General features: G+C 40.1%; 1 protein-coding gene and 1 pseudogene across 3 annotated transcripts; one reads left to right on the top strand and one right to left on the bottom strand.

Annotated features, from left to right (window-relative positions):
• The first annotated feature begins 93,380 nt into the window (after window positions 1-93,380).
• Window positions 93,381-558,100, top strand: PCSK5 (proprotein convertase subtilisin/kexin type 5). 3 transcript variants are annotated; one of them, XM_030809749.1, is made up of 38 exons: window positions 93,410-94,111; window positions 135,393-135,497; window positions 188,707-188,820; window positions 226,604-226,747; window positions 230,103-230,179; window positions 268,995-269,083; window positions 273,063-273,235; window positions 297,016-297,228; window positions 308,258-308,358; window positions 334,897-335,000; window positions 357,940-358,057; window positions 359,876-360,064; window positions 370,558-370,694; window positions 375,818-375,961; window positions 380,352-380,454; window positions 382,148-382,341; window positions 385,532-385,616; window positions 389,463-389,560; window positions 389,979-390,108; window positions 390,515-390,630; window positions 428,366-428,468; window positions 434,358-434,494; window positions 439,923-440,129; window positions 441,547-441,615; window positions 490,049-490,091; window positions 493,085-493,221; window positions 494,494-494,694; window positions 499,941-500,021; window positions 503,943-504,026; window positions 505,959-506,154; window positions 516,703-516,920; window positions 518,329-518,565; window positions 523,303-523,533; window positions 527,739-527,916; window positions 533,810-534,027; window positions 545,785-545,885; window positions 549,151-549,337; window positions 553,645-558,100. In XM_030809749.1, exons 1-38 carry the CDS (start codon window positions 93,920-93,922, stop codon window positions 554,052-554,054), a joined length of 5,664 nt encoding a protein of 1,887 aa, XP_030665609.1. In that variant the 5' UTR covers window positions 93,410-93,919; the 3' UTR covers window positions 554,055-558,100. The 3 variants fall into 3 exon arrangements, with proteins under 3 accessions (XP_003267477.1, XP_030665609.1, XP_003267476.1); XM_003267429.4 differs by lacking the exon at window positions 499,941-500,021 and having other exon boundaries at window positions 93,381-94,111; window positions 553,645-557,458; XM_003267428.4 differs by lacking the exons at window positions 428,366-428,468; window positions 434,358-434,494; window positions 439,923-440,129; ... (13 more) ...; window positions 549,151-549,337; window positions 553,645-558,100 and adding an exon at window positions 394,140-396,807 and having other exon boundaries at window positions 93,820-94,111.
• Window positions 484,005-485,599, bottom strand: LOC105738443 (annotated as a pseudogene).
• Window positions 558,101-576,716: the final 18,616 nt, after the last annotated feature.

Genomic DNA, 576,716 nt, shown 5'->3' with positions numbered 1-576,716 from the left:
GCTTTTCATCCAGTTAGTTGTGTTTTTGTCCATTCCACTGTCATGGCTTCCTGTCTTAGGTCCTGATTTACTCGACTTCTCCAACTTCCTTCATGTTAGTTTCATATGTAATTAGAAATGCCACCCCAAAATAACAAAACACACAAATACACACACTGATACTTTGAAATTTAGCCTAGTTTCCATGAGTATCCACCGGCCATATGCTTTCTATGTTTCCTTCCTAAACCTTAGTCTTAGGTTTCTATGGTTTGTTCCTTGTAACTTTCCTCAGCCATATTCTTTTATTCCCTGTTCTTTTCCTTTATTTATATTTCTTATTCTGTATAGAAACTAAATGTTACAGTTTTTTTAATTTTTTTAAATGTGGGTACATAGGAGGTGTATATATTTCTGGGGTACATGAGATGTTTTGATACAAGCATACAATGTCAAATAAGCACACTATGGGGAATGGGGTGTCCGTCCCCTCAAACATTTAGACTTTGAACTACAAATAATCCCATTACATTCTTTAAGTTATTTTGAAATGTACATTTAAGTTATTATTGACTATAGTCACCGTATTGTGCTATCAAAAAGTAGGTCTTTTTCATCTTTCTAATTTGTTTGTACTCATTAACCATCCTCACCTCTCCCCAGCCCCCTACTACCCTTCCCAGCCTCTAGTAACCATTCTTCTACTCTCTATGTTCATGAGTTCAATTGTTTTGATTTTTTAGCTCATAAATAAGTAAGAACATGCAATGTTTGTTTTTCTGTGCCTGGCTTATTTCACTTAACATTGTCATCTCCAGTTCCATCCATGTTGTTGCAAACGACAGGACCTCATTCCTTTTTATGCATGAATATTACTTCATTGTTCAGAGGTACCACATTTTCTTTATCCATTCTTTTGTTGGTGGACACTTAGGTTGCTTCCAAATGTTGTTTGTCATCAATAGTGTTGCAACGAATATGGAAGTGCAGATACCTCTTCAATGTACTGGTTACGTTTCTTTTGGGTAAATACCCAGTAGTGGGATTGCTGGATCATATAGTAGCTCTATTTTTAGTTTTTTGAGGAACCTTCAAACTATTCACCATAGTGGTTGTAAATGCTACAGTTTTAATTCTTAATGGCAGTTCTTACTATTAGTATGTCCCAGGTACTACTTTTAGCCCTTTACAACTATCATCTCAGTTAATACCCCTGCCTCAGGGATAGGAAATATTACTACCATCCCCATTTTATAACTGTAGTAACTGAAGCAAGGGAGAATGAACAAATTGTCCAAGGGAAACAGCTAGTTAAATGGTGGCACTGAGATTTAAACCCAAACCCAAGTAATCTGGTTCAAATAATCCTCTTGAAGGCTACTCCATGGTGCCCTTGTGAAGCCCTCTCTTGCCATTACTCAGAATTGCTCTCTTCCTCCTCTGAGCTCCCACCGAACCTTACTATCTTGCTACCTGGTGCGTAAGGGAGACTTTCTTATAAGTTAGTTCAGTGTATGTCTCTTATGCAAAGTAATGTGGTCCTCAAGGGCAGAGATTGTTCTACACCCATTCTCAGAACCAACTCTCAGGTTGTGCACAGTATAACCATTCAACAAGTGCTTATTGAATAAATGAAGACCTTTAATTATGAGGTCACTCAGAAGGCCACAACAGTACAGGAGAAAGAGAGAGACTTTTGATTCAGAAAAACCAAGTTAGAATTCAAGTATTTGATAGTTATATAACCTTGCATAAGTCACCTTATCTTCATCCTCTCAATTCTCTTAATAAAAAACAGAAATAATGTCATCTAATTCATACAATCTAAGTGTTTGGTTTCATATGTATTTTACATGAATTGTTACACAATCTCCCAGTCTTTCCTTTTCCTAAACCATAGGTCCGCGAGCCATTCTAACAATCCTTTGTTAACTCTACAAAGCCCTCTCCTATTGGAACAAACTTAGATTCACTTCTTCCCTGCATTCTGTAATAACTCCATTATATGGGCTGTAAGTTTTTAAGCATGCCGGAAGCAGCAGTGTTTCTATATTGAACATTGTAGTGTTAGATTGTGCTACCGTCACCTTGGTTATGTTAGGAACTAGGATTCCTTTCTCCCTTGGTAGCTGGTTAGAGCTGACCAAAGGAGAAACTTGCATGGTATTTGAGAGACAATGTGAAGCAGCTATCATTACTCTGAGAAAACCTTTTTCAAAATTAGGCACTATCATGGAAAGATGCAGAAATGCCTAGCAGGTCCTATCTTGTCTCAAGTTTCCTGTGCTCAACATCCAGTTGTTTCCTTGAATGCTGGCTGTGCTGATGAATAGCAGACCAGACCCACCCCAGATGCTCAATATGGAGGCAACACAGATCCCGTAACAGACTGTATTTAGTATTAGAATGCGCTCAGTTTCTTGGATTTCTCTGCAAGCACCAACTTGTCCACACATGCCAATCTCCTGATAACTGGATAGTAGCTCAGTCTCTAAGATGAGAGACTGCAAGCGCACAGGGAGGCGAGGCTACGTGTTTGAGGCCAACCTGGTCGACATTGACCAAAAAAAAAAAAAAAAAAGTGAGCCGAAATTGCACCACTGTGCTCCAGCCTGAGCAGCAGAGTGAGACTCCATCTCAAAAAAAAAAAAAAAGACTCCATTAAATATTTTAGAGTACTAAATTAGTATTTGTTACTTTTCAAAATGGCACACAGATGAACCAGAAATGATGAGTTTTGATAACAAAGGGACAAAAGGGACAAGCAAACATAGCTTGTAGACTTTTACATGACACACTTAAGCCCCATGAAAAGACAGCTAAATTCTATGAATTCAAATAAAAACATGGGGTGAATCAGACCTTGGAAAAATGATCACTCCATAAAGCTAAATGTAGGATATGGTTAAGCCAAACAGCCACATCATAAAAAGAGTCTCCTCTATTTATAATTTTTTGAACAATCTGGAAATAAAATTTCTGTGGGTTTATGTCCTAAGAGTCAAATCATGTCCCCTTTTTCTTACGTTGTTTTTCTACCAATGAATAACTTGGAAGAAAAAAAATCTGTAGTAGGAGAATTTGATACACTGATTATCAGTTATACATGTTATAAATTTTTTCAAACTCTATCCTAAGACTTTGCTATGGTCTTCTTTTTTCTCTCTTTTTTTGTCTAACTGCAAGGGTACCCACCCAGATGTTTGATCCCTGAACAAGTGTGACCTGCTCAGGAGGTTCACTTAATTAAATGAGGATTTAACAGGAGCACTGGTGTGTGACTTTTCTTTTTGAACTACATGGAGAAAGAAAGCCAAAATCCATGATAATGTGATATTTAAGTTGCAAATTCATACTGGAAAAAAAATTAGGAAATGCAAAAGTTATGGTTGTCATAGTAATTCTAGCTAAATCACAGTGTGCATAGTGTACTCCCTAAGACTCATTTACATCATAAATCGCATATGACATATTATATTATGTATTTTAATGTTACATGGTACATGATTCCTACTAACATATGCATTTATATGAACACAAAATCAGCTCTTTTTTCATTTATACATTTTGCTGTATTTCATATGTAAAAAGCTGACTCCAAAGAATCTTCCTAAATCCATACTAAAATTTTAAATTCTGAGTATAGTTTATTTACTATGTCTTCCTTCCTCTTTACCAGAACATGGTGTTTGCAGTAATGCATTCAAAGAGATAGGAGATGGTCGCATTTGACTCCATCAGTATTCACATCAAAGCCTCTGAATGGAAGATGAAACATTAAAAAAAATGTAGAATGCTGGATTCTGTAATCCCAGTTCACTTTTTTTTTTTGTCATTTCTACATACCACATTATACATTCTACCCCAGGTAGTTAAGGTCCCTTCAAGCCTAGAAATTCTGTGATTCTATGATTCTCCCAAGTTACAGACTTTTTTCTCAAAAAATACCTACCACTTCTCCAATAGGTAACCCACTATCTCCCTGATGAATGCTTTTGAAATCTCATTTATTTTTGTAAGACAAGACAAAATTGAAACATCCCTCAGGCAACAAATAATAGCATGCACATTATATGTTTTTTTCCTCCACTAAAAGTTATGTTTTTCTTAGGGCAAAACTTGATAGAAAAACCAAGATTTTTATGAATAACTTGAAGGCAAATTATTACAGCTCACACTTTCATAGCTTCAAAGTATCTCAAAGAAAGTATACACTATTTTTGGTATATTCTATCAAACAAATCTAAGTGAGGAAAAGGATTTTTCAATTTCCCTGTTACTTTTAAGCATCACCCCAATTAAACATTCCCTTCTTCTAAAGGAAGATAGCATTGGAGTGCTCTTAGCTTAAGCCAAACCCAGTCAGCCTGCAGTTGACATTGGCATCTGCTCATTCACGTCACTTACCTTGGTGTATTGTAGTCCTGTGTTTACTTATCTATCTCCCATGGAGAACTCAGAATTCAGGCCTTATCCTGTTCCTTTATTGTGTACATCATTGTACCCTAGTCAGTTCACAAAGTGTACCACCACATAGGAAGCACACAGAGATATATTTGAGGAATGAGTTAATGAATTATGACTTACTAAATCTGTCTCTCCAGTATGGATACTATTATCATTAAGTTTATAGTAGATGCTTAATAAATTGTTGGCAAAGAAAAGGGGGAAATAAGGAGGGAAAAAAGCCTCTAGCTGCACTCTGAGTTGAGCAGATGAATTCTTTAAAATATCCAAGAAGGAGTACCGCTTTAAAGGAAATCACAGATATCAGCAGCCAGTTTTTTTGTTTTAAGGATATTTGACAATGGTGTCTGAGATGCTAGTGCCTTATACCAAAATATTCATGGAAAGAGTTAAATAGAAAATCTGGGCTGGGTGCGGTGGCTCAGGCCTATAACCTCAGCACTTTGGGAGGCCGAGGCAGGTGGATCATTTGAGGTCAGGAGTTCAAGACCAGCCTGACCAACATGGTGAAACCCCATCGCTAGTAAAAAAAAAAAAAAATACAAAATTAGCCAGGTGTGGTGGCACACACCTGTAATCCCAGCTACATGGGAGGCTGAGGCAGGAGAATTGCTTGAACTCAGGACTTGGAGGTTGCAGTGAGCCAAGATCACGCCATTGCACTCTAGCCTGGGCAACAAGAGCAAAACTTCCTCTCAGAAAAAAAAAAAAAGTTTGCCTGTGCAATACTTTGTAAGTCTCAGCTCATATTTGGCCATTGAACCTGCTCCAATGTTGAGAACTACCATGTTGTTGCAGCCAGGTGTTTGGCTGCATCCAGGCCATTTTGTTTTCCTCTGTCCCGTGTCTTCTCCTAGTGACATTCCACAGATTGAAAGAGCATGACAGCAGAAACGATGAGTTATCATTGTCCAAAAGAGCCTTGGGCCAAAAGCCACCATTTCAATAACTGAGGAGTCTTCAAGTATTTGAAAATCAGAGGCTGGGCACAGTGGCTCACACCTGTAATCCTAGCGCTTTGGGAGGCTGAGGCGGGTGGATCATGGGTCAGGAGTTCAAGACCAGCCTGGCCAACATGGTGAAACCCCATCTCTACTAAAAATACAAAAAATTAGCCGGGTGTTTTGGCACATGCCTGTACTTGCAGCTATTCAAGAGGCTGAGGCAGGAGAATTGCTTGAACATGGGAGGCGGAGGTTGCAGTGAGCTGAGATCGTGCCACTGCACTCCAGCCTGAGTGACAGAGCAAGACTCTGTCTAAAAAAAAAGAGAGAATCAGGCGACAAGAACATATTAAGAAGGCAGTTTGCACTTGCTGGAGAGCCAGGGAGTCAATGTAGGAGGAGGTGATAGGTGGAGAGGAGTTTATTTTTCTTCTTTTCAAAGGCATCCGTATCCAGTCTTTGCTTCATTCTAAGTTTCTTATAAACATTCACTAGTAATTATTGGATACTTCTTATATTCCACCATGGTTCTTAGTTCTTTACAAATGCTAACTCAGTAGATCCATGTGACGTCATTACAAGTGTGCCAGATACTGCTATTTGCTTAGCCGGTATCCCTTTTCCTCCTTTATTCCACATAAATAAGAACTTCATTTGGCTTTGGGTGTGGCAATATGGCTAGCTAAATTATTGACATTTCTAGCTTCCCTTTCACGGTCATGAGATGCAGTTCTGTTCAATGAGAAAGAGGCAGAGGTTTTGGGAAGGGCTTGCATTACCAAACAATAAGGCAGAGCAGTCTAAGGAAAAGACGTTATGCTTTATCTCTTTTCCTTTCTCTCTGATGTTGCCTGGAATATAAGTATCGGTAGGAATAGAAGCTGTCTTGAGACCATGAGAATAAAAGTCACATATTGCTCCACACATTAAGGATAGTGACACAAAACTATTTTTTAAAGTCTGGAACATGGATGGTCTCCCAGGGCCATTGTTTCATCCCTGGACTGCCTACTCCTGACTTTTTGTTACCCTAGAAAAATAAACACTATTTGCACAAGCCACTGAACTCACATTTGTTACATGCAGCTAAACCTAAATCCTCACTGATCAAGGTAGATACATACCATTTAAACTCCTACCTTTCTAGTGAGAAAATAAGGCACAATGAGATTCAGTACATTGGCTAAGATCTCTCAGACAGGATGAGGAGGGCATAGAATACGCGTCCAAGCCAGTGGCTCTTAAACCCGTGCTTCCAGCCTCCTGTCTGAGCTTTCTCTCTCTCTCGACTCCTACAGATCCTCAGGGCTTTGGCTCGTTTTTTCAAGCAGTCATCCCTGTTTCCTGGTTCTAACATAGAGAAAAACAAAGTAGTCATGACAGACTTTACAGCATTTAAAGTCTTAAGATTAGAGAAAACCATTTCAGAAAGAAATTATCTGTGATATTTCTAAGAAACACATGAAAGCTTTTAACAAAGTCTTAAACTAATAGCCTTCAGATCTATCTTGCAATGGACTTGGGAGGAATAAACTGAAAATGTGTGAAAACATCTTTCACTTCCAAGGGCTAAATCCCTGTTTCTCATTAAGACAATGTAGTTCTAAGGCCATGCCGGGAGAGCTGTGACTTAGTTGTCAATCTTCAACCATCATGCTCTCAATCTTTTCTCTCCTAGCAAAGCTTTAAGTGGAGATGCGTATGTTCTACCTCTTGATATAAATTGTTTTAATTGCTTATTAAGGTTTAAAATGTACAACTGTGAAAGCAAGAAGAATGCAAATTTCCTGTCAGCATTCTTTCTTCTGAGAAAGCTCCCAGCAAGTTTAGCACCCATAGAGATTTAACTTCGTCAAATGTAACATGGGAAGGGGAGAAAAGACCTGGAAATAGGCTTAATCCACCCACTGACCCTGGGAAGCATTCTAGAGAGTGGTCATTTGGCCATTTTAATAACAGTCTTGCAATGTAAATGCCAAATTTCTGAGCACTAGAATTAATTCTAAGTGAATCTGTCAGAAATACCTTAGAGTAACATTTCCAAAGGCTCCAATAGTCAAATTTAGGAAATATTGTATTTTGAAGAAATTCACAATGTTTATTAGTGTATTAAAGACTCTGAAAGTTTCTGCAACAAAGGGACCAGTTTGGAATCATTCAGTACATTTAAATACACTTTGGGGAAATATTATCCTACACGGAAATTGGAAATATCTTTACCTTACCAGGTTAATGCTTACATTTATACGTTTATAGTTTTCCGTGACTCTCACCCCAACTCATAAAGCCTTTAGATATGTAGGAATGTTGAGTCAATTACAGTCAGTCTTCGTTTTTGGCAGATTCCATATTTGCAGATTTGCTAACTCACTAAAATGTATTTGTAATCCAAAAATCAATATTCAGAGTGCTTTGTGCTCAGACAAGCACAGAGAGGCAAAAACTTTGTCACCCAACATGCATGTTCCCAGCTGGGGTTGAATGTTCTGCCGTGTTTCAACTCTCATACTGCAAATGAGTGTTCTTTTCTCCAAATAGCAAATGCCACATTTTTCACAATTTTGTGGGTTTTGTTGGTGATTTAGCTGTTCAAAATGTTCCCCAAACCTCCTAGTGCTAAAGTTCTGTCTAGTGTTCCTAAGGGCAAGAAGGCTGTGATGTGTTTTACATAGAAAATATGTATGTTAGATTAGCTTCATTCAGGCATAAGTTATAGTACTATTGGCATTTATAGATATACATATAGTATATTATGTATTTTAAAACATATGTATATATTTATATAAAATATATATGACAGTAGCACTGTAACTCATGATGGAATGCCTATATTTTATTAATATATAATATTAATGAATCAACTATATGTCCAATAAGCTGTCTTTAAACAGACACATTTAAAACAAGGCTATATATTGGTTGGTTGACAAAAATATGACTAGAGGCTCACAGGAACCTACCCTTGTATTTCCCCTGGGAGCAGGTGTTCAAGATTGGCAAATTCAGTGTTGATGATAACTTTATAGAACATAGCTACTAGAAATAATGAGAACTGACTGTCTCTTGTTAATAAGTTTTAAATTTTCTTCAACACATAAGAACAAGGAACCAATAGGAAAACTTTATATGTGTCACTTTTTGTCTTCGGGAACTTACAATTTAAGAATAGCCGAATAGAATCAAAAGTATAACATTTACTGAGCACTCACTAAGTGCTAGGCACTGTTTTAAGTTCTTCACATGTATACATCATCAAATCCTTAGAATAACTTGTGGAGTAGAAACACTTTATTGTCTATATTTAACCTAAGGAAACTGAAACATAGAGAAGTTAAGCAACCTGATCATACTCACACATGGTTTTTTCTTTTTCAAAAAAAAGTTTAGAAACATCTGGTGAGTGTTAATGTTAGATCATCTGCTTTGTACAAGATAATGAGCTGTTTGCTCTCTATTTTCTGACCTACAAATGGCTACTGAGGATCTCTCTTGTAGACCCTTCCACTTTGGCTTCCTTGATTTTCTCCCCTCTGTAACAGCCTGAGTTAATTAATTAGGTCATTCACTACTCAACTCTCCTGAGTTTCTAAGACCCGCAGGATGAAGTGCAAGCTCTGGAAACTTATTTTTAATCTGATCATATCACACTAAACTCAACAACTCCCGGCAGTCAGGAGGCTAGAGAGGTAGTCTTGGAGTGAACAATTTGGACACCATGATAGGATGCTATGCAGCCTCGTTGTTAGCTAGCTTTATGATTGGATATGCCATTTCTCTCTGGTTCCTATATCAAACAGTTTGAGTGTTGGAACTGTATCTCATCCTTCAGGATAGTACTCTCCCCTTCTCTCATCTTCCTAGTACAGCTGAAACAGTATCTTGCACACAGCAGGTGTGCTAATGAGTAATTGTTTATTAAACAATACAGTATATTCTAGGAAGAAGTAAATAAATAACAGCACATCTGAAACCACTATGGTACTTGTACACTTATACATAAATTTTATTCTATAAAATAGGTAAGTTCTGGGAGGAAAAAAAGTGTATGTGGATTGATTTTTATAAATTTTCATTTCCAGTAAATAACTTTAAAATAAAGGAATTATAATTCTTGAGTAATGTACAATATTTTTGTGGTGGTAAAATTTATTCCCACATCCCAGATCTGCTTTCTACGTATAATTTAACTTGCATATGTATCCAGAGCTCTAAGTTTTAAGACTGAAAATACTCTACAAAGCCTCTGTGGCCTGTGGCACAATATCAAGTAGTCTAATACACACTTCTACTTTGAGCCCCAGAAGGAGAAAAGGAGGCAAAAAGGTTATTTGAGAAACGGGTTATTTGGGAAATCGTTAGGTAATTTCCCAAACTGGATGAAAACTAAACTCACAGATCCAAGAATCTCAGTTAGTCTCTGGCAGAATAAGCACACACACAAAAAAATTACTAGGGGTTATTACAATCAAATTGCCGAAAACCAGTGATAAAGAGATTTGAATGTCTCACTTTTAATTGCTGGTCTTCAGTATTTGTTCATCTGTAAAATGGGCAAAATTATCCACTTTGTTGGGGTTTTTTAATTATTGGAAGGCTAAGTAAAGCAAACAACATGTATTTAGGAAGGCCCCTATAACATAGCGATTCTCAACAAAGTTTTGGCAATTCAACAGCTCGGGTTCAAAGCTCAGCTCTGCCACTGAGGGATCTTTGGCTGTACATAAACTCTCTGTGCTTCTGTTTTCTCACTGGTAAAATGGAATTATGTAACAATCCTACTAGTTGTGAGAGTTAAATGATGTGAGATGGTGGCTATAAAATATAACAATACCAGAAAATAGCTGGTGTTCAATAAATGATAAAGCTACTATATCATTCATTGAGAAGCAAACAACCATGCTTTAGCACTATTGTGATGCCTTCACCAAGCTGTGCCTGTTGCATCCCAGTGTGCCCGTTAGAACTGGTTCTCGGTTCCTTGGATAAATAAAGTGTTCTGCTTTGCTGAAGGAAAAAATCAAAGGAAGTGAACTTGTAAAACTAGGCAGAATCTAGTTTCCCTTAGGCTCTCTTGAAAGACAATCTATTTCTGCTACCAGCAAATTTTTTTAATAATGTTTTCATAAGAAGCCCCCCCCCAAGAGTGCAGAAGAAACCTAGAAACTATTAAGTAATATTAATCCATAAATAAAAGAAGAAACAGTGCCCACTGGAACCTACAGCAATTAATTTTGACCTTGTCAGCTCTTGTGAGCTTCAGAATTGTAGGTTTGGTTTGAGTTCTCAGTTAGTATTCATCCATTAGGATAAAATGTCCCCAAGTGAGCAAACAAACAGATGAAAGCATCCCTCCTTGCACAAGAAAAAATGACTACAAATTCACTTAGAGATCTGTCCATCATTCTGTTACCAAGCTCCATCTTGCTTTGTTGGACTTGGCATCTTAATAAGACTATTTTATCTGAAAAAGACTAAAGTCGAATTTAGTAAGACCCTGTTTGAGGTGTCATTTTGGGTTGGTATCATTTCATATCATCACAGGGCAAAAAGGTTTGGATCAACATCTCGCTTCCCGCTGACTTTACTGACAGCACTGAGAATCTCATCTCAGAGGAGTGGATGTGAATGCACTTATTGACAACATGTAAATAAGAGAAGATTAGTGGTTTTGCTGGTGAAATAAAAACACCTTGACTTTCAAAAAGCCTGTTTGAAACTGACTGTTCATGACTGTATACAATTGACACTTGGAGTTATTCCATCTTCCCGTAAAGTATAAGCAAACTGTCTTACCAAGATTCTTTTGGTTGCAAGTCATTAATAGAAATTCATGTTTACTAATGAAAAAAATGCATTTATTAAAAACTTGCTGAATGTGGGAGAGACTGAACCTGTCAAGTAACTGCAACCAGAACTGGAAATTCAACCAGAATTCAGGCTTTCCTCTTTCTCTCTCTGTTCTTCTTCTCTGCTTCAGTTTATCTCAGTGTTCTTTGTTTTCTCTTTACTGACCAGTTTTCCACCTTTTCCTTGCACATGGCAGGTGTCTGACCTCGCTCCCCCAGTTACATTCCACAGGCAGAAATTAATAGGTTGTCTCTGAATCCCAACTCCAAGCTACTAGAAGTGAAATCTCACACTCAACTCAGGTCAGATATACTCTGGTAGTCTAATAAGCATGTCAATGTGTAGACACAGTCTGGGGTGGAAGATTGTGTGACATGTTCATGAGATATCTGAGCTCCACTTCTGTGAGGAATTAAGGGGCTGTTCTCAGAGAAGGCAGATATTTAGTAGATACTCGCCAAAACATATATTTGTGCATATTAATAACAGCTACAAAAGAAGATAATGTCTATGTCCAGCAAACAATTCAATTCTTATACTCCCCCAAAATCACCTTATGTGAGGAAGAGGCTCCCACAGACAACACTGGCCCAGCCTTAGAGAGACTGTGCGTAAACAGGTGACTTGAAAAAGGCCAGATCTGTGATCATTAAGAAAACACAGGCCAGACGCAGTGGCTCACGCCTGTAATCCCAGAACTTAGGGAGGCCGAGGTAGGTGGATCACGAGGTCAGGAGATCGAGACTATCCTGGCTAACACGGTGAAACCGCATCTCTACTAAAAATACAAAAAAATTAGCTGGCCGTGGTGGTGGGCTCCTGTAGTCCCAGCTACTCGGGAGGCCGAGGCCGGAGAATGGCGTGAACCCGGAAGGGGGAGCTTGCAGTGAGCCGAGATTGCGCCACTGCACTCCAGCCTGAGTGACAGAAAGAGACTCCGACAAAAAAAAAAAAAAAAAAAAAACACTGAGAAAACAACTTAAGGCTCTGGGTCTCCTATTCTTTACAATGGTCAAAACAACAGTATTTTTACAAAAGTCTTTCTACAGTTAGTGAGAATTTGAGCTCAAACCTAAATATTAGCAAAGATAAAACTTTATGTAGAACTTTGTACCTTTTATTTTTAAAGCATTAAAATTTGTAGCTAAGCTGAAGTCTGTTTAAAGTGTAATGAAACAAGCTATTCCTTTGAGATAATACCTTGGGAATACGCAAAGGAGTTGATAAAGCCGAAAGGCATTTTCACCTTGATGTGTTGACTTGATGGTAAATATAAACCTTCAGGATGTTGTATATTTCTTGTAAATTTTTTTATCATCTGCCTCTCCCTCATATTTTTATCCTGAACTCATTCAGAATGGACTGGCTCTTCACTTTCCTTGGAACTTCTCACTTTCCACAGCACCTATGATGAATTCCCAGTCTCTCAAATAAAGTAGATTTTAAAAATCATTTATGTAAAAAAAACATACATTTTAGAGTTGTAGATTGAGATATATTAGGATAAAATTGCATGAGGTTTGCCTTGAATACTTCAGCAAAAAAAGAAAAAAGAAAAAGTATTTATATAGCTAATATGGTCTAAATAATAGATATTTGGATGTGTATTGTACTATACTCTCTACTTTTGTAGACATTTTAAATACTTAATAATACTAAGATAGTTTAACATTTTATTAATAAAAATATGATGTCTGGTGTAGCTATTCTTCTCATGTTGGAAGCCCTCCTTCATACCCCTGGCCTTGTGTTGTTGAGCTTCTCTTTGTAAATCTAAGTCAGTCCATTCCATCTTGGGACAACTATGACTATTTTTTATGGTGTTAAAACTTATTTATTTCAGGCATTGATAACCCCATATTTATGCATCTTCTACCTGGAAGTCATTCAAATATCTATTGGAAAAAATGGTATAAGAATTACTGCTAGTTTTCTTTAATGAAATAATGAAATAATTATGTTTTTAAAATGTTCTTCTTAGAGAAGCATTTTTAATGTTCATCTCATTTCGAGTATTTAGATATAAAAGGATGTGATATCTGGGATTTGTTTTAAAATAATTCAGAAAAAAGTTATTTTGGGGGAAGATTAAAAATAAGAAGTTGATAACTGTTAAAATTGTAAAGGTGAACTGTTGGTTATTATATTGTTCTCACAACTTTTTTTTGTTTGTTTTTTTTGAGACGGAATCTTGCTCTGTCGCCCAGGCTGGAGTGCAGTGGCACAATCTCAGCTCACTGCAGGCTCCGCCTCCCGGGTTCACACCATTCTCCTGCCTCAGCCTCCCTGGGGTAGCTTGGACTACAGGTGCCCACAACCGTGCCCGGCTAATTTTTTGTACTTTTTGTAGAGACAGGGTTTCACCGTGTTAGCCATCATAGTCTCGATTTCCTGACCTCATGATCCACCCGCCTTGGCCTCCCAAAGTGCTGGGATTAGAGATGTGAGCCACCACGCCCAGCCTTTTTAAAATGATGTTCACCAAGAATTAAGGATGCTCTTTTTTTTTTTTTTCTTTTTCTTTTTCTGAGATGGAGTCTCGCTCTGTCGCCCAGGCTGGAGTGCACTGGCGTGATCTCGGCTCACTGCAAGCTCGGTCTCCCGGGTTCACGCCATTCTCCTGCCTCAGCCTCCCGAGTAGCTGGGACCACAGGTGCCCGCCACCACACCTGGCTAATTTTTTGTATTTTTAGTAGAGACAGGGTTTCACCGTGTTAGCCAGGATGGTCTTGATCTCTTGACCTCGTGATCCGCCCGCCTCAGCCTCCCAAAGTGCTGGGATTACAGGCATGAGCCACTGCTCCCGGCTGTTCTCACAAGTTTTGTGTATGTTTTAAAGTTTTTTTTTCCCACAAAATTAATTCTTAAAAGGCTATATATGTTTTTGCATATATTTGCAAAGATTATATGAGACATGTTTCCAAAAATATGTTTTATAAATTCTTGCTATATGTTTATTTTAAATGAATATTTGATAATATTTTCCTTTATTTAGGTTCACACTCTCAGTAGTCATGTACTTTGTTATTATTTATTTCCCCATGGTCTCTGAGAGTACTCTGATATTCTGGCCCCTTGTGGGAGATGGCATTTCTATTCTGTCCCAAACTCAACCCTCCAACCACCTCACTGTACAAGATAGTAACTGTGCTCAAATTATATTCTAAATTGGTCACACACAAAAGCTGTCAAATGGAAAATATTGAAGTGATGTCAGTAGAAATAGTAAAGTAAGATCCTCTGAAAATCCTTTCCTCCATAAAAGCAAAGAGAATAGTAGAAATAGTCAAGATCAATTTTTAATAAATTTTTACATTAACCAAGGAGTTACAACACTCTAGAAAGAATCTATTCAAGAAAAACAGCCAAGTGTCAGTAAAACAACATGCTTTATGGCATTTTAACTTGTCCTATTTCCATTCTTTCTTCCACATTTTCACAGGAGATTTAAAAACCAACATTTTCACAATCGTGGTGAAAAGAAGCAGCCTAGCAGCCACTGAAGGTGAAAGAAAAGAGTTGAAGTTTCTCCAAAATCCTATTTACAGAGAATTGTCATTATTTAACCTGTCTAGCATTTTCCTGGCAAACCCATATGCATGGCTTGTCCTTATTTGACCTAACTCAGAGCTTTGCCAATTGGACAACGGAACAGACTTTTGCCGAGGGGTGCTTTTTAAAAAATAATAATAATAGGTGCAACTGTTTAATGCTGCATCTGCTTAAGGCAATGATAACAGTTGGGGAAAACAGCAGGCTGACTTTAAAAAGTAAAATCAAAAGCTAGAGAAGGAGATGTCTATAAAGAGCTTTAAAAAACTCCCACATTTTCCTGGGACTCTAGAAGACCACACACGTGTCGGGTTGTGTGCATGCCCAGAGCTGTGTGCATGCTTAGGGAAGATCTGCCAAGGCCTTAAGTATTCACCCAAGGCTGAACTTGAGGCTCTTGTCAGGCAGTAGGTGAAGGATAAGGCAGAGCAGTAAACTGCCTTATCCTAGTGTGGAAGGTGTGCCCCAACATACACACAGGACCCTTTAGCAATAACTGGGAGACTTACTGGTCTTATGCATTTAAGGAAATCTCTGTCCAGAGAGCAGATGACCATTAGAGCAAATGAGCAAAGATATTAGTGGCCATAGATACTAAATATAGACTTTACTGAATTATTTCAGAAAAGTCACTAAATAAACAGGGGCAACAGCAACAATAACAAAAACCCTAAAGAGGTTGGATAATATGACTTTTAGAATTGCCACACTATATTGTTTAAAATGCCCAGTTTTAAATAACGAACTTAGAGACATACAATAAATCAGAAATGATGGCACGTACAGAGGGGGAACATCAGTCAATGAAAACTATCCTTAAGGCAGTCTAAAAGTTGGACCTACTAGACAAAGACATGAAATCAGCTATTTTAAATATGTACAAAGAATTGAAGGAAAATATGAATAAAAGACCAAAGGAAAATATGAAAAGGATAGCTTACCAAATAGAAAATATCAATAAAGTATCACTGAACTTGAAGGCAAAAGTTGGAAATCATCCAGCCAAAGGAGCAAAAAGAATAAAAAATGAGTGAAGATAGTTTAAGTAATTTATGGGACACCGTCAAGCAAAACAATATATACATTATGGTAGTTCAAGAGGAAGAAGACAAAGAAGAGAAGAAAGCTCACTCAAACAAATAATGCCTGAAAACTTCCCCAGACCTAGCTAAAGAAATGGTCACCCAGATTCTGGAAGCCCAAAGGATACCAAATAAATTGAGCCCAAAGAAATCCACATAAATACACATTATAATAAAGTTGTTAAAAGTTAAAAAATTTTGGAAGCAGCAAAAGCAGGCAGCTGTCACAAACAAGGGAACCATTATAAGACTATGAGTGGATTTTTCAGCAGCTACTTTGCAGGCAAGAAGAGAGCGAAATTATATATTTAGTGCTGGAAGAAAAAAAAAACTGTCAACCAAGAAGGATATACCTGGCAAAACTGCTCTTCAAAAATGAAAGGGAGATAAAGACTTTCTCAAATAAAAACTGAGGAATTTCATCACCACTAGGTCTGCTTTACAAAAACTGCTGAACGTAGTTCTTCCATTTTAAACAAAAGGATGCTAAACTGCAACATGAGAGCATAAGAAAGTATGAAATTCATTTGTAAACATTAACTTTGTTTAACTTAAAATCAACTGAGGCCGGGCGCGGTGGCTTACGCTTGTAATCCCAGCACTTTGGGAGGCCGAGGCGGGCGGATCACGAGGTCAGGAGATCGAGACCACGGTGAAACCCCGTCTCTACTAAAAATATAAAAAATTAGCCGGGCGTGGTGGCGGGCGCCTGTAGTCCCAGCTACTCGGAGAGGCTGAGGCAGGAGAATGGCGTGAACCTGGGAGGCGGAGCTTGCAGTGAGCCGAGATTGCGCCACTGCACTCCAGCCTGAGAGACAGAGCAAGACTCCGTCTCAAAAAAAAAAAAAAAAAAAAAAAAAAAAAATCAACTGAGTTGGGACCTTAAATTAATTATGTCAGCAAAATCTCTTCATCTTTGCCATATAACATAACCTAATTATGGGAATAAAATCCCATCATATTCACAGCTCCTGCTCACAATCAGGAAGAGATTATATAGGGTGTATAAACTAGGTGCCAGAATCCTGGGGACAATCTTAAAATTCTTTCTGCCCTGATCTGGCATAAGAGAAGTGCTGAATATAAAGTACTTATGGTTATTATTAATGATATTACTGTTATTACTATTGTTATGACTAGTCCATGTTAAAATTTGTTCCCAACACTACTTGTGTGCTTTCAGTACTTGGTGCACTGGAGGGAACTGATAGTATATTATAACGTTTAAAGAAGCAATTCAAGCAGAATAGTAGCCTGTGTTTACAAAATGGAAGAAGAGGAAATTCCATCCATATTACATAATTCAATAGAGTCATGTGTCACTTAGTGACAGAAATACTTTCTGAGAAAAGCATCGTTAGGCAATTTTGTTGTGCAGACCCTCTATAGTGTACAGTATTTACACAAACCTAGATGATATATCCTAATTCCATACACCTAAGCCTATTGCTTCTAGACTAGAAACTTGTACAGCATGTTACTATACTGAATACTGTAGGCAATTGTGACACAAATCACTAGATGAAAGAAAATTTTAAGCTTCATTATAATCTCATGGGACAACCATGGTCTGGTCTATACTCTCCATCATTGACCAAAATGTTGTTATGCAGTGCATGACTGTAGTTGTGTTTTAGAGAAAACTGTGGAAAACTAATTATATATAACTGAAATTTTCCAGCTGACTTCTTATTTGAGCTGACGTAGTTAGGAAGGAAAAAATGTAGCCCTGGATGTAGTAAAACTATCTGGGGCCCATACTAACCATTCTGTCTACAACCAACCTTTTTAATGTAATATTGGTATGTTCTCTTTAGGATGTAGCAAAACAGGGGCAACAGAATATCATAGAGACTCGGCTGGTGGCAGAAAAAGAAAACATTACAAGGATCCCCAAATTGTGTGTGTTTAAGGAGTGAATTCCTTAAGTTCAGAATTCTGCACGTGAAGGTATCCAAGATAGATTTTTTTTAAGTGGAGGTGAAAGACAGCAACAATGCTTTTTAATCTTCTGAACTTCTCCACAAACCAGACAGAAGAACTAAACTAGAATAAAAAAATCAAAGAAAATATCCCCAACAAAATATTCCCAACGGAACTTAGTAACAAAATATTCCCGCAATGATCAAACCAATTCAAGACAGCTACCTGACTCATGTAGTAACAATATCTGATGGGAGAAACCAGTGGGAAGGCCACTGATCTTTCCACAGTTTTGAAAAGAGAGGAACCCAAAATCACAACAGATACTAATTAGAAAACTCAGCACATTAAGTAACACGAGTTGAACAAAGAGTTTTCCAGATTCCAATTTAACAATGGGTATAAGGGAACTGCTACAAGACTAGCTCTAATGATACTGGGGCAGTCTGGAATGTGTAAACCTTCAAAGCTGACAAATTCAAATTCTTTTCCAAGACAGAGTTCCTACCATTGACATTTGTGGCTTTCTGCACTTTGTGGAAGAAGCAATGTAAACTACAATTCAAGAATAGCCATCAGGAAGTGTAGGCTCTCTCTTGCTGGAAAAAAAAAAATATTGGGAATAGTGTCCAAACTAAGCAGGATAGAAACAATAGAGTCAAAAATTGGAAGATCCAGATTAAAGTGGGAGTAGAGAATAGAGGGAGTAGATTTCAGGAAATCCATCGCCATAGTTATTATAAGCTTTGTGAAAATAATAAAAGAACAAACTCTAGAGACATGAGGCTGTGAAAGCTTCCCTGGACCACTTCTTTTTTCTAAAATAATGCAAAAGCTTATTTCATTTGAAAATGATTTTTAAAAAACAGATAATGGACAAGTCATATAAAAAGTTACTATAAGAAAAAAAAGTGAATGATGAGAAAGAAGACATGTCTACAGACAAAGAAAGCACACCAGAAAGTGTGTTCACTACACATATGAAAAACTGTAACCAAATATGTCCAATTGAAAAAGAGCAAGAGAGAGAGAGAGAGAGACAGAGAGAGAGAGACAGATAGACAGGCAGACAGACAGACAGAGAGAGACAGCATTTTGAGAAAAGAACTCACATAAGACCTGGAAAGAAACTCAGAATTCAGGTGATCATAGAAAATGGAGATTTGAAAAGGAAGCTGGCAGAGTTAAAGAAAGAATTAAAAATGAATGAAAAGATTATTGTATAAATGTATAGTAGAAGAAATTTAATTTTGTATACATTAAATTTTACACAAGAAAATAATAGATAATTTTATTTAAAAATTATTTTAAGAGAAATAGAAATTGAGGAAGAAACAAAATGTTTTAAATAGGAGATAAATTAAGAAATTAAAAATAAGGATTAATAAAGAAAATAATAGAGAAGATAGGCAAAGAAGATCCAACTTACCCATAATAACAACTTCCAAAGATAACTGAGGAAATGGGGCAGAACAAGTGCTTAAAATTATAGTTCAAGAAAACTTTATTGAAATAAAAGATTACTTGAAACTACATAGTAAATGGCCACACTGCATGCCAGAGAACACCAGCCCCAAATAGCAAATACCAGTACATATTCTAATAAAATTACAAGACTTTAAAGAAAAGAGTAAATCCTTTGGGCACCAAGGAAAAGACAAAGTTCCATTTATAATGGAAAGAAAATCATATTGTTATCAGACTTTTTATACTTCTCAGACCCTTTATATAAGAAGATTAAAGAGTAGTACATTTAAGATGTTCAAATTAAAAAATTAAGGCACAGCTTTTTATATCCAGTCAAACAAATTTTAAGATGTGAAGACACAGACCAGCTGCTATGATCATGCAGAAATTCAGGAAATTTTGTCTAATGAGATCTTCCTAAGGAATCTTCTAGAGAACAAGCTTCAGCCTGAAAGACTGTTGACATAAGTATTAGTGACTCCTTCTCTGTGTGTAGAAAGGAAGCTGATACATATATCAGTAATGTCTGTCAGGAGAGGAAGGCTCCCTGCTGCTTGGACTGTAGTTTTTCCCAGTCTTTTTCCAGATGATTACAAACCTTCAGAGAACTCCCCTATAATCTATCAACACATTCTTGCAATGAATTGGAAAGAAGCAGGGATTGGCTCTCACAATCTTAGTCTGTTCTTTAGAAGTTATTTCAGTAATAGTAAGGCTGCTATAACAAACTACACTAACTGGGTAGCTTATAAGTCACAGAAATTTATTTTCTGTTGGCAGCTGGGGAGTACAAGATCAAGATGTCAGCAGATTCAATGTCTGGTGAGGGCCCACTTTCTCATAGATGGCACCTTTTTGCTGTAGCCTTACATGGTGGAATGGACAAGGCATGTCTCCCAGGCCTCTTTTATAAGGGCACTAATTCCATTCATGAAAGCTCCACCCTCATGATCTCATCACCTCCCAAAGACCCAACTCCTAATATTATCACATTGGTGGTTAGGTTTAAGCATATAAACTTTTGGGGGGGATAAAAACATTCAGACCATAGCACTTACAAAGTCACATTATTCCCTACTCTTTATTCACTTTAATGACTTCATTACCAAAATTTACAAAACAATATGGAGCTTTCCAAGTAACCACATGCAGGCACCTGTATGTTAAATTGCCTTCTGCCATAATAAATGAAATAATTCTGAAATAGACTTAAACTATAACATGAAAATTTGCTAGATTTAAAAGATAAATGTGAATTATTTACCATTCAATACATTTTAAAAATTATTTCTCTAATGGGCACATAATCCTTCTGCCCAATAAGCAATTTTGTCATTTAGAGTTTATACCTCAATATTTGAACTTTTGAGAGCTTCTAGTCTGAACATATCCTTCAAGAAAAAATATCCATATACAATGAAGAAAAAAATCCACTTGGAAAGAATATTTATATGAAGATCAAGATATTCCCCATCTTGCAAAGTCTGTGGGAACTATTACTGAAGTAAGTTCTAAAGAAATGCGTTAAGGCTTAGGGTGCCCTATGTGCTGATAGAGATAGGCATCATTCATATTACTTGAGAATTCTCATTTCCATATACAGCAAGCCAAGGAAATGAACACAACTTTGATTGATTGTTCCAGGAAAAGAATGTGCAATATGGTACAAGCACATTTTGTTGTGTTTTGTTTTTTTCTTTTTCTAAATAGAAAGTTTCTGAGAAAGCTACAATGAGAGAGAATTCTGGGATTTTCTTTTTTTTGTTATTATCATTATACTTTAAGTTCTGGGATACATGTGCAGAACATGCAGGTTTGTTACATGGGTATACACGTGCCATGGTGGTTTGCTGCATCCGTCAACCTGTCATCTACATTAGGTATTTCTCCTAATGCTATCCCTCCACTATTCCCCAACCCCCGACAGACCCTGGTGTGTGATGTTCCCCTCCCTGTGTCTGTGTGTTCTCATTGTTCAACTCCCGCTTATGAGTGAGAACGTGTGGTGTTTGGTTTTCTGTTCCTGTGTTAGTTTACTAAGAATGATGGTTTCCAGCTTCATCCATGTCCCTGCAAACGACATGAACTCATCCTTTTTTTATGGCTGCATAGTATTCCGTGGTGTGTATGTGCCACATTTTCATTATCCAGTCTTTCATTGATGGGCATTTGGGTTGGTTCCAAGTCTTTGCTATTGTGAACAGTGCTGCAATAAACATATATGTGCATGTGTCTTTATAGTACAATGATTTATAATCCTCTAGGTATATACCCAGTAATGGGATTGCTGGGTCAAATGGTATTTCTAGTTCTAGGTCCTTGAGGAATTGCCACACTGTCTACCACACTGGTTGAACTTTTTTCATATGTTTGTCAGCTGCATAAATGTCTTCTTTTGAGAATTGTCTGTTCATTTCCTTTGCCCACTGTTTGATGGGGTTGTTTGTTCTTTTCTTGTAAATCTGTTTAAGTTCTTTGTAGATTCTGTATATTAATCCTTTGTCAGGTGGATAGATTGCAAAAATTTTCTCCCATTCTGTAGGTTGCCTGTTCACTCTGATGATAGTTTCTTTTGCCCCAACAGCATTTATTAAATAGGGAATCCTTTCCCCATTGGTTGTTTTTGCCAGGTTTATCAAAGATCAGATGGTTGTATATGCGTGGTGTTACTTCTGAGGCCTCTATTCTGTTCCATTGGTCTATATATCTGTTTTGGCACCAGTACCATGCTGTTTTGATTACTGTAGCCTTGTAGTATAGTTTGAAGTCAGGTAGCATGATGCCTCCAGTTTTGTTCTTTTTGCTTATAATTGTCCTGGCTATATGGGCTCTTTTTTGGTTCCATATGAAATTTAAAGTAGATTTTTCCAATTCTGTGAGAAAGTCAGTGGTAGCTTTATGGGGATAGCATTGAATCTATAAATTACTTTGGGCAGTATTGCCATTTTCATGATATTGATTCTTCCTATCCATGAGCATGGAATGTTCTTCCATTTGTTTGTGCCCTCTCTTATTTCCTTGAGCAGTGGTTTGTAGTTCTCCTTGAAGAGGTCCTTCGCATCCCTTGTAAGTTGTATTCCTAGGTATTTTATTTTCTTTGTAGCAATTGTAAATGGAATTTCACTCATGATTTGGCTCTCATCTATTATTGGTGTATAGGAATGCTTGTAGTTTTTACAATTGATTTTATATGCTGAGACTTTGCTGAAGTTGCTTATCAGCTTAAGGAGATTTTGACTGAGACAATGGGGTTTTCTAAATATACAATCATGTCATCTGCAAACAGAGACAATTTGACTTCCTCTCTTTCTATTTGAATACACTTTATTTCTTTATCTTCCCTGATTGCTTTGGCCAGGACATCCAATACTATGTTGAATAGGAGTGGTGAGAGAGGGCATCCTTGTCTTGTGCCAGTTTTCAAAGGGAATGCTTCCAGCTTTTGCCCATTCAGTATGATATTGGCTGTGGGATTGTCATAAATAGCTCTTATTATTTGGAGATACATTCCATCAATACCTAGTTTATTGAGAGTTTTTAGCATGAACGGGTGTTGAATTTTGTCGAAGGACTTTTCTGCATCTATTGAGGTAATCATGTGGTTTTTGTCATTGGTTCAGTTTATGTGATGGATTATGTTTATTGATTTGCATATGTTGAACCAGACTTGGATCCCAGGGATGAAGCCAACTTGATAGTGGTGGATAAACTTTTTAATGTGCTTCTCGATTCGGTTTGCCAGTATTTTATTAAGGATTTTTGCATTGATGTTCATCAGGAATATTGGCCTGAAATTTTCTATTTCTGTTGTGTCTGTGCCAGGTTTTGGTATTAGGATGTTGCTGGCCTCATAAAATTAGTTAGGGAGGAGTCCCTCTTTTTCTGTTGATTGGAATAGTTTCAGAAGGAATGGTACCAGCTCCTCTTTGTACCTCTGATAGAATTCGGCTGTGAATCAGTCTGTCCTGGATTTTTTTGGTTGTTAGGCTATTAATTATTGCCTCAATTTCAGAACCTGTTATTGGTCTATTCAGGGATTTGACTTCTTCCTGCTTTAGTGTTGGGATGGTGTATGCGTCCAGGAATTTATCCATTTCTGCTACATTTTCTAATTTATTTGCATAGACATGTTTATAGTATTCTCTGATGGTAGCTTGTATTTCTGTGGGATCAGTGGTGATATCCCCTTTATTATTTTTTATTGTGTCTATTTGATTCTTCTCTCTTTTCTTCTTTATTAGTCTTGCTAGTGGTCTATCTATTTTGTTAATCTTTTTTTGAAAACCAGCTCCTGGATTCACTGATTTTTTTGAAGTGTTTTTCGTGTCTGTATCTCCTTCAGTTTGCTCTGATCTTAATTATTTATTGTCTTCTGCTAGCTTTTGAATGTGTTTGCTCTTGCTTCTCTAGTTCTTTTAATTGTGATGTTAGGGTGTCAATTTTAGATCTTTCCCACTTTCTCTTGTGGGCTATAAATTTCCCTTTAAACACTGCTTTAGCTGTGTCCCAGAGATTCTGGTACATTGTGTCTTTGTTCTCATTGGTTTCAAAGAACTTCTTTATTTCTGCCTTAATTTCGTTATTTACCCAGTAGTCATTCAGGAGCAGGTTGTTCAGTTTCCATGTAGTTATGCAGTTTTGAGTGAGTTTCTTAATCCTGAATTCTAATTTGATTGCACTGTGGTCTGAGAGACTGTTTGTTATGATTTCCATTCATTTGCATTTGCTGAGAAGTGTTTTACTTCCAATTATGTGGTCAATTTTAGAATAAGTGTGATGTGGTGCTGAGAAAAATGTGTACTCTGTTGATTTGGGGTGGAGAGTTCTGTAGATGTCTATTAGGTCCACTTGGTCCAGAGCTGAGTTCAAGTCTTGAATATCCTTGTTAATTTTCTGTCTCGTTGATCTTTCTAATATTGGCAGTAGGGTGTTAAAGTCTCCCACTATTATTAAGTGAGAGTCTAAGTCTCTTTGTAGGTTAGTCTGATGCCTTGGAAAATGTGGATGGGCTCAGGACAAGGCTATAAAAGAATCTCAAACAACTAGATCTTCAACACTAGGATACTCAAGTGACTGTAGTGAAAGATCTCCCTCTTACTTTACAAACAGTAGGACATGAAGCAGTAAAGATTTTTTTCCATCAGCTGGAGAGATGAGCAGCAGAAGTCAAAAGCAGCTCAGGGACAACACATGGGCAGCCTGTCAGTTTTGGCAGCTCAGAGAACCGTTGCAGGTGACATTTGGTGATGGAGATTCACAGCCAGGCAGTTACAGAGCTCCAGGTGGCAACAGCAGACATTTCAAGGGCACAGGAAGTAAAGGTTAGGTCAGTGTTTCCTCATGTGTAGCCCCAGGAGAGTCCTAGGAAGCTCTCCAAGCCAAATGATTAGAAAACAAATCAGAAGGACGGCAAGCATTGAGTTGGGACACAAGGACAGCAGAAGTACCAGCAGTAGGAAAATTACATGGGAACTTACACCCTCTTCTTGTGGGACTTTCAGATAAACGCAGTTAAGGGGAAGAGGGGGTGCTCTGAGTGTTTGCACATTGGAAAGTAGGTTATATTCCAGGAGGACTTAGGGATAAAACCAGCAATATAGTCTTAACCTATGGTTCATATGCCAATAAGACCTGGGGTTATATGCACATTATTTGGGAAACAACATTGCATAGTGCCAAAAGCTCTAAGAGAAATTTAATATTTATGACTCATTGTGGAGCTCTTAATCACTTGCTGACTGACTTTCCTATTTATAACAAATACAGTTGTACACAGCCATTTCCTCCCAATGTAAAAATAAAATATATACACATACCACACATACACAGAAATGCCTCATTAAAAAGACTGGAGGGTAACAGGGTAGAAAGAGAAAAGTATTAGAAAACCGAAAACAAATGCAAATAGACAGCACACTCAAAAATGTGGGCCACTTGAGGGGAAATTGTAATTGTCATTTTCAGCTTTCTAACACTCTTCATCTTCATTGGTCTGGGAATAGTGTCCCTTTGGCAAATTAAGTTATTGGAAAAGATGATAGTCTTGCATTTATATTGCAACTTATTTGTAGGGATTCTAAATATCTGTCTGTGGTTGTTGAGCTGCTTTCACTTCCTATCTGAATGCATTTTCCAAGATGTCTGTGTGGGGAATACAGTGTCCCAATTTTTTTGAATGAATGAATCCAAAACAACCAGTCCATTTGAATAGTCATCACAGTGCGTAGACAGTTTCTATCAATGAAACTTGAAGTTAGGATGGAAGGATTATTGTACATCAATCAGGGAGAAAGAGAGAGCTGGTTCAGGATCTTGGCAAGGGAAGGTTGAGATGTTACCAAAAACAATAAGCAGAGGAAGAAGTTAGGATATGAGATCTAGACGGCTAACTTCATGAAAAGTAAAATCAGATGCAGGGTGAGGTGCAGGATTGAGGTTTTTGAGTTCAATGGAGATGCTGGTGGAATAGGCAAGGTTCCTCCACATATCAGATGCATCTTGTGCTAGTTCCTTCATCTTACTGTATCACAGCTTCCTAAATTTTTAAAATGGGGATGATTATAATACCACTTCACAGATATTTTGCAAAGATCGCATGAATTCATATTTGCAAAGCTCTTATTATTATATTAAAATGACTTGTAATTAGTCCTCAAAGAAGGAAAATTAGGAGGACTGAGCCTTGAGTTTCAATAAATAACCCATAACTAAGCAGGCTTATGTCTCAGTTATCTCTGAACCTCCATGCCCAGCAGAGTGCCTGGCACACTGTAGATGCACAGTAAACACTTAGTAAATTGCCTTTATTCCATGTCATGTCCTGCAAGCTGGTACAGCCACTTACCTGACATAGCCCATGCTGGCAGGTGCTATAAGATTCTGGATCTTAGAAAGCAAGTTGCTCATGCTGGAGTCAACCTCTGCATTTGCATCAGTGCTACTACAGAGTGGAAGCCTAGTGAGTGAAACTGTCTCTTGGTCATCGGCTGCTTTTCTGGCACAGTGTGCTCACCACGTGGCCGTCAGTTCAGGGATGTCCTATGCAGTGGCTATTTTAAAAATAATTATAATATAGCAGCCATAGTAATATACTAGCATATTATTATTAGTGACCCAACATTTTCTCTTAATTACAATTCTCTGCTTATAATATATTAGTAGTCTCCGTTCTCATAATGGTGTAGGAAACTGTCAAAATATTCAATATCTCCTGTAGTAATCTTATCTGGGCATCATCAATTGATCATGCAATATCAATCACATGTATTGAGGGCCTCCAGCGGACAGAACGGAGCACAAGGTATGCAAAGTTAAGATTTTAGGATTTATGCCTCTGGCATCATGCCTAGCACTTACTAAAGCACTGAAAAAATTCTTGTGAAAAAGAACTGACTGGCTTTTAAGGAATTCATGTATTGCTCAGTAAATGCAGCCCTGAAATAGATTCAATCGTTAAACACATATTTATTGAGTTCCTACTTGGTGCCAGGCACTCTTATAGGATCTGGAGCTCAAGCGTGGACTAAAACAAGCTGCTTTCTGTGGATATTACATTTGACAAATAATTAAAAAATAAACAAAATAATTTTAAATAAAGATAAGTACTATGATTAAAACACCACAAGGTAACAGGAGAGATGTGAGATCGAGTAGTTATTACTGAAATTACTGTTAGGAGGTCTTTTTTAGTCTAAGACTTGAAATGACAAGAATGTTCCAGATATCCACAGATCTAACACAAGAATGATCTCATCATATTAGGAAAATAGAAAGAAAGCTGTTGTCTAGTGAGTGAGGGGGCCATGGAGGAGAGAGTTCAGAGGGGAAGGCAGGGGTCCAATAGAATGGGGTTTCATAAATGGCTTGGATTTTATGTGTAATGGGATGCTTCTGGGAAGATGGGTTTGTGCCAGAAAGTGATATGGCCTGCTGAGACCAATCTAGTCACTCAGGAGAGAGTGTACTGCAGTGGGACAGAAGTAGAATCATGACCAGTTAGGAGGCTATTGCAGTGAACCATGTAAGACAAGTAATGGCTTGGACTTAGATGGTAGCAGTGGACATAGAGTGAATTGGATGAATTAAAGACATGCTTTGGAGTTACAACCAATAAGACTTGATGGGTTGGATGTTGGGGGTGAGAGAAATGGAGGAATTAGGATGTCTCCTGGGTTTTGGCTTTAGTAATTAGATGATTTGTGGTACCATTTACTGAAATGAAGAAAACCAGAACAGGTTTACGAGAGTTAGAAATCAATAATCCCGTTTGGAGCATATTAAGTTCAAGATGTAATACTGTTTTCAATTTTGATCTCAGCGAGCTACATGGCAATTCACTGGAGAAGTCTTATCTGTTAAATTTTTAGTGGAAAAAGTGATTATTGAAGAGTCTGAAAGAAATGGTTTAGATCCCAAAGAGCACAGATAGGAGTCTGCAAAGACATCTTCCATTTTAGTGAGCCACGAGGCTACCATAGGGGAAGCTAAAAAGAAAATCCCTGGGTGGGTGGCAAGATGGCCAAATAGGAACAGCTCCAGTCTGCAGCTCCCAGCAAGATCAATGCATAACGTGGGTGATTTCTGCATTTCCAACTGAGGTACCCAGCTCATCTCACTGGGACTAGTTAGACAGTGGGTGCAGCCCACGGAGGGTGAGCCAAAGCAGCGTGGGGCATTGCCTTACCTGGGAAATGCAACGGGTTGGGGAACTCCCTCCCCTACCCAAGGGAAGCCATGAGGGACTGTGCCCTGAGGAATGGTGCATTCCAGCCCAGATACTATGCTTTTCCCATGGTCTTCACAACATGCAGACCAGGAGGTTCCTCCCTCGGGTGCCTACGCCACCAGGGGCCTGGGTTTAAAGCACAAAACTGGGTGGCCATTTGGGCTAGCTGTAGGAGTTTTGTTTTTTTTTTTCATACCCCGGCGGCACCTGGAATGCCAGAGAGACAGAACCATTCATGCCCCGGGAAAGGGGGCTGAAGCCAGGGAGCCAAGTGGTCTAGCTCAGTGGATCCCACCCCCATGGAGCCCAGCAAGCTAAGATCCACTGGCTTGAAATTCTTGCTGCCAGCACAGCAGTCTGAAGTTGACCTGGGAGGCTCAAGCTTGATTATTGGAGAGGCATCAGCCATTACTGAGGCTTGAGTAGGCGGTTTTCCCCTCACAGTGTAAACAAAGCCGCCAGGAAGTTAAAACTGAACGGAGCCCACCACAGCTGGGTGAAGCTGCTGTAGCCAGACTGCTTCTCTCGATTCATCCTCTCTGGGCAGGGCATTTCTGAAAGAAATGCAGCAGCTCCAGTCAGGTGCTTATAGATAAAACTCTGATCTCCCTGGGACAGAGCACCTGGGGGAAGGGGCAGCTGTGGGTATAGCTTCAGCAGATTTAAATGTCCCTGCCTGCTGACTATGAAGAGAGCAGCAGATCTCTCTGCACAGTGCTCAAGCTCTGCTAAGGGGCAGACTGCCTCCTCAAGTGGGTCCCTGACCTCCATGCCTCCTGAGTGGGAGACACCTCCTAGCAGGGGTCGACAGACCCCTCATACAGGAGAGCTCTGGCTGGGATCTGGCAGATGCCCCTCTGCAATGAAGCTTCCAGAGGAGGGAGCAGGCAGCAATCTTTGCTGTTCTGCAGCCCCTGCTGGTGATACCCAGGCAAACAGGTTGTGGAGTAGACCTCCAGCAAACTCCAGCAGACCTGCAGCAGAGGGGCCTGTTAGAAGGAAAACTAACAAACAGAAAGGAACAGCATGAACATCAACAAAAAGGACATCCACACCAAAACCCCATCCAAAGGTGAGCAACATCAAAGACCAAAGGTGAATGAATCCACAAAGATGAAGAAAAAACAGCACAAAAAGTCTGAAAATTCTGAAAACCAGAACACTTCTTCTCCTCCAAAGGATCACAACTCCTCACCAGCAAGGGAACAAAACTGGATGGAGAACGAGTTTGATGAATTGACAGAAGTAGGCTTCAGAAGGTGGGTTATAACAAGCTCCTCTGAGCTAAAGGAGCATGTTCTTACCCAATACAAGGAAGCTAAGAACCTTGAAAAAAGGTTGAGGGAACTGCTAACTAGAATAACCAGTTTAGAGAAAAGCATAAATGACCTGATGGAGCTGAAAACACAGCATGAGAACTTCATGAAGCATACACAAGTATCAGTAGCTGAATTGATAAAGCTGAAGAAAGGATATCAGAGACTGAAGATCAATTTAATGAAATAAAGCATGAAGACAAGATTAGAGACAAAATAATGAAAAGGGAATGAACAAAGCCTCCAAAAAATATGAGACTATGTGAAAAGACCAAATCTACGTTTCACTGGTGTACATGAAAGTGACAAGGAGAATGGAACCAACTTGGAAAATATACTTCAGGATATTATCAAGGAGAATGTCCCCAACCTAGCAAAACAGGGCAACATTCAAATTCAGGAAATACAAACACCACAAAGATACTCCTCAAGAAGAGCAACCCCAAGAAATGTAATCATCAGATTCAGCAAGGTTGAAATGAAGGAAAAAATGTTAAGGGCAGCCAGAGAGAAAGGGTGGGTTACCCACAAAGGGAAGCCAATCAGACTAACAGTGGTTCTCTCTGCAGAAACCCTACAGCCAGAAGAGAGTGGGGGCCAATATTCAACATTCTTAAAGAAAAGAATTTTCAACCCAGAATTTCATATCCAGCCAAACTAAGCTTCATAAGTGAAGGTGAAATACATTCCTTTAAGGACAGGCAAAATGCTGAGAGATTTTGTCACTACCAGGCCTGCCTTACAAGAGCTCCTGAAGGAAGCACTAAATATGGAAAGGAAAAACTGGTACCAGCCACTGCAAAAACATACCAAATTGTAAAGACCATCGACACTATGAAGAAACTGCATCAACTAATGAGCAAAATAACCAGCTAGCATCATAATGAAAGGATCAAATTCACACATAACAATATTAACCTTAAACATAAATGGGCTAAAGGCCCCAGTTAAAAGACACAGACTGGCAAATTGGATAAAGAGTCAAGGACTATCAGTGTGCTTTATTCAAGAGACTCATTTCACATGCAAAGATACACATAGGCTCAGTATAAAGGGATGGAGGAATATTTACTAAGCAAATGGAAAGCAAAAAAAAAAAAAAGAGACACAGACACAGTCACAAAACTTTGGAACCTGGAGCAGATTAAGTAAAACTGCGAAAGCTGAACCCTAAACTGGTAGTGGAGAAGCCAAGAGGGAAATTGATCTATTCCACAAAAGCTATCAAAGGCTCTAGAACTGATGGTCCCAGGTATCTCTGAAACTAAGCATGATGGTGATACTAAATGACAGAGGAAAGCCTGTTTAAGAAGAAGGTTAAACCCCTGATCCCTTCCCGCAGTCTGTTTAGTCAAGTATTATCCCTCTCTCACTATCTCTTTAATGAGCATAAATCAGAGAATTTCTGAACTAAGGTATATTAGTCTGTTCTCATGCTACTGATAAAGACATACTTGAAACTGGGTAATTTACAAAGGAAAGAGGCTTAATTGACTCACAGTTCCACATGGCTGGAGATGCCTCATAATCATGGCAGAAAGCAAAGGGGAAGCAAGACACATCTTACATGGCAGCAGGCAAGAGAGCTTGTGTAAGGGAACTCCCATTTATAAAATCATCAGATCTCAAGAGACTTATTCACTACCATGAGAACAGCATGAAAGGACCCGCCGCTATGATTCAATTACCTCCCACCTGGTCCCTTCCATGACATGTGAGAATTATTACAATTCCAGGTGAGATTTGGGTGGGGACACAGAGCCAAACCATATCATAGGGGATACCAGGTATAGTCCAGGGAGAAGGTATAATATAGAAACAGGAAAAATAAATGAATGTTGATGCATAGAATGTTGGAAAGCCCAGTCCTCTTCTCTCAGTGAATTTCCAGAACACTATCAGACAGATTGAGCCCTGCAGGATACTAGAGAACTTTTCTGCGAAATCTGAAAATAGCCCAAAGGGCAAACCTGAAAGTAATGACACAATGCTTCTCTAGCCATATCCCCACTCAGAGAGACCCACCTTCAGAAAATCCAGCTAGCTTGTTAGTAGCGCCTCATTCTGAAAATATGAGCACTCTTAGGTTTTTCCCCAAGAAAAATGAAAACATATGTTCTCACAAAGACTGGTATATGAATGTTTGTAAGAGAACTGTTTGTAATAGCCAAAAAGTGGAAACAACTCAAATGTCCACCAAATGATGAATAGATAAATAAAATGAAGTATCCTCCTACACTGGAAAATTATTCAGCAATAAAAAGGAATGAAGGACTAATGCACGCGGTAGCAGGAGTGAACCTTGAAAACATTCTGCAAAGTGAGAGAATCGGTCCCAAAAGACCACACATTGTATGATTCTATTTATATGAAATGTCTAGAATGGGTAAATCTATGGGAACAGAAGGTACTTTAGTGGTTTCCAGGAACTGGAGGGAAGTGGGAATAAGGAGTGACTGCTAATGGGTGCAGGGTTTCTTTTTATGGTGATGAAAATGCTCTATTGTTTGATAGTGATGATTTTCACAACTCTGTGAACATACTAAAAGCTACTGAATTGTACCCTTTAAAAGGTGGGATTTGTGTGTGTGTGTGTGTGTGTGTTTTTTTTTTAAGACTGAGTCTCACTGTGTCACCCAGGCTGGAGTGCAGTAGCATGATCATGGCTCACTGCAACCTCCACCTCTCGGATTCAAGCGATTCTCGTGACTCAGTCTGGCAAATGCCACCACGCCCAGCTAATTTTTGTATTTTTAGTAGAGATGGTTTTTCGCCATGTTGGCCAGGAGGGTCTCGATCTGCTGGTCTCAAGTGATCAGCCTGCTGCGACCTCTCAAAGCACTAGGATTACAGGTGTGAGCCACCACGCCTAGCCTAAAAGTTGTACTTTAATGGTATGTGGGTTATGTCTCCATAAACATATTATACACACACACAACCAAAATTCACCAGACATCTGAGGAAGTAATCTAACACAGAAGTGCCCATTAGAAATATAATGCAAATTACATATGTACTTTTAAATTTTTTAGTAGTCATATTAAAATAAATTTTTTAAGAGCTAAAATTAATTTTAATATTATATTTTATTTATCTCAGTAGATCCTTAATATTATCATCTCAATATGTAAACAATACAAAAATATTAGTGAGATATTTTATACTCTTTTTTCATTCTAACTTCTGAAAATCCAGGCTATATTTTATATTTATAGTATGTCTCAGCTTGGACTAGCCAAATTTTAATTACTCAATAGCCCAGGTGTCTAGTGGCTACTGTATTAGACAGCATGGGTCTAAAATGGATGATATAAGCCGAATAAGTAAACCAAAACAAAGCAAAACAACTAAAAAAGAAAAATTCTTACAGAAAGCAGAAACTACAGAAGAGGAAAATTTTTAGAAATAAGCTATTATTAATATGCTCAGGGAATAAAGAGAAAATGTGCACTCAGAAAACAAGAACAAAATATTAGTAAAAAACAGAATCAAAAATTAAAAATTTTTTAATTCCCTTTCTTAGAAAATTAAAATTATGATGGCAGAAATTAAAAATTAAATAGAAGTGTTTAAATATAAAATTAAGGAAAACTCCTTTATGGTAGAACTAAACGACAATGAAATGGAAAATTACAGAGGGAAAAAAAGGGAAATTAGAAAACTCATCATGAAGAAGGGAATCATGGAATTAATCAAAAGAGTAATTCTAGAATATTTTCCAAAATTGAACAATGAGGGTTTCATGGTTGAAATGACGCAACGAATAGATAATAAACTCACAGTGAGGCACATCAGTTTTGAAATACCAGAACACTTGAGACATGGGGTTTTCCAAAAAGGTAAACTATAGGTCATGCCTCCAGAAAGGTAAACTATAGATCAGACACAACTGGTCAGGAATCAAAATGTCTTTGCGACATTTCTCAACAGCAACACTGGAGCTAGGAAACAATGGACAAATGCCTTAGAAATTCTGAGGAATAATGACTTCCAACCTGGAATTCTATACACAATCATACTACTAGTTGAGAGTGAGGGTAAATGAAGAATTCTGGACCCGTGATATCATCCCCCTCTTCCATTTTTCTCTGCTTCTGGTCGGATCTCTGACAGTGGCTGCTCTTCCTCATGGCTCCTGCTCCCCACATCTTGGATCCTTCCATGGCCCCAGTTTCCATCTTATGGATCTTAACCAGTAATGATTGAATACTACAATCATCCTTTTGAAACACACATGAGCAAGCTTTACCTTAACAGAAATTTTAGAAATTTTAATCATTTCAGAAATTTTAATCACTCTTTTATATCCTCCTCCTTGGGTTTTTTCAAACTTTCATTCTACTTTTTTCACATAATTTCATATGCATGTAATACTGAAAGTCTTCTATTAATCATCCTATCAAATGAGCAACTTTATTTAGTACATAAAATACTTAGTACATAAAATATTTAGTACACAAAAATTTGTACATAAAATCTTCTAGTTGGTTTAATTTCCTGTGACCATAAGTCTTATGAGATCAAATTTTTTCTGGAGTTGTCATTATAATTATGAGTTGTAAACACGTGATCTAAACAACATTTTTACATTACAAATTTTGATAAGTAACTGTAAAATAAGGGAAGAAATTTTAGTGCAAGTGCTGTCCAATAAGATAAATTTTTTTCCTATAGCAGTTCATGTATCTGTGGATGAAAAGGCCTTATTGCCAAATGAGACAGGACTCAGCACTGACTCTGTCTCCACTCTGTGCTTCCATAAATGTAAACAGTGAGAAACTATGTTTACATGCATAAGCTTAAGGGATGGACATTCTTATTTCTTTTTAAAAAGCAACGTCACCTGACTCTTTTAGCTCCTTCCTGGTTATGAACCAAAATCCAAGCAATGCTCTACCATCAAAAGGTTATTTTTAATGATATATCACCTGACAATTTCATTGGAATGTAAAAAACTGAAAACCACCTGAATTGAAACAAGCAAACAAACAACAGCAACAATAAAAACCTAGACATTTGAGTCTTTCACTTTCTATATTTCAGTAAAAATAGTCTTTATGCAAACTTAGAAAATTATTATTATTTGTGTTTCTTATTGTTCAATTTAAATTCATCTTGGTTAACTTCAAGAGAGAATTGAGAAAAATCAAAATATTATTAAATTTAATACCCCTTTGCAATTGCAATATTTTTTGATAAAACACGTTCATTCTATCACAAGCTTTACATATACGTTCATCAAAACCCTGCAGCTACAGATTTAGCTCATTCAGGTTATGGGAATTCTCTGCCATATAATTTAGTTAGGAAGGCCAAGTCTCATTTTCTCCCCATCAGCCATATGAGACCTGTATTTGTCAGAAACAGTACAATTATATTTTTCAGTTGCAATAAGCATATTATTAAGCACTTCAGGGAATATATGTTTTTAAAAACACACAAAAAAAGACTACATATTGTAAAATACATTACTAAAATTATTCAAGATTATAGATCTAATATAATTAATACATCTATTCCATAATAAGTTTTTAAGAAACTAAATCAATATCCTATTGTTCATTTTCTACCTAATGAGAATATGATATGTTGCTAAAATCGTTATTTATGAATCACGGAGTATGATAAACAGACATGAAATTTAGTAAATATATTCTAATGTTTGGCTTTCAAGAGTAATTAAGGATCAAATCTTTAAAATAAAAAATAGCTATTCATTAGGCATTATAATCAAACTTATATACTTTATGAAAGATCATAGACTGGTAAAAATTAATTAGATTAGCTAGCATATATTTTTTGTTAATAGAGACTAGAAACGCTAAATATTTTATGGGATAAAATAAAATATTTACCATATTTGAAATAAACATTTCAAAACATATTTTAATAAAATTGCTCTAACTGTTAAGTAACATCCCAAACTCAAAGGAATTACATAAAAATTTTATCCCTGGGTTTTCGCCACTATATCTTGAAAATTTTGGTAGTACTGGGAAATATTCCAGTTATATTTAAAAGAATCAATAGCAGCAATCAATACTGCTTTGGCTCTTGGAAGGTGCTTTTTGTTCTCAGCTAATAATATGTCGTAAGGATAAGTATGGAGAATAGCTGAAATAAACTTGTATCTCAATATTTTCTAAAGTTGCTTCAGTGTTCAATATTTTCTACCATTTCCCTTTGCTCTTATGGGACCTTCCCTCAGAGCTATGCAGTCTTAATAGTTGGAGGATTAAAGAAATTTATGGGCCAGGTGCGGTGGCTCACGCCTGTAATCCCAGCACTTTGGGAGGCCAAGGTGGGCGAATCACGAGGTCAGGAGATCGAGTCCATCCTGGTTAACACAGTGAAAGCCCGTCTCTACTAAAAATACAAAAAATTAGCCAGGCGTGGTTGCGGGCGCCTGTAGTCCTAGCTACTAGGGAGGCTGAGGCAGGAGAATGGCATGAACCCGGGAGGCGGAGCTTGCAGTGAGCTGAGATCATGCCACGGCACTCCAGCCTGGGCGACAGAGTGAGACTGTCTCAAAAAAAAAAGAAAAAAAAAGAAATTTATGACTGCTAATACCTATCTATCATATATCTATATATATGGATAGATAGGCCCTACTCTACCATACATCTGAATCTGAATAGGCCAACTAGGACAAAAATACTGATTTTCTGAGAACAAGCTTCACCTTTAACTGCAATATATATAAGACGGGAAGTGTTACCAGGTTATGATGACTTGATTGATTGTTAATGGCGCCTTCTCTTTTATTTGGTACTCTTTAAGTTTATATAGACCAGGAAAGATTTGTGGATGAATGAAAAGAAATGCCTTTGCTTTGTCCAATGGGAAAAGAGCAATTGTTGAACTCAGACTCAATCTTAGCTACTGCAATCTTAAGAAAGAATATATATGGAAGTTGAAGGCCTAAAACTGAATATCTAAATCTATGCCTATACAACCCTCAGAAAATCTTGATGTGGCCCAATTTGAGGACCACCAGCCTCGTCCACTTTATTCTTGCAGCGTCTGGGTTCAGCTAATGGTCCTCCGTGTAGCTTTTGCTGTTTGTATTGGATATGACATGCAGGGATACTCCTCACTTATTAACCTGTCCAAAGTTTCCTTTGCAAAAATCTCCATTCCAGAGGACTTCTTGAAGTTTTGACCCCAGAAATGACAGTGAGCAGCTGTGGCTTTCAGACTTGACCTAATCCACAGATCTCACAGACCTTCACAGCCCCAGTTGTCTCTGCTGTGCTACAGTAAAGGGTGGAACCTTTTAAACTCCTTTGGTTGCACTCCCTTCCTGATTTGGGTGAGAGCTGAAAAGCTGCCCATTGTGCAGTGCCAGGAAACTTCCTGTGTAGCACAATTAACAAACCCTCTATTGGGGTCACTGCCATGTCTTAACCACATTATGCTCACTATTTTGTGGGCTTTATTTACAACTTCAGAAAACATTATTTTTAAAATGTTAGTATAACTGATTTTAAGTATTCTGTAACCTTATCATAATTTTCAACCTCTCAGAATTGTGTTAATGAATATGAAATATTCCATTTGAAAATGTTTCTTTTAAAAATAGTATTTAACATCATTTCTATTAATTCATTCAGCAAATAGTTACTAAGTACTTGTGTGCCAGATTCTCATGGTGATGTGGATACAAAGATGAAAAAAAGAAAAAAACAAAAAAACCAGGATTGTAAACAATAGAAGAGGAGAATAGATTAGTGGTTGCCAAGGTACAGGGATGGGGTGGGGGTGGATGTGGGGTTGGGGGAGTGCCGCCCTAAACGGGTAGCACAAGGGAATTCCTTTGTGGTAACAGAAGAATCCTGTATCCAAAGGTAGATGTAAAACAGAGGTTGGCAAACTTTTTCTGTAAAGGGCCAGATGGTAAATATTTTTAAGCAAGTTGGGCTTGGAGAAACAATCAACTTTAGCAAGAGGTTTATTTGTCTTATAGATAGTTCACCATGAAAAATTTGGAGGCGTTTTACAACTACAGACAGAACCTCTCAATCTACACTTCTAAGATGGAGCTGGGAGCCCTGTACAAGAGCAATGAAGTCTGTGGGGAGTAGGACACAAGAGAAAGAGGAGGGAGACCAGAAAGAGGGGAGTCTCCTGCATCTTGGACTGACACAATAGGAAGAACAAAGATTTGTATTAGAGTTGGCAAACTGTGGCCTGTAAGGCAAATCTGGCCCACTTTTTGCTTTTGTAAATAAAGTTTTGTTGGAGCACAGCCACATTTATTCATTTATGTGTTATCAGTGGCTGTATTAGCACCACACCAGCAGACTTAAGTAATTGTAACTGAGACCATATGGTTCACAAAGCCTAAATACTTACTACTGGCTCCTTAAGAAAAAGTTTGCTGATTCCTGTTTTACAAAGACTTTGGACTCTGTGGCTTTCTTTCTGTCATTGTGCTGATAAGCCCTCTCTGGTGTCAAAAGCACAACAGAGGATTTATATTGAGTTCATCCATGCACCAGAGTTGTCTGTATCTGTTAACAAAATTTTATGTAAATTCAATATAAAATAGGAAATGTAAAAACTAATCAATATGATCCAATCGAACATAGTAAGTTGCAGAAAAGTAAATGTGGTCTAAAGCCATTTTATAAAATATAAATGATTATTTATATTTATAAAATAAAATATACATTTTTGTATACTTATAGAAGAGAAGCCATTGATATGGGTGAGATTATAGGTCAGTGGGGATACAAGGCATTCCAAGGAGCTATGTGTTACAGTAGGGAGGGAAGAGGGAGAGGAGACTGTTATTACACAATCCGAGTAAGGAAGGGAAATTATCTGTAGAGTTCATAGACCCGGGGACAAGTAATGAAAACTAAATTTCAAGGCATCAGATATGAGATGTGAAAATATTTTGAAGTATCAGATAATTGTCTACAATATTGAACATGAATAAAATTTGGCAATGTTATTTAATATTTAATTTCTGAAATAAAAGGATAGGTGATTATTCATTTTTGTTTTGTTTTCATGAATTGAGTTGCATTACAAGACAATGTGCTCATTTAAATGATAACTTCTTCTCTTAACAAAATTGTTCTCCTCGATACCTTTCTAAGCAGTTTCTTGCAATGCCCTTAACAGATTATGGCTGAAGTCAAGAGAATTGTGTCTTAAACCATGATAGAATTTTATGTGTGTTGCATTCATTTGTGTTGCCAATCTTAGCTTAGCAAGCCTTTTTTATCTATAAGGAAACCTTGTTCGACTTCTTTAATTGACCTATGAGGTTGGCATTGGGCTCAAAATTAGTTAGTATACTAGTGCCAAAATTCAGCTAGTTACATCAATTGCAGCTATCACCAATGGGGAGCTCACCATGTAACAACTACAGATTTGACCATGACCCCTTACAACCTTGCCATGTTTCCATGGCAATGAACTAAGAAAATGAAAGTGCTGAAGGGATAAGTAACACATACGGAAAGCAACAATTCTTTAAGAAAAAGGTAGTAACTTTACATCTGGATAAACTTCTTTTTCTGAGATGGAATCTTGATCTGTTGTCCAGGCTGGAGTTCAGTGGTGCGATCTCAGGTCACTGCAGCCTCTGCCTCCCGGGTTCAAGTGATCCTCCTGCGTCAGCCTCCCGAGTAGCTGAGATCACCCCTTGCTAATTTTTTTTGCAGTTTTTGTAGAGAGGGGGTTTCACCATGTTGGCCAGGCTGGTCTCAAACTCCTGACCTCAAGTGATCCACCTCCCTCAGCCTCCCAAAGTACTGGGATTACAAGCATGAGCCACCATGCCTGGCCTACATCTGGATAGATTTTTTTCTGGTTTTTTTTTTTTGTTTTTTGTTTTTTGAGACAGTCTCACTGTTTTCCAGGCTGGAACACAGTGGCACAATCTTGACTCACTGCAACCTCCGCCTCCCGGGTTCAAGTGATTCTCCTGCCTCAGACTCCCTAGTAGCTGTGATTACAGGCACGCACCACTACCCCTGGCTAATTTTTGTATTTTTAGTGGAGATGGGGTTTCACCATGTTGGCCAGGCTGGTCTTGAACCCCTGACATTGTGATCCACCCACTTCAGCCTCCCAAAGTGCTGGGATTACAGGCCTGAGCCACCATGCCCAACCCAGATAGATTTCTTAATGTTAGATAATAATAATTTTTAAAATATATTTTCAGTCATACTCCAATACAACTTTAAGATTAGTAAACTGTGAACTTTAGAAATACATACAGTCAAGTCTATACATGTCAATCATTTAGAATTTCTCATTTAAAGAGAGACTTGCTGAAATTTAATATTATACTGTGTATGAGGAAACATAAAAGAGAAAAAAAATTATTGGCCAATAAATCAGAATGTCTCTTCAACTTACGTAACTTTAGGCAAAACACTTAATTTCAGAATTTCGGTTTCCTTATTTGAAAACAACTGAAAGATTCCTCATTCTTCTTCAAATGTGTAAGGGCCATTATTTGTGGAAGCACTGTACAAATGTCAAACTTTACATAGAGCCATTTCTTGACTATCTACACTGGTTCTACTGAGGGATGTTCAAGATAGAACCATACCACAGAAAATTGCACACTATTATTTTCCAAAATACAGCATCATAAAATTTCAGAGCCAAAAGCTATATTTGGGATATTTCTTTTTCTTTTTTTTTTTGAGAAGGAGTTTCGCTCTTGTTGCCCAGGCTGGAGTACAATGGCTCAATCTCAGCTCACCACAACCTCTGCCTCCTGGGTTCAAGCGATTCTCCTGCCTCAGGCTCCTGAGTAGCTGGCATTACAGGCATGCACCACCACACCCAGCTAATTTTTGTATTTTCACTAGAGACAGGGTTTCTCCATGTTGGTCAGGCTGGTCTCGAAATCCTGACCTCAGGTGATTCACCCACCTCAGCCTCTCAAAGTGCTGGGATTACAGGTGTGAGCCACTGCGCCCTGTATTTTTCTCTTAATTGTTTGAAAATATTTCTCCACTGTATGTTTCCAAGACAGCACTCAGCACTGATTTTCCTCCTACCACTCTACCCACTCCTTCCCACGCTCCTTGCCCACACATCCTCTAGTAAAAGGCCTTTTAACATTGGAGCTCCTCCAGGCTCATCCCTGGCCCCTCTTTTCTTCTTACCTTACACCCTTTCCCTAAGTCCTCTCAGCTACCTCCCTAGCTTCCATCTCCAACTTCATGCACGTATCTTCTAAGATTTTTATCTCAAGTCCACTCCTCTCTCTAGCCCCAACCCAACTACCCAATTGCCTGCTTAACACTTCTATTGAACAGTTCAAATGCAGTTCATATAAAATCTCTTCAAACCTCACCTCATGTTTTTCTTTCCCCTTTGTCCCTCAAACTCAGTCCTCTTCCATGTTCTTATCTCAATGCATCTTAAAGTCCATGTACCCAGATGAACAAACAAGAGCCTTGGAAATTGTCCTTGTCTTTCCTCTATTACTTCCCAGAGTCAAGAAAACACTTTAATTCTATAGGTTTTGCATTTAAAAAATCATCTTCTCTTCATCTCTACCCAAGCCTAGATAACTCTCATCTTTCAGCTAAACTATTTTAAGAACCCTCTAACTCTTCTCTTGTTCCACATTTAACCTGTCTTTCCACTGCATCCTATATCTATGATTCTCATGTCAACTTCCTTATGAAAATCCTCCAATGGTCCCTTAGGCTAAAGATGAACACCCAGCCCACCAGGTTCTAAATGATCTGCCTCACCTACCTGTCTAGCCCTATGTTATTTCCTGTTGTCCCCAACACTATGCACTTTAACCATCTGGCCTTCTTTCTGTCCTTCCAAAATGTCATGTTCTTTCTTGTCTACGGATCTTTGAACAGACTCCTTTTGCCTGGTACCATCATCTCCCCACAAACTCACCCAGAAAACTCTTATTTATCTAGAAGATGCAGAGCAAATGAAATTTTATTGTGCAAGTCTTCCTGAAGATGCCGATGAGATCATGTTCTATTCTGTGTGCTCTACTTTTCCTTCAGAGCGTTTATCACGAATTGTATTATATTTTTAGTGTATGTGTGTTTGTATGATTTCTGTCGGTCGCAGTTCAATATCTGTCTATACTTACTGGACTGTAAACATTATCTATAACCAAGTCTGTCTTGCTTAGCCCAGTGTGAGCATAATGCCTGGTACTCAAAAAATATTTCTTAAATGAATGAAAGAACCTTAGTTCATAAAGGAGCCAAACTTCACAGACCATCTTTCTGACTGATGACCATTCCATTTCTGGTTGAACTCTATCAGCATAGCAAGATATTACACTTTTGAACAGCTCTATTAATTAGAGCTGTTTAAAAGTATTGAAATCTATTTCCCCAATTTTAACCAAACATTTGTAGTTTTTCCCAGAAGAATAGGAATAAACAAGCTTACTCTCTCTTCCTTATGACTCTCCCTGAATATTTGAAAATCTTTACTATAAATTATTTTTTAGAGATCCCCATTATTTCTCACTGATTTTCTGATATGATTCAGGGCCTTCTATTACTCTGATTAGCCTCATCCCTATAGTGATTAGGAGAAGAGGCTCCAGACCTAGAAATCATGGTTCAGTCTTAGTGCTGCATTCACAAACTTGAGAAACCTTGGCAGATCTCACCACATCTTATTGTTTTCATTTTCTCATTTGTAGAATGGAAATAATTATAGTATCACCTCACACGACTGCTATGAGGAATAAAGAAGTTATTATATGCAAGTATCTTAGAGTGGTGCCTGGCATCGACTAAGCACCCTTCAGAAACAGAAGGATAATAATATCTGAACATGGCAGGGTGCGGTGGCTTATGCCTGTAATCTCAGCACTTTGGGAGGCTGAGGCAGACAGATTGCCTGAGGTCAGGAATTCGAGGCTAGCCTGGCCAACATGGTGAAACCTCATCTCTACTAAAAATACAAAAATTAGCTAGGTGTGGTGGCGCACGCCTGTAATCCCAGCTACTCAGGAGGCTGAGGCATGAGAATTGCTTGAATCTGGGAAGCAGAGACTGCAGTGAGCTGAGATTCTGCCACTGCACTCCAGCTTGGGCAACAGTGCGAGACTCTGTGTCGAAAAAAAAATATATATATATATATACACATATACATGCACACTATATAGGGGCTGTTATGATTATTGCTATGTAACTGAATTAGGGTTTAATTTGGGAAGCAGATGTGAGTTATGGAATAAGGATATTAATATAAAAATTATAAAATTATAGGAGGAGCTAGGGAAGTGAAGGTTTAAAAGGTGCGGTTGGGATATTAGGTGAGTCATCAGTACATCTGAGAGGCCCAAATCACCCACCTGCCAAAAGGAGTGCCACAGAGTGGAATGTATTAGAAATATCTATGTGAAAAATGGTGGATCAGTGTTCCAGCATCTGGTTTGGGCTGCAGGCCACCATTGGTCCATAGTCAGGAAGAAGAGAGGGATGTAGAATAGAGAACAATGATACCTGTCATTGCTGTCTGTCACTGCTTCTGCCACCACCATCTTCAGACAGCAAGACTGCTGCTTGACTTCCAAATCTTAAAAAAACAAAAAAACAAACAAAAAAAACCTCTTTTGGCCAAAACTAACTCGACTAACTCAGAATCACCCAGTGAAGGAGATTCAGGAAAAGCAGTTCCATGTTAACCAGCTTGACAATAAACAATACAGCACAGTATGTAGAATTGCTTCAGGTTAACAACCAACTGCTTAACATCTGCCTCCAACAGTAGAATCCAAGCAGGACACAAGCACCGTGGGGCTTCTGCAGCCCACACTCTGCAAGTGGAACTTCTTCTAGATTCTAATGAAGCATCTTCTTCCAAGCTTGCGTGACTTTTTGGTCATGGCACAGTTGTTTTGTATTGAATTTTCTGACATTGAAAAATCCCACGGCCTTCTTCATACATACTGCTACTGAAACAGATCTCTCAGACCCACTATTTGTATATCTGATTTTGTTTTTTCATAATTTACCCTCATTTCAATTTCAGCATATAAATTGGCAGTTATGCTTTCACCTGTTCTAGTTGAAGTCATTTCACATTCTTGATGTTGAGATGCAAATATTAGCTAGCCCTCCTCTATTCACTTCATATGCAAATTAATGCACATGTATTGGGGGATGGAGAGGAAAGGCCCTGAATATGACAGATCTCTATAGCATTTCTCAAATGCTCCATGGAACATTAATACACTAGATGCTCACAACAAATGTATACAATATTTCCCTCTCCCTCTTTATACTTCACTAAATAACTGTGGGAAATACTAGGTTCAGCAAAATCTACAGATTGCTGCTGAAAATCCCAGAAACTCCATTCAGTATGTATATAAAATAAAGCTCCCAACTCACCTGCCTTCTTTCTCTTATTCTAGGGAACTGAGATTTTATGCACCAAATTAAGGATATTGTGACCCTGGTATTTCCATTAACAACTATGCACAATGTTGAGACTTCTCCCTCACCCTGACCAAACACATCGATGCTTATCTCTGGCCCAGCTCACCAGCCAGAAGGTCTTGTTTGGGACCCACCTAGTTCACCCCAATAACCTCCATAATTCTAAATCTCAGAAAGAAAATACTGGAAGTGGGGGTAAGGGGCAAGTATTTATTCTTTTCCCCTCGGAAGAACCTCAAACTTCTTATACAAATTAGGCCATCTCTGCCTAGGACCAGCTTTGCATACCAAGGACCTAAAGGAGTGGCAGCATTAATCAAGTCAAAAAAAGGTTCGTAATACTGTTATTTATAAAACCGAATGGCCACTTAAGTGGCTCTATGCTGAATAAGAAGTTCTGTTCCTGTAGCCTGCTGTCTCCACCCTTAGACAAAGGAGAGGCTGGGATTTTCATCATCTCCTTAAATCCTATTTAATCTTTGCTTTGACAGGTGCTGGTTAGTTACTTCCTAGGATTTTGAGAAGCTTTAAGTGAAATAATCTATATAAAGTGTTTAGCATAGTTTGTGGAATGGAATGCATGCTACATAAATGGAAGCTATTTTTGTGACTGAATGTTTTAATCTCCCTGATTACCTTTAAGGACCCTAAGGATAGGGACCAAGTCATATGTTTCTCTTTATCTCTCTAGTAATTAGCGTAATGTCTGGCTCATAGTTGGCTTAATAAATATTTATTGAGGAAATGAAGATGCTTATTTCACACTTTTCTTTTTCCTATGTCCCTGTGCTCCTTGAATCCCATTTGGATAATGTAATAATTGCCATTAATAGCAAGCATTTACTATCTTCAATCCCAGCTCCTTTAAAAACCTCTAAAGTATGCAGGGGAAGCAGAATTTGAAAATTGCTCATACTTATGTCTTCTATCTTGGACGACCAATTCCAGGACTCAGTCAGACACCTGCTTATAGAACAGTCTCTTTGTCTACATTGTCACATAAACAAAGTTGGTGCCTTGATTATGTTTCAATTAATCCTATAAATCTCAAGTTCAAGTTCAATATCCTCCACATGTGGCTGGTACTGCACCAAGCTGCTTCTGCTCACTATTGGTTGATGGTGGCAATCAAGGAATCATCCAAAATATTACCTGCTAGCAGAAAATGTCATAGTCCAACCTAGAAACCAATAGCAGGCAATGTCCAGCTCTACTCTCATGTAGGAAGAGTGGAAATGGGGCTAACAGTGAGATATTCAGGCCTCCAAAAAGCAGAGGAGAAGGCTGATTCTGTGGCAGAGGTTAGGTCTAGAAAACTCTTTCCTTAACCTTCACAGCCAGTGCTGTCCAATAGAAGTCTTTACAATTATAGAAATGTTCTATTTGTCCTGTCTAATCTGTCCACATGTGACTATTGAGCATTAGAAATGTGACTTTTGACCCTGAGGAACTGAACTTTGTGTTTAGTATTAATGAACTTTAATTTATATTTAAATAACCATGTGAGGCTGGTGGCCACCATATTGGACAGTGCAGCCCTAAGCCATGGGATAGAGTCCTTGAAGGAAAAGCTACACAATGTAGTCCATTGCTCCTATACAATGATCTCGGTTTCTTAATCTGAAAAATGCAAATAATAAAACTAATCTGCTATGTCACATGATTTTTATGAAGATCAAATGAGACTATAAATGTGAGCATACACAGTGATGAAAAAACCAAAATCCTCTACTAATGCAAGGCATTCTCATACAGTAAGCTATATCTTTTTATATATATAATATATATGTGTGTGCATACATATACACACACTTATATACATACTATATATTCAAAGTTACACGGAAGAGGGGGCAAAAATATGACTACCATTCTGCCCAAAAGATGACCTCTTGCTTCCTGCAAGCCCTTTTTTATATTAACCATCAACTAAGCAACGAGAAGTGTAAGCACAGTGTAAGCACAAGTGAAATGGTGCCTCACAGCATGTCCTTAGCAAGGGAGTTGGCCCCACATCTGAAGTTCTCTGAACTCAAGACGAGAGGTAGTTAGTGCCCTATCATCAGATATGGGATCTGATTGCCAATTTCTGAGAAAAAGGGAATAACCCTTTGAAAAACCTCACACCACCAATGCTACATGAGGAGAGTGTTATGGACTGAATGACTGCGTCCCCCACACATTTAGATGTTGAATCCCTAACCACCAATGTGATAGCATTTGGAGATGGGGCCTTTGGGAAGGAAGTAAGGTTAGATGAGGTCATGGGGATGGGGCTTCTGTGATGGGATTAGTGCCCTTATAAGAAGAAACACAGGAGTGCTTTCTCTCTCTCTCTCTGCATGCACACAAAGAAGTCATGTGAGCACACAGCAAGATGGTGGCTGCCTACAAGCCAGAAAGAGAGCCCCCACCAGGACCCAGATCCACCAGAACCTTGATCTTGGACTTTCCAGCCTCCAAAACTGTGAAAAAATAAGTTCTGTTGTCTAAACCACCCAGTCTATGGCATTTTGTTATGGCACTCTGAGCTAAGGCAACTTCACATCCCCAGCTCCCGCTTTTCCTCGTTCTAAGAGTTGGTAACTATCACCAGTATCTCCTTCTGCACTGCATCAAAAATAGATTTGCATTACAAGCTTATTAACCAAAGGAGTTCCAAGAATATTCAACCAAAAGGCTGCTTATGGCCCTAAAGACACTTGTCAGCAGGGTACAGCGGCTCACACCTGTAATCCCAACTCTTTGGGAGGACGAAGGAGGAGGATCACTTGAGCCCAAGAGTTGAAGTTTATAGTGTGCTATAATTGTGCCACTGCCTGGGTGACAGAGAGAGACCTTGTCTCTTAAAAAAAAAAAAAAAAACTTTTTGCCCTTTCTCCTGAGATCAAACTATTAAATAAATGCTAGGTCTTAAAAATAATGTGATTAGCCAGTCACGGTGGCTCATGCCTGTAATGCCAGCACTTTGGGAGGCTGAGGCGGGCGGATCACCTGAGGTCAGGAGTTCGAGACCAGCCTCACCAATATAATGAAACCCCATCTCTACTAAAAATACAAAAATTAGCTGGGTGTGGTAGCATGTGCCTGTAATCCCAGCTACTCAAGAGGCTGAGACAGGAGAATCGCTTGAACATGGGAGGTGGAGGTTGCAGTGAGCAGAGAGAGTGAAACTCTGTCTCAAAAAAAAAAAAAAAAGTGATTAGTTTACAACTTCTGCTGTAACAAAATACCACAAATTTAGCAGCTTAAAACAACACATTCTCTTAGAGGTCAAAAGTCTGAAATGAATTTTAATAGGACTTAAATCAGGTTTGGTTCCTTCTGAAGGATTCAGGGGAGAATTTGCTTCTTGACTCTTCCAACTTCTAGAGACTGCCAGCATTTTTTAGCTTTGCTTGTCACTCCTGGGCTTGCTGCACACCTGGCTTATCCAGGATAATCTCCCCATTGCAAGATCATTAACTTATTCACATCAGCAAAATCTCTGTGCCATATAAGGCAACATTCACAGGTTCTAAGGAATAGGTCCTAGATATCTCTGGGGGCCATTATTTAGCCTGCCACAAATAATAGCACCACAAAAAGGTCACCTGTTTTATTAGTGCTATGCATAATTCCTAACTCTTACTCAGTGTTACCATTGTTGATCCATTTTTTATATACTGTTGAGAAGGTAGTGATTTGACAGAATTTGGAACTGGTGGCATGGACAGTTTTCAGAGAAAATGGTTATTTTTCCAGGAATAATCTAATTTCCTCATGCCTTGTAGGTTTAATTTTTCAACAGCAAGTCGAGATGGCAAAAGCAGCCTTTCTCTTGTGAAATGCATCTAGTTATCCTCATTTGTGGGTGAAATGACTTTCTGTTAATAAAAAGGACAAATTACTTTAATAAATTGGATAATTTTGCAAGTTGTAAAATGCCACACCATTTGAGATATTTTAGATATTCATGTGAGAAAAAAATCGCATTGACTCAAGGCAAACTTTAGGAGGCGTGTAGAAAAGAAGCCCAACATTGAATGCATATAAAGTATGCATACAGATTTGAACATAATATGTGAGCAATAAATATTTATTTCATGTCAAATGGGAGGGTGATATAGAAGCTTTCTGATGAGTCTGACCCTCTTATTTCATAGATGAAGAAACTAAGACCCAGAAGGTATAAGATCATGAAACTGTAAAGACTCCGGGCGCGGTGGCTCACGCTTGTAATCCCAGCACTTTGGGAGGCCGAGGCGGGCAGATCACGAGGTCAGGAGATCGAGACCACGGTGAAACCCTGTCTCTACTAAAAAAAAAATACAAAAAATTAGCCGGGCGTGGTGGCGGGCGCCTGTAGTCCCAGCTACTCGGAGAGGCTGAGGCAGGAGAATGGCGTGAACCCGGGAGGCAGAGCTTGCAGTGAGCCGAGATTGTGCCACTGCACTCCAGCCCGGGCGACAGAGTGAGACTCCGTCTCAAAAAAAAAAAAAAAAAAAAAAAAAAAGACTCCTATGCCTGAACTTTTAGAGATGTCAAAGATGGCAGAGTATGCAACTACAGAGATGAGCAGATTGTTTTGCTCTTTCGATTGGAGATCTTGCCTCCCGTATATGCCTTCACACACCCCACTGCAAAGCCTCACACTGGTCTCCTTCAGGTGCACCGAGTCCCCACACAGGAAGGAGGGGGCAGGCTGCAGACATACTGAGGAGAGTAGAAGGAAGGGCAGCCTCTCCAGGTCCCAGCCATGACCCTCAATTAAATGAGGACTTCACACATTAGAATCCACCTCTTAAAGACAAGATCAGAGAAGCCTTTCTAGGCAATGGGTCCAGGTCACATAGCTAGTTCGTAGCAAGGCCAAGAAGAGCAGAACCATAGACTGTTTCCCAAGCCAGTGTCTCGTAGAGGCTGTATCCATTTCTCAAGGCTCATGGTTTATTAATAAGTGAAGTAGAATCACAGAAACTGTGCGATGTCCTACATGTTGACATTAAAGTAATGGTTTAACAATTTAAAATACGATTCTTCTCTCAATATAATTATAGGATTTATTAGATATATATTATATATCATATATGTTAAGTAATACTTTGCTTGAGGAAGTGTGGTCTGGGAAAGAGACACAAATTTTAAATTATTTGATAATCATCTTCTAGCAGTATTGTCATTGTGTCTCTTTGGCAGTGTGTATAAACTTGGGTGTTACCAAAACTCCACTATGTGCCACCACAAGCCACAAGTATAACCACGAGCCCATGAGATTTTTGAAAAAACTAATTACACAGTATACAGAAAAAGAAAAAAAAGGCTTCAAGAGAAACACATCAAGCTGTTACAAGGAGTGGCGTCTATAAAGAGAAATTAGGATTGAGGAGGGGGAAGGTATGCATGTTGGCTCCTGTCTTCAAATTCCTTGAATTTCTTTTCTACAATGAGTATGATCCTAGAATCGTTATATAATTTTTTTTTTTTTTTGAGACAGAGTCTCGCTCTGTCGCCCAGGCTGGAGTGCAGTGGTGCAATCTCGGTTCACTGCAAGCTCCACCTCCCGGGTTCACGCCATTCTCCTGCCTCAGCCTCCCAAGTAGCTGGGACTACAGGCGCCCGCCACCACGCCCGGCTAATTTTGGTGTGTGTGTGTATTTTTAGTAGAGACGGGGTTTCACCGTGTTAGCCAGGATGGTCTCGATCTCCTGACCTCATGATCCACCCGCCTCAGCCTCCCAAAGTGTTGGGATTACAGGTGTGAGCCACTGTGCCTGGCCCATAAATTTTTTTAATGCAAGTTTCCTAACTGGGAAACATCTTATCCAATGTGTAATTAAAAGTATTGCTAGGTGCGGTGACTCACACTTGTAATCCCAGCACCCTGGGAGGCCAAGGCAGGTGGATTTCTTGAGCTCAGGAGTTCAAGACCAGCCTGGGAAACATGGTGAAACCCTGTCTCTACCAAAAATACAAAAAATTAGCCAGGCGTGGTGGGAAGTGCCTGTGGTACCAGCTACTCCGGAGGCTGAGGCAGGAGGACAGCTTGAGCCTGGGAGGCAGAGATCGCAGTGAGCCAAGATCACACTACTGCACTCCAGCCTGGGCAACAGAGCAAGACCCTGTCTCAAAAAAAAAAGTATCAGTCCTTAAGTCTCCTTATGAAGAAATCATTCAGGAAACCGATCCACTGAGTACAGCAAGGAAGGAAATAGGAGGTCATCACTGAAGCATGCATAATAAAAAGCAATGCATGAAACATACCCAATTGTTGCAAAGATTCAATACATGAAAATTAAGATGGGCAAATCCATTTCTATCTTCTACTAAGTACCGACTCTCAAAAAAAAAATAAGTGAAAAGATTTAAGAATATAATTTCCTAATAGTGTGGTGAAGTAAAGGCTGGGAGATAATTTGGAAGTCCTGAACCTTAGTGCTGACCTTCCTGTTTACTAGCAAGAAGGATAGCACAAGTCACTCTGCTTAGTCAGCTCATTTGTGAATGGGAATATCACAATCCACTTATAAGTCATACTGATTTACCTTCTAAAATCACTGCAGTCAATTTAGATTGGACAATTTCCAGATCACAAAAATCCTAATACCAAAAAGCATGGGGTTGGGGAGTCGGGAAGTCTCGGGGAGTGAAGTGGGGGTGGGGTTGGGAGATGGATAGGCTCAACTGAGCTTTGTGAATTTAGGCAAAACCATATTATCTCCCTGGCCTTCTTTACGAGTCTGCTAAAGGAAAATGAATAGGATCAAGGAGGTAAGGCACACTGCAAATTCTGAAGCATTCTGCAAATACATTAAAAATTAACGTTAGCTTCATTTTCCACTTGCTGTTGTTGTGATTGTTTCAAATTGGGTTATTCTCCATAGAGCTTTGTAACTTATTGATATCCTTTTTTTGGAAGAAGATGAGGTAAAATTTAAAAATTTTTGAAGACTTTTTTTTTTTTTTTTTTGTCTGAGACAGGATCTCACTTTGTTGCCCAGGCTGGAGTGTAATGGCATGATTACGGCTCACTGTAGGCTTGACTTCTGGGGCTCAAGCAATTCTCCCACCTCAGCCTCCCAAGTAGCTGGGACTACGGGTGCACCACCAAGCCCAGCTAATTTCTGTATTTTTTTGTAGAGGCAGGGTTTCACCGTGTTGTCCAGGCTGGTCTTGAGCTCCTGAGCTCAGCAATCCACTCACCTTAGCCTCCCAAAGTGCTGGGATTACAGGCGTGAGCTATGGTGCCCGGCCTGAAGACATTATTTTTATCCCCAAATATTTTTACAATTATAGGCTGTTATGCAGTGCAGCAAAAAAACAGAACAGTAGGGAAAAGAATACAGTTTCGGAGCCAAAAGCTCCAGGTTCAAACCCTAGTTTTGTCAGGTTAGCTGTTTCTAGGCAGCTTAGTGACACTGTAAAGATTAAATGAGACAATAAGTGTAAAACTCGGCAGGTGCCTGGAAAATGTTTGTTTTCTTCCCTGCTTAAGAATGTGATCACACACACAGACACACACACACACACATACACACACACACGATTTAGAAAGCTTCATGAGCAATCACAGAAAAGCAAAGCATGCATCCGGACTGGCTCTACAGCCTCAGCTCTGCCTTCCCAAGCAGCATGTGATGTGTTGAATCAAAGGCTCAAGAATGATGAAGAACAGGAGCTACTATGGAACACGGCATTGTAGATTCCAACACAGATTTTTTGCTTTTAGACAAAGCACTGTGTCTCTAGTTTAATTATGCATAATTGCGACTCTCCTCTAAAATACAATAAACAAATATTGACTTCATTGTTTTAGAAGAACAAAGCTATACATCTCCAATGCAGGAACTCAGAAAGATTTTTTAAAGAAGTAGAAATAGGCCTGGTGTGGTGGCTCACATCTGTAATCCCAGCACTTTGGGAGGCCAAGGCAGGTGGATCACCTGAGGTCAGGAGTTTGAGACCAGCCTGGCCAACATGGTGAAACCCTGTCTCTACTAAAAATATAAAAGTTACCTGGGTGTGGTGGTGGGTGCCTGTAATCCCAGCTACTCGAGAGGCTGAGGCAGGAGAATTGCTTGAACCCAGGAGATGGAGGTTTTAGTGAGCTGACACGGTGCCACTGCACTCTAGCCTGGGTGACAGAGTGAGACTCCATCTCAAAAAAAAAAAAAAAAAAGTAGAAATAAAAATGTATTTAAAAAGGAATTGATAGCTTGTCTCTCTTCCTATCCCAAACCACATTAGACAAGGTTTGGTAATTGAGGAATGAAGCAGCCCAGCAGACATCACCAGCCAGTATATTCCCTCCCAAATCTCTTAGCATCTTACAGAAGGAACAGATGGTTCAAAGTGGTCTAGAGAGTGTGAGAAAATCCAGAAAATGAGGTCAGGAGACCTGGGCCCTGTACATTGACATATTATGTTACCCTGGGCCACAATTTTCTCATCTAACCATGACTGTTAATGGGTCTCCAGTTTATAAATTTGAAGTTACATAGATCCTTTTTCTCACTTCACACTTTGAAAAATTCTCTCTTTGGTAATTCTTTCTCATATCTTCATTTGATTACACCCAAGACTGTCTTACACTATGGTTCAAGCTTTGGCTTGGGAAGGTTTACCATCTGAGAGACCTTGGAAAATTATGCAATCCCTCCTATCTTCAATTTTATCACCTCTAAAATAGCAAGAATAATATCATAGAGTTCACAGAGGTTTGATAAGGTAATTAACATAAAGCACCTACAGAATGCATAGTAAATAAATATTACTTATTACTTACCATTAATATTATTTTTTCAAAACATTCCTTGAAATTTCTCTTATGACTTTATTCCGACTCTCACAGCCTGATTCAAGTGTTTAGGAATACAAACAAACTTTTTTTGTTTATAAATAAAAAACAGGATCTTTTTAAGTATGTTTTTGTCAGGTTGGGTTTCGGGAAATGTATTTGATATACAGGTCACATTTACCAGTTGGTTGACTTTTGATAAGGTGGGTCAATGTGTGATGAACTATATACATTCTATTATAAATTGTTTAGTATTTCAGGATTTTAATTCTAATTTTGGTGTTTTTTCAGCAGTATTATAGGCCTCTGAGAAAGATTATTGTTTTTCTTCCATAAAGCAGAGTGGCCTGGCATACCCTATCAGTGACTTTAGCAGTCAGCTATAAGAAAGCTAGCCATTATACTACAGCAGACCACATATTCAGGTTCTCCAGGACCCAGCCATGTGAAGCGGGCTTTATTCTGGGACTCAAAATGGTTGAATGGGCTTCTCCTTCTCTGAAAGAAACAGCCAAACAATTCCATGTTTTCCACAACTCTAAATTACTTATTTTGGGGGTGGGAGGTAATATTTGTTATATCTTACTTTTTGACAATTGGCCAAAGGTAAAAGAGAGAAGGTACATGGTTTCTCTCTGCTCATTTACCAAAGACTCTGATCTTAAATGGAGAAGAGTGTGTTCCAAGATCCATTCCACCCCCGAGCTGCCAGCTGTTGTAAGGGGGTCTAACTGAGCCTTTCCAGATCCTTCAGCTTTATCCCTACCTCCTTCATGAAGCCTTTTCTATAGTAAGCACAATCAAGTCCCACACTCAATTTAGTCCTTATACACTGTCTTCAACATTTGGTCTTTATTGCTTTATCAATCCCAGTAGACAGTAAGCTCCTTGGGTGGGAAGACCATGTCTCATTCTATTGTAACCAGCACAGTCAAAAATATGCAGTAAGTGCTCAAAACTGATCTCCAGTCATGTGTCACTTAACAAGCAGATAAGCTCTGAGAAATGCATCATTAGGTGATTTTGTTGTTACGCCAACATCATAGAGTGTACTCACACAAAACTAGATCTTCTAGCCTACTTACATACCTGGACTATAAGGAGTAGCCTATTGCTTCCAGGCTGCAAACCTTAACAGCATGTTACTGTAATGAATACTGTAGGCAGTTGTAACACGTTAAGTATTTGTGCATCTAAATATACTTAATATGGAAAAGGTACAGTAAAAATAGTGTTTAAATGGTATACCTGTAGAGAGCACTGATATGGTTTGGCCTTGTGTCCCCACTTGAATCTTACCTTGAATTGTAATAATCCCCTTGTGTCATGGGAGGGACCTGGTGAGAGGTAATTGAATCATGGGGGCCAGTTTTTCCGCTGCTGTTCTCGTGATAGTGAATAAGTCTCATGAGATCTGATGGTTTCATAAAGGGGAGTTCCCTGCACATGCTCTCTTGCGTGTCACCATGTAAGACGTGACTTTGCTCCTCCTTTGCCTTCTGCCATGATTGTGAGGCGTCCCCAGCCATGTGGAACTGTGAGTCCATTAAACCTCTTTCCTTTCTAAAGTAACCAGTCCCGAGTATGTGTTTATTAGCAGTGTGAGACCAGAGTAATTAATACAAGCACTTACCATGAATGAAGCATGCAGGACTGGAAGTTGCTCTGGGAGTATCAGTGAGTGAGTAGTGAAAGCAAAGGCCTAGGACATTACTGTACACTACTGTAGACTTTATAAACACTGCACATTTAGGCTACACTTATTTAGTTAAATTTTTTTTATTTCTTCGACAGTAAATTAACTTTATCTTACTGTAAGGTTTTTACTTAATAAACTTCTAATTTTTTTTAATTTGTTGAGTCTTTTGTAATAACAGTTTAAAACCAAACACATTATACAGGCGTAGAAAAATATTTTCTTTTTTATATGCTTATTCTATAACTCTTTTCTATTTTAATTGTTTTTATTTTTTTAACTTTTAAAAGTTTTCTGTTAAAGATGAAGACACAAACACACATATTGGCCTAGGCCTGGAACATCAATATCACTGTCTTCCACCTCCACATCTTGTCCCAGTGGAAGGCCTTCAGGGACAATAGTACACGTGGATCTGTCATCTCCTATGATAACAATGCCTTCTTCTAGAAACCTCCCAAAGGACCTGCCTAAGGCTGTTTTTCAGTAAACTTTTTGAAGGAAATAATGTATACAGTGGTCCATTTTCAAGACAAAGTGCCTTGAATTGACTTAAGTTAGCAAACTACAGAAGAAACAGATATACTAGGCCGCTGCTTGGCTAGCCAATGCCTGCTTGTCGGCCTCCCCCTCTCCTTTCTTCCCCCCAACCCTTAGTTGCCCTCACCAGAACCAAAAAAGTTTAGTCTAAAATGAAAGCTTTCTAGCCTACAAAATAGCTCGCTTTGTCTATTCTTATCAGCCTGCCCAGCTACTTAGGTCATAAGTCAAATATTTAAAGAGCCCCTGAGCTAACTAGGATTGTAATGCATTGCGGGCTGCAACAAAATGTGGCAAGACAACCCTAAAGAAAACACCTAAAGCCCCTACCCAACAATCAATAGGCAACGTCCAGGAAGATTGTGACCCCATAGTACTCAGCCTATAAGGAACTGGAGGAGGGACTTGCGCACTAGGGGATAAACTGCTTGTTAAAACTGTACTGGGTGTGGCTGCCCATCAAACACGGATCTTGCAAGACTGTCATTAAAAGTCTCACTTTCGCTGTTCTCTGGGTCTCTAAGTCCATTCTTTGGGTTTGAATGGGTAAGTTTGTTTCTCATACTTTTTTAATAAGCAGAGGCAGTACATTCTAAAATAATGATTTAAAGTATAGTATAGTAAATACATAAACAAAATAGTCGTTTATTATAATTATCAAGTATTATGTACTGTACCTAATTGTATGTGTTAGACTTTTATACCATTGGCAATGCACTAGGTTTGTTTATACCAGCATCACTACAAACACCTGAGTAATGCATTGTGCTACGTTAGTAGGACAGCTAGAACATCACTAGGTGACAGGAATTTTTCAGTTCTATTATAATCTTTTATAGTCTATTACAATGGACCATATATATGGCCACTGTCATGTATGTTATCATTAACTGAAAAGTTGTTATGCAGTGCATGAATGTATTCTGTCATTGCAGCTTATTGTCTAAAACTATGTCCTTTCTCAGTCCAATGCAAGTATTCCCAGCAGTGGTGTCTCAGCTATTGTCTAGACTGCAAACATCCTGAGAGGTAAGGGCTGTTACTCAACATTATATCCCCACAGTCCAGCCCAGTGCTTGACTCGCAGTAGATACTGCAACAAATTGCTAATTTGAATAGAATTCTCAAGAGCATCTATGCTAAAAACTTCCCTTCCCTCTTCCTAAATACCACATTAAGAAATATCTCACCAGGCACAGTGGCTCACACCCATAATTCCAGCACTTTGGGAGGCCAAGTTGGCCGATGATTTGAGGTCAGGAGTTCAAGACCAGCCTGGCCAACATAGTGAAACCCTGTCTCTACTAAAAATACAAAAATTAGCTGGATGTGGTGGTGGGCGCCTGTAATCCCAGCTACTCAGGAGGCTGAGGCAGGAGTATTGCTGGAACCCGGCGGGGCGGAGGTTGCAGTGAGCCAAGATCGCACCATTGCACTCCAGCCTGGGTGACAGAATGAGACTCTGTATCAAAAAAAAAAAAAAAAAAAAAAGGGAAATATCTCTACTTTTTCTCTCATTTGTTTCTGGACTTCTAAGTACTACAGAGGCTCCTTAAATGGATGCAAACTAAAGCCAATACTCTAGGTCAGGAGTGGGCAAAGTATAGGGTCAAATTCTGCCTGCTGCCAGTTTTTATAAATAAAGTTTTACCGAAACATAACCACGTCTATTTGTGTATGTAGTATCCATAGTTGCTTTCTGGCTATAACAGAGTTGAATAGTTGCAACTGTATGGCCTGCAAAGCCAAAAGTGTTTACTATCTGCCACTTTACCGAAAAGCTCGCTGATGCCTGCTCTAGTTTAAACTGCAAAACCACCACGCTTCTTAGTTGTGAAGAGAAAAAGAAAAAGAAGCTCTGAAAATTTCCAGGTACAGAGAGTAATAATATTTGATGATAATTTTATAATAAAAGTAACCTTTCTTGGTATATTTTACACATATATGTAAAAGCATATTTACAAAATTATTTTACACTTGATTCTATCAACATCTGGATGATGTAGGCAGGGCAATTATAGCTTCATTTCACAAATGAAGGAATAAAAAAATTAAGTGACAGGTTCTGGAAGACAAAATACTTTTTTAAAAAAATTTAACATCTGTTTGAGTCTTTTCATAACACCTAGCTATAGAACAAAAAAAAAAAGCAAACAAAAACCCACTCTGCCTTACCCCCTTATTTCTTCTTTACCACTAAGCTGGTTAGTACATGAAGGTCTCCAGTTCTGGGCTTAGGAGAGTTCTGCTTCATAAAAATTTCCATGCTAAAGGCCCTGTGGTCTTATTATATAGGTAGAATTTATTTCATTTAAATTGTTTTGGGCCCCATTTTCTGGGATAGTTCTGTGTGTGCTCCAAAATATATTTGCAGAATGGATGAAGTTGTGAAGGTCCGGTTGCCTTGAGGAAGCTCTCCATCTCAGTGTTCTCCTCTTGGAGAGTAGCTGTTGGTATATTCTTTCAAATGCTTCTGTAAATGCACCCAAGTTAAATATTGTATTAGAGAAGGCTTATGACTTTTGGTCAACTCACCACAGGCTCCTGAAGTGTTCACAAATGGGCCCATGCATCCATCTCTGTCTGTGAAAATAGGACTGTAGCCAGAACAAACTGATGAGAAATCTCATCACAACCTCCTTATTGGTAAATTCTGAAAGTTTGAGTGATCCTATTTCAGGCACTGGCCTCTCCCTAACTAGCCAATGGCCACTAGTAGTGCCTTAGCAAGAAATTGGTTGCTTATCAAATATATTATATGTAATTAAGTTAGCAAATAGAAGGCAAGACATTTGAGCAGGTCTGCTGTAAACCATTCAATCATGCAGAAGGAAGGAAGGGGGAGATGACATCTGAGGTAGACGACAATTCAGAGAAAGTTTAGCAGAGTTTAGCAGAGATGCAGCCTTCTTGGGGCAAAAACTAGTCAGCAAAGTTCAGAGTAGTGCTTCTCCAACGTTAGCTTTATAGCGCAACAGAATCACTTGGAGGGCCTGTAATGGATTGCTGGGCCCCACCCAGAGTTGGCCAGCATTGAGGCCTGATAATTTGCATTTCTAACAAGTTCCCAGGAGATTCTGAGGCTCCTAGTTCAGCGACCACACTTTTAAGAACCACGCTGTAGTCTAGAACCTAGACTACAAACCAGCGTTTCTCCAATCTTAATGTGCCAATGAATCAATTTCCTTGGAATCTTATAAAATGCAGATTCTGATTCTGCAATTCTGGAGAAAAGAGGGCTGAAATCTTAACATTTCTAACAAGGTCCCAGATGCTGCTGACTTGGTATACCTGGCCCCGGTAAATTGGATGTTGTATACAGTGTGGGATTCCAGACTGCTCCCTGGAACACACCATTTATTTTGCAACTGCAGTTGGGCTTTTGAAGTTTCTGTGAAGTTATAGCATGCTTCAAGACTTTATATTTACATCAAGTATTTTTTTCCTGAGTCCAATGCCTGTCTTTCTTTTCTTTCCTTCTTCTTCTTCCTTTCTTTGTTTCCTCCATAAATGGAGTTTACCCTCTCACCTTCACCTCTCAGCTGTGAATTTGTTAGAAAGTCGGTAAGAGCTCAGTTTAGTGAACATAGATCTGAGTCAGGTCACTTAGATTCTGCTTGGGTTGTGGCTCTAAACAGGTGTCAGATATTGGGCCGGTCACAGAATCTTTCTCAGCCTCAGTTTCCCTAGATTCAAAATGACATGGCTGTTCTAGATGATGTTTAAGGTGCCTTGAAGCTCTCAAAGGCTCCATTACGTTAAATGTAATCAAAAGCACACCAAAAACCAATAATACGTGTGCTGCCACCTTTGGGTGGAAAACATAACTTTAGCTAGACCAGCTACAACTTTGAAACAAAAGACATTTCACTGAAACTTTCCTACCCTGCAGGCCCAACACAAATTTAATATTTCTTCCATATGATTATGATTCATTATGGCTTCCCTTTAATATGAAATTTCAGACACAAACCAACATAAATTTGATTTTGATGTCATTTACCTTTATATATATTAAAACTTTACAGTCTGATCAATCTTCTGTGGATGTTTTTCCCATCTTAGGAAATTTTCATGGTTTCAGAAAGTCTGAACACTCTGGTTAATAATGCATTCCTATTAAATTATTGATTAGTAAGTAACTGACCAATCCCAAGAACGCACTGTAGAGAAACAGAACACAAATACTAGCATTGAAATAAGATTAATCTGGATTTGAATTTTTGATCATTCTATTTCCTAACTGTGCTCTTTGGTAAGTCATTTAACTTCTCTGTGTCACATCTTCTCACCTATAAAATGAGTGTAAAATACTTCTCTTCATTGTTGAGGGGTTAAAAAAATAATGTTGTAAAGTCCTTGACAAAGTTGTTAACACTCAGTAAGTGCTCAATATGCAGGAGGTCTTACCAAATGGCCACTGCCAGGCAGCCTGTGATGTTGAAAATAAATCAGGTTTTGAAGCCAGAAATTGGTTTCAGTCTCCGGCTGTTTTACTTTATGACTTTGCACAGCTCACTGAACCTCTCTAAGCCAGTTTCCTCATCTGTATAAGGATATCAAGACCTTCTGGAATTGATTGAGGATTAAATTCTAATGCTATAGACTGAATTGTCTCCCACTGCTACTACCCGGGAAGAGAAGCAAGTGTACATGGGTTTATAATCCACTAAGACTCGTTTCAATTTTTCACAGCCACACTTTCGTCCAATGGAAGGTGGACATGACCCTTATTAAGGGGAGGACAATCTCGAATCCTACAAAACTGTCTCCTGTATCACAGGAGGAAGTAAGTTTTGCCTTAAAAGAGAGATATCTTTGGAAGGATTTCCTGCTCAGTGAATTAGAGCCTAGATCTACCAATAAAAGGGTGAATTTGTTGCCATCACGAGTAGTAAGACGAGTGCAGAAGAAAAAAAGTTTAAGATTCTTTCTCCCAAGTTTTAAAGATCTTCTTTGGCCTCCAATTATATTTCTGACCACTTTTTTTCTTGACCCACCCTTCAAGGCACTTAACTGCCTACCACTTGCCATATGTACCCCATGCATTCCTCTTTCTTCTCTTTGGTGATCTTGGCCTTTCTCCTGGGAATTATTTTTCCCCAACCTATGGTTGGGATACATTTTTCCATGGGTTTCTCATGTTTCCACATGTTTTGTGAACAGCAGCACAGACTGGTCTTTATTCTAAATCTAGACTGTCTTTTCAAAGATTTTGTATAGCAAGCCTTGGAAGAGAGAGATTGTGTCTTCCTCAAGAGCAAAGGCATCTACTGCCCCTTGTAAAAGATTTAGTTTCTCTAAACTCAAGGTTTCTCTCCTCTAACAAAACCTCCTTCATGTGCAGGTATTATCTGGCCCTCTTCACATTGCCCTATGGGAATTAGAACTCAGAGAATGAATATTTTAAAATGCTGATACTCTAGCTACTGCTTTTGCAGTGAATAATAAACTATTCTTTCTTTCCAGGAGTCTCATGTCTTCTTCCAACATCACATTAAAGGAGCAGGCTAACTTGTTAGCTTCCGGATAGGTAGAATCTCAAGCTCTTCACCATTTTTCACACTTATTTTACTCCTAAATACCCAGATCCTACTTATATTTTAAAGTTTACTTCAAATGCTTGGGCTTCATGAATATACCCTGGTTAGTTTTTGCTCCTATCTGTAAAATAAGGATGATAGTAATAGTATCTATCAATTTGGGTTGTTGTGCAGGTTAAATGGGTTGATATATGTAAACTATAAGTGCTGTAAGCATTAGCTGTTAATATCATTTTTTTTTTGTTCCAGAGAAGTTTATGAAAGGTGACATAGTATCCTTGGCAAATAACAGATCTGATTCAAATTCTGTTTTTACTTCTGTCCAGCTCCGTGACTTTAGGGAAAGTACTTGACCTATACAGTCCTCTCAGTTTTGTCACTATAAAAATGAAGATGATAATTCCTGCCATTTCAGGGAGGTTTTAGTAATAAACAAATTATATATAAAGCACATAACACATAATAGATATTCAAATAAGCATGAGGCTAAGTTATTATAGCACTTTCTACTTTGCATGCAACTAGTTTATCCAGGTACATTATTTCTTCTATCAACCTGTAACTTCAATGGAAACAAGAACTCTAGTGAATTCATCTTGATGGCCCTCAAATGCCTAGCACAAAGGAGTCAACTTTTTAAGTCATTCATTCATTCATTCAGAAACGTGTATTGATCACTTACTTTGTGCCAGACATATGTGTTGAGGATGCATCAGGGACTACTAATGCTAAATAGAAGCAGCAGAAAAAATAACCTCAAATTTCTTTTTTTTTCTTTTTCTAGGGACATAAAAAGAAAAATTTGGAGATTAGAAGTGGGGAAAAACTTGCTTATATTATATAAGTTTGTGAGCCAAAATGGGAAATTGCTGTATCATGAAAAGCTCATGATTATTGCATTTAATCTTTAGCTTCTTTAAAACAATCTTATTTTCTCCATTGTTGGATATTGTTTAAAATAGAAAAAAAAAAAGGTCATAGTCCTTTTAAACTTTATTCCATGGCTACACAATTGGGTTGATTTAGATGACCCCTCACTTTCTTATTTATTCAAAAATTCTTTACATTTGTAATTTTTCTTATCCAAGCTAGTCTCCCACATGCTGTCTTCAACTTTCTGCTCATGGAAATCAACTTTCTTAGGAAGGCTAACCTCTTGGTTCAAGTGTGGCTGGTGGACTCCACCCCTGGCTGGGTTTTGGCATCTGACGTTGGTATAAAAGGTCTCAGCATTGTAAGTATAGGAAGGGTGGGGGCTTCCCAATGACCTCACCCTTTCATACATGAATAGGTCACTCCAAGATAACAACCACTCTGAAACATGCCAGCCGGAAGGGAAGGGTCAATTTTAGAAAGTCAACAACCCCACTACCCATTCATTCAATCATGGGCCTCAATGCCCTGAGAAAATCATTTTGCTAAACCATGGTTTCACCTACTGTAACATTATGCAAAACACACTGTCATCTCCCCAAGAGATGTCAGGAAAGACAGACAAGTAGCCCTAATTATAATCATATTTGCAACACAAAAATGAGTATAGATATGTGTCAAAAGGGATTTTTTTCTTCTCCCTTGACACTACCATGTATTAAAGAGATAACAGCTAACCTTATATTGCCCTTACTTCTCCTTGCTGGAATTTTATTGACAACTTAGTTTCCTTTCTGTGTTTCTTTATTAACTCAGTCAGCACAAAACATAGGCAACAGTAAACGTAAACTTTTTTTATATGTGCAGATTAGTGATAATAACTATCCAGAGAGTCACTTTTCTAATATGGAGTGATCCAAAGAAGGATAAAGGTAGTCTAAATGTCAGGGTCTTCATTTGTTCTCCTATCCTGCAAATAGCCCTCATACAAGTTTCCTACATTACACTTCCAAACAAAATCAACTCTTTCAACAAGCCTGGCATATAGAGGGACTCAAAAAGTATTACCTGAATTAAAGTGAAATGTATTTGTTAAATTTTAAGGAAATAAAATATACCACTGTCATAATATATCTGGTTCTGGATTTCAGACAGGTCTTGGGGTCACAAGTTGTCACCTTTAATTTCAATAGCTATTCTACCTTTAAGCTAACTAAGATGGGTCTGCAAAGCTCCAACACCAGCATGTTAAAAGAGTTGCATTATCTACCTTAACGAACTGCTGGGCACACATAATTCAGTAGCAAGAGGTTTCCTGCCATCACCAAGCTCTATTTGTTTTCCAAAACTAAAGGAAAACCTTTCCATTAACAAAGAGAATGTGTTCTAGTGAAACCTTCTTATTGACAGAAATTTTGCAAATAAATACAGAAATAATATAGGCAGCATAGGGATGGATTTTCATGTAAAATAATTTTTATATTATTAAAATCATTTTCTTGTCTAACTGGTCCATGAATATTCATTGATTGCATACCCTTTCAGGCACTAGGAATTAGGAGATGAAGAAGCTGTGTTGAAGGAATACAGGCTCTTCCAAACCCAGAAGTTTCAGGGACCAAAACAGCAGCTTTCTTCAGGGGGTTTCCCAGGGTAGTGAGGGAGTTTGAGGATATAGAGTCAGAAGATCACCTCTGGATCTCTTTGGCTCTACCCTGCTCCAGAGGATTTTCTTGGAGGCGTCCGTCCAGGCTCCCCAGGAGAGATCTAGTTTGAGTTTAATATATTTCCACCCCAAAAAATCCTCTTCTTACCTGCTGCTCATTCCTGAAACTCCTTCCATGTGAACATTGTCCTTCTTATCGATTTAAAGTACGTGGAAAAGTATAAATAATTGCTTGACTGTGGCCTGGACTCTACTTGAAATATAATCAACTTGTCAATCCATGAGCAGTAATGACTTCTTCATTTCTTATCAGATCTTTCTTGGGGCACTAGTGTTTCTGATGCCCAAACCTTGTCCTTACCCACCAAACTGCTTGCTTGCATAAGGTTGCGTCCTGAGCTTGACCTCTCTGAGATTCCATTTTCCTATCTACAAAATGTCTGTCCTCCCTATTATGTGAAGAACAAATGAAATAATGAGTGGGAAAGTGCTTTGGAAGCTGTAGCTGTGGTGCAAACACAGGGATGATGATAATGATGGTGACTACCCCCATAGTGCTTAGCACCCTCTGGCAAGGTTTATGTCTCTTTAACTCCTTACATCCTCAGAACTTAAGCTTCAGGAAAGCGAGCTCTTGATTTTGCTGCCATATCACCAGGCACCCTGTGAGTGGCAAGAGAGTGAACTAATGTTCCACATATGTTGCCAAGAGGTTTTTTCCCCTCCTCTTTGCTTATTATTTAATAATAACATCATAAGGAGTTTTATCTTCCAAAATTCTTACCAAAACTCAGTTGAAAACTTTGTTAACTTCTTTGAGAATGCTCTTTTTAAAACTTACTATTTGTTATACTCTGCTACTATTGGAAGAGAGATATTAAATAATCCTGTTAGCTTCATAAAGCTAGAAATGTTGAAAAAGATTAATATTGTATTCCCCTTCTATGGATGAGAAAACAGAGTCCAGAGATGTGAAGTTTCTTGGCTCCGGTGTGGTAATCAGTGGCATCTATAGGCTGGCAGTTGCAGCTTTTCCTTTTGGTGACACCATCTCCCTCTTCTCTCTGTGGACACGTTGGGTGCCTGAGTATGCCCTGCTATTCAGACTAAGGATGTGAATAAGAATCTATCAAGCTAACTAAGTGGATGTTGTTAGGTCACCTCAAGTGGCATGTGTCAAAGCTCTGGGAATAAAGAGAAAATAAATGGGAATAGGGTTCATGTAGGTGGGAAGTCAACCAGGGACAGGGAAGAGAATAAGGTAGGAAGAACTTTCAAAAGCCTAGGAAACCAACAGAGCAGCCATGTATTCATTTAGCAAATAATGAATGCCTACTATGTGAATGACTCTGGGGAAACAAACGTGATTGCCAGCCAATTGTGGTTTTGTTTGAAAGGTACTACTGTCAAAGGAACAGAATGAATTGATGGATGAGAACTCACTTCTACTTGATGGTCTCTCTTCAAACCACTTTACAGTCCCCACCAGATACTTGTGTAAACTACAATAAATTGTTAATATTTTATCACTAGTACCAGTCCTAGATACATAATTGCCAACTAAATACTGTTGTCAAGTAAACTGAATGGATTGAAAGGTGGCAATTCACTTTACCTTTATTATCTCTTGGGCCTGAGACCCAGTAGGGCCACTGGTGTAAGTTCAGGAGACTTATCTCACCTCAAACAAGTTTGCAGTTGTCCCCAGGCACTTAAAGGTACAAACTATAATAAATTAGCAAAAGTGAAGTTTGGCCAGGACCCTGAGGTAGCCCTGGGGCTGGATGCCTTGGTGATAAATAGAAAACTTGCAAATGCTTCACCCTTCTAGACACCATCAAAGCTAATGCTGCCAAGGGCTTCCACAGTACACAGCAATGTTCAGTTTTGAGAATGCACATGTTTTTGGAACCTGGTTCTTGTTCTCAGATGACAAGAGAGAGAAGCCTTTTTTTTTTTTTTTTTTTTAAATCATAGTCTGTCTTTGGATAAGAAATTTACGGAAGTCTCTGTCTGGCAGGTGAAGGTGAAGGCTGAGTGACAATGACCGAAATGCATTCTAAGTTTTGCTAAGAGACTCTTAGAAGTCCCTATCCATTCTCCTTTGGGAGGAAATATGACATCTCATTTTAATTTTTTTTAATTATAGAAAACAAAATGCTACATGGAGTTGTTGTTTCCCCTAGATTTATTTATTTGATTCAGGGTTTTAGCCCATGACAAAATTCATTTTAAAAATATTTTCCATTTGAAGCTGTTTGAGACTCACAAGAAATTACAAAAATAGTACAAAGGCTTCACATATACTCTTCACTCACCTTACCTCCATGATGACATTTACACAACTATAGTGCATTGCTAATTCACTAGGGCCTGAGGCAGGCCCTAGTGATTGCAAGTGAATTAAAACGTGGCCCATTCCCCAAGGAACTCAAACTTAGTGAGGGAAACAGACCAAGAGTGCAATAAGTCCTAGGACACAGAAACATGCTACTACTAAAGACCAGAGGAGAGGCATTTCTATCAGATCGTTTGCCCAGGAAGACTCCTCAAACACAAGCCTCACTGGAATTGTAAGGCTAAGTAATCTTTACCCCCGCCCCCGCAAGGATCACAGAAGGGATTGAGACAGAGGAGTGGCATGTGCTAAGTTTCAGCAATGTAAAATAGCAGGATTCATTCAGAGAATGAAATTAAATCAACTTGGATGGATTAAAGAGCACGTATGTACTGTGGGTAAGTAGAGGTTAGGGAGAGAAAGAAGGGACAGCAGATATGTCTAGAAAGGCAGTGTATTTGTCAGGGTTCTTCAGAGAAACAGAACCAACAGGACATACACTAAGAGATATACCTGAAAGAGGATTTATTATGGAATTGGTTCACATGGTTATGGAATCTGAGAAGTCCTGTGATATGCTGTCTGCAAGCAGGGAACAGGGAAGCCAGTGGCAAGGCCTGGGAACCAAGAGCAGATGGCATCATTGGAATAACAGAGAAGGCACTATCTCTCTGTTAGCCTGGAAGCAGGAGGTCAGATGACATTCTTATATGGTTATGGGCTGAAGTTCATCACCACCTTCTCCTTCTTTTGTAATGATACATCAAGACTATTGAGAGAAACAGAATGCATAGCAAATTAGAAGTTATCCTTAAGCATGAAAAATAAGACCTTATAAGGGAAGCATCTTCTTCTTTCTTGGTAGAACATTTAATCATTACCTGGCCATGTCCTGCAAGTACTTACTAACTTTAGATTAGTAACCTCTTCTCAGAAGCTCTTCCTGGCCCTCCTACCCCCACCATGCACAGAAAGACTGGGTTACTGCCCCTTCTGCATGCTCCACTAGCAACATTCACTTTCTTCCCTTATAGGACCTATGACGCACATGAATTGTAGTTACCAAGAATTGTAGTTACCGGCTCACCTGTTTGTCTTCCCCTTAGGCTGTGATAATATTCCTTGAGGGTAGGGATTACACATCATATTCCCAGTGCTTTCCACCTAGGAAATAATGTTATGAAAATGAAGTGTTGTGGCTACAGGTAAGACTCAAGGAACCAGTCTCTTCTAAACCAACAATTCTATCCCAAATCCTGAATTTTCCTGTTGATTTTATATTTTCCACTGAACTAACATGAACTATTTTTGTTAGAAACACGAAATCAAACCAACTGAATGTTTATTTAAAACTGAAAATCATAATAACCTCAGGAAGCTTTGAAAACCCTGTGTTATTTCCCAAGAAGAAAACTTACCTGTTGGCAACGTACAATGAGTCACCAAACGATCTATTTTCCTGATGACCTTGGACAATTATTAGGCATTTTACCAGCTGGGAAGGTTCCAATGTTCAATACAGAGTAGATAACCTCTGGCACTTTTTGAAATCTGTGATTTCCCAAGCTGAGCATAACTTCCATCACTGGTGTGTTCTTTATCTTCCTCTTTAAGATGAAAGCTGCCTCTGTAAAGTGCACCTACACAGAACAGCTGTTCCAGTTGGCTTTACATAAACAAGCAATTCCCCCAAATCAAGACTTGTTCCCACCAGTGCAGTTAATTAATCATCCGTTAATCAACAAATGTTTATTGAAGAGCAGGCACTATTCCAAGCATTGAAAACACAGCAGTCCACGAAACAGATGAGACCCCTGCCTTCATGGATCTCAATAATTCAAGGAGTCTGATTGTACTGATTGATGATAAACATACAAATAAAGTTAAAAGAAATCTCTGAGGTTACAGAAAAAGGATGTCCTGCCTAAAGGAAATAACGGTTAGGTCTTTGCTTTATTGAGTGACTGGCCCAGGACCAGACAAAGCACTAGTTGTAAGGATTATTATTGGAAAAAATTTGTTGTAATTAGGTAAACCAAGTGCTATTAACTCTGAGCTACAGGGATATGGAAATAGAGAACCTTCTTTGATATGGCATTGGCAGCTATGGGATTTTGCCTGTGGGCTGCAATGGGATTTAACATAGAACTGTACTGTTTGGCACAAAAGGAATTTTCCCTGTTTTTCTGTGTGTCCCAAAGGAGCAATATGAGTTATTTCATATACCTAATAAAGTTAAAACTTGACCAGTTGAAAGGAGATTAGAGCGCATTTGTTTTTCTGTGTCAGCCTCATTAAAGTAACTCATTAGTGGTCAATCCCACTATAGAACCAGATACACAACATGTGTGAAAAGTTATCCAGTCAGAAGACAGAGTTATGGGCTTATTGTCAATAACTCTACCTGCTGGTACCATCTGCACATCTTTTGACTTATCTGTGTACCGCTTGTACTATTACTTACCTAACATTTTTCTTTAAGTCAATTCACTTTTTTACTTAAAAAGCAAATGTGATGGCATTATGGATAGAGAAACTAATATCATTGTTATAAATAGCACATAGTGATAAAAATCAATGCAACAAATCAAGCAATACTATTATATTCTAGCTAGATAGTGTTGCCTGGTGACCGCTCTGATTTTTTTATGGTAAAAGCTTTTTTTTTTTTTTGTCAAAAATGAGAAATTGGTAACCGATAGAGGGGTTTTAGAAACATCACAGGATAAGAAGAAGGCATATTCCTTGAGGCCATTAGAAGGGATTAGATTCTCCCTCTGTGAGTCAATGTTGCTTCTCTGTCTATGCATAAGCTAAAATAATATCCTATTGCATGAATAGAAAATGCTTCTCTTTGGGAAATATTGAACGAGGTGGCCTTGAGAGTGCCTTCCAGCTCTTAAATGGCACAGTTCTCTGAGACACACTCTCTAGTTAGGAGCAGGGAGGAGAGATGTCATTCACAGCTTTCTTTCAGGTTGCCCACCAAAAGTCAACCAGTGCTTCCTCTTCTCCCAGCCTTCACTCATAGTTCACATCCCATTTTCTTTACTCTACTTGCGGCAGACAGGCCAACCACCCTCAGCCTGGAAAACTCCCTTTCACAACATGGAAAGATAGAGGAAAGAAGAAAGAACCATGGTGAGATCAGTTACAGTAAGGGGGTCTGGGTTATCTGGGACAAATGAAGAGATCGCAGCTCTTTAGCTCAGTGCTGAGCTCACATGACACCTAACATGAAGGTACAGTATCTGAAAAACATCTTTTGTGGAGGTAATATGTTGACTCTGGATGGAATGTTTCACTTCTCATATAGATGTTTGGAATCCTATAAACAGGCCTCCCATTGCCTTATGTACCAGTTTATTCTCTACCAGAATTATTTGTTGTCAGCTAGACACACCTTGAGTCTAATGTTAATTCTTAGACACACAAAACTCTCTACCAAAGGGTCAGGAAACCCCCAGGATTTGACAATGTGCAAAAAAATAAGAGAAACACTGAACAGGCTTGAATTCCTAAGGAATCTTTGGAGGAAAGTCAAGACCTTCTTTGTTATATTTGTAGATAATCAATGTTTTCGTTTGCTCTATTGAACTTTCTCAATCGTCTTTTTTTTTTTTGCTTTGTTCAAGGAAGGAATTAGTCACAATTTAATCTAAATGAAAAAAGTTAATAAGCCTTTTAATCTTTTAAAATTATTTATGAAAGACCATTTAGTTCTGGGTGCTCAAATGTTATTGTTTGCCTAAATCTTTTCATTAAGACTATGCATAGACTTTCTGTTATCTCAGAAAATGACTCCCTCTTGTGGCAAGAGCAGATTTTGCAGCCAATTCCAGGGCTTTTGCGTTCTTAGATGCTAAAGAGCTGGGTAAGTTCTTAGAAACCCTCATTTTACAGATGAAATAAGTGAAACCCAGAGTATAGGTAATGTATTGGTGTTTATATCTGGTTGGTTATTGAGCCAGACCCAGTATCCAGGTCTCCAATTTCCCAGGGAAGGGCTTTTCCCTTATATTTTCAAAGTTTAAGAAATGCCCTTACTGGTGTGATTTCCAGTCAAAGGCTCTCCTTTCTGCTGCCTCTGAACAGAGCTGGTGGAGAGGCCATTCTCTGTCCAGGCAACATTTTCCTGCATGTGAAAGCTGCTTCTTGGTGGGCTTTCTCAACGAGATAATTAGCCATTTCCCAGAGCTGGGCTCTAAGCTGCATCCCCACATTGGACAGCAGTTCTACCCATACAACGGGGACTCTTCATTTCTCTGGGAACAGCCACCATCTATCATCCTTGGGTACTGCTTTCTGTCTAAGTCTCGCTCACTTGGCTTGTTGTGACAATGAGTAGGGCTTTAAACACAGCACTGGGAGATACATGCGGACACAGCCACAACCCAGTTTCCTATAAGGGTAACCATTGCAACTACTAGAAATATGATAAAACTATCTGCAGCCTTACTGCCTGAAATGTGTTCTGTGGATCAGTAGCATCAATATCACCTGGGAGCCTCCTAGAAGTATGAAATAATCTTGTTTAAAAGCACATTCTGATTTAGTAACCATGGGTTAGAGCCAGGAGTCAAAATTGTGCACTTCTCATAAGCTCTCAGGTCAATGCTGTTTTTTGTTTTTTGTTTGAGACAGAGCCTCACTCTGTCGCCCAGGCTGGAGTGCAGTGGTGTGATCTCGGCTCACTGCAACCTCTGTATCCCAGGTTCAAGAGATTCTCCTGCCTCAGCCTCCCAAGTAGCTGAGACTACAGGCATGCACCACCACGCCCAGCTAATTTTTGTATTTTTAGTAGAGACAGAGTTTCACCATGTTGGCCAGGATGGTCTCCATCTCTTTACCTCATGATCCACCCACCTCGGCTTCCCAGAGTGCTGGGATTACAGGCATGAGCCACTGTGCCCGGCCTCAGGTCAATGCTATTGATTCACGAATCACAAATTGACCAGCAAAGGTCTACAGCAAAGTAAGTTGCATACCCAAATTGTAAAGCACAAGTCGCAGTTCTGTTTGTTTTATGACTGGGTACAAATTGATAGTCATTCATCAAAGCAAAAATGACAAACTTAGATTTCAGAAACTGGTAAAAAGAGCCACCAACAACCCAGCCAAGTAAACTGTGCTCTGCTCCATGTAGATTTTAGTCACTACAGAGTAGGGAGAAAGACACTAATTCTTGGATTCCCAAATATACCCCTCGCCCTGCACGTGCACCTCATCTCTAAGTCTAACATACAACCTCTAACCCACAAGTCAGAAGTTTCTGCTTGAGTAACATCAAAGTCTATTGACATTAGACACGCTCAGGCACAACTGTCTCCCGTGGATAACTCTTTAGGTTTCTATGAACCAAAAGACCTACTCCCAACAAGCCTTCCAGTAAAAGCTGCCATCTTTGCCTGTATTGACCAGGGGCAAAGAAAATCCAGGAAGTGAGGCAATTTAGGAAAAGAACAAAGCAACATCAGAGATCCTTAAGGGATACCCATTAGAGGAAGAGGAAGTTGAAGAGCCCGAAGAAGACCCAGATATCACTAAATGATTCTGGAGACATCTGAGAGAAAGAACAGTCATAATTTTTCACAATTATTTTTACTGATTTGGAAAATGTGGATAAATGTTTCTCATACTTAATGTTTTTGATGCACTAATTAATTAGGGGTGATAGTCTCAAGTTTTCCATCTTTTATGATTAGTAAAAATGATGAGATTTTTGGAAACGCAGCTCTATTGGAAAAGCAGCTCTAGTGTAGTTCTGAGTTGACGGTATAAATAATCAATTTAACAAAACAAATACTGGGGTTTCTTGTTCCCACTCGAGAAATGCAGGTGGTTAAGCACTAAAGCTAAGCAGGATCCCAGCAAAGCCCTCGTGATTATCTTAGGTTAGATTTCCTGGGAAGTAGCCTCTGAGAGGAGATTTCTAGGCAGCTGGTTTACTGGGAAATGCTATGGAGAAACATGCTTGGTAAGCAAATCGAGAAGGAATGAGAAGCAGAGGCCCTTCCAAGAGGACTGGGCAGAGAAAAAATTGACCTGTGATACAGTTGCAGAAGAAGCTTAGCTGAACCCATGGGGTGCTCTGAAGCAGGGATGGCCTGTGAGATGTGTCCCAAATTGCATAGGCCAGGCATGGTGGCTCACATCTGTAATCCCAGCACTTTGGGAGGCTGAGTTGGGCAGATCACCTGAGGTCAGGAGTTCAAGACCAGCTTGGCCAACATGGCAAAACACTTGTCTTTACTAAAAAAAAAAAATACAAAATTAACCGGGTGTGGTGGCGCATGCCTGTAATCCCAGCTGCTCAGGAGGCTGAGGCAGGAGAATCGCTTGAACCTGGGAGGCAGAGGTTGCAGGGAGTTGAGATCACATCAGTGCACTCCAGCCTGGGGGACAAGAGCAAAATTACATCTCAAAAAAAAAAAAAAAAAAAAAAAAAAAAAAAAACATGTGTCCCAAATTGAGGCAAGGGGGCTGGGCATTTTTACTTGTACAGTTGTTGGATGTGGACCACTGAAGGAAGAGGCATGCAGCCTTCAGTGAGGCAGCTTCCTTGGGTTGAGGCAATTCTCAGAAGGGATTCAGGTATGAAAAAAAAGCCGACAGAAGCTCAAAGAATGAGTGCCTTGATCCTGAAAGGGTGAAGGGGGAATATCTGGCCAGCACACCACAGCATCCCATTGCAAAATGTCCTCTTCTCATTTCTCAATACTCATGACATCTTTCTGTGGTTGAGATTGCTGTCTTACAGCTTTTAGGGTATTTGTCTACCAAAGCAGAATCATTTGGGGCAACTCTTAAAATGTTTATACCCAGTTCCTACTTTCTGATTGAATTGATGTTAATGGTTAGCCAGGGTTGAGCACTCTAAGCCTAATCAAGCAGTTATTCTTAAATCTGAAGGGCAATAATGTCCCTTAACATGTGGGTGCGGTGTCTCAGGATTACATTTGGCTGGCATGGGACAAGAACGTGAGCTATGAATTCCAACCACCACTGCTCCAAAGGGATTAATTAGAGATGTCTAAGGTGTGTGGGGGAACAAAACAGCCAACATAAACATATACCCTACCACCTCAGTCATGCTGCCATCTCCCAGGACTTTGCAGATGAGTTTTATTGGCCAGATTTTAAACGTTTGAAGCTTATAGTTTGTTTCTTTTTCTTTCTGAAGCCCATAGTTTGTTTCTCTTTCTTTTTATTTTTGGTTAAATTTGGATCCTTATATAAAGGAGACTTTTATCCATCTAGCTCTTGTAATCCCACCAGTTTTGGCTGAAGTACAGTAGTAGTTAGACTTTCATAGCAGAACAAACTATACATGAAGCCTGGTTCAAATCATATGCCCCCAAGCACAACAGTTGTGCTATAAAAATCCACCAATGTCCACCCTTTTCTAAGATGCTAACATTATAAAGTCAATATTCTTTGGTTGTGTGTTTTTATTTTCCGTTTTGTGATTGTGTATATGTATTTACTTTGTATTATGAAAGTTTTCAAATATACAGCAATTTAGAGAAAATAGTACATTTATCTCCTCCTTGTTCATAACCTAACATCACCAATTATCAATATGTGGCCAATTTTTTTCATCAGTACCTATAATTTCTGTCACTGTCCCGCCAAAGAAGCTGGAATATATTGAGGCAAATCCTGGATACATCATTCCATTCATAAATACTTCAGAAGACACATGCATTTTAATCTCTGTCAATATTACTAATTGATGAGCATATTTCCTGGCATTGAAATGATATGAACCATCACTCCATACCAGAAATGGTAGACTACAGAATTATTCACTCAATAAGCAGATATTAGGTACCCAACTCATGTTTGCTGCTTAGGATAGAAAAGAGAATTGGACATGGTATTTGTTTTCGAGAGTTTTAAGTTCAGTATGTGTGTGTGTGTAGGTAGGTAGGTAGGTAGGTAGGTAGGTAGATGAAGGAGGCACGAAGGAAAAGCATATAGTTGGCTACAGTGCAGTTTGTGACTGTTGTGGGCAAGGGAGGCATACGCTTTGGGAAACACTTTTTGCCAGAGCAGATACCCTGAGCTGAATTTTGAAGATTCATCACCAAATGATGATGTTGAAGTATATTCCAGGCAATGAGAAGAACCCTAATCTCTAAAGCATGTTAAATGCCTATATGCTCATTTGTTGAAATTGCTCTATTCAGTTAGCTGTCCTAAGGGGGCCATGTAGCACCACTTCTGATGCTTAATTACAGTCGGCCACTCTGATTCCAGATAGAATTTCCAAAATGAACTGAGTCACAAAGTAATAGCAGGTCTACTCATCTGTAACCTCTTTGACAGCCTGCACCAACTCTTATGTCTTGGATTCATAGCCCAGATAGAAAAATTCTCAGCAGATACTGTGTAGAAGGGGTATAGGTATGAGAATCTGGGCAGATCAGAAGGCATGTTCTACCAAGGGTAACTTAGTACCATAGTCTCTGCACAATATTATGCAATGGATCTATTAGACTATTTGTGTTATTACATAAAAAAGTAGATAAATGATAGAGATAGCACACTAACACAGTCAATTAGATTAACCGGATGTTGAGTGTTTTTTCTTTTAACATGGAATCCAATTAAAAGCCTTTAGAATGTTTGCAGGGAGAAAGTAAAGTAACACTTGCTACTTGATGGTATTCAGAGGTATTTTGGTGTACAATATTTCATAGACTAAGATATTAATAAAAATAACATTTGCTTATAATTTTATTACAAAACTATATGAAGTAACATGCTAAATCCCTTTTCATAACTTTTTAAATCTTCACAATATATTTATAAGTACGTCCTAGAATTATACTCATTTTAAAAATAGAGATGGACCGAAAAAATTTAAGGAATTTGTGTGTAATATCGCACAAAAAGCAGTAAATCTTGAATTTGAGCCTAGCAGTGTTATATCAGGGTTCATGGCATGAATACTATATAATATACATTCATTATAGTGTTTTTTACAATAATATGATTTTCATGTAAAGTCGGTCATCTCAAAAGTTATGCAAGGAACTTTCACGAAACTTATTAAGTCATTCTGGAATTTTATGAAACTTACTCTGTGAAAATCATTTAACTCTGCTATCTTATGACCAAAAGGTGGGCCCTTTCTAGATGTTGATACAGCATTATCTATAATATGCACCCCAAATTGTAAGCTGCTTATATTTCCAACAATGGAGTAATGGTTATACAGTCATACACTACATAATGATGTTTCTGTCAACGGCAGACCACATATATGACAGTGGTTCCATAAGATTATAATGGAGCTGAAAATTCCTATTACCTAGTGACATCGTGGCCTTGGCAACGTCGTGGCTCAATGCATTACCTTTTCTATGTTTAGATATATCAATGCTATAAATAAAAATATAAAATATATACATAAACATTGTGTTTCAATTGCCTACAGTATTCAGTACAGTAACATGCTGTACAGATTCGTAGCCTAGGAGCACTAGGCTGTGTCTAGGTGTGTAGTAGAGTAGGCTGTACCCTCTAAGTTCGTGGAAATGCACTCTGTGATGTTCCCACAATGACAAAATTGCCTAATGATGCATTTCTCAGAATGTATCACTGTCATTAAGTGATATGTGACTGTATATGTGTGTATATATAATGAATATGTATGTGTGTATAGTACATTCATATGATAGACTCTTTTGCATCCATGAAAACATGTACTTAAAAATAAGTAGGAAAATAGAAATAATATATTTGAAATATATAAGTGAGCATAACTAAAATATTAAACTAGAATAAAACTATGTATGCATGTATATATGTATATGTATGTACATACATGCATGTATATATGTATATGTGTGTACATACATGCATGTATATATGTATGCATGTTTATGTATATATTTTATATTTTATTTATATATTTATACATATAAATATATAGATAGGTATAATTTGTATAATGCCAACAGAGAGAAAGAGAATTAAAAAAAATACGCCAAGATGGTGAGTAGAGTTTTGGTATTTGGGAGATTATGAAATATTTTTATTTACATTATTGCTTTCTACAATAAACTTCTACTGTTCCAATCAGAAAATGATTTTTTAAAGTACATCTATCTTTCTTGAGCAATACCCACAAGCATAAGCAACCAAAGCAAAAACGGACAAACGGGATCACGTCAAGTTAAAAAGCTTCTACACAGTAAAGGAAACAGTCGACAAAGTGAAGAGACACCATATAGAATGGGAGAAAATATTTGCAAATGACCCCTCTCACAAGGGATTAATAACCAGAATATTAAGGAGCTCAAACAACTCTATAAGAAAAACATTGAATAATCCAATCAAAAATGGGCAAAACATCTGAATAGACATTTGTCAGAAGAAGACATACAAATGGCAACAGGCATAAGAAAAGTGCTGAACGTCACTGATCATCAGAGAACTGCAAATCAAAACTACATGAGATATTATCTTACCTCAGTTAAAATGGCTTTTATCCAAGAGACAGGCAATAACAAGTGCTGGTGAGGATGTGGAAGAAAGAGAACCTTTGTACACTGTTAGCGGGAATGTAAATTAGTGCAACCACTATGAAGAGCAGTTTGGAGGTTCCTCAAAAAACTAAAAATGGAGCCACCATATGATCCAGCAATCCCACTGCTGGGTATATACTCAAAAGAAGGGAAATCAATATATTAAAGAGATATCTGCACTCCTGTGTTTGTTACAGCACTATTCACAATAGCTAACATTTGGAAGCAACCTAAGTGTCCATCAACAGATGAATGGATAAAGAAAATGTGGTGCATATACACGCTGGAGTACTATTCAGCCATAAAAAAGAATGAGATCCAGTCATTTGTAACAACATGGGTGGAACTGGAGGTCATTATGTTAAGTGAAATAAGCCAGGCACAGAAAGACAAATATTGCCTATTTTCACTTGTTTGTGGGATCTAAAATTCAGAACAGTTGAATACATGGACATAGAGAGCAGAAGGATGGTTACCAGAGGCTGGGAAGGGTAGTGGGAGGCTGGAGGTGAGGATGGTTAGTGGGTGTATTAGTCCATTTTCACACTGCTATAAAGAGATACCTGAGACTGGGCAATTTATAAAGAAAACAGGTTTAATCGGCTCATGGTTCTGCAGGCTATACAGAAAGCGTAGTGGCACCTGCTTAGCGAAGGGGGAGCAGGCACATGACATGGCCAGAGCAGGAGGAAGAGAGAGCAAAGGGGGAAGTGCCACACAGTTTTAAATAACCAGATTTTGCAAGAACTCACTGTCAGGAGAACAGTACCAAGAAGGGTGGTGCTAAGCCATTCCCGAGAAATCTCCCCTCATGATCTAATCACCTCCCACCAGGCCCCACCTCCAACACTGGGGATAACAATTCAATAGGAGATTTGGATGAGGACACAAATCCAAACCATATCAATGGGTACAAAAAAAAATAGAAAGAATAAATAAGGCCTACTATTTGATAGCATAACAGGGCAACTTTAGTCAATACTAACTCAATTCTACATTTTAAAATAACTAAAAGAGTGTACTTGGATTGTTTGTAACCCAAAGGATAAATGCTTGAGGGGATGGATATCCCATTCTCCATGATGTGATTATTTCACATTGCCTGCCTATATCAAAGCATCTCATGTACCCCATAAATATATATATATACCTACTATGTACCCACAGGCATTAAAAATAAAAAAAGATTTAGGAAAAATTATAGAAAAAAATAGAAAAATAAAGTACATCTATCACTACTTTTGAGGTAATTAAAATTTTGGTTGAAGAATGTGTCATCAGTGTAAAAGAATCACGCATTCTTACAAACTGTACTTGTGTTCCAGTGCTACTGTTATTCCATTTGTAGGTTGGGAGGAAAATTTTATGTTCAAATCCTGTGATAAGCATTTCTAGTCTTGTCTTTACTTTGACCCATTCCTAAATGCTTTTAACAAAAAATAATGATATGCCTTCACATATAATGTCTTCCTTCAAGCTCCTGAAGGTCTTTTCTTAATTGATATGTATCTGATACCGTTAAGCAAAATGGTATTTTTTATTTTTTATTTTTTTACGGAGTCTTGGTTTGTCGCCCAGACTGGAGTGCAATGGCAAGATCTCAGCTCATTGCAGCCTCTGCCTCCTGGGTTCAAGCGATTCTTCTGCCTCAGCCTACTGAGTAGCTGGGACTAATTTTTGTATTTTTAGTAGAGATGATGTTTCACCATATTGTCCAGGCTGGTCTCGAACTCCTGACCTCGTGATCCACCCACCTCGGTCTCCCAAAGTGCTGGGATTGCAGGTGTGAGCCACCACGCCCGGCCACAAAATGGTCATTTAGTCCGTATTTGCAGAAGGATATATATTAAGATAAAACAGGAGTAGACATTGCAATGTATTCTGTACTAAATTACCTGCTGTAGTGCAGTGTTACGCAGTTTTCTTCAATTTTGCATGGAGTCGTACTGTCTTCATGCATACTGCAGTCTCAGAACTGTCTTTTCTTTAAATAATGCATTGAAAAAATTAAATAATTAAAGTTGCAGGCGAGAAGTATCAAAGACTTTAAACAGAAAAAAAGGGGAAGGGTAAAAGAACAGAAATGAACACTTTAGTCGTCTCCTATTTAAAGAGAAAACCTCGTGAATGAAACCTGAAGGGATGGGGGAAATGGCCATTCTTTGTTAGAAGGGAAATTGGTGATCTTCGTTGACTGTCTCATTTGAGTAGCATCTCTGGTATTATTGACTAGATTGCAGTGGTTTTTTTTTTATTATTATTATTATTTAGGTTTTAGGGTACATGTGCACAATGTGCAGGTTTGTTACATATGTATCCATGTGCCATGTTGTTTTGCTGCACCCATAGATTGCAGTGTTTCAAGCAAATTTTAAATTACAAAACTGTTGTTCAGGATGCCTAAATTTATTGGAAACATACTCCTGATCTCTGGTTACTATAGAAGCTTAAAGCCGCATTTTGGAGAACCTCTTGGCAGACAGTCTCAGACAAAAATCTTTGCGTGGAAGGCTTATAGTAATATCATTTTCCTGCTCAAGCCAATATATTGACGACTAGGAGATTATTTTGAATGGATTTTAAATGTCTCAGGGAACAGAGCACCCTCTCCAGGTCCCTTTCAACTGTTCCCTAATCAACAGTCCAAACCTTCACACCATGCTCAGAATTGACTTCTAAGCTTACGAGAAAACACAAAGTCATAAAGATTCTCTCTGGTTGAAGAGGGATTCCTTGGTACTTTTCAACCTGGAGAGTTGGAGAATGGTTTGTTAAATTAAGTTTAGCCTAATTCTGCATCCTTATATATTTTAGGTTTGGCCTAAAGGTTTCTGCATACATAGTGAACTGTCACCTAACTGGATGTGTAAACAGGCTGCAACCTACTCTTGTAACAAGTAGCTGAGTCTCAGCCAGTCATGGCAGCCAGTTTCGGTCAATCACGAGCAGCCAACTGTTCAAACCTATTCAAGGAAAGCAAACACTGAGATGTAGGCAATCCAGTTGTTTCTGTACCTCACTTCCATTTTCTATACATCACTTTCCTTTTCTGTCCATAAATCCTATCCAACCAGCTGGGCGCGGTGGCTCACACCCGTAATCCCAGCATTTTAGGAAGCTGAGGCGGGTGCATCACCTGAGGTAGGGGGTTTGAGGCCAACCTGACAAACATGGAGAAATCCTGTCTCTACTAAAAATACAAAAAATTAGCCGGGTGTAGTGGAGTGTGCCTGTAATCCCAGCTACTCAGGAGGCTGAGGCAGGAGAATCGCTTGAACCTGGGAGGCGGAGGTTGTGGTGAGCCGAGATCGCGCATTGCACTCCAGCCTGGGCAACAAGTGTGGAACTCTCAAAAAATAAAAATGAAAATAAAAATAAAAATAAATCCTATCCAACCACTGTGGCAGTCCCAGAGTCACTCCCAATCTATTCTGGTTTTGGGGACTGCCTAATTTGAGAATCATTCTTTGTTCAGTTAAACTCTGTTACATTTAATTTGTCTAAAGTTTTACTTTTTAGTTTAAAGTTATAAAAAGGGCTGGGCACAGTGGCTCACGCTTGTAGTCCCAGCATTTTGGGAGGCCAAGGTGGGAGGATCACTTGAGCCCAGGAGTTGAAGACCAGCCTGGCCAACATGGCAAAACCCCATCTCTACAAAAAATACAAAAATTCGCTGTGCAGCCGGGCGCGGTGGCTCACGCCTGTAATCCCAGCACTTTGCGAGGCCGAGGCGGGCGGATCACGAGTCATCAGATCAAGACCACGATGAAACCCCGTCTCTACTAAAAATACAAAAAAAAAAAATTAGCTGTGCGCGGTGGCGAGCGCCTATAGTCCCAGCTGCTCAGGAGGCTGAGGCAGGAGAATGGCGTGAACCCAGGAGGCGGAGCTTGCAGTGAGCCGAGATCGCTCCACTGCACTCCAGCCTGGGCAACAGAGCGAGACTCTGTCTCAAAAAAAAAAAAAAAAAAAAAAAAAAAAAAATTCGCTGTGCATCGTGGCGCATGCCTGTGGTCCCAGCTACTTGAGAGGCTGAGGTGGGAGGATTGCTTGAGCCCAGGAGGCTGAGGCTGTGGTGAGCTAAAATCGTGCCATTGCACTCCAGCCTGAGCAACAGAGCAAGACCCTGTCTCAAAAAAAATTAATTAAATTAAAAATGAAGGTATAAAAAGTACCTAAAATCTCAAGATTCTTAATAAAGGGCACTGAGAAGTCTACCAAGTATTAGAATCATGTTTTCACTCTATTCAAACTCAGCTCCCAGCCCATTCTTTCAAGTTTGTCTCAAGCTCTATTTTCTCCATGAAATTGCCTAGACCACTCCAGCAGCACTTCATCGCTTCACCTCTCTCTCAGCACTTGACGTCAACAATTAAACAAATTAGATATAGTCATGCATCACTTAATGACAGGGATACAGTCTATAAAACGCATCTTTAGGCTGTGTTGTCATCACATGGACATCATAAAGTGTACTTACACAAACCTAGATGGTATAGCCTACTACACACCTAGGTTATACGGTATTCTAGGCCACACACCTGTACAGCATGTTACTGTACTGTATACTGTAGGCAGTTGGAACACAATTGTGTATTTGTGTATCTAAACATAAAAAAGGGCTGGGTACAGTAGCTCACGCCTGTAATCCCAGCATTTTGGGAAGCTGAGGTGGGCGGATTGCCTGAGCTTAGGAGTTTGAGACCAGCCTGGGCAATATGGCAAAACCCCATCTCTTAAAAAATATATATATATATAAAGCCAGGTGTGATGGCTCACACCTGTAATCCCAGAACTTTGGGAGGCCAAGGTGGGCGGATCACCTGAGGTCGGGAGTTCAAGACCAGCCTGACCAACATGGAGAAACCTCATCTCTACTAAAAATACAAAATTAGCCAGGCCCGGTGGCAGGTGCCTGTAATCCCAGCTACTCGGGAGGCTGAGGCAGGAGAATCGCTTGAACCCGGGAGGCAGAGGTTGTGGTGAGCCGAGATCACACCATTGCACTCCAGCCTGGGCAACAAGAGTGAAACTCCGTCTCTAAAAAAATAAATAAAAATAAAATAAAAATTAGCCGGGTGTGGTGGCACGAGCCTATAGCCCCAACTGCTTGGGGGGTTGAGGCAGGAGAATCACTCAAGCAAGCCCAAGAGGTCAAGCTTGTGGTGAGCCAGGTTTGCACCACTGCACTCCAGCCTGAGTGACGGAGCAAGACCTCATCTCTGAAAAAAAAAAAAAAAAAAGGCCAGGCACAGTGGCTCACTCCTGTAATCCCACCAGCACCTTTGGGAGGCTGAGGCAGGTGGATCATGAGGTCAGGAGTTCGAGACCAGTCTGGCCAACATGGTGAAACCCCATCGCTACTAAAAATACAAAAATTAGCTCATTAGCTAACATTCATTTTCAACCTACAAATGTCTGGGTGCATTGGCACGCGCCCTGTAGTCCCAGCTACTCGGGAGGCTGAGTCAGGAGAATCACTTGAACCTGGGAGGTGGAAATTGCAGTGAACCGAGATCATGCCACTGCATTTCAGCCTGGGTGACAGAAGGAGACTCTGAAAAAAAAAAAACAAAACCCACAAACACACAAAAGGTACAATTAAAATATGGTACTATAATCTTATGGGACCTCCATTGTATATGTGGTCCATTGTTGACATCCTGATGTGGCACATGACTGTAAAAATCCATTCAAGGGTTTCACCAAATAGCTTAAAGCTTTGTGAAAAATGTGAATTTTATATTAGTCATTGATCATAGCACCCAGCTAGTATTGGCTGACTGACTGACAGATGGATAGACAGATGGATGGGTGGACAGATGGAGGCAGCAAGATTAGCAGACAGGGTAGTAGATTCAGGGAATGTGGTCAGGGCTGAGACAAGATGTGATTCAGTTCACAATATTTATTGGCCCACTTCACCTGTTTAAGTTACCTGCCTGGTCTCTCTCGAGTTTGAGGCTGCAAACTATTATCTAATTTTTTGAACCTGAGAGACCTGAAGGTTTTGCATTCATCCTAAGCAAAAAAAATTAAAACACACACCACCTTTACTCATGAAGACATTCTCTGCCGTATTATATACACAATAATAAATTGGAAACAATTTACATCTTACAATAGAGTTTAGTAAATTATGATACATCAACCCAATGGCGTATGGTCATTAAAATGATAATTACAAAGACCATGGAGACATAATTACAGCATATATTACTTGAAAAATGCAGAATATAAAAGTGTATTTGTGGTAAGTTTATAACTTAATAAATATATGGTTGTTTTCAGACCAATACCAGAAAAGAGTACGTAAATATGAAAATCATTATTTTTCAGCAGTGAAAAGAAATATCACTACATTTCTCCTTTTCTCAAACTGTTTTAATTGTTTTATTATTTATTCCAGTGAAGATCAGGGTGTTGAAAGACAGCCTGTGATGAATATACAGATGGATAGAAAACTTGGAGCAAAGGAAGTGTTGGAAGAAAAATGGGGCTAATGTAGGGTAAAGAAATTAAATTTGCCATAAAGCTTCCGTTAAAGCTTCTAAACCATAATGAATTTTCCTTGTGGCATCTGCCACCTGAATCCTTCCATTTATGTCTGCATGAACCTTTTTCTGTGTGTCTCAAAGTTCTACTGACTATTATGTGTGTTGGGGATGTGCCTGTGTGTGCCTGTGTGTGTGTGTGTGTGTGTGTGTGTGTGTGTGTGTGTGGTAGTGGTGGTGGTGGTGGTGATGGTGGGGAGGATCCAATTCTTAAAATGCACCTTTTGTCATCATGTAAGAATAGCTCTGATAATAGAAACCACTCATAAAATAAACATGTTACTGGGAATCTTAAGAGAATTCTTTGTAAGAGTGTCTATTGTAATGAATTCCAACAGACTTTGCTATTGCTTCTCATAAAGCTACTGGAATTTCATCACAATGAGCATATTGCAATTAATTGCATCCACAGTTTGTTGGATCTGGATAATTAGCAAGTGAAAAGAAAACCTCTGAATTCAGTCAGGACAGGAGAAAAGCATTTTAGACACAATGAATCAAACATTCACTTTCATCCTACAAATGTCTGGGTAGTGTTGATTTGGATATTCGTCTAGGGACAGAGCTGAGAAATGACTGAACTTTGAGGTGAAGAGAGATGAGAGGAGGAGGTGAAAAGTAACTGCTGCTTGCTGACAGACCCAGGAAGCCCTGAAGAAAGGCTCTCAGCTTCGAATCCTCCAGTCCTTCCTCAATTGACACCCTAAGAACTTTCCAGAATGAATGATTGGCATATGCACAGGGATAGAACAAAAGTACATATCTTCAGCTGGGCACGGTGGCTCACACCTGTAATACCAGCACTTTGAGAGACAGAGGCGGGTGAATCACCTGAGGCTAGGAGTTCGAGACCAGCCTGGCCAACATGGTGAAACCCGTTGCTACTAAAAATACAAAAATTAGCCGGGCGTGGTGGTGTGTACGTGTAATCCCAGCTACTCAGGAGGCTGAGGCAGGAGAATCATTCCAACCTGGGGGCGGAGGTTGCAGTGAACCAAGATCATGCCACTGCACTCCAGCCTGAGCGATAGAGTGAAATTCCGTCTCAAAAAAAAAAAAAAAGTACATATTTTCAGGGGCTTATCTTTGCAGAGACTTTGTTGTAACTCTGGAATGGTGGAATAGTACAAATACAGGCTTCAGAAAACTTGAGTTCCAGTTCAAGCCCCATCACTCACTACTGGTGTGCAGCTGAACGAATCATTTCACTGTCAACTTCTCATATTTGTAACATGATATTGATAGCTATGACAGTGTTAAAATAATCACAATGTCTCTACTTATTTGGCATGTCACTGTGAGAAGTAAATATGATGAAAAGCTGAAAGTTATTTTGTAAAGTCTATATAAATGCTATATCAGTGCTCTGTCAGTGTTAGTCATCAAGATCACTCTGGGTCATTATTTAACCAATCAATGTGACAGGGTTTACTTTCGCCCTTCCTATACAGATTCATCAATTTCCTCTTTTCATTTGATCCAGATGTTTTCAGGGAAATTTACTTTGAATTTGTAGAAAGGAAAAGGCCTGTTCCCGCCCAGACTCCATTTAGCAGAGAGTTTATCATTAAACATGCAGAGAACATGACTAACACAGGAGAATTGCTGCATTCTAGGCCCAGTGTAAGTAAAAGAGCTATTGAATAATGGAATATTGATAATGGAATATTGATTAGATAATTTGTTTCAGAGTCATTAGTTTCCACACGTAACTGAACCACTTCTGGAACCTCACATCTCTCAAATCATGAGAATCAATCTGCTAAACCCAGAGCTCCCCACACATACACTTGAGCAGAAAAAGTGTTTTCTAAAGTGTCCAGGGTATTAAATATAAAATCAATTTTTTCATTTAGCCAATGCTGTGGCCTTAAGTATATCACTGACCTTTAGGTGGTCAGTTTTTTACCTGTAAGTATAACTTTTCTTTCCTATCAAGCATCTAGCTCCTTTGAGCCTAGAAGTCTTAACTACTGTCATCCCTTAAGATTTTATTTTCTAATAATGCATAGCCCAGTTTTATAGAATGTCACGGTTTTTCATTGCTGACATTTACTACAAAATTCTTTTCATTTTTTATTTTGCTGCCAAAATGTCAACATGCAAATATCCTATGAATTTGCCAACTTGTATCTGTATGGACACACAAAAAAATGTATGACAAAGACTAGAATAAGAAATGATTAATGATACTGAATATATTGCCTGTTCTCTCCACATGGCATTCAATCTTTGCTCACCTTTTATAGTTCAATATGGTGCCAGATCTCAAAACAATGCTCTAATTATTTTTAAATAAATAAAGAACTGTACTTGAGAAAGATGCTCTCCTCACTCAAACCCTAACTATGAGGCACAGTATGTTCGTAGAACTTGGTCTCATTTTCACAGAGAAGGCAATATTTAGCATTAATACAACAAATGTATGTTATAGTATTATTTAGCACTTCTGCAACATAGGCTTTCACCATTCATATTTGGAGAAAATTGAAGAGGAGCCTGCCTTAAGGTCTCCAGTGATTTAGTAGACTTAGTTGTTGAATTTCTGGAAAAGCTAACTAAGTCATAGGATTTAAAAGGGTAGCATTTGCCAGAGTTCAAACTGGGGTCTGTTTTTTCTTTATGCAGTATCTGTTTTTGAGTCATCAAAACAGGGAACTTGTAAACAGAGAGCCAGGGAAATCTCATGCTTTTTAAATTTGAAAGCCCTTAGAAGCTTTCTGCTGAACTGTATTCCACCAATCTTTAGAAAAATAAAATTTTATTGATAAATTATTTCTAAGTGTAGGGTAACCTTTTTGAAAATAGAACATTGCTGCCACTCTACATACATAATATGAAAGGATATTTGCTGCTCATTGGTATAAGTTGAACCTGAACTCATTTTCTTCCAGGAAAATGATTGCAGTGAGGTCTGGCTCTGAAAAGTCTTACTGATAAGACCATCCCTGACTTACAATGGTTTGACTCATGGTTTTTTGACTTTACGAGTGTGTGAAACCATCATAATTTTGAGGTAATGTACAGTATTCAACATATTACATGAGATATTCTCTATTTTGTTATAAAATAGGCTTTGTGTTAGATGATTATGTTCAACTGTAGACTAATGTTAGTGTTCTGATCAGATTTAAGGTAGGCTAGACTAAGCCATGATATTTTAAAGTTTAGGGGTATTAAATGTAGTTTTGATTTATGGTGTTTTCAACTTACAATGGGTTTATCGGGATGTAAACCCATCATAAATTGGGGACCATCTGTATTACTAAAATCTGAAGCAGGGGTAGGGAAGATTGGTAGACAGATGCCTAAACAATAGCTGCACAATGGCTGTGTAATAACTACATCTTGAATACACCATCGGAAGAATGAAGTTATGTCACACAGAGGGAGCAGTGGGTGACCTAGATACATAGCTTCTGGAAACAATGGAATGTAATAAATATAAAGGATGTGTTTACACAGGGTATTTTCAAAATAATTTTATTATAATTTATCTTGCTTCATATTCACAAATAAAATCATACTGAATATGTTTTGATTTAGAAAGCCTCATTGGGAATCAATGAATTAGATCTACTCCTTGGAATCAAAAAGGTTTTTTGTTGTTGTTGTTGTTTTGGGATGGAGTCTCGCCCTGTCACCTAGGCTGGAGTGCAGTGGAGCAATCTTGGCTCACTGCAACCTCCGCCTCTGGGTTCAAGTGATTCTTGTGCCTCAGCCTCCCGAGTAGCTGGGACTACAGGTGTATGCCATCATGCCTGGCTAATTTTTATATTTTTAGTAGAGATGGGGTTTCACCATGTTGGCCAGGCTGGTCTCAAACTCCTGACCTCAGGTGATCTGCCCGCCTCGGCCTCCCAAAGTGCTGGAATTACAGGCGTAAGCCACCACGCCCTACCTCAAAAAAGATTTTAATTATGAAAACCCATTTAGCTTTGTCTTCCTAAGTAAGATGAAGTTGCTGCATCATTACTTATTAATCCCCTGATTCCTTGAGGGGATCTTAAGAATACAAGAGCCAATAAAATGTTTGGAGAAAAGGGTCCAGAGACATTACAAAAAGAGCAAGCCTTGACTCTTGGGGATAGGCTGCTGCCATTGGCATAGGACCCATTCTTTCTAGTGGGTGAAGCTCAAAGACTCAAGCCTATTTCTTTGATTTCTACCATCCTTTCCCTACCTGCTATCTTTCTGAACTAGAGTCCAAGGTGGACCAGGGGTAGGAAAGGAACCACTTTCATTCATCATATCCGTCTTGAAGAAGACACTGATCTGGGACTAGAAGTAGAAGCTAGAAGGTAATAGACAGTTGGTGTGTCACTTCCTTCCTATATATCTAAAGGAAATCACCTACAACCTTCACACTTCCGTTTTAACTGAAAAGCTTTCTGGGCCAGGTGTGGTGGCTCACACCTGTAATCCTAGCACTTTGGGAGGCCGAGGCGGGCATATCGCCTGAGGTCAAGAGTTCAAGACCAGCCTGGACAACATGGTGAAACCCTGTCTCTACTAAAATACAAAAATTAGCTGGGTATGATGGCAGGTGCCTGTAATCCCAGCTACTTGGGAGGCTGAGATGTGAGAATCGCTTGAACCTGGGAGACGGTGGTTGTGGTGAGCCGAGATTGTGCCACTGCACTCTAGCCTGGGTGGCTGAGCTAGACTCCATCTCAAAAGAAAAGAAAAGAAAAGAAAAGAAAAGAAAAGAAAAGAAAAGAAAAGAAAAGAAAAGCTTTCTGGGAACCAGTTTGTTATTTCAGGATTTAAATGTCCACAGAGGAAAGCCAACTGTGCCAAATTAAGCCAACTTCAAACAGGTCAAAGAAGGAGCTAAAGCTTCTTGAAATCGAGAGACTGTTACTCACTTATTAGTGTCCCATTTTATCAATATTATACAATACTTTAAATGTAGTACCAAACCCTGAATCAACTCTTGTCCTAGAAGCTCATGTGTCATGGATCATGGTTTTAAGTGGCAGTGGTTAAACATCTAAAGAATTGAAATGTTAAATCAAGTTTCCATTCTCCTGACTGTATTTTATTAACTCACATAAGTAAATTGGATTACTGTTAATCCTTGTTTCATAGCACACAGTCATCTTTGATCCATGTAGCTCTTCCTTTGTTTTATTTATATTATTCATGTATTTGTTAACTTATTTTTCCCTGATAGGATTACTGTCCTCCAAATTGACTTTCTATTGGCCTCAGTGTTTTTATCTATTAAATAAGGAAGTTAGATTATATGATATATTTGGTCTCTTTCTGCTTTAATGCTCCATGAATAACATAAGACCTGTTTGGCCCAGAGCCTGGCATATAATTAGTGCTTAATAAGTGGTAGTTAATACTTTACAGTAGACCTTTAAACAAGGCAGGGGCTAGGGGTGCCCTCACTCCCTGAAGTTGAAAATCTTCTATGACTTTTGATGTCCTCAAAACTTAACTAATAGCCTACTGTTGACTGGAAGCCTTACAGTTCATTAACACATATTTTGTATGTTTCTTGGCTTCTTTTTCTGTGTGTGACAGGGTGTTGCTCTGTGGCATAGACTGGAGTGCAATGGTATGATCATGGCTCAGTGCAGCCTTGAACTCCTGGCCTCAAGTGGTCATCCCACCTCAGCCTCCAGAGTAGCTGGGACTACAAGTGCACGACAATTTGCCTGGCTAATTTTTTATTTTTTGTAGAGACTGGGTCACACTATGTTGCCTAGGCTGTTCTCTAACTCCTGGGCTCAAGCGATCCACTTGCCTCAGCCTCCCAAAGTGCTGGGATTACAGGCACTGATCACACCTGGCCTATCTTGACTCCTTTTTTAAAGTCAAAACTCTAATATCAAACCATCCTCCGCCAGTATTAAATTCTCCAGCTTTAGATTCTTCAGCTTCCTTTTGCCTTAAGTTGTTATATAACAACTTCCCTTTTTCTTGAATCACATTAGATTCTATAGGTATGCCTTTCTTTTAGCAATCCTGCTCCCATATAAAAGCTGCACTAACAATACCAAATAAATATACATGTTTCTCACCTGCTGGTGAGAAAAACAGTGCAAGTTTGTCTCACCTGCTGGTATAGCTGCAGTGAAGTCTTTACTAATTTTCTTTTTTTTACAATGTTCTTACACTGGATGGATTCATTTATCTTGAAAAGGTAAGCATTTGCAGCTGCAGACCTCAATCTATGGTACATATCAAGCAATTCAGCTTTTTCTCATAACGTCATGACTTTTCTCAATTCTTGGGAGCCCTTCCAGCATCACTATTAGCACTTCCTATGGGTCCCATGGTGTTATTCAAGATTTACGGAATTGCCCTAAATACAATGAAACATACACAAGAACCATGAGAGATCACTTTTTGCTGTGATACACAATTTACTGGAGAAACTAACTTCTCATGTGGAGACGATTAGTGTCATCAGATACTTGTAATACTTGAGCTCACCACAATAGCAACAGGAGGTCGCTAAGAAATTATTACCATAGTACAATATGCATTACAACTAATTTTATGCAGTTATAATTTAATATTACATCTTTATGTTTATTTACATTTCTTTCAACTGTGAATGGTGCTATTTATGGTCTGTAGGTGTTTGTATAAGTTTTAATACATTTTAATTTTCATAATACATATTTTAATGATAAAATAGACTAGTATCTACATATATTTTATGCACTCATAACATACCTACCTTTTTCTTTCTTTTTTTTTTTTTTTGAGATTGAGTTTCACTCTCGTTGCCCAGGCTGGAGTTCAATGGCACGATCTCAGCTCACTGCAACCTCCGCCTCCCGGGTTCAAGTGATTATCCTACCTCAGCCTCCCGAGTAGCTGGGATTACAGGCATGCACCACCACACCTGGCTAATTTTGTATTTTTAGCAGAGATGGGGTTTCTCCATGTTGGTCAGGCTGGTCTTGAACTCCCAACCTCAGGTGATCCGCCTGCCTAGGCCTCCCAAAGTGCTGGGATTACAGGTGTGAGTCACCACACCCGGCACTTTTTCTTAATTTTTTTCAATATATCTAAGCTACATGGTTTGAGAGTTATTTTAAATTGTGGCAATCTCCAAAAAAAGTACGATATATTTTTTGAAGAAAATCTGCATAAATGGACCTGTGTAGTTCAAATCCAAGTTGTTTAAGGGTTAACTAATAATTTATCATTATTAGCATTATTAAATTTTGGGAACTTTCACACCAATTCTCAATCTGATATACTAGGATACCACAGAGTTGGTAGCTCTTCTAATTGGTGGTGAAATGTTCAGAGGCATTTTTTTTCTCCCACTGGTCAGCTCCAAACAGCCCATTACCAATTTCTTATTGATTCACAGAATCTCAGGTTATAAGAGATCTTAGAGGTTAATTGCTGGCAATGGATATAGCAGAGGACAAAATAAGGTATCTCATAAGGCAAACTCCTCCCAGAATAATTCCAGTTTGCAGAGTTTCAAGATGGGTCCTTATGGAGTTCTTTTTCCCTTCTTCGATTAAACTGCTTAGATTTCTTTCTGTTCGTTGCATTTCAGTGAAGTTTTCTTTTAGAGATTTAAGGCACTTTGGCAGACAGGCCAAACACTAGTGGGGCCTCATTATCAAGTAATATGTTGCAAAGTATAAGGCAGGGTAAAACTGAAAACTGCCTGGTTTTCTGCCATATGGCATGTTACAGAGGAAGAGTCAAGGGGCAAATCTTGCAGTTCTGTTCTTCGCATACAAAAAGAAAACACTCATGCAAGACTTGGATTTTAGCTTCTTTATGTTAGGAATGGTTTTCCATCAACCACTACTAGTCTATCAGTTCCTCTTTCCTTTTGCTACTGAGACATTTGTAATAGAATTGACTGTCATAACCATCAGAGCCTAAGGTCATGAAATATGACAGATTCTTTGCTGTTGCTATTGGTGCTTATCTGCAAGCTTCCTTCTTGGCCAACAAGGCTCTATCCAAGGAAGCTAATGAGATCATTAAAGTAGATCCCAAAGCAGGAAGCAGAATGTGTCTACTCATCAATGTAAGTGGGACTTCTTTGATATCATTTAGGTTTAAGAATCACACTTTTTGAGAATGGACTTATAATGGAACTGTGATATAACTGCAAAAGCTATGGATAATAAGAGGAATGAGTCTACATCCATACATTTGACTTAACAGATGAATGAGGGTTCAACTCATTTTAAAAAAAAAAAAAACAGGGCTAGGTTTTTCCCTTTAAAGTACATATGCATTGAAATGAAAGAATATGCCCTTTGAGTAAGTTTAAATGCTGGCCCAGGGATTAGTTTACAAAGCAGAAAAGTGGTTTGCCCACTTCCTACCTCATTTTCCAATTCTCTCTCATGTTCAATGCAGTGAATGTTACATTTGTGTGTGCCAACCAGGGCATGCTCACAGAAGGAAAGAGTGCTAGTGGAAAGAAAAAGAGAAAGACACCATGGAGAAAAAAATATTAATGATCAATTTTTCCACCCCAAGAAAAAAATCTCCAGGCTCCAGAAAACCCGGTGCAGTGATTCCTCTCCATTTCATTCAGAATTTGAAGCCCAGAGACAACAAGGCTTTGAAAGAGAAGCATTTTGTGCTGCCTTTGTAGTCCTAAACAATTAACAGCTCCGGAGTCCCAGAGAGAAACCCGTAAGGCATCCTTCAAACTTGTTACAAAGTACCCTATGTAGTGGCAACCCTTCTGTGGATCATGGTGAGACAGGACCTTCCTCCTACCTGAAATGCCCACAATTCTGAATAAAAAAAAAAAAAGGAGATTGACAGTCCCTTATATGTGTATTGAGATGTGGACCTTGACTGAAGTCTTATCCCATCTGAAATTTACCATCTTCAAGAGGGATAATCCAATGTCCCTATGCATAGATGCAGATTGTCAGAGTTAACAGTGTTGTAATAGATTGTGAGCTTTCAGACTCCATGGCTAGGGAAGGAGGAAGAGATGTGTCTACAGGGACTGGCTAGCAGGGAGACTGTACCAAAACTCTAAAGCACAAGCATAGTGCTTATGTTTTCCTCTTAAAAATAATAATAATAGGGCCGGGCGCGGTGGCTCACGCCTGTAATCCTAGCACTTTGGGAGGCCGAGGCGGGCGGATCACGAGGTCAGGAGATTGAGACCATCCTGGCTAACACAGTGAAACCCCGTCTCTACTGAAAATACAGAAAAATTAGCCGGGCCTGGTGGCGGGCGCCTGTAGTCCCAGCTGCCCGGGAGGCTGAGGCAGGAGAATGGCTTTAACCTGGGAGGCAGAGCTTGCGGTGAGCCGAGATCGCGCCACTGCACTCCAGCCTGGGCTACAGAGCGAGACTCCGTCTCAAAAAAAAAAAAAAAAAAAAAAAAAAAAAAAAAATAATAATAATAATAGGACGGGCATGGTGGATCATGCCTGTAATCCCAGCACTTTGCAAGGCCAAGACAGGCACAGCATTTGAGATCAGGAGTTCGAGACCAGCCAACCCTGTCTCTACTAAAAATACAAAAATTAGCCAGCCTGTAATCCCAGCTACTCGGGGAGGCTGAGGAAGGAGAATCGCTTGAATCCGGGAGGCGAAGGCTGCAGTGAGCCAAGATCACACCACTGCATTCCAGCCTGGGCGACAGAGTGAGACTTTGTCTCAAAAATACATACATACATACGTACATACAATAATAAACCACATTTACTCTAGAGTACTCAGAGATTCTGAATTCCACTAATTTTTTGTGCTTCCCCCTTCCCCTTTCTCCAGTGTACAGCACAATTCACAGCACATGCTAGGTGCTCAAAACAGATGTGTTGAATCAGTCAAATAAATAAACGAATAAAATATATACCCTTCTGCACATGTTTTAGTTCTTCTGATCTTCTATTTCTTCAGCTATAATGTGGGGATGATGTTATTTTGTGGGTTTGTTTTCAAGATTAAATAATATAGCATACCTTATACAATATGTAAAATGTCAAATGCTATGCTCAAAGGTACTAGTGGAATTTTAAGTCTGCAATATGTTTCAGATTTTAAAAAATCAGTACCAAAAGCTATAGGTGGGATGAGTTAATTAATCTCAAACACATTTAACTAACAGGAAGAAAGAAATAGGGCATGGTAGGAGGAAAGGAGGACAGTTAGGGATATAGTGAATACTTTTAAAGTCAGTTGAATTATTTCATACAGGGTAATTTTTCTTGTCACAGTAAATCACCCTGTGCCCCACCCCCGCTCCAGGAAGGCAGGCAGGTTGTAAAGGAGAAGCGAGAAGAGGGTTAATTTGAGCTCCCTCCTGCCTGCTGCAGTCACAGTGCATGATAGAGTAATGAAGGTGACGCGGCCACATATCTCATCTGAACTTCCTCTATGGTCTTTTTTATATTAAAGTCTTTCACTGTTACAGGACTGTGCTTGGAAAAGTTGGGAAACTATTCCCTTGGCGGAGAAAAAGAAGCCCTCGTCAGACGCAATCCAACAAATGAATGGAGTTATTTCCTTGGCCCAACACGTCCATCCACTAGCACACCAAATATTCATAGAAACATCTTTCCTCACTTCCAAGGCCGGAATTGTACTCTCCCGTGGCGTTGCCTAGTATCGGATGCGCAGATTTCGAAAGTGAGCAGGCAACAGACTTGGCTTTCGAGCCAATTCTAGGAGTCGATGCGACTTACTGTCCTGTGTGGTAGCTTCTCCCGGGAGCAGAAAGTGTAAAATAAACAGCTGCTGAAAAGCATGAAGAATTGACGAAGTGAAAATCTCGAGTTATTTGTTTGGCAATTGACACGCAAGTGACCTCCTTAAATGCCTAGTTATTTAAGGACGTTTAGAACGAGGATGAATGAATCTTCAGGGCGCTTAATTCGCACCGGCGGGTAAATTTCTTTAGTCTTTCGAGAAGTGGCGGTAAATTCATACAAACCCAGCAGGGAGGGAAGAGAAGAGGGTAAAACCACGATCTCGGAGCGCTCTTCTCAGTCCTTTGGAAAGACTTGCCTTTGCTGCCCGAAACCCTGGAGGGTTACAGCTGGGCGAACCTGGAGGCGCTAGGACCTGGTCGGCGCCTGGCTGCGGCCGCTTTCAAGAGGGCGGAGGAGGGAGAGGAGGAGGGGGATGTGGGAAAGGAGGGGTGTTAAGGGGGGCGGGGGAAGTCATTTATGCAGAGCAGGAGCTGCTGCCATTGCCACTCAGAATCCCCGCGCGCTGCTCGGAGCCGGAGGGAGCGCTGGGAGCGAGCAGGCGAGCGCTCGGAGCCCGGGCCAGCAGAGGGGGCGCCCGGTCGCTGCTTGTACCGCTCCCGCTGGCCATCTCCGCCGAGCTCGGGGGCCCCGGGAAGAGCGAGACCGAGTCGGAGAGTCCGGGAGCCGAGCCGGGGCGAAACTCAACGGCGGAGGACGCCCGCCCCACTCAGCCGCCTCCTGCGCCCGAGCCGGGGAGCATCGCCGAGCGCCCCGCGGGCCGGAGAGCTGGGAGCACAGGTCCCTGCAACCCCAGGGATGGTCTAGGAGCCGGCGCCAGTCTCGCTGCTCTGCTCCCTGCCGGGGCTAGCCGCCTCCTGCCGATCGCCCGGGGCTGCGAGCCGCGGCGGCCCGGGGCTGCTCGCCGGGCGGCGCAGGCCGGAGAAGTTAGTTGTGCGCGCCCTTAGTGCGCTGAACCAGCCAGCGAGCGAGGGAGCAGCGAGGCGCCGGGACCATGGGCTGGGGGAGCCGCTGCTGCTGCCCGGGACGTTTGGACCTGTTCTGCGTGCTGGCGCTGCTCGGGGGCTGCCTGCTCCCCGTGTGCCGGACGCGCGTCTACACCAACCACTGGGCAGTCAAAATCGCCGGGGGCTTCCCGGAGGCCAACCGTATCGCCAGCAAGTACGGATTCATCAACATAGGACAGGTAACGAACTACAGGCTAGCCCAGCCCTCGGCCCTGAAGCCACTGGGGGCTTCTTGTCCCCTCTGCGTGGAACCCCCTCCCCCTCTTCCAGATGTGCTCTAGCAGCTGTTGCCCTAACTCTTGGGCGATGCTGTGTCTCCTGCGCGCGCGCGCGTACGCACACACACACACACACACACACACACATCACACACACCCCAGAGTTGCCGGGTCTGTGTTTTGTTTACTTGTCTTTTGCAAGCCACGCGGGACTGGTAGGGTCTCGGGAAAAATCTAGAGTGCCCCTGTGGTGGTTTCAGAGACGGCTAGACCTTTTGACCTGAAAAGTCGAGTAGCACTAGTAATCTGAGGCAAAGTCTCAGAGAGGGTGATCGTGGGGAGAGGGGGAAATTAGGTCTTTTGGGGGATAGGGGGTGAGCGCGCCTCTGATGCCTGCGGGGAAGGGAAAGCCTTTCCTGCTCGGACCTGAATTTAGCCCAGAAAGAAGTTTCCTCTTCTGGGACTAGAGAACCTCTGGCGCTGGAGACGCCGGAGGCGCTGGGACTGGAGCTGGAAGGGAGGAGAAAGGAGGGGGAGGGAAGAGCGGGCGGGACCCGGTGTGAGTGCAGATTTAGGGGAGACCTCTAGGCTTCTTCGTCTTAAGCGAGGTCCGCGTGGGGGTTCCCGGAAGGGAGTTGGAGTGGGGAGGTGGGAAACTTCCGAAACCTGCTGGCTGGGTTCCGCTCCGGGAAAACGAGGAGTCTTACCCCGGGACGGAAGGTGCCGGACCGGGAGGTTGCGCCGTGGGGCGAGAGTTGGGCAGGCAGCAGGGGCGCGGGGTTTTTGTGGGGTGCCGCTCGCGGGCTTTTGGCAGAGCTGCCCTGCTAGGGATAAATGCCCCTAAACTAAGGTGATGCTATGAGGATGATTGGAAGCGTAACAGATTTGGAAGTACTCCGGGTTCAGTGGTCTTGGCTTTCTGGTTCTCTTCCCCCCACACCCCTGCGAGAAATGGGGGTAGAGAGGGCTATGAAAGTGGGTCCCAGAAAGTACCCCCCTCCACATACACACTGCAAGCATCTTTGGGGTTGGCCGGAGGAGCGGGCCCTGGCTGGGCTCAGGCGAGAATCCGCTGGAATGGGAGGTGAGGGTGATGGATGGCGCCTTTCCAGCAGGCGCGCTTTGGGTATTGCCCGGGGTGCACGCACCCTGCGTGCTCTGCCAGGGGGAAGGGAGAGGGAGGTGCTGGCTGATGCCCGCGGAGTGGGAGAGTACGGACAGTTTCTGAGGCCATTGCGTTCCACGCCCAGGAACCCAGGGACACCCTCCGCCCCTCCTCCCCGCCGCCTGGGGGATGCGGCACCTGGGGAGGAGGCAGAGCTGCTGTCGCCGCGTCTAGAAGGAGCTGGGGAGTGCGGGGAGTGTTCAGAGGAGCAGGAGCACAAGATCTTGCTCTTTGCCCGCCCAGAGGGAGGACATATTCCAGAGAAGCCAGCCCTGTGGAGAACTGAGACTAGGGCAAGGGGCACGGTTTGTATTCCCTCCCGCCCCTGGAACTAAGGAAGTAAGGGAAGCCAGCCAGATTTTGTTGCTTGAGTGACTGTCATCTGCGGAAGATTTCCATTCTAAAGGCTCGTTGGGATTCTACTGGCTTCTTTTTCTCTGGAAGAAAACACTGGGTCCGTTCAGGTCTTTTTACATGAACTTAAAGTTGGGCACTGCCCATGCCCTGGGAATGGAACTGGGGAGGCTAGCACTGAAAGTAGCTAGTACTATTAATCTTTCCAGAGATTCATCTAGGGTTCTGCTAACATTGAACATCTCACACATGACCAGGCATTTTTGGAGGAATAAATTCTTGAACATACCCTTCTTTCTTAATCTCAAAACAACCTTGTTTGGTGAATATTATCTCACACACAGGAGATGAGGAAACCGAGACCAGCTAGACAGTGGCAAAGCCATGATTCAGACCTGGTACTCTGACTGTTGCAGGCCCAGTCTCCCACGGATCCTGCCTTTTAGGGAACCCTTCCATCCCATGATGAAGGAGGAAGAAAGTAAAATCTTCATTTCCTTGAATTCTGATTTAATGGCTCAGTAGACTGGAAGCAAATATCTGGTCTCAGTTCACAGATATTTAGTTCAAATGAACCCAGCTTTCTTGACTTTAACAACAAGGGCAGAAACAGCTGTTACCTTTCTGAATTAATTGAGCAGAACTGGTATATGACAGAATCTGGCATAGTGAGATGGGAGAAATTGTCACCCAATCCACTTTTGAACAAGCAAACGTTGCGATGTCCTGCAACCTCTGCTTGACTTTTTACAAAAGGCCTTATAATGAAGATTCATGGCTTCTCATTAAAAATAACAATACTAAGAAAGTTTACATACAAATAACACCAAGGATGATTTATTGTGGTTTTACAGCGCCAATGAGGAAATTTAGTGCTTATAGAGGTTACAGAGGACCCCTTGAACCAGTGTAAAAATATCAGCTATTCTACAGTGGAGAGCATTTCCTCTGTAGATCAAAGGAGCTTAAGCCTATGCTAAGTCTTTGGGGTGGTAAATGGAGTTCACACGTGCAATATCATTGCAATGTAAGGGCCAAATATATTTCTTATTCATCCTTTACTGCTCTGACCTTTCAACACTTTAGACATCCTTTTGTTATTCTTTCCATCAGTAAACCAGCTGTGGATCAGCTGAGGGCAGTAACTAATTTGCAGATGCCTCTGGAATGTTCTGTTTTTTACCCATTTGGGCTTGGGGTCTCATCTTACGTGTTGCAAATTGGAACTGAAATTTTTATTATTTCTGCAGTCATTTACTATCCTGGTAGTATTTTTTATATCTTCGGTATGATATTCTAGGTGAGTAAGGTAGTAAATTTTCACCACAGTAAAGGTACAGTTTTGACCATTTACTCAGAATATCAATGTAATGTTTTGTGTAGCATCTTAGCATTTAAAAGTCACGAGAGGTAACATTTCTGGCCGGGGGATTTCTGTGGAAAACAATAGTTGTGCCTCTTCTGTTAAAAAAAAGATGGGATGTGCAGAGTAACACAAGAAGAAAGCAAACAAACAAGCAAAAAGGACGTGCTTGATTTCCAGAAGGGAACATAAATGAAGGTTTTCTTGCCTTTGTTTATAGAGCTAGCATATGTTTTCACAAAATGTTTATATTTTGTGAATGGTTGTGCCTTGAAATCCTGCAATAATAATACTTAACCATAATCATTGTTAGTTGTTGTCATGTTAGCATATATTATCTTTTGGTTGGTATCGGAGTCAGCTGCAGAATGCCCTGCTTTTCTTCCCTACAAGTTCTATCAGCCCTTAGTATCTAGTGGAACCAGCACCTTCTGAGCTGGCCGAGGGTAGGAGGTGTGCATGCCTATTGACCTGCATGGGAGTGGAGGGAGAAGCCTTTGTCCTCCCTCACTAATCATGTGCTCTGACCCTTTGAGCTAACAATCTACTGGTTAGACAATTGAAATGATATAAAGGAGTAAGACCTGACATAGTGTTAATTGTGGCCCTCCATTTAGAGTAAATCTACAAAGAAGAATTAATGTCTGGTTATTTGAATTCAGGGAGAAGATCCCTTGTGAACAAACAGATTGTTTACGATGTGCAATAGCTGTATTTATCCTTCTGTGAGTTGCTTATAATCCTTGTTTCAACCCTGAGATTACCAGTAGCAAAGCCCCTTCCCCAAACCACATAACAATTTGAATAACACCTCTGAAGGATAAAACTAAATGCAAGCCATACTGGAAAAATATTTTACCTAGAGCCCCCCATTGACAGCATGTGGACTTGGAAACTCTGGAGAGGCCACTTTCGAGGCTGTGAAAGCAGGAAAGTCACTGAACTTAATGGAGCCTCTGTTCCTTCATCTGTAAAATGATAAATCTCTAGATAATAGAGTGAGTTAACTATGCATTGCTCAGCACATAGTTAGGCTTGCAGCGAAAGGTTTGTTTAATCTGAATCTGAGGAGAAAGGTCAAAATAATTGAGATCCAAAGTTTTAGATAAGGAGAAAGGAAGACATTTTAAAAATGGAGATGCGAAATGTGAAGATCAGGAAAATATATTTTTGAAGATTGAATTGTAAGAGCCATATCATAGCTTTGTAGGCAGGGAAAATGATTTTCCTGTTCAATGAGTGATTTAAAATATTAATAGTTTAAAAATAGTTTTATGTTAGATTCTAAACAATTAGGATTGATTTCCCATGGCAGGGTCCTCTTGCCTCATTGATTCTAGTCATAGGCCCTGAAATGTTACAGGATAAGCATACTGCAGATGGACAAAAGGGAGGAAAAATAACCTGAAAAATTTTGTTAAATCATATTCGCATTTACATTTTATTTTTTATTCTGAATGTAGTTTGTGTGAGTAAAGCTAGAAGAAGCATTTTCCAAGTAGGTAGGAAGAGATACATTCGCAGGGAGAACTTTGTTCAGAGATGTCCTGAATACCTCCCACCCTGCTGATTAATTTTGAGCTGTGAATATTATAGGACGCTTGAAATGTTGATTCACAGCGGGCAGTGAATTCTGGATGCTTATGGATAGTCCTGGAAATAGGGGATGTGGTTAGTCTGATGGGTTGTATGGGAGTGGATTGTGCTTGCCTAATAAATTCTTAGGCATTTTGTAAACAGGAGAGTTAATTGGTGCTGTAGTTCCAGATTGGTCTCTGTGTGATATATCTGGCTTTGCACAGGGCAGCCCTTCATGCTCAAGAACCTCAGCCCTGACCCCTGCTAGCCACTCTCATATGCATATTTCTTATGATGAGGCAAATGAAGGGATAGTAGGGGAACCTTTGCTGGAAAAAACAGTTCAGAGTGCGTGGCCTGGTAATGGCGTGTCTGCTGCATTAACCTCATAGATAAGGAATGGTTTGTATGTGGTCATTGGGGATTTTGGGGTCTATTTGAAGTGAAAAACTGCATTTTTGTGAGCCTAAAGGCAGCTGACTTTGCCTTATCACTGTCTTTCGTGGGCTTACATCCAGAGGTCCTAACCTTAAAGGTCAGCCAGAGAAATAGGGTAGTATGGTGAGAAAATTTTCAGCAATGTCTGACTCTTTGGCTGAGAGAGGGAGTCCTGATCCAGAAATATCCCCTGGGCAGGGAGGGGTATTTTTGTTGTCGGTTCAAGTTATGTGAAGCAGTGTCTGGTTTTCACCAAGGCTGAAGTATCTCCAGGCATTGCTCTGCATTGGGACTTTATTATTCATTTAATTCAGGTTGTAATCAATGGCAGAAAAGCTGACTTTAGCTTCCTGGCTGGTAAAAATAAATGCTTATAGACATTCATGCATGCTAGAATACACACACACACATATATAAACATATATATGATATATACACAGATATGTATGTGTGTAATATATGTATGTATACACAGCATATATATGTCAATTTTTATTTTTACCAGAATAAAGTTTGCACATAGTTTAGAATAAAATTACTCATGTAGTGTTCTCACTAGTTTCAACAGATTATTCATCTCTACCTCAAAGGGTACCAAGGAGGAACAATCAATGCCAATAAACTCTCCAGTTTGAGTTCATCCTGAGAGTAAAATTAGATCGGAAAGAAAACAAGACTAAGAGTCAGGTTTGAGTGAAATTCCAGGGTCTTTACTTTTATCAACCAACCTGACCCTCAGTTCCTCATTTTTCAGATAGGGAGCCGTAATACCTACTCCATCCACCTCATAGGGTTGCTGTGAAGATCAGGTGACCTAATAGTCAAAATGAGTGTGTATTAGCTAAAATACGGCATAGGGAGCATTATATGATCTTTAAAGACACCGAAGAGATGCACAGGCACTCAAAAGAAAATAACAACATACAGTGATTTTCCAGATTCTTGTGATTGTCCCTGGGGAATATAATGGGGGCTGAAAGGAAGAGGAATAAGTGTTGTGCCTGATTCTCCCATAGGATGATGTGATAGCTACACTTTCCCTCCCGGGAGCCATGGAGACAGGACAGGGGAGGGGGCAACTGACAACAAAACCAGCCAGCTAAGGCTCCCATCTCCTGTTGGACAGCCCTTGTTTATAAGACATATACAATATGGAGGTTGCAAGATTTTCTTTCTCTTCTTTTCTTTTTTTTTTTTTTTTCCCAAAACGGAGTCTTGCTTTGTGGCCCAGGCTGGAGTGCAGTGGCACAATCTTAGCTCGCTGCAACCGCTGCCTCCCAGGCACAAGTGATTCTCCTGCCTCAGCCTCCCTAGGAACTGGGATTACAGGCATGCATCACCACACCTGGCTAATTTTTGTATTTTTTAGTAGAGATGGGGTTTCACCATGTTACCAGGCTTGTCTCCAACTCCTGATCTCAAGTGATCCGCCTGCCTTGGTATCCCTAAGGGATTACACGTGTGAGCCACTGGGACCAGGCAAGATTTTCTATTTAAAGTATCAAAACTTAGTCTTTTAGTTTGACTCCAGTGTGAGTCTGTATAGAAGACTAGTGGGAAGTAAAACTGACACATAATAGGCCCATGAGGATATAGATGGGACTTTTTCAGGTGCAAGTGTCAAAAATCGACCCCAAACTGCTTAAAACTAACAAACAAGCAGATAAGCACGCTGGGAATTTGTTAGTTTAAACAGATTCACATGCCTTTATAATGCCTTTTTGAAAACAGCTGAATGCTTTTTGTAATCAGACCTTACCTGATCTGCACTTTCTTCATGGCAAAACCTACCCTGACCTAAACTGACATTAATTAGGCCCTTAATTTGTTTCATTGCAGAAATATGAATTGAATTTGATTGCAGGGATGTTTTCCTTGATCCCGATAGAGGTGTATGTAATATACTCAAGTATGTGCCTCATTGTGCTTTTCTCACCTGAATAATTATGAGTTCTGAAACATTTAAATCCAAGAGTTTCAAAAAAATGATTGTGGGCCTGTCCAGCTGAAAAGCCAGAGGTAGTGCTAATATCAGCTATTTCTCCTTTTCCTTCAGAAGGTGCTTTCTAGCAAGCAGCAAAGTTCTTATGCTGCTCAGTACCTTTCTTATCCAGTATTGAAATTAACCCCTGAAAAAGACTCCTGATCGTTGGGTGGGGTCGTATCCCCATATGTGGGCCGATCACTTTGTCTAGGAGGGCAGCAGTATTTTGATGGGTGAGCTTGGGTCACATGTCCTCCCTCGAAGGGAGATGTTGACCTTTGATGGGCAGTCCACCAGTTGGGTAGGGACAGTTCCCCAAAGGAAAGTGGGATGCTGTTACTAGAATAAGAGAAAAGAGATGTGAGATAAGGAAAAAAAAAACCCACTAGAGATCAGGTTTTATAGGCCCTAAATGCCTAGGCTAGAGAGTTTCAACCTTATCATTTTGGATAAGTTTATATTGAAGTTTATATTGAAGATCTCTGAGAAGGAGAGACAACCCACTGATTCTACCAACACAAGTCTACCATGTAACATACAGATCAGAAAACATTCTGTGTTCTTGAGAAGCTAGAACATTTTCACCCATAATTATCATTTAGTAAGACAAATAGTAATGGACTTCTGGGTAGTATAGTATGGTTCAGTTATGCCTTGGGAGAGTCTGCTGGTAGCAGCGTGCACAATGAACTGAATGCATAATGGCAGAGTGGTTACTGTGTTGGCAATGATTATTGGTAGTGGAAACAGGAGCCATAACAATGGAAAGATTTGGAAGTTCTTGTAGAGGATGATTCAGTAGGGCTTGGTAACTAAACGGAAGTAGGGGATGAGGAGGAGGGAGAATGTGAAGGTAGCTGTAAAGTTTTAGCCTTGGGACCAGGAGAAGGGTGGACTGTTGTGTAGAATTAGGAGAGTCTGCAGGATCATTTTTGAGAACAAAAGGATAGGCTCAGCATTAGTTTATATTTAAGGTATACAACATGACATTTTGATATACATATACATAGTGAAATGATTATTCCAGGTAAGCAAATTTACATATTTATTATCTTCCATAGTTACCCCTCCTTTTTGCGGTAAGAGCACCTAAAATCTAGTCTCTTAGCAAATACTCAATAAACAACACAGTATTATTATGTCGTTTATTGTCTGTTTATCTCTAGAATATCTGCTGCTGTTAGCATTACCACATCAAGAAAAACAAAATAAAAAAAAAAAATAGCGTTGGCCTATCCAGCTACTGGGGGGGGGGGGGGGGGGGGGAGCTGCGTGACGAATCCCATCCTCCGTGAAAGACAACCTAAAAAAAAAAAAAAAAAAAAAAAAAAAATTCATCCTACATAACTGTGAGTTTGTACCCTTTGACCTACATCTCCTTCCTCCCCGTCCTCACCCTGGTAGTCACTGTTACACTCTGTTTGTATGTAGTCAACATTTTCTCCCCAAAATTCCACATATAAGTGGGATCATCAACATTCTTTTTGTTGGAAGATAGAAGGACATGCTTATAGAAATGTCCGGTAGGTGGAAGAGCATTTAGGTTGGGAAAGAAGTATAAATTAGCACTCATCATCAACCTCAGTATAAAGGAAGCTTGTGGAAGGGCTTAGGATTGCTAAGAGATGAAGCATGAAGAGAGGTGCACTGAGAAGAGAAGGCAGAGAGAAGAATGTCTCCACTTAGGGAGCAAGGGAGAATGGGAGTAGATGAAGAGGCCAGGAAGCTGGAGAGAGCCACCAGAAGAAAGGGTGCCTCCTTTAGATGGTGTGCAGTAGCGAGAAGTGCTGTAGAAAGAATCCAGGAGGATGTGTGTAAAGTGGTAAGGAGGCTTCCAGTGCTTTTAGCACCAATTCTTGATTGAATAGTGGAGTGGAAGTCAGGTTGTGGGGCAGTAGAGAAATGGAGTACAACAGTTTTTCATTGCACACCTGCTTCTATCCACCTGCCAGCCTCCATTCCCTCCCTTCATCTCTTTCTTGCCAATGTGCTGGGGTAGTTAGGATGATAGGTTTAGAATTAAAAGGGTTTGAAACCTAATACTGCTCCTTCCTAGCTGGGGGACCCTAGATAAGTGTCTTAAGCTCTCTGTCCCTCAGTTTCTTCATGTGTGAAAAGGATATAATAACAAGAGTGATCGCCCCATACATTTGTTGTGAGGATGAGTTAAAAGTAGCTAGAATAGTATCTGACACACAAATACTCAGTAAATGAGAGTTATTGTATCTCGTTTTAAAATTTTTTGGCCGGGTGAAGAGGCTCACACCTGTAATCCCAGCACTTTGGGAGGCCAAGGCGGCTGTATCACTTGAGGCCAGGAGTTCGAGATCAGCCTGGGTAACATGGTGAAACCCTGTTTCTACTAAAAATACAAAAATTAGCCAGGTGTGGTGGCATGTGCTTGTAGTTGCAGCTACCTGGGACCCTGAGGTGGGACAGTTGCTTGAGCCCAGGAGGCTGAGGCAGCAGTGAGCCGAGATCATGCCACTGCACTCCAGAATGGTGACAGAGTGAGACTGTCTCAAAAAAAAAAAAAATTTTTTTTTTTACACTGCAGTAAATCAGTTTACCCCATTTATTATTTTTCACCTCCCCTTTCACTCTCAAACATGTCCAAGTTTGGAAGATAAATGATATAGTCATCCCAATTGTATGTGAATTTGTGTGTGTGTGTGTGTGTATGTAATTACACACCTATCCTTCCACTAGCTGGTGAGCTTTTTGAGAGGGCAGTGCCTCGTTCATGATTGTATCCCCAGCACCTAGAACAGTGTGTGGCACAGGAGAAGCACAGTGGGCACGTGGGCAGGGGGCATGCAGGGCATAAGTAAAGAGAGAGATAAAAAGTCCATCTGGAAAGGAAGAGAAACGTTGGTGCCTCAGACTAAAGAGGAAGGAAGGGTGAGTGGCGAGTCAGAGGAGTTCCGCTGAGGAGGAAAGGAGTATAGAGTGGCCTCGATCTCAGTCACTTAAAAGGATTATAAATAATTCTATCATAAAGACACATGAACATGTATGTTTATTGCAGCACTATTTACAATAGCAAAGACTTGGAACCAACCCAAATGCCCATCAATGATAGACTGGATAAAGAAAATGTGGCACATATACACCGTGGAATACTATGCAGCCATAAAGAAGAATGAATTCATGTCCTTTGTAGGATGTGGATGAAGCTGGAAGCCATCATTCTCAGCAAAGTAACACAGGAACAGAAAACCAAACACCACATGTTCTCACTCATAAGTGGGAGGTGAACAGTGAGAACACATGGACACAGGGAGGGGAACATCACACACTGGAGCCTGTTGGGGGTGGGCGGCAAGGGGAGGGAGAGCATTAGGATGGATACCTAATTCATGCAGGGCTTAAAACCTTGATGATGGGTTGATGGGTGCAGCAAACCACCATGGCACATGTGTATCTATGTAACAAACCTGTATGTTCTGCACATATATCCCAGAACTTAAAAAAAAAAAAAAAAAAGATGACCGCCTGTGGCAAGTTGGAGCAGCGGGGACTGGATGAAATGGATGTCTGGATACTTCAGTATTTTGGAACACTTTTAGGAAAGGCTGATAACAATTAATAATTGATGACTATATAAAAATGTGCCAAATAGCAATGAGGTTATTTGCTGCTTGTCCTTAGCCATTGCACAGTGAGTAGTGATTAAATGAGTGAGTGAAAAAAAGAAAAAATGAACCAGTCTGTATGGTTTTGTGCCTTTCTCACTAATGCTCAGGAGCCTGAGATTAGAAAAGGACAAAACAGGCTGGGTGTGGTGGCTCATGCCTGTAATCCCAGCACTTCGGGAGGCCAAGGTGGGTGGATCACCTGAGGTCAAGAGTTCGAGACCAGCCTGGCCAACATGGCAATACCCCATCTCTATTAAAAATACAAAAATTAGCTGGGCGTGGTGTCGAGCGTCTGTAATCCCAGCTACTCAGGAGGCTGAGGCAGGAGAATCGCTTGAACCCAGGAGGTGGAGGTTGCAGTGAGCCAAGATTGTGTCACTGCCTGGGTGACAGAGCAAGACACCATCTCAAAAAAAAAAAAAAAGAAAAGGACAAAACAAGGAGTTTGAATTTACCAGAGTAAGAGAGAAGGCGAAAGAGAGACTCTGGGAAACTAGGAGGCAAACAGTTCTTGAATACAAAAGGTGCCACCTCTGAAGTGGTTGACCATAGTCTGTGAGGAAGTTGGTGGGGCCAAAATAGGACTACTGGACCAATGGAATAGGGTGGCCATAGGGGCTTTACAAACAAAAGAAAAATGGATGGCTAGTTTGATAAGAGTGGTAGAAGCAGAAAGATGAGAGCCAACCCAGAGAGTATTTTTATTTTTTTGTAAGCTACTCGGTGGAGTTGTTCTGCTTGATGATAAGGTCCAGGGCATGGAGATGCAGGTGAGACAAACAGGCAGAGAACAGGTGAAGGCTAATGAGTTGGAAAGAGTCAAGAAACAGAGGCTGAAGTATTTGAGGGGTTATCAGTGCGTGGAAGAAGAGGATTCCAAGTAATTTGTGCTGATATATCCACTGGGCAGATAAACATGAAGCTTACCCCGTATTTCATTCTCTTTGGATAAATGTAGGTATTATCTCTGCTTTACACATCTGTGTGCTATTATTTGCACTGCAGGTCCCTTACCAACTTAAGGGATAAAGACAGACACATGGGTGATTGCTTTCAACTCCCATATTTGGTTTAAAATCTGAAGATTGTGTTGAACACTGAATGTAGAGGGAACAGTGGAAACAGAGAATGTAAAACCAGGACACAATATTTAAGGATGATTTTTTTAAATTGTCTATACTATCTCACATTTTAGGTTGACTTTTAGCTTAGGTTGTCACATAGTCTACTTTCCATCTCAGTATTATAACAGATAATTATAACTATAATTTATTCACATTTCATGTATTCTGCCCTTTAAATACTTATTTTATATAGTACAACAAAGCTGTGTTCTGAACATGCCTTTCATGTATTCTTAGCCTAAACTTTACCACCTTATAGGAATACAGATACGTTTTAAAATCAGTCTTTAAAATTATTTATAGATTGCTCTATCACATATAACATTTTTAGATTGCTCTATATAATAGATTAATCTTGTTTACATTTCTGTGATAATCTGATTGTTAATTGAGGTTAGCATCACAAAAGAAGTATTTAAGTTTCTATGTTAATTTTCTGTGCATTATCTAAGAGGTTAATTCTATCCTGGGAAAATTACATTTTGGATACCATGCCAGCATTGAACCTAGTTAAGATTTATTAAAAGCAAGTCTTTCCTTGATGCCTTTCCCAGTATGACAAACTGTTTATATTCTCTCTCTCTCTCTCTCTCTGTGTGTGTGTGTGTGTGTGTGTGTATGTGTGTGTGTATATATATGTATATATATATATATAAAATAAGTACTTAAGGGATGATATTTTTGTAATAAGTTCTTAAGGTCTGGTATTTTTCTATACTGAGAAGCTCTTACAGCTGTAAAAATATACCAGATCTCTGTATATCCATGTTCCCATGCTTGTACCTTGTTTTCTCTGGTGGGAGTTCCTCAACCAAAATAAAGCTGGGTAGTCTGAATACAGAGCAGGGAGGGGAGATCATCCCAGGGCCTATAATTTTGTAAGCAAATATCCATAATGTAAATTTAGAAAGATACTGCCTACTCATCCTGTGCCTATTCTAGTTTCATTTGACTAATATGTTTGTGTGTCGGCGGGAACCCCATTCATCAATTTCGAAGTTTCTCAAAGAAAACAAAATTGTAGGCCACTTAGGATTTATTACAGGCTAGCTTCCAGCAAGACCTTTTTTCTTTATTTTTAACTATGGGGCATCTTTCTATTTGGTGCTCACGGACCAATTTACCAAATGCTGCATTCTTTGACTCATCACGGGATGATGTCATTGCTCCTGGGCTGGTTGGACAATGCTGGGAACCAGTGAAGGAAACTCAAAGCTGAAAACAGGTGACTTGAGTCACCCTTCTAGATCCAGCCCTGCCATGAATTTGTCACATATTTATGAGCCAGTCACATGTTTCCTTTGTCATAAAAGATTAATTCTATTCATTTTTTTTATTTAAAAAATAGTTGTTGAGGGACACCGTGAAGAAAGTGAAAGGACAACCCACAGAATGGGAGTAAATATTTGCAAATCATATCTGAGGAAGACTTGTACCCAAAATATGTAATGAATTCTCGTTCTCAATAATAAAAGACCAATTTCTCAATTAAAAATGGGCACAAAATATCTGAGTGGACATTTTTCCAAAGCACATATGCAAATGGGCAAGAAGCACATCTAAAGATGTATAACATCATTAGTCACCAGGGAAATGTAAGTCAAACCTCAATAAGCTACTGGTTTACACTCACTAGGATGGCTATAATAAAAAAGACAGATCATTACAAGTGTTGATGAGAATGTGGAGAAATTGCAACTCTCCAATTTACAGTGGGAATGTGCTATGGGAATGTAAAGCTGTGAGACAACTTTGGAAAACTGTCTGGCAGTTCCTCAAAAGGTGAAACATACAGCTACTGTATGAACCAGCAGTTCTCTCCTAAATGTATACCCAACAGAAATGAAAACATTTGTCCACACAAAATCTTGTAGATAAATGTTCATGGCGTCATTATTCACAATAGCCAAAAAGCAGAAACAATCTATCAACAGATAAATGGATAAAATTTGGTGTATTCATATTAATATTATGGAATATTTTTTCACAATGGAAATGAAGTTTTGATACATGCTACAATGTAGATGAACCTTGAAAATATTATGCTAAGTGAAAGGAACCAGTCACAAAAGGCCACATTATTGTATCATTCTGTTTATATAAAATGTCCAGATTTAGCAAATCTATAGAGACAGAGGGTAGATTAGTGGTTGTGTAAGGCTGGAAGGGTTGGTGGGAAATGGGGAGTGGCTGCTAATAGGTATGAGATTTTTTGGGAGGTGATGAAATGTTCTAAAATAGATTGTTGACCTGGCTCACTGGCTCTTGCCTATAATCCCAACACTTTGGGAGGTCACTTGTGGCTAGTGGGAGAATCACTTGAGGCTAGAAGTTCAAGACCAGCCTGGGCAATAAAGCGAGACCCTCTGGTCTACACCCAAAAAAAAAATAAAAATAAAAAATTAACAGGGCATGGTAGCCTGTAGTCCCAGCTACTCAGCAAGCTGAGGCAGAAAGAGGGCTTGAGCCCAAGAATTTTGAGGATGCAGTAAGCGTAATTGTGCCACTGCATTCCAGCCTGGATGACAGCAAGACTCTGTCTCAAAAAATAATAATAATAACCCTGATTATGGTGATTTTTGTACAACTTTGTGAACATACTAAAAACAATTTAATACTCTGCTTGAAAGCAGGGATCCCTAACCCCAGGCCATGGACTGATACGGTCCGTGGCCTGTTAGAACCAGGCTGAACAGCAGGAAGTAAGGGGCAGGTGAGCTGCTCCACTTCCTGTCAGATCAGTGGGGCCCTTAGACTCTTGTAGGAGAGCAAACCCTACTGTGAACTGTGCATGTGAGGGATCTAAGTTGCGTGCTCCTTATGAGAATCTAACTAATGCCTGATGATCTGACATGGAACAGTTTCATCCCAAAACCATTGCCCCCTCCCCTGTCCGCAGAAAAGTTTTCTTCCATGAAACCGGTCCCTGGTGCTGAAAAGGTTGGGGACCACTGCTTTAAATGGGTGATTTGTTTGGTATGTGAATTATATCTCAATAAAGCTGTAAAATAGTTATTGAGTACCTATTTTATCAGCCATTCTACTAGGCACAATACAATTACATTTGTCTGCTCACATGGTGCTTGCATTATAGTGGGAGGGGACAAGCCATAATCCAGTAATGACATGAGTAAAATAATTTCAAATTATGATAGGTGCTGTTGGAAAGCAACATGTTAGTAGACTAAAGTGTGACCAAGGGTGAGAGAACTCATTTAGTTGGTCAGGGAGACTCACTGAGGAGGAACACTTGAGCAGATACCTATTTTTTTTTTTTTTTTTTTGAGACAGAGTCTCCCACTGTCGCCTAGGCTGGAGTGCAGTGGCGCAATCTCGGCTCACTGCATCCTCCGCCTCCTGGGTTCAAGCGATTCTCCTGCCTCAGCCTTCTGAGTGGCTGAGATTACAGGTGTCTGCCACCACGCCCGGCTAATTTTTTGTATTTTTAGTAGAGACGGGGTTTCACTATGTTGGTCAGGCTGGTCTCAAACTCCTGACCTGTGATCTGCCTGCCTCGGCCTCCCAAAGTGCTGGGATTACAGGCGTGAGTCACTGCGCCCAGCCGCAGATACCTAATTTTAAGAAAGCACCAACCACATGGTAGTCTGGAGTCGGATGAGGTCTTTGTAAAGGAGATGGCAAATGCAAAGGCCTCAGAGGAAGAGAAGGTCAGACAGTGTAAATGGAGACTAACAAGGAAGAAGAGGTGGAGCTTGAGATTGGAGAGGATCATCTTAAGGCTTAATTTTGGTGATGTCATTTCCCTGTTCAGAAGCCACCAGTAGCTCCTGTTTGCCTATTGCATTACAATGGATTCCTTCTCTGGGCTTTTAAAGGCCTGTACCTACTTGTCCTGAAATAGTTTTTCCATCATTTCTCCTACTCATTCCCTTAATAAAGCTAGACCTTCCTATTGTTCCCCAGATATTATGCTCAGTGCTTTCCTGTTGCTGCATCAGTCTTTCCACCTGAACTATTCACCTGATCCATTGCTCTTCTGGAAATTTTATCTCTTCTTGAAGGCACCTCTCAAATGTCAACTCTTGTCTATAGCCGTACTATGCTGAATGCGCCTTGTCTCATCAAATATCACCTCTTTACCTATATTTTGCTCTGGAACTATACGTAAAATATAGGTATAGGTAGAATTGCTCTCATTTTTAACTTCACTGACTTGCATAATAGCTTGCCCAAAATTCTCTTAGGGAATTAAATATAGTTAAATTTTACTTTTTTTTTTTTTTTTTCCGTCTACAGGAACTTAATTATTACTCTGTAGCATATAGCATAGTGTCTCACTCTGTATACATAGTCATTAAATATTGGTTGAATTCTAAAGTATTTTGCAGACATGGAATGTACATAAAATGTAAAATAAATATGAACACTGGAGAAAAATTACAAAAAATTCTATATAGTCAAGAATGAAATCAGTAGTGCACTGTATATTCTATAAAGGGGTATGGTAAAAAGCAGTGATCTAGGATTGATGAGTCATTTGTGTGTGGATTCGAAAGTCCACGCTTCCTGGGAAATAGCCTAGCCCTTATCTTTTAGTGTTTCAGACCTTGGCATCATTAGCAGGGTCATTCTTCTGATTTTGACTTCTATGAGCATTTTTGGTATGAAAGTCAGAGTACACAGTGTGACAGCATGTACTCCGAGAGCCAAGTCCCAGATTATCCTAGGACTGTGATTGCTTCTCTGTGGATCTTGGTGAACCCTAAGGATCCTTCTGGCTGTGACCATCTCCTTGGGGTGGCAGTGAAAGTCTTTTGTCTATTGGAGCAGTGAGAAGAACAGCACAGAGTTCCCTAATGAAGAAACTGGTCAGTAGTAAGAAACAATTTCCAATCACGGGCAAATTTCACTGTTTATTTAGAAGCAATGGAAGTAGCAAAAACAAGCAGCTTTGGTGCACATGAAAGGTCCTAAAAGAAAGGTCCTCTGTATAAAATAAGCTGTACACTCTTGTGATGGTCAGAGGCTCATGGCAGGGCCTAGCTGGATTGGCCATTTAAGTGCCAAAACACTGAAATTAAATCTGGAGAGGAGGAGGGATTGCAGACTCTAGAACAAACAGTCGTAAATTAAGCCCTGCAGCTCAGTCCTTAAGGAGTGGCTTCAGAAACATTCTTGGAGATAGGAAACAAATTCAGGACAAATAGAACAAATATTTATTGGGAGTTAACTCCCTTTAATGATAAAGGGAACATTCTCTTGGTTGGGTGACATGGCCAGAAGCCAATCTCTCAATAGAGATGAGTCTCCCCATTTGACCTCTCTTCTTTTATCAGATGCAAGCGGCAAACCTCCAGGCCTTCAGACTTGGGTAGATAGAGGGAAAGATGAGTTGTATTTTCTAGGCCAGATGAAGGAGCAATGGAAAAGCTGAGCTTTCTCATGGGATATATGGTTTGAAAGTAGAGCTATTCCTTCCTCACAACTGTGATGGGCCTACTGCAGGTAAGGCCTTTTTCACTCTTATGTGGATTATTGTGCAAGTCTTATCCTGTCCCCACTGCCTCCCCCTTTCCTCTGGTCAAAAAGAATTGACTTCCTCCTCTTCCTTCTTTAATGTTCTCAACATCATTCAACCTAACTATTTTGCCATTCTGTGCACATAAACTGGCATGTCCTGCTTTTCTGCCTCTACTCTTGTCATTCTTACTGCCGGGACATCCACATGTCCAGATCTCACTATGTTCTACAAAGCCCTTCTCCGATGTCATTTCCTCAAATGAAACTTCCTATGGCTAAAACCTCCTTTGTTTAAACTCTCATTGAACCTTGTATGCTTCTTTTTATTGGCACTTGGCATTTTCATCTTACATGCTGTCTGTCTGTCTGTCTGTCTGTCTGTCTGTCTATCTATCTATCTATCTATCTATCTATCTATCTATCTATCTAATCTAATCTAATCTAATCTATCTGATTTTCTCTCCTCTGCTAGATAATAATAATCCCCCTAAACATAGGATTTCTGGGCCAGGTGTAGTGGCTCATGCCTGTAATACCAGCACTTTGGGAGGCCAAGGTGGGTGGATCACCTGAGGTCAGGAGTTTGAGACCAGCCTGGCCAACATGGTGAAACCCTGTCTCTACTAAAAATACAAAAATTAGCCGGGTGTGGTTACGCGCACCTGTAGTCCCAGTTACTCTGGGAGGCTGAGGCAGGAGATTTGCTGGAACCCGGGAGGTGGAGGTTGCAGTGAGCCAAGATCACGCCACTGCACTCCAGCCTGGGTGACAGAGTGAGACTCCATCTCAAAAAAAAAAAAAAAAAACAAAAAAACAAAAAAAAAGATAGGATTTCTGTGTGGTTCACCTTTGTGACCCAGTTGGCACCTAGAAGAGTTTTCTGTAGTTAAAATGCCCTCAGAGCTGGGCGCGGTAGCTCACGCCTGTAATCCCAGCACTTTGGGAGGCCAAGGCGGGCAAATCACCTGAGGTCAGGAGTTCGAGACCAGCCTGACCAACAGATTGAGAAACTCAATCTGTACCAAAAATACAAAATTAGCCGGGTGTGGTGATGGGTGCCTGTAATTCCAGCTACTTGGGAGGCTGAGGCAGGAGAATCGCTTGAACCTGGGAGGTGGAGGTTGCGGTGAGCTGAGATTGTGCCATTGCACTCTAGCCTGGGTAACAAGAGCAAGACTCCGTCTCAAAAAACAAAAAACAAAACAAAAAAAATTGCCCTCAGAAAGATTTTCTAAAATGGATAAATGGGAGTGGGCAAAAACAGGCAGGGAGTAAATAAAACCCACAGCAATTGTTAGTACTGTCCACTGAATGGTTCTGGTTCTCTCCCTTGGCTGTGTTATAAGATTGAATTTTCCTGTATTTGGTGTTGAGCATGGCCAGGTGACTTCAGTGGGCCAGTGAAATGTGAGCAGAAGTGACACGTGTCCCTTCATTTACAGTCAGTGAGTGATTTGTGGTGAGCTGCATCTGCCCTGTGATTGGCAAAGCTCCAGATGGTGGATGCTTCATTAGTCTGAGTCCTTGAGAGATGCGATGAGCGGCACTCCCAGCCCAGTGCACGATAGATACATAACATGAGCTAGAAATAAACCTTTTTTGTTTTAAGTCACCAGGACTCATGGGATCAGTTCACTTTTGTGGAACCTAGTCCATCTCTACAAACACAAAAGACCAAGCTCAATAGGTTTCTCCTTAGCCTTGTGTGCAGTGTAGACTAAGATATGTGATCAAAAGAGAGAAAAAGATTGTGATACTCTGGATAAGAACCCTGTGATGTAATAGGAAGACCTTAGCGAACTCCAGCATACATTTTGCTGATTATTCAATTGGTAATTATGTATATCCAAGAAAAAAATCAGAAGCCGTTTATTAGTTATTTCCAAATGTGTGTATGTGATTCTGTTGTTTAGAGATTTGCATTTCCTGAAAGACACCCTAAAGGTCCTAGAGCTTAATTGCTCTCAGAGTTGCTTCTTTGTCCTCACATTATTTATTGACCTTGCTGATTCTTTGCATGAAACTTATTCTATAAGTTCAGATAGACCTGTTAATCACTGGTAAGCTTCGTTAGAAAATTCAGGTTTTTTTTTCTCTTTCCATGAAGACAGAAACTTAATGTGTTGCAGGTTGTCTTTTGTTCTTCCCCATCAGTTGAAAATAGCACGTTAATTTTGTACTTCAAAAAATTGTTTTATAGAGAACTCTCTTTCTGCTTGCCAATAGCACTTGTTTGTGGCTTCGCTGAGGGCCACATTGTGCTTCCAGAATTATGACACCCACTGCTGCAGAATCCACTTAAATTTGCCTCTCCATTCCAAAGGACATTATGCTTTAGTTGTGAGAGAACTGGCTTCACAAACATGTGGGTATCGGTTCACTCACTGATTTATGTGATGTGGACACAGTGGGGAACATCTGAGATTTAAAATATGATGGCCTGAATTTCCAACTGTTGAAATGAATCCAAAGCAGCAGATTTTTCTTCTTTGGCAAGACAGAATTGAAGCAACATGCAGTGATTTGGTTTGCCGATTTGCGATCTGTTAAAAATCTGAATAGCTTAAAAACGGGGAGAGTAAAGGCTGTGTAATGTGAAAAATATTCTAAAGGTCACCTGATTGTAAAGTCTTAGGCAAGTTAGGCATCATGAAACAAGAACTATTTTGAAATAATTGATACATTGCATGTGAACATGTAGGTTTTGTTTTGCTAAGATATTCTATTGCCAAAGTAGATAAAATCTTATTTTGTTCAACCTAATTCTGAAAAGGCCATATAGTGAACCCAGGAAGTCTTTCTCCCACTTTCTAGTCTCTCACCTGTGGAAGTCATGGCTGGCATTTATTCATTCCTTTCACTTGTGAGTTTTCTCTCTGCCATCATTCTGTCCTTCAATATTCATTGCAAATATTTTAGAATGCCCACACTATGCTGAGCACTGTGCTAAGCCCTGAAGATGCAGCAGTGCATAATGATCTCTACGTTCTTGGAACTTAAGTGCTCATCAGAAGAGTGTGCGAACTTGCTTCGAAACAAATCGCCCGAAACTCAGTGGTTTAACACCACAGTCATTATTGCCTCTGAAGCTATGAGTTAACTGGTAGGTTCTTGAGTTGACTGCTGGGTCACCTGGGGCCTGGCTGGTCTAGGATGGCTTCACTCACATATCTGGTGGTAGGTGCTGGTTGCTGGTGCTGGCTTGGGTTATGGGGAGTGGTGGGGGACCTGGCCATTGTGTCTCATTATTCAGCAGGCTGGGTATTTTCCCATGGTGACAAGAAGGTATCCCAGGAGCTTGAGAGAGTAGCCTCAATGTGCAAAGTGCTTTTCCAATTTCTCCCTGTGTCTTAATATCCCATAGGTCAAACCAAAGTCATATGACCAAGCCTAGCTTCAAGAGGTAGAGATATATATTTCATCTCTTGATAGAAGGAGTTGCATAGAGTTTGTGGTCATATTTTGTAGTCTATCAAAGGAGATTTCTAATAATCAAATGAATAAGAAACAAAAAGTAAGTCAGATAGTGGTAAGCGCTATGGATAGAGAACAGGAAAGGAGAAAAGAAGAAGAAGAAGAAGAAAAAAGAACAAAAAAGCAGGGAAGAGGGGAACAGAGACTGGAAATTTTTTTTTCGATTGTAAACAGGCTTAGGAAGTCTTCACGGAGAAGGTGGCGTGAGCAAATCTGTGAAGAAGGTGAGGGAAAGAAATGAGCCTTAAAGATGCCTGGAGGAAGCACGTTCTGGTTGAGGGAACAGCCAGTGCAAAGGCCTGGACAGGAGAGAACCCTACTATGTTGGAGGCATGGCAAGAAGCCTGGTGATTCTGAGTGAGCAAGACAGTGGTGGAAGATGGGCTGGAGAGGCAATGGGAGTGGGTCGGAGAGATGGGTTAAATGTTGAAGGTTGGTGCTTTTCACTCTTTGATGTGCACCTGGGGATCCTGTTACAGTGTGGATTCTGGTTTAGTAGATCTGAGATGGGGCTGGAGATTCAGCATTTTTAACAAGCTCTCAGTTGTTACCGCTGCTACTGCTGCTTGTGGTCCTGAAACAATGCTTTGAGGAGGAAGCCTGTAGGTCTTTGCAGACTTGCATGCACAGTCAGTACTGAGTGAAGAGGGAAGCCATTAGACAGCTTTGAGCAGACTATGTGACCCATTCTCTACTACATGATAACAGAAGGTAATTGTTGAGAATGTGTACATACATACACATAGCATAAGGAATGACTGCAGTCTGTGGTGTGGAGAACATTGTCTGTTCAGCTTGCCGTAGTTTCAGTCATCTGAATATTGTTTCCTCTACAGAAAGCTATTTTCCTCTGCTCTTTCTGTAAATGAAAAAAGGACCTAGCTCTGGATACCTCCCCACCCCACTCTCATACCAGATCCTTTCTAGAATGAACCTGCTCTGTCTCCTTGCAGTGGCTCAAATCCTGATTTTTTGGAACTCTTCTTACTTAGCGTTTTCTTTCTCTGATCCTCAACTCCCTGACTCAGGTGGCTGTCAATCCTGGCTACTTGTTTCAAACAACTAGAAGCCTTTAAAGACACCTTCAGAGAGCCCAGTTGATTGGGTTTGGGTGGGATCTTAAATATGCAGCCAGCATTCAGAAAAATGACTGGGCACATTCTTCCTCAGCACCTGGTATGCTGGCTGTTCCCACAGAGCTCAGAACTTCCCTTTCCCAGAGGAGTCCACTCTTGCTCCACTCTGGTCTCAGTCTTTTCTCTTTTCCTTACCATCGAAGCACATGAATCATTAGCTTATTTTCAACCCTATTGCATTTTGATGGTAGTCAGATTTTGCTTAATTACAATCATTTGCACTTGAGGTAGGGGATGATCTTTACATAGCTACACATATATGAGTATTTAAATGTTTGTTGATGTTTAGTGTCACGTATTTGTGCTTTTTAAATGTAATTGATTCTGTAGAGGCCCCGTCCACACAACAAATCTCTAAGTAAACTTCAGGGTCTTACCCAGGGGATACTGGGAACATGGGCTAGAAGATCATTTGGCTCCAGGCTGCATATTTATGAGATAACTTCCAATGAGTTTTTAGATATAGTTTTGTGCCCTGGCCGGATTGAAATATAGTGTCCATTTGAAAACTTTCATCTCATGTCTCATTACCACATCTCACTGCTTCTAGTACACTAGGAGCTAATACACATTGTGCATTCCAGAACTATCTGGTGAATAGCATAGTTGCATTTGGAGGTTACATGTAAATACTGAAATAAATAAGCTACAGATTTTGGCATTCCTCTTTTTTTTGTAATACAGTAGGAACCCAATACAGTAATACAGTAATTCCTACTGTATTATAAAAAAAGGAATGCCAAAATATGTATATAGAGTAGCCTGGGATCTATCTCAAACTTTGCAAAGCCCTTCTGAAACCCTGTGTTATTCCTTAAGATAATGCTTTTTTCTCCTCTTTTAATCCAGCCTGTATGTATATAGGTCTTATTTATAGGTCCAGTTTGTTCTTAAATGATTTGTAGTTTTCTAATCATTGGAGGAAATAAAGAAAAATGAAAGGCAGTGCAAAATGTTATCTACAAATCGTGTCACAAATTCGCTGTATCATCATGTACCTGGAATGGCTTGGCTGTGCATCATTAACTTGTAACAGATTTAAACTAATTATTAACTCAACCAGATGGATTTACTTGAGTGTTATCATAAAGGGCTCTGAGATGTGAGAGTATGACAAAGTTCCATAAAATTTATTGCTTGAATCTTGTTGCATCCAGTGTTCCATTAAGGCACTGCCTTTTGCCCCCACAGCACCACGTCAGATTTGGTTGTTACTTACTATTAGGAAGAGTGTGTTTAAATTAATGGTAATTTATTTGTCTTGAAAGAAATGCTACTTCCAACAGTCCATGGCTTTAGAGGAGCCCTAATACTAGTCTCCTAAAATATAAATGACCTTTAGGTAGTTTTGGATGACCCAATGACCTAAAACCCAATGACCATTGGGTTTTAGAGTTGGGAGCAAGAATGTCACCTGGCCCCCTCATTGTGAAAATGAAAAAACTAAGTCCCCTTTCAATAGGGAGAGAACACTGAACTGGTATTTAGTAGACCTGAGTTCCAGTATCTTCAAGTTCTGATTATGAAAGCAACTCCTGAGAGTTGCCTCATTAATAGCATAGTGAAGCTTTTCTATTTCTCAGGATCCTCAGTAGGATGTATATATTTCTTTAATAATTCTTGCTAATAATTTTTATATTTATCAGGGCCTGTGTTTCTTTAGGAGATATATGTGTGGGGAAAATTGGTCAAGGGAGTTAGCATGTATAGGTATATGGCATAGAAGCAAATAATTTAGTTTTAGAGGTAATATTTTTTTCCCCTAGTTCTGTGAAAATCTGGGTTTTACACCCCTTTCATTAAGCTGCCGTGATAAGAAATGATAAATATTCCACACTTTGATACAGTAAAAGGTGTGAGGAATAGTTTACAGTTCCACCTTGGTGACTGTTTAGGAATAAGGTAAATGACTGATTGAATGGCTAAAGCATGCCCATCTTGTTCTGTCCGTTGGAACCAGAGAACTCTTTCCTAGGGGAAGTTAGAAGGCTCATTCTGGGGAGGCATGCATAGTGATGACTTTTCCAAGTAGGAATCTGACCGTGTTATAATGGGATGCCTTTACCCATGACTGCAGTGCTCAGGGCTGGCAAGCTAACCTTGGCTTTCCTTGGCTGATCCTGACCGTATTATATGGTTTGTGCAGTTGTGTGATGAGGAGTAAGTTGCTGCATCCATCAGGTTGAGCAGTCTGTTCTGTTTATGGGTCTGTAGAAGTTATACAGTAACCAAATCAATAGAATAGAGACATAATCTGCATATCTAATGTGGTCACTGTTAAGAATCAAAATTAACATGATACATTTGAAATAGGAGAATGTGCTTGTGGCTGTGAGAACCATTCCCCACACTTGGTCTTTATCACTTTAATTTCTTGGGGCTTTAAACCTATTTCACAACTTAGTGACAGACTGTTGGCACGTTAGAACTAAGAGGGAGGAAAACTTATGAAGCCCTGTTCTTCCACTAAATTACCTGCATGTATTTGAACAATGCAAATAAAACAGTCAGGAATATCCAGTGTTTGGAATATTAAAGTAATTCATGGATTAATTTTCAGTGGTGTAGAAGCCTCTGATTGAAGCTTAATATCTATTGAATACACTTTCTTCATTTATGCAGATATGAGGAATTGTCCAGATAAGTATAAGTCTTGAGTTACTACAAAAATCTATAAATGTTCCAGTGGTTCTTTTGGTAAAACACTGTATTGAGTTTATCTTTTACATCAACAGTAAGTACTGAGGAATGATGGAAGCGAGATACTTAAAACTCAATCTAGTGTAGGAAGTTACATATTCTTAAACATCACTTCTAACTTTCTATTTTATGGATACAAACATTTACTTGGTAGGCATAATGGTTATTTAAACTCTCTTTTTCGGGCTTATTTGACATATATTTAAGACTAAGCAAGCTGCTGAGATAAAGGTCAGTAGACTTTTTATGTTAAGAAAGAAGATTAAAAGCTTGGCACTTTAAAGTCAGGCTCAGGAATTGTCGAGATAAAGATATTAATTTTAAAGTTAATCAGGTCAGGGTTTAAACTTTCATAAAAATTAAAAATATGACTCCAAGCACAAATTATGATATACTGTAGCATTTAGCCTATTTAGGTTTAATATAGTATGGTGAAAATAGCACTGAGCTTCATGTCAGAAAAACCTTGTTTCTTTCTCTTGCTGTTAGTATAAACTTGGGTAAATTACTGAATTTAGCAGAGCCTCAGTGTTATTATTTCAAAAATGGAGATTATAACTTATTCATTGTGTAAATGTTTACTGGGCAACCACTCTGTCCCACCCACTGTGATAGGTGCTGGCAATATAGCGGTGTTTTTAAAGTAAGTAAGGAAATAAACAGCTTGACCAGATAGAAAGTAACTGGGGAAGGCAATTTAGCAGAGAGGTCAAAGAAGACTTTGACTTCTAAAGAAGTGGTATTTGAGCTAAGATCTAAAAAACAAGAAGGAAGTAAGAGGCAAGAAATTGAAAAAGAATTCCAGGCAGATGGGGCAGCAAGTGCGAGGGTTCTGAGGATGGAAGGAAGGCCAGTGGGTTGGTGCGTAGTGAGTGAGGGTTAGGGAGAGGTGTTAGGGGATGATATTAGACAGGTAAATGGGAGCCAGATATGATAGCCCCTTGGGTCAAATAAAGGCATTTTTTGTCTTAATTTAAAAGTAACAGGAAGTAATTGACAAGTTTCCCAAAGGGGTGATATTACCTTACATAAAACAATGTAAGGGAAAGCTCTTTAAAGATGGGAAAAGCAGGGCCAGGCAAGGTGGCTCACACCTGTAATCCCGGCACTTTGGGAGGCCAAGGCGTGTGGATCACAAGGTCAGGAGTTCGAGACCAGCCTGACCAACATGATGAAACCCTGTCTGTACTAAAAATACAAAAATTAGCCGGGCATGGTGGCACGTGCCTGTAATCCCAGCTACTTGGGGCTGAGGCAGGAGAATCGCTTGAACCTGGGAAGCGGAGGTTGCAGTGAGCCGAGATTGCGCCACTGCACACGATCCTGGGTGACAGAGGGACACTCTGTCTCAGAAAAAAAAAAAAAAAGATGGGAAAAGCATATGAAGATAAGCAGTTAATATTGGTGTTACATAGGATAAGACAGTAAGACAAAGACACATGGCCTGATGAGTTATTTATCCTGTTTACAAGGTTGTAAAACTGTTGAAGTGGGCAATCATGTATGATGCTGAAATACACAGATAATCCAAAACACTTGGCATTTTTATGTGTTTTGGGAACAAGTGTGTGTGAAGGTGAGAGGCAGCAAATCTATCTTGGTAATATTTTAATTAGGCTGATACTCAAATTTTTATTGCTTTGAGCGTGCATCTGCTGAAGAACCATGTGTCACCTGAGGGCTAATATCAGATTCAATATTTGCCCCGAGGCAGCTCAAAGAGTAGATGGTTCATTTATGCAGAATCAAGATTTGTAGTCCATGGATATCATGAGCAGATAGTATCAGTAAAACAGAACCCCAAGAGGAGACACTGATAATTTAATGCAAATAAAACCTTGCTTTACACATTGCACATATCTGCTGATATAACTGTAAAGATATTTGGGATTACTTTATTCATCTTTCTTGTGTTTGATGAACTCCTGTTAAGCCTGATAAGAATAACATTTTTCTACTAAGATATCTGTTGAGATATCTAAACATTTTACTTGAAAAGAGGAAGGAAAATTTAGGAATTATTATTGGTCCTTCTATTTGGGAAGTAGAAGCTAAGAAGAGCATTAACCTAAAGTAGAAAATGGCAGGACCTAATGGTTATGGGAAGACAAACTTTTAATTTTTAACAGTTACAATTATTAGTATGCATGTCACCTGGGAATTTTTAGTTCTGAAATTTTACTCACTTGGTTATGAGGTGAACAGAGTTTTCCTCAAGATAGTCTCTCATAGGTAACTATATGTCTTCTAATACTGTGAACATTATTAATGCTTTTCGTTATCTTCTAGAGTTGAGTTTGGATAAAACTCTTCTTGAAATCCCATTTTATTTTAAACATAGATTGGGCCCTTAGCATTATAAAAGAATAAAAATTAATATAGATTGGGTAGGTATATGCAGGGTTTATTGGTTCTTCATCTTGACTGCACAGGTCAGGAAAGACGATAATGTGCTTGCACCCTTTGTTGAATGTTGCTTCATCAATGCTCTCCGTGACCTCCTTCTCACCTCTTGGATTGAGCTGGCTGAGCAGGTGATGACTAGATTCTGATTCAGTTAGGGTGGGGCTCATTAACATGCATTTCTGCCAAGCTCATTGATGCCAATGCTGCTGGTCCAATGCTTCTGGCCCCAGGGCCACACTTTGAGAGCCACTGATTTATAGATTTTTATTACTTATTTCAAGACATTTATATTAGGTGTTGTATGGCTGATAGCACTTAGGAGACATCGAACTATATACACCTTCTCATCTTTGTTTCAAAATTACCAGCCATTTTTTTTTCAGTTTACAGTAGTTCTAAATGACTCCATCATGTAGCATAATCATTTGTATTTTGTTGTAACTAAGATGGTCATGTTAGTGGAAAGCAGCACTTTTCTAGAAATGCTGAAATATTTCATTTATTTCATAAAAGGAAAGCTTTACATATTGCAAATGATTCTCAAGGTTGCTTTTTGCACTGTATAATTCCAAATGTTGATGTGGTTGCTATGACTTTAGGGAAGTTCTTCAATTGAATAACATCAATTTGATCATATATTTTAATCTAAACAAATAACCTCTTAATGTTTTGCCTTTCCTTTTGCATTACCTTTCCAACTAGCTCTCTTGATGACAGGGCTTCTCTCTATAGAGTTAAAAAAATCAGGTTTATTGCGGTATCATTTGCATGCAGTGAAATTCACTGTACAATTCTGTACGTTTTGACAAATGCATATGGTTGTATAGCCACCACTATAAGAAATAGAAAAATTCCTTTGCCTGAAAAAATTCCTTAGTGCTGCTGTGTGGTCAGCCTTTTGCCTCACCTCTCACCTCTCAGCCCTGGCAGCTGCTAATGTGTGTTCTGGTGTACCTTGCCTTTCCAGAAGGTCATATAAATGGAATAATACAGTAGGCAGCACTCTGAGTTTGTTTTTTCCTTTGTTGTAATGCGTCTGAGAGTCATCCTTGATTAATTAATCAATAGTTTGCTCCTTTTTATTGATGAGGAGTATTACGTTGTATGGATGTACCAGTTTATCTGTTCACCAGCTGTAGGGCATTGGGTTGTTTCCAGTTTTTGGTGATTATGACTAAAGCGGCTCTAACAGTCATGTACAAGTTTTTGAGTGAACGTTAAGTTTTTATTTTTTGGGGGGAATATACTTAGTAGCAGGATTTCTGGGTTGTATGTTAAGTGAGTATTTAATTTTATGTGAAACTGCCAAACTGTTTTCCAAGTATTCCCAACAACAATGTATGAGTGTTCCACTTACCCCACATCCTCACCATCATTTGATATTGCCATTTTTTCCTTTTATTTTTATCTGTTTTGATAGGTGTGTATCTGTGATGTCTTTAATTAATACAACAAGCTAATAGCTGCCAACAGTGGCTGAACCTCAGGAACTGTAAAAATAGGACCCATCCTCACATCTGCCTAGATGCAGAACTTCACATCTGGTTAGAAGCCTCACCCACTTCCCCTCTGCCATTAGCCACAGATGCTGCTGCCCTTCCCCTAGTCTGGGCCCACTTTTGTGGTCACCATGCTACAGGTGCTAACTCTGCCAGTCCTTAAAAGGACTCAGATGGGAACAAGTGAACAAAAAGCATCTCTGGGCTGGGTGTGGTGGCTCACGCCTGTAATCCCAGCACTTTGGGAAGCCGAGGTGGGTGGATCACCTGAGGTCATGAGTTCGAGACCAGCCTGGCCAACCTGGTGAAACCCCGTCTGTACCAAAAAATACAAAAATTAGCTGGGTATGGTGGCACATGCCTGTAATCCCAACTACTTGGGAGGCTGGGGGAGGAGAATCACTTGAATGTCGGAGGCAAAGGTTGCAATAAACCACCGCACTCCAGCCTGAGAGACAGACTGAGACTCCGTCTCAAAAAAAAAAAAAGAAACGTCTCTGAACTGAACAGTCATTAGCAAAGATATAGGGGGAGCTTCTCCTCCTAATAAGGTTTTAAAACTTGGAGTGACAGGGTCATAAGCTGTCCCAAGCTAGTCTCTGTCACATATTTTTTGTTTTGTTTTTTAAGAGGTGGGGTCTCTCTCTATCACCTAGGCTGGAGTGCTGTGGTGATCAGAGCTCAGTGCAGCCTCAAACTCCTGGGCTCAAGCGATCCTCCTGCCTCAGCCTCCCAAAGTGCTAGAATCTATCACATGTTTTTAATTTCATGCTCACATCTTCTCTACTCCGAATATTCTCCTTTAAGAATAAAATGGGTTATTTAAAATGCTGTAGAGCTCAAGGCCGGGTGCTATGGCTCATGCCTGTAGTCCCAGCACTTTGGGAGGCCAAGCTGGGAGGATTGCCTGAGCTCAGGAGTTCGAGACCAGCCTGGGCAACATGACAAAACCCTGTCTCTACTAAAAATACAAAAATCAGTTGGGCATGGTGGCACACACCTGTAATCCCAGTTATTCTGGAGGCTGAGGCCCGAGAATCACTTGAACCTGGAAAGCGGAGGTTGCAGTGAGCCAAGATCGCACCACTGCACTGCAGCCTGGGTGACAGAGTGAGACTCTGCCTCCAAAAATAAATAAATAAATAAATAAAAAATAAAAAAAATGCTACAGAGCTCAAAATAGCTTCTGTTTACCGGTATGAAAAAATATTGGCAATTCTGAATCTGATTATACCATACACATTCAAATACGTATTTTCTAAAATTTTTTTTGAGGGGAGAGAGAGTTTTTGGAATCATTAATGGAAGGCACAAAAGAATGAAACATGCCAGTTACATTAGTTTTAAAATAAAAAAGTGATTAGAGTTTTTTTCATTTAAGCTTATTTTAGTTAACTAGATAGGAATATTTAAATGGAGATTGCAGGATTCAGGGTAAATGTTTCTATTTCTGCCGAATGAGATGGATGAATTAGAACAGTAGTTCTTCACCTTTACTGCATATTAGAATCACCTAGATGGTTTTCAAAAAGGAAAGTACCGATGCCCTGGCCTTAACTCAGACCCTTAAGTCAGAATCAGAATCTCTGGGGCAGGTGTGCAGGGGTCAGGGGGTCGGTCCTTTGGCATTAGTCCCCGTATAATTCTGATGCATAGACAGTGTTGAGCATCACCGGACCGAAAGCAAACATATACTGTTCTAGGCGGTAATTCTAGCAATGTTTTCACCTATAAAAATGTGTACTATTTTCTGTTTGTTTCCATCTGTGTGGCAATGCTTCGGGTTCCTGAGATGATGGTACAGAAAAGAGTGCAAACCCCATTTTCAGACGTGTTTTTTCTCTCAGCCTCTCTTGGGCTCTCTGTTTCATTTGTATGTGTGTGTGTGTGGGAAATATGTGTCTTAAAAACAGGTGGGATAGCTTAAATATTAAACAATAATTTCTGTAAGTCTCTCCAGAAATTACTTACAGATGGATTTTGAAGAACTTTTCATAAGAATGGCTGACTATAAATAGCAGTAATAAATGCTCTTATCTGAGGACTAGAGTACATGGGTTATTTTATATTAAGGATATAATTACTCATTTTGGACAAAAATGGATTGAAGAAAATAAAAGTAATGTCATTTCCAGGTCATTCTTAAATAACTGTTATAAACATACTGTAAGTTGAATGTTGAACCCAGTCCTTATCTGTAGTGTGCTAATATGAAAATTTGTTTGAGTACTCTTGGGAGAAATGTTCTAATTCAGTAAAGGACATATGTTTCAAACTCACAGTTGACACCATGGGGTTGGCAGAATCAAGTTAGGACATTATCTTCATGTCAACAGGGACTGTGTTTTGTTCACTCTATCTGCAATGTCTTTGGATCATTGCTTGGCACATAGTACGCACTCAGTTAATAGATGAATATCTGATAGTCTGTAAAAGCATTAGTAGGGTACAGAAAATGAAATCCAACATTTGACAGAAATATAGATTTCTATCATTTACATGTACATTTAAAAAATTAAAGTACAGACTGGAGGAGAACCAAGTTAAAAAGAGTTCCCAAGGATTATTTATTCTGCTAAAGTATTCTGATTTTAAGCTACTTTATTAGAAGTACATTGCCAAGGGAGGTCATGGTATCATGGACTCTATCCCGACTCCACCTTAGCTGGAGTTGAGATGTGTTATGTTCTGGGCTCCAGGATTTCTGGGGGAGACATTACAGATGGCTTGTCTCTAGGGGAAGTAACCTGCAAAAGCTTGTTACATGAGAGAGAAATGGAGAAATTTGGAGGTTTGGCCAGAAACAAGACCCAGTAGGGATGTGTTGGCTGTCTGCCATATAGAAGAGGGATGATGCTAATGGGTTGTTGCCTTGACCTAGGCTAATTATTGGGAAGAACTTTTTAACAAATGGGCTGCCCCAGAAAATGCAGCACCCTAGCCAGTTGGAAGGAAGGATTTCTGCATCCAGTGGGGAAGGGCAGATTAAAATCTTATGAAGGTGTTTTCCAACTCTGAGATACTATGATTTGCTTTGAGGCAAATCTCATGTCCCTTGTGAATAGTTGGCAGACCATCAGATTTTCGCTTGAACCTGGGAAAATCTGGTGCTTATTCGACTTGCTGTGTCTTAAGTTTCCTTGGTGAAAGTGTTGTATCTGTTTCTTACCTGCTCAAGATTCATAATCAAGATGTTTTTGATTACCTGCTAGTAAGGTAAACTATGAGGACTTAAATTCTTCTGTACTCTATTCAGGTGGCTTTAGAATAAAATAATGAGGCCTCATATTAGTGAGGGCAAGGAGGTGAGACAGGGTGGGAATACTATGTTTGTGTACCCACAGAATTGAATGTGACTCTACAAAACCCTTTGAGTAAGTTTTAAGTAAAATCAAGGTGTTGTGCCTGGAAAAATCATAGATTTTTGGAGTCAGGCTGACCTGGTTTCAAATCCTGGCTTGGACGCTTCTTCACTTGGGCATATTACTTAACTTATTTTAGGTTTAGAGTCAGTTTCCTTGTCCATAAAATTAGAGTAATTCTCCTTCCTTTGGAGGGTTGTTGGGAAGATTAGACATAATGTAGGGAAAGCATTCAGGAAGTGGGAATGTTTATTAGTAGTCATGTTAATTACACAGTGGCTTTGAATAGATAAGCCATTTACTAGTTCTATTTTTCTAGGCAAATTCCTTCATTTTGGACTTCAGTTTGTTTTGAGGATTAAACAAGATCAAGATCATGTGAAAAAAAGTGCTTAGCAGAGTACCTATATTGCTATAGCTATATTGGTATAACTATTTGGAAGCGTGATAACCAAATACCTGAGGATTCCTGAAAATTATGAAGAATAAAAAGGCACCAAATTCAAATAGTCTTTCTAGTTTCATTTCCTTTTCTTATGGGTGCCTCCTGAGGTAGTAGTTCTACCTTGTGTTAGGTTCCTATTGCTGCTGTAACAAATTACTATACACTCAATGTCTTAAAACAATGCAAATTTATTATCTTGTAATTCTGGAGGCCAGAAGTCCTAACCTAAAATTGAGATATTGGCAGAGCTGTGCTCCTTCAGGAGATTCTGGAGGAGACTTTGTTTCCTTGCTTTTTCCAGCTTCTAGAGGCTATCTGCATTCCTTGGCTTGTGGGCCCTTCCACCATCTTCAGAGCCAGCAGCATAGCATTTTCAAATCTTTCTCTAATCTCTGCTTCCATCTCTTTCTTTCTGACTTCTGCTTTGGTTATCACATCTCTTTCTCTAATTGCTGCTTCTTCTTTTCTTTATAAGGACCCTTGTGATGATATTAAACCCCACCTCAAGATCCTTAACTTAATCACACCTGCAAAGTCTCTTTTGCCATAAAGGTAACATATTCATAGGTTCTGGAGTTTAGGATATAGACATTTGGTGGGAGCACTAATCTGCCGACCACATACCTGTATTTCATAGAGATTAGACATCTGAAATCATACAGATTATACATCTTTCCTTGAGCACCCTGATTGAAAAATATCTATACTGTGGTGATTTTGTTCTGAATTCATGCCCTCTACTGCCATTCTCTGAAGAGCTCAAGATGAGTCTGAACCTGAAGGAATTTAGGAAGGAATCAAAGATTATCTGAATGATTGACTTGAAACTAAAGTCTAAGAAAAATAGCTTTTGTGTCATTGTGTGGCATTCTACTGCCCGTTGCAATAGCATTTACGAATCTTGGTGTCAGGATGTTGTGCTTGTTTTGTAGTCAGGCTGGCATGGTTTCAAATCCTGGCTTGGACACTTTGAGGTGAAGGTATACCTTAAAGATACTTTATTGCCGACATGGAAACACTAATGTAAGTTCTCTGGGGTCAGCGGTATAACCAGGTATGAAGGCCAGGATTCTTGCCCCCGCCCCCTGCCCCCAGAGAAAAGGAATGAGCTCTCTCTTACTCTTGGAGATACTTGGCAATTCTCTTTTTGCATCTGTTCAAAGTAGACGGAAATATTCCTAGAAAATATCTTCTCTCTATACAACTCTTAGAAATACAGCTTTCTGGACAGCGGTTGAGATCTCTGGGTAGCTGTAGTTTTAAGTTCATCCTTAGAAACCTCATATTTCAAACATCTTTTAGAGTAGTTAGGAGCATATGCTCTGGAATTAGGCTGCCCACCATCAACCTTAGCTTCATCCTTTAACTGTGCGGCCCTGGACAGGTTCTTACACTCTGTGAGCCTCTGCTTTCTCATGTGTAGGCCAGGGATAATGATAACCTGCTGATACTGTTGTGAGGCTGCAGTGAAGTAATGGCTGGCTTGTACTCCATAAATATTGCAGTTCCTCAGATTGCTGCACTTCCTTGACTTCTGACTTACTATTTTCAAATTAATTCAAAAGCCTTGTTATAAGTATGATTTTTGTTCAGTGATTTGAAGAAGTCATTAACTGTGATGGGGTGAGGGACGGGACTGAGAAATATAGACAGACTTTGATGATTATATGGTTATTGGTGATACATTCTTAATTTCAGATATATTTTTATTCATTCACCATGTATTTACTAAGCATAGAGCATATGTTACATTACATGTCAATGATTTACCCAAAAAGGGCTATAAAAGAATGAGCAAGAAACTTTCCCTAAGGTGTAGAGACATGCCCACTGTTATTTTGAGTTCCTCAATGCCAGGTGCTATTCATTCATTGCTTTATTCTACTCATTTATTGAGTGTGCCTGGCACTGTTAGTAGGAGCTGAGACTAATCCAGCAGTGAATAAAACAAAAATTTGCCCTTATGGGGCTAACATTCTAGTGGGGAAAGACCAACCAATAAATGGGTCACATAAAGAGAAATATATATGTTGTATGGGGATAAGTGTTATGGAGAAAAATAAATCAGGGTATGGAGTATGCCAGAGGGGCAACAGTAATTTTAAATTGGGTGGTCACAGAAAGCCTCCCTAAGAAGGTGGCCTTTGAGAAGTGAGGAAGTGAGTCCTGGAGATTTCTGGAGGAGCATTTCAGGCAGAAGGAAGGAGGTGCAAGGGCCCCAAGATTGGGAATGCTCTTGGTGACTAAGGAAGGCAATCGTGGCCTCCTCCTCATGGATTCTCCTTTGAATGTTATGGAGTTTAGAACACAGAAGGCAAGTAGTTACAATTATTTTAACATTCTCACATTTAGCCAAGTGCTAAGGAAGCATCACACTTAAATTTTAATGAAGAGAAAACAGTATCTCATGCACTGCCTCTGTAACTTTCTGTCTAAATCAGAAATGAGTTTAACAAGTAGAAGTTTCAGACTTTTCAGTTTTCAGTATTGGAAAGAGGTTGGTCAACAAGAACAATAGTCTTCATGACTTGGTTCTCCCCCATCTCACCTGAGCAGGTAGGAACAGGTGTGAGCTGGCGGACACATTCCAGCTCCACGTCATGGATTCTTTCTTTTCCCAATTCTTTCGTTTCCCCATTCTTTCATTCATTCTTTCCTTTCCCAATCTCTAAGTCACTCTATGGATTGCAAAGAGATAGCCAGAATTCAGAAAAGGGGAATTTATAACTTTTTTGAAATCATTGGTTATTGAGGTATAATTTACATATCCCAAATGCAGCCATTCCTGTATATAGTTGGCTGAGTGTTGACAAATATATATACCCAGTGATGTGCTGATAAATAGTTAACTGGCTCTTTATGGAGAAAAGAAACCCCTAATTTGTGACCTTTGCCAGTTTTTTGTGATGTAAATACTTCTATCCTTGTTGATGTTAAGTCATCAACCTGCTGTCACTGAATAGGGTGCTGGGAAAAGATGTGTTTGGATGTTAGAAGCTGATGAGGGGCCGGGCGCGGTGGCTCACGCTTGTAATCCCAGCACTTTGGGAGGCCGAGGCGGGCGGATCACGAGGTCAGGAGATCGAGACCGCGGTGAAACCCCGTCTCTACTAAAAATACAAAAAAAATTAGCCGGGCGTGGTGGCGGGCACCTGTAGTCCCAGCTACTGGGAGAGGCTGAGGCAGGAGAATGGCGTGAACCTGGGAGGCGGAGCTTGCAGTGAGCCGAGATTGCGCCACTGAACTCAGCCTGGGCGACAGAGCGAGACTCCGTCTCAAAAAAAAAAAAAAAAAAAAAAAAAAGCTGATGAGGAGGAACTGTTTCCAGCACACACCTTTGCACTTTATGGGATTACCATCATAATCAAAATGCAAAACATTCTCAGCATGGTTCTCCAGGCATCTCCCAGCCTGTTCCCACTCCACACCCAGGCTATCACTGATCTGTTTTCATTCACTATACAGTAGGTTTATCTGTCTTAGAATTTTATGTTAATGGAATCATATAGTATGCACGTTTTTGTGTTAACATGTTTTGAAATGTATTCATGATTGACTGTTCCTCTTAATAGTTTTACATTACTGGGTATCATTCTATTATATGCCATATGATCTTTATTTTATCCTGTTATATTCTATTTTATACTTTATGAAAATGAGTTACGGTACATGTATTTTTTTCATTCACCTATTGATGGACATTTACATTGTTTCCAGTTTGGGGCAGCTACTATTAAGAAAATTCTATGAACATTTGTGTATGAGTTTTGTCTAGAAATAATGTTTTAATTTCTTTTGGGTTAATACCTAGAAACAAAATGCCTAGATCATGAGGAGATTGTATGTTTCATAAATGGCCAAATGGTTTTCCAAAGACGTTGAAGAATTTTATACTCTTATTAGCAATATATGAGAATTCTCATCCCCCACAATCTCGTTAAAACTTGGTATTGCCTGTCTTGTTAATGTTAGCCGTTCTAGTGTGTGTGCAGTGCTGTTATGATTTTAATTTGCATTCAAGCATCCTTTCATGTGTGTATTGGCCATTTGTATATCTTCTTTTGTAAAATGTCCATTCAAGCTTTTGCTTCTTTGGTTAATTTGTTTGTAGAATGGAGGTAAATAACTTTTCAAAAAGGAGGTACAGAATTTGGAGGAATCTATAAATTGAAGAAGGCAGGAGGGAAACCCAAGCAGAGAAGCAGCCCAAGAGAACTGACAGGTTCCTTAAGGTGGCCACAGTGCTGGTGACCCCAGTGCTTCATAACTAGGTGACCAACTGTCCCTGTTTCAGCACTGAAAAATCCTGTGTCCCAGGAAATTCCTTAGTCTTGGGTAAACTCTCTGTGGGAGTTGGTTGGTCACCTTGCATAACTATGTACAAGGAAGCTGCAAACTCTGTGCATGGAGTCATTAGACTGGTGAGGGGTTTCGCTGCATGCTCAGGTGAAGCTGCCAGTGGTGAATGATTTCTGAAAGGCCACACAGCTCCTGATCAGGGGCAAAGCCAGTGTTAACACGTGGGTCTCAGCTCTCTGTTCAAAAGTCATCAGCTTGCTTGTGATATGAAAATTTAGGAACATTGGGAAGGTGCCCTCCTGCTGCTAGAAAAAAAAGTAAACCAAAAACTTAAATGATTGTTTTTTGAAATTACAGGCTCTGTGAACTCCTTTATTTGGCTCAAGTTTTAATTTTCTGATCAAATGCAGTTTTCCCTGAAAGAACTGAAACATTGAGTCTTCTGGTCATTTATTAGTATAAAATAGTTTACAACGCCTTTCCTAAGAACACACTTCGGTTCTAGAAAGGATAGAGATAGGAAAATTCTGGGTGCAAGGGTGACGGGTTATCAAACAAGAGATGACATTCATTGACTTAGAGTTGTGTATAGAGTTGTGTTAGTGTGTGACTGTATAGAAGAGGAGCTTTAGAGGGCTAAGAGCGAAGAAATTATTCTCTCTTTATGTAGCTAGCATTAAGGAAAAGGTTGGGCTTTGCACTATTTGCTATCGATTTTATACTTCATATACTCCTATTGTTTCTGATTTATTTATAAGATATCCCCATGTTAGTTATATATTGTTCCTTGTTTCAGTCCTTGCTGCTATTGAATAACGTAACCACAATCAGCTTTTGTTTTACATTACCCCAGAGAAGCTAGATGGAATGCCTGCTTATAGATAATATCACTGCTGTTTTCATACACTGCCTTTCTTTTGAATAACTTCCAACATGTTGTGACATTTTTCTTCTTAATATTTATTAAATCCCCAACAGCATGCTTGGTGCTGTTGAAGGAATATAAAAGATAATTCTCGTCAATAAGGGACATGCATATTAATAGATGAGAGACATAAACATGCTTTTACATATAAATACATATATATATGTATAATCCTAGAAGGTGATAGGTTATTTTGTTTTGATGGGGCAGAATAATTGAACTAATGCGCTTTACTCTTTAGCTGTTGTCTTGCAAACAAAATGAAAGAAAATAAAGGGTAGAGATGTCTCAACCCACAACTTTCAGAACCTTGGAAGAGTTGGTACTGCAATTAAGGTAGAACTAAACCATTTTTGCTGAAATTAGCCTTAATGTGATAATTCTTTGATACTCATACTAGAGATTTTGAGCTGTACATAGCTGTACTGTATGTGGTTTCAGTAATTTAAGGATTCTGATATTTATTTATTTATTTATGAGACACAGTCTTGCTCTGTCACCAAGCTGGAGTGCAGTGGCACGATCTCGGCTCACTGCAACCTCCGCCTCCCGGGTTCAAGCAATTCTCCTGCCTCAGCCTCCCAAGTAGCTGGGACTACAGGCATGTACCACCATGCCCAGCTAATTTTTGTATTTTTAGTAGAGATGGGGTTTCACCATGTTGGCCAGGATGGTCTTGATCTCTTCACCTCATGATCCCCCCCGCCTCATCCTCCCAAAGTGATGGGATTACAGGCGTGAGCTGCCGCGCCCAGCTGGATTCTGATTTTTAGGCCATTCATTCAGCAGTCTTTAATGAGATTCTGTTCTGTGTTGAGCCATGCACTAGGAGCTGGGAATAAAATGGTGAGCAAAACAGATGTTTTCCTGTCTCAACGGAACATATGGGTTGATGGGGACACAGGCATTAAACCAGTAATTGTACTAATTAAGGTATAAGTAGAGCTGCATATTCTTATGATTCTATTAATATGAGATGTTATAATTAATGACGCTGACCTCGCCTGGGGAGTTTTGGAAGACTTCCTACTTGAGATGAGACACAAACTATGAGGAAGAGGAGTTCAGCTGGAGAGGGTGGAGATAGAGGAGGTGCCGCAGGTAGAGGGAGCAATGAGCTTGACACAGTCAAGGAATGGAAGGAAGGCCAGCATAGCTAGTGTATTAGTCCATTTTCATGCTGCCGATAAAGGTATACCCAAGACTGGGCAATTTACAAAGGAAAGAGGTTTAATGGACTTACAGTTCCACGTAGCTGGGGAGGTCCCACAATCATGGAGGAAGGTGAAAGGTGCGTCTCACATGGCAGCAGACAAGAGAAGAGAATGAGGGCCAAGCGACAGGGATTTCCCCTTATGAAACTGTCAGGTCTCTTTTTTTTTTTTTTTAAGACAGAGTCTCTGTTGCCCAGGCTGGAGTACAGTGGCACGATCTTGGCTCACTGCAACCTCCACCTCCCAGATTCAAGTGATTCTTCTGCCTCAGCCTCCTGAGTAGCTGGGATTACAGGCATGTGCTACCACGCCCAGCTAATTTTTGTATTTTTACTAGAGACGGGGTTTTACCATGTTGGGCAGGCTGGCCTTGAACTTCTAACCTCAAGTGACCTAGCTATTTTGGCCTCCCAAAGTGCTAGGATTATAGGCATGAGCCACTGTGCCCAGCTGATCTCTTGAGACTTATTCACTACCATGAGAACAGTACGGGGGAACCCACCCCATGATTCAGTTATCTCCCACTGGGTCCCTCCCACAACCTGAGGGAATTATGGGAGCTACAATTCAAGATGAGATTTGGGTGGGGACGCAGCCAAACAATATCAGCCAGAGTACAGAGAGAATGCTGGTGAGTCTGATCTGAGGTGAGGCCAGAGAGAGGCTGGGCCAGACCACACAGGCCCCTAGGTCAGAGGAGGAGAATGGTCTATTCAGTAAGTTAGATGAAGCGTACGGAATAGTTCCTGGCACAGTGTGAATAAAAGTTTAATACAATATTATTATTCTGATTTACTTTTTAAAACTGTATTATGAAATGGTATTAATTGTTGACTGATACTGTTTATTTTAAGGGCAAAGGGAATCCACTAAAGGATTTTAGGCAGGGGTAGGGCATAGAACACAGCCAGATTTGTATTTTGAAAGCTTCATCATTCCAGCTACTGTGTAGAAAACAGATATGACAGGGGGTTGTTCTGTGACGATCTTCCTTATGGAGATTCTGTTTCTTTCCACGAGAACTACTGTATTTACCAAAGAGTGCTCTTGACAAAAGTTACAGGAGATGAAAACTCTAAGCTTCTTGGGATTTTAAGGTTTTCTTGTAAAGGATTATGCAACCACTCCTGAATTCTACCCTTAGTCCTCTGGAATCTTAAAATGGGCCTGTAAAACCCTCCTTAAAACACTCCTGGAGGCTGGGGCTGGCATCTGTGTCCTCTTCCTCATTGTTCACTGCTGTTTCAGAGTCCAGGATCATTGAGATGAGAGGCTTCCCCGCCTGCATTCCCTGCTTGTTTTCAGAGTGCAGGATTTCATCTGTGTAGGTCAGAGCAGTTTCCACTTGAATCGAAAATGTGAGACTTAGACTTTCTTTCAAATCTTAATGATGAGACATTCAATTACTGTGTAAAGCCCTAGTGAGGACATGATTTCTAAATAGCATAGAAATTGAGTGGGATGATGGTTGAGAACGTGATGAACAGAAGGGAAAGAGAAATAAACTTTTTATCTGGAAAAATTAACCTAGGCCAAGACTTTTTTTTTTTTTTTAAATTAGGAAAGCTGAACTTTTGACTTGTCTCAATTGGGAAACATCCTGATGATAGTCATTATTTTAGGGCAGAGCCATGGATGTCCTGGAGAAATAGCTACTATAGTATTTGCCCAAAGCATGTGAGTGTCAAAGAATGGAATCTGGGCGCTGCAGTGGTCTTGAAAATTAACTAGCCCAAAGTCCAATTTTACAGAAAAGGAAAACAGAGACTTAGTATATGTTATTTAGCTCTAGTGAGTGTCAGCTGGAATTAGAACCAAGCTCTTCTGTCTTCAATGCGTAGTTCAATTTTCATTCTGTGATCCACATTTTATAATTTGCCGAGAAAATATGGTTGGTTGAGGTTTTGCTAGTTTGCTTTCCCAAAGTGAACAGGGGCTTATTTTCAAAGCCATCCTAAACAGACCTAACTGAGGAAAGGTGTATGTAAATGAGAGGACTAGAATGTTAAAGAAATGGATAAGATAAAGTAGAACCAACCGTTTTTATACAAGAAGCTTAGCTGATAGGTAGGATGTATGTTTTTGTCTTGTTTTAGAAATTGCGATTTTACTTTTAGTTTTGCAATAAATGAATAAGCTATATATTTATACTGTCCACAGAAGTCAGAAACAAATGTTATCTTTGTGAATGATCAATTGCTTAAGACATATTTCAAATTAACTGTATAAATAATCTAACAAGGTCCTTCATTGTACATTTCTCAGAGCAAACAAAATGCTATGTGTTTTTATAACTAGATAGCTATTTGATTTTTTCCCCCTCTTTCCCACGTTTGGGTATAGATTGATATAGAATTACTTAAAATGCTGCATATAAATTAAACATTAAAAGGAGATTTGGAGAGGCTAAGCTGCCCCATTATAATCTTTAGTTCCGCAGTCACTGCCTCAAGGACACTCCATTTCATATCACATGTCCTTCTTTTGAAAAGTGATCACCAAGGTTCAGGTAACATTTAAGCACAGCCAGCAGCTGCATAATTTATGGACCTTTTTTGTTTTGTGTTCCTTTTTAAATGAAAAACAGGAAAACAGAAGACGGTTTTCACACATTAATGTCTTTCTTTTGTTCTTTCCTTCCCACCCTTCCTTTGCAGATAGGGGCCCTGAAGGACTACTACCACTTCTACCATAGCAGGACGATTAAAAGGTCAGTTATCTCGAGCAGAGGGACCCACAGTTTCATTTCAATGGAACCAAAGGTAAGAAGAACCAGTTGGGTGGGGACCAAGAGGCAAAGCTTCTGCATTTTTCATTGGTAATAACACACTAGGGACTGAGGACCAGCATGAAGGCTCAGATTTCTAGAACTGTCATATTATCCTTTGGTCTAGTGTCTGTGCTTCCTCTTTAGATAAAACTAGGCGGTGGCTTGATTTTTATTGATGTGCCACTGTCATCCCTGTTGTAGAGCAGCCCAGGGGTATCCATAGCTATGGAAGTGAGAGGGGCTAGGGAGTAGGGAAGACAGAATTTGATTGAGAATGATTGAACTGTTAACAATACCGTGCTGTCTACCTATTTGCGTACAGATCTGAGGTTGTATGAGCTCCACTAAAGGAGGGGTTTCTTCCAGAACCCTTAGGTCAGGGGTACAGATCACCGTGAATCCTCATGATTTTACTTGGCATTGATAGACCCACACCATTGGCAGCCTCAGGACTAGACTGTGTCTGGAACAGGTGGGATACTGAACACAGAAAGGGGAGAAGCTGACTCCTGCTCTTGGGGCCTCATCAGGTATCTTTCTTGTGCCAACTCCTTTTGGGTTTTCCAGACAACGTACCCCTGGGAGAGCCTAGAAGCAAGCATGCTATGCCTAGGTTCTCCGGTTTTAGAGAAGTGGGGCAGCTTTGAAGTGGGAGATGGGAAGCTGAGGGGTGTTAGGGACGAACTAATAGCCGACAACTAAGACTCTGAGGTCGAGTTAAGTATCTGCCCTTATTAATTAAGTTGGAGGAAGGAATGGAGTTTTGTCTGAGAACTAATTGGCCTCTCTGTTGTGTCAAGTAAAGGGGAAGAGGGCGCATCTGTACCAACTTGCCCTAGTTCCTCTGTGGGCTCCCTGTGTATTATCGATTGTAGGGTATTCTTGCTTTTTTCCTCTCCTTATGATCTGGGTTTGCCATAAGAACTCATTTTCAAATAAATTGGTAGATAAGTCCCTACCAGTGCACATAGCCATCTCGGCTAGATATCCTCGAAAGTTATATTCCTTGTAAAGCAAAAAGGCCCCTGTTTGAATTAATATGCAAATGAGGTTTGCAATATTGCGTCTTGCCCTCAGTTATGTGCTGTAGTTAGCCTTGTTTAATTTTTTTCTGGAATATGTTCATGATTATGAAATTGTAACCTGGCTAGAAAAAGCACATATCTTCTGTGTCCCTATTTTCTGTGGGTTATAGGAACATCCCCTAATACATTTTCATGGTCTGTGGATTACATGTTTTTTCCTTTGTCACTATTCAGAATTGAATTTTTCTGGAAAGGCCATCAGTTTGGGACATTCATGAATTAGCTGCATTTTCAAAGCAAAGTCATGTTTTTCATCTCTTAAACTTTTTTGAAGCTTTTCTTGAACTTTGGTAATTAAAACGATGCTAATTTCAGACCTCATGTACAAAATCAATGTGAATTTGAAAAACCAAGTACTAGTGGTTTGGGAAGTAAGAACAGAATGTTATGAGACATTATTTTCATGATGAAGGATTTACTGAACATGGAGCTATTTCCAGCCTTCTTGTTATCTTGGGGCATCTTGGTGTTTATTTCTTCTTATCTCAGTGCATCACATGGCTTCTGCGTGATCCGACAGAGACCTCGTATGCTGGGACACATAGTACCTGGAATGCACTCCTATTTCAGGAGAGTGGGGCCATTGCAGGCCAGCCTAAGGGTACATGCTGCATTCCCCTGCCTCCTCAATAAAAATAATCCCTCAGAGTAGAGCCACAACTTACTCTCCATTCCAATGCCGTCTGCTCATCGTTCACACCTAGCATTTACACAGGACAGCCATGGTTCCAACCAGCTTTGCAGAGAGAGAGAGCCACAAATTGGGGTTTGCCCACACTTTTGGATCTTTCTTGTAGTTCATTTATTCATTGGCCCTTTTTTGAGCCCCTAGCGTATGCCAGGCCCTGTGTTAGGCTCCGGGGTTTGGAGATACATTGGTGCCCTAAGGGAGCTTGCTGCTTTCAGGGAAGACCATCCAGGACATTGCAATGCTTCTCAGTGTTGGGGGTGGGGGGAGCAAAGGACACTGGGGGTTCCTAAGTTGTTGTTGTTGTTTTTTTTTTTTTAATTTTAATTTTTTTTTGAAACGTAGTCTCACTCTTATTGCCCAGGCTGGAGTGCAATGGCGTGATCTCAGCTCACTACAACCTCCAACTCCCGGGTTCAAGCGATTCTCCTGCCTCAGCCTCCTGAGTAGCTGGGATTACAGGTGCCTACCGCTATCCCTGGCTAGTTTTTGTATTATTAGTAGAGATGGGGTTTCACCATGCTGGCTAGGCTGATCTCAAACTCCTGACCTCAAGTGATCTGCCCGCCTCAGCCTCCCAAAGTGCTGGGATTACAGCTGTGAGCCACCGTGCCTGGCCTTGTTTTTTTTGTTTGTTTGTTTTAATTTTAAGAAACTTTTTATTTACAGAGAATTTGCAAACGTGAAAATGTTACAAAGAATTTCTATATACTCTTCCTAGATTCCCCAAATGTTAATGTTTTACATTTTACCACACTTAGTTGATCATTCTTTCTATCTACACACATATACACACATATTTTTTATTTTTATTTTTGAGATGGAGTTTCGCTCTGTCACCCAGGCTGGGGTGCAGTGGCAGGATCTCAGCTCACTGCAACCACTGACTCCTGGGTTCAAGCAATTCTCTTGTCTCAACCTCCTGGGTAGCTGAGACTACAGGTGCGTGCCACCACGCCCAGCTAATTTTTTTGTATTTTTAGTAGAGACAAGGTTTCACTGTGTTGCCCAGGACGGTCTTGATCGCCTGTCCTCGTGATCCGTCCGCCTCGGCCTCCCAAAGTGCTGGGATTACAGGCGTGAGCCACTGCGCCCGGCCGATATACACACGTGTATGTAAGTAAGGTATGCATATATATAAATTTTCTGAACATTTGGGATCAAGTTACAGGTATGATGTGCCTTCAATTCTAAATAATTCACTGTGTATTTATTTAAAATAAAGACATTCTTTTTTATAACCGTAAGTATAACAATAAAAATCTGGCTATTAATATTAATTTAATATTATCTAATCTACAGACTTTATCCAAATTTTTTGATTGCCTCTTTTCAGGGCTGGGATCACATTTAGTTGTCATGTTCCCCAAGTCCTCTTTACTCTGTCATATTTCTTCAGCTTTCTTTTTTTTTTTCTTTCATAAGCTAGAAATCATTTAAAGAGTACAAGCCAGTTATTTTGTAGAATATTCCTCAAGTTGGGTTTGTCTGTTTCCTCATGATTAGATTCAGGTTTGACAAGAACATTTTTGGCAAGAATATCAGAGAAGTGATGTGTGCTTCTCAGTACATCAGATTGAGAGGCACATGATACTGCTTTGTTTCATTACTGGTGGTGGTAACTTTGAACACACGGTGAATATCGTATCTGCCAATTTCTCTACTTTAAAATTACTACAGGCACACCTCAGAGACAGTGCAGTTTGGTTCTAGACCTCTTCAATAAAGCAAATATTGTAATAAAGCAAGTCACACAAATTGTTTTCCAATGCATATGAAAGTTATGTTCATACTATCCTGTAGTCTATTAACTGTGTAATAGCATTATGTCTGAAAAATGTACATACCTTAATTAAAAAATACTTTATTGCTAAAATTTTCTAATGATCATCTGAGCCTTCAGTGAGCCATAATCTTTCTGCTAGTGGAGGGTTTTGCCTCAACGTTGATGGCTGCTGACTGCTCAGGGTGGTGGTTGCTGAAGGTTGGGGTGGCTGTGGCAATTTCTTAAAATCCAACAACAATGAAATTTGCCGTATCAGTTGACTCTGTTTCCCCATAGCATACAATGCTGTTTGATAGCACTTTACCTGCAGTAGAACTTCTTTCAAAATTGGAGTCAATCCTCTGAAACCCTGCCACTGCTTTATCAACTAAGTTAATGTCATATTCTAAATTCTCTGTTGTCATTTCAACAATGTTCACAGCATCTTCACCAGTAGATTCCACTTTCTTTGCTTAACCGTAGGAAGCAATTCCTTACCTGTTCAAGTTTTATCATGAGATTGCAGCAATTCACTCACATCTTCAGGCTCCACTTCTAGTTCTCTTGGTGTTTCTATCACATATCACGTCTGCAGTGACTTTCTTCACTGAAGTCTTGCATTCCTCAAAGTCATCCATGAGGGTTGGAATCAACTTCCGTCAAACTCCTGTTAATATTGCTATTTTGACCTCCCCTTATGAACCAAGAATATTCTTAATAGCATCTAGAATGGTGAATGCTTTCCAGAAAGTTTTCAGTTTACTTTTCCAGATCCATTAGAGGAAACACTATCTATCAGAGCGGTAGCCTTACAAAATCTATTTCTTAAATACATTTGAAAGTAGAAATTACTCCTTAAACCATGGACTGCAGAATGATGTCGTGTTAGCAGGCATGAGAACAGTAATCTTGTAAATTTCCATCAGCGCTCTTGGGTGACAGGTACATTTGTCAGTGATCAGTAATAGTTTGAAAGGAACCTTTTTTTAGTGATAGGTCTCAACAGTTGGCTTAAAATATTCAGTAAACTATGCTTTAAACAGATGTCCTGTCATCCAGGCTTTGTTCCATTTATGGAGCACAGGCAGAGTAGATTTAGCATAATTCTTTTTTTTTTTTTAAACAGAGTCTTGCTCTGTCACCCAGGCTGGAGTGCAGTGGCACGATTTCAGCTCACTGCAACCTCCGCCTCCCGGGTTCAAGCGATTCTCTTGCTTCAGCCTCCTGAGTAGCTGGGATTACAGGCATCCGCCACGATGTCTGGCTAATTTTTGTATCGTTAGTAGAGACGGGGTTTCACCATGTTAGTCAGGCTGGTCTTGAACTCCTGACCTCAGGTGATCCGCCCACCTCGGCCTCCCAAAGTGCTGGGATTACAGCTGTGAGCCACTGCATCCAGCCCTCGATTTAGCATAATTCTTAAGGGCCCTGGGATTTTTTTAGAATGGTAAATGAGCGTTGGCTTCAACTTCAAGTCACCAGCTCCATTAGCACCTAACACGAGAGGCAGCATATCCTTTGAAGCTTTGAAGCCAGGCACCTGCTTCTTTCTAGCGTGAAAGTCATAGGTGGCATCTTCTTTCAACAGAAGGCTGTTTTATTTATTCTACATTGAAAATCTGTTGTTTAGTGTAGCTGTCTTCATCAATGATCTTAGCTGGATCTTCTGTATCACTTGCTGCAGCTTCTCATCAGCACTCGCTGCTTCACCTTGCACTTTTATGTTAGAGACAGCTTCTTTCCTTAAACCTCATGAACCAACCCCTGCTAGCTTCATACTTCTGCAGCTTCCTCACCTCTCTCAGCCTTCTTAGAATTGGAGAGTTAGGGCATTGCTCTGGATTAGGCTTTGGCTGAGGGAAATGTTGTAGCTTGTTTGATCTTCTATCCAGACCACAAAAACTTTCTCCCTGTCAGCAATAAGGCTGTTTCTCTTTCTCATCCTTTGTGCGTTCATGAGAGTAGCACTTTTTAATTTGTTTTAAGGACTTTTCCTTTGCAGTCACAGCTTGGCTGTTTGGCTCAAGAGGCCTGGGTTTCTGCCTATGCTTGCTTTCGACATGTCTTTCTTACCAAGCGTAATCATTTCTAGCTTTTGATTTAAGTGAGACAGGAGTGACTCTTCCTTTCATTTGAACACTTAGAGGCCATTATAGGGTTATCAATTGGCCCAATTTCAATATAGTTGTGTCTTAGGAAATAAGGAGGCCTGGGGAGAGGGAGAGAGATGGTGAACGGCCAGTCAGTCTAGAGCAGTCAGAACAAACGCAACATTTATTGATTAAGTTCACTGTCATGGGTGAGGTTTGTGGCACCCTAAAACAATTACAATAGTAACATCAAAGATCACTGATGACAGATCACCACAACAGATATAATAACAATGAAAAAGTTTGAAATATTGCAGTAATTACCAAAATGTGACACAGACACACGAAGTGAGCACACGCTGTTGGAAAAATGACACTGACAGGCTTGCTCGATACAGGATTGCCACAAATCTTCACTTTGTAAAAAGCGCAATATCTGCAAAGTGCAATAAAGAGAAGTGCAATGAAACAAGGTATGCCTGTATTTTCCCTTCTCCAATTAATAAGTGTTTTTTGGGAAAATACTTAGCGACTGCAAATTTCTACAAGCTCATTTTTTTATTTTTTACTCCCAGCTGACTTCATTGGGCATATAAGGCAAGTGTTGGTGTGACTAGGTTTCTTGGGCAGGTCTCTTCTTCTTTGATCTTGGATGTGGACAGGGTGGGTGATTTGTGTGCCAGAGTGGAGGTACATTTGTGGGTTTGGACCGTGTGAAATGGCTTCGTGGAAAATTGATGATGCAACTTTAAAGTTATTTTTGATCACCACCTTCTCAAGAAAGGAAAAACACATGAGTGAATCGTAGGGGATACACACACTGAACAGATCCTGGCTTTTACTTACTATAGTAAATGGCACACTCCCTTTTTCCCCTCCTTTTATTCTTTACTTACAAGGCTCCAAAGAAGGAAATGCAAAAGTAGCCACATTGGAAGAGCAACCCTCTTGGTGCTAAGAAAACGATGTGGTCAGTTTGGGCACATGAGCCCAGAGAACAAGAATAGCCTTGACTCACACACATAATGTGTGTTAACATTATGTTATGATTAACTTTTTAAATGACAGAGATTCACAGACTTCTAACATAGAAGCACTAGGGCAATAATAACACAGTTTTGCAGAAAGTCCTGTTCTATTTTACAGCAGTCTGCCCAATAAGGCTTTCATCCTTCTTATCCACATCTTTCTTTTTACTTACCAACATTTCTCTGAGATAGCTAAGCTAAATTTTAGAAACAATAGTCTGAGTTCACGTTCTCAAAGCCTCTTACTAGTCTGTTTATAAATTTTGGCCAGCCACAAACATTTGGGTCAAGGACAGTGTTATCTGTAGGAGAATATGGGATGGAAGCTCTTTAGTTGCTCATGGAGTTGGAAGGGTGTGAGGAGGAGTGCGGAGATCATTTTCTTTCATTTTCCTTCCCCTTATCAAAAAACAGAAAAACTAAAATCCTAACTTTTCTAGTAGGGTAGGGCATATTTGACTTTTAAAAATAAAAACCATAAACTGCCATTAAGTTAGACACCCATGCCCTATGCATATGTAGTTAATTACATAAGCATAGCTTCCCCTTTTTCCCATTAGATTTTATCTTGAAGGTTCTAGCCTATCAATCTTTTATCTTTTCCATTCCTTTTTCTATCCTCAAATCTATTATGGGTCAGTTTTTATCCAAGACTAGGACAGTGTCACTCCCTCCGATGGGTCAGCGATGGGCATCTCCCATCTTGTTGCTCCCTACGTTCACCTCAGCCAGCCTGCCTCATCACGTGGATGTGTGTGGCTGCGTTTCTCACTTGGAAAAGCCACTCATATACCATTACTTATTGTGGAATCACAGACTCCTTAGAATTAGAGTTGATTTAGTCTGATCACTTTACTATCCAATGCTGCCATACCATCCATTGTACTTCTAAAAGGAATTTTTTCAGATCTGTTCGAACATTTCCAATCAAAGAGGCTTCACCATCAGACAGGGCAAACATTTCTATATTTTAAGAGATTTAACGTGTTAGTTATAATCTGCTTGCCTGTAACGTCTACCCGTTGAGTCTACTTTTGCCTTCCAGAGGTCTATACACTGTTAAATACATTTCTCTATAATAGTTCTTTAAATATTTGAAGACTTTTGTTTATTCTCTTGGAAAAGCAATTGTCTCCTTATAAGTGTGGCCCAGCATCAAGTTCAAGGCTTTAGCTTCCCATTTGTTACATTTACCCATAAGCCATTTCCTCTGAAGAGAATTTAAAGCAGAGCGTTCAAGCATTGTGCAATGAGGAAAGGGCATAGGAAAAGGACAGGAAGGGAGAAATGAAGTGATTGGATGTAGCTGGCAGGATCAGATGAACTCAGACCTGTGAAAGAAGAAAAGCAAGTTCAAGTTTCCTACTCATTCAGGCTGGTGCCCATTGTGCTCAGGATTAGATTTTCAGGTGCCTGGGGTTTCTCTTTTTGCCTCAAGAATAAAATAGGTGTGACGGAGTAACTGGAGTACAGGAGCACTTCCCTGTACATAATGGAGAGGTTGTGCGCATCTACTGCTTATCAGTCGAATTCCGTTTCCCCATGGATTCACTTTATAATTTCAGAAGTATTTTTTCTTTACTACTACTAATTGATCTGTAATTGATCCATGGAGGCAACCATCACATTTGCTATCCTGAACTTGGAGACAAAACCATTTACGAGCTTTTTACATACAGCCGATCTACTAGGTGAACTTTAGGGTTAAAGAACCTTATTTAGTTAAAAATAAGTATTCAGAAGTGTCTGAGGTCAATCTTAACATGGCTTACATTGCTGCCATGCCTCTTCATTAATTGTGGCCGTGTCTTTTCACAAATAATATTTCATGGGGTCTAGCGTAGCTTCAAAATGAGTTTCACCTGGAGTTCAAGTGCTTCCTGTGCAGGCCACTGCTGCATTGCCTTTCTCCCAGCCTGCCCTCCTTCCAGCGGGCATTCCTGGGTGTTTTCTTTGGCAGGTTAACGTGCTGCTCTTCAGTTTTAAATGCGATAATGACTTAATGTTTGGGCTTTCTTTTGTGCAGTGCAGTTTTATAAGTGTAATATAACAATCCAGGGTTTGTGCTCATCCAGCTGTGTGGGCTGATCCAGGGTGTGTTGAGATCTGTGGCTTTGGCCTTGTGTTCCTGCACAATGAGGGTGGCTGTGTTTTCTTCGGGTAGGTACCTGAGGCTTTGTGTGGTTGCTTAGGAATGGTGATTTCACGTTTGCCTCTCATCATCTTACTGGTAAGTAAAAATGGTTACCAAATATCCTGAGAAACAGCATGGGCTTGGATCCAATGACAAGCAGAGAGGCTGCGGATGTGCTGATCAGGAGGGACTTAGGGCAGCTCTCTTGTTTCTGACTACCTTTTTTGCCATGTTTTCACCAGCTGTGAATGCAATCATTATAGCAAATCCCTGTCTTTAGCATTTGATAGCATTTCTGAGTCTTTGCAAATCCCACTAGAATGCATACACTCTCAGAAGCCTTTCAGACTTAGGTTAGCCCTTTGATCCATTTATGGTGACACGATGACTAGGACTGTGGAAGAGACCTGAAGAGGCATCTGGATGCCGGGTCCACCCGTGTTCTCCACCTCCCTGTCCTATCTGTTTTGTTTCCAGGTCTCCTAGGTAGGTCTGGATGGTCAGAAACCAGAGGGTCAGATTGTACGCTGCTGGAATATCTGATGGGAAAGTTTAGATCAAAGACCCAATCTCTTATAAGCAGAAGTAAATTATTTAAAAAATGATTTCTCAGCTACTTTGGCAAGGCTGCCAAATCTTTATTAGAGAGTGCTTGGCAGTACTTCACTTCAAAAGGTCATAAACTCACATGCCTTGAGTAGGAGTGCAGGTAACATGAGTGAGTGAGAAGGGCCAGGCAGGAGCTCACCGGGCATGCACCAAAGCATAGCGCACTCGTTGCCTGCACGGAGCAGCTGCTACTCAACTGCGGCCGGTTGTCCTCAGGCTGTGGAGCTGGCTCAGTGTTGCCAATTTAAAAGGACCTGCAAGTCTCGACTTTTACGTATCATTTTCCAATTTTAAACGTTGGCAGCTAGTTCAGAAGTTTAAAAATATTTGTGTGGACCAAAGGAAACACATCTTTGGGGCATCCCAGTTTGTGACCCCTTGGGTTGGCTGTGTTGGGAGAAAGCGAGAAAGGTGTAAACGACAGATCTCATCACTTTGATGACTTCGCTTTGGTCTGATGCTCACATGAACACACAATATTAGTTCTGTCAGTTATGTACCACGGTGAGGGCTCAAACATGATTTCTCTCTGCGCCTTTTTAGTCTCCAGATTGAAATACGAGTATCAGGCAAAACATAACAGGCTCAGGTCTTGCAAGTTGTGGAGCGAAGGCTGCCAGTGATGGTGGTAGAAGGTGGAGGGCTTATTCTAGTTCTCTTCTGCTTAATCCGGTTTTTCACTGACACCTATGACTGCCCTGGGAGACAGGCTTAACACACTTGTTCAAGGAAGCACCATAAGTCAAAGCAAAGAACAAATGGGAAATAAAAGTGATGGCCATAAAAATAGGAAGAAGAGTATGATGAGGGGAGGCAGGTTATGGATTTTGCATAATCTCTTTAGCCACTTGAAGGAAAGATACTAACTGTAAAATCTTTACTTTTTCTGGTTGATGTGGTATTTCTTTTCTTCTTCCTCCTTTTTTTTTTTTTTTGAGATGGAGTCTTGCTCTGTCACCCACGCTGGAGAGCAGTGGCGCGATCTTGGCTCACTGCAGCCTCTGCCTCCCGGGTTCCAGCGATTCTCCTGCTTCAGCTTCCTGGGTAGCTGGGATTACAGGCGCCTGCCACCACGCCTGGCTAATTTTTGTATTTTAAGTAGAGACGGGGTTTCGCCATGTTGGCCAGGCTGGTCTCGAACTCCTGACCTCAGGTGATCCACCCGCCTCTGCCTCTCAAAATGCTGGGATTACAAGCATGAGCCACCATGCCCGGCCTATGTGATATTTCTTTTTTTTTTTTTTTTTTTTTTTTTTTGAGACGGAGTCTCGCTCTGCTGCCCAGGCTGGAGTGCAGTGGCATGATCTCGGCTCACTGCAAGCTCCGCCTCCCGGGTTCACGCCATTCTCCTGCCTCAGCCTCTCTGAGTAGCTGGGACTACAGGCGCCCGCCACCATGCCCGGCTAAATTTTTGTATTTTTAGTAGAGACGGGGTTTCACCGTGGTCTCGAGCTCCTGACCTCGTGATCCGCCCGCCTCGGCCTCCCAAAGTGCTGGGATTACAAGCGTGAGCCACCGCGCCCGGCCCTATGTGATATTTCTAAGATGTCAGATTCTAAAAAGGTAGCTGTTGAAACTAGAAAATGTAATGATAGCATTCTAAATTTCTAGATAGGTATTAAGAAGGGAATTTTGAACCTATAGTTTCTGTTGAAATCTTGGACAAATTAGGATAAAATAAATAAGCAAATCTAGGGAATAAGTGCAAACAGCAAACAAACAAAACCCAGCAACAACAAAAAACTCAAAGCCAGTTTGTCTGGCTTTGAAGAGAAATTGTACTAATTCATGTCTTTATTTTAATGAATGCAAGAGTAAATAAGAAATCTAATTAAAATCACCATTGAAAGGACATTATTTGTTAATTAAATGCTTGCAAATCTTATTTGTATGCTGAGTCCTCCCAAATATCAATCAGTTCTTACAATACAAAAGGCGGCAATAAGACGCAGTGGAAAGAACCTTTGTATTGTAGTTCTTACTGTCATTCCTGTAGGGTGAGCTCTACCCATCAATCTTCCCTCACTTGATGACTTACCATTTTTCATGCATATACTTAGAGAAGTACACAGTATAATGCAATATAATGAATTGCAAATGTAAGAAAAGATCAAAAGTGTAGGTTAAATCCTTGTAACAAAATAGTAAGTTGCCATTAAAATAATGTCATAAATTTATACATTCAGGTAAGAAATGATCCCCAAAATAATATGTAGGCTGAGTGTGGTAGCTCATGCCTATCTATAATCCCAGCACTTTGGGAAGCTGAAGCAAGGGAGGATTGCTTAAGTCCAGGAGTTCAAGACCAACCTAGGCAACATAGTGAGACCCCGTCTCAACAAGAAATAAAAAAATCAGCTGGGTGTAGTGGCGTGGGCCTTTAGTCCCAGGTACTCGGGAGGCTGAAATGGGAAGACCACTTGAGCCAGGGAGGTTGAGGCTGCAGTGAGCCGAGATTACACCACTGCACTCCAGCCTGAGTGACACAGTGAGACTCTATCTCAAAAAAGAAAGAAAGAAAAATATATATATATACGCACATATACATATATATATAAAGTTTAAAAAAGCAGTATATAAAGAGAGTAGAAGATGAAGATGTGTTCCCATTTATGTTTTACATTTAAACAAAAAAGACCTGTGTGTATGTGGCTATTGTTTTATGCAGGATAGATTTGGAAGGATGCACATATGCATAAAAATAACTGTTAACCTTTCCACAGTGCCTGATTTTTAAAAACGATAGTAAAATTGCTTTTGTTGAAATATCAAAGCAACAATGCTTTGATATTTCAAAGCTGATGGATATATTTCTGTTCTCATCTGACTCCACCTTTCACTTGACATCATGGTTGATAATTTGCTCCTTTTTGAAAAAGTTGACTTGTTTCTTCAGAGCGCTTTCCCCGGGTTTTCTTTCTGTCTTTTCCCCTGCACCTTCTGTCTTTGTTGAGGGCACATTTGCTACCTCATGTGTAAAGTTTGGAGAGCCCAGGGCTCAGGCAGCTCTGTTCTTTTCCTAGAGAATTTCATTCATTCCCTTTGCTTTAAATCACCATTATGCTGCTGTTCTTGCCTCAAATTTCTATCACCATTTACCTTCCTGACATCCCCAACTAGATGTTTAATAAGCACCTAAAATGTAATAATACAAATAACATGTCCAGGTGCGGGGGCTCACGCTTATAATCCCAGCACATTGGGAGACCAGGTGGGCGGATCACCTGAAGTCGTGAGTTCAAGACCAGCCTGACCAACATGGAGAAACACCATCTCTACTAAAAATACAAAATTAGCCGGGTGTGGTGGTGCATGCCTGTAATCCCAACTACTTGGGAGGCTGAGGCAGCAGAATTGCTCGAACTCTGGAGGTGGAGGTTGTGGTGAGCCGAGATCATACCATTGCACTCCAGCCTGGGCAACAAGAGCGAAATTCCATCTCAAAAAATATAAATAAATACATAAAATAAAACATATAAAAATATAAGAATAACATATAAGATATATGTCATACATATATAATAAAATATAAACATATAAAATATAATAATAAAAATAACATACGTGGAACTTTTACATTTCTACCCATTACCATAGTCCCCAAGCCTTTTCTTTCCCAGGAAATGGCACCATGATTTATCCATTTTTGCTGATGCCAAAAATGGAACAGAATCATTCTTGATTCTCTCCCTTTCCCTCGTTTCTCCTCACTGAGTCATCAAGAGATATTGTTGGCCCCACCACTAACATTTATCTTGCAGCTATGAATCTGTGGACTTTCTCCCCCTGCACTGCCACCATCCTGGTTAATCCCACCATCAGTGTTGACCTGGTTCACAGCAATTGCCTCTACTTCCACTGCTGTTCTTCTACAGTCATTCTCCACAGAGAGTAAACTTCCAGAGTTCGAAAGAGATTTTTTTTTAAATGACTTTCCATTGATCCTGAAATAAAATCCAGTTTTTTTAAAGTTATCTTCAAGGGCCATTATGATCTAGCCTCTTTCTGCCTCTCTGAGCTAGTCTTTGGCACACCTTCTTTTTGCTCATCACACTTGGCCATATCTCTGTCTCTCTTTCTGTCTCAAGCCCTTTCCCTTGTTTCCCCTGCCTGGAATATGCTTCCTTTGGTCTTTGTATGATGGATGTCTTCTCAGCCTTCATGTCACTTCCTTTGAAAGACCTCCCTCAATATCCTTGCTAAAGTAGATCTTTAATCTCACCTGCCCAACTCCTATGTGCCTTCAGCATGTTAATTTCCTCTTTGATATCTATCTGAATCCAAAACCATATTGTTGATTTGGTGACTGTTGGTTTTCTCATTCTAGGATATAAATTCAATGGAGGCCATGCATCTCGTTAACTGTGGTATTCCCATGGCCTGGAACAATATCCAGCACGTAGAAAACCTTCAATAGAAGAATACATGAATGAATAAATGACATTTGAAATTAATTTTGGAAGATAAGTGATAGAGGCAATAATAAAGTTTGGAGCTGTAATTTTTTTCTTTATTCTTCTAGTACTGACATCATTTTATGGTGACATACACAGTACTGTCTCATTTTAAGTATAGACATTAGAGCAGCTAGTTGGAGAGAAGACACTGTTATAAAATGAAAGCAGCATCAATTGCATTTAGGATATTTGAATTCTGATCTCAGCTTTACTACTAGTTCAGAGTGGCTATTAGCATGCCACTCCTCATTGGGCTTATTTCACTTGTAAAATCATGGAGCAGATGAGCTGTTTTCTAGTGTTCATTCTGATCCATTAATTACCATCTTGAATCAGTGTCACTTGTGATTTTACTATTAGTCCACGTTGCCATCATATCACTTTTTTCATATTCTCTGTTTTAGTTTCTTTCCAAACTTTCTCCTTCTGCCTTTTTCCTCAATACTTACAATATTTCTTTTTTTGAGGCAGAGTCTCACTCTGTCGCCCAGGCTGGAGTGCAGTGGCGCAATCTCCGCTCACTGGAACCTCTGCCTCTCAGGTTCAAGTGATTCTCCTGCCTCAGCCTCCCAAGAGCTGGGATTACAGGTGCCCACCACCATGCCCGGCTAATTTTTTGTATTTTTGGTAGAGGCGGGGTTTCACTATGTTGGCCAGGCTTGTCTTGAACTCCTGACCTCGTGATCCACCCACCTCGGCCTCCCAAAGTGCTGGTATTACGGGCGTAAGCCACCGCACCCAGCCAATATTTAAAATATTTCTTAGCACTTTGAGCTCTTCCCCAGACACTGTTTTGCCTTAAAAGGCTAATTTTGCAGATAGACTTGAGATTAACTTGGTTAGTCTTGAGACAGACTTAATACAGATGTTATCTATTCAGCTATGCATATAATAAATGAGGAACAAGTAACATTGCTTCTTTGTTCCTGCAGTACGTGTTTCTTACAATATAAGAGAATGATGATGAGAATAATATTAAGTGTTATTGCTGGCATTTAGGAAATTCCAGAAGAAGGTAGTTCCAAATAGCAAAACATTGTACTTAACAGAGGTTCTTCTAAGGAGTTAAAAACTTTATGTGGCTTTTGAAGAAATAGAATACCTTCTAAGACAACAACAGTAGAACAAATTTTACAAAGCCATGAAAATTAGAATTAGAAATATATTAGGAGGCCGGTGGTGGTAGAGTCAGGATAGAAAATAGAAGAAACCAAAAATAAAGTCAGATAGAACAAGGGTGGATGCAGTTAATGAAAATTTTGGGTGGTTATGTAGATTACTTTTTAATCCTTTCGCAAAGCTAAGTAAGCATATGAGTTGGCAAGCCTAGGCTGCCATTCCAAGAAAAATAAAAAAAAAAAAAAAAAAAAAAAAGAACCAACAAAAGTGTAAAAGGCTAACAGAGTAAGTAGATAAGAAACAGGACTGTGTCCTTAGGCCAGATTTGCTAGGCCCCAACTCGAAGGCAGGTTTTGCTTTAAATGGAATGTTCCAATAATGTCCCTTAGGCTGTGGACATACTTTTCAGACTTACTCCTGGGACTCATGGGATTCCCTTCTTCAACTCACTTTTGTACAGAGAGAAAAGAAGATAGAAACTTTGGGAAAAATGAAGTTGCTCCTTACATGGGGAAAACTGAAGTCTCCCAGGAATGAGGTAGCATGAGAGAGATACTCAGAGTTCTACTAACCATTCACACATTTGCTTTCTCCATGGATATTTTAGAGACAGGGCCTCATTCTGTCACCCAGGCTGAAGTGCAGTGGTACAATCACAGTTCAGTGTGGTCTCAAACTCCTAGGCTCAAGTGATCCTCCCACCTCAGCCTCTTGAGGAGCTGGGACCACAGGCACGTACCACCATGCCCACTTAATTTTTTTTTTTTTAGTTTTTTGTACAGACAGGGTCTCACTATGTTGGCTAGGCTGGTCTCAAACTCTGGTCCTGAAGCAATCCTCCTGCCTCAGACTCCCAAAGTGTTGGAATTATAGGCATGAGCCATCATGCCTGGCCTCCCCACAGATACATATATATATTTTTATTATACTTTAAGTTCTAGGGTGCATGTGTACAACGTGCAGGTTTGTTACGTATGTATACATGTGCCATGTCGGTTTGTTGCCCCCATCAACTCGTCATTTACATTAGGTATTTCCTCTAATGCTATCCCTCCCCTCGCCCCTCCCACCCCTCGAAAGGCCCCAGTGTGTGATGTTCCTCGCCCTGTGTCCATGTGATCTCGTTGTTCAACTCCCACCTATGAGTGAGAATGTGCAGTGTTTGGTTTTCTGTCCTTGTGATAGTTTGCTTAGAATGATGGTTTCCAGCTTCATCCATGTCCCTACAAAGGACATGAACTCATCCTTTTTTATGGCTGCATAGTATTCCATGGTGTATATGTGCCACATTTTCTTAATCCAGTCTATCATTGATGGACATTTGGGTTGGTTCCAAGTCTTTGCTATTGTGAATAGTGCCACAATAAACATATGTGTGCATGTGTCTTTATAGTAGCATGATTTGTAATCCTTTGGGTATATACCCAGTAATGGGATCACTGGGTCAAATGGTATTTCTAGTTCTAGATCCTTGAGGAATTGCCACACTGTCTTCTACAATGGTTGAACGAATTTCCACTCCCACCAACAGTGTAAAAGTGTTCCTATTTCTCCACATACTATCCAGCATCTGTTGTTTCCTGACTTTTTAATGATCACCGTTCTAACTCACCACAGATATTTTTGAGAGCTCCTTGTGTACAAGGCACTGAGCTAGACATCAGATATAAAACTAGAAAAACAAACCTAGTCATTGCCCTTCATAGCACTTACTATCTTATCAAATCTAAAATCTGGGCCCGAAGTAAATAAAAACAAAACCAAAAAACTACTTTTGAAGATACTAATGAGTATATTTTAAGAAAACTTTTCACTGACACATCTCAAGTTTATATTTGTATTTAGGGATGCTAGATAAAATAACAAATTTTTAATATGAGTATGTCTTAGATATGTCAAGGGACATACCTATATTGAAGTATTTATTTGTTGCTAATCTGAGATTCAAGTTTAACTCAGCATCTTTTGTTATTATTTGGGTAACCCTAATTTATACCTAAACAATTTTAAGACTAGGGTTAAGAATACCAATACTGCGACATTGGTGTAAGTACTGAGGCATAACTTTTTTTTTTCAAATGGGGTTGGAGCATTTGAAAGGATTTAAGGTGTAAGGACTGACCAAAATCCCAGTATCCCATGACATCAGTAAGTCAGGGGATTCCCTATTTTTCCATGTCATGAAGTTTTCCTTGAAATCATCATCATAAAGGAACATGCATTGTGTAACCATTGTTTATTTTGCCAATATTTATGTTGGGACAATTGTTTATTTATTTATTAAATTTATTTATTTATTTATTTATTTATTTATTTATTTATTTATTTTTTGAGACGGCGTCTCACTGTGTTGCCAGGCTGGAGTGCAGTGGCACAATCTCAGCTCACTGCAACCTCCGCCTCCCGGGTTCAAGCAATTCCCCTGCCCCAGCCTCCCAAGTAGCTGGGACTACAGGCACGCACCACCACGCCCAACTGACTTTTGTATTTTTAATAGAGATGGGGTTTCACCATGTTGGCCAGAATGGTTTCGATATCTTGACTTTGTGATCCGCCCACCTCAGCCTCCCAAAATGTTGGGATTACAGGCGTGAGCCACCGTGCCCGGCCTAACTTTTAATTTTTGTGGGTGCATAATAGGTGTCTATGGGGTACACAAGATGTTTGATACAGGCATGCAGTGCATAATAATCACATCATGGAGAATGGGGTATCCATCTGTGTTCGGATATTAAGATTGGTTTTCCTATTTATAACAGTATCTGTAATTCAACAAGTAAATTCTCTCCACAACATATTAGTGGTTATTTCTTTGTAGTTTAGTAGAAAGACAAACTCATTCTGCACCTTTTAAGATACTTTACAAACTGTCCTTCTGTATACCTGACCCTTAAACCTTTATAGTGGGACACACTCATGTGTGTGTGTGTGTGTGCGCGTGTGTGTGTTGAGGTGGGGAACTGCTACAGCTAACCTCAGAGCTGCCACAACAAGGGCCTTTTAAATGAATGCTTCTATTTAGTTGCTTTCTGATCAGCTGTTGTCTTTCAAATTGTGTGATTATAGGCAAAGCAACCATTGAAAGATTTGTAGATTTTGGAAATTTTGTAAGCAGTATAGTTGTAGTATTGTTCCTTCACAGGAGAAAGTTTCCACCCGGTAGGCAGAAGTCCTAACCAGTAGTTAGTATTAACTGATGGAAACAGGGTCAAGAGTCCAAACTGGCACTGTATCTGAGATTGCTGAATTACCCTGAGAGGGCAAACGCTTCACATGTAGACCTAAATGAAGATAACAGAATGAGTCGCCAGTATAGACAATGCTGGTCTTTTCCAGTTTCGTGACTGCACAGCTTAGACTTTGGGGGACATTTGGATTACATTACTGGGAATAAAACTTAGAGACAGTTTTCCCCAGTGGACCAGCATCAGCCCCTGCACTGTGAGTTAATACAGGGGCAGGGAATTATGAAGGCATTCTGAAACAGTCGGTTTTCTCTTATAATCAATGGATAAATAGTTCAGCCTCATGTGTCCAATTCAAGTGTGTAGTTGAGCAAACTGTGTAAAGAAACATGAACAGTTCTGCAGTTGTGGCATGATTTACAAACTTTGAATCTGAATAATGTGTTAGATGCTTCAAAAGGATAGACATAGAAAAATGATACCCTGTAGCTTTTTAACAGTTTATGGCATATTAACTCTTACATCCTTTAAAATCCTTTGCTTTATGTATTAATACATACAGTCAGACCTCCTTATCCACAGATTCCCACAGATTCATCCAACTGTATATGGAAAATACTTGGGAAAAAAACAGTAAAAATAATACAATAAAATAAACAATAAAATAATAAAAATAAAATTAAAAACAAAAATACAGTATAACAACTATTTACAGGGCATTTACATTGTATTAGGTATTATAAGTAATATAGAGATGGCTGAAAGTATATAAGCTATATACAAATACTCCTCCATCTTATATAAGGGACTTGAACAGTTGTGGATTTTAGTATTCTCACAAATACCAAGGGATGACTGTATTTTAATTCTTTAGAACTGATGTCCCCACCAACATTTCATTATAACAAATTTCAACCATACAGCAAAATTTTGAAAGAATTTAAAGGGAACATCACTATACTTACCACCTAGATGCTACCATTAGCATTCTACACACTTCTTTTATCACGTCTATGCACCTATCCATCTTTATCCATGCATTAATCCAGCTAATTTTTTGATGCATTTCAAAGTAAAATGCAGACATCCATCCACTTCCCCCTAAATGCATGTCATTAACTATAATTCAGTATTTGTTTATGCTTTTTCTTCTTTTAATGTAAAATTTACATACAGTGAAATTACAAGTCTTAAGCATAAGGTCTTTGAGTTTGGACAAAAGTCTATATCCCTGTCAAGATACAGACTGTCAACTCATCGCACAAACTTCCTTTAAGCACCTTTCTACTCCGTTGTCTCCATACTGAAGCCATCCTTGTTTGTTTATTGTTTCCACTATAAATTGGTTTTGAATGGCATACTTTTTGAAAATTTAAATCAGGTTTAATTTATATATAGTAACATTTATCCTGTCTATTGGACAGTTCTGTTGAATTTTGACAAACGTATATCGTTGTGTAACTACTACCACAGTCAAGACAAAGAACAGTCCCTGCTATCCCCCACCAAAAATTCTCCTGGGTCCCTTTATATTCAGCTCCTTTCCTTGCCCCTAGCTTCCTGCCACCATTGATCTGTTTTCTGGACCTGCAGTTTTACATTTTCTAGAATGGCATAAAAAAAATTGAATAATTTGGTATGTAGTCTTTTGGGTCTGGATTTTTGCACTTAGCATAATGCCTTTGAAATTTCATCCATGAGGCAGTGTGTGTCAAAACTCGTTCATTTCTGTTGCTGAGTAGTATTCTATTACATGGATGTATCATGGCTTGTTGATCCGTTCACCAGTTGAAGAACATTGGGGATTTGCACTATCCACCTTTTGGTGTTTATTTGTAACTTTAACCTATTACCATATATAAGACAAATGCACAGTCAGGAGTTTCCGGGGGTATGAACTCTGTGATTTGGAGAAAATTGATCAGTTATTTCCCTTGAAATCTGCAGTTTATAACACCTGGTTGACAATATGTATTACATTACATTGTGTATTTTGACTTTGGGAACCTGAAAAAATATCCTTAATTGCTAGAATTTCATAGTCTAGAATGACTGTCTCTTTTGAAACTTTTTTTTTCAAATGGACTGGGGAGCATTTTTCTTTCCTGGGCAGGGCAAATGTTTTACTTTTCCAGTCTCATCTTGGAAGCAAGTATGTGTAATCCACCCTTGTACTCCAAGCACCAAGAGTAAAGATTTAATGGTGAGGAAGCAAAAGAAGTGAGATTAGGGAAAAGAGATAGGGAGGAGGGTAGGGCTGCCAGAAAGAGTAGCAACCACCAATAAATATTTTATTGTGTTGCTATGTGGCAATGGTTACACCAGGTCAGGTTGCTTCACAGTAAGTCAGGTTGATGCAGGGCTTAAAGTGAGCTGAGAGACTGATGAGGGGATGAATTTCACCATGAGATTGTCCTTTTGTTTTGGCCAGGAATCTGGTACCAAATGTGAGAACCTGCTGCCACGTGCCTACCGGAAGGAAACATGCTTTTTTCTTCTTGCTTCTTGCTTCTTGCATTTTCTGTGAAAGCAAAAACAATTTGGTAGTTTTATTGGCATGCATATATATGTGTGTGTGTGTGTGTGTGTGTGTGTGTGTGTTTACATGTGCAGATTTACAGTAGAGTTAGAGATAGCAAAATATCGTATTTGCTTTACTCATTTACTCAATTATTCAACGGAAGTGTTTTAAGCACCTATCAAATTCCCACACTTTTGAAACTGTAAGTCAGAGTAATTAGACCTTAGTAAAAGAAAAAAAAATATGAGTATGTGGTTTTGTCACTATTATAAGAGTTGAGTAGAGATGGCATTTTATTTATGAGCCCCAGTGAAGTCCTGTGGGGGAAAGCCTCCCTCTCTCTTTGCACCTTAAAGCAGTAATTTGGACTTGGAGCTAAGAATCAAGATGAGAAAATTCTTATAGTAACCTTTGTATTCACATTCACACTGGAAGGTGTTAAGCCGATAAACTTCAAATAACAATAAAAGGACACTGTAAGCCATCTGAATAGGTTAATAATCTGTAATGATGTGGCTAAACAGTACATGGAAGTACAGAAAACCAAGTGATTTTGTAAACATGCTGGACATTTCGTTTGTAGAAACAGGCCTATTTTTTCCTCCTGGTAGAGTCTGTACATGGCTTCTGAGATTATCATCAGGATATGTTTTTCTTTATTGGAACTCTATTGTTCAGATTACACTCATCAATAATTTTAACTCTCAAATCACATCAATACTCTGTGTTTGTAAACCTTCATGGTGCTAATGAATTTACGAGCACACAAGTTGGTTAATGAACATCCTGGGTGGGAGGGAAAGCATACCCTTGAATATCTCCCCCTCCCACTCCTAGTATTAGAGGAAACTGATGAGGCACCCAGGAAAACACTGTGGTACTTTATCGTTACTATAATGATGGCTGTGTTACCAAATTATTGAGTTACTGTGCCTTGACTTCTTTTAAGATCAAATTTACTCATAATTGTAGTTGTTACAATGGCAATTTGTTAAACTTAAAATGCTTGGCTCTCCAGAGCATCCCTATTAAGGAGACTGAAGTGGGAATTTGGCTACATGGATCAAGTGAATTGAGACATCAGGAAAACCAAGGGGAGATACACACATACCCCATGGAAGCCTCCAACAGCCAAACCACGCCAGCACACTGGGAGCATGGCCTGAAAATCTGTCCTATCCTTTTGCTCTAGGGCTTTCTCAACAGGAGACCGGTTCTGTGCTGTCCTTGCCAAGGAGAAAGGAAAATTATGAGAAAGCACACTCAAATTTTATTGTGTAGTGGTTGCCTGTACGTCTCTGAAATGCTATCTATTTGTACATTCTCTCTGAACCATGAGATATTTCTCTTTTTAAAATAGACATCTTCCTTTAAAAATGATTTGGAAATCTTTTAGGTTCTACACTGAATATTGACTGCATCCTTATGAAAAATCTGTGGTTCACATTAATTCGACCGCCTATGTGAAGGGAAACCTAGTATTTGTCAAGCACCCAGCATGTGCCGGGCAAGTGCTGTGCATTCATAAACCTTCTGTCAGTCGATGCTTCCGACAAACTTTTGGGAAAGTGCACCTCTTTCTAGGAAACAGACTCGGAGAGGCCTGGTTACTTAGCCAAATAATGCTGTTTTCACTATGCCGGGCTATCTCCTGCACTTGTTTTTCTTCTTTCTGACAAAAATATAGAGCGGGAAGGGGGAAAGGAACAATGAAGAAAGATGAGCATTATTTACACTGGAATTCACAGGCATGGTTGGAAAATCAGCTTCTCTTCTACTCTTTAAACCCTCTCTCACCAACACACGTGCTTTGTAGTCATTTTTTAAATGATTTAACTAATTTTAAAGAGCTTAAAACATTTAAACTTTAGTTTTAAACTGTAGCCTCAAATTAATTCAATTGTAACATACTTAATTGAGGCCGGGATACTACCACTACTACTAAAAATAGGAAGAAAAATTACCACAATAAATACTTCTTAGATGCTTCCTATATGTCAGGCCCTGTTATAAGTGCTTTGTATGTACTAACTCAGTGTTTCTCAGCTTTTTTTTTTTCCTATTATTGTCCCCTTGAGGAGAAAAATTAAATTAAATTTAGGTTTAATTTAAATTAACTGTGTTAATTTGAATTTGAATTAAATTTAATTTATCCATAATGAGATAAATTAAATACAAAGGAATAAGTTTTTGTCAGACAGGGTTGAGCTTTAGAGGGCCATAAACCATTCTAATACCTAAGATTGTTTTTACCTTCCAATGTGCTATCACCCCTGTTGAGAATACATGTACTAACTCAAATCATTTAATGCTCTTGACTACCCTAAGAGGTTGGCACTGTTAGTAGTCTCCCTATGGTACAAATGAGAAAACAAAGACCCTAAGAGATTAAGTAACTCGCTCAAAGCATATTTAATAAACAGCTAAAGCGTCCAGGCTGTACTCTTGTAGCCACTACACTATATTGCCTCTAACTCTTCAGTCATTCCTGCTGGCTGCAGCCTCTCTGCAAACAAATTTTATATCCCAAACAGCCATATTTAATTAATATGATCAAGTCTATTAGAATTGCCCTGTTTGTTACCTTCTGGTTTGAAGTTTTGGCCTTGGCATACTTTGCAATTCTTAGCATGAGCACGTACTCTGTCTCAGCCCTTTACTAAGCTTGTCACTCTTTTATCTAGTTTAATCCTCTTGATAACCTGTAGAGTGAGTAGGTGTTATTACCTTCATTCTACAGATAAATCAGGGAGCTGCTGGGTGGTTAGGAAATCTGCCCAAGGCCACAGGGCAGGTCAGCTACTAAACTAGGCAAGCAATCCTGATTGGTTAGATTCCAAAGCCCATGCCTACCCTTGGTCACTTCCCAGATAATCTTCCATGGCAGCCTCTGGGTAGACTTCCAAGGTCTCATTACACATTTGAAAATATATTCATATCATTCAAAGTTTTCTTTGAAATAATCCTAGATTTGAAGACAAAAGTAGAGTGACTCAAAATTACCCTCTTTGAAATCTAAGAGATTTATAGATATAAGATTTAAGATATAAACTACATAGAAATACTGGAATGCTGGCTAAAAGGCACTACTGCCTGCACATTAATTAGAAAGGAAGAGGAAATATCTTGGAACTTGGACAAGATTGCAAAATAGATCCCTTATTTTCTTGGTGGTCCACCTCTCGTTGAAGTCTTCTTTCCTCTATTTCCACCTCTTTTTGTTCTTTTTGTCCTATAGGAATTCCTCCTTTTCTCTTCCTCAGCACTTTTCAGACTGATTCTGAAAGACATAAGTCACAAATTGTGAAAGACCAATAGTAGCTTAAAGTATTATTTCTCCCCAGCAGATTTGCAATTTGGCAGAAATCAAAGCTTAGGGGACAAAATATTATGAATAACATTTTTTAGGCCTGGGAGAGGGAAAATTCATAGAAAGGCCTTACGAAGTCCCTGGCATCCTACACAGAGGGCTGCTGTCTGTAGGCTTTACCCATCGGCAAGTTATAAGTCAAATTAATGAGTGTTGGTGTCATGAGATTTGCTGTATACCCACCTTTTTCAACAGCTGAGCTTCTGTGCTGCTAAGGGAAGCCCACCTTCTCAGTATTGCATCTTTTTATTAAACTGAATCTTAACTCAGTCCTGGCAGGATGATTCGGGCCAAGTGATCCATAAGATGGCTTCTACTCTTGGCTTCTCAGGGTGACTATGTGGGTGGTCTAGCGTGCCTTAGTTTCTCCATCTGTTTTAGTAGAAAAAGATCGTAACATTCTTGGAGATCACAGAATGGAATGTGCTGTATAAACACCAGGCAGTGTTGTTACAATAAATAGCAAATTAGTGACTCTAGCTTAAATTTCCTACACTTGATGACTTGTGGGTGTAGCAAAGAATCAGAAATTGTCACTAGGAAAAAAAAAAATCTTCCTCCAATTTTCTGACAAAAACATAGTTTTAGGATTTTGGCTACCATCTGTTGAGGAGCACAATCCTGCCTCTCTGTGGAAGGCTGAAATGGTGACTGTAGTAGGATCTAATTATATATAGCTGGCTTGTTAGTATCTGCCCCAAAAGTTCTAACCTGCATGTCTAGTCATTTTGTTTTCTAACCTAATTTGTTACACATCTCATTTTTAAAATCTAAAATATGCTTTTGGAATACACTGCAGTATTAATATGAACATTTCCTGTTAGGCAAGAAGAAAAAATGAAAACATTTGGAACAATGATGTAGGTACAGAGAGCAGTTGCTTTGCAGTGGTTGTATGGTGTGACTGTTTTCTTTTAGGTAATTCTGTTTTGGGAGATTCTGTTATTGCTGAGTGTTTCACCAAGGATCTAAGAGCAGGCAAATGGATCCTCCTTTCTTACCTGGGAATGATGGGTTATGAAACAGAGGAAAAAACAATGACTTTGAGCCTTAAATCTCAGATCTCAGGTTTGTTCCAGGCAGTTATTCATTAGGAACAATGTCTGCCCTATCTATCTAACTGGGTTGTTGTGAAGCTCAAATAAGATTTAAAACCACTTTGTAAACATGAAAAGATTATGCAAAAAGTAATCAGAACGTAATGCATTCACAGTTATAAGATTTAAGGTCTAAGTTGGGGCAAGCCTACTTAGCTTTAAATGATACCTGGGTGAGAACAGTCCCCTGTAACAGGCCTAGAATAAACTCAGCCTCTGACCCAATCCAGGCTTGATAGTGTTCAAAACCTGACCTCCCTAAGCTCCTGTCCGAGTTGGAATGGAGTGCAGTTCAGGGGAGGAGAATGAAATGAGTTTATTAGGATGTTTTACTCTGTATGCTTAACAGTGATTTACACAACCTGACTATAAACAACAGACGGAAGGAATTCTGTTTTCTGAGCACCCATGTGTATCCATGGGTTGTGTAGCTTGGAGGCAGCTTGGTTCAGGGGAAGAGTGAGCTTTAGAGGCCAAAACCTGTGTTGAGGACCCAGGCCATTACTTGTGTAAGATTCATGAGCTTGAGACTCTCTGTGAGATAATGCACAAAGATTTTTCTTTTTCCCCCCCATGGAAGATTCTGGACCCTTGATTTGGAGTCAGAAGAACTAGTTCTGTCTCTGTCTTTCATTGACAGTGAACATTTGGGCAAATGATTTAGCTCTATGAGCGAAAGTTTCCTTCTGTATGAAATGGAAATGGTAATAATAAGAACTCAGAGTAGTGTGAAGGTTAGGGAGGTTAATTTGTGCAAAAAGCACATTGTAAACTTGAAAGCATTGTATTTATCCATTCATTCAATCAACACTACACATCCCCTGTGTAGCTTAACAAGGAATTGGTAATCTAGAGGGCTGATAGACACAGAAGCTGACATTGTGGCACACTGGCCTTCCTTCAAAGGTCTAATCTTGCGATTTGGCAGAAATAGAAACTTAGGGGACAAAATATTACAAATGACATATTTTTAGGCCTGGGAGAGGGGAAATTAATAGGAGAGCAGTGATCATTTAAGACCTCTGAAGAAAGTTTGCCCATGACATGAAGGGAACATTGAGGAAAGAGCACACTAAATTGAATCTAGAATATCTTTCCAGAGAAGGGAAGACTCGAGCCAATCTTTAAGAAGAAGTTTGCCAGTGGACAAAAACATTGAAGTGGCTCAAGGACATTCTAAGGAAGAAGACTGGGGAAACTTCAGATGCATGACACAGAGTAGCATTGTTTAGGCCACATTTCATTGTTGCTCAAGCTAAGGTGTGTGAATATGGAGCAAGTGGGGTGAGGAGGGCCAGGCCGATGAGGTAGATACCCTAGGAACCATGTCACAGATGGCTGCTTGTTCCATGTTGACAAGCTTGGGCTTCACCTTGCATGCGTTAAGGTTTCATGTACACATGAGACTACAGGATGTCATGCTCTTACTAAAAGAGGATGCTATTGAGCTACTATGAGCTGCTCATGTAATTCGATGATCCCCCCTGCTCCCTACTCAGATTGGAGAAGTATTTGTATTAACGCAGTTAACTTCTTGCTGAATACCCCATGTCCAGCAGTTGTACATACTCCGATGTGGCTGGGCTTGGGGCCGACTCTGTGGCCATGGCACAAATGGAGATATTTGCCGGTGAAACTTAAGAATCCTTATGGGAACTAAGTCCCATTGGTTTCATTTGCAGCAGTAAACATTCAACTGAAAAGACTATTTATTGGATACTCACCATGTGCTGGGCACAACACTGTGCTTAGTGCAGGGGAGAAATAGGAATGAGTAAGGTATGGTTAAAGCTTTATGGTAAAGACAATAGCTGCCTGTTGAGTGCTCACTGTGGGTCCGTGATGGTTCCACTTAAACGTTGCAAAGCCCTCTGAGGTAGATATTGTAATTCCTATTCTATGTAGGGAAGAAGAAGCAATTTTGCACACTGGTTTTTGGAGGACCTAGGATTCAAACTCATGTGTCCAACACCAAAGTCCATGTTTGTAATCCTACCTGTGTTCTATGATGGAGACACAAGTGTAACCAACTGTATGTAAGGTGAAGGCTTGAAGAGTGAAGGAGATTGAAGAAGCAATGTAGAATAGATTTCAGGTCTTTTTTCAACTGTGAAATAAAAATAAAACAGACAATTCTTTCTTCTTCTGCCTACCTTTGTTAAATTATAGGTCAGAAGACTCAGTCAGAGCAATTGTCATATTCTTACAAGCTGGAGAACTGAAGGGGAAAAAAATGAAAGACTTGGAAGGAATAGGATTAGTTTGAAACAACCAGAGGTCAAGGCAGCTCAATAGTGTAGACTTCTGAAGGAGTGAGAAATCCAAAACTCTGTGGGCAGTTAATCCTTGAAAGGAAATAGGGGCTGGGGAAGAAGCAAGACAAGAGAGAGAGACTGTCAGAGAAAAAAACTAATTTTAATATTCTGGGAAAACAGAGGGAATGTGATCATGTGAAAGGGCATGAATAAAGAAAAACAGCTGAAGAACAAAAGGAAATTTAAGATGCCAGAGATTTTAAATTAAATCTTATTACCATAAAGCCCAGTTTACACTTTTTCTATATCACAGGGTTGCATTTATTATTCCCTAAATTTATATTTGTAGAAGAGAAGGCCAGAGATGAGCATCGGCTCTCCTTCGTGCTCCAGCCATGCTGTACTCATTAACATTCGACAGCTGTTTCCTGAGTGCCTGCCAGGAGCTCAGTTCCTGAGAGGCTCTGCCATAAATTATACTCTTCCAGAATTTGAGAGTGAAAAGCGGTGCAGATGACACCAGGGCAACAGGCTTGAGTTCAGTTGTCCTGGTCAAATGGGCACATCTGGCCACCTTCTTCAGTGATGAAGAAGGCTCTCTCCAGAAACCAAGTAGGTGACTATTCTATAAGGGAAATTGAAATGATGTCCACAGTTAGTTAGAATGAAAAGTGGAAAGGGGTAAAGTACCAAAGGAATAGCATCAAGTAACATCTGCCTGGAAGAAGGATGGCTTCTTGCTAATCAAACAAAAGAGCTGTGTAGCTTAGCAGTGTCCCTGATTCTGCCAGTTACTGTTGCTACTGAACTGAGTCCTTGTGATTGAACTGAGTCCTTGCGATTGAACCTGAAGTCCAGTCCACCGCATTGGGTGCCTCTTATGTAGCTTCACCTCTGACTGGTGGCCCAGCCCACGGGGCTGGTGCACCTCTACATGAAAGTGATACAAAATGCCACTCACTTGCTACAAAGTGATTTAAGTTCCTGAGGAAATCTATGAAATTTAAGGCCTTTCAGTCGATTGGTGCCAAGAGTACTTTCCTTACACTTAATTGATGAAATGACCAATATTGTAAAATGTATGACAAATTTGTTCTCTCATTTAATCATTCAAATCTGACTCCTGAATATGGCAGCCGCTAACCACTGTGGCTATTGTGTGCTTGGCATGTGGCTAGTACATCTGAGGAAATGGATTTTTAATTTCACTTAATTACATTGTATTAACTTTAAATTCAAATTTTAAAACTGACACTTGACTTAGTTATTAGAACATGTTTAAGTATGTTTGATATGATTTGGGTATATGAACCTATTTCAATTGTCAATTTTATGAGATCTAAATGCAGATCAAATATCTCTGGTGAAAACTTGGCATCCAAACTGAGATGTGCTGTAGGTGAAAGACACAGCTGATTTTAAAGACTTGGTACCAGAGAAGAGAACGTAAAATAGCTCATTAGTAATTTTTATATTGCCTACATGATGAAGTGATAATATTTTGGATATGCTGGGTTAAATAAAGCATATTGTTAAAAAATCATCTCAACTGTTTCTTTTTGCATCTTCAATGTGGACACTAGTAAATTTAAACTAGCATGCCTTGCATTCTCTTTTTGTTGGATAGCACTAATTCTGGTATTGATTATCTGCTGTATCCCCGGCACTGTGCTCACCATGGGCAGTAGGGATGGAGGCTGTGAGGTTACTGCCCAGGTAGAGTACAGGGTTCCTGTGCCGGTATGGAAAATAAACAGATAAACATAAATAACCAGCATGGGTTGGGATTGTGGTGAGCACTAGAAGGCAGGTCTGCAGGGTGGTGCTCAAGTAATTGGGGGAGGGAGGCCACGTTGATAGAGTGTGGTCAGGGAAGACCTCTCTGAGTGGAGTTGAGGATTGGGAGGAGCTGGGAAGGAACATGGGTGGTTTCTAGAAGAGGAGGCCTTTGAGGCCTTTGATGTGGGTCCTGAAGGGTGTATATGTCGTTCTTCCTTTAGCTCATTCAGAAAGACTTCTTTGGTTCCTGGGTCAAAAGGAGGATGTGGAGAAAGCGCTTGGCTTCAGACCAGGCCTGGCAACTCGGCAGGTGCAGATCCAGCTGGGCCAGGGGCCAGGCAATCAGCGAGCACATGGGGTGAGAGTCTTGGCAGATTCATCCTGGAGCCAGCTGGATGTTGAGGGCTAGGAATGCGGTAGAGTGGCTCTTTCATAAGAATCAAAACTCTTGCATTTTGACAACTGGGTATTTGCAGGAGAACAGATAGTAGGTTTTAAATTGTGGTGCTGGAGTGTGTGCCTGGCTGCACTGTGCAGCCTAACCTTGAAAAGAGACAGACTGAAGTAGACACCCATTGTCATCTGCTCACGGAGCTCTCAGCAGAGATTTGGAAGCTGATCGAGAACCAGCGTTTGTGATGGGCACACATAATTTGGCCCATCTGTACACTGTGGCCACATCAGTGACTGTCAGGAAGCTGGAAAGACATCACACCCGAGTGGCTGGCGGAAATTGAAACGGGACCCACAGAAGTGCTGAGTGGCAGCACAGCCCTGAATGGGCCTCTCCGCACACCCAGAGCTGGGCCCCTCTTGCTTCATAAGACACTGTGTGTGTGTTGGTTAATCGCATGGGTTCTGGAGTCAGATCTTGCCTGAATTCTGCTTTGCCAATCACTAGCTGTGGGAACATGGGCAAAGAATGAAACCTGAGTCCCAGTTTCCTCATCCATAATAATGTCATTTGCATGATGCCAACCACACTCCTAATACTGTTGTATGGATAAATTATAGCTATTATTCTTATCAGCGTAATTTTTTATTCTCCTTTTTCTTTCTCTTTTTAATTACTATATAAAAGCAAAGTTAAAAGATCAGATTGGGCCACGGCTCACAGGTTAGCATTTGGGGATACTTTATCCAACAAAAGAGAGAGATGGCTCTACTAACATACCACTCTGGGGAAAAATAACATAATCTTGGCTTTTCTGGGCTGCAGGCTTTGGCAGACCCATGGAAATCACAGCTTTCCTCTAAAATTATTCTCACATTTTCAATTCTAACAATTTATGGTAAAAATCTAAGGAACTTTTGTGTTTAAAATAAGCAACTTGGAAGAATAAGAATTATAGAGCGGCATCTTCACCTGAATCATTTTGTTGACAGTGTCTGCCACATACAGCCTCTTGACATTTAGTTTTCCTGTGGTTTTTAGCCAACTTAAAGAGGTGTAGACTTCATGCCAGGTGTGGGCTGGGAGTAGTGTTAGAGCATTTGTTTGAGTTCATTTTTACTTTTGGTTAAAAGATAATTCAGTTGGCCGGGCACAGTGGCTCATGCCTGTAATCCCAGCACTTTGGGAGGCTGAGGCGGGCAGATCATGAGGTTAGGAGTTCGAGATCAGTCTGACCAACATGGTGAAACCCCGTCTCTACTAAAAATACAAAAATTAGCCGGACGTGGTGGTGCGCAACTGTAATCCCAGCTACTTGGGAGACCAGGGCAGGAGAATTGCTTGAACCCAGGAGGCAAAGGTTGCAGTGAGCCGAGATCATGCCATTGCACTCCAGCCTGGGTGACAGAGTGAGACTTCGTCTCAAAAAATAAATAAATCATAATAATTCAGTCACCATATACCATATAGTGGAAAAAGCAGAGGCTTGGGAGTGGGTTCACATCCCAGCTCTGCACATTTTTACATGGCCTTGGATACTTTGCTTAACCTTTTTGAATCTCAGTTTCTCTATCTGGAAAATGGAAACAACATCCAACCGCTTCTTTTGTTGAGAGGATTAGAAGCTATGTAGGGAGAGTATCTGGACTGTCATTGTGGTTCTTGGTGAGCACATTTGATGACACTTTCTGCTGCGTCGTTTTTTTTCCTCAAGAGAACATGCTCAATTGTGTATATGGGTTTGAGAAGGCACTGGCCAGAATACCAGGAAAATCTAAATTCCATACTTAGGTAGCTCAGATCATAACCGGGTGAAAGTCCTTTGGCCAAAACACCAAGTCAGGGTTCTAAAAATGTCTTATGTTTTTCTTTTTTAATTTTTTTTTTTCACTCAAGACAGTGAATATTCAATTGCTTGACTAGTGTGCTTACATTGAGAGTATCCTAGAACCTTCTTTCTGACATTATCTTAATGTTTTCAAATATTTAACCACACCTTGAGATAAAAGCATTGAAATAAAACTTGTGTTTAGGACACAGTTGAAAAAAACATCCCAACAACACAGTGAGTTATGGGGCAGCTAGCACCACCCCACCTGACTTCCGTAAGCCTGTGCTTTGCACCTGGGATGTTTGTCCTTGATACTTGATGGTTACTAGGTGTGTGCATCGTTGATATATGGGTGAGGGAATAAAGCCCACAAATGCCAATGCGTGACTAATAGCAGTAGAATTTTGGTTTGATGAATGCCGTTATTAATTCATGGTCCATTTCAACTTCATGTATTAATTAAGTGCTCATTGCATATCTACTATATAGGTGTAACAAGGCTATTTCCTTGTAGGCCCATATTCCAAATCAAAAATTTGTTTAGGAGGCCAAAAGTTTGTTTTAAATAGCATCTTTTCTCTTCTTGCCAATGGCAGGGGTAGGGGAGCATTAATCCATATTGGTTCAATTCCACGTCAAAGCCAAGCATGAAGGATTAGACCGTGAAATGGTGGTGGAATAGTAGTCCAGAGGCAGGCCTGACAGGGAATAGACCTTTCCTATCACAAATAAGTTGTGATCCCACTTGGATTCATGTTCTTTGCTTGTAAAATGAAGGGTTTGAACTGGAAGATCTCTTAGATCCTGCCCCAAAGGCAAAGCATCTGTGGGAGGACACAAGAGGCAGCCAAGTGAAGCAATTTGTAGGCCTTTAGTATGCACTGTATTAGGGTTCTCCAGGGACCCAGGGCCAATAGGAGATATACATCTCCTATTTACATCCTATATATGTGTGTGTGTGTGTGTGTGTGTGTGTGTGTGTGTGTGTGTGGAGAGAGAGAAAGAGAGATACTAATTATGAGGAGTGGATTCACTTGATTACAGAAGCTGAGAGGTCCCACGATTTGCCTCTGTAAGCCAGAGACCCAGGAAAGCCAGTAGTGTAATTCCAGTCTGAGTCCAAAGGTCTGAGAATCAGGGGAGCCACTGATGGAAATCCCAGCCCTAGTGCAGAAGACCAGTGCCCCAGCTCATGCAGACACGCGGGAAGGGAATGCATCCTCCCTTCCTCTGCCTTTTGTTTTATTCAGGCCATCAGTGGATTGAGTGATGCCCACCCACATTGGGGATGGCGATTCATTTTACTGAACCCACCAATTCAATGCTGATCCTATCCAGAAACACCCTCACAGTTATACCCAAACAGAGTATTTAATCCGGGCACCCTGTGGCCTAGTCAAGTGGGCACATAAAATTAATTATCATACTGCCTATTGGTGACTTTTTTGGTAAGGCTATTTCCCCCATTCTTAGGTCTATGAAGTAAAAATTAATGAATGTAGAAAGCCAGTTGTTTGCTTTTTCAGTCACTGATTCCAAAATAAGAGGGGATTCTTGGGAAGAACAATATCCTAAACTCTGCAACCACCACCCGAGGGCTACAGAGGGCAGTGATGTGGTTTGTAATTGGGACCATGGACTAAGTTCAGCAGCATGTGAGCTATCAGGGACACATTATAGACAGATATTCCAGAGGGTGGATGAAAGTTATCATAAGGTAGACAAGTCCAGTGCAAGGATCAACACACTTTGGGGTGTGTTGCCCTTAGATGCTGTGTTGACCTCTCTTGGCCCTAAGCCCTTGTGTCAACCAGTGTCTCTAGGAATCACTCTGAGGTTAACACTTTGGGTAGATACTAACCTATACTGAGGCAGGGCTAGAAAGGGTACTCAATACCCCACCCTGGACGTATGTCACAAAAAGGAACAATCTCTTCAGAAGTCAGTCTTGACAGATTGTGTATTGGTGGGGACTGGCCCAAATGCCTGTCGGATATTTCTTACAATGGTGACTGTGAAACAAAAACTCTGATAACTTAACTGTATTTTGAACAGTATGTAGCAGCATCAAATTGGAAAATGACATCATGGTTGTCTGCTGAGGTGTCTCCCCTCAACAATAACTTTTTAAGATCTACTTACAAGTAGGTTATTTATTGGATACATTGCCCATAAGGAGAGCAACTTGCCATCCCAATCTCATGGGAATGTGCTCTTGAAAAAAGTCTCTGTTGCTATAAAGGTAGATCTCTTTTAGTGGTTTTACAGATTTCAATGAAATTTAATGAATAGCAGGTGAACCTACCCATGTTTTCACTTCCAGGGTGTCCACTTGACCTGTCATTAAACATATGTGACAATTTTGTAGGAAGGGTGGTAGTGGGATTGGAAGAGAACTATTTTCTACCAAATACCTATTATGTGCCCTGCACTTTGGCTCACAACAAAATGAGAAAAACAAATAAATTAGATAAGTTCAGTCACTTGGGCAGGGTCCCATACTATGTATTGCTTCCTAGAATTAGATCTAGAACCATCTAGTTTTGTCCATCCTATTTCTACCACAGCGTATGTTGTGAACAACCCTTTAAGCACTTTATGTTAAAGTTATATCTTTAACATAAAGGAAAACTAGTTCTGCCTCTATATGGCTTTTGGTCCTCTTGATCTGGGTCACAGGTAGCCTTAGTAAATAGTCTCCAAGGGGGGAAGGACGTAATCCATTTCCTCTTGAATCTTACTGCAAATACAGGGTAACATTTCCACCCCTTTTTTAAGTGTTTTTTTTTTTTTTTTTTTTTTTTAAATAATATCAACTTCTATTTTACTTTAGGTTCAGGGGGTGAATGTGCAGGTTCGTTACATGGGTATATTGCCCGATGCTGAAGCTTGGGGTATAATTGATCGCATTATCCAGGTAGTGAGCATAGTATCCAACAGTTACTTTTTCTGCCCTCTAGTAGCCCCCAGTATCCGCTGTTGCCATCTTTATGTCCATGAGTACCCGATGTTTAGCTCCCACTTACAAGTGAGAACATAGCGGCATTTGGTTTTCTGTTCCTGCATTAATTTGCTTAGGATAATGGTCTCCAGCTGCATCCGTGTTGCTGCAAAGGACATGATTTCATTCTTTTTTGTGGCTTTATAGTATTCCATGGCGTGTATGTAGAGAGCAACATTTTATAATGCAGAGCCTGGATGCAGCTATGATGTACCTTAAGGGAACAGCTTTCACAAACAGTCCTTGAGGATTAAGCTTGGGTGCCTATTTTCTGTGTTGTTGGCCCATTTCATACAATGCAGTTTAGTGGTAAGAGCATGCTGAAGCTTTCAAAAGGTTGCCTGATAGAACATTTTAGAACATGAAGGGACCAAGGGGATTCCTCTGTTGCTAAAGACACATGTCATTTGGTATTCTAATAACTCCCTCACTGGGCTGTGAGCGCCTCAAGGGCAGGGCCCAGCCTTTTTTTTTTTTTTTCTTTTTTGACTCAGAGTTTCATTCTTGTTGCCGAGGCTGGAGTGCAATGGTGTGATCTCGGTTCACCACAACCTCCGCCTCCCAGGTTCAAGTGATTCTCCTGCTTCAGCCTTCCAAGTAGCTGGGATTACAGGCATGCGCCACCACGCCCAGCTAATTTTGTATTTTTAGTAGAGACGGGGTTTCTCCATGTTGGTCAGGCAGGTTTCAAACTCCCAACCTCAGGTGATCCGCCCGCCTCGGCCTCCCAAAGTGCTGGGATTACAGACGTGAGCCACTGTGCCTGGCCAGCGCCCAGCCTTTTATAGTTAACTGCCAGCAATTAGTAAGTCATCTTCACTGATCCAGGGAGTCAGAGGGATGTTGTTGATTCACTGATGCAACACTAGTGCCTGGCACCTGATTGTGCTTAGTAAACGTGTGTTGAATCGAATTGATTTGAAAGCTTAGCAAGGAACAGCTGTGTCCAAAAAGTGTTGAAGGGTCAGTCTCAGGAACTAGCTCAACTGATGCAAGGTCTTGGCTGCCAGTCTCAGTATATCACAGAGTCCTGTTATATTGCTCATGCGTTAACAGGTAAGTTAACTTATTCAGCAAACATGTATTGCACATCTGTTATCAGCCAAGTAATCTTCCAGATGCCAGGGACACAGATATGAAAAATATAGCCTCTTCCAGAAGAATATGCTTCATGAAAAAGTCTGAAAAGCGGTTAAACTGCTGTTCACAGTGGCTGTGGCAGAGATAAACATAGTGTGCTCTGGAAGCACCATAGAAAGGAAGATGCCCTCACCTAGAAGGTGTGAGGGTGAAAGAATTTGCCTACCGAAGCCCACTGCAAGAGCTTGGAAGATGAAATACATGAGGGCCAGACTTTATAGAAATCCAGCCAGGGGATTATTAGGGATTTCAGTGAGCAAGATGGAGAAAATGAGCATCTAAGTTAGAGTTATGTCTATGGAAATGTGGAAAAATGGTCAGATCTGATTCATCTCATAAAGACTCAAGAAGTCTCCATAGTCAACGGTAGGGACCATTTGCTAAGGTGTGTGAAAACTTCGTGTGACCTTCTTTATTATAGACTTGATTATTTATCACCATAGACATTGTTATGTACATTACCTACTTGTTTTTCTAAACATGGCTTTGGTGTCCTCGGAAACATTTGTGTTCATTGGAATTGCTATAGAGAAGGTCTGGAAGTCCACTTCAATGGGGAAACCTCATGGCCTGCCCTCTGTGGGGTGGTGGTGGGGGGGCGGGGGGGCATGTTCTGGCATCAACACAGCTGAGGATGGTTCTCGTCTTCATTCTAAGGCTACTGCTAATTACTCCATAAGAAAAAGTAGAAAATTTGTTACAAACAACAACGAATCAACTTAACATAGCTATAATTTTGTATAAGTGATCTGGATGCCAGTTCTCAGAGGTTAATGTCATTGTCCTAATGCTAGACAAAAGTAGGTCCTCAAGTTTCAGAGACTCAGTTGACTTTTACTAACTACACAGAATCTCAGAACTTTGGTAATTATCTTTTCTTGTTTGAAGCAGAACATTTCATTCAAGAGATGGCTTACTTTGGAGAGTAGAGAGGAGCGGGGCCAGAACATTGATTGGCTTTACTGCTTAACTTCACTCCCTGGGTCTTGGAGGCACTTCCCTGGACCCCTGGAGTCAAATCACTGACCTTACTCAACCCCTTAAGCTTATACCTAGGGAAATTGAAACAAAGAAGTAAAGGGCTGGATAGTATACGTCTCCAGCTTTCTGCTTTCTTTATAAAACTTCTACCTTCAGTATCATTCTCTGGTCAGTCGGGTCTAAACTCAAGCTTGCAGTTCTTGGACCAATAAAAGAAGCAAGCTCGTTGGTGGGCGTAGCTTCGTTCACGAACGCATTACCATAGTCACATGGTGGATATTCCTGTGCCAAGGACTGTGCTGAGTATTTGACATGAATTAGCTCATTTACTCTTTAGATTCATTGATCTTCGCCATTTTCCATGCAGAGGTTAACTTGCCTGAGGTCACCCTAGTTTGCACTGGACAAGTGAGAATTCTCAAACATGGGTTCCTTGGACTCCAGAAATCCCCCCCCCCCACCCAACCTGAGATGGAGTCTCGTTCTGTCACCCAGGCTGGAGTTCAGTGGTGTGATCTTGGCTTATTTCAACCTCCACTTCCCAGGTCGAAGCAATTCTCCTGTCTCAGCCTCCCAAGTAGCTGGGATTATAGGTGTGCACCACCATGCCCAGCTAATTTTGTATGTTTAGTAGCGATGGAGTTTCACCATGTTGGCCAGGCTGGTCTTGAACTCCTGACCTCAGTTGATCCGCCCACCTGGGTCTCCCAAAGTGCTGATATTACAGGTGTGAGCCACCAGGCCCGGCCACAGAAACCCAATTCTTAATCAGTAACCATCATACCTTCTTTTGCCTCATCTTGTTAATTCAGTCTCTTGTTAATTCAATCTAATTCAGAGCAGCTGGGTAACTAAGGATTTTGATTACAGGTTTTTCTCTTTCTTTTTCAAAATTTGGGCAATTTTCAGGCCTTGAACTTTATGTGCTCTTAAATTACAAGTCAGAAGGTGCCCTGGAGGGAAAAAGGATTTCTATCATCATTGCCAAGGCTGTGCGTAAGAATTCTTTTGCCTGTTTAGGTTTTTATTCTCTGCTCGTCAGACAGTTCTCCTGTCATTTGCAGACTAAATGAGTCTCAACCATTTTTAAAATGCTTCCAGTAAGTGAGGACCTCCCAAAATTCCTTGTGTGGCCCATAAAGGCTCTAGAGTTATGCCATTCTCTCTGCTATTTTCTTTCTTTTTTTAAACTTTATTTTATTTATTTATTTTTTTTTGGAGATGGAGTCTCGCTCTGTCACCCAGGCTGGTGTGCAGTGGTGCGATCTCATTTCACTGCAACCTCCGCCTCCTAGGTTCAAACAATTCTCCTGCCTCAGCCCCCCGAGTAGCTGGGACTACAGGCGTACACTGCCACGCTCGGTTAATTTTTTTATATTTTGGTAGAGACGAAGTTTCACCGTGTTGCCCAGGTTGGTCTTGAACTCCTGAGCTCATGCAGTCTGCCCGCCTCGGCCTCCCAAAGTGCTGGCATTACAGGCGTGAGACACCAAGCCTGGACAACTTAATTTTATTTTAAGTTCCAGTATACATGTGCAGGATGTGCAGGTTTGTTAATAGATAAATGTGTGCTATGGTGGTTTGCTGCACCTATCAACCCATCACCTAGGTATTAAGCCCCACATGTATTAGCTATTTATCCTGATGCTGTCCCTTCTGCTCCCACCCCCACAACAGGCCCCAGTGTGTGTTGTTCCCCTCCCTTTGTACTTATGTTCTCATTGTTCAGCTCCCACTTATAAGTGAGAAATGCAGTGTTTGGTTTTCTGTTCCTGTGTTTGTTTGCTGAGGGTAATGACTTCCAGCTCCATCCACGTCCCTGCAGAGGACATGATTTTGTTCTTTTTTATGGCCGCATAGTATTCCATGGTGTATATGTACCACGTTTTCTTTATCCGGTCTATCATTGATGGGCATTTGAGTTGATTCCATGTCTTTGCTATTGTGAATAGTGCTGCAGTGAACATACGCATGTATGTATCTTTATAATAGAATGATTTATATTCCTTTGGATATATACCCAGTAATGGGATTTCTGGGTCAAATGGTATTTCTGATTGTAGGTCTTTGAGGAATTGCTACACTGTCTTCCACAATGGTTGAACTAATTTACATTCCCACCAACACTGCAAAAGTGTTCCTGTTTCTCCACAGTCTCACCAGCATCTGTTGCTTCTTAACTGTTTAATGATCACCATTCTAACTGGTGTGAGATGGTATCTCATTGTGGTTATAATTTGCATTTCTATAATGATCAGTGATGATGAGCTTTTTTTCATGTTTGTTGGCAGCATAAATGTCTTCTCAAGAAGTACCTGTTCATGTCCTTTGCCCACTTTTTAATAGGATTTTTTTTTCTTGTAAATTTGTTTAAGTTCCTTATAGATTCTGGATATTAGCCCTTTGTCAGATAGATAGATTGCAAAAGTTTTCTCATATTTCTCATATTGTCTGTTCACTCTGATAATAGTTTCTTTTGCTGTGCAGAAACTCTTTAGTTTAATTAGATCCCATTTGTCAGTTTTTGCTTTTGTTGTGATTGCTTTTGACATTTTCATCATGAAATCTTTGCCCATGCCTATGTCCTGAATGGTATTGCCTAGATTTTCTTCTATGAGTTAATTTTTGTATAAGGTATAAAGAAGGGATCCAGTTTCAATTTTCTGCATATGGCTAGCCAGTTCTCCGAGCATCATTTATTAAATAGGGAATACTTTCCCCATTGCTTGTTTTTGTCAGGTTTGTTGAAGATCAGATGGTTGTAGATATGTGGTCTTATTTCTGAGATCTCTATTCTGTTCCATTGGTCTACATGTCTGTTTTTGTACCACTATCATGCTGTTTTGGTTACTGTAGCCTTGTAGTATAGTTTGAAGTCAGGTAGCATGATGCCTCCAGCATTGTTCTTTTTGCTTAGGATTGTCTTGGCTATATGAGCTCTTTTATGGTTCCATATGAATTTTAAAGTAGTTTTTTCTAATTCTGTGAAGAATGTCCATGATAGTTGAATGGGAATAGCATTGAATCTATAAATTACTTTGGGCAGTATGGCCATTTTCACGATATTGATTCTTCCTATCCATGAGCATGGAATGTTTTTCCATTTATGTCCTGTTTGATTTTCTTGAGCAGTGGTTTGTAGTTCTTCTGAAGAGATCCTTCACTTCCCTTGTTGGTTATATTCCTAGGTATTTTATTCTCTTTGTAGCCATTGTGAATGGGAGTTCATTAATGATTTGGCTCTCTGCTTGTCTATTGTTGTGTATGGGAATGCTTGTGATTTTTACACATTGATTTTGTATCTTGAGACTGTTGAAGTTGCTTGTCAGCTTAAGAAGCTTTTGGGCTGTCTCTCTCCTATTTTCTTTCCTCCTTCCCCCACCTTTCAACTGTACAGCTTTTAGTAAAGTGTTTGAATGGCTTCGATTAATCTCCAGGCTTTGAAATGTTGTGATAACCCAAAGGGAGAGAAAAAAGATGTGCTCCCCTAACCTATGCCATCAGCTGAGAAGATATTTCAGAAGGGAGTTCCTGTGCTCTATGGAAATCCATGGGCATGGATTTACGTCATCAGGGTTCTTGTTTCAGGTCCCTTACAATCATCTGACTGGGTTAAGTCACTTAACCCCACTATGCCTCAGTCTCCCTGGTAAAAAAAATGGATGATTCTTCCATGGGACAGTTTGGTGGCATTAAGGAAACAATGGGTAGAAATAGTTTATTTTGCACAGAACATGAAAAAAATTAAATAGTTGTATTTTAAAAATTATTATAACCAGTGATATCTCTACCCATTGGAAGTCAGAGTACCTGAAAAACAACCATCAACATCTGCATCATTTACGCCTTAGCTTTGTGACAAAACTTCATTGGTCTGTCATGAACCTAGGTCCAGATGCTCCTAACTGTAAATGACATAGGATGATTTTCTTCCTCTTTCCAGACTGAGAACTCTTAAACTAGAGCTTGCTTTTCTGCTTTCTCCTAGGTGTTTAGGCCCTGGAAAACAACAGGATTACCAATTATTCTTCGACTAAAAGAGCAGTGAATACAGTCATTAATTCTGTAAATCACTCTGGAGCACCTACTCTGGGCAAGGCACTAGCATAGCCACCGTGGGGACTAGAGAAATTTGGAGACTCGGCCTTGGCCTCCTGGATCTCCAGGAAATCTAGTTAGATCCTCAGCCTCCCTCTAGCCTATAGTCTCAGTCTTTATCCTCTACTTTTCTTCACTCTGATACTGAGCTGCTAAGTATTTAATATTATACAGAACAAAATCTTTAAAGAGTAACGCAGGTGTTAGAAATTTGACAGCCCTTCCTCAAGTCACCAATGCTCAGTAGGGTTGTTGGGAACTGTGATCAAGGCCAACTCTCATTTTAGTGCTGAGGGCCCAAATGTGCCAGGGTGGAACCCTTTTTGGGGCAGAGGGCCGAGGAGTGGAGAGAGAGAACTGGTGATAGGCACCCCCCTTGGGTCCAGTAAACACATCACATTTCCATGAACATTGACACAACAGATTCCAGGGTGAGCCATCCAAAACACACAGCCTGAAAGAAGGAAGCTTGGTGGGGGAGACTCACTGCTCCTGGGTCTTCAGACTGAGAAAGTGTCAGGCTTGTTGACAGTGATGAAAATGTGTTTTCTCTCTCCTTCTCTGAGCCTCAGCCCCAGGGCTCCTCTAATTGACTGTGGTGGGCATGGATTACGTGTTCAGGGTGAGGGAGGCCCAGTGAAGTGACTTGGCACTCCTCCCTGTGACACACATGAAGACTGCCAGGAAGCTGGGAGCTGGGGCGCTGCTCGCCTTCCCGTAGGGCTGGCGTAGGACCGACGGGAGCTCCAGCCAGTGCACTCGTTCATCAGGCCTTCTTCCAGATTTTTATGTGCTATGACCTGCAAGTTTTGTCAAGTACCACCTCGCTGGAAGCCCCGACAGTGGTTTCTGAGGTGAGGGAATAGCACTCAAATTGAGAAAACATTCGGTTTGCCTCAGGCAACTGGATTTAGGGGAGAAAATGCTAATCCCTTTCCCTTTGCCCGGGGATTTTGGACAGCATTTTTCCCTGAGGCCGAAAGGCATGCTTTTCCCCCACCCTGACCAAAGTAGCTGTTTGCTAAATATTTCAGAGGGTGATGATGGTGTTTAAGAGCTGCCACAATTCCAGTGTTTTTGGTTGCAAAACACCCCTGCCCTTTCTGCCAAGTGCGAGGTTAGAGTTCAGGAAAAAGGAAAATATAATGAAAACCCCAAGTCAGAGACCTTCCCCCAGGGCAGTCCCCTGTCATTTCTCTCTGTTGTGTGTGGGGCCCACATTGGGGGTCTTCATTCACACTCCTCCTCACCAACGACTTCATGCTACTTATTTATGTATTTTGAACTCATTTTAGGATTTGAAAACATAGGTTAACCTCAAGGGGACAGAGTACACTTACGCAGACTTCACACATTTCCCTAAAAGTTGCATATTTATCTTCTAACAACGGAAAGAAAAGACTAATTTTTACCCATCTCTCTTTGATTCGTAAAGCTAGAGCTTGCCAACGTAACAATTGGTCACCCCTTGACTTCCAAGATTTTAAATTCTGACAATGAAGAGATTGAGAGATGCTGGAAAGATTTAAAAAACATAAAACTGAAGCTCCCAGAGTATTGAGAATGCCTCTTATTTAAAAAGAGAAAGCGCAAAATGGATGAAATGAAAACTCCTGGTACCCAGCTCTGAACTTACACGCTCAAACCATTCCCCACTGTGATCAAAACCATAGCAGTAGGAGCCACGGAAATTTAGAAACAATAGCCATTGCCATTTATATTTAAATAGGTAGGAGAAGACAGTATGTGCAATGGAGCTGAATTAGTCACAAGCGAAGAGTGTTTCTCTCCATAGAAATATAGCTTTCATGACCATTGCTTATGAGCTATGGAATTAAGTGGTATGTTATATTGAGAAGCAAGATGCTGACATGCTTTTTGATATTTAGCAGATCACCCTATGTCCTCTGCTTGGAGAAATAATGAGAACGCCCTGTCCTTTGCCAGCATTTGCCTCTTTTTTATACTAATCTCAGCTGAATTGAACAATTTCTCTACTCTGTACAAAATAAAGCTCCTCTTTGTATTCACTTGATATACAACTTGAGGGCATCCAATTTTTGCAAATACAGATCTGGGAATATCTGAAATGATTTAGGCACAGATTTGTGGGATTGGTCAAAGAACAAAAACCCATTAAGTCATTAATGCTTTGTTTTAAGGTAAAATTGTCATTCTTGCAGTTATCTAAAACTTCAACAATACTAAGAGCAGAGTGATGTAACATATATTTACTTTAAATGTTGAATAGATTTTATTAATTACCTTGCCTTGGCTTTCGAATTGCTTAGAGGATGATTATTCAAAAGACAAATAAATGTAGAATGAAGTCATGCCACTGTGTTTTTCATGCAGTGATGATTTTGATCCTAGAGTGAAGCTGGAGGGAGTTCTGTGTTGTCCCAGTTCAATCTCTGAATTAAGACTGCATTTAATCAAATGGTGTGAATTTAACCCCAGGTGGCATTCAGACAGTAGAATTTGTTTTAGGTACTTTAGAATTTGATTCCTTTTAATACATGAGCAATCGAAATTGTTTTCAAATTTCCTCTTACTGATTAAATAAGATGTCCTAAAGTTTAAAATGTAAGAACCTGAAATACAAGTTAGAAAATGGATGGTTTGGGGATATAATCTTTCCATTCAACAAGTATTTAATGAGTTCTCATCACTGGCTTTTCCTGTTAATACCCAACCCCCTACTTCATGTTGGGTGCATACACACAGACACCACACACACACACACACACACACACACACACACACACACACCTTTTTCTCTCTTTTCCCTCTCTCTCTCTTTTTACATAAACTCAGTTCTTTTTACCCTCTAGATACCATCTTGGCATGACTAGGAATAAGGGAGCTATCCTTTTTTTTCCCCAGAGGAGAAATTAAACTTGTCCCAAAGAACAAATTTACTTGAGACAAATATAAAATAAGTGTCTTGCCTTTGAGAGATTTTAAGCAAGTTTTGGGAGTGACATCATCAATGGAAAAATGAGCCTGAAGTCTTTGAAATTATCTTTCCTGGAAGGATAAAGTAAAGCCAAAAAAAAAAAAATTGTCCTTACAAGTTGTGAAAAAACAGTTGCTTATGGGTATTATTACTAGCAGCCAAGATGGGTAGTCTTAAATTTAAATGTTTAAAATATTAAATACTTTATTCAATATTTATGTTATTGTAATATTAATATTTTTATTAAATATTAATATTTAATATCAAAATATTAAAATTCAAATGTTTAATCATATTTAATATTTAAATGTTAAAGAAATATCCCCTAATTTATCAGTCTGGCACCTTTTTTCCACTTAGCTGTACGAGTTGGTTGACAGTCATTTCTATGCTCTTTGTATTTTCCCCTATGTAAGTACTTTTAAATTCATACTTCTTTTGCTGTGTGCTTTGATTATGAACTTGGCATTGACCATTGAAATGCTGCAGATGTCTTTTATTAGTCTGGGAGAATGCATCACTTAACATCATAGGTTTCATTGACTTGATTCAAACCTAGGCCTTTGCAGTTTATGAAACAACTGCTCATATCTATTTCTAGAGTCATATGTTTGCTTATAACTGCTTTATTTATAATTGCCAAAAATTGGAATAAACCAAATTGTTTTTTAATGGGTGGATGGATAAACATACATACAATGAAATTTTTTTTTAACTATTATTTTAAGTTCAGGGGTACTTGTGCAGGATGTGCAGGTTTGTTACGTAGGTAAACGTGTGCCATCCATGTCAGTTCACTGCACAGATCATCCCTTCATCTTCGTATTAAATCCAGCATCCATTCACTGTTCTTCCTGATACTCTCCCTCCCCCCACCTGCCGCATATTCCAGGTTCTTGACCTGTGTCAGCATCTACTTTGTTCTTCTGTGTTTATCCATTTTAATTGTACCCACTGTCTTTTTGCTTCTGAGATTTTATCTCTTTCCTTCTGAGATTTTGTCTCTTGAGATGGAGCCATTTCCTCCAGTCTTACCAGTAAGACAGGTAAGGTGGAGGAAATGGCTCCAACTCATAAGATAAAAATATGTATAAGAGTGGGTTTCTTTCTTTTTTTTTTTTTTTAAAGACAGAGTCTCACTCTGTGACCCAGGCAGGAGTGCAGTGGCGTGATCTCAGCTCACTGCAACCTCCACCTGCTGGGTTCAAGCAATTCTCCTGCCTCATCCTCCCAAGTAGCTGGGATTACAGGCGCCTCCCACCATGCCCAGCTAATTTTTTATATTTTTAGTAGAGATGGGGTTTTGCCACATTGGCCAGGCTGGTCTCGAGCTCTGACCTCAGGTGATCCACCCACCTCAGCCTCCCAAAGTGCTGGGATTACAGGCTTGAGCCACCGCGCCCGGCCAAGAGTGGGTTTCAAGTGGGTGTCAAACAGAGAAGGGGTCAATGAAACATTAAAAACATAGAGTTATATAAAGAAAGATCATATCCTTCATTAATATTTTTACATGTTGTTCATTGCTAGTAATGTAATCATCCTTGTGCTACCATCTATCTGTTGTTGAAATATGAAACATTTTGTAACTTGATAGGATTAAGCCTAAATTTTTGGCTCCTTTTTTTCCCACTCCCTTCTATTTAAAATTTCCTATTTTTTCTTCTAATAAGGAGAAAATTTAGACATCCCTACCAAGAAATGTATTTACAAGGTAAAAATATCCATTCACCTCACCTATTTCTTGAGGGCCTGTTGCAAGCATTGCCTTTGGTACTAGGGATACTAAAACCTAGTTTCTTTTGCCCCAAGCCAGCGGTCGAAACAGGTTACTAAGTAATTTGGGAGCTTGCATTTGTGAAGCACATTGTAAATGTAACCCTCTTAACAATACAGGTAATTCCATTTTACAGATGAGAGTATAGAATACCAAGAAGTTATGTGATTTGCCCAAGTGGCCGGACTAGTGATTGGTATAGTCTTCCACCAAGAACTTGAGTCATATGTTTTCCCACTTTGTTCTACACTGCCCATCTGTGGCAGTCTAGCCTAGCTCTGGGCAGAGAGGGAATCATGCTGCTATGGTAGGTGTAAAGATCACACACAGGATGTTTTTAGATATTTTAATAGCTCCAGAAAGGATTACTTTGTTCTTCTAAAACCTAATTTAATGTTAAATTGTTTAGCAAGATTCATCCAACAACTGATGTTATTTCTTTTTTCATAGAGTTTCAGAGGTGTTAATATCCAAAAATCAAAGGATTAAGTCACTGTATCTTCTGATTCCTAGTACAATGATCTACATACATCTGATGGTGCACTAAGTTGAATTTTAGGCTTTGTTTGAATGTTTCCCTTTTTTTTTTTTTTTTTCTGAGATAGAATTTTGCTCTTGTTGCCCAGGCTGGAGTGCAATGGCACAATCTCGGCTCACCACAACCTCCACCTCCTGGGTTCAAGCGATTCCTCTACCTCAGCCTCCCAAGTAGCTGGGATTGCCCAGCTAATTTTGTATTTTTAGTAGAGGCGGGGTTTCTCCATGTTGGTCAGACTGGTCTCGAACTCCAATCCTCAGGTGATCAGCCCACCTTAGCCTCCCAAAGTGCTAGGATTATCGCGTCTGCCCTGGGACACTTTTTATCATAGAGATTATTTTATAATTTCTCTGCTGTTTAGATGGCAGCATTGATTGAATCTGTGATTTTTATTCCATAATTTAATTGAAAAGACAGATGTTCATCAAAGCCCTCTAAAAAAAACACCAGTTCATACTGGCTAGCATCACAAGGGCCTCCAGACCTCCAGATCTGGGCAAGAGGGTTTTTGCCTAGGGCCTCATGCTTTAGAGGGCCTTGCTTGATCCCTCTTTCAGTTGAGTTTATCACTATTAGCCGAGAAGTTGGTGGAGTTGTGGGGACAAGTTCAGCTGGAACCTGTATCCCCTTTCTAGATTATATTCCAGGTAATCAGGAGCCCACAGTTAGTTGACCAGATGGCTGGGGTTCTGCTTCCATGATTGGAGTGAGCTTCTTTCTTTGTCTGTCCACTGGAGGGTGAATGCAATACTGGTAGGCCTGAGGGATTGCAATAGGCATCTATAGCTCATGGATGAACTGTAAACAAAAATACAAAGGTACACAGTTCTAGACGGCTTTTTCATTAGCTGGTCACATTGCCCGTAATATCTTCTTTGAGAAATCTGCACAGATGGTTTCTCATTATTCAAAATTCTATTAAAATATCACATCTTTCAGAGGCCTTTCTTGACCACCTTACTTGAAATAGCCCCTTCCTCCATAATCACTTTCTACCTCCTTACATTATTTACTTTTTGCATCATTTAGCTTTTTCATCAATAACTATGAAAGTCAGTTGGCTGTTTTGTTCATGCCATGCTGTAGTTTATCCAGAGAGTGCCTCCCACATAGGACCTACTCAATAAATATTTTTAGCGTGAACAAAAATAAATGAAAGGGTCTTGAGGGTGGAAAGCACATTTTACTGCTTTGATTGGATATAACCATTTCTCTTTCACATTCACATTTCATCTTATCAAAAGTGGGGAAAAGAAATAAGCAACAAATTGGAAAATCAAATTTTTAGAAGTAGGTACATAATAGGGGAATAGCTTAAGGGGAGAAATACGATGTTAATTCTTTGAAAGTGAGTAATGTAATGAGAACAATAACACTATGAGTTTTTCTATAAACAAAATATAGCAAGATTAAATCGATAACATACATTTCTAAAATTTTGGCTTCCTTAGAGAAAGCCAACTAAATATAAAATTTTACAGCAGAGTCAAGTTTTTCAGTTTGGCCTATATGTTCGTTGGTAACACTGTTCTGAATGTACATGCAGTGTTTGTTTCACAACTTCCCTCTGAATGACCTTTCAAAAATTATATGATTCTTCACATTCATGACCAGATGTTTTCTCTGATGGAAGCATCTGATGTTTGCAGTCATCAAATAAGATTCAAAATGCCTGTTTCAAGCAAATCAAGTAAAAATTCTCCATCACATCAAAAGTAAGGCTTTATTTGGTTCACAAGTAGCTATATGAAATAAACAGAATTTAAATGATCTTGATAATTTTTTTCTTTAAAAAGGTGACAAAATAACAATGCCAATATTTAAAAACTCATTAATGATAAGTTGCTAGATGGAACACAATGTAAAGTATGGAAAATCCTTGTCTAACAAATACTTTTACTAAATTCTCTGATTTTTTTTTTTTTTCTCACTGGTTAGCTTTGATGTTTTGATCAGAGTTTTTAGAAAATTTCTAGGATCTGTTGCCTTTGGACTTTAGAACTTCTTGGAGCCGCCTGTCAGTACTGAAACGTTTCCTTAAGCCCTTGCTTTCCATAGCAAAAACATGTATGTCCATTATCCACCTAACTCATACTTAAAAACAAAAACAAAACCCAAGGCGCTCTATTTTGTTTTCAAAGTCAGAGAAGAAAATAGAGGGGAAGTATTTTTATGTTCTTTTCCCTAAATTGGTCAAAGCTAGTTAGTTCAAAAAAGACACAAAATATGGAATACCACCTATTTTATTTACTGGCAACTGTTTCATTCAAATCATAGAGTAACATATGATTTACTACACCCCTTTATGAGTATTAATCTCATATCTTCACAGAATGACTTAAGATCATGATCAACTAGAACATCGACCTCACCTGTCTGTTGTTTTTAACAAAATGTTTATTCCTAGTCAAACTAGAGAATTAGACTCTCTAGATAAAATTTCAAAGCTGGAATAAAGAGAGTAGAGGGCACATTTAGTATGCCTTCCCTCATTTTACAGATGAAAGAGGCCCACAAAGATTTTTGCAAGATCACATAGGTGACTGGTAGCTAATCTAAGATAATAACCAAGCTCTTTCCAAATCCAATTCCTTGTTCTTACTTTACCCAACTTTTCTTAATATTTAAGTTTTGTTGGAATATGATATAAAATCATCTAAGGCACTTTTTATGTATCATTTTTTCTCATTAACTGCTTTTTAAAGAAATATGTTGTGATTTAGACATGTAGTCTTTTTTTTAGCAACAGGATCTCACTCCCCCACCCAGGCAGGAGGACAGTGGCTTGATCATGGCTCACTGCAGCCTCAAACTCTCCTGGGTTCAAGTGATCCTCCCACCTCAGCTTCCTAAGTAGCTGGGACTACAGGCTCATGTCCCCACACCTGGCTACTTTTTAAAATATTCTTTTTTTTGTAAAGATGGGAGTCTTGCTATGTTGTCCAGTCTGGTCTTGAACTCCTGGGCATAAACCATCCTCCTGCCTCGGCCTCCCAAAGTGCTGAGATTATAGGTGTGAGCCACTGGGCCCAGCCTTAGTCATATTTGAAATTGTTTTTTGATTGTATGATAGTGTGTATAGGTAACATATTCCCATGGATCAAAAGTAACAAGATTTAAAAGAGCATGCAGTAGAAGGTCTCCCTCTTATCCCTGTATCCAGTCACTAGTTTTCTGCCCAGAAAGCAACCAGTTTATCAGGTTTTTTGTGTATAATCACTTTAGAGAGATGCCAAAAATATAGTATCGCTTAAAACCATTTGTAACTTACATTTTTTTTCCATTTTAACTGTATCATGGAGATGATTCTCTGTCAGTACGTTAAGACCATTTCATTCTCTTTTATGGTTGTATTGTACTTTACTCCATCATACAGACATGCTATCATTTATTATATTAATCTCTATTGATATGTATTTAGGTTGTTTACAATTTTTAGTTCTTACTGGCAGTATTTTAGTAAATAACCTCACACATTCACATGTGTACATAGGTAGGATAAACTCCTAAAAATAGAATTACTTCTTTCGTCCTTTTTAAAGGAATTGTTGAATTATCCTCCATAGAGTTGTACATGTTTCCATTCCCCTCACCACTATGTGAGAATGAACCTTTTCCCATGCCCCCACTAACAGTATGTTTTCAACCTTTAGACTGTTTGTATCTGAAAGGTGAAAAGTGGTATCTCAGTTTGGTTTTATTTGCTTTTGTCTTAATATGCATGAGGCTAAGTGTATTTTATATGTTTAAGAACCTGATTTACCTTTCCAGAGGTTTCTCTACCCCTATCTTTTGCTGCTTTTCCTGCTGAATTGTTCTCTTATTAATTGTTGAAACTCTCTCTATATTAGGGAGATAGACTTTTGTTCATGGTAAGAGCTATACACTTTTGCCCAGTTTATCCTTTGCCTTCCCTTTGGTTCTTTTTTTTTTTTTTTTTGGCCATGTCGTTCACATTATTTCTATGTAGTTAAATTAGTCAATGTTTCTAAATATCTTTTTGGTTTGTATTATACTTAGATACAATCTTGCACTCTGAGATTAGTGTTAAACATCTCTCATATTTCTTAAAGTACCTTTACATTTAAATATTTGATTCATTCATTCTGACCTAAGACGTGAGAAATGGCTTCAGCTTTATTTTTTTTTTCCAGTTGGTTGTTGTTCCAACCAACGTGTTCCAAAGCATTTATGAAGTAATTTTTTTCCCTACTGATTTAGAATAATACCATTATCATATACCGTATTCTTACATGTTTTGGGTCAATTTCTTGACTTTCTGTGCTATTACATTGATATATCTGTAGACATTTGCTACTAGTATGTGTTTTAATTATTAGCATAATACTTTTTAATATCTAAAGGGCTGATTCCCTATCACTGCAGGATGCATTTTTAAAGCAACAGCATAATTCGTTTCCCATTTATATTTATGTAATAACTTACATAATTTATATTCATATGATCACATTTTTTTTCCTCCTGTTGCTTTCCCCATGTGTAGTATCAGAAAGCTGGTAAATTCCAAAATAATGAGATACAAGTTCAGCTGAGATGATGAGGGCAGGCTTCCCATAACTGTCAATTAATGTGTTTTGGATCTTATAAAGGAGGACATCTTTAGACAAAGGTTCTTAAGCAGCAAATGCACAATGTTTACTTGGACCAAGGTCCAAAGGGAGAGAGTACTGTGAGTAGAGGGAGGGAGTGTCCCTGAAATCATGTAGCACATGTGTGTTTAAATTAACGAAGGATAGACTGATGATTTCAAAGGTCCTGTAGCTTTTACACCCTGTATTAACCATAGTTCCTTAATGTATTGGAAATAGAACTTTCAAAAGTTAAGCCAGTGAGGCAAAGCACACAATAATTCCCTTCTCTTATGCTGACCATAGTTTTATGAAAATGAATTTTTAAGTGTCTTTTCTTTGCATGAGGCTTCTTGGCAAGAAATAAAATCTGTATAATGCATTACCTCTGGCTTTTTCCTTAAAGAGCTCAAGGATAGACATATGGATAATAGCTTAAAAATATAAATATGGTCTTTCCAGTCATAGAAACCTTCCGATCCAAGAGGTGCTTTTCCCACTTTCCAAAAAATACAGGGCTGTATACACATACTCGTAAGGCACCAAGGCAAAATACATGGTATTTGACACTAAAAAAAACCCACTGAACTTTTCTTGAGTATTGTAGCCCTGTGATCAGACAGAATGACTTGTAGTCAAATCTAGATGCCAAGTTGCTGTGTCACCTTCTAGCTACTAAGTCCTGTAACTAAGCATTTTTGTTTGGTAAAATTATAGAAGGGTTGCTGTTGGGTAAGATATTTTGTTCTATTTTAGTACCTATAGTTCATCTAGGAAAATGGCTGTCACTTGGTTTTCTCACATACTTATTTCATTTGTCTGTTTGAATGTGTACATAGGGAGAAATGAATATTTATAGTGTCCTTCTAAGGAACAGTTATCCACTCCCACCCCAGGATAGGCTGTCCTGATCTCTAGGAGTCTCTTTAATGAGTCCACACTGGGGAACACATGATACTTTCTGGTTTATGCACACATATAGGTTGGCAGTGTGGAATTTATGAATGCTTCATTAGGAAAGGCCACTGCCAATATAGGATTAGTTTTGAAAAGAGTTGTCTAAGCAGCCTTCTTTTACCAAGCATGCAAATATGAACTAGTTAACTTTATTAGGATAATACTTACAGACAGTAATATAAGGATTACAAGTTGCATAGTCAAAATCATCATAAACAGTCTAAGTAATACAGTGATAGGGCCTGTGTCAGATGTCATTCATGGAGGTAAAGATATTTTTATGAAGTGGAGAATTGTGGAATACTTGTTACATTTCCTTGGTAAAGTGTAAGTCCTTCAAAGGTAAAACCAATCTCTTACTCATGTTTGTATTTCTAACACAGTACCTAGCACTTGTTTGTTGAATGAATAAATGAGTGAATGAACCTGATTCCTTAGATTTTTTGAAATGAAGAGGTTAAATTGTTTCCTGGAAATAGAAAATGTACGTGCAAACCCATCCTTGCTGTTCCACTTTGACTGAGAAGGATGCCTTAGGATCCCTTCTCCAGTAATCTTTTAATTGAGTAGGGGAGAGAGGTCTTAAAATGTTCACTGAATGGCTGGATATGGAATTACATCAGTGGACCACAAAGCTCCCTTCCTCCCCACTCATTTTTTAATTCCTTTGTAGAAAGGAGGGATAAATGGTGGAACAAAACATTCCAGAGCATTGTGACTAAATGAGCTATCACCAGAAGAAATCAAACAAAGGAGCATTTAGGCACAAATTGAAGAATGCCACCAGGGCTGATTCTGCATTTGAGACATCCCGCTAAAACTGGAACGTGCTTATTTTTGTGTTGCCGTAAGGATAATCTGTTTTAAGGAAAGTGTTCCCATACACACCCCTGCCACTAGGTTATAAATTCTGCATTAGACTCAAGGTTTCTGGTTATTTTGTTTAAACAAGCTTATAACTAAATATTAAGACATTTCTCTAATAGAGCATGTTTGAATTTTACAGCTGGCAGGGAGCTTATGGCTTAGGAAATTGAGTGGCTTCTCCAATTTTGTGCCAGAGATAGGACTAGGGATTTGGTTGTTGTAATTCTCCAAATAGTGCTTTTCCACCACACGGTGTTGTAGAAAGCCATTTAAAAAAAGAAAAAATGACCCTGGAGCATTTTGATCCCAGAATGTTTTTAAAAATTCATGCATACTCTAAGTCAGTAAGTCAGGAATTATAAACTGTGGCATGTGGAACAAAATCCAGCCTGGTTTTGTATATAAAGTTTTATTGGAACACATTCACACCCGTTCATTTATATTTCATCTACAGTGCTGCAATGGCAAAATGAGTGATTGCATCAGAGACCACGTGACCTGCAAAGCCTAAAATATGTATTATGTGGACCTTTATAGAAAAAGTTGGCTAGCCCTTAGTATAAAGTAAGGATGAAAAATTACCTTAAAAATTAACATTACCAATTTGTAATAAATTGGAAGTAAAATAGGATTTCTGAGAAAGCTAAAAGTTAGCTTGTTGTTGAGAGGTATAAATACTCTGTATAGAAAAAACTAAAACACCTGCTTGCATTAAACAAACAAAAAATCCCCTGGGTTTCTAAGGAATCTCTGAGCACTTAGACTCAGAGATTTTATGAAACTTGTGACTTAAATAGCATTGACTTACAATGGGAAATGCCTCAGACTGTCTTTTATGTTGTGATAACCCTGATGGAACGTGAATACTCACCAAACGTCCTTCTTGGCAGGTGGAATGGATCCAACAGCAAGTGGTAAAAAAGCGGACAAAGAGGGATTATGACTTCAGTCGTGCCCAGTCTACCTATTTCAATGATCCCAAGTGGCCCAGCATGTGGTATATGGTAAGCTTGCTAAGGAAGCCTGGCCTAGGGCCATGTCATCTAGTTTTGTGTTGTATGCAGAGAATCTGTTGGTCTTGGGAGGATGCAGAAATACTGACCAGGCATTATTTCCTATTTTAATACCCACCATTTGAGATTGGTTAATGGCCTATGATGCTGTCTGGATTTTCTAACTTAGCTTGTTGGTTAAAATAAGGAGAAAAAGAAGGGAGTTCCGATTCACAGAAATTCTGTTTGAGAGCTTACTTTGTGCAGTAGCTTTCTAATTTTGGGCCAGAGGATAGAAAAATACGCAAAGGTGCACATACCCTTAGACCTATCAATAATCATGTTCACTTCTGATACACATTTACTGTACCTTGAAACTAGTCTAGCTAATGCACACGGGTTCTTGAACATCATTGAAATGACTCTGCTGGTAAGTAACAGACCCCAAAATTATGTCATCTAATGTGTGCCCTCTCACTTTAGGTAATATTTTGTAAAAGTAGACCAGGAAAAGAAATCATTGGAAAGTGTTCGATTTGGTAGTTCATGGTTCAAGCAAAATATTTTTCAGTGAAGGAAACTTACTTAACATGTTGGGAAGAGTAATCCACCAGTTCACTTGGCATGGCCTCCTTTGAAAGCATACATCTCTGATCTCTTAGGGATTTTAGGTTCATGATCACTGAGAAATGAATTTGAGTATGTTACTTACTCTTACTCATGAAATCCACATGTCACCAATTTGCTCTATAATGTGTAAATCACCCTTTACTTTCTTCTTTCTTGAAAGTTTTTATTGCTAAATTTTGTCAGTATATTATTCACTATACTACTTTAGTTTTTATATTCCTGTTCCTTATTCTTTACAAAATGTCTCCAAACTGAAAGAAGAACATGAATCTGTAGCATTCCTATAGCTGCCTCATGCTTTCCTGGCTCCCTGCCTCCCATTCCTTCTGCCTGGAATACGTTCCCTGCCCTTCCCCACCTCTTTGGGTCAGGATCCCCTGTCCTTAGAGCCCACACCTGAGGCTGACTGCTCTGGAAGGCCTTTCCTGTGTTCCTATCTTTTGTCATTTTCCCTCCTCTGGTCTCTTGGACCCTCTCCATGCTGCTCATGGCATCCATCGTGGCACTTTACACTGTAGTTATTAATATTGTTTTTTAACCTTCCCCATTGGACTTGGGGGAGTCTCTTGAGGGCAAGCTCTGCATCTTGATCCCTTTTTATATCTCCCCAGTAAACCTAACCCAGCACCTTGTAAGGCTAGGAATTTTTGCTTATTTTGAGATGGGTGAATGTGGCTGGTATTTCTCTTAATTTCCCTTTTCTTAGTGTTACCCAGAAATGAAAGGTTATGGAAATATTTTGGACCCCAAACAGAATTTTACATAGAAATTTTCCTCTTGTTTAAGGGGGAAAAAAGGAATCATAAAGCTAAGTTCAAGGGAAGGTGGATCTAAGCATCCTTAGCCCCAGTAGCCGCAAAGAGTGAACCCCAAGGGAAGGCATTGGAGTGAGCACTGGCAGGAGCTAAGGAGCCTTGTCCGCACTGACAAAATGATAAGAATGTAATGGGATTAAGAGATAGGAGGAAGCAAAGCTGCCTCTACACCCCTGTTTATAAGACCAGGGTGAGAGAGACCCTCTTTGCTTGTTCTCATAGGAAAGAGCCAAATCGCTGTCTATGCATGATCCATTCGACAGTAGAACTATCTGGCAGCTTTCCCTGATCCTTTCATCACCCCAGCAGGGCAGACTGGACTCTAGCAGGTGCCATGACCAGGGCTTTAGCCCCTTGGCTAGCCTGGTGGCTGAAGGTTTCAGTGCCTGCATAGTGAGATCTTGTCACTCTGAAGAACCACTATTATTTCATGTCTTTCCAACATGAGGAAAGACTGAGAGAAGAGCTTTTGATTGGCCATTTAACATATTGGATGTTTTTCAGCACATATTTGATGATAATATTATAAATACATAACCTTTATTGAGCACTTACTATGTGCCAGGCAATGTGCTAAGTACTTTATGAGGTTTTTCTTTTTTTTTTTTTTTGACAGAGTCTCACTGTGTCAGGCTGGAGTACGGTGACGTGGTCTCGGCTCACTGCAGCCTTGACCTCCTGGGCTCAAGCAATCCTCCCATCTCTGCCTCCCGAATAGCTGAGACTATGGGTGTGCACCACCATGCTTGGTTAATTTTTGTAGTTTTTGTAGAAGAGGGGTTTCACCATGTTGCCCAGGCTGGTCGCGACCTCCTGGGCTCAAGTGATCCTCCCACCTGAGCCTCCTAAATAGCTGGGACCACAGATGCATGCCACCATGCTTGGCTAATTTTTAAACTTTTTGTAGAAAAAAGGTCTCACTGTATTGCTCGGGCTGGTCTTGAACTCCTGGGCTCAAATGATCCTCCCACTTGGCCTCCCAAAGTGTTGGGATTACATGTGTGAACCACTGTGCCTGGCCATGAATATTTTTCTAATGGAGCTGGAACAAATGCATGTGTTAAAATTGGCCTAGTTTTAAAATGAGAAATCTGTGAGGCTTGTGAAATTTAGTTAACTTACCTAAGATCACCAAGCCTGAAAGTGGTAGAGATGCCAATACAGGCAGGTTGATGCAGAGTCCGTGGGATTAGCACAACATCCTGTCTCCACCCTTCTGCTGTTTACGGTGCTGTGAGGAAGCCTCTAATCTATCCAGAGAGAAATCACTGAACCACATGGCAGAATGGTGGGTCCCTTGTAGGATAAATAAAGTATCTTGAGGACAACCAAAGTACTTCACAGATTCCTGTTAAATGATTACTTTCCCTTAATAAAAGGGATGGGAAACAGGTTCCATACCTTATGCTTCTCTGTTAGGACAGAACGAGAGGCAGGACTCCCAGATCTGCAGATCTGGATGCCCATCCCCATTGCTTCACTTAGAATCTCCATGATTAAATCAGTCAAACTCTCCTCAACTGTAACATAAAACTGTCTAGCTCTTATGTATGAGTGGTGTTTTGCTGCATAACAAAACTTAGTTTTTAAAACAATTATCTCCCAGCCTGGGCAACACGAGGAAGCCCCATCTGTACCAAAAATACAAAAAATTAGCTGGGCGAGGTGGCATGCTCCTGTGGTCCCAGCTACTTGGGAGGCTGAGGTGGGAAGATGGCTTGAGCCTGGGAGGCAGAGGTTGCAGCGAGCCATGATTGTGCCACTGCACTCCAGCCTGGGTGACAGAATGAGACCTCCTCTCAAATAAAAACAAAACAATTATCTCATAGATTCTGAGGGTCAGGAATTCAGACCGGGCCCAGGGATGATGGCTTTCCTCTGTTCTGCGATGTCTGGGGCTTTAGCTGGAAGACTCAAAGGCTTGGTGAGAGCGGGAAGATAGACTTCAAGGTGGCCCAGTCACAAGGCTGGCACATGGGTTCCTCTCTATGTGGGCCTCACCACAGGGCTGTGTGAGTGTCCACTTGACGTGGTGCTGGCTTCCCAAGCAGGTGATCCAAGAGATCGTGTTGGAAGTGGTGATGTCTTTTATGACATCTAACCTCAGAAGTCACAGACCCTTATTTCTGTAGTTTTCTATTGGTCACATGAGTCAACACTGATTCAGTGTAACAGGGAATATGTGTGGGTGGCGTACTAGGAGGTAAGGAGTGTTGGGAGCCATCTTGGAGGCCGGCTACCACAATTAAATGAAATTTTTAACGAGAAGCCTTTATTTAACACAGTGCCTGACACCAGAAAACCCTCAGTCAATCATAATTGTTACTATTCTCTGACTTCTTAATTGCGATACATGGTAGTTCCTTTTTACCTTTTGTTTAAATGAGTCAAAGAAAGGTGAGATCCCATGTCCAGTGGGCATTCTTTGGAGTATTGTTTGGCAGCACATCACTGACACAGCCCAGGCAAGGTGCTGATACCCTTCTTCCTTTTCCTGAGCCCTGGAGCTGCTGCAGTGTTTCTGACCTCCGTAGGGTCCTGCCTCCAGCTCGTTAGCCTGGGTCCATTTCTGTCATTCAATATTTATCACAGGAGAATGGAGATTAAAGAATGGCATGAAGTGTGCCTGAGTGTCTCTTTTAATTAATTTAAAAGCTTTTCCCATGTCGCTCCTCCCCTTGGAAACTGGTGTGCAAAATCATTATGTCTAGCCTTGAGGTTTGGGCAATATATTCAGGGAAGAGTGCATTTGTGAGAGTTTGTTATGGAGATGATAGCTGTATAATTACTGCTGTGTCCTGACATACTGTGTTGAGATTTCTAGGAGTTGGAGGGTTAATCCTAGAAATTCAGTTCACTTCTTGTTCCATTGACAAGCTTCTCCTGCATCTGTTATTTGCTAGACATGGTGCTAAGCGCTGAGAGTTTAGAAAAACATGATTTGTGCTCCTAAGATTAATAAAGCAGGGGAGGAATATGTAAGCATCAAAGAAAACTTGCTGTGCAAGCAACTCCCTGCTAAAAGTTTCTCTGGGATCATGTGCATGTATCTAGCCTCTGCTCCCTGGACATTGGCCTGTAATTTTTGCTTGCAGATTTGTTTCTTCCATTAGAAGCTCCTGCAGAACTGTTAAACAAATCCAAGCTTGGGCCTTCCTTTAGGTTTTGATGTGGAGTAGGGCTAAGGCAGTGGGATTTCGTCAGAACTAACGTGTAGTATGTGGTAAATGCGCATTAAATTTTGATTGAATAAATGGATGAGCAAACTCTGCAATAAAAGCAAACCTGTGTCATTTCCGTAGTAGAGAACGCTTAGTGTGTGTCAAGCATTTTGCCACACTTTCATGTGTATTATCTTATCGCCAGTGTTCCAGTGAGTTAATAACTACAGTTACTATCTTCATTTTATAGATGAGGAAATGAAAGCAAAGAAAAGTTAAGTCACCTGCCCAAAGTCACACCATTTACCAGGGACTGACCCTGGTGTTCAAACTCAGTCATTTACTTGTAACGTAATTCTACGTCATGCTTCATAAAGGACAGGCATTAGAATCACCTGGAGGTCTTCTTAAAACCAGATTTTTGCCTACCCTCCCACCCCTGGCACAGAATCTGGGAATTTGTATTTCTAGCAAGTTTCCAATTGATGCTGATGCTGGGGTCTCAAAACCCCTTTGAGACACCACTTCCCTACCGTATTTAAACCCAAGGTTATGTGAGCACAGCCTCCCCAGTTATCAGATAGGGAAGGAAAGGCTTTTAAACTTATGGCGCATTTTAAAGCGCACTTGGTCAATTTAACTTTTTCTTGATCTTATACCTTCCTCTTACACTATTTTCTATTTGGAAAGCTGGCAGCTTTAATATGAGAAGATATTTTCACTTTACCTTCACTGATTGAAAATACCCTTGGCTTATATATTCTTTCAAGCTGCTCCAGAGACAGAGGATATCTGATAGGAAAGGTCATGAGGATTTGGCCACGTCTTTGGGAGCTCAGTGTAATAGAATTGGTTTTAAGGTACCCAGCTGATACAGTGGGCCATTTTTTCACGACTAAAGAAAACTCAGTTTGACTCTAGAGGCAGAGAGGTGAAGTAAGACTCTTCCTCAAGAATCTGGGACTACCAATTGAGAAAGTTTAGGGAGATAAATATTTTTAAAATTATAAAATGTTTAGAATGTTCAAGACAGCCTAGGCAACATAGTGAGATCCCCTCTGTCTAAAAAAAAGTAAAATAAAAAAAAAATTAGCTAGGCTTGGTGGCATATACCTGTAGTTCCTGTTCCTGCTACTTGGGAGGCTGAGGCAGGAGGATCACTTGAGTCTAGGAGGTCGAGGCTGCAGTGAGCTATGATTGCACCATTATGCTCTGATCTGGGAGACAGAGCAAGACCCCCATCTCTGAAATCATAAATAAATAAATTATTGAAATGGCTGTCCATCCACCCCCAAACTAAGGAATGGAGTATCATCTATATAATTGAAGTCCCTCGTGATCTCTATTTTAGTAGCATCTCTTCATCCTCTACAGAGTCATCACTTGCGCTGAATTCAAAATACATTGAGGGGTTTCTCCCTTGTGGTGGGAGGCTTCTCTTTGTAGGAGGACTTATTCAATTTACAATAGATGTATGCTTTTGAAGTCAACATAAAACACACATTCATACATGGAATTCAACAGTTGATCTATTGCATAGTCCCAAGATGACAACTTAGAAATGATACTTGGCTGAAAATGTGAGTTTAATAGAAAAGATCTTTTATTCCTTTAGTTATGTAAATATTTCATTGCTTAAGGAAATTGATGTCGCATTTACGGTATTTCAAGTTTAACTGTTAGCCAATAATGATTTTGGAGAATCCCGTAGTAAATAACTTTAAATACACACACACACACACACACACACACACACACACACACACACACAATTTTTTTTCTGCCTCACAGAAGGACTCAGAAGTGTTTCTATTTGACTCTCAGACTCTAGTAATTCATATGACTGGTACTCTTGACTCATCATCCTAGTTAGCACAGTAGAACTTTTTGTGATGAATATTGGGTGGCCTATTTAATATGCATTATTTAAAGGCAGACTGTAATAAATGGATTCATTTTTGATGTACTACCTCAGATTTTATGAATGCTCTCTGGGTGGTTTTTCTGAGGGAAAAAAAAATTCATATTTGTCAATCAGCCGAGTGAAAATTAGCTGAGTTCGGTTATGCATGTGGGGCATATCTGCCAAAAGCTATGAACTAGCTAGGATAGTAATTGTGAAAAATGATTTTAAGCCCCATGGCTTTTTCTCAGCCAACTGGATGGTGTTCAGTACTCCAAGAGTTTGAGACATCACTGTCTATGCAGTTGGCACACATTTTTCTAATGATTTATACTGTCATTTGACTCATAAAATCTGATGGAGTTTGTGGCATTATTGTCCTGGCAGCTTGGAAATCGTCCTTTTAAGACACCCCATTTAGCTGTTTTAATTGAAAATGCAACATGGTAGAAATCTGCAACCATGTGGCACATTCTGATGCAAGCAGGAGACCTCCTGAGAAAGGACAGATGCCAGCGAGGCAGTAAATAATGAACTGGTAGGAACTAGTAAGAGTTGAGATGTGGTTTTGTTGTACTGGTCCTAGCTCTGTGATCTCTAGAAAGGTATTTACCTCTCTCAACCTTAGTTAATTTGAAAAACTGAGGAATATAGACTAGATACCTTCTTAAGATCATTCCTGTTTGAACATCTAGTTCTACATGGCTAGTTGTACTGCATATTGAGCCTAGAGAGATCACATACCATCAATGGGCCCATGTCTTGATCTCTAGCCAAGAGCTACCCCATGAGATGTATACCGTGCTTTCATGACATTACTAATTCAAAGTCAATATGTACCTTGTTTCGGAGATCCCAAGACCACCTACAAATTTGGTAAATCACTGGGAAGACTTACATGACTCATCATGTAGTCATACTCATGGCTATGATTTATTTCCTAAAAAGGGTACAAAGCACAATCAGCAGAAAGAAAACGCACACGGGGCGAAGTCTGGAGGAAACCAGGATCAAGCTTCCAAGAGACTTACTTTAGTAAATCACACAGAAAGCACTTAGTTCCTCCAGCACTGAATTGTGACCACACACGTGAAATGTTATCTACCAGGGAAGCTCATTAGAGACTCAGTGCCCAGTATTAGGAGATGGTCTCATAGGCATCCCTTGCCTACCATATACCAAAATTCCACAGCCACAGAAGAAAAGCAGGTGTTCATAATAAACCATATCATTTGTATAAATGGCTTAGGTGCAGTGAACAATTCTAATTGGGGAATGGCAGGAACCCTCCTGAAACCCAAGTTCCCAGATGCCAAACAGCCCAACCTTGCACACAGGATTTTCAAAGGCCACCAGTCTCAGGTCTGCTATGTTAACTCCTCTGCACTTTTCCAAACCAAATTCATGATCTTACCCCCCAGATTTACCTGCTTCCACTGTTTCTGCTCTTAGTGAGTAGAGAGAAACCTGGATGTCATCCTTGACTCTACCCTTAAAGCCAATCCACCACCAAGTCAAAGCTATTTTACCTCTTGAGTCAGTTGCCATCATCCTTCCCCACCACCACCTTATTCTAAGCCATCATCTCTTAACTAGACTACTACAACAGCTAGTTATCCACCTCCCAGTTTCTTTCTTTTCTTTTCTTTCTTTTCTTTTTTTTTTTTTTTTTTTTTTTTGAGATGGAGTCTCACTCTGTCGCCCAAGCTGGAATGCAGTGGCGCGATCTCAGCTCACTGCAACCTCCGCCTCCTGGGTTCATGCAATTCTCCTGCCTCAGCCTCCCGAGTAGCTGGGACTACAGGTGCCTACCACCACGCCCGGCTACTTTTTTGTATTTTTAGTAGAGACGGGGTTTCACCGTGTTAGCCAGGATGGTCTTGATCTCCTGTTGTGATCTGCCCGCCTCGGCCTCCCAAAGTGCTGGGATTACAGGCGTGAGCCACTGCATCCGGCCCCACCTCCCAGTTTTTACTTCTGAACTCTTCCAGTCTGTTCTTCATACAGTAGCCAGAGTGATTATTAAAACCCCCAACCAACCAACCAGCCAACCAAAGAAAACACCTCCCCATTTAGTCATTTCCCTTTGCTTAACACTTCTGAAAAGACTTCCCACTGTTTTAAGAATAAAAACCCAAATGCATATCATTGCCTTGAAGGCCTCACATGATTTGTTCTCTGCTCACCTCTCCAAACATCTTGCAATACTTTTTGCTTCGCTTTCTGCTTTCATCCCACAGGCCTTATATTTCTTCATAGAACTTACCAAATTCCTTCCCTTCACAGATCCTTTAAACATGGTCTCTCTCTGCCTGGATGCTTCTCCCATGTCCGTCTGCTGGGTTAATTCCAATGCTCCCTTGAGATTCCCATAATCTTGAGTAGACAGGTCCCCCACTCCATTTGCTCTATCACCATGCACACCTCTTTATGTGTACTTAATGCAGTTATAACTTTCCATCTCTGTGTGTGATCATGTGATAACAATCCTTCCCATTAGATACATTCCATAAAAATCATCATGGAAACCTTAGTGACTCACATAGTTCCTGATATATAATAGGCCTTTATAAATACGTGTTGAATGAATGAATGGATTAATAAAGCATGAATAAGTAAAACATTATTTGTTCTCATGTTTATACTGCACTGTATTTCTAGTTTACATTAACTTCAATAAACTGCCAGTAGAAGAAGAAACAGGTGTTTTATGACTTTTTGGTATGTTTTGGAAGAAGTTATGTCTTTGTGATTTTATCTGGGAGTGCTTTTTCTGATATCTTGAATTGGGAGTTGTGTTCCTGAGATATTCTTGCGATTTGGTCCTCATATCTGGTGTATTTACAACTGTCCTGCTTGGCCTCTAGTCACAGAGGACTATTTCTTAGGTCTGTGGGCTAGATGGAGGTCCAATCTGTTAATAGTTGCAAATGTTGACATTACTTTTAACAGGATTCATTCATACACACACACACACACACACACACACACACACTCACACCTCTCTGATCTTGTTCTCTTCCCAATGATGATGACTTCACTAGGAAGAAAAAGTCAATAATATTTCATAATATTTCTTTATCATTTGTTTTCTACCCATTATTTCTTTCATTATGGGTAGTAATCATAATTTTCTGTGGTAGTTTGTGAAGATCTATTTCTACTATGGCATTTTGAAAAATCTGTCATTTCCTTGATGAGTTTAGACCTGTAAGACTTTCAAATACTGGTCTAAGGCTATTTAGGGAGCCAAACATGTGAATGACTGAGCTGGAATAATAGCACCTCCTTAAAAAAAATACTTTGTATTCATTAAATCAATAACACAAAATAAAAATTTTCATAATTAATAATTCCAAGAAAAAGCAAACTTGTATCTCAGGTGCGGTCTGTATTTGTTCTACAGCTTAGGGAATCCCAACCGAATTAAAGTTCCCATGAAGAAGACTTTTATTAATGCATTTATTTATTCATTCATTTATATTTGGCAAAGATTTATTTTTTCCAAGAACCTATATTATTCATGATGCCAAGGATAAAATAGTAAATGCAATGACCATGTTGCCTTCTTTAATGAAGTTTAAGGGGAGCATTTTATGGGTAGGGATTTGGGTAATTTTCATCCTTTTGCCTAATCAGTTGATGCTGGCCTACCGGGACATGGCAGAACTATAATTGGTACTTGCTAATTAAGTTATGATAATTATGATAACTGCGATTTCATTGTCCCACATGATGGTTGTGATGGAAGTGGCTATATTAAGAATGTTAAATTAACCTGTAAGTAACTAGTCAAAGTGCTTCCAGAAGAGGCTAATAATTAATGATCCACTTAGAAAAATCATTTTGATAACATCTATTTCTGCCAGTGCAAATTATTACAACCTTTTAAGAATTTCCTTGCACAAGATACAATTTATTTCATACTGGTAATTTATCTTCTCAGCTTTGCTTTCAAAGAGTAAAAAATATGTGAGAAGTCTTGCCCTCTGGGCCCCTCTCTACCATGATGGTGGTTCTGTTAATAAAGTTTTTTGTTTTTTTTTTTTTATCAAGATCTTAGCTAAGATTTTTCTTTAATTAGTAACTCATTCTCTTTTGGAGAGCAGATAGGATTGACCCTTGACCTATCTTAATCTGTGGTTGTCTTCCTGAACATGTTGATTCAAGTTATTTTATCAAACAGCTGCTCTGATGCCTCATTGCTCATTTACTTTTCACTCAGTATTGGGATTAGTTGTAGTGATCAGGGCACATTTTTCTGGCTGACTGTAACCTATCTCTCTGCCAATAACTAGGGTTCTTTTAGTAAGTGCTCAATAAATGTCTGTGGATATAAAGTGAGGAGAGAGCTGGTCATTTAGATTTCTTCATTTACAAATTCACAGAACTAAGTTTGGCTATTTCTAAAAGGTGATTTTGCCTTCAGATGTCCTGTGTTGAGATTCAAGTTCTAAAATTATCTGAGACAGAAGCATCTGGAACGCTTCTTTTTCTTAATTTTGTTTAGCAGTGAACTTGGCTAGGAAATTCATGGAGTAAAAGGAATGATTTTTAGCAATCCAGTGATGAAATGAATTGGAAAGAAGAAAAATGCCTAAATTGCCTGGGGAGAAAGTATTAACCATCTTCAAATAGAATGCACATGCACATCAATATGATTTTTCCAGTTTCTCCAAATGTAAGGAGATCCTTGATAGGCTGCCTCGGCCTAAGGTTGGGATTGTAGACTGGTGGTGGATAGTCCAAAATGCAGATGATTCAAGTTGAAAGAGCTGCACCACAGCAGATGAAGTGAAATTACAGTGAGACATGCAGAAGAAAACTATTAATTCCTGAAACAGGATTTGATTGCTTAATTGCATAAGTCAGAATTGAAATTGGGTTCAGAATGCAGAGGTGTTATTTTTTGCTGGTAGATGATGTGGACAGTCAAAAATGCTTTCACCACTTACTGTTTCCATGATTAAAAAGAGGAAAAACCTGATGAGAAACTTAATTTCTTTCTTTATGCTAAAAGTCAGTCGGTTTGTCTGGATGGTGTGTATTCAAACATTTGGTATGAGAGTTACAGAATAATCTTAAACGACTATTTGGAAGAAGTCTAGCTTTTGTTCTACTTCTTTTCTCTTTTAGTTTCCTGGTGAGTTGAATTTGACCCTTGTGAAAAGCCTAATGGTATAGAAATTCTGATCCAGACATTCAAAATTAGTGTGTCTGAAGCAAAGTCAAACAAACTATGGTCAGGTAGCACAGAACTGTGTTCTTCTAATAGTCTCGTTGCATGGTGTCCTGAAACTTAGTTAAATTAGCGTCTTTAAAACTTGGTCTTTGGGTGTGTTACCTAGTGATAAAGAAATCATTTTTATCTTTTAGAGAACTCATAGAAATTCAACAGTATTCTCAGTCATAGTAAGTTAAGCATAGCTGGCCCACGTAATTTTTTTTTTTTTTTTTTTTTTTTTTCAGCTCACTCCTGCTCTGCTGAAATGTTTTAAATGCTAATTCTGACTTTTCTTTCATTACTGTGCTCTGTGTCACAGGCCCTTCCACTTAACATCTGTGCATTTACACAAGCACACAAAAACAAACACTGTGCATGTTTTTGCAATTAGTGCTTACTTTGAATCAGGTGGTCTTTAAGAAGATCATGAAAAAGGAGCCCACAGACCACCAAATTAGAATGGGTCTAAATCATAATTCAAGCCCTCAGCTCATGCTCAATACTGATCTAGTATGTTTTCAGTAACTAGAAATATACTCTACTCAGATGGCTCTTTCTGTAATGGGTGATTCCACTCAAAAACACTTCCTTGTACTTTATCAGAAACTTAACGTCACTTGGTCTAAATTCCAGGTTGGGGATCACATATTTGATCTAGTTTACATGCTTTCGCTGTAAATATTATAGAAATCTTTTGGAAAATTTAAAAGCAAAAGTCAGGAGACTAATATATCATGAACATCCACATCTCCATTACCAACTTCAATAATTGTCAACTCAAGGCCAGTATTCTTTCATTTATTGCCCCGTTTACTCTGATTGTCTTAAAACAAATAGCATACCTCATTCATCACCGAATAGCCTAGTATGTATCTGTTTAAGATATGAACTACTTTCATAAAACCATATTACTATCACATAAAAAATTAATTTCTTTATATTATCAAATATCCAGCCAGTTTTCAAATTTCCCGATCTAAAAATTTTTTCCTTGTCATTTGTTTGAGTCAGGCTCCAAATAAGGCTTATACATTGTGATTGATCAATGATGTGTCTCTTATTTATTTATTTATTTTTTATTATACTTTAAGTTCTGGGTTACATGTGCAGAACATGCAGGTTTGTTACATAGGTATACACGTGACATGGTGGTTTGCTGCACCCATCAACCTATCACCTACGTTAGGTGTTTCTCCTAATGCTATCCCTCCCCTAGCCCCCCAGCCCCTGATAGGCCTCAGTGTGTGATGTTCCCCTCCCTGTGTCCATGTGTTCTCATTGTTCAATGCGGAGTCGGTCAGGAGACCCTAACCCAGCGGCGCTAGAGGAATTAAAGACACACACACAGAAATATAGAGGTGTGAAGTGGGAAATCAGGGGTCTCACAGCCTTCAGAGCTGACAGCCCCGAACAGAGATTTACCCACATATTTATTAACAGCAAACCGGTCATTAGCATTGTTTCTATAGATATTAAATTAACTAAAAGTATCCCTTATGGGAAACAAAGGGATGGGCCGAGTTAAAGGAATGGGTTGGGCTAGTTAACTGCAGCAGGAACATGCCCTTAAGGCACAGATCGGTCATGCCATTGTTCGTGGCTTAAGAATGCCTTTAAGCGGTTTTCTGCCCTGAGTGGGCCAGGTGTTCCTTGCCCTCATTCTCGTAAATCCACAATCTTCCAGCTTGGGTGTTAGGGCCATCATGAACATGTCACAGTGCTGCAGAGATTTTGTTTATGGCCAGTTTTGGGGCCAGTTTATGGTCAGATTTTGGGGCGCTTGCTCCCAACAGTTCAACTCCCAGACCTAAAACCATAAAATCCCTAGAAGAAAACCTAGGCAATACCATTTAGGACATAGGCATGGGCAAAGACTTCATGACTAAAACACCAAAAGCAAGGGCAACAAAAGGCAAAATTGACAAATGGGATCTAATTAAACTAAAGAGCTTCTGCACAGCAAAAGAAACTACCATCAGAGTGAACAGGCAACCTACAGAATGGGAGAAAATTTTTGCAATCTATCCACCTGACAAAGGGCTAATAATCAGAATCTACAAAGAACTTAGATTTACAAGAAACAAACAACCCCATCAAAAAGTGGGTGAAGGATGATAAGTCTCTTACATCTCCTTAATTTTACAGGCTCCTCTCCATTTTTTTCTCGTTTGAAAATTTTTGATTGAAGAATCTAGGTTATTTCAGGCTTCATGTGATCTGGATTTTGCTGGCTGCAATCTCATGGGGTCATTTTGCAAGTTCTGTCCCTGATATTATCAATAAATTGGTAGGTAGTAAGAGCAAAAGGCTCAAATTCAAGTTTAATTTTATTTTCGAGAAGGTGAGGGAAGACTGCTTCCCGGTGACGGTGTGTATTTCCATCTGTAGGTACAAAATGTCTGCTTGTCCCTCCCTGTGATATTAGCAGCTGCCGTCACCTAGATCCTTATAAGTGTTCATTGAGGTTTGCCAGATAATGACACTTATTCTGTTATTTCTTCTTCATTTAGTCGCTAGAATATTTTGATAAAGAGAAACTTCTCATCAATCATTTGTTGCAGTGAGATACAGTTTCTGTAGGAAAGGCGAGATTAATCCTCAGTTCTTTCATTTTATTTATCGGGGCTATTTCCCTAGTATTGACTAAAGGGCACCAATGAGATGTTTTCCTAGTTTCATTATAAATTCATTAACTTAAACATAGTTGATGTGTTTTATTTCATTGAAGTTGTAAACCTGTTCTTGCTTAAATTGCCCCATCTTTGGCTAGAGAGAGCCTATTCAAGTTGACTTCTAGGTCCTTTAATGTGACCCCAGTATATTCTTTTTCTGGTATAATAAATGCTTCCATTATTATCTTGTATATTTTGTGTTCCAGGCCTGGAATCAACCTTTTCTCTGAGACCCTTTGTTCCTTTTTTTTTTTTTAAACTCATATTTAGAGACCACAATATGAGTGTTGTGATTCTCATTGTTGTTGGATTAATATTTAGGAGTTTTCAGTGAGCAGAGTTGAGCAATGTTTTTTACATATAAAATAGCCCATGAATTTATACAGATATTTTCAATTTAAAATCAATTCACTTTTACTCTCACCAATTTTACATCTGCATCTTTTCCCCATGTTGAAAATTCTCTTCTCAGTGTCACCAATATAATTACTCTTTGATTTTATCTCACGCTATATACAACACACTGTTAGAATGACAGAACTACCATCAGCACTGTGATAGCTGCCAATAATTTAAATTTTATGTAGTTCTTTTTGTCTTTAAAAATGTATCCCACACATGTCATGTGGTCAAGTTATTTGTTCAAAATTAATTGAAATATTTCTCTCTGTGTAAGTATTTTGAAATGACTCTCATGCTGCCCAGAATCTTCTCAAGATGAGCTATCTTTAGTCCTCCAGAAAAAAATCTTTGTTACATATTACATGATTTCAAGTCTACTCTACCATCATAGGTTTTTTTTTTTTTTTGCCAACATAGTTTAGTTTATGCTCTCTCTACTGTCATTGGAAGGTTAGAAAATATTACAACGATATGCATTACTCTAGCTTGCACAGGCAATAGTAAGTGGAAGGTAGCAAAACCATCTGTTCCAGCAACCTGATGCCCTGGAAATAAATATTCTGTCTTGAAGGGATGACATTAACTCTACTAGGTCTTGCACAATAGCATATAATTATTTCCCCTAATGTGCCTGTTTTAGAAAGGAGTGTGTTAAACTTGCCATTCTTTATTAATCTGAAGATGAGGTAAAGCAGGGCTGGAAACATTTCTAATTGTAGAATTTTGTCCAAGAAAATGAAAGATTAAAGAGATCCGTAATAATCAAACCTGATTCATTCTGGACAAGTGAAAGGGAATGTGCAGTGAACAAATCATTTAAACTACTTGTACACACTAATGAGCATTGAATTCGTTCTATCCTCCCAGGACTGAGAACTAGGAGTTACTACAGGCTGCTCAATAAAGGCATTAATTTATGTGTAACAGAAGGGAAAATGAAGGAAAGAAACAAGACATGTAATTCCCATAGAAGAAAAGTAAATTGGTAATGATTTTATTCATTCAACAACATTTATTGAATTCCTCCTGTGTATCAGGTGTAATTCAACCTGCTAGAGATAACAAGTATGAAAAGATTATATACCCTGCTCACTACCAGGACAGAGTCAAACTGGGAAATAGCTAACTTTATGTATTGTCTAATAGTATAGTGCAGGCATGCATGAAGCACTGTGAGATCCTTGCAAATATACTCAAGCATTTCAATCTTGTTAGGATCTTTAGTTTGATTACACGGGCCTCAAGTTCCTAATGTGAGAACAAACATATGTCATATATCAAAATTATGTGATACAGGAGAAGATTTTTTTGCATGCAAATGAACAAGTTTCACACAATTACTGCAAAAATTGCCTCCCTTGGAAGACCACTTTTAAGGATTCTTAATAGGCATCTCCAAACGTAAATCATACTGATACGAACAAACGTAAGATTTATTTACTGTGGGAATTCTCATAGACTGTTATCCTAATATGCTGTGCGAATTGACAGAAGAGATGTAAATAGGCAGTATTTGTTTCCCTGACCTATTTTTCAGTTTGTCCATAGGGTACATTTTTACAGCAAAACATTGTATCCATTGAGATTGGGTTGTAAGTGATCAGAAAATTCAATCCAAACTGGTGGAAGGGAAACAAGTGAAAGAAGGAGGGAATGTATTGGCTTCTTGAACTCTGGCATGCCTCACTTGATCTCAGAGGTAAAGCAGGGCTCCAGGAACTCAATTCTTTCTGCCACTCAGTATAGCCCTGATCTCTCCCATTGCCGGATTCTCAAACAAGCCTGCTGCACATCACTGCAAGATAGCTGTCAGGAGTCCTCAGTTCAAGTCTAATACGAAAAAAGTGAGAGCCTTTGCCTTGGTATGCCGAGAAAAATTCTCGTGGGTACACACTTTGCCTTCCATCTCTCCTTACCTCTTTCTGCAGTCTGTTCTTGTTTTCTGACTGCTGAGCCTCGAGTACCTTGTTGGCATCCAACTTTTTTGGTACCTCCCAATGCACTTTGGGACAAAGTGATTTAGAGGGAGAGTAGCACATAAGAGATAGCAAGAGTCTAGAGAGGACTACGAGGCTACGGAAGGGAGGTCATCCCACCCCAGTAGAAATCCTGGAACATGGGCAGGCATCCTTATCACGTGTGTTCAATCGTAAAGGCAGCTCTTGATGAAAAGCCGTCACCTGACAGCTTTCAAGAAGAGACAGCTGGCAGGCTGAGGTGGGAGTATCACTTGAACCTGGGAAGTCGAGGTTTCAGTGAGCCGTGATCATGTGTCTACACTCCAGCCTGGGCAATAGAGCGAGACCCTGTCTCAAAGAAATAAAAATAAAATAGTGTCTATGGTTTTTTTTTTCCTTCCAATAGTTTGTTTTAATAAATTTGAAAAGTACAAACAAGTTGAAAGAGTAGTGTAATGAACACATATTAATACCTTCCATTCACCTGGATTTACCAAAAAGTTAATATTCTTTTCTGTCTCTTTATACACACATAGAATGTTTTCTCTGAACTCTGAAATTAAGTTCCAGACATTGTGAAAATACAGTCCAAAATACTGCAGAATGCGTCTCCTAAGAACAACATTCTCCTGTATAACCAAAGTACCACCCTCACTTCTAAGAAAGTTAATGGTGATTTTATCAAAATTACTGTCCATATTCAGTTGTCACAATGATTTTTTTTATAGATCTATCCCTTTTGATTCCGGAACACAGGGTCATACATTGCCATTATTTATTCCATCTCTCTCTCTCACTTATTTTTTTAGAGACAAGGTCTCACTCTGTCACCCAGGCTGGAGTACAGTGGTGTGATTACGGCTCACTGCAGCAAAAAACTCCTGCACTCAAGCAGTCCTCCGGAATAGCTAGAACTGCAGGTGTGCACCACCACAGCTGGCTAATTTTTTAGTTTTATTTTTTGTAGAGCAGGGTTTCATGTTCCGTAGGTTGGTCTCAAATTCCTGGCCTCAAGTGATCCTCCTGTCTTGGCCTCTCAAAGTGCTGGGATTATAGGCATGAAACACCGTGTCCAGCTTGTGCCATCTCTTTTAACTATTAATCTAGAAGAGCTCCGCTGCCTTATTGGAGGAATGGGCACCTGGGGAAGGTAGGAAGTGGTCTTTCATGTTCATGATTTTGATGAGGCCAGGCTTATGGTTTGTAAAACAAATCTCACTTTGGATTTCTTTGATTTTTTTTTTCAGGAGTAGATGAGGAGTTAAATATTTTTAGCATAAAAACTACCTAGGGTAAGACTGCATCCTTTTCACGACTTCCTGCCAGGTGGTATAATGTCAGAGGTCCCATTTTTTTGGTGATGTTAACTTTGTTCACTTGGCGGATTGAGATGATATCTGCTAGATTTCTCTATTGTAAAGATATGGTTTGTCTTTGTAATTAACAGGATATCTGAGGGATGATATTTTGTAGCATGTGCATATCCTATTCCCTGTCCATTTTTCCCCAAGATTTTAGCATTTATTGATGACTTCTACCTAAATAAATCATTACATCAGTGCTTGCAAGGTGTTGGTTTTCTAATTCTGGAATCCTTTCTTTACTCTGCTGTTTTTTAAAAATATCATTATTAACTCATGGATTCTATTCAAGAGTGATGATTCATTACTGACATTACTGACTTTATTTTTTGTTCTGAAATTGGCCCTAGTTTGATGAGTGGGAGACCTTTCAAGTTGACTCCTGTGTCCTTTTCAGAAGTTGCCATCAGTTTTTCAGTACTTCTTCCTTTACAGCACAACAGAATGTTCACCTTGTATCTTCTCTGCTCCAGACCTACAAATAGCCGTTTCTCAAATAGGTGGTTCCTCTTGTTTAGGAATGGTGTTTAAAAATCAAGATATCGGTGAGAAGGGTGTCATTGGTTCTAATGTCCTTTTTCAGCAGACAGAGCTAAGAAGATATATCTGGAGGTTATAGTGGTACCTCCAAATGCAATTCCATACCACAGGTTCTTCCTCTTCCTGACACATTTCAGATTTCTTTCCCTTCCTTTCACAGTGAGAATCATAGTTATTAACCATATCCATAAATTTACTACAGTACATGCAAAATACTGCTGAAATTACCAGACCACTACTACTACCAACCACAAACTTATGTACAATTTAAGATTTCTCTTTGTCCTGAGAATATATTCCCTGAGGCAATAGAGTCAGACTCTTTGGTTCCAAAGTTGCTTAAATAAATTTTTTTTCTCTGTGATTATGTCATTAATTTGATAATACAGTTAGGTTAATTTTCTTCTGTTTTATTCAGTTTTAGAGCTCTCTCCCTCATCTTTATATATTTAATTGTATTATTTACTTAATTTTATGTTAAAATATGTAAAACATATGGTTCAAAGTAAAATACGTAGAATACTATATACACACTTTTTTATGTTTTGCTTTTATCACTTAATCTATTCTTGGAAATCACTATATATTAGTTCATAGAGATCTTTAATTCTTTTTTGCAGTGGTGTTCTGGTAGAGTTACCCTAATTTATTTAACTAGCTACCAATGAGTGTGCAGGTAGGTTGTTTCCATATGTTTCTACAAATAACTCCAAACTGAATGACCTTGTACACATACTTTGTGGTTGTTTTTGTAGCTGTATTTTCAGGATAAGTTCCTGGCAGTAGATTGCTCATTCCAAAGGTAGAAGGGAATATAGCATTATTAGATATTGCTAAATCTCCCTCATTAAGGGCTAGGATAGTTTACATTCTCATCAACCATGTTTGGATGCCTTCTTCCCCTCAACTGGCTCTGTTGTCAATTTTTGAAATTTTTCTTTTTAAGAGACGGGGTCTTGCTTCGTCACTCAGGCTGGAGTGCAGTGGCACAATCATAGCTCACTGCTGCCTCAGATTTCTGGGCTCAAGTGATCCTCCCACCTCAGCCTCCAAGTGACTGAGACTACAGCCTCCCAAGTGGCTAGGAGCACACCACCATGCCCTTTTTTTTTTTTTTTAAATTTTTTTTCTAGAGATCAAGTCTCACCATTATTCTAAGGCTAATTTTGGCTTGTTTGATGGGTGAGAAATGGCATCTCTGTGTGTTTTATCTGATATCAGAATCACAACCCTGCTTTGTCCCAACTCTTTATTCTTAGGCATTTGAATTACTCTATTTTAGGTGTTAGATTTTGCTTTGTGAGACAAATTTTCGTGTATTTTTATTTAATAGAGATTTTTAAGCTCATTTTACATTTATAAATATGACCAATAAATTTCATCTCATCTGTCATTTTAGATTTTATGTATATATAGTTTATATTGGGTTATTGTGTTTTGTATGTGGCCCATTCCTTTTCTTTTGAAATAATTTATTTTGGTTATGGGGAAGGTTGTATTATTATTTTAGTGATTATTATTTTATTTATTTATTTATTTATTTATTTATTTATTTATTTTTTTCGAGACGGAGTCTTGCTCTGTCACCCAGGCTGGAGTGCAGTGGCGCAATCTCGGCTCACTGCAAGCTCCGCCTCCCAGGTTCACGCCATTCTCCTGCCTCAGCCTCTCCGAGTAGCTGGGACTACAGGCGCCCGCCACCACGTCCGGCTAATTTTTTGTATTTTTTAGTAGAGACAGGGTTTCACCGTGGTCTCGATCTCCTGACCTCGTGCTCCGCCCGCCTCGGCCTCCCAAAGTGCTGGGATTACAAGCGTGAGCCGCCGCGCCCGGCCTATCTTAGAGATTATTAAATGTAAGCTTTATATGCCCTTCATTCCTTTTTCCCTTACTTGATCTATATTTGGTTTGTCAGCTTTAAATCAGATCCGTTGAGTCTACCTATGGAACAATTCATTAGCTTATCCTATTTTACCGTTTCTCTTTTCTCCTTCTATTTTAAGTTCATTATTTCTATTTTTCAGAACACATAACATATGTTTCCTTACTCTTCCACCCTGGTTCCCTCCTTTGCTTTTATCTTAGATTTTCAAATAAATATGTTTCATGCATCATCAGTTCTTTAGTGAGTCATATCATGGTTGGACAAAACACATCTGCTAGGTTACCTAGAAAGGGCTTGTAAGTGCAGTATACCCTGGGTTTTTAATTGTATCAAATGTCTTCTAGAGGCTTGGTATTTGAAGGATAGCTTCACTGATAGTTTTTTCCCCACAGGTAACCCTTTATTTATTTATTTATGTATTTTTTGGTGTGGAGGTCCAGGAGACTTTTTTTCTTAAAGTGTACTGTTACAGATTAGACACAGGTACAAAGCATATTAGGTCTTATTTGCCAGTTTTCTTTATTAGTTACTTTTTCTTGAATACTTTCAACCTCTGTGTTGCTTTTTGTTCTCTTTCCCATGTTTATGCCTTTCCTCAATGCTCCTGATTATATTTTCAGTTGAATCACTTCTCCCTCGGACACCTTGTAATTAGTTTTTATTTCTAATATAATTTAGTGATCAGTTTATTTCCAGGGTTTAATCAACTCTGGTTTTACATCTTTCTGGTTTTTGTTCTGTCCATATATTTTAAAACTATTTCTTTGAGCTATATTTCCGTATCTTCAGATTCTATTTCAGTGTGTTTCATTTAGGTTCAGATGTGTTTCATTTTTGTGCTGTTGCAAATTTTTGAGTAGAATTTTAATCAACTGCAATATTTTGATTCTCTTTTTATACTTTGTTGTTACAGAACATTGCGTAGGTATTTGTCTATTAGTCGCCATTCATTTTGAGATGTTTTATTTTCTTAGATCATTAGTAGCATTTGTGTGTAGAAACAGGTGGGAATTTGAATGACTTATTAAGTCTCCTAGTTCAAAAGAACAATAATATTTTGATACAGTAAGAATCATTTGATTTTATCAATGCATTTGGAGGGAGTGAGAGGAGGGTAGATGGCCTTCTGATTTAGTGATTCTCCGTTGCTTTAATATGACTTCTGATTTTCATTATTTTCTTTTTTTGAGACAGGGTCTCACTCTGTTGCCCAGGCTAGAGTGCAGTGGCATGATTATGGCTCACTGCAGCTTTGACCTCCTGGGTTCAAGTGATTCTCCCACCTCAGCTTCCTGAGTAGCTGGGACCACAGGCGCCTGTCACCATGCCCGGCTAATTTTTTTTTGTGTGTGTGTGTGTGTGTATTTTCTGTAGCCACAAAAAAATACAACATGGTTTAGCCATGTCGCCCAGGCTAGTCTCAAACTCCTGAGATAAAGTGATTTTCTTCACTTTCGTATCTCTTTCTCCATCAAGTCTTCAGGGGGTTCCCCTTCTAATTCGCTCCTTCACTCGCAGAACTGGTGCCTTTCTATAATTTCCATCTCTGCTCCGTTGCACTCTGGGCTCCATGCAGGTCTCAGATCTGTCCACCATATTTCCCTACTGTGGAGGGGCTTTCTCTGTGTAAGATTATTCTATTTGTGTCTCACCATTACTGGGCTTCTGCTTCCTTTTACTTTTCTGCTGTCTCTATCTGACTTTCTGCTCTGGAGTGATTTCAAGAGGGTTCTGCTGGATTTGAGTATTTTTCTCCTGCTTATGTGTAATTTGAGGTTTGTTGTGTTCCTTTTTTCCTAGTTATGATATAAATCTGTGTTTAAAAATTTCATAGTTTCTCTTTGTTTTATCTTTATGTTGTTTTGAAGGATGCATGGGGAGATTAAGATTTAGATGGCTTTCATTATCCTACTGAAACCAGGATTAGATTCTTTAGATCCTATTCTGGATAGGAAGCAAATAGAACACTGCATATTTCCTTCTCTTTGCTTTTTTTTTTTTTTTTTTTTTTTTTGAGATGGAGTCTCGCTCTGTCACCCAGGCTGTAGTGCAGTGGCGCAGTCTTGGCTCACCACAACCTCTGCCTCCCAGGTTCAAGTGATTCTTCTGCCTCAGCCTCCTGAGTAGCTGGGACTACAAGCATGCACCATCACACCCAGCTAATTTTTGTATTTTTAGTAGAGACGGGGTTTCACCGTGTTGGCCAGGATGGTCTCAATCTCCTGACCTCGTGATCTGCCTGCCTCAGCCTCCCAAAGTGCTGGGATTACAGCTATGAGCTTTGCATTCTTGCCATAGGCATCTTAATTCTTCCTTAAGAAAGATAGATGCAGTTAATTAAAGTTGGAGATGTCATAGGACAAATTAGTATTATGCTGTAAAGTTACCCACCCTTAGACTGGTGGCACTAAGGGTTGGCAGATGTAGAAAGTGAAAATAGATGTTAATTTGAATTTCAGATAAGCAATGAATAACTTTGTAGTATAAGTATGTCCCATCCAATATATGGGATCTACTTATACTAAAAAAGTTTTTCTTGTTTATCTGAAATTCAAATGTAACTGGAGGTCTTGTATTTTATCTAGCAGCTCTACTTTAGGGAAAGAAATGTTTGTTACTATTTTTCATAGCCCACGTGGTACCTAGAATGATACCTGGGATCGTGCTGAGCAAAAAGCATGTGCAAAATATTTGTTGAATTAAATATGCAAATTTAATTTAATAAACTTAGTGATCATAAGATATTTCCTAATGAAATGTGAGGATAGCAAAAAAAAAAAAGTTCAATTCTATTCAATCTCAATTTCAGTTGGACTAAAACATTTTTTTTCAAGTTATATGAATTGATGTTCTACTTAATGGTTTTCTTCGTGTTTGATTTTTCAAATAACCTTTACAAATCCTACTATCCACTTTAGGAGGCCGAGGTGGGTGGATCACGAGGTCAGAAGATTGAGACCAGCTGACAAACATGGTGAAACCCTGTCTCTACTAAAAATACAAAAATTAGCCAGGCATGGTGGCGGGCGCCTGTAGTCCCAGCTACTCGGGAGGCTGAGGCAGGAGAATCGCTTGAACCCGGGAGTCGGAGGTTGCAGTGAGCCGAGATCACGCCACTGCACTCCAGCCTGGTGACAGAGCGAGACTCCGTCTTGAGGAAAAAAAAAAAAAAATCCTACTACCTTAAACTGTCACAAGGTGGAGTATATATATATTTATGTATGAGAGATAGATCATATATAGCTAGATAAGTGTAATGAAAGCTAGATTGGTAGATACATGGAGCAATCACAAAAGCTAAGGAATAACCGTATTTCAGACTGTCTTTTTTCTACCCTACAATCATACTTCATTATTACCTGCTTTATATCCCTTGGTTTATGTTTAGGTAGCTCTGGTGGAGATTACCTAATCTCAGAGAAGGCAAACTGTCTCCTAGCCCTAGGGAATAAATCATGAATAGTCCAAGCCAGTCATGGGATGCATGTGCACTGTACCAGGGATGAAGAAAGAGATATACCAGTGACCCAGTTTTTAGCCAAATAACAACTACTGATGAAGTTGATACTGAGGGATTTCTTTCTCTTAGGAGAGAAAGCCTTTTGTGATGTCTTTCTTTCTACTTGGGATACTGATGAGGGATATCATACAGGGAGCTGTGGCAGTTATCTTGAAATCAGGAGGCACTTTCAGAGGACAAAGGGCCAACAGCTAAGTCTGGTGGCTGAGAAAATAGTCTGGTTCTGTAATGATGTCATTAACTTGGAATCACCAACTTTCAGATTAACTGGATGATAATTAAATGCTTTTTCTGATGAAGGTTAATTGGGGCTTTTTTTCCTTGCAGCTAAAAACATTCCAAACTATTAATGGTACAAACTTCTCACTAGAAAGTAACTTCAGGAATTTATAGGTTAAACACATCCTTTTAAAGGAAGTTTTATTTTTTGTTTGTCTTAGTTAGAATCTTTGGAGGACTGTGATCTATCACTTTATTGTTCACTGTGCCCTTTCTTTTTTAATGAAAAATAAGGTGTTGGAGAATAAAGTGGAAAGGGCTGCATTTTTCTGCTGTGTCGACTGAGCAGCTTTTTGGATCTCTGTAACTCCAGTTTAACATCTTTCAACATCTTTCTCCACTTTTTCCACTTTGGAAAGCCCTGTTCTAAATAATCAGTGAAAACATACCACTGTCAGACATGAGGATGTTTGGACTTTGATTGTCTGTAAGGTGTTTATGTTAGTTACCCATGAAGAGCTTACTAATTAGATAGAAAAGACAACATGCTTGGAAAACTATGTTGCTGAATGTGGCTGCGGAAAGCTGCTGCCCTAGTGTTGAATTTAATTGTGTTAATGTTATTCCTTTCATTAATGAATGGAAAAAATGTGGTTTAGGTTACAGGAACAGTATTCCAGTTTACCTTGAATATGCCACTGTAAGAGGTTAGGAGTTACTATAAAGTTCAGTGTCCTTGCTCTATACATGAAGATGTGTCACTGTGTTTGGGTAGTGACTTTTCTGGAATTATTATTTTTCTCTAACAAGAAATTCTGTTGGATGCTATTAAAGCAAGTTGCTTGGTTAGATTCTTGAAAGGATTCGACATTTTTTATTAATAAGAAAAACATTTGCAATTACGCTTGCTAGTGGAGGATAAAAATGAGTTTGTTTTCTTGCTCATTATACTCCAGGGTCTGGAGAGAATCTCACCAGGTCGAAGAGGCAATCTTCTCTGTAGGTTCCTTTATTGAGTGGCCAATCAAATGCATTATGGGATCCTTCATCTTTTCTGAAGCCTCTGCTACTTGCCACTGTGCAAGAAGCCCTGGACGTATTATTGGCCTGTCCAAGCAAAGTGTTTCATTTTCCTTGCAAGCAACTTTGTAGATTTTATACTAGTTTACATCTTCAAGTGGACAATAAAAGCAAAGATGTCAGGTAGATTTGGACAATTATTTTTATTCAGCCTAAAAGGAGTGATATTAAAGTGGTCTTTTTAGTAGCTATCAGAATTGATTTTGCTGATTGTCAGAAGTGAGATGGTTTTTGCTTTACCTTGTAAGTAGATTTATTTTTCTGTGGATACATCATAGCAATAGCATATTATCATGCTCTTTAAACATCACACATACCACAGTGTGGATTGTTTTTGTCATAAGTAATTTTTTTCTTTTTAAATTTTTATTTGAAATGTGGAAATGTGTTTTGTTTTTAAATTTTAAATGACAATAGGTTGGGAACCTCAATTTTGCTCTGACTTGCTCTTCCATGGCCAGAGTTTATTGCCTGGTGCCTATAAAAGCCTCTTTCCAAAATGAAGTTTCAGTGTTTATTGAATAAATGTCAGCTCAGTAACAGAAAAACTGTAAAGAACTCAGGGTATAAATTTAATAACACATTTCCCTTAATGTCATGCAAGGTCTCTTTTTTATTTCCTTCATAAATATTACCATGATCTCTAATTATAGTTTGTCTTATTTGCCTACTTATTTAGTATCCATCTGCCCAAATTTGAATATCACCTCATGAAGATTAGATCATGTGTTTTCTCATTCCCAGATGTAGACTTAGTATCTAAAAGGCATTGAATAAGCACGGTTGGAAATTTTAAAAAAATAAACACACACACAAGCAAATGAATACATGGTTCGACAGTTTACAGATGTAGTATAACTGTAATGTAACTGCCATTGCTTCTATTATGGGATAAACCATTATGCAATAGATATACGTCCTTCAGAAGGACTTTCAGATAACTCAACTATGACAAACACACATTAATAACTAAATCCTACACATCAGATTGAAAATTCTCTTAGTGTTCACATGAATGAAAAAGCCATATTAACTTCCATGTCTGTCAAGCCTTCAAATGGCTTTATCCCCAGTGGACATCTGACTGCAAGGTATGGAGGCCCCAAGTGAAAACCACACAGCTGATCCTACTCAACCCGTAGAACTGTGAGTGGCAATGATAAATTATTGTTTCCGGCCATTATGTTTTGGGATAGTTGGCTTGTGCAATATGGGAAAAACAAAAATTTATCGATATAAACTTCAACTATTGATACTAAGTTATTCTCCTTTTCTAAGCAGCGCACCTTTATTTGAGGTCATTATGTGTATTAGACATACTCTTTGATTATATAAAAGCATAACGATGAGTTATACCTGAAGAAGTCATGTTACTAGGAAAAAGAAAAGATTCGTGAGGGTCACTGTGGGCTAGTGTGTTGGCAAGAAAGCAAAGTCGAATTCAGATTTTGTCTCCAACTACTTATGGTCCATGTGGGTCTTAAGACACCCTACCTCTTATGATATGGTTGCTTGATTTTATATTACTCCCTGTTTTCCGAGCTTCCATACCACAATTGCTTCAGATTTCTTACAGAAATAAATGTATTTTGGGTAGTAACTTATTAGAGGGCATGGCAAAAATCCTTTAGAACTGTTAGAATATTCAAAAAGTTGAGCCAGTAATCTCATAGATCTAGAGAGGAGCAAAGTCAAAAAAATCTGGAAAGACCCATCTGAAATTCTGCATCCCGTTTATTTTTAGATATAATTTCAGTGCACTTAGAAGTCTTTTTTGTCCTTTAAGGTATCTACCTTAGCACCTTAATTTGAGACAGAAATTAGGGGACCACTGTTAATGTTTAATACCGAAAGTCTGCTGCTCTCTGTTGAGTTTAAACAGGTTAAACTTGTATTTTACTAGGAGATATCAAGTGGTTCTTGTTCTTAGAGGGGCCAAGACTATTTAATGATCACGTGTCCATCACTTGAATGTGCACAGCTTCATTGTTTTGTGCATTTGATCCTCTCTTCCTCTTCCATGCCTCTGTGTCCTCTTCTTTTCATATATACGCCACCTGTGTGACTTGGCTTTGAAAACATCCCTCGAAAGCATCTTATCTATAGGAGTTTTAGGGGTTGACTTAAGGAAGCTGAGGTGGCTTTTACTGTTCAGAAGTTCTGCAGAGTCCTGGAAAGAGGTGTAGCCTTCAGTAAAAATTTGAGACATTGAAATGTGATAGGACTTGGAGAGTAAATTGTGTATGCTTTTCTATTTATTTGTCTGTCTGTTAATTCGTCCGTTCACTCGTTCATTGAAAAGATAATGATTATGTTGTCAAAAGCGGATCGCAGAATGAATGAAGGTTTGGGAGGATATTGTATAAATATATCCCTGTGCTGCTTGATTTGCTCAACTGAAAAATGGATTGGTTTCTCACCTAAAAAATAGCTACCATTGTATTTCTTGAGATTATTGTCATTTTTGAAGCAATATAAATGAAGAAAGATGACATATTAATAAAGTTGTTTTTCAGTATTTTCAAATGATGTTTAAATTCCCTCTCCTTGACCCTATATGTCTCCAACATTAGAAAAAAAATTATTTCCCATAATTTTTTCTCAACTTTTCTTTTTGTGTGTGACTTTGAAGAAATAAAAGAACTGGGAACTGAAGCCCGTTGGTTGTGCTTATCCAAGCCACACCACATTCTACTCATTTTTTAAAAAGGAAAAAGTACTCCATTCTATGAGCACTGCTTCCTGAGACCTCAGTGAATAGAGAGGAGGCAGAGGTTTCTGAGCAGATTTATGCTCAGAGGGGACCGAGAGAGTGAAGAGTTCTATGCAAGCAGAATTTTGCAAAGAATAGAAACAAAAAAAATTACATTTTAGAAAAGAATGAGAGCTGCTTACTGCTCATGTTCCCGTAATTACTAAATAATGCAGTTCAGTTGCTTCTAAAATTTATTTTTATGAGCTCCAGCAAAGGAATTGTTTCTTGGCATATAAGAACTTAAGGAAAACATTTTAGTTGAGATCATCCATAAGCAAACATGATTAACTAATATACTAATTGCACAATTTGTGTGAGAGGGTAATGTGTTAAGAAATATTTGATTTTTGATTCATAGTCAGCCAGGAAGAAAGTCATTTGGCAAAACTGAATTGCTCCTCAACTTATGGTGGAATTGCTGTGTGACCTCAAAAGGAAAACAATATTCAAATTGAACCATATACCAAAACCAGAGGAGAGTTGAACAGAATTCGCTTCTGTCATGCCTTGTGTTATTCCAAACAAACTTCTGCATCCCTGAGCTCCTCTCGACAGCAGAAATTTCCCACCAGACCTATAAGCCCACCTATTGCTATGTTACCGCCCTTCTTCTGACTTCTTCTGCCAGGAGGATTGAACTTTGTTAGTTGCATATTAGAATAATCAACAACCCCAAATGAATGTCTTCTCTTCTCATAGAATTCCCTGTGGAAGGCTTCGGTCCCTGCACATTCCCTATGTTCTTTCTTAGACCTTTACATTGGCAATGCCCCATTATGAGTCAATGTGCAGAAGATGAAGATTTCTACATCTTATTTACACCTTCTTTATTACCTGTATTATATTACCTGTATTATATATCTGAAGAAAGAGAAAGAGAGGGAGAGAGAGAGAGATTTATCACGAAGGATTGGTTCATGTGATAATGGAGGCTGAGAAGTCCTATGATCTGATATCTGCAAGATGGAAGCCTAGGAAAGCCAATAGTTCTAGTCCAAGCTCTGAAGGCTGGAGAACCAGGAGGGCAAACGGTGTAAGTCCCAGTCTGAATCTGAAGACAGAAGAAACAGGAGCAACAGTGCCCAAGGGCAGGAGAAGATGGATGTCTCAGCTCTACCAGAGAAAGCAAATTCACTCTTCCTCTGACTTTTTGTTGTATTCTGCCCCTCAACAGATCAGATGATACCCACCTACACTGTGTGGACAGTTTTCTTTTACTAGCTCAATCTATCCAAACGCTAATCCCTTCTGGAAGCACGTGCACAGACATATCCAGAAATACTGTTTACCAGCTCTCTGGGCATTCCTTAACCCAGTCAAGTAACACATAAAACTAACCATCACGCCCTCTCAAAAAATATCGATTTATGAATTATTGAGTATTTTTATTATGAACTTTAAAGATTATAAAGATATAATAATAATACAGCACAAGTGGCTTGTAATTTCATTAGGAAGATAAAACACGTATATAACCAAAGATGACTAATATGAAGAGTGGTGGATGGGTGAGCAGAAAAACACTGGGCTTTCATTGAAAAGAATGTTCAATGGAATGCCCAGGGATCTTAGAATTTGCTTTAGAATCATATACTGGACAAATTTAGGTGTTCCCATTGCTTTTCTTCCCCAATTTTATAGCCAACTCTCAGAGAAGCGGCTTCAACTTGATGCACAGATTTTCTCCTGCCCATCTGGTTTGGCCAACTTCCCTTAGACTGATAACCTTAAACATTAGTGAGCTTTTGCTATGTAGCAAACCATGCCCTCCTCACCTCTCCAGTCCCAACTCTTCCCATTTTTCTCATCTCCCACCTCACCTTTTGTAACCTGTATTCTCCAGCTATACTGACTGTCTTAAGTTCCTTTAACATTCCAGTCTCACTACGATTATTTTATACTTTTACCAAGATGGAACTTACCTTCTTCATCCCTGACTTGCCCTTTGGCTAGTCAGCTTGTATTAGGGGCTCAGTTTAAATGTTATGTTCTCATGAAAGATCTCTTAGCCTTCCTACACTTCCCCCTGACTGGGTTCCATGTTCCCACAGTATCCTGACAAACTGTGTTAATGATACCTAACATGTATTGCCAGAGGGCAAGTGGGGGATGGAGAGGAGGATATGTTCCATCTTGGTAAAGGTATGGACCAACCGTAGTGGGCTGTTTCCAGTGGTACACTGGATCCACTTTCTGTAACTCATGAACAATTTTTTGCAATTGGTTGTCTGTTTCATGGACTAGACTTCAAGGACCTAACAATAGGGACAGTGTCATGGCCAGTATGGTGACTGGAATGTAGTAAGTGAGAAGAAGTGACAATAGAGATGGAGGCCATGGTTTCAGACCTAGATTTCTGAAGCCTAAGTCAGTTTTTTGAACTGAGGTACTTGAGGTTGGTGTGAACCCTGGCAGCTCCAGAGAGCTATACATATAAAAGATGAGCTTGTTCTTGGAGCCTCAGAAATGCCCGCTAACTTTTAGAAGCATAAAACATGGTTTACCACCAAGGCTAGTAATATAGTGGAAACCAGTTCTCCATACACTAATATGAGACTTGTAAAGATTCCTTAAAGGTGACACAAGATGTGTTTGTTGGTTTCTTGGTTTTTATTTTGTTAAATGGTTTTAAGACTGAAAGTTTCTAATTCACGATGGGTCAGGTTTGGAAAGATTCAAAGAGGGTCACAAAATGTATAAATGAGAAATGCCATCCCCTAACTAAACCTAAAGACCATCTAGTTATACTTCGACTTCTATGCTTTGATTTATTAACCCTCAATTATGAGTAGAATTTTGGAACGGGATTTATTCTGCTTTCCTCTCTATAAGCATATCTTATAGATCACAGCCTTCTTCTCCCAACCTCCACTATTTTCTGATGTTCCCTTGGCATTATGTCTGGTGCTCTTAACATTTCTAACTGAGAAATGATCTTATGTCAAGACTGTATCATAGTAGATGGGGACCATAGTTCTAGCAGAGTTGGAATAGTGGTATAAATGTGTGGAGTAAAAAGGATGATTCATAGGATACCAAAAACGTTTGACCAGTGTGCCAAAAGGACGTTGCATGCTGTTTCTTCCTTGTGCACCCCATCCCCAGGCTCCATTTCCCAGTTCCAGCCCACGACCTCAAATGTAAAATAATTCAGGTCATCTGAGCTAACCTTACAAATGATCGATTGCCCTTTCAACTTTGCCAATCTATCCCTCCAGACAATGAAGAAAATCATCCTCTCCTTATTTTATGATAATCAATCTCCTTTTTTAAAAAAACTAAAATTTTCTTCCCTAAATTATAAGAAGGCTGTTGCCCCTATATAGGTGCTGCCATCAACAGTAGCATGATCATAACAGCAACCAATTGTTATGTACTTTATCTTCTTTAATCTTCATAGCAATTATCTGTGTTCAAACTACAGATGAGGTTTTAAGAATTTAGGTGACTTGACACTCAAGTCATACAGCTGGAAAGTAGCAGAGGTAGAATTCCAACTCTCCTCTGCCCAGTTCCCTTTAGCTCACCTCCTTATCTGCTCTGCTGAATTTGGTGGTGTTGAAATGTATTGGGCTTCCATGGGATTTCTGGATAATCCACAGATTGAATAATCATCCTCTGAATAATTGGACAGAGCATCTGTTTCGTCTGGGGGCAATTGTGTGTGTGTATATGTGTGTGCGTGATAACTAAGGATTTGAAATCCATCAAATTGACTCATTAGGTATTGTAATAAACATCTTAGGACTTAACTACCTTGATTTGTATTTCCAAGAATCTGTAAAGGCACCTGCAGTTTTGGAGGTATAGAATCTCTACTTCATATACCTCAAAAAGAACCCATCAACTTACGGCCTTCCTCACACATGTCAAATGTTCATCTTTAAAAGGTAATCTTGAGAGGGAAAGGTTAAAGAAGGTCTCCTCCAAAAAAAAAAAAAAAAAAATGCATGAGGGAGTGAAACTATTGTCTGAAACTGCAAAGGGGAGAACGGAGCCGTGGGTAGTTCCCAAGTGCTGAGAAGCAGATTTCAGATCCATTGGAAGGCACGACTTAATCAGAAATGGAGCAGGACTAACCATAGCAGGCTATTTCCAGTGGTACCCTGGATCCACCTTCTGTAAGTCATGAACATTGATTGTTACACATTTAGAAATTTTGCAGTTGTGGTAGTTTAAAACTAGCCATGATGTGAGTATTTACACTGTGGAAATTGGGAAACACTAACACATAAGGGCTGTTTTTTAAAGCAGGGGTCCCCAAGCCCTGGGCTGCGGACCAGTATTGATCGTGGCCTGTTAGGAACTGGGCTGCACAGCAGGAGGTGAGTGGCAGGTGAGCATTACCGCCTGAACTCTGCCTCCTGTCAAATCAGCAGCGCCTTTAGATTCTCAGAGGAGCACGAACCCTGTTGTGAACTGCGCATGCGAAGGATCTAGGTTGCATGCTCCTTATGAGAATCTAAGCAATGCCCCATGATCTGAGGTGGAACAGTTTCATCCTGAAACCACCCCACATCCGTGGAAAAATTGTCTTCCACAAAACCAGTTCCTGGTGTCAAAAAGGTTGGGGACTGCTATTCTAAAGAACTGATTTACCAGCACTTTATTGCCTATTTAATAAAGAAGTGAATTTCCTGTTGCTGAAAATTTTCAAATATAAACTTGGTGTTTCCAGAAAGATGTGACGCAATAAATGGAATAAGGAAAAATTAGGTCTCTAAGGTCTTAAACAACTGTATTCCACTTTATCACTTGAAGGTACTCATCAAAGTGCTAAGGCCAGAGTGATTTCTGTTACTTGAGTTTCTTTACTGGAACCTTTCTCCAACATCCACGCCTTATCTCCTCCTTATCTACCCTCATCTGAATTTGCTTGCTTTTGGCCCTGTTCTAAGCCCTTTCTGTTTTAGTTTTAACACAAGCCTTACATAGTCCTATGCTGTGGTGTCAGACTGCTTGGGTTGGAATCCTAATTTCACACTGGCCAGCTGTTTGAATTCTGGAAGGTTACCTAGGCTGATTAAGTCTCATTTTCTTTATCTGTTAAAAGCAAATGACAAAAGTACCTCTTGCAAATGGTTGTTGTAAATTTAAATGATGGTAATCCAGATAAAGTGATTAGTAAAATGCTTGGCCATGGTAAGGACCTAGTAAATGGTAGCTATATTTTCACTTAAGGCATATCAATTCTTTTTTTTTCTTTAGCTTCTAACAACTCCTGAACTCCAAATTTTACAAAGAATTTCAAGTATATGTACCCTTTACCTAGTTGATTAGATGTGTGTCTTCATTTGTCTGTAAAGCAGGTTTTTGTATATTTAATTTTATTTTCTTGTTAATGTTGTATAGTCGGAGATGAAGTCTTATAAGCCACTGTATCAATAATAATGAACAACAAATGTTTTCATTGTTAGCAGATTATTGACAGCATTTAAATTGGCAGTTCATTGGAGACCCTCAGAACTTAGAGAAATTTAAAAAATATAATACCGAAAGCCCTCCCACCCACAAACCCTGCCAGCACCTCCCACCTCAGTCTTAAAATGATGATGATGAGAACATAATAAAGGTGTTTATTTGGGGTATAAACTATCTTTCATTGAGCTGTGAGATGTTTATGAAGACCCAAGAGAAGTGGACACACCCAGAGTGGTTTATAAGCAGAATAGCTCATAACCCTGGTATGGAAAAGGCCATTTCTCGAACTCACAGGACAATGTCTTTAAAATTTCATTCCTAAAAAAGTACAAACTGATATGGATAAGAAAGTGGAGACCTTGTGATAATGGTTGTTTCTTCAGGGTATTTTCCATTTTGTGTGTCCAGTGTCCTTTCTAAATACTTAATAGACCATCACTGAAGTACAATGCATTATTCAGAACTGAAAATACCTACATTTACTATATTTATCTTGCATACACTGTGCACATATGTGGTTTTCAATAGCTTCAAATATGCTGGAAATTTCTGACCGGCCCCTTTGGCGAACACCAGGCTGTGGGCTGCGTGTGTGGTAACACAATTCTAGACACTCTTCTTTAGTTCCAGCTCTGGCAGAGACCTTCTCACCATGGTTGATGATGTATGAGGGAATCATGGCTAATATGTGTTCCGTTTGCCTCTGGGTGCTGCTGTAACATAGATTCCTGGCAAGTAAATAGGGCCTAGTTTAAAGACCATTTCAACTAGGCAGTTAAGGAAATGAACTCATTTTCATCTCTGGTCAGTATTGGGTGAGTGACATCAGTATTTCCCATAGCCTTTGGTCTCTGGATTCTTGAGGTATAGGAAACAACTACATTGGAAACATATTTGGAAGCCTGGGCCACTTGAAATGCATTAAAAGTCGAAGATCCACATTCAGGATTCAGGGTTCTGATTTAAATGCCCTCTGACCTTATTACTCAAATTTGCAAAAGACACCCTAGGCTTTAACATTCCTTTTTGTCATCTGTATTTTGGTTGCTTGCTATATTAGATTATCCGTATGAAAGCATCAGTTAGATATTTCTTCTCTTTCACCTCCTACCATGGTGATGTATATAAAGAAAACAAGCAAAAAGGTGGTACAAGAATATTTAATAGTAAAGTCAGATTCAACAGAAGCAGAGGTGGAAGAAAGGAACCTAGTTGCTTCTCTTTTAACACACATGTTTTCCGTAGACGGCTGGTTTTCTTCAATTTTCGTAATTACAATTTCAGGCAGCATCCCTCCACTCCAGGCCGGTTATCCCATTTGTGGGTTACCCATTTCCTGTGCATTTCCTTCCTCCGGCCCACCTCTTGGCCACATTAACATGACTTCATGTCACAATCGATACCGCAGGTGGCCCCGGCAGGTTTTGAAAGGAGAATGGAATAAAAACCTGTCAAGGTTGCTTTGTGTTAAATTAAAATATTTGGTGAGGAGAGGCCCAAAAACTCTTGGCCAGAATGAGGCTTCTGAAAAACGGAGGCATTTCAGAAATCTACACTATTTTTTTTAATCAATCTTTGTTAACCAAATGTTATAGCTGGCTGTGTATCTTGGAAGAAGTCAGAGCAGTACACATAGTGGAAATAAAGTTGAGAATATGCCCCCATTTTGGGGATATAATTAGCCAATATTTTTGAAATCCTAGGTCAGACTTAGTTTATTGCATGGTCTTCTAAGGGCTTACAGTCAGGGAGACAAAATTCACACCCAAGATTCAACAGTCAACAACAGTTTGGCAGAATTCACTGGGTCGGTGTTGGATTGCATAGAACAGAGAGAGAGGGAGAGACAGAGAGAGAGAGAAAGTGTGTGTGTGGGTTGCGGGGGTGTATTTCTAAGTTCAGAGAAGAGAAAAAGACAAGTAGGCTGAAAAAGGCTATGTGTTAAGAGGTAGGTCCAGAGCTGGGCCCCAAAAACTGAAGGCACGAGGGAGAGAGAATTCGGGTTAGTAGAGCAGAATAGTAGAGTGTGTGTGTTCGGGGCCTCAAGTGCCAGAAAGAAGTCAGGAAGATGGGGGAAAGATACAAATGTTCGTAAAAATGTAGAAGCCCCTGTTCTCTAGGAAATCAGTGTTGTCTGTCATAAAAACATGGGTGCACCCTTTCTTAGAATGAATCCTTGAAACTACTCAAATGTATTTATAACACTCAACAACAGGCAGTCTCATTTGGGGAATAAATTAATTAACAAATTTATTTCAGAGGCATTGGAAGCACCTGTAAGGGATGAGGTTTGGAAAGGAGCTTCCGCTTAGGATGTAGTTGGAATAAAAGCCGAGTTGTGGCCTACAACACCCTGAATGATCTGACCATGCCTCCGCTTCTAACTTTCTGCCTTCTGTGCCATTCTCTCCCTGTTCTCTAAGCTCCAACGATACCCATCTTACCCATCCTCTTTCTCTTTCTTTGATACGCTGAACTCTTTCCTGCCTTACCATCTTTGCTTTGCTGTGTCCTCTACCAGGACACTTGCCCCTAGGCTCTTGGGCAGACCAACTCCTTCTCACATTTCACGTTTGCAGAGACTAGAGTCTTTTTTCTGACCATCTCATCTAAAGTGGTGTACTCAGATCCCTCAGCATTCACCATCATATCACAGTGTTTAAAACACAAGGAGCCTTTAAAACACAGGGAGCTCTCTGAATGGTCTTGTTTATTTGGTGGTTTATCTTCTGTGTCTCACCTTTAGGACAGGGACCTCATCTGCCTTGCGCACAGCCATACCCTAGCATATAAATTCAAGCCAGGTAACTGAGGAACATATACTTTATAATTTCTTAATTATAGTAGGTACTCAATGAAGTGTGTGCTAAGTGAATCCATGGCAGTGAAGTCTCCATTGTATTTAGGGCATATTAAGCTTCTATTCTCTTCTATTCCCGATATGCTGAACTATTTGTTACAAAGCAGGAAGAAAGTAGTGAATGGGGAAAGACCTGGGGTGGCTTGTGTTGCTATGGAATTATGTAGCAGCACAGCTCTCCTCTTTTGTTCCCCTCCCGAGTCTTAAGAACCTGGAAAACAACATCACACAGAGGGATATTTCAAAGACATGGACTTTAAAGGAACAATTGTGTGGGTTAGATGAATGCTAGTAAATTATGTCAGGAAAAGCTGCTGCCTTAATTTGTTTTTCAATATGTTTGTATGTTGTAGCCATTGCAGAATGAAATTACTATATATAACGAGCTCAGGTTCCATGTTTTACAGCCTGCCCCTCGAAGCCTTCACACACATTGTCCTGTTTAGGGCACCTTTCTGTACTTGGCACTATTCTTCTTTTCCTTCTCAAAGAAATAGTGCTGGATGAATTTGTCTACTGCCTACAAATTATGGTACAATAGCCATTGTTAATTTAGTGAAAGAAGTGTGGAGAACCAGTTATTTTTTTCTCGCCCATGGGTTTTTCACAGGAGCACACATCTGGCTGCTGTACAGAAGCTGCCTGAGTGGCTCCATTTGTAGCTGGATGGGCTTCTAGGCGCGTGGTTGAGAAATTATAAAGTATATGTTCTTCAGTGACATGGTTTGGATTTATAAATGAAATGCTATGATGCCTATTTGTATGTCATTAAAACATGTTAACAATAAAATGATGCATCCATTTTTCTGCTATTGAGATACACTTTATTTAATTTATGCTTTTCCAAAAGACTTATGGTATCAGAACAGGTCAGAGCTGGTGGCGGAGAGATTTCTGTTTCACTTGCTTTTCCCACGTCTTTCCTTCCTATCTTCTTCCCTTGTTCATGCTGGAGATCTGTGTTTCTACACTAGCAGACAATGTGCCAAATTGCCACTAATTTAATGCATTATCTTAAGAAGTAGAGCCAGGCACAATGGCTCACGCTTGTAATCCCAGCACTTTGGGAGGCTGAGGTGGGAGGATCGCTTGAGGCCAGGAGTTCAAGACCAGCCTGGGCAACAAAGAAGACCTTGTTTCTGCAAAAAATTTAAAAGTTAGCTGGGCATGGTGGTGTGCCTTTGTAGTCTCAGCTACTCAGGAAGCTGAGGGAGAAGTATCCCATAAGCCCAGGAGTTTGAGGTTACAGTAAGCTCATCACACCACTACACTCCAGCCGGGGCAGTAGAGCAAAAAAAAAAAAAAAAAAAAAAAAAGAAAGAAAGAAATAGGTAATTCTTCAGTTTCCTCACTATTTAGTAATCTTGCAGCATGCTCTTCTTCTTTCAGCACTGCAGTGACAATACGCATCCCTGCCAGTCTGACATGAATATCGAAGGAGCCTGGAAGAGAGGCTACACGGGAAAGAACATCGTGGTCACTATCCTGGATGACGGAATTGAGAGAACCCATCCAGATCTGATGCAAAACTACGTGAGTGTATGCTGTGGTTGGAAGGTCTTTCCTTCTGGGAAACAGAGGAACTCAGGATTACCAATAAGGTGGATAGCTACTGAAAAATGTAGCAACATACAATAGGGTATTGTGTTTTGCTTCTCTCTGGTAAAAGATGAGAATTCTTTGAATACAGGAAGCATGAGATAACCCTTTCAACTTTCCAGTGCCTTTGATGTTCTGACTTACACAAAGAAAGCAATAAGGTAGCAGAAACTCCACCACCACACCGTCTGCTACCAGCAACATTCGCTGTTCTCAACAATTTATCCAACCAGCCAGGCAATACTCTTTGTTTCTTTTATGGGGAAAAATGTACTTGGAACTTTTCTCCAGTTATCTGCTGGTCTTTTTCTCTCTCTGCTGCTTCTTTTTGTTTAAAGGACAGTAATGATCGGCCTCCCAGTAGTCTGTTGGAATCAATTCCTTTCGTAAGAAGAAACCACAAATTCATTTAGTTCTCATTTGAACAAAATGGTTCAGTTGCTGCATCTAAGTGCACTCAGATAAACTGTCTCTTTACAGAATAGAATTTTAAAGCTAAAAAGGAACTTCAGGTTAGTCTCCTCCTTTCATAGGAGAATAAACTGTAGCCTGAAGACTGAAGTGAGTTATCCATGGTCAGATAGAAGAATAGAAACTATGGCTGCCCGTGCCCCAGCAGAGATGTCTTTCTTGTCACACGTGAAGAGGGTTTTACAGCATGCTGCTGTTCCCCACTGCATAAGAATGTATTTGACTAAATACAAATAGCACTCATGTAATTGTGAGTGCCGTCTTTTATGTTTTTCATTCTCTCCTCTTGAGAAAAAGTTCTCCAGAATTATCTGTGCAATTAGCATGATTGGTGCCCTCTCGGTTCTTCTTTATGTTGGACCTGGTGGGTAAGAGAAAGCACGTTGGGTAACGTGTCAAAGACTTGGGTTCCTTCCAGTGTGGATTTGTTTAATCACTTTTAAAGGCAAACAAGCAAATCCAACTTTGGTTTTGGAGATACTGTTTCTTCGTATTGAAATCTTGGCGTAGGAAAACTTTATCATTTTGGTTGGTCCTCTGTTTCGGGCCTCTTTTTCCTTATCAGTAAAATTAGTAAGATACATTAGATACACTCAAGCCTTGGTGCTCCAAAGGACACTTAGCGGGTCTGCAGAGCCTCCTTGGCACAAGAAGCAGGAACTTAAACCACCTGTATATACAATGTGTATTTTACTTGATTTCCCGAAACATTTCAGGCTCTACGTACTAAAAGTTATTTTCAGAAAGAGAGGAGCCTTTGATAAAGACAGAAAATCAAGATAGTGTTTACTTTCACGAACATTGAAATAGCCGGGCGCGGTGGCTCACGCTTGTAATCCCAGCACTTTGGGAGGCCGAGGCGGGCGGATCACGAGATCAGGAGCTCGAGACCACAGTGAAACCCTGTCTCTACTAAAAATACAAAAAATTAGCCGGGCGTGGTGGCGGGCGCCTGTAGTCTCAGCTACTCGGAGAGGCTGAGGCAGGAGAATGGCGTGAACCCGGGAGGCGGAGCTTGCAGTGAGCCAAGATTGCGCCACTGCACTCCAGCCTGGGCGACAGAGCGAGACTCCGTCTCAAAAAAAAAAAAAAAAAAAAAAAAAAGAAATTAGGAATAACAATAAAGTATAAGAACATTCAGGCTAGGTGCAGTGGCTCACGCCTGTAATTCTAGCATTTTGGGAGGCTGAGGCAGGGGGATTGCTTGAGCTCAGTAGTTTGAGACCAGCCTGGAAAACAGCAAGACCTCATCTCTAATAAAAGTAAAAAAATGAAGAGAGAGAGAGAGACCAAGCCACTCAACAGACCACCAGAATTGAACATAAGCCAAATTATACTCCAGAGAAGGAGTCTCAATAACACCACATTATTCCAGGCTAGAAGGAGGAAGCAGCCCATTTTTCATTTGATAGTAAGATACTGAGTCATCATTTTACCCTGCATCTATATTCCTATACTATTTATCTACATATGTTTCTTATAGCCACCTAACATAAAGAGAAAGAAACTTCTGCCAAATTATTGTAGTGACCCCATATATTTGTGGTCTTAATCTCTTGTATTCCCTCTGAGACTTCTTTTCCTTCCTTATACTCTTGTATCTTTCTTAGGAAATTTAACTGAAAAAGACATAGGGCAGAAATTGTGCCCATGTTTGAAGTAAGCATTCATTAAGTACTCAAATAACCAGAAGTGCTATAAAAATGTTCTACTATACTAAAATGAATGCCCCTCAGGAGTTCTAACCAAATTATGAAAAATAGCTCTAACTGAATTTTTAAAATACCAAAATAATTAATTTTAAAAATAGTAAAAAAAAAAAAAAAAAAAACTGGGTGTGGTGGCACCTGCCTGTAGTCTCACCTACTCAGGAGCTGAGGCAGGAAGATTGCTTGAGCATGGGAGATCCAGGGTGTAGTGAGCCAAGTCATGATCACGCCACTGTACTCCAGCCTGAGTGACAGAGGAAGACCCTGTTTCAATTAATCAGTCAATCAAAGAAAATTCAAAGCATGTTAAATTAGGCTGGCTACAGTGACATAAATTTGATCAATTGTAACAATCTAGTAATTATTTTTTCAGTAATGCAGATATTTTTCACAATCAGTTTTAAAAGCAAACAAGCAAATCCAGCTTTGGTTTTGGAGATACTATTTCCTCATTTTGAAATCTTAGTGTAGGAAAACTGTTCATCATTTTGGTTGGTCCCAAAGCCAATGGTTGTTAGTAGAATGTCTAAATTATGGACTCCTTTATAGTAGATACAATACCTGAAACCAGACGAGGGTTGTCTAATAGCGGTCCCAAGATACCTGACATGATAAAGATCGAATACTGATTTTTAATTGGCTTGCCAATGATATGTGAATGATTTTTTGTCTTCTGAAATCTATATTATGATAAGGAAGTTGCAAGCTCAAGAAATCAAGTAAGGAATAGGGAGAGAGTCTATGGAGAATAAATCACTTTGTGCCTAGGTGGTCAAGGCGTACCTCAGAGAAAAGGTAGTAATGAGGATGTCTTTGAAAGATATACGTTTCATGAACTGGGTCATTCTAGGTATGAGGGGAAAAAGTGCAGGCACTTGTTTGGTCTGTGTAGAGTTCTTCTTCACCTTAAGGGGGAAAAATACAGCAGTAATTATCACTGAATGAGCACTGCCTCCCTAAGGCATCCTGAAACCACCGAACCTTGAGCGTATTAGTTAACCTAATTACTTTCTGGCAGAAATGTATTTAAAAATGCATGAGCCTGTGGGTCAATGGCTAATTAATGAATGTCCGTTTCCTTTCCCTTGCTCTCTCGTCTGTGGCCATAGGATGCTCTGGCAAGTTGCGACGTGAATGGGAATGACTTGGACCCAATGCCTCGTTATGATGCAAGCAACGAGAACAAGTAAGGCCCAAGTGAGGGGTGGCTGGCATGTGGCTGGCAAGGAGCTTTGTTTTCTGCTCGTGCTGAGGGAAGTATTTTCTTCAAAATCCTTGATAACATATGATTCCTAATTTGCTCCAAGATTAATAAGTGTCTTTCCACTGAAGCCTCTGAGTAAGAAAAAAGGGGTGGTCCATATAGAAAGAATGGTTGCAGAGAGAGCCCTGGGGAATGGCTCAGCATTTCCAAATCTTGAGACTGGAACTAAGAGACGACCCCTCACGTGGTAATTGCCCTGCGAGCCATTTGTTTAGGGACAGGGGTGGTGAAGAGAGAGGCCAAGCAAAGTACCTCCCAAAAGAATTACTTTGTTCTGTTGAATTCAACACATGATTGAATACTGCATTTGAAGTCTCTACCCGAGCGTTTCTTGACACCTCCTTTGCTCCTCTCTCCTCTGTAGTTATTGTGTTTTTCACTAATATACCTGAAATACCTAGAAGGATCATTGCCAACTGAAGAAGGCATTACCTTCCTTATTCCCCCCGAGCCCAGGCAAGAGCCACAGAAACCCGGTTAACCACAATTATGCTTTCCATTTACTACTGTGGTTTTTAGTGAATGGAAATCAACATTTGATAACAGAATATTCTAACATTCCTCAGGCAAGTGAGAGAGAATGGGTTTTCTCGCTTACATAATGACCCCGATTCCTTACAATATTAGTAGATATTTCTAATCTCTAAATCACATTAACTTTTTTCTCTTTTACTATGAAGCTCCTCAGGATAATGCTGTAATTTAGATACTTTCATTTGAATTTTTGTTTACATGTTTTATTTACATTACATGCACTGAAGTTGCAAAGAGAACTGTTTAGCCCATTTATTTTGTTATTTCTAATCTGCTTTTTTCTTTAGGGAAAAAAATTTCTCAACTAGGTTTATTTGATTAAGTCAGTAAGTTTAGATAAAACCATGTGACCTAGAAAACTGTCACTGTACCTATGTGGTTTTTCTTTACTGTCTACAAAGAAAGCTTAACAAAATAACTGTAGAAACATGCTGTTGGTTGACATGAACAACCAAGTAAATCTTCTAGATCAGATTCAGTGGTGAAAGCATTAATACACTAATTGCTATAGGTAGAATTTTCCAGAACTTCCAAGCAAAAAGAGAGACCTACATTAAACTGGATAGTTTTCTTTCAGACTTACTGTAACTGCCCAGTGGGTTCACCTTGCCTACTGCCTAGACAGAGGCATTTTACCAAGACAGGGGAACTGCAATGGAGAAAGAGTAATTCACACAGATCTGCCTGTGCTGGAGACCGGAGTTTTATTATTACTCAAATCAGCCTCCCCAAACATATGGGGATCAGAGTTTTTAAAGATAATGTGGTGGGTAGCGGCTTAGGAAGTGGGGAGTGCTGATTGGTCAGGTTGGAGATGGAATCATAGGGGGCTGAAGTGAAGTTTTCTTGCCATCTTCTGTTCCTGGGTGGGATAGCAGAAATGGTTGAGCCAGATTACCGGTCTGGGTGGTGTCAGCTGATCCATCGAGTGCAGGGTCTGCAAAATACCTCAAGCACTGATCTTAGGTTTTACAACAGTGATGTTATCCCCAGGAGCAATTTGGGGAGTTCCCACTCTCGGAGCCAGAGGCTGCATGACCCCTAAACTGTCATTTCTAATCGAATAGCTAATTGTTAGTCCTGCAAAGGCAGACTGGTCCCCAGCCAAGAAGAGAGTCTTTTCAGGAGAGGGCTATTATCAGTTTTGTTTCAGGGTTAAACCACAAACTGAATTTCTTCCCAAATTTAATTTGGCCCACACCCAGGAATGAACAAGGACAGCTTAAAAGTTAGTAGCAAGATGGAGGAGTCGGTTGGGTCTGATCTCTTCCAGCGTCATAATTTTCTCAGTTATAATTTTTGCGAAGGTGATTCCAGTCCCTCCCTTTGGGTTTCATAGCACCTTATTCTTAAAGTGTGGCCTATGAAGATGGGAAAAGGCCATCGATCACTCTGGCTTCTTCTTGCTGATGGGGGCATAGTGGGGTAGGTGTTGACCCAAGGCGAGAGGAGCAGAACTGCTTTGCTGCTGTGTGGGCTGTCTGACCATACTCACACAGGCCAGGCTGGGTTCCAAGGCTTTCATGACAAAGATGTTAGTATTCTCATCTATAGTTTTAATATAGCATTTAAGCAGATAGTGTACTATAAGGTAAATAATGAGTTTTAGGATAAGGAGTGCAATTCCCAGTTTCAAAAGTAAAGATTTGAAAGCATTAGTTTGGGGACTTACAGTCCACCAAAAATTTAGGATTGAGTTTAAATTGAAGAAAAATAAAAATAAAAACTCAAAAACAACTAACAACAGGTATACTATAGTTTTTGGAACATAATTTTTCTCTTTCCAGTCCTTATTTTTATTAAAACAAATCATGATAGGACTGATTTGTTTGCCATTAAACTTTAGTTTTTTTATACTTGACCTGATTATTTGCTTAAGGTGCAGCAAGAATAATTATTTTTTACATAGACTTTTTAAATTGGCTTTGATGGAACTGTGTTCCATAAGGAATCTCAGATAAGACTTTTTTAAAGCCAAGCCCAGCCATGGGTTTGTACCCTCCAATACCTATGAGTTGGGTAAATTTCTTTCCTCTTGAGGTCCCAAGGTAACTTGGAGCTCCTGGGCCTGTCAGAAAGTGACATTCTTCACTTACCACAGGTCAGGAACCCTGTAGAGGAACTATGTAGGCAAGGTTTGAGGCAAGTTTTCCTAAGGGGCTATTATTCACTTTGCAAGTCAAGTTTGATTCCTTAAAGGAAAGCATGCCATTCCAGTCAAAGCCTTGGTCAAATAACCAGTTTCCTCAACTGTGTCCTGTTCAAAAGAAAACATTCTTATTGCACTTATGCAAACAACTATATTGCCATAGGTTAAGAATACTCAAAAATAGTTTCTAAATTCTGGAGAAATTAGGTAGAGAGAAACAAACATGCTCTAAATTTTGTTCACAGGAGTATACTTTACTCAATTGTTAAAAGCTGGAAATAGCTCAAAAGAAGTGTTTTTGTCTCTGAAAAACAAAAAGGAACAGCAACACTTTAAGCAAAAAAAAAAATCTAAAAGTTTACTTCAGTTTTCTGTTAGTTCAGTCCATTTAGTTAACTCCTGTTCTGCTGGATATTCATAAACATTTTAGCTCGCCATGAGAATCCTGAAAGTTTTTTTTTCCTTTATTCTAATGTCATAATCTCCAAAGTTATCAGAAACTTGCATTCAAGAGCACCTGTTAAAGTTTTATAGCTGATTATAAAACTGTCTTCTAAAGAGGACCAAATCAAGATAACAATTATCTATGGATGACAAAAATATTTTAGGGAAGCCACAGTCAAAGACACAATTGACAAGGCAATTTGTTACCTCTGTGACATACAATAATCCAGCATAACAATTATAATTATTACTGATGACATGTATTGAGACATATCAGAATTATAGGAATCTTATACAATTTTATAACACATACTAATAACAAATTTATATGAGTATAACCAAAAGAAAGTTAAAAACCTTTTTATATTTAACAATGTTTCCTGCATGATTTTAATACATTAAATAAGCAGAATATGTGTTGTAGTCTGTATTATAATACAGACTATGTGTAAAGGCAATTCTTTGAATATTGGCTTTGATGGCTTTTTATAGACTATCCTTTTAAACCTTTTTTTTTTCTTAAGGATTTCTTTTAAACTTGGCCACTTCCCAAGACCCTTGTTCAAGAAGAATCATGACAGTTGTGCTCATCTGGGGTATTCTAGGGTGTCCTGCTTTGACCCATCCTAAGCACTGGCCATGGTTCATTGAGTGCAGTGGGGGATTGATTGTTGGAGGACACAGACATTGTTCCCAATGTATGCTTAGGTTTGCCATCCTGACAGTGAAATATGGAATTTTCACAGGTATAACACCAGCACTCCCTACCTCTGTTTTATGGAAGTCAGCAGTGCCCTGAGGGTATAGATGTACCTTTAGCTCCTCTCAGTAGTTCTGCCTGATTTTTTTTCTCCGCTGACCAAGAGCATGTAGTCAGGCATTTAGGATTAAAATGCCCGATTTGCTCATTAGACCGTAATAATGGATATGATCAGTGGATCTATCTTTAAGCATGAATCCACAGATGGATAACTCTGTTTGGATAGTGGCCACCTAGAGTTAGGAAATGAGTAGCTTTGTAGTTTAGAGGAGTTGACTTTTAGCCTTGGCTCTCCTTGATTATGGTCTTTTGAGCTAATGACTGAGCTTTCAGTACTTTCTAAAAAGTCTCTAGAATGGGCATAATAATAATTCCCTCTAGGCTGGGCACAGTGACTCACACCTGTATCCCAGTACTTTGGGAGGCCAAGGCAGGAGGATCACTTGAGTCCAGGAGATTGAGACCAGCCTGGGAAACATAGGGAGACCCTGTTCCTATTAAATACATAAATAAATAGCCAGGTGTGGTGGCATGCACCTGTGGTCCCAGATACTTGGGAGGCTGAGATAGGATTGCTTTAGCCTAGGAGGTCAAGGTTGCAGTGAGCCAAGATTGTGCCACTGCACTCCAGCCTGGGCGACAGAGCAAGACCCTGTCTCAAAAAATAATAATAATAAAATACCTCTAAAGATTATCAATAAAATGTGTAAAATACCAAGCTTACTACATAATAGATGCTACATAATTACAGTTGTTATTATTTTAATTGTGTGTTCTATTCATATACCTAATTCTTGATAAATAACTAGTTAAAAATTACAGTTATCTCAAAATATGTGTGCCTATGAGCACTTCAAATTTAAATTAAGACTTAGGGTTTATTTCCAGCATTAGAAGTTGAGATAGGTTTGTCTGCTTCCTTGGGGGACTTAAGGTTTATTTCCAGGGTTAGAAGTTGAGATAGGTTTGTCTGCTTCCTTGGGGCTGGGAGCTGTGACTCTTTTCCATCTACAGGAAATCTGCTTTTCTTTAATTCCATTTTCCCATCTCCCTTGGTAGAGCAGGAGTCCTTGAATTTGATATAAAATAGTGAAAGTGAGGAATTTGTAATTATCATCAGAATAAGGAAGTTGAGGCATGTGCTATGCAAATGCCTCCTCACTGAACAATCAGACCAGTAGGCTTCAGAACATATTTGGAATTATGTCATACTTGCCTGAATTTGTTTATTCATTCAAGCAGTATTCATTAAGACGCTGCTTGGTGAGTGGCTCTGTGCTAAATACCTGGGGAATCAATGATGAGATAATATAGATTATTAATGGGCTGAATTGGGAGAAAATTTAGTAAGAAACTCTAATGCCTGAAGGGTTTTTAGTACTAACAGAGGATCTAGCCTCAAAACTATGCAAATCATCTGTCTTAGACTTGCATGATTACATTTCTAGTGCCAAGGCTTTGGAGTGAAGGAAATCACCTCTGAAGTACAAAAGTTATAAAAATCCCTTTCTCGTCACTTTTGCAAGTTCCCAAATGGTGGTATGTCAGACTTAGATAACTGATGCTAAAGAAATAGCATGATTAGAGGAGACCATAAAAACCCATCCTTCGATTCAGCTTTGCCTCCATTCATATTAGCTTGCCAAATAAAGCTGACTGCATTGTTCTAGGCTTAAAATAGAAAATGCCTCCCTACAAATGAAACAGTCTGCTGGCATTTCATACTACTACTCCTATTTCCAATAAAATGAATTATTGATGTCTGAGTTAGATCAGCCCTTCCCTAGGTTACTTCCTTTTAGAAGTTCTCTGCTTAAAAGTCATAGCAACATTTAGTAGGAGTTGAAACCACAGCATTATATTTTGAACAAGCGGTATGTGGGCCCAGAGTCTAATTCCTTTTCAAAATAAACCAACCTCTGGGTTAAAGACTCATTTTCTAAAAGGAATAGATTTTTCATGTTGTTTCTTATCTCTGATTCAAGGAGCTTTAACCAGGGTGAATGGAAGTGAATTTCTTCTAGTTCTTTAGTTTCTTTTCACACATCACTTCCGGTTTTACGAGTGTTCCCATGTTGCAGAAACCAAAGTGTGTCCTTCCCTTTCCCATTTCTGTAGACAAGGACTGTTGTGAGGAGATAGTGTTCCAAAGCAACCAATAGGTATAGTCAGCATTTTCCGCATATAGGGGAAATATGTTAACTTATTATAATAGTACTAGAGGAAAAAAACACACTATAGGTCTGTGGCCTTAACAAGTACAAACATTTTTTCTTCGTACCAAGGATTTGGCCAAATATGTTAAGATAAAGTTTTCCTATAGCTTAGTAGGTCAGACAAAACTTAACAAAGAAAATGAGGTTCAGTATCAGAGGCTGATTGGATTTTCAAATATTTTCAAATTGTTTTCTCTAATACTTTTGCAAAATAACATCTACAGTATACTACATAGTAGATACTTGATCAATGATTATCAAATGAATTTACATAACATGGACTACAAGTGTACATTGCTAGAGGCTTAATGTATACCAAACATGCAATTGTGGGAAAAAAAAAATCTGACACTTTCCATATACAGCTGTCTTAGTTCAGGCTGCTATAACAAAATAACTTAGACTGGGTAATTTATAAGTAATAGAAATGTAATGCTCAGTTCTGGAACCTGGGATCAAGGCACCAGCCATTTTGTTGTCTGCTGAGGGCTCGTTCCTCATGAGATCGTGCCTTCTTGCTGTGTCCTCACATGGTAGAAGGGGCAAACAAGCTCCTCAGGCCTCTTTAAAAGGGCACTAATCCCATTCACTAGGGCTCCACCTTCACGACCTAGTCACCACCACCCAAAGCCCCATGTCTTAACACCAACATGTTAGGGATTAGAGTTTAACACATGAATTTTGGAGGGACACAAGCATTCAGATCATAGTAACAGCCGTAGATTTTATATTCATGATAGAACCTACAGCAAATATTTTAGAAAATTCATTTCTATATGTACAGGTTCATGATGCATTACACTGAAGTAAGTAACATCTTTGATCATCGTGTAGGTTCTGGGAAGTGGCTTCCCACAGAAAATTGCAGTGTAATAGGAAAAGGCTTCTTTCAGACCAGAAGCCAGCCATCCCTTCCCCTTCATCTCAACAACTGTTAGTCAGCAAGTCCTGATAATTCATACCAATTAATTCCTCCTCTGTAATAGCTCTCAAAAGCCTTAGACACAAACCCCCAGCCACCCACACTAGCCACTATGTTTATTCTCCTTCTCTTACCTATACCCTTGTTAAGAGTCTACTAAATCGTTTCCTTGTTTCTGGTCTTCCCCTATCCTGCTGCCTAAGTGATATTTCTGAACCAAAATAAGAACATTAAAATCCTTTACTATCTTGACATATGTTAAAAATACAAGACTCTTCAGGGCCCATTCCCTTCCTTATTATTGAGTCTATTCTACTCTGTGTATCCCCACATCCTCTTCCTCTTCTTCCTCCTCCTCCATTCGTCAGCCCTACAGGATTTGTGTCATTCCTCTACTGTGCTCCAACTGTTCACCCTTCCACCATCTACACTTAGAGAATTCCTCCTTCACCTCCCATGCATGTCGCTTTCCTAGTGATGCCTTCCCTCACCCCGCATGGTATGAGCTGGTTATCCCTTCAATCAGTTTCACAGCACTTGTGAACTTGTTATTTCTTTTATAAAACTTTTTTTAAAATCATAGATGGGGTCACATTTGCCAGAGTAGGAAATAGAAAGGCAAGAACATATACTAAGTTGATTTTCAGTTTAGTTTGGGATATAAAATGTCCATTTGTTCTTTCTTAGAATAATTACAAGAGTACTGACCTTGATTGGTTCGTCTAGATGAATGAGCAAAATGTGTCTGAATTGAAGTTGCTGACCTATTAAATGGTGTTATATGCAGTGGGCCTTTGTGCTAGATATCTTTTTTTCTGACTTTCCATTTCTGCTCTGCATCCCGGAAGGCTGACTTTGAGGGACTGCATTAATTGTCTGTCTTGCCCTCTGGCTTCTCATTGGGTTTGGGAAGTCACTTGACTAAATTCAAGTCGATAAATTCAAGCCCCTTGAATAAATTCTTCTCAGGTTATCTATTATAAAAGAGCCCAGTGTTTCCTGATAGGCCCTTGACTGACACGAGTATGTTTGTTCTTTAGCCTGGTATCTTTGGTAGAATAAAAGGGAAAATGTTTAAATACCTCTGAGAATGAACTAAATTCATGGCAATTGTCTAAATACCTGTTTATTCTTTAATGAAAGCCAAGTAAATACAGAAAATGATTATCTAACCTCGAATTCCTATATACCTGTTATCTGCAGTGTATTCATCTTTGTAAAACAATGCATTAATTATTCCCAGACTCATAATCATGATGATGCAGCCTTCAGAACTCCTTGTTTTTCTCTTTGCCAATTTTAGTATGTTATTCTCCGGATTTGGGGACTTCAGTTTTGATAACGGGTCTGATTGATGTTATAGGTTCAAATGAGGTATGAGTGTAATTTATGCTAACTCAGTGTATTATTGACATGAATAATTGATAGTTGCTTGAATTTAAATTTCTTATTTAAAAAACACACTCACAAATTCTTGGGGCCTTTACAGCACATGGAAATTGCAGTAAAGGAAACAGATAAGTATCCTTTTTAAATAATGGATTAAGCATTTAAACAGGTTTTCCAGACAGGTGTATTTAATTAGCTTTCTCTTTTAATCTTCCCTTCTAACCTTCTCTTGCATCCTTATATTTTCTTGTTTCCTTATGTGTAGAAATATGTAAGAGGTAGAGACTGAGGCCCTGTAGAGGTCAGCAATAGCAGTTTTTTGTTTATTTCATTACTAAACATTGGAGAAGACATCCAAGAACTTTCAAATCTCATCAGCCAGTGAACACTCAGGTTAGTTGCTGAACAAGGAGGGAAAAAAAGCCCTTATTTTATTTTTTTTCACTCCCTGTACAGCTACCAGAAGAGCATGCTGAGAAAAATAAAGAAAACCTCAAGCTTATAGATTATTCATTTTAACATTACCAAAATATTGTTTAGGTATTGGTTACCCTGCTATTCATATCATACAGCTTCTGAGTTAAAGAACTAAAGTTAGAATTTTATTTTTGTAAGCTAAAGGAAAGGTTATAATTTTTGTATTCTAGCAATTTAGTTAATTACAATGCAAGCTTTCTGTTCCAGTGTATTTAAGTATTTGTGTATGTGTATTTAATACCAATGATAGGTAAGCATTTTAACTATAATTCTTAATAAAAGGTGAATAACACTGGGTCTGTAGGCTACTTAAATAAAAGTGGAAAGGAAGAAAATATGTCCTTTAGATTACAACACATTTGATTTGCATAAAATAGTTCACCAAAGAAGGCAGGGTGATAGAGTAAAAAATATTCTGCTTTTAGAGGAGACCTAGGTACCAGCCCCAGGCTTTTTATTGACTATGTCTGTGACCTTGGAGAAGCATTCTTCTCAGAACCTTCCTCACCACATCAGTTTCTCCATGTTCCTGTTTTAATTAAACAACCAAAACACCTACAAATGTCTGGGGTTGCTATTTGACTCTATTTGAGTGCAATGTAAACAACTGCTAATAAAATTAGTACATCTGCATGTTGTCTCATTTACTACTCACAACAACCCACATTCAGAGAGAAAGTCTAGAGAGGGTAAATAACGTGCCTAACGTCACTGAATGGTGGAATCGGAATTTGAGCTTGTTCGTTCTCACACTGTCTGATTACCTGCATAACTAAATTAATCGGTGGTCAAGTAGATGAGTAGATGAGAAATCAATTCTTGTGCGGAGCACAAGCTTCAGTAAGTTTACCATCAACAGAGAAACAGAATCACCAGAATTTACAGCATTGTGTGCAGTAAACACTTAATAACTCGGCTGTACCAAGTGCTGGTACTCAGGTCCCTGTTTCTCCAGAGAGAAGGGATTGGTCTGCATAGTTTGCTAATACCATGTGTACGTGTAACTTTGAACAAGTAACAGATTATTTTTTACAGTAAATGATTATATAAATTTGAGTCCACAGTGGTATTCATTTTGTGGAAGTAAATGAAGGCCACCCAAATGAGACAAGGCACTGTTCAGAGCTTGGAATAGCAAGGAGTCAGCCACCATCGCATGCAGAGACTCCAAAGCAGACATAACACTGGGAAAGCTTTGTAGTGAGGGAAAAAAGCCAAACAAAGGAAAGGGAAAACTTCACATTTGGTCTGTTGGAGAATGTCTCGGAGAAGCTGGAGCTCGGGTCCCTTTGTTCTCAAACAGTTCTACTCATATATATTGACAAGTTTGTTTGTTTTTTTAATTAAACTTGAATGAGTTCCAGCTGGTGATACTATAAACAAAAGATTTTTGCAAACTATATAAAAGTACCACAGGTACAGATGTTGTTAATATTATTACAGGTGACAATAAGTAAAGATAAGGTTTTAGTCTAATTCTCAGAGGGCAGGTGGTTAGTTTTCACATTTCTCTATTTGGAGATATGGATTCTTTGAGGTTGGAAACACATAAAGTAAAAGACACTTTTCCAATGTTTTTGCACGTCAGCGACAACCTTTGTGAGTCCCTCTGGAAATGTGGGCTGTGGAAGAAGGATTCTCTGTAGGAAGAAAAGACTGAGCCAAAGAAGAGCCTGTGAAAATCAGAAACCTCCTCTTACCCTAAGGAGGGGATGGGGTAGTGAGGATGTGTCGTACGTGGGGAATTGTGGTGAATTGTCTTGCCTATACAACGCCTAAAATAGCTCCAAGGAATTGAGAAGAGCAGTAGAGTACCTGGAGAATCCCTGCCAATTCTCCTGAATCCCCTCCTTCTCCACTCTCATGCAAAGCTGCCATCTCATGAATTTTAGAAAACAGTGACCTTTGTTAAGAGTTTACCACTTCCTATTTTTAGATATCCACGCACCAGCTTCATGTAATTTACATATGCTAGTAAATGCGTTTGAATTTGCATGAATTGCAGATAAAATCCCTTGTGACATCCTGAGCTGAGCTGAGCTGACTGCTAACATTTTTGTATGACCTTTTTGCTCTTGGTTGGTATTCCCTCCTTCTGAGGTTTATTCTCAAAGGATCACACCTCCTCCCATGCCTGTCCCAATTACCATGCATAGACTCTCATTTTCTCTCCAACCCTTCAGCCCCCCCAAGTATCAGGTTGTTACCTATCCTTTTCTTTTTCCACTATCCTGATACCTTGATCTTCCCATAGCCTCTAGTATTATGTTGTTATTCCGCAGAGAAAGAGGGACACGTTTGTCTCTAGCAGTTGCCTCGGTCTTGGGACCGGTTCATTTTAGTTTATGCTAGTTGATTTGATTTGAATTCACATTGGTCAGCAGTCTTAATTGTGACCTGTGTTGTTAATTTTATTGAATGTCATACTCTTTCATAAAATTTTTTATTTTTCTTAAAGAATGACAGATCCCTTTAATGTTTTCCAAAAGAGTGGGAAATAGGTGTTGTTATACTTGAAACAAAAACACTTGATTGTTTTCTTCTCTTATCCACCCATCTCGGGTATCACATAAGAAGTAATGGGATAGGTTTGGCAGTGGAGCATCTGAGGGGAACTGCAGTTTGAATTGAAGAGATCAAAGAGTTAGGATACTTGGCTTTGTTGAAATTTAATTTGTAAAGAGGGAAGGGAAATCCCCAAAGTCAGGAACAATCTTAGATGCAGCTCCATTGACAACCATGCATGCACTTTGTCACCCATACACTGAATGACACCATTCCTGGGACAATAGGAGCCCCATCATTTTGACTGTTTTTTTCCAATACGGAGATGCCACAGCAACTGGGGTTTAATTCTTCCATAGGTTGATTTTTATATCAAATTGTTCAACCCCCCTGCAGGAAGAAACACTAGTGGCATTGTTTTAGTAGACCCACATTCCACAACATGGAGTGCGGGAACAATACCAATTTCACTGTTATATTTGTAGGTGTGTTCATATTTGTTGAAATCTTTTTAGCCCGCATGCAAATATGAGGAGGTATTTCGGTAAGCAATTGCAAATTATATTTCTGTTCTTGTATATTTCATGTTTTCAGATACTGTTTTTACATCAGTTCATTCTACTTATGTTCATTCCATATTCTCATTGTGTTTTTATAAGCTTCTGTTAGAATCCCCACTGTAAGACTTATTTCAATTATAGGGTATACTAACACAGGTTTAATGCATCCCGGCTGAAACAAACAAAAAATACCCAGAACTTCTTTATATCTGTGATATCATTTTTTCCCCCTTGTCTTTGGTTAGGGAGATGTCATACTAACAAAGTACTTTGTTAAGGATGGTACCCATATCTTACATTCACAAAATGTTTTTCTTAAAAAATTTATAGATTTCTGAAAATCTATAAATGGATAATACATACTCATAGATTCCCAAGACAGGTGTTTGGAGGGAAACAGGAAAATGCGTATGAGGAAGGGAGCCCCAAGTAACTGCTAGGTAAATTGTTTAATAAAACTTAGTAATTCTGTTACATGCTAAGAGAATGTACTGAGCAATAACCTATAAAATCATGCCTATGCTGACCCATGGACAAACACTACATGTTTGTACTTGAAAAGTTATGGTTATGTTGTTACAATAATTTTTAAAACACAATGTACAAGAACTGCTTATTTGGTCTTCCTGTGAGCCGTTCTACAGCTTTGAGAAGCTTGGTATATGATTTGGGTGGGCAAGTGAAGAATAACTTTGTCTTCCAAAAAAACTTTGGCTGCTTTTGCCTTGGGCTATAAACTCAGTAAAGACTAAATAGAGTTCAGCAGGATCATTATGTGTTTTTCATGACAGAATGAGAGAAAAGAACAAATCTCAGGTTCCCTCGAATGGCATTAGCCCCTCCAAGCTGTCTGGGATCTCACCTTGTCAAGCAAGGAGGAGCCATCAACTAAAAATAATAATTTATCTAGAGTTTTACAGTTCACAAAGTACTTTTACATTTATGCTCACATCACTTGTAAACATTCATGTCAGATAGGTAGGGTAGGTTTTTGTTTTTGTCCCCCAGTTTCTGAATTCTTTTTTATGTATAAGGAATCTTCTGTCTTAAGAGTCTTGGTTGAGGACAAAGACTGCTCGGTAGTCTGGCAGCTGAAAACACCTAACACTCCTCACTTCATGTACTCTAGGGCACAGGCCATGTGATCCAGATTGTAAAAATTAATTGCACCTGCTATAAAGAGCATAAGCCAAGTAAGGTCTCACTCCCTTGGATGTGTTCTCTGTCTCTCTGTCTCTCTCTCTCAACAGGTCTTTCCTCATAGATCAGCTGTGTCTTTTTCTTGATCCTTACCTTCCACCCTGGTCAATCAGTGCTCCCAACAATTCTGAGCTTCCAAGGATCCCTTTAACAAACTGCTTTTCTGCTTAACTCAGTCAGTTACAGCAAAGAACCAGAGATTAAATGTCATTACCAGTGCCCCCTTTTTGCAGAGGAAGAAAGTAAAATTGAAGGCAGGCTCTCATGTAGCTTATGAAAATGAGTCTGGCCTCCAAACCCATGCTCCTTGTATCATAATACACTCCAATCTGGAGCAGGACCCTGGATGCTTTTTCTGAACATAGTGTTTATAAGCAGTAAACAATGTTTAATTCATGGAAACAATTGTAGTTAATTTATGAGAATTTAGTGTTTATTTTATGGCGTATCGTTTCATTTAGAAGGGATTTCTGAATACCTAGTAGAAACATAGCAGTGTTTTGGTTATTCATTAAAAATCTACTAGTGATATACTTACAGTATGTAGAAATTTAGTATTGATCCATCACTTAACTAACACAGTGCAGTTAAAACAAACCACTAGGCAGGATGTGATTTGGAGACCATCAGTTTTCCAAAAGCGTTTCATGGAACCCTGGAGTCTGCTGATGGATCTCATAGGCTGTCCAAATGTGGCTCAAGAGGTTGTGTGGATGGGGTGTAGCTCTCTCTTCCTCAAACAAACCAAAATCTATTTTACAATCTTATTTACATGGTAGAATTAGTCTTAGAATTATATTTGAAGTAAAAAGTTCTTTTTATGAAAAATAAAATACATAATTGTAAACTAGGGCCATAAACCATAGGAATAGGATTTAGAGAAGTTATTACTGTAGGTTAAATTCAGAGAAGACTTCTGGAGGCAATAGTATTTCACCTGAGTCTTGGAAAATGACTGATCGAAGGGAACCACCATTCATGAGATGACTTTTGTAATGACAGACAGTGCCCTAGTATTAGTGAGCTCCTTGCAAGCTTTGGAACAAAAGGCATCTTCTTGTTAAGCCAGACATTTCTTATTTTCCCTGGAGCTTCTCCTTTATCTAAAACTTAAATCTGAATGTGTTTTGCCTCTATCTTCAAACCCCTTATGACCACGTCCAAACTCTTTAAATGTATGTAAAGAATTTATGGCCGGGTGTGGTGGCTCACACCTATAATCCCAGCACAGTGGGAGGCCAAGGCGGGTGGATCACGAGGTCAAGAGATCGAGACAATCCTGGCCAATATGGTGAAACCCCGTCTCTACTAAGAATACAAAAATTAGCCAGGTGTGGTGGCATGTGCCTGTAGTCCCAGCTACTCGGGAGGCTGAGGCAGGAGAATCACTTGAACCGGGGAGGCAGAGGTTGCAGTGAGCCCAGATTGTACCGTTACACCCCAGCCTAGGTGACAGAGCAAGACTCTGTCTCAAGGAAAAAAAAAAAAAAAAAAGAATTTATAATATGTTCACTATTTTTTTAGCCTCACCCCTTAACCCTTTCTACAATATGCTGTGGTTTCAACTAATGTTTTTTACAGTAAATAGCATACCTCATTTAATACTAGAGACCGATGAATAGCAGATACTCAATAAGTGGTCATGTTGTTATTCTGCAGTGCTTGGAGATCCTTATATATAGGGTGTTACCTTGTGTGTTATGATTAATTCTAATTTAACCTAGTTGGAAGCTGAGTTTTGCTACATCCCTGCCCTGTGGCAAGATCATTGCCCCCTTTTCACTTCTTGAGCAAATAAAGGAAAAGAAAAAACGCCATGAAATGCAAAATATTCAAGTTTTGTGGATAAAAAACCTAAAACCAGTGGCAGAAATAAGTTTTAAATGAACTTTAGTCTTATTCTGATATTCCAAACTTTTGTGTAAAAGCGTACTAACTGCCATTTTTGTCTTTTGTTTCTATTTCTCTTAAATGACTTTAACTAAAAGTTTCAGGCCGGGCACCATGGTGGCTCACGCCTGTAATCCCAGCACTTTGTGAGACCAAGATAGGCAGATCACTTGAAGTCAGGAGTTCAAGACCAGCCTGGCCAACATGGTGAACAAAACCTCATTTCTACTAAAAATACAAAAATTAGCTGGGCATATTGGCATGTGCCTGTAATCCCAGCTACTAGGGGGGTTGAGGTGGGAGAATAGCTTGAACCTGGGAGGTGGAGGTTGCAGTGAGCTGAGATTGTGCCACTGCATGCCAGCCTGGGTCACAGAGTAAGACTCTTTGTTAAAAAACCTAAAAGTTTCAGCAAAGGGAAAAAACTTTACTGTAGACTGAATGTTTGTTGCCTGACTGTTTGTTGGAAGTATTTTCCCTTAGCTAGAAATAAGAAGCACTCCACCCCCACCAAATCTCCGACTTACTTACGTACAAACTAACGTAAAGTATTAGCACAATCACATAGTGATGTTCCTTGAGATGTTTTTGATGAACATGCATCGCAACAGCCTGTAATTCCTTCCCATGAAGTGCCTCCTCAAAGGGGACAGTGATAACAGCTTCACTGTTATCACTATGGGTTGGACTGTAGCATTAGTGAGATGAAGAGTTTGAGGTTTTAATCCCAACCAATCTGCCAAGATTTTCTATTGCAAAAGGATTAGCAGACTAGGAAGGGATCAAAGATGGTAAAGAAATTTATTTTCGGGCCAGGTGCGGTGGCTCACGCCTGTAATCCCAGCACTTTGGGAGGCCGAGGAGGGCGGATCACAAGGTCAGGAAATCGAGATCATCCTGGCTAACACGGTGAAACCCCGCTCTACTAAAAATACAAAAAATTAGCCGGGCGTGGTGGCGGGCGCCTGTAGTCCCAGAGGCTGAGGCAGGAGAATGGCGTGAACCTGGGAGGCGGAGCTTGCAGTGAGCTGAGATCGCACCACTGCACTCCAGCCTGGGCGACAGAGCGAGACTCCATCTCAAGAAAAAAAAAAAATGTATTTTTGAGGTATTTACAGATATTAAAAGACAGGCTTCCATTTAGACTCTGAAAAAATAACCGCAATTTTCATGGAAAGAAAATGTTGCAAATTACCTGGGGCTGTTTTCATTAACACTGACTAATTCTTATTCTTAGGCATCTGAAAGGAAATTATAAATTAACCTTTGATTTGGAGGTTTTTGTTTTTCTTTCAGATGTCATGTGCTGGCCTTGCTTATAGGAGGTAAATCAGTGGTATAAGCTTTTACAAAATGTGTTCACTAAGAAATTTTAGGATGAAAAAATGAAAATGGGCCATGCACATATAATTATTGATAAATAAACCTTTTTATTTTATGTATGTATTTATTTTGAGTCTGAGTTATGAGACTGGCTAATTTTTGTATTTTTGGTAGAGACAATGCTTCACCATGTTGCCTAGGCTGGTCTTGCACTCCTGGGCTCAAGCAATCCACCCGTCTCATTCTCCCAAAGTGCTTGAATTACAGGTGTGAGCCACTGTGCCCAGCCTGATTAATAAAACTTTTGAAATAATTCCTTGAGATATATGAATTTTAGCCAAAATCAGTCAGTCTTTCTCTCTTTCTCTGTGTCTCATCACACAGGTACCCCTAACCTAATTATAATTAGGGACAATTTTTTTTAAATAAAAGAGGGTGGCTTGAAAAATGTTATCAACTTTCTTATTATTATACTCTTATGTATTAACCATATAAATGTTAGTAAATATAAATGTTGGTCTTAAAAATTAAGGTCAAGCCTCTTAAATAGCATAAGCAGAAATGAGGAAACAAATCAGATATAATTAGACCAACTTAAGGAACAACTTCAGATCTAGAATTTGGCTATAATTTTAACAACTTGAGATTTTAAAAATCAGAAATATGAATAGTAAATGAGTTGGCATGTATTCATGGTAGTATTCGAAGTCAGACATTTCCACACTGATTTATCTTTTACTAATATGAGGAGATTAGAATTAATGAGATGGGAGGTAAATGTGGTGATATTTTTGAATTAGGGCTACAAGCTAGAAACATGGAAGTGTGCCTGTGCAGGATGATCGTGAAAGTCTGATATGGGGAAAGAAGCTCAAAGGTTGTAGGAATAACTTAGGATAAGTCTTATTACCACTGGGAGACTTAATTATCTTCTGTGTGTAAAACAGTGGGGGGAAAAAAAAGCTACCAGCAGTTTTCTGTGAGCATTACAGGTCATGCATTCTGAATGTTTGGAATGCTGTATGCAGTGCAACCCTTTTGTAATAACTTTTTTTGTAATAACCCTTTTGTAATAATGGTATTAGAGCTAATTTAGAGGTTTTGGTCATCAGGAAAGACTAATAATAGCCTAGTAAGAGAGCTCCAAATTAAATGAATTATTGACATGTTTTCATCCTGTTACTCCTTTGTGGGAAATTATTGGGATGTTTGTATTTTATGTGTGCAAATAGTCAAAGCAAATACCTGGATTTGTGTGTGTGTGTGTGTGTGTGTGAGAGAGAGAGAGAGAGAGAGAGAAGGGGGCCATTCAAATTCTCTTGGAAAGGCTGAATGGTTTTAAGAGCTATGAAGATTATTTCTGCTTTGTAATAATTGGTCATTTAGTCTATTTAAAGTCTGATTTTCATGGTAGAGTTTCAAAAAATTGAATACGCCTCCAAATCTTTTCGCAAAAACAGATCACAGTCTATTCCTTCTCTGAAAATCACCATGTTTCTTTCCTCATACATTTGCTAAGAGGATGTAGAAGAGGAACAGGATAATACATTTTGAATGGATTTCTTGGCTTTGGAATTTTCCCATTTTCAAATGTAAATTATTTATTGGATTTATAGCAATTTGTCCTTCAGTGAATGATCAGAAAACCTCACTAGAATACAGTAATTATCGTGATTATGAAGAAGAGTTGCAACAATAAAGCAGCAGTGAATTATTTATCCACACAGACATCTCTGTGTGTTTTCGGAGATTCGACTATGCTCTTCATCCTGATGCAAGAGAAAAGTTTTAAAACAGTGATTATTTCAACATTCTTATTCAAAAATTTGATCTACCTTGTTTTCACCAGTTGGTGATTGGTTTCCATGGAAATGGAAATGGAATAAGCATTCCTCCTTTTAGATTCTCAGCTACCCCATGCCAACTGAGAGCTGTAAATGCCATTTGGTTAACAGCAAGGATTCAGAATTCTTCCATTTTAAAGTGGCAGAGGGAGAGGAAAAGAAAAGTTTTGCCAAGTCATTTCACTTTTCTCCCTTTGAAAAGGACACAGTTTTATGATTGTCTGAGCTATTGACAGATGACTATCAGATGAAACAAAGTCCAACAATGTCTCTTGACTAATCAGTTTAAATCTCTTTTCCACCCTTCACAAAGGTCTTTAACTCATTGTGATTTATTAATAACTGACCTGTGATGGTCTTCCTGGTTCTCCACCTGCTATCCCTATGGTGGGCACTGAAGTGATTTAGATGTTGGGAGGAGGCAATTTGGTGATCTCAGTGATCTGTAACCTAAGGGAATGATAATCTGTTGACAAAGTGTGTGGCGGGGGTGGTAGAGAGACTGGGGTTGGCAAATTCTTACTTCTGAGAGATTGTTAGTTAATTTGCCATAAGGGTTTTCCATTTCCGCAATTATTGTTCATAACTGCTACATTTTCCCAAACTATTCCATAGGAAGGAGAATGAAGAATACTATAAATAAATGCTTTAGTGTACAATGGTTAAGCATTAATACAATTGTTTTGTCTTGTTTTATGACTCTGGACAGATGAATCAATATGAATGCTCAAATGCTAACTTTATTAGCACTAACACATAATTTTTTCTTTTACATTTTATGATGTTTAGATACTAGAATGAGAAGGAATACAACTCTAGTTTTTTTTTTTTTTTTTTTTTTTTTTTTTGAGACGGAGTCTGGCTCTGTTGCCCAGGCTGGAGTGCAGTGGCATGATCTCGGCTCACTGCAAGCTCTGCCTCCTGGGTTTACGGCATTCTCCTGCATCAGCCTCCTGAGTAGCTGGGACTACAGGCACCCGCCACCACTCCCGGCTAATTTTTTGTATTTTTAGTAGAGACGGGGTTTCACCGTGTTAGCCAGGATGGTCTCCATCTCCTGACTTCATGATCAGCCCGCCTTGGCCTCCCAAAGTGCTGGGATTACAGGCATGAGCCACCGCACCCGGCCAACTTTAGTTCTTAAGTATCGCCCAGTATAGTCTGTGAACACACTTCTTCTCTTGGGGATAAAAAGGAGTTTCTGTATGTCTGACCTTAATGAAGAAAAGAAAAGCAGACATAATGGCTTCCAGCCATGGACTGCCCCTGTGTCTCTAAGTGTGACATCACACCTAGCCAAAACAGGTAATATGTCAACCAAAGAAATGAGATCCTTATTTGCATGGATACTTCAAGGAAATCTTTTTTTTTTTTTTGAGACGGAGTCTCACTCTGTCGCCCAGGCTGGAGTGCAGTGGCGCGATCTCGGCTCACTGCAAGCTCCGCCTCCCGGGTTCACACCATTCTCCTGCCTCAGCCTTCCAAGTAGCTGGGACTATAGGCACCCGCCACCATGCCCAGCTAATTTTTTGTATTTTTAGTAGAGACGGGGTTTCACCGTGTTAGCCAGGATGGTCTCGATCTCCTGACCTTGTGATCCACCCGCCTCGGCCTCCCAAAGTGCAAGGGAAATCTTACTGATGCTGAGCATGCAATTCAGGGCCTGACATTTTCTATTATCATATTGTATTCATGAGAGACTATCACTTTGATAACTATTTTGGTGTAAACAGCTTGTGGCTTCTAGTGACTTGAGAGAGAGTCATTTAGGATATGGAAAGGGACTTGCATAGAATATACATTAGAGGTCAAGGTAGTAAACCAATTTTGCATTTGGCAGTGACTCCATTGCTGTCACCATTTCTGCCCTCTCAAGAGAGGGGAGCAATTTCCTTATTCTCTTATTTAATCTACAACTTGCCCAATTTGGAGAGGCAGTGTAGGAGGGACTCATTAATAGGATAAATGGGCGTTGTGAGGAGAAAACATTAAAAATGAATCTATTTAAATTGAGGCCAGAGTCTTGTTATAAACATCACAAATGGTGCTTTATTTGTAATAATAAAAGTGAATGTATGAAAATTCATGTAGTTTATTACCTAATAGAGCATGCAGCTATAGTCATTCTTGTATCAAACAAAATGAATCATGTTTAAAGTTGTAGGTTTTCTGTAATATTATAAAATTTGAATTTTAGTAGGGTCGTAAACAGACTCAGTTTGTAAAAATCTTTATCGGTTTTTCCAAGGGCCATTTGGAATCATTTTATTGACAAATCATTCTCATTTAAAGCCACTGTCACATTGCCGTCCTTGTTGATTTTCTCTCTTCCATTTTTACTGATCTCACACTTCTGAGTCCTCTTTCAACATGGCTTTGAGTATGATAGAAGCTGTTCTCAAATATTATTTTCATTGTATAAAACCCTGTGTCTTTTGAAAGTTCATTAGGAAATCAATTTGCTTGATTTGACTTTGTTTGCATTTTATGTCCACACAGATATAAAGTCATGGCACTGAAAAGGAGAGGGGTGCTCGAATTGGCACTAATTTCATTAGTAATAATATCATTCTTGCATGGATTTGTTTGGCTTTCTCACTTAGGAAACCTAATAATTATGGTATCCTGTTAGAAGGAACCCGTGAACACTTTCTCACTTAGGAAACCTAATAATTATGGTATCCTGTTAGAAGGAACCTGTGAACACTGATCCAGATAGCTTAAAAATGCAACTTCTGAGCAGTTGTCTCAGGAAAGATCTCAAATCATCATTACTTTGTTCTGGCACTAAGTACGTGTGTACCTGAGGATGTATGCATGTTCTTGTTTACATATATTTTGCATTTACTGTTAAGCTCTAGGACTTAGTTTCAGAAAATTTGGGTTTAAGTTCTTTCAAAGTAAGATGGCTGTATTACTCTAGCAAAGTCACTTAACCTGCAAGAATTTCCATTTTCTTACCTATAAGGTGGGGATAAATACATGTAGTACAAGACTATTAGAGAGATCAAATGAAATTAAGTATGAGAACCTAAGTGAAACTGCCTGACAAGTAAAAGATAAGTGATCCTCACAACCTTAATTGATTTGATGTCTAAATTGCAAATTATATTAAGTATTCTTTCCAATGGAAATTATTATTTCAGTAGATATGAATGATATGTTATATTTATTGAGTTTATTGATTTACATTAAACATAATTCAGTATCAATATAAAATCATAGCGAGTGAAGGTAGAAAAGGTAGAAGCATGTGTTTTTTGGTTCCCAAGATGACATAAATGGCTACGATCATATTTATCGTATTTATCCTTTATGCCTAGAAATTAGAGATAGGCAGACTACAGACTGGGGGTCAAATCTACCCAGTGACCCTCTACCTGAGAGCAGTTTTTATGTTTTCAAAGGGTTAAAAAAAAAGAAAGAAAAACGGAGACATGTCAGAGACTGCATGTGTCCCCATAAAGCCTAAAATATTTACTACTTGGCCCATTGCAGAAAATATTTGGCAATTCCTGCTCATAAGCTCATGCAAATACCATCATAATAAAAACCCATCCCATAAGTTATTTCTAAATGAAATATGGTGTATATGCTAAAATGTTGAATTGATCATTAGGGATTATAATAAATTATATGTTTTGATGGGAAGCATTCTTTAATTTTTGGTTTAGTACTTCCATAATGTTGATAGTCTCACAATGTGAGTGGAAATGGTCCTGATGAACTCTGCAAAAGGAACCAGGAATAACTGTCAGTAAACAGAAGGGCCCGCAGTTGCTTGGTGTAGCTAATTTGAAATGGTAACGTGAAAGCTCAGTGAGTAGATGGTGTTAGCACTGCTTATCTGCACTTCAGCACCCCCTGTGCAGAGTGCAGAGTGCAGAATAACCCTGGGACAAAGCTCCACCCACCTTCTCACACCCTGAAGTGTATTGCAGAAGAAACAGTAACACCAAGGATCCCTTGGATCAGAATTTCATGGCCATTGTTTACCTGTATTTCAGTCAAACAGATATTGTCAACCCTTACTCCCTGCGAAGGAAGCCTCCTATTTTCAGAAGTGTTTTCACAGTTTGCTTATGATCAGGAAACAGCCCTGAGCAGAGTGAAGTCAGGCATTTACAGTATCATCTTTCTCTATCAGTCAATCATTAACAGATTTTGGGCAAAACAAGTATTTTTGGCCTATTTAACAAATATTGAATGGTGTCTTTATTTGAATATTTTAATAAAAGCAGATCCATTAAATATATTTATTGTTAAATGCAGACTTGTAAATTATTGTCTGTGATTCAGGATTTTCTGGCCAACAGAATTTATTGAAACTGTGTTGTATCATGTCTTTTTTTCTCACTGTTGAATCCTTAGTGAATAATCACATTCTTAGCAGGTAGTTGGTACTTGATAGATATTTGCTGAATGAATGCTTCAGAAAAATTAATTATGAGTCAGAAGATGGAAGTAGTCTTATTAGGTATAGTTAAGAATGTCTTTATAATAATATTCATAACATTAGATTTTACCAATATACAGGAGTATAGGTAAAGTTGAAACGTGGTCTGTTTCTATTCTGCCATGCTGGTCTCTTGCTTTGCTACTTCAGAAATATTTACATGAGATCGATTTCAGTGTATATTTCAAGAAAATATATATGGAAAGAAATAGACCACAAAAATCAAAATTATAATTTGATACAGGTCATTATTTCTTTCATTCTCTTTATAGATCTTTTCTAGTCTCTTCACATATACACTCAGTATACACTTCATATTTCATGCATTACTGAGTTCTAATTATAAAAATTTTCTTTTAATTATGATGATGTGAAATTATGGGAAAATCAGTTCAGGTGTAAGGAGGAGGAAGTTGCTTAGATTGCATATTACACATTTTCACAAGCACCAATCCCAAACCAGAACCACTGGAGCAGAAATTCTTATAACACCTTGTACATACAACTTGATTAACTTGTACCACAATACTTGGTGATTATTTGCATAAGTCTTGCAATGACCCTGTCAGTGGTCTTAGGTTCCTTTAGTCAGTCAAATTCATAGAACTCATTGGGCCACAGGAGGTAATTATTCTATCCTTCTAGGATAGAAACATAATGTGCTAATAGGGTAGTATCTGGTTTATATCTTCACCAAGAGTGACCAGCAGTTCCAGAACAATTTTCTGCTCCTCCCCTGTCTCACTGCCTCCCAAGTGATACCACAGTTGTAAAGAATGAGCCATATGGCGGAGGGGGGTATGACAGTCACTTTACCTTAAAAGCCCCATGCTCATAAAAGCAATATTTTTTTCAATAGCCTATGAATATAACTTCCAAAGCCATGCAAAGAAGGCCACACTCCATTTCTAGGGGTCTAACCTCAGAAGCTCAATACTAAGACTCCCCATCATTTATTTATAGACCTGGTCACAGATCTCCCAGTTCATGGTAATTTACCAACCAGGGTTCATTTTTACTGTAAGCAGCATTGCTTAGTGTCTGACATCTCACATTTCTCAGATATCAGGGAGACCAGAGCTAGAAAGTTAAACCAAAATAATTTTTCCAAACATGAGGAAAAAAAGGTTTTGTTAATCCTTTACTCAGAATATTCCCCGCCAAGACTATGAACACCACAGCCCTGCATTATTCAGCTTTGTATGCCCCAGGCCCCAGAAATGCTTAGGACATAGTATGTGAATTATTTAGACTTGAGAAAGGAAGGAGGGAAGAAGAAGAGAATTAATATTGTTGACCAAAATATTTCTTAAGTGGTACTTTGGTATTTTCCAGGAAAATGAAAACAGCATTTCTGACAGCTCGTTACTGAAAGTGTTATATTTTTATTTTCTGATACCATAGGTAATACTTATCTCAGTAGAACAAACAGATGTCAAAAAAAGAAAAAACAACAACAAAAAAAACAGGCACCACATTGACCCCTCCAATTTCAAGGAAGATTTTGATCCTCCAGATTCACATTTGTATGAGAAAACACTGCCTCCCAGCACACTGAGAACAGACCTAAAGTGAATCAGCAAGAATGACTACTTTGTGTATATTCATTGTCAAGGAGTCAAGGAGACAATTTCCCAGTCCTCCATTTGTGGTGGAAAATCAGACAGGCTGCTTCCAACGCTCCAACCACATGGAGTAAAAACTAGTGGATCTGAGTCTCAGAAGACTAAACAGAACCCTCTGATAGAGTTGGAAAGCTTGAAGAGCAGGATTTGAGAGTCCTAATAGACCCAATGCAGAAGGCAAATCATCATGGCATAACTAGGGGCTACAGACAGACATGGACAATCTTTTTTTCATAGAAACGAGCTCAAGTCTCACACCAAAAACTCATCATTTAAAGCAGAGAAGGAACCAGAAAGCATGGCAGGGTAAATCTGGAGTACTAACCAGGGAGCCAAGACAAGGGGTTGCATTTCATTGTCATGATTAGTATATTTCATCAGCAGGAAGCTCTCATACACTATGGCCTTGTTGTTGTTGATCCCCAAGATACAGATGAGAAGAAATGTTAGTAAGGAGGTGCTTAGTGTCTTGGTCAGAACCATAAACATATATACATACATAAACCCTGTGTATTAGTCTGTTCTCACACTGCCAATAAAGACACACCCAAGACTGGGTAATTTGTAAAGAAAAGGAGGTTTAATGGACTCACAGTTCCACATGGCTGGGAAGACCTCACAATCATGGCAGAGGTGAGGAGGAGCAAAGCCATGTCTTACATGGCAACAGGCAAGAGAATGTGTGCAGGGAAACTGCTCTTTATAAAACCATCACCTCTCATGAGACTTATTCACTATCATGAGAACAGCATGGGAAAAAACCCACCCCCTGATTCAATTACCTCCCAGTGGGTCCCTCCCACGATGCCTGGGGATTATGGCAGCTACAGTTCAAGATGAGATTTGGGTGAGGACACAGCCAAACCATATTAGTCTGTTCCTGGCCCCTCCCAAGACTCATGTCCTCACATTTCAAAACCAATTATGCCTTCCCAGCAGTCCTCCAAAGTCTTAACTCATTTCAGCATTAACTCAAAAGTTCACAGTTCGAAGTCTCATCTGACACAAAGCTAGTCCCTTCCACCTATAAGCCTGTAAACTCAAAAGCAAGTTAGTTACTTCCTAGATAGAATGGGGTACAGGCATTGGGTAAATACATCCATTTCAAATGGGATAAATTGGCCAAAATGAAGGGGCTGCGGGTCCCATGTAAGTCTCAAATCCAGCAGGGCAGTCAAATCTTAAAGCTCCAAAATGACTTCCTTTGACTCCATGTCTCACATCTAAGTCATACTGATGCAAGAGGTGGGCTCCCCTGGCCTTGGACAGTTCCACCCCTGTGGCTTTACAGGGTATAGCCGCCCTCCTGGAGGCTTTCACAGGCTGGCATTGAGTGTCTGCAGCTTTTCCTGGCAAATGGTGCAAGCTGTCAGTGTATCTACCATTCTGGGGTCTGGAGGGTGGTGGCCGTCTTCTCACAGCTCCACTAGGCAGTGCCCCAGTAGGGACACTCTTGTTGGGGGGCTCCCACCTCACATTTCCCTTCTGCACTGCCCTGCTAGAGGTTCTCCATGAGGGTTCCCCCCCTGCAGCAAACTTTAGCCTGGACATCCAGGCATTTCCATACATCCTCTGAAATTTAGGAGGAGGTTCCCAAACTTCTGGCTTCTTGTTACTTATGCAGATTTCTGCAGTGGGCTTGAATTTCTCCCCAGAAAATGGGTTCTTCTTTTCTATTGCATCGTCAGGCTGCAGATTTTCCAAACTTGATGTATCCTCTGCTTCCTCTTGAATATTTTGTCGCTTAGAAATTTCTTCTGCCAGATACCCTAAATCATCTCTCTCACGTTCAAATTTCCATGGATCTCTAGGGCAGGATCAAAATGCCGCAGTCTCTTTCTTAAAGCATAACAAGAGTCACCTTTGCTTCAGTTCCCAGCAAGTTCCTCATCTTTATCTGAGACCACCTCAGGCTGAACTTTATTGTTCATATCACTATGAGCATTTTGGTCAAAGCCCTTCAACGTGTCTCTAGGAAGTTCCAAACTTTCCCACATTTTCCTGTCTTCTGAGCCCTCCAAGTCCCTAGGAAGTTCCAAACCTCTGCCTGTTACACAGTTCCAAAGTCACTTCCACAGTTTTGGGTATCTTTGCAGCAGCACCCCACTACCCAGTACCAATTTACTGTGTTAGTCTGTTCTCATGCTGCTAATAAAGACATACTCAAGATTGGGTAACTTATAAAGAAAAAGAGGTTTGATAGACTCACGGTTCCACATGCCTGGGAGGCCTCAAAATCATGGCAGAAGGTGAGGAGGAGCAAAGACATGTCTTACATGGCGGCAGGCAGAAGAGCATGTGCAGGGAAACTGCCCTTTATAAAATCATCAGTTCTCATAAGACTTACTATCACAAGAACTGCATGGGAAAAACCCACCCCCATGATTCACTTACCTCCCAACTGGTCCTTCCAACGATGCGTGGGGATTATGGGAGCTACAATTCAAGATGAGATTTGGGATGGGGACACAGCCAAACCATATCACCCTGCCTTGGGTTTTTACTGTACTTCATCATTCCACGCAACATTATATTTAAGAAGACAACCAAAGTGAGGTGAAGAACAATAGATTTTCTGATAAACCAAGCTACTTATTCATTCCTATAAACATGGACCTGCATAATTTTTCGTGTTCTTTCAGTTAACAATGAATAAGCTATTTTCCTAGACTGGGGCAGATAAAAGGAGAGAAAAGATATCAAAGATCTAGGCAGGGAAGGATAAGGAAGAGGCAAAATGACAGGTAAGAAAGCACTTCTAAAGCATTAGATTGACCACTTGAGTTTTATTTATTTTGATGTTATTTTATCGTCAATTCTATTTGTGCTTTGACTGAAATCTATAAATACCTAACGATTCTTAAAACCAATTATTTTTTAAAATACTGTTTTTGAGAAAACATTATAAACACGCAGAAATTTGCAAAAATAGTACAGAGGTCTTAGTTTCCCACGATGGTAACAGTTTATGTAATTCTAGTATAATGTCAAAGTCAGGTAACTGACATTGATACAATTTACAGGCCTTACTCAGATTTCACTGGTTTTGACATGCATGTGTGTGTATGTGTGTGTGTCAGACAATACTTCAACTCGCCATAAGAAATATTTTCTTGTTTTTAAAAGCTTGCTAGTTATTTACATTTGATATATCTAATGCTAATTATGAATAGTGATCTATTATTACCCAATACTGTGAAATATACTTTTCATTTTTTTCTTGCCTACAACGTGATATCTGTCAGATGTTGGAGCAGTTGATGAATGCTTTTAATAATTTCTTAAAATATTGTACATTATTCCCGACGGCCAAAATGAGGATTCAGAATCTCAATTGCTAAATAAAAAAACCATCATAATTTAAAAGTTCTTGCTTAAGATTATTTCAGCATTAGGCTATCAAAGGATCTCTGAACATAATCTTATTTTATGTATCTATTTATTTGTTATTTAGAACAAGCTTTCCTGACTCTCTTCCCCCATAACAAAAAATTTAATGTTTTTAAGGCCTCGTGGACTTCATGTAATTCCAAGTACTTCAGAAGTTATCATCATTGAGTCACAAAAACTAATCACCACAAATAGACTATATGATTTCTTTTTACTTCTTAAATTTTTAAATTTTTTTTCTCAAATATATTTTGGTAAGCTTTTCATTGACAACAGGGGGATAATGCATTTTCAGCTATTTTCCATTCTTAAGTTTCATTTTTAAGATTATTAGTATTTCCTTCTCGTAATTAAGTTGAAAAATACAACTTAATTTTGTGGAGGTTCAGTGAAATATACTATCAAATATCCTGTCATCAATACTAATGAAGGAATATAGTCACTGCTCCTCCACAGAGCATCAGTAGTAGGCAAAAAGTAGGGTAGCAGATAAAGGAGCCATAAAATCTTGGCCATCATTCAAAGCCTTAAGAATGTAGGCCTCTGTGAGTCTTAGCAGAATGGTAGAAAGTCATTATACAAGGAGCTAGGATACCCTGGTCTAGTTCTCATTTGTAAAATAAGAGAAATATGTTTTGCTTACTTCACAGGGTTGATGTGAGAATCAAATGAGGCAAAAGTACTTTGAGCATTACAGAGTGTGATATAAGCAGAAGGTGGTAATATAATGATGCACAACATGACCAATTAGAAACATCAATTTTGCACAATATGTTGGAGAACATATCTCTATTTCTGGCTCTCTTCTCCTCTTCTAAGAGGGCTTTTGAAATAAACCTAAATGGTTTTTGCTTAGATTCATACAAAATTTAAAACCTGCAAGAAAGAATAGACACCCTAGGTGTCAGAAGGGAATACCAATGGTGAAAGTAGACAGAATCCGTGAACACCTGAAGATGTTTGTTCCAAGAAAGGAGTGAAATATAAAATCACCTTTCTCCCACTTGCCATTGCATGATAACCTATAATTGTGACTGTCAAGCAATGCAATATCAAGGGTAAAGGGTGACCCCCTGTGTGTGACCTGATGTCTCTGATTCATTCTGAGCTCACTCACATCCTGTCTTCCGATCTGGGGTGAAACCTCAAATAAGTTAATGTTTCCGTCCACATTAATGGATACAGAAGAAAAAAAGTTCTCAAAGCCATGTGATGAGAGGGCAAAAGGAGAAGTGAAGGTAACATCTCCCCACTTAGCAAGATACAGTGACCCCATGAAGGCCCCACACTCACTTCACCTAATTTGTGTGTGTTCATGATACACAGAAATTAGCAGGTACTTTCTCATCTGATTTTCCATCTTTCCAATAAGGTATCCCAGGTAAAACTTTAGACTTTGAATTATAGTGGTTTATTATTAGTAGTAGATGATAAAACTTGGTAAGAAAGGCAGTAGAACAAAGGTAGGCATGATCTTTAAGTCAAGATGCTCTTCAACAGTTAAAATGGTTTTTTGAGGTAAAAATTATGTAACAAATTGTTTCATGCTTACCAGGGCTTTGACAGTAATGACAGTATCCTTAAGAGAATCAGAAGTGATGCAATAAGAGGCATTTTTTAAGTTATTAGTTTGTCTACAGCCAGTTTGTTTTAGATGACATCCTATTTCTTTTAAGTCATTGGTCTATAGATCAATTATGATTTACATAATGGATTGTCTTCTGGAAGTCTAGGAAAATATGCATCTTAATAATATTGTGGGCATAAGCAAGAGAGCTTAACAGATGACTAATATTCCAATGAGTATTTATTATATAAGAATTGACTAGTAAAATTCATGTGTAGGTGCATGTATGTTAGAGTATAATATAATGAATATATTGTTTTTCTAGGTAAAATCTACTAAAGTTTTCTCCCTATGCTGAAAGTATTCTAAATGCTCATACTCTGTAGTCTCTGAGCAAAAACACATCTGAAACATAGACTTTTCTTTTTGTGACTTTTATATTTAACTGACATCATAAACATACCTCTTGCTGACCACCCTTATAATTCTGTGGGAATAAAAAAAATGAATCTTGTTCCTACACTTGAACTTCAAACAGGTCATGATGATGTCTCTTGCTCTATAACTTGTTTTAAATCCATGTGAAAACACTGAGTCCAACTAAGATATAAAAATTTAAGATGACTGATACTTTTCTCGGGGTAGTGATCGTTGTCATCTGAAGAGAATGGGCTAGGGTGATTTAAATGTAATTGAGCTAGCCATTTGGACCATCAATTACAGTATGCTGGAATGTATTATTTAACTGTTACATAATGCATATGTATCAGCAGCAGAGTGAAGGTTCCAAAAATGGTTCATATAATATGGTGTAAAGCAATGTACAGAAATCTTTATAAGAAGCCCTTTATAAGGAAATAGTCACTGTATTATTCACTCAGGAACATTCACTATGTATTAATGATGCATGTAATCTGTGCAGGGCTTTTTTACGTTTTTGGACTACAAAACCAAGTTAGCTCTTCCATATTTTAATAATATGGTAGAATAAATATTCAATTACATCTTTCCTAGTATAGTACATCTAAAACTCAGGAAAAGTATTCAGGGACTTTTTTTTCTTTTTTTTGAGACAGGATCTCACTGTTGCCCAGGCTGGAGTGCAGTAGCACGAACACAGCTCACTGCATCCATGCACTCCTGGGCTCGAGTGATCCTCCAGCCTCAGCCTTCTGAGTAAGTGGGACTACAGGTGCTTACCACTATGCCGAGCTAATTTTTGTTTTTTTGTTTTTTTTTGTAGAGACAGGGTCTTGGCATGTTGCTTAGGCTGGTCTCCAACTTCTGTGCTCAAGTGATCTTCCCACATTGGCCCCAAAAAACTGCAAGGATTACAGATATTGCAACCATGCCCGACCTTAAGGGACTTTTTAGTGCGTGGTTGAGTTGTTGGGATACCAAGAGAATTTCTCTGAGAAAGTTCAAATCTATAAGCCTAGGCAGGTACCTGCATTTTCAAGAGTGAGCAACCAACCTCATCTAGCCTGGAGGTATTTTTTAATAAGCTCAGGGCCTTGGTTCAGTGGGATGAGTGAGGATTCTGCGTAAAACAGAACCCCTGAGATACCATCTACAGTACTTTAACTATATGGGAAAAACAAAACCTACACACAGTGAGATAAAGGACATATTTGGCTTTCTCAACCTGAGTAATAGATGAGACAAGAGAATAAATAAATAACTACACTTCTGTATATGAGTTACTGACATCCTCATAGGATTTACACCTGTAATTCATATTACCCGTACAGCCCAAATTTTAAATGTGGAAGTGACAAATTTAAATCTTCTTTGGATCAAGGAGCTTCTCCCTCAAGCCTCAAAGAATTCACAGAGATAAAAGCTCAAGCAATGTGACCTCTAAATGGAAAATTCATCAACTACATGGGGAAAAAATTGACATGAAAACAGAAGGGCAGCAGGCACATCAATGGAATTAAATTCACAATTTTGGAATTATTAGATATAGGATACTGTATATGTATAAAGAATATTTTTGAAGTGTTTAAATCAAAAGGGACTATCAGAATTAACCAGGCAGATTTGAAAAGGAACTTCACAAAATGAAACTTTTAAGCCAGGCATGGTAGCACACACCTGTAGGCCCAGCTACTTGGGAAGCTGAGGTAGGAGGATCGTTTGAGGCCAGACTGGGCCACTTGGCGAGACCCACCCCCACCTCCCCATGCAGACAAAAAAAAGAAAGAAAAGAAAAGAAATGTATAATAATCTAAGTGAATAATGCAGTGAATAGATTAAATAGCAGATTAGTCATGATTGAAGATAGCATAAGTGAAATACAGAATTGAGCAAGTTACACAGAATGCAGCCCAGAGAGAGAAGGTTATGGGAGTCTGAAGGAGAGAGTAACCATTAAGGTGATGTGAGAATGTGTGATGTATGCTTCATTAGGACTTTGATTTTTTTCTTGTAAATTTGTTTATTTGTAGATTCTGGATATCAGCCCTTTGTCAGATGAGTAGATTGCAAAAATTTTCTCCCATTCTGTAGGTTGCCTGTCCACTCTGATGATAGTTTCTTCTGCTGTGCAGAAGCTCTTTAGTTTAGTTAGATCCCATTTGTCAATTTGGCTTTTGTTGCCATTGCTTTTGGTGTTTTAGTCATGAAGGCCTTGCCCATGCCTATGTCCCGAATGGTATTGCCTTGGTTTTCTTCTAGGGTTTTTATGGTTTTAGGCCTAGCATTTAAGTCTTTAATCCATCTTGAATTAATTTTTGTATAAGGTGTAAGGAAAGGATCCAGTTTCAGCTTTCTACATTTGGCTAGCCAGTTTTCCCAGCACCATTTATTAAATAGGGAATCCTTTCCCCATTTCTTGTTTTTGTCAGGTTTGTCAAAGGACTTTGAAAAAAGGAACTAGAGAAAGAAAGGCAGTTTTCAGAGAGTATAGCTGAAAATTCTGAGGAATTACACGTTACAACTGCAGGTTTAAGAATTCCTAGAAAGAAATTTTTTAAATTCTAAAAAATTATAAATGTTTCAAATTTTTTATCCTACAGGATAAAAAAAGTCAAATAGAAAAATATCCAGAGAAAAATAGACTGCCCAAATACCTGATTTCTTACCAGAAACAATGCAAGCTAGAAGACAGTGGAATGACACTTTTGAAGTGAGCTTACTGTAGAACTCTGTACCCAGTGCAATCATTTTTTAAGAAAAGTAAAAAGTTATTTTCTGAAGACTTTCAAGAGCCAAAAGACTCTCTGAAAGATCTTTTCATATTTGTAGAATAAATGCCCAGATATTTATGAAATGTTCTTCAGAAAGAAATCAATGATCCAAGAAGGAAGTATGAGCTACAAAAAGAAACAGAGCAAAGAATGTACACTTGACCCTTGAACAACTCAGGAATTAGGCATGTTGACTCCATTCCATGCAGCTGAAAATCTGCATATATCTTTTAACTTCTCCCAAACTTAACTACTAATAGCTTGCTGTTGACTGGAAGCCTTATTGATAAAAATAACCAATTAATGCATATTTTGTATGTTACATGTATTATATACTATATTCTTACAATTAAACAAGCTAGAGAAAGGAAAATGTTATTAAGAGAATCATAAAGGAAAATTATTTTGGTATTCATTAAGTGGAAATGGATCATCATAAAGGTCTGCATCCTCATTGCCTTCATATTGAATAGGCTGAGGAGGAAGAGGAAGGGTTGGTCTTGCAGTCTCAGGGGTGAGAGGGGTGGAAGAAAATCCATATATAAGTGGACCCAAGAAGTTCTGTGCTGTTCAGGGGTCAATTGTATTTGTAAATCTAGACAAACACTGTTCAAATTAGTAACTAATTAATTTCTAGGGTTAAAAAATACAGGGTATCACTATAATCACAAGAAGCTTGTACATGGGTATAAAAGATGAGTAATCAGAGTTAAATCAGTCTAAAGTCTGTATTGTTTGGAAAAAGACGACTGATAACGTTAGACTTTGTTGTCAGGTATTTGTGATTAAATACCTAAGATTGCCACTAAATAACAGAATACATAACAACCAAGCTGGTATAGGGGAAAAGGTTACAGAAATGAACATGAATATATCAATAAACACAGTTACTATAAATGGTCTTACTCTCTAGTTAAAGACTCACTGAAAGTCTAGTTTCAAAAAAGACCAAGTTAGAATAAGAGATATAACTAATATGAACATAGAGTATTTGAAAGTAAAAAATATATGTATACAAATTAGTCACTAAATATCTTTTTTTAACTGCAAGAGCCAGTGTTACTACATATTTATAAATGGTGTGTTTCATTAGAAAGATTAATAATTCCATTCTAAGTAAAACAAAATTGATAAAACTACAAAGCATATTAACAAACCAACAGTAAAATAAGCTTGATATGATGGACACATAAAGAATAATTGGAGAATATACATCATTTTCAAACACATGGAACATTTATTAACATTGATCACAAACTTGGCCATTGGGTAAATCTCACAAAATCCAAAGAATTGGTTCATAGAAGTAATATTATTTTATCGCAAGTTAATCAGATTATTATTCATATCAAAAGATAACTAATTACCCACATGTATTTAAAAATATCAAAACATACTTACAAGTAACCCATGGGCCAAATAATAAACCAGAGCTGAATTTCAAAATAGAGGCCCTTGTGGTTCAGTAGCACTGGGCATTAATTAATAATAGATACAATGAACTGTAAGAACAGTAGTCTCATTAAAGGAATTACACATTGGAATAAAAATAACTTATGAAGCCCAATGAAGGATTATAGGTAATAATTGCTAGGTTTGGGGGAAAATTAATAGTTGAGCTTGGAGTTTCCAAAATAAATAAGTTTTCTTTTAAAAATTGATCGTAGTTTACAATTGATTATAGTTTACAATAATCTATTGTATATCTCAAATTATCGAAAAGAATAATTCAAATGTTTCTAACATAAAGAAAAGACAAATATTTAAGGTGATAGATGTCCCAATTACATTGAATTGATCTTTACAAATTATGTGAATGTATTAAATTATCACATGTACACTGAAAATGTGTACATCTCTTATGTATCGATCTTTAAAATTTTTGAAAAGTGTTTTAAATTGATCATTTTTTGATGATTAAAATGATATAACCAAATGCCAGAATGGGAAGATAATTACGAGTACATTAAAATTAAAGATAGTCTGTAATCCCATTGGTTTGGGAGGCTAAGATGTAAGATTCACTTGAGGCCAGAAGTTGGAGATTAGCCTGAGTAACATAGTGAGACCCTATCTCTACAAGAAAATTTAAAAATTAGCCTACTGTGGTGGTGCACACCTGTAGAGCCCGTCTCTTAAAAAAAAAATGAAATTGTGTATGACAACCCAAAATTGATCTAAATAAGATTGTATGTTCCAAATATCAAATTTGGAAACATCTGTGACAGATATGACAGGAAAGAAATTAAGAAATTTGGGCAAAGGGCATTGAAGAGGTTATTTACAAAGCAAGAAGTGGAAATAGCTAATAAATATTTGAAACATGTTCAACATCAAATATAATGGGCAGGAGGAGGGAAACAATGAGATAACAATTTTCATGTAGAATTGTCAAGGATGAAAGAGATTGAAAAATTCATATGCAGGGTTGTGTGTACACAGGGTTTATCCAGGTATTTTCTCCATACGTCATCCAGCTTGGCTGATGGCCTTTTTGTTTGCCATGCACAAAATTTAATTTTTTATAGTACTATTTTCTTGTTAAAAATTTTTGGTTGATACATACGAATTGTACATATTTATGGGTTATATATGGTGTTTCAATATATGCATGCAACGTATAATGATCAAATAAGGGTAACTAGGTTACCCATTGCCTTCAATATTTATCTTCTTTCTGTGGGTAATATTCCAAATCTTCTCTTCTAGCTATTTTGAAATATACAATAAGCTATGTTAACTATTATCATTCTATTGTGCTATTGAACACTAGACCTTATTCCTTCTATCTAACTGTATTTTTGTACCTATTACCCAACGCCTCCTCATCCCCCACACTGTCCTACCCTTCCCAGCTTCTGTTAACCATCATTCTACTCCACCTTCGTGATCAGCTTTTTTAGCTTTCACATATGGGTGAGAACATGCGATATTTGTCTTTCTGCTCCTGGCTGATGTCACTTAACATAATGACCTCCGGTTCCATCCATGCTGAGAATGTCAGGATTTAATTTTTTTTCTTTTTTTTTTTTTTTGAGACAGGGTCTTGCTCTGTCAGCCAGCCTGGAGTACAGTGGCATGATCATGGTTCACTGCAGCCTTGATCTCCCAGGCTTAAGTGATTCTCCCACCTCAGACTCCTGAGTATGTAGGACAACAGGTGCGCACCACCACACCTGGCTACTGGCTAATTTCTTTTTTATTTTTGTAGAGACGCAGTCTCCCCATCTTGCCTAGGCTGGCTTTGAACTCCTGGGCTCAAGTAATCCTCCTGACTTGGCCTCCCAAAGTGTTGGGATTACAGGCATGAGCCACTGCATCTGGCCAGGATTTCACTCTGTTTTATGGCTAATATTCCATTGTGTACATATACCACATTTTCTTATTCATTCATCTGTTGATGGACACTTATCTTGGCTATTGTGAATAGTGCTACAGTAAACATAAGTGTGCAGATATCTTTTCAATAGGCGGACTTCCTTTATTCTGGACATATACCCAGCCATGGGATTGCTGGATGATAAGATAGATCTATTTTTAGGTTTTACAGGACCCGCCATACTGTTTTCTATAGTGGCTATACTAATTTACATTCCCACCAGCAGTGTTCTCTTCTCACTGCACTCTCTGATCCGATCATTTCTTTGATCCGTTTTTTACAGCATTTGTTATTTTCTGTCTTTTTGATAATAGTCAACCAGGGTAAGATACCTCATGGTGGCTCCCATTTGCATTTCCCAGATGATTAGTGATGTTGAGCGTTTTCACATACCCGTAGTCCAATTATATGTCTTCTTTTGTGAAATGTGTATTCAAATCATTTGTCCATTTTAAAATTGGATTACTTGGCTTTTTGCTATTTAGTTACTTATACATTCAGTTTATTAATCCCTGGTCAGACAGAGAGTTTGCCAGTATTTTCTCTCGTTATGTGAGTTGTCTTTTCACTCTGTTAATTGATTCCTTTGCTTTGCAGAAGGTTTTTAGCTTTATATAATCACATGTATTTATTTTTGCTTTTGTTGCCTGAGCTTTTGAGGTGTTACTCAAAAAAATCTCTGCTGAGACCAATGTCCCAAAGCATTTCTTCAATATTGTTCCTTCTAGTAGTTTCATAGTTTCAGATCTTACGTTTTAATTTGATTCCCATATAGGGTGCAAGGTGGACGGGGGTGGGGGGTAATAGTTTCATTCTTTTATATATGGATATCCAGATTTCCCAGCATTATTTATGGAAGAGCCTATTCTTTCCCTAGTATATGTTCTTGACACCTTTGTCAGAAGTCAGTTGGCTGTATATGCATAGATTTATTTCTGTGTTCTCTATTCTGTTCTATTGGTCTGTGTGTCTGTTTTTATGCTAGTACCATGCTGTTTTGGTTTCTACAACTTTTAGTATATTTTTAAGTCTGCAGCTTTGTTATTTTGCTTGGGATTGTTTTGGCTATTTGGAATCTTTTGTGGTTTCATATGAATTTTAGGACTTTTTTTCCATTTCTGTGAAGGATGTCATTGGTGTTTTGATAGGGATTGCATTGAATCTGTAGGTTGCTGTGGGTAGTATGAACATTTTAACAATACTAATTCTTTCAGTCCAGGAGCATGGAACGTCTTTTCATTTGTTTGTGTTTTCTTCAATTTCTTTGATCCGTTTTTTATAGTTTTCATTGTGTAGTAATTGTTTCAATCTTGCAACTTTTATGAGTTTTGGTTATATTACTTTTTTGTGCTGTTAACAATTTGACAACATACTCTCTACTCTTTGATCCAGTAATTCTACTTCTAGGAATTCATCCCAAGGCATAAAATGGTATCTGTACTCAAGATTGTTCTTTGTATTGTTGTTAATATTAGTGAATAACTGAGCAAAGTTCCAGGAAAAGAGGACTTTTTAAAAAGCTTATGGTGTGTATATATATAGACAGATACACATGCACTACACAAACATTTATATATATCATTTAAGGAATTATGCCATACATTAATAACCATTAAAGTAATATATAGATTAATATTTAGAAAGATATACATAATATTACTAAGTGAAAAAAGCAGTATATATCTCTTTTATGTAAACTTGCACGTGTACCTATCAGTTGTAAGCAGTAACTTGATTATAGTTGCACAGAGAGTAGTGGTCTGAGGCAGCTGTGCTATAAAATTAAAAGCACTGAAATGGATTTGGGGGCTTGAGTTTTAGTCACTGTTTTGTTAACTGTGCTAATCTCGACATACCTTTTCATATCCCTGGTCCTCCTAGATGCCCTCCTCTCTAAAAATGAGAGAAGGGATGAGCATTTAACTTCATTAGCAATGACAGATAAACCATAATGACTGTCACACCCCCCTTCTGCAGGCATGGCAGACATTAGAGGTCAGTCTTGGTGTTCTTTCTCTGGGCTCAGTCACACTTTAGAATTCTTCTCAGCACACAGTTTTAGGCCACCGTTTCTAAGCAAATTGTGCTTTATACTGAAAACTTCTTTGCCATCCTTGAAAGAGGATCTTAGAAGTTCTTTCAGCTAAAAGATTTCTCTGATCAAGGCACAAAATTATTGTGACAAGAAATAACAGAGGATGCTTTTTCGGTAAATAATTTTTTGAATTTTCTAGTATCCACATTTCTTTTAAAAAGTAAAAAGGTAAAAACAAGTAAAATAAGTGTGGATAACATATTTTATTAAATAAAATATTTTAACATGTAGCTGGTATAAAACAATGATTAATAAGATATTTTACCTTTTCATTTTTGCATACAAAATCTTTGAAATCCAGTGTTTATTTAAAGCACATCACGTTTCTGCCAATAAATTGTTATTGGAAATACTTGATCTGTATTTAAATTTACAATTTAAAAAGCAGATTCTCACACCCATCTTAAGTTTTCTAATAATTGATTTGAGTATTAGTTCTTAAGCTTAAATAAAAAATTGAGATGAGGTTGCAGTAGTCACATTTCAAGTATCTGGTAGCACATATATCCAGTGACAACTATGTGGATCGGTAGAAGTTTGGGGGATATAGAAACGAAGGTTTTCTAACTTTTAGCTTTCAAGGAGATTGTCCAGTTGGGAAAGCAAGATATCAAAAATAAATATGTCAAGAATATAATCCTAAACAATCTAATTAAGTGCTAGAAGTTTGCCATGGACAAGACAAAGTGCTACTTGGGAAGGAAGTTCCAGAAACACCACAGCTGGGTACATTCTTCACCACTCTGAGTGGTGGCAGTGACGCGTTGGCTTTGTGAGAATGGTGTGTCTTACTTTAGAAAGTGTGTGTGTTCTGCCTGCAGGCACGGGACTCGCTGTGCTGGAGAAGTGGCAGCCGCTGCAAACAATTCGCACTGCACAGTCGGAATTGCTTTCAACGCCAAGATCGGAGGTATGGGAAACCAACTCACGTGGATGTAGAAATGCGCCAGTTAGCTCTTTGGCTGACTGGCTTTCAGAATCCTTTTTAAATGGAGGTTAAACGATTGGGCATATCTTTACCTAATAGTGTTCAACTATTGCTGGCCCCAACATGACCATGTTAGCATGCGCTGTTAAATATATTTAGTTAAAGACTTCTGAAGCAGTCACCCTAAAATATTGTAAACACTTTTCTTTTAAACAGACTTGAAAAAAATGTTATCTAGTAGTGAAGATGGGGGTCATTGACATTTGTACCAAAATGCTACAATTGGTGCCTGGGTTAGAAAGAACTAATAATATAAACATTAGGCCATAATATCTCTATGGAAAGGAGCATTTTGTAATTCTCTCAAAGTGGAAAATCCTGGTTTTGTTTTTGTTTTTTTTTCCTTTGGCTTAGGCTTTTAAAAAGTTCCTTTTAATTGTAATTAAAATGATATATGGCAAAAATCTCCTTTCGTAATCCCATAATATAGTGATACTGTTTCCATGAATGATTCAGATTATATCTGTATGCAGGTATGTATACGTACAAACTCAATTTTACATATACTTACTATAAGGACCCAGCCAAAGCAGTATAAATTTAAGCACTGATAAACGCAAACTCTTAACTTTCCCATTTGTAATCATCTTTGTAAGCAACAGCCACACACAAATGGGAAGAAAATATTGTAATAGATTCTATGGATCCTCATGATTTTGTCATTATGCCTGAAGGTATTCCCTAGGGGTCTCCTAAGGGCGTCATAAAGATGAATGAAGCTCCTGGAACCAGGTTGACCTCCTTGTTTCCAATGCACTATTTGTTTTCAAGTGAGAAATAGTGTTGGAACTAAAAAATAAAAATGACAATTCTTTCTAGGATAGGAATACAAATATAGAGATTCCCTAACATGAAATATTTAAGGTATACAATAATAGAACTAAGAAAAGGCTTTCTGAAACTACCTTGAATATTGGTCCATAGTGCATTTGACCTCTTTCTTTCCTTTTTCTCCCCCTGAATTCTTATAAGTATGATAGTTTGTTAAGCAGTAATTAATTAATGGGGAGCATCTGCTATTTATTAAGCACAATGCATATGAAAGAGCTAAAGAAAAGAGGCAAAGAAAAAAAATTCTTCATTCCCTGAAGAATGATGAGAGTTCTGGAGGCCCCTCATCATCCCAAGAGAATTAGATCAGGGGCTGCCAGGTCAGCCCTTCTCATGGTCCAGGATATAGTTTCTCGCATACACAGACACACAGCCCCAGGTTCTTACCAATACTCTCCAGCGCAAACCCAGAAGTCTTAATAATTTTTAAAAAATGAGAGGATGAACTTGTGAACTCACAGATAAACCAATGACCTAGCTTACAGAACCTTATTAAAAAAAAAAAAAAGAATATATGGCAACAAATCAAAAATGTTCTAAAACAAGAGCATTCTGAATAATAAATTTAACCCCCATACCCAAGGCATGAAGGCTTGGAGTTAAATGAGGAAAAAGCAGCCTTTTATCTTTAAACTTGACAAAGTAAAATTCTTTTTTTGTGAAATTTCTGTTAGAAAATGAACATCACCCTCTAAGTATGATTTACAAGCATTTTTTCGTGCTTGACATAGAAACTGAATTCAAGTGTTATGCCCTACTCTCCTGTTGGCATTTAGAACACTAGAGAGCTTATTTGGGGCAATTACTGTGTTTATTTCAGACCTCATTGTACCAATAAAATAGTTTGATTTTATGCTTTTCAACAGAAAGTAAGAGGATGGAGTCGTTCATCTTTCTTTGCTAAAAAACTTGCAGATGAATTTTGAATATTTAAATTAAATTAAACCAGTGTTAGGATGCAGTACATCGAGATCATTATGTAGGGTTTTTTACTCACACAAAACAAACCATGGACAAACTTTCCAATTTTCGTTACAAATTTTTGTTGTTGTTGTTGTTGAGATGGAGTCTCGCTCTGTGCCCCAGGCTGGAGTGCCGTGGCGCGATCTCGGCTCACTGCAAGCTCCGCCCCCTGGGTTCATGCCATTCTCCTGCCTCAGCCTCCCGAGTAGCTGGGAATATAGGCACCCGCCACTACGCCCGGCTAATTTTTTGTATTTTTAGTAGAGACGGGGTTTCACCGTGTTAGCCAGGATGGTCTGGATCTCCTGACCTCGTGATGCACCCGCCTCGGCCTCCCAAAGTGCTGGGATTATAGGCGTGAGCCACCGCGCCCGTCCCCAAAATTTTTAATGGAACTTGTTCACAGCTTTCATTCTCCGCCTCTCCTGTTAACACACATCTCCATTAAAAATTCAAAAGTCTAGAGGAAAGACAGTCAAGAGACATTAACAACCAAATGCAATGTCTTTAGAGATACATGGAGGGGAATGGAATGTTGGCTAGATGTTAGATGACAGTGGGAACTTATTTCCCTATTTTCTGTAAAAAAATTTAAAGGATGAAGGGTCACATCTGTCATGGAATTTAAAATGGTTCAACCTAATATTTATATTTTTGGATTAAGAAAATGAGACAGGCTGGGCGCGGTGGCTCACGCTTGTAATCCCAGCACTTTGGGAGGCCGAGGCGGACGAATCACGAGGTCAGGAGATTGAGACCACGGTGAAACCCCGTCTCTACTAAAAATATAAAAAATTAGCCGGGCGTGGTGGCGGGCGCCTGTAGTCCCAGCTACTCGGAGAGGCTGAGGCAGGAGAATGGCGTGAACCCAGGAGGCGGAGCTTGCAGTGAGCCGAGATTGCGCCACTGCACTCCAGCCTGGGCGACAGAGCGAGACTCTGTCTCAAAAAAAAAGAAAACGAGACAAAATGTTAACAGTTATTGAGTAGTGCCCATGTATATATATATATGTTCATTCTTCATTCTATTTTTCTTTGTTTGCAAGTTTTATAGTTAAAAGTTAAACTTTTTTAATACACAAAGAAGATACAGTTCCTTCAATAATATTTTTATTTCTACCAGTATTCCCACCTCAGTTCACATAGTCTCTGTCTAAACCTGTTTGATGTGGGGTTTTATTATTTAATGCCCGTTTGTCGATAACCAGTAAAAACTTAAAATCCTACTGATGACAAGGTTTTCCTAAGGATTAAATTTGGCCTGTAAAAATATAATTTTTAAATGATACAGTGTTTCAGTGATGGTGTTTAATTTAAGCTGAAGGAGAGATATGTTTACTTAACAATTAGATGCTTGGTTGTGGTTGTTTTTATGAGCCTCCAAAATAAAAGGAAAGCCTGACATTTGGCATAGAATTTATTTCTGAGTATCTTAATGTCTCTTTTTGCAAAATAGGGTTAATAGTAAATTCCTATCTGTTTGATAGAAATATACTTAAATGAAGATTAATAACTAAACATTGCTAAAACCCTTTGAGAATTATTTGAAATGTTACATCCACAGAGATTATTCTTATTTATTATTTGACATAAATAACTTAGCAAAAAAAGAAACATTAAGTTCACATCAATCTTATTAGGGGCTAATATTAAATATGGAGGACACGAGACCATCCTACCTTGGCAGCTTTCCAAATAGTATATGACTGCTAAGGTTAGATAGAATGTTTTATATCAATTATGAACACAAGTTATTCAATAAAGAGTTTAAGGGAGATGGATTGCTTGAAGGTCTCTTTGTCAAGTACTCACTCAAGAGAGGGATGAGAAGGGGGAGACTGTGGAAGCTGTTATAAGGAAAGGAACCTTAGAAAAAGAAAATGATGGATTAAAAAAATCAAAGTTTTGCTCTTTTATATACAATATGACATCCTTTCTGCCCAAGATACTGCCTGCAAAGTATACGTTATCCTTTTGCTGGGGGAAGATATGCTCACTTAAGTGTTGATTAAAAACGTATTCTTCCCCCCGAGAATCCCGCAACTCTGTTCTTTGAGTGTTGTGTAGTGAAGCCCTGTAATGAGCTAGTTCTCCTTTCTGTGTTGAAGGAGTGCGAATGCTGGATGGAGATGTCACGGACATGGTTGAAGCAAAATCAGTTAGCTTCAACCCCCAGCACGTGCACATTTACAGCGCCAGCTGGGGCCCAGATGATGATGGCAAGACTGTGGATGGACCAGCCCCCCTCACTCGGCAAGCCTTTGAAAACGGTGTTAGAATGGTAGGTTTTAAAAGCATGGAGGCTTATACTGTGTGGATGGGTGATGATTCTCATATGAAGAATCTATGGGTTTCCAGCTGCAGTCTAGAGAACTGGATGGAGCTCTTAGGCTGAGCCGGCAGGTAGGCTAATGGAAAGGGGTGGTGAACATTTGGGATTGTGAGTTATTTCTGTTCTGCCAGTGAGCTAAGAGCTAGAGAGTTTCTTCTAAAGAGAACAGAGGTATGTTACAGTGCTTAAATTCTTTCAAGGAAAATATATTAATACGTTAATCTTGCATTCGGAGAAATAAATTCTTAGGACTGTGAAATTGAGTGAAGATATTTAACACTCTCTAGGTAACGTAAATAGATTGCCTAGTGATGCCCCTTGGGGCATCTCCCTTTTTTAATACTTTCCCTAGTTTCTCTCACCTCTGTCCCAGGACAATATTATTTGTGTTCCAGCTCCTGGTCGCTACAACCAAGTAGCTTAATGCATCGTTCTTTTCCTTAATTACACCAAAAAATTGATTGACCACTCTCCCCCAAAAAACTAACCATATAATCTAATGTAATAAAATGTCTATTTCAAATTACAGATCTTAAGAAACCCTGTCTTATTTAAATTAAATTTTAAAAGTAAGGATACTAATCTTTGTAATCATGAAAGGAGGAGAGCTCCACTGGAAGTAATGTCTTTTTCTTATTCGTGAATGGACCTTTGGGTGATTTAAAGCATACAGTTAGTCTTGTTCATTTAAGGCCTTTATTGATCTGGCCCTAACCTCCCTTTTCTTCCTCCTCTCTTTTACTCCTTATAATGTGGACATGCTCCACTCCTATCCATCAGCACAGAATGCTTCCCTTGTTCCTCCTGCATAGCTCCCGTGCCTCATCCCCAAGTCCTCCCACTGTAAGCCAAATCCTGTTTGACCATCAAGCCCCAGCTAAAAAAGGTTTACCTCTTCCCAGAAGCCTTCTCACTGCCCAAACTAGAATTAACTATAAACAGCCCCTACCTATGCTTTATATTCTTACAGTGTTACATAGAATTCTTATCATATTGTGCTTTCTATCAGAGTTAGTTCTGGGTATATCTTCCTTACTAAATTGCGAGTTCCTAGAGAGCGGCACTTGTGCTCCACACATCTTCATGGGCTTTGCAAAACCTAGACAGTGCATTGAATTCTAGTGAGTATTCAATAAAAGTTGTTGAATCAAATTTAATTAACTACAAATGATGCTTACCACAGGGTTGTTAAATATCCAGCTCAGATACCTACAGTGGCATTGTTGATTAATGTAATGTTGCAACTGGAGTAAAAATAATAATGATTTGCCCACATCTTCATGGGATTTTTGTTAGGTTTTAATAGAAGACTGAGCTAAGCTGTCTTCTAATTATTCAGAAACAGACTGGAGGATAAAATTATATACTTATTTTATAGGTACTTCCTAGCTGAATTGATAGTTCAGGTTTGGTTAAAACATTCACTTTTTTTTAGCTCTTTGTCAATTTTCAGCTTCCTGTATTAGAGTCTTTTAAACCGTAGGATAATGTTTTAACTCATTGTCTAGAAGTTTTCTTTCAAGGTGTCTTAACAGCAAATGAATATAGTTCTATGTAATCTGGTGATTTCATTACTGAAGCCACAGACTGCAAATTGCTATGATCTCTATGTTTTCAATAGAATGATCATTCAAATTAAGTAAACCAAGCACTGTTCATATTTAATCATAAAATTGTATGTACATGGCTCTTATAGTAAAGAGCAATCTGGACTTTCTCATTAATCTGAAAATACTTAAATTAGTAATACACATAACTTCATGACTGCGCATGTATATATAAAGAATGCCCCATATTCAATAGCTGGTTTTACTAACAGACTAGTAGGCATGTCACTGAAGCAGAACACATGAACCAACAATTTTAAAATTTATTTTTGCTGGGGAGTCTTTCATTCCGTGTAAATATTAACTGGAAGCTTAGTGTGTAAAAAATTAAAAATGTGGTACTTTGGTTAAAAGAAGAGTAAAAAGGGGTTAAGATTAGAAACAAAATCTCCTGAGAAAATTATTCCAACACATTAGGAAGATTATATTTAGAAATAATTTGGAGGAAATTTACTTTATATTCATTATTAATTATGAAAGTAACCTATGCTTATTGGTATAGATTATACACAAATGAGTGTAAAGATGCACTTAATAGATTTCCCCACCCAACTGGGTAACCACTGTTAAGAGTGTAAGCTACATGTTTCCATACTCTTGTGCATATTAACATGCAAACAGAGATTATATACCTCTGCACATTACTATTTGCACCTAACGGTCTACCCTAGGCATCTTTCTGGGGCAACCCTTAAGAATAGAACTCATTTATTTTATTTGTTTCAAAATTTTTAGAGTATAGAGATACCATAATTAATTCAACATTCCATTGAAGATCTTCCAAGGTTTTACTTAGGGAAAAAAAAGGAATTCAGTTTTAAATCAAACCACTTGCTTTTAGAGTTGAGGTAGTAACAAAAGAAATAACTATCAATAAGAACAAATTGTTTTTTGGCTCATAGCATTGCACATCTAAATATGGAAAAACCGTGGTGATGCATTTAAATGTGATGAGGTCAAGAAGATAGCGTTTTCATGTGTTTAATACAAATAGGCTTTCAGGTTAGGCTAGGATTGAGTCCAATATTTGCCATTTACTTCTCTCTAACCTTATGTAGATCAAATTACCTCTCTACTTCCATTTTCTCATCTAAGGTAGGACACTAATAGTACTCACAGAGCTGTTATAAATGCAAAATGAGATGATAATGCATATAAAGCAACTACTATAATACCTGAAATATAATAAATTTTATTTTTCAGAGAAAAGATCATGTCCTCCTATAAAACTATTTAAATGTGTCCTCAGTCCATCATCCTTCTCTGCTATACCATTTCCACACTGCCTAGTTCCTGATCATTAAGCTACCTGTTGGGGTAGATTAAAAATAATATGATGCAGGCCAGGTATGGTGGCTCATGCCTGCAATCCCAACACTTTGCGAGGCCAAGGAGGGCGGATCACCTGAGGTCAAGAGTTCCAGATCAGCCTGGCCAACATGGCAAAATCCCATGTCTACTAAAAATACAAAAGTTAGCCGGGTGTGGTGGCGGGTGCCTGTAATCCCAGCTACTCAAGAGGCTGAGGCAGGAGAATCACTTGAACCCAGGGGGTGGAGGTTGCAGTGAGCCAAGATCATGCCACTGCACTCCAGCCTGGGCAACAGAGTAAGACTCTGTCTCAATAAAATAATAATAATAATAATTAATAATATGATGCAAGTCAGTGTAGCCTTCCTGAGCTCTAGTGTCATTTATTTTGTTCTTCCTATGTCTGTACAAACCTTCAATTTCACTTGCCTTTAAAAGCGTATCTTCAATTTCAGTGAGATAGCCTCTGGATATATAAATTCAGTCTAGTTATCTGTGTTTGTAGTCCTGAATTTTGTTTGTATTTTCCCAAAGGATGTTCCTCTAAATATCTATTAATATATAATTTAATATTTTAAGCAGTATATTTCTCTTTTCCAGGTTAAATAAATCTTTTTTATGAGGCATCAAGTGAGACAGGAAATTTTATATTCTTTGATAGTATTATCATTTGCATTTTTGTGTCACACACATTGTCAAAGATAAAGAAAATAATTGAATTAAAAACAATACAATATTAGATTATAGGGTACAACAAAGAAATAAATAAGTGATTTATTGGCTTAATTACTTAGGGGATGAAGAAATAAATGACTGATAAAATAATTCCTTCAATTAGCTGGCTGAAAACCTATGCAGCAGCCTAAAGTCATTCTGGCCTATTGGGGTTTATCATCTACGAAAATGTAGGGATTGGAATTTATTTATTCATCATATTAAGCTTAGCAAGCTCCCACTTTCTATATACTGTAGATAAAGGGGTGAAAAAGACATCTGCATCTTCTATGTAATACATTAAAGTTCCTACATTCTAGCAACAAAACAGGAAACAAGGATAGAAACAATCAAGACTATTTCAGCTGAGGGTAAGTGTATGAATAAAAGTAAACTGATTTCTGCTGAGGGAAAGCACAGCTGCCTTAGTTAGGGAAGACAGAACATCCTCTTTGAGGAGGTGATGTTTGAACAGAGACATAAATGATAACAAGCCCATCATATGAAGAACTATTATATGCAGAAGGAACAGAAAGAGCAAAGAACCCCAGGTGGGGAAAGATTTAGGTGTATTTCCAGAACACAATACTGATGTAGGTGTTGGGGGCAAGGTGGAACAGGAAGAGAGCCAAGGGAGATGTGTTGGAGGGGAAGGCAGGGGCCAGCTCAGCAAGGCTTTCTAAATCATGGTGGGCATATGAATTGTGTTCTGTTATAGGAAGCCATGAAAGACTAAACAGAATTGTGGCCTGACCTTACACAATTTTAAAACATCACTGCTGTGTAAACAGTAACTGTATGGGGTGAGAGATGAAGAGGCATGACTGGAAGATTGAAGTGGTCCAGGAGAGTGTTGGACCAGGGTGGCAGCAGCATCAAGACCATCAGAGAGTTCAGGCAGCAATAGATAAGCCGAAGTATCAAGAGAGATTTTCACAGAGGAAATAAATACATTTTGCTCAAGGCGTCCAAGTATTGATTGCATCCATTCTTTCTGCAAGCTAATGAAAAAATGTAGCAAATATTGAATTTCAAAATGCTCCCTACTTGTTTACTATAAGATAAGCATTTGGCTCAAAGAATGTAACACTGTTTTCAGAGACTTTAACAAAATCAGAATTGATTCAATTTATAGCCCTTTTAGAATTAATGTGGCAAAATTACATTAGAGAAACTATGTTAAACAAACCATGTCACAGTTGACAATGTGCTCTTTCTTCTAAGGAACTATAAAATTAAGTGCAAGAGTTAGAGTTGTATAATTTGGGCTGCATACAATTAATAGTAATAATAATAGCAACATGAATATTTAACATTTTATCCAGTTTATTATACTATAGTCATCTTCTGGGACTTAAATAACATTTAATCTTCATGATGATCTCAAAAGATAGGTACTGTTTCTCCCAATTTATAGGGAGAAAAAACAGAAATTCAGCCTAGCCAAAGAAGACAAAACATAGGCTTCAAAGAAATCTGGTAAATTCTGTTACATGTTGTCGTTTTGATTTTTTTTGGCACACCTGACCTTCCACCTTTGTCTGTGGCCACATACTCTAGTTTTTCTTCTGTTACTATGGTGAATTAATTGTTCGTCTTCCACCTAAGGCCACCTCCTCCATTTGTTCACTGGACCCTACCCCATGTCACCCCATCAAAGACCTGCCTCAAAAAAATTGTTTTATCATCAAAATTTCTCTCTCAACTCTATTATTACCATCAATATCCATTTGTACTGTTCGTCCTCCTGTCTTAAAAGAACAAGAGGAGACTCCCTCTTTGGTCTTTTTTAAAATAATCTCAACTTTATTTTAGATTCAGGGTTACATGTGCAGGTTTGTTACGTGGGTAAATTGTGTGATGCTGTGATAGTTTTTCAACCCATCCGCCCCTTCCTCTCTCCCCTCCCCACAATCTGCAGTGTCCGTTGTTCCCATCATTATGTCCATGAGTACCCAATGTTTAGCTCCCACTCATAAGTGAGAGCATGCAGTATTTGATTTTCTGTCCCTGTGTTAATTTGCTTAGGATAATGGCCTCCAACTGTATCCATGTTGCTGCAAAGGACATGGTTTTATTCTTTTTCATGGCCGTGTAGTATTCCATGGTGTATGTGTACCACATTTTCTTTATCCAATCCACCATTGATTGGGCACCTAGCTTGATTCCATGTCTTCACTATTGTGAATAGCGCTACAATGAACATATGAGTGCTTGTGTCTTTTTGGTAGAACAATTTATTTGCTTTTGGATATATACCCAGTGATGGAATTGCTAGCTTGGATGGTAGCTCTGTTTTAAGTTCTTTGAGAAGTCTCCAGACTGCTTTCCACAGATGGTATCCCATTGTGGTTTTGATTTACATTTCTCTGATGATTAGTGATGTGGAAATTTTTTTCATGTTTGTTGTCTGCATGTGTGTCCTCTATTGAGAAGTGTCTGTTCATGTCTTTTGCGCATTTGTTAATGGGGTTGTTTGTTTTTTGATTGTTGAATTATTTAAGTTCCTTATAGATCCTGGATATTAGACTTTCGTTGGATGTGTAGTTTGTGAATATGTTCTCCCATTCTGTAGGTTTATTGATAATTTCTTTTGCTGTGCAGAAGCTTTTTAGTTTAATTAGATTCAACTTGTCAACTTTTGTTTCTGTTACAGTTGCTTTTGAGAACCTGGTCACAAATTCTTTCCCAAGATCCATATCCAACATGGCATTTCCTAGATTTTCCTCTAGGATTCTTATAGCTTGAGGTCTTACATTTAAATCTTTAATCCACCCTGAGTTAATTTTTGTATATGGTGAAAGGTAGGGGTCCAGTTTCATTCTTCTGTATAAGGCTAGCCAGTTATCCCAGCACCATTTATTGAATAGGGAGTCCTTTCTCTATTACTTATCCCAGCACCATTTATTGAATAAGGAGTCCTTTCTCTATTGCTATTTTTTGGTTGACTTTGTTGAAAATCAGATTGCTGTAGATGTGTGGCTTTATTTCTGGATTCTCTATTATATTTTATTGGTCTACATGGCTGTTTCTGTACCAATGTCATGCTGTTTTGGTTACTGTAGGCTTTCCGTATAGTTTATATCAAGTAATGTAATGCCTCTGGCTTTGTTCTCTTTGCTTAGGATCACTTTGGCCATTTGGACTCTTGGTTCCATGTGAATTTTAGAATAGTTTTTACTAGTTCTGTGAAAAATGACATTGATAGTTTGTTAGGAAAAGCATTGAATCTATAGATTTCTCTGGGCAGTATGGCCATTTTGATTCTTCCAATTCATGAGCATGGAGTGTTTTTTCTATTTGTTTGTGTCATCTCTGATTTCTTTTAGCAGTGTTTTCTAATTCTTCTTGTAGACATCTTTCACCTTGATTAGACGCATCCTTAGGTATTTATTATGTGTGTGTGGCTATTGTGGGTGGATTGCATTTTTTTTTAAATTGAGGTGGAGTTCACTCTGTCACCCAGGCTGGAGTGCAATGGCGTGCGTGATCTTGGCTCACTGCAACCTCTGCCTCTGGGGTTCAAATGATTCTCCTGCCTCAGACTCCCAGGTAGCTGGGACTACAGGTGTGCACTACCATGCCCAGCTAATTTTTGTATTTTTAGTAGAGATGGGGTTTCACCATGTTGGCCAGGTTGGTCTCGAACTCCTGACCTCAGGTGATCTGCCCGCCTTGGCCTCCCAAGTGCTGGGATTACAGGCGTAAGCCACCACACTGGCCGGATTGCATTCTTTATATGGTTCTCAACTTGAACATTATTGGTGTATAAAAATGCTACTGATTTTCGTGCGTTGGTTTTATATCTTGGAGCTTCACTGAAGTTGTTTATTGGTTTCAGGAGCCATTCAGTGGAGTCTTCAGGGTTTTCCAAGTCTAGAATCGTATCATCAGCAAAGAGAAATAGTTTGACTTCTTTTCCTATTTGGATGCTTTTTATTTCTTTCTCTTGTCTGATTGCTCTGGCAAGGACTGCCAGTACTGTGTTGAATAGGAGCGTTGAGAGTGGGCATTCCCTGTCTTGTTTCAGTTCTCAAGGGGAATGGTTCCAGCCTTTGACTGTTCAGTGCGTTGTTGGCTGTGAGTTTGTCATAGATGGCTCTTATTATTTTGAGGTAACTTCCTTTGATGCCTAGTCTGTTGAGGGTTTTTATTATGAAGGGATGTTGGATTATATTGAAATATTTTTCTGTCTCTATTGAGTTAATCATGTAGGTTTTGCTTTTAATTATGTTTATGTGGTAAATCACGTTTATTGATTTGCATGCTTGAACCAGCCCTGCATCCCAACTTGATCATAGTATATTAGCTTTGATGTGCTGCTGGATTCGGTTTCTTATCTCCTCCCTAATACTGCCTCATTTCTCCTTTTTTTCCCTTTAGAATGAGATTCCCTGAAGCCGTTGTCCCACCTTGCCATCCTCCAACTTTCTTTTTCCATTATTTCTTGAAGCCACTGCTTCAGGACTCCACCCCAGCAATCCACTGAAGCTGCTTTCTGACAAGGTCACAGTGACCCCTATATACAAAACCCCATGCTTCTCTGAGCTCTCATCTAACTTGTTTTTTTAAAAGTCTTCGCTGGTTTTCCCTACATACAATGTAACACACATGCACTCCAGCCCTTCAGAATCCCTTCTTTGCAATTATTATACCTCCTTCTATTGATTATTTCTACTGATCTCATTGTCTCTTCCATGCTTGTTCTACTGTACCCAAGTACCCACAATGGTATCTGGCACTCAACAAGGGTTTAGTGAAGAAAGGATGAATGAGTGAATGAATTTACAAATGACTTCCATGCCAATTTGATGCATGTACTGAGATAATTTACTTAAGGATCACACTGGTATTATTTTTGCTTAATATTCTAGAAATGTTATAAACATACATGGTGTAGTATGGTGGTTAAAGTACGCAGACCCTGGATTTGGAAATATGAATTCCAGCACTTTTGTATCATGTTCAGGTTAATTAGCCTCTCTGAGGATCAGTTTGTTTCTATATTAAACTGGAGCTAAATGCTAGTAAATGCTATATAGTAATGTTGTGAGGATTATATGATTAATTCCTGTAAAATATTCAGCAGAGCTCCTGTAACAATGTAAAGTCTCTAAATATGTTATGAATCTTAGTCATTATCGCTATTTAAAATGGGCAAAGGTAATAAAAACCAAATACTGACTAATCATGCAAAATACCATAAAATTTTTGTTGTTCTAAATCTCATGTTGCTGAGTAACCCTTACAGAAGGTCATTATGTAATCTTGAGATTATCACAAAAGAATGGCCTATATAAGTGGGCAAAATATCAAAGATAATATTTCCTAAAGTATATGGCATAAACCACTAATTTAATAAAATGATAGGCAAAAGGGGTTGGGGGTAGAGAGGTTTTATTTTCAAGTATACTTAAGAAACACTACTTATTAGATGCTCCTTTTGAAGATTTAAAAGCATATTAAGGCTGGGCGTGGTGGCTCTCGCCTGTAATCCCAGCACTTTGGGAGGCCTAGGTGGGCAAATCACCTGAGGTCAGGAGTTCAAAACCAGCCTGGCCAACATGGTGAAACCCTGTCTCTACTAAAAATACAAAAATTAGCTGGGCATGGTGGCCCACACCTGTAATGCCAGCTACTCAGGAGGCTGAGGCAGGAGAATCACTTGAACCCAGGAGGCGGAGTTTGCAGTGAGCCAAGATTGCGCCATTGCACTCCAGCCTGGGCAACAAGAGCAAAACTCTGTCTCAAAAATAAATAAATAAATAAATACATAAATACATACATACATACATACATAAAAATAAATAAATAAATAAATAAAAGCATATTAAGGGCTCTGAGAAGTCCTGTAGTAAACCGATGCATTTAACCACGGTTCTCAACTTTAACTACATAGAAGTTTTTCTTTTTATTACTTTTTTGAATTGCTTTTAAATTTAACTTCATTTTAAAATTTGCGGAATTACTTTGTGCAATTCACCTAAAGTCATTAGACCTTTAGAGTCCAAACATTGGAACTAGAAGTAATATTAGGGGTTACTTTTATCAACATTTATGTATTCTCTCACTTGTTGATGGCACTCCCATTCACCCAGTCTCCCTTCCTAACCCTGAGATTTCTTCCATTCTTCATGCTAGTCATCTAGTAAGTCTTGGATGTACTGTTTCCTAAAACCTTATGAAATCCATCTGCCTTCTTGTCCTCACAGTTAGAAACAAATCTCTCATACAGACTTCTACTATAGCATACTTTCCAAACTTCCCAGCTTGAGCTTCAACTTTCAATTCTGCCTGAATACTGCAGTCAATGAAGTATTTTCATAGGCAAATCTTGTCATTTTTTTTCTCTTTAAAACTCATCACTGCTCCTTATGACTGACAAGGAACATCCTAGGCTTCTTAGTAGGGCGTATAGGTTCTCTCACAGGTTCTTTGTCAGTTTTGCCAGGGTCTCAGAACTGAAATTTTACATGTCATCTTAGGAAAGGACAGTTTAAAAGTTTCTCTTATTCAGACTTACACAGTTGCATTTACCGTGGTGAGCCTTTGGCTTGGCTCCTTGGCATGACCTGCAAAGTGTTCTCTGAGGGAACATTCTTGGCTTCATCTTCCCAGTCAGTCCTAAATAGGAAAATGATTTTATAAAACAAGTGAGTGAGTTGACAGTGTTTCAGCTGTAGATGACCCCAAGGTTTGTGTCAGAATAAGAAGCTAAGACCCTAAAATTTTCTATGATTGTTTCTTTCTTCATTCATTTATTCCTGGTTGCATCGAAGAGGCATTCACTGAGGGGTTATAATATTCCAGGCACTTTTCTAGATGGTGAGGAAAGATGAATAGCACTCAGCCCTTGTCTTTGGGGAGCTCGCTGTATAATGATGAATAAATGTTCTAAATAAAGTGCAAGCAAACTTCCAAAGTCCCTTCGGTTTACAGAATCTGGTAAGCTAGGGCAGAGTAAACAGCCCACAATAAGAAGACTTACTGTAGCACAGTCTAGTTGCCTTGGAATCATCTTTTTTGCCCCAATTGGATTTTAATACACTTGGTGCAATTGATATTCATCAGCAGGTGTATAATATTGACAGCATTTCACAATTTCCTGACAAGCGTGTTTAATAACATTTTTTAGAAGAAGAGAAAAAAACTTGAAATGGAATCTTTTTCATAGTTAGAAAAGCCTATATTAAGGTTGCCAGTATTCCCATTATTATTTTACTCAAATATTTTTTAAGACCGGGCACGGTGGCTCATGCCTGTTATAACAGCACTCTGGAAGGCCAAGGCAGGTGGATCACTTGCAGTCAAGAGTTCGAGACCATCCTGGCCAACATGGTGAAACTCCATCCCTACTAAAAATAGAAAAATTAGTTAGGCGTGGTGGTGCACGCCTATAATCCCAGCTGTTCAGGAGGCTGAGGCAGGAGAATCGCTTGAACCCGGGAGGCCAATGTTGCAGTGAGCTGAGATTGGGCCACTGCACTGCAGCCTGGGCAACAGAGTGAGACTCAAGCGAGATCTCAAAAAAAAAAAAAAAAGAAGTATTTCTTAAATACCCACTATGTACCTACAAGTGTACTTTGAAGTTCAAGTCATTTTTCTTTGAGTTTCTTCGGCTTTAGTAATACCAATTAAAGCGTTCCAGTGAATTCTAACAGAACAGAGCCATTGTCAAGGATGGTCAAGAAGAGTCAGTGAAATCAGGATCATTGGCCCCTTCACTCTCTGTTGAAACTATGGATCTTATCCCATGCTGACTCTATTGTATTTAGGGGTCCAGATGGAAACCAAGACATTTGATAGACATCTATTGGCGTATGTCTGTTTAGTCTCTTAGGAAGACTCTGAACACTATTTTCCCTTCCCATCATCAAATGCCTTTTCAATTCACCAGATTTAAAAACTGATGGATTATGTGGAGTGTTTGCTGAAAGCAAAGATTGCTTGTACATACACACAAGTGAACATACACATATTTCCCCACCCTTATATTAAAGGTATACGTTCACCAAGAGGGGAGAGAAGAGGTATAATGAAAGCAGTAATTATAATCATAATAAACTTAACCAATTCCATCCAGGAGGGATATGTTTTTATCTGATATACACCCAGCTGTAGCAGGATTAGTACCAGTTTGCTTTTTAATAAATGACAGATTACCGTTAAACTGGTTGGCGAATGTAAAATTTTGGAATGATATATAGCTAGGCGGAAAGAAAAGGGAGCTTATTTAAAAATTGGTTCCACTTAATAAAAATTGACTTTAACTGGGATTTGCTTTAGAAATTCTCCCTCAAGATTTAACTACATCCTGGTGGAATTCTGTGTGTTTAGAACATTAACAAAGCTAAGACTTGGCTTGCCAAGTGTACCCAATATAATATCACCCAATATAATATAATGCGTGTTTTTCATAAATACATATGTGGTTTCACATTATTTAATTGCACAAAGCTATCTGACATCCAAGTATCAAATTTAGGTTACTATATTAATGTGAATTGTTGTGCATTTTTACGGAGAGGAACACAAATCTATTCTAACCTTGTGTAGGTGCAAATTTCAAATTTTTATTATCATCTTGTTTTCAGTTTTAGTTTAGAGATCCATTAGTAACTGTGTGGGCAATTTAAATCAACTTCTGCAAATCCTATTTTAAATCCCTCTGTTAGACTGTTCTACTCCTTGATTAATCAGTTATCAATAACAGTCCTTTGTTCTTTTGGTTTGGTTTGTTCTGTTTATAGTGACTGCTGCGCTACCTGGGAGGTAAGTGGCTTCCTCCTCACAAGAGTGTTCTAGTATAATATAGTATGGGTGTCCCTGTTAAGGGAAGATTCAAAATCATACCGGGATTAGATTAGGTCAAGTTGAGGTCTTTACTAATTTTGAATTGCTATGATTCTGAACATAGATTTGAGAAAGTTGATAGGGAGAACAGACAGATCATTTTCCTTCAACATAACATGGCAGTAATTGGAAAAGAAAAACCGCTATGTAACAAACAAGGGCCCATGGAACTCAGTTGATAATATCAAATTATTTTAAAGTATATATGGCTCAGATAGCAGGTTTGTTTTTCTGCTTCACCTGAGCTTGCGTTCGTCACCTCATGTTTGATGAATACAGTCAAACCTAATATTTAGCTGCGAACATTATTATAACACCTATAGCCAGTTGAGGTAGGCACGGGCATGAGCCTCACAGGAACACTCAGCTTATTGATTTGTAAACTGAGTCTTGGCAAAGTTAGGCAACATGGCCAGTAAGAAAAATGACTGTGGCACTTTCTGCCACCATGCTGTGTGCAATAGCATCTGCTGTCGAGTGAGTCAGGTGGGCCCGTCTGTTCACACTCAGCTCCCAGTCAACCATAGCTGAATTGTGGTCACCAAAGTGAACAGTACAACAAAGATCTCTCTCTTCTCTGAGTTCCTGGAGAATTGATCATCCAGGCAACTGATTTGGCACAGCCCTGAACCCCACTATGTGTTCTGCTCTCTTCCTGTTCATCCTTGGATGAGGCCTGTAGTGGTATAGAGTCCCTCTCTTGCTCAGTTTGGTTACTCTCTAGCTATTTCACCTGAGACAAATTATCAGCACTTCTGTTTCCCAGAGAAAAGGCTATGATAGGACTTGCTTTACAGAGCTATCGTGAAGGCTGAATGAGATTGCACATATGAAGTGTGCAGACCTGCAATGGGCTTCTTTTAAAAGGAAGGGCCACATTGGATGCATCTTTAAGGACCCGAAAATACTCACTATAGAGGCTTGTAAATAATGCGAGCCTGATAACAGCTGTAATTTTCTCTAAAGCATAATTTGTTTTAATTAAGACAGGGTTGTGTTCATGGGTAGGAAATGGAGAGGGCTGATCTTCTCTGTTTCAGAAATGTTAGGAGTTACTCCGTGTAAGATCAAGTATTACTTCATTATAGTAGAGGTGTGTGACAGTTCAGGCCCCATGCTGGGCTCTAGATGAGGGTAGCTTACCCTTGCAGACTTGAGCTGGCACTTGGATCCACTTCACAGTGAGAGATTTCATAATCTAGAGCTAACTTAGAGAAGAGTATGAACTTTTCATTATTGCTGGAATATCCCTCTATCCTCCTTTCCAAGTGCCTGTCCAAATATTTACAGTAAGTTCCTTTCATACCTCTGTCGATAATGTTTTTATTCTTTATGAAAGGAATTTTTCAAATTTTACCCCTTCCATATACATTTAAAGGTGATATACATTTCTGAGCAGTTTCAACATTGGTAATCAATGTTAATATTAGAAATGTCCTTCTTAATTTCATAAACCTGGCCCTTCTGAAAGTGTGAGCATGGTTTTGCCTTTGCTCTGGGATGAACCAAGTTGTAAAAACTTTTGGCAGGTGTGAGAATAGCTTTTCTTCTCCCAAAAATGGAAATGTTGGGACGGTGGATGTACCCAGAACAGCTGTGTTGGTGCTAGTAATTATTGATTGTGGTATTTCAGAGAGCATATGAAACATACATTTATTTTCTTAGCTGCTTGGAGTGAGAAATTGAGAAACCTAGTCTGCCTGCCCCTCTTTCCAGCCAATGTGAGATGCCCCCACAAAATGGGAAAACTGTGCAGGGGCTCAAAGCATGGAGGATGTAGGAAGGAGTGACCGGAAGTTAATCACCTGAGTCTTGCTGAGGCCTCTGTGAACCGATGAGATGAGGTCTGAGAAAAAACAGAATTGACTAGTATGAATTGACCGTCAAGGGACTATTAAAGCAGCTAATTATTTGGGAATTGTTGATTTGGCAAATGAGATAAGGCAGAAGAGAAGGTTGTTTTGTTTTTTTAACTTTCTCGAATCCACTGTTGTTAAGCATGTTTTCCTAAATAAGTTGTTAAGTATTTTTAGGAACACTTGGTGTCAGTACTAGTCAGGGGAAGTCAGCACTGGATGAGGCAAGACTGGGTGCATTCTGGTCCCAGCCCTGCCTCTGACTGGCTCTGGTAACATCATTTCCTTAGTTCCCTTATGTAGAAATGTAAAATTATACTGAATGAACCTTTTACGTGTCCAACTTTACATAATATCCATAGGACATTATTCAGCTTCAAAATTGTATTATTTGAAGTTCCTGAATGTACAGAATATCTAAAGGTTCATCGAAATAGAATTCTTTGTATGAAAGCATATTTATTTCCATTGGTAAACACACCCAGTTTTTATTTCATCACACATATTCTACTACTCTTTCTCCATGTAAGGCTGGTTTTCTTCTTCCAGTTATGCTGTGAAAATGAACAAAGTAAAAGAAGTCTACACTATTGTGATATTGCTGTCAGGAGCCAAGGGTCACACCAACTTGTACACTGTTGTGATAAAGTTAAGAAGCAGTGTTAAGTGTGTAAATCCTCAGTGTCAATCAACCCTCATGAAGAAAAGGCATCTCTGATAAGGAAATTGATTCTACTAAGCCTTTTGTGAGTTGATGCTCTACCAAATTTATATTCTAGCAGATATGGTAGATAAGTAACTCAATTTTTTTCTTCCTATTCACACAATAAACATAAAATTAGCTAATGATAGGGCAAGTTCTGTATTTGCAGCACTGATCATTGTCCTTGACACTAGACTTTGACCACCTTACTCACCATTTCCAAGTGTCACTTTAGAAAACTGACCTGAAGTCCCTAAATTCAGTGCAACGTGCTCTCCATTCATAGACTAGGATATGAACAATATCATGAAAAGACCCTAAAAGTAGCTTATAAATGGCATTTAAAATTTTGTCATTTGCAGTTGATCCTGTAGTCATTATTAGGCTCTCTATTTTTTTGAAAGTGAAGTCGGCTGCATTTGATATGCTCAGGAAGCACATAAAATGGGTTTTCATTTGTGAATGGTAAAATTAATATGATTGCTAATAACTGCATCTGATAACTTCAGTGCATCATTAAAAAGTCAAAAGAATATTAAAAATTTCTTGGCTTAGTGACCTATTGTGTGCACAGAAAATCATAATACAGACTACCTGGTATGGGGCTGAAAAGATAGATTGGTGAAGTTCAGATGTGGAGGAAGAGGAGGGAGTGAAGTCATGTCACATAAGAAATGGCAAGAAGACAGAAATGAGCAGAAGTAGGTTACTATCCACAAAAGCCTTCTCTGCTCCATTTTTCTCACTAGAGAAGTAGAAAATAACTGCATTTGTATTTCCCATCTCTCTCTCAGCCATCTTTTGAGTGGCTAAGTAGCATAGAATGTGAATAATGAAGGTACTCCCATACAATGTTCTCTGGAAGCCAGTCTGAGGATGTTTAGACAGCCCTTCCTCAGAGTCTCTCTTAGGCTGCATGTGTGGGTCTGGCAGCTGACAGGCTAAAGCAGGTGCATAAAGATTGAGACCAGTAGCAGGGCCAGGAAATGGGCTGCTGGAAGCGCTGAACATCAGCAGGTGCTGGTGGAGGCCACTCACTGGTTGTTGGCTGGTTGCTGAGATGAGCTTTAGGGAGCTGTTGCTTTCCATTGGTAAGCCTTTTCAATCCTGGAATTTTTGCTTGGAAACAAGTGGAATTAATGAACTGTTTCCTTTACTCAAATCACCAAATAAATAAAGCATAATTAATGAGCGTTTGCTTTAAAATACATATAATAGTTCCTCTGTGTACCTTAGTTATTCTGAGAGCACAGTTATGAAGTATTCTAAGTGTAGAAGCAGAACAAGAGAAACCTGGATACTCTCTACATTGGATAAAACATCTCATATTGTCTCATTCAAGTTACTTGTGGATTTTTTGAAGGGATGGACGATCTTGTTCCCTGAGTCTTCACTCGATTCCATATAATTAATTTCCCTAACCTCAGCTCCATCCTACTCAGATGAACTGATTGAAAAAACAAGTCTGGGGCTTAAGTAAGCTCTCATCCCATAGATGTCTTCATACACCTTTACCATGACTACATTATCTCTGTGCATCACCAAGAATGCTTTCTCCCACCAAGTTATACCAGTTTAGTCTGTTTCTAACAATAGGATAAATGTTATCAAAAAGTTATTTAAATTGCTTACAGAAGCAATATATTTTAGAATTCTGGAACAAACGTTTTGTGTGAGTGCTACAAAAAACAGTAGTTTTTAAAGGGGGTTTTGGTGGTGTTTGTGAGGTTTTTTAATTTTTTTTTTTTTTTTTTGGTCTTTACATTATGTTTCTAGACGAGATCTATTTCTTTCAATGAACCCTGTTCTATAAAGCAACAAGATTTATTTCGGAAATGCTAGTCAGAATGTCCTTGAGCTTTAAAAATAGGAACAGTTCTTTATTTCTTAGCTACTAAGTCATGAGTAGTAAGTGTCCTTGTCTCTCACCAACTTCTTCCCCTTATCCCTGGATGCCCTTTTATCCAGGGAATATGGAGTATGGAATAACCATGGCATAAAGAGCTTACAGAGAAAACTGTGCTCTTTTCTCCCCGAGAGGAGGAATATCAAAAAAGGTGGGGAGAGGAATGACAAGGGCTTTGCTAAGTTGGGTATTGAGGCGGTGCTTGCGAGACATCACAGATGAATGGAAGTGCCTCATTCCAAAGTTGTTTTGTTGTGTCTCTTCAAGTCGACATATAGAGATCCAGAGATTCTGATCAGACGTAGGGTCTCGACCTCTTGTCTCTGCCATGTCCTAGTTATATGATACTGGGCCCATTACTTAATGTTATCAGTTTCCTAATACGGAACAATCCATTTAGTGCTATCTACTTTGCTGATGTTGCTCTAAATTTTGCTCTAAATTAACTAACAATATGTGAAAGCTTCTAGCACAGTATCCAGGCACATATTAATATATGTTACTATCTTTCTTACTCCTTTTTATATCACAAGAAACCTACGTCATCTACTCATGGTCTTTTAAAAATACTTACTAAGCAATACAGGAGAAGAAAGTAATACTAAAATATCAAATAAAACCTAACTGCACTGACTAAAAAATAATCACATTATTTTAAAGAAAGAAATTTTTGTTCCAGCATACGCTAATGTTCTCAAAGCCTGGCTCGGAGTGTATGATTTAATTGGTAATCCAGCATAAAGTGGCCTTTTCTGACCTTCTGAGCCACAAGGAAATCCAATCCTTTTCTATCCTTTAATAATAATGCTGATGGGGTAATACAAATTGATTTTCATAGGGCTTTCATGAGGAAAAAAATGTGCATTTAAATACAAAGAGAGTATTTACAGGTTGTTCAAATGGATGCTGCATGGATTCCACAATATATTTTGCCTTAAGTTAACTAACTTTTAATGGAGCACTCAATTAAATTGAAGAGATTTTTCTTTTTTTGTTATGCAAAGCCATATTTAAATAGCCAATTGCAATCACACTACTTCACCAAGCTAGAAAATGTCATTATTTCCCACACTTTAGGAAAATATATGCCTCAAGATTCTTTTCTCTTTATAGTACTCCGTGCACCCTCCCTTCTCCCTACACCCCACATTAAGATTTAATTCTTAAATTACTTTTTTTTGGAGGAATGTGCAGATTTTTAATTTTTTCCCACATATATTTTGGTTTCTGGATATTTCCTATGAATGGAAACCCCCTGTGCCTCTGTAGGAAATGTATCTTTGAATTGCTAATTGTTTAGGATTAACCCCATAGATCTTTAGCAGCTGTCTTGATGGTATTTCCAGCCTGCAAATTCAGTCTGTTTATTTCTGGGACTTCAATCATAAACCATACTCACAGGAATAAAGGTCAGATTGCCTCCTGGGTCGAATGATGGCAGTCTGTGTGCATTCTGTGGCAGAGCACACAGAATCCAACGAGGGGCAGGCCATTGTTCTTCTCTTCCTCTCTCCTCGTATTAGCCTGGGCTACTGTAACAAAACAGCACAGACTGGGTGGCTTAAACCAGCGGTCCTCAACTTTTTTGGTGCCAGGGAACAGTTTCATGGAAGCCAGTTTTTTCACAGAACGGGGGGTTGAGGGATGATTCAAGCACATTACATTCATTGCACACATTAATTCTCTTATTACATTGTAATATAAAATGAAATTATACAACTCACCATAATGCAGAATCATGGGAACCCTGAGCTTGTTTTCCTGCAACTAAATGGTCCCATCTGGGGGGTGATGGGAGACAGTGACAGATCATCAGTAATTAGATTCTCATGAGAAGCACGAAACCTAGATCCCTCGCATGCGTAGTTCATAAGAGGGTTCGAGCGCATATGAGAATCCAGTGCCGCTGCTGATCTGACAGGAGGTGGAGCTCAGGCGGTAAGAGAGTAATGGAGAATGGCTGTACATACAGAGGAAGCTTCACTTGCCTGCCCACCACCCACCTCCTGCTGTGTGGCCGGATTCCTAACAAGCCACGGATCGATTTCGATTGAGGACCCCTGGCTTAAACAAGGGAAATTTATTTTCTTACAGTTCTGGAGGCTGGAAGCTGGAAGTCCAAGACCACAATGCTTTTAGAGCTGGGTCCTGGCCCTCCTCTGCTTGCAGATAGGCACCTTCTGGCTGGGTCTTTACATAGCCTTCCTTCTGTGCCTACAACCTGGGCGGCGGGGGGTGGGAGAGGGAGAGAGAGCGAGCTAGAGAGATCTGAGCTCTGGTATCTCTTCCTCTGTTTATATGGACACCAGTCCTGTGCGGCCCCACGCTTATGACCTCATTTAAGCTTAGTTGCCTCACTGAAAATCCTTTTTCCAAATATAGTCACATTGGTCTTTAGGGCTTTAGCATATGACTTTAGGGAAACATAGCGCAGTCCACAGCACACCTTTGGGACTATTCTGGTGTCTTCTATTTAACCCTTAAGTTCTCTTCTTCCCTTCTCTCCATGAGCTCTGTGCATGCGGACACTGATCTCTATGGGTTTTAATGAGGTTTGGCCAGTGGGGTATGCTGGCCAGAAATGAGAATGTAAGACAAGGAGACTGGGGGCTCAGGTATGCATTCACCTGCCCCCAGCCTGCAGGTCCAACACAGGCTAGCATGCCCCGTGACCAACTCCGATTAGCCCCTCTGTCACCAGCTCCAGTGACTCCCCTCTGTCTGTGCCCGTTCAGGCCTGGGAGTGGTTATTGACCCCACACTGTCCTTTGAGGTTTTCCTTCACCATGTTCAATTATAAAATAATTCCCTCGAATTATCTGTTCAATACAAGGACGTCACCTCTGGAAGGGACATTTTCAGGGCAGCAGCAACCTACTGTCCTCTCAACTCAGGACTCTCTCAACCCAGGGATCCCCAAAGGACCCCTCAGCAATGCCATTGCCCCTTCTTAGTGGTGAGTGCTGCCAGAATAGAATGACCTGTGTTCATACTTCTGAGGGAGTCACCCCTCAGGATGGGATTTCAGGGGACTTGGGGGTTGGAAACTACATCCTACCTCTTAAGAGCAAGGCATACATCTATTCTTTATCAGTTCTAATTCTACTGCCAAGTCTGGAAAGGACTTCAGGACTTTTTTGCTCTTACATCCTAAGGCCAAGCTGCAATGGAGACATGGGGGATTTGGCCAGAAAGGGTTCAATAACCACTAGCCCTCTTTTTGCCCAAAAGAAGACTATTGTAAGGATTAATAGCTCAGGCTGTGGCTCCAGTCAGTTTTCAAGGTCTGGCATTTTCTTTTTTTTTTTTTTTTTTGTTTAGAGACGGACTTTCTCTGACCCCTGTTGCCCAGGCTGGAGTGCAGTGGTGTGACCATAGCTAGCTGCAGCCTTGACCTCCTGGGCTCAAGTGATCCTCTCACCCCAGCCTCCCTAGAAGCCAGGAATATAGACACATGCCACCATGCCTGGTTAATTTCTTATTTTTTTCTTAGAGACAAGGTCTTCCTGTGTTGCCCAGGCTTGTCTCTAAGTGCTGGGATTACAGGCATAAGCACTGCACCCAGCCCGTTAGTGAGCAGTTCGGAGAGAACCAGTTTGCTCATCTGTAAAATGATGATAATATAAACTTGGATTGTGCAGAGTAATGTTTGTATAGTGCTTGGCGCATAGAAGGTTTTTTAGAAATGTTAGCCTCTGTTGTTTTTAGTACACAGTGGACCTTCTATGGGTAAAACCCCTTTTGGCCATAACATTAAAAAATTATCTCTTAAGAATTGACTCTTTGTTTTCCCACTTAGTAGAGGAATTAATGTTCTTGTTTCTTTTTATAAAAGTAAGACATGGTCATAGAAGATTGACATAAAAAAGAAAATAAAAAGCTTTTATGATCTTACAAGATAACTTCAATTACATTTTCACTTTATGGTATGCATCTAAATTTATGCATATAGACATATTTACACACACCCTTTTTTGTCTTCCCCCCCTTTTTTTTTTCAAGATACAGGGTCTTGCTGTGTCACTTAGCCTGGAGTGCAGTGGAGCAATCGTAGCACGCTGCAGCCTCAAACTCCTGGCTCCAAGCAATCCTTCCACCTCAGCCCCTAAAATAGCTGAGACTAGAAGCATGCACCACCACCCGGCTATTTCTTTTTAATTTTTTTGTAAATATGTGGTCTCGCCCTATTGCCCAGGCTGGTCTCTAACTCCTGGCCTCAGATGATCCTCCTGCCTTGGCCTCCCAAAGCACTAGGATTACAGGTGTTGGCCACTACACCCAGTCTACACACATTTTTTCCTAAACTGAGACTGTGCTGTATCATTTTGTATCCTATGTTTGTAACTACATTATCACAAAAATGCTTCCTAAATATTTTCTTATTAAATATTCTTTAAAATCAAGTTACTTTTTAAAGATAGTTTAATTGAATTTTATTCATGGGCACACTATCATAATTTTACATACACACACACACACACACACACGTGCTTGTACCATATATGCTTTTTAATTGCGTTGTGAGTCTTTGTCTATCATCTGTTATGATGCTGCTTAAATCAGGTGGGTTTTACACAATCCCATATATTCTATTGACCTATCAGGTGAGGCCCAGTGAGACCCTGATTTTTGCCTGTAACACAGCCCCTCAGTGTCTGATAGAGAGGGAACATATTGAAGATGAGTTGGAACGTTCTTTCCCTCTGGTATGTTGTTCTGTCTCTGAGGTCTAGACATGAGTCCGTCACCATAGTTTCTCAGTCTGACCACCCTCAACATAGTGATGCATAATCCCTCCTAGAGATTGTCATAGCATTGAACAAGATTCTTAGTTTGTGATGGCTTGGTGATTTCTGCACCTTCCTCTCTATTTCATGAATATTTTGAGGAAACATTGAGGGATGGTAAACCGGGCCCAGCTGTCGAGCAGCAATAGCAACTGAAAGTTTATCCCCCTCTCTCTTCATGAATATTTTCAATTCCTGGGTAATCATAAGGCATTTTTTCCAAGTTCAAGGACAAAAAGAAATGTATGATCAGGTCTATCAAATCATGTCATAAATATTCTGTTCCTTGAGCATTCAAGGTCAGGAAGAGTTTATCACAGATACTCCAGACTTTGTTATCTCTTTTTCTTTGGCTCTTTTTCCAGAAATTCTAAGACAGCATCCCCCAAATGCTTTTCCTTCCACCTGGGGACCAGAAAATTAGGGCCTGGAAGGAAGAAAGTCTCTGCCATCCCTAGCTGTGTGACTTGGGTTCTCACTTCCTGATAGAAAATGATGGATTTGGCCTCGATGTCTTCCAATTTGCCTTCTAGCTTTAAAATGGCACAATTTCTTAGGGATTCAGCTGTAGCTATTCCCAAATACTCTCCATTTTGGCTTAAATCTCTGTTTTCTCCTGAAGACATCATCTTATAGTCACTTCACTGTGTATGTCCATGTTCTACTTTGCTTCTATTCCTTAATTATTGAGGACTTTAAGAAAGTCATTTTTTTTTTTTTTTTTAAAGACGGAGTCTCACTCTGTCGCCCAGGCTGGAGTGCAGTGGCATGACCTCGGCTCACTGCAACCTGCAACCTCCGCCTCTCAGGTTCAAGCGATTCTCGTGCCTCAGCCTCCCGAGTATCTGGGATTACAGGTGTGCACCACCACGCCCAGCTAATTTTTGTATTTTTAGTAGAGATGGGGTTTCCCCATGTTGGACAGGCTGGTCTTGAACTCCTGACCTCAGGTGATCTGCTCACCTCAGCCTCCCAAAATGCTAGGATTATAAGTGTGAGCCACCATGCCTAACCAAGAAATTCATTTAGTTATTTTTAGCTACCAAGCTTTGGCATGAAGAATGTGACACTGTCTTGTAGCATTCTAAGATAATGTTAATGGATCTATGGTCAAATATGTTTGGAAAAATTATATTAGACTGTATCCTGCTCTTAGAATTTTACAATAACCATTCATTTATTAAAGGTTCTTAGAAGTTTTGCAATAAAGAGGCTCAATTAATTTTGTTTAATTCAGGGATTCCCAAACATATGTGATCTTGAAATCCTTTTATTTATGGTAGCATCCATTAACATCCCTCAGTAATTAGTGTCTACACCACTCATGGGAAGATCAGTTTTATAGAGAGAAGTACACAGTTAGTACTTGCTTCTGACGCTCACCAACAGTGTGATTCAGCATGGAGGCATAACCTCTCTATACCTCATGTTCCTCAGATGTGAATGAGGGTGCGTAATAGCACCCAATTCATGGCAGATTTGAAGATTTTAAACAATAGTGCATAACTATGGTAATTATAACTAATGATATCCCAACTCTCATATCTCACTGTCTGGGTTCAAATTTTGGCCCTAACACTTACTGTTTGTGACCTTAAGAACATTACTTAACTTCCTTTAAAAAAAAAATTTAATCGAATTACTTAACTTCTGTACCTCAGTTTCTCCACAGCATAATGGGGACAGGAATTGTGCCAGCCTCACAGGATCCTTGAAAGAATTCCATCCAGTTCATGTAAAACACTTTGAATTGTGCTTGGTCCATAAATATTAGCCATTGTTACTGTCATTATGTGTGCTCTTGTAACTTTTCTGACCATTTGAGTCTGTAAAGCCAACGCCTCTTACTCCACTCCCAAAAGCTGCTTAAGCCCAGCATATTAAGATAGCAACACACCCCACCTGCACCTACCCAGTTTGGCTCAGCGGATTCTGACCTCTTCATTTAGAGTCATTTCACACCATCATTTAGCTTTCTCTGTTTGTGAACAGGGGCGGAGAGGCCTCGGCTCTGTGTTTGTTTGGGCATCTGGAAATGGCGGAAGGAGCAAAGACCACTGCTCCTGTGATGGCTACACCAACAGCATCTACACCATCTCCATCAGCAGCACTGCAGAAAGCGGAAAGAAACCTTGGTACCTGGAAGAGTGTTCATCCACGCTGGCCACAACCTACAGCAGCGGGGAGTCCTACGATAAGAAAATCGTACGTGACATGTGCATGCCCATCATGATCTGTTTATTTAATGTTCACTTTGAAATACAAAGGGAGAACCATAAATATATGTATTATATACATATTATATATATATATATACACACACACGGAAGTAATATATGGAAATAGGAAATTAGATATATATAATAATATGTACATATTATATATATATATACACACACACAGAAGTAATATATGGAGATAGGAAATTAGATTCATTGATAATAGAAGAAGTTGTAAACATTACCAATTGAAAATGCTTGTGCAGTCATCACATTGCAACATTTAATGTGGACTTAGACGTGATTAAGCTTCAATTTTATTGAGGATAAATGATTGGTTCACGTTCACATTGTGAGTTAGTGGCAGAGGAGAGACTGGAATCTACACCTGACTCAGCCCTGTGCTCCTATCACTGTGTTTCCACACTGACTTTTAACTTTAGCTTTAGTGCTTTGGTTTCTGAGTATAGCCAGTTCAGTGTGAAAAACAAAAGTGTGTAAGGAAACTCAGAATTTCATTGAAATTATACTTATTTAACATGAACTAAACCTCTATAAAAGGTGCATTTCTTTTTTTTTTTTTTTTTTCTTTTGAGATGAAGTCTAACTGTTGCCCAGGCTGGAGGGCAGTGGTGTGATCTCAGCTTGATCTCAGCTCACTGCAACCTCCACCTCGCAGATTCAAGCTATTCTCCTGCCTCAGCCTCCCGAGTAGCTGGGATTACAGGTGTGCACCACTGTGCCCAGCTAAATTTTGTATTTTAATAGAGACAGGGTTCACCACGTTGGCCAGGCTGGTCTCAAACTCCTGACCTCAAGTGATCCTCCCACCTCAGCTTCCCAAAGTGCTGGGATTACAGGCATGAGCCACTGTGCCCCACCAAAAAGTGCATTTATTTATTTTTATTTATTTTATTTCATTTTATTTTTTGAGAGTCTTGCTCTTTTGCCCAGGCTGGAGTACAGTGGCGCGATCTCGGCTCACTGCAACCTCTGCCCCCCCGGGTTCAAGCGATTCTCCTGCCTCAGCCTCCCAAGTAGCTGGGACTACAAGCACGTGCCACCATGCCCGGCTAATTTTTTGTATTTTTAGCAGAGACAGGGTTTCACGATGTTGGCCAGACTGGTCTCAAGTGATCCGCCTGTCTCGGCCTCCCAAAGTCAAAGTGCTGGGATGACAGGTGTGAGCCACCGCGCCCGGCCAAAAAGTGCATTTCTTATAGACAGCACAAAGTTTGCTGGATGGAGAAGCACAGAAGCTGTATGGGATCCCCTGTTTAGCAACATATCCTGCACTCTAGGCAAACAGCCAGTGTAATTAAGAGTTCAGGTGGCAGGCTCAGCCTGCTGCGTGAGTTTCTTTCACTCTTGAGATATTTGTAGTTGAGCAATTTTGGACAAATTCATCTGTCTGTCTCAACGTACTTATTTATACAAAGAGGACATTTAGTAGCACATAGTTCATGGAGTTATTACAAAATAATGAGGAAGGCAGTAAAAAGTCCTTAGCACAGTACCTGGCCCTTCAGTGCTTAGGAAAGCTCTAACTTTTCGGGGGTGCCCAGCACTGTGCTGCTGATTATAAATTTCAGACACCTTTGCACTTTGACCTTTTTCCTGATCATGGTTTTGTAAACTGTCTCTGGATTTGTCTTTTCAAGGTAGAGCTAAGCTGCTGTACCTGACATTTTTTAGCATTTAGCCAAGACTCTGCTTCTGGCTCTAACAGATCTACACAGGTTGGGGTCACTCTACTGGTGCTCCATCTGCCTTTCCCGCAGTCCATAGGGGACAGGACTGTACCTCCTTTGTGCAAGTCTTAATTCACATTCATTCTATTCCTCTTGATTCCTGGTTATTATATGATTTTTATATTTGATTTATCAGCTACTTTTTACTACCTTCTTTAGTTACATTTTGTAGATTGATTTAGGTAAAAATTGCCTCCCCATATACATGTCCCCATCTTTCCCTAATTGCTCCACAATGTCTGGGTTTAAATATATACACCCAATTCCACCTGTCAGTACCTCCAACATTCATCAATAAGCATAACTCCGAAACAGCAAGTGAAATATACAAGGCGAAAATGCAGAGATGAGCTTTGCATTTGAAGTTTCTGGCTTCCTTAACTGGAAAGTGATGCCCCAATGAAATTTTGCCTCCATTAGAGAAATGTTATAATCTAGAAATATGCCTTTGCTTTTAAATAAGAAGACTCGTGTCTTCTAACTCATGGTCAACGTCCACTAGCACGGAGTGACATCCATCAGTCCTGCATCGTGAAATTCCTGATGAAAACTCGAATAAGAGTTCTCGTTTTTTACCTCTGGAGTTTGAAATCATCTTAAGTCAAACTCACTATTGCTTCAAAGTAATTATGCCCGTTTAGTCAGTCCTATTATTCTCTGTGGGGTGATTGCTGTGGGGAGGGTATTGTTAACTTTTATAAATGCCTTCTTTAAGGGAAGCATATAGTCTCATGGTAAAAATATCGAAGAAGAAGGCAAGATTGTCTCGGTCCAGGTGGGAAAACACAGTGTGTACAGAGGGACTGCAAAATCACTGCTGTGAGTTTTACTCTCTAAACTTAACCTTCCCGGGGCCTTCGTCATTATTTGCTGTGATTGTGTGGTTGCTGCTGTGACTCCCATGGCAGGGGTGTCATTTAGGATTCTCCCATGGATAGACAAATTGACCCCTTCTGTGGGCAGGGAGAGAGCTTACAAGGGAAAGTGGACACCATGACTAAATGTTAATATCTTTCGTGCGGTCATATACTCTTCCCCAGTTTTTGCTTGTGATTTCAAAGCCTTCCATGACTCACTCTATGTATTTAACTTAATTTGTTTCTTCCTTTTTGTTTAATGCCTTTCTTCTGTTTTTGTGAGATTATATTAGTAAATTTTCTCAAGCTAGTTCTTAGATTCCCTTATTTTGCCTGAATTCCCAAATTACCCCCAACTGGAGAGGAAATTTGGAAGTTGTTGATATTAGTCTCTAGCTTCAGAGAGACCACTCCGTGGATAAGCAACCCTCATGGAGTCTTGATTGCCTCATCTGTAAAATGGAGATAATACCAGCACCAACCTCAGAGATTTCCATGAAGATAATAAAATCCCGAGTTAAGGTACCTGGTGCCTGGTACACAGGAGCAGCTCAGTGCATGCCCAGTCACATTGTCGCCTAAGCTCCTGTAGCTTTCTGCATCCTGGGAGGTCAGGGCATTCTTCCAGCTGCCGTTAAGAGAGGTGCTCATCGCACCTCAGTTTTTCAAATCTATAAAACACTGCGATCTGTTCCACTCATCCCATAAAGAAAGACACTCTGATCCGGAACATGTTAACAATTTGAAAATGAGTGGATTTGGCAGCAACATCAGCCTTTTATGGTCCGGCTGACCCCCTTTCCTTCTAGATATCAGAATGACAAATAATCCTGTGTTGCGCCTGGGACCCTTCCTTCACCAGGCTTTGAACCCAGACGCCTTTGGTCCCTCGGTGATGCCCGCATCCTGTTAGTGGAGTATGTGATTGAGTGCTACAGGAATGGCAGTGCCTGTCTTTGTACTAGGCCCCCTTCCCTGAGACATTCATTTCCTTTTGTCATCTGCAGCCTACCCAGAAGAGCACAGTTGTCATTCTTCATTCATAGAGCACCTTTGTGATTTGAACCAAGACAGTTGCTGAGGATCTGAGGAGAGAGGGAAAAAAAATCTCCTCTCTGCTTCTGGGAAAGCATTTTTGTTAAATAAATTTTACTTGTTCTGGACAAAATGACTTTCCATGATACGCAAACAGGAAAGCCTTGCCCTGGGTTTCAAAACATAAGGAAGTCCCTGTCCCTTGGTTTCCTGCCATTACTTCTAGCACAGTTGTGAACCTTGGTATTGCATTTATGCTTTACTAGATTTGGATCAGCAATGGCCTTATGTCTTATTGCAGCAAAAGAAGCGTTCAAAGTGTAAAGATTACAATGAAAGAAGCTCTTTCATAAGCTAAATAGAAGTCATTTAAAATGACTAGTTATTTTAAAGTCGTATAATGAAAGAATGTTTTTAATAACATAATTGTTCACATTTTATTACATGTCTCACATGTAATACATTTATATATTAACATGTTGAAAATATCACATTTTTTGTCCTTCTCATTTGTGCCTGACACTGTGCTATGCACATCAAATGCAACATCTCATTGTATTCTTGGGAAACCCTATGCAGAAAGATCATGGTGCCCCCACTTTACAGATGAGAAAACTAAAGCTTGAAAAGTTAAACAAGCAAACAAAAACCACAGCTAGTAGATGGTAGAGCTTGGATTCCAATCAAAGTCAGGATGGACCCCCCAAACTCATCTTGTAACCAGTGTGCTATCCCACCCTGATGCATCTTAGGGATATCCAGTATGGGGCTATGTGAAATAATAGTGCTTTTCTTACCTGTTTTGAGTTCTTTTCAGAGTCATAAAGAAGCATTTAGAATATATATATATTTCCATTGTTTTTCACTATTTAGTCTACTCATTTTGAATTTCATTCCTTTACCCTTCTTCATACCCCCTCAGACCATTGAACCTCTTGCAAAAAACTCAAGCTGAGTTGCTAGTTCCTGTGGCAGCAGAGTTAGCACTGAGCTCCTAAGGTCATGGCTTTTGTATTTTTTGTATGATGTTCAAACCAGGGCTCTCTGATGTGCAAAGTGCCCTCTGTTAGAACACTCCTCTACCGAATATCACTTCATTTTTGTCTCCTCTCAAATTTCACCTCAAAGAGGATTTTCTTCATCACCTTTCCTAAAACAGGGGCACACCCTTCCACCACTCTCTACTCCTTTACCAGTTCAATTTTTTTTTTCTAGTGCACTTACAGCTACTTCACATGGTAGTACATATTTTCTTATTTAGTATCTGTTTTTCACACTACAATGGAGACTACTTGAGGATGAAGACCGTGTTTTGTTCCTTTCCAGAGCCTGAGCTCAATAAATATTCGTGCATAAATGACTAGCAAACATTTGGAAGTTGTTTGTGTAGCTGCAGGAAGACAGGGAGCTGCTCTGTTTCTTTCAGAGAAACAACTTCTATTGGTAGGTTGGTGAAAGTCAAACGTTATTTGACAGGATATTTAGCATAGAAAATTGCCAGCAGGAATCCTGCTACATGATAAAGCTGTTCATGTAACCTGTTTTTAGTGTCAAAAAGCCTAAAAGGTCCCATCTATAACCCCTCACCTCCTCCTGACATTTCTCTCAAGTTCTGTTTTATAAATAAGGCTCCCCCTTCTCTCCAGTCCCTCCCATCATTAAATTATCTCTTTCTTTTGGGACTTGTTCAGACTTTGACTTTTTTCCCCCTAGTAATTTATCTTAGTGATTGGGACATAGAGTTTCTCAGATTCCTCCTGGGAGGGGTTCTCTGAGCCAGAGCTGGGAGAATATATGTTCTGCTTAGCCCTCTCCTGATGTCATTTTATTTATTTGTGTTCAAAACAAAGTTGCTGCCTGGGGTATCTCAGAGTTGGCCTGAAAAACAAATTCCATGTGGAGGAATTATCTTATTGCTTTTAATGCTTCTAAGCAGCTCTACATTTTCTCTTGCAGAAATATTCTGCTCTCTCCTCTCCCTCCTCTTCTACCACCCGATTCATTTTTCAAATGCATTCACCATTTGCACTAGGTTATTCTCTGTCATCTCTCCATTTCTTCTTTTGACTTAGAAAATTCCATTATTTTTCATGAGTAAAAGTCTAGTGAATCCAGATGTGTTCAGTTTATTTGGAAGTTTGATACATATTCTCTTGAGAAAGTTAAAAAGCTAAAAGGAAACATTGCTTCTGAAAATGGCCTGAAGGAACCTCCGTACGGACTTGATGACCTGGGCTGGGCCACAAGGCCAGTTCTGCCATTGTTGTTACCTTTGCTCTCATAAATGACTACACTTTGTAACTCAGCTTTTTTTTTCTTTTGCTGCTATTTTAGAATTTGATATCTTTACCACTTACGAGCCCTTTTGTAGCTGTTTGCCCTTGGGCAAGTTACTTAACCCTTCTGAGCCTCTATTTCCTTAGCTAATAAAATATCTTCCTTGCAGTGTTCCTGTGGGTTTATATATCATTTTATACAGACACACATAAATACCTCTTGCACACCGTCTCATTCATTGCAAGCTGCTCATTGTGGTAGTTTTAGAGGAAGCAATGGAGCTGGTGGTAGCTGGTGGTAGATAAAGCATCCCTGATACAAAAATTCAAAATCTGTAGCATTCCAATGAGCATTTCCTTTGAGTGTCATTTTGGTGTCCCAAAAGTTTAAGATTTTGGAGCATTTCAAGTTTTCAGATTAGAGATGTTGAACTGGGGTAATGCAGATATTCCATAATCTGCAAAAATTTGAAATGTAAAACACCTCTGGTCCCAAGCATTTTGGGTAAGGGATACACAACCTGTAGCACTTGTGAGAGTATTAGCTGTACTTTAAACCCTGGATTGTATATATACACATATGCACACATAATTTTTGTAGGTTGACTACAAATTTCTGTGAGTTTTGTTTGGATGGTGGAAAAAGAAGTGACTTTGAGTGTTTCCTAATGAACAGAAGAGTTGAAGTATAGAATGAAATGAATATAAAGGGGCTTGATTTTAGGGATTCAACTTAGCAAATAAATATTGTGCCTCTTGGTACATGGAACTGAGCTGAACATTATGGAGATACAAAAGTGATATAACATGGGATTCTTCTTTAGTGATAGCAACCCTCCATTTGTAAGCAAAATCTTCTATTTGTACTTCACATTTACAGATTCTTTTAGCAACATGAGAATGGGATTTTGTGTGGACTTGTCAGTCATGACTGAATTTTACACCAGTCTTTGTGACTTCTGTGGACACAAAAAGCTTTCTTTAGTCTTCAGTTCTTTTTTATTTTACTGTGCTTAATAAATCAGCTTCTTCTATTTTAGTCATCGACACATTTAAAATTTAGTTTCTGCCCTTCTCCCCCATAGCTGTGTCTGAAACAGCTTTCTTGGCACAATTCTAGTTCAAATCAAAATCAACACCAGAAACAAATTCAACCTAACAGACAGTAAAATCATTTCATGTTTCAAAAATATCTGTTCAGTTGCTCTTTTAACAGATATGAGACAATATGGCACCTTCAAAGTAAAACGGATCACTAGATATCAAGGAGAGAGAAACTCTTGACTGTGGGGTTGCTATAAAAGCTTGTCACTTATGGCCAAAGTCAGTCTGAACTGAGATTCCCTGGAGAATTACATCAACAGGCCAAAATCAAAGGTCCAATCAGAACAAGTAATGAAATGTGAAATATTAGGACGTAATTGCTTAGGGTGAGAAAAAGTGATGGTTCATCTTAGTAGAGGCTGCCTAAACCTGAACAGTACCCACCACTTGTCATGAAAGGAAGATGACATCCCTAACATAGTGGAGTCCAAAAAACCATCTGCTACTGATCCTGAGAGACGCTGAAAATCTAATTTGCTGATCGGGACAGCTTTGATCTGGCTCAGGGCCTGGTGTCCTTTCCAGTTTCCATCACTCTGATGGGCACAAATGATATTTTCTTGAGCAATCTGAGAAGTTCTTTGGAGGAAAATTCTGTTTCTGATTTGTGTAGTGAATTGGGGGAATTTGGAGCATGCAAGATGTGCCATCAGGATTTAAACCAAATTCTGAGACATTCTTTAAAATGGACTCTAAAGTGAAAGTGCTTGCATGTAGAATCTCTGCGTTCCCCGCCCTGTGTAGTGGGCCGACTGTTGAATGCAACTTGCCTTTAAATTACGCTGTCAGATCCTATATACATGTGTTGTGATTAATGGGGATATTCCATGTGGTTCCAGTTTTCGTAACGTCATTTTTCTTCAACATTGCCTGCTCTTTGGTGGCCTTTGCCTTTTATTTCTAAAGATAGACACAAAAACTCCAATACTGTGGCTTCTCTTAATGACGAAAACCCTGTCTTAGAGCTTTCCAGTAATTTACACCTAAATATTGCCACCTCTGATAGTAACTTCCTCTTGAAATGACCCAGCTGGAATTTCCATTTCAAGCAGGATGAGAAGGGAGTGGGGATGTTTTTGTTTCTTTTCTCCCCGTTCCTTTTAACTTTACCCCTTTCCATCACCTTTCTCCTCCACTCCATCCAGCCCTACTCACCAGTCTCAAGTTTCATTTAAAGTGGTTGAAAAAAATTATAACACAATGGGGATTTGGAATTACACAGATGTGCCTACATTAATAGCATTTAACACTTCATTGGTGTTTATATATAAATGTACTAAGTAGCTTTATATTAAAGCATATGTTGTATGCATAGATACCTGGTCACTATGCAGACAAAGCATATTCCTATTGCAAATGCAAGATCATAAAATTTTGATTGTTCACATTTGAGGTTGGCTGAAGATGGTTATTTATTAGACTCAAGTGCTACACACACTTGGAGTGTTTATTCTGGATTTGTTTCTGTGCATTGAAAATGTCTGGTGCAGCTGAAGAATAAGCAAGGAGAGCCAAGTGGGAAAATATCATGAAAAATCTTGAATCCAGGCACAAGTCATTGAAAAAAAATAAAACTTGGACAAAGGAATGTGACCATGAGGTGAGGTAAAATAGGAAGAATGCAGGCAAGGCTGTCTCAACAACAGCAGATCTGGACACCTGGAAACAAGCTACTTCTGGTGTGTTCATGCATTGACTTAGGGACCAGGGCTTTGGAAAATCAGGCTGCAAATTCACCCATAATTTAAAATGAGGCAGCAATTCCTTTTAACAATCCAGCGATTCCTCTTCTGGAATTATCAATTTGAAAGAACTGAAAACGATCTCAGAGAGATTTCGGCACCCCCATGTGCATTTTCAGCCTTCTTCACAATAGCCGAGAGGTAGAAGCAACCCATGTGTCCATCAACAGATGAATGGATAAAGAAAATGTGGCATAATGGAATATATTCAGCATTATAAAGTAAGGAAATCCTGTCATATGGTACAATATGGATAAACCTTGAGGATATTATGCAACATGAGATAATCCTGTTACGAAAAGACAAATACTGTATGATTCCACTTATATGAGGTACGTGGAGGAATCAAACACATAGCAGTAGAAAGAAGAATGGTTGTTGCCAGGAGGCAAGGAGAGGGAGAATGGGGAATTGTTCAATGGGTACAGTTTGAGTTCTGCAAGATGAAAAAGCCCAGTGATATTGTACAAGCTTGTACATATATGGTTAGCAACATTGTACTGTACACATAAAAATTGTTCAGAGGGTAAATGTATGTTATATGTTTTTTAACACAATAAAAAAAATACCTTTTTAAACTTAGCAATGAAAAGCCCAGACAGTTTCTTAACATAAAAGTGGATAGGGCCCTATTTACCCAAACATCCTGCAAGCATCACATGCCGAGGTTCAGTAGACGGCTTCAGGGTTCTTGCACACCATTCATTCATTCAGGAAAACGTAGTGAAAGGTTTGACTCCTTCCACCACCACCATATCTATGTAGTTCTATAGATCTTTGTTCATTCTTTCACTCCTTTTATATCAGTACCCACACCTATCCAGTACAGATCATCTGACAACGTTAGAGTTGTCAAAAGGAACAAAGAAAGGATAGTAAGAACTTACAGTCTCATGTGAAACTAAACCATCCAGAATGCCTATCTAGATCCATGAGAGGTCATAAAACAGTCTATTTAGACATCTTCATGTGACATAGAATAAACTTCTAAGCGAGAGTCTGTCTCTAAGGAGCTATACAGCACTTTGTTCCTGTGAAGATCAAGTTTCTTTCCAAACCAAATTTAACTAATTTTCACACTCCTCTTCAAGGAAGCACTTTGAAGGAGAGGCCTCTGTTTTCAGCTGCCTGGATCCCCCTTCACCTTTCTGGGACCTTTCATGACCGTTTTCTTATCTGTAATATATGGTAATATACTGGCCTTGATGCAAAAGACAAATTTACTAATAGCCTTCCAATAACTTCAATGAGACCGCTAACTCCTCTCACAGACTTCTATACTCCCCCAGAGGTGATACTGTCCCAAAGAGGGCAAAAAATGGATTCTTGTCCAAGAGGGAGGATTTAAACAATCTTAGAGCTATTATAGTGGTTTCCAGAATCTTATTCCGTAGTATTTAAGGAGAATTTAAATTTAATGTATTTTTTTCCATAGTGAGAAAATAATGAAACAAAGGTTGAGAAACATTGCCGTTGCTGGATGGTAATATTATTCCGTCACAGCTGAAGTGAACTGAATTTAAGCCAAGAGGATAAAAATGACTTAGTTCTCACATTTTGATTAAAAAATAAAATGGAGAAATAACTAATTTTCTCTAATATACAAGCTTACACTTAGTGCTGTAATTGCATATCAAGTACACTGGCTTCAGCCTTATTTTTAGTATCTATGTTATATCTTTGAGGAAGTCTTAGTTCATCCATGCAACATTTCTATTGATTCTAGAAACAGGTCCACAACCAAAAGTTCTTTCTATGACAGAGCATACTTTTGGCTTGAAATCTGTGGTTCCCCAAGGTAACAGTTCTGGGCTGCAGGGACTGTGTACTTTTATTCTGTATGTTGCCAATGCCTGCTCAGTGTCTGGATTTGATACAATGTGTTTGATTATTTTAAAATGTTGAGGCAAGGAAAGAACTTCAGTTTTAACCAGAACTGGCACTAGGGAGAAGCAAGCAAGATGCTTACAGAGCAGAATTTGAGGAGGTATTTGCACAATCTTTATGTTTTCATCCATAGGCTCACCCTGGTTTTAACAGAAATGGAGTTCAGTTTCCAAACCCTTCCCTTTTCAGAGTTGATCTACACAGGCAATTCTCTGGAAGTGATGTGATTTACAGGCGTGTAGGAACAAGGAATTTAAAACAAGTATTTAACATATACCCCCATTCTATTTTTATGAGTATATTTCTACTTGCAGATGACTCACATTGGCCTCAGAGATCTAAACTTTTCACTTTGTTTTCCAGATCACTACAGATCTGAGGCAGCGTTGCACGGACAACCACACTGGGACGTCAGCCTCAGCCCCCATGGCTGCAGGCATCATTGCACTGGCCCTGGAAGCCAAGTAAGCCTTGATCTCTATATGTCTTCAATGGTGACAACCCCTGATCTCAGAGAAAACGTACCCCTTCCCTTGTATATGGCCCCTAGCATGACAACTTAGAATATAATCTTCCCAATCCCACCTTTAAAACTTCAAAAGTTTGGGCTTTTAAAAAAAATTCCCCTATATTAAGAAGAAGATAAGGTTTTTGGTTTTACATGCTTAAAAAATCAAACTGTGTAATTACTTTATTATGGAGTCATAACACACGCATGCCAGTTGGCTCCAACTCTCTTGCCTTGTTGAGGTTTTTATTCTAGTCTGGGAATGTTCCTGAGCGTCCCAGAGAGGTTAGGTCTGCCCATTTCTGGTCTCTTTCTCTGAAGCATGACTAGGCAGCTCCGATTCCACGACAATAGCACAGTCACAGACTGGCTCTGCAGAATAGAATATGGCAGAGACGAGGACGACCCACTTATATCAAATCCTATTCAGTATAGTCAAATTCTATGTTAAAAAGATTACTGTGAAAGACCCCTTTAGACTATTTGTAAATAGGTCCTTATCTCTTTTTTCTCTAAGAACAAATAGGTTAATTTGTCTTAACTTTTTGAAAACCCAATAACACAGATCTAAAATCTCTTGTCCTCAGTCTTAAAATCCTAAATGCCAGGAAAACTGGCATCTTGCAAATTTAACACTAGAATTCATTTTTTGGCAAAGTTTGCCATAAACTCATTTGAGGCTATTTACAGTATTATTTATGACATTTATTGTGAAATATTCATGTATTTGATTGTGAAGTGCTGGCTCAGACCCCGCTGGAGATTTTGTGTCGTGTATGTTATGGGCATCATCTCTGAAAAAATTTTGAATTCCAAACATGTCTTGTCCAATTTTAGAATAGGGATTGAAGGCCTGTTCTCTGAGGCTCTCCCTGCAGGAGGATCATAAGAAAAAGGAACTGAACTAATGATATAAGCGGTTTTCTAAAAATAGCCTTGCACCTCTGCCCTAGGGAGGAAGGGAAAGGCTCATTCATCTAGCTGCACCCTGAAGTAGAGCAATAGCCAGTGACAGAGAAGGAATACAAGGATAATGAAGAGGCTCAGGGATTACAATAAGAACCGTGTGGCCGGGCGCGTTGGCTTATGCCTGTAATCCCAGCACTTTGGGAGGCCGAGGTGGATGGATCACGAGGTCAAGAGATCGAGACTATCCTGGCCAACATGGTGAAACCCCCGTCTCTTCTAAAAATACAAAAATTAGTTGGGCATGGTGGTGGGTGCCTGTAGTCCCAGCTACTGGGGAGGCTGAGGCAGGGGAATCGCTTGAACCCGGTAGGCAGAGGTTGCAGTGAGCCAAGATCGCACCACTGCACTCCAGCCTGGTGACAGAGCGAGACTCCATCTCAAAAAAGAAAAAAAAAAAGAATCGTGCTAGTTCATTCTTAGGACACAGGTAGTTTCCCAGCATTCACAGCTGCCTCTCTGTAAGACGGAGAGCCTATGTTGAAGCAGCTGGACCTGAATATAACGTGGATACAGCAAATTGCTAAGTCATGTGTTGGACTGAAACTGGGGGATGGGCTCTGGATGTGGTGCCCTGTCTCTGGGTGGCCTCTTGCCCAAGCCTTGACATTGAGAGATACCCAAGCCCCCATGAACATTTGGATTTCTTTCTTTTTGATGAGGTTAAATATGAAGTCATTTTCAACATATTACATCTTTTAAGGTGTTAAAAGTTTGGGTTTAGCAAGGAACTGGCACTTATCCTATTAAATTCTCACTTTACAACTTTTCACTAAAGTGTTCTGGCAGCAGAAGTCTCAATTAAGTGTCTACGTTTTTAATTTGGTGAACTCTACCCAGGATTTTTGAAAAATATATTGTTTTTATTCTGAAATTCTAGGTTGTTTCTCTGGAATATGTTTCTGCCCACAAAATATTAAAAGAAAAAAACATTAGGAATTCCTCTACCATGCTCCCCCTCAAAGGCTATCTCAAACTAAAACTTGGCAACCTGATACTGTAACTATTGCTTCATAGAATTAGGTGATACTCAGTTCTTTGAGATATTACTATAACACTATTATTTTTTGAAAACCCAGTTCTTTTTATCACGATTTAAGCTGAAATGCAAAAATCTTGCTTTATGCCTCAAATAACCTGAGATAAGGTCACTTTGGACTGCATAACACATTGGAAGACTATAATTGGTGTTTTTTTTTTCTCTTTTGCGTTTTGAGCATTTTTAAAGATATATTTTTGACAAAACTGTGATGAGTAGAAGGAAGTTCCTAAGATACAGGCTACCTGAAAAATGCACTGTGTTTTAAGATGTTAACAGTCCACTCCAATTGTGGGGCCAAAATGGATGGTAAACTATCTGATAAACTGAGAAAGAACAAACCTTTTTTTGTAACTCCATTGGTTTGTTGTACTTGCCAATCTTTGCCTGTAAAATGAAGCTGAAAATCACGGGAAAGAGGTCTGAGTACTAAAAGGGTGGGTCAGATATTGATGTTAAATTAGCATCAATAAGCATTGGGCCTCCAGCTTAATGTGAAACATATCTAAAACTAAGAAATTGAAGAGAGGAGCTCCGATAACAGTGCATTAAAGCTCCAGTTGCTCTAAAGCTAAACTTAATCCTTGTATATGTGCCTCACTCATTTACCCAGCCCCACCTCTTGCAGTCTCCTCTTACACTATTACTTCTCAACAGCACTTGAACCTTGGTATTTTGATATTCAGCCTTTACTAACACAAGTTGAGGAGCAAGATCTACAAGATACGCTCTTTTAAGAAGAGAGGAGAGAAAGCCACAGCTCTAGGCAGAGTTATGACTCAGGACACTGCCCTACTTGCTGGGTATGCATGGCCTGCCAGGGTTCATTCAGTAACTGGATACGCTGAGCCTTTGAATGAAAAGCTGCAAGAGTCTGCCAGTCCCTATTTGACTGCATGTCCTAGCTATCCCTGTACTATCAGGAGAAATTTACTGTTTCTCTGAATATCACTAGATTACTGTATTTACTCAGTCATAGGAACATTAGAGAAAACTAGGTCCTGAGCTTTTCCCCAGCCTCCTTTCCTTACATTCCAGATGTCTGCCTGCCTGGGTAGGACTGTGGTTCCTTCGGTGATGCTGCTTCTACCATTGGCCTCTTTGCCATTCAAAAACCTTCCCAGGAAACTAAGGAAAAGAAAACAAATACATCCGGTAGTCCTAGCTACTCAGGAGGCTGAGTCAGGAGGATCCCTTGAGCCCAGGAGTTCAAGGCTGCAGTGAGCTATGATCACACCATTGCACTCCAGCCCAGGCAAGAGAATGAGACCTTATGTCAAACAAAACATTGTGGGGGAGAAAGAAAAAGAAATGGAATGAAATACAAAACATAGAAACAGATAAACTTAAAGTATCCAGATCTCTTTTCCAAACATAACAAGTTTGATCATGAAACAACTTTGCTATGGCCAGGAGCAGTGGCTCACGCCTGTAATCCCAGCAATGTGGGAGACTGAGGTGGGAGGATCACCTGAAGTCAGGAGTTTGAGACCAGCCTGGCCGACTTGGCAAAACTCATCTCTACTAAACATATAAAAATTAGCCAGGCATGGTAGCACGTGCCCATAGTCCCAGCTACTTAGGAAGTTGAGGCAAGAGAATTGCTTGAACCCAGGAGGCAGAGGTTGCACTGAACTGAGATCATGCTGCTATACCCCGGTCTGGGGGACAGAGCAAGTCTGTGTCTCAAAACAAAAAAAAAGTAAAGAAAAGAAAAAAGAAATAACTTTGCTATAACAGCTAGTACGACTCTCAGGCCATCCTTTTTCTACAGGATGTATAAGAATATGTGTTGTAACAAATTCTACTCTAATATGCTTGCAGATACTTGAATGAAATTGTTCTGCTCCCAAGACTAGAAGAATTCTCAGTTTCTCTGAAAATCTTTCTCCTTTACCTTTTTTTCCTGGGTTGGAGCCTCTTTGGTTTGGGTTGTGTTAAGCTCTACAGCCACCTTTGACAGTCTCATCATGAGTCTTGCCTTTCTGCTAAAGTGGGAGATTTCCTCCTTGTTCTCAAAGTTGCTTCTAAAAATTATGGACAATTTCAGAATAAGAAAAAATACTTTAATCTTAAAAGAGAGGAGAGAAAAAACTTTTTGTGTTGTGGTACCCTCAGAACATTTTTATTGGTTCAGGATGTTTGATAGTACGATTTTTTTGTGTGTGGATTTTTTTTTTTTTGTAACTTTCTGGTGTTTCAGCTAAATGAATAGGGAACATGTAATCAGTGATTATAGGATATCATTTGGGCTATTGCTGCTTAAAATGATGTCTTTTTACATAGCCTAACTCAAAAAATTCAAATAAAATGAATATGCAAGGAAGCAGGTTTATTAAGTGAAAAACCAAAATGAAAGATGGCTGTACTGCTTTTAGCTTAGCAACCTGGCAGAACATCTTATGTTTGTGTTTTGCATCTAGGTCTTAGTATATGTTCCTAGTGCTATAGACCTATGGGGGAAAAAATAAAAGAGCTTGCTGTTAAATGATGTTTTGTATAAAATGGTTTATAAAATAAAGTCAAAATAACTAACATTCATGAATGTACAGAGTGCTCAGAATAATAAGTTGTACTGAAAGTTTTCTTCACCCATCTGCAATTATTAGCAAAGAAAAGCTTATTTTAGTGGAATATTTCATATGTAAAAATATCAGCATCAACTCAAAATACAAAAATTAAGTTCATCAAAGAAACCTTTCTGCTTCTAATTGCAAAGGGTCTTTCATTGGAAAATTGAAGAATATATGTTCAGTAATCAAGAAATGTTACACTATACAGTGAATGGTAAATAAAGGGGACTGAGTCAGGTTGAAACTTCTGAAATTATCTAAAACTTCCTAAAGGGCATTGGTATAAAGAATCTCCTACAAATTCTTGCTTTAAATGACCCCAAAGCCTTTTTCTTACATTTCATATCTCAGAGGCCACAAGAATACCTTACTGTGAGAAAACCCAATATATCTAGATCTAAATTTAGAAAATAAATTAAAATAACAGCTGCTCTTCTACAGTAGAAATACACCTGGTGCATATTGAATGTTAGCTCCCTCTGGTATCTTATATATACACATACATATACACATTCACATGTTTCTAGGTAGGCTCATCTACTTTCTCCTTATTACTTATCTTTTCCCTCCTATTGCAAATTAAATTTAAATTCTTTGAGAATAAGGATTATGTCTTACCTCTATTTATGTGTATATAACAAGTATATTGAACATTACAAAAAAAGCATCATACTAGGCACTAAGTTACTCAGGGTGTAATTCAAATATGTATAAAATATTATATATCACTTGCTTTCAGGGGATTTTATATTCTCATTAGGGAAGCAAATGTATACTGACAGATACATGCAAATTTTTTAAGGAAGTCAATGAAATCCTTCTGGGAGAAAGGTTGTAGAGGGTGCAGGACTTGGATGAAAATAGAAATGCCCAGCTTTAATGACTCAAATTGGAACATTGGTTCCATAGAAATTTGTATCCTCCATGACACATAAGCATAATGTTTTGAACAAGGTCCATTCTCAACAAATATTAAATTAATTCATCTAGTCCAATCTTACTTTTTGTACAATGGAACTGAGTCCTAGAGAAGTTAAAGAATTGCTCAATTAATTACTTTTACCTTCCAAATCCTTTAGTTGATACTCATTCGTGACTTCTTTCTCCCATACTGCCTCAACTCGTCTCTCATCCTGTTGATTTATTATTCACTAGAAGTGAACTTCACCTGGCTAAAATAAAGACATGATGTTATTCCCTCTCTCACCTTCCAAGGGAAGCCCCTCTACCTTTTATCTTTGGAGGAAGGGATCATTCGAGACATGGTAAGGTCAAAGTGTGAAAAGTTAAAGAAGTGTTGAGCCGAAGGATGATTCACACCATATGCTGTTGATTTCACAAATCCACCCTGAAAATTTTCTCAGGAAATTAAACTGACCATCTGCATTTCTTATAAACCTAAAAAGTCCGTCTATATAAATCTTATGTAATTCAGATGAATCCACCACTCTATGTCTTTGCTTCACCTTTCATTATAATCTGTCTTACCTGCATGTTTCCAGCGTTGGAAAATTGTAGGGAAATGACCAAAATATTTGGGATACAGTGATTGTGAGAAGTTAATATGTAGGACAGTCGAGAAGGGGTTCCGGAGTTTTGAACAAGCCAGCTCTCAGTTAAAATACTCACTGGGCCGAGGGGTGCTTCATATTTCTAGAACTGAGCAATATTAAGGGAGGCCACATAAGAAGGATAGACATAAAGATTTCTTAATATTGGGGTTAGCATCTTAGTACTGATATCCTGTAAACTAGTCTTATCGTCTGTGTATTTTTTAAATTAAAAACACATTTTAGTATAAAATGTCTCATTAAAAATTTTCCCGAGGGCCATATTCAGCTCTATGAGATGCTGCAGTGGGCAGGGAGCACAAGTGTATTTGCTTATTGAGGTAAAATTGCAGAGGGCATACCAAGCTTTTCCTTTTAAGAGAGTTTTATTTATTTCAATTAGAACTTAGAAAGTACTTGCACAGAGAGAAATACAAGCATATGTGCCCTGATTCCACACAATTACAAGGGTAAAGAAGCAGGTATTCCACACACCCTTCCTTTCACACACTCTTAGAGTTTTTTTGTGTATTGGAGTGTTGTATGTTGGGCTTAAAATTTTGCTGAGATTTCTGGTATGGAATGCTTGGGGTATACAGCCTGAAGAGGGTGAAGAGAATTAAAAAGAAAACCAGGGAGGAGAGCTGAAAAGATTTATAAGGTAAAAACAATGCACATTTCGACTTGAGGCCTAGCGGACAGAGAAGGGATGTACTGTCCTGAACTATTCCCTATAGTGAAATAATTGTAACCAGACCCAAAGAGCAGTTACCACAGGCCTTCTGCCAGGACTGTGCATGAAAATAGCTTTGTTATGTCTACATACACACAGACAATACACTCTGTCCTCTAGTCCTTCTCAAGTTCAAATTAGGTAGAAGCCAACTTTTCCTGGACTCAACTTTGTACCTTAACTAATGGTTTCAAAAACTACAGCTTCCAGAGGTGTCTATTATGACTGGAAAAGCCCTGGTCAACAGGCTCATTCACCTTGGATTATCTTGAAATGTAGCCAGTGTGTTCCAACTCCTTCCCTAGATGAGAAAACTAAGAAACATGTTGGATAGTTGAGTTGCTCAGAAACTGAACTGAAGACAGAAAAGTTCTTAGGAGACTGTTACCTGTCTCTTTTTCCTTAGCTATATTTTGAAAAATGTATTAGTCACTAAAAACATTTTATTCTTACTATAATAATACAGATTGCTTTTTCCAAAGAATAGTTGTCAGTCCTGTTGCAATCACCAGATCTTTTCCTTGTATAGCTGATCAAGTATCATTTTCAAGTGTCAAATGTTGGAAATGTCTCATGTTATAAATATCCAGTTTGTGCAGGAGCAAGGCAAGTAAACCATTTGGGAAGCCAGTGTAGTAGTGCAGGAGAGATTAGGGTAGCCTGGTCAAGGTGATGGGAATGGGGACAGAGAGAAGTGGGTAGATTTGGTGTATATTTTGTAGGTATAGCCAACAGGTAATGAATTACATATGTGCCTTTGGGAAAAGCAAAAAAATAAAGATCTAGTTTCTTTGCTAAACTCAGGTAAATTGTGGTATCATCTATGGAAATAGATACCCTTTATTCTTCCCATGGGATTCTGGGGATTAGAAGCTGCCTAAAAATTCAGTTGTACAAGAAAGTCTCTGGGCCTACAGATTTTGCAACAAGACCTGTAGCAAATTTCTCTGGCAATTATTGACAGTCCTTGGGTACACCAGCCTTCCCATCAGTTAATCAATCTGCAAAAAGTGCCTACCCGGAGATCATGATTGCTATAAATGACTGAGACAGTTCCCATTTTAAAAAAGCAAAAGAAAACAGAGAATATTATTTACATTATAAATTGCTCATCTGCTTCTGTGTTTTTTAATTTAAACAGTGTTAGCAAATTAACCTTTATGCAGTTACCTGATAAGATTGCTTAGAAACTCCACTGATGTATTAGTGAGTTTACAAGAAATATGTGACATTTAGTATTAAATTTAGTCTCTTGAGGGTTTGTGGATTTTACTCAATGCCAGGAAATTTTTGTTCTGATAGTGCCTATGGTAACACCCCAAATACCATCAAATATGATTTTTCTTGCTAAGAAAAAGAGAAGATGACTTTTTTAGGGTCCATTAGTTTCACATCATAGCCCGCTACTTAATCACTTTAGTCAAAGCGTATTAAAAGACTCGTTGCATAATATATCATTGGATGGCTTCATCAAATATTGCTGTTTTTGTATTTGAAAATTCTCAGATTATATTCCTCTACTCTATATTGAAACATAGTTCAAACTTAATCTGTTTATATGCCAAGTTTTCTTGGGCTGAGTTTTGAATTGATCTAGCCCTATGGCTACATTGTCTTGCCCTATACTTTTTTACTTCCAGGACATTTTTGTCATATAAAAGTTAAAATTGTTTGGTGTCATTTGCCCAGAAGAGCCGAATTGTTCCTAGTGACACTGGAATCGAGTTTTTGTGTTAACTGATTCCAGCATTCTTTTTTTCCACTGTTTAAAAATTTATAATCATAATGCATTTTGCCATCAATAGGAGAGAAAAGTAAATAAGGAAAATAAAAATGACAGATTGAAAGCATGTCATTTTACTAACGTGTAAGATTTTATTCATCCTGACATCAACAAGTTGATTATGACATCTGATGTGTTGAAAGCTCCAAGCAGCACATTCATGGTGAAATAAACTGTAATACCTGGAATAGAACATCCAACACAAAAAGAAAGACATTGTATGTTTATAAGATTGCATTATTTCTTACCATCTTAGATTAAGTTTTCATTTCTCTATTCATAATTCTGAACCTTATTGAGTAACCACCATATGTGTGACTAAGATGAAGTAAAAGTTTATGTTGTTTGCATATCACAGAAAAAGCAATAAGTCTGTGACGCCTGGTAGTATCATTCCTACCAGTAAAGACTGTAGTACATCAGACAGTGACATCCTGTTTGGGACCCAAAAGATTCTACTTGCCATCGGCCCCCCTTGAGTGTGGAGATGTTGCATAGTGCAAAAAGATAAAATTAAGAGAGAAAATGGTGGAAAAAAACAGCAGTCAGCCTTCATTGAATGCTTGCTTTATGCCAAATACTGAGCTGAGTGTTTATACTGGTAATCTCATTTTATCCTCAAAGAAGTGTTCTAAGGTAGGCATTATCACCATATTTCCTATGTGGAAAATGAGGGTTAGGAATTCACACAGGTGATAGGTGTGGAAGATGAATTCAAGGTAATGTGACACCAGAACCCACCATTCTACCACATCACTTTTCTTTGTTAAGTACCGTAATGGGACATGGTTAATTACAAATGGGTACTATAAACTGTAAAGGGAATGAATGAGTAAATGGAGAGAAGGAACTTTCCCTACAGTTATTCAAAAGTATGGATAGGTATCTATTCAGGTATCTGTAGTTAGTGAGATATTGTGCCAACAAGTTTAAACTCTAAATCTTGATTGATTCATTCAGGAAATATTTATTGAGTCATGCTTGTTACCGTAATTTCTTTATTTTGAAACAAACTTTTTTTCACATTTCCGAACCTGTAATACATCTTACAAGCCATAGTTGCAATGTTTAGCTAGTTCGGTATGTGCCTGGCACCATGCTAAGAACTAGAATACATCTATGAACAAAACATGCATGGTCCTTGCCAGAGCTGCCAGGAACAGTCAAGTAAGCTGAGCACAAATGTTTGCAAGGCCTTGAACTTGGCTCCAATAGAGCCTACATTTCAGTCAAGGGAGGCAGAGGTTAAAGATAATTATATCTGGCATGAAGGAAAAAATAAAACAAAGCATTATATTGTGCTAGAGGGATTGATGGTAGGGTAAGGGTAGGAAAGGATGAATAATGGCAAATAAGGAAAAGAAGTGGCAAGGCCATCACGGAGATGACAGCATTTTTGCTGCAACTGAAGTCATAAAAGTGATTCAACTTACACTTGGTTTTTGTGAGTTTTTACTGAGTTATTGCTTTCTGGCAACGTTAAGCACATCTTACCTTTTTCATCTAATAGAGCTTGCAATCACAACCAAGCCTTAATAGAAGGCCAAATGATAAAGAGGAATACCTGAATAATCCATAATTTTTATATTCCTATAATGAATTTAGAAACCTGCCTGTGTATGATTGAAAACAGGTTGAAAACCGGCATCACTTCACAGATTAAAATTGTTCATCTAGTCAGCAAGAATGCAGTTATGTGGTCTTCAGTGAGCACTCGAATTTATTTGAAAAACTTGGTACACAACCAGGGAATGTTGGTATGAAGGAAGAGAATTCTAGTGAGATTTAAAATAGGGAGGTGAGGTCTCTCAAGGGCTCTCAGCAGAGTCTGCTTGTCATTTAGCTATTGGAAACCTTTACGAACAACTTGAAAGAATGTCGTAGCGAGCTTCCTGGAGAGAGTATGATACAGGAGTGATCGTATTAGTCATGCTGAATTTTTATTCGTTGCTCTGAATTTAGGTGCCATTGGAATTGACATCTGATAGGCTCATTTTCCATAGCAGATGTATGCAATTTTATAATTTTCATTGTGCTAAAATTCTCAAGCATTTGGGATCCCATACCTGGAATATAAAGCCATTGTTATAAGTTTGTCTGAGGAATCGTAACATTGGAAGGTTGCCCAGAAACCATCTGGTCTGTAGAGATGCTATTCAGTGAGAGTGTTCAGGGGTCACAAGGCAAAGGTGAATAACAATGGCAATGTAGGTTATTTTTAAAACAAAGGTATATTTTTTAATTTTAAAAAAGTAATTTTAAAGTGACTCATTCTGATTACATGTACTGTTTTTGCATAACATTTTCTTACTTGTATGAAATGATGCTATCCTTACTTAGCAATGAAAGTGATGAATCTCACATTGATTCCCAAGTTGAAAAACAGTGTTCCAGTCTTTGAAATCCAAAAGATTGAGAGCCTTTTCCATCACAGTGGTGCTTGCAAGCATTCTACTGATTTCATTTGCCACTAATATCTTAGAAGCAAATAAGTATTTATTTAATACTGACAGATTCCAGGAAGAGCAATCCCATGACCATTATAATCTATTATTAGCAATAGAACCATTTTTAAAATTTAGGTGTTTATTTATATGATGTATTATTTTGATAATATCTTCAAATTAATTAATATAAGTTTAAATTATATTATCATCAAAATAACACATTTTACAAAATACATATATAAATCATGCAAACATGTAAATCAAATGTCTCCCTACACAGCAAAGTTTAAGCATGTTTTAAGCTTTTAGTATAACTCCTAATGCTATGATGCTAGTTCCAAATATTCTTAATATCTGCATCATGTTTACTATAAAAAATATTGCATACTTTGTCTTTAATCTGCATTTTGCTTTCCTTTCAGATTACAACATTTTTGTAATAGATTTCTGTTAGTCTTTGTTGATCTTTTCCTGTGTGTGTGTAAGTGTGTGTGTGTGTGTGTGTGGTATAATTTTTAAAATATTTTTTGTTCCTTTCGATGATGTCTAATAATTAGAAAGACTGCTAGGAATTGATACACTAAACCAGGAGTTTCTAAAATAGGAATAATAATTCATTTTGTTGTTCCCCTCCCATTTGTTTTTTAAACCAACCTTTTTTTTAACCAAATAATGTTTTTTCTAACCTGCAATCAAGGAAGATTAGATTAAAGAAGGTTTCAGGTTTTTGTGGGTGCTGTCTCCATTCAGTTGTTGGAAATTAGATGCTGAAACATTTTTGAATTGTAAGGACTAGTATTCAAATTGAATTTCAAAAGTGTGTTTCAAAGTCACTCAAAAAGATAATAATGCTTTGAATCCTCTACTAATCACCTAATACTCTTTCATGTTCATATTTGTCTTACCTGCATATACTCAACATATTACCTTTTGGCCATAGTTATAGCAAATTTTTTTTTTAATTTTTCATTTGTTTTTAGGTATTGTTTATATTGTTTTGAAATAGGGAATTTTAAAATTTATTTTAAAAGTATTATTTAGTCAAATATATGTGTCCTTTATGAAATCTTCATTTATATAGGCATACCTGATCTTTTTGTACCTCCTAGAGAATTTTACATATGTTGATGAAGCTATGTATGTTTTACCCTAAATGAGTCCAGATTTACATGTGGCAAGGAATTCATGGACCCCAGATTAAAAAGCCTCAGGCTGGGAAGCTCTTTCCTATGTCAGAATTTATTAATTAATGACTGACATTTTCATGTAGTGTTTTCTTTTTTGAGTTTTTAATTTTTAATATTTTTGTATGTACATAGTATGTGTATATATTTATGGGGTCCATGAGGTGCTTTGATACAGGCATGAAATGTGTAATGATCACATCATGGAGAATGGGATATCCATGACACAAGCATTTATCCTTAAGTTACAAACAATCCAATTACCCTTTTAGTTATTTTTGAATATACAATTAAGTTATTATTGACTATAGTCACTCTGCTGTGCCATCATTTAGTAGGTCTTATTCATTCTTTCTAACTATTATTTTTGACCTCCCCTAACCATTCCTACCTCCCCCTAGCACTCCCCATCACCACCCTTCCCAGCCTCTGGTAACCATTCTTCTACTTTCTATACCCATAAATTCACTGGTTTTGATTTTTAGATACCATAAATCAGTGACAATATGCGATGCTGTTTTCTTGTTTTATTTTTCATCATTAAAGTTTAACCAACTAGAGTTTATTTTGTTGTCCAGTATGAGGATCTAAATTGAGTTTTTATAGGGATCCTATTTGCCCAGTGTCATTTGTTAAGTAATCTATCTCCTCCAAAAGTATTTTGTTTTGTATTCTTTTAAGTTGTTGCATTTATGAAGGTCTCCTTTAGCATTTTCTGTTCTATCATTCTACCAAATCTTTAAACATTACAGAATCACTTCATATTTTAAACATTTTCTTAAACATTCTTATTTGTTCATTTTCCCAGATAAAATTTAGAACCAGTCTTTTGTGTTCCAAAAACAATCCCAGTGGCAATTTATAACAATTGTGTAAATCTTGGCTTCTTTACAAGTTTTCCCAATCAAGAAAATCTTTCTACATTGTTTAGATCTTCTTTTTATTGGCATATTAATGTATCAGACTTGTCCTTAGTTTCATAGTTTTTCAGACTTATTTTTTGGAATAGCAAATATTTGTTTGTTTTGCTATTACCATTATGTCTTTAACTGATTATTGCTTATCTATAACAGCCATTATTTTTGTATGTTTTTCTTACCTCTAGGTCCTTTAACTCACATTGTATTATAGCTGATTTTCTTGTTTGTTTTTTTCAGAATATATTCATAGCATCTGATGATAGTAATACTTGTGTATGTTTTAATAACTTTTCATATTTGTTCTTATTGGATAGCAGTACAGATTAATCATTATAAGTTCAGATTTTGGAGTCAAGCTAACTTCAGTTCCAATCCTGCCTCTACTATTATTTCCTGGATAGACTTGAGCAAGTGGAAGTCACATTTCTTAACCTTGTTTAGTTGCAGTTTTTTCATCTGAAATTTGGGTCAATAACTCAGAATCACAGGATTGTTGCTAGGATTAAGTGAACTTAGGTATATGGAAAGTACTAAAAATAAGGAAGCTGATATCATCACAATATTATTTCTATTACATTAACCCTTCAAAAAATGTTAAATATTATGAGATAGTAAGGGTTCACATTTAGATCCTGATTTTCTTTTGGTTTATTTTTTTCTTTTTTACCTTCTGTTTCACTTTTTGTCAATGTTTGTGTTTCTTTTAGATGTTCTTCATAATGCCTATGCAGCATTTTTGATTTTATATTATCATTAGGAATGAGATTTGGATGTTTCCATATCTGTTGAGATGAATATATAATTTCTCATACTAGATTTGTTGATATGATTTATTAGAATAATACATTGTTAATATTATTCCCTGCTTGTATTTATCAATCAGATTTAGTTATTTAATATGCTGTTGGTTTAATTTTAGCATATTTTATGTCTTTGAGTTTATTTTTCTGAGATTTTCTTTTACTACATAATGTGTTTGTATATATATGTGTTCTATGCTATTATAACAGCAGCTAGCTAACATTAGTTGTGTACCTACAGCAGATAAATAGCATTTTTCTAAAGTAACTTTTGGTATATTTCATGTAATTCTCATCTATAAGGTAACATGGGTAGTAAACGGAGAGTCAAGCTTTTAACCTACGTTGGTTTGACCTTGGAACTGGCCTGTCTCTGCAACTTTTTGGTATCAGATGATGTTAAATTCACAAAATAAATTATGGAATTTTGCAATTTGTATTTTCTCTCCAGAGGCCCTTGGGATCAGAGTTCTTGCATGTTTGAAGGAAACCATCTGGCCTCAAAGCCATTTTTAGAAGTAATCCCAGTATTTTCTAATACTATAAACATCTCTTGTATTGGTTTTTATGACTGCCTTAATATTTAGAATTTATTAGTGTTTTCTTCTTATTTTCTTGGTTAGATTTTTTATTACTGTTTTTCAAAGGTCCAGTTTTGAGATTTCTTTATCAGTAATTTTTTTTGTTTTTCTTTGTTTTTAAAATTTCTTTCCTGTTTTCCTCTTCATTCTTTTATGAATCTTATTGGCTGAATCATGGTTCATTTATCTTTCCTTTTATATTAGTAAAACTTTTTAAAGATGTGAATTTATCTCTGAACACACTTTTGATAGACTGTGATTTTCTAATGATATTTTTTTCACTTCCTCTTTGAAAGAACGACAATTGAGTAAAGTACTGTTAAGTGTTAAACAAACTTTGTCACTATTGACATTTATTATTGACCTTTTTTTCACTACATTGTGGTCAGATAATAGGGTTAGATGATCAACAACACTGGTGTTTTGTGAGGTATTGTTTTTGCTTAGGGCAATTGTTGAAATTTCCTTTTGGCCCAATGTAGCTTCAACTTTTCCTTACAAACTCTTAAGTTGATCTGTGAAGTCTTAAAAAAAATGACTCTTTGTAGGACATATATTTCAATATTATTAAATTTTAACTATAATGTAAACAAATCCTATATGTTTTTCTCCTGACATAAATGGACTAAATTATCTGAACACTACTGTGCTTCCATCATCAGTTACTTATTTTTTCCTTTTATTTTTAAATTGAGACAGAATTTCGCTCTTGTTGCCCAGGCTGGAGTGTAGTGGTGCAATCTCGGCTCACTGCAACCTCCAACCTTCACCTCCCAGGTTCAAGCTATGCTCCTGTCTCAGCCTCCCGAGTAGCTGGGATTACAGGCACCCGCCACTATGCCTGGCTATTTTTAATATTATTATTTTTAGTAGAGATGGGGTTTCATCATGTTGGCCAGGCTGGTTTTGAACTCCTGACCTCAAGTGATCCACCCACCATGGCCTCTCAAAGTGCTGGGATTACAGGCACGAGCCACTGCGCCTGACCTACTTTTTTTTTCTTAAAGTCTTTGATTCATCCATTTCGATGCACAAATGTCATGCTGTTACATCTTTATTTTAGATAGCACTTTGTCTGTCAACAAATTCAACTTTTTGTCCTTTTAAGTGTTTTTGAATCTAAAACGTTATATTGTTTGCAATGAATTCTCCCATTCGTGAATCTTTGTATATGTTTTGTGCAGGGGAAAAACATCTATGTCTATTATTTAATTTTTAGTTTTCATATTGTATAGATAGTTGTAAATAAAGCCATATTTTAAAATAAATGTGTTTTGTAGTAGAAGAGTTATCACCTTTCACTCCTTGCTATGTAAACATGGCTTACATTTACTTTAATGCCCGCATCTACTTATTTCCCTATCTTTAATACCATAATTTGGATTTCTGCAACAGACCATTTTTGTTAATTTATTTTTTATTATTTTTTATTCCCAGAAGAATTCTTTTAAAACAATTATTAAGTCTTAATTCTGTTCAATTTATTTTGGAGTCATCATTAGGTCTTTTCTAATAACAACTACACATTTTACAGTTTTAAATTTTGAGTTATTCATAAATCAAAATAAAACTGTATTTTATTTTGATCTTCAGAGTCTGCATTTGTCGATGGTCAGTTTTCTCAATCCTGCAAATATGTCTTCTGTATTCACTCGTGAAGGACGATAAGTCTAGTGTAAAATTCTTGGGTTTATTTCTTTTAAATCACTTTAACTGTTCTTTTATTATCTTCTACAATTAGCTTTGCAGAGAAAGTCTTTAACTAGAAGTCCTGTTTTGCTTAGTTTTAGGATTTTTTTTCATTTGTATTGTAATGAAAACGTATATATTTTAGGACTAGTCCAGGGGATGCAACTCTTTTCATTAATATGTCCTGGAAAACATTTAAGTATTTTTAGCCCGCCTTGAACATTTTTAATCAAACGTGACTTTGATTAGTGGTGAAGATCACCACAGAGCTTCAGAGCCTGGGCCCTGAAGTATATGAGAAACCTGCCTTCAAATTCCTGTTCTGCTTCTTACTAGTTACATGGCTTTGAGAAAGACCTTAGTTTCCACACCTGTAAAAGGGGAATAATAATGCTATTTATCTCATGGGGTTGTGTGTTCATTAAGTGAAGTTATATACATAAAGCACCTAGTAGAGCATCTGGTAAATAGGAAAGACTCAGTAATTGTTAGTCCTCAGAGCAAGGTAAAGCTAATATTCTGAAGCCAGGTTTCTTTCCTGTCCTCCAAATCCATTGTCTTGTCTTCCTTGTCATCTCTTTCCTTAAAAATATGCAAGAAGTGGCCGGGTTCAGTGGCTCACGCCTGTAATCCCAGCACTTTGGGAGACCAAGACAGGCAGATCACGAGGTCAGGAGATCATGATCATCCTGGCCAACATGGTGAAACCCCATCTCTACTAAAATACAAAAAATTAGCCGGGCATGGTGGCGTGGGCCTGTAGAACACAGCTACTCGGGAGGCTGAGGCAGGGGAATCACTTGAACCTGAGAGGCGGAGGTTGCAGTGAGCCAAGATTCATGCCACTGCACTCCAGCCTGGCGACAGAGCAAGACTCCATCTCAAAAAAAAAAAAAAAAAAAAAAAAAAAAAAAAAAAAGCAAGAAGTCCTCACATTTGTATTCCACATCAACTCAGCTTTCCATGACATCAATTCCACCTATCCATGTCAGTTTACTCTTTCCTATGCATCCTTTGCTTTTGCTAATACCACTTCATACTCTTCATAATCTTCCTTACTCTTCACTCAGTTTGCTTTATTGCTTGGTTGATTCCTTTTCCCTGCACTGTGTTTTCCATAAGCTCCATATTGTTGTTATTCTTCTAGTCTGGACTCTTCTCTTTTTTCTCACCACTTCTTTTTCCTTTCCCTGTACTCTCCTCTTACATTTGTTTTTCCTTCTTTTCTTTTTCCTTTCTTTGTTTCCATTCTTTCCTTTGTTTAAAAAAAATATTCATTCTCAATTAAAAAAAAAACTGGCTACAGGAAGGCTGTGGCTCTGTCCTTGCTCTGCTTAGCCTCCAAGCACAGACCTACTCAAATCTGCCATTGAAGGATGGGATGAAGGATAAACCTCCCTGTCCGATTCTGTGATTCTAGTAGAGATCCCTCTGAAGTGAGAGGATCATTTCCTACCCCTTCTGACAAAACTAGAGGCTGAACGTCCAGTCCCTACAAACACCATTAACCTGACTCTTTCCATCACGCCCCACTCCAGTCCAAGACAGTGCAGGTGGCGAGGGTCAGAGCTGAGGCTCTAGAATCAGGCTGCCTGGGTCAGTCTCAATTGTGGCTAATTGTATGACTTTGAGGAAGATCATTAAACTTTCTCTGCTTTGATGTTCTTATTTTGGAAATGAAAGTAATAACAGTATTTGTCTCACAGGACTGTCATGAAGAATAGATGAAATAATGAATATAGAATACTTTTGATTGTATGCCTGGCACACAGTAAGCCTTCAATATATGCCATCTACTACTCCGTACTTTCGGAGATACATCTTTTAGGAAATGTCTTCAGTAGTAAGAATGAGGGTTGTACAAGAAAAAAATCCACGAGTTAGCAGTCAAGATGTTGACTCAAGGCAACCAAGCACAAAGAAGCTCAAGGCTACCAAGGCCAAGGTGTATGTGGGGTTTTTTGTTATTCTTTTCCGAATGGTTGCTGCAGCTCCAATCATCATATCCACATTCCAGATAAACGGAGAAAGGACAAAATGATGCAGGACTAGCAATCTTTATAGCAGGAAAGCAAAGTTTTCTCAGAAATGCCCAGTAGACTTATGCTTTATTAGTCAGAACTCTGTCTCCTGTGTACCCCTCATTATCAGGGATTCTGGAAAGATAGCATTTTGGCATCCTAAGATATATAATAGAGGGAGACAATGAAAAAGTTAAAAATTATTTTCCTCATAGTCACATTAGCTCATAAGTTTTTTTGAAATACTTCAAAATTTTCGTAATAGATTTCTGTTAGTCTTTGTTGATCTTTTCCTCTGTGTGTGTAGGTATGTGTGTGGTGTAATTTTTAAAATATTTTTTGTTCCTGTCGATGATGTCTAATAATTAGAAAGACTGCTAGCAATTGATACACTAAACCAGGAGTTTCTAAAATAGGCATAATAATTCAGCCATAAAAAAATGAAATCGGCTGGGCGTGGTGGCTCACGCCTATAATCCCAGCACTTTGGGAGGCTGAGGCATGTGGATCACCTGAGGTCGGGAGTTTGAGACCAGCCTGACCAAAGTGGAGAAATCCTGTCTCTACTCAAAATACAAAATTAGCCAGGCGTGATGGCACATGCCTGTAATCCCAGCCACTCAGGAGGCCGAGGCAGGAGAATTGCTTGAAACCAGAAGGCGGAGGTTGCGGTGAGCTGAGATCATGCCATTGTACTCCAGCCTGGGCAACAAGAGCGAAACTCCATCTCAAAAAAAAAAAAAAACCGTTTTTTACAGCAATATGGATGGACTAGAGACTGTTATCTTAAGTGAAACGAGTCAGACACAGAGACAAAATACTGCGTGTTCTCACTTAAAAGTGAGAGCTAAATAATGTATGCACATGGATGTCAAGTGTGGGATGATGGACAATGGAGAATGAGAAGTGGGAGGTGGTGGGAGGGGATTAGACGGTGAGAGATTACCTGAGGGGTACAGCATACTTTATTTGGGTGATCGATACCCTGAAAGCCTTGATTTCATGACTATGCAATATATGCACGTAACAAAATTACATTTGTACCCCATAAGTTTATACAAATTTTTTTTAAATAGGCATAATAATATTTACTTCAAATTCTAGAACCCAAAATGCTTATTTTCATTAAAGTTGACAGTGAAAACTGATCATTGAAAAGCTTCATTTTAAAATATACTTCAATAAACATCTAGAGAAGCATCATTTTAGTTCTTTTACTTAACAGGAAAAAATGGGAGAAAAAGGCTATAAAGTAATTTAGAATCATAATAATAATGGCGATGCAATCAATGATTTCTGTTGCCTCTCCAGGGGTTTAACTACTGGCTTTTGAGGTGAGAGCTCTGCACATCTCTGAACTATGTAGAAAAGTATCAAACGCACTTCAGTCTGGCAATTTGGCTAGGCAAATAAGTATACTTGTAGTCCTCATTCTAACATTTGATACTCTAAAGCACTCTGATATCAAACCAAAGAACATCTCACTATCCTCCACAATTACATCAATGGCTAACTATCTAGAGAGAAGATCTCCCATACATAGAGTAGATTTATTAACAGTCCTACTGGGTCCAAAAAGTTCACTCCCCAGCCAATTAAATTGCCACCTACACTATGGGCTTATGAAAACCAGATCTTTTTGACAAATCTTAGTAGCATTGTTGTTTCACTAAGCAGAAATATAGCAAGGTGTTAAAAATGCTGTTTTGTTCATCCGTTAGTGAAACTAAAAAACACATTACTAAAGTTTAGGAACATTGCAGAAAACTTAGCCTAATTAAATACAGGTTCATCAAATGCTGGTGTAAACTCAGCAAAAGTAGTCCTTCTGAGTTATAATGGTACAGTAGGTTCCTAATCTCAATAAATCATCATGACGCTTGTCTTTGGTAGCCTATCATATGCCAAGCTCTTTATTTCCATTACCTCAAATTCTTGCAGCCATCGTGTGGAGTCAGCGTTATTTTCTCCACATTGAGGCTGAGGAAACAGAGACCTCGAGAGGTTCAGTAAGTTGTCCAGTGTTACAGAACTATCAGGTAGGAGATCATGATTCACCCTAGGTCTTCCTGACTCTGAAGCGTAATTTACACCATTCTCATGTGATTAGAGGCTGTAGAACGCAAAACAAAATTTATTATTATTTTGAAAGAGAAATAGAAATGAGGGGGGTAACCATGTCTTCCTGCAGGGCTTAGTCTGTGAGCCTAGAACTGCATAATTTATACATGCTAAGTCCTGGGACAGCCCACAGAATGAGCAGAAAAGGGAAAGTGAGCAAGAGTTTCTCACAGGTTGAGGGGGGATACATTTAGGAACACTCACACTGTCACATTTTGCCTACTCTGAACGGTTTTCAAGCTTGGGGTAAAAATGAAGGCCAGAACTAGATTCTGGGCTATGGGTTTGAATAAAAAGAGGCTTTAGGGATTATATTCAGGGTACAAATGTTGGAGGGAGTTAAGTGTACAGGGAGACCTGGTGGAAAGCTTCATAATTGCGATTTGATTTCAATGCATGTGATCTCAAATGACTGACCCTTTCTCCTCAAGTTCTATTTTGTAGGAGCTTATATAGCAAAGTATTTCAAGAAAATGATTATTGAGCTTGCAAACAAAATATTATATTTTCATAGGGGCTGCATAAAACATAATTTTTGTCCTTTACATGCAGTAAGTATTTGCAGTGATAAGCCAGGATTTCTAAAGAAAAGACACTTCAGCTTCAATGACAAAATTTTTCTTTATAAATTAGGGGCTATCTTTTCTTAAGTGTGTTTAGAATCCAGATTTACCTTTGGTTTAGAGTAAATCCAGGGTATTAGAATACTTTCACAATAAAACTTTGTGCGGTCCTGCTTTTCTTTCATTTTTTCCACTTTGGTTCAGGTGTGGAGGAATCATAAGTGGATATTTGGGTAATACCAATACAACTCACATTTCCAAATCTTGAGGTATTATTAACTGTATTTTCCAATACTACAAACCAATTTTAGGCCTGAAACTTTTGAATTATTGTAGAACACAAAACAAAAACAAAGCAAAACAAATGCACCCCCAGTGGCGGATACTGCTGCTCGCAATGGGACTGACAATCTGATGATCCTTTCGGGCCCTTCATTACCTAACAAAAGAAGATTGTTTTTCTTTGTTGGACGGTCGGTATTTTATTCTTGAATTACCACTTTCATACACTAGCTGCAATCAGGGTAATGTTTTTACCGATCTCGGCAGGCTTTAAATACTTTCTGCCTCATCTTTGTGTCTCCAGCTCACCATGAATCTCTTCCCATAACTGCCGATTTCTTTTAGCATTGGTACAGTGACATTAATTTTCTGACTGCTTGTTTCTATTTCTATTTTACATAATCTTTAAAAAGTGGTTTTATTTTGGATTGAAGGAGACTAGTTTCATCTTGAATTGGTTTTGAACATCTAGGGAGTTGGATTATTGCGATGCTGATTGATCATGCTATTTTTCCCATTGATCTGGACCTCATCATTTCATTAGACAGAATCACTCTTTCATTTTAGGAAACAATTTGATTATCTGGACTAGCTATATTGATAAATTCTCTTCCTGTAATAAGATGTGTATCTGTTGTCTTTTTTATCAGCTGCCCCTAAATTACAATGAGGATGTATTTGGATGGTGGGTTGAGCCGGAGGGTTGGTTATTTTTTTCTCCTTAATAAGTGCAGGTAAGTCAGTCACCCAAGATTTCAAATTGGTCCTTGTTTTTAAAGACCACCAGGTACAGATGTATTTCTAGCACTCACACATGAATTTCCCAGAATTATCTGGGAAAACCCTTTGGTGAAGGATTTTTTTTTCTTTTTTAATTGAAGTGCTAGCGGTTGCACTTAGCCCAACAAGAAGCACTACACAAAATGTCTCTCTTGGGAGATGTCCTGCTTCTTCTAAACCTTGTGTTGGGCCCGTGAAATACTCCAAACTGCTCAGAGTGAAAATGTAATGCAAATACCAGGTAGTGATAGTGTCATTAATCATGCTGTTTTTGCAGCTGAAAACTGGAAAACTAGAAGTGTTTAAGGTGAGGTTCAGCTGAGGTTCATTGAACGGAGAAGAGTCACATAGCCTGGCTGTGAGCCACATCCAAGTGTGGCCATGGCAGGCAAGATGACAAGTTCATAACAATAATGGTATGCGATAATACACTGATGTTATGACATACAGTATACAGGTATACTATTATAAAAATCATATGATTTTCCTGGTGTGTTATTTTTCTGTTTACCTTTGAAAGAATGGGTAAAAGTTAGGCCTTTGGAACCTGCATAACAAATTAAGACTCAGGAATCTTCTGAATGCTATGGTAAACAAAAATCAACAGAGTCAAGAAAGAGTGTGTGTACAAAGTGTGTGTAACCATGAGGACGCGACGTGCCATACTTGGCTTTTTGATCCATTTGTCAAAGGACTTCCTGACAAATAGGTGTGTGTCTCTGCTTCACCTTTGTGGATCCATTTGGAAATAGTGTTATATGGTGATTGATAGCATAAGTTATACAGCCAAGTCCAGCTGGCTTGAATTCTAGTTCTACTTACTACCTGTGTATTTGAGTTACTGTATATAACTCAAAGCCTCAGTTTTGTCATCTGTGAAACAGGAATAAGAATGTTACCCACATCATATGATTTTCAATATCATGCAACAATCATGCACATAAAACATACACTGCCTGGCCCTGGCCAAGTGCTCACTAGATGTTGGTTATTACTATGAGTTCAGCAAAGGATGCAAAACTAGAAATGATTAAATATACAGAACTCCCGAGAAAGTCATGTTCATTTCCTTGGTTTGAAAGGTCATAGATGGCTACCCATATCTTGTAGGTGTTTATAAATGTTACTCTCTTCATATATATTTTTGTTTAAGGGCATTTGTTAATTCCAGGAAGAAATTTGAGGGGTGTGTAGCGTAACTACACGTGATTTATTATAGGGCGGTGGTCACGAGACTCAGGATTGGGAGATGTTGTTCTTTTCTCCAGGTGGGTTAGACTTTTGATCTCTCAATAGTTGCTTGCTTCAAAGCTCTTGTTGCACAAGTTTGTCTATTCTTGGAGATCAGAGAGGTCTCAGTTTTCAGAGGCCACTGGAGTTTGGGTCCAAGATACTTGGCAGAGAGAAATAGGTATTAGGGAGTCCTAAATTATGGTTGTGGGCTGTGGAGTTCCCTGCAGAGAGCACTCAGCCTTCTCTCTCTGCATTTGTTTTATAAATGGTTTATGAGATCTCTCGTAGTTTGACTTGGTCTTCACGTCTGCATCATCCCTGTGAGTATAAATACAAATGAAAAGTAAGATGTGAATCAGACGTATCCATAAACAAGAGTCGTCTCTGGATTCTAGCAATAAATAAACATAATGTCCAGCAAAATTAACCTATGGCTATTTCCTGAGCTAATTATCTTCCCACAGATAGAAACACTGCTGATTCCAGGTCCACTGGTTTTTCAATTTATCTTCCTTACTTTATTTTGGTGAAATTCAGGAAATTTTCAAATTAGATCATTTCTGAAGTTGTGCATTACCAAATATCAGAGTAAAACCATCCGAACACCTTCTTTTTCCATGTGTAGTTCCAATTTCCTGAAGCTAATTTCTTCCTTCTAATTACAAGCACTCCAAGAACTAGGTTTTGCTACTCAGCATGAAAACAACTCTTATTTCTTCAGTCTGAGTTTGAATGCAGAAGGCTTCCTGAATCTGCCAGAATATAGGTGCTTAAGGTATAAGATCAATGTAAATGTTCCCTGTTCTATTATGAAAATTAAATTTTTAGTGCTAAGGTTCACTAGGGAAAATGTGGATCTCCCAATGATCAGAATTTCTTGCTTAATATTTCTGAAGAAGTCTTGCCCTGGTGACAGGTAACATGAGGCACTGACTTCTTTTCTTTTTTTCTCCTCCCTAAAGGAGAGTTAAGTTTAAGGAGTTAAAACGTGAAAGTTCTGTGTGTCAAATGTTATTTTTAAATTACTAGGTTGATTTAGATATTTTCATCAAATCTAAGTGTATTCTTTGGTATCACTGTTTATTCCTGACAAAATAAAAACATATATGTTCACTTGGGAGGATTCTGCTTTACCGTAAATAAGTGGCTAGAATGTCTTTCTGGACCAAGCTTTCTTGTCATTTTTGTCCTTCACCCTAATAACTAGGACATACCATCTTAGGCAGAGCTAGAACATCTTATGTTGAGACTGGCATTCAGGATTATCCCTTAACTTACTTTCTAATTTCCCTGACAGTAGTGCATTGAGTCTACTGAATGATCATGTGAATGGATTTAATGTTAGTCAGCAAAGGCTCAAATCATGCTATTTGTTTTAGAAGCAAAACATCCTGCTCCTGGATTCCACCAAACAGCCTGCCTCCCTTTCTTGAAAGTTTCTTGCTTTATCAGGTTCTAAAATTGATTCCTAACAAGTGCTGTATCCTAAGAAAACAAGAATAATTCTGTTTTCATCGTTCTCATATTTTTAAAGTTTATGTAGTTGGGATTTAATTTCCACAATTCAAGTTCTTTTGTTAATATAACTTTACCAAGTAGTCTAGATCCAGTCTTACCCGCTTTGGAAACTTTAAAAAATGGCAGGACTCAGTCTCCTTTTATTTTTAATCTGAGACCATAACAGAAAAAGTATCAGAACTCAATAGTACTTTTCTTTCCCCATTTCTTTCATATTCAAGCCACCAAATAAGAGCGGTGGCTGCAAATTTTAGCAAAATGCTTTGCTATCTACCACTTCTTAATAGCTTATTATGCACCAGGCACAAGGTTAAGTACCTGGCATTATTTTAACTGATTCAATCAGGACAACGACATAAAGCAGATATTAGCATCCATGTTTTAAGTAGGGATACTAAGACTTTGAGAGGTTAATTTCACATAGAAAATGAAGGAACTAGAGTCTGATCACTAGACCCCTTCTTACTAGAAGGCCACCCTGACCACCCTAAAAAACATAGATGTGGTGAGTATGATGGGGAAAAAAATGTAGTATAAAGTGAAGAAACATACAGGCCCTATCATGAAAAATTAGGTACAATTAAGATATCAAGTTCTCCCTCTGCCCGAAAGACCCCGATGTCCATACACCTACAAAAGAGAGTGCGGAAAGACTACCCCAAGCCCCATCACACCTCAAGGCAGGTAGTGAGTAATTTTCTCCTCTTCCCTAAATCTTCTCTCCCATCCTTTGCAAATATTACTGCTAAGGTGAAGGTGGCTGGTGAGAAACAAATAAAATGGCTGCACACGCTGCATGAAAATTGCCATATTTCTTAGTTAAGTAAAAGATCAGCACACCTCAGAATTCAAGACTGAATCAAATAAGTATCCTGATTAGAATTGCACGCATGAGCTGAGTCAAATGCCTTCGAGTATATACATAGTCTATGAAAGGGAATAAAAGTCTGTGTGTATGTGCTTGGATTTGTTTCTGTGTGATTATGATTGGCATTGCAGTTCTCCAATGAAAGTATCTCCTGCTCAGTAGTCTCTTGTGTTCTTCAGTGCTAGTAGCCATAAGAACTAGGTGTCTAATAACACACTATAATAACTACCCATTGCAAATTAAGAATACTCTTATAGCTGTCTGTGCCTTGGAGCCCGGCTTTGGGTTCTGTACCATGTTCTCTTCCTTAAAAATGCTGAAAATTGGGATGCTGTTTCGTTGATATTTTTCCATATCCCACATATGTATGCATAGAAGGTTAAACATTGCTAAGTTCTTTTGGTAAATTACAACTCAATTACCGAACTATTCAATGATTAAAGAAGAAATGTTTCAGAGGCCTTCTGTTTGATTTTAGCTTACTGTAATCTTCTGATGATGATCCAAGCTTTTATACAAAGGACTACAGCACCATAGTGGGCAGCCATTTTGTTGAGGAAACTGGAAACGCTCACCCTTTTAAAAAACTAAGTTACCCTGACTACAGGCTTACTATTTCTTCAGTTTAAGGTTACATTTTCTGCCTCCCACAGACTAATGTCACTTCTCCATGTTGAGAACAAGAGCGGCATTTGGCATTTGGTTATCCCAAACCCAAATCTCTGACCCTTTGTTTTTAGTACTTTGCCATTTTGATTTTGCTTTTTTAATTTGCTTGTGACTCTCTGCTTCCCACATCTTTTTTTTTTTTGGTACAATGATTCTTACCTTGTCTTTCCCCAGTCCGTTTCTGACCTGGAGAGACGTACAGCATGTTATTGTCAGGACTTCCCGTGCGGGACATTTGAACGCTAATGACTGGAAAACCAATGCTGCTGGTTTTAAGGGTGAGAACTTCTTTCATATTCTGTCACAGGCAAAATATTTTTATTTTTCCCCCATTTTAAATGGAGAGCAGGAAATAGAACCCCTCAAACGAAACTTTAAATTTTGTGCTGACAAACAAAGAGCTTGATCTTTTAGTAAATAAAAGGCAGGTTGATTTTTTTAAGTTAAAACTACACAGATAAGGGAGATTTCTTTGGCTTCCCACATCATAGGTCAATTTTTTTAAAAGATCGACCAACCCCCATGTATAGTCGGCCTATGGGACCCCTGATTAGTTTACTATTTGCTGTCATTGAATATCTAAGTGATATTTATAATAATGTATCTTAAAATTCCTCACCTTCTATAGGACTACTTCCACTTCAATAATAACTGATATATATTGTTCACTTTAGTGTAGCACTGTTAGTTGCTAAGGCCATGCATTCTACAAATTTTGTTTTTGTTTGTTTTAAATCTTCCACAAAGAAAAACAGGTAATAATTCTAAGAAATGTTACTTTATATAAACTAAAAATTCTGATGAAGCTTTATAATGTCCAGTCCTTATGCAATTGTGCACAATATGTAACAAGTACTGAATATTTTCCCATGGCTAATACAGATCATAGTTCCCGAAGTTTTATTAACAGTAGCTATTCTATTTGTTGTCATAGGTAATATATGTTATAATAAAAATAAAATAGCTATATAAAACATATATCCTAAAGTTTAGTATATTCACTCAAGTTGTAAGTGACCTAAGTTATAATAAGGTTTTAATTCATTAATCTAAGTTATAACAAAGATTAACTTGTTTATATCTACAGACTTAAAACGTATTCCCAAATAATCTTAGTATCATCATATATCTGTATGGATGAAATACAGTGTTCCATAGCACAGGGCACATCTACTTAAAAATTGAGGTTCTGATGGTCAGACCCCATTGGTAACATGGTCCTGGGCAAGTCATTTAATTTTTAAGGGCCCTAATAATTTAAGCATTTTGGATGCTAAGTAATATTATCTACATATCATACCTTACATATGATCTTAATATATCCTTATATATATCCTTGTATGAGCAATATATGCAGATATTTCTGCCAGAATGTATATTTTTAAATTACTTGTAAATAATTTATTATAGACTCATGCTGAAACAAAACCTATAAATATCCTAGATAACCAGTGCCACATTAATAATTCTTTGATTAATATCTTCACAGAAGGCTTCACTCTATTTTTAGGAAAAGAATATTTCTCTGCTTTGGAGTATTATCAAACACCTTTCCATGCATGTAAACTATATAATGCAGCAGTGTTCAATGAACTTTTAATCTAGAATTGTAAATACCTGTTGGCATTGCATTCTCTGAAGCCCAAATCAGGAGATTTGATCCCAAAATTGTAATTGTAGGGGCGACATCAAAATTATTTGAAATTTCAGTTGTTCCGGAAAATCCAGGATGTAATTTGCCATATGTATGTTTCATTTTGATTAGCTTCCACGTGCTGCCAACTCATACAATATAAATCCATGAGGCTGCAGGGGAGAGAAGGAGCTGACACATAACCTTAGCTAGTTGAAAGCTGGAATGAACTTCTTAGTAGAAGGATCACAGACTAAGGACATTAACCTCCATGAAGCTGAATAAACTTTAACCCAAATAAACTTCTTAGTTTTGCTTATTCCTTTTTGGCAATTTAAAAAGAGCAAATGGTTCTAACAAAAATGCAGCTCTTTTGAAAACCTCTGTTGGTTTAGGAGAGGGGAAAACAGAGCTTTTAGACTAAATCACCAGACCCAAACCTGAATCTGAAGGGGTTTGTGCACTGCTTCTGGCAAGGAGGAAATGGTATTTTACTATTGCACGTGGCAATATTTAGTATAATATTTCACTCTTCTCTTAGATGGCTGCCAAGAGTAACAATTAAAGTTCGCTTTTTCACAGATGAATTATTCTGAATGGGCTGGGCTCCCAGTGGGATTGTTTTGTAATTTTGTTGATGGCAAGTCCCATATTTCATCTAAACAGGATCATAATAAGATGACTTTAAGAAAAAAAAAAAAGTTATTTTCTTCTCTACTCTAAACATTACCATCCCCTCCCTAGAGTCCCACAAATAAATGTGATTAAGGCAGAGGCTAGCAGGAGAAGCAACATGCTTTGGGGAAGTGGAGAATGTAGGGTACTAGGACTGCAGAAAGATGCTATGACTTTTTATGAAATAACATCTGAAAGAACAAAAAAAGAGCTAATGCTTAGAAAAGGTTCCTACAGCAAGAGCTCAACAAGGGCTTGTATTTAAATTTAGGTCAGCCGGCTTTTGCAGGTCTTGCTTAGCAGGAATCCGTAGTCACGTATTTCTCCTTAGACTGGGAAAATGGAAATTGCCTGCCTAGAGAAGTGTGTGGTCCTGGGTGCCCTTCTTTGTCCCACCCAACTCAGTCCTAACACTGAGTAAAATATATGCATGAAATGAATCTGAAAACTCCCGTTCTTCCTTGGGCTTGCTTTTGTTGTCCCAGTGTTGAGTAATTTATTAATAACTTGTTGGAAAAGTAGTTTAAAAAAAAAAATAGAACAGTTTCACAAATTGCTCAACAGGTACCTGCCAGTAATAGGGACATCAGTGTCCCCCATCAGAATTTCTTTCTCATCAGGTAAAGCAGAAGCCACTTAGAGTAGCAAACAACTCAGTTTTGGGGTTCAGACATCACTGGACTTGATAGTCTTTGTTATAACTGATAACTTCAGTAAAGCCAACACCCCAATGAATAGTCTCTACCAAAACCCTACCAAATCCATTTTATCTAACCTCCTTACATTTCTGCAGACATACCCCCATGTCCTACATCCTAGGCAGACAGCAGGGCTAGATGATGTGTGAGCTAGACTTGTGTGTGGCCCTCCTGAAGACAGACTTGATCCATTCTTAGCCACATGTGTTATGGACTGGAACAGGGAAGGGTTTCTCGTCCTGAAGCAGCTGCTGGCTTGGACAGATTCTCATTCAGGCTAGGAAGTTGGCCTTGAACAACTAAAGAATGTGACTTTCTGGCGACTCATCTCTGTTTCTCTGAGAGTGGGATTACCCTGGAGGTGCTCCCTGATGAGCTAGGGACAGAGAACTTTCTTCTCCTTTTTCTGTGCCCTCCTTATAAAAGCACTCTGTAAATGACCCTGTAATGAGATGACCTCACAGAGAGGGAAGACACATGTAAACATTCTTATGTTAATGGCACCTTAATTTTCAACAATTTTAATCAAACTAAGATTATTCTGTCCTGCTGCTTCTTAAATAATAATAACAATCTCTTATAGTATAATTAAAATATCTTTTCCAGTAGATAGTTTTCCAGAATAAACATAATCTGATGAATACATACCTATGGAAACTGACTAAACATTGTTTGGCGTTGTTCATCTTGTGAATAATCCTAGCTAAGTTTCAGACAACAGCTTTTGACTTTAAACCTCCTCCAGAGATAGTTTTTTTTAAATTAAATGGTATAAATATCATGTACCTATCAGAGAATCTACTTTAGATTGCCCGTGAGAATAGGGAATTATTTGCCTTAGACCAGATGAACAGATGTGATATTCTGCCACCAGAGAACTGAAATCCAAATTCCAGTATTTTGCTTCTGACCAATATTTTCAATGCCAGAATGTGACTTTGGCATTAAGCTGTTTGGGGTTTTGTTAATATTATTTCTTTCCTCCCTTGATCCCTTCCCTTTCTGCTTATGAAAAGTCTTTTCTGTTTTGTTTTGTTTTGTTTTCTATTCTTTTTAATTCTCCCTTGTGTTCCCCAAAGCATACGAATTAGCCATAAAAGTGAAGGCTTTTGCCATTCCAGCTGGTTTTTCTTCCTGAAATTTAATGGATGTTATCTCTTCATTTATTTATTTACCAATATTTCCTGAGCACCTTCAGCATGCCAACCCAACACATGTTGAAGTGAGCGCAGAAAGTGGGAGGGGAAGAAATGTCAGGGACACCATGGCATTGACTAATCTGACCTGCCCTGGTGTAACTTACATACGGAAACAGAAATTTACACTCCATCTCTTTTTTTCTTTAGTCAAGCCCCAACAATCTGCCAGGTCATGTTAGATAAGTGTTGATGATCCTTCTCTCATCATCTAAAATTCAGGTTAATGTCGGCAGCAGAAGGCATCTGCTATAGAGAATATCTTCTGTGGTGTCTGATGTGTATTTTGACCAGCTCCATTTGGGCGTATAGTATGTGCAGATCCATAGAGCCATGCGGAAGACTTTTAATTCAGGCATTTTTCATAACCTATGGCTTGTATCATTTCAGGAAGAAGTTAGCTCTTTCTTGTGATCTCCTCCCTTTTAGTCCTAGAATCTGAAGAAACTGTAAATCCACTGACCTCTCCCACCAGTGCCTGGGCTGTGCAGGCTGATTCTTGCCCTGAGTCCTTATCTTTGGTTTGGGTGTGAAGTTATAATTATAATTGAATGCATGCAACATCAGTGATCTAGTTTTCTTTTTTTCAAAGTGTTTATATTGGATTATATGACTGTATACAGCTAAACTCTCTTAAATCTAGGAACAGGAATAGACGTCAGATAATAAATTAGGACCTTCTGTCATCTTTACTAGGCGAAAGAATGAAAAAAATGTCATTGAAAATCAAAAAATGACAACTAAGTGAGAGAGGTTACCACGCCTTCCATTTCACTGCCCTCCCAGACTATGTAAGTCTCTTTTTTTCTACCAGCATGTTGCTGAAACCTCCCCCATCCCCACTGACTCTTTCTTTGACCACAACTAAACTACTAGATTTTTTTTTTTTAATTTCTAACTGATTACCCACCGTGGGGAAAACAATTGACAGTCTAACATGACTTCTTAGCCTCCGAGGCCTTAACTTTTAATAACCTGTATTACTTTTAATTGCCATCATTTTATTTCCACTGGTAGGGTTGATAATTTTAAGATGTCCAATATATTTTTAATACCTACCTGTCTTGCTTTCAGTTTGTAACACTTATTAAAAAGAATTCAAAGTGCTGAAACCATTAAGCATGCTGTGTGTTCAATCAAAACGAAAGGTTTTGAAATGTGTTTTTGAGTTGTTTTGAGTGTAAAGTGATTTCTGATGTGTTACCATTTGAAAGGGTAAAGTTTCATTTTCCTTTATTATTTCACTGTACAAATAATATTCCATCTTCACCACCTACTATGCTGATACACTGTTGGTAGCTATGATTAAAGCTGCATGATGCACTTTAATTGGTAATCTGTACATTGTGGTTTTGAAGAAAGGTTGAAGTGAAGTGGTACTCATCTGGTCAGTGTCTGAGGTGGTATTATCAGAAAAATTAGTCGCTTGACTCCAGTCTTGATCCCACTTGCAGAAATGAGGCCCTTCCTACTTGAAAAGACAGAGGGAGGTAAATACATTTGATTCCACCTAATAAAATGTGCCCCCTGGAAATGCTGCCTAACATATTTTTTTAAGATTCTATGTTTTCTACCATTGTGCTCTGTGAACCCATTTCATATTTATTGACTGAAACCCTTTCATTTTTGTATTTATTGACCATTGTATAGATGAGCTTATCTTCTAGCTCATTTACAAAAAAAACAAAAACCAAACAAACAAACAAACAAAAAATGTGAATCACACAGAAGTCAGGAATTTTACCCTTATTGTTTTGCCTGGTAGATGATTTACCCAAACATCTCCATGGGAATATAGAAGCCCTGATAGCAAACTCTGCTTGGTCATGGCTTAATCCAGAGTCTTTCATCCAAAATGCCCACTTGTCTCATCAGAATGTTCAACTCATGCCTACCAAATACGTGATGCTCAAAAATATTTTCTACAAATGAAAAATGATGTTTTCTCTGTGCCTGTCCTTGACTGAATGGTGGTATTAGGTTTGTTAGGCTTTTGGAGGTTTCATTTTGTTTTGCCCTTTCATCCCTGTAAGTTTTAAATGCATGCGGTTTCACACTTAAAACCCATTCTCAAAATAGAATTAAAATGATGGTTGCGCTATTTGCCTGTTATCTCTATACAAGATGTAATTAGTTAATGAAGAGAACTATGTTTGAAGTGGTTTTGTGATTTTGCCAAAATCTTAAGAGCCTTTAAATTCTAGAAGAATGTCTATTAGTGATATTTTCTGTGGCCTTTGAGGAAGCCAATTAGAGTTTTTGTACCTTGGTTTTTGAGGAATGTGGATAGCTAATACTAAACATAATGAGAAGAATGAATTGAATGAAAAGTGCTTTGAAAATGGAAAATACCAAACAAAAAGAGTCTTAAAAGTATATCTTCATACATGAAGCTTTCTACTCCCTGAAATGAGAATAAAGACGTGGAACTATGATGTGAATTAGAATTTTTGGGGGGTTGAAAATTAATTCAGTTACCTGGAGTGGGCTAAAGAAAATATATCAAGGACTTTATAATAAAATTATTACTAATATGGCATCAAAGTTTTTTAACCATTAATCGTGTATCAATGATAATGCAACTATACTTAAATTCTGTTTTGCAAATTAATTTAAATGTTTAAATGTCACCTTAAGTTCAACCTACTAAATCTTTAAAGCTGCAATTAATTGCTTCAACTTAGGAACTAATGATAGAAATCTGAACTGATTGTAGCCTATCAACAGCCCATCAACTCTAGTAATTGATATACAGTGTAAATCTGTGAGTTTAAAATATGATTTTTAGCAATGTGTAAAAGCATCTACATTTAAGAGAAAGTAGACGTCTCTTTTGTGTAATCACCTGAAGAAATTCAAATCTCTAATTCTAATGAGGCTGGACTTTACCTAGGCATTTGTAAAACTCTTCTTTCAGCACATGACTTTGACTATTCTTAATAACAACAACTCTTAATATTTTGGGGTTATGGCTGATATTTTAGGCAAAGATATATGTCGTCAAGCTCTAAGCTTGTGATTATAGAGGATGATGTCAGTCCAAAAGTGTATTTTGACTATAAAGTAATGAAATTGAACCACTCTTAATTGGATTTTGAATCCAGTTCCAAAATAAGATGCCCAAAAGTGATTTAAGTCAAGAGAGTCTTAGCAAAGTACACACACACACACACACACACACACACACACACACACACCCCTCTACATTCTTTTTACAGCCTGTTTTAAAATTCAACAATCATTTTCTTATTTGAGGTTTTGTATTTATTTAAAACAAAAAATTCACTCAACTCTGAACTCAGTGGTTCAGTGGTTGGGCTCCAGAGTCCAACAACCTGGAAGTGAATCCCAGCTTTATACAGTATATCTGGTAATCTTCATACATTCTTAATCAGCTTTATTGAGGTAAATTTACATACAGTAGAAAAGCACATTATTTTGTGTGTACAGTTCAGTGAGTTTTGACACAGGTATACATCCGTATGACCATCACCACAATTGAGTTATAGAAACCTCTGTCACCCTAACGAGTTATTCTCTGCTCCTTTTTCATCCTCTACCCTCCTCCTGCCCTGGCAACCACTGATCTACTTTCTGTCCCTATAGATGAGATTGTCTTTTGTAGGCTTTCATATAAATTAAATTATTTGAAACCGGCTTCTTTCTAGCCATATAAGATTTTTGAGGTTCATCTGTGTCATTAAGTAGGTCAGGCATTCCCACCATAAAACAGAATGAGATCATATCTTTGAGGGAACATAGATGGAGCTGGAGGCCATTATCCTTAGCAAACTAACTCAGGAACAGAAAACCAAATACTACATGTTCTCACTTGTAAGTGGGAGCTAAATGATAAGAACTCATGAACACAAAGAAGGAACAACACACACTGGGGTCTACTCGAGTGTGGAGGGTGGGAGGAGAAAGAGGAGCAGGAAAAATAACTATTGGATACTGGGCTTAATACCTGGGGGATGAAATAATCTGTACAACAAAGCCCCATGACATGAGTTTACCTATATAACAAACCTGCATATGTACTCGTAAACCTAAAATAAAAGTTAGAAAAAAGTAACGTTTTAAATTTTTAAAAGTATATCAGGCATTCATTCTCTTTTATTGCTATCTAGTATTCTACTCTATGAATATACCACAGTTTCTATACTCATTCACTTTTTCAGGGAACATTTTGTTGTTTCTGGTTCCAAGTTAGTATGAGTACAACTGCTCCAAATAGTTACGTAAAAATCTTTATGTGGACAAATTATAATTTTAAAATATTAGTCAGAAAAGTCCTCTTTAATTTGAACAGAAACCCTGAAGAATAAGGGAGCATTCCAAGTGGCTAACTAGATATAGAGCATTTCAGGCAAGATGAAGAGCATATACAAAACCTGTTCAAAGAAAAGCAAGGAGGCCATCCTAGCTGGGGTGGAGTGAGCAAAGGAAAGAATGAGGAAAATTGTATCTTATAAAGAATGTAATGCCTCTCTTCATTCATAGTATATACTTAAGTAAAATTATTTATGAGCTATATGTCATGCATTCTAATAAAACATATTCAGTTAATATTCTGTTCAGATTTTTGTAAGATAAGAATCCAGTATATTTTATATAGAGATATAGATGTAGATGTATATAGAGCTATATCCATTAACATGGAATTTGTATTTTAGAAATGAAATTTGGTCCCTAGCACTTTCAAATATTAGACTCACTACATTATAGTCACATATCTCTTGTGACACTTCTTTTCTCTTCTTTGTAGTCTGTTTTCTCTAATTTGGGCTATTGTTTTCATTTCATATTGTCTGCGATTTTAGTCGATGGTTCTCGATAAATTATTAACCTCCTTATTTTCTCTTTTTTATAAGATTACTTGGATTTCAATGAACAATAAATGGCCTCAAAAGTGTTGGAAAAAGCATAATCTGCCAATGATTATGAATTATATTAATGTCATATACCTAACCTAAATAAAGCATAAATAAGTACAGTGAGAGGGTGAAAGGTGTTTGAGGACTTGAGGGTTACCAAAAGTTGGGGAATCAAGCTTATCTGGAATAACATAGTTTCTTTTAGTTTAAACAAATGCCTTCTTTTGTTTGTGTTTCTCGGGGACTGGAAATTATAACTGGAGGAGACAGCTATGGTGAAGGCAACAGGTCAGGGGAAGGGGCAAAAGAGAGGGCTCAGTGTACAAAAAGGACAGGTATGGTGTGATGGGGAAAGTAATCTAAAAGAAATCAAAAGCAAAGCTACTTGAATCCTACACTTAGGAGTTCTCATTTCATTTGAAAAACATTTTGGAGCCGCTGCAGTGATTGAGAAAGTGAGCTAGATAATAGTAATGACTTTCAAGCAAGTTGATTCAAGTTGCTAGTCTGATGTCAAAAAGAATATTATTTCTTACACTGATGGTGTGAATCCATTGTTCCTATGATATGTCTTACAAAATGGCATGTATGTAACAAATTGACTGGTTGAAATGAAATTGTCTTGCAGTGATCATTTTATATTATCTTAGTATGCAATTGTGTATTTGTGACCTTAAGACTGTGACATTCAGCGAAATTTTTTATCATCTCTTGGCCTTCTTCTAAATTAGGAAAGTTGTAGAGTTGGGATATGTAATCATCTTTGCTACATCCCCCCCCCCTTTTTTTTTTTTTTTTTAGAAGAGAAAGAAGTGCTTTTTGAAATGACTCTTTAATAAACCCCGGGCAAAGGGTGTGGTGACAAGATTGCTTCTTGAAAAATGTCAGATCAGAAATTGTGCTTTGAGAAGCCTTCACATATCTCCTTTGACCAAAGTCTTTTCGTTGGTTGTTATTGCTCACCATGACCTCCAAAAAGCCGTCTAACTTCCGATATTTGAATTTCTTTTTAGCATACAATTGTAGTCTTTGTATTTGCCATATAACCCCACAAACATTTAAAGAAAGCAAGTATACATAATTGTGGTTAGCATCTTGAGTTGCTGTACACCTATTATGCAAGCAGAATGACAGAAGCACTTAGGGTTTATAAATGACTTTTCCTCCTTCCAAAGTATTGTATTCATATTCTTTTTCTCGGCCATGAAGCCAACTTAGAATTTTCAATAGTCTTAAGAAGCTGTATTGTTTTTCTGAATCCACCAGAGGTTACAATGTATATGCTTTCTTAATATACTGTGTGGGACGGTTTTGTCAGGAAATCATCTGCTTCTTTTCATGTTTTACCTTCAGAAGTATATTTACAGCCAGAGTAGAAGATATGTATCCAGCTTGGTTCCAAAGTGCAATTCTGTGCATCTTAGAAGCCTAAAACTACCACTGAATTGCAGTCACATATCATGAAAGAATCAGAGAAGATAGCTAAAAACATGAGAAATATCTGATTGTTTGACAGAGCTGCCACACTTGGTTGCATAGGTTGTTAACTGCACAAGGGAGCCAAAATAAAGGGTTGAGTGGGTGGGGACAGAAATCTGGCCTTGGATCCAGTCACCAAGGAATTTGCCCGGCAGTGGGATGATGTCCACCTTAAGGAAGGAGGTACCTTTCTCTAATCGACAGAAGTCCCACATGGGCATCCCCGTTGCATGGAATTCTGTTGTGATTTCTTCCAGAGCTATCAAAGGCACAGGTATCTTTTAAGAAGTATGCATCCAGAGATGGTTCTGTTCATTTTAATCTGCAGCCATTGCTTTAGTCTTGATACCCACAGAACCTATTTCTTCGTTGGCAAAGTAACTCGGTGTTACTAGAGTCAAATAAAATTTTGCAATATCTGGCCAGGAGCAGTGGCTTATGCCTCTAATCCCAGCACTTTGGGAGGCCGAAGTGGGCGGATCACGAGGTCAGGAGTTCCAGACTAGCCTGGCCAACATGGTGAAACCCCATCTCTACTAAAAATACAAAAATTAGCTGGGCGTGGTGGCAGGCGCCTGTAATCCCAGCTACTCAGGAAGCTGAGGCAGGAGAATCGCTTGAACCTGGGAGGCAGAGGTTGCAGTGAGCCAAGATTGTGCCACTGCACTCCAGTCTGAGCGACAGAGCAAGACTCCATCTTAAAAAAAAAAAAAAGAATTGCAATATCTGTGGCTATTTCATCACTATCTTTATCACCAGCTCTCTAAACAAAGTTTGAAGTAAAATCTCAGACTCTTAAGTGAGCATAAGTGCTAAGCACAAATCTATAATTCTTTTCAGGTACTTTTTTTTACATTCAACAAAAATGATGGAAGCTTCATGAATTCAAATGTATGATTCTTTCATTTGAGTTCCAGAAGAAGATTCATATTTGGGGTGGAATGCTTGTAAACATTGGCATATGTTGGATACATGAGCCCAGAGCAGGGGTGAAAAGGCTTCATTTGAAGTCTTCCATGATTATCATCAACCTGTCTTGTGAAAATACCCCCCCACCAGCTCATTTTTTCTACCAAGGAATAGAGCTTTAAATGTCAAAGGAATAACCTGTGATTGAGGTAAACAGGAGAAACTCTCTTATTGAAATTAATACATGCATATCAGTTTGGATTCTGGCATCAGATATTCCTAGCACAGACTGCAGCACCAGTTTCAAGTCCCACATCAAGGACAGAGGGCTCTAACTTGCTGTGACCACACCGAGACCATGGTAAGTGGGCACTGTGGAAACTAGTTGAGGATCAATAAGAGGGCCCAAATAAACAAGATGAAAGGGGGCTTATGATTACATCTTTTCCAAATTTAATTTTACTAAAGATAGCTTAGCCTATCCTATTTTGTTATCTAGAGAGATCTTTATATTGGTGCCAATGTCTGTAATATAAACCAAATCCAAAGGCTCAAAAAGAAATGCTGAAAATTAATCCTTCCCTGGTTCTATGCATGACTTCCAAGGCCACTGCACCTAGCACTATGAAGTGAGACTCCAGGCAGTTGCTTTGCAGAATCCATCTGGATACATCTTCTGGGAAATAAATAGATCCAGACTCTTTTTTTTTTTTTTTTTTTCTTAGAATCTCAATTCAGTCTCTTTACACATGCTCACATCTTGCTAGCCTTTGGCATTTCAAAGCAATTAAACTTCTATCACATGTCCCAGTAATGGCTTCAACAGGCTTCATTTTATGGTGTTATACCAGAAGACACAGTTCCCCCTGAAATTTCCAGAGTCACCCCTGAAAGAGCCGAAAAGAAAGCTATTGTGATCACTGTTGGATGTTAACAAATGGGAAATTGCTCTTTGACACTGAATGTCATTCTTCCATCTATAAGTTTCTGGTTAGCTCTAGTAAAAAAAAAAAAATAGCCAAAGCGTGAATATAAAATAAAGTATCTTTTCCATATTAATATCTTCACACTCACAGAAAATCCCTGATAGAAATGACTGAAGAAGATCATTTCTCAGCAAGAATATGGGAAAGTGTTAGGGACCAGATGTTAAACTTTCCTTCCAAGTTCAACATATAAATAAATAAATAAATAAATAAATAAATAAATAAATATATATATGTGTATATAGATATACGTATATATGTGTATAGATATTGGTATATATATGTGTATAGATATTGGTATATATATGTGTATAGATATACATATATATATATATATTGCACATGATGTTTTAATGAGTTCTGAAGTTTTGAAGATGAGAGCAGTACTTTGTGTAGTTGACTTGGAAAAGATAAGTTATGTAGATGATTTCCTCATATGTTTTCCCCCTTTATACCTTGCAGGATTATTCTGAGGATTATGATTGATTTGAGTACCTTAATGGAAAAAAATACTGTATGTCTTGTAGACCACAGTAATCAATGGATAAATATATAGTAGAAAGAAATTCTGAAGACTTGAGCTTGAGTTGCCATGACTTTGCACAAGTTCTTTTCATGTTCATGAGACCTAGTTTCTTCAGCTAGAAAATGTGAATAATACTATCTTGCTAATAAGATCATTGTGAAGATTTTATTAGCTACTATGTAAGATATGAATTTTGCCTCCCCTGTAAAATTTCCCCTCAGCCTCTCATTTTGAGAAGCATGCTCAATGCATTAAATGTGCTTCAATCGTAGGGGCAGTAGGATTCAGAAATAGACAAGTCTGTGCATTTTCTATTTTCACCTTTGTACACTGAGCATGATTTTTCATCTCAACTCAGTCAAACCCTGATTCTTTCCTAACAATGCCGTATGTACTTAACGCCTTAAGTAATGTGCATTCAAAGAAGGAAGTATCTAGACCAATCTGTCCCTGAAGTGTGAGTGATAATGCAAGTCTAGGTTAATTAAGGGAACTTTTATCTTCTCAAAATGTTTCTGTAAGAGAAGCAGAAATATTTGGGATAACCGTATAAAAAGATACTGACATCATATACTGTGCAGTCAACTCTCATTTCTTTTGCTCCTGGCATGAGGGAAGGGGTATTTGAGAATCATGCCTATAGAGTCACAGGACCTATGCTGGAGATGTTAGCCTAATTAATCAGACTTTGCCAGGAGATGCTATCCCTAATAACCTAAGTGTTCTCAAAGTGTGGTCCCCGGACCAACACTGTACCAGCATCACCTGAAAGCATGTTAGAAATTCACATTCTGGGCCTTACCTCAAAACTCCTGAATCATTGGGACTGAGAAGTGCGCACTTTAACAAGTCCTGGGTGATTCTGATGCACATGCAAGTTTGAGGACCACTGTCCTAAGTCGCCCACCATATGTAATGAATTACCTTCTCTCCTGTGCATCTGGAAGTGCCATCCTTAGAAGAATAAAGTGCCATCCCTAGAAGAAATGAAAAAAATAGTCTCTCAAATTGTGTTTTTCCTGCTGTTTCAATAAGGAAGTTGTGAAAGGTTTTCCCCAAACATCTCTTGTCAGTTGCTGAGCCATTTACTCCCAGCCACATCTATTCTCTTTTCTGTCAATTGGACCATAACCCTATGTTTTCAAAATTTGTATCACTCTTAAAGGGGGAGAAAAAAAAAAAAAGAAAACCTTTTCCATTCTACTGCCTTTGTTCCATCCCTCCTTTCACAACTAAAAATTCCCAGCAAGTAATCTGAATTAGCTGGGTCCATTTCCTTAGTTGATTCAGTCCTTCTGTAATTCTTTGCAATCTTCTTTCTACATTTATTGTTTCTACTTCCACCTTTGAAGGGAAATTATTTTACAACTTTGACCCATCTCCTGCTTGCCAAATCGGAAGACCTATTGTCTTCCTCTAGGATTCATTATCTAGATCAACCCAGTCTAGATCTTTGTTTTTAATGATGCGAAGATATAGCCCTGGTTCTTTGGCTCTTATGCTTTTCTCCCTTTCTTTAACCTTAGCCATTCCCTGAGGTCTGTTGCTTAGAGAGGGAGAGAGAGAAGGAGGGAGTTTCTGGAGGGAGTTTCTCTCCCTCTCCCTCTCTCCCTTCCTCTCCCATCCTCTTAATGCCACTGCTTTTCTTTCACATATCTGCCTTCTTTTCAGTTACAAGTATCATGTCTTCAACAAAGATTTTCAGTTCTACGTCTTCAACATTGACTTCATCCATTACCAATCTAGAATATCTGCACAAGGCCCTCTGTCATTTACAGCTGCGAACTTCTAAAACAGAAGCCATTAATCATCTTTCATAAAACAACTTCTCCCCAAAGCTGGCCTCTGTTGACAGGGGATACCCTTCTGTCCATCACCCTGTTCTTGACTCCTTGGTCACCTCCAGTTTTAATTGCAAAACTCCATTGCTTCTTCCTTACCTGATCTCTCATTTCATTCACCATTTCCATAACCTGGTTTATGATCTCACGTGCCTGCACCATTGCAATAGGTTCCCTGCCTCAGTCCTTCTGCCTCTGATATCCTGTATAACAAATCCCAGATTAATCTTTCCAGAATATCAATTCAATTATGTCATTTCCTTGATCGTCGGCACTCATTGCCTCCAGAGTAAATCTAGCCATGCATTCCAGGACCACACAGCTTCCTTGAAAATGTCACCATTCCAAATATTCTGGTCTCATTACCTTCTCTCCATGAATCCAAATCTTACTGAAGGATTTAAGGGCCATCTCAAGTCTTATTTCTTCTAAAAGAACATCCAGTTCTCAGTAATGGCTTACTTTTCATAAATTTTACAGAAATTTCCCTACTGATATCCATTAAGCTTGAAAATCATTTGAGTTTTATGAAAATAAAAGGGAATGCTCCTGAGAAGCCTACGTAGTGGCAGAAACTGAGAAGGATATGTGGTAGCTTTCTTCCCAGTGAAATGGTGACATTCCCAGTGACAAGGAATAATTTTTGTTTGCCATCATCACCTCCAACAGTGGGTGAAGAAGGCTCGTTGTGGGGTGAGCTGATGGATGTGTAGCTGGATGAAATAACCAAATCTTTGTAATTACTATTGACCACTGAGTAAACAGGCACTCACTTGAAATAAATGTCAGCTAAATTTTCTATTCCCTTATCTTACGAGAACTTAAGGGAAAAGCAAAGCAAAACTAAAGGAAAATTAAATAAAGAATTATCTAAAAGTAATATGTAAATAATCCACAAATAGGAATTTTGGCTGCCGGCTAACCAAAATCCCATTTCATTCATTGTTTGCTCAAGTTTTACATCAAGAAGATCTAGGCTGGGGAACTGATATATGGTCAATCTAATCTTCAACTAGCCTTTACCCAAAGGCCCTTGTAGTACATTTTTTATCTTGTTCTTATCTTTGTCCAGTCATTCCTAAAAACAAGCAAAAATGGGATCTGGATATGCTGTGGGTTACATGGCTGGGTCTCCCCAAGCTGGTGTAGTAGTTTTCCTACTCCTGTTCAGGAAATACCGATCAATTACCTTAAGCAAATTACTTGCCTATTGTAACCATGCTGGGAACAAATTAATGAAGACTGGTCAGAAGAAAATAAGAAAATAATTTGACTCTTTTTTCTTTTCTTAAAATGGAAAGAGACCCTTGACAGAAAACAGACATATCTCCTTCTTGTTTTAACTCTGCAAATGAAACAAATAGTAATAAATATGTTTCTATATGTTCATATAGAATATAATAAATTGTGTGTGTATATATAAACATTATATTCCTATATGTGTATAATGAAGTACATCGTGCATGGAGAAGAGGAGCTCAGCAGTATTTTCCTGAACTCCATTTCCTTAGTCTGTACTAAAGAGCCTGTCTGACTATGTACAGCTGCTGACCAAACCCATCCCCAAGAGTAGCTTTGAAGTGCAGGCCCAGGAGACCATATCTGGAAACTTTCCATGTGCAAGTTCTCAGTAGCGCTGGTGACGGCTGGCATGTTTGGATCTGGCTGGAGTTGTTATGAGAGCCTGAGATTTTAGGAAGAGCAAAGGAAAAATAAAAACAAACCAGGCAGCCAGGCGCAGTGCCTCACACCTGTAATCCCAAAAGTTTGGGAGGCTGAGACGGGCGGATCACCTGAGGTCGGGAGTTCGAGACCAGCCTGGCCAACATGATGAAACCCCATCTCTACTAAAAATACAAAATTAGCCAGGCGTGGTGGCACATGTCTGTAATCCCAGCTACTGGGGAGGCTGAGGCAAGAGAATTGCTTGAACCTGGGAGGCAGAGGTTGCAGTGAGCCGAGATCACACCATTGCACTCCAGCCTGGGCAACAAGAGTGAAACTCCGTCTCTAAATAAATAATAAATAAATACCAGGCAGCAGAATACAGGTGCCAGCTGCTAATGTTTTACTACCCCGAAGGAGTCTGCATTTTTGCACTGAGCAGCAGAAGAAAGCATTGCAACTATAGTTCTGAATCTCTAAGAAGCTCATGCTCCTTTCACACTGAAATATAAGAGCACGTGAAGAAGAGATAGCGGAGGAAGGGAATAAGACAGAGGAAGAAGTAGGTGTTTCTGGGAGCGTTCTGGCTTTCCACTATCAGATATTTAGGTGTGAAACTGCCGACATGAGACTGAAAAGTATCACTTCCCACTTTTTCTTTCTTCCGTAGGAAGTTTCATTTTGTTTTCATATTTAGCTCTTTCTTTTTACATTTAAAAAAAAAAACCGTTCTTAAGTGTTTACATTATGCATGTGGGACGTGGCAACTTGGGAAAGCATGCCAGGTCCTCTCAGTTTCATGCTCTCCTCCTGTCCTGCACATTTGGCCTGGTTTGATTAGTAGGTGAGGGAGGCACAGGGTCCCTGGTGGGAGCAGTTATTTCAGAGCAGGTGGTTCAGCACATTGAGGATCAAAGAATCCAAAGGTGCTAGGACTGCAACAGCTGCAGGCAGCTCTTTGATCTCTGGTTTGGAATTTCTACCCAGCCCACAGATCAAGCAGCCCTCCTCAAGATGGGAATTTGGGTAACTACCTTTTATTCTGGTGGTTTACTTACAGGTAGATGAGAATAGCAACAACTTGATTGATGGCACCCAGCAATCATGGTTGTCTTTGAGTTCTCCTGCAGTCGGGTCTCACCCTCTATTCCCTGCGCACTTACCACTCTCCCCTTCCCCTGCTGACCATTCACCCGACTCCAGGAATGCTGGTTTCCTCCGTGCCTCAACGAACCACAGAAAGACTTAATTATCTAACCAGTATGCTCAGTCCTGGCCCCTGCGATGTGCTACCTTCCTCCTCCACCTAACTAAATCCTACACATGCATGAAAGCACTATCCAAATATGGATCACTTTCCCCTCAGGTTACCTTATGTTACTGCAGATCTTGACTCACATGGATTGAGTACTTACTATACACGTGGTTGCTTGATAGCCCTTGTATTTGACTGATTTCTTACTCTTTGGATGTCCTTTTATACTTACAGTAATTATGCAGTTTGGTGCTTTTGTTTCTCAAATTATAAAGTTATTCTTGTCTCACCTCCTACTTGAGTGAGAACACAAATTATTTTCTGTTGCATTTGGATCTCACTGTTGAGTATGGTGTTGAATACAGAGTAGGTGCTTTACAACCTGAGTGATATAATAATTGGATCAATTATTAGCTTATATTGGTGAAGTATATTGAAACTGATGCTTTTGAATAATCAAATAATTGAATCTAATTTATTGGCCATGTTTCATATTTTGATAGTTATGTGCATCTGAACAAATAGAAATATAGGTGCAGGATGCCTGACTGCCCTCTAGGAACTAGATTATTGATATTAACAGTTGGGAGAGTACCCTCTCTCCATAGTACTGTCACATTCCGATTTCAGTTGCACGTATGGTGACCAGTCTCCTGGTTTGCCCAGGAATGAGGGAATTCCCAGGGCACAAGCATTTCAATGCTAACATCAGACAGTCCTGAGCAACTCTGGACATTTACTCTCCCTGGTCATAAGTAATAGGAGATATTTTTGCTGGGCTTTTACATTAAATACTCAGTAATGGATAGTTGTTACTAAGTTGCGTTTTTTCAGGTATAGGCAAAATTTAAAGTTTCTCCTAGGCTCCTTGGAGACAGTTTTTGTTGCTGCTTGTTTGCCTTATTTTGTTTGCCCTATTTTATTTATTCATTTGCGGGATGCTGCATAACACTGTGTTTTAGCAGAAAGGTCCTCTTTCACTTTAGGAAGCTCAAACTGTTTTTAACCAGTCAATTCCTTATAGAGTGATTTACTAATAATCGTGTTAGTGTCATCATGCAATATCCATTCAGTGTAATTTTTAAAAAATGTTAAATAGCTGGCTCCAGTAAGGACAATCCACTAAAAGAGATGAACATATACCCAATTTTCCTGGTTACAGCTTCTTATGCCCAGAAACTTCTATTTTTTTTCCTGCTGAGCTTTCTAGCTTATCTTTAGAATAGAGTCTTTTAGGCCTCCTAGCTAAAGCTGTTGCATATATTAACTGAATCTGCTTTCAAACTATGCAATTACCTACTTGTGTGCCTAACAATTATCTTCTCTCAGCACTTCTGGTCTCATCAGAAAATAAGAATATACCTGCCAGAGAGTAGTAACTGTTTTCCCATGTTCTCTTGTCCATCTGACTATTCCAAGCAGGGAATCCTGTGGATACCTTTGAATAAAAACTAGCTGTACTTCTGGTGCAAGATGAAATGGCTTTCCTGAGCTTATGTGCATAAATGAGCCTATTTGTGAGACCTCAATTGATATCTTATACTTATCAAAATGTAAACAGCCCTGAACTCTAAAGGAACAGATATAATGGTAGGCAAGTTTTGCAAACCTCCTTTATTGAAACAGAGCTTGTCCTACCTCACTCCACTAAAAAATAAATTTACTTTCTGAAATGTACTCCGGTAACTCTGCTTCAAGATCTTTAATTATTCTATATACATAACTTGTTCCCTCAATGTTTTTAATATTTGATTTTTGAATTTTAACTAAGGTTAAACCTGAATTGAATGTTTCTGCCCCCACTCTTAGGAATGAAAAATTCTATTTGAACTGGTCAGGATTCCTGTTCACACCAACGTTAATAGTGCTCTGATTTCATGGAATTTTGCATTTTACACAGTGCTTGCACAGAGTGGCTTCCACTTGATCATCATAAAATTATATTTGTGCTCAGCTTTTGCTCTGAACTGGGCATGAGAAATGTGCATAAATAAGATTACTTTCGCTATGGAATGGCCGTATCGTAACCAACTGTTTGCATGGTATATTTGCTATAATTGTACATTGTAAAATGTGAATATTGGCTCTATCCTTGAATAAATTTCAAATGTTAAGGGTGACTTTACAGAAACCAGTAATAAAAAGAACAGGCCTCTTAATTTCCCCTTACAATTCCCTGGTAAATACTTTATGACACTTGGTGAATTAAATAACATTTGTCTTCTAGGTACCATTCATTCATTTCACAAATATTTATGAAAGCCCTGCTCCAAGCCAGGCATTTCACAGCCCCTGGAGAGAATCATATTCTGAACCCTTGGGAGCCCCTCAGGGTAACAGTAGATGTGCAAGACAGACTTGACTCAAATGGTCACCAAAAAAGTCAGTGTTTCTCTCTTTATAGGTCATTTTGAGTATGAAAATTTTATATAAAAAATTGTTAGTGCTTCCAAACTGCATAGTGGCTCTTTCCCCTGTTGACACCAGATTTTGAGGGAGTTCATCTGCCCAACACATTTATTGTGCAATTTCCCTTATTGACTTAGTGACCTTCATTGATCTACTCAGCAACCAGTTTTCCTGTTCATTAATGTTATATTAGTATGAAGTTTTTTTCGGTTGACCAGTCTGCAGTTTAACTGTAGCTAGTCAGCCTCTTTTCCGAGCATCTACTTTGAGTGTTTCATGAACAGACATTGTCTCTGGAGGGTAGAAATTGAATTGGAAAAGGAAACAAATTTATGGCCTTCATAAAGTCTCAAGGTGCTTTTCTACTTAACTCAAGTGGTTGTTTAACAGGCATGAAGTGTTTGCCGTATCTGATTGTTCATGTTAATTTATGTCCTCATGGTTGTTAGGTGGACAGTTATGGAGGAGGGGAGGGTGAAAACAGGAGCCAGAGCAGCTCAGTGCAAGCATGGGCGCTCGGGTGGGGCACGTACCTGGTATTGCAGTGACAGCTCAAAGCCCTGGCCCTCTCCAAGTCCCCACCTCCCTTCTCCACACCCCCAACATGCCAATCAAATTTTTCATCTTATTTCCCTAAACTGAAATAAAATAATGAGTTGTGCTAGTTTTAAACCACTTGACACTAGCATGGGGGTTATTTAAGGACTGATTGGAGGTAGAACTCCTGACATAACATCTTTGGTAAAAATTTCAATTTCCCCAGGGTAGGGGGAAAATACCATCAACTATCCATGATGACCTGGTATATAGGCTGTGGTTAAATGATGAGTAAGAACATAATGATTCTCATGAACTTTTACAAAAGATCGCCACAGTTTAGTTCCTTAAGCCCAAATTTGACATTTCTTCTGTATCATGTGAGTACCTCTGTCCCTTTTTAATTACCCCTCATGATGCTATGGAACTAAAACTAAATATTCAGAATTGTTCATAAAAGTTATCAACTTGTGATAAGTTTTTTGATGATTTTCATTTTGTTTGTTTTCTGGATAAGATGTTTTACAATGAATATGCTTACTTTTTAATGTAAAAAAAAATAATAAAAATTGCAGAAGTACCTGTATAAAACTCCCACATATATCCATGCCATGGCAAAGTAGGTTTACTTTTTTTATTTAATATGTCCTATCTGGCTAAGTACCTGATATTAAAGTAAGGAGACCTTACATTCATATGTTTCTTTACACAGATTTTCTCACATGGAGCTCAGTGAACTTAATAATGTAGATGAGATAGATCATAACATCCCCAAACAAGGAAATTGTGTATTATTTTCTTGTTTGCTAAGAATTATGTGATTAGCAAATCGCATAAATAAGGCAGTATTTTTCATCCTAGCACAGTGTTCGTTTTTATATACTGTAATTTGTTTGTCCTGTATGTGCATCAAGTTCTGTTAACATAGAACATATAAAGAAATGAGACCCAGTTGCTGTCATCAAGCATTTTATAATGCAGCTGGAGTAAAAAGACATATGCTGACAGAGAGAGTTAATTGGCAATGCAATTGATGGCACAGATAAAAGGTGCAGTGCCTGATAACAGTGTGTGGCACATCAAAGGCATTCAAGAAATGATGGATGGATGGAGGGATGGATGATGGATGGATGAATGGATGGATGGATGGACAGAAGGGCAGATGGATTGACAAATTAATTAGTTACCAGAGTAGAAAGGAGAAAAGTTCACTGGTCACAGATAGTCGAATTTCAGTAAATGTCTTTTGACTATTTCATTGGTCAGAGAGTACTTCAAGAAGGAAAAGATAGACTAGCCAGGCCTTCAGGAACTTATAAGAGTAGGGCTGAACTCTGCAGAGAGAAAGAAAGAGGGGTTGTCAGGCCAAGTTCTCAGCCTGGACAAAGGCAGCGGGGCAGAAAGAGCAGCCTCTGACCGGGGTCTCTAAGAGTGGCCTTCCTAAAGCAAAGGTTTGGTGATGAGGTTGTTTTGCAAGTGGAATGGAACTACATCTGAGCACATCACGACAATCAAGCTGATGTATTTAAGTAATCCATAAGCATGGGCAGCTATATAAATGTTTGCATAATGTCATTCATGTGATGATAATAAAAAATGTTTTAGACAAAAACTGGAAATATGACATAGTGTTGAATATAAAGTTATAAGAGACAGTTCAGTAAGGAGTGGAGATTTTAAGTACCAACTGGAATTTTAAAGTATTTTTAGAAAGATCTGCACATGTGTATATTACTGTATCAGTCAAGTATTCCTATATCTAATTGAAGTTTCTGAGACAGTTATGTCAAATTCAGCTTTAGATCAATAGGTATGCTAACTGAGAACCAAAAGATTCAAAGACCTGAAGCTGGCATAAAAGTCTAGAGGCCTCCAAATATTTCATGGATAAAGTTTAATAAATTTTGTATATGCTAGAAGAAAGGTAATAATTTATGTCTTCTAAGGTAGTCAGCCTAATTACTAGATATGTCAGAACGTTAGTATCTCTCGTATGGAAGTTCTTGCACTATGAGAAGTCATAAACATTGTTACTTCTCTTAAACTTATTAATTATTTTATCTTATGAAAGCAGTGATGTCATCACTTAAATGCAAGTGATTAAACAGTGGGGCCCTGGAGAAAAGCTACATGCATTAAAATCTGGTTCGACCAGTGACTTGCTAGTCAATCTTGGCCAAGTTTTTCTGTTCTTCATCTTTCTCATTAACGAATGATGATATAATAATGGCACTAACATCTGAAGATTGTTGGGAGAACTAAATGTAAAACTGTAGACTAGTGCCTGGCATAGAGTAACAATTCATAAATGATAGGCATATTACTGGTAGTGATAGATAGTCAATGAAAACTGTACATATGTCTTATTTTCTTGACATGATTATGTATTTGTTTTGCTGGATTTATTTCTCAAATCATTGCTGGAAAGATAGCTAGGATCCCACAGGGTGGTGTCTGGGGTCTCTACTGAGTGACGTTATAATTTGACATATGTAGCTTAGTGAAGCTGACCAGTCTCTCGCTTTCCACAGTGAGCCATCTTTATGGATTTGGACTGATGGATGCAGAAGCCATGGTGATGGAGGCAGAGAAGTGGACCACCGTTCCCCGGCAGCACGTGTGTGTGGAGAGCACAGACCGACAAATCAAGTAATGCTTGCCGCCGGCAAACAGCATGGCAATGCCCCAAAATAGAGCAAGCCAGTCAATTGCTCAAGACAGCCCCTTGTTGCACACAGAAGCTAAAAGCTTCTGTAGTTTCTCTCTAATGTGACTACGAAATGGTAATAGAACGGCTAGGATTCTGAGCTGTTAAATTCATGCTAGTATAGCCCAAGAATCCTTCAAAGAAAAGCATCTTTATAAAAGGGATTGGGGGATATGCTTACCCCTGGGCTCTTGAAAGTTTTCTACTGTCAATATTTCTATTTGATGGTGCAAGTATTCTCCAGAAGTCAGTGTACTTTTAAAAACTGTAACAACTCTATACCGCGTAGTTATCCAAAGAGTGGTACAAAATGTACGGTAAATGAGACTGCAGTTTACTCACAGCTTTCAGGACCTATTCCCCAGTTTTAGTGGCACAGACTTGGAGGCTGTGCTGACAGGGTTTGCCAACGGGATTCTATCTTCGTAGGCTTATTAGTGTTTTGCTCTTGGCTGTCTGTTCAGAGACCTTTCTCTCTGAAAAATATTTTTGAACTTTGGTTGATGATGAAAACTAGAGACATTGTCATTCTTGAGAAAATTTGTTAGGAAGCAGAAGTAAATCAACTAAAGTTGTTTGAGTTTATTTTCATTCTACTCTTGTGGCAAAGAATAAGACAGAAAAAACAAAAGGGTGGAAAGTTAACCAGTGTCTATTGAGCACTTACTATGGGCCATGCCAAGGGCTGGAAACTTCATGTATGTTCTCCTCTTGAAGCTGTGTAACAACTTGGGTATTATTCTCATTTGAAAAATGAGGAAATGGGATCAAAGGAATTATTTGTTTATTCATTCACAAACTCATTCACTAAGTAACTATTTTTCTCGTACTTACTGAATATCAAGCACTCAGCAAAACATTAGGAATAAAAAGGAAGAATAAGTAATACTCCTTACCCTTGTGGAGGTTACAGTCTAATGGAGGCATCACACCAAAAAATATAATAAGTATATAATTACAAATTATAATAAATGAATGTTGAAAATTTTAAAAACGTAAAAAATAAGAGATGGGGACATGTGTTCACCTGTGGCTCGACAAAGGTCTCAGGGAGGGGAAATTTAAGCTTTGACCTTGAGGGAAGAAGAGTTAGCCATAGGGACATCAGCAACAACAACAAAAGTACTCAGGCAGAGTAGTGTGTGCAGCGTCCCCAAGGTGGGAAACTTGAATTATCCCAGAGGTTGAACCTGATGCCATTGTGGCGCAGCCTAGTGTTCAAGGGGAACTGTGGCACAGGAGGAAGCTAGAGAGGAAGATGGGAACCTGTAGGCAAGAGGGAAGAATGTGCTGGTGGGTTACAGAGCAAGGGATGTGAACCCCCATTATGCTAATTCCCGAGCCTCCACTGTACCACAGTAAGTGGTTCTCACAGCGTATTCCATAGATCAGCTACGTCACTATCACCTGGGAACTTGTTAGAAATGCAAATTCTTGAGAACCATCCCAGACCTACTCAATCATACACTCTGGGGCCAGCAATCTGTGTTTTAACAAGCTGATATCAATGCATACTCAAGTTTGAGATCTATTACCTTCATGAACATGAAAGAACCTTGTTCCTTTTTCACCTCTCCCGTGCATCTTTCCCACTAACTGGTAATCCTTTCAGTGACCCAGTTATTTTGGTGATAGCACTGTTGTGTAGTATCCAGCTATCAGCTGCTTGTCTTACATTGTATATTTATTCCATGCCTCCAGGTTCACTCACCTGACCTCTGCAATGTCATTTGCTCAAACTCCCTCTCTCTCTGTTACAGGACAATCCGCCCTAACAGTGCAGTGCGCTCCATCTACAAAGCTTCGGGCTGCTCGGATAACCCCAACCGCCATGTCAACTACCTGGAGCACGTCGTTGTGCGCATCACCATCACCCACCCCAGGAGAGGAGACCTGGCCATCTACCTGACCTCGCCCTCGGGAACTAGGTCTCAGCTTTTGGCCAACAGGTACAGCAGTGGCCTCTGCCCACCAATGTAGTAGTCACAGCAACACTTGGGCTATTCCTTAGGTGGAAGGGAACAGCTGCTGCTTTCACCTACCCTGGGAACCAGCAGAGGGGGCGCTTAGATGTCAGGATCTCACTGCTCATAAGTAGAGAGTGTGAAGCTGCCTATAATCTGTAGATGTGGAAAAGTGGGGCATTTAATAGTTGGCTAAGAAAAGGATGCAGTAGAAAAATTGAAGGCCACTTGTTCTTGATCCTACAAAAGAATTGCAGAGCACCAATTCGTAAGGCCGCTGAGTTCCCCTCCCCCACCATTAAGTATCTGCTGTCATTCGTTACAGATTAACCGAATTCTCTTGCCCAAGCACTTACTTTCAAAACTTAAAGGAAATTCTAATTTTTTAAATCAGGTGTTAACAGATTTTTTCTGCACAGAGCCAGACGGTAAACATGTTGAGCTGTGTAAGCCAAGTCTTTATCCCAACTACTCAACTCTGCCATTCGAGTACAGAAGCCACCTAGACAATATAAATGAATAGGCATGCCTGTGTGCCAATCAAACTTCACTTACAGACAGGTGCAGGCCAGATTTGGCCTGAGGATTATGGTTTGCTGACCCCTGTTTTTAAGGTTGACTCTACAGTCCTTTTTTTTTTTTTGAGACGGAGTCTCACTCTGTCTCCAGGCTGGAGTGCAGTGGTGCGATCTCGGCTCACTGCAGTCATTGCCTCCCGGGTTCAAGCGATTCCCCTGCCTCAGCCTCCTGAGTAGCTGTGAGTACAGCCGCGTCCCACCGTGCTTGGCTAGTTTTTTGTATTTCAGTAGAGACGGGGTTTCACCATGTTGGCCAGGATGGTCTCGATCTCTTGACCTCATGATCCATCCGCCTCAGCCTCCCAAAGTGCTGGGATTATAGGCATGAGCCACCGCACCCAGCTGACTCTTCAGTATTCAGTTTCGCTTGTTAGCCTCTCCTCCCTGCTTCCTCCGAAACACTTCCCCAGCAGGTAAATAACTGTAGTTTGTACAGGCCAAGATCCTGTTGAGAGAATATGGCCAGAATGTTCTATCACTCATTTTCTTTTGCTCCCTTGGCTTTTTGAGTGATTGGGAGCATGGGAGAAAGTTGTCAGCAAGTGGGACTGAAGAGGGGAGATGTCAGCTTTTCTTGTGATCCTTGTTCTCATGGTGGTTCTAAATGACGAAGCACAGCCCAAAGCCTAAAGCTTCTTTGATTTTTTTTCTCCCAGAAGAACATTTAATGGGAGCAAAAACTTTCTTATCAGTGGCACATATAGTTCAAATGAAAGTCAACCTTTTATGTAGACATAGCCACTTGTCCACACGCCAGGTGACCATGGCAGAGGTGATCTTTGTTAGAACACTAACAACAGGCCAGAGGTGTTGAGAGGCAAGAGGCCCGTGAAAGTCTGTACAGCCAACAGTGAGACTGAACTTGCCAGTTGCTTTTAAAAATCCCTAACTTCATCTACTATAGGACAGTGAGAAAAGGAGAGAACAATAACTTTTCTGGCTTATAGCAACTAGGAGTACAGAATCTGAAATGTTTTTTTTTTTTTTCTTTTTTGAAATGGAGTCTTGCTCTGTTGCCCAGGCTGGAGTGCAGTGTTGGCACAATCTCGACTCACTGCATCCTCCACCACCCGGGTTCAAGCGATTCTCCTGCCTGAGCCTCTCCAGTAGTTGGGATTATAGGCACACGCCACCACAGCCAGCTATTTTTTTTATTTTTAGTAGAGACGGGGTTTCACCATGTTGGCCAGGCTGGTCTTGAACTCCCAACCTCAAGTGATCCTCTTGCCTTGGCCTCCCAAAGTGCTGGGATTACAGGCATGAGCCACTGCGCCCAGCCCGGAATCTGAAATCTTCATGTGTGTTTTATTTCTGTGCTTAGACTTGCTGTGTTCATTCAAATCTAACATCTTCCACTAGTGTATGGGGAACCTGGGTTTAGTACTTTAAATGTGATGTGCAGCTTTGCCACAATAAGTGTATGCAGGTGCAAGGAACATAGTGATTCCTCAGCGTAGGATCCCTGGGCACTTCCTTATGTCCTCCTCCCACTGCAGACAAAGAGGCCTCAGCAGGCCACCTGCAGGGTAATTGGGTACCTGCCTGAGGTTTCTTTCCAGCAAGCAAAACTTCAGATACACAATTACGTGATCAGTGAAGGTCTCCCTAGCTGTGGTTACTGAAGCTAGGGAAGGCCTTTATTTCTTGCTTTTTTTTTTCTTTTCTTTACCATTATTCATCTGGGTTTAACTTGAAAATGTATCCCAGTGAAACACTGTGAAGTGCAAAGGTTTGCTTCACATGTGTGGATCGTGTTCCCCCGAGCCCCCTTCCTTGTGGAGAAACAGTCCCTCCGCTGTTGCTGTTTGCTTGAAAAACTCAACCTCTTCAGCCTGTCTGGGCTCTTCCTGCATATTCCACAATTTATTTTTGGCTTCCCCTGAAATGACGTCAGTGAGGAAACTTGTGAGCAGAGGAGCTATGGATTCCATCACAGGCATTTGGTGGATTGCAGTGTTGCTGGCTTCAGGCTCGCATGCATTCTTCAACAGCCGACATCTGCTTTGCTCTTTGCAAAGTGCTGAACACAAGAGTGCTGCATGACTTGTGTCGGAGAAAAGAAACAGGCATTTCCGACGTGCGGTGACCGGCGCTCTCATAGCGCACCTCAGTCTCCCTCATCAAGACCACCTGGGAATAAAGTTTGCTCCCAGAAGGTGTCTTCTTGGTCTGGAGCAGTTTCTTCAAGTGCGGCTCTCATTTATCCTCCATCTCAGTCCTGAAAATAAGTGGCCACCGAAGAGGGGTGGAGAGCCTAGAGATTGGAGGGGGCTGGAGACCCCAAGAGATGTAAAGGATATTGTGAATTCATTTGTCTACAAGCTCTGCAGAATTATTGCTCTGCGCCGCTGACCCTTTCCATGTGAAACAGCTGCACGCGGTCCCAAAACCATGAATGGCCACCTTCCAAGGCCTGGCTCCCCCGTTCCCGCTGTGCTTGACACTGGTAGCGTCCCTCCTACCGAGGCAGCTAAAGAAAGACAGTTTCTTTTGGCACTCTTTCCATCTGGAGTACTCTGAAGCTTTCGTTTCATTAGAGGAAACTTCTCCTCAAAACATCTCAGTCTCTGACCTAGTGGCAAGGAGGCCTCATGCCCTCTCACCTCGGCCCCGTTTCAAAGCACATTCCCAGAATGGAGACCTGGGAACAAGGGCATAGAAAGGGGTGGAGAGGAGGTGAAGCAAAGGCCTGCTTTGCTCCTGGTGTCCTTCATGTTGGTATGCAAGGCAGTCCGTCTCCATGGTGGGGAAAAAAAATGAAGAGGTCAGGTTTTAGAAGGAATTTGCCAGAGATGATTGGTAAGAGCAATAAATATTTCCCCTGCCAGACCCTTGTCTTTTTTTCAGAGAAGTCAAGATTTCTCAGGAGGACCAGGTAAAGCAAAGAACAAAGATTTTTTTTTAAAATAAGAATTCTGAAAAGTTTAAAACAATGTTTCCCTAGCAGAGGTGGTTTGAGATGCAGATGTTGGCTTCTTGTGGCAGACTTTTCCTCATTTTATCTGTCCTACCCCTCTGGGGGCAGGGGTGACTCTTTTCATCCTGAATTCGAATTTCCAACACTGCACACTTAACTAGCCTGGCAGCCAACGTGGAAAACTCCCCAAGGCCTTTGAAGCAGCTCCTCTGCTCCATGGCTTACTCACAGCAGGCTGCGTGTTGGCTCCTGGGAGAAGGAACCAGAATCTGGAGGCTCATTTGGCATCACCTGTCCTTTGCAATGAAAAAACCAGAGACCAGACAATGAGGATGAAGCAGAGGGGGAGAGTCCAGAGGACAGTGCTCTCCTTTTCAGTGTTGACAAAATATACATCCTAGTCTGGGGACCTGAAACTATGGTCACTATTTATGGTTGGCTTTCCAGAAGTCCTCATTTACTTAGACATTTCAGTGAGGAATTTCTTCAGAATTGTTTATCTCCTCACCACAGGAATTCCTTGAAAGTCTGTTTTCTGCGAAGTGCTGAACACGTTGATGTAGTCTGTGTGGGCCGTCTGGAGCCCCTCAGTGGCTCCCTGTCCTGGCTGATGGGCGCTTGCCTGAACTCCTGTGGAGAACAGCTGTTGGAGGAGGAACAGTTTCCCCAAGCATCTGCAGGTGCTAAGCGCTGGAAGGCACTCAGCAGCATTCAGAACTCCAGTCCAGCTTGAGCTCTGTGCCCCATTAGCCCGGACTGCATGCTCCCCTGGCAAGCCCCATGGATCATTCAGTGGGTGGGCACCGTGGGTCAATGGAGAAGTCCTAGAATGGACTTTCCTTTGTTCTTCCCCTGCCGTCCCACCCTCTCGGTTCTCCCCTTGGCCGGTATACCCTGCCTAACAAAAAGGCAAATTGAATATTCACAGCAAGTGATTTACTTCTATAAAGAGCATGGAGGTCGAGTGTGGAGGGAGAAGCCAGGTGGGCCTGGGTCTTTTGAAAATGTTTTTAGGTGAGAGCAACTTTAGATATAAGCCTATGTACTATGACACATTCAAAGTCTGCCTGTGTCAAAATTTTTCAAACAAAAGCTTATCCCGGCAGATTCTTTCTCCAACTGCATTTGTTAGAATTATAAAAAGTTGTCTTTTTTTTTTTTTTTCTAAATCTCCCTCATTGAGTTTTAGATTTAGCTTAGATGTGCTGGCCCTCTGTTCCAAATTTTGGCCTCGATTGAAAGGTGAAACTTTGCCTCCCTTTCTAAATTTGATTACAGTTGAATATCTCTGCTTCTAATTATGGCCTTAAATGGAGAGAAGGTATACTTTCTAATCTGCAAAACCTATAGAGTCCTGTAATTAAATATATTTAAAATGTAGTGTTTATGCTTCAGTCATTTCTGTCACTTCCCTACCCAAAGTTCAATGACAGACTATTGACATTTGTAAGGCATCATGGTATATAAATGCATCTGTGGCTTGCAGTAAAAATTACACTTTTGCAGTGAATGTTTTACATTCCAGTAACACCCAACCACATGAACCTTCTTCCTTCATTCAGAAAAGAAGGTACAGCCTTTGGAGTTAGACAGAGCTGGGTTTTTCTTGACTTCACTGGTATCTGTGTTTCAATTTAGAAAGCCTAATTTCCTCATTTATAAAATAGATGTATATACCTCACAGAGTTGGTTGGTACACGTATTAAGATCACGTACAGTTACATACTTAGCACAGTGCCTAGCATAGTAAGCACTTAATAAGTGGGAACTCTTATTTACACAGTGCTTCTCCAAGCACCTGATACATGACTCTATCAAATGCAGTTGGCTGGGTCCCTCTCCCAAAAAGTCTAATTCTATCAGTCTGGGGTGAGGTCCAAGGATGTGCATTTCTAATAAGCTCCCAGGTGATACTGAAGCTGCCTGTCCACAGACCACACTTTAAATAGCAAGGATTTAAAAGATCATCCAGCTTTTTCTTACACATTCTTATTACTTTTGTGTCATCAAAAGACTTGGGAGCAATATGCTGCTGGATGCTGTGCAAGGAAATTACAAAGGGGCTTATAATATAAAACAGATACTTCAATAAAAGCCATCTACTCTAAAACGAATTAAATCTTGAGGAAGATTAAGTACTTATGTACCCACAAGAAGGAATGCATTTTGGGGTTGGTGAATGAATTGATAATAGTTTGCATATTGGAAGGTTTTTTACCAAAAAAATAAAATTCTTATCATTTTAGGTATTACAGACCTCTAGAACCAGTTCCTTTCTCCTTCTCAATCTTTCTTAAAGAAGTAATTGAGATTAGGAAAGAGAGAAAAAGCAAATAGTATGTTTTAAATACGCTCTATCAGAAGAAATTATTTAAAACTTACAAAAACCAAACACCTAAAGAAAACCAAAAACTCAACTACAGTGGAGCCAGATGAGTTCTTCAAGCTCTACCTTAAATTGTAATGAATCACTTTAAAAAAATAAAAAATAGAAGAGAGAAAAGAGAAAATTTCCAGGAATATTGGCCTGATGTCTAGTTCTGTAGTGAACATAAATACCATTTGAATAGTAGTGGATGATGCTGAAATTAAGATCCATTTACAATTTTAGAAATAATTATATGATAACACATAGCTGTCAGTATTTATAAAACGTCTTGTTATTTAGTTGCCATAACATCATAGAAGAATGCTGTAGCCTGGATACATTGGCTAGACTCTAAGAGGAAGCGAAATAAAGCTTACAGTAATTATATAAGTTATTTCCTGAGTTAATTCCTCAAAAGGATATACTACACTTGATGGTCATCTTTTCTACCAGGCTTCATCCAAAGTAATTTGGAAACCACTCGCAGGGATAGGGCTGTGGGGTACCATTTTAATAAATGGATGCATAATTTGTGCCATCACATGCATATATCATTTCATCGAGCACGTGATTATGACGTCAACTTTGACAAGACAGAATTTCACTGCAAGAGGAGAAGTGGATAAAGGCATGGAGTCAATGTACTTAGGCTTTCAGCACCCTGGCTGTGCTTTATTGACATTTTACCCACACTAATAATGTTGACATGTGTCTGATGTCTTCACTGTTGGCACAGCGTGGACATTCACATTGGGCATTAAACTTTTTAGTTGATAAAAGAAGATCCCACAATTGGAATCTCCGTAGCAGGTGTCCATGGTTTGACACTTGATTGTCTTAAGCAAGTATGTTCTTTGCAATGCAAAGCAAACCTACAAGCTATATTACCTTTTGTTTTATGCAGAGATGCAGTTTCCTTTAATGGTACAATGGTAGAAAATAAGAAGTAGCTGAAGTATTGAATCCAAGTTAAAACACACAACAATGTGTACTTATAAAGGACAGAATGAAACTAGCAATGTAAAGCCCAGTTAGGTGATACAACAACCATTGGTGCCTGTTTTTTTTTCCCCATCAACTCTTTCAGCAAAATGTGATGGTCATGTTTGGCTGCATTTTCATTCCTCTCCTCAACTCTTATATTCACATGAAATTAATGAACATTCCAACTCTGAATAATGTGAAGAGACCAGGGGGTGGAAAACTGCTTAGCCACATAGACAAAGCTCATTTATGTTTGGGCTTTGAAACACTTACTTGAATTCTGATTTGTGGATATTTCTTCTTGGCACTCAATTTATATTTAATTTTTGTTCCCGATGTGATTTGAAAGTGATTGGTAGCAATGGAATGACTTTCAAAGGTGGACAGGAAAGGGTGGAAGGGAAGAAACGTAGGGTCTGCTAATCCAGCAGTCAAATCATTGACCCATGAGTGATTAAAAATTGGCTGAGGTTGTGGAAACAAGACTGCCCCTCATGTGATGGCAGCTTCAAGTCTCCTTTGTAGTTTTTGGATGTGAGGCAATGAGCCAAATGTTCTGTCTAAACTGTTTGGGAACTGCTTTTAAGTTCGGCACTCTTGGAGAGGTATTATGTGACAAGTTATTGCTTCAGTGCCCTCAAATGGCACCATGGCCTCAACGAATTACAGCTTAAGCTGGAGCTGTGGGACTTAAAGAAGGAAGTGGTTCTAAACTGCTTTTCTGCCTCTAGCCATTTCTATATCAACATATTCCCTTTAACAACATCTCTCCATTAGAAAGGGCAGTTTGAAAAAGCTCCTCTTCCCCTATCTCTGTTGTCTTTTTGTCCAACATACACATGTTGTGGGTTTTTAGTGAAGGATTCAATGGATGTAAGTTAAGTATATAATGACACAGCCATTTCTTCTTGTCCAAGTCTAGTCTTAAGCCATAAACTTGTGAAATGAGCCGATTGTGGTCATTCAGTGGATTGTAGAATCTCCATCAAGTGCACCATCCTTTCTCTATTGAGGACCCATTCCAGTGGGAAAATATTCATGTAAAAAGCTACCATCTTCATCCTTGTCACTATGAGCCAAAGTTGCCAGATCCAACCTGGTTCCTCATTGAAGTGCCACACTCCTCTATTTCGAGAGGGAACCTTTACAGATCATATACAGATGTTCTAAAAAGAGAGAGAGAATAGGCTTCATGTCCAGATAAACTTTGAAAATCACTGCCTCCCAATTAACCCCATTATGGAAATTGACAAAACACATTTGCATATTCTGAAGATCTGAGATGTCCTCTATTAAAGAGTTCTATTCATCTTAGTTTGATTCAGCGTTTCCCAAATTTTTTGACCATGAGACACCTGAGAATGCTGCCTAATAATTTTCATTTTTCTGTCTTTCAAGGGTTCAGGAACATATAGCAGGTGATTTTCCTGTTTATTGCTTTTCTCTAGGGAACACTGCAAAGTGTTAGCCATTTACCTATCACAGTCCAAAATTGTGTTTCTGAACCCTTTAGCTTTAGAATCCTGCTGGCATTTTAGAAAGAGCCTCAGACGCACTGATGAAATACGTTTTTAAAAAATCAGAGTTCTAATATATTGTTATAAGAAGATTGAACTAGTTACACTTTTATGTTTAGAAGGGCACATTTTCTCTCAATGGAAAGAGGTAGAGAAGGTCAAATTATAACCACCAATTTGTCTGGTAAACATGAGATTAAAGCAAAGAGAGTTGATTTGTGTGTTCTGAATAGCCGTCAAACTTCAGTTACCATAACCTTTGTTACCATTTATCCCCACTGAAGGAGAGAAATAGCCCAGTAACTGGACATGATTACCCCTAAGAAAATTTTAGAGATATTTTTCCTCTCTGTTTGCCTCTCTCACTTGCAATTTTTTACTATTTTTTTATTTTTTTCAGTGAAATAATAGATGAACATAATTTTTTAAAGTACTATGCAAAAAGGACTTGCCCCATCTTTCACTTTCCACTATGTAAGTTTCATCTTTACAGAAAATGTCTTGTATATCTTTGGGATATTTATTTGGGTAGTCAAGTCTACATTATATACCTGCATAAGTGATATGTTTATTTATTTATTTATTTGAGATGGAGTCTCGCTCTTGTCACCCAGGCTGGAGTGCAGTGGCGTGATCTAGGCTCACTGCAACCTCTGCCTCTCCTGGGTTCAAGGGATTCTCCTGCCTCAGTCCCCTGAGTAGCTGGGACTACAGGTGCACCACCATACGCAGCTAATTTTTGTATTTTTAGTAGAGACGGGGTTTCACCATGTTGGCCAGGGAACTCCTGACCTCAGGTGATCTGCCCACCTTGGCCTCTCAAAGTGCTGGGATTACAGGCGTGAACTGCCTCACCCACTTATTTCTTAATATGTTAATTTTATACATTATTAATGTCTCTTTATTCTTGAAAGGGAATCTGTTTGTTTTCTTTCCCTTCATACTTCATATCTTTCAGGATTCCATTGCAGGAAACAGAATAATTCTAGCTATTTCAAGCAGGAAGAGATTTTAAACTGCTAATTCGGAGCTTTGGGAATCATTGGAAGGGCTGAAAGAGCAGGATCTAGGCTGGGATTTCAGGCATAACTCCCTGAACTGGATAAGATTAGTGGGCAGTCTTTTTACTGAAGCATAATTTACCTACAATGTAAATTCAGTTTTTTATGTGAATAATTCAGTGAGTTTTGACAAATCTGTGTTGCTGTGTAGCCACACGCCATTACTTTCAACATATAAAACAATTCTATCACCCTCAAAAATTCTCCATGCCTCTTTTCCTAACTCCTCCCCAGCCCCTGGCAACCACTGATCTGTTTCTTTACGTATAATTTTGCCTTTTCTAGGATATTGTATAAATTGAATCATGCAGTATGTAGTCTTTTGTGTCTGGCTTCTTTCACTTAGCATAATGTTTTTTAAATTCATTTATGTCATGGTATGTATTAGCAGTTATTACTGGGTAGTTTGTTGTATGGATATACAGTCATCCATTTTCAATCTGTGATTGAATTCACAGATACAGAATCTCCAGATACACAGGGCCAACTGTACCATAATTTGTTTACACATTTACCAGTTGATGGACACTTGAGTTGTTTACAGTTTTGGGGAATTATGAACATTCATATGAAGTTTTTCGTGGAACATATATCTTCATTTATCTTGTTTAAATAGGTAGGAGGGGGATTGTTGAGTTTTATGGTGAGTGTGTGTGTAACTTTATAGGAACTGTCAAACTGTTTTCCCGAGCCTCATATCATTTTGCACTCCCATCAGCAGTATAAGAGAGCCCTAGCTCCTCCACGTCTTCAATACTCTCCTGTCCGTCTTGTAGGTAGAGCCTTAACTTGGTTTTCCTGATCCCCAGTGGGTTCTCCCTTCCAGATTTGCTGTTACGTAGCCAGCCCCAATTCTGTTTCTCTGTGGTAAAACAGTGATTTATATATATATGTATATATATATCTGCAAATTGGTGACATCCGGGATGCAGACCAGCTCTAGTGCCCAGCTGAACTTGCTAATGGATACAAAAAACAGTGTTGATTGTGGTCTTAACTAGACCCTCATTGGATTTGAAATATCGCACGTAACAATGTTTTATTCTCTTTCAGGCTATTTGATCACTCCATGGAAGGATTCAAAAACTGGGAATTCATGACCATTCATTGCTGGGGAGAAAGAGCTGCTGGTGACTGGGTCCTTGAAGTTTATGATACTCCCTCTCAGCTAAGGAACTTTAAGACTCCAGGTGAGAACTCCCTTTCTATACATTGGTCTATTGTGTCGAAGAAATTGATGGAGTATATTTTGGCCAGAGTGTTTCACACTCACATATTAGCATCTTTTCTCATGTGGTTCATTTCATGTGTGCTTTGAATTACCTGCATGTATTTCAGTTCTCAAGATTACCATTTGAGAGATAATAATTTAAGGATAGGAAATAACACATATAGTATAGAACAAAACATGACAGCTTTTGATTGGTGTTTCAGAATACATGATCCACATCACTAACCAGCTTCCCAGACTTTCTTTGTCTGTAAACAAGCCAGCCTGTCCACCGGCAATGAGTTCAGTTGCATAATTTCACAAGAAGAGACAGGCTTCCGTAGTTATCTATTTCTTTTTAGTTTTCCCTAAATTTACTTTTCAGTTTAGGCAAGACATTGAGCTCGGCCCATGCCAGCTAATCTGGGTACCACCAAAGAAAATGATGATGATATTCTTCCCCGCATGATCCCAAGAGCCAAGGAAAAAGAAACCCTTCTTGACATGTAAAACAGAAATTATGATGTTAACAAAGGTCTTTTCAGGTAGGCTCAGTCTGTTTCTGCACACAGCCTATTCCCGTCTTCATGCTAACCTATAAAGCTTGTTTATAATATAAGGGAAAGTACAAGGCAACATGGGGTGAGAGACTGTGTTGCCCATTACAGAGCCCTACAGAGTGGCTCAGCAGTGAATGATCTGTTTGATAACTAACTAGCTTCCCACCCATCCATGAACACATCTTCAGCCGTCAGATAAAGTCCTCCTTCTCAGTGCTCTGTCCAGTCCTCTTTAGAAGAACCAGGCTTGGGGGAAGTTTTAGGACTGACATCCAGTTCTAGCCCTCTCCAGATTACAGAATAAAGTAACCTAGACATTCTGTAATTGTAGGAGTGTGTAGCAATCAGATACAGCTAGCTGCACAGGGCAAAGGAGGCACACAGCAGAGCACAGGGATAAAGGACACATTTGCCAGACTTTTGCCTGCCAATCTGAGAAAGTGACTCATTCTGAGAGATCCATTGTTGACTGTACATTTTGGTTATCTCTTCCCTAGTTCTAAAATGAGGTTCATCTTTGTTTGCCACAGTGGTCCCATAATCAGGGAGGTCAAAGCCGGAATGGTGGCCAGGTCACAATGAATCAGGATAAACCTTTTGTTAAAGAGTATCTGTGCCCAGCTCACCTCCAGAATGCAGCCTGAATATAGTGGTTACCAAGTTTTTATCAAGAAAGCAAATGTTTGTCAATAAGGCAGGATTGATAGAGAAAACATGCAGATTATAGCCCAGAGTTTCTAGACCCTTTCACCTCTTCGTAATCTACATAGTTCCCAGGACCTTCCTCTCTCCTTTCTTCCTTTTTGCAGCGCATGCTTATTGCCCCTGCCATGAGGATGCACAGGGTCATGGCACATAGGTGAAATGGAAGCATGGTGACTGGGCTGTGATCCATTAGCAGGCATCACTGCTGGACTCTTATAGGACAAGAGACCCCGGAGAAATAAACACTGTCAAATGTGGCAGTTGTGTACCAAGGAGGGTGCAGACATAAAGAGTACGTTTTTGAGCATTTTAAAGTTATAAAACTAACTAAACATGACTCTGTTCTTTATTACCACCAGACACCAGAAATTCTACTCTCCATGATAAGCCCAGGCTGCTTCTAAGGGCTACTGGGTAACCATGCATTGCATCTAAGGGTCAGGGGTCACGAATATAAATCCCTCTGCCCTCAAGAAGTTCTGAGTCTATACAGAGCTTACTATGATTATGTGCATTTAAAACTCTACAGTATCTCAGATAATCTAGAGTTACCTATTTCATAGCAGTGGCATCTCCTTATACTATTTAAATGTTCACATTTAACCCTAGTCACCTCCAGTCATTTTAGAGGTGTTGAGGTGTTCTTTTTACGCCAGACGAGAGATACCCTAATGCTATTACTGGCCTGGAGACTTTAATGGAAACATATAGTCTTTGTGTATCTTTCCTTCAACCAACCTTTCATTTCAGGATTAGTTACACCTTTAGTAAGGGACTTCGAGTGTCCTGTTTATGGGTGGGTGTGTGTGTGTGTGTATGCGCATGTGTCTATATCATTGCTTCTGTGGTGTACAGTCCTATGATAGGTTTCTTCCTCTTTGATTAATAAGGGATTACATCAGTAAGTGAGTAGAAATTCAGTTGGATCTGTAGAATTTTCTAGCCCAATTAAATGGTAGACTCATCCCCAAATATAGAACTTCCTGGCTCTAAACTGAATTTATATTTGTTTATTGTTTCTTCCCATTTATTATTACAATACATATTAAGAGCGTTTGAGGGTGTTGTTTTGATTTTTGGCACATTGAACCTGTATATGCAGATTACATTTATGTGTTAGCAAGTAAGATGGATTTTTCTCCTTCTGTATTTACACAGCTATTTCATAATAACAGGTTTCAATAGTAATTGAAAAATCATCTATAAAATTTAGCAAACAGAAAAAGAGGTAGAGGAGAAACAAAAATGATGGCAGTTATTTGATGTGAATCATAGTAGAGGTTCTAAGGAAATAAAATTACATAATAAGTGAAATATGAAGAGATGAATTACACAGGAAGGATATCCCTAGTGGGCTTATGATGTCCTTCAGAAATGGCACAAAGGGAAATAATCAATTTTGAGACAGCACTCTTCAAAGCACTTAGAGGGTAAACTTTTGCATCCAAAATGATCTTAAATAAAATGAACTAAATCTAAAGGTGACTGATGATTGGGATGACCTATAGTGTCCTTGTATTATATGCTTCATTTGTACACTTGAGAGATGCCATAAGGAAAATGCATTCTCTTTTGCACTGCTACCTAAAGACAGTCAGATAGGTCCTCAATTTCCAGCAGTCATTCACTTCTTACCACTCCCTAATGCGTGTTACTTAGAATTCTGGGCTTGAATAATACCCTGATTGTGAAAAGCTTGGTCATTAACAAATGAGGCCAAAGAAAAGCTGGCAGAGGGCAAACCATATATAAACCAATTGTACTGGTCCAATGTAAAAGTCAAAAAAAAATACATGCATCACAGAATGTGTTCATTTTTAAGTGTCAGGCTCCTAAACTCCTAGAAATGAATAGGAGACAATATTGTATATGGTTTAAAAACACAGGATTTGGACTTGGAGTATGTTTTAATACCAGTCTGTCCTCTTATTGCTTTTGAGGAAGTTACCAACCTCTGTGGCTCTGTTTCCTCCTCTATATATTGGGAATATTAGTACCTACCTTAGAGTTGTTTTGAACATTGAATGGAATAAAACTTACAAATCACTTAGGCCGGTGCTTAGCATATAGTAAGCAGTTAAAAACATCAAACATTGATTTGATGGTGATGGTAGGTGCTAATAGATGAAGGAAGCTGATAAGCTGAAATCCATCACTCTCTGAGCTAGCCCCAGACCCTAGCCCCTGACCTTGTCTAGATTCTATGCATTAAGCCAAGGTGAGAGGGGTTCTAAGGGGCATTCTACCTTCCTACCAGCATATGTCTATGTTTGTAATGGTTTTGTCTTAATCACTTCTGCTTAGGGTTGATTCCTTTTGAGGTCAGTTTTACTAACTTTAATGAAATGGAGGCATGTTTCTTTTTTTTTTTTTTTTTTCACTTTTTGCACTGAACACAATTTTATGAAGCTAAGAAATAAGTTAATAAGAACTAAACCAAAGCAAAATGCTCCTTGTAAGTGATCCAAACTCATAGAAGGTGAAACACTTGCCTCAGGTCTCAAGGCGTTCCTGACCAGAAAATGCTGTTTTGGGCCAGGTGTGGTGGCTCACGTCTGTAATCCCAGCACTTAGGGAAGCTAAGGCGGGTGGATCACCTGAGATCAGGAGTTTGAGACCGGCCTGACCAACATGGCGAAACCCTAACTCTACTAAAAAATACAAAAATTAGCTGAGCGTGGTGGGGGCTGCCTGTAATCCCAGCTACTTGGGAGGATAAGGCAGGAGAATCGCTTGAACCAGGGAGTCAGAGGTTGCAATGAGCCTAGATCATGCCATTGTACTCCACCCTGGGTGACAGAGCAAAATCAGAAAAAAGAAAGAAAATGCTGTTTTGCACATTGACCCATAGAACATTCTGCAATGATAGAAATGCTGTCCAGTAGGATGGCCGCTAGCCACATATGGCTCTTGAGCACTGGAAATACGGTTAGTGTGATGGAGAAGCTAAATCTCAAAATTTTTGTCAATTTTAGTTCATTTAAGTTTAAATAATCAAATGTTTAATGGCTATCACATTGGACAGCACAGGTCTATAGGATAGTATAATTAGTGATGTTTTCTTAATATTGAATGACCAATACCAGGAATTAGGGAGAACAAAGAGTTGTTCTGTCTACTTATTAACAAGTCAGATAATGCCAAAAAATTTTTTTTTTTTTTTTTTTTTTTTTTTTTTGAGATGGAGTCTTGCCCTGTCGCCCAGGCTGGAGTGCAGTGGCATGATCTCCGCTCACTGCAACCTCCGCCTCCCGGGTTCAAGCAATTCTGCCTCAGCCTCCCAAGTAGCTGGGACTACAGGCACGTGCCACTGCACCTGGCTAATTTTTTTTTGTATTTTTAGTAGAGACGGAGTTTCACCAGGTTAGCCAGGATGGTCTCAATCTCCTGACCTCGTGATCCACCGGTCTCAGCCTCCCAAGGTGCTGGGATTACAGGCATGAGCCACCGCGCCGGGCCATATAAGACTTTTATACCTAGAAAAGCAAATCCTTCTATTAAGTCCTGGGATTCTCTTAAATATTTGTAATTTGAAATTCAGCCCTTGATCCAGCAATCTGAAGTGTGTTTGTTTCTCAGTCTTCCTATAAATGCTGATTAAATCAAGGCCTCTCTTGTAGTACATGCTCAGTCGATATGTGGTATGTGAATTATTAAACAGTTAATTCTGCAAATGATGAGAAATACGCATTTCTAGCTCTGTGTTTGACGTAGTGATTCATATCCATCTGCCTTCCACAGTTCTGTTGCTTTTTCTTGAGTGAGAAGGACTTAAAGATGTTACAGAGCTAAAGAGGGAAGATTTGGTCATGCTGTGATTTCATTATTATTTCTCAAGGTAAATTGAAAGAATGGTCTTTGGTCCTCTATGGCACCTCCGTGCAGCCATATTCACCAACCAATGAGTTTCCTAAAGTGGAACGGTTCCGCTATAGCCGAGTTGAAGACCCCACAGACGACTATGGCACAGAGGATTATGCAGGTGAGCTGGCTTCCGGTGGGACACAGGCTAAAAAGAGGCAGCTCATGCATCATCCCACCACAGGGGAGAATGGAATGGAATGGAATTGGAGTGGAGTGGAGTGGAGTGGAGTGGAGTGGAGTGGAGTGGAGTGGAGTGGGGTGGACAATCTACTACCCATATTCTGACATATTTTCTTCCCCTTAAATATTTGTGTGTGTATATCAGTGCACTCATATATTCAAATATCCATATGTGTTATCTACAAAGCTAATAGTCCATACTGTGATTGTACCATAATATAGTTAATCCATAATCTGGGACACATTGTTCGCTTACAGAGTTTTACACAATTTTAAACACGGTTTGGATAAACATCATTATTTATCAATCTTTGTCTATATCTTCATTATTTCTTTAGAATAGAATTCTGTTTTGAGACTTACTGCATCAAAGAGGATAATCAGCTTTAGGGCTTGGAAACATTTTGTCACTTGCTATCCAGACAAGATGTACCAGTCATCACTGTGACCAGCTATGTGATTGTTTATTACACATTCCTGCCAACAGAAAAAAATAAAGAGAAAAAAAAAGTAAAAAAAAGAAAGAGGTGAACGTTTTAAAAATGTTATAGCTTTGATTGCCTGTAAATCTAAACATTTTTTCCTCTGTAGTTCTCTGCATTAAATACAACTGTCTTTTACCCATTTTTCTATTCAAAGTACGGTAATCCTCTTATCTCCTTGTGAACACTGTATGTTATTGTCTCTCACATTGTTTCGTATTTGCTGAAAACATATTCTCACTTGTCACTGTTAAGTTTTGTTTTGTTTTGTGTTGTTTTGACCAAAAAAAAAAAAAACTGTTAGAGGCTGGGGTTTATGGTCTCAGATACAACACTGATTTTTTGCAGAAGTTTTATCCTTTAATGTCTACTGAATATTCACATGCTTTGCTTGGTAATCTCTTACTTTTTACATTTGGCCATTAATTCATCTGGAACTCATTTTGGTTTATGACATGTAGTGTCAATTGAAGCTCTGTCTTTAGTTATTTTCCAAACAGACTAACATCGTTGGCCGAGTAACTATCCCTTCTTTTTTTATTAGTTTAGGATGCTTCCTTTATAACAATATAGTAAGTTCTTACACCAGCATCTTTTCTGGTTCCACCTTTTCTGATTCGTCAATTTAATAATTCTCAAACCAATCCCACCCACACTGTTTTGTTTTCATTTCATGATGTATTTTTATATTTGTAGAACATCTGCTTCCCATTTCCATAGCAATTATTGCCCTATTATTCTTCCAGATGAATTTTAGAATGATTTTTAAGTCTCCCTTTAAAAGTCTCATTGGAATTTAATTTGAATTTATATGCAATCTTGTGGGAAGAATTGTTTTTACAACATACAATCTTTCCATTTAAAACATAGATCATGTCCCATTTTACTGAAATTTTTTAATTTTATGTAGTTTTCTTCTTGTTAGTGTTACACCTAAGTATTTTGGGCCTTGTTGCTCTTACAGTGGAAAATATTCCATGCTTTCTAACTAGTATATGCTGGTGTGTAGGAAATCTATTGGTTGTATTTATTTTATATATGGCCACTTTGCTTAACTCTCTCATTAATTTATATAGTTTAGAGTTGATTTTCCGGGATGGTTTGTGTACCTTATCATCTGCAAATTGGTTTTGTGTCCTTCTTGTCATTATTTCTGACTACTGTCTTGTTGCATTGGCTAGCACTCCTAGGAGCATTCATTCCTTCTATGATATGACATATAACACATAATGGACAAAGCCTCTCCTAATGAAGAACTATTTATAGGCCAGGCGCGGTGGCTCACACCTGTAATCCCAGCACTTTGGGAGGCCAAGGAGGGTGGATTGCCTGAGCTCAGGAGTTTGAGACTAGCCTGGGCAAGATGGTGAAACCCCATCTCTACTAAAAATACAAAAAGAAATTAGCCGGGTGTGGTGGTGTCACGCACCTGTAATCGCAGCTACTGGAGAGGCTGAGGCACAAGAATCACTTGAACTCAGGAGGCAGAGGTTGTAGTGAGCCGGGATTGTGCCACTTCACTCCAGCCTGGGCAACAGAGCGAGACTCGGTCTCAAAAAAAAAAAAAAGAAAAGAAAACAAAGAACTATAAATACAAGTTTAATGTATCTTTAGATGAGAAATATTTTTTCTTACAGTTCTGAGATTTTCCTCTAAATACTAAAAATAAAAGTACTTCATTAACCACCTAAACAAAGTATCTTAAATACGCATGTAGTTACTTTTATTCTAAACAGATAGCATCCTAGAATCAATAAACATGCTTGAAATTAAGACCAATTGAGCTTATCAGAGCTGGATTGTATTAGATTTTGTGATGTTTTGCTTTGAGCCTATAGCATTGCTATTTATATTTTAACTAGCAAACTATTTTGTCTTCTCAGATAGGAGAAAGTAGATCCAGAAAACAGAGTATAATAGTAAGCTGTTACTCTTTATTCATATTTTGGTAATGTTTCCCATTCAAATTTTGGAATGTTGAGATTCAGAACAGTTATACATCTTTGTGGTTTTTCTGATTATATCTCTAAAACATCAACATTGGCACTTGTGAGAGAACCAAGACAATTATTGCATTATTACCCTGCAACCTACAATGCTAAACTGCATCTGAGACAGTTTAAGATGATAAAAGAAACAGCATAGTATGTGAACTTGCCATACAGTGAGAGCCCTTTTGGCAAATATCAAGAATAAATGTTTGGGATTTTTTTTTGTTTAATTCTAGAAGTCATCTGGTGAAAATTTAGGGCCACCCATGACTCCTTTCCTTTGGAGCTGCAGTTTTCACCTTCATTTAGAAGTCAGCCAGATTAGAGAGACAGATGGCATTATCATAACCAGATTCCCGTACTGTGTTATTGGATCCCAGGGACTGTGAGATCACAGCTGGCTGAACTGCAGTCCACAGGCAGCAGAGACACCACTCCCCTGGTGTACGATGGCAGATGGCTAAAATGTCCCAAGTTGCAGTAGCCAGGGAATTTAGAGATCGATTTGAAGCTTTGGGGAGAATAGAAATAAGCAGTACTGTCAAATGACTCTTACAGTTAATCAGAAGTATATTCATGTCTGCAGCATTTTGAAATGACTTATTTCCATTCAGATGGAGAAGTCATCCCTAGTACGTGATTTGCTATCTCTAAGCAGGAATTTTTACCTAAGTATCAGGACCTACGTTGATCTCCTCTCCTCACCATGTGATACTGGGCAAGCCACTGAAATTCTTGGAAAATCAGTTTCCTCATCAGTAAAATGAGGGTATTTGACTAGCAGATTTTTCTCTAAGTCATTCCACCCGAGTTCTAACATTTTATGTTTCTGCGATTCAGTTAATTATGAAACATAGTCCCATAATGACTCAAAGAAACCAAGGTATAACAGTAAGTCCTTTGGGTTACAATAAGTAGATTTTCTACTACCCTTGACTTACTATTTGTACATTTCATTCAATATATTTATTGCTAGTTAAAATCATGAAATTTCAGTGGGAAAGAGTTTGCAGATTATGAGACCAAATGTTCCAGAATATGGAGAACAAAGAAGAGAATTAAAAACTTCTATAACTAGCCCATGTCATTAGAAAGTTTTTCATCAATCACAAAATAGCTCCATCTTTCTGGCATTTGTTTTTCTTACTGTGCATTATCTCCAGTTCTATACCAAAGAATATATAGTAAGAGAGATTGGGAACTTTCATCCCAGGTCTGGAATTCTTTAAGCTTGCTTGCATTTTTTTAAATTTATATGTCATTTTCTTTTGTTGAATTGCCCATTGGCCTTTGTGTAGGATGCAATTTTAAATCTATTATCTGTGTCTGAGACTGGGTGCTGATAAGCTTGTGCCAGGTGCTGTAATGGTGTTTCTTCCTGGCCACAGTATTTCAGAGGTATTCAGTAGCTTTAATGAGACAGGTCATTTGGTCCAGGCATTAAATAATAATGCTTTTTTCTTTTTTGTCAACAACTTCTTTCTTTTCTACAAATCCAATCTTTTTACTATTACACATACTTAATTGCAGTTGGTTTTTTTCCACTTGCTACAGTTCATTTGAATTCTAAAATATTTACCTACCACAAGGCAGCCATAAGTGCTTTGAAGACCAGGCCATGACTAGAATTTACATTCTTTATACCTAGGTAATTGAGGTTGCCTAGGAATCAAAAGTCAAAAAAAGTCAAGAGCTCATCTCTGGACCTAAAGCCACATTGACAATTATTCCTCTGTCTTAAGAAACTCTCTGCATAAGAAAAAAAATAAAAGTCTTATTTTATACCAAATTCAAGATAAAGCTGACCTGCTCTAAAATCATTTTTCCAAGTATTGTTCTAATGTCTTTTGGAAAGGTCCCTGCGACCCTGAGTGCAGTGAGGTTGGCTGTGACGGGCCGGGACCAGACCACTGCAATGACTGTTTGCACTACTACTACAAGCTGAAAAACAATACCAGGTAAGAGAGGGGCCAAGTCACATCCCCACAGCATGTGCCAGGCATCTTAGGAGTTCCTGCAGGCCACTGGCATCTTCCACTATTCTCCCACCAGGACCTAAACATAGAAAAGAGGCTGCTGTGCAGGCCAACTGCCTCCCTGTGTTATTCAGAATGGTGAAAACCATATTGAGTTACAAAATGCAAAATGTGCATGTATGCTGTGAAACTGCAAATGTCTTCTCTCACATTTGGAGGATGGTGGAGGAACCAGCTAAGCACCTGCCTCTCCAGACCTTTCTTTTTTTTTTTTTTTTAATGGACAAGTAAAAACTGCAGGTATTTATAGTGCATAACATGATGTTTATATATATGTGTGTGTATGTGTGTACATATATATGTGTGTGTATATGTGTGATACAAGTATACACACACACACACACACACACGTATGTACACACATTTTGGAACAACTAAATCAAGCTATTTAACATATGCATTAGCTCACATACTTATCTTTTTTTGTGGCCAGAACACTTAAACACTACTCTCGTCACAATTTTCAAGTACGCAATAAATCGTTGTTAACTCTAGTCATCATGATATACAATAGATTTCTTGAACTTATTCCTCCCATCTCACACAAGTTTCGTGTCCTTTCCACCCCACTGATGTTTGATTTCATGGCTTCACAAAGATGCCAATGCACAGGCCAAACTGATGCTTTTCCACATTCTCCAGCACATAGGCCATCAGTGTGGCAAAGGGGTTGGTCCTGCTTGATCTCACTCTTCTGCCCTGGGCACTAAGGTGGACCCTGTGCCTCTGAGCCCCTGGTGTCTGCTTGAGCTGTGCAGATATGTTTCCTGGGCAGAGCCAACGAATGGTGACTGCCCCCATCAGAGTTCATCCTGACCTCCCCTTGTCTCCCACAGCCCCACCCACCTTCTCCCTCCTCCTTCAGGCGAAAACTCACTAAGCATAGCTGCCACACGGTTCCTTCATACTCCAGTCCCCCAGACAGACCCAGACGTGTTAAGAATTCCTGTTGTAAGTCTGCTGGAATTTAAATTCCTTAAGAGAAAGGAGGACTTTGGCTATCTCCCAGCCTCTGTTATCTCCTGCACTTAGCAAAATGCCTGACATTTAATTGGTGCTCAGTAAATATTTGTTGAATGGATAAATAAAGCTCTGTGCTTCCATTATGGGCAAACGAGAAAGTTTTTTTTAAGTGTTCTCATATACAACATAAATTTAAATATATTTACATTAATTTAGACAACAGCATACAACCACCACCGCCACTCACACATGCACATACAGGATCCATATGACAAACACACGAAAATAGAAGTCACACCTTATTAAAGGGACCTTTTTGAATAGAGTTGTGGTTCCCGCATAGTTTTCCTCTGATTCACCACCATAACCTTCCTCTCTATAACCATCATCATTTTTCAAGAGCTAGGTGCAAACCAGGAAATGGTTTGACAAGTCCTTGGTAGACTTGGTGTTGGGTAACTGCATTGCTGCTTCAGCACACTGTGCAGGAGGAAGTTTAACAAACAATCTGGCTCTCTGGATGTGGTGTTGGCATCCTGGTTTAAAAGTGATTTGGAGGCTGAGCTCAGCTATTTGCTCAGCACCTCCAAGAGAATGCTGAGGACTGGTTCGCTCGTGACGCTGCCTTCTTTCTTATTGTTTCACAATGCAGGATCTGTGTCTCCAGCTGCCCCCCTGGCCACTACCATGCTGACAAGAAGCGCTGCAGGAAGTGTGCCCCCAATTGTGAGTCCTGCTTTGGGAGCCATGGTGACCAGTGCATGTCCTGCAAATATGGATACTTTCTGAATGAAGAAACCAACAGCTGTGTTACTCACTGCCCTGATGGGTCATATCAGGATACCAGTAAGCTCACTTCAAATACTTGGGTTTTAGAGAAGAAATGTGGTGTTTTCATTTGAGTGACCTCAGGAGGGATAGCCTCTTTGTGAAATCTGGAATTGTGCTTCATATCAAAGAGGATCTAGTTCATTTATTTTAAGAGAACACTTTAGAAGCTTTATGTAAAAATGCTTATAACTTTGTCAGAGTATCCTCAAGACCACCCCCAGATTCAGTGATTTGCTGGGAGTATTCACAAGGCTTGGGATATAGTCATGCTCATGAACTCACAGATAGGAGATATTACAGCAAAAAATCATCAAAGGGAAAAGGCATATGGAGCAAGGTTCAGCCACACAGGGCGTGTTCAGTTCCCCGTGCAACAGTGTGTGATGACGTGCATGAAATGTTGTCTACCAGGGAACCTCATCAGAGACTCAGGGCCCAGGGTTGTCACTAGGGGCTGGTCAGACCTGACACATACCAAAATTCCAGACTCTTCAAAGGAAAATAGGTGTTCACCATAAACCATATTGTTTATACAAACAATTTAGACAAAGTGAGCCACTCTTTTCAGGGTAGTGGGAACCCTCCCAAAATTCAAGTTCCCAGATTTGCCAGCCATGGGCCAACCTTAACAAGCAGATTTGCTAAGGACAACATTCAGGCCTGCTCTTTTCTGCACACTGACCAAATAGACACCAGGCCTGTATAATATCAAAATATACTTTTTAAAAAGTTCAAAAAATATGACTGTCTTTTAAGAGTAGAATGAACATTTGTCAATGACTTACTTAACCCACTAATGAGGGAACTTGCAAGGTGACAAACAGGGCTGAAAGATGATCGGGTACTGTAGTCCACCAGAAAAGGCAAAATGGAAATCCTTCTGCCATGTTGGAGACAAAATTGAATAATTTAATAATTTTCTACATGGCAATACAGGTAGAATTTGGGGGAGTGGTTTTTTTCGAATGAATAGAAGTAATTTGCAACTTCACCAAACAAAAATGTGTGCATTAACACAGAGTTTGGGCCCTAATCAGCCATCATTAGCAAACAGACGATGGTATATTGCCCTAGAGAATTAAATAGTCTTAAGGTAGACCTATTAGACAGTGCTCTAGTGTGGCTCTGAAAAGGACTGCAGTTATCTTTTCCTTTTTTCTGAGTTCTGGGTAATTTCTCTTAACAAGGACCTCATACCATGGTATACGATGTCACTGAAATTTCATGTTTCTGCACAACCTAAGGAAGAAAAAAGAAAATTCAAGTTTAAAGAAACAGGAGCTATTTAAAATAAAATCAGACAAGAAATCTGAAGTGAATACTCTGCTTCTTAAGAAGTGAAATTCTGTCTGGTTTCAAAGAGGAGCGTTTCTCTGTGAGGCAGAGAGGGTCTTTCAACTTACCCTTTAGGCCAGCGGGTAAGGACTCTGCCTTTTTTGCTTGCCCCAAAATTTAGAACATGAACTTTGACTTGAGGGAGAAAGGAGAAATTGGGAGACAGAAGGGGGCATAAAGAATCCACAGAAATATGCAGTATTCCTTGTGAGGAAAACAAGTCAAAATTCTATCAAGAGGTTGAGCCTTGAAAAAGAAATTTGACTCTGGAATGTTGTATGACAGAACCAAGGTAATTGAGAGTCCGTTGTCTCCAGAGCCTAGAAGGTAGATAATTCAGGTGTTCAAACTATGACTTCAGCTACCACAAAGTGTTGATACAAGTGGTTTGTATATCTCTCTCTTTCTATGTAATTGCCTTATGTTATAGTTTTCTTCTCTAATGAGTCCATTTACGTACAACATAATGATCGCATATGATCATGACTAGTAATAATTACTGCCAACACATTTACAGTGCTTAATAGTTCATATCGTTCCCTTGAATAATTAATTTTATTTAACTTCTCAAGACAACCAGAGAAGTGTGTAACATTGTAATCTCATTTTAATGAATAAGAGAACAGAGCCCCTGAATTTGCCCACTGGAGGTGCTAAAAGCAGAATGCCAATCTAGGTCATCTGAGTTAAGATTCTATGCCTGTGCAGTATTCTCAATGAGACAGTGAGAGAGACCGTGTGATGATTACTGCTAAGATTGTGAGGGGCTTCGTATTTCATGCTCAGAGGCTCAGACTTGATCCAGCAGGTCCTTGCAGGGATCCACTAAGCTGTGTTTCTCTATGGAACCCTGAAGAACATCAACATTTAAAGAGCAGATGGAAGCCCATGAAGAAAGCTTCATTCATTTCTACATTCACATGGATATAATCCACTTGCGTATCAGAGCAGGTACCAAGACTTTAGCAAAATTTTGTCTAAGGTAGAGGTCTTCCTTAATATGCCAAATATTTTCCTCCATAGAACAACCATAAATTTGCCAACTTTTTTCAATATGGACCTGGTAGTAACTAGGAAAGCAAGTATGCACAGTATACTTGTTCAAATGATACATTTCTATTCTCCAGAATATAGATATCTGAATTATAATAACATTTATACCACTTCCACTGCAGCTGTAAAGTGCAAGACACTAAAATAGTGTTTAAAATAAACAATGTAAGAAATAAGCAATCCTTACCTTGCAGTCTTAAATACAGATTCCCTTCTCTAGTTCAGCTCAACTGACCAGTCCTAAAAGCTATGAGCATGGGGGTCTACATTCCCATTCCTCCGTCTCAGGCATTGCCTTTCAATCCCTATACAGTTATGTTGTCCCAGCTTCGTGAGTGGCATTTGCACTGTCGCAAGTTAGGAGACCCTCCTGGGGAGAGAGACTAGGGAGAAGAAGAAGAAGAAGAAGAAGAAGGAGGAGGAGGAGGAGGAGGAGGAGGAAGGAGGAGGAGGAAGGAGGAGGAGGAAGGAGGAGGAGGAAGGAGAAGGAGAAGAAGGAGAAGAAGAAGAAGAAAAGAAGAAGAAAGAAGAAAAAAAAGGCCTATAAACTATTCAACTAAGAATTAGCTAGGCTATCATTTTCTTGTCTGCAAAATGGCAGAGAAGTCTAAGGTGTTTTCCAGTGTTAGAGTTCCTGTCTGTACTTGGTTTGCTGAGAAATGATAACAAATAGTGATTCTGTGGCTTTTCCTGCAATTGTCTAGTCAAGGCCATAGGTACTGTAGCATACATTAGCAAGCATTAGAACGTCTCTGATGCTTTTATGGAATCCAATTGACCAACTGATTTATAACTTTCTCTTTTTTTTTTTTAACAGAGAAAAATCTTTGCCGGAAATGCAGTGAAAACTGCAAGACATGTACTGAATTCCATAACTGTACAGAATGTAGGGATGGGTTAAGGTAAGAGAGTGAAGGATTTTATCAAGTAACACAGCCCAAAGAGCTTCTCAATGTAAATAAAATGAAAAAATGATAAACAAGTAAATAAATAGCTCTCTTATGAGCTACCCTTGGTTTGACTCCCATTCAAGCACTTGATTGCTATTTGCATTATCTCTGCTATTATATGTGAAAAATGGGATGCTGTGTTGGCTAAAGAAAGGTTATATCCAAATAAATTCTCTTTAGAAAAGATGGTTCAGATAAAACTCAGTAAAAATGGCCACTTGAGAGGCATTCTTTGTGCTTTTTAACCTGCATTGTGCCAGTCAAGGATTACTTTGCAGGTAATACCAATGAATTATATTTAACCCCCTGATTCATTCCTTGGATGGCCAGAAATTATTCCCTTATCTTTATTATTTCTCTCCACATACCCAATCATTCTCTTATCTAAGTACCTCAGGCTTGGTTCCATTATGCTATGGTATGCTCATAGATTTAACACCAGGAGATGTTTTCCTTGAGTGGATGACTTGCTCGTTGCTAAAGCTCAATGGTTGGTCAACTCTCCAAGAGAACAATGTGTACAGCTCAAATTAACTAGGTAGCCTCTTGATCTCAGTAGGGAAGGTGAGACCATTCTGCATTTAGTGAAGAGTTGGACTGGGGCTGTACGTAGAATTAGAACTCTGCTGCAGTGGATTTCTTTTAAGTATTGATCATATCTTTATTTCCACCTGTGACTGGAGGTAAACTAGGCAGGGTCCAGGCAGTTTCCAGGCAGGTACATTCTTCACCATTAACCAGTATTGGAGCATCATTTTCATTTAGATTGATTAATTATCTATGGCTTTATTTCTTTTTCGCCCCATGAATGCATTCAGTATTAGCTTACTTGGCAATTTTCATCTCAAGACTTCAGTACTGAGAAAGAATTAGCCACCTAATTCTTCTTGGAGAAGAAGCAAAGCAGTATAATAGAAAGAAAGTAGATGTGGGCTCACATCTTCCTCTGCTACTTATTAACTGTGTGATTTGGAGCAAGTCACTTAACTACTCCGAGCCTTCATTTTCTCCTCTGTAAAATGATGATAATAACCCCTGTTTTGCTGGATTATGATAAAGGTTAACTGTGATAACATTTACAAAATACCTATTCTACCATCTGGCACATACTTGTTCATGGTTAACTGTGATAACATTTACAAAATACCTATTCTACCATCTGGCACATACTTGGTTCATGAGAAATAAAAGATGATTTAAATTATTTTATTTCTTAGGGAACATTGTGTAGGGTATGTTAAACTAGTGCATGCCAATAGAAACATGAGAGCCATATATGTAATTTTAAATATGCCAGTAACCACATTAAGAGAAGTAAAAAGATAAGGAGAAATGAGTTTAATAAAATATTTTATTTCATCTAATATATCTAAAATATTATCATTTCAACAATATAAAAACTATTATCAGATGTTTTTCATTCTTGTACTGTCTTCAAAATCTGATGCATATTTTACCCTTAAAACACATCTCAATTCAGACAAAATTGTTTTTGTGAGAAATATTTGATCTTTATTTAGGTTTTATAGTTGAAAAAGAAAATTTTACATAGCCAAGTTGTTCCAAACGTACCCAAATTGTTGCCAATAATGGAATCAAGTGCCAACTTTTCACATTTAGACTTAAGTTAGTTAAAATTAAATAAAATTTAGAATTCCGTTCCTTAGCCATACTATAGCCACCTTTCAAGGTCTCAGTAGCCATGTGTGCCAGATTATGTTGTATAGCACAGGTCTAACCTGGCCAGTTTATCACAGAGAGAACAGAGGCGTTCACAATACCAAGTGCATTAGCCTCGCAGTACCTGTATTTTGGAAGCAGCAGAAGGCTTCAGGGTTGGTGACTGCTGTCTGTTACACGTCCCCTTACCTCATTCCTTCTCCATACAGTGCAACCTCTGTGTCCTGCTGAACAGATGCCAACCTCACAAGGAAGTGCTGTCCTGTTTTAGAAAAACTAGGCAGCTTTTTAACTTTGATAAGTGTTTTGGTGGTCCTTATTTCCTCTCAAATGGATCCATTTAAGGCAATATCCTTTTTTCTAGTGCTACAGAAAGGGAAAGGGATTTTCTTTTGGCTTTTTAAATGACAGCGCTCTCTCTCTGGCCAGCGAGGAGATCTATGAATGAAGTCCACTTTCACTTATGCTTCCCTTAGTCTCCTTGAGGCCCCTTGCATTTTCTTAAGGGCTTCCAGGGTTGACCATTTTGCCTCAAGAGACTTGTAAATTTTTAAATAGTGGTGAAGAACAAACAGGGAAAAAATATATCAAATATATCAATGCACAAAATCCAGGAAGGAAATAAATTAAAATGCTAATGGGGACTGTTCAGGTTTCTTTTTCCTTCAACTTTGTTTTTGTACTTTCCAAATTTTTTAAGAGCATAGGGAAAAATAAATTTTAATTTTTTAAATTAGCATTATCCACATACAAAGCAGTCAATTCCGATGTCAATTTGGAGCAATATAAAGAGTTTAAAACAATGGAAACCATTTAACCCTGTTTAGATACTGATCTTCTAGTTTCATTGATCTGGTAGCATAGAATTACATTTTCTCACTATGTTTCCAATCACACTAGTTATTCAGTGACTAATATTTTTTATATTAACTATTGTAATTTTTTTTTTTTAAGAGACAGAGTCTTGCTCTGACAGCCAAGCTAGAGTGCAGTGGTGTGATCATAGCTCACTCAAACTCCTGGCCTCAGCCTCCCGAGTCGCTGGGACTGCAGGCAGGCACCACCATGCCTAGCAATTTTTTTTTAGTCTTTGTAGAGATGGCGTCACTGACTGTGTTGCCCAGGCTAGTCTCAAACTCCTGGCCTCAAGTGATCAACCCACCTTGGCTTCCCGAAGTTCTGGGATTACGGGTGTGAGCCACCATGCCCAGCCAAATATAGTAAAAAATTTTTATTTGCTTTCAATTTTAAGAATTAACCTGTAGACTGTGAAAAATATGATAGCTGACAGAAATCAGAAGGGAGAGAAAAATATGCATTTCTCATTTGACATTCTGACAACTCATTAAATACTATCTCATATTGCTAGGTAAATAGAAATTTAAATAGATTATTTAATATAGTTTAGAGAACTCCCAGAAACACTAGATAATAATATAACAAAGAAAAGTCAAGATGATTGGGGAAATAGCAGTACAGTTAGTTTTGATAAATTTTTCATTAGAGCGTTTAAAATGAATAAATCAAAAAATAGAGGCAAAAGTATTTTAAATCTTGTTTTGATGAGAACCTATAGAAGACTAAAATCAAAAACACTTAAAATCGGAACGGCTACTCCAGAGAATTTGAGCTGTGGGTTGGACAGGATGGTCGTACACTTTTACTCAGTCGTAATTCGTTGTACTATGTGTTCCTACTGCATTTATAATCATGAAATAACTGTTTAACGTATTATGTAGTAAGTCTGGATATTAAGAAATTGTTGGGCTTATTGCTAGACGATGTGATCGTTTTGTCAAATACTTTTTAAAACCTCTGGGTTGTAAGATGTTGCGCAAAGTAGGAGTGTGCCCATCAGTCTAACAAATGAAGGAGAATGTCCCCGAAGCCTAGCAGCATGTGTGTATGCTACAGACATCATTGTAGGCACAGAGAAGCATTATAAGCATTGAGAGGAGAAAAAAAAGGGTACACGGGCTATTTCCCCTGCTTTGAAGCTTTGCCAAATCCACTGGCCTCTGAGGGAAACTGTATCTGTTACATATGGAGTTTGGGGAGTCATTACGTTTTGGCCTGATCACAACAGTCTGTTTGAAGCTCCCTTTATACTTCTTCCAGCCTGCAGGGATCCCGGTGTTCTGTCTCCTGTGAAGATGGACGGTACTTCAATGGCCAGGACTGCCAGCCCTGCCACCGCTTCTGCGCCACTTGTGCTGGTACCTTCCCTAGTTCTTTTGTTTATTCTCCCGGTTCTGGTTTTGCTTTTCTTTCTGGTTTGAGCCATCACTCATGCAACCCACTTGCTACTTTTAAAGTAATGCTGGAAAAGTATATTTCTCTTTTGATAATTGTGTGTGTATTCTCATTGAAAGTCAAGCAGTCATCAGCATCCTATCCTCATTGGGAAACTTACATAGCCCAGTGATAGCTCCTCTTTCAAAAGAGAGTGAATGTTTTTGTCAAGAGGTTCCATTTTAACTTTGAAGGCTTTTTTCCCAGGGAAATCAAGAAAAAGCATGAATATTAAATTATTAATCTTTGATGCCATTTTCTCAAACTGTTAAAGAAGAAGCCCATGACACCACCCCCTCTGAGGTTTTATTTCTCGTTTCCTGTGTTTGTCTTGCTTTTAAGGGGCAGGAGCTGATGGGTGCATTAACTGCACAGAGGGCTACTTCATGGAGGATGGGAGATGCGTGCAGAGCTGTAGTATCAGCTATTACTTTGACCACTCTTCAGAGAATGGATACAAATCCTGCAAAAAGTAAGTGGATCTGCCCCCTAGGCCCTAGCATTTAGACCTAAGTTCTTTTGATGACTATCTTCATAAGAAAATAAGAAAACTTTGAATTTGTAATGATAACACTAGGTTTAAACATGTATCTGTGGACACTGTTCTGAAGCTTTAACCCAGCTTATCTTTGATATTTTTATTCCTTTGCCTCAGGGGCACCTTAAAACCTTTAATATTTCAATTTCAAGTACATGCTCCATACCCTTTAAAATCACAGTGTCTACCTGTGTCATCTAACCTAGCAATTTTTGTGAGGAAAGATTTTTGAGTAATCTTCAGAGGGATAATTAAATGTAAGACGTAATGAGGTTGCTAGTAAACACGCTTCCCCTGTGCATGTGTGAATGGATTAAAAAATTGTACATTTTTCTCATAGATGTGATATCAGTTGTTTGACGTGCAATGGCCCAGGATTCAAGAACTGTACAAGCTGCCCCAGTGGGTATCTCTTAGACTTAGGAATGTGTCAAATGGGAGCCATTTGCAAGGATGGTGAGTACAACTGCCCATATCGATCTTATGAGCAAAGCATGATCTTTCTACTTTCAGGACTAATATTTTTCCACTTAAAAAAGAAACTCACAGCATGCATCGGATATGACACGCCCAATATTTTGGTGGCATTCATTCATCTTGAACTTACTTATGCTCTTAATGGATTTGTTTGTTTGAATTGCAAGATGAAATAAATCAGCTATAGTGGCACTGGCCAATATGGTTCAAGTTAATTTTTTTAATTAATAAACTTTATTTTTTGAGAGCAGTTTTAGATTCATAAGCAAAATTGAGCAGAAAGTTCAGAAATGTCCCATATACCCCCTTTTCCCCACACAGGCATAGCTTCCCCCACTATCAACATCAACTAGAGGGATACATTTGTTACAGCTGATAAACCTACAGTGACACATCCTTATCACCCAAAGTCCACAATTTACATTAGGGCTCACTCTTGGTTGTACAATATGTATGCAACATTATAGTGCCATGCAAAGTAGTTTTACTGCCCTGAAACTCCTCTGTGAATTACCTACTCATCTCTCCCTCCCCCTACTGATTTTTTTTTTACAGTCTCCATAGATTTGCCTTTTCCAGAATCTGTATAATTGGAATTATACAATATGTAGCCTTTTCTAGCTAATTGTTGTTGTATTTCTTTCCAGTTTTTACCATATGTACTTTTCACCAGATTTTTAAAAATACCATGCACATAGAGTTTTGTATCTTGCTTTAAGCATTAGGCATAAACATTATCCTATGTTTTTACAAAGTTTTAGGAAACTTTATTTTGAATAGCAGCATAAAATTCAATCATCATGTGAAGATGCTATAGTTTTTAGCCAATCTCCTATTATTTGGATTGTTTATAATTTTGATATATAAACAGTAATTAAATGGTATCTGAATCTTTCATTAAGCCTGTGAGGCTAGGAAGTAATATCTTCATCTTACAGAAGGGAAAACCCAAGGTGTAGAGCTAGGAAGTGATAGACTTAAGTATAGAACTTAATATTTCAAAATGTTGGTCTGTTCTTCTTTGCACCAATGATTCTGAACCAAGATGCCAGGGATGCAGCACCATCCCCAGATATTCTGATTGAATTGATCTGGGGTGCAGCCCATGATCATGGATTTAACTTCCCAAGTGGTTCTAATCTGCAGCCAGGTTTGAGAACCACTGCACATCCAATTCTCCCTAATAATTTAGCTAATACCAAGTTTCCTCACCTCTCTGGCCTCAGTTTCCCCATCTGTAAAATGAATTGAATTTAAATTATTCCAACCTCTGGCCTCAGTTTCCCCATCTGTAAAATGAATTGAATTTAAATTATTCCAACTCCAACATTTTGTGAACTTTTTTGACTCTTGAAATAACTTACGCTGAAGGGACCCTAAAATTTACTCCTAAATTTATGCAGATATTACATATCAATGATGTAGAAATTGTTTAAACTACTGTTTGTTTAAACTACTGTTGTTCAAAACATCTTTGGATTGTTATAAAAATAGAAAGAAAACAAAAAATATGCACTTGGAACAATCTGACTGACATGATCACTGCCCTAGGGTTTATTCTTTCCCTTCTTTTGAATGTTTCCCCTTCTGGAAATTTCATGAAAGGAAAAACAGTACCATTGTCTGTCAGGAGAATGCGGACTTGGAAGTCAGAATGCTATCATTCATATCGGTCTCCAGGCCTTGGGCAGGTTATGAACTTCTCTGGGCCTCATTTCCACCATCTGTAAAAAATGAAGAAGATAATACTACTGACCTTGTCTGGTTATTCCACAGCTCCCTACAAAGAATCTCAAAAAAGTGTCAGAAAGAACTGGGCACATGATTGATAGCACTGATTGATAGGACATCGTTTGTGGTCTTATTTCTTTGGAGCATTGTAGGTGACTTTGCATCTCCATGGTTTTTCCAGTATGTGATTGGTCTGGCAGGCATGGGCCCGACACAGTCAGTTCCTGTGTTCCGAGGTTTTCTTGCCAGGGCCGATTCTACTGTAGCACACTGGGGTGATAGAGGCTTGGGGTGGTGGCACCCCAGGGGCCATGTAAGTATCATTTTTTAGTTACCAACAAGTGCCTCCTTTACTTTACTTAAAAACATGGTTCCCCCATTTCTGAATATGACCAGAATTTTTGGTAAGTTAGTAACAGAAAATTGAGGAAGATGAAAGTGAGACCAGCCTGAGCAACATGGTGAAACCCCATCTCTACTAAAAATACAAATATTGGCCAGGCATGGTAGCACGCACCTGTAATCCCAGCTTCTCGGGTAGCTGAAGCATGAGAATCACTTGAACCCTGAAGGTGGAGGTTGCAGAGAGCAGAGATCGTGTCCAGCCTAGGCAACAGAGCAAGACTGTCTCAAAAAAAAAAAACAAAAAAGAAAAGTGATGATTGATGCAGGAAATCCATTGTAACTTGAAATGTTCACCAATAGTACTTGGTACCAGGCGTTTCAAGAGTTGTAATGCTTTAACTACTTTCCCTAAACCATGGTGAGCACCAGATAAGTTATGTCAAATGGCACTTTGCTAAAAGCAGAGTGTCAGGATTGTGGGCAGAAGTGGGAAAAGAAGAATCGTATCTGCAGTGAGCCCATTTTCAGGTCAGTTACAAAATGAGAATATTGATGGCTCACCAGGCTTTTGAAATCACATGGCAGCTGCACTTAAGGATGTGTTATTTATTCTCTTTCAACTGTCATATTTCTATGATTCTAAGACATAGATTTTTAACATTTTATCATCTCGGAAATCAGATGCATCTTATAATTTGTGGCAGTTTACAACTGCTTTTGACCAGAAAACTGATGTGATATCAGTGTTACTGCCCAGATAGGAGACTTGGATGCAGAGACATCTGTTCAACCGAGTTAGGCACATGACTACTTCTTCTTGTGTTGAATATAATTGCAGTTCTAAAGAGGTTTGAAAATTAAACTATCATTCAATATTCAAAGGAAAGATTCTTGCATAAGCATGGAAACAAAACAGAATGTTACATAAGTATGACAAATACTTTTAATAAGTCTAAAAATTCTAATTGATAAAAGAATATTGTGTCACAGTTTAATATGAAGCATCTTTTCCTTTGTGTTACTTAAAATGATGGTGCATCTTATATCTTGTGTCTTAGATTCAATGAAATATGGTATAAATGACTGTATACTCTCTGCTCTAGGTATCTCAAAGAAGAACAATTTCTTGCTTGTGTTATTAATTGATTTCTAATTTCTTTTTCTAATTTTTTTTTTCACAAATGGATACCAATTACATTTACCATTGGACTGCAATGTCTCTCCTTGAAAAACAATGTGGTTGACTGAAATCACTTTGGGTGGACCAAATTTCCTCCTGTTGACTACTCCTGAATGATCTCTTCCAATTCCCCAAATCTGCCTCTCTGGCCAATCACAACCTTCTTCCGTGTGTGTACGTCATGCTGCTCTCGTCTTCAACTCCCCTTCTCTCTTGCTGACTTCTGGAAAAGCAACGGAAGAGTCCTGGGCGGAAGGAGGCTTCTGTATGCTTGTGAAAAAGAACAATCTGTGCCAACGGAAGGTTCTTCAACAACTTTGCTGCAAAACATGTACATTTCAAGGCTGAGCAGCCATCTTAGATTTCTTTGTTCCTGTAGACTTATAGATTATTCCATATTATTAAAAAGAAAAAAAAAACAAGCCAAAAAAAAAAAAAAAGCAAGCCACCTCTCTCTTTCTTGCTCTCTTTTTCTTTCTCTCTCTCTCTCAAGTTTGTGCAGGGAGATGGTGAACTGTTTTGTCAGAAGTTAAATGGAAAAAAAAATAAAACTACAACAAGCCTACCTTTTATAACTGGGTGTTTAGTGCTAAACAGCCAGAACCACAGAGACAGTATTGTATGACCAAAGCATTTGATGCCAAAATTTGACGTTAAAGTAATGATTTGATTGATTTCCTGCCCTGATTTTGAAGGTCCATTTTTTTTCCCTTTTGCATTGACTTGCTTGTTTCCCCTTTGAAACACCTAAAAATACCTTTCCAAAACATTGCAAGAGCATACATAGACAAAAAAAAAATGAAATAGAAAGCTCTTAGCATGCTTGAGTCCACCATTGGGGGAAATGACAGAAAACGGGACCTGAGGGCATTAGGAACATCCTACAGAGTTGTGTTTAGTGTCGTTTGCCATGGTATTTCACAGTGAAACATGGATACTCTCCACACATCATTTACTTCATGCATTATGTACTGGTTTTTGCATTTGACTCACTTGATAAGTCTGCTCCACTGGTTTCATCAGATAGACTTGCTGCTACTGGCTTTTCCATTGTAGATTGGGTTATTTTACACACAGTTCGCCAAATGGGATTGCTCTGTATAGTCAAATTGGTGATGGACAGATGGACAGAATGCAGAGGTACATAGATGAGCTGAGGCTGATCCAGCTCCCCTGAAATTCAGAGTGTTAACTTTATAGACCCTGCACAATCTCTTGGTGCTATCTAGCCATTACCCCCATTTTTTTTAAAGGCCATCTGAAATTCCATTTGTCATGATGGGAAGCATTTTTGGATATGATGCAGGAAATTTCTTCCTGGAGTCAAAAGTTCCTAAGAGGTCCTGTATTTTTAAGAAATGGAATTTATTTAAATAATATTTAAGCTTGTGCCCATGTTGGCCAGGCAACTTTTTTCAATGGTGCTTATTAGAAGTTTTTTCATCTTGTCATTTTAAGAAAATAAAACTGGAAATTGAATATGGGTGGCATGATTGTACCCTTTTAGTTCTCTTATTTTCCCACTCCTCTGTCCCTCTATAACTATGTCATACTATTATATGCCGGTCCACTGAATGTTGAGATGATGATCTGTTTTTTGGGTTTTTTTTTTTTTTTTAAGAAATATTTTCACTGGTTTTCTATGACTCTCTAAACACTTCATTGAAACTGGAAGACTGAATTATGAGGAAACTATTTGGATTAGTGGCCAGAAATGATGAAATCTTAATAGATCTTTTGACAGTTTCTCTGTTTAGGGGAGGGTAGACCGATATCAAGTTTCTTCATATCAAAGCTTCATTGGTGACCTCATTTGCTTTACAAGTGACCAGCCATCTTGCAGGCTTCATGCTTCTGAGAGCCTTACTTAGAAGATGCTGCTGCAGTCACAGCTGAGGAGAGGAATACTATCTATCAATATGGACTATCCTGGGAAAGAGCTGGGAAGTAGGTGCTGAGGTCCCCATCCAAACAGCAAGCTAGGAAACAGCCTGCCTTGAAAATAATATTTCTAGACGTTAAAGATAACTTACAACCCAAAGTGAATAATAAGTAAATAGTCTGATGACCCTCTTAATAGCATTGCAATTTTATTGAATCACATAATGATTCATAAGTAACTAGGGAACCAACTGATTTTGCTAAGCAGTCTTCCCCTTATAACACTGCAGGCCCTTCTGACACACAAAAAAATGAAAGTTAATCCTGGGTACAGCATAGTTGTTTTACATTTAAAGGCACAGTCTTACACGGACAAATGCAAGCACAAGCCTAAAGCAAGGTCAAGCAGATGGCAAAACCGAATTTGCCTGCAAAGAAATCTATTTAACGGAATCAGCCCATAATATTTGAAGCACGAGGTTACTGTGATAGGAAAGATAAAAATGATGTCTGTTTTCTTAGATGAATAACCATCAACATGACAACAAAATTCACTGGGGTCTACCAGCGTGCATTCCATTTCCCACTGACCATGCAGGTGCACGTCGCGGAAATACTGGTTTAACTACTAGTGTGTTACTGCCTCATTTATCTTATCTTCATAACATTATTAACTAGAACATAATGCTTTCAAAGTTTAAGTTAATGTTATATATTATGTATAAATATATATATTCATAATGAGATATATGTAATGGATAGTACAAAGTTTGGAGACTCAGCAAATGCTCTAACCTTCTAGAGACAAAAGTCCTATTTCTGTTTTCTTTTGTCTTTTTATTTTCAATTAGTGACCCATTGTTAAATCCAAATCCACTTTTACTGAAAAATACTGTACATGTGTAAAATGTTCAGTTGTTTTTTTGTAAAATATAGTAGAACGGTTGTAATTGATACTGGCCAAAATCAATGTTATTCCATATTTTATTTTTTCTATTAAATTAACCTAAGTTCCTGTTTATTTGATCTGTTCATACCCACGTATAAACTTCTCTGAAAGGGTAAGGTCATGAGAAACTTCCCTGTTTCTACATAGAAGCTGAATATGAAGGAAAGGGTGGAGGTGCATGAAAGTTGGAAAAGAAAGAATGAGCAGAGGAGGGAATTGAGAAGGAGTGAGAAACAGCAATGTAAGAAAGGAATGGGTTAGATTTGGTCATGAATATATGTTAAATCCCATCTTTAGAAAGCAAGGCTGTGAAAAAAAATCTATAGAGGCTTGGTATTGTTTCTATCAGATTGTACAGATGCTGGCCCCCAGAACAGGGCCCACCTGGTCCCGTTCTTCCTCTAGGGTGCAGCACACCCACTAGTATGTGTCTGTAGGGTTGGGAGCCATGGCTGGGGGCAAGGAGGTAGGCAGTGTAAAAGCTGTTAAAGAGGAAGGTGCCTTTGTTCAATTTGCTGACATCTTGTGTAAAGTCGACATTGGCTGGATGTCTAGAAGATGATTTTGTCTAAAATAAATCTCCGGTACATACCAGGGGGTGGGACTGAACAAGCTACCTAAAAACAGCAATGGAGTATAGATCTTTCTGAACCATGCCTGAGATGCAATTACTAGTCTTAAAGGTTCAGTGCTCTGCCTTTTGGGGAAAAGAAATGATAAACCAGCCAAAGCCGCAAATTGAGCTCCAACTAGGTTTAAAGATCTGGGGATAATAACCAGGTCTGAGAAAGAGCCTCTGCTGCTTTGAAGTCCCATTATGGGGATGGAGAGAAATTAATTTTATTGATCACTTACTATGTACTACACAATGTGAGAATATAGAGTATGTATATACATACTGATGTGGATATGTTCTCAATTTTCAGAAGGACTCTAGAGGTGAATGTATTATCCTCCATTTACACATGAGAAAACTTAGCCACACAGACTTGAAACAAATTGATTGAGATTCCATATCCAGATTCATAATAATAATACAATTTAACATTAAGACAATTCACAGCAAGCAGTACATGCCAAATCTCGAATGAGTGATACACTGAGTTGTTAAGCTCAGAACAGGCAGAGATTCCTTTGAATTGGACTGGTCAGTTCCCTAAAGTAGGTAGAGCTAGAATTGGTCCCTGAAGCATGGATGAGTCTTACCTGGGCAGACAGGAAGAGAGCGGGAAGAACGTTACCAATGAACTTGTTGCAGTTACCAGTGAACTTGCTGCATACAAGATGCTTAGGGAAGTAAGATGTTTTCATGGTTTTAATCTAATTATCTATTGCTACAAAGAACAGTGATTCAAAATTTGGTGGTTTAGTCCAGAAAAATCTACATTTGTACACTTTGTAGAAGAAGGATAGTGTGCCCATTCTCAACCCCCACATCCATGAAAGACTGCAAATTATCACTCACTTTCCATTCCAGTTATCAGAGGCTTGTCACACTGCTGATCTCTTCTACCAGATTCATTATTTTCCACTGAATAAGCTACCCTTCATTTTTGAAGAACTTACAAACTACTTGGTAAAAAAAAGGGGAAGTGATTGCTATAGTAACTACTAAAGTTTCTCAATCAAAGTGATCAATACTTGCAACATATCTGAGTATGGAAATAAATACATAGCATCTTATCCCCCTCATGTAAAAAGAATGTCATGCCGCTAAAATATAAAATAGACATTCATTCTTAAGAGCTTCCGTATTATCATTCAGCCTTGCAGAGAGAGAGCAATGGCAGACGGCAATGTGTTGAACAGAAATTGCATATTGCAGGCAATTTTAAACTATGGCCCAGCCAATTTAATACCCCCTCCTTCTGTCCCCAACCACAAGATGGTAGAGGTGGAACAGAGGACAGTTGCAGCGTGACCTCACCCAGCCGAGGCTGGGCCCTGCGCCCAATACGTGTAGATGACCGCACAGATGATCTTCTCTTCTCTGGTCGACATCCCTTTCTAAATGTTATGTTTGTTGCAGACTCATGAAATCTGAAGTTCTCAAACAGAATACTTTAGAGCCTTTGACATATTTAGCAGGGCACAGCCAAGGTGGACTTAATTTCACTGAAGCTCATTAGAACTACTTGGCACCTAGAAATGGGGCTAATCTGTATAATCCTGTCTCCTCTTCATCACAAGAGGTGAAGATCAGGTCCAGATTCAGTTCTTGAGCAATAAAGATGCAGTTATGCAGCATCACTACGTTTCAGCAGACCAGAATGTGACCTGGGATGGCCAGCACTCCTTCCCATTCTCTACCTCCAAGGGACTTACAAGGACAGTTTGACTGGCTTATTACCAAAGGACTTTCTTACAAGGTCTCTTCTCTAAAGCACCATTGTTTGGATCCAGTTGTGGTTTTTTTAGGGCCAGGTGTCAGGCAACAAAAGATATTTTGTATCCCACTTTCTAGAAAATTCCAGAAACATTCCCTGAGGCTTGAGTTGTAAGATCTTTCACTTTTTCATTTTCGAAAACAGTACATTATTTTAAAAATACAGTGTCTTAAGCTTCACAGAGTTTTACTAAAATGGATTTATTTAATTTGGCCCACACAAAAATCAGGCTGATAGACATTCATTTTCTGATGCAAGAGGCACAGCTAGTAAGGGGTGTGGCTGGGACTCAAGCCCACAGCTTCAGCATTCTGTACAACACTGATTCCTTTTTAAGAGTGCTGGAGAAAAGCAAGTCCACATCACATATGTTGCAAGGAAAGGGGGTAAGATCCTTTTCTCAAGTGAAGATAGAAAGCACACTGTGTCCCTGGGCTTGACTTTTTCTCATTCCAAAAGAGTCGCTTCCGTAAATAAATATTATTGAGTCCCTGCCACAAACTAGGTTCTGAGGTTTCTCTTGCCCTCCTCAAACTTATAGTCTAATGAGGGAACAGACACTTAGACATAAAACACATGGTTACAATGTGAATCAGTTTAAGTGCCTTTAAAGGGTATAAAATATTGTCAGGAGTCAAAGGAGCAGGCTCACTTCACTAATCACGTGCTAAGGTTCCATGCCCTTGCACTACAAGCTTCCCAAGGACTTCCAGAAATAGCCTGAAACCTTAAAAATGGAGTTGACTGTAAAATCTACAAATAAAACTGCAAAGGTCAAAATCAAATGGTATCTTTATTAAGTATCTACAAAGTGGATCATGTCAAACTAGTCCACTGCAACTAAGGAATTATACTTAGAGCCATTGTCACTTGACGGCAGGGATATGTCTGAGAAACGCATCCTTAGGTGATTTTGTCATCATGCAAACATCATAGAGCACACTTACACAAACCTAGATGGCATAGCCTACCACCCACCTAAGCTATATGGGATGGCTTATTGCTTCTAGGCCACAAAGCTGTACAGCATGTTACCGTACTGAATACTGCAAGCAATTGTAACAAAATGGTAAGTATTTGTGTGGCTAAACATAGAAAATGTATGGTAAATACATGGTATAATCTTATGGGACCACTGTCATATATACCGTCTGTTATTGACCAAAACGTCATTATATGGTACATGACTATAATTAACGTTAATGTAGAATAAAGGTAAATTTTAATATGCTTGATATGATGTGAGACCTGCAGAGATTGGAGAATCTAGGATCTTGAGAATCTTAATAGCCCTGCAAAGGAGGGAGGAAGTCACTATTCACCCTCTAGGGAATAGAAAAGAGGAGGGAGACTTATGTCCTATCCTTGGTGGTGGTCAGGGAGGTCACTGGGGCGGGGCGTGGAAGGGCAGTGTACAGGACTGCAATATGTGGATGTCTTCCTGGATATCATCCTCTCTTCTTCCCTGTGCCTTCTACATTCTCTCCAAGGAGATCTTTGTCAATCTCATGGTTTTAAATACCATCTATATGCTGATGACTCTTAAAATATATATAGATTCCTGATCTCTTCCCTCAAGATTCACACCTGTAGATTCAATTAACTACTTGACATTTCCCTTCAGCTGTCTAATAGGCATCTCGAAATTAACATGTCCAAAATAGACTTCAGACACCCCAACCCCCTTACCATCTTTACCACCAAATCTCTCCCACCTCAGTAAATGGCATTCACTGTATTTCCAAATATATCTCTAAATGGTCTACTTCTGCCCACTCCATAGCTGTAACTGTGGCCAAACCACCATTGTTGCCATCCCAGACTGCTGCAACAGCCTCCAAACCAGCTCCCAGACTTCTCCCTCTCCTCTTTTTTCTCTCCTTTCCCTAACCAGCTCTCTACACAGCATAGTGCCATTACAAATGGAAAATCAGATTTCATCTCTGTTTACTGAGCATAAAATCTGGACTCCTTACCTGAGGTCTTTGTGCTCTCACCTCACACCACCATCCCCCATGCCCTCACATGTTCTAGTCATGCCAACTTTCTTTTCATCCTTCAAACAAAACCAGCTTGTTTGGGACCCAGGACCCTTGCTCTTCACATGGCTGGCTTCTTCTCATCCCACAGGTCTCAGTTCAAAAATAACTTCCTCTGAGCAGTTCCTTCCGCCACTGACCCCAAACCTGCCCACCTCGTTTTGACTTTCCATAGCACTTACCACCACATGACATTTTATGGTTCGTTACTTATTGTCAGCCAGCCCCTTGAAAGCTGGTGCTTTATCTGTCTTGTTCACAGCTGTATCTTACATGTCCAGCACATGCCTTGCTTAAGAAATATTTGTGGAATGAATGAATAAGAAAACATCTGAGAGAAGTGACATTTGACCTGAGCCTTGAAGGATAAGCAAGAAATTACAAATCAAAGAAGGCTATTATATCTAAGAAGGATATTCAAGAGAGAGAACCTGAGCAAAGGCACAAAGCATTGAAAGGGTCTTGAGGACGCGGATCACTTGGAGGCCCAGGCAGGGGATGAGCAGGGCAGGCAGCTTGGGAGAAAGGATGGAGAGACGAGTGGGGTCAACCGGTAAAGAACCTTCACTGGACTGTTGCCCTTCCTCCACACTCTTGTCATCAGTGTCATCAACCCTGTTTTCAGAGAGGCTAATTGATTTGCCCAAGGACCCTATCAAGTCAACTCTTGGCCTCCTGCCAACATATTTGAGACGCATTCATTCAGACAGAATGCTGAGGCGGCCAGATTTGCTCAGTTCCCAGGCACTGATGGCTGTATTGAGCCAGTTGAATGAAAGAACAGGGTGCAAGCTCACATGAGAGGCAGCAGCCCACAGCTTCTGTTCACTGTCATGTCCACAGTCAGAGCAACAATGTGGCAAGGCCTGTTTGCAAAACTGGACTTGGGGCCATAAGCCTGCTCAGTACCATCTTTTTCTCCTAAGAGAAGACCCCCTAGCCCTCTAAACTGTCATCACCAGAGAAGAACAAAAGGAAAAAAACATGACGTGCTAGCACTTCCCTTCCCTAACAATGAAAACAGTAACCCCCATATGCGGAGTACTTCCTATGTGCTGAGCTAAAGGCTTCATATTGGTTGTTTAATTCAGTACTTTCAATAGCCTGATTCTATCTCCTTTTCACAAATAAGGAAGCAGATGAGGTAAATGCCTAAGGTACTCCAGTGGTAGATAGAAGGTCTGGGATTAATGTAAACCCAGACAATCTGATATCAGAGCACCCACAAGGAGAAATACAAGAGCCAAGGAGGATGCCATCAAAACAAGCTTCAAGCTATGATTGTGGAGTGTGCGATGGGTTTCTATATTTTAGCTGGTGCTGTCAGGTCCCAGGTGCATGTTATTAATGTCCACCCAGGAGTACACACTGTGGCTACATCATGCTTTGTGTGAACAAGGCAGGAGTCAATATTTGGTCATTAAAGCTAGTAACAACCAATGGGCCACACAGACAAAATCAAAATGGACCTAAGGTAAATGAGGCAGTGGCTGTTACAAAGAAATGGGGATATGATGATATGACACTTCCTTTCATAATTTCTTTGTAAAGAGGCTATTGTTTGCATTCTCTAGCCCAGGTTGAAATGAACAAGAAATAAAATGGAGTTATTGGGAACATTAGAAGAAACATTAACATGCTGAAAGTTAATATAAATACATAATACAAATTCTGTGAGCTCCTTTGACAAATTTGGTGAAACAAATTCTTTCCAGGTGATGTTAAATAGGATTTCTTGCCACCAAAATCACAATGGTTGCAATATAATAAAAGCTAAACTATGAAAGAAGTAAGCCTTTTTATTATATATAGGAATATAATGTTTAATTGTTTTATGTTGTCAGAAGAGGCACAAATATGGCAGAAACCGGAAGTCATCTTGACCATCTCCTTCGTCACTCCCACATCTGATCCAACACCAAGTCAAGACAGTTCTACCTCCCAAACCTCCCAGGCCTACTTTCCGTTCTTCACCTCTTCTGCCCCTATCCTAGTCTAACACCTTGGATCAAGCTACTTCTCACCTGGGCTATTGCAACATCTCCTCATTAGCCTCCCTGAACACACCCCATCTGTCCACAGTCACGTGTCTTCATCTTTATCTCCTATTCCATTTTCCACAACAGCCAGAATGCTCTTTTTAAAAATTCAAAGCTCAGCATGAGACTCCACTCCCCTGTGACTTCCCATTTCCCTAGGATAAAATTGAAATTCCTTTCCATGGCCTTGAAGGCCAGGGTCAATCTGACCCACCTCTCCTCTCTAAACTTAGCTCACGACATTCTCTTCTTCCCCATGTATTTTCCTGCCACATTTACTTTCCCTGATTCTTCCATTCTGCCCTGCACCCTAGAACACCCCCACACATCACTGCCCCTCCTTTAATGTTATCTCACCTGAATCATCTATCATCTGGGCCTCAGTTTAAATGTCACCTCTTTGATTCCTGATCCTTAACAGACAAGGTTAGATCTCCTTAGTATAAGCTTTCTCGGAAGCCTCTACATTTCTTTTATATTAATTTTATGATAAATATCTAGTTACTTGTAGGAATATTTGTTTAATTTATGTAATACTCACTACATGGTTTGTTTGATGGGGGCAAAGTCTGTAAATGCCTTATATGTTGTGAACCTGGTAAAATGTCTTGTAGAGAAGGTGCTTGATAACTGTTATGGATAGTTGAAAAAATGAATGAATAATTAAATGAAAAATTGAGCAAATGACAAGAAAGGAATAGCTCTGATCCAATACTTGGACAACTAAGTTCTAGCCTGAATTCTGTAAAACTTCAGCATATCTCTCTATGTGTCTACACCTCAGTTTCCCCTTCTTCAGCATCATCCCTGTGAACCTTCCAGCCATTCTATTCCATGTAAAGAGAAAATAGCCGGAGACTTCACAGAGTTTCCATCACTGGTCCTAAAACACAAGCAAAACCATTGGCACAAACTCATTAAAGCCAATGCTTTAGGACCCTGCCCCTAAAAGTGTGGACCAGGAGCAGCAATAGCGGCCAGGAATTGTCTAGTGTGACAGCAGATTTCTAAACCTGCATTCTCATTCCCTGGGTACTCACGGTTGACAAGGGACTTTGCGGGAGAAATTAAAGGTTAATATCAAATGAACTTAAAATAGAGAGATCAGCCTGAATTGCCCAGATGGGCCCAAGGTAGAGGCAATCAGAGAGGTGTGGTAGAAGGCGGCAAAACAGGCAGAAGGCAGAAGGGGAAGTTAGAGAGATTCAAGGTGTGAGATAGACTTGACCCACAGCCAAGGAACTTGCAGCAGACCCAGGCTCAGAGCCTCCAGAAAGAATGCAGCGTGATAACACCTTGATTTCAATCTTGTAAAACCCAGAGCAGAGAACCAGCTGAGCCGCTCCATACCCAGATGTCTTACCTACGGAACTGTGAGTTAGTGAAGGGGTGCTTTTTTAAGCTACAAAGTTTATAGTAACTTGTGATGGCAGCAGTAGAAACGAGCACAATGAGACCATACCTCTCAATCACATTATGTCCTTTTGCCAGATCCCAAGTTGATCTTTTCAAGAGATGGTTCAATGTCATAGTTACTGTCACAGAATCTGAAGGGAGGCTGCCTGGGTTCAAATCCTGGCTCTGTCATTTACTAGCTGTGTGATCTTAGGGAACACATTTAACTTCTCTATGCCCCTGCTTCCCCATTTGGATGATGGTAATCCTACCTCTCTTCCAGGAACATTCTGAGGATTAAATGACAACCCATAAAAGTACTTAGGACAGTGCCTATATGTATTAGGCAAAAACATCTTGGTTACTAATATTACTTAAACCAGAATTTTTTTTATTCATTGTTGATCCCTCTCCCTCCACTAATATCCAATCCATCACCCAGCTAGTTAATTTACCTTTTGAGTTTCTCTTGAATCTGTCCTCCTCCCTTTATCCCCACCGTGACCGTCCTAGGTTGGCTATCATCATCACTTCCCAGAAGCACTCTGTGAATCTTCTGCAGTTCCGCAAAGAAGCTAAAGTGACTTTTCAAAATGCAAATCTAATCACAATGCTCTCCTGCTAAAACCTGTGGCTACTGGGATAAATACAGGATCCATTAACATGTCCTGCAAAGTCTGATAGCCCTATACCCATCTCAATTTCGTTTCTTTCTTTCTTCTCTTTCTTTCTTTCTTTCTTCCCTCTCCTCTCCTCTCTCTCTCTGTCTTTCTCTCCTCTTCCCTCTCCCCACTTCTCTGGCCTTCCTTTAGCCTATCCCAGGGGCCAAGCCTCCCCGCACTGGACCCTTTGCAGACATGGTTCCCTAAGGCTAGAGTGCTGGAATCACAGGTCCACAATTGTGTTTGTTCTTATTTGTTGGATGTCTGAGTCCCACTCCAGACTCTAAGCATGAGGGCAGGAGTGCATTTGTTTTTTCTGATCGTTGCATACCCCATACTTAGCACAGTTAATGGCACAAATACTGGCTCAGTAAACAGTTTTTTAATGAGCAAATGAATGAATAAAAATACTGTGGCACAGTTGAAGAGGCAGGACAAATAAGATGTTGGTGCTTCTTTTGGTTTGACTCCTACTTGGGGGCAGGAAGGGCAAGAATTAAATTATGTCAGATCGAAAACATCAATTCACTGGCTGGATCACTCTTGAGTTACTGCAACCTTTGCGAGTGTGTCACAGACTATGTTGGAAGTAGCTGAGCACAGGAGGAGAAACCAGAAGTTGGTTCAGCAAAGGGGTCATCTTAAAATATGCTACAAGTCTAAGGGGTTATATAACTACCAAAAGCTGAAAAATTGTCTTTCCACACTCTCACCATATCTATCATTTCTTTAGGTTTGCTGCCTAGAAAGATCTCATCATCAGATTTGTTTTCCCCCACCAAAATACATAAGCCTCAGTTTGCAGCTATCTCACTACTAGGTTAGCCCTCACTGCCCCTTTCCATATTCAACCCTCCACCTCCTGCTTCCAGCTCTGTAGGTGTAAAACACGATGATCCAGAGCCAGAGAATGAAGACACGCCTATGCTGTTCCCACACAGAACACAGCGTGAGGAGGTGGCGAGACATTCACAGACCATAGAGGGCCCTCGTGGGGGGCTGGGGCAACTTGACCTCAGATGTCTGTGCCAGAAAAAATCTGATGAACAGATACATCATTCAGGAATGTCCAAGCTCACAAATTCTTCATGAGGCTAGCAGAACGTGGAGGCCTGAAACCCTCCTCCAGAATCTAACACCCCATCATTCTGTGATATGTATTCTCTGGGCTTCCATCACTGAAGTTCCGTCTCCCTGTCTTATAAGCTCCAAGGAATGTAGGGACCATGTCTAACATGGAGAATTCCAGATACAGGCAGGTGCTTTAAACCCGTAGCTTAATCAAATGGTTGTCAATGAGACAACATCAGCCTCCTTTTGTTGTCTCAGGCTAATTATTAGACAATTCAGAAATAGAATAAAGATGATGTTCAGCCATGTCTTACTGAACGATTCAAATCAAACTCACTCACCAGGTAGTCGGCAGAATTTCTGACTCTGTGCTGGATCCCTCCTTTACCTCCCTCCTAAACCCTCCACCAAGAGGACATACACCATATCCACCCTTCCGGATGGCAAGGCTGGAAATATGCTTGCACTGTGCACATTGGCTGCTTTCTACTGCTGGTGCTAAGCAATAACTCAGAGTAGCAAGCAGCCTAAGCCTGGGTTGAGATGGCAACAGTCCTTTCAAAGGACTCTAAGGCAACGGGCATAGAGCAATGGCTCTCAGACTTGAGTGGCCATCAGAATCACCGGGACAGCCTGTTCAAACACAGATTCCTATCTGCCACCCCCACCTCAGAATTTGTAATTCAGTAGATCCGAGGTAGAACCTGAGAATTTATATTTCTAATAAATTCCCAATTGATGCTGATGCCGCTGGTCCCACCTTGAGAACCACCAACACTGGTGTTAACTACATAGTCTTAGTAACGATACTAGAAAGACTTGTGTTCAAGTCCCGGCTCAGCCACTTAGCATGTAACTTTGGATAAAGTATTAAATCTCTCAAATTCTCACTTTCCTCATCTATAAAAAGAAAGTATTAACAGCAGCAGTGCTGAGGATTAAATGGGTGATGCATCTGGAAGCATATGAAACATCCCCACCCCAGAAGACAGAGCCCCTTTCCCTGCACCACACCCAGCCCCTGCTCTCCCCAGGCTGCAGGTGCAACTCTCCTTAACAGGGCTGCTATAGGAACATTGGAGCAGTGGGCAGGGCACAGCTAATTGTCTCCACTTGCCTCTGTCCAGTGGTGTCCTGTCCACAAGGGCAATGCTAAGATGAGCATCAGCCCACCTCACAGAGCGCAAACAAGGCTATTGCCTGATGCTTCTGCAAGAATGGTGTTTCACATAGCTTTTTGCCCTGAGACTAAGACATAAAGTAATTCATCCAAAACCACACAGCTAATAATGGCAGAACTCCAGAGTTAGGACAACGCACCTGGTGACTGGCCTATACTGAACTGCATTTGTAATCTTGCTGTATTAATTTCTTATGGCTGCTCTAACAGATAACTACGATTTGGTACCATAAAACAATACATATTTATTCCCTCACACTTCTGGAGGTCAGTAGTCAGCAATCAGGGTTTCAGTAGGGCCACCCTGCCAGAGGGTCCAGGGGAGAATCCATTTCCTTGTTTTTTTCAGCTTCTAGAGCTGCATTCCTGGCATTCTTTTCCTCATGGCCCCTTCCTCCATCTTCAAAACCAGCAGTAGCCTGGTTAAATCTCTCACTCTACAGTGAGAGAGGTTAGATCACCTTCTTCTGTAGTAAAATCTCCTTCTGTTTTCCCTTCTAAGAACACTTGCGATTATATTGGTGCCACCCTGATAATCCAGGATAATCTCCCCATTTCAAGATCTTTAACTTAATCACATCTGGGAAATTCCTTTTGCTGTACAAGGTAATACTCACAGGTCTCAGGCATGAGGACTTGGATATCTTTGGGGGCCATTATATGGCCTCCCACACTTGGATTTTTTGTCTAACTCTCTGAGCCACCATTTTCACTTCAGTGAAGTTGAAATAATAATATATCCTCATGAGAACATTACCATATGGTACACACTAACTCACTGAATAAATGTCTGCTGGATTGTTGAATGCTTCCTGCAATACTCTTTTGTGTGTATCTTGCATTAATTCATTAACTATTTACTCATCTAACTTTTATTAAACACTTACTATGTGTTAAGTACAGCGCTGGGCATAGGGAATATAATATAAGGGCATATAAGGATATAATAGAATACATTTCCTCCCTTTATGGATTTTGTACTGTAATAAAGGGATCTAAATGAGGGAGCAAATGCCCTGATGTGTTAACATGTGTTATGAAAAGAAATTAGAGAGGATATGCTCTACGGAATGGGCAGGAGGTAGGAGTGGAAGGATAGAGCTGGATATAGGAGGCTGGAAAGGGACAGGGAGGTGTGAGCACCTGGAAAGTGCCAGGAATTTCTCCCTGATGGAGCCTTGGGGCTGTCTTAGTCTGCTTCCTGCTGCTGTAACAGAATACTACAAACTGGGTAGTTTATAAAAAATAGAAGTTTATTTGGCTCATGGTCCTGGAGGCTGGAAAGTCTAAGACCAAGCAGCTGCATTTGGTGAGAGATGCTATATCTTGCTATATCATAACATGATAGAAGGCATGATGTGGCAAGAGAGTGTACATGTGTCAGAGAGAAATGGGAGCCAAACTTCATCTTTTTGCCCGGAGCCCTCTCTCACCGTAATGAACCCACTTTCACAGTAATGGCATAGTCCATTTACGAAGGCAGAGCCCCCATGACTTAATCACCTCTTAAAGGTCTCTCCTCTTGATATTGTCACAATGGCAATTAAATTGCAACATGAGTTTTGGAGGGGACATTCAAACCGTAGCAGGTCCCAAGGACTGAGGCGCAGTGGGAGAGAGATGAGCTAACAATGCTGCCAAGGGTCTGACTGCAATGACCCCGGGTGCCATGTAAAGAAATCTGGGTCATATTATGTTCTCCAGGAGCCACTGGAAAGTTTAAAGAGGCCCTTCTCAGTATTCCATCCTCTGCAGGGATCCAGGGCTCCTGGCAGGAAACCCTGAAAGCTTTGTCCTCCTTATAAATATTAAAATGCCAAATTCACAGAATTGTCTGTGAAGTGGTAGTGGTTTCCTTAAGTGCCTCTTGCCTTTGCCTTTCTTCCTCATTGAGACTTTTTATGAGTAATATTTTCAGAATTTTATTTTTAGAGCCTCCCTTTAGTAAGCCATCACCTCCCTTAGAATCTCTGTCAATCTAATTTATAAGTCATCTGTTCTTAAAAATATTCTTATACCCCTGGATCCCATTTAACTCTCTAATCTTTGCAGTTCTTTTTATATGAGAATGTTCAAAAGGTAAATTCACCATATTAACCATTAGGCAGAGAAGAATAATTCTGATTGCTCATGCAGTATTTTTTTCCAACCTGGGTGGTTTTGCTGAGAAGTGGATTGATGGTAACTGTGATGTGAATTTAGTTGAAAATGTTTGCTTTCCTGGATGCATAGTCCTTTGTCTATTTTATCCCTTCACTTTACCTCCTGAAACTTAGCACCCCTCTCTAATATATTTTTGTCGACTGATATCATTCTCTCCATGAACTTCGATAAATTGGCAGTGAACTTCTGTGCTGGAAAGACATTTTGCATTAAAAACTGGATTCACAGCAGGCAATCTGCCTGGGGACCACATGTCTAAGAAAGCATTCATTTTTAACTAAGGATATTTCAAGCCTAGATAGAATAGGGCTGGCGTGCTCTGAAGCCACAAATGTCTAGCCTACTAAAAGCAAAATTACTGTACTGCATGTTGGTAATTAACCTTGTCAACTAACTTTCAGAACAACTCCAGCGTAATGCATACACCCTTTTTTGAGTTATATTGTTGTGATTTCTGGATCCCATTACATTCTACTTGCAACCTGCGTTCCTATCACTACCCCTTACCAGCACTCCCTGATTTGCTTGCCCTGTTCAGCTTTTTGGTTCATAGAATTTAGCAGCTTCTAACCATACTAACCATGCAAAATTTACTAGTTTACTGTGTTTACAGTTTACTTTATATCTCCTGTGTTATGATGTAAACTCCACCAGGAAGGAGATCTGTGTTTTGCCTACTACTGTATCTCACATGCCTGGAATAGTACCTGACATGTAGTAGGCGCTCAATAATTAGATGATGAATTACTGAATGCCTTTGCATGGAGCTTTTAACTGTTGTGTCACTGCTTTTCGCATCCCTAATGTCCAATAGTCAACTTATTTATTTACCAAAATGTTTCGATCACTTCATCACATGGCAAGTTGTGGTCTAGATCACAGAAAATTATTCTTGACCTTAAAAAGCAACTAGTCCCTGTCAAGGAGACACATATGTGCAGAATTACCAGTTGATATACACAATTATAAATAAATAAAATTATAAATTAAAATATAATCAATTTAAATATATATTAAATTATAAATTAAAATATGTACAAAGCACAACCAAGCACAGAAGGAATTAATTCAGCTGCATAATGATGTGGTAGGAAAGATTCAGATAACCCTTCATAGAGGAGGCTACTTTGAGAATGAGTAGAAGTTTGCCGGAAGAAGAAAGAAAGGAGTGGGTACACTTCAAATGGCTGTTCTAAGTGGGATTGTGTATCATGGGCTTCGGGGACTGGAAGTCTCTTGGAAACGCCAGAGCATGAGGATGTGTCTTAGTTGACCTCAACAGCAGCTGACCTTGAGACAAAGATTCAAGTCCAAGAGCTTTTTAGGGGAGGTCAAAGAAAACACCAGTGGTGAAGCAGGAGAGTCAGGTAGGGAAGGGAACACAGCCAATGAAGTTTATGTCACCAAGCCAGCTACTGTAAGCTACCGGAGGGGCAACTGGAGTTCAATGTCGTGGTGAAACTCTGGAAAATGGTATATAACATAGGCCTCAGAGTTACCCCACTGATGAGGAAATGGAGCTGTGCTTTTCATATACTAAATCCCTGTCATTGGTTGAGGACAACTCCTGGGGGTCAGTTCGCTCCCTCTTCTGGCCTGCCATGTGTGCCTGACAGAGCACAAGCCTCAAGGAAGTACAAAGCAACACTCTCCCCTGTAAGTTGGTTTCTGCATATGGACGTGATGAGGCCAAAGGGTGTGTGCAGGGCATCAAAAGAGTCTGCTACAGTTTGTAAGGCGAGCAACAGAGGATGAGGGTAAAATTGCAGCAAGGGCCAAATTTTTAAGGCTCTTGTATGTCATTCCTTTGAGCTTTATTCTGTATTGAGGGAGCAGCATTGCAAGATTTTAGGTAGGAGACTGGTCTGATAAGATTTGAATTTCAGAGAGAATATTCTGGCTACAGAATGAATGACAGGATTGGCGTGGGGGGTGGAGAATATCGAGTCCAGGAGACCAATTAGGAAGATAAATCCACCATAAGGTATAGAAATGATTGAGCTGAAAGACATGGGTTGGTGCTGGAGATGGGGATGAGCAGATGGAATGGAGAGCTGTTCAGGAGATAGAACAGACTGAAATTGTGAGGGATTAGATGTGAGGAGGGATCGGGGATGACTCCCTGGCACCGGCTCCCCTGATTGTATGATGGCGGCACTCACCTAGATGGGAAGCACAGGAGGGGTATCAGTGCTGGGCTAAAGTGGTAAGGCTTGTTGAACATGGTAAGTTGGAGGTACCTGTAAAGTATCCAGGTGGAGAATCCAGTGGGCAATGGATGCAGGATTATTGAACTCAGGAGAAAGATCTGGACTGAGAAGAATTGTTTAGAAACCACCACTTTATGGAAGAGATTCAAAGGCAGAGAAGCAGAAGAAATTCCAGGATACATAACTGAAAGTTTGCCATGTAGGATGAGTTAATTGAATGTTACTATCAACATCCATTCGTATGAAGCCCTTTGCTAAGCTAGAGATGACCTGGCACCTATCATCCCTGGGTATTGCTTTGCCTTTATTTCTCTCCGCATCTTTCTAAAATTATTATTTCTTTCCCTCAGCCTAGCTGGATTTGGAGAGGGAACAAGACAAATTGTGTGATTTGGGGCAAGCTGTAGAAACTCTAATTATTAGCTTCTTCATCTGTAAAATGGAGATCCCATAAGTGGAGACTGGTTTGTCTGATAGTCAATTGAAGAAACTTTCTTGAGAGGCTTTCCAAAGCTTTCTCCCTCTCCTGACCTCAAAAGATCTTAAGTCTGGGCATGGCGGCTCACACCTGTAATCCCAGCACTTGGGGAGGCTGAGGTGGGAGGATCACTGGAGGCCAAAAAGTTTAAGACTAACATGGACAACATAGGGAAATGCTATGTCTACAAAAACAAAACAATTAGTCAGGCATGGTGGTGCATGCCTGTGGTCCCAGCTACTCAGGAGGCTGAGGCTAGATGAGTGCTTGAGCCTGGGAGCTTGAGGCTGCAGTGAGCTGTAATTGTGCCTTTGCACTACAGCCTGGGTGAGAGAATGAGACCCTGTCTCAAAAAAAAAAAAAAAATCAAAGTCATGTTCTTGCCCTACAAGGCACTTAGGTGGGTTGGTACACCCGCCATGAGCATTCACCCCCGGCAAGCACTGCACCTTTTACCTGCTAATGCTGGTTCATCTTTTACCTAGCACTTCATAATTGATTGACTAGCAGCTATGCTTGGGACCATTTAGAATGGACCCAAAATCCCAGCCACTGAGACCACTGTGAGAAAAGCCCTTTGTAACTACTTACCTTCTCTTCGTGTGAGTTTTTTGCCAAGTATCTACGGATGTGCAACTCTTCCGCCAGACAGTTCTGCTGGCCAAGGACAGGATGGCCCCTCTGAAGGAATGTGTAGGTGATGACATTTCTTTCATCATTTTGGCACCTAAACATGACACTCTATCTGGCAACAATGAAAGACACTCCTGATTGCTTATGGCATGGCTGCAGGTGGAATGGGCTGTGAACGTCTGCACTGTATTTTGCTCCATCAACTCTTGTTATATGGATTGATATAGCAAGAGAGATAACAAGAGTTGTGTGTCTTGTTGATATCACAAGAGTTGTATGTTAGAGAAAGAACACAGCCACCCAGCATTGAGCAGGCTGAAAATACTGCCACTGACAAAATACTGCCACTGACAAAGTACTGCCTGTGGCATGTGGTTAAACACAGAGTGCTATGCCAGGAGTTGCTCAGTTTCAATACATTTGCTAGATCATTCCAACCAGCTTTCCTATATTCCCAGGCTCTGGCAATGCTACCACCATTTCCTTACTCACTCAAGTTTAAGTCCATCAACTCGGCTCCTTTTTCTTCACTCATTTCCTATATGCCGGCTGTCATCATTTATCAGTCATAATAACATTTATTCACCATTTATTATATTCCAGACAAACCCTGTGCTAAGTGCCTTTAAATACTTTATCAAATTTACTCATTACAACAACTTTCTGAGGTAGGGTTATTTTTATATTTTTTTGCAGCTATGGAAACGAGGGTTAGAAACGTTAAGTAGCAAGCCTAAAACACCACACAGCTAGAAAGTGGCAGAGCTAGAATATGGATCTGGCTTTCCCAGCCACTTATGTACCATAGTCCCTCCTGCAGAGCATTAATGATCTTATCTGCCCCTCCTATATGTGACACTTTGAAGTTTCCAAAGCATTGCCACAAAGCGTATCATTTGATTCTCCAAGTGGATCAGAGAACTAGGCAGGACATGTATCATTGTCATTTCCACAGAAGTGACTAAGCCCCACGGGGTTTCACCGACCTACTCAAAACCATGCGTCCATGCCTTGGACTCAGATCTTCTCTCTTTTCATTATTCCTATAAATATCATGCTTTTTGTTCAGAGAAGCTGATTCTTCTGTAATGACCAATGTATAAAATTTCATGGGAGGCCAGATTTAGCCTACTACAAAGATATTTCAGATAGTTGAACTTTTCCAAAAATGGAAGAGGAGATAGTGAGTTCTTCTTCCTTTTCAGTATTCATTCAAACACTGAGCAGTCACTGGCTGGGCTAGAAAATCATTGAGGGAATTCAACCCATTCCCTGGGGACAGGGTAAATAAAGGCAGCTAGAGTAGATGAGTTCTAAAGGCCATCTCTCCCTGAGACCTGATGGCTCAATTTTCTGGGGACCACTCTGTCCTCACCATTTTGGTTGTAGTGGTTCCACTCCGTCACCCTGGCTTACTGCAGCCATCTCCTGGTTGATTTTCGGGATGTTGTCTTTCAATTCATTTAGTCTCCCTTGACCAGGGTGATCTTCACCAAAGTTGTGGCCAGCATAGACTTTATCTCTTTCTAAATCTTCAGTGGCTCCCTTTGACCAGCTGTATACACTCGATACCCCTCTAATTGATGTTCCGTTATCTGTCTACATCCTCTATTCAAGGTCATTTTTTATTTCTCTCAAACTCAGTTTCTACTTCAGTCAACCCAATCATTTGCCTGCTCCCAGAGACATCAGACTTATTCTGCCTTCAACCCTTTGCTTTCCTTGTCTCTCTCTGAAACATTCTCCACTTTCCCTCCTGCCCACTTAACCACATCCTCCATTCTTTCATGCCCAAGGCAATCTTATTTTCAGTTCAACAAACAAAAAAATGGAATGAATTCCTCACACTTAGGAACAATCTTCCACTCATACAGTGAGGCCACAGAGACCCCAAAATAAGCAAGAGATGGCCCTGTCCTCAGGGAAGAGTACAATCAGAACCAGCTGCTCTGGACAAGACTTAGATTTGAACACTTGATTCTACATTGGCTAGTTTTCTTGGTAGTTGATGTGAGCTGATTCTATCCCACAAAGGGTAGAAAGTGAGCCCTCTTCCCACACCCCACGCCACATGCAAGAAAATGGTAGGCAAGCAAATCGTTCCAGATTACATGATTGAGGAGTCTAGGATTGCATGTTTGACTTTTTCCCCACATTCACTCACACACACACGTGCGCACACACACACATATGTGTGTGTGCATGCAGCCCCCCAGTGATTTGAATTTCTAGCATATTGGAAGGGGTGTGCCATTTAAAGATAAAATCTCATCTCTACTACTTTCTTGGAAAAGGGTATACATATAGCAAAACTCTGGTTAAAAGAGGAGAGTTTGGAGTCTGACTTCTTGGTTTAAGTCCCAGCTCTGGCAACAGCTAGGTGACCTTAACAGGCCACTAATGTCTCATTGCCTTAACTTTCTCAACAACAACAACAAAAAGCAGGCCTTGGGGATGATTTAAAAAACAAGCAGTATACAATGACTTTCTCCCAACAGGAGTCAAGTTATTGTAAGGATCAAGTAAGTTAGCATTTGTGGAGCACTCCGAACAATTCCTAGCATATGGTAATCATGAAATAAGTATTAGCTGTTCTTATTATTACTAATTCAGTGACCTTGGACAGACTGCTTACATTTCCTGAGCCTTGGTTTCCTCATCTGTAAGATGAGAGCAATGCTCACCTCCATAAGCTGGCTCTGAGAATTAAGTGTGAAACTATTGAGAAAGCTTTTCTAGAAAAGCTTCCCTTATCTTTGACTCAATGCCTGGACTTGCACTCCCCAAACAACACAACTACAACTTTCTCCTCTCCCTACTTCTTTAGCCATTTTGCAAGTCTATCATTCATGCTACTGTTGTAAGCTGGTTGTTTTTATTCCATAGAAAATGTTGGCCTCTGACAAATTCATCTTTAGAAAATTATAACCTAAATGACACTAGACAATTGCATAAGCCAAAGACTGTTCAAGTTCCCCAAGCCCACAGGCAGCTTTTCCACAGCCCATCCCTGCCCATTTTGGCAAACTGTGAACAGCAGAGAGAGGAATTGGCCCTCCCCAGGAAAATTTGGGGCCCCAGGCACATCATACCATGTAAAATCTGGTTAAGATAAATATCAAGAGCAGCCTGAAAGCAAAAATAAGTCATAGCAGGTCAGACAGCAGCCGGAGGGAGTTTGGGAAGGGGAGGAGGGCCTGAGTCACCAGCTCTGCCTGAGATGATCACTAGAATCGAGTTTCCAGGGAAAGGCAGGCTTCCTGAACCGTGGATGCTAAGCCTGCCTGGTAGCTGCAGACCTAAGCCATGGGCTAGGCTATGAAGGCCCAGGACCCCCCAAATGGGGTCCAGACTTGTTTCTCTGGTTGCTTGTTCCCTAGAGATGCTGCTAAAGAGGCCACCAAGGGGAAAGTTACTTAACTAATTCATGAAGGTGCGGTGGCCTCCAAGGGAGACGCTGAGGGCCTGCTTGGGGTGGGCTTGATAATAATGGAGAGTGGAGGCCAGGTGTGGTGGCTCATGCCTGTAATCACAGCACTTTGGGAGACCAAGGCGGGCGGGCGATCCTTCTCTATAAGGATCACCTGAGGTCAGGAGTTCAAGACCAGCCTGATTAACATGGTGAAACCCGGTCTCTACTAAAAATACAAAAATTAGCTGGGTGTGGTAGCACACACCTGTAGTCCCAGCTACTCAGAGGCTGAGGCAGGAGAATTGCTTGAACCTGGGAGGCAGAGGTTGCAGTGAGCCAAGATCACGCCACTGCACTCCAGCCTGGGTGACAAAGCATGACTCCGTCTAAAAAAAATTAAAAATTAAAAAAAAAATGGGGAGGGGAGTCAGACTCCAGAGGGAGAGTTTGAAGGCACTGCAATCGGCTCTTCTACCAGAGGGACTTAATTGTTCTAGAGGCCACGTAGACTTTCTAGAGCTGCAATGTTTCTAGTGAAGTCGGAGGTTTTTTGCAAGCTCCTCCTCTGTTCTCTACATGACTTCGCAGGACTTCTCTATAGGACTAGGCTGAGAAGGCAAGTTCTCAGGTCCATATGGTGGAGACAGAGGCTGCAATATCACTGGTGGAACCAGGCTCTCTACAGCATAGATGGGGTAGAGAGAGGCATGTAGAGCCTTGAAAGGAGATATCAAGGCATTCAGGAAAGGAAAAAAGAGCAAGAATGCATTGAGTCATACCACTCTGAAATGTTTTGATGAGTCAAGCATCCTCTCATGATGTTATTAATGTCAAAGAAACAATTCCTTGGGTTTATACTGAGGTCGCACAAGTTAGCTCACAACCAATTCCTGACCACTGTGCTAAGAGCTGGGTGAAGATCAGTGAGTGTCACAAACAATGTTATATTACTCTCAAGAGCTTCCTCCATAAGGCAACAAGAGGGATAATATTAAGCAATAGAGGAATAGCTGACCTGCCTTTCTGTCCAATATCGGTTTAAGGTGCCCACAATTTTTTAGCAAGTGAATTGTTCTAGAACTGTAGATTTAGTATTGGGGGCCAAAGGGAAGGGGGCTGCCATTTCCTGAATAGAACTTTGGTGCCAAACACAACCATGCCTGGTTGACTTCTTAAAAGTAATACAATGGTTAATAAAATTGGAGTCTGTTTTCTTAAGGGGTCCCTGAAGAGTTGTGGAGAAAAGAAATCCTTTTGAAATATTTTGTGTATACTTACTATGCATTTCTTTTTTTTTGTTTTTGAGATGGAGTCTCACTGTCACCCAGGATGGAGTGCAATGGTGCAATTGTGGCTCACTGCAACCTCCGCCTCCCGGGTTCAAACAATTCGACTGCCTCAGCCTCCCAAGTAGCTGGGGCAACAGGCATGTGCCACCACTCCTGGCTAATTTTTTGTATTTAGTAGAGATGGAGTTTCACCATGTTGGCCAGGCTGATCTCAGATCCACCTGCCTCAGCCTCCCAAAGTGCTGGGGTTACAGGCGTGAGCCACCACCATTACTATTACCATTACTATTACACAGCCATTACTATACACTTCTAAATCAACCACAGTATGAGAAGGAATAATATTACCTGATATTAGGCAGGAGACAAACAGGGAACTAGCAAAGTTTGGAGCAATTGAACTCATTTTATAAAGCTGAAGAAAGATTAAGTACATTATTCAAAGCCACCAGACAGTAAGAAGTGAGTTGAGCGTTGAGTGTTTCCAAAGGTCTCTCTGGTGTTTTCTCTCTGGTGTTGCTTATCTGAGGGACCCAGTTTTACCCACTGGAGTAGCAACAGCTGAATGTTATTGAGTTCTTACTAGTGTGCCTGTAGGTTTCAGAGCACATTTCATGTGTTAACTAATTCAATCCATCTGGCCATTTTCTTAGCTGTGATTATCACCATCTTACAGATGAGCTGACTGAGGCTCAGAGAGGTTGTAGAACTTGCCCAAGGTTACACACCTAGCCAAGACAGGGCTGAGGTTCACATCTAGGACACCTGGTTCCAGATACAGGCACTTCAGTTTCCCACCTCTTGGGAGAAGGCATGCTTCCAAGTGGGGAGAAGATAGCTCATTGTCATCCGAGCACACAGTGGGAATGAGAGGAACCTCAAAAAGGAGAAAGAGCCATCCTCTCTACTGTGGAGCCAGTGAGGTTCTAGTACTGGACTCCACACTCTGGACAGCCTAAAGCTCTGATAGGATGCAAACCACGGGGAAGGATGTTGGTAGGCAAGGAAACACCTGAGCTCTCTGACACCTGGATTTGGAAGCCTCCTGCCCCTCCACACCACATTCCCCCCCTCCATCCATACAAACGCCGCTGCCCTCACTTTCATTCTCACCTGTTTATGTGCTCCACCTCAGTCAGGCGGAGAGGACTGTACAATGTGTCCTGATACCTGCCAAGTAGGGGAGCCCCCACCCACTCAGTGAAGAAGCAGGTACAGTCCAAGTGCAGTGAGCAGTCCGTAGGGGGACCAAGTATCCCAAGTTCTGAACCTGACTTGATGAAACTCTGCTGGGGAAAAGCCCCATCTGATGGAGATTCACCTATTTCTGACCGACTTTGACCTCATCAGCCTAAGAAGGGCACATCCACGGCTCTGGAATTTTCCACAGCACAGTGCAGGAAAAGCTGGCTTTGTTCTGGTATAGGGAGGCTGTCTCCAGGGGATGCTAATAATAAAAAAAGAACGTGTGTAGGTTGCATCTGAAGCCCAATTGCTTTGCGAGGTCATTGTGCTTGGTCCGGAGGGTCATTAATTTTAGCTGCCTCATTGCCACCCACGTATGCAACCAATACATTCCTCAGGGGCAGGAGAAAAAGCACAATTTGGGATCCAGTCTGACCAGGGTTTAGATGATGCTCACCCAGGGTTAACATTCTGGTGCTTAAATTCCTTGTTTGATCAAGTGGAGCTGAGACCCCCAGCTACCGTACATTATTATCTGAGATTTAATGAGATACACAAAGAAACAGAATCATAACTAACCTCTGTCATCCATTCTTCTGGTGCTGTAGGTCTGTTTTCTCATTTGATCCCCACCACATCCTATGAGAGAGAGAGTATTATCCACATTTACAGAAGAGGAATGTCCGGGAAATATGTGATTTGATTAATTTCACACAGCTGGAGAAGGAAGGGACCCAAAAATGTAACCCAGAACGGGGTGACTCCAAAATATGTGTCCTTACCCAATGTAGTGCTTCTTACGATGCTGACCCGCAGTAGGCACGGAGCAAATCTTGATTCCTTTCTTCATTTCCACACTTCGTCTTTTTGAAAGTACAATTTGGTCACTCCCAGTAAATCATTGGGCAGTCCGACTAATCAAATGCTTCTTCAGTCACCAAGGGACAGAGGCATCCTGGGTGCCACATTCCATACAGACCTGTCACTGGGCAAACCTGCGGATCTCTTAGACAGCGTTAATGAGAACCGGTGAAAGACTAAACTGTCAGTTACAAAGCTGCGACCAGCTATCATGCAGCTAGAGCCCCAGGCCTTGGTATGCAGCTCCTCCTCTTTCCAGGGGCTTCTCTTTTCTCTTAATTAGAGATTTGGCTGAAATGTTTGAGCACTTGAAGTCAGGGCGTAAAGAAATAGGAAAGGAGTGTGGGAGAGGAATGATGAGCCAGCACTTTCTATGTGTTGACGCAGAGAAAAAGAAAGAGGGTAATTTGAGGATGTTCCTTCCCATGGGGCGATGGAGCAGAGAAAGCCACACTGCAGCGGTATTTTCAAGGGGTTCAAGAGCAAGTTATGAAAGCCAGGAGGGAGGTTCATTGGGTTGCTAAAGAAACGAAAGAGGATGATAACAAGTTTCATCCATGTGTGCGTGTTTCAGGACTTAAAAGCCATAACAAGGAACATTTGGGTGGTATTAAGCTCTGTGGGAAGGACTTGGGGCTTTAACTCTCAGTGCACTAGCACCTTTATGTAGTTCAGAACCTCAGGAAGGCTCTGTGTGCCATGCTCCTGAAAATTTCACCTGCCATCTTCATCACTCCAAAGAGAAAGGAAATGGCACATCCCTTAAGGCCTGGTAGTGCCGTGCTCACTCATGGGAAGCGCTCTTAGCAGCGGGGTCCCCTCCCCTGCCGTGGGCTTGCATCTCATGTGGAGAGAGGCCCCCTTTCTCCCTGCCCTCAGCCCTTTCAAGTCATTCACTTTCTCAGTAAGCGTCTCCCAAGGGTGACTTGCATCAGGTTGTCAGTGCTGCTTTCTGAAAGATAAATAAGTTATTCTGTCAAATTATGCTCACTTATTTCTGTCAACATGTATTAAAACTTAGATATCGCCTCACCATGAATGCATCAGATGCTATACTGTTCTCGCCACTAGGGTGGGCCCTCTGCAGCCACAAATAGAGGAGACAGTTGGGGATAAAATCATAACTCTGATGAATAGAGACACTGAGTGCACTAGCAAACCTGTAGAAATTCTAGGCTCACAGGAATAGCAAAAGACAGCCCACTAAATAAAGAGACTGTCAAGAAGCATTTCACACCTAACATGAAAAATAAATGGATTCTCATCCACCAACAATGTTTTTCATGATTTTCCTCATCCACAGTTTCAATGAGAAACTTTGTAAATTTGTTTAATTGCAGACAATAATCACTCTCAGGGCTGGGCATGGTGGCTCACGCCTGTAATACCAGCACTTTGGGAGGCTGAGGTGGGCGGATCACCTGAGGTCAGGAGTTCGAGACCAGCCTGGCCAACATGGTGAAACCCTGTCTCTACTAAAAATACAAAAATCAGCTGGGCATGGTGGTGGGCGCCTGTAGTCCCAGCTACTCGGGAGGCTGAGGAAGGAGAATGGCTTGAACATGGGAGGCAGAAGTTGCAGTAAGCTGAAAATGCGCCACTGCACTCCAGCCTGGGCGACCGAGCAAGACTCTGTCTCAAAATAATAATAATAATAATAATCACACTCAGGCCTTTTACCTCCACCCCACACCCAAACCCCACCCTTTGGGTCTGGTCTTGCAACCAGCTGTTTAGAAACTTAAAAAAACAAAATTGACACATAAAAATTGTGTGCATTTATGGTGTACAGCAAAATGTTTTGAAATATATGTACATTATGGAATGGCTAAATTAATAGATGTATTACCTCACATACTTATTTTTTGTGCGTGATGAGAACACTTAAAATCTACTCTTAGTGATTTTCAAGTACATGATACGTTGTTATCAACTCGAGTCACCATGTTATACCATAAATCTCTCAAACTTATCCCTCCTGTCTAACTGAAATGTTGTATCCTCTGACCAAAATCCCCCCAGTCTTCCCCACCAGCACAGAGAGCTGTTACCGTAATTGTGGTTCTAAGCTATTTCTGAGGAGCCTGTTTATTTGTTTTGAACAGAATTAAGCAACATAGAAAATCCCTGTCCAGATCCTCAACCAAGTTAATTCATTCAAAAAAATATTTCTGAGTTCCTCTTAGGAACTTATAGCCTAACGGGCAAAACAAACTGCTTGTAAAATCTGTTTACTTGATACATGGAATTGCCTTTTAAAGAATGGTGGCCATTTTAACAGAGAAAATAAATTTGGAGGGTATAATCAATCATTGAGTAAATCTGCTTTGTGTAACATGCCTGCTCAAAGTTTGTTTGTTTCACAGTAAATTCCTTCTTGATGCCCTTACCTCATCAAGTAGTTGAGATGAGGCATGTACTCAGTTCTTTCTTTTTATAAATAGCAAAGCTACTTGGAACACTAAAGGGGGAAATGAATCCATACCAGCAAATATCGTAGAAAGAGCATGGGCTCCGTCTCAGACACACCTGGGTCCCAGCCCAGCTCTGCCACTTACCTAGTTGAATGAACTTATGCAAGATTTTTTAATCTCCCTGAGCCTCAGTTTCTTGTTTATAAAAGAGGTTTTTGTCTGGATTAAATATTACATAGAACAGCACTTGTAATACAGTAGACGTCCATGAATAAGAGCTTGTGTGATTGCTACATCACCACTACATTCAGGTGCGTCAGCCAAGACTTCACTTTGGATATACTTTTTTAACTGCCTGACTGTGGTCAAGGGCCAAACGACGGTGGAAACTAGAAAGATCAACTCTTAATTCTGCCCTTTGAACAACGTGTAGGCTGAAGGAAACTAAATATTTGTGTGTGTGTTGGATCCACAATTTACGATCCATCCTTTTTGCAGGAGTGCCAACCCATGAGGTTGCCAGAGTAGCATTTCAGAGCATCTGCACAAACCCCACAGATCAATGCCAGTGCCTGCCTGAGAATGAAAAAGCAATGGGACCAGGAAGGATAAGTCTTGTCAATCAAAAACAGAATATGCAGGAAGGACAAGGGCAAATTGTCCTTGAGAGAATGGGATAGAGAAGAGGTTTCCTCCAGACACCTCCAGGGTAGGGATGTAGAACCCTCTTTCTAGCTGCCTGATGTTCATTCTGTCTTTAGCGCATCCTTGAGGAAAGGAAGAAGACAGAGACATCTGCCAGATGTCTCCCTTATCCCGAGTTTTATTCATATATCAATTTATTTCCATTATCACAGGAGGTCTCTCAAACCTCACTTCAGCAGACTGACTTCCCAAGATGGTGGATTGGTTGATACCCTTTGGACCCATCCCCAAAAGACAGGCAGTACTGATTTTTTTTTTTTTTTGGCTAAAATGAAGTATTGGCCTGCTAAGACACAAACTCTTTGTGTAGACTTTTAAAAAAAAAATTGTGGTAAAATATTCATAATATATATTTACCATTTTAGCTATTTTTAGTATGTAGTTCTGTGGCATTAAGTACATTCACATTGCTCTGCAACCATTACCACCATCCATCTCCAGACCTTCATCATCTTTTTCCACTGAAACTCTGTACCCATTAAATAACCCCTTCTTTCCCCCTACCCCGAGGCCCTGGAAACTACAATTCTACTTTGTCTCTATCACTTTTACTACTGCAGGTACCTCATATAAGTGAAATAATACAATATTCGTGCTTTTGTGACTGGCTTATTTCATTTAGCATAGTGTCTTCAAGGTTCACCCATGTTGTAGAGTTTGTCGGAATTTCCTTTCTTTTTAAGGCCAAATGATTGTGTTGACTTAAAGATGTTGCAGTCTCAGTTGATGGCCTCATAGTTTGAGCCTTGCTATAAAACTTTATGCTTAACAAGCTTTGAAAACCAACTGATTTCATTAGTACATAAGTAGCTGAAAGTGTTGCTGAGTATTTATTACAGCTGGTGAAAAAAACATATAGATGTTTTTAATAAAAATTATCTTCACAGAATGGTATCTTAAGTTGGAAACGATATGTGGGCATCCTTGCAAAGAGATAGTATTTATTATTTGATTAACACTTGTGATTGTAGAATCACTCATACTCTATGATTTCTGGCATCTGAGTGACGAGGCACATAAATAGGCCTCACAGGGAGGTCTACAGATAATTTCATACCCCAAGGTTACTCACTGAAATAACCAGATCAAAAACCAAGCAGCTGAATTCTCATCAAATTCCTCCCATTCTCTCTTACTAATCATCTTGCTAAAAAGTTTTTAAACTCACATCATAAAATATATTTATGTATCGATTAATTTATTCAGTGTACATATTTATTTGCTAGAATTCTACAATAAATTTAGCTGTAATCAATAAAGAAATATGAGGTATAAAAGAAAGCGTAGCATTTGTTCAGGAGAAATGAGGCTCCTCTGGCCATGTAAACCTAAAAAAGGATTATAATTCAATCACATTTTGTAACTTTGGATGCTATGATACATGTTCAGTTACTCTGGAAGACTTTATAATGTTTGCTTAGAATCTGGACTTGTTGATAGTATTCTACAGAAGAGATGGAATAAGCACAGTAAGCCACTTGTAACTTTTTAAAATTTATAAGTATTAATTTTTAAGCTGTGTCTTCAACTTTTGAGGTAGCATTCCTCTCTAAGTGACTACACTTCCTCAGTGTCCTTTGAACCATTATAGCATAGGATGAGAAAGAAACTAAAAGGGGAATGGAACATTTTTTGATCACAGGAGAAAGATGATCTGGAAATCATAACAATGGATGAAGACGCCAGAAAGAAGAGCTTGTAGGATGAGGTGGAAAACAAAATACTGGCTCCTGAAGGCTCTGTTAAAAGTGACTTTTTGTAAGAATTTTGTATATCATGCCTGTCATAAACATTCAGCTTCATTGTGCAATGAAGACAGATGACAAGAATTTGCTGCTCCAAAAACAACAAAAAAAGCAACTTCTCTGTGTCCTTGGAATCTGGTTTCTTCAGTTCCAAACATGCAGTGAAAACTTGTGCCTGTAAGAGCTGGGGGCAGTTGTTTATGTAACTAATTAAACATCTACGTAAATATGAGAATGGGAGAAGCCTCCTCTATTCTCATCAGCTGTTCTAACGTGAAAAGGCATGCAGACTTGAGAGACAGGCACAGTTTAGCTGTCTCACACTGACTCTCTTACATAAGCTTCAAGGTCATGAAGTTTTCACCATTTTGTTTCCAAATAGTAGGAGGAAAAAACAAGTTTTACGAGTCCCTTATCAGGGAGGGAAAGGGCTTGGGAAGGTTTTAGGTTAGCAGAAAACTTTTGTAGATCAGACAAGGATGGGAGATGTGAGGAAGAGATTAAACGCAGAGGAACTGGCGGAGAAATATTCTGAGGAAAGAAGATTATAACAGTAGATGGGGAATTGACAATAGCCAGGAAGAGTGGCAGACCTTTCTTGGAGACAGAAGATAAGTAAAAAGCCAAGGAGAAGACAGAGATGAATTTTGACATTGAGAAAAAAAAAGCCAAGGGAACTCAGACATCTTATTGCAAATAAGGAGGTGATGTCTCCTTTTGCAGAAGAATGGGTGGAACTTGGGCTTCGGGATGGCTTGGCCTACCCCAAGTGGGGGACGCAAGCTAGAGATTGGAAGAGATGAATGAAGGGATAATCACACAGTGATAGGGAGTCACCTGGGATGATGTAGACTTATAGTGGGGCATAAGAAGGTGTGTCTGGAGGATGTATTTAAAATCTTGGAGATGGGGAAATCTTTTGTGGTCATTAAATCTAAGGCAGCACATTGTGAGTGCCAACAGAGGCCATTATACTTGAGTAGATTGAGGACGTGCAAAGCCAGGGTATTAAAGCCAGCTACTGGTTTATGAAAGCCGATGAGAAGGCAAACAAGAGATACAGAAGAAAACTTAAAATTTTCACAGTTATATCTTAATAATCCTTGACTAACCTAACGATGCCTCATCCGTGTGATAAAGACTTTGGGCGCAGACATGATATAACTCTCAGAACCTTCTAAGTGGCATTTGACTTAGCAGAGCAAGGTGTTTTAGTTTAAAATCCCATCCTAGCATTGGATCTGATACACCATGGAAATGAGGATAGATGAATATGAGGAGTTGGAAGAACCAAACCACGGTGTCCATTCCTATAGGCACCGATGTCAAGGCAAAGTAACTGTCTTTGCCTCTGGGTCTAGCAGAGTCCTGTGTACACCCTTGCTCTTCTGTTTTGGTTTTTAATCTGGCCTGTCTGAGGAAGTAGAAGTCCCTTGGTTAGTAATTGGGTTATAACTCTCTCTTTATAAATCATTCTCATAAAATATTTGAGAACCCACGAGTAGGGTCTTTTTAATTTGTATGTCTCTGCATCTCCCTTAGTAGCTGGCATGTATGTAGTGTTAAAAAATATATCCGTAAAATGAATGGATAAGCTGTGCTCTCTGAGTCCACATTTCTCTAGAATACAATTTTTGTGGGATTTTAAGCTTCTGTGAACCTCCTCCATTCTTGTTCCACTCAGCACATTTTTTTGAAAGATGCATAGATATCATCTAACTGTAAACACAAATTGTTGCACTGGCTCCTGTAGGCAAGGTCTGCTTCTTCCCATCGAGTCTGCCCTAGGTCCTCTGCTCTTAATTTTGCTGGTACCTGGACAGATAATCACCCTGCTCAATTGATTGTGCCTCCTACAACAATAGTGGAAGCCATAAATAAGAGGTGAAGTGGAGGAGCCTGAATAAATAAAAAGAAGGCTGCATAACTATGATGATGCCTGTAGTCAGTGACACAGTCTCAGCTTGAAGTCACCACTCCTGCTAGGTGGAGGTCACAGCTTTTTTCTGTCTCGGGACTACTGGTTACCAAGAATGTAACCAGTCCAGTCAACACCTTTGTATGAGTCAATAAAAGGTGTCCCTCTACAGAGGCAGGGGCAGCCTACACCAGAGTGCCTGGCATGGTGAAGCAAATGGGCTGGATGTCAGCCTCCACTGGACCATTTGGGTGGGTAGGCACCTTGTGCAGTGAACAACCTGCATACCTGTTGGTATGCCTTGGCGCCGGCTGGTTATGTACTCTTTTGGGCCTAGGTCTTCTGGGAGGTTTCCTAGTCAGCCCTGAAGTAAGAATCACAGTCCCATTCCCATTCTAAAAATTGTATATAAGTTTTCCAGTCCAAACTGTACCTTGGTAACAATGAGGAGATATAGAGGAACAGAGCCCGGAGTGTGCAGGGTGTGCTGTGATTAGATGTTTGCATCACTCTGAACATGCTCTTTTCCCTTCAGTTAACAAAATGAATAGAATAACTCTACATGAAAGGCTTTTTCTGCTACATAAAGGCAAACTCTAGTTGTCTCTTCACATTCGTCTTTGGGGTTTAGTGCTAGCAAGTGTAAAATTTACATATATAAGATTTACTTACATGCTAGCTGTACCAGTTCAGTAAAGTGATAGGGGAAAGAAAGAGGGATGAATTTCCCTCATTTCCTCACCAGTCAAGTCTAGGTTTCCAGGGTTCTTTTCAATGCAACTATGCTAAATCAGGCAGTGAATCTTGGTGTTTCAGTAAGACAACTTGATTAAACCCTGGGTGGGTCCTGCTATCTCACCCCACCAGCTGGATCTCAGATTGACAGTTTTCAGACATGGCTTACGGGGGCTGTCAGAGTTGGAGGGGGTTGAGGTCCAGTGGAGGTTGTGTCTCTGCCAAAATCTGAAACCATATTTTCTGAGCATGACCAGTCTCTAAACCAGAAAAAGTCACTCTGTGGATCTGACCAAAGAAGCCTGTCAATTTTTTTTAAGACAATAGCAGGTTAGGATGAGTGTAATGAGGGTTGGATTCAGTGAGCAGAGGCCCATCTTTGAATCCATGAGATTTACTTTCCGTGAGACTGGCCTCCCTCTGTCACCTTTGCTGTGACAGTAATTTCTTAAAATGTTTCCAAGAAACTTGTGAGGCTGGATTTGCTTCGGTTGCAGGGCTCCATATGTGTTTTTCCTTGGGAAAGATAAAGTTTCCAATTAAAGGAAGAATTCCCTGGCTATTTCTTCACTATTACTCTTTCAGAGTGAGATGTAGCTTACAATCACCCAATGTCAGCCAAGACTCAGTACCCATTCTTGACCAGTAACCATGATTCCCACACCTCTACCCCATGGGGTGGTAAGACAAGATCTAGTGGGTCCTGCTCGTTGCTTGACTTGAACCAAGACTATAGGGCCCTCTGTGGACCAGGAGACCTCAGCTTTTAATGGGAAAGTCAGTAGGAGTTCAGTAAAGGGGTCTGGTGGGAAGCCCCGCTTGGCCTTCCCTACTTATAAAATCTGTAACACATGTTGACTAGATTCAGAAATATGCCATTGCCTCATAACTTTTTGAGGTTCCAACTTCTGGGGCCCCTGGGAGAGGAGCAGTTGTTATGATAAGGTCAGGATTTGGGACTAGCAGCTGAAGCCATTCAGGGCCTCTCCTCTCTGTGTTGTCTGCATTGCTTTCAGGCAGCCACAGAGATCTGGCTGCTCTCAGATTGATAGCCCAGGCAGCCTTGCCATGTAGAAATGAAATAAACAACTAGATTTTGTTCCCCAGGAGAATACGTTGATGAGCATGGCCACTGCCAGACCTGTGAAGCCTCATGTGCCAAGTGCCAGGGACCAACCCAGGAAGACTGCACTACCTGCCCCATGACAAGGTAAGTGGCTTCTCAGGATCTCCTGGTGGTGTGAGCTCATGGATTGCAGGGCGGAGAGAGGAGGTGCTCACCACCTTAGCGGCACCCCATGGGCCTGCAGTGAAAAAGAAACAAACTCTTTCCCACTCCACAGACATTTTCCTTGGTCTGGGCACAGCCCAGCTCTGTAGTATCCTCTCCCCATGATGCCCAGTCCCCACAACAAGGACCAGTTCCCTGGACATGGAACAGATTTCCTCATCAATGAATAGGGTACCTTTGATGCCACTTGTGATGCCTGAAATCTCATCCTTTTCTGCACACCCATCCCTCAATCATCATTTCCATCTGCTGGTCAAATATCTACTTATTTCTAGAGTCAGTTCAAAAGTGAACTGTTCTTTTTTTTCTTTTTTCTTTTTTCTTTTTTTTGAGACAGAGTCTTGCTCTGTCACCCAAGTTGGAGTGCAGTGGCGCAATCTCTGCTCACGGCAACGTCCGCCTCCCGGGTTCAAGCAATTCTCCTGCCTCAGCCTCCCTAGAAGCTGGGATTATAGGTGCCCACCACCACGCCTGGCTAACTTTTGTATTATTTAGTAGAGACGGGGTTTCACCATGTTGGCCATGGTGGGTTCTATGTCTGCTTCCTCTCCTATTTCTGAGTGGTCTTGACCTCCTGACCTCAGGTGATCTGCCCGCCTTGGCCTCCCAAAGTCCTGGGATTACAGGGGGTGAACTGTTTTTAAAGGCATTTCTGAACTCTTCCCAGTAAAAATAATCTCTTCCCAGCAAAAATTAACCATTTTTATGTCCCTTTGCTCTCTATAAGCTTCCATAAGAGCAGCTGTAGACTTTGAAGGTTTTCATTTACAGCTATCTCTTCATTAGACTGTAAGCCACTTGATATACTCATCTTTGATCTCTAGTACCTACCACAGTTTGGGGATAATAGCAGGCACTCAGTAATGTTTGCTAACTGAGTTAATGAGGGAATAGCAAGTATGCAAATGGAATGAGCATCTTTGCTAATACACTGGGAATTTCTAATAAAGAAAGCTGGAGGCCTGTTGTATTTTCAGTCAATGCTCCTCTGAACCTAGCACTGAATCTTTTTTGGCTGCTGAGTGTTTCAGTGAATGGCCTCATCACTGCCCTGCCCAATGCAAAGGAAGCAGGTCTCTTGCAAGCAAGGGTGATGAGGCTGCTCCAGGGGCAGGCACTTTGCATCTCTGGGATGGACATGTCCTCTGCTTTGCATAATGGTCATTTTGTCCTACTTCTGCAGGACTGTAATATTCCTGCAAGCAGGTGCTGTGTGTTTGTTTCTTTATTCCCCACAGTGATCAACACATAATAATTCAATAAATGTGCTTTATTGAACTTGATGAAGTGTGTAATCAATATCATAGGTTTGGCTCTCCAAATAGCTCCCTCAGAAAGAGGAAGGAAGAAAGGAAAGAATGAATAAGAGAAGGAAAAGAGGAAAGAAGGAAGGAGAAAGGACCGAAGAAGACACAAAGGAACAGTTTTAAGAATTTTTAATGCTAACCATGAGCATATTTTTCCAAGTGTCTCTTTAAAATAACTATGCCTCTAAATATTGAATTTGCTTTAAAGAAGCATCAGGACTTACTCTAAGATACAGATAGCATTCTCAAAATGAGGTTCTGTTTTTTCTCCAATTCCCCACCATACCAACAATCAAATTCCAATGCATGTTTGGACGTCTTTTGAACTAGGGGAATATTTTAACATTTGTTTAATAAGGCAGCTACCACCCTTCCTTTACAATTTTATAAACCATTGGGTTTAGCTCCTTAAAGACCATTAAAAACCTGGAGAAAGCAAGTGCCCTCTTTGCCACTGTATTTAACATGCAAAGCTCTGTGATGCTAGGATCCTCATTGCCCAACCTAATTTCCCTGCCCAGTCCTGAAGGAGTTACAGAGTCAGTGAACTAATTAAAAACATTTCCAAGTTACCTCTGTTCTGACCCATGCTCAAACATTTTATTTGATCTATTTCAATGAATTCAGAGAAAAAAATCTTTTTACTAGATTTCATTCTTTTAGAATATTAAAGCACCAAGAAATTACACTAAGTGTCATTTTAAGGGCTTTAATTAGGCCAAGTCAACAATCAGCAAAGAAGACCAGCTAACCCTGACATGCCATCTCTTTCATTACAGTTCATGTCACACACACATCCGGGGGCCTTCTGGAATACTCGGCGCCAGTGTTAAGATCATCTCTGCCCAGCTGTTTAGCACTTGGTTCCACTGCATTCTCCCTTTCTTTCAGCCCTGTTCGGTCTGGAATGGTTCACTTCCTACGAAAAGGTCAAGAACTGGCATGAGTTGGGGAGAGAAGCTCTTCCCCTGCAGAGATGAGCTTGCCTGGGCATCTCAGGAATCCATGAATTGGATAACTGGTGGTCCCAGAGATGCCTTGAGTTGGCTTTAAGGAAAATTTTCATCAGCCCCATTTTCTACTCTTATAGAGCAAAATATCTATTCTCTTCCACTAGGGAAAATTTGTTGGTGTCTGTTGAAAACTGTGGCCATTTGAAATGGGATTTTTCTTCAAGTTTCTTAGCAATATTTTGGGGGGAGGTTGGAGAATGTGGGGTGGGTCGTGGTGACATAATTCAGTGCCTTCACTTAAGCATAACTGTCTTCCCTATCTTTCTATCTTTAGAAATAATCATCTTCTTACAAAAACCGGAGATGTCACCTATGCTTTTGTTAGGGCAGATGTGGCGGGAATGGTTTAAAGCATAATTATGTGATTGATATGTTCCTAAAATCAAGTCAAAAAGACAGCCCCTTTCCTACATAAACATGGAGGGTTCTATGTCTGCTTCCTCTCCTGTTTCTGAGTGGTTTTTAGTGGTTCCCATTAATGGGAGATCACTTCTCCCAGGACAAATGATTTCCCCCGAAACCAATCTGTCATCTCATCTTATAAAACAGGGGTCCCCAAACTCCAGGTCATGAACTGGTATTGGTTCATGGCCTATTAGGAGCTGGGCTGCACAGCAGCAGGTGAGCAGCAAGTAAGCCAGTGAAGCCTCGTCTGTATTTATAGCCACTCCATGTTGCTCACATCACTGCCTGAGCTCCACCTCCTGTCACATCAGCAGCAGCATTAGATTCTCATAGGAATGTGAACCATATTGTGCACTGCGCATGTGAGGAATCTAGGTTGCGTGCTCATTATGAGAATCTAATGCCTGATGATCTATCACTGCCTCCCGTCATCCCCAGATGAGACCATCTAGTTGCAGGAAAACAAGCTCAGGGCTCCCATTGATTCTGCATTATGGTGAGTTGCATAATTATTTCATTATATATCACAATGTAATAATAATAGAAATGAAGTGCACAATAAATGTAATGCACTTGAATCATCCCAAAACCATCCTCTGCCCCCAATTTGTAGAAAAATTGCCTTCCATGAAACTGGTCTGTACTAGAGTGTTCTCATGCTGCTATGAAGATATACTCGAGACTGGGTAATTTATAAAGAAAAGAGGTTTAACTGACTCGTAGCTCTGCATGACTGGGAAGGCTTCAGGAATCTGACAGTCATGGCAGAAGGCGAAGGGGAAGAAAGGATCCTTCTTCACAGGGTGGCAGGAAGGAGAAGTGCTGAGCAAAGGAGGAAAATCCCCTTACAAAACCATGAGATCTCGTGAGAACTCACTCACTATCACGAGAACAGCAGGAGGATAACCGCCCCCATGATTCAGTTACATCCCACTGGGTCCCTCCCACAACTCAAGATCATGAGAACTATAATTCAAGATGAGATTTTGGGTGGGGACACAGCCAAATCAAATGACAGTCCCTAGTGCCAAAAAGGCTGGGGACCACTGCTATAAGAGATAAAATGATGATATACTTCACATCCCGTTCTCAACTGATTTTAGCAAGAAAATAAATCCCCAGAATAAACTTGCCCCATTCTCCTTTTCAGCAGAACATTGAATAGCTTCCTTGCTTAAAATCCTCAGAAAGCTCTTCCACAGTTTTTCTTATAGAAAGATTTGGGGTTTTTTTTTGTTTGTTTGTTCATTTTAAACTAGCCACATCCAGACTATTCCTTGAAAAGTCTTCTAGCTCAGTAACTGGTGCCAGGGTGGGGCTGGGATATTCCCCTTTGGCATTAGTGCCATCCGCTAAAAATCTGGACTGGGAGCACAGGCATCTCATTCTGTGCCATGGTGCAGAGGATCTGTTTTGACATGGACAGCCAGATGTGTGTGAGTGTCTGTTTAGGACTGGGACTCATGCTCTGCAGTGGGCCAAAAGGATTGTTCATTCAGTGGTGCTGGGGATGGTTAACAGAATATGAGGGCCTGGGAATCCAAAAGAGAGGGGGACTTCTGTCTTAGGTTGTTGGCTTGAATCCCATTCTGCCTCCAAACAGATGCAAATGACACAGACTTTCAGGGTGGGGGAATGAATGAGATGGAAGACTGCAAGTGACATACTATTCAGGATGCCTTGCCCCACCCAAACTTCTTCCAAACCTGGGACTGAAATGGCCCACCCCCGCCCCCAGTTCAGGGTTGGTTCTAGCTCTGGAAACAGTGGAGTTTAAACAAGCCAGTGCCAATTCAGGAACAAGTTGCTTGAGGCCTACACCTAACCTTTCATGTGGTGTCCAGCATAAGTGGAGAGGAGTAATAGAGAGAAAAAGACATCCTTCCCTTTCTTCGCAGGCCCACTCAGATGTCCCAGGCGTGGAAGGCAGCATTATGCCAACGGGAGCTTGCGTATGCTACGTGCTCAGTGAACCTCACAATTGATACAATAACTGTTATTCTAAGGGAGCTGTAAGAGATGCCAATTTGATGTCACCTGTATTACACAGGAATCATTTAGCGAATTCCACAGTAATCCAGACTGTCACTGAGCAGCGGATCTCAAAGAGTGCTCACCAGACCAGCAGCACTGGCACCATCTGGAATGTCAGAAATGCAAATTCTCAGCTGCCTCCCCTTAAGACCCACTAAATTAGGAACTCTGGGTGTGCAGCCCCCAGCTCACTTCATCTATTCATATTACCTATCTGACTCCTGCACTTGATAAACATTTTGTATTTTTCTGAACAGAATACTTGGATACAATTTACTTAATCACATTTGCTTTTATGATTAGTTTGCAAAGAATAATGAAGCAAAACTATAAAAATATTAACAATGACATTAGGATATATATTGTATATATGTAAAACCAAAGTTTTAGAAGCCCATATACTAGCTCGTCTGTAATGCCCTTTGTAGGTGTTCACAGTAGCTGTTCATGGTCAGAAAATAGAGACTGCAGTACTCCATGTCTCAGGAAATGTTTGCAAAACATGACACTCGAAATCAGAGTTCATTGATTACTTGCAATATACACAGGCCAGGCTTCTAAGTAGCACCCGAGCTACAAAGCAGTGTTTTGTTCTACTCGTCAAGAGCCCTTGGAGCTGACATTTCCCTTGCAAAGCATGAGCATGCTGATAGATAAAGGAAGAATATTTTCTCCAAGGCCTCTCTCAGAGGCCCACTGAGTGTGTGGAAAGTTTAGAGACCTCCATCTGACTGTTGGCTGGGTTTGGTTGGGGCCTATAATCTGGATTTAGTCCCTGTGGGCACCAGTTAGCTTGTTTGGAAGCAGATTCGGGATTGTTTTCCCAGCCAGTTTCTGGCATGCTGGCTGTTAGGTCCAAATCTTGGGCCAAGGATGGGTACGTGACTAATATTTCACATGTTCTAAGATGATCACTCCCAGGCATCCCCCTTGTTTCTGGAACAATGAAGTCAAATCTGTCCAGCAAACATGAATACCACATGTTCTGATACTTAGGGCTACTCTGGAAAGTCACCCTGATGAATTCTAAAAGTCTGCTCTTCTTCTAGGATTTTTGATGATGGCCGCTGTGTTTCGAACTGTCCCTCATGGAAATTTGAATTTGAGAACCAGTGCCATCCATGCCACCACACCTGCCAGAGATGCCAAGGAAGTGGCCCTACCCACTGCACCTCCTGCGGAGCAGGTGAGAGGACTGCTGCTCCTCCATCTTCCTGACCCCAGACCTGTTCCTCTCCTGATGGCCATCATTTGGTTTGACCCAAAAGCCTTATGTCTGGAGTTGAGGGTTAAGATCAGAAAGCTGTTCACTGGAAAGCCTGTACAACCTTGAACTTTCTGCTTGTTGTCAGGACACAAAAAGCTTGTTCACCTTATTTAGGTGTAGACTCAGTGCCCTTGAAAAGACACAAAAGCAGCTAAGAGATGCCTTTCCAGAGAAGGAGAGAGAAGGGCATAGAAGCATGAGGTCAGACACGAGATAGACAGTGAAGCTAAGATTTGTGGAGGTAAAAGTGAAAAGCTAGGGAATTAAGAAAGACACGTTCTGTCTTTAAGGGAAGTATTGTGTTAGAGGCTGTGTGTGGGTCTTCTTGGAGCTGAAGTATGCCACTTAGAAGTTGCCAGAGCTTGGCAGAGCAAGGTCATCATTTCAAATGATTACAAATGTGACCTTTGGTGTCCCAGATTCACCTGCACTAAAAGTTTCCTGCTGCCATTGGATTCTATTTCATGCTCTCAAGGGTTCTCTGCATTCTGACCCTTGACTCCTTTCCAGCCTCAACTCATATGCCTGTCCCCTACCGACCTCATGTGGGCCAGATTCATATTTTATTCTTTTCTATATACTACTTTTTAAATTTGAGCCAAATTTAAAAATTGGGACATTGCAAATAAAAACTTGAGGCTTTAATGTCTCTTGAAAATTCAAAAGATCTACCAACACTGGACCTGCGTTTCCCAAATCATTACCTGGAGTCCAAAAGCGGCTGCTCTCCATCTCTCCCCAGTCCCCACCATTCCCAGTTGTCCCACTGACCTTGAGGCTGTCAGTTACCAGCAGCATCATCCTTACATCATTTTTCTGTTGGAAGAGAATTATTGATCTTTATTCTTCCTTACAATAAACCAAGAAAAATGAAGAACACATTGAGAGTACCAGGCATTTGCAGGAGATCAGGAGATAACACACTTCTGTATATAAATTAAAATTATTACTTTGTGTTTCATGTGTCAAAATAAGACAAATATCTGTCATAGTTTACTTCTAGACTGCCTTGTTCTGTTTCCTTCCTCATCTACATGATGATGATAATGCTTACTTCTTTAAGAGTTTTTATGAAAATTAAATAACATGAAATGAGATAAAACAATAAAGCATTTAGAACAGGGCTAGCCACATGGTGAGCACTTGGAATATTAACTATTCTTATTTTTATTATTATTCCTGTTATTGTTTGTAGCTGCTTACTCTTTTGGGTATTTGAGTTTCTCTTGCTCCTAAGACTTCATTTGAGATGTTTCCGCTTGTTGTCTGGCTGATGTCTTCCTATTCCATCTTAGTTTCAGTATCATTTCCTCAGTGAGGGCTGCCCTAACCTCCTTGCCTAGATTAGGCCTTCACATGAGCAACCTGGGAACACTGCACTTCCCCCTTCACGAGCCTCAACACATTTGATGTCTATTTGGTCCATAAGTTTCTATGCCCCATAAGAGCATGGCATGGTTTCTACCTTGTTTCTGCTGTATTATGAGCACCAGCACAGTGTCGGGTATATGGAAGGTTCACAATAAATAACTGAATGAATGAATGAATGAATGGTTCAATGGAAGGAATGTGAAGACCAGCAGTCAGAAAATGTGGGTTCAAGTCCCGGCTTTGTTACTGACGAGAAGGTACTAAACCAGTCACTTCACCTCTTTATGCCTCTTCTTATTTGTAACCAAAAAAAAAAAAAAATAGAAGAAGAAGAAGAGAAAGGACAAGATGGCATCCAAAATCACTTTCACGTCTCCATATTTAGCACAAAATTAGCAAGAAGTTTAGATACCAAACAAATGTCTAGTCTTCTAAGCATCCTACAGCTACTTGGACCAATCTAACTATAAATGTGCTGACATTTCTTCTATTTTTTTTCTGTTTGAAATTGTGTTTAATCCATTATCTTAAACATTTATTGCATCCCTGCTATTTACAAGTTACTATGTATTGAATGCCAGAGAAAATGAGATAAATGATAGCATGATACTCACCTTCAACGAGTTACAGTCTAACAATGAGGTCTGTCCTCATATGTTACAAAACAAGAAAATAATAGATGAAGACCAAATGCATGGTAGAAATCCCACCCCAGATCAGAGAAGCAGCATCACTTCCAGCTGTAATGAGCAGAGGAGGCTTCCTTGTGGTGGGGTGTTGCTTACCAAGCCCTGAGATAGCTCTGCCTACTTGAGAGTGTGATGTCCTTAGGAAGCATTAGTGAAGCAAGTGTAGCAGAGATCTTGATAACACAGTGCTAAAGAAGATGCATGATTTAATTGAAGAAGTTCCATATCCATAAATGGAAGCTTTAATAAAAAGCTAAAAATCCTCCAGCCGGGGTGTCCCATCAACCTTCATAAGCCCCTCCCACCAATTTGTAGAGATTGCATCCCTTGTTTAATTGTGACTTCATTAAGGTTTAGGTATGATGCCTTTTGGAAGTGTACATCTCCAGCTATATTGCTGAGGATTAACTCCAATTCTCTTCCAGATTTATTCACTACCAAATGACCCAAAGCTAAATTCCATCAATCACACAACAGCTACAGTAAGCAAAATGTGGTAGACAGCTTCATCAAGTTTATTTTCAGAACCCCTGCACCTTTCTTTTATCCTTTCCACCAGTCCTTTTCGCCTCATGCCTTCAACCCTCACCCTTCCTTTTGTTCTATGGGCATCCAATATCATCACGCTGGTCCATCTTCTCACCTAACAGAATCAGCTGCCAAGAAATGCTCTGGTAAACGTGAATTACTCTCCAGAATAAACAAAAGTCAATCCAAACTCTTGTCCCCTATTATCCCATTTGAACTCTTGTTGCCTATTTTCCCAGGAAAGTTTTTGGTGCCTAACAAAGTATGAGCCCTTCTACCACTGGAAATAGCTCCATCTACATACTATTATAATAATTTAAAGTTGAAGACACTGGGCAAGTAGCCAAAAATTTATGCATGGTATTTACATTTCTGAGCTATCCAAATTATCATCCATAACTAATTAGCAGGGCTACCTGAAATCTGACCAAACCTTGACATAGTCTTGGACCAAAGCTGTGGGAAAAGCTGGTCATGGCCAAGGCATCTAAGTGACCTCCCTTTGCAGGTCTATGTATTTTAAACACTGAGACCCCCTCAAATCTCTGTTCTTTAAACCCAAATTATAACACCCAAAGAGGCCCCTCAATAAAGCCATGTCCAAACAATAAAAATGGGATTGAAGAACACTTCCTTCTAAATCCGGGCCCGTTGTTGCTAATTTTTAAGATTGATGATCCAGTTGGACATAGGGGAAAAACTGAATACTGCCAAATATGAATTAACTAATTCATTCAATCATTCCACAAATACATATTTAGAGCCTTAGACTCCCTCTAAGCATCTGGATCCTGAGTTGATGTCATGTGAAGGTGCAGGGGATGGAGAAGAAGTAGACTTCCTCACTGCTCTCTCTCAAATCTTCCTACCTACACCAGAGAAATTGGGGAACTCTGAAAAAAAGATTTTTTTCTGAATGAGTCATGGTGGATGGAAATGGCATTTGCTATGGTTTCAGAAAGTGGCTGAGAACATAACTTGGAAGGATGACCCTCTTGTGATCTCCAGAGATTCCAGGTTCCACCACATCAGAGTTTTGTGCTCCACAATATTGATCGATAGCTGTAGAATCACCAAAATGCACATGAGTCCTTCCAAACCCTCTTCTTTCCTTAGAGGATAATCTCTTCTATGTCTAACTTAGAAACAGCAGAATATTTTCTTCCACCCCCTCTGTGGAAGCCCTTTTTATTTTCCTCGTCCTATGGGAACCAATAGCCTTCTAGTATAAAATCACAATCAGCAAAAAAGGTAGCTTGAGAGCCCATAATCCAAAAGCATGTTTTAAAAATTGCATTTCAGGCCAGGCACGGTGGCTCACGCCTGTAATCCCAGAACTTTGGGAGGCCAAGCCAGGCAGATCACTTGAGTCCAGGAGTTCAAGACCAGCCTGGGCAACATGGTGAAACCCTATCTCTACAAAACATACAAACAAATAAACAAAAAAAAACAGTTGGGCATGGTGGTACGCACCTGTAGTTCTAGCTACTTGAAAGGCTGAGGCGGGAGGATCACTTGAGTCTGGGAGGAGGAGGTTGCAGTAAGCTGAGATCATGCCACTGCATTCCAGCCTGGACAACAGAGTGAGACCCTGTCTCAAAAAAAAGAAAGTGTATTTCACCTATGGCTTTGAATAAATAAGAAATATTATGATAAATGATGTGAAAGTGCCATGCTCACAGGTAAAAAATAGTCAAATATCGGCAATTTCACGTGGGTCAATTTAACATTATACTGACTTTCCGTTTCTGCACTTGCAACATGGGGTTAGTGCTATCTTTATCCACAAATTCAGCAGCCTTGCATCTTGAGGGTCAAAGATTTTGGATCTCCATTTGGTAGATCACATGATGAATGAACCCTAGACCCCGGTTATTCTGAGTAACACAGATCAGCTGCTCTTCAGAGGCAGGGACATACGGGAAATCTGATTCAGAGAAGACGGATACCCCGAGCACACTCAGCACAAAAACTCCAGGAGGGTGGGAGTAGGAGACCTCTAGATGCATCAGTATTCATCTTATTGTTGTTTTTGTATTTGTAACTGATTAGAATCCTTTGTAACTAATTGTGATGCTTTGTAACTAGTTAGACTTTTTCATTCCCTCCAGGATCTAATTCCCATGGTCTGTTAGGCTGTGGGCACTGCCGGTTCTTTCCTTATAGAATCCAATATTGACAGAAGTCAGGAACCCTCAGGAATGCATGTAAAAGAGTCAAAGAAGTGTGCTTGGTCTAGTGCTTCAATAAGCCTGTCATTATGGACATTGGCAGCTCTGCAGAAATTCAGACCTTAGATGGTTAACGCAAGCATGTGACCGATAACAATTCAAAATCATTTTAAAAGATTGCACTTTCATAAAACGCGTCGATCATTACGCATGTGTTTATTCTCATGGGCTCTCTATAGCCCCCAAGTCTGAGAGCTTTCACAGATACCAAAAGGAGCCTTTGGGAAAGTTAAACACATTTTGAATTGTAGTTATTCACAGAGCATCGTTTTGCAATGACATCCCAGGTAGTAGTCGCTGTTCACTAAAATATATAAAATATTGGAAAATAATTCCCTGCAAGGAAAACTTCTCAACTACAAGGATGTAGCTATTGCACTTTTCATTAAATCCATCCTTACACCCCTCATCCACTAGGAACAAAAGCACTCAGTCGCATCTTTTTAAAATATAATATCTCACATTATAATAGCTTCATGGCTAACTTTATACATTTTCCTTCTTTTCGTTGCCCCTGTAACTGATCAGACAACTATGGCCGAGAGCACTTCCTGTACCAGGGAGAGTGTCAAGATAGCTGCCCAGAGGGCCACTATGCCACTGAGGGGAACACCTGCCTGCCCTGCCCAGACAACTGTGAGCTTTGCCACAGTGTGCATGTCTGCACAAGATGCATGAAGGGCTACTTCATAGCGCCCACCAACCACACGTGCCGGAAGTTGGAGTGTGGACAAGGTAAGCCTGCTCCTGGGCCCTTGCCCAGCACCAGAACATGGGAGGAGGGGCTGCACCCTGGATGTCCTGGAGACTTGAATTGCCTTCCTGGCTTGCATGTCGGCATTTGGGATGATTTTGGGTGACTCCACACCCTAGTGGGGAGAGAGGTAACTTTCTCTCTGTTCACACACCCTTTCTCTGGGTTTCCTCAGACATAATCCAAGGTCATAGGAATGCACCTAAGTGTATAGAAAATTGGCCAGGTACAGTGGCTCATGCCTGTAATCCCAGCACTTTGGGAGGCCGGGCAGGTGGATCACTTGAGGCCAGGAGTTCGAGACCAGCCTGGGGAACATGGTGAAACTCTGTCTCTACTAAACATACAAAAATTAGCCGGGCATGGTGTTGCATGCCTATAATCCCAGCTACACAGGAGGTTGAGGCAGGAGAATGGCTTGAACCCAGGAGGCAGAGGTTGCAGTGTTCTGAGATCACACCACTGCACTCCAGCCTGGGAGACAGAGCAAGACTTCATCTCAAAAAAAGAAAGAAAGAAAAAGAAAATGATCGTGGCAGGTGGGAGGATTGTGGACAGGATATAGGTGAGAGAAAATGAAATTAGAATCCAAAGTCCGGGTCAACAGTTTTCTCCTTCCCAATTACTAGACATGAGACCTTAGGCAAAACTCGTCTAATTTGCCCATGCCTTGGTGTCTTCATCTGTCAAAGGAAGAGCACAGTATCAAGACAGAGTGGCTTTGAGAAGCCAGTGAGGACCAGCCTAAAACTACTTGAAAATATTAAAATGGTCTGTGAATCATATGTGTTATTGTTATTGCCCAATTTCTTATCTTTTATGGGAAGAAGGAAATTTAAAAACAATACTTATAGTTTCAGCTCTCTTCTATGTAAGAATGCTGCGGACTGTTATTGCCCTGCTCTGTATAAGAATTATGCCTGGTCTGGTGCTGAAGAGAGCTCCAAGACGTTTTTAGAATAATTAAGACACTCAATTCTGTTTCTCCTTAATGTTTATGGATGTAGTAAAAGATTTTAAACTTTTTTAAAAAGTGTTTAGTAGGACAGATAGAAAGAGAAAAAGAACCTGTTCATTTACATACCCAATTCCATTTTCCCAGAAGCAGAGCTGGTTTCTTTAATAAATAAAATCAATGAGCTTGACTTCAAAATGAGCTGCATGGCATATGGTCCAACCTGGTTCTCTTTGTACCCAATCAAGCTGATTCAATCTATTCAATTAATAGAAGGAGATTAAAAAGTAGAAACCACATATATCCTCGAGGATGGTTTTGGGCTTCATAATTGCTCTATGATTTACTTTAAAATGAGCTACACATGAACATATTTTTATAGCAATTAACGTGTCTCCACTCAATAGAAATGAGTTGTGTTTTTCACTTCTCTGTCTGTGTAGGTGAAGTCCAAGACCCAGACTATGAAGAATGTGTCCCTTGTGAAGAAGGATGTCTGGGATGCAGCTTGGGTATGTCCTCTTCCTTTGTCACCTAAAGAGTTGAAATAGCTGAGTCCTTTTCCACACATCTTCATTCCTGTCATTGCCCCAGCAGGCACTCTTGTCATTGCTGTCAGCCTCAGTGTCACCATCAACATCTTAAGTAGGCTCTCTTCAATACAAACAGGATCACTGTGAGGAAATACTTGCTTCTGAAGCAATGAATGGGTCTCTTGTCTTTATGAAACTCAAGTTTAGAAAAGGAGGCCATGGCACCTTTTCCTCTGGTTGTCAATGAGTTGTTGGGGCTTACTGACCAGCAATTGCATTTCAGGTGCCTGAGACTCAGCCTCTCCTTAGCTTCTCAAGGTGACACATTTGGAAGATTAACAGTGAATGAACTCAAGCAAAGAAATGCCTAAAGCAAAGAAATGCCTAATTCCTCTAACTCACTTGGTGTGTAAAACACAAAAGTTTGTGGGTAGAGAGAGAGGGGTTTTCCTTTATAAAAATGACTCTGTTGGGCTGGGCACGGTGGCTCATGCCTGTAATCCCAGCACTTTGGAGGCCAAGGTGGATGGATCACCTGAGGTCAGGAGTTCGAGACCAGCCTGTCTAACATGGTGAAAACCCATCTCTACTAAAAATACAAAAATTAGCTGGACGTGGTAGCAGGCACCTGTAATCCCAGCTATTCGGGAGGCTGAGGTAGGAGAATTGCTTGAACCCAGGAGGCAGAGGTTGCAGTGAGCCGAGATCGTGCCATTGCACTCCAGCCTGAGCGATAGAGCCAGACTCCACCTCAAAACAATAAAAATGAAAATAAAAATGACTCTGTTGCTTGGAGCCTAAGACAACCCTTAGAGAATCAAGCATCGTGGTAACAGTGGAGTTGAATTCCCCACCATGCAATGCAAAGCACTTGTCACTCTCACGTATAACTCTTTAATTCAAGTCAGTGGCTCCTTCTTTCTTCCCTTCTCACATGCCTGCAGGAGGCGATGGAGACAGTTTGTTAACACATGGCACCATTGCATTGGTGATAAAATGAAAAATAGGGAGGTTACTGAATTCCAGCATTGTTTCTTAATGTACGTTTAGGCAACATATAAAAAATAATTAGCATGTGTGATCTTTGAAAGGAAACTCAACTGAAAAGTTCATGAAATAATTTTTCTTCATGGAACTTCCAGGAAGCCCTGGGATTGGTTGACTAATCAACCACTGAAGCTTCTAAAACTTCAATGTGGGCATAAATCACCTGGGGAATTTGTTGAAATGCAGATTCTGATTCACTGGTCTAAGGTGGGCCCGAGAATTTGTGTTTCTGACAAGTTGCCCAGTGAGGCCAATGCTGTTCTATAGAACACTCATGAAGTTGCTAGGGGTAAGATTGTGCCAGAATAAAGCAGACTTTTTATTTGCCTTACCCAGGGATTTTCTTAATTTTTTTCTTACTAATACATAATAGTTTTACATATTTAGGGGATACATGTGATACTTTGATATTTGCATATGATGTGTGATGATCAAGTCAGGGTAACTGGTATATCATCACCTCACATATTTATCATTTCATTGTGCTAGGAATATTCTAAATCTTCTCTTTGAGCTAATTTGAAATTAATACTTGAATATTATACATGAATTACAATTTATATTGTGGCTATCACCACCACTCTTTGCCTTAAATGGAAAGGATACATTTTCTGTAATATCTGTAACTAGAAAATACAGTTTCTGGAAGCTTAAATACCATTCCCCCATTATCTTCCACTATAAAATGATGCTTATATTACTGGATAATAAAATCTCATAATAAAGTTAATAAACACTTAAGAAGAAGATAAAATTTAGAGTCAGATAGTTAAGGGTAAAATGCTAATTACCTGGGAAGCAAAAAATAAACCTAGGCATAAATAGAAAAGTACTGAAGTAAAAAACTATAAGCAAATTCCAGTGTCTGTCTCATGTGAAGTGATAGAAGATGAGTTTGCACAGAGCAATGATGAATGTTTTGATTATCTTGATTTCACTGTTTGCCCATTTCAGATGTATTTTCTCATTAAGTTTCACACCCCAGCTAATTTCTGTGGTCTTCTCTGGCATCTTTGCTGTTGTGTGTTGTGTGCCCATACTAGCATTTTGTGCATCTTGGAGGCAGGTTGTGTGTAATCTAAAATCTGAGGTTTGGGCTGTCTTGGCTCTGCTCAGTGATGACAGTGGGGCAAGTCTACCCAGCAAGATACACATAGAGAAAAGAAGATCATCCTTCCATAGCTTCAAGACACCTTGAGAGGAATGTATGAACGTGTGTGAACTCCTTCAGGATCAGTGAGGATCTTAGCATGGAGGCGGGAGCAGTGACAAGAAAACCATGGTCACTAGGTGTTTGCATTGGCCTCATCCTCCACTTAGCTGACCCAGCTAAAGATGAGACCAAGGAGAAGCCACTGGAAATGGACTCCACAGCAGACACTGACCCTCTGGGGACTCAAAATCCAAAAGATCCACCTTGCAAAAAGAGATAGATTAGAAAGTTTGATTTACTTGACTTACTTTACAAAGTGCCATTAAGCTCTTCAGTCCATTCATTACTTAAGAAATTTTGTCTACTGTGTGCTGAGTGCTCGCCTTGGTGGGGAGCATTTCAAAGGTGATATGGCTGTGATCCTGCTATAAAGGATAGCAGGATCTGTCCCAAGTGATACACCTGGAATGAAATCTCTTAGAAGACAACCTGCCAGAGTAGAAACAGGTATAAAGTGCAGTGACACCACCAGAAAGGGTGACAAGACCATTCTAAATACCTCTAATTTCTTATTTTAAATTCTAAAATGTCCCTTAATTTATAATATCTCTATGTATTGGGCCTCGTTTATTCTTGGATTGGCTTGGCTGAACCCAATTGTCACCTTATTTCTGAACCCTTTGTTGATCTCTCCAATAAAATAAATTCTCCCTTTTCTAGCTTCCCTTTATTTGTTAGGCCAGTGAGAATACCTTTTAGAGGTGACTAGTGTAATATTTGCTATGTATACACCTTTCTGCCTGGACACTAAACTACCTGAGAACAAGCTCTTTGACTTATATGCTCTGAACTAGCAGAGTGCCCAGGACATAATAAATGTGCAATTAATACATGAATGTTTGTTGAATTGAATTTGAGAATTGCCCAAATTCAAAGCAGAGATGAATGGCTTAGGATACCCAGGGTCTTAGACTTGCTGTTTTCTCTAATCAAACTTTATGAACCAAGAAGAAGAAAAAATAAACCATACAATACAAAAATAAATGATTTTGGCCAAGTGCAGTGGCTCACGCCTATAATTCCAGCACTTTGGAAGGCCAGGGTGGGCAGATCACTTGAGCCCAGGAGTTTGAGACCAGCCTGGGAAACATGGTCAAACCCTGTCTCTACAACAAAATACAAAAAACTAGCCAAATGTGGTGGCATGCACCTGTGGTCCCAGCTACTCAGGAGCTTGAGGTGGGAGGATCACCTGAGCCTGGGAAGTCAAGGCTGCAGTGAGCCGTATTCATGCCACTGCACTCCAGCCTGGGCAACAGAGCAAGATCCTTTCTCTAAATAAATAAATATTTAAAATTAAAAAATGATTTTTCATGAACTATTAGAACTGTAAGGAAGCTTTGATCAGACCATGGTTTATTAAGTTTTATAATTTTAAAGAGATAAATACAAACTTGAAAAATTTGAATAATTTACTATAGATTTCCCCAAGATTCTTCCTGTGAGAAGGGACATCATCCTTTGGAGAGAACTTAACTTTATTCCATTTTAATAATGTAGATTCATCTCTGGGCCAGGTCTAGACGATCTCTAGGGGAGTCAGAGAAAAGTGAAATCAGTCATTGTGAGACATTTCATCTACATTATGTAATAATTAGCTGTTGAAAATCCTGGGTTTTTTTTTTTTAGCTTTGTATTCCTTTCCAGATATTTAGTGAACATTAATATCTATCTTTTATACCTAATAAAAAAAAACCCTCAAATTCCAGATTAACTGGAATCTCATCTATTTCCTGGGTGGAGCTAGCTATCCGTCATTCCAAGGAAAGATTACCAAAAAGGGGGCAGAAAACTAAACTCATGACCAAAAATGATTGCTTCGTCTGGAGGAAAGCGTTGAATTAGATACTTTGAGATGAAATAAGGATTTTTTAAATTATGAGATTCGATTTCTCTTCTTTATCAAGTTGTAAACAAATAGATAACATTTTATATAATACTATTTTGTCCCAAGAATATTTGATGTCAATTCTTTCTCTTTCTAACCAGTATCCTGAATGGAAATTTTAACTACTAAGATAAATCTAAGAGTTTTAAATTATATTTCTTCACTAGCTGAGGATAGAAGTAAATGGAGTAACGTTTACCTAATGTTTTGAGGCACATTTTTTGTTTGTTTGTTTGTTTTAATTTAGGGAATGTAGCAATGGCTATGACACTTAACTATAACCTGAGATCCAGATATCTTAGATCATATACCATTGACTTGATGACTGGTTTTAATCAAATTACATAAGTTGTTCTTACTTTTCTACCTCATCAATAAATATGGTGGTTAATGTGCCCTGTTTTAACTTAGAAAGAGATCATGAAAATGTATCAGTATTTGCAGATTGAAATTTATCTCCAATCTTGGGATAAAACATATCCACATTTAAAAATTTTAAGGAATTGCAAAAAAAAAGAGAAAGGCTATATAAATTCACTGCCAAATAAGGGGACAAATATATGCACCAAAAGGATTTTTTTAAAAAAGAGAACCTCTGGGCACTGAAGTGTTCAAGGAAGGCTTTTAAGAAGATGGGAGTTGAGGTGAACATTAGTGTTTACATAGAATTTAGACAGATAAGAGAGAAAAGCTGCACTATAGGGGGTCTTTATATTTGGACAATAGCAGGAAAAAAAGGCTTCTGCTATGGATTTTGAGACACTGGGTATACTAATTTTGCAGAAGGAATGAGGAAATATAAGGAAATAGGCAAAGAGAAGTTTGGGGAAGTGGTTGAAAACAAAATCTTGAATTCCAGACTAATGAGGTTAAAAGTATTCTGTGACTAAAAGAGAAATCATTGAAGGTTCTTTTAAAAACAGAAGTGGGAGAGTGTGTGTCTTGAAGTGGGTATTAAGAGGTTAATTTGGTTATTGCGTTAACTGTGTTCAGGATAATTAAAGGGAGAGAGGCTTTAGTAGATAGACCAGCCAGAAGACTATTTCAGAAATCCAGATATAAAATAAAGCAGACAAATCTAAAGTGATAGCCAAGAAATTATGAGGACAGAGGGAGAGATGTTTTTAAAAATCACATGAAACAAATGGCTTTCAAGCATAAGAAAAGGATGCTTGTTCATTGTATGGGAAATGCAAATTAAAACTGTGAGAGGCCCGGCGCAGTGGCTCATGCCTGTAATCCCAGCACTTTGTACTTTGTGAGGCCGAGGCGGGCAGATCACTTGAGTTCAGGAGTTTGAGACCATCCTGGCCAACATGGTGAAACCCCTGTCTCTACTAAAAACACAAAAATTAGCTGAACATGATTGCGCACACCTGTAGTCCCAACTACTTGGGAGGCTGAGGCAGGAGAATCGCTTGAACCCAGGAGACAGAAGTTGCAGTGAGCCGAGATTGCACCACGGCACTCCACCCTGGGCGACAGAGTGAGATTCCGTCTCAAAAAAAAAAAAAAAAAAAAACTACTGTGAGATACCATTTCTAATTTATCATGTTCAAAAGCTTACAAGTTCTATAGGCAAGGTTGTAGGAAAGCAAACACCACTGTTATTGCCTCCTGGTGGGAAGACAAAATGGTACAATGGCTGTTGAAGGAAATTTGGCAGTATAACACAAATCCATATGCATTTACCCTTTGACCCCACAACACCCCTTCTAGGAATTTACCCTGGTGACATACATCCTCAGATTCAAAACAGCATATTCACCATGCTATTTATTGTGGTGTTACTTGTGGTAGTAAACTATCAGAAACAACCTAAATGCTTGTCCATGGAAGACTGGTTGAATGAATGGGGTACCTATACACAATAGAGCACTCTGCAGCTACCAAAAGAGCAAAGATGATCTGTATGAACTGATGGTGATTTCATGACACACTGTTACACGGAAGGCAAGGCGCAAAAGTACACATACTATGCTACTGTTACCGGGGGTCCTTGCTCCCAGAGCTCCTAAGATGGTGGCGGGCCGCTTCCAAAATGAGGGCAGGCCGCTTCCAAAATGGTGGCAAGCCTCATGTTCTCTGACCTGGGGTTCTTGGCCTCACGGATTCCAAGGAATGGAATCTTGGGCCATGAGGTGAGTGTTATAGCTCTATTAGAAGCTGTGGGTCGCAGAAGAGAACCGCGGAACCCAGTGACTAGTGTCCAGCTCGATTAGGATGAACCTAGGCACTTAGCCGTGCAGGAACAATGGCAAGCCTTTAGCCAGATCAGGAGTGGCAATGGGCACCCTGCTGGATCAGGAGCACAGAGGACACCCTGCCTGATCTGGAGGGATGGAAGTCAGCGGCAGGTCTGCGACAGCGGCAAACAGCAGTGGTGGACACGAGCAAAACCTCAGCTTGAGCCGTAACAAACACGGACCAGAAGAGAGTGCAGTTGCAAGATTTAATAGAGTGAAATAGAGTGGAAACAGAGCTCCCATACAAAGGGAGGGGACCCAAAGAGGGTAGCCGTTGCTGGCTCGAATGCCTGGGTTTATATCCAGATCATTGTCCCTCCCACTGCGCTCTCAGGGGATAGATGATTGGCTATTTCTTTACCTCCTGTTTTTGCCTAATTAGCATTTTAGTGAGCTCTCTGATTTGTCGGGTGTGAGCTAAGTTGCAAGCCCCATGTTTAAAGGTGGATGAAGTCATCTTCCCAGCTAGGCTTAGGGATTCTTAGTCGGCCTAGGAAATCCAGCTAGTCCTGTCTCTCACTACCTTTGTGGTAAGAAAATGGTAAGATAAAATATTTACATTTTTATTTACTTTTGCAAAGAGAAAAAAGATAACTAAGAAACTAATGGAAGTGGTTACCTATAGAGAAAGGTAAAGGAGATGGGCAGGACTTCACTAGCTGTATCTTTTTATTTTTTAACCTTTTTTTTTTTTGAGACAGAGTCTCACCCTGTCGCCCAGGCTGGAGCGCAATGGCGCGATCTTGGCTCACTGCAACCTCCACCTCCCAGGTTCAAGCAATTCTCCTGCCTCAGCCTCCCAAGTAGCTGGGATTACAGGCACCTGCCACCACACCAGACTAATTTTTTGTATTTTTAGTAGAGACGGGGTTTCACCATGTTCGTTGGCCAGGCTGGTCTTGAACTCCTGACCTCGTGATCCACCAGCCTCAGCCTCCCAAATTGCTGGGACTACAGGCATGAGCCTCTGCTCCCAAACTTAATCTTTTTTTTTTTTTTTAATTTTTTTTTTAAGAGATGGGGTCACACTATATTGACCAGGCTGGTCTTGAACTCCTGGCCTCAAGCAATCCTCCCATTTCGGCCTCACAAAGTGCTAGGATTACGGGCATGATCTACCGCACCCAACCTTTAGCTGTATCTTTTTAGTTTTGATTTGAACCAGATAAATATTTTACATATTCATAACAAATGACATAGTAAGTAGTGTGAATGGACTCCCACTAGCCAAATGTAGGACAATTAGAGCATTTTTTTAAAATGGGCGATAATTCCAACTCAATTGATATTTTAAATCCATGCATCAATAGTGAAGAAAAAGGAAGAGAGAGGGGAATAGAACAAAAGGGAAAGTTCTTCTTTACAGAAAAAGTTCAGCTGTCATGTATTTCAGGAAAGAATTAGGAAATCATCATTTTGCATCCCCTAGTATATGAACCCAAAGGAGAATCATCAAATCATAAGTAGATTTAAACACACTGGGTGGAAAATTGCTATGGAACAAGATCATCACACAGACTCAAAGTACTACCACAATTAATAGTTAATTACAATGAAGAGATTTTTGCTGGTTACCAACTTAAACATGTTATTATACATAACATCACTATTATCAGTTCCATAAACCTGACATCATATGTCTCCTGATGTGATACTCAAGTAGATAATATCAGCTCATATTCTTTTTGTTTTGTTGTTTTGTTTTGAGACAGGGTCCCCCTGTCATCCAGGTTTGAGTGCAGTGGCTTGATCATGGCTCCTGAGCTCAAGTGATCCTCCCACCTCAGACTCCCAAGTTCCTGGGACTACAGGCATGCACTATTAGCCTGGACTAATTTATTTTTTGTAGAGATGGGGTCTAGCTATGTTGCCCAGGCTAGTCTCAAATTCCTGGCCTCAGGCAATCCTCCCACCTTGGCCTCCCAAAGCACTGGGATTACAGGTGTGAGCCACTGTACCCAGCCCTCACCTCGTATTCTTGACAAAAGTGTCTAGATCACTAATTTTCAACTGGAGGCAATTATGCTCCATGAAACACTTGTCGATGTTTCAGACAGTTTTGATTGTCGTGACTGGAAGGTTGTTACTTGCATCTGGTGGATAGAGGTTGAGGATACTACTAAATATTCTATGATGCACAGGACTGCTCCCCCACAACAAAGAAATACCTAGTCCAAAATGTCAATAATGCTGAGGTCAAGAAAAATCTTATTTAGCCTCAAGATAATCACAAGATAAATCAAGAATGTGGGGTATCTATAAGACAATTGACCTGTACTTGGAAAGAAAATTCAATATTTTGAGGGAAAAGTGAAAATTAGGGAATTAAAAAAGAATAAAGAGATAAAACAATCAAGAAAATGCACAAGTATTTTTATTTTTATTTTTATTTTTATTTTGAGACCATGCTCTATGTCTGAAGTGCTCTGTCAGCAGAAAGGACTTAGAAGCTACAATACCCCAGCAGCAGTAAACACAAGTGCCTTGATTGTGGTTTCTAATACCATTCTCCAATAAACAATACCAAGGCTCCTTAGAGAATTGGCTGATTTGGGGACTGGGACAGGAAATAAACAGGATGAGCCTGCAGCATCTTGTGATGACAGAATGTAGGAGGATAGAAAGGGGTATAGCTCAGAGGTAAAGCATTTGACTGCAGAAAGTAAGGAGGTGCTAAAAGGAAAAAATCCACAATGATGGAAATATGTCAAAGGGACACAAAAGCCAACTGAAGAGCTCTCACTGGCCTAAGCTGGAACAATTTGGGCAATAATATAGATAGAATATGGTATTAGATTATAACCCAAAGAATAAAATAAGTATCCATGGGTTCATACAAATATAAATAAATGGTGGATAAGTAAATAGGAAGGAGGAGACAAATCTTTCATGCAAAAGAATACCAAATAACTTATTTAAATATTCCTCTTTTAAGAAAGTGAAGGCCAGGCACGGTGGCTTACACCTGTAATCCCAGCACTTTAGGAGGCTGAGGCAGGCAGATCATAGGTCAAGAGATCGAGACCATCCTGGCCAACATGGTGAAACCCTGTCTCTAAAAATACAAAAGTTAGCTGGGCGTGGTGGTGCGTGCTTGTAGTCCCAGCTACTCAGGAGGCTGAGCCAGGAGAATCACTTGAACCTGGGAGGCAGAGGTTGCAGTGAGCCGAGATGGCACCGCTGCTCTCTAGCCTGGCAACAGAGTGAGACTCTGTCTCAAAAAAAGAAAGAAAGAAAGTGGAGCATCACTCCCTACTACTTCTTAACTGTGACTTTCTTCCAAGAGCACAGTATGGAAAGGGCAGGGGCAGAAGGACTTTACAGTGTAGAAAGCTGACAAACACTACATCATACATGTGATTAAGGGAAACATTTGAATGTACTTTTGATACAATGTAATGAGAACCACTTTACCTCTGCAGTCTTTCTGCCAAAAAACCATGACCCCAGTCTAGTAGTGAAGAAAATATCAGACAAATCCCAATGGAGGGACATTTTGTAAAATACCCGATTAATACTCAAAACTGTCCAGTTCATTAAACAAGTCAAGTCTGAGAAACTGTCACAGCCAAAAGGAGCCTAAGGAGATATGATGGGTAAATGCAATGTGGCATCTCGGGTGGGATTCTGAAACAGAGAAAAGACTCTAGGTAAAAACTAAAGAAAGCTGAATAAATTACGGACTTTACGTTAGTAATAACCACATTATAATAAAAGTAAAGGGCATGATAGAGCTATTTGGGGTTTTAGAAATGTCCTATATCTTGATTGTTGGGGTGATTGCATGACTATAAGCATTTGTCAAAATGTATAGAACCGTACACATAAAAAGGGCAAATGTTACCCTATGAAAATTGTATTTCAATCAATTTGACTTGAAAAGTAGTCCAAGCACAATAGGCTCAGACCTGTAATCCCAGCACTTTGGGAGGCCAAGACATGAGGATGGCTTCAGACCAGGAGTTCGAGACCAGCCTGGGCAACATAGCCAGACACCATTTGTACACAAAATTTAAAAATTGTCAGGATGTGGTGTGCACGGCTCTAGTTCTAGCTGCTTGGGATACTGAGGTGGGAGGAACACTTAAGCCCAGGAGTTCAAAGCTGCAGTGAGCTATGATCACGCCACTGCACTCTAGCCTGGGTGACTGAGTTAGACCCCATCTCTAAAGAAAGAAAGAAAAAGAAAAAAAAAGAAAAGTAGTTCAACATTAGAATGATTCCATTAATATTCTCTTTGCTGATTCTGTATAATTTAGTAACTGAATTACTAGCATTTATTGAATACTTACTAATGTGCCAGGTGCTGTACTAAGTTTTTTAAGTATATTACCTGACCTAACTCTATGGAATAGATAGAATAATTATTGTTCTCATTTTTCAGCTGAAGACATAAAGATCAGAACATTTAGAAATGTGGATAAGTTCACTAGGCTGGTAACTAGTAGAATCAGGACTTGACTCTGAATAGCCCAAGACCAAAACTCATGTATTTTATTACATTCTAATCATACCAGCTAATGTTCTTCCCTTCTGATTCTAGAGCAGGATATTATGCTTTTTTGCAATAATAAAAAGATAAAAGAGGCCAGGTGCGGTGGCTCACGCCTGTAATCCCAGCACTTTGGGAGGCCGAGGTGGGTGGATCACGAGGTCAGGAGATCGAGACCATCCTTGCTAACGCGGTGAAACCCCGTCTCTACTAAAAATACAAAAAATTAGCTGGGCATGGTGGCAGGTGCCTGTAGTCCCAGCTACTCCGGAGGCTGAGGCAGGAGAATGGCGTGAACCCAGGAGGCGGAGCTTGCAGTGAGCCGCTATCACACGCCACTGCACTCCAGCCTGCGTGACAGAAGCGAGACTCTGTCTCAGAAAAAAATAATAATAATAATTTTTTAAAAATAAGATAAAAGAAAGCCTTCTTTTCTACCCCTTTCCTCAGTCCTTCATACTAAAGTCATCATACTTAGTTTTGGCTACAGCTTCATGCCCAATGACATAACTGACTCAACCAGTCAAACAGTGACACTGTTCTTCATAGTCATACAAATTAATTTGGGTTCACTGCTCATCCAGAGCTGTCAGCCTTCAGGGCCTACATCTGGAAGGTTCTGAGATGGGATTGAGCACACAGGGGAGAGCTCTACAGCAGCAAGACTGAGAGAGTCAGTGAGCATATTTTCAGTTAGCCCGGCATCCTCCCCACCACTTTACCTTCCTTCAGTTTCGTTTACCTTACAAAGGACCTTCTTACTCTATGGGAAAGTGGGTTCTATTATAAGTGTGTGATTGGCAGGAGACACCCTAACCCTTTTCATCTCAACCTACATTAAATTCAAGCTTCAAATCTAGGACTTAGAGAACCAACCTCATTTACTCTTACTACTCCATCTTGCCATAAGAAGTGAGACCCTAGTTCATAGAAAAAGTATTGGCGATATGGAAGACATGAAGTTCACTCTTTAATTTGCTAATGCAGCAGATGTGCAAGGTTTTCAAATTAAATACTGTGGACATTGATTGCTATTTATTTCACTTTTACTCAGATCTCTCACTGGAACATTTCCACATACTTTCAGAGGCACTAAAACGGTGTCAAACCATTTTGGTACCTTCCAAACCAAATATATTGCAGAATAAAATATATACTAGCAATGTGTCTCCTTTAAATTGGAAGGAAGTGGCTGATTGTAAAACTGCTACTCAGCATTCATAAAGCGTCATCTTTTCAGGGACCTAGTGCATCATCCACTGTGTAGCCAACCTTAGTGCATGACCCAGGGAATTACTGACCATCGTCTCTATGGGCAGATGGGGAAGGGACATTCAGGATGCCGCGTCTTCTTTTTTTTTTAAGGCCAAACACAGAGCCAGCTTCAGAAGAAGGTTTAGAATATAAATGCAACATCAATAGTTTTCTGAAGATAAGAGAAACAAGATCTATTAGACAGTTCTGTCTTTAAAAAAATTATAAACTGATTGTTTCTACTTTCTATTCATTAGAGCCTCCCTGCACCCTCATTGTCTAAATGATACCTCATTTCACAGGTGGGCACTAAGAAGACATAAAACCTTTAAAAGAGAGAACACAAAGTTGTTCTGAAGGGACATTGTGCAGTTTCATTGTCCCTTACTCATCCTGGCTTTCTTCATTGATTCATTTGGCTCATATTTATTGTGTACTTTTGTGCTTTCTGCTTTCCTATCACTTGTTCTGTTTATTCCACATATAATAGGACTGTATAGCCTAACATTTATCAAGCATTACCAGGCTACACATTTAATGTACATGATGAGTTTTCACATCTGCAACCCAAAAATTTTTACATAGGGGGAAACTGAGGGTTAGCGAAATGTTGAAATGTGACCAATTTTATGCATATGGGAAATGACAGAGTAGTTCAGAAGCAGTTTGTCTGGAGCAACCTTATGCATAACTTTGCTCCCTGTCTTCACAAAGTAAGTATTTGGCTTAGAAGCTCTTTGTTATAAGTAAACACTAGGATACACAGGGTTGTATTTCTCAAATCTCGGTGGCTTCAAACAACACAGGTTTATTTCTCTTTCATGCTACATCTTCATCATGGGTGAGCTGAGAACTCTGCTCTGCGTGATCCTTAATCCAGGACCAGGTTGATAGAGTAGCCACTATCTTGCCATGGCAGAGGCAAAGCAGACACTGGCTCTTAGAGGTTTCTCCAGGATGTGGCACTTGAACCTCCTGCTTACGTATTTTTGGCTAAAGCAAGTTACATGATTATGCCTGGGATCAAGAGTGTGGGGAGGTGCAATCTTACCACGTGCCTGCAGAAAAGAGAGAAAATAATGATTGTGTGTAATGGTGACAGTCTAATGGGGGAATGACTATTGGTCATGGGACTGTTGCTGGCATATTCTGAGCTTTCACATTGTGTGTTTGTACATGAAATAGTCCCAAATGTGTGCCCAAAATGCTTTAATAAATGATTTCTCTTCCATGCATCTGAACTTATCCATTGTCTTACCTTGGAAATGTCTAACTTTTTTCTCCTCTCAAAGCAACTCTTTTGAAGAAGTCACTATTTAAAAAAAAAAAAAAAAAAAAAAAGATGAAATTTCCCCAAGTATTCTGTTATCTCACTTCTTTTATCTCTGGCAACTGATGAGTCAAGAAGAGGACCAGTGGTCAATGCCTTATAGTCAATAGGTAGGCTGTCAGCTAAAAGGAACTTGACCCTTCTTTACTGTCATTTTTCAAATGCCTACTGTGAGAATAGCAAGTGCTGCTATCTCTTGCCTTTGTTTGCTACCTAAAAAATGTATTAGCCCATATAAGACACGTCTTGGGAATCTGAACAGCATCTCTCAGTTTTTGAGTTAGATTCAAGAAACATTTCCTGAGCATCTACATCAGACTAGGCATGGGGATATAAAGATGAATAAAACTTGTTCTTTACTCCTAAGCGGCTCACATGCAAATGCGATAGGCCAGAGGTTCTCAGCTCTGGGTACACATTAGGATCCTGGGGAGCTGTAAAATGCAGGTGCTGATACCTCCTCCCAATGTTTCTGATTTAATTAGTCTGGAGTGAGATGTGAGCATCAGTATTTTTTAAAAACTTCCTGGCCAGGCATGGTGGCTCATGCCTGTAATCCGAACACCTTGGGAGACTGAGGCGGGTGGATCGCTTGAGGCCAGGAGTTTGAGATCAGCCTGGGCAACATGGTGAAACCCCATCTCTACTAAAAATACAAAAATTAATTGAGTGTGGTGGTACAGACCTGTAGTCCCAGCTATTAGGGAGGCTGAGGTGGGATGATTGCCTGAGCCCAGGAAATTGAGGTTTCAGTGAGCTGTGATCATGCCACTGCACTCCAGCCTGGGCAACAGAATGAGACTGTCTCTCAAAAAAATAAAAATAATAATTTAAAAAAACTCCCTGACTAATTCTAATGTGCAATCAGAGTTGAAAGCCACTGATGAAGATAGATACAGAAACAGATAACTTCAACATCTGTTGAAGATGCTGTGTTGAGAATGGAAGCTGAAACAGAGGCAGATACATTATATTAGAATGTATTGTTCAGCTAGGTGGACATTTTACAAACATGACCTCTAATCTTCAATGTAATTCTCTCTGCTCAAAATCCTTACGATAGGCTAGGCTCAGTGGCTTACACCTGTAATCCCAGCACTTTGGGTGGTCAAGGTGGCAGGTGAGGGGAATCACTTGAAGTCAGGAGTTCAAAACCAGCCTGGCCAACACAGCAAGACCCCATTTCTACAAATACAATTTTTTTTTAAAGTTAGCCTGGTGTGGTGACGCGCACCCATAGTCCCAGCTACTTAGAAGGCTGAGGCAGGAGGATTGGTTGATCCCGGGAGGCTGAGGCTGCAGTGAACTATGATGGCACCATGGCACTCTAGCATGGGTAATGGAGCAAGATCCTGTCTCAAAAAGAAGAAAAAAATTCCTTATCCTCATTTTATAGATGAGAAAACCAATGCCCAGGGAGCTTATGTCATTTGCCCAAAGTTACACAGCTAGCAAGTGTTAGAGCCAAATTCAAACTTAGGACTGTCTGGCTCCAAACCCACAGACCAACTGAATAGTTGCTGTTTTTCCAAAGTAGACTGCACTCATACACTGTTTTCCTAAAGAATATAAACGAAAGTTGTGCAAAGGTCGGTCTGCTGCATTTGTTTCATTCTTGATTACATTCTCTGTTCCTTAGTTGTGTCTCCTGACATTTCCTTTGCTCCTTCTCCAACATTCAAGCTCACATTCTTAGAGTTATGGGAGAGAAGAACATAGTGGCGAGGTATCTTAAGTTCAATTCTAGAGCAATTAGCTCATCATCTTGGCTCTTCATGCTATTACGCTATTTCCCCCGGAGCCGGGTATAATCAAAGTTCCTCCTACTTGTTGTGTAACTGACCTGCGAAGTTGAGCTGTGAGCCAAGTCTGTCTGGATCACGTAAGCTTGCAGAGAGAGCTGAGCCAAGTACTTCCAAAACAAACCTCGTTAAACAAAAGCGGAGTGTGGTTGAGCCGGACACACAGGGTGGAGGGTTCAGAAGACCGTCTGCCAGTCTTGAAAGCAATGTAGGGTCTGTGACATTAAACACCCAAGGGCAGTTGAGCTGGAGGGATGGATTCACCTTTACAGATGAATCCGGAAGCCAGCGAGAATGATTCTGCATGATTAGGAATAATAACCTGGAAAACCATTGCCAAATTACTTCCTTTTAGTGAAATATCTTCGATTTTTCTGAAATCTTTAGGCAATCAAGACCCCAGCTCATGTCTGTTCATCAAGCTTAAAGAAAAATAAAAATGAGTCTGGCAGTAGCGACTAGAACTTCAGATGGTTAGGTCTCATTTAGTTTTGCAGGAGTGTGGAAAATTGAGTCAGAAATCTTAGTCTCTATTCATCTCCATCCTTCCCCTAACACAGTGAAAATCCTGGGCAAGCCCTATACATTTTTTGTTTCTTAATTCTATCCTGTTTTTTAAAGTAAAGCATCATATAAATTGCCTTCCTTGTACCTCCTAATAGGTCCCTAGAGATTATGATGAAAACTAGAAAGGTGCTCATATCTTGAGTTCTTCAAGAGAGAGGAACCAAGAGGCTCTATTGTGAATATCAAAACAAAATTTAATTTGCTTTCTCTCCACGTTCACCCTTTTTCTAAGAAGCCTGTTGGTGTATCTGAAGCCACATGTCTGACACGCACCACTGTGTCACAGCACTTAGCACAGTGCCTGTCAACAGGGAGGCACTCAGTAACTATCTGTGACTTCTGTGCCTGTTATTAGCTGTCCTCATCTCACCCCGAAACTCTCCTTCTCCCTATGCCACAACCAAACTGCTATTTCATAGTCCTTTACCAGATGGTAGGAAGAGCTTCAAGCTCCACTGGTTGAGGAGAAAAAAAAATTGATTTAAGTCACAGAGCAGACACCAGAATAGAGAGATGCTGTGTGTGGATGAGGCAGGAGCATCTGCATGTTGATACCCAGCTGCTCAACAGGCTTGTCTCCAACTGAGAGTTGGGCCAACGATGAGTGTCAGTAAATTGCCTCTGCACCTCTAGAGCCTGAAATTCCTGCTTTCCAAAAGTCAACAGGAGGGTAATTTGGTAGGCGTCCAGACTCATCCTTTCCACAAAGTCTCTCTGCACCTCCCACCAGGGAAAATTTGGCTCCAGTCCTCCCCGCAGCCTCCAGTTCAGCTTCCAGCACAGTGGGCCAGCCGGGGCCATCAGAAGCAGAACAGGGACCAAACGCTGCGGCAAGCTGGAGAAGGACCAGGTCCAGGGGCAGGATCTGGACAGGGCCATGCCTCACTGATCACTCTTTGGCCAAGTACCCCAAACTGAAGCAGTGGAAGGCAAGGGGTATCCAGGCTGACCTCTCCAACCCTTAGTCATGTTCTCACTGATGATGTGACTGGGTCAATCAAAACTTTTTTCCTCGCAGCTGTGCCTGTGGCCATCTGTAGCAACCAACTTTCCTTTATATATATATATGTTTTCCTATATGTATATGTTTTCCATAAAGACAGTGTGTTCTAACTAGCTATAAACTATCCATTATTAGGTGAGACAAGTGAATAACGTTTTGTATGAACCAGGCAAGTAACCCAGGGATGTCTACCTCTCAGCTCCTTATTCCACAGCTCCCAGGGACAGGGAGGGCCCTGGGGACACTGGGAGAACAGTCCCCACTCAATCAGATCACCAGGGCAAGAGCACAGACATGGCATTATCTCCAGAGGGGTAGGTGGTAGAATATTAGAATAGAAAACTTTACTCAGTCTCTCCAACCTCTGATACAGACCAGAAAGAGCTGACAGCCTGATTTATCATCATGGTAGAATTTTATGCCCTCAAATAATTGCTAGTAACCTGGAAAAATAAAATAAACCCAAAAATATAGACTCCAGATTACCACGACCCCAGCATTTGAGTGATGACATTGAGCCTTTGGGTCAGGTTTGGAGGTGAGTCTTGAGAGAGAAGGAAAGTTCTTTTGAAGGGGTGCTCATTGGAAAGCCTAGTGCAATCATGCTAGCTGCCCAAGCCAATTGTAAAATTTCAGATTTATTGTGTTTAGCAGAAATACAGCCTGTACATTTGAAATATTATCCAAATGACCTGGCTTCAACTTAGAAATCTTACATGAATTGAAACAAGTGAATTAGGGAGGCCTCTTGCCTTCAGCCCTAAAGGGTCTGTGGGAGGTAAGTCAAGAACCATTTATAGTAGTGATAAAATACTATATTTAAGGCTGTAAAAATTTGGCATGCGAGGACTCAGCTCAGAAGTAAATTTGTTTTATGTGCTCGGCAAAGGAGCAACTGGAAAGTTTTACAAATGGGAAGTTTGACCTATTGAGATTTTAAAGATAAATTATGCCAATTATTCCTTAAGAGTGAGTACGGTCATTTACCCCCTTGAATATTGAAATGCAAATCCGAGCCATGAAGTCAGTAACAACTTCACTTTGCCGTGGTGCACGTGGCTAATGACAGTTACCCAAAGCCATTGTCCAACTGTCACATCATGTGCCCAAATGTGCATTAGTGGGATGGGCCACTTGGGACCCTAGCAAGCAACTGGGGAGAGCATCAGAGCTATGCCCAATTAACAAACACCTCATATGATGGTGGATGATGCTTTTACTCTGCCAAGACGCCAGTGATCCTTTACTTGGGAATTCTATAATATGCCTGTCTGAAGCTAGAACTAGTAGATAATGCTTGATGACTGACAGATGTGTACTTTATTCAAAAGAGCCTTATTAACTTTAGTCTCCTGCACATCTCTGGCCTCAGTGTCTACCTCTTTTTCCTCACCTCACTCTCCAGCTACACTGCAGGGCCCTAGTCGTGATTGCTGTAGCCCATTCTTGCCCCAGGGCCCTGCACTAGCTATTCCCTCTACTTGGAATGTTTTTCCCAAGATACCAATGTGGCTGGCTCCTTCCTGTCATCACATCTCAGTTTAAATGTCAGCTCCTAAGAGGCTTATCCTCAGCACCCAATTCAGCCTCCCTCCCTCTCTGTCTACACTACACTACACACACACACACACACACACACACACACACACACTTCAGTCATCCTACTTTAATTCTAGCAGATCAGATATAAGTATCTGATATTTTGGTGTTTTATTGACTTTTAATATCTGTGTGTCATATTTCTTCCCTCACTTAAAATGTAACTTCCAGGCAGGCAGAGACTTGATCGGTTCTATTTACTGTTGTTTCATCAGCTCCTTGAATCATGCTTACCACATGCAGGTGGTAATCCATAATGTTCAACCAAGTCAATGTCAGCGTCCTCACATGTAAATCTATGGTGAATGATTTGAAAGGGCCCTTGTGGAGCATGGAAGAGCCATACTTCAGTCTCAGGGCTCACCTCAGGTGAATCATTTCAACCCAGTCTCTGGATCTCCCTCCCTCATCTGGAAGCAGCGGGGGCTGGGCCAGACCAGTGGCCCAAATCAGCAGCTTGCCACCTCTCTTCTGTGAAGCCCTTTCTCTTCCTCACCATCCACTTCTCCCTATTTAGCCAGGACAGCTTTGCTTTCATCTTGTTAATGTATTTGATTTTTCGTAAATTTTCATTTGGTAAAGGATTCTGCTGCTAAAGTAAAATTTTAAATCTCCCAGCTTCGATAAATCCTTCTGTTAGAAATTAATCCTGGCTCAGCTGTAAGAGGCTAGTTGTGTGCTTTGGGGAAATTCACTTAAGCCTCAGACTCCTCATGTAAATGGAGGATAATTTCCATATCTGTCTCACAGTATTGGTGGGAGTATTAAATGAGATAATCCATCTGTAGTAGGCAGAATAATAGGCCCCCAAAAGATGTCCATGCTCAAATCCTCAGAGCCTACGAATATGTAACCCTACACAGCAAGAGGACTTTGAAGATGAGATTAAGGTTAAAGATTTTGAGATGGGGAGATTATTCTGAATTAGCTAAGTGGACTCAATCTGAGCTCATGAGTCTTTAAAGTGGAGAACCTTTCCAGCTGCAGTCAGAAAGACAGACGAGACACTGATAGCCGTGAAGTTGGCAGAAGAGATGCCCCAAGCCAAAAAATGCAGGTGGCATCTAAAAGCCAGATACAACCCTCAGCTGACAGCTAGCAAGGAAATGGATATCTCAGGCCTACAATTGCGAAGAACCGAATTCTGCCAACAACCCGATTGAGTGAGGAAATGGATCCTTTCCCAGAGCCTTCAGAAGGAACCCAGCCCTGCTGCCACTCTGCTTTTAGCCCATTGAGATCTCTATCAGACTTCTAGCCTACAGGACTGTGACATAATAAACTTTTATGTTTTAAGCTTCTAAATTTATGGAAATTTGTTATGGCAGCAATAGAAAACTATTTAACTATTATATTTAAACTATGTAATAAAGTACTTGGCACATGGGAAGGGCTCAATAAACGTAAGCATTTCTTATAAATATTATTAATGGGGCATTTATTAATATCATTATATCAATAACCTCTTCCTGCCTTGATGCTGAGCTTTGAATTCTGAAACTCCATTTCATGCCTATCCTGAAGATGTTTACTTTTAGTTGCCTTACAAGAATTATTCACCACCTTCAAGGCCCAGGTGTTGTGCTGGATAGCAATTAGAGGAAATTTCTGAGATGCAAAACCAAGTGTACAGATTAACAACACTAAAGAGGAACAGATGGACACTGGGTGCTTCCTGAGGTGATGTCTTAAGAAAGGCACAACATGACCCATGTAGTAGATTGGCTGCAGATGCTTAACTTGAGTTTACACATGAGGAAACATCAGGAAAATCCCAAATGAAAAACTTTATTAAAAATAAACCATTGCCTTTCTCCAAATAGGAAAAGAAGAAGTCAAAGTATCTCTCTTTGTGGATGATATGATTCTATACCTAGAAAACCCTAAAGACACTGCCAAAAGGCTCCTAGAACTGAAAAATGACTCTGGTAAAGCTGCAGGATGGAAAATCAATGTACAAAAATCAGTAGCATTTTTATACACCAATAATGTTCAGGCTGAGGGCCAAATTAAGAATGCAATCCAATTCACAATAACCCCCTTCCTGCCCTCACAAATATGTAGGAATATATCTAACCAAGGAGATAAAAAATCTCTATGAGAACTACAAAACACTGTTAAAAGAAATCAGAGATGACACAAACAAATGGGAAAATATCCCATGCTCATGGATTGGAAGAATCAATATCATTAAAGTGGCCATACTGCTCAAAGCTATCAGATTCAATGCTATTCCTATTAAGCTGCCAATGTCAATTTCACAGAAGTAGCAAGAACTATTCCAAAATGTATATGGAACCAATAAAGAGCCTGAATAGGCCAAAGTCATCCTAAGCAAAAAGAAGAAAGCTGGAGGCATTACATTACTCAATTTCAAACTATACTTTAAAGCTACAATAACCAAAACAGCATGGTATTTGTACAGAAACAAACATATGGATCAGTGAAACAGAGTAGAGAATCCAGAAATAAATTCATACACCTACAGCCATCTGCTCTGCAACAAAATTGACAAAAATAAGCAATGGGGAAAGCACTTCCTATCTGATAAATGGTGCTGGGATAGCTGGCTAGCCATATGCAGAAGAATAAAACTATACCCCCGTATTTCACCATATACAAAAATTAACTCAAGATGGATTAAAGATTTAAGTGTTAGACTTCAAACTATAAAAATCCTAGAAGAAAACCTAGGGAACAACATTCTGGAGATAGGTCTTGGGAAGGAATTTATGACTAAGTCATCAAAAGCAATTGCAGCAAAAACAAAATTGACCAGTGGGACCTAATTAAACTCAAGAGCTTCTGCACAGCAAAAGAAACTATCAACAGAGTAAATAATCATCTGACAAAGGTTTAACATCCAGAATCTACAAAGAACTTAATTCAACAAGCAAAAAAAAAAAAAAAAAAAAAAAAAGACCTTAAAAAATGAGCAAAAGACATGAACAGACACTTCTCAAAAGAAGAAATACAAGCAGACAACAAACATGAAACAATTATCCACATCACTAACATCAGAGAAATGCAAATCAAAACAAAAAGGTAACATCTCATACCAGTCAGGGTGGCTATTATCAACAAGTCAAAAACAATAGATGCTGGCAAGCCTGTGGAGAAAAGAGAATGCTTATACCCTGTTGGTGTGAATGTAAAGTAGTTCAGCCACTGTGGAAGGCACTTTGGAGATTTCTCAAAGATCTTAAAACAGAACTACTGTTTGACCCAACAATCCCATTACTGGGTATATACCCAAATATATCCAGTATATTTATATATACCCAAAAGAAAAGAAATCCTTCTGACAAAAAGACACCTGCACTCCTATGTTTATCAGAGCACTATCCACAACAGCAAACATATGGAATCAACCTAGGTGTCGATCAATAGTGGGCTGAATAAAGAAAATGTGGTACATATATACCATGGAATACTATGAAGCCATAAAAAAGAACAAAATTATGTCCTTTGTAGCAACATGGATGCAGACGGAGGCCATTATCGTAAGCAAATTAACACAGGAATAGAAAACCAAATACTGCCTGTTCTCATTTATAAATGGGAACTAAACATGGGGTACTCATGGACATAAAGATGACAGCAATAGAAAATGGGGACTAATGAAGAGGAAAGGGAGGGAGGGGGAGGAGGGTTGAATAACTAATGGGTACCAAGTTCAGTATCAGTTATACCCTAAACCACAGTGTCACTCAATATACTCAGGTAACAAATCTGCACATATACCACCTGAATTGAAAATAAAAGTTGAAAAAAGGTGAAAAAAAATTGCCTTTTAAAAATATCAATATCACCAACGTCAAAGAAGAGCCAAGAAATTGTTCTAGATTCGAGGAAACTAAACAAATGAAATGACTAAATGCAATGCATGATCCTAGAATAGATTTCTATTGAACATTATTGGGTCAATTGAAATAATTGGAATATAGGTGGGAGAGTAGATAAATGTATTTATTAATATTAAATTTCCTGAGTTGAAACTTTCTGAAGTATGACTCTATTGTGGTTACATGACAGAACATACTTATTCTTAGGAAATACAAACTGAAATGTTTATGGGTAAAAGACCACAAGTATGCATCTTAGTTTCAAATAGTTCCAAAAAAATGTATGTATAATATATAAAACAAGTGGGTGACCACCTTCTAAAGCAAATGTGGCAGAATGTTAACAATAGGTGAACTCTAGGTAAAGGGTAAATATTTTATTCTTGCAAGTTTTCTGTAATTTTGAAGTTATTTTCAAATAAAGAGTTTTAAAAATTGCCCAATTCTCTTTGCAATCCTGTAAAGAGAAGGAAATGTTAGCTCTTGGTGCCCATTTAAACCACAGTTTTTCTTTTGATTTATAATTGCATCTGATACCTATGTTATTATGCCTGCCCATTTTTAAGACTTTCACAATGTAGAGCTTTCAAAATTAGTATAAAGACAGAAAGCTTCTTCAAACTTCCCTTTAGGTGCATTAAAAGTAAGCACTGGTTAAAGAAAGTACAATTTTCATGTAATCCACTGGTTTTACATGCTAAGTTCTTAGATACTGAAGCATTAGCATAGTCCCTGGCAATATTCATCTAATAGGATAAATTATTTCTGGTAGGCTATATATCTGTTCAAAAAAGTGGCAAAGCTGTCAGCTAAACAGCTAGATGAATGAAGTAAATAGTCCATTGTAAAAAATAATTACATGGTACTTACTATATGTAGACATAATTGGCAATAATGGGCCAAAAGGAGGGATCACGGCAGCTTGGGTCAATCACAGGGGTCTCCAGATGTTTCTAAATGTGTGCCTATTTAATTCCCATTGCAAAATAAGCCCTTTCATCTTTCATAACATTGATAAAAAAGTTGATGTTCACAGCGGTGTTTTTATGGAAACTGAGCCCTATTCCCCTCCATGCACATGCCAAAATCTATGAGCCTTCTGTGATCAAGCTCATCTCTCTTCCATCAGTGCCAAACTTCTTAGAAATACTGAAGATTTCTAAAATTGATCAATGCTTTGGCAAATTGCCTCGTCACCAAGAATAAACACTCACAGACTTAAGCAGCCACTTGTGCATCTATCATTGAATAGAGCCTCAAGATACTGGAAGTGATGTATCAATGGCTTTCCTACCAGCCGGTTGCTTCTCTGGAAGCAAAGGAAACAATGCTGAGCGTTGTCATCCATGTAATTTGTGGCCATTAGAAAGATTGGTAGATGCTCTTTCACTGAGTCCCTTTGGACTAACAACATAGCCCATCTGGAGCACAAAAGCTGTAAACCTGGAAAAAAAAATCGACTGCACAGATGAGCAGTTTTGGTGCACCTTCCCCATTCAGAGGTGCTAATAAGGAAAAATGCTGAATTACTATGATTACCCATGACTTGAAAATAGCTTATCACCTGCCAATCTGAATGAAGGCCCCTGGAGGGCTGTGAAATGCCACAAAGAACAATGGCCTTGGAATCAGAATCTGCAGTGTCTGAGAGAGGCATCCCAGTGCAAGGCTAAAGGGCCACCAGCCTTCTAAAATGGAGTTCTTATTCTCAGTAAACCCCGCAAACTGGTTCTGGGCTGTTCCCATGCCAGAGAGAAGGAAAATAGAAGAGGTTTCATAAAACAATCAGGCCCGTAAAAGTAGAAATGCAGGGGAGAGAAAGCCAGCAATTATCCAAAAGAATCATATCTTAGATAAGCGGCCAATTTAAGGTATTTCACGGTGGGGCAAAGCTCTCTCCACATTCAGCAGATAATTGTTAGCCTGCTTTCTACTTTATGTGTGATTGTGTAAACTTAATCATACTGCAAAATCCCTCTTGTCTTCAGACCTCAGTGCCCCTGGAATGTTGTTAAAGTGGTCACATGAGGTTCATTAGGAAGAAGAGCTTGGCTTTGTAGAGACTGGGTATTTGGCTGTTCACAGGAATCTTTTCTTCGTTATCACAAAGCTCTATGTTAAGACTATTGTAGACACTAAAGCAGAGTACCTCCCAGCCGAGCAAGACATAATATCTCAGTGGTGGCCTGCCCCATTGGCAGGTGCTAAGCTTTTATTTTTATTATTATAATGGCTTTGTTTCCCCATGAACCATTTAGACGAAGTATGACCACAGTCTGTGTCTTCACTTACGGCCAACTTTTTCTCTTAATTTACTGTGGCATCAAAACAACAAGGATTTATTTATAAATTTTTGTTCTCTTTAAGAATGGATACAAGGAGAAAAGTCTCCCAAAATTGAAGAGCATTGCCTTTTTATTCAGTAATGCACTGCCTACCCTCCCAAAACGCACACGCATGCTTGTGGGTACACACACACACACACATTTGTGGATCTGCCTTCCTTCAAAATGTTCTAACGTGGGACTGGAGAGGTGGATAGGCTGACTTGTGCCACAGACTAAGACATCTGCCATTAACTGGTGGGACAGCAAATAATGTAAAAATATGTTTTGTCTTTCACTAGCTTCTCTAGACAAATCGGCTTTGTGTTCATAGTGCTGCTTCTAAGTTTCTTTCACCTTGTTCATAATTCCTTGCTCTCCGATTGCCTTTGAAAAATCCTGAAAAGCTGCCACTTTTGGAGCAGAATGAGCTGAAAGGGTGTTTTCCCTTTTCTTCCCCACCCACCCCACACATACACACATACACGTGCTTGTCAGCTGGTAATGCGTTTCTCTATACCTGAATCATAATTCACTTCTTTTTCTAAATAACACCAAGTGTTTTTTTAAAGCCCACGGTGATAAGAGTTGTTGCTTTGTTTGTTGCCTGGTGGTGGCCCACATGGATTTGTTTCGTTCTCAGTCATAATCGGTCTAAAACATATTTCCTCATTACCTGGTGTATACCCCAGTCTGTAGTATAAGGAGAAACTAGAAGATACAGTTTTAATCTTCAGAAACTAGAAGCGCTGGGTGCAGTGGCTCATGCCTATAATCCCAACACTTTGGGAGGCTGAGGTGGACAGATTGCTTGAGCCCAGGAGTTTGAGACCAGCTTGGGCAACATAGTGACACCCCATCTCTACAAAAAAATACAAAAACTAGCCAGATGTAGTGGTACACACTTGTAGTCCTATTTACTTGGGAGGCTGAGGAGGGAGGATCACTTGAGCCCAGGAGGTCAAGGCTGCAGTGTGCTGTGACCGTCCCACTGCACTCCAGTCTGGGTGACAGAGCAAGGCTCTGTCTCAGAATCAAAACGAAACAAAAAACAAAAACAAAACTAGAAGCACCAGGCTAGTGATCAGTAAAACTGGATTTAGTCCTCAAGCTGCCACTGACTAACTGTTTGGCTTTGGCCAAGTCCCTAAAAATTTCTAGTCTCAGTTTCTTCATCTGTAAAATTTGGAAAGGGGTGAAATTCATATCTACAAGTGCCAGACAGGTACCACGGTCAAGTGGGCCAACAGGACATCCCCATCTAGAGGAATCATTTGCTCCTCAGCCCCAACTAATTGCTGCATGCAGAACTCGAGGTAATTCAGACTTTTATGAAAAATCTTTTGACTTCCTTAATATAGTTTAAACATTGTTTGTGCTGGCCGAACAAATCATTTCTGCAAAGTATATTCCAGTCCACCACTTCTAGACTCCTGGCACTCTCAAGTCTCTCCTTCCCTCTGTGTGATGTTTAGAACCATTCAGCAATTGACATCCAATCTAAGTGTTCAGGGGAGTGAATACAACCCAGGAAAGATGATCACGATATTCCTGAGGCTACCAAGTGATTATGAATTGCACTGATCACTCATCACAGTTTCAGCAGGTGCAAGTGTTACTAGTAAAAATTGAGATGGATTGCTGACTTTTGAGAAGGAGGAGAAGCTTAAAAAGGGTATTAAAGAAAACAAAGCTCCATTTGTAACTAGACAGCATTTCCAGCCGGCAGTATACAAAAGAAAGAACAAGTGGAAGCGCTTCTGTATAATTTGCTGCACAACTCTGGAGATTCAGCTAAACCTCCTATAGCTGTAAGCAATAAAAGCACAGAAGTAAAGAGAAGTAACCAAAACATACCTAGTATTCCATAGAAGCCATCACATAACACAGAGGACAAAAATGTGTAGCAATAAATAACACATGGAACATAGCAAAACTCTCAGATCAAGGGAAACATTTTTGAAGAAAACTATTTCCAAAATCTGTGAAGTTTTAAAAAGGTAGAGCAACAGGCCAAGGCTCCAAACCTAGAGGGAAAGGATAGATTCTCTGGCTGGTGCCTCCTGATTAATGAATAGAAAGTGATCCAGTTGCTATAGCGACTTGAAGATACACAAAAGAAAACATCACTTCTTTAAAATATGCCTGATGATGAATAGGCAGAGTCTTTCAAAATATTTTTTTAAAAATATGAGCAACTCTTTTTTTTTTTCTTCCAAATGAATCACACAGGATGTCTCTTAGATTTCTTTCTTTCTTCTTTTTTTTCAGATAACAGGACTTGTTTACACAAGTCCTAGTTTGTTTACATGAACCAGCAATTCGGGCAAAAATTAATGATCAGAAAATATGTCTGTTGGAGAATAAGTTTTGTTTTTCAGCAGTTTTGTTTCTGTTTGAGCAGCAAGGGAGATAAGTGTATGTTGTCTTGGTTTTCCTTTTTTCCAGCAATATATTTACTTGGAGAGTTTCCTCGGATGCTGAGAATGTGAAATGTACATAAGCAATCAGGAAATGGAAGGTTGTGTTTGCTGAAACCTTCCATTATCTGTCTGAATGGAGAGGTAATAAAAAATATGATTTTGGTGGGACTGAATGCCCACTCTCTTTGGCTCTCCAGCCTGGCCCCCACAATCTCCAAAGGATTGTTCTGTTTTGCTCCAGGCAGTTCAGCCTTGGCACAGTATCCTGAATAGAGGACATTCAAGGCAAGGTCTCGAAATAAAAACTGCAGTGATTAAATATCCTGGGGACCCCTTGATGGAGAGCCCTTACTTGAACGATTTGAGTAAACTGTTGGCCCAAGTTCCCAGCTGAAGTGTCCCAAGGTCTGCAGCCTGGAGAGACATTCTTTAGCTGAAAATGTGATGTGGACTTTTGCTAACCAGCAGAGAGGTCAATGATCTTGAACAGCATCCTAAGCCTGTGTAATATGGTCTTTTAAAGTGGGTGTGTGAATATTTTTATTAAAGGATATGTAATCTTGAATAAAGGTAGTTCATAGGGGAGTAGGGAAATCACTTGAAAATCATAGGAAGAGAAGTTCCCAAACCTGCACCTGTTCTGTGTGATCTTGGGCAAGTAACTGAGGTTTCTTGGGGCTCAGTCTACTCACCCCTAAAATGAGGAAGTTAGACCACTTTAAAGTCAGCAAACATATTAAGTGCACACTGTGTGCTGTCATCTTCCACCCATATCCCCAGATCCCACTCCTGAGTCCCAGGGATCCATATACAGCACTGTTAAGCTGCTCAAGCCAAAATTCCAGGAAACCTGTCATTCCTCCCCCTTTCCTTGGGCTTCGTTGAAATAAAAAGGTAATGGCCGGGCGCGGTGGCTCACGCTTGTAATCCCAGGACTTTGGGAGGCCGAGGCGGGCGGATCACGAGGTCAGGAGATCGAGGCCATCCTGGCTAACATGGTGAAACCCCGTCTCTACTAAAAAATACAAAAAAAAAAAAAAAAAAATTAGCCGGGCGTGGTGGCAGGCGCCTGTAGTCCCAGCTACTGGGGCGGCTGAGGCAGGAGAATGGCGTGAACCCGGGAGGCGGAGCTTGCAGTGAGCCGAGATTGCGCCACTGCACTCCAGCCTGGGTGACAGAGCGAGACTCCGTCTCAAAAAAAAAAAAAAAAAAGAAATAAAAAGGTAATAATCACACCTCTCCCACGATTCAGAATCAAATGAGCATTAAGGGAGAAAGGAGATTATACAGAAAAAAAAATCAAAGCATCAGCTTTATTCCCTATAAGGCCAAAAGGGAAAATATGAATTAGATCTCTGAACTGCGAACTTCCTAACCACTCCCCTCTGCATTAACCTTCCCATCTCACTCATCTGGGCATATGAGTTCCTTCTCCCAAACTCACCAATTCACACATGATAAAGCATTCCTCTTTTCACTAAAAAGAAGTAGGTGAATTGAAAAGAACTAGCAGCTCTCTTTCGAATATTTTAAAGGTCAAGGCAGGAACACATGGTGTCCCTAAATGTAAGTTACATTTTAGTTTCCCAGAGCTGCTGCCACAAAGTACTATAAAATGAGTGGCTTAGGCCGGCAGGTGGCTGACACCTGTAATCTCAGCACTTTGGAAGGCCAGGGCAGGAGGATCACCTGAAGCCAGAAGATCGAGACTAGCCTGGGCAACATAGCAAGACCTCATTTCTACAAGAAAAAATTAAAAATGGATGGCTTACAACAACAGAAATGTATTCTCTCACAGTTCTGGAGGCTGGAAGTCCAAAATCAAGGAATTGGCAAGGTTGGCTTCTTCTGGAGGCTCTGAGGGCAAATTCGTTCTTGCCTCTTTCTGGCTCCTTGTGGCTGCTGGCAGTCCTTGGCATTCTTTATCTTGCAGCTGTATAACTCTCATCTCTGCCACATAGTCTCATGGCCTACTCCCTTCTATGTCTGTGTGTCTGTGTCTTCTCGTTTATACAGAAATGAGTCATTTGATTTAGCTTAGGGCCCACCTTAATGTAATGTGACCTCATCTTAGTGACCGATTACATCTGCAAAGACCCTATTGCCAAGTACATAGAGTACTTGAATGTGTACTATGTACTTAGAGTACTATGAGTGTGTACATAGAGTACACATTCATAGGGAGTAGGTATTAATGTTTGGACTTATCATTTTGGAAGACATAATTCAACTCACAATGGTTGAACAAGTCTTTTCTACTTCCTAAATATTTTTCACTCTGTCTACTTCTACCCATCTCAACAACTATACTTTAGTTCAGGCCACAGACATCATTCCCCCAGATTCCACATCAGTCTTCTAACTAGTCTGTCTGATTCCAGTCTTCTTTTGTTCTCCCGTTCTCGAAAATCCACTCTCTACTCTAATAATGGCCTTCTTTCTAAAATGTAAACCTGACGGTGACAACTGCCTACAAATCTAAAATGACTTCCCATGGCTATGGATAAAGTTCATACTCCCAGCCCAGTGCAGTGGCTTACGCCTGTAATCCCAGCACTTTGGGAGTCTGAGAGGGGCAGATCACGAGGTCAGGAGATCAAGACCATCCTGGCCAATATCGTGAAACCCTATCTCTACTAAAATACAAAAAAATTAGCTGGGCGTGGTGGTGCATGCCTGTAGTCCTAGCTACTTGGGAGGCTGAGGCAGAGGAATTGCTTGAATGTGGGAGGCAGAGATTGCAGTGAGCTGAGATCATGCCACTGCACTCCAGCCTGATGACAGAGTGAGACTCCATCTCAAAAAAAAAAAAAATTCACACTCCCAAGAATGAAACAAAGTCTTCTTCATTATCATTGATCTTCAGCCACTGATCTGTCCAGCCTTTCCTCTCCTGCCTCTTCTTGCTTCTCCAAGCATTTCTACTTCTTACTCTAGCTACTTCAAACTCTTTGCAATCCACCTTGGTACTTTCCCCATCCTATTATTTAAAACCTGTATGTTTTTAAGACGGGGGCAACTATGTTATATTTTGAGGTCTTGTCACTCACTCTACAGTTCCCTCAAGGGGAACTGAATAAATCTTTTCACTGAAGGAATCATCTCTGTAGATTTAGCTCTCTCTACATGAATGCCTTTCTTTCCTTTTCTGCCTTCTCTCTGTACCACTCCCTCTAATTCATCTTTCAGGTCTCACCTAAGCTTTTGCTTCCTCAAGAAACCATTCTTTGAAGGTTCTCCCCACACACATACACACATGTGCTCAAATTTAGGTATCACTTTATTTTCTTAGCCAATTGTTCAGAATCCTCTTAGCAACATTGAAAACACAGCATTCATTGCGATATCTTTCTACTTGCTTCTTTCCCCCGACTCTGAGCTAAATATTGTACTAGGAATTAGTCTCCTTCATAGCCTCCTTCTTTCATCCACCAAATTTCAATGCCCCTTCTCAAGGTATTTCTTCTTATATACTATGTCTCTTTATCATTTTCCCTGGGCTAACAGCTGTTTGCTTTCTTGGTTATTCTGTAATTTCACTGTGATGAGTCTTCTTATAGATTAACAAAATAGTTATATATATATATATATATATATATATATATATATATATATGTACTGCTTCTTGAAATTAATCATGGGGATTTATTGATATTATTATTATCATTACAGACAGTATATCTCTGTCACCCAGGCTGGAGTGCAGTGGTGTGATCATAGCTCACTATAGCCTGGAACTCCTGGGCTCTAGAGATGCTCTTGCCTCAGTCTCCCAAGTAGCTGGGATTACAGGTGCATGCTATCATACATGGCTAATTTTTAATTTTTTTTTCTTTTTTTTTTGGTAGAGACAGGGTCTTGCTATATTGCCTAGGCTGGTCTCAAACTCCCAGGCTCAAGCAAGCCTCTTGCTTTGACCTCGCAAAGTGCTGGGATTGCCAGCATGAGCCACTGTGCCCAGCCAGATTGGTGGGGTTTTTTTTTTTTTTTCAACAATTCTGGAAAATTTTCAAGGATTTTATTGTTATCAAATATTGTCTCTTTCCCATTCTCTCAGTTATCTCTTTTTGGAACTTTGACATTTTTAGCCCATCTCATTTTAACCTCCACGTTTCTTAACCACCCTTCCCTGGTTTTTAGCTTTTATTGTCTCTATGGGTTGAAGCTTCTATCTTTTCTTTACACCTATCTTTGAGTTTACCTAATTCTTTTTCTGCTACGCCTAATCTACTGTTTAATCTATCCACTGAGCTTTAGATTCTAATTTTTATGTCTATCACTTATAGAAGTTATATGTAGTTGTTTTACAAACCACTTGGTTATTTTATGTTTTCAAGATGTTCTTTTTATTTCTTTAAAAATTTTAAATATTTGTTATTTTATATTTTGTACCAACTACTTTCAAGATCTGTAGTCTCTATGGGTTTGATTCTGGTGTTATTTCTGCTGACTTTCTCTCATGGTGACTGATTTCCTTATGTGGTCTATGTTTTTAAACTGTGACCATTTTCCTTGAAAATTTACCCATGAAAATACTGTAAGGTCTGGTTTAAGATTATATTTTTTAAGAGAAGATTTGCATTTCCTTCTATCAATTGCCTTAAGGCATTACTTACCCAGAACTACTTGAAATTGAATTTTCCTTTTGAGATGTTCTAGAACACACAGGTAACATGAATTATGACTATAAACCTATGTGAGATCTAGCTTACGGTTACACATTCTCAAAGGGGTTTTTTTGTTGTTTTATTTTGTTGTATCTACCTGTCTTAGTCCATTTGTATTGCTATGAAAAAGTACCCGAGGCCAGGAAATGTAGAAAGAATAGAGGTTTATCTGGCTCATGCTTCTGCAGGCTGTACAAGAGCATGGCTCCGGCATCTGCTTCTAGTGAGGGCTCCAGGCTGCTTCCACTCATGGTGGAAGGCGGAGAAAGCAAGGGGAGGGGAGGCGTCAGGCTCTTTTGAATAAGCAGCTCTCATAGGAACTCTCACGGGAATTAGTAAAGCAAGAACTCACTCCTTCCCAAGAGGACAGCACCACCCCATGCATGAATGATCCACCCACATGACCCAAACACCTCCCGTTAGGCCCTACCTCTGACATTGGAGATTAAAAAAAAATTTATCCTTTTTTTAAAAACACTGTTTTTATACCTATTTGAATGGGAGGAGATAAAATTTTAACATGAGGTTCAGAGGGTCAATGCTAAGGATGAGACCAAGATAATTTTTTCCTGTCTCTTCCTCCTGAAAAGTTTATTTTTCATCCATCCTTCACTAAGACTGCAATCCATGTGTTCTTATCGCAGCCCTGCATTTTATCTGACAACCCTAACTATAATAAGAATGCTCTGAGTTTGCCCATTAAGCAAGATAAATAAAAGATTATTTTTTGTTTGTTTGATTCTTTGGTTTTGGGGTTTTTTTTGTTGTTGTTTGTTTGTTTTTCAGATGGAGTCTCTTTCTGTCACCCAGGCTGGAGTACAGTAGCATGATCTTGGCTCACTGCAACTTCTGCCTCTCAGGTTCAAGTGATTCTCCTGCCTCAGCCTCCTGAGTAGCTAGGATTACAGGCACGCACCACCACACCCGGCTAATTTTGTATTCTTAGTAGAGACAGAGTTTCACCTTGTTGGCCAGGCTGGTCTCAAACTCCTGATCTCAAGTGAGCCACCTGCCTCGGCCTCCCAAAGTGTTGGGATTGCAGGCGTTAGCCACTGTGCCTGGCTGATAAAATCCTAATTAAGTGGGAAGAGAGAAGAGAGAGAATCATAACTTGGCTGCTTTCAGCCTGAAAAAATATTTCTGTGGTACACTAGGTTAGAGGTTTCTCCATTCTATCATTCGCCACACTGTGGTTTCTCTCTAATTAGCTTTGTTAATTACTGTCCCTTCACCAATTTGCAAATTCCTTGAGGTAGGGACTGCCTTTCTCATCTGTACTCCTTATAGTATCCAAAGCAGTGGATGGACTGTAGTGTGGGATCAATTAACTGTTTATTACTTCTAAGTCCACTTCACTACTGGGTGCTCCTCTTCTCCCATCCATCCAGGTGCTTGGGCAAGGCCAGGGAGTAATCCCATTCCCTCACCCCACACATCTTATCATTTAATATTCTCAATTTTATTTCTTTACTTTCTCTCAAATCTAAGTTTTGCTGTTACTGTACCCACAGTATTAGTTTATCCCTAATCATTTCTCCTCTAGGATATTCCTAAATAAATAAATAAAATAAAATAAAATAGAAGTTTCTTGAGTGTGTTACATAGAATCTAGTTGAGCAAGATTTAATAGATGTATCTATTTCTGCAGTTAAATAAGCCATAACCACACAGTAGACACAGTCATCATTTTAAGTAAATCAGATCACATAGGTCATTTTCCTGAAGCTTCTCATGCCTCCCCATTACTCTTCGATTAGAATGTAAACCTCCTATCCTGGCCTATAAGATCCTATATGATCTTGTCCTGCCTATGACCCTGGCATCACCTCCTGACTCTCTCTCTTTCTCTCCGTCTCTTCCAGCCCCACTGGCCTTCTTGATGCTCCTTGAAGGGGACAAGCTTTCCCTGGCCTCTGTCTGGAACACCTACCCTCAGAACCTCCCACGCTAGCTCTTTGTTATCATTCAAATCTCTACTCAAATGTCAATTCTTGAAAGACACTGCCTCACTAGCCCATCTAAATTAGGGCCTCTCCTCTCCACCACAGTCTCATCACTCTCTAACCCTTTATCTGAATTTACGTACTTACTTATGTGTTTTCTTCATCCAATGCATATTTCTGGAGCATCTGCTATATACCAGCTGTTCTTGGCACTGGAGACACAGGAAAACAAAACAGAACAGCCTGTCTTCATGAAGCTTGTGTTTTACTGTTTGCTTCATGCATTTATTGAACAAAAATTTATGCTTTGTTTTCATTCTAATAATTATCTAGGCTGGGTGCAGTGGCTGACTCCTATAATCCCAGCATTTTGGGAGGCCAAGACCGGTGGATCACCTGAGGTCAGGAGTTCAAGACCAACCTGGCCAACATGGTGAAATCCTGTCTCTAAGAAAAATACAAAAAAATTAGTGGGTGTGGTGGCACACACCTGTAGTCCCAGCTACTCGGGAGTCTAAGGCAGGAGAATCACTTGAATCTGGGAGCCGGAGGCTGCAGTGAGATCATGCCACTGCACTCCAGCCTGGGCGACAGAGTGAGACTCCGTCTCAAAAACAATAATAATAATAATCTAATTTTTTCTTTTTATTATGTCTTCCTCCCAAAAAATGAAGGCTTCAGAATAAATGAATACATGAATGAATGTACAGGTTAGTGAGCGATCCCTATAGGAATTGCTGCATATTTTCATCCATCACTTCTACCTGCTAGTCAGTCTAGAGAAGCATGGAAATCCACAAACAGCTTGCCTATTATGATATCCCGTTGCTGGAATTAGAGAACTTGATAAAGACTAGAGTCCAATAGAAGACTGTACCCTCTTTAGCCAACATTTGTAGACAATAATTTCAATTACTTATTCCAGTCTCTTCTACCACCGTGTCCCTCCAGGGAGTTGAGCCCCACTGTCAGCTGCACCATTTGCATTACTGCCAATTCAAACATTTATTCATTATCCCTGGGCACCGATGAGAACAACATGATTGAAAATCACTAGCAAACCCCCAACCAAATACTTTGTATCCCAGCACCATTGAACCTTCCAGAAAAATCAGCTTTGGCAGAACTGTCAGAGGATCCATTTTGTATTCGAGTGTTAATTATTTGAGGCAATTCTAAGTGCAAGACCTATTTGAATTATGTACTTTTTAGTGTTATTTGGGGCTTATAATTAGTTGCACTCTTTGGGAATATAAATGTTTTACCCAGTTCATTATCTTCGGGTGGACTGAAAAATGTCAGTGACTCTCTGGCAAATTTGTACAGCGTTGCTCAGTAAGTAAGTATATATTTACCCTGGGAGAATATGCATTATTGACAATTTACTTAATTATCTCTCAAAACAATTCAAGTATTGGCTGCTTATAATGCTGTCTTTCCCCTCAAAGGGAGCAGTAGGACATCTCAACAGGGGTGGACATTCTGCTGCTACTCCAACAAGGTTGCAGGTGCTCATATAGGGACTTGTTTAAGAATGCTTGGCCCCAGTGAAAGCCACGAGTCTCAGGAGAGCCAAGAATAACCCCATCTCCTATTCATTGGCCTCCTTTGCAAAATTGTATCAGGAAAACAATTCGTTTTAAAAGTGAATCTTTTTCAAGGAGATTATACAAACATCTGCCACCATTTTAGCCAAACCCCAAGGAAGAACATCAGTCCCATCCTGGTGGTGTAGAATTAGGAAATGCCAGGAGACAAAATGGGAAGATGAGAAAATAGGAGTGGGCAGAAAAGAAAGGAACAAAAAAGTAAAGAGCTTAGCCAAATGACAAGCTCCCTCAGGGGAGATCTGTGGGAGGATGCTGTTTTCAAACACATGACCCAAATGATGTCTAGAACTCAGAACCTGAGCTTTTTTTTTCCCTTAATAACATTTTTGTTTTAATGAATTCTGTAACACACATTTATTTTAACAGCATGGAAACATGTATATGTATACGTAAAGCAGACAAAGATTATTGTTAATATTTGAGCTTTTTGCCTTCTGATTTTCAATAAAGCCATCTCTGTCTGTCTGTCTATCTATCTATCCATCCATCCATCCATCCATCCACACAGATAGGTATCTACCTACCATATACATAGATATGGATTATCATCCTTTTTTACATTGCCTATCATGAAATGTTTCTATGTCATTAAATACTCTTGAGAAACAAAATTTCAATGTCTATTAGCCCATCTTTTATAAATGAACAGGCATATCTCATTTTACTGCATTTTGCTTTATTGTACATTGCACATATTGCATTTTTTACAAAGTACAGGTTTGTGGCAACCCTGCCACAAGCCTGTCTATACCACTCCTCCAATAGCACATCTTCCCTTTGTGTCTCTGTGTCACATTTTTGTAATTCTCACAATATTTTGAACTTTTTCATCATTATTTTATCTGTTACGGTGATCACAGTGATCAGTGATCAATTATAATTGTTTTGGGGCACCATGAACCCCACCATGTGAGACGGAACTTAGTTGACAAATGTGTGTGTTCTGCCTTTTCCACTGACAGCATTTCCCCGTATCTCTTCCTCTCATCAGACCTTCCCTGAGATATAACAATATTGAAATTAGGCCAGTTAATACTTTTACAGTGGCATCTACACGCTCAAATGAAAGGAAGAGTTGCAAGTCTCTCACTTTAAATCAAAAGCTTAAAATTGATCAAGCTTAGTGAGGAAGGCAAGTCAAAAACAAAGATAGGGCTGGACACAGTGGCTCATGCCTATAATCCCAGCACTTTGGGAGGCCGAGGCAGGAGGATTGCTTGAGCCCAGAAATTAGAGACCAGCCTGGGCAACATGGTGAAAACCCGCCTCTACTAAAAATACAACAGTTAGCCAGATGTGGTGGCCTGTAGTCCCAGCTACATGGTGGGCTGAGGTGGGAGGATTGCTTGATCCTAGGAGTACCAGGCTGCAGTAAGCCATGATCACACCACTGCACTCCAGCCTGAGTGACACAGCCAGACTCTGTCTCAAAAAAACAATAACCAAACAAAAAGATAGGCTGAAATCTAGGTCCCTTGCACCAAACAGCCAAGTTGTGAATGCAAAGCAAAAGTTCTTGAAGGAAATTTAAAGTGCTACTCCAGCAAATACACAACTGATAAAAAAGAGAAACAGCCTTAGTGCTGATATGGAGAAAGTTTTGTGGTCTGGATAGAAAATCAAACCACAACATTTCCTTAAGCCAAAGCCTAATCCAGAGCAAGGACCTAACCCTCTTCAATTTTATGTAAGCTGAGAGAGGTAAGGAAGCTACAGAAGAAATGTTGGAAGCTAGCAGAGATTAGTTCATGAGGCTTAAGCAAAGAAGCTGTCTCCATAACATAAAAGTGCAAGGTGAAGCAGCAAGTAATGATGCAGAGGCTGCATGCAGCAAATGGTTCAACTAAGATCATTGATGGAGGTTACTATACCAAACAACGGATTTCCAGTTTAGGTGGAACAGCCTTCCACTGGGAAAACATGCCATCTAGGACTTTCATAGCTAGAGAGGAGAAGTCAACGCCTGGCTTCAAAGTCTCAAAGGACAGGCTGGCTCTCTTGTTAGGGACTAATGCAGCTGGTGACTTAAGTTAAAGCCAATGTTCACTTATCATTCTGAAAATCCTAGGCCCTTAAGAATTATGCCAAATCTATTCTGCCTGTGGTCCATAAATGAAACAAGGCTGGGGTCAGCACATCTGTTTACAGAATGGTTACTGAATATTTTAAGCCCACGGTGGAGACCCACTGCTCAGACAAAAAGACTTTTCAAACTATTACTCCTCATTGACAATGTACCTGGTCACCTAAGAGTTCCAATGGAGATGTGCAAGGAGACTAATGTTGTTTTCATACCTGCTAACAGGACATTCATTCTGCAGCCCATGGATTGAAGAGTAGTTTCAAATTTCAAGTCTTACTATTATTTTGAAACAGGGTCTCACTCTGTCACCCAGGCTGGAGTACAGTGGCACACTCTTGGCTCACTGCAACCTCTGCCTCCTGGGCTCAAGCAATTCCTCCACCTCAGCCTCCTGGGTTTCTAGAACTACAGGTGTATGCCACCACACTAGGCTAATTTTCATATTTTTTATAGAGATGGGGTTTTGCCATGTTTGCCATGTTCAGGCTGGTCTTGAACTCCTGAACTCAACTAATCCAATCACCTCAGCCTCCCAAAGTGCTGGTATTACAGGCTTGTGCCATTGCGCCCGGCCTAAGTCTTACTGAGAAAGACATTGCGTATGGCGATAGCTGCGTAGAGATTCCTCTGATGTATCTGGGCAATGTAAATTGAAACTTCCTGGAAAGGATGCACCATTTTTTTCTTTCTTTTTTTTCCCCCCACTCTGTTGCCCAGGCTGGAGTACAGTGGTGTGATCATAGCTCACTGCAGCCTCAAACTCCTGGGCTCAAGCGATCCTCCCACCTCATCCTCCTGACTAGCTAGGACTACAGGTGTGTGCCACTGTGCCTAGCCAATTTTTTATTTCATTTCCTGTTTTTCTTTCCTTCTTTCTTTCTTTCTTTTTTTTTTGAGACAGGGTTTTTGTGATCTTGACTCACTGCAGCCTCAACCTCCGAGGCTAACGCAATCCTCCCACCTTAGCCTCCTGAGTAGCTGCGACTACAAGCACATGCCAATATGCCCAGCTAATATCTATTTTTTGTAGAAATAGAGTCTCCTTATGTTGCCCAGGCTGATCTCAAACTCCTGGGCTCAAGTGATCCTCCCATCTCAGCCTCCCAAAGTGTTGGGATTACACGTATGAGCCACTGCACCCATCTTATGTTTTTATAATTTCAACTTTTATTTTGATTCAGTGGGTACATGTGCAGATTTATTACATGGGTATACTGTGTGATGCCGAGGTTTGGGGTATGAATGATCCCATCACCCAGGTAGTGAGCATAGTACCCAATAGGTAGTTTTTCAGCCATTGTCCGTCTCCCATAGTAGTCCCCAGTGTCTGTTCTCATCTTCGTGTCCATGGGATTCACCATTCTTGATATCATTTGTGACTCATGGGAGGAGGTCAAGATAGTAACATTAACAGTTTGGAAGAAGTTGATTCCAACCCTCATGAATGACTGGGAAGGTTCAAGACTTCAGTGGAGGAAGTGACTGCAGAGGTGATGGAAATGGTAAGAAAACTATAATTAGAAGTGGAACCTGAAGATGTGACTGAATTGCTACAATCTCATGATAAAATTTGAACAGATGAGAAATTGGTTCTTATAGTTGAGCAAAGAAAGTGGTTTTTCAAGATGGAAACTTCTTCTGGTGAAGATGCTGTGAACATTGTTGAAATGAAAACAGACGATTTAGAATATTACATAAATTTAGTTGATAAAGTAGCAGCAGAATTTGAGAGGATTGACTCGAATTTTCAAAGAAGTTCTACTGTGGGTAAAATGCTATCAAACAGCATCACATGCTACAGAGAAATCTTTCATGTAAAGGAGGGTCAATCAATGTGGCAAACTTCATTGTTTCAAAAAATTGCCACAGCCACCCCAACCTTCAGAAACCACCACCCTGACCAGTCAAGCAGCCATCAATATCGAGGCAAAAAGATCTGAACGCTCGGATGATCATTAGCATTTTTAGCAATAAAGTATTTCCTAATTAAGGTGTGTACGTTTTTTAGACATAATGCTATTGCTTACTTAATAGACTACAGTATAGTGTATTACTTTTATATGCACTGGGAAACAAAAGAGTTTGTGTGACCTGCTTTATTGTAACACTTACTTCATTGAGGTGGTCTGGAACTGAACCCATAATATCTCTGAGGCATGCCTGTACTATACTATTTTAAATATATTCCCAACAGATGAACTTTCAGGTTGCTGCTTTTTATCAAGACATAACCATTGATTATTTTGATCTAGAAAGTTTGCTCTGGGGAATCAATTTATGTACTAAAGCTACAGAAGGTGGTGAAGAGGTGGAAAAAGTGGAATCTAATCATATCACTCAAACATTTTCATTCACATCTATATTTCCACTTATCTCCTGACCCAAAAATGCTAGGTAAACAAGTTAATTAGAATCAAATAGTCTGTCTATAAAGAAGGGCTGGAAGCCAAGTGCAGGGGATTCCTTATGTACATGCAATTGAGTGACCCCGTCAGAGAGCCATTTCTTCTGGTTACAATCTTAAGGAACCAAACTCAACATGTTTTGACAAGGTTAAATATGAATTTATTAGCTCAGATGTAGCATTTGGTTAGGTGTGGCCTGGGTCACTGGTCTCCAGAAAGAGGTAGGAAAAATAATTTATTTAGGCTGCAAAAAAAAAAGAACTTATGTTCATGATTTTTATGTTAACCTGTTAAATCTTAAATTTTCTACTCTAGCACATCTTTTTAATGTATGTAAAATATTCATTGATATGGTTTGGCTGTGTCCTCACCCAAATCTCATCTTGAATTGTAGCTCCCATAATCCCCACATGTCAAGGGAGGGACCCAGTGGGAGGTAATTGAATCATGGGGGCAGGTTCTTCCCGTGCTGTTCTCATGATAGTGAATAAGTTTCATGAGATCTGATGGTTTTATAAAGAACAGATACCCCACACACACTCTCTTGCCTGACACCATGTAAGATGTGTCTTTGCTCCTCCTTCACCTTTCACCGTGATTGTGAGGCCTCCTCAGCCACATGGAACTGTGAGTCCATTAAACCTTTTTTTTTTTTTTTTGTCTTTTTTTTTTTTTTTTTTTTTTTTTTTGAGGCAGAGTTTTGCTCTTCTTGCCCAGGCTGGAGTGCAATGGCGCGATCTCAGCTCACTGCAACCTCCGCCTCCTGGGTTCAAGCGATTCTCCTGCCTCAACCTCCCAAGTAGCTGGGATTACAGGCATGCATGCCTGGCTAATTTTGTATTTTTAATAGAGACAGAGTTTCTCCATGTTGGTCAGGCTGGTCTCAAACTCCCGACCTCAGGTGATCCACCAGCCTCAGCCTCCCAAAGTGCTGGGATTACAGGCTTGAGCCACCGCGCCTGGCCAAACCTCTTTTTCTTTTAAATTACCCAGCCTCGGGTATTTCTTCATAGCAGTATGAAAATGCACTAATACATTCATGCACTAGTACCTAATAATAATGAATAATAATTTATACACACACATATATTAGCATGCAAGTGGAGGGTGAGCATAATGTGTACAAATGTTATATTTTCTAATGTACTAATTTTTTAAGCCAATGAGTGATTAATGAAAACAGTATGGAGCTTAGAACTTTAGATTTCTGTTGTTGATTGAGATTGGAGAGTGGCTGGAGCTGGAAGTTCTATGAAGTATGGCTGGAGCATGACTTTGGTCTAATACTTGGCCTAAGAGTGGGAGATATTGGCCAAGCTGAATCCTGGGAAGGTGAATGGAGCCCCTAGTTTGGTACAGCATAAGATATAGATGATTAGACCAGAGAAGGTGACTGGGCCAAAAGGTTGAGATTGTCTGGGAGAAGCAAGTACCCAGGGTATGCTAAACTACAATCAAATGGGTAATGTTTTATGGAAGATTTGCAGATGTAGCCTAAGAGAGTCAAAGTGGAAGGAACCTAAGGAGTCTAGAACACTTGAGAAGAGAGTGAGAGAGGTGAGAGCCTAGGAGTCTCCCAAGAGCACATATTTGCCATGCCCATTCATCTATCATCCTAGCCAGTAACCTGGTAGGTTCTTGCAGTAACAGGACACAGGACAGATAGGTTTCAATAGCGAGTGGTAGGGGGGAGTCTGGCTTGCATGGGGTATGAATGAAAGTCCTAGAAGCTTGAATGAGATAGCCAAAGATAAGATAAGATAAGAGCACCCTAAAATTACCCCCTCACCACCAGTTTTGCGGAGGGTCGATTCTGCCTAAACATAGTGTCTACTTCATGGCCAATTGTGGCAGATATAGACATTCTATGATAAAAGGCTATCCTGAAGACATTGAGTTTCTTCTGTCTCCCCCAAAAGAAAAATAAACATGCGAGAAGAATAATAAAATTAGAAAAAAAAACAAGTTAGAAGCATTTTAGCTAGTATGTTCCTCTTTTTTTGAATGGAATACAAAGACATTTCATTTTCGTCTTTTTTAGATAGTGAACTATTAAATTTCTTTGGTAATAAATGAGAAAAAAAGAGGAAAGAAAAGATCTGGGCTGTGATGAGTACTGGGTTCTATTTGTCTTTCTGATAATGTGAATTTAAAACAGTTAAATCACACTTACGCCACTACAAAAATTAGTACTAGTAACCTTTTGGAGATTATAAAATACAATATACCCAGTGGACATAAACATGTTCAAAAGGTTTTTTCCTGCAGGTCAATTTTTCCCCCCATAAATAGAGACAAAGTGAACATATGATTGGGTTGGTAATTCTGTTGTGTATTGCAATTCGCCCAGCTTCTTGTCATCCACAGAAATGAAGAAGACAGGCATTAGATTTTACTTGTCATGTGATATTAGTAGCCAGATGTTTTAATGGCAGCTTATTTGAGGTCCATCAATCCTTTGAATATGTGTAGAAAAGCATGGCCATTGTTTCTCACCTGCCCACATCTGAACACATTCAGATACCATGGAAACCATAAAGGAAGAAAAAAAAATACTTTTTCCAAGATTCATTGATTGGGATGTTTAAGTGTCCTTTCTTTCATACAGCCAGGGGTGTGATAATGTGCTAGGGCCTGCTGTGTTTTCTGGCATGAGCTCCATCTCTGAGGGTCCTGAGAAAGACAGTGGATGGATCCTGGAGTCCTCTTGAAAGGGGAAGGTGGTCCCATTGAGTGGAACATGTGTGTCTCAAATCCTGGAGGTAGGGGCAGAGGAATAGCAGGGGTAGGGACAGGGCAATAGCAGTTGAACATGGCCAGGCAATGTTCACCACAGCTGTAGGAGCACTTGGAGGTAGGTTGAAGTCATTGGCAGATGCATCTGCTGCTGCAGAAGGAGGAGGAGCTCCCGGCAGTACTGGAATCAGCTCTAGCTGGATCCCCAGGTCTGGGGTTCTGTCATTTTCCTTTCCTCTGGCTGCCTGGGATCTTCCCCATTTTACACTTAGTCTGCAGCCATTGACGATTAACTTATTAAAGGACTTCTCTGCAGCCACTTGTGCAGCCTGCCCTGTGGAAGCCTGGATAAAAGCACACCGTTGTCTCTGCACAACAGGGATTGTCCAGATCTCTCTAAATAGGTAGAGATTATTTCTTAAGATCTGTCTCAGTAATGGTATCACCCGGATCACCAGCATCTAGTGTGGGGATAGTCTTGTCCTCTGGGAGTTCCAGATGAGGCGTGGCTGAAGCCTACTATAGAAGCTTATCTGCTACAGGGTCATTGACTGTATAATATCAGTCTTTAATATCTGATCAGCAAGGGAATCATGTGGACCTGTAGGCTTCTCATGTCTCTATCAAAACTCCTCTTCTCTCTTACCCTATCCCTCCACCCAGAAGGAGCAAATGTGGGGCTTATTCTTTAAGTAATAGGGTATGGTCCAGGCCAGTTTGTCTAGCATGTCACTAGTGGATGTGGCTTTCCCCAGCAGGCCAACTGGCTGTCTTCCATTAGAGTTAGAAATCCCTCTCTCCACATTCTGCATGTAGTACTCTTCTCTTCTCTGACGTCTTCATGACTTTGGCATGTCATCTTTTTTTTTTTTTTTTTTTTTTGAGATGGAGTCTCGCTCTGTCGCCCAGGCTGGAGTGCAGTGACACAATCTCAGCTCACTGCAAGCTCCATCTCCCAGGTTCACGCCATTCTTCTGCCTCAGCCTCCTGAGTAGCTGGGACTACAGGCACCCACCACCACGCCCGGCTAATTTTTTGTATTTTTAGTAGAGACGGGGTTTCATCATGTTAGCCAGGCTGGTCTCGATCTCCTGACCTTGTGATCCGCCTGCCTCAGCCTCCCAAAGTGCTGGGATTACAGGCATGAGCCACCACGCCTGGCCAGCATGTCCTCTTTTAAAGACAACTCAGCATCACAAACCTAGGTGGGCAGGCCATGCTCCAGGTCTAAGAGGCAGGTCTGACAGACATACTTCAGTCTTCTGCAGGTTCGACATACTTTATTTTTCTTGAAATGCATGTGGGCCCCAGGGCACCAGCAAAACATTGTGAATGGCCTGGCACAGATTTCGCATTTTTCTCATACTTTTCTTTGGTCATTCAGATATATGGGTTTCCTCTAAGACATGTCTGATACAGAATGGAGAGGTATGCATCTTCCCAGCGTTTTCCTGTTTAAAGTGTTGAAACCAAGACAGGTCACCATCTTGAGGGGGTCTTGAGGTAGTGGTAGGTTTTGGGTGGGAGAGAGAACCACCATGATCCTGTCAAGCCCAGCTCTTCTTTGTTCCCCTGTTCTTGATGCTCCGGGCAATTGCCTTTGACAGTATATGATTCTCCTTTCTTGATTCAAGGTGAAACTCACTTCTTAGGAATCCCCATTCTTGGAGAAAACTCTGGATTTCCTGGTCTCTCCAAGGACTGGCCTGTAATACCAGGGCTTTGGTAGCCTGAGGCAGGAGGATTGCTTGAGGTCAGGAGTTCAAAACCACCAGGGCAACACAGTGAGACCCCATCTTAAATTCATGCTTTTCTGCTAGAATACTGAGATACATAACCTGGAAGCTGGAAGTCCAGTTTCTTCACAAGTATCTTTTTTTTTTTTTTTTTTTTTGAGACGGAGTCTTGCTCTGTCGCCCAGGCTGGAGTGCAGTGGCGCAATCTCGGCTCACTGCAAGCTCCGCCTTCCGGGTTCACGCCATTCTCCTGCCTCAGCCTCTCCGAGTAGCTGGGACTACAGGCGCCCGCCACCACGCCCGGCTAAGTTTTTGTATTTTTCAGTAGAGACGGGGTTTCACCGTGGTCTCGATCTCCTGACCTCGTGATCCGCCCGCCTCGGCCTCCCAAAGTGCTGGGATTACAAGCGTGAGCCACCGCGCCCGGCCCACAAGTATCTTTATCCAGTGGCCAAGTAACTTCCCTGCAATCTCAGCACTTTGGGAAGCCAAGGCAGAAGGATCACTTGGGATCAGGAGTTTGATACCAGCGTGGATACCATAGGGAGACCTGGTCTCTTCAGACAGTGAGCATGGCCAGGGCGGCCAGTCTCACCCTGTAATTGTGACATTTTGTCTTCACGAAATGCCAGCTTGCTGACTTGTGCCGACATTTTATTTCTCACAGAGCAGCAAGAGGCCAGGACCCTTTCACAGTCTGCGTGGGGTTGCCATGGTTATGCTCACCCTCCACTTGTATGTTTCCTGAATTATGGGACACCGAGTTTATGCAAACCATAAAAATAAATTCTTCTTCCCTAGATGTTCAAGTTTAAAAAATCTCCTTTCCAATACATCTTATAGGTATGATGTGCACAGCTCCCACTGTGGCCCTCATCCAGCCAAATTCAATGCTGAAGTTGATTGTTATTACTGAGAACAAAATAAAATGGCGTAGAATGTAAATTGGCTGCTGAAGGTGATGTTGAAGCAGGAGGCAGTGTCTCCATGGGACAGTGAGTTCGTGATGAGTGACAGTACGGATGATCCCCAAAGACACGGTGGGAAGGTGACACAGGGGATCATGAAGAGCTCTCAAGATAGAGTGGACTTTGTAGTCCTGCCGACCCCACCCCATACAAATGAGACAATAAAAATGAGTTTTCTCAAGACAGAAAGACGGCATCCCCGTCCTGACGAGGCATCTGCTCGCATGTTCTCCTTAGGAAGGATCTGAGCAGCTGGAAGCCAGCCACTGTTTCTGAAGGCTTTTTTCCAAATGTGTGAGGCTCTCTCTGAATTCTGACTGAACTTTCCCCATCTCTCCCCAAAATATGCTCTCTCAGCTCAAAAGTTTGACAAGATCAAATCACCCGAGCTATTTAAACATCCTTCTTTGGATAACACCTTCCAAGACAGCTAACAATTGTAGCTTGTTTAGACTCCCTTCCCATTCCCCTCACCACACACACGCACACACACATGCACACACACACACACACACACACACACACACACACACTAGAAGCCAGGAAAATTCATCTTTCTCCTTAAGACACCCCTCCTCACCATCTAAATGCCAAGCTGACTTAGAGTCAACTTCTAGATTTGGGATTGTTACCTTCTTCCTTAATCTCATAACAGCAGCCTCGCAGTGGTCAAGCTAAATCCATTTAGCTTATGTCTGACTTGTGGATCTTCTCAGGTGGAAAAAATTTTTTAAATAATTCTCATTCTTTAGAACAACTGCTAATAATAAGAAAAACTAATGAGCATTCATAAGCTGTTATAAGGCACAGTTACTGTTCTATGCATTATTCATTTATGCAAACTGTTGTAAAGGTACCAAATTCACTGTGCAACTGGGCTGGAAAAGTCCCTGAACTCAAGATGGCATTGGTATGCACATTTCTGAGGCTTGGTTCTGTTTAACATTTTCATCAGTGACCTGCTTAAAGGAGCAGAGAGCAAGCTCATTAAGTTCCTAGATGGGAGGGATGACTAGAACATTAAAGAACAGGATTAGAATTTCCCCAGCCCTTGCCAAATTAGCAAAACTGTTAGAGTCAAATATGTTCATCAGGGAGGCAGAGTAAAGTAAGCTGCCCAAATGCAAGCTGAGTGGTTGGAGGTTATTGAGCAACTGAAAAGAATATGGATGCAAAAATAGACACGTAATGGAAAATGAACTAGTCCAGGGGAACCACTGGTGTTCACTGGGGCCTCTGCATGCCCTTAAAATAGATTCAGATCCCCAGCCTATGAATTGGCCTTCCCCAAGATTTCTAAGAATGCCAGGGAGCTTTTCTTTCACATGGTCACCTCTAGCTTCAGTTCCTGGTTCCACCTAATTAGCCTGGTTTTTGGTTCATTTCACTGTCCTGTCTTAGTCACCGTATTACAAACCATGTTGTCCCAGACATTAAAAACCATTTCCCTCCCATGAGCAGATAACAGCTTCCTGCAGAAGGGCCCTTCTATCTCTTTGGCTGTCTTGGCTCTTGTTCAACTCTTCCAATTAAACTTCTACCCCAAGGAGCTTAACAAGGTAGTTTCCTAAATATAGACAGTTCTTTTCCTAAGAGGAACTCTGAAACCAGCTGTTGAGACAATTACAGACACCTGTGTCCCCTAGCAAAGATGAGCATGACCAAGTCATGAGCTAATAGTGCTATAGTCAGGGGACGGCAAATTCTGTGAAGTGGCAGGGAGTAAATATCTTTGGTCTCTTGCAATTACTCAACTCTGGTTACTGGTTATATAGCATGAAAGCATTCTTACACAATACATATAAATAGATGGCAAAGTCAAGGTCCTGGAGTGGGCCATAGTTGCCAACTCCTGCTAGGCTCAACTTCAGAATCTGTGACTTTCCAGAAGTCTTAACAACCATCTTGTCCAACCAGCTCATTTTACACTGGCAGAAACCAGGACCCAGAAAGTAGAGTGACATTTGTGCAAGTTCACAAGATAATTAAGCCTGAGTTGAAACTTCAAACAGGAAGCTCAATTTCCAGGCCAGCACTCTTTCCACTGAACCATCATCAAGCTATTTCCAGAAGGTTCTGCAGATCCCTGCTTTAATTAGCAGAGCCTTTGCTAGAAATTTTCCCACTTAACATTTGGTGCAATGCATTAGTTGTATTATGTGTAGTACACAGGAATATCATTTGGTAGCCTCCCTAGGACCCAAGATGAATGTGTGACTAAAGATTTGGGTGAGGTTGTGTCTACCTCCTAAGGACAGTCTGAAAAAAACCAGAAGAGGGCAGAATAGATTAGAAAGGAAAGCTATGCACAAAGTTCAAATGATATAGTTTTATTTTGTTAATTAAAGGTGACATAAAATTTTCACGTACCAAGAGGAACGTTTTAAGGAGGAGCAGTTGCCTTTCATCTCCTATTAAAATAAAAAGAGCAAGACTGGAGGGTAGGTTAAATCACAGAAAAAACCTGCCAGAGGTAGCTCTGTTACGTGCAAGAACTGCAGGCCAGAGGAAGTCACCGAATTCTCTTAATAGCCAGATCTGAGAGTTGCATCTTCTGGGAAGTGTTAGGAGGGAGATAAATAGACTGAGATGATGACTTTCAAAATCCTTTCTCTCTCTTTAAGTTCCCTGAAAGCTGCAGGAAAGAACCCTTCTGTGAGCCAGCAGGGATGCATTGAATCATTACTCTTAATGAGAACAGGACAGTTTTTTTAAGAAAGTTGCGAAGGGCGTAACATGAAGTGGATACTTGGGAAAAATAATTGTGCAGATTTCAAAGGAGTGCCCCAAATGATGCTCACTTCCATCGACAAGATTCTGGGGTAACTGATGGAAAACCCTCTATTCAGGGTCAGAAGCTTGTAGCCCCTTCCAAATATTTGTGTGTGGACTTGCTTGATCCCTCTATCTCAGTAGAGGCCAGAGGGTTCTTAATGTGCATGGTCGTTGATCTTTAATTCAAAGACCCAGTAGCTTGAGCCTATTCCTCCTTGGAAGTCAGGGCCAAGTGTTTATGAGAATTTTTACTACCTTTGATAAAGATAAATCCTAGTGTACATCTTGTTACCAATTAAAAACAGTACAATCTGTTCAAATATTATTTCTGGACAGCACATTTCATGAAGCTATCCCACAGGATTGTTTATCTCAAGCTACAACTTTCAGACCCTATTTTTCCAAATGACAAATTCCTCATGATTATTATTTTTTATTATTTTAATTTTTTTCCAGATGATCCAGGAACATGCACATCTTGCGCTATGGGGTATTACAGGTAAGTCTGGTCTTCCTTTTCATGGCACTAACTTTTCTGCAGTTTAAGCATTACTGACTTAATCCTCAAACCAGTGATAAAAGCAAAGTGGCCCTGCAGCCCGAAGCAACTCTGTCCTGTCAGGCTATTTATGAGCAATTCTTGGATTTAGCAATAAGAGCCCAGCTGTTTCCTTGCCTCGAAAGGAGGCCATCTCTTTCTTGATCCTGGAAGTCATCCAGCCTGACACTGGTATCTAGGAATCCTGCTATGGGTTACCAAGATTCAGATCTTGCTGTTCATGGGCAGACCTTAATAATATACCTGGTCCTAAGTAAGCTGTTTGCAAACGTCTGCATGGATACCTTGTCCTTAACCAGAGCGAAGGCTCCAGGGTGAAGCCAGGTGCTATATTAGCTCTTAATCATCCCCTAGGTAACAAGAGACACAGACCACTAGGTTAAATGAAACAGAGGTAACTATCACCCCCAACGTACTCTAAAAACAATCCATGAAATCAAAAATGGCATGTTTCAATATCGCCTCCTCTTCCTAGTCTAGCCTCCCTTCAAGCACACACTGTTGACTGTCCTAGAAGGAAAACTAAAGAGAAAGGAGCTGCAAAGGAAAGGAAGTCTGTGGGTAACGCACGGGCTGCATAATGCCTCCCTGTCCTCCTAAGAACTCAGGAGTTTTGTGATATACAAACTCTCACGACTATTTCATCTCTCGATCATTTTATTAAGATTGTCAGAGACACAAGGAGGATGTTAATCTCCTGAAGAGAAAGCTGAAGCTCAGAGAGAGGCAAGGTTTTACTCCGGTTGCACCACAACTAGTGACGGGTCTACATTTGGGCTTTGGCGGGTCACCTCCTCTTGTCACCACATTGCCTTTTCCCTCCATCCATGGAATTGGACAAAGCAACGTGGTGACAAGAGGAGGCGACCCCCCTGTCCAAAAACAAATACACTTGAAACGTGGTAATAGGTAAGAAGAAGTAAAAGGAGCGAGGAGGATGGGAGAGAAAGGGAAGCCCAACAAGCTGAAACATACTAAAAATGATCAGTTAACCTTATCAGTTCTTAGCCTGATGGTTGTAATCTAACTTTTCCAGAATAGCCTGCCATGAACTACATTGACTATGTCTCACATCACTGCACTCCTGACCCACTCTGTTTTTTTGTATTTTTTTGTTTGTTTGATTGTATTTAAGACAGAGTCTCACTCTGTGGCCCAGGCTGGAGTGCAGTGGCACGATGTCAGCTCAGTGCAACCTCTGCCTCCCAAGTTCAAGCGATTCTTGTGCTTCAGCCTCCCTAGTAGCTGGGATTATAGGTGCACACCACCATGCCCGGCTAGTTTTTGTATTTTTAGCAGAGACAGGGTTTCGCCATGTTGGCCAGGCTCTGTTAAACTTTGTCAAACATCCTCTGTTAAACGATGGAGCCAAACCTGGCCGCCTCTTCAGCTCACCACTACTCGCTAATGAGTATGTTTCATAAAACCCTCTGAAAAACAAATACCCTGGAAGAACATGCTCCAATATCACTAAGGGTACAACATGAGATATTTGTTTCAAGAAATAAACATATATAATCTTTGAAAACATTTAGCAATTTTGAATACAGCTAGTGAAATGCCATACAATAGACGTTGTTGCTGGGCGTGTTGGCTCACACCTGTAATCCCAACACTTTAGGAAGCCAAGGTGGGTGGATCACCTGAGGTCAGGAGTTTGGGACCAGCCTAGCCAACATGGGGAAACCCCATCTCTACTAAAAATACAAAAATTAGCCGAGTGTGGTGGCGCGCATCTGTAATCCCAGCTACTCAGGAAGCTGAGGCAAGAGAATCGCTTGAACCCAGGAGGAGGGGGTGGCAGTGAGCCAAGATCATGCCATTGCACTGCAGCCTCAGTGACAGGGAGACTTAGTCTCAAAAAAAAAAAAAATAGTTGTTAAGGAAGATATGCAAAGGTTTCCCCTGATACCATGCTGATGCTTTGAAATTCATCAAAGGAAAGGGTCAATTTCACTCCACTCCCCCTTCAGGTAAGCCTGCAATTCAGTGGAGTCTGAATTACAACATTTTACTGTATAATGAGAATAACAGATAATGTACATAAAAATATTTATAAATAAAAGCTAAGCTACTTCGCTACTATTGTTAATAATCTGGTTACAGACATTTTAGTAAGCTGCTTAGACTCGACACCAAGCTGTTTCAGGCCTCGGTGCCAGTTGCTATGTGATAAATCACACAAGCAACCTTTTCACACAGACTTTGGTTAAAATCCCAGTCCCACCGTTAGCTAGCTGTGTGATTTTGAGCACTTAACCTTGAGCTCCAGTTCCCTTAACTAGAAATTAAAGATACATGATATCTACCATACGAGATTTGTGGAGATTTAGATGAGCTAATACTTGACACATAATCAGTACTCTATAAATAAGTATCAGTACCCCTTCCTTCTCCCCAGCCTTCTCCCAGCTGCCCTGATAAAGAGTCCTTGGAGGTCCAGAAGGAGGTGGTTAGTGACTTGGGTTGACGGGGGCATAACAGACCAAGCCTGAAATTCAGTTAGCCACTCCTGTTGAAAATGCTGCACAGGCTGGGCGTGATGGCTCACGCCTGTAATTCCAACACTTTGGGAGGCAGAGGTGGGCGAATCACCTGAGGCCAGGAGTTTGAGACCAGCCTGGGCAACATGGCGAAACCCCCTCTCCAGAAAAGAGTACAAAAATTAACCAGGCATGGTGGTGTGCACCTGTAATCCCAGCTACTCGAGAGGCTGAGGCAAGAGAATCACTTGAACCCAGGAGACAGAAGTTGCAGTGAGCGGAGATCGACCACTGCACTCCAGCCTGGGTGACAAGAGCAAAACTCCATCTCAAACAAAACAAAACAAAACAAAAAACTCTGCATAGACATATATAAGGAGATTAGATTACGGTGGTGAAGAGAAATACATCAACATATATCATGAAAGAAATGATGTCTTCTTCCTCTAGGTTTGATCACCATTGTTATAAAACCTGTCCTGAGAAGACCTACAGTGAGGAAGTGGAATGCAAGACATGTGATAGTAACTGTGGCAGCTGTGACCAGAATGGGTGTTACTGGTGTGAAGAGGGCTTCTTTCTCTTGGGTAAGTTAGAAAATGGCACCGTCCAAGGTAAGAACCAGGCACTGGAGCTCCACACAGTCGGGGCCACAGGAGCGCACATGTGATTGGTTTCAGAGTCACCAATCTGAATCTCTGAATCTGAATCTCCTTGGCACCTCTGGCCCAAGGAGAAATTTTAATTTGGTTTAGAAATAAACATTAGCCAAACCACCTCCTTTTGCTTTTATTACTGAGGCATGGTTCCACTAATTAATCTCAAATATCTCCAAGCTGATGGAGAAACAAGGCTGAATTGGATGGAGATAGAGAGTGGGGACCTGAAGATGAATGTTTTGGCCTTGAAGTCACCTGGCATATTGAGAGCTCTGACCCTTGTCTTGAGACTTAATCCATCTTATACATCCCCGTGCACTATAAGAATCTAACAAGATCCCTTGCCTTAGGTTTTGGTCAACTCACTGACTGATGGAAATTGATAGTTAGGAAAGAAATACAGTGTGACTCTTCCAGCTGAAGAAGATAATAGCCCAATGCACTTGAGTGTCTGGGGGAGAAAGAATGACAGCCCACAATGATCTTCAGTGTTTCTCTACACAGAGATTTATTTTATTTGTAGTTTTTCAAGGCCTCAAGGATTCTGCATTCGATGCTCTTAACCCTTTAATGGCCAATGTAAATTCCCAGTTGAAAGAAGACTTAGGTAAACAGTTGGATTTTTATTTTTTTTAGATGGAGTCTCACTCTTGTCACCCAGGTTGGAGTGCAGTGGCGCAATCTCAGCTCACTGCAACCTCTGTTGGCCAGGCTCGTCTCAAACACCTGACCGCAGGTGATCCGCCCACCTCAGCCTCCCAAAGTGCTCGGATTACAAGCATGAGTCACCTGGCCTGACCTGGATTTATTAAAACACATTTCTTGGTTGAAATAAGCTAAAGCCATCTTCGTTTCTTTGAAAACAAATGCAAAGGCTGGACACACTGGCCTGGCCAACATGGTGAAACCCCATCTCTACTAAAAATATATAAGCCGTGCGTGGTGACACATACCTGTAGTCCCGGCTACTCAAGAGGCTGAGGCAGGAGAATTGCTTGAACCCGGGAGGTGGAGGATGTAGTGAGCCGAGATCGTGCCACTGCACTCTAGCCTGGGCAACAGAGAGAGACTCCATCTCAAAAATAATAATAAAAACAAATGCAAAGAAAAATGTCCCTAAAATTTCCTCCAGCCTCTTTAGAACTTGGCCTTGCAAAGATCACCAAAGCCTTCATGCTTTTTCTCTGTGTTCTCACATAGGTGGCAGTTGTGTGAGGAAATGTAGCCCTGGATTCTATGGTGACCAAGAACTGGGAGAATGTGAGCCCTGCCACCAAGCGTGCGAAACCTGCACAGGCCCCGCTCATGATCAGTGCAGCAGCTGCCGGGAAGGACTGCAGCTGCTGCGTGGGGTGTGCGTGCATGCCACCCAGACCCAGGAGGAGGGCAAATTCTGGAATGGTATGTGCCTCCCAAAAAGAGATCACAGGGATCTGCTTCCCTCCTTCTATAATTCTGGTTTTTTTAGTTATCCAGGAGAGAACGGCTGTGCAGAAAAACAAGAGTTTGGAGTGAGAATCAAGTTGGGATTGTTCCTGAGTCTCTCTGATGCTTGTAGTAGGAGTGGGTAGGAAGCTGAGGTTGGCATTCAGCCAGCAGAGAGAGCCCAAAGGGCAATTTATGATTCGTCTACCCGCTTGAGTTTCTACCTGGGTGAAGCAGGCCCGGAAGCAAGTGAAGAGAGTCACGGAGGGAAATGGCCCCAGTATCATTTTCTCAGAAATTTCGGAGTCACTTCTATCACAGGCATATCCTATGTCCTTATTACATGTCCTTTTTACAGTAAAGGAAAATTTTACCTGTAGGGTAGCCTTTTCCAATTAGACAAGCAAGGACTGCTCAAATGTATTAGATTTTATGCTAAAACCAGATGGTCTCTGTGGCTGCGTTATTAGAGCTCACCATCATTCAAGCTCGCCTTTAAAAGTTGCTCTTCCCAGTTGCAGACAGGGAAAGCGTGAAGCTTCTGAGGAGGGAGGAGAGGGGACAGGTGTGGGAGCTTGGAATCCAACAGCAAAGCCCTGCAGGTGCTCATTCCTCCCTGAGTCTTTAGAACACGCCTCCTCACAGTTGAGACTGTTATAGGCTTCCTTGCAAGGTAATTACAAACTTTCAGCGACCCCTCCGTGTCTGAGGTGGTTACAAAACAAAATCCTCTTCCTGTTGGAAAAATCTGACTCGTGTTCTATGCAGAGACAGTCACAAGAACAGGAGCTGCTCTTCATTTGATTTGGAGGCAAGAATTTGTTCAAAGGGTCACTTCGGTGCAAAGGCAACAGCAGTCGAAGAGAGGGCTGTACAGGAGGAGTGTGCGAAGGCCTCGAGGGAGTGACAGCTCTGGTTTTTGCTGGGCTGGAGAGGAGGCACGTCCATGGCTGCTGTCTACTACGGCAGTTTTACACATGTGACTTCAAGGAAGAGCAGCTCAGAGACCGTGGAAAACCCAGCAGCCAAAAGCCACGGAGAACACGGGCCCTATTTCAGAGGCAGAGCCGAGAAGATTATTCAGTCCAGATTGGGATATCTTCTGTGAGTTACAGCTGAAGCAAAATGCTGAAAATAAGTTTGTCTGGCATTCAGGTATTTAAGAGGCAGCGCAAGCCAAAAGGAAAATGGTCTGGTGCTGTGTTTCTAGCTGAACATCTGTATTTTATCTGGCGTCCAGATGATGACACGGTCCAGGGAGCCAAGAGTTAGAGCAGTCTTGATTCCCCAAATGATTCCACGTCCCTTCAACTGGACTACGCATTTTGCAAGCAGAAACCAGGCTTCAGTGGTTCCCTTTTGTCGAAGCACCACACCCACCCCTCCACATTTTCTACTATCACAATGTAATGTTTTTGAAGAGAGGGAGGAATTAGTGCATTTGGGGATTTTTCGCTAATAGGGGATTGGGGACAGAGATGAGAGTGTTTCTCATGGCTGGACAAAAGCAATCAAGTCAATGACAGAGCTGTATTTTCCCATTCCTATGACCTATGAAGTAAGACATGCAGACCGTTAACACAGAGAAATAGCCATTTATTCACTAAGCAAGGTAAAGCTATAGCTCAGCTTCCCCCAGCATAGTGTAAGCGCTGAAATGGATAGTAAATGGGAAATGCATTCCATAAAGTCCTGGGAGTATTTGAGCCAATGCCTACAACCTTCTCCTGACTTCTTTTTCTTAAGAAAACAGGATCGAGAGTGTAATAGGAGACTAGAGGGTTCCAGAGAACAAGCACTAATTAGCCACACCTTTAAGATGATGCAAAGCAGATTGCAGTCATCCTGGGTCAATTCAGAGGAAACCCAGGCAAATTACAGAGTGTTTTTGAGAGGATATAGCTGCCTAGGTGGTACCAGAACGTTTTTCTGTTTCGTTTTGGGTTTTGTTTTATTTTGTTTTTCAAACACAGATTCAGATTCAGGTAGGAAGGGTGAGATGACACACACTTCAATCCATTCCTTCACCCATGCTGCTCCCCAGTGGAAACAAGATCCTGTTTGCATCTGAAGACTACAACCAACCCCATGAGCATCTATCAGCACAGGCTGGGAAAACAGCCTTGAAATACAAGTCCAGCTAGAGTTCCCTGAACTCCTCTTTTAATAAGGTGGCTAATCAGAATGAGAATGACTACAGTGAGAGAGCCACCATTCTTTGCCTACTGCCAACAAAGTGGGAATACCTCCTACCTAGTCCAAGGATGCAGGTTCCTCCACCTATCAAACAATGCCTGACAAATCCTCCAGCCAAGACTAAGTAATCAAAGATTGTGCTCGACTCTCTGTTTTTTCAGCCACCAAAAAGTCACTGCACAAATGTATAGATCATCCCCAGACCCTCTCTCCTGGTCACTAGTATATTGTGACAATTATTTAGTGTCCCTAAATGGCAGGAATAAAACCAATATTCAAGGCCAGACATGGTGGTTCATGCCTATAATCCCAGCACTTTGGGAGGCCGAGGCGGGTAGATCTCTTGAGGTCAGGAGTTCGAGACCAACCTGGCCAACATGGCGAAACCCCATTGCTACCAAAAATACAAAAAAAAAGTTAGCCGGGTGTGGTGGTCGGTGTCTGTAATCCCAGCTATTTGGGAGGCTGAGGTGCGAGAATCACTTGAACCCGGGAGGCAGAGGTTGCAGTGAGCCGAGATTGTGCCACGGCACTCCAGCCTGGGCAACAGAGAGACTCCGTCTAAAACAACAACAACAAACAACAAACAAACAAAAACAATATAATATTCAACAGGCTGCGAATGGCTTCAGCAGTGACTCAAGCATCACACAACCTTGGTGGAAAGGTTCAGGTACGGCAGACCACAGGCTTTGAAGGAAGATGATGGCTTCAGCTGGTTTCCTGAAGCCACTTTTGGGAATAGAAGCACTTTTCCTCTGCTACTGTTAAACCATTTGGATTTTCTTAAGTGGTTTCCCCCGGTAGTGCTGGAGAGTCCTAGGAGTAATTTCTGCACATTTCTCTTACCTCAAATTTCCATCATTGATTAAAACCATGTTATAGCAGGCTCTAATTACATATTCTGGTGATAGTCTAATCTACAGAACACAGACATGGTGAATTAGCTTTGTGTCTGTGACCACATCCTAACAATTTATCACTAGCCTGTCTCTTGATCTTAATTCTTATCCTTGGGGAAAGACTGGGATCCAAGAGTTAGTCACAAACACTGAAAGCCACTCACACGTGGAAAAAAAAAAAATCGACTTCAATAGTGGGAAGATACGTTGCCTAATAGTCACTGAACTTTAGAAAACTTCAAAGATGCCATGGAAATCTGATTTTTAGAGAGACTTTATAGATGTGTACAGCTGTCTCACTTAGAAATGAGAACACCATTTTTAGTTATTTAACCTACCAGAACACAGAATGCAAAAAAACACATGGCACTGGGTAAGTAATTAACTGTTTGGCCAGCAGGATGAAGGAAGCATCTGTATCAGCTTGCCCGGATCGTTATATACTCAGGAGTTCTGGAAGTGGGTTGTGAAACCATCGACAGCTTGAAATTAGCTATGGTGGGAGTATTTACACCACAGAAACTGGAAACACTACAAATCAGGTTTTTGGTTTTTCATTTTTCTAGAGACCTGTCTTACCAGCACACCATTACTTTGGCTTCTATCAAATTACTTCAGAATTCAAATTTATTACTGAAAAATTCTAAAGCCTATGTCTACACCCTCTAGCAGATGCAGGCTTTAGGGTGCGGCACACATGAATTCAAATCCCGGCTCTGTGATTCGCTAGCTGTGTGACCTTGAGCGAGTTACTCATCCTCTCTGAGCCTCAGTATCCTTGTCTGTAAAGTGAAAACATGAAACTGCCTCACACAAAGTCATTTGAAGAATTAAATGAGAAAATGCATATAAAGCTCTCAGGACACATATGACACAATAAAGCCTAGTCTACTCCCTAACTCTTTGACTAGGTCCAGTTTTAACACTTGAAACACTAATTTGCTTTGAAAGCAGCATTCCCTGGTTCACAAAAGAAAGCCATATTTGGGGCCATGCACAGTGGCTCACACCTGTAATCCCAGGACTTTGGGAAGCCAAGGTGGGCAGATCACTTGAGGCCAGGATTCAAGACCAACCTGAACAACGTGGTGAAACTCCGTCTCTACTAAAAATACAAAAATTAGCCAGGTGTGGTGGCATGCATCTGTAGTCTCAGCTACTCAGGAGGCTGAGGCATTAGAATCACTTGAGCCTGGGAGGTGGAGGTTGCAGTGAGCCGAGATCACACCACTGCACTCCATCCTGGGCAACAGAGCGCGACTCTGTCAAAAAAAAAAAAAAAGCCATTTGAGAGGGTGTAGAGATAAATAGGGGTCTGAGGGAAATGGCCCCAGAAAGAAGGCAACAGATAATGGTAAGTTGGGATACCTAATAGGCAGAATCCTGACTTAGCCAAGAATGTATAGTCACAAAGATGTTGAGAGCAGCTTTATTTACGATTTTAAAAAGAGAAGGGAACAATCTCAAAAATATAACAAAAGAAAAAAGCTGAGTGAATTACCTTCCATACAAATAAATATGCAAACCATTAAAAATGGTGTTTACGGCTGGGCACGGTGGCTCATGCCTGTAATCCCAGCACTTTGGGAGGCCAAGAGAGGCAGATCACTTCAGGCCAGGAGTTCGAGACCAACCTGGCCAACATGGTGAAACCCCTCATCTCTACTAAAAATACAAAAAATTGGCCAGGCATGGTGGTGCTTGCCTGTAGTCCCAACTACTTGGGAGGCTGAGGCAGGAGAATCGCTTGAACCTGGGAGCCAGAGGTTGCAACAAGCTGAGATGGTGCCACCACACTCTAGCCTGGGAAACAGAGCAAGACTCCTGGTGAAAAAAAAAAAAAAAATGATGTTTACAAGGAATGTTAATGACGAGAAAATGCCTACGAGATTTATAATGTTAAATGCAGTGTTCAGGGTCAGTTTTATGTATACAGAAGCTATAAGTGATCACACATCTATACATAGATGTAATTATATTCACACACTCAATATGAAGATGAGACATCCACGTACCACAGTATACACAGCAGACATTTCTGGGTGGTGGGATTATAGGTGAAGTTTATCTTCTTTATCCTTTTTGCATTAAAAAAACTAAATACTTTTTTTTTTAATAAAAAAGAAGCTGTGCCCACTGCAAACCTATCTGTGGTGAAGAGCCTGCTGCAGGAGCGACGAGGGTGGAAAGTTCAAATCAAAAGAGGTAACAGGGAAATAGGGAGGTGACAATCACAGCAGCAGAGACTGTCTCTGGAGATGGTCTCCACGGAGAAATCACCCCAAGAAACTGGGAGGCCAGATACAAATGGGGTGCAGAGATGCAGAGGTCATTAGAAAAAGATGGAGAGAGGAGGGGGCCGTAAACACAACATATCAGTGGGCACTCAGAGGGAAGACTGAGAAGTTCTGCAGTGGAGATTTCTGTAACAGATAAGGACATTCGTGACGTGCTAAATGGTCATGCCTGGCAGAGGCTATCAAGAAAAGCCTCTGTCCTTGCAGAACTTTAATAGACTAAGGAAGCACCTCTGCCTTCCCAGTCACCGCAGCATTGTTTGAAATCACAAAGACTGGAAAAAACTAAGTGGTTACCAGTGGGAGATGAGAGAAATAAAGTCGATGTATTCATACAATAGAATACTATGGAGCCACCAAAAGGAAGAGGTTCTTTCTGTAGTGATAAAGAATGATCTCCAAATATATTGCTTGTTTACTTTACAGGCAAGGTGATAAACCATGTGAATAGACACAGCTTGTATGAAAAAGGGTGGAGAAGGGATTGGGAGGGAGACATCACAGTACATGCCTTTTCTCCATTTTGCACCACGTGTGAATTATGTATTAAATAAAAAATAAATAGAATAAATGAACCCCTTGCTTTATATAGTTTAGCTACAGTCATTTCTGAAGAATGGACACTGCACTTCCTGGGTCAAAGTGGTTCTTTCTTTTTTCTTTTTTTTTTTTTTTTTTGCGGTCCTGTCTGGTCTAGAATTTCTGAAGTGGGAAAAAGAGAAACTATGATCATGGTTAAAATTTACTTGTTGCTATTAAGTCCCTAATCTTTTATGATAAAGAACTCTTGCTGGGGAGGACTTTATCCCCTGCCCAGGCCTAATTGCTTAGTTAACTGCTTGTACAGATCTCCCTCTGGTGGACATATGGAGACATTACAGAATTTTATTTTATTTTTATTTGTTATTTTTTAAGAGACAAGGTTTCACTACTTGTCTCAAACTCTTTCACTACTGGTCTCAAACTCTTGGCTTCAAGCGATCCTCCCACCTTGGCCTCCCAGATTGCTGGGATTATAGACATAAGCCACCATGCTTGGCTGACAATACAGAATTTTGTACCAGGTGTATGCAGTAAAATACCAAATTGCCAGAATGTGAGATACATGTAATTATAAATATGTGCATATGTGTAGGTATAGATATTAAAACTTATACAAATATGAGAAAATTGATGAAAACTCATGTCTTTATAAATATATTTTAGTATATACATGATAATATCAAAGGAAAATCAGCCTGAAGCCTGGACGTAGAACATTGAAGATTTGCAAGGTGTTCACTGTCTGATTAATATTGTTGCCTTATTATTCTTTGAACAACTGCTCTCAGCCATTCAGTGAGCATCTGACTATTAGCAACAGGATTGTTGCTCGCCTTTCGACTGCCTTCTCTTTGGGGCTGAGTGATACTGCAGGTTTAAAAAGCCTTCGGGGACAGAATCGGTTACTTTGAGAGGCATGCGGAACACCTTTGTGACAATCCTGTGGCTAAGGCGGCTCTGCACAAGGCTAAATTCAGCCCTTAGCAGATGCCCCAGAGAGGCATCAGTCAATCATCAGCTTTAATTAGGGCATTGGAAAACCAGGGGGCTGGCTGCAGTGACTCACACCTGTAATCCCAGCACTTTCAGAGACCAAGGCGGGTGGATCACCTGAGGTCAGGAGTTCAAGACCAGCCCGGGCAACATGGTGAAACCCCATCTTTACTAAAAATACAAAAATTAGCCAGGCTTGGTGGCAGGTGCCTGTAATCCCAGCTACTTGGGAGGCTGAGACCAGAGAACCGCTTGAACCTGGGAGGCAAAGGTTGCAGTGAGCCAAGATTGCACCACTGCACTCCAGCCTGGGCAATGGAGCGAGACTCTGTCTCAAAAAATAAAAGAAAGCCAGGGTAAATTTTTCTCTCCAAGCTAGGAAAAAACCAACTACCCAGCCTGGCAGCCTAATCATTTATATCTCCATCTCCATCTCCACCTGTATTTGCATCTATCTGCATATCTGTGTCTATCCATCCTATCTATGTATGCATCTTTCTATCATCTGTATTTGAATCTAGTTTCATCTATGGCAAGGCTCATCAGCTTTGTATCCATGACTGTCATCATAGAAGCTGAGCAGGCCACCCAGGTATGAAACCAGAGGGAAGGAAGAGGAGAGTAAAACAAGCCTCGGAAAGGGAGTGGAATGGTGGCAGGAGAGAATCAACAGGAAGCTGAAGGAACTAACCATTTACTGCGCCACTATGTTAAGCACTTGACACTAATCTCATTTAGTCTTCACAACAATCCTATAAGGGCAGAATTATTTTCTCTCATTTTAGAGACAAGGAAAGTAGGACTCTGAGAGTTTAATTACTGTATCCATGCTTACCCTACCCTTCGGCGGCATAGCTGGGATCTGAAGGCAGGTGTGACAAGAGAGCCATCTATACCCGGCTGACTCTTAGGATGAGAAGAAAGAAGATGAAAGGAAGGAGAGGAAGGAAGGGAGAAAGGGAGGGAGGAGGTAATGAAGGAAAATGGTAAGATGTCAACATTGACTGAGGGTCAGGGTCATTGAAATCCCACATTCTGAGCTAGAACTTCGTTTTCTAATTTTTCCCTGTGTGAGCCATGCTGATTTCTGAGCAATCCCTGAGCTCTAGTCAAGGTCTCAATATGTATTGATTGAGTGATGTCTTGAAGCTGTTCTATCTTTGAAATTGTCCCATGGAATTGCTGAGGTGATTTCCTGGGAAAGCCTGCCCGTCAAATGCTGTTGGAGGGAAAGGGAGAAGGGGACACTTCCAATGTTTCCCTGGTTAATGGTATATTAACCTGGGATGACCTACTTATAGCCCAACCAACCAGAAATCTCATGAGTAGGGGATAATTTTGATGTTTAACAATGATTTGGGACAAACTTAAGATGAGGTAAATTTAGGTTGCATAGCACAGTAGCTACTCTGAAGAACACAGTGACCCAAACATTGACCAATAATAAAATCTGATTTTCAAAGAACAGAAAGAGAAAAAAAAAAAGAAAGAAAAGAAGTTCCTCCACGAGAGGTACAATGAATTCTCAATTATCATCTTGGAGTGAAGAGAAATGGTCATCCAGCCAGGCGCGGTGGCTCACGCCTGTAATCCCAGCACTTTGGGAGGCTGGGGTGGGCGGATCACCTGAGGTCAGGAGTTCAAGACCAGCCTGGTCAACATGGCGAAACCCTGTCTCTACAAAAAATACAAAAATTAGCCGGGCATGGTAGTGCGCACCTGTAATCTCAGCTACTTGAGAGGCTGAGGCAGGAGAATCACTTGAGCCCAGGAGGCGAAGGCGGCAGTGAGCCAAGATCGCACCACTACACTCCAGCCTGGGCTACAGAGTGAGACTCTGTCTCAAAAAAAAAAAGAAAGAAAGAAAAGAAAAGGTCATCCAACAGTCTTGGCAATAGAAGTGATTACCTTTGACTCATAAACTCATTCACAAGTGCATACACACAAACTCACTCCCATTTTTAACATACAAAAGAAGTAATCATTTGTTCAGATATCCCCACAGTATGTGTCTGAGGCTATCTTGTAGAATACCACATTCCTTGTGGTAGCACACATTCCTGTGGTATCTTTCTTGATAATCAATTGCAAATGAAGGAGTAAGAGAAAAAATAAATAAATGAAGTCTACACAATGGCAATGAGCCAGTGCCAACAATCAGCTCATGTACGATCAAAAGGATTCCTTTGGGGCAGGAAAAGAGACTAGGTAACCCACGAGATCTTTTTCAGTACTGGAATCCTATGTGCCTATTCAAAAGAGAAGCCTGAACTGTTGTTTCTTTCTTATACAGATATTTTGAGAAAATCCCAGCCTTGTCATTCTTCTTGTAAAACCTGCAATGGATCCGCAACTCTGTGCACTTCATGTCCCAAAGGTTAGTGTGTTGCATGACAGGAGATGGCAGCAGTCAAGCCAAGTCATTGAAACTCATGTGTAGTGGCATCTTTGTGTAAAGAGGTCTGTAAGGCCTTGATCTACTCCCATCACATGTTCCTATTACAGTGGCTACTCGGGAGACACACAGGGACCCAAACATTGACCAATAATAAAAACTGGCTTTCAAAGGACAATAAAAAGAAGTGGTCGGGTACAGTGGTTCACACCTGTAATCCCAACATTTTGAGAGGCTGAAGCGGGAGGAGTGCTTGAGCCCAGGAGTTTGAGATCAGCCTGGGCAACATAGTGAGACCCCACCTCTATAAAAATTTTAAAAATTAGCTGGGCATAGTGGCAGGTCCCTGTAGTTCCAGCTACTTGGGAGGCTGAAATGAAAGCATGGCTTGGCCCCAGGAGGTCAAGGCTGCAGTGAACCATGATCATGCCACTGAACTCCAGCCTGGGTGACAGAGCAAGCCCCTGTCTTAAAAAAAAAAAAAAAAAGTTTCTTAATCTAAAGGCATGATGAAGAGGGAGGGAGGAAGGAATAAGAGCAGCAACATAACAGTTTGATAACTTATCAATTGCTTCATCTATGAAAACAAAAATCACAAATAACATAACTTCCCTGAATTAGGGGAATATTTTACTTAAATGGTACAGTGACATAAAGAATGTTTAAGTGGGCTGGGCATGATGGCTCATGCCAGTAATCCCAACACTTTGGGAGGCTGAAGCAGGAGGATCACTTGAGGCCAGGAGTTGGAGACCAGCCTGGCTAACATGGCAAATCCCCGTCTCTACTAAAAATACAAAAATTAGCCACATGTATTGGCACATGCCTGTAATCCCAGGCTACTCGGGAGGCTGAGACATGAGATCACTTGAACCTGGGAGGCAGAGGTTGCAGTGTGCACTTCAACCTGGATGACAGAGCAAGACGCTGCCTCAAAAAAAAAAAAAAAAAAAAGAATATTTACATGTTTACATGATCATTATAAAGTCCATGTTGGAATGTACAATGTTAATAGTGGAATCTGATGCAAAAGCAGAAAAATTTACAATAGGCAAGCCACGATTATAATCATCTAAAATATAAAAGGTTACACTCAAAAAGCTAAAGCATTTTCTTGGAATTTTGGGTGTGAGAGTGATTTTGAAAATTGGTTTTCTTAATGAGTATCTGCTGTTTTTCGATTAAAAAATAGATGGATCCTCTGTTAAAGGGAGAGTTGGGTGGAAGAGTTGTAACTCTGGGCCGAGCCTGTAATCCCAGCACTTTAGGAGGCCGAAGCGGGCAGATTACCTGAGGTCAGGAGTTCGAGTCCCACCTGTCCAACATGGTGAAACCCCATGTCTACTAAAAATACAAAAATTAGCCAGGTGTGGTGGTGCACGCCTATAGTCCCAGCTGCTCGGGAGGCTGAAGTAGGAGAATCACTTGAACCCGGGAGGCAGAGGTTGCAGTGAGCCAAGATCGCACCAGTGCACTCCAGCCTGGGAGATAGAGCAAGACTCCTTCTCAAAAAAAAAAAAAGAGTTGCAACTATGTTAGTGTCCTAACAAGATGGGCTTTGGGGAAGCAGAGTATTAATAGATTCCATCAAGCTGTGCATGTACAGCTGCCTTACACCAGGAAGACATAGTGAGTGTGTTAATAAGACTGATCAACTGGGCAAAGGGAAGCCCCATCATGACCTATACCTAATATCTGTAGGAAAGGAAAGAAACAGGCAAAAGCCTCTTGCTGTCAATTGCCTTCTAGAAATGTAACTCATCCTGGAGGACTTCGCATCACTAGTAAATATTTTGGAAAGCCTGAAATAAGTGCCGGGATACTTTGGTCTTTGGAAAGTTTAAAAAAGCCATGTCTCTGCATGGAAAAACACATGATGACTATTCCTATCTTCCCTCTTCCTTGAATTTCTAGGTGCATATCTTCTGGCTCAGGCCTGTGTTTCCTCCTGTCCCCAAGGCACATGGCCTTCCATAAGGAGCGGGAGCTGCGAGAACTGTACGGAGGCCTGTGCCATCTGCTCTGGAGCCGATCTTTGTAAAAAGTGCAAGATGCAGCCGGGCCACCCTCTCTTCCTCCATGAAGGCAGGTGCTACTCCAAGTGCCCGGAGTAAGTTTCCTTTTTAATTTCACTTCCTGCTTGTAATCACTCTCCTATGGTACTTTGGGAGCAATTCTTTCTTATTCACCAAAAAACTCTTCTCCGCTCTATGAGCGCCCACGTACATGTCCTCTGTTGACTGACATGGCTATGGGCCACAGCAGCCAAAACTTACATGAGGCCAGATGCTCACTTCTCCTTTGTGACTGTTTTATGTATATATTTTTACTTTTATGAAAAATATGTTCAGGGGCTGGGCGTGGTGGCTCACACCTGTAATCCCAGCACTTCGGGAGGCTAAGGCAGAAGGATTGCTAGGAATTTGAGACCAGCCAGGCAACATAGCAAGACTCTACAAAATATTTAAAAATTAGCCAGTGGGTGCTGTAGTCCCAGCTACTTGGGAGGCTGAGGCGGGAGGATTCCTTGAGCCCAGGAGATTGCAGTGAGCTGTGATTGTGCCACTGCACTCCAGCCTGGATGACAAGGCAGGACTCTGTCTTTTTAAAAAAAAAAAAAAAAAGAAAAAACAGTTATTTTCCCACCTTATATTAATGATCAACTTATGTCATGTTTTTTTTCCTCCATTACAAAAGTAAGTCTGTGATGTGAACCTCTTCTAAAGGTTTAAATAGGGGAGGCATGAATTATAGATAATAAGTAACACCTGGTTAGTTATTTATTGATTCCTCCTGGTTTCCTTGGTCCCCTGGTTTGTAGTTGCTTTACTCTTCCTACCAACAGTCCCACCTCCAGAATTTACCTAGGAAGAAAGTGAGGAATAGCAAATGGAAGAGTATAGCAAGAAACTTTCAGCAATAAGCTACAGAAATGCCAAGTAAAATGACTGAGACATAACAGGGTTTATTATCTCACAGAACAAAAATGTCGCAAGTCCAGTATCGGTCACTTCAGCGGCCAAAAAGTTCATTACAAAGTCTGGTTTTTCTGTTTTGCTCTTGTACCTTCCTTAGCTCGTCCTCTCTGACCGGCACCGCTGCTGAGCCCACATTATGTGTCTCAGCTCCAGACCCGGTCACCCCATGCAGCCACTACCAGGGCCAGGAAAGGGGATGTTTCCCCTTGTTTATCCTTTTCTTGAAGAAAAGAAAATTTCCTCAGACTTTTCTTCTAATCTCAGTCGCAAGAATGCATCACTGATACCTCCCTAAATCAATCCCTGGCAAAAAGAATGGAAATATTGGAGTGGTTTAGGCTGAACTAGATTCATGCCTGAACATCCAAGCAACTCAGTACTCTGACAGCCAGGAAGAATGGAGAGAGGGAGGCAGGAAATAAATGTGCGGAAGTAACTGACAGTGTCTACTTTAAGGAGTTAGAATTTTCACTTGCCCTCTTATTAAAAGAATTTGATACAACAACGCCTATTTCCTGACTAGGCGTGGTGGCTCACACCTGTAATCACAGCATTTTGGGAGGCCAAGTGGGAGGATCACCTGAGGTCAGGAGTTCAAGACCAGCCTGACCAACATGGAGAAACCCGGTCTCTACTAAAAATACAAAATTAGCCGGGCATGGTGGGTGTCATATGCCTGTAATCCCAGCTACTCGGGAGGCTGAAGCAGGAAACTTGTTTGAACCCAGGAGGTGGAGGTTGCAGTGAGCTGAGATCACGCCATTATACTCCAGCCTGGGCAACAAGAGCGAAACTCCATCTCAAAAAAAAAAAAAAGCAAAAAAGCAAAAATGTCACCTATTTCCTAGTGACATATTTGTTTTCATTATTGAGATAGACTCTACAGAGTATAAATATAAGTTATGAGTATAAATATAGTGTAACTATAAGGTATTTACTCTCAAAAAGCATCCAATCTAGTGTAGAAAGCCAAGCATATTCAGCTCAACAACACAGATTTAGCACCAACTAGGTGTAAAAATTGATACTGATACAATATCAATATATTGTATTGTATATGTGTAGCTCAGTGGAGTCTATTCTTCTACCAACAATTGATATTGATATTGATATTGACATTGATATGGAAAGCTAAGTTAAGACCAACTCCAGGAAGTCCAAGTCTGCAAAACGCTTACAATCCACTAAAGGAGGTTTACATCAGTCAACGTCATACTTCTCAGGGCCTTAATATACAAAGGGCTAAGAGATTCCACGGGAAAAGAAAACATTTTAAATCACTATTTTTTGAATGCTTGCAATGTCCAGGTATTGTGCTAAGGGCTTTAAATGTATGATCCCATTAATTCTCACGAGAATTCTCGTATCCACTTACTATTATTTTCCCTCATTTGACCAATGAGGAAAAGAATAGCAGGCTCAATTTTACGCATCAAATACATGGTGTGGCCAGAATTTGAACCCAAACCTCTCTGGCATTGAAGTCCATGTGCTTAACTATCACTCAGTGCTGCCTTCTTGTACAATTGAGTATTTTTTAAATCACAACTTTATTGAAATATAATTCACATACCATACAATTCACCCCTAAAAGTGTATAATTCACAGTTTTTAGTATATTCAAAGAGTTATGCAACCATTACCACAATCATTTTCAGAACATTGTCATGAACCTAGAAAGAAACCCTGTCCCCTTTTAGCTGTTATTCCTACTTTTTCCATTTCCCCCAGCCCTAAGCAAGCACTAATCTACTTTCTGTCCCTATAAATTTGCTGTTCTCGGACATTTCCTATAAATGGGATTGTATAAAATGTGGTCTTTGAGCCAAGCATGGTGGCCATGGTGCACACCTCTAGTCCCAGCTGTCAGGAGCCCAAGGCTGGAGAATTGCTTGAGCCCAGGAGTTCAAGGTCAGCCTGAGCAACATAGCAGACCTTGTCTCTGAAAACAAAAACAAAACATATAAAACAAAAAAGACAAAACATGTTTTTTCGTGACAGACTTTTTGACTTAGCATAATGGTTTCCAACTTCATCCCCAGCTGGGTATTTGAGAAAAGGCTTGATGGTCACTAGCTCTTGAAGGATTTTGTCAAGCAGAGAGTGGAGAAAGGGTAGCAAAGGATCAGGGTAAGAGAACCCAGGTGAGAAGGCAGGTTTGGAAACTCCCAGTCCTCCTCCCCTATCAACCGAGCTCCACCCCAGCAAACTCAGCCAAATGTTATAATAAAGCAAAGGTGAAAGAGATCTGCTTACCAGAGTCAGTCATTGCTTCCTCAGTGGTAGGATTAAACTGGTTGTCATTATTATTGCCTTATTTATTTAATCACTACCTTTTTCAACTCTCTCTTGGATTCTTTGAGTGTTCCAGGAATTGACAACGCATTAAAACAAGGAAGAAACAGATGCATTTTGCTTTACTCCAGTTAGTTGACCACTCATTGTTTTTTACCTCCGAGTCTGGGTTGAACCATTTTCTTGGAGCAATGGGACACTATGCAGACATGCAGCAGTCAAGATAGTCTTTATTTCTTGGGCAGTAGGAAAGCTACCAGCATGGCCTAGGAATATTGCAGACTATAGAACTGCAAGCATATGCCCTCCTGCTATGGGTAGGGTGATCTGATTATAGTGGAATCCCTCATCTTTGTGTTTACACACACACAAAAAAGAAAACTAACAACAGAAGACAGAGTCTGAGGAACACATAATATCCAGTTTATCTTGGGAAGCTTTTATTGCTGTGTCTGAGAAATCACCCTTTTGGGTGTGATCCATCCTAGAACAGCAATAAGGTTTATAACAGGAACATAACCTGCAATGACACAGCATCCAGATATTCAGAGTTATTTATAAGATAGCATTTAGTGGCCCCTGCTTTTTCAAATATAGTATATGTGCATAAAAAAAAGTGTTTGTTTGTTTGTTTGTTTTGAGACCGAGTCTCGCCCTGTTGCCCAGGCTGGAGTGCAATGGCACAATCTCGGCTCACTGCAATCTCTGCCTCCCAGGTTCAAGCAATCATCCTGCCTCAGCCTCCCAAGTAGCTGGGATTACAGGCGCATGCCACCACACCTGGCTTATTTTTTTTTCTATCTTCTGTAGAGATGGGGTTTCACCATGTTGGCCAGGCTGGTCTCGAACTCCTGACCTCATGATCCGCCCACTGTGGCCTCCCAAAGTGCTGGGATTACAGGCATAAGCCACTGCCCCAGGCCAAAAATAGGTTTTAACAGTAACTTTTTTTTTTTTTTTTTGAGATAGAGTTTCACTCTTGTTGCCCAGACAATGGCGCCATCTCAGCTCACTGCAACCTCCACCTCCCAGGTTCAAGTAATTCTCCTGCCTCAGCCTCCCAAGTAGCTGGGATTACAGGCATCTGCCACCACACCTAGCTAATTTTTTGTATTTTTAGTAGAGATGGGGTTTCACCACGTTGGCCAGGCTGGTCTTGAACTCCTGACCTCAGGTAATCCACCCACCCTGGCCTTTCAAAGTGCTGGGATTACAGGCCTGAGCCACCGTCCCCAGTAACATAGGTTGTTTAAAAAGCAACAGAAAACTTAAGGTGGACTCACATTCACCAAATGTGAACAGATTTGAAGCTCTGTTGAAGAAAAACAGCCTTCCTTTAAGTGCTGCTGGTCACTGTCTTGGTGTCTGTGAAATGGAGGTGAAGGCCCAGGACCACACAGCTTTCAGGGGACATGGATTTATCTGAGCTGAAAGACTTCAACATAAAGTACTTTGAATTTAACAACTTCGTACATGCAACCATTTCTTTTCAAAAGAAATATTAGCCTTCTTAAATAAAATAATTGTGAAATAAAGCGCTAAGGAAAACAATGTACCATTGTACATTGTTTTATAAATGCAGAGAGAGGAAAGGAGAACCAACTCCCAGGCAGATCTGTGTGGAGAAGACTACTTTTTTTTTTGAGATGGAGTCTCGCTCTGGAATGCAGTGGTGCAATCTCAGCTCACTGCAATTTCTGCCTCCCAGGTTCAAGCGATTGTCCTGCCTCAGCCTCCCAAGTAGCTGGGATTACAGGCGCCCACCATCAAGCTCAACTAATTTTTGTATTTTTGTAGAGACAGCATTTCGCCATCTTGGCCAAGCTGGTCTTGAACTTCTGACCTCAGGTGATCTGCCCATCTGGGCCTCCCAAAGTGCTAGGATTACAGGCATGAGCCACTTCAAGAGTTTTATTATTTTTTCTTTTTGCTTGAATCCATTTCTTTCATTTCAGCATCTCATCCAACATCCACTGACCCTCTTCTGAGAGGGATCTGAAAAAGATTTATTCATGTTGCATCTTTTTAGGCTCTGTATTAGCATTCATCATCTTCAGTGTCCAGAAACTATTCTCTGCAGGTCTTGGCCAGGCCTAGCATTGAGATTCCCTGGAGGTGGGCCTGATATTACAAAGCTCCCCTCCTTTAAACACAGAGTGGATCATTGTGGCAAGCCAGTTCCCACCTTAAGGTTACAAGATGTGGCTGGCCCCACTCTGAGTCATCCCACTACCAACTCTCAGGTGTGGCAAGAGAGGCCCATCATGAATAACAAAGACACCCCTAACTCTTAGGAAATTCCAAAGGTTTTGAGGTTAGCTGAAGAGAAAGATCAGACCTCTCTTTGGGTGAGGTCAAATTCTTTACTATGCATACAGGAAAAACGAATCCATCAAATTTTCATTCGATTAGAAGATGTGATTGGTAAGGTGCACCTGTAATCCCAGCATTTTGGGAGGCCATGGTGGGCACACTGCTTAAGGCCAGGAGTTTGAGACCAGCTTGGGTAACATAGTAAGACCCCCATCTCTACCAAAAAAAAAAAAAAGATAAAAATTTAAAAATTAGCCCAGTGTGGCGGCACACACCTGTAGTCCCAGCTATTCAGGAGGCCAAAGTGGGAGGATCACTTGAGCCCAGCAAGTCGAGGCTGCAGTGAGCCATGATCGCACCACTGCACTCTAGCCTGGGCAACAGAGCCAGACCTTGTCTCACCAAAAAAAAAAAAAAGAATGTGATCTGTTTAAGAATGCACTAAATTTCCTTAATTTCAAGTTTCTCAAATCTGATCAAACTGCTGGTGGGCATATAACACATTGCCATCCACTGTCTTGTTCAATTCATTTTTAAGAGATAGACTTTGTTTAAGCAAAGTAGCTGAGTCTTTCTTCTTCAAGCATTCTCTGTCATGGTCAAAAAAAAGCTAAGGGTACTACTGTGTGATGAAGTCCGATCTTAGCTTTTATCTGGATGCTATTTCTTTCTCTCACTTCTACCTAGACTGCTTTCTTCTCCAATTTTTCTTACCTGAAACTATATCAGAAATATGACTTTTTGGCTGGGCGCAGTGGCTCACACATGTAACTGGGAGGCCAAGGCAGGCAGATCACTTGAGGTCAGGAGTTCGAGACCAGCCTGGCCAACATGGTAAAGCCCCATCTTTACTAAAAAATACAAAAATTAGCCAGGCATGGTGATGCATGCCTGTAGTCCCAGCTACCCAGGAGGCTGAGGCAGGAGAATCACTTCAACCCGGAAGGTGGAGGTTGCAGTGAGTTGAGATCACGCCACTGCACTTCAGCCTAGGTGACAGAGTGAGACCCTGTCTCAGACAAAACAAAACAAAGAAATGTGACTTCTGTTCACCCCTATCCTATTTCTTCCTGGCACACTCAATATATTTTTGTTTACTGAATGCATACAGTAAATAAATGACTGAAAGAATGATTAAACGTGTGAGTGCCGATTAATTAAAACATCAAGTAAAAATGCTGGGTACGAGCGGATCCCTTCCTGGCTTGTGATTTAAAGAGGTCTCTGATACATTGGGTTATTTGTTGCAGTTCTTCGCCACTCCTTGTATTCATGCCCACTGCCTGCAACTTTGCACCAGCTCCACTAGAGACGAAATGGACTTCCTCGTCCCTTGACTTTGGCTGGGTTATGTGACTTGCTTTGGCCAAAGACATGTTAGCAGAAGAAAGGTGGAGGCATAAAATGTGCCCGATTGAACTTGCCCTTCTGTGCGTTTGTCACAGCTGTGAGAAGAATGTCCCCTGGTAGTCCCGGTAGCCAGGGAAAATAGAGGGATGTGAAGGCGTGGACCCAGTGTGTAGCCTGGAGTCAAGCCAGCCAAGCCCAGCCTTGATCTGCTTCCCCCCACACATGAGTGAGAGTAAATGATTGTTGTTTTAAGCCACCAAGTTTTGGGTTGGGGTGGTTTGTGACACAGCAATATTATGGCACTAACTCACTAATGGTTCATGATAGAAAGCAATTGGAATAGGTACCTATCATATCAGAAGTCTATTTTCTCTAAGCCGGCTTATGGTTCTTCCTCTTCTGCAAGTTGCAGCTCTTCCCTTCAGCTTTTCCCACCAAAGAAACCTCATCTAAGTTCATGTCCTTTGCAGGGACATGGATGAAGCTGGAAACCTTCATTCTCAGCAAACTAACACAGGAACAGAAAATCAAACACTGCATGTTCTCACTCATAAGTGGGAGTTGAACAACGAGAACACATGGATGCAAGGAGGGGAACATCACACACCAGGGCCTGTCAGAGGGTGGGGGGCAAGGGGATGGAGAGCATTAGGAGAAATACCTAATGTAGATAGATGACGAGTTGATGGGTGCAGCAAACCACTATGGCACATGTATACCTATGTAACAAACCTGCACATTCTGCACATGTACCGCAGAATTTAAAGTACAAAAAGAAAGAAAAAAGAAAAAAAAGAAACCTCTTCTATCCATCCCTCATCTCCCAAATATATTTGAGAGGATTGGGGTTTTATATTTTACTGTGTTCCCCCACCAGTGAGTGATTTTTATAATGGGATAGTTTAATCACTGGGGTTCTATATATACAGATATAAGACTCCACCTGGAAGAAGGTGATTTGCACAAACATACTGGTACTCAAAATATGTTTAGTGCTGTGTGCAAATATTCATATGTATGCATTTGAAAAACGTCATCAGAGGTTGGCTGAGAGCATCCAGTGGTTCCAATCTTACAGGGCATTGACCCTTTTGAGTCTTTTGGAAATTTTTTTTGTTTATTAAATGTTTTTAAAATTTATTAATTGAATGAAAAATATTTTCTACTTTAAAGTTAAGCTCTAACAAAAAGAAAGAAAAAATAATAAAACTTAGCGGGTCATATAGGGAAAAGAGAAGATGACTAAACTATATACAAATTAACAACAGTTGTTCTCAGACCAATCAAATTCACAAGAATATGAACCCCAAATATCTGAGGCAGGTCTCGGTCAATTTAGGTCGTTTATTTTGCCACAGTTGAGGACACATGCCCATGACAGCCTCAGGAGGTCCTGATGACATGTGCCCAAGGTGGTCAGGGCACAGCTTAGTTTTATGCTTTTTAGGGAGACATGAGACATCAATCAATATATGTAAGATGTACATTGTAGGCCAGGCGTGGTGGCTCACACCTGTAATCTCAGCACTTTAGGAGGCCAAGGCGGGCGGATCACGAGGTCAAGAGATCGAGACCATTGTGGGCGGAGGATTATCTAGGCACGAAGGCAAGAGACTGAAGGCACAAACTGTTTCAGTATAATAAAGAAAATAGTTAGAATAAGAATAGTCATAATACAAATTAGATATAGAGATGATCATGGACAATTATCAATCATTATTATAAACATTATTAATCACTAGCTTTTAATATTACTCTTTGTTGCATTACTAATATAACCTAGGAATAACCGGCAGGTATAGGGTCAGGTACTGAAGGGACATTGTGAGAAGTGACCTAGAAGGCAAGAGGTGAGCCCTCTGTCACGCCCGCATAAGGGCGTGAAGGCTCCTTGGTGAAGCGGTAACGCCAGTGTCTGGGAAGGCACCCGTTACTTAGCAGACCGCGAAAGGGAGTCTCCTTTCCTTGGGGAGCCAGGGAACACTCTGCTCCACCAGCTTCTTGTGGAAGGCTGGATATTATCCAGACCTGCCCGCAGTCATCCGGAGGGCTAAACCCCTCCCTGTGGTGCTGTGCTTCAGGGGTCACACGCCTTGTCCACTTTCATGCTCCTCCTGCACTCCTGGTTCCTCTTTGAACTTCGTAGTAGATAGCAGTAGAAGAAATAGTGAAAGTCTTAAAGTCTTCGATCTTTCTTATAAGTGCAGAGAAGAAAACGCTGACGTATGCTGCCTTCTCTCTCTGCTTCGACTACCTAAAAGGGAAGGGCCCCTTATCCTGTAATCACGTGACTTGCTTCACCTTGTCAATCACTTAGAAGGGTCACCCTCCTTACCCTGCCCACTTGTCTTGTATGCAATAAATATCAGCGCACACAGCCATTCGGGGCCACTACCGGTCTCCACATCTTGATGGTAGTGGTCCTCTGAGCCCAGCTGTTTTCTCTTTATCTCTTTGTCTTGTGTCTTAATTTATTACAATCTCTCATCTCCGCACACGGGGAGAACACCTGCTAAGCCCCGTAGGCTGGACTGTACAGGCCATCCTGGCTAACATGGTGAAACCCCGTATCTACTAAAAAAAAAAATACAAAAAGAATCAACCAGGCGTGGTGGCACGCACCTATAGTCCCAGCTATTCAGGAGGCTGAGGCAGGAGAATTGCTTGAACCTGGGAGGCAGAGGTTGCGGTGAGCCGAGATCGTGCCATGCACTCCAGCCTGGGTGACAGAGCAAGACTCTGCCTCAAAAAAAAAAAGGTACATTGTAGCTTCTTTTTTTTTTTTTTTTTTTTTTGAGACAGAGTCTCGCTCTGTTATCTAGGCTGGAGTGCAGTGGCGTGATCTCGGCTCACCTCAACCTCTGCCTTCCTAGTTCAAGCAATTCTCCTGTCTCAGCCTCCCAAGTAGCTGGGACTACAGGAGCAAGCCATCACACCCGGCTAATTTTTGTATTTTTAGTAGAGACTGGGTTTTGCCATGTTGGCCAGGCCGGTCTCGAACTCCTGATCTCAGGTGATCCACCCGCCTCGGCCTCCCAAAGTGCTGGTATTACATGCATAAGCCACCCTACCCAACCCATTGTAGCTTTTTAAAATCTTAGTAACTATCTGGGTTTTTTTGGGTTTTTTTTTTCTTAAGACAGAGTCTCGCTCTGTCACCAGGTTGGAGTGCAGTGGCATGATCTCAGCTCTCTGCAGCCTCTGCCTCCCGGGTTCAAGTGATTCTCCTGTCTCAGCCTCCTGAGTAGCTGGGACTATAGGCGTGGACCACCACGCCCAGCTAATTTTTGTATTTTTTAGTAGAAACTGTGTTTCACCATGTTGGCCAGAATGGTCTTGATCTCCTGACCTCATGACCTGCCGGCCTTGGCCTCCCAAAGTGCTGGGATTACAAGCGTGAGCCACCACACCCGGCCAGTAGCTATCTTTTAAAGAAATAGCATGGGAGGCAGGTTTGCTCTAAGCAGTTCCCAGCTTGATCTTTCCCTTTGGCTTAGTAATATTGGGGTCCCAAGATTTATTTTCCTTTCACAAGAATAAGCCCTGTCCTTTTCCTTTCATTTTTCTGAATGTTCTTTTTCACTTCCTCATAAATCCCATGGATGCCTCTCAGCTGACAACAGCAGCAGCCCTTTTGTTTTTAGCCCTAATTCCTTTTCTCCAGGAATGAATCACTTCTCCAACAGGTCAGCTTCTCCAGTTGCTCTCTCTTCCTTCCACAGGGGCTTTTATGCAGAAGACGGCATATGTGAACGCTGTAGCTCTCCCTGCAGAACATGTGAAGGAAACGCCACCAACTGCCATTCTTGTGAAGGAGGCCTCGTCCTGCACCACAGAGTGTGCCAGGAAACCTGCCCCGAGAGGCACGTGGCTGTGGAGGGGGTATGCAAGCATTGTCCAGAGATGTGTCAGGACTGCATCCATGAGAAAACATGCAAAGGTACCTAGGAGCTTCCCACGGGAGAGCAAGGCTCTGCTGAGCCACCAGGTGGGGGCCGATTATCTGAGGGTGGATGGCAAAGAGCTGTGGGAACCAGTCTCCCTATCATTCCTGAAAGGTATGTCTCTGTGCCTGTCATCAGAGAAACTGAGGGTGAGATACACCCTTTTCATTATGGATGCTGCAAGCTATGACAAGCAAGAGCCCCTTTTTGCATGATTTCTTACACACCCCCCCAACATGTACACACACAACAGGTGTGCAAGCGCTATCCTAGGTGCTAGAGATACAGAGAAGAACCCAATGTTCTCATCTTTTTTTTTTTTTCCTTGAGATGGAGTTTCACTCTTGTTGCCCATGCTGGAGTGCAATGGTGCAATCTCAGCTCACTGCAACCTCTGCCTCCCATGTTTAAGCGATTCTCCTGCCTCAGCCTCCAGAGTAGCTGGGATTACAGGCATGCACCACCGCACCCGGCTAATTTTACATTTTTAGTAGAGACGAGGTTTCTCCATGTTGGTCAGGCTGGTCTCAAACTCCTGACCTCAGGTGATCCGCCGGCCTCAGCTTCCCAAAGTGCTGGGATTACAAGCGTGAGCCACCACACCCAGCTGTTCCCAACTTTTTGAACACAAAATCTTACAGACTGATAGTAAGCCACAAAACACAGAGGTAGCTAGAAAACTGCAATTGTTAAAAAGGATAAGAAAGAAAAGTTCGGGCAACTATGACAGATGACCACTCTGGCTGTGAACAAATTTTGTTGTTTCTTTCCCTCAGGAATTATCTCCCCCAAAAAGCTGTTCAATTTTCTCTCCAGAATAAGACAGACTCATTTAACTGGTACTGTCCTATCCAAAGTATTCTCTTGGTGTGACCTCAAGTGTTTCCCAGGATTCCCCCCAAAGTAAGAAAATGAACACAAATAAAATAAACCCGCAATGTATTCTTCACACTGATCAATCCTGTATTCATTGTTGTACCTGATCAACGAATGAAAAGTTAACTAATCCAACCATTCCTAAACTGCTTTCTGTATTGAACACAATGTGAGGTTCTCAATACAATTTTTAATATCTATTAATGCTCTTCGGGTTTTTCAAACAATACCGCCAGCCTCTCAGCCATCCCTGTCTTTTGCAGCATTGCAAATTTTTGCACCTCCAAAGGGCAGACCATTCCAGTGTGTAAGTCCAGCACCATCTAATATGGTCACCATGTGTGGCCTCCTCGTCCCAAAGCAGGGCTTGTTAGACATCAAGTCTGTGCCCTGGCAGGGTGGGGAGAGGGCAAGCATACTCTCAGGTCAAATCAACCAAAGTGCTGAGGGAGGAGCTAGCCCACTGCAGACAACGAATTCCTTTCTCCTATCCCCTGGGAATAACTTGCTGCTTCCTCCTTTTCCCAGAGTGCATGTCTGAGTTCTTCCTGCATGATGATATGTGCCACCAGTCCTGTCCCCGTGGCTTCTACGCAGACTCGCGCCACTGTGTCCCCTGTCATAAAGACTGTCTGGAGTGCAGTGGCCCCAAAGCCGATGACTGCGAGCTCTGTAGTGAGAATTCCTGGGTCCTCTATGATGGACTGTGCTTGGAGGAGTGTCCAGCGGGAACCTATTATGAAAAGGAGACTAAGGAGTGCAGAGGTAAAGGCTTCTGGGATTCAAAATAGGCTCCGGGGTTTGCACAGTTCCAGCCCCAGCCCCAGCGCCAGAGCTGTCATCTCAATCTTTTTTTTGTTTTGTTTTGTTTTTGTTTTGAGACGAGGTCTCCCTCTGTCACCCAGGCTCAAGTTCAGTAGCACGAACATGGCTCACTGAAGCCTCTGCCTCCTGAGCTCAAGTGATCCTCCCACCTCAGCCTCCAGAGTTGCTGGGAACATAGAGATGAGGTCTCAGAATGTTGCCTAGGCTGGTCTTGAACTCCTGGCTTCAAGCAATCCTCTGCCTTGGCCTCCCAAAGTGCTGGGATTACAGGTGTGAGTCACCATGACCAGTCCGTCTCATCCTTTACCATCTCACTCAAGGAGGCGTATTTTGAACCGGTTGTAAATAATTTATAAATAAATCGCTCATAAGCTTTGTACAGCTAACTTTTATTAGTGACAAATCACGTGGACCTTCCTCACAACAGTGGCTATGAACTGCTGGTCAAAAGAAGTTATCACATAAAGATTTACGGCAGAGAGGAGGAGCCTTCAAAAGCTACCTGAGACTTCTTGAAATGTTAAGCCATTAAAAGTTTATAACACAAGCAAATTGTGCCACCATAAGGGACTTTCTTGGTGCCTCTTGTCTCCCTTCATGGGTGATTTTTTTTGAGACAGAGTCTCACTCTGTTGGCTAGAGTGCGGTGGCACAATCTTGGCTTACTACAACCTCTGCCTCCTGGGTTCAAGTGATTCGCCTGCCTCAGGCTCCTGAGTAACTGGGACTACAGGCGTGTGCCACCACACCCAGCTAATTTTTCCATTTTTAGTAGAGACAGGGTTTCACCATGTTGACCAGGCTGGTCTTGAACTCCTGACCTCAAGTGATCCACCTGCCTCGCCCTTCCAAAGTGCTGGGATAACAAGCGTGAGCCACGGCGCTCGGCCCATGTTTTGTTGTTGTTGTTCTTGGGATGGAGTCTCGCTCTGTTGCCCAGGTTGGAGTGCAGTGGCATGATCTCAGCTCATCGCAGCCTCCACCTCCCGGGTTCAAGTGGTTCTCCTGCCTCAGCCTCCTGAGTAGCCGGGATTACAGGCAGCTGCCACCACACCTAGCTAGTTTTTGTATTTTTAGTAGAGACAGGGTTTCACCATGTTGGCCAGGCTGGTCCTGAATGCCTGATCTCAAGTGATCCGCCCACCCCGGCCTCCCAAAGTGCTGGGATTACAGGCGTGAGCCACCGTGCCCAGCCTCCCTTCATGGTTTGCTCCCTGGAAGCTCCCCACCTTCCTCTTCATATCCTTCAATTCCTGCTCCAAGGTCCCTATTTCCACTCCCACTCAATCCCTGCATGTTCAAGAAAGGATCTGCTATTATTTATACCTCCTTATGTTTTAACTCGGCATGAATAATTTGCCTCTTATTCATTATCAAGGAACAGAAAAATAAAATAAGTTACGCACTCTAGAATTCTCTAGCAAGTCAGAGAAATGTTGTGGGGCAGGGGGCTTTTCTAGAGCCCAGGATTCACTCCAGTGAGGCAGCCTGAGGTCCTTCAGCCCCACATGTTGCCCCCAAGCAAACACGACGAGATAGATGTCCAGAGGCAGTTCTGCTAACAACCGTGAGAGCCTGAGAGTGACCTTCCACTGAGAAACCCTGGGACACCCACACCCTAGGACATACTCAGGGGAAGGTTTTTAGTAGGACATGAAGATGTGTCTCGGTCCTGAAGGCTTGCTGCTCCAGCCTTGTGATGTGGATATGCCTTTTTGTGTGTTTTATATAAAGCACTATTTAGTATTAATGTCCTACCTGCCCATATGTGAAAAAGCGTGGATGTCAAGGCTGTGCCTGCATGCAGAAGAGGCGGACGTTCATGTGGGAGGCAGGCTGTGGAGCTGGGGATGGCTTCTGGGAGGTGAGAGACTCAGCAGCAGGCCTCCAGCGCCATCTTGCCTCTGCGAGGGCAGGAACTGAGGTTCAACTTCTGGCCTTTCTCTGGTGTTGAATAATGAAGTAATTTACCATACAGAGAGCTTTACAGGTCTCAGAGTATGTTTTCTTAATTTATCTGATTTAATTATCTCCTTGAGAAAGGCCCCTGGTTGCCCATTAGAATCACCTGGGCAGCTCTTAAAACCAAAGGTGCCTGCACCCAACATTTTAATTCCTTCTCCCACCGCCAATAATTCTGATGCTTAGTGTGGGTTGAGAGCCATTGAGGTAAATGCAATTTTCTACATTTTTCTGAGAAGGAAACAGATGCTTTGAGAAGTTAAGCACCTGCTCAATATGACCCCACTAGTGAGGACAGAGTTGGAAACTCACTTGGTGTGTCTCCCTACAATGACATTGCACTTTCTTTTTTTTCTTTTCTTTTCTTTTTTTTTTTTTTTGAGACGGAGTTTCGCTCAAGTTGCTCAGGCTGGAGTGCAATGGCGCGATCTTGACTCACCACAACCTCCGCCTCCCTGGTTCAAGCGATTCTCCTGCTTCAGCTTCCCGAGTGACTGGGATTACAGGCATGTGCCACCACGCCCAGCTAATTTTGTATTTTTAGTAGAGATGGGGTTTCTCCATATTGGTCAGGGTGGTCTCAAACTCCTGACCTTAGGTGATCCGCCCGTCTCGGCCTCCCAAAGTGCTGGGATTACAGGCATGAGCCACCGTGCCCGGCCGCCATTGCACTTTCTACCAGACCAAAGGGAGAGGAAGGAATGTGGTATTGGAAGAAACAGTGACAACCTGACTTTCCAGAGAGACAATACAAAGAATGTGATCTGAAAATTAAGATTTGGGGAAGTGTAGAGAAGCATTTAGAACGGAGCAGTCTCAGCTGGACACGGTGGCTCACATCTGTAATCTCAACAACACTTTGGGGGGCCAAGGTGGGAGGATCACTTGAGTCCAGGAATTTGAGACCAGCCTGGGCAACATAGCAAGACCCTATTTCTAAAACAAAAATAATAATACAAAAATTAGCCAGATGTGGTGGTGTAGGCCTGTAGTCCCAGCTACTCAAGAGGCTGAGATGGGGGGATCACTTTAGCCTGGGAGGTCAATGTTTCAGTGAGCCATTATCACATCACTGCACTCTAGCCTAGGTGACAGAGCAAGAACCTATAGCAAAAAAAAATCTGTAAGCAGGATCTTCTCTAAGAAACACAAGGACTTTGGATCCATTCCAATCACCCAGATTATCCCCTAATAGATAGTACAGACACCTCTAAAAGTCCCATACCTTTCCTGAGGCATTGGGGCAGAAGCAGCAAGGCAGCTGCTAAGGTCCTGGGCTCAACTCCTGATACTACTTAGCGTAAGTGACTTAGCATCTCCAGCCTCAATTTCCTGATTTAGATAAAATGAGAGGATAATATAAACGATAATAATACCATGCATGTATCCACCCAGGGAATGCTTACAGGGGGGCCTGCTATGTGCCGTGTGCTCTTTCAGGTCTGGGGAATAGCAGGGAATGAGACAGAGTCCCTGCCCTCATGGAGCTCACATTCTATTAGGGAAGACAAGTACTAATGACCATAAGCCAAGAGCAAAAATAAGGCAGAGGGGCAGGACAGGAAGATAGGCAGGATGGAGATAAAACTTGAGAGATGTCTTAGATTTCATTGAGAAAGGGAGGAAGCAAACCATGCATGCATCTGGGAAAAGAGAATTCCAGGCAGAGAGAACGGCAACTACTAAATCCCAGAGAGATGGTCGGTGCAGTGGCTCATGCCTGTAATCCCAGCCATTTGGGAGGCCAAGGCAGGAAAATCACTTGAGGCCAGGAGTTCAAGACCAGCCTGGGCAGCAAAGTGAAGGCCCATCTCTATTTTTTTTTTTCCCTGAGACAGGGTCTCACTCTGTCACCCAGGCTGGAGTGCAGTGGCACAATCACAGCTCACTGCAGCCTTGACCTCCTGGGCTTGGGATATCCTTCCACCTTAGCCTCCTGAGTAGCTGGGACTATAGGCACCCATCACCATGCCCAGCTAATTTTTGTGTTTTTTCTAGCGACAGTGTTTTGCCATGTTGCTCAGGCTGGTCTCGAACTCCTGGGCTCAAGCACTACACCCACCTTGGCCTCCCAAAGTGCTAGGATTACAGGTGTAAGCCACTGCACCCAGCCCCCGTCTCTAGTTAAATACAGAAAAAGAAAACCTAGAGGTGGAAGAGAATTGTTATTTTCTTTTTTTAACAAGTACTTATCGATTCCTATTACATGCCAGGCCCTCTCATAGGCACTATGTATTCAAAAATAAATGCAAAAGGGACCTTTATTTGTCAACAGACAATTAAATATATTCCAACAATTGCTGTATTCGTGATAAGCTCAAGGTACTCCAGAGGTGAGTGGAAGACCACAACAGTAGGTATTATGATGGTGGAAAATTCGGTGCCATTACAGAATGGCTTGTTATTATTTTGTTGCAGTTTGGGTAATTATAGTCAGCCTTACTAATATTTCTGAGGTGGCTGTTGCAGGAAAGCACTCTCTGGATACAACAGAGAAAATAAAATAATAATTTTCTCTCATTTTGCAAAAGAATGGTCCACCCCAGAGCTCAAGGGCTGTAGTCAACTGATGGCCCCACACCCTTGGACCAGAGCTCTGGAAATCTCCGGAAGAAATGTGAAAGGAATGTGAAGACCCTTTCCCAGGGGAAGCCATTCCCACGAGGGCCACCCTGGTCCTCGCTCACTCTGTCTGCTGCCCCTCCACGCCCGCAGATTGCCACAAGTCCTGCTTGACCTGCTCATCGTCTGGGACCTGCACCGCCTGTCAGAAAGGCCTGATGATGAACCCTCGTGGGAGCTGCACGGCCAACAAGAAATGCACACCCTCCGAGTACTGGGATGAGGATGCTGCCAGGTGCAAGCCCTGCCATGCTAAGTGCTTCCACTGCATGGGGCCGGCGGAGGACCAGTGTCAAACATGCCCCAGGAACAGCCTTCTTCTCAGTGAGTTACTTCTCCGAGGAGGGCTTTGTGTTTCCTTCCCTCTGGGAAACTGCCTTGCACACTGCCTTGTCTGGTAGATACTGGCTTCTTTCTTTTTGATTTTTTGCTTTGTGTTTGGGAAATGTTCAAACCTACAGAAAAGATGCAAGAGTAAGAACTGTACAAAGAACAGCGCACAGATGTGCTTCATCCAGTTCGCAAATGCTCATCTTCTACCCCATTTGCTTTATCATTTGTTCGTGGGCTCTCTCCCCCCTTCTCACTCATTCTCTCTCTCTCTCTCTGTCGCTCTCTTTCTCTCACTCGCTCAATGTATACATGTACATCATTCCCAATATATATTTTTCGAAGCCATTTGAAGGCATACATCATGGCCCCTTTCCCATAAGTATTTTAGTGCCCATTTCCTCAGATTAGTGATATTTTCTTACATAACCGCAGGATAGTTATCAACTCTAATAAATTGTACATTCATACCATACTTTAATATACTATCCATATTAAAATTTTCTCAGTGCCCCTTTAGGATTCAGGCTAGAGTCAGTTGTTTCATTTAGCTTCCATGTCCCTTTTTTGTTTGTTTGTTTGTCGGGAAGGAGTCTCACTTGGTTGCTCTGAGTGGAGTGCAGTGGTATGATCTCGGCTCACCGCAACCTCTGACTCCTGGATTCAAGCAATTGTCATGCCTCAGTCTCCTGAGTAGCTGGGATTACAGGTGGGCACCATCACGCCCGGCTAATTTTTTTTTTTTTTGTATTTTTGGTAGAGATGGGGTTTCACCATGTTGGCCAGGCTGGTCTTGAACTACTGGCCTCAAGCAGTCTGTCCTCCTCAGCCTCCCAAAGTGCTGGGATTACAGGTGTGAGCCACTGCGCCCAGCCACTTTTTTGTTTGTTTGTTTTTTGTTTTAAGAGACAAGTTGGCCAGGCGCAGTACCCAGGCTGTTGGAGTGCAGTGGCATGATCATGGCTCACTGCAGCCTTGAACTCCTGGGCTCAAGAGATCCTCCTGCCTCAGCCTCCCAAGTAGATGGGATAGGATTACAGGCATGAACCACCATGCCTGGCCCTTCCATGTCATGTCCAGCTAATTTTTTTTTTCTTTTTATAGACGAGGGTCTCACTGTATTCCCCAGGCTGGTCTTGAATTCCTGGGCTCTAGCTATTCTCCTGCCTCAGCCTCCCAAAGCACTGGGATTACAGGCATGAACCACTATGCCAGGTCCTTCCATGTCCCTTTAGCCCGCTTTAATCTGAAATGTTTCCACAGACTTTCTTTTACAATATCAATGCTTTAGAAAAATACAGCCTTGGCCGGGCACGGTGGCTCACACCTGTAATCCCAGCACTTTGGGAGGCCGAGGCAGGCAGATCATGAGGTCAGGAGTTCAAGACCAGCCTGACCAGCATGATGAAATCCCATCTCTACTAAAAATACAAAAATTAGCCAGGGGTGGTGGCGGGCACCTGTAATCCCAGCTACTCGGGAGGCTGAGGCAGGAGAATCGCTTGAACCCGGGAGGCGGAGGTTGCAGTGATCCAAGATCACGCCACTACACTCCAGCCTAGGCAACAGAGTGGGACTCCATCTCAGAAAAAGAAAGAAAAGAAAAGAAAAATACAGTCTTCATTTTTCCTTTTGGGTGAGTGTGAAGTTGCCCGTGATCAGTTGCAGAGTGTGCGTGCTTGGCCAGCATACTTCAGAAGTGATGTTGTATCCTCCGAGAGTCACACCTGGAGGAACATGATCTCCACATACCCCTCCTCGGTGATACTAATGTTGATCACCTGGCCAAGATGTTCAGTTTCTCTACTGCATAATTACTATTTATTCCCTTGTAACTAATAAGTAGCCTGTGGGGTTACACTTTAAGAACATGTAGATATTCAGCTCCTCATCAAAATTTCCCCTCCATTTAGCATGGTTGATTAAGAAATCTTCTTGAGCAAAATGTGGCACAGGTCAAGGTTGGCCACGTCCCACAGATCAGATTTGAAAGTTATTGCTAATATGAAGCAATGTTCTCAGGTTTCCAGGGATACTGTGACTAGGCTTAAAACAAGCATGGGAGAAAGAAAATGAAACAAAACTTAACTAAAAAAGAAGTCATAGGAGACAGAAGAGAGAGATGAACATGGTGAAGACCAGGAAGTATGAGCACTTTTCTCCCCTACCAGGAGAGTAGACCCGAGAAGCGTGAAACTCCAAGTAGACATGTGTGGTAGGCAGGGCGCAGTGGCTCACGCCTGTAATCCCAGCACTTTGGGAGGTCGAGGCAGGAGGATTGCTTGAGCCCAGGAGTTCAAGGCCAGTCTAGGCAACATAGTGAGACTTCATCTCTACAAAAAATGGAAAAAAATAAAAATTTTAAATTTTAAAATTTTAAACATTAAAAAAAGAAAAATGTTTTAAAGACATGTGTGGCAAGCTTTTTCTCTTCATACTGAGTGAGGACACCATCCCCCTGCTAAGACACAGGGAGACATATTCTCAATACCATTCCTGATCACTTCACAATAGAAAACACTCAAAGAGACCAGTCTTCTCTACCCATCTACCTTAGCTCCTGGTCCACAAATCTCTGTGACTCTCCTTCCCAGCAGTTGCTGCTTCATAAAAGCATTCCCTCCAGCCACATCTCCCATGTAATCCCACCCCGTGGGACCTTATTTTCTACTTACATCCAATCTAGAGTGCCACCAGTAATCATCTCAGATGCCTTCATACAGAGGAGAAGACACCTTGCCTCCACAAAGTGGTCTTCCCCTCATCTGAGGCTTCAGATTAGACTAGAGTTGAGGCTTCAGTGCTGGTGCAGGACACAGAGCTGTAGTCCCCCTGGGGAATGGGTGCAGATTTGCTCAGCCTGGTCTCCTCACATTCTCTCTACCCTGTCTCACACCACCACACCACCAGGGTCAGGCTATTTATAAATTAGATACTTTTTTTGGACATTGTGGTAGACTGAATAATGGCCCCCCTGAAGATGTCACATCCTGATCCCCAGATCCTGTAAATGTATTACTCTACTTGGTAAAGGACTTTGGGGCTGTGATTTAATTAAGGATCTCGGCATAGAGAGATTATCCTGCATTATCCACATAGACCCAATGCCATCACAAGGGTTTGATAAGAGAGATGCCGGGGGTGGGCCAGGCACGGTGGCTCACGCCTGTAATCCCAGCACTTTGGGAGGCCGAGGTGGGCAGATTACGAGGTCAGGAGATTGAGACCATCCTGGCTAAAACGGTGAAACCCATCTCTACTAAAAATACAAAAAATTAGCCAGGTGTGGTGGCCAGCGCCTGTAGTCCCAGCTACTCAGGAGGCTGAGGCAGGAGAATGGCATGAACCCGGGAGGCGGAGCTTGCAGTGAGCCGAGATCACGCCACTGCACTCCAGCCTGGGCGACAGAGCGAGACTCCATCTCAAAAAAAAAAAAAAAAACACAGAGATGCCAGGGGATCAGAATCAGTAATAGAAGGTGATGTGATCAGAAGCAGAGGGACAGAGAGAAGCTACTGCACTGCTGCCTTTGAAGACAGAGGAAGGGGCCATGAGCCAAGGCATGCAGGTGGACTCTAGTAAGTGGAAAAGGAAAGGAAACAGATTCCCTCCTAGAGCCTCTTAAAGGAACAGAGCCCTGTGGATCTATTTTGGACTTCTGACCTCCAGAACAGTAAGATAATAAATTGTTGTTTCAAGGCCCCAAGTTGGGGATACTTCGTAAGAACAGCAATAAGAGACTAATACAGTGGTGTTTTTCCTTCAGGAAGCTGGGGCTTCCCCCTAATTAACCAGATACATGAGCTGGACAATGAGCCGTTGCCAACATCCACAGTCGCCGGACTGTAGTTTCTGTTCTACCCACCACAGCTAATCCACTGAGAGATTTGGGTGGGACACAGATGAGATTTGGATCTCTGATGAGATGAGATGAGATGAGATCTCTGATGAGATTTGGGTGGGACACAGAGCCAAACCATATCACTGGCTTCTGTTTTCCTTGTATTCCTCATGGCCTTAGGGCAGTTCGGTTTCTTGGACACTCATCTTAGCTCCCAAACATATCCATCAGCTCACAGGATCGTCCCATTCCTCCTGCAGCCCTCTCCTCCCTCCTGCCATGGTACACAGGAGGGAAAATACAGGAGAGACATGTGTCATGCTTGATGTCCAAATAGACATTTTTTCTCCCATGACAGACACAACCTGTGTGAAGGACTGCCCAGAGGGCTATTATGCCGATGAGGACAGCCACCGGTGTGCCCGCTGCCACAGCTCTTGCAGGACATGTGAAGGGAGACACAGCAGGCAGTGCCACTCCTGCCGACCGGGCTGGTTCCAGCTAGGAAAAGAGTGCCTGCTCCAGTGCAGGGAAGGGTAAGTGCTCAATACATTTTCCCCCATGTAATTTCACAGCCACACCAGATATCAACCCATTTTACAAATGAGGAAACTAAGATTCAGAACACGTATAAAACCAGGTTGAAGTCTCAGTGCTAGTAAGGAGCAAAGATGAACCAATTCACAATAACAGAAGAGAAACAGGAGAGGCAGAGTGACACAGTGAATTAACACAAAGGGTCAGATTGTCAAGCCAGACTCACCTGAGCAATTGATCTTCCTCAGCAACAGTCCTCACTGATAATTCAAAGCATATTGGCAGCTGGGCACTGTGGCTCATGCTTGTAATCCCAACTACGTGGGAGGTTGAGGCTGGAGGATCACTTAAGGCAAGGAGTTTGAACCAGTATAGACAACATAGTGAGACCCCATCTGTAAAATATTAAAATAAGATTAGCTGGGCATGGTGCCATGAGGCTATAGTCCCAGCTTCTATGGAAGCTGAGGCAGGGGATGATCACTTGAACCCAGGAGTTGGAGGCTGCAGTAAGCTATGATTGCACCACTGCACTCCAGCCTCAGTGACAGAGCAAGACCTTGTTTCTAAAAATTAAAACATTTCGGCAAAGGGTCTCGGCAATCACAAGGCAGAAGCAAAGCATCCTTTCCTTAGAGAAGCCCAAGACCATTAATGGAGGTTCTTTTTCTTCAGCTTCAGGACTTGTTCTAATTCAGATTTAAAATTCAGGGTCTCACATTCTCCCAACCTGCTTATGTGAGGAGAGCAGTGAGTGTGGAACATTGATTTACAAAAGGAAATAGTTCCATTAACATCTCCATTTATTCCCCATTAATTCCCCAACCTGTCATGTCCCCTATAAATCCACAAATTACAGGTTTTGTTATCATAAACAACCTAGACACACACACTTGATGTATCCTAAAAGCATTTCACTGATAAGGACTCTATTATTTTTCTGCCAGGAAGAACTGTTAGTGTTATCAGAAGGTCTGATTGCCAGCATATCCTTTTCTTCCCCCCGGGCATTCCCAGTAAAGAGTAAAAGACTGATGATAGGCCTGTTGCTGACTCTTTCTACCCAATCAATAACCTAGAGCACTGGGAGTTTCCAGACCCAAATCAAGGGCTGTAACCTTAGAACTTCCTCAAATGCTTTCATCCAAATTGACACATCTCTTCAGTCCTATAGCAGTTACTGCTTGTTTCATTTATTTTAGTGCTATATGCTGCCTTGCATTTTGATTTATCTCATTCATTCACTTATTTATTTAACACATTTCATGATGAGTACTTTGTATGTATAAATAAGATGAGTAAGAGAAAGACTGACTGTGTTTGTTTTCACGCGGCTGATAAAGGCATACCCAAAGACTGGGCAATTTACAAACTAAAGAGGTTTAATTCAACTTACAGTTCTATGTGGATGGGGAGGCCTCACAATCATGGTGGAAGGCAAGTAGGAGCAAGTCACATCTTACGTGGATAGCGGCAGGCAAAGAGAGAATGAGAGCCAGGTGAAACGGGTTTCTCCTTATCAAACCGTCAGATCTCGTAAGACTTACTCACTACGGCAAGAACAGCATGGGGGAAACCACCCCCACAATCCAACCATCTCCCACAGGGTCCCTCCCACAACACATGTGAATTATGGGAGTACAATTCAAGATGAGATTTCGGTGGGACACAGAGCCAAACCATATCACTGACTTTAAGAGTTTATTCTTATTTTTATATGCCTCTTCCCAAGAAAACTATAAACTCATGGAAGAAAAACACCTCTTATGTCTTACATTTGCTTCCACAACACTCAGCACAGAGCCACACATTAGCAGCTCTTGAAAAACACCAGCCAGGCCAGGCAGGGTGGCTCATGCCTATAATCCCAGCATTTTGGGAGGCCAAGGTGGGTAGATCACGAGGTTAGGAGTTCAAGACCAGCCTGGCCAACAGGGTGAAACCCTGTCTCTACTAAAAATACAAAAACTAGCCAGGCATGGTGGCACATGCCTGTCATCCCAGCTACTTGGGAGGCTGAGGCAGGAGAATTGCTTGAACCCAGGAGGCCGAGGTTGCAATGAGCCAAGATCACACCACTGCACTCCAGCCTGGGTGACAGAGCAAGACTCTGTCTCAGAAAAAAAGAAAAACACCAGTCATATAGATCAAGGAAGAAAGGGCCCTGCCAGACAAGAACAGAGATGGATGGCCAGGTGTGGTGGCTCATGCCTGTAATTCCAGCACTTTCAAAGGCTGAGGCGGGCAGATCACTTGAGGCCAGGAGTTCAAGACCAGCCTTGCCAACATGGTGAGACCCTGTCTCTACTAACAATACAAAAATTAGCAGGGTGTGCAGGCAGGCACCTGTGATCCCAGCTACTGGGGAATCTGTGGCATGAGAATTGCTTGAACCTTGGAGGCGAAGGTTTCAGTGAGCCAAGATCGCACCACTGCACTCCAGCCTGGGCAACAGAACAAGACTCTGTCTTAAAAAAAAAACAAAAAAAAAACAGGGATGAAGCTACCTGGCTTAGCCCTTCTGCATCACCCTAGTAAGTGTCTGAAAAGATCTGGATCCTGTCTTCCTCAAATCAAGTCAGTAAATACTCTCAAACACAAAAAGGGTGCTTGATCATCCTGTGATCTAAGTAGAATGCAGACCATGGAATTAAGAAGACAATTGTGGCCGGGCGCGGTGGCTCACGCTTGTAATCCCAGCACTTTGGGAGGCCGAGGCGGGCGGATCATGAGGTCAGGAGATTGAGACCACGGTGAAACCCCGTCTCTACTAAAAATACAAAAAAATTAGCCGGGCGTGGTGGCGGCGCCTGTAGTCCCAGCTACTCGGAGAGGCTGAGGCAGGAGAATGGTGTGAACCTGGGAGGCGGGGCTTGCAGTGAGCTGAGATTGTGCCACTGCACTCCAGCCTGGGTGACAGAGCGAGACTCCGTCTCAAAAAAAAAAAAAAAAGAAGACAATTGTGCCACAGTGTGTAAAGTTCCCCAGGGCTGGTGGGGGGAGGCACAGGTTGCCATAGATCTCTTTAATAAAGAAGAAATGGAATATTCATGAGGTATAAGAGAACTGTTCCTTTAGTAAAATCAGTGTTCCACATGCTTGGCATAACCCTTGTATGTTAAATCTCTGCCTTGGAAAAGTAGGCATATACTTCTCTGCACCCTATCCCAACCCACATAATTATTGTGGTGTTTAACTCAGAGAAGTTTCTTTGAAGCCTAGGTTACTACTTGTGCTTATGCTCTTCAAGCCTGGGAGGCTCAAAAGATGAGTCCTCAAAGCAAGCAGTGGTGTTGTAGTCTTTTAATCTGATCCAATAAACTCTTCATTGTCTCTTTTAGCATTACTCCTTGATAATTTTAAAAACCTACTTAGAATTGATAAGCTTTCTTTCCCACAGTTCCTACTGATGCTTTTCATCTTTATAACAATCTACAATAAAAACATTAGGTAAAAAAACTTTTGTATGCTGCTTAAGAGTTACAAGGTATTTCCACTCACAATCTATCTTTACATTATGATTTGATTCTACAACAATCTCATGAGGTTACTATTAGTCTCTCCATTTTACAGATGAAGAAACTGAGGTTCAGAGGGGTTAAGTAACTTGCCCAAAGTCATGAAAGTACTAATACACGGCAGAGCCAGGAGTAAAAATTCGATCTTCTGACTCTAATCCTGTGTATTCCCTCTGCTCTGTGTAGATTTCACTTTTCCTTGATGGTTTCTTTTCTTGAGTCTTATGTGGGCTTTGTCAACCATTCAGCTCATCATCATCTTGTCTCTCAGATACCTCAGTCGTATAGATTGACACACAGTAGTCATTGTTCTTCACATAACTGCAGAAAGTGAAGGAAGTCTCAAGTTACCACAAGCTGGGTCCCCGAGGTTCAAGTGTGCTCACTCAGATCAGTGACGGGTGGCTAAACAGAGCAAGGCTCAGCATAACCTAGGCATGGTATGAGTTTTCAGCAAGTTCATAGAGTTGAATTAGTCTACAAAAAAGGCCTATTGGGACCTGTAGTGTTGCACCAGAGAAAACAAAGATGAACCTTTAGGTTTCTAGGATAGGTTTAGTGGTGCTGATATCTAGAGACACAGAGATGAATCAGATGACCTTTAGAAGTTCATCCTTAGCATGAATTTTGTTACCCTCTTTTATCTTGCTTGCAAACCTTTGTTTACCTTCAATTAATGCACTATTTTGTTATAGCGTTTAACAGTTAAGCTCAAATCATATGGTCTCATTTCACTAACTGACTTTAAGCAAGTTGTCTAAATTCTCTAAGCCTCAATGTTTGCTTCTGTAAAATAAGGATAATAATACCTAAATCATAAGATTTGCTATGAGGATAAATCATATTATCACTAATATACATTAATTATTTATAATGTGCCCATCATGGTCCCCACCCCTTTCTCAGTAATCACATGTTTAATTGTAGGTACTAACATTAGCCCCATCTTATAGATGAGAAGCCTGAGGCACAGAGATGTTGAGTGACTGGCCTAAGGTCACACAGCTGATAAGTGGTGTGGCTGGGATTTAAAACTGTAGTCTTGTTCCAGAGGGCAAGTGCTAACTACCACACTCTAGTGTCTCATTTGCAGGTTCAATAATGTGAAATAATGTTTATGAAGTCCCTGGAATACTATCAGTCATATTAGTAGAAACTTAATGAATAGTGGTTATAGTTATTATATTTAGCCTCCAAAAATCTTTTCAAACAAGGTTATATCTATTATGTAAATGTCAATATCACACTTGTCACCTCCTGTTTCAAAATTTGCTTTTTAATTGACAAATTAGAAGAATAATTCAGAGGTACATTTATTTATTTTATGTTATCTTTTATTTTATTTATGACAGTCTCACTCTGTCACCCAGGCTAGAGTGCAGTGGTGTGCTCTCAGCTCACTCTCCTGGGTTCAAACAATTCTCATGCCTCAGCCACCCAAGTAGCTGGGACTACACACCACATCTGGCTATTTTTGTTTGTTTCTTTGTACTTTTAGTAGAGATGAGGTTTCACCATGTTGATTGACCAGGCTGGTCTTGAACTCCTGGCCTCAAGCCATCCTCTCATCTTGGTCTCCCAAAGTGCTGGGATTACAAGTGTGAGCCACTGTGCCTGGCCAGATGGATCTCTTTTTTTGAGATGGAGTCTCGCATTATCGCCTAGGCTGGAGTGCAGTGGCATGATCTCAGCTCACTGCAACCTCCACCTCCCAGGTTCAAACGATTCTCCTGCCTCAGCCTCCCAAGTAGCTGAGATTACAGGCACATGCTACCACATCTGGCTAATTTTTGTATTTTTAGTAGAGTCAGGGTTTCACCATGTTGACCAGGCTGGCCTCAAACTTCTGACCTCAAGTGATCCACCCACCTCGACCTCCCAAAGTGCTATAATTACAGGTGTGAGCCACTGCACCCGGCCTGGATGGATCTTTTAAATGTACCTCTGAGTGGCCAGGCCAACATAGTGAGACACCCATCTCTATTTAAAAAAAAAAAAAAAAAAGACCCTTCCATTCTCTGATGCCAGCCACTAACCACAACTTAAAGCATGAATTTGGAGAGGCACATGGTAGAAAAAGGCAATGGTAGCTAGCAACGATGAAGGTGCTACTAGGTGTGATAAGCACTAGGTCTTTTCATATGTGTTACCCAATTTAATTTTTACAAAAGTAGGGGAGGGATTGGCCCAATTTACAGGTAAGAACACTGGAAATCATTGGATTCATTAGTGTTATTAGCAATGAATCTAATGAGTAAGGTAAAGAGGCTAAATATTTCAGCTTGTAAATGAAATCTGACTACCATGTTTTTCCACCACACCCAATTTAGGAGCAAAGCTTAGTATTCCATCTTTTCTTCTCCTTTGGTTTCAGATATTATGCAGACAACTCCACTGGCCGGTGTGAGAGGTGCAACAGGAGCTGCAAGGGGTGCCAGGGCCCACGGCCCACAGACTGCCTGTCTTGCGATAGATTTTTCTTTCTGTTCCGCTCCAAAGGAGAGTGTCATCGCTCCTGCCCAGACCATTACTATGTAGAGCAAAGCACACAGACCTGTGAGAGATGCCATCCGACTTGTGATCAATGCAAAGGTGAGAATCTACCTGTCATTTTGCATGTGTGCGTAGAAAAATGAAAAGGTTTTCATCCTTCTTTGCCCTTTTCTCTCTTCTCACCACCTGGGAGATTCCTCTTGCTTCCCCTCCTCGTGTGTGATCCTCTCCAGCATCAGCGCCCTCTGTTCGCTCTTAACTTCCACATCTTCCCTCTAACCTGGGCTGCTCCTGCCCATCCGCCATCCTTCAAGGCCCAGAGACAGGCATCATCTCCTTGAGGAAGTATTGTTCGTCCACTCATCATTTTCCTACTGTACCTGATGAGTCTGTCTGGGGGAATTTGTTTATTTTCATTACTCCCACTATTCCCTGAGACTTCTGCCTCAAACTCTCCCAAGCTCCATGCCTCTTTTACAGAAACCTAGTTGTCTGTCCCAGAGATCCTTAAGGCTCACCATCTATCCATGAGCCCAGGCTGATACTCTGAAGTTCTGCTTGACTCTTCTCCTTCCCCTGTTGCCTGCCCATCCCACCCACCTCCAACAAAGCTAAACTTCAAGATCTGTTGTTTCTCTTTCCCAAATAGTGGCCTAATGAGATCTTTTTCATTCTCACTACCCTCATCTTCCATTCTCAGTATCTAGTATCACACCTTTTGAAGCAGCCAGCAGGTCACCCCAACTCTGAATCTTGCCCCCACACCAGGTCATCTGGTATATCAATGCCAGAGTGATTGCCTTAAAATTCAAATTTCTCATTTTTCTCTACATATTGCCATAAATATATGATCATCATGAATGCTTCTCAATATTTAAGAAAGAAATACTTCTATATTTTAACTGTTAACACTTTCTAGAAAAATATTATTAGCTGGTAAGATACATACCTGTTCTTTTCAAAATTACCTTGGCTATTTTTAGTTCTTTTATATAAATACGTAATCAGTCAAGTTTCATTTTTTAAAAATCTTTCATTTTTAAAAAGTATTTCGATATTGAGTGGCATTGCATTGAATTTATTTTGGAGAAGACCCCATCTTTATGATCCTGAGTTATCATATTTATGAATATGTTATAATGGTATAGCTCTCCATTCTATGCATTTACTTATTACACTTCAATAAACTTTTAATAAGTGTTTTTTGTTTGTTTGTTTGTTTGTTTTTGAGATGGAGTCTCGCTCTGTCGCTCAGGCTGGAGTGTAGTGGCACGATCTCGGCTCACTGCAACCTCCGCCTCCCAGGATCAAGCAATTCTCCTGCCTCAGCCTCCTAAGTAGCTGGGATTACAGACGCGCACCACCATGCCTGGCTAATTTTTGTGTTTTTAGTAGAGACAGGGTTTCACCATTTTGGTCAGGCTGGTCTCAAACTCCTGACCTTATGATCCGCCCACCTCGACCTCCCAAAGTGCTGGGATTACAGGTGTGAGCCACCACACCTGGCCACTAAATGTTTTTATATTTAAACGGTGATTAAGATTTTCCCAGAAGTCCCCTTAACTTATGTCTTAAGGACTCTTCTTCCATGTATTCTAGAAGCTAGAACTACCCACAACCACTCAGCAGCCATCAAATATGCCATGCTCTTTCATGCTTCTATTGACTCAATGCTCTAGGGAACTCTCAACTTAAAGATTCAGCTTGCTTATCATCTCATCTCCTCTGTGAAGCTTTTGTTAGTCCTCCCAGGAGTATTCTTCCACCTTCTTAATTCTGTAATACACTGCTTTATCATACAAATTTTACATTACATTTTAACTAAACAAGTCCATCCCTCCTACTAATTGTAAGCCCCTCAAGCAAAGGCAAGGATTATACTACATTCATTGTATATCCCTTGTTTCTACTCTAAAGTGTAAAACATAAGTTTTCATTAAGTGTTTGTTCACTGAATGAACGACTGTATAGGAAACAAATTCCTAATGTCTTTTTGCAAATTAAAAAATGTTCAGCTATAAGATCTTCAGATAGCTGGGTGCGGTGGCTCACACCTGTAATCCCAGCACTTTGGGAGGCTGAGGTGGGTGGGTCACCTGAGGTCAGGAGTTCAAGACCAGACTGACTAACATGGTGAAACCCCATCTCTACTAAAATATAAAAATTAGCTAGGCGTAGTGGTGGGCGCCTGTAATCTCAGCTACTCGGGGGGCTGAGGCAGGAGAATCGCTTGAAAGCTGGAGGCAGAGGTTGCAGTGAGCTGAGATTGCACCATTGCACTCCAGCCTGGCAACAGAGCGAGACTGTCTCAAAAAAAAAAAAAAAAAAAAATCTTCAAATATTGTTTCTCCACTCTCCCTTCCAACCTCCTTTTATGGAATTTCTATTAAATGCAATTTAGAGTTTATTGATCTTTCCTTTGTATCCTACCTACTCTTTTATAATTTACCTCTTTGACTCTATGTGAGTTATACTAGGTAATTCTTCAGCACTCCATTTCATTCCCTGACTTGTTCTCTGACTGTGTTCAGTCTAAAATCCAACTCATCTATTTTTTTTTGTTTTCAATTTAAGTGACTATATTTTCACTTTTGAGAGTTCTAATTGGCCAGGTGCAGTGGCTAATACCTGTAATCCCATCACTTTGGAAGGCTGAGGTGGGAGGATCACTAGAGTCCAAGAGTTCAAGACCAGCCTGGGCAACTTGGCAAAATCCTGTTTCTACAAAAAAAAAAAAAAAAAAATACAAAAATTAGTCAGGCGTGGTGGCACACAACAGTAATCCCGCTGCTCAGGAGGCTGAGGTGGGAAGATCACTTGAGCAAGGGATTGTGCCACTGCACTCCAGCCTGGGTGACAGAGTGAGATCATGCCTCAGAAAAAAAAAAAAAAGATTTCTAATTGTTTCTTTTTCTCATCCATTTTTATTTTAGATCTTTCTGTTTGTGTCTTATAATTTAACATATTTATGGATACTATGTCTTCATTTATTTATGAGCATCTTAAACATACCAATTTTAAAGACTTTGTCAAATGTTTCTATGAAATCAATATTATCTGAGATAAATTCATGTTCTAATTGTTGATCATGTTTGACATCCTTTTTTTAAACTTTATTTTATAATTAATAGAGACGATGTCTCGCCATGTTGCCCAGGCTGATCTTGAACTCCTGGGCTCAAGCAATCCTCCCATCTTGGCCACCCAAAGTTCTGGGGTTACAGGCGTGAGCCACTGCACTGGCCCGTCATCTTTCTTAGCATTCATTTTATCTATATACTTTGGAATGCTGGTCTTAAGCTCATTGTAAATGAAATATTTTGGTTTAGGTTCTTTACTCCCTCCCTCTCTTATCTTTACTTCTCACAGTCTAGAAATTTTTCCATTAACTCTATCCCTGTCTTCAACCTGAAACTCAGTCCAGAACAAGATGTTTCAGTATTCCTGGAAGTGATATTGATGACAGCACAGATCCCCTCAGCAATTCAATCAGCAGCTCAGGAGAGATCTTGTCAGGAGGTGATGTCTATGAAGGCAGAGTCCCAACATGACTCCTGATTTAAGTGCTAATCCTGGATTTTGGCTCTGGTCTTATGTAAAATACTTTTAGTTCCTATTTTGGTAGAAAACGTGAGCTTTGGTAGAAAAGGTCAGCCACCATTGCCTACTTCTAGTCCTGGAGCAGAGAAGGTGGATGGCTTGAACCTGACTGCCATTTTACATTTATATTTCCTTTATGTTCCAAAGAGATTTCATTTTCTTTGTAAGGCCATCTATCTTTATTTTGTTTTCCTCTCTTTATATTTATTCTATAATTTCATTATGTTTAAAGTAAATGGGATGTCAGAACCTGAGCTTATAAAATATTATTTTAATGCATATGTGTTACTAATGGATAATCAGATTCTTAGAAGAGGATCGTACCCTAAATTATTGCCCAGCCTCACTCTACTAATCCAAATGCCTGGTGGGATGGTAGGAGGGATACTTAAGACTTGTGGATGAAATAAGCAAAGGCCAACCTGTTAGAGCCTGCCTCTAATCCTCTTTTTTTTCCCCCTTCCAAAATGGTTCATCTTGAGGCAATATGTTGATGATATACAAACGCCAAGAATTAGGGAAAACAAGATGAGAAATCAGGTATTCCCCCACACGGAGAAGACCATCAGCACGTTTGCTGTCTAGCCACTGAGCTGAAATTCCTGAAAAGTATCTTGATTACATTATATTTTAAAATAACTTCTTCCCAAGTACATGTGAATATAGCCATCTCCAAGTTTAAGGTGGCTTCCAGTATTACCTGTGCCTTGGTGTCTCCAAATCTGCTTCTTTTCCCAAATGGTTTTCCTGAGCTCCGGTTCCATACATCCAGTTGCTGACTGAGTATCTCTAATTGGATGCTCAACAGACACCTCCAACTCCTCACCCAACTCCCAAACTACTTGTTCTGTGCTCACTATCTGGATAAATGGTCCCACCATTCACCCAGTTGCCTGAGACAGTAACCTGGCCATTACCCTCTGCTCCTCCCCTTCTCTCAATCCCCACATTCAATTTGTCCCCAAATCCTGCCAAATCTACTCCTTAAATATCTCCTAATTCCATCTGCCCTCTCTTGGTATTCTAGTGTCACTGCCTTAGTTCAGACTCATCATTCATTGTCTGAATTGGTTACCAATTATTTATTTAATTGGTCTCCCTACCTTTAGCATTAGTCACTCTATAATAAGCCAGTCTTCCGTATGCTCTTAGACTGATCTCTTTATACAACAAATATAATGATACATCTCCACTTAAAAAACAACTCTCCACTGACTTTAGGACAGAATTTTATCTTTTTTTTGAGACACAGCCTTGCTGTGTCACCCAGGCTGGCATGCAGTGGCATGATCTTGGCTCACTGTAACCTCTGCTTCCTGGGTTCAAATTATTATTCTGACCCAGCCTCCCAAGTAACTGGGATTACAGGCACACACCACTGCACCTGGGTAGTGTGTGTGTGTGTGTGTGTGTGTGTGTATTTTGAGTACAGATGGCATTTCACCGTGTTGGCCAGGCTGGTCTTGAACTCCTGACCTCAAGTGATCTGCCTGCCTCAGCCTCCCAAAGTGCTTGGATTACAGGTGTGAGCCACCAGGCCTGGCCAGGATAGAATTTTAATTTAGTATGTCTGCATATGAGGCCCTTCAACACAGAGCTCTTCTCATATTCAGCCTCATCTCTTACCATCTCTTCTCTCATCCTCTATTCAGGGCATAATTAGTTACTATAAACCTGAGCCAACCTCACCCACTTTCCCTCTCTCTGGAATAGTTTCTCCAGCCTGCTCTGCATGGCTACCTCTTTCTGATCCATTAGAGTCATCACTTCCTCCAGAAAACCTCCCCTAGACCCTTCATTCTATGTTCCCTTAGTACTCTGTGTCTTCATTCATCCATTTACTTAAGGCGCAATGTTCTACAACTATGAACAAGACAGCCAAGGTCCCCGCAGACCAGGCTAGTTTAATTTGTGTAATTGTTCTTAGTGGTGTAGCAGCACTGTCCAGTAGAAATAAAATGTGATTTAAAATTTTTAGTAGTCATGTTTAAAAAAAAAAAAAACAAGTATAATTAATTGTAATCGTACACTTTATTTATCCAAAATATTATCATTTGAACATGTAATCTACATAAAATTACTGAGATGTTTTATGTGTGTTGTACTGTCTTTGAAAGTCCAATGTTTATTTTACATGTACAGCACAACTCAAGTTGCGCTAGCCATATTTCAACTGCTGAGTGGCTACCTGTGGCTAGTGGCTACTGTATTGGACACCACAGTAATAATCTAGAGTAATGGTTTCAAATGATATTTTAGCAGTGGCCACCTTCCTCAGATAAAATCTGAGGCCGAATCCTATTAGGTAAACCAATCCAGGCAGAGCTGCTCAGGTGGGAGCAGAGGAGCCACCCCAGAACCCCATCTGATGCCTCTCCACGCTCCCCTCCCCACCATTCCCAGGAAGCCCCTAAAGCAACTCCATAAAAACTCTACCATATCATGGTTCCCAGTCTGTGCCCATTCACAACGGACTCCAGCCCATGAAAGAATTAGCCTTCCAATCAAACTGCATTAACTAATCATTAATCTGTTATCTCTTTTTCATTCCAGAGACATATATGGTTACCACTTAAAACTTCTAACTGGAATTAGATAACAGATGAGAAAATACACTGAATTGGGGGTGGGATGGGAGTGGTGGAAAGCTGATATTGTCATTGGCCATATGGTGGTAAATATTGGCTTTCTATTTGGTGTTTTGAAAAGTTGAAGTTACCTCTGTTATCATCATTATTGGATGTGTGGGACCTTTATTCCAACTAGGGTTGCCCAATAAAATACCGTATTTTGATTTGCGAAATCTGACAACCGTAATTCCAGCCCACTAGTGTTGTGCAGTGGGCGGCGCAGTGCACTGGGGGCACTTGGGTCCTAATTAACATTAGGCAATCATCATTAGGTAAGCTAATGTCTCTTACCATCAACCAATCAAAACAAGACAACGCCAGCCTTTGAAGATGATTGTGGGGATTAGAGAAATGATTCATGACATTGTAAGCACAGTTTGAAAAACAATACATTTTTTTCAACTTTTATTTTAGAATTGGGGGTATATGTGCAGATTTGTTACAAAGGTATAGTGCATGATGCTGAAGTTTGGAGTATAAATAACTGTCACCCAAGTAGTGAGAGTAGTACTCAATAAGTAGTTTTTCAACCCTTGCCCAACTCCTTCTCTCCCTGCTCTTGTATTCCCCAGTGTCTATTGTTCCCATCTATTTTATTTTTTTATTTTATTTATTTTATTTTATTATTTTATTTTTGAAACAGAGTCTCACTCTGTCGCCCAGGCTAAAGTTCTGTCAGCCAGGCTAAAGTGCAGTGGCGCAATCTCGGCTCACTGCAGTTTCCGCCTACCGGGTTCAAGTGATATTCATGCCTCAGCCTCTCAAGTAACTGAAACTAGAGGTGCATGCTACCACCTCTGGCTTATTTTCGTATTTTTTGTTTGTTTGTTTTTTGAGACAGAGTCCCGCTTCGTTGCCCAGGCTGGAGTGCAGTGGCGTGATCTTGGCTCACTGCAATGTCTGCCTCCCGGGTTCAAGCAATTCTCCTGTCTCAGCCTCCGGAGTAGCTGGGACTACAGGCGTGCGCTACCACGACTGGCTAATTTTTGTATTTTTAGTAGAGACGGGGTTTCACCATGTTGGCCAGGCTGGTCTCAAATTCCTGGTCTCAAATGATCAGCCCATGCTGGCCTCCCAAAGTGCTGGGATTATAGGCGTGGACCACCATACCTGGCCAAAGTCTTATATTTAAATCTTTAATCCATCTTGAGTTATCACCTATATGGTGATAGGTAGGGATCCAGTTTTATTCTTCTGTATATTGCTAGCCAGCTATCCCAGCACCATTTATTGACCAGAGATTATTTTTCCCATTGTTTATTTTTGCCGACTTTGTCAAAAATCAGATGGTTGTAGGTGTGTGGCATTATTTCTGGGTTCTCTATTCTTTTCCATTGGTCTATGTGTCTGTCTTTGTACCAGTACCATGTTATTTTGGTTACTGTGGCCTTATAGTATAGAAATACTATACATGTCTTTAGTTGGGTTTGAGATTTCCTGGGTGAATTAAGGATGATGATTTTGGGCATTCCCAGTCTCAAAAGTTCATCCACACAGTATCCTTGAGATTGTATTCAAGGGATGACTAGGAGTTAGTGGGTAAATCTTGAAGCTGCCCTGAATGTTTGTACCTCTTCCTCCTGTATTTGACGTTAACCCGTGAACTTGCCCAGTTGAAGTTTTCTGTCTTTGGTGCTCATTTTTTCTGCTATCATTATTTTTTTTAATTTTAATTCTTTATTTAATGTTATTTTTTCATATAATTATTTGCAGTGAGCAGTCCTTTCTTTACTATAGCACACATGTCCCTTGCTGGTTAGGAAAATGTCGTGCTATCATCTGGTTTTGCAACATATAGATACAAAATCTGGAAGGAGGCTTTTCTCGTGGGATATAAACTAGATAGAAAAAAAGATGAATTCCTTCGTTTTTAAGTCATTAGTTCTCATAGTAAGAAATGAGGATGCATGAAAGGATCAGAAAAAGTTTAGCAACCTACATAAGAAATTACCAACTAAATTATATTTCATTCACTTTGGACTGCCCAACAATTTTAGGATGTTAAAAAAGAAAAATATGTAAAAGCATGGAAGGAGGGGTGGAGCAGGAAAACATAGCACACTCAGGCTTAATATGTACCTTTCTCTGTAACTGATACCTCCATAATTAGCTCATTCCTTGCCTTCACACACCTAACTTTTTACTTATCCTCTGCATAAAATTTTATTTTTTCTATTTGTTTTTTGATTTTGTGTTATTGTTTCTTCTCCTCATAAAATGGTTTGGAATCAAAACTCAGGCTGAGTAACCAAAGCCTCTTAACTCTCCAAAGCTTCATCTTTCTGTGTAGACTGAGGCCCATGAACAGACCCCAGAAGTTGCTCTGCATTTGTTGAATTCATCCCATGGAGTTCAGTCTGAAGGAGAGCAGATGGTGAGCTGCTCTGAGTTTTAAAGAAATGACAAAATGCCTGTCTTTTAGGTCCCAAAGCTCCTGCAGAACCTTAGAAGCAATGATAGATGTAGGGTGTTAAACTTTAAAATAATAGAAAGCCTTCTGGAAAGTAACAAACTGCCTTTTGCTAAAGATTCTGGGTACCTTAAGTGTGCTAGTTTTGCAATAAATTGGTGTAGCAGATGTAAATGAAGACTGATTTGTCACCCAAAGCTGACACATAGCGCCCTTGGGTATTGCCTGGGATCTGGGCCTCAGACAATTTATTGTTGGTCTTCTAGAAAATGTGACCAAACTTGGCCAGGTGCAGTGGCTCACGCCTGTAATCCTAGCACTTTGGGAGGCCAAGGCAGGCAGATCGCTTGAGATCAGGAGTTTGAGACCAGCCTGGCCAAGATGGTGAAACCCCATCTCTACTAACAAGAGTAAAACTCCGTCTCCAAAAATAAAAAGAAAAAAAAAAAAAAGAAAGAAAATGTAACCAACCTTATGGTAGGAATTTTGTGACCTAACCTAGTTATGTACTGTTCCCCCTCTTTTAGTGTTTTCTACTCTTAATTTATTTTATTGTAAATTGACAAATTATAATTATATATATTTATAGGGTACAAAGGGATGTCATTAAATATGTATACAATGTGGAATAATTAAATCAAGCTAATTAACATGTTCATCAGGCCAGGCACAGTGGCTCACACCTGTAATCCCAGCACATTGGGAGGCCAAGGTGGGTGGATCACTTGAGGTCAGGAATTTGAAACCAGCCTAGGCAACATAATGAGACCTCATCTCTACAAAAAAATAAACAAAATTTAGTCAGGTGCAGTGGCTCATGCCTGTAATCCCAGCACTTTGGGAGGCCAAGGCAGGAGGATCACTTGAGGTTAGGTGTTCGAGACCAGCCTAGCCAACATAGTGAAACCTCATCTCTATTGAAAATACAAAAAAATTAGGCAAGTGTGGTGGTGAACGCCTGTAGTCCCAGCTACTCAGGAGGGTGAGGCAGGAGAATTGCTTGAACCTGGGAGGCAAAGTTTGCAGTGAGCTGAGATTATGCCACTGCACTCCAGCCTGGGTGACAAAGCAAGACTCTGTCTAAAAATAAAACCAAAGAATACATATTAGTTGAGTATGGGGTGTGCGCCTGTAATCCCAGCTACTCAGGAGGCTAAGGTAGGAGGATCACCTGAGCCCAGGAGGTCGAGGCTGCAGTGAGCCATGATTACACCAAGCCATGATTGCACCAAGCCATGATTGCACCATTGCAATATAGCCTGGGCAACAGAGCAAGAGTCCACCTCAAACAAACAAACAAACAAACAAAAAAAAAGTCCATCACTTCAAATACTTAATCCTTTTTGTGGTAAGAACATCTGAAATTTACTCTGTTACCAATTTTGAAAGTACAATACATTATTGTTAATTATAGTCACCATGAGATATAATAGATCTCAAAAACATGTTCTTCCTGTCTAACTAGAACTTTATACCCTTTGACCAGCATCTCCCCAGTCCCCTCAGCACCCCCAACCCCCAGCCTCTGGTAACCACCATTCTACTCTTTACTTCTGTGAGTTCAATTGTTTTAGATTCCACATTTAAGTGAGAACATGTATCTACCCTTAATTTCTCTTCATTTAAAAAAAAACTCTCTTGTATGTTAAAAATTGAAGTAAGGCATCTAAGCTATATTTTAGGAAAATGTAGACTGGGAAAAAGGAAGAATGGAAATAGGAGAGGATTGATTCTTCCATCAGAGACCACAATAACGTTCCAGAACATGTGGGAAATTCTGTATGAAGCTAGAGCTAAGATAAAAATAAAGTGGTTTTGAATTTATATCACTACAGGCAGCTTCCAACCTAAGAAGCAGTTCAGTAGTAAAGGTGTTTATTCTCTAAGCTGTTGTTTGGAGCTCAGAATTTATTTTTCCACAGAAACGTTACAAATGATTGAGCTCACAGTTCAGCCATGAAACATCAATTTCGCTATATTGTAAATGTAAATGACAGATCCATGGTTCTATTTCAAGTTTGAAAAACACCCTTTACAGGATTGTTCTGATGGGAAGACCTATATCAAGTTCCAACTTACAATACCAGGCACATTCTATGCCCATTAATCTTATGCTCCCATTTAAAAATTATCAGCAAAAATGTCCAGGACTTCCCAACAGAATGAGCTAGATTTAGGTCTCCTGTCCCCAAACTTTCCAGAAGTTATCCCTTGATACCTGCATAGAATAAATGTTTGAATCAGTTCTTTTTGGGGTGTCTGAATTAGGAGATAAGAGTATTGCCTCCACAGGAAACAGAGGCTGCAGATTCAGACCTCTTCTATTTGGTGGCTCATGTGCTAAGGCAGATATGTGGTAGAAAGAGCACCTCAGCAAGGCGCAATTGCATGCATCTATAATCCCAGCTACTTGGAGGCTGAGGCAAGAGGATCCCTTGAGTCCAGGAATTTGAGATCAGCCTGGGCAATGTAGCAAGACCCCATCTGAAAAAAAAAACAAAACAAAACAAAAAAGAAAGAAAGACAGATCAATGGATTATGAGTCAACAAACTTGAATTTGAATCTTGACCATCACTATGTAACCCTGGATAGGTGACATTACATGTCTGGGCCTTAGTTTTCACTTATCAATATTTTTAAAATGAGAAATAAATAAGATGTCAAATTTCTGAGAAGAGAACTTACAGCTTTCAAGAGAATTTCAAAGAAATGTATCACCATCATCACCACCCCAAAATTAAGAACCACCAAATAAAATGATCTGCTGAGTCCTTTTAGCCCTAGCATTTTAAGTGCCAAGTTTAGTGCCATTTCTCAATTAGAAACTGTCTATTCATGATTTATGCACTGAGTATTGCAGTCCTCCAAACACCTGGTAACATCCTCCACACTAGCTAAACAATAAGCAGAATAACGAATAAAGGTTTTATAAACTTTCTACATGATTTCTCATTCTCTGAAAATCTTTCCTCTTGCTGTAATAAAAGATCTGTCATCCCCAAATCCTCAATTTTCAGACTGAGAGTCTACATAGATTGAACTAATTGTATAATTTCTACTTTGTGTGGGAGACTTTTTTCTTTTTCATATCCTCAATCAGTTCACCCTTCTGCTTCAATTTACTTGACATATTCCTTGTTCCTAAGTGTTCTGGAACAAAGACAGAGGTTGAAATCTAAGGTCAATCTCATAACTTAGAATGTTTTCTCTTTCAGGAAAAGGAGCGTTGAATTGTTTATCCTGTGTGTGGAGTTACCACCTCATGGGAGGGATCTGCACCTCAGACTGTCTTGTTGGGGAATACAGAGTGGGAGAGGTATGGAGGGCTGGGGGTCCTGGGCATTCTGCTCTTTCTGGAGGGAAACATGAGCTTACTTCCTGCATGTCATTCTGGGCAATCAAAATGTCCCAAAATTCTCATACTATAGAAATAGTGTATGTTTAATATTTTAAAATCTTCTACCATTGCATCATGGAATGATGGTGCTACCCACCTGTAGCCTTAGCTTTACTCAAAAGGAACCGAGAAGATCTAAGATAATGGGGAAGTTACATCGTGAGGGCCTCAGAATGAATTCTACATTTGTTATTCATCACCATAGAAGTTTCAGTCAACATAAGATTATGTCAGAATACAAACTACCTTCTCTCTTACTTCTCTCTGGTCTAAGCAGAAACGTGTGAATAACATAGGAACCACACAGCTAATGTTGGTCTTTTGTTTCCTTTACTCCTTCACAGTGTATTAAGAAGGATTCATTTGCAGTGTTACAGCTCTTTAGGATTTCTGGTTTCTACCAGAAAACCCCCTGATGTGAAAGAAAAAGAAAGGAAAGAAAGAGAGAAAGAGAGAAGAAAGAAAGAAGAAAGAAAGAAGCAAAGAAAGGAAGAAAAGAAAGAAAGGAAAAGAAAGAAAGAAAAAGAAAGAAAGAAAGAAAGAAAGAAAGAAAGAAAGAAAGAAAGAAAGAGAAAGAAAGAAAGGAAAGAAAGAGAGAGAGAAGGAAGAGAAGGGAGGAAGGAGAGAGAAAGAAAGAGAAAGAGAGAAAGAAAGAGAGAAGAAAGAAAAGAAAGAAAAAGGAAAAAGGAAAGAAAGAAAGAAAGAAGAAAGGAAAGAAAGAAAGAGGAAAGAGAAAGAAAGAAAGAAAGAAAGAAAGAAAGAAAGAAAGAAAGAAAGAAAGAAAGAAAGAAAAAGAAACAGGGAGGAAGGGAGGGAGGGAGGAAGGAAGGAGATTCATTTGCCAAGGAGATTCTTTTGCCATGGATTTTCTGAAACCATGAATTTTTTTTTTTTCTTTGAGACAGGGTCTCTCACTCTGTCACCCAGGCTGGAGTGCAGTGGCACAATTACAGCTCATTGCAGCTTTGACCTCCTGGGCTCAGGTGATCCTCCCACCTCAGCCTTCTGAATAGCTGGGACTACCATGTCACTGGTCTACACTACTTACCCAAAGTTAGACTTTGGGTTGGGGGTTTCCTCGCTATTGTCACTTCCGTGGTCACCAGAAAGATGCTACCGGAAAGGGTTCCCAGTCCAGACCCCAAAAGAGGGTTCTTGGATCTCACACAAGAAAGAATTCAGGGCAAATCCATAGAGTAAAGTGAAAACAAGTTTATTGAGAAAGTAGAGGAATAAAAGAATGGCTACTGCATAGACAGAGCAGCTGTGAGGGCTGCTGCTTGCCCATCTTTATGGTTATTTCTTAATGATATACTAAACAAAGGATGGATTATTCATGGCTTCCCTTTTTAGACCATATAGGGTAACTTCCTGATGTTGCCATGGCATTTGTAAACTGCCATGGCGCTGGTGGGAGTGTAGCAGTGAGAACGATCAGAGGTCACTCTCATTGCCATCTTGGTTTAGGTGGGTTTTGGCTGGCTCTTTACTGCAAGCTGTTTTATCAGCAAGGCCTTTACGATCTGTATCTTGTGCCAACCTCCCATCTCATCCTGTAATTTAGAATGCCTAACCATCTAGGAATGTAGCTCAGTAAGTTTCAGCCTTATTTCACCCAGCTCCTATTCAAGATGAAGTTGCTCTGGTTCAAATGCCTCTGACCACCATGTCCAGCTAATTTTTTGTATTTTTAGTAGAGATGGGGTCTCACCATGTTGCCCAGGCTGGTCTCAAACTCCTGAGCTCAAGTCATCCACCCACCTCAGCCTCCCAAAGTGCTAGGATTACAGGTGTGAGCCACTGCACCTGGCAAGACCACAAATTTCTTGATTATGTTTTCAAATTTTAGAAAAGAAGTAAATCTCCCCATGATGAAATTAACACAAACTAACATATTTACATGAGTGCTCTTTAAATTCTGGCAACAGCCCTCATTACAGTTTAGAGAAATTGAGGCTCAAGGAGGTTAAATAATTTGTTAAAGATTACAGCCTGGGCAACATGGTGAAACCCCATCTCTACAGAAAATACAAAAAAAAAAAAAAATTAGCTGGACATGGTGGCGCATGCCTGTAGTCCCAGCTATTTGTGGGGCCGAGGCAGGAGGATCGCTTGAACCTGATCACACCAGTGCACTCCAGTGTGGGCGACAAAGTAAGCCCATCTCAAAAAAAAAAAAAAAATTATATGAGTGGTAAGTAACAAAGCTGGGATTAAACCTGAAGGATGAGATAATATGTGAGATGCAGGATTCAATGAAATAATAACAGCTGAGAAGGCACCTTGTCAGTGCCTGAAACATGCCAAGGTGCTCAACAAAAGCAATTTCCATTCCTTCTTCTTTTTCTGTCATACCATACTTCCAAAGTTACAGAAGTAAAATAGGAAGGATCTTCCCTAACCCACGTTTCCAGCACCAGTCAAGGAGCAACTTGTTGGGAGGGAAGCCACTTTCTTCTCATCTCTCCACTCTCTTCCCAAAGAGATTTAACTACTTGAGCTACACAGCCACAACCTATATTATTCTGGGGCCAGACCACAATAATCCAGTAACCACAGAGGCCAAGCAGGTCACTAACATAAATGCTAGGTCAAAGAAAACCACAGTGTAAGCTCGATGCTTGAAGGAAAATGGAAATTGATGTATCACCTACATGTTGGTGACATAATAGCAAGTGCTGGGGATTGTGTCAAATAGAAGAGTGGAAAGGGGGGGCCATCGCCACGTGGGAGTGATGAATCCAGTGTTGACAGGTCTTCTAGTTTCTAAAGAGAAATTAGGAACGAACTTACATGTGAAATATCCCACTTTTGAGATGTGGGAAATGAATGCAAAATATTTTAAACTGAAAGTCAACAGTGTGGGCCAGTCAAAACTAGTCCTTGACCTGAGCTGTCCTTGAGCACAGGAGCTGTGAGCTTCTAACCCAAACTGTTCCAGACGTCTGTTCTCCCACTGTTATTAGCAGATTTCAAAGGGCAGGGCCCAGCCATGATTCCACCCCATCACAGACAGTTGGTTCTTTCACCCAACATAGTTAAAATGGACTCAGAACACACCATCCTTCTGCTGTCCCCCACACACCTCCCTCCTTATGAAGACAAGATGAAATACCATCTGGGAACTCCAGTGCCTTATTAATCCCTCTGCACTCAAAAGGAAACCCTTGATTGCTCTTAACAGGGAGAGAAGTTTAACTGTGAAAAATGCCATGAGAGCTGCATGGAATGCAAGGGACCAGGAGCCAAGAACTGCACCTTGTGCCCCGCCAACCTGGTGCTGCACACGGATGACAGCCGCTGCCTCCACTGCTGCAACACCTCCGATCCCCCCAGTGCCCAGGAGTGCTGTGACTGCCAGGACACCACAGGTGAGGGGAGAGCAAGAGCAGCCTGCAGAGGAAGGGCATTTCCTCAGGAAGCCAATGGGAGCAGAGGGAGGGGGGATGGAAAGTTCAGGAGAATCAATATGGCTACCTTTTTATTGAGTGCCTACTATGGGCCTACTGTACTTGAAACTTCCTGTCCATTGTCTCACTTCACAAGTAGAGATTATCAGTCCCATTTTACAGATGAGGAGACTGAGGCTCAAAGAGTTGGATTTGCATGCCAAGTCCACACCAATATTAAAAGTTTCACCTGGGGACTAGGCATGGTGGCCCACGCCTGTAAGTAATCCCAGCACTTTGGGAGGGTGAGGCAGACAGATCGCTTGAGTCTAGGAGCTTGAGACCAGCCCGAGTAACATGGCAAAAGCCCTTCTCTACTAAAAATACAAAAATTAGCTGGGCATGGTGGTGCATGCCTGCAATCCCAGCTACTCGGAAGGCTGAGGTGAGAGGATCTCTTGAGCCCAGGAGGCAAAGATTGCAGTGAGCCGAGATTGCACCACTGCACTTCAGCCTGGGTAACAGAGCAAGATGCTGTCTAAATTTTTTTTTTTAAAAATGGTTCATGCGGAATTAGATTTTCTGGTTGCCTCCAAGACTAGAACTCAAGTAGAGCTAGCATTTTATCTTTATGAATTTACTTTGTTCCTTTTTTATTCTTCCCTCCTGGGAAAAAAAGAAAAGAATTAACTATCAAGGAAGCTGATGTCAGTATTATCCTGACTTTGTTGAAGAATCATTCTATGAAATTCAGCCGAAACCTAGGCCTCTCTTAGAGACTTACGACATTTTAGAAATGAATTTTTATTGAAGGCTAAGAAGTAAAACCCCCTTTACCAATTTCCAGTCCCTCAGCTATCCTCACGTCTAACCCCATCCATGTGGGTACTTGGTTGTCATTGGTCACAAACTTAGAAAGATCTCAAACTGAGTGATTCCTTCTAAAAAAAGGAACATGGCCGGGAGCAGTGGCTCACGCCTGTAATCTCAGCACTTTGTGGAGCCAAGGAGGGCGGATCACAAGGTCAGGAGATCGAGACCATCCTGGCTAACATAGTGAAACCCTGTCTCTACTAAAAATACAAAAAAATTAGCCAGGCGTGGTGGCGGGCACCTGTAGTCCCAGCTACTCAGGAGGCTGAGGCAAGAGAATAGCGTGAACCCGGGAGGTGGAGCTTGCAGTGAGCCACGATCGCGCCACTGCACTCCAGCCTGGGTGACAGAGTGAGACTCCGTCTCAAAAAAAAAAAAAAGAAAAGAAAAGAAAAGAAAAAAAAAAAGTAACGGATATTCTTAAAATACACTCTCTAGTCCAGAAGTAGATAATTTCCTTGGGGTTCAGAAGTAACATTCACTAACAAAAAGAGATGCCATATTTGTGAGTTGGTCTATTTGTAAGTAAAGAAAATCCCAGACCCATAACTGTTACCAGCCATTTCTTTTTTATTTTATTTTTGATCAGCATTTTCTTTTTTTCTTTCTTTCTTTCTTTTTTTTTTTTTTTTTTTTTTTTTTTGACTGAGTCTGGCTCTGTCACCCAGGCTGGAGTGCAATGGCACAATCTCGGCTCACAGCAACCTCTGTCTCCTGGGTTCAAGCTGTTCTCCTACCTCAGTCTCCAGAGTAGCTTGGATTACAGATGCCCACCACCACACCTGGCTAATTTTTGTATTTTTAGTACAGAAGGGGTTTCACTATGTTACGGGCCAGAGTGGTCTTGACCTCCTGACCTCAGGTGATCCGCCCGCCTCAACCTCCCAAAGTGCTGGGATTATAGGCGTGAGCCACTGCGCCTGGCTTGATCAGCATTTTCAATTGGGTTTTAAGTATTATCTTTCCAAAAACGTTTTCCTTCTTTCAGCTTTCCCACCCCCATGAGCAGCTGGTTTTCCCTGTTCTTCATACACACCTACATTCAGGGTCTGATTGCCTAATATCCATTCTGTGTCAGCTAAGAATAATAACCCTCACAACATTAACACCTTTAAATGAAACCAGAAGTTTGTGCATGTTGCATGCAGAGTTTCTGAAAGCCTGTTCCAACTAAGAACTATCTTATCAGCTTTCCTGGTCCCCCTGCAGCTCTTGAAGAGCCACCTGCAGCAATCTGCAAAAGTCTAAATGCTCTTGATTACCTGATCCTTCTTTACAGAGACACTCTGCCCCTTCAAAGAAACCATATCACAAAGGCTAACCCTGACTCTGCAGACCTGGGATGGAGAATAGTAAGCAAGGCATGACTGCATATGGCACCCTAGTAATTGAAACAACCTCGAAAGGTTTTTATATTGATTCTACTGCTTCAGGCAGTATTTATCTCACAGTACCACACACAGATTGCTTATCAATCTCTCCAATACTTTAATGTTTTCTCCAGGGAAAAATTCTATGCTGAACTTGCTAATAATTAATGTAATAATGATAGGGCTGTTACTTTAGAAGAAGAAACTCAGCTTGATAGGTAAAATCCCATGAGAATGAAAATTATGATAAAATAGAAAACTTGTTTCTTACTAACAAAAAAGAAAGAGAAATACATAATCATGATGAATCAGATCTAATTGATCAATATTTAACAAGCAAAAATCATTGCACCTTGGCAGCAGTGTTATACTCATTTATCTAGTGTGTAGAATGTACCTAGAATTGCTCATGAAATTATCCCCTGAACAAGAGAGATCTACAAGTTTCATCAAATATTTATGAAAAACCTACTGTGTAACTCAGCTTGTACATCCAACATGGCCTGATAGTTTTTTCTCTGGTTCTTTCATACTCCCATGTGGTGGGTTAAAAAATAGAAAAAAAAAATAGACATACTACCCAAATCATACCACGTGGATAAATGAATAAGAAGTAAGAAAAATGAGCTCATCCTCATCACTGAAGTTACAGTTGAATCTTTCCTTCCATGAAACTGTTTTGGTTACTCCAAATTCTCAATCAAGGCATCAAAACAGAGGCTGATGGATGACAGGGGTCGGAGCTCTGGATTTCAAAACTCTTAATAATGGCTGGGTGTGGTGGCTCATGCCCCAGCACTTTGGGAGGCCGAGGGTGGATCACCTGAGGTCAGGAATTCAAGACCAGCCTGGCCAACATGGTGAAACCCCATCTCTACTAAAAATACAAAAATTAGCCAGGCATAGTGGTGTGCACCTGTAGTCCTAGCTACACAGGAGGCTAAGGCACGAGAATTGCTTGAGCTTGGGAGACAGAGGCTACAGTGAGCTGAGCTATCGTGCTACTGCACTCCAGCCTGGGTGACAGAGTGAGACCCCATCTCAAAAAAACAAACAAAAAAAAACTCTTAATAATGATAGAAAAAAATTCCCTATCATTCAAGTTGATAAGATTTAAAGATCATCCTTCTTTTTCTGCCAGGCTAGGAGCACAAAACTCCAAGAAGCCAAAGAACAGTTGTCAGAGCCTTTTGTCCTAATGTCTTTAGACTGTAGCATGGAGCTAGGATTTCTGGATTTGAATTCTGATTGCTCCACAAATAAGGTCTTGTCTCTGACAATGAGACAATTCAATTCCGCTCGATGGACTTTAGTTTCCTCAAATGTCAAACAACAAATTGGCCTAAGTAATTTCTAAGGCCCCACATGGCTCTCAGAGCTAGTAGTTTTATAAATTATCTGCTCTTGCCCTTAAGTGGTGGGACAGTCACATTGGCCCAGACTTAAGGGTACCTTGGGAGAGGACTCAGTCTTAGAAGAAAAGTTGGAATTGGGAAAGAAAATAGAGCATTTAGCAATAAGTAAAGCTTGGTCCAAGATGAAATATTTTCTTAGGAGGGAAATAGAAGAATCAGTTGATAAGGTTGGACACCTGGTGAATGACCTACGAGGTATGGGGATAAGGGAACTCCCTTTGGATGGCAAACTGACCTTCTTTCTAGAAGGATTTATTGGCTTCATCAGACATGGGCTAGGATTCTCATGGGGTACATACTCCAATTTTATACAGTGGTATGCCTTCTAGGAAAATCAGAGACAGGTTGGGTGCGGTGGCTCATGTCTATAATCCCAGCACTTTGGGAGACCAAGGTGGGAGATCTCTTGAGCCCAAGAGTTTGAGACCAGCCACATACTGAGATGCTGTCTCTACAAAAAAATTAAAATTAAAATTAAAATTAAAAACAAAGGAAAATCATAGACAGTGATTCTACCATTTTCAATTTTTAAAATAAAGGTGAAATTCTTTACCTCAGAAACTAATTTTCTCTATTCTATTTCTTCCACTTTTTCCCTCTTGCCTCTTCCTTTGGGGTCTTCTTCCAATAGACGAATGCATCCTTCGAACAAGCAAGGTTAGGCCTGCAGCTGAGCATTTCAAGACAGCTCTGTTCATCACGTCCTCCGTGATGCTGGCGCTTCTGCTCGGGGGAGCTGTGGTAGTGTGGAAGAAATCTCACGGCCGAGTCCAGCCAGTAGCAAAGGCCGGCTATGAAAAGCTGGCCGACCCCAACAAGTCTTACTCCTCCTATAAGAGCAGCTATCGAGAAAGCACCAGCTTTGAAGAGGATCAGGTGATTGAGTACAGGGATCGGGACTATGATGAGGATGATGATGATGACATCGTCTACATGGGCCAGGATGGCACAGTCTACCGGAAATTTAAGTATGGGCTGCTGGATGACGATGACATAGATGAGCTGGAATATGATGATGAGAGTTACTCCTACTACCAGTAAACAGGCACCCCCCACCACCACCACCATTCCACTCTCAGGCATGCCTGTGAGCATCACTGTTTTTGGTTTTATCCCCACACCTGGCTGATGTGTGAGTGTTTCTATTTGTCTTCTTTAACCATGAGTCCAACCAGAATATGTAAGAATGATGAAATACTTTGTTCTTCTTTTGAGTGGCTAAACTCAATTAACAGTTCCTGTTCAACTGTAATTGAAGAGCAAGGATAAAATTCAGAAGCATTTTCCTCAAAATAATGTGTCAAGACACAAAAATGCAGGAAGTGAAAACAAATGAGATTTGTACAAACTCTTCTATGTGATTTAAAAAAAAAAAAAAAGGAGAGCAGATCTATAGAAATTCTGTTTCTGAGCTGCATTGCAGAGGCGTCTGCTGCCTCCTGGTATTCTAATTTTTCTTTATCTAATTTTGGGGATAATGGAGGTACAAAGGAGTTGTTGGTTTGGTGGTATTTTTCTTCCCTTTAGCTGTCTTTAGGCAGAAATTTGTTTTGTAAGGGCCAAGAAAAGAGGGCTCTTATCAATTGACTCCAGGCCACCCCTGGTGAGCAGAAGAGACCACTGGGCTGAGCTGCTCAGGACCTACTTGAGATAAGGGAAGAAAAGGGAAGGCGCGTCATAGCTGAGGAGCCATGAGGTCACCAGGCCCTAGTTCCTCTGCAGGAATCCAGAGTCACAATGATTCTAAAGGCAGAGCAAGCCCAGCAAGAAAGAAATCACTGAGTTTCCAGGAACTGCACTCTCATGATTTTCTGGGAACTTTTTACCTGGGAGACATCAGCTAAGACATCGAATAATAAAACAAAAATGGCAGTGTTAACCTAACATAAAATGGAATAAAATGACAAACACTTCACCTACTCTAAAAAAGTCAGTGCTTTCCTTCATCAACAACCCATCACAAAACTGTGGACTCTCCATAGAAAGAGTTGGAATAGAGTCTAACGTGGAAAAAAAAAAAATCCCAATATGCTACTCACAAGCTGTACTCTGGCTGCTGACCAGCCTTCCAGCACTGCTCATCACTATGATTTTTGTTTCTAGACTTCCTAGGCTTCCTTTTTTCCATTCTTCTGTCAAGTGTATTCTTGGATTTATGCAACTGAGGACAGTTTTTGTCCAGATTGTAACACAGAGAGGGGCTCTTACAACATCTAAATGATGTTGGCAGGGTCTTACAGATTTCCTTGTCAAAATAGACCTTATAGGCAGTACTAGAAATGGAGCACCAGAAAGCAAAAGTGACATTTTCAGAGAATGATGATAATTATAATCTATTGCACACCTACTACCAGATAACAAGCTGAGTAATTCCCCCCCAAGAATGCCCCACTTACCCATTTTGATACTTACCATACTCCCATGAGGTTGGTATTGCTATTATTCTGTTCTAGTAGGAAACCTGAGGCTTACAAGAGGTTAGGTAACTAGTCCAAGGTCATGCAAAGCTCAACAAAATTCAAGAGAAAAGAATGATCACCCTAAAGCGTGTGTTCTTATAACTATGCTACTGACACAAGGTGGGAAAATAAGCATCCTAAATATAATTAAAGGCATGCCTATTGTTTTAGTCTATAATACCAACGTTATCTTTATTATATTCATGCATTTTCTTTTTTTAACATAATGTATCACTGACACAGAAAATGTTTATGAAGAAGTCTTCAGTTTACTAAAGGCTTGTGTTTCTTTAGAGGAAAGCTCTTAAAACAGGGTTGACAAACAGTCTCTGGAAAGAGCCAGCTAGTAAGTACATTAGGCTTTCTTGGCCAGAAAGTCTCTGTCATAACCACTCTGCTCTGCTATTGTAGCATGAATGCAGCTGGTACATAACGGATGGGTGAGCTGTGCTTCAATAAAACCTTATTTATGGACACTGACATTTGAAATTCAGATAATTTTCACGTATTATAAAATTTTATCCTTCTTTTGATTTTTTCAACCTCTTAAAATTTAAAAATGCAGAAATCATTCTTAGTTCACAGCATTACAAGAACAGGTGGTGGGTCAGATTTGGCCAACAGGCTGTACTTTGCTGATTTTGTCTTTAAAATACTTTTCAGAAATCATACATGTACATGTATGATATGCCTCCAAAAATTTTGATCATTTAAAATTATCTCCTTGGCCAGGCGTGGTGGCTCATACCTGTAATCCCAGCACTTTGGGAGACTGAGACAGGCAGATCATCTGAGGTCAGGAGTTCGAGACCAGCTTAGCCAATATGGTGAAACCCCACCTCTACTAAAAATACAATACAAAGCTGGGCATGTTGGTGCACACCTGTAATCCCAGCTACTCAGGAGGCTGAGGCAGGCAAATCACTTGAGCCCGGGAGGCAGAGGTTGCAGTGAGCTGAGATGGCACTAGTGCACTCTAGCCTGGGTGACAGAGCAAGACTCTGTCTCAAAAAATACTAACTAAGTAAATAAATAAATAAAATTATCTCCTTGCCAGGAGTGGTGGCTCATACCTGTAATCCCAGCACTTTGGGAGGCTAAGGCAGGAGGATTGCTTGAGCCCAGGAGTTCGACATCAGCCTTAGGCAAAATAGTGAGACTCCCATGTCTACAAAAAATTTAAAAATTAGCCAGGCATGGTGGCAAGTGTCTGCAGTCTCAGCTACTCAGGAGGCTAAGGTGGAAGGATCACTTGAACCTGGGAGGTCGAGGCTGCAGTGAGCTGTGATCTTGCTATTTTAGCACTTCAGCCTGAATGACAGAGCTAAGACCCTGTCTCAAAATAAATAAATAACATTATCGCTTCAAAATGTATCTGAAGCCCTGATAGTTCTACTTTCAATTCTTAGAAACATATAAAAATATATGCACGACAGCCATCAAATCAATGAAAGACTTTCTCATGTCTGTGGTTGCAGTTAGCTTACAAAAACGAGCAATTTTGCTTACACTGTGTTGTTCATCTTCCTTGTTAATTCTAAAGCTCTGATAGACTGAGTTTGACATTTCTTTCTGTAAACTGGAAATTGTTTTCTATGAAAAAAATCTCTATGATACACAGTTAAAGACTGGTTGAGGTTGAGATGAACTTCAATACTAAGAAAAATTGTGGTGTTCCTCTGTGTGGCCTGCAATGAAAAGAAGGCTCATGCTTGTGTATTGAGGTTTGACATCTTTCCTTCTTTGTTTTTAGTCATGCAACATCATTCTCAGATGGCTTTTGAATACCATGCTAACGACTATCTAAATAGATAAATATGTGATTGGAAAACAAAGTCACCTTTTAGTTTTCTGCTTGCAAATCACTTGGAAATATTAAGAGAATCCTTGTAGACTGGAAACATACCAAGAGGCTGGGTAAAGCATGGGAGGTTCCAGTTAATACAAAGTAATTTTAAAATTGGAAATAAAATTAAATCAAGACCAGATAATGTTATGGAGACTTACTTATTAAATAACTATTTCTGAGCATTTTTACGTGCTTAGCATTACATTTTCCAAGTAAGAGATACACAACAATAAGAGTGCTATTTTTTCTTCTTTTTATCTACCTACACCCAAATACCAAGCTAGCCTTATCAATTCTGAATTTTCTCTCCTAAAAATCAGCTCAATCTGTCTTTCTGCCTCATCAGCACTGCCTGAATCTAAGGGAGGAGACCACCCCTCATATTGTCTTATGCCTAATTTCTGCCTCCAAAGAAAGAAGAAGTAAAAACTAAAAGGCAGAAATGAAATCCACAGGCAGACAGCCCGGCACCACACCCTGGGCCTGGTAGTTAAAGATCGACCCCTGACCTAACCGGTTATGTTATCCATAGATTCCAGACATTGTACGGAAGAGCATTGTAAAAATCCCTGTCCTGTTCTATTTCATTCTGATTACTGGTGCATGCAGCCCCCAGTCACGTACCCCCTGCTTGCTCAATCGATCATGACCCTCTCATGCGGACCCCCTTAGAGTTGTGAACCCTTAAAAGGGACAGGAATTGCTCACTCGGGGAGCTCGGCTCTTGAGACAGGAGTCTTGCCGATGCTCTTGGCCGAATAAACTGCTTTCTTCTTTAACTCGGTGTCTGAGGAGTTTTGTCTGCAGCTCATCCTGCTACAAATCAGGCCCTTGGTGTTTCTCATCTAGACCATTCATACTTCTTCCTGAAGTATTGCACAGCTTTAATCTCTTTCTTTTTCTCCTGGTGTATTTTCTACCCTGCTATCAAAAGTCATTTCTAAGGTTCGTCAGATAATCCCATTCCGGGGTCCCTGTCACCTACAGTGTTTATGACATTCAAAACTTTGTTACATATGGCCACTGGCTCTGTCTCTGGACTTAGCACCCTCAATTTCCTGGCCCCCTCCTTATTTCCCAGCTTCTCCATTATGCTCCAACAGTACTGAATTGCTTCTAGGCTCTCCAGGATAATATACTGCTATCTCATGCCCTTGGGTACACACTGTTTACTCTCCTTGGAATATTCTTCTCCCACCTTAACCAGCTGGAAAATTCCTGACCTTCCTTGAAAAGTCACATTTCCTTATAACCTCCCCTAGGAAGTCTTCCCTGATTTTTGAGAAAGATAATCACTTTCTCCCATCTCTGCTACCTAGATACTCTGTGCATATAGCTTTTCATATCACCTTGTGATGTAATCGTTAGATTACAAAGCTGTATCCACCGAAAGACTAGGTACTCTTAGAGGCAGCTACTGTTCCTTTTCTAGAACCCAGCACAGTGCCCAGCAATTGTTTAACAATCAAGGATGACTGGTAGAATTGAGTTTTAAGAAGGCAAGACTCAAAGATACAGAGAAATGATCTAGGCCATATGTTGTATATGCAGTGCACTCCTGTTTAATCCTGACAGTAAATGGTAAGGAGGAGAGGAGGTGGTGCCAGTTAAGCATGAAATAGCTACAAATTAGAGCATACAGATGTGGTTTCATGGAAAGATTTGTGCTTGGACTTAATTTGAAAAAGAGGATGGAGGCAGGATTCTTTGAAGAAGGCACTGGAGTTTACCTGACTTTTATGATAATAATTGTAACAATCAATTACCAAGTATTTGTTAAGTGTCTAGCATGTGCCCAGCACTATTCTAGTTACTGGAAAAACAGCAACTGGGATCCATCAGATTTGAGGCCTCATGGAACTTTCAATCTAGTTGATACAGGAGCTAGAAAGAAATTATTTAGGCAGATAGTAAGGGTGAGAGAGTCCTCAATAAGATTTCCTTTTAATAAAAAGCAGCCCAAAAAATCATGGTGCAGGCATAGATAAGCAAGCTAAAAGCCTCCATAGGTAAATGCCAGCAGCTGTACCAATAGAAAAGGGATACCTGGAAGGCAGGTATACTCAACATGGAAGTTATCTTTTTCCTTTTCTTCGTCACCACATGCGCAGTAAAAAAGCAGACAACATGGCACTGGCCAGGTAGAGACCCCATCTGCATAATAAAAGATTAGGGTGGGATAGCTATCTTCTTTGCATACTATGCAAATGGCACACCTGGTCCAACCAACCTCTCAGGCCCTATGTAAATCAGACACCACCTCCTCAAGCTCCTCTATAAAATCCCATGCATTTCACCATGAAACCGGAAGACCCACTCGGGCACCCGGAGAGAGCTATTCTCTTTTCTCTTTCCTCTGTTAAACCTCTGCTCTTAAACTCACTTCTTATGTGTCCGCATCCCCAATTTCCCTGGCGTGAGATGACGAACCTCGGGTATTTACCTCAGACAATGATGCTGCTTTATAGTTAGGGAGAAAAAAGTACTGTAAATACCATTTTTAATGACATCTATGGGCCAGGCATGGTCTTTGGCACTTAACTCGTATGATGATCCTATTGACTCCTTACAACACAAATGCTATAAGGTGAGTAATATGATCCCACTTCACAAATGAGGAAGGGAGGCTCGGTGATGATACTCAAAGTGCTCTGCAAATGGTCAAACTGGGATTTGAATCTAGGACTCTCTGATTCATGTTTTTTCTGCTCTACCACTTGGCTGTTATGCAAAGAATTAGCCTAGCCTTTGTCCGTAATCTCTGAACCCTATTTTGGGATTAGTTTGAGCTGGGTGGAATTTACTATAATGGTGAGTCACCATAAGGCAATGCCAATGAGGTCCTAAAGGAAGCCTGCAGTTCAGGTGCACAATCTCATCTAGAGGCACAGAGATGAGGATCGGTAAAGAAAGAAACAAGTTTAGGTGACTGTAAATATTAACCCTATGTAACTATGTTTCAACCCACTAAAAAATATTCATGAGAGGTTCTAACCCACAAAAGAAAAAATATCTGAAGAATTATGAATTTCCAAATGTGGATTCAGAGGTGGCATCAACTGGAGGTCAAATATTTAGAAAAACTGAAGGTAAAGACTTTAGGTGCTTAATACATACTTCTGACATTAGATCTCTCAAGATCTGTTCAGAGTTAACAAGCTTTGCTTTAGAATTCACATAAAAAGAAACTGCTCCGTGTACTACCCAAGTGAGGAACCAAGTTTAGATGCCATTAATTGAAATACATAGTGGCCTTCATTTTACACTGTCATATAAGAAGTACAGGCTGGGCACGGTGGCTCACGCTTGTAATTCTAGCACTTTGGGAGGCCAAGGCTGGTGGATCACCTGAGGTCAGGAGTTCAAGACCAGCCTGGCCAATGTGGCAAAACCCTGTCTCTCCTAAAAATACTAAAATTAGCCAGATGTGGTGGTGGGTGCCTATAATCCCAGCTACTCGGGAGGCTGAGGCAGGAGAATCACTTGAACCCAGAGGGCAGAGGTTGCAGTGAGCCGAGATTGCACCACTTCACTCCAGCCTGGGCGAAAGAGCAAAACACTGTCTCCAAAAAAAAAAAAAAAAGAAGTACAGATAAGACTGTTTCAAAAAAGAAATAGAATTTCTATCAATGCATGTTTGGCCTATATAGACTTTAGATCTAACTTGATCACCACCCATTAACTAGATGTAATTCAGCAAGGCACTCTGAGAATGAATAAAGAAGATTAAAATTTGAGGTTATATTTTGGGGTTTTAAAGCCACTAATGCCACCTGGTATTATTCTCAAACATAGGCAAAAAAAAAAAAAGTCATGAAGGTGAAGAAAGTTAATGACCAGATGTTTTGTTCATCTCTGTGGTTCTAGTGCCCAGCACACTACATGATACAAGGCAAATATTTGCTGAGTGATTACAGACATGAAAATGCTTGTATATGTGTGCCTTCTAAGAGTAGAACCCATGGAACTGGGTTCCATGGCCAAACTTAGCTGTAAGGAAGGTTGGAAAGCAATTATGTGATAAAGGGTAATGAGATTACCATGATGGACTTAGAACAATCATGACTCATCTTCTGGGGCTTTGCAGCTCTGAATAAAAATCGATTTTCATTATCACGGAAGAGGAAGGTAGGGCAGGGTAGCTTTTAGGTCACCAACAGCTAAGAATACCTATCCTATCCGCAAGACCCCATTTCTATTTTTTTTAAATCTTTTTTAATTTTAAAAAAAGCATATCTATCACTCTAACAAAAGTGTTTACTGAGAACGGATCCCAGCCTGCAAGGGAAATTATATAAGGCTTATTAGATGAAGCAAACATCTGTTTGTGAAAGAGAGGATTATAATATAAGATCAGAACACGATTGAGGTTGGAGAATTCCCATCCCTCTGACTAAGTTATTGTTACCAAGTGAAGCCACTTTGGGGGCTAGCAGTGTAATTCTGGACTTCGTGCAGACGTTGCTGTGTCATTTAATCTGATTTTAATGTAAATAATAGAAAATTCAACCCAAACTGACTTAAATACAAAAAAAAAGTATTGGCTCAATTAAAAAGTGTAAAGGGCCCGGCATGGTGGCTCACCCTGTAATCCCAGCACTTTGGGAGGCCCAGGTGGGAGGACTGCTTGAGCCCAGGAGTTTGAGGTCAGCCTGGGCAACATGGCTGAAACCCCATCTCACAAAAAATACAAAAATTAGCCAGTATGGTGGCACATATCTGTAATCCCTGCTGGAAATGAACAAGCCATGACCGCAGTACCGGTTTGTCTCCATCTCTCTCTCCTGCTTTTTGCTGTGTTGGCTCCACTCTCACTGGAGTCTCCCTAAACACTGGCAAGATGGCTGCCGCCAGTGCCGGACTTTGCATTCTCTTTGGTCCACATCCAATAGGAAAAAGGCCTTAGCTCTGATCCAAGTCTCTGAACAGCTTTCCTGATATCCCATTGGCTTAGAAAAGGCATTTGCCTGTTTCTACGGTGTAAGTACTCTCAGCATGGCCAATTTCAAGCTTCAACTGCCATACCACTTAATACAGAGTGAGAAAGAAATTGAAAAAAGCAAACCTTATATAGTATTTCTGCCACACAAATGCATTAGATGGAAATAATCTCAAGAGCATAGATAATAATAAAATGTAAACTTAAGAAAGATGAGAAGATGAGTTGGGGGGGACATTTTTTACCTGTTTTTTTTTTTTTTTTTTTTTTTTTTTTGAGACGGAGTCTCGCTCTGTTGCCCAGGCTGGAGTGCAGTGGCGCAATCTCGGCTCACTGCAAGCTCCGCCTCCCAGGTTCACGCCATTCTCCTGCCTCAGCCTCTCCAAGTAGCTGGGACTACAGGCGCCCGCCACCACGCCCGGCTAATTTTTTGTATTTTTAGTAGAGGCGGGGTTTCACTGTGGTCTCGATCTCCTGACCTCGTGATCCGTCTGCTTCGGCCTCCCAAAGTGCTGGGATTACAAGCGTGAGCCACCGTGCCCGACCACCTGTTTTTAATATAACTTCTTTAGTTGAAAGTTTTTATAACTTAACTTTTAATGATAGCTGTATCTAACAAGTGACCCTCAGGATGGGCACAGTGGTTCAGGCCTGTAACCCTCGCACTTTGGGAGGCAGAGGCAGGTGGATCACTTGAGGTCAGGAGTTCAAGACCAGCCTGGCCAACATAGTGGAACCTCGTCTCCACAAAAAATACAAAAATTAGCCGGGCGTGGTGGCGGGTGCCTGTAATCTCAGCTACTCGGAGGGCTGAGGCAGAAGGATTGCTTGAACCTGGGAGGTGGAGGTTTCAGTGAGCTGAGACTGCCCCATTGCACTCCAGCCTGGGCAACAGAGCGAGACTCCATGTCAAAATAAATAAATAAATACAGTAACAAGTGACTTTTTAGATTCCTGAAAACTTAACAATTGGCTTTTGTAAGGTAAGAGAAGCCAGCTTCAACACACTACTCTTAAAATTGTAATAATTTTTCCATAAGTCTAGAACATGCTACTCTTTTCTAAGTAGAATCTTCTCTGTGATTTTTCTCAGTATCAAATCTCTTATCCAGAATTTCCTCTTTTTTTCTCCTTTATTCCCATACTCCAGTGCTATGAGAAGGCAATATCAAATTTTTAATGTCTTAGCAACTCTCCTGCCTCAGCCTCCCAGTAGCTGAGATTACAGGTGCACACCACTGCACCCAGCTAAACTTTGTATTTTTAGTAGACATGGGGTTTTGCCATGTTGGCCAGGCTGGTCTCGAACTACTGAGCTCAGGTGATCCGCCTGCCTCGGCCTGGGATTACAGGTGTGAGCCACCACACCAGGCTAGCAAACACTGTTTTAATTACAGTACACAATTCTGGAGTTCTGTACACTACCACCTGCATGAACATGGACAATTTCATGTGTTACTTGGTAAGAGAGTAAGCCAATGTCTTCATTTTCTTTTCTTTTTCTTTTTTTTTTTTGAGATGGAGTTTTGCTCTTGTTGCCCAGGCTGGAGTGCAATGGCACGATCTTGGCTCACCGCAACCTCCACCTCCCTGGTTCAAGTGATTCTCCTGCCTCAGCCTCCCAAGTAGCTGGGACTACAGGCACCCGCCACCACACCTGGCTAATTTTTGTATTTTTAGTAGAGACGGGCTTTCTCCATGTTAGCCAGGCTGGTCTCAAACTCCTGACCTCAGGTGATCCCCGCACCACCACCACCACCCCCCCACATCCCCCGGCCTCGGCCTCCCAAAGTGCTGGGATTAAAGTGTGAGCCACTGTGCTTGGCCTCATTTCTCATTGCTTCACTTAAAAATCACCACAATTTAGCTACTTTAAACAACACTTATTTGTTATTTCAAAGTCAGAAGACCAGGTGGGCTCCGCTGGATTTTTGGCTTAGGTCTACTCCAGGGCGAAATCAAGGTGTTAGCCAGGCTGGCCTCTTATTGAAGGCTCTGGAGGTGAGTTGTTTTCCAAGGTATTCGGGCAGCTGGCAGATTGTTTCTGGCAGCTAGAGGACTGAGGTTTCTTTTCTGGCTGTCAGCCAGGGGTCACTTTCTGCTCCTAAAGGTAGCTCCCTGGTTTTGTGCTTGGCTCCCTCCTCTTCAAAGCCTGCAACTGTGCTTAGAATCCTTTTCTTTTTTTTTTTTTTTTTTTTTTTTTTTGAGACGGAGTCTTGCTCTGTGCCCCAGGCTGGAGTGCAGTGGCGCGATCTCGGCTCACTGCAAGCTCCGCCTCCCGGGTTCACGCCATTCTCCTGCCTCAGCCTCCCGAGTAGCTGGGACTACAGGCGCCCGCCAACACACCCGGCTAATTTTTTGTATTTTTAGTAGAGACGGGGTTTCACTGTGTTAGCCAGGATGGTCTCGATCTCCTGACCTCGTGATCCGCCCGCCTCGGCCTCCCAAAGTGCTGGGATTACAGGCTTGAGCCACCGCGCCCGGCCAGAATCCTTTTCATACGCTGAATCTTTCTGACTTTGCTTCCACCACCAGCTGGAGATAACTCTGTGTGATTAGATTAGACCCACCTGGATCATTTCCCGTTGGCTGTAACAGTCACAGGCATGACACTTCATCATATTCAGTCCCGGGTTTTAGGGTGGGGAAGCTTGGGGGCCTACCACAGCCAATAAAACTCCTTTGGAAATCAATTTAGCAAAATCAAAAGTCTTTTAAGTGTTTGTTCTATTTGAATTCACCAGTTCCACATTAAAAAATATTATAAGCAGAACCAGAGCTTTCACACACAAAATGTTCGTTTTTATATATAAAACTACTTCATAACATTTTAAAAGTAAGTTTATAAAGACTATACAAAATATGCTATAATAGCTACATATAATAAGCAAGATATAAAAGTTTATCATGTACACAACCATTTCCACTGTATTTTTGCAATTAAAAAAATAAAGCCCTATGTTGATTATGCTAGCTAAACCGTAGAAAGCAAAGATAAGCAAGACATATGATCTGCCCTCAAAGAGCTTAGTAATTAGGTGGAAAAACATATATGTGTACAAATAGCCACAATATGAGAAAGAATGTGAGCATTGCATTAATTCAGAGGGTGGGGGGAAACAAAACATTGGAACACAAAGAAAGGGAAGATTAGGAAAAGCTAATTTATTCATATGCAGGCTCTTTTGGAAGAAATGTTGAGAAAAGTGGGAGAATAAAAGGATCTTCAGAGCTTAGTAACTATAGACGTCAAGTCTCTAACTTGACTTTCCTGTGGTCTATAAAATGACAAGGACTTTTCAAGTGAACTTGAAATCACAGGTCAATTTCAACTCAACATGATAAACGACTTCTGTCCCTGAACCAACTCAACCTCCTTGAAGTTGGCAGAGGCAAGGCAAAAGTAATAAGTAATGTCATCAATGGACCCTATTTTCTCTTCCCACCTAATTTTCCTTTTCTTGTGATAGTTTTCCAAGGAACCAGTGACCCTAAGAAGTGGGAAAGTTCCACCAGTGTCCAAAGACATTGGCCCAGTGCCAGCTGAACAAATTATACCCACACTTTGATTTCAATAATTACATCCCATTCTGTTCATAGACTGTTTCTAAGTATAAAGCTCTTCTCTTTTTTAAATCTCAGTGGTCTTTCAGCTCAGCTTTGTTTTAAAAAAAAATCAAAGAAAAGGCCAGGCATGGTGGCTCACACCTGTAATCCCAGCACTTTGGGAGGCCAAGGTGGGCGGGTCATTTGAGGTCAGGAGTTCAAGATCAGCCTGGCCAATATGGTGAAACCCCATGTCTACTAAAAATACGAAAATTAGCTGAATGTGGCAGTGCATGCCTGTATTCCCAGCTACTCAGGAGGCTGAGGCATAAGAATCACTTGAACCTCGGAGGTGAAGGTTACAGAGAGCCAAGATCGCACCACTGCACTCCAACCTGGGTGACAGAAGGAGACTCCATCTCAAAAAAAGAAAAAAAGTGAAAAAAAAAAAATCAAAGAAAAGGCTGGGCACAGTGGCTCACGCCTATAATCCCAACATTTTGGGAGGCTGAGGTGGGTGGATCACTTGATGTCAGGAGTTCAAGACCAGCTGGGCCAACATGGTGAAACCCCATGTCTAGTAAAAATACAAAACTTAGCTGGGCATGGTGGTGCATGCCTGTAATCCCAGCTACTTGGGTGGCTGAGGCATAAGAATCACTTGAACCTGGAAAGCGGAGGTTGTAGTGAGCTGAGATCATACCACTGCATCCCAGCCTAGGCAAGGAAGTGAGACTCTGTCTTAAAAACAAAAAGAGATAAACCTCAGTAGGTGATACCATGATTAGATTTATCATTCCTATACAGTATTTATGTTTATATGGAGGGCTTGGCATAACAGAAACATCATGAGTTTGGGTGTGAGCCAAAGATTCCTAGGATGGAATTTCAGTTCTGACATTTGCTGATGTGGAATCTTGGGCAAGTTACTAAACTTCTGATTCTCTGTTACATGTGGAAAACTTGCATTCCTGACCTCCCAAGGTTGCTGTGAGGAATGAGATTCCACCATCAATACTCCTGGTATGCAGAAGGAGTTCAATACTTGCTAATTTCCCCTCGCCCCTCTCATATCATTTTAGTAGCTGTGCAGCTTGTTAATAGTCTTCCTTCTGTGAATCTGTTTTGACAGGATTTGTGAAGCAAGATTACATAAGGGAGAGAAAAGTAGATTTGACTTCTCTGTAAACTTAATCTGGAACCAAAGACACACCCACTCAGCTCTTTTTAACAAGACCTTCCTTTTTTCCTCCAAAAAGCAATTACACTCTAATGAGTGGTTTTAAGTAACTAGATCATTAACTGGATTTTCTAACTTGATTTCTTGGCAGACAGAGAAACAAAAAGACTGCTCTTTCAGAAACCCAAAGTGATTTGCTTCTGAACCAGGAGAAAATAAAATACATTCTTGACTCAAGTCATCAAGTTTTGGTTAAAGGGCCAGAAGATCTATAAATACACTGGCCAAGTACTTGACCTCTGGTGAAATGTTTTATCTCCCCTACAGCTTTTCTCTTTCCATAAAGCAACCATAGCTGCATCCCAGCAGGATAGAAATCTTGATAGAAATCCCATTTATACCTTGATCATCCAAAAGAATGCATGCTTCTACAATGAACTTCTCCTTTCTCTCCAAGTTGTGAAAAACTTGAATGTTCGAGTTTGGCTGCAATGCCACAGGTAATCTTAAGAGTGTGCTGAGGACATTGGAAAAGGAAGGAGAACAATGATCCAGTCTTTCTTCTAGGTCAATTTTACTTTGAATGCATGTAGAAAACCCCTTAGGATGCAGGATTTGAAGAGTGCCCTGAGAAAAGAGTTGGAAAAGTGAGCATATCTGCACCATGGAGGTGAAAAGTCATGAAGGCATCCTTCTTTGTCTCATTCTGCCCTCAAATGGCTGTGAGTTAGGGACAAAGTTGCAATAGATTGTGCTCCCGCAGAGAAATTCAGCCAGCCAGTGCCTTGCCAAAAGCAGCAGCAGCCTGGACTTTAGACTTCAGATCAGAACCGTAGTTGTGCAACTGGGGCAGGCAGAGGCAGGAGATTAGGTCAGACAACCAGGTGGAAGCAAATCAGAAACCACAGACTGGGTGTTGCCGGGTTGTCAAAAGGTTGTATTTGGTCTGGATTTGAGAGTCTAGGTCTCAGGCCAACAAGCTTATAAAGGTGGCTTAAACCCTGTTTTCAGTATTGATTCTGTCGCTTTAAAAAACAAAAAGGGACACAGACACCAAATCAAATTGCTAATCAAGAAGTGATGAGTCAAAGGCAGAATCCTTGACAAAGGAGTTCTCAGCTGGACTCTATGATGTATATCCCTGGGCTGTGAGCAACCATGAGGGATCTTTGTGACTGATGCTCTAAGTTGCTCCAAGAACAATGTCTCTCTCTTCCTTGGCTTGTGATTGGAATTTTTATTCCGCATGATCCCTTTGGCTAAACTCCACACTGAGTCCTTTATTGACTTTGTAACTTCCTTTGCAGCACAGCTGTGTAACATCTGGATAATTTTTTGCCCTGTTTTTCTGCTGATTTTCACTTTTAAAGAGATGTTTGCCTATCAAATCAATTTAATCTCCTATAGATGGGTTTCTGATTACCTTAAACAGACTTGCCTCCTGACATTTGTTCATGAGGGTTAAAGATTATGCACATGAAAGTCTGTCATAAACTGTACGTTGCTACACCAATGTAATTATTTCCTTGTACACCTGTTATTTGTCCTAGGTAGGCATGCCACTTAAACTGTAGAAACTTGGAGAAATCAAACAATATTCTCAGACCAACCATCTGGATTTGGCTTCTTAGAAAACTAACGAAGTCAATTGGTAGTGGCAACATAATTTGTGGGGTCCAGTGTAAAAATTATTACACATTTCAAGATGGCAGCAGCAGCACATGGGACCCATATAAGCACCAGGCCCTGGTCAGGCATGGTGGTGCACACCTGTAGTCCCAACATTTTGGGAGGCTGAGGTGGGCAGATCCCTTGAGCTCAGGAGTTCAAGACCAGCCTGGGCAACATGGTGAAATCCCGTCTCTACAAAAACTACAAAAATTAACTGGATGGGATGGTGTGCACCTGTAGCCCCAGCTACTTGGGAGGCTGAGGTGGGAGGATCCTTTGAGCCCAGGAGGTCAAGGCTGCAGTGATTCGAGACTGTGCCACTGCACTCCAGCCTAGGTGACAAAGTGAGACCCTGTCTCAAAAACTAAAAATAAGCATGAGGCCTTGTGTTGTTGATTGGCCACGGGGCACACCCACAGAGCTGACCCTGATATTCGATATACTCACAGCACTGATCAGCATGCAAAATGCATCAGCTACTGCATCTACATCCACCCACAAGTGGATCAAAGAATTTAGATACCAAACTCACCCTGCCTGACCTCCCTGGGCTGTGGTAGCTTTGAGGGGAGGGGAACAGCTCTTTAAGATCTACAAATCATGTAAGCACTGAGGAAGATGACTTGATATGGAAGGAGAAGAATTTCTTTTCAGACGTGAAAAGCTTAATTAAAAGCAAGCTGGTCTTCAAGTCCAGGATATCTTCATTCCCATTTCAGCTCCACGTGACACTGGCCAACTCATTTGACATAATATATATGGGTATGCTTTGTGCGTTATAAATGTGTAAATGCGCACGACAATTAAGTGTCAATTTTTACTGTTGCCCTTTCTAATGGTAGTTCTTGGCCCTTTTAGGAGACACGCCCACATTCTGACCCTGGGCCGCACCAGTGTCATCACTCTACAGCCTACAGCTCTATACTCTTTCCAAAGTAAGGTCAGGGACGGCTTTATTGTCCCAAATCACAAATCAGCCCTTTTTTTTTTTTTTTCCGTTTCTTTTCTGGTTCTTACTCCCTCTGTGCTAAAAAAACAAAAACAAAAACAAAAACAAAACCACCCTGTCAATTGGTTAATTTCCCATGCAACCTGCTTGGAAGTCTGCAATGCTTTGAACAGCAGGGTGTGGGAGGAAGTGTTGGCCCTACTCACCCTGCCTGACCTCCCTGGGCTGTGATGTCAGAGCTCTGTTTACATAGCTGACGGACTGGGAATGCTGGAGTGGAGGGAGGAGGTGATGAATGATTCAGGAGGATACACAACATCCCTGCTTTTCTTTCCTGCTGGCTTCTCAGCTGCTCCAAGCAGCAAAGACAGAAGAAATCGTAAGGTTCTGCTCTGTCATTTGGAGTCATCTGTTTCCTTTCTTTTTCCTTCCTTAGAAACTTTTTTCAATAAACAGTATAAAGGAGACACCAGAGGATGTCTACAAGAGCAAATTCATCTTTCTTCAAATGTAGACTTTTGGAAACTTTTGGCATTTACGGAAAAAGTCCCTGATGCTGCTGTTCTTTCCTCCACATCTCAAATGTACTAGAAAAGATGACATGCTTTGGGAGGCCAAGGTGGGCGGATCACCTGAGGTTGGGAGTTCAAGACCAGCCTGACCAACATGGAGAAATCCTGTCTCTACTGAAAATACAAAAAATTAGGCGGGCGTGGTGGTGCGTGCCTGTAATCCCAGCTACTCGGGAGGCTGAGGCAGGAGAATCACTTGAACTGGGGAGACGGAGGTTGTATTGAGCTGAGATCACGCCATTGCACTCCAGCTTGGGCAACAAGAGCTAAATTCCGTCTCAAAAAAAAAAAAAGAAAAGAAAAGATGACGTGATAAGAGGCTCCCTTATTTACTGCATCTGGCTGAGGTAAAGAGAGCTAATGATTCCTTCCAACAAAATGCACTCAGTATATATTTTCTAGAGGCCAGGTGTGGTGGCTCACACCTGTAATCCCAGCACTTTGGGAGACTGAGCTGGGAGGATCGCTTGAGTCCAGGCATTCGAAACCAGCTGAGTAACATAGGGAGAGCTCATCTTTACAAAAAAATTAAAAACTAGCTAAGCATGGTGGTGCACACCTGTGGACCCAGCTACTTGGGAGGCTGAGGTGGGAGGATTGCTTAAGTTCAGGAGTTTGAGACTGTAGTGAGCTACGATCCTGCCACTGCACTCCAGCCTGGGTAACAGAGCAAGACCTTGTCTCTTAAACAAACAAACAAACATCTATTCCCTAGGGACCTACAATATGCCAGGCACCACGTGGGGGTGATGGAGATAAAGTCAAATAAATTGGAATTTCTTTTGGAGACTGTATGTTCTTCAAGGTCAGGGATATTATTTTATTCCACTCTGTACCCCTAGCACATAGCAGAATGCCAGCATACAATAGCTACTCCATAAATATTTAAGGAGTATGTATTTGCTCACAGAAATCATTGTCTTGACCTGAGCAAAACTGGACTGTGCACATAATTTAGGGAAGAATTTACTGTGTCTTTAAAATCACATTGTTATCTTTGGCCACGATAAAAAAAAATCTCCAGCACCACAAAAACAATTGGCATTTGTGAAGCTCATACTGTTTTTAGGTACCATTAGAAGCACTTTGCATGGATCAAATAGTTTCATCCTTTTAATCATCCTAACAACCCTATGAGGTAGGCACTGTTGTTATCCGGGTTTTATGGATAAGACAGTAAACCACAGAGAGGTAAAATAACTTGCCTGGCTCCAGAGGCCTTGATCTTGATCTCCCGTATTGCAGCTGCCTAATCCTTCCAAAACCAAGCACAGGGAGAGCAAATTAAAATAGGAACTTTCAAACTTTTTTGGACCATATTCACAGTAAAAAATAAAATTTACACCAACAGCTATTTATAAAACTGAAGCAAAAGTTTCGGGAAACAATATTTACCTAACCAATATATTTTCGAACCCATTCTAGTTTATTATTATTTTTTAAAAGATAACCAAAATCCACTAATTTGATTTCACAGTATATAGCTTGAGAAACTCTAGATTAGGGAAAAGAACCCAACCCTACGTGGCTGACTCCGAGCTTGCTGTGATGAAAACATATTCTCTTTCTGAACTTTACCTTTTGGGGCAATTCAATTGCAATGTCTGTAGTATGCCCGATGCCTCCTTTAGCACACTGCCTCCAAGAAGCATTTCAGACCCTGAGCTTCTGGAAATCTTTCCTCTGCCCCTCTTCTGGGTCACTTTACCTCTCCAGGCTGCCATCTTGAATGGAATCTTCTGCAAATATGACTCCAGTCATATCTGCAGACCTGGTCCATGGGAAGCATGCATCTTTGTCCACCCTCAACCCCCTACAGAGAGGGTGAAAGTGCTGCCTTCTCTCTTCCTGCTCTGTTCTCTAAGGCCAATCCAGCTACAACTTCTCATACAATTCTTATGTCCCACCTCCTAAGCTAGGGGGACACAAGTCAAGCTCCCTGATTGATACTTAAAGGGGATATAGGCGGAGCACACTGATATCTCCAAAGGAATTCTTCCTCCCTCCCCTCTTCAACTCCACTCCCTTATAAATTGAAATTAGTTATGGGCAGAAAGGGTTTCACAGTCTTTTAGCATGACCTGGATTTTCTAGGACTTGGAATGTGTATCAATTTGCATCTATTTACAAAGATTTTACCCTGGGCAGCCTCTTCCAAAAGTATGAAGAATGAAGGGCTCCATTTTTGCATCATCTTACAGATGGGTAGGCATAAGTGGAGGGAATGAGAATAAATGAGCAAAGGTTTGGAATCTGGATAAGCAATCAGAGTTTGGGGATTACTAGGGAACATGACCTTGCTATGGAGAGTCCAGGTGTGGTAAAACTCTACAGGGAACAAAAGATAGCTATGAGTCAAAGGAATAACAACAGGTAGGCCAGGAAGCTTGCCAGGGGCTTAGATTTAAGCTTATTCTCTCCTGACATTAGTTGACTATTCTGGTCCAGTCTGTGTTCTGGATCCTTGTTACATCTCAATTCCTCCAGGCTCAGAGACTTTGTTCCTGTCCACAGTGTATCAAGTCGATTAGGGCTTATGTGTCTATGAAGTTTCTGCCTTTTTGCTGCCTCTGCTAAAAGGTTGATCTCCAACTTTGCTAACTTTATGCTGGTGCCTGAAACAATCCAGCTAGCAGCGGCAAGAGCCAAGCAAAGGATGAACTGACATGTCCTACAGAAGCTGTACTGGTGGGCCTGCAGATCGTCCTCACTTAGCCTCCAGCATCCACAGCTCACAGGGACCCGAGTCCCAGATGTTCACAACTCCAGGGCATGACAGCTAGGCCTGATTCTACTAGATGATGTCCCTCTGAATCTAAGCTGAAGACTAAGATTCGACGCTTAGCTCTGAGGTATATTGGCTACACCGTTTGAGTTGGTCTCAGTTTATCTTTGACTTTCAGTTTCTTCTGAAGTGCAGTAACAGTGACATCTAGCTAGATGGTTCAGATGTATTGTGATGAACAATGAAGTGATATAAAGAAAAGCATGTTGAAATTCTTGCTGCTACAACTGCTGAAATTTACCAGTTCAGTAGATGAAATGGAGAAAATATACTCACTCACATGTTGAATCTCTACGGTGAAACATGGGGACCTAATTTTTTTTTCTTTTTCTTTTTGGAGACAGAGTCACACCCTGTCACCCAGTCTGGAGTCTGGAATGCAATGATGCAATTATGGCTCATTGCAGCCTCTACCTCCTAGACTGAAGCTATCCTCCCACCTCAGCCTCTGGAGTAGCTGGGACCACAGGCACACACCGCCATACCCAGCTAATTTTTGTATTTTTTGTTGAGACAGGGTTTCACCATGTTGCCCAGGCTGTTCTTGAACTCCAGAATCAAGTGATCCTCCCACCTCTGCCTCCCAAAATGCTGGGACTAGGCAAGAACCACCATGCTGGCCTCATTTTTCTTTTTTAAAAAATTTTTTTCCTTTTACATTTTTCTTTTGAATGTTCAATGTGCATCTAGTTATCTTTGTTTAACTTTTAAAATGTTACGACGAACGAGATATCTTCAATGTAGTTAAGCTGTTGCAATAACAAAGCAAGACTGTCTAAAAAGGAAAACTGTCTAAAAAGGAAGAAAATAAACTTTCCAAAAGAGCAAAGAATCCAAGGTAACATTGCCTTCCATCTTCTAAAATTTCAAAAACATACTCAAACCAAATCCACAGAAAATAGTAGAGAACAGAATAAATCAGCTGGTCAGACGAAGGGCCAGGGGAAAAGTCTGGTTTTGAAATATGCTGGGAAGCTCAGAATCTTAATATTAAGTTTTGTTGATTTCAGGAGATAAAATGTAAAATAAAACAAAAACTTCATTTGACAAATTCTCTACTAGATGAGGAGCCATTAATAAATTTGAAATATCCTCAAATCGGTAAGCAAAACAACTCCCTGGGCAACCCTAGAAAATATTTTGAAGGCTCAGAAAGACCTAAAGGGACTCTGAAATGAGCCTGAAATTCCCATGACTGACTTGTGGTTAGCAGCTGGTATATGTTTACTTGGAGCCAAGCAGAACACGCACCTGGGAATCCACTCAGTGCCCTAGAGGTGGTGACTCCCAGGATTGACATGGACTGCTTCCAGAAAAGTGCTTGAGGCGCTGCCTATTATGTGTATGTTGTTGATGTGAAAATAGAGAATGTGAACCGTGAGGGAGGAGGAAGGAAGTGTAAATAATCAAACGAAGCAGAAGTTACCTAGTATTTCTTAGCATTGGAGGCCTTTTTACGCAATGAAGTCTTCTAAGGAACCCATATATAAAAGTTAGTGTGACCTGAGTCCATGGGTGAGAATAAGTAAATGAATAAAAATAAAACAATTAAGAGTGCTGCACAAGCCAGGCGCAATGATCCAGGCCTGTGATTTCAGCTCCTTGGGAGACTGAGGCGGGAGGATCACTTGATGCCAGGAATTTGAGGCTGCAATGAGCTATGATCATGTCACTGCACTCCAGCCTGGGTGACAGAGCAAAACCCTGACTCTTAAAAAACAACAAAAAATGCTGAGCACAGTGACACATATGTGTCGTCCCAGCTACTGGCAAGGCTAAGGCGGGAGGATCCCTTGAGCCCAGGAGTTCTAGGCTGCAGTGAGCTATGATCACGCCACTGCACACCAGTATGGGCAACAGAGCGAGATCCCATCTCTAAAAAAATTTAAAACAAACGAACAAATGAAAAATATTGCTGTCTTAAGGTTGGGAAGGGGCAGAGATCCCTTTGCTTGCTCATCACCAAGACACTTCTGTGAGGCCCCAGGGCTCTTTGGAGAACGTTTTGAAAATCATGGCTCTAAGTAATTATAGTTACTGTGACTGAACTAATTTAGCCCTAAGCTTCCTAAAATCAAGATAGAGAAACACTGTGGACTGCATTTCTCTTCTTCTTTAGATTAAAAAAAAAAAAAAAAGTTTAGTCAGAATGTAGTTATATTTTCAGGTAAAATGCTCAATACATTTTCAGATGAAGCTGCTCCAAATTAAAGCAGTGAGTCCAATTGTTAATCTGAAAAAAAAGTACAATTTACTATCTCCTCTGTTTCCAGACTTTTAGGCCCTCATAATTGTATTGTCTAATACAGTGGCCACTAGACACATGTGGCATTTACAGTATTTATTGATGAAATGCTCTATAAGTATTTACTGATGCAAGTAAAGAAATGCTCTATGGAGTATGTGTGTGGGGTTTTTCCACATTAATAGTTGGACTCATTAAATTTAGAAGTACTTTACCTAAAAAGATGTCTAAAAACCTAATGAAAACATACTGGGCATGAAATCTGCAAATACAATATCCTGTTTAAAAATAAGTTGGCCGAGCACGGTGGCTCACGCCTGTAATCCCAACACTTTTGGAGGCCAAGGCAGGTGGATCCCCTGAGGTCGGGAGTTTGAGACCAGCCTGGCTAGCATGGTGAAACCCCGTCTCTACTAAAAATACAAAAATTAGACAGGTGTGGTGGCAGGTGCCTGTAATCCCATCTATTCAGGAAGCTGAGGCAGGAGAATTGCTTGAACCCGGGAGGCAGAGGTTGCAGTGAGCCGAGATTGCGCCATTGCATTCCAGCCTGGGCAACACAGCAGGACTCCGTCTTAATAAAAAAAAAGTTCACCCTGGTTGCTAAGAGAGTAGATTTTAAGTGTTCTGCCCACAAATAAATGAGGTTAAAAAAGCATTCGATCTTTTGCTACTAAGTAAAAGAATATACAATATGGAAGATGTAAAGAAAAAAGTTCATCCCATGTTTCCCAACTTTCTGAACACTCTCGAAATACATAATTAACTTTTTTTTTTTTTTTGAGACTCTGTCACCTAGGCTGGAGTGCAGTAGCACGATCTTGCCTCACTGCAACCTCCACCTCCCAGATTCAAGCGATTCTCACGCCTCAGCCTCCTAAGTAACTGGGATTACAGGCATGCACCACCATTCCTGGCTAATTTTTGTATTTTTAGTGGAGGCAGTGGTTTCGCCATGCTGGCCAAGCTGGTCTGGAACTCCTGGCCTCAAGTGATCCACTGCCTCGGCCTCCCAAAGTACTAGGATTACAGATGTGTGAGCCACTATGTCTGGTCCATAGTTAACTTTTTAAAGGCTAATTTTTCTTTTCATCAATATAAACCTGCATGTAGTTTGAAGAATCAAATTGTTCTACAAGTTGTATTAAGAAAAAGAAACATTAACCTGTCATTAACATCACATCGCATTTCCCATTTCTTAAAAGCAACCGACTTCAACCCTTTCAGCTATTTAAGATCTATCTCCCTAACTGTGAGATGCTTAGATTGCTGCTTGTTTCCAGGCTATGCATGTATCTACTCATTCCCACTAACGCAAGATGAGCAGTTCTTCTCCAGATCCCTCCCTTCTGTTGCCACCCCTGCATACTTCCCATTTCCTCCTCCTCCAGTTAATATACATAACATTTTGTTACATAAAAATTCAGTGCTATAATTCTATGACCATGTAAATGATAGTCATACCTGAGCTATACAGAACTTTTTTTTTTTTTTGAGATGGACTCTCA

Source organism: Nomascus leucogenys, chromosome 1a (genome assembly GCF_006542625.1).
Source record: "Nomascus leucogenys isolate Asia chromosome 1a, Asia_NLE_v1, whole genome shotgun sequence".
NCBI classification, from domain to species: domain Eukaryota; kingdom Metazoa; phylum Chordata; class Mammalia; order Primates; family Hylobatidae; genus Nomascus; species Nomascus leucogenys.
This window is presented reverse-complemented; position numbering and strand designations above follow the sequence as displayed.

Coding starts and splice junctions, on each gene's coding strand:
- PCSK5 (XM_030809749.1), top strand. CDS start 93,920: ATGGGCTGGGGGAGCCGCTGCTGCTGCCCGGGACGTTTGGACCTGTTC. Junction 94,112..135,392: donor GATTCATCAACATAGGACAG/GTAACGAACTAC, acceptor CTTCCTTTGCAG/ATAGGGGCCCTGAAGGACTA. Junction 549,338..553,644: donor TGACTGCCAGGACACCACAG/GTGAGGGGAGAG, acceptor TTCTTCCAATAG/ACGAATGCATCCTTCGAACA.